This window comes from Notamacropus eugenii, chromosome 4, assembly GCF_028372415.1.
Source record: "Notamacropus eugenii isolate mMacEug1 chromosome 4, mMacEug1.pri_v2, whole genome shotgun sequence".
NCBI classification, from domain to species: Eukaryota; Metazoa; Chordata; class Mammalia; order Diprotodontia; family Macropodidae; genus Notamacropus; species Notamacropus eugenii.
Window position 1 is genome coordinate 211,900,564 of NC_092875.1, and position 576,716 is coordinate 212,477,279.

A 576,716-nucleotide genomic window follows, 5' to 3' on the forward strand; every position below is an offset into this window, starting at 1 on the left:
TTAGTGACTCATGTGCATATTATCTTGACCAATTCCCTATACTTAGAAGGCAGTACAAAAATCAGTTCTCCAGCATTGTCAGCTGTCACCTACTTGTCAGAAAATGACATCACTAAATGAAAAAAATAGATTAAGTAATTTACAGAGCATCGAATGTTGTCCATAGCCATATCTTCCTTTGGATTACTTTTCAATCTTGCAATTTTTATATGTCTTTTAAAAATTCTTATTTTTATTCTATAACCCCATTCTTTTTTTAAAAAAAAATATTAATTTATTTATTTATTTTAAGTTTTCAACATTCATTTCCACAAAATTTTAAGTTCCAAATTTTCTTCCCATCTCTCTCCTCCCCCCACCCCAAAACACCATGCATTCTGATTGAACCTTCCCCCAATCTACCCTCCCTTCTAACATTCCACTCTTCCCTTATCCCCATCTTCTCTTTTGTCCTGTAGGGTAAGATAAATTTCTATACCCCATTATCTGTATTTCTTATTCCTCAGTTGTGTGCAAGAACAACACTCAACATATGTTCCTAAAACTTTGAGTTTCAACTTTTCTTCCTTCTTCCCTCCCCACCCATCCCCATAGAGATGAAAAGCAATTCAATATAGGCTATATATGTGGGGTTTTGCAAATGACTTCCATAATAGTCATATTGTGTAAGACTAATTATATTTCCCTCCATCCTATCCTGCCCCCCCATTTCTTCTATTCTCTCTTTTGACCTTGTCCCTCCTCAAGAGTGTTTACTTCTAATTGCTCCCTCCTCCCATTTGCCAACCCTTCCATCATCACCTCACACTAGTTATCCCCTTCTCCCTTACTTTTCTGTATTGTAAGAGGTTTTCATACCACATTGAGTGTGCGTGTTATTCCTTCCTTAAGCCAAATGTAATGAAAGTAAGCTTCACTTTTTCCCTCTCACCTCCCCCCTTTCCCCTCCATTGAAAAGGCTTTTCCTTGCCTCTTTTATGAGAAATAATTTGCCCCATTCCATTTCTCTCTTTCTTCTCCCAATTTATTCCTCTCTCACCCCTTAATTTTATGTTTTAGATATGATCCTTTCCTATTCAACTCACCCTGTGATCTCTCTGTCTGTCTGTCTGTCTTTCTGTCTCTCTTGCTGTATATGTGTGTGTGTGTGTGTGTGTGTGTATAATCCCACCAACTACCAAGATGCTTAGAAAAGTTTCAAGAGTTACAAATATTATCTTTCCATGTAGGAATGTAAACAGCTCAAATTTAGTAAGTCCCCTACAATTTCTCTTTTCTTTTTATGCTTCTCTTGGTTCTTGTGTTTGAAAGTCAAATTTTCTTTTCAGCTCTGGTCTTTTCATCAAGAATGCTTGAAAGTCCTCTATTTCATTGAAAGACCATTGTTTCCCGTGAAGTATTATACTCAGTTTTGCTGGGTAGTGATTTGGTTTTAATCCTAGTTCCTTTGACTTCTGGAATATCATATTCCAAGCCCTTTGATCCCTTAATGTAGAAGCTGCTAGATCTTGTGTTATCCTGATTGTACTTCCATAATACTTGAATTGCTTCTTTCTAGCTGCTTGCAATATTTTCTCCTTGACCTGGTAACTCTGGAATTTGGCTACAATGTTCCTAGGAGTTTCTCTTTTTGGATCTCTTTCAGGAGGTGAACAGTGGATTCTTTCAATGTTTATTTTGCCCGCTGGTTCTAGAATATCAGGGCAGTTTTCCTTGATAATTACATAAAAAATGCTGTCTAGGCTCTTTTTTGGATCATGGCTTTCAGATTGTCCCATAATTTTAAAATTTTCTCTCCTGGATCTATTTTCCAGATCAATAGTTTTTCCAATGAGATATTTCACATTGTCTTCTACTTTTTTCATTCTTTTGGTTTTGCTTTGTAATTTCTCTGTTTCTCATAAAGTCATTAGCTTCCATTTGTTCCATTCTAATTTTTAAAGAACTATTTTCTTCAGTGAGCTTTTGAACCTCCTTTTCCATTTGGCTAATTCTGCTTCTTAAAGCCTTCTTCTCCTCATTGGCTTTTTGAACCTCTTTTGGCAGTTGAGTTGGCCTGTTTTTAAAGGTATTATTTTCTTCAGCATGTTTTTGGGTCTCCTTCAGCAAGCTGTTGACTTGCTTTTCATGATTTTCTTGCATCTCTCTCATTTCTCTTCCCAATTTTTCCTTCACCTCTCTTACTTGATTTTCAAAATCTTCTTTGAACTCTTTCATAGCCTGAGGCCACTGAATATTTATTTTGGATATTTTGGATACAGAAGCTTTGACTTTTATGTATTCCCCTGGTGGTAAGCATTGTTCTTCCTCATCTGAAACGATGGGAGAAGATACCTGTTTACCAAGAAACCAACCTTCTATAATCTTATTTTTTCCCTTTTTTGGGCATTTTCCCAACCAGCTACTTGACTTTTGGGTTCTTTGTGAAGAGTAGGGTATATTCTGGGGACCTATAATATTTCAGTTCCTCCAAGGTGGCACAATCAACCTGCGCACTGGTCTGGGAGAAACCAGAAACTTTTTTGCCCAGAATATGTGAGTAGTAGAATTTCCTCTACCCAACAACCTCACCTCCAGTTCCACGATGCCAGCACTCAGGGCTGAGGTTCAGATCAGCTGCTCAATTGCCCCAAGGGCTTTATGATGAGGCCTCCAACAATGAATGTCGACTGCTGCCTGCTGTGGGAGCTGCTGCCACCCGCTGAGGCCTCTGCCACCACTGCCTGGGGCCAGGGCTGTGGCGGAGACCCTGCTCCCTTCTTGGCCAGCTGAAAAAGCTCTCTCACTGTCCTTTGGTGCCTGTAGGTTGAGGGATTTAAGAATTGTCTCTGTTGTTGCTGGGGATTCCTCCCCTGAGGTCTGCTCTGGTCCTCTTCCCTGTGTCGCAGTTAAGGCTGATCTGGTCTCTGCTCTGCATCCAGTACGACAGACCTTTCCCATTGGCCTTCTAGGTCACCCTGGGCTGGAAACTCTCCTCCACTCTGTTGTTCTGTGACTTTTGCTGCTCTAGAATTTGTTTAGAGTCATTCTTTACAAGTATTTTTGGACTGTGGGGAAAGAGCTAGAGTATATGCATCTTTCTTCTCCACCATCTTGACTCTCCCCTATGACCCCATTCTTAATATTAGGAGATTCCTGTGAGTTTAACAAAATATTTTCCAAGCAAATTACAATCCATGTGGTTAATAGAGCAATCCATGAGGCAAGAACCAATAAATTACAATAGAACTAAATTGAACATGTAAAATTATGCCACAGTAAAACAATTCTCCAAGTTAGTGACATGTAATAAGTTACAGGGAAGTTATTATGCCAAATAGTAGCAATGTGACAACCATCCCACTTACACTCCAGCACTAACACTAAGTCTCACAATAGATCAATTAACATAACTGAATAACAGGATTTCATATTTAAATTCAACACAAGCATGCCAGAAACTGAATAAAAATCCAGAAAAAAACTCATGAAATACTATAAAAACAAAACACGGGAAGAAAAGCAAAAAAGAGGATATCCTATAATCATTTTAAACACATGTCCAAAACTAAGCTCATTGTCCCTCTTTCTTAATAAATTCTTTCTTTTAAATTCCTTATTACAATTGAGAGTACCTCAATCTTCCTAGACCCCCAGGCTCACCTCCTAGGTGTAATCTTGGACTACTCACCCTCACCACACATGTCCTTTTATTTGTCAAGGCGTATGTATTCTACCTTTGCAGCATCTTTCATGTACATCCTCTTCTTTCTTTTGACTCTCCTTATACCCTCATGCAGTCCCATTATCACTTCACTTCTGGACAATTACCATATGCTGCTGGTAGATTTTGTTAACTGAAATCGTTTCCCAATCCAATTCTTTATACACTCAGTTGTCATATTTATATCCCTAAAGAGTAAATCTATGTCAAACACTGCTTCAACCATTCAAGCAACTCCAGTGAATTTCTATTGACTTTAGGATCAAATATAAAATCTTCCACTTGACTTGCATAACCCTACCTAATCTGGGCCTTTACTATCTTCTTCATGCTCCTTGTACTTTATTCCCATCTATGGCATTGGCCTACTTACTCTTTCTTGATTGTAACATTCAGTCTCACTAATTCAGGCATTTTCACTGACAGGATATTCCCATATCTGGAACTCTATCCATCATCTTCATTTCCTGCCATTCTTGCCCTCCATCAAGTTCCTACAAAAGCCCTACTTTCTACAAGAAAATTCTTCCCCCCCTCTCTTTCTCTCTCTCGTTCTCTCTCTCTCTGTCTCACATTTCAGTAAAGAAATACATGATGGCTTCAATCATGATTTTAAAGAATGCATCTATTCATCTTGGAGAAACTGGTTCTAAAAGAAATGGGGGAGAAAGTCACCAAATATTTAAGAAGTAAAGAATGGGAGATAAATACATTCCTTTTCTGAGAAAGGAGAGTGGAAAAGAGAAGGGAAAATAGTGTAATCACCAACTGCCTCTCTGAATAAGCTCAAAAAAATCACATAGGTTTTAAAGTCTGATACTGTTGACTTCTTTACTGAATCATCTTTCTCACTTCAATGGTGAAGCTTCTGTCCCTAATTTCTTATGCTACCATTTTAAAATCTGATGCCTTCTGCTTTATCAGATCACTCCTGATCACCCCTCTATACTTGGCACAATGGGTTGTGACAGCAGTATTTCAACCTCTCTCCTTCTGAGACTATGCACATTTTTCTAAGTAGATGGTTAGGCCAAGTTCTTTGGAACAATTTCAGATGTCTTTAAGGAAGTTCTACTATGTCCTATGTTTTATATAAACTGACATTTTTTTCCCCCAAGTAGCAGCATCTGAATGATAGATATAATCAACTTTAGAAATTACATAACAAAGATAATTATGAAGAGGTAAATAGTGAGCATTTACAGGATCCATTAGATACCACAAATAATTCAGATGTAGTCTTACAAGGGCAAAATACAATTTGCTCTTTTATTTGGGATGCTAAAATTCTATGTATGCCTCCTGTAATTACACTAGCTTTTTAAGAATTTATTGGTTAGTATCATAGATTGTTGTCAATGAAAACTCAAATAAATGATTGTAGATTCTCATCTCCCTCAAACATTGATCATGCTACACATATTTAGTCAAATTAAAGAACTTCATAATTATTCCCATTAATTTAACCTTTTTAGATTGGAGTTATATGATTTTGTATGATTCTTATCATGCTTTATGGATATGAAATATTTTAAATACATTATTTCATTATATTATTGCAATAAGAGATGCAACATGATATAATGGAGAGAGAAACAATCTCAATAAAAGGAAAACCTAAGTTTAAGCCTTATCTCTCACACATGGTGACTTTCAGATCATGGGCAAATGATTTAATTGCTCAGTTGTCCACACCACTACTTTTAAACTTAAGTATGAATAGGGTCACTAATTGATAAATAAGAATCCCATGGGCTGCAAATGGATAGTTTTTAAGTGTAATATTCCCTATGCTTCATCATATTTTACTTTTGCTAAATATTTACCAGTTACATTTTGTCAGATTTGGACCTGCAGAGAGCCAAGTGTTTGTCAGCTCTGCTTTAGAATCTCCTGAAGACTCTAATTTGCAGAGAATTGCTACCTTGCATTGAATACAGAGTTTCTTTTACCAGGGAAATTATGAGTACAGTCCTTTTCGCTTTTTAAATAATGGGACTCCAAGTAATTAAATAAACTGGGAATTTTGGGCTAGTGGGAGTTACAAGGCAGAATTTGAACATATGACTTATTGATTCTAAGTCTAGCATTATATCAGAGCAGAAAATAGAATTCTGGGCTCAGGGTCAGGAAGCCCTGGTTTCATGTTGTGTATTGGATAATGTTTCTTGTTGATTTTGATGTTGTATGGTGCAATCCTAAACAGTGTCAGAGGACCTATGTTTAAATCCTAGTTTCTCCATATACTACCTATATGACCTTGGTCTTATTATTTATCCTCTGTTGGCCTCTATCTGTCCACCTGAAAAACGAGTGAAGGTGTAGTTGACAGAGTGCTATATTTGGAACCTATCATAGATGCTTATTAGTTGTTTGATCTTTGAAACCACTTAATCCCTCTGGTCCACAATTTTTTCATCTATAAAGCTGAATTTGCTCAGTGTATTGCCTGGTTCAAACTAATCTCTTAATAAATGTTTATTCAATTGATTTAATGGCTTCTAAAGATTCTTTCCATATCTAAATTTATGATTATGTTTATATGACCTCAAACGTCCCTTCCCTTGTAACTTTGCACCCCTATGATCTTTTTTGGGAACAATTCTTCCATACAGCATATTTGCTTTACCTTTTAACTTTATGTGAGATGCTATTTCTAAAAAAAGAAGCCAATAGTTTTAATAATTGACTCTATTTTGACCATTACCTAACATTACTTGGCTTCATGCCAGTAATTTGAATGATGAGAAAGCAAGCAAGCCATATTCAATATACTCTTCCCACTGAACAACAATCTCCTTATTTCTGTCATGCTTAACCAGAACTAATGTGTGCTACAATTGTCTAGCAGTTTTTGGACATTTCTACTCAATTTCAATACATTACTTTTTAATCTATGCAGAAATGTACAAATAGTAAATGTACTTGTCTCTTTGCTTTGTATTAAAGATGCTTAAACACAATTTCTGAGATAGGAAAGAAAAATAATCTCTTTCTCTATATATACATATATGCATATATGTATATATATACATACATATGTCCATACACATACACACACACACACACACACACACACACACACACACATATATATATATAAAATTCATTTCCTTTTATAAGCCAGGTTGGTGGAAAGTACAATGGTAGAGTGCTGTGACTGGAGTTAGGAAGACCTAAATTTAAATTGAGCCTCAGACGTATACTAGCTGTGTGACCCTGGGCAAATCATTTAATCTCTGTGTGTCTCAGTTTCCTCAAACTGTAAGATGAAGATCATTATAGTATCTACCTTCCATGGTTGTTATGAGATAAATGAATTAATATTTGCAAAGTATTTAGGACAGTGTCTGGCATAGAACCGGTGCTAAACAAATGGTTATTTCTAACCCTCCAAAAATGCTTATCCAAAACAAACAAACAAACAAAATATCATTTCTGAGGGGAATTTCCTTATTTTCCATTGCTCTGCTCATGATAACCATAAGAAAAATAGCAGCATGCAAGTAATATATAATGTAGGCAATATGCATAAAATGTATATGTGCACATATGAACATAAATATATGTGTATCAAAAATATGGCTCAAAAGCAAAATACAAATGTTGTTAGATGTTGTAGATTACACAAAGGAAGAGAAAGGGAAGGGAGTAATCATTTACATAAAGCCTACTATGTGCCAGACACTGAGCGCAATTTTATCTCATGTTAGTTGGATGCTGTCTTTCATGCTTGAAGAGGACCAAAATGTCATCACTATGTCACGGTCAAGGTACAGTGTGTCTGACTATGGCTGATCAGATCAGTATGAGTTTGGAAAGGTCTACCACAGGTTGGGAACTATTTGTCCATACTAATAGTTGGAGTGGAGATCTCTCCAAATTTGCACATCTCATGTTTCTTTTGAGCTACCCCAATTCTGCTTTGCTCATAGCACACAGCGCCTTCTTTGAAGCAGGCAAGCCATGTTGGACAGTTTTGTATCAGTCTCCCCTGTCTCACAATTAATTCCAAAGTACTTTATAGAGAACTTGTATTGCTTCTTCTGAACTCTACATGAGCACTTGCTTTGGCAAGTTCTCTGAAAAATAGTCTTTCAGGAAAATATTCTTTGGAGTTGTTCTTTCTGAAGTCAAGTTTGAATGCTTGGCAATTTGGTTTGAGAAAGGACCTCAGTGTCTGCTCTTATTTTGTCAAGTTATTTTCAGAATCTTCCTAAGACAATTCAAAATGATGTGCTTCAGTTTCTTGGCATGGCATTGATAAATTGACCAGGTTTCTCAGGCATACAACAGTGAAGTCAGCACTACAACTTTATAGAACTTCAGTTTGGTGGAGAACATAATATCCTTTCTCTCCCACATTTTCCTTTGGAGCCTCTCAAACGTTGAGCTAGTTCTGGAAATGTGTGTCAACCTCGTAACTTATGTGGGCATCCCTGGAAAGTATACTGCCAAGGTAAATAAGTTTATCTGTATCATTCAATATTTCTCCACTTGTTGTAGCCAATGGTTTCACATATGGATGGAACCCTAACTCTACTGCTGTCTAGTGAAGAACCTCTGTTTTCTTCATGTTGATTGTTAGGATAACATAGTACAAATGGTAGAGAACTAATACATACTTTGTTGTATCTTAGCCTCAGAGGCTGCACTGAAGACACAATCATCTGTAAACAAAAAGTTGCACACTAACTCTCCTTCCACTTTAGTCTTCTCTTATAGCCTTTTCAAGTTAAATAATTTACCATCAGTGTGATAGCTGACCTTGATGCCATGTTCATCCTAATTGGAGGCATTTGATAACATGGGTAGAATCATCATGCTAAAAGGTATGGGAGAAAGCAGGCAGGCTTGTTTCACTACATTGGTTACTCAGAAAACAGGAACACAACACAATGTCCCTTATTGGGAATCAATGTAAGCATGCTCTTGTGGAATTACTGTCCAATGCTGATGAATTTCTCTGAACAACCACATTTTACCATGATTTTCCACATCCTCGCAAATTACAATAAAAAGACCTTGATCAGGTCAACGGATGTGTACAGATCTCTGTTCTGCTCCTGGTGTTTCTTTTGAAACTATCAGGCAACAAATGCCATATTGATAATTCCTTGGCTCTTTCTGAAGCTGCACTGATTCTTGGATAAATGACCATATTTTAGATGAAGGAGTAGCTTACTAGGGTGGACTGTGGCAAGAACCTTGCCATCAGTGATTAAGAAAGATAGCATCCTATGACAAGACACAAGACAACGGATTCTCTTTTCCTTTATAGAGCTGGACAATGGAAACATCCTTGAAAATAACAGAAAGAATTAAAAATCAGAATGCAACAGTATGCTATTGATAAGAAACACATTTTAAAATGAGAGGTAAACAGTTAAAATGAAGAGTTAGAGTAGAAACTATTATGCCTCAATTGAGGCATAAATGCAGGGGTAGCAATTATGATCTCAGACAAAGCTACAGCCACAATAGATATATAATTAGAAGAGATAAACAGAGTAACTACATTTTGATAAAAGGTACCATAGACAATGAAGTGTGTGTGTGTGTGTGTGTGTTATTCAAGTATACAAAGATATGTCATTCCCCAATTGATAAATGGTCAAAGGATATGAACAGGTAATTTTCCAATGAAGAATTCAAAACAATTCATCATCATACAAAAATGTCCTCAAATATTATTTTTAATTTTTTTAAGAATTTATTTTAGTTTTGACCATTAATTTCCGTAAGATTTTGAATTCAAAATTTTCCCCCATTCCTCCATTCCTTCCACCCCAAGAGGGCATTGCAAACTGATATGTGCTATATATAAGAGTGTCTGTGTGTATACGTATAGATATGTGTATTTGTATAAATGTGTGTATATGACATATTTTTAAATTAGTCATGTTGTAAAGAAGAATTAGAACCAATGGAAGAAATCACATGAAAGAAGAAACAAAAAGAAAAGAGAGAGAGAACAAATGCATGCTTCAACCTGCATTAGACTCCATAGTTCTTTTTCTGGATATCAATAGCATTTTCCATCATGAGTCATTTGGAGTTTTCTTAGATCCTTGCATTGCTAAGCGGAGATAAGTCTATCAAAGTTAGTCATTGTACAATAAGTTTGTCATTGTACAATGTTGCTATTATTGTATAAAATGTTCTTCTGGTTCTGATCACTTCACTCAGCATTAGTTTATGTAAATCTTTCCATGTATAAATCATTTTTGATTAGAGAAATGAATGTTAAAACCACCTTGAGATTTATACACCTACAAGATTGGCTAAAATGATAGAAGGGGAAAGTTACAAATGTTGGAGATTGGAAAAAATGGGATACTAATTCATTGTTGGCTCAGTTGTGAAAGGATTCCATCATTTTGGAGAAAAAAGTGGAATTATTCCCAAAGACTTGTTAAACTACCTATACCCTTTGATCTAGCAATACCACCACTGCGTCTATTTCCAAAGATGATTAATGAAAAAAAAATCTGTATGTTCTAGAATGCTTATAACAGCTCTCTTTGTAGTGGCAAAGAACTGGAAATTGCAGAAATGTAATTTCCATCAATTGTGAATGGCAAAACAAGTTGTGGTGATGAAATACTACTGTGTCACGAGAAATGATGAGCTCTCTAATTTTAGGGAAAAAAATATGGAAAGACTTACATGAAATAATGAAGAATGAAATGAACAGAACCAAGAGAACTTTGTATAAAGTAATAGCAATATTGCATTAATTTGTCTATTAACTATAAAGGACATATGAACAAAGATGCTATCTGCATCCAGAGAAAGAAATGATAAACAGATGTATGTATAGAATATTTACACACACAAACATATGTACATACTCATACATACATACATGCAACCCTTCTTGACTCTATTGGTGACTGGAAAAACATGAGAACATTGTCTATTATCCAGTTTTAATGCAAGCATGCCATTATGGAATTAACATTCAATACTAATGAAATTATCTGGGTAACCAAATTTTATCATGTTCTTCCACAACCCATGGCCTTGTCCGCCAGCTCACGTGATTGTGACTACAATTCCCAATGTAGTCAAACCTATCACTTCATCACTTGCTTGTCATCGCAGGTCTTTGAAGTAGATAAAATTGATAAAATGGTACCAGTGATGTCTTTTGATTCATCCATAAATTAGATTAAAATGAGACAGAATTGTGCAAAGTCATACCCTCATTGATTCTTCCAGAGTCAATGAAGTCCAGTGGCAAGACCAAAGTCAAGAAGACTGGCAATGACTCAGGATGTAATGGATGACCTTGACGTCTTCTATGTCTAACCAAACTCTAAGTGCTCCACTATGCTTGTTTCAGCAGCCTTCACAGATGCTGGAACACATTGTTGTCATTCATGTATTCCACCACAGGAAGTCTTCACGTGCTTGTGTTGGACAATCACCAACTCCTCAAAGGGTTTAAGACCCCTTATTTCCCCTCAACCTTCTCTAGGCCATCTGCCTAAATGGTTGATTGGGGTGTGACTACTGCCCTGCTGTGGTTTATTGGATTAATAGGTGAGAGCTGGGTGAATAAGGTGGATACTGAAAATGAAAAGCAGCCCTGAAAAGGGCTTGGAAGCCCTCACACTAAAGGCATTAGCCTTCTCTGAGTACCCATACACACTGTACAGATACATTGAATGTGTATATACATATACATACACATGTATATGTATGCATTTGCTATCATATCATATGTAATATGTTATATATTACTCATATTATGTGTTATAATATACATATTGTATATAATACAATGTTATATGTTATGTATATTTGTGTGTGTATAATATATGCATATACAAACATGTATAGTTACACATACCTACATAAAAATACACATACGCACAAATACACACACTTCCAGAAGATGTTTAAAGAGAAGCATTGGACATCATGAAAACAGAATTATATTGCAAAATTTGAAATGATTACATCTCACTATTTAGGAAATGACTGATTCCCCGTGCAACTCATTTCTGAATTATTTTCCTAAATACAATTAGATAATTTGTTTTTTGAAGTAAAAAACAATTCAAAGAAAGAATAGAAATGATAAGATACCATATGTAATTGAGGTGGCAAAAATGTAGTCTATTTAAATAATTTGTTGATAGAACTAGAAAACAGAACTAGAAAAAAGAACAGATCAACAGAGACCGACAATACATTTTGAGAAGTTTAACTTACGTTAGAATATGTCATAACGAGAACAAAAAACAGTTCTGTTAACCATTATAAATGTGTTCTCTTTATCACAATGATATGGTGGCCAAGGGTAATATCAGCCTAATATATAAACTGTAAAAAAATAACAAAATATTATAAACAATATTATCTCAGAAAAACTCAAGGGGGTTTGCAGAAGGGTATGAACCTTTCTTTTGCCTTTATATCCTCATATCCTTTATATTTGCCTTTATATCCATATATTGCCTTTGTATCCTTATATCCTCAGTGTTTAAAACAGTTCCTGTCATGGAGTAGGCACTTAATAAATGCTTATTGACTGACTGGTGAGTTTTCAAAAAACAGAATCAGTTAAGCAACACCGTCTTGGGAGTATTTGTTGATAAAATGAGAATGTATGAAATGGATAAATAAAATAAAGATATCAGTTTTAAAAACTCATTATCAATTACAATGGTCACCATATTTAAAGCCCAACATCACAGGCCTTATGTTGCATGAGAAAATCCAAATATCACTAAAGTAATCAAAGACAGGAAGAGTCATTGAACCAAACAGGAGTCCAAAATGCAGGGGATGTGTTTATGGTGTCTTTGAGGAATCATTTTTTCCAATATATCTGCAAGAAAATGGCCTATTTAATATATAGAAAAATCACAGCTGGTAATACTATGGAAAAATGATTAAATATGATTATCAATGCATTTTTCTAGTTTCTCATCTCTCTGGTGCATTTGTGAGAATAATTTACATAGCCATCTTTAATAAACACATAAGGTAAATCTCATTTTGCAGTCATGAATTTGGATGAAAAATAAAGAAAATATAAAATTCCACTATACTTTTTTTGTTTTTTTAAAAGAAATATTCCATTATGGAAATAATAAAATTTGAATAATTATAAAAATAGAGTCACTCATAGTTGGGTCATATCAGCACAATAAACTTATACTATTATTTAAATGAAATTGCAGATAATGTTGTAGCAATCACATCATCATATCTATATTTCATAGAACTAGATGAACCAATAACAAAGTTCACTTGGAGAAAACGTTTAAACCAAAATTTGGGGAACGTGAAAGCAAACAAAGTAGTATTGTGGCTCTTTGATGAATAAAGATTTATAAAAGACCTATAAAATTTTAAAGGAGTAATACTTTATTAACTATAAATATCAAAGAATAAGCATAAATCTTGAAGTGTCAGAAAGATTATATCACAGGATACAATGAGGAATAGTAAGCACAGCAAAATGGAATTTATTTTTATTATATTCAAAGGAAGATCAATAAGAAAAACCATCAGTACAGTGAATTTGGAGCTAGAATTCTTAGATTCAAATTCTGTCTGTCTTTATTAACTGTATGACCTCAAGTAAGTTAACCCTCCAGTCAAGTCTTCACTTAATTCCTCTGAAAAGTGAGGAAGTTGAAGGAGATGCACCCTAAGGTCTATTACAGCTCAAAATCTATTGTCCTATGATCCATTGCTTAGGGTCATATGTCATGTATGTGATGAAATGCTAGCTAGTTACAAAAAGAAGTGAAAACTAGTTTCTCTTTTGTTTTCATCTTTGCTAAAGTGTGTGTGTGGTGGGGGGGAAGTTCACATTAGAAAACATAAAACAGATTTCATTAAGGGGAAAGTGAAGCCTAAAATGGTACATAAGAAAATATTTAATTCCTTTACATAACCCCACCTTTCCAGTAGTAGATGAATTACATAGAAAAAAAAGCAGTTAGGCCATGCTATGGATAACTCAATGGGCCTGAAATGAAGAAGGACTGGGTTCAAATTCAGCCTCAGAAACTTACTAGCTATATAACCCAGGGTGAATAATTTTAATCTCTGTCTCATTTTCCTCAGTTGTAAAATGGGATAATAGCAATTACATTGTTGTGAGAATCAAATGAGATATTTGTAAAGCATTTAGCACAGTGCCCAGCACACTTAACAAATGCATATTCCATCTTTTATTACTTTATTAAGTAATAAAAGTAATAAAAACTGAAATACCTTAAGCTTGAACCTATTCTCTTTAAAATTTGAGAAACATATAAATTGAAGAGGTTCCAAAAGAGTAGATATGGAAAGTTGTCACAATTTTAATTTGGTGGGGCAGAGGGAGAAGGTGCATTTTAATAGCTATATTCTGAAAAGCACACTGCAACCCTTTGCAAAACTTTGCAAAAAATTCTGAGAAAAGTGTGGAGCTTCCAGGCTCTACAGAGCAGCATGACAAATATCTAGGCATGCACCAGGTCTCTGTGAGGTTACTTTTCTAGATATGCTTTGTTCTTGAATGAAGCAGTGAGACCTCTAGGCTAAAGTTTCCTGGGGTCTAAGAAGGGATTGACAAAGATCTATCGATCCTGAAGCTAGAAGGTTTCTTCTCTTGTGTGCTTCGCTTTCTGAATGATAAATTAATAAAATTTCTGCATTTATATTAAAACATAATTTCACAATATTGGTTTAAGGGAAGTTGAATTGATATTAGTTCATATTTAGAAAAGGAAAACTGGGAATTTTAGTGACCATCCATTCTACATGATATTATGGTTGTCAAAAATTTTGTATACGAATTCTTATTCAGGCACGGGTTGGACTAGATGGCTTTCAAGGCCTTCATACTCTGAGTTTGATCATTTTATCCTTCAAAATGATTGACGTGATAAAATTAATGCATTTACAACCTATATTACTGAAAGTATAGAATCTATTTTAAGAGAAAATAGACTCACCGTACTCCACAATTAGATAATGGAATTTATCCATAATCAAAATTGCAGGTCACACAAGGGTCAATGGAGGGATACACAGAAGACACAAACTGCCCATAGCCCATTACCAACAGAGTAATTTGTGCATGATGTAGCATGAAAGTTATCATTTAAGAGATAGATGACTGGAAAAGTAGGTTTTCTGCTTATGTAGGAAAACCAAGGTTAAGGAAATGAATAAACCAAATGTTGCATCGATCTGGGCAATGACCTGGGTTTGACATCTTACCTTGGTAGTTATTTGGTGTGGACATTTGAAAAAATCTACTCAGTTTCTTCATCTGTAACAAAAAAAGTTGGACTGCATAATCTCCAAATACCTCACACTTCTATCTACTATGATTTTATGATTCTACAGGAATGTGAGTGAATAAGCATTTCTTACAGGTCTTTTATGAACCAGTCAGTTTGCTAAGAGTTTAATAAATGTTATCTCATTTGAATTATGTAGGTGCTATTCTTGTTTTCATTTTGAAGTTTAAAAAAATATGAGGCAATCAGAGGTTTTGACTTGCCTAACATCAAAGATAGGAGTATCTGAGGCAGGATATGAACTCTGATCTTCTTGATTTCAAACCAAGTACTCTGTCCAATACGATAGCTAGTTGCCTATTATGCCAGATTTGAGGGGAAATACCCCCAGCTCACGGCATAGACATCCTCTATAAGTTTTAAAGGAGGATATGTAAAGAAGTTATACTGAATAAAAAGGAAGTGAAGAATAGGTGAACTGTACAATTGAAAATGTTATCTATATTGTTTGGGCCATGGCTCTAAGTATTGAACTATGTAGAGTACTGGCTCCATTTCTCAACACCAGACATGAAGAAGGATATTGAAAAATCGTAGAATATTCAGAAAAAGCAAATAGAATTTCAGTGGTTTCTGAAAATGTTATCATCTAATCAATAGTTAAGGAAATTAAGGATATTTGAGAGACAGAGACACAGAGACTCAGACAGACAGATGAACAGAGACAGAGAAACAGAGAGACAGAGAGATTTAAGAGGATAATGATTGTTGTCTTAAAATGTTTGAATGTTGTCATGTGGTAGAATGGGCAGCTCAATGGCAAAGTGGATAATGTTGGCCTGGAGGAAGAACTGACTTTAAATCTGGCTGCAAACAGTTACTAGCTGTGTGACCAGGGACAAGTCACTTAACCCTCTTTGGCTCAGTTTTCTCATCCGTAAAATGAGCTAAAGAAGGAAATGGCAAACCATTCCTGTATCTTTGCCAAGAAAAGGAGGTCACAAAGAATTGTGCACAACTGAAAGGTGACTGAAGAGCAATGTGGTACAATGTGTAGACTTACATGCTCTCTGAATCTGAGATGCCAGAATTATGACCAGTGACTCAAAGCTTTAGGAAGGATTCATCTTAATAAAAGGCAGCCTTTGAAGAAAATCAACTGTCTAAAAGTGTAATGAACTATGTGCAAAAAGTGATAAACTCTCCATCAGTGGAAGTATTAGAGCAAGAAACATGGTCACCTTTCAGGAACATTTAGAAGGAAGGGATCTTTGCATTAAGAAGGACATAGAAGTGAATTTATTTCACAGTCTCTCTCAATTCTAAGATTCTATGACCCCATGCTCAATGTATTATTACTAATCAATTTTAATTACTAATATTAATATTAAGTTTATTTAAATAGTCCCTGTGATGATCAATTGTTAGAATGGAAATCTACATGGCTGAATAAAATCACAATGGTGTGTCTTAGAGTACTAGGCTTAGATTAAGGAAAGGCAGAGTTCACATCTCACCTTTGCCATGTACTAGTTAAATGGCCCTTAGATTTTTGTGAGTTTCTGCATCTGTTGTTGTACAATGTCCTAGCACGTACCTGCAAAAGTCAATTGTCCTGACAGGGAATTTAAAAATCAGAAATTTGTCACACTAATAAAATGTGGTCCTTTACATTTCTGTGTATGTTGCAGATGTCTAGAATTGCTAGCTTCTAAAGTGATTCCCATATGAAAAATAATGAGTTCTTATATCATAACTGAAACTATTCTAACCCTCAAAATAACTGCCTCAATCCAATGTCCCTCAGTTTCTACATTTGTTTCTGCTCTTCTGCCAGAATCACCATTAAATATGTAATCATCATGACCAATAATACTATTTTCATTTTCAGAACTCTTTGTAAATAGTAGAGAACACACATAACAATTCTAAATAGAGAGCCAGAAAAAAATGTCCTTATTGTTCAGCATTTCATTATATTTGTTTAAAATGTTCCACAGTTGCCATCATTATGAGAACAAAATGAACGTAGTCTTCCATATGACCTGGGCAAAACAAAATAATCAGAATTTTTGCCCAAGGTAGAAATTCTCATATTTTGAAACCCCAAACCAGAGCAGGAATTTAGGAGAAATGGACAAGGGAAAACCTTCAGATGTGTAGCCATCATACAATGAGTTAATTATAATTAATATCCTCCTTATTTTGAAGAATTCACATTAAGGTCTTTCAAAGTATAACCTAAATTAGACAATACTTGTCTAGTCATTAATAACAGCCCTTGAAAGTATCAAAAAAAAAAAAAAAGGAAAAAGAGAAGGTATGAAGAAGTTAAGCAAAAGTAGTCTGATTTGTTCTCGCTCCATGATTCTCTAGGTCACATCATTAGTTATGATGAAATTTAAGCACCAAAAGAGTTATGTCCTGTTGATTAAGAAATTAAGAAATTTTACACATTCCTTTAAAATTGGAATGTCTCTGCATTCTGACTCATGCTCAGAGTGTAAGGGCATGTGACATTTAACAAGGAAAATAACTGCCCAGTGTATGATTATAACTTCCTGTTGCCCAAAGTAGGCCTTTCCTTCTGCCTCCCCCATTTTAGAGCAGTAGCTGTGGACAAATTAGTTCTACTGACATTTACATCTCATTATCCTGAAGTCAGGTGAATCGCAGCAGTTCATCTCAGTTTTCTTTATTGGCTTGAAGTTTGAAATGATGTGTGTAAGAAAGATGTGTGATCACACAGAAGGGGAAGTTGCATGTGACCTTGACTCTGCACCCAGGTAAAATATTAAAATTTGTTGGTTTTTTTTTTTAAGAAAATGGGAACACACAGATGTGTGTCTTAATATTTATTATTACTGATATAAGCAATTTCTGTATACAATGATGGTGTTTATACAGAAAGACAAGCTGTAGCCTACTAATAGACAGTTGAGGGGAAGGAGGATGTATTTTGTTATCTCCACCATCCGTGAAGAGGATATAGAAAGTCTCCTGATTCTTTGCAGAGAAGAGTTTTAAATGAAAAGTGAATTTAGGTAAGATTTCACTCAAATGAATGCTCATTTCAAGTATCAATTTAAAGGAATCTGGTGAAGGGAGACTATTCTGATATATAGCAATATTTTCTAGGGACTGGAGAACAGGTACTAATTGGAACCTAAGGTACTTTGAAGGAATAGCTGCAACATATTAGGAAAGGGCAATTCTGCACAATGTTAAATATTTTGATATGTACATAGTAAATAAACTACTTCAAATGCGTATTGAGGAATCATCTATTATTCTTAGGTGCTTTTGTTACAATTATACAAATTTCAGCAGTACTAAAGTCTCAGAGTTGGAGGTCAATATATGTATAGTATTTTAAGAATTTAGTGTTTCCTTGGCTTTCAGATTTTGCCCTATTCAGCTCCAGCTATAGAATCTAGTTCTGTTTACTTGTTTTGCTACAAAAAAGTGTTTATTTCCTTGATCAGTATTTGAATCTGATATATTTTATTCAAGTGGTTATATGGTAAAATTTACATAGTAGTGTAGGGTGATAAACCCATCCTTTCACAGCCTAAAGACATATGTGATTTTTGCTTAATTTAAATTGAACTGTAAAAAAACCAAATTTATTTTCTCTTCTTGTATGAAATTGGATTGTCTTTTGTTTCCATGAGCACAAAATTCCAAAAAAAACAAAAAAAGGTAATTTTTCTTTTTGCACTATCTCTCCTTGTAAAAATAGCATGAATAAAGGTGGATTTGGATAAGGTGTTTACTTTATTTGAATACTATTGCCATGAATATTAGCATAGAGTCAAAGGCAAATACACACAATAAAGTCTACATTTTAAATAAGAAAAAATCAATTTGCTTTGCTCTTTCTTTGTACCTTTAGGTGCAAATTGAGTGAGACAACTACATTGCCCCTCTAGATTTCTACAGATTTATTCCTTTAAAAGTATCATTTATTTTACTTTTAACAACAAAGAATTTTGCAGAGAAATGTCACATAAAACAAGGACAGTGATAAGAAAAAGTAGGATCCTGTTCTGGAGACAATATACCAACATATATTTTGACATTTCACAAGCAGTATTTCTGTTTTTATTTAGAAACTACAAAAGTGTCTCTGGGGATTTTTGTTGTTGTTCATTCTGTACTTATTGATAGTATTTTTTGGAGTTTATTTTCTTAAACATACACAAATTAAATGTCCTTAATAGATTGTATTTAATCGAGCAAAAATCAAAATAACTACACACTTCCTTATCTTTATTAAGACAATATTTACACTTGATGCTCTCTGTGTAGTTGCATGCAGGCTTTATAATTTTTCAAGGAATAGATGTTTCTCATATCCATGCTGATTTGGGAGTATTTCCCTACGTAAAATTGGTATTGAATGAAAATTCCATTTTTCTACCTACATTGTGTGTTCCTGAACATGAAATGTTCTGTGATTTGTTGAGTTAGATTTATTTAGCATCTTGGGTAACTATTTTCACAATTTCCTTTCTTCAAAGTTCTCCCTGCAGTGAAGTCCAGAATAACATGGCTGTTTATTTTAGATCCATCAAAATAGTGATCAAAAGTTAATCCTTGGTCATTCTGTATCCCTTACTTATACTATCAGTATCATATTGATAAAAAAGTTAAAGACTGCTAAAGGGGAATTGAATTCATGTTTTGAATCTTATCATGCAGATAGATTATGAATACTAGGATTTAAAACTAATTTGTTGAAGATATCTACCTAAAATAGACAACCCGTGACAGACGTAGTACACTGATCATAGTCAACCCACTCAGTTTTCTCCTTTTCTAGACTAGTATAATGAATTTGCCAGAAAGTAAAGTTTATTGAACTGTGGTGCCTATCTGTGAACTGAACTGATTTGTTTGGTTGGTTGTGTTTTGATAAAGTAGAGGTTTTGTGAATTCAGTGAATTTGCCAATCAAAATCCAGAGGACCAAACTTTATCTTATCTAAGTTGATCAATTTAGCAAGACATTCAGCAAGTATTTGATCAGTCCTTAATGAGTACAAGGCACTTTGCTAGGCACTGGATATGCAGAGATGAAATAAGAAAATTTCTACCATCAAAGAGCTTATGTTAGAAAATAGCAGACTAGGGCATAAATAGCTATAAGGCAAATTGAAACAACAATTCATAAAAGAGTTATTGAGAAGCTACTCTCTTCTGCCTGAGGTCAATGAAAAAAAGATGGATTTACAACAACTTTCTAAGACAAGAACCTGTTTTGTCCAATATGGATCAAGTTCTCACTGAGAGCATTCTTCTCAGAGCATCTGAGCAAGTCTGTTTAGTGCCCTGGTTACTTCACAGTAAAACCAGTTTTTCTTGTAATTACTGAGATAAAATATTACCCTTGTCAATACTCAGTGATCTGATCTAGAAGCTACAGATAATGATACAACAGATCAGTTGTGAGGGTGATATCAGATATAAAAGAAAAAGAAATCCTTGATTCATAGTTCTTTCTCATGAGCATCCCAATGAAATGGTGGCATCCATGCCCTTTAATAACTCTTTTCAGAAGAGGTTATCACTAATACCAAGGGAGTTCCAGAGCCTGCTCCTTTGAGGTTCAAGTTAACTGCCTCCAACATTGGTGGCAGCCAATGAGGTTCCATTCTAGTAACAATGTCTGCAAGTTGGTTTTTTTTCCTATAAATCTGTTTGTTTTTATTTCGTAGACTTTCTGTAGTGACAGTGAACACCATTCCCCTTGATTTTATGTTTGGTTGTTTCCGTTGAGTATGTGTGAGTTTATCTATTCTCCCCTAAGCATTTGTATCCTGGAGCCCTAGGCCTTTTTTTGTTGTTGTTAGTTTCAAAGAGTCTATGCTACTGACATATATAAGAGGTATCAAAAAGGTAGAGGTCATTTCCATTAAAGGAGTAGGGGGTAAGGATGAGATAGTATCTCATAGTATATGGCTTTAAAAGAAGGTAATGATTTTGAAATGGAAAGCTTAGGAGGTAACTGGGGGTAAGGAGGGTCATTGGGAGCCTATTGTAGGAGCAGGAGATAGTAAGGATAAAGATGAGGGAAACTGTGAGGTCAAATCTAAGCAAACAGTGTGTACACTAGTTAATTTGGGCCATGGAGAGAAGGTGAACAGTATAAGATAAAGTTGAAGAAATAAGGTATAGTCAAAGGTTTTTGATGGCAGATTAAGGAGTTTATGTTTTGTTTTATGAGTAGTGAAGGTGCCATACCATATTTCTAGCAAGTGGCTTTCTCTGAACTATATATTAGAAAGAAAATTCTGCAATGCAATGGTTAGAAAGATGTGATAGATACTACTTTAGTATCTTCATGCCTTATTTTTTCAGCCTACCGTCACTCTTGGTCCATCATTACTCACTGTTTTTTCCAACTGGTGATATTTGCTGCATTTCTACTGTAGGTATCCACAGGTTGAAAGTATGGATGGAGTCAATGAGGTTCAGAGGAGGAAAAAAAACAATAGATCAAACATTAGAGGATCTAAGTTTGAATCTTGGCTCTGCCACTTACTAGTTGTATTACTATGGAGAAGTCATTACACCCTAAGGTATTTGATAATTTATGTGTAAAATGACGAAGTTGGATTACACAGCCTCTAAGGTCCCTTTTAACTCTCAATCTAGCATCTTATGATCCAATGGCTCTATGTCGTGTTTCTAGCCTAGCCTGTTCTGTTGCAGGCAAAATCTTTATAATAGGAACTTTTGGATGAGATCAAGAGGTCTCTTCACTGAAGCTTCTTTACAAGACACTTCCTGAAGAGCTCTAGATTCCTCAGAATTCTTCTAAAGTTCCATAATATACTTCCTATCCTTTTAACTTCCTAGCAGGTCTTTGTCACAAACATCAAGTTGGGATAGGAGGGAACTGTGTTTCCTATCTGCAGCAATACCTCTCAGAATGCTCACAAGTTTAACAAAGTACCTGTTTTCATACAAATGGTCCCTATGAGGCCAATTGGTTGGGGAAATTCAGACTTTGGAACCTTTTTGTTACAATAGCTAGGGTAGGTGGAGAGACAAACATTGCCTAGGGAGAAGGGAAGAAAAAGAATACCAGAGAGTTTTTGAGAAAGATTAATGTAAATTGTACCAGTTAATACAAATTTGACAAAGCAAGCAAATTATTAATAGCCATTCCACATAAAACAACTCCCCTAATTTCTCTTCTTCCTGCTCCTCCTCTTCCTACACACTCCTCTCACCTTTGCCTTTTGTGTCTAAATGGGAACTTGAAATTTTTTAAATGAATACAATATTGAACTTTTAGTCAAGTTTTCAGTCTGGAAAATGAGGATAAAGATCTGATTGCAGAAAAAGATCTAGAGGACTGATCTCTTGTCAGCTTGCAAAAATGTACCTTACGGTCTTTTTGAAAGTAAACATTTAATTGCAAATATTAATGATAACTCCATGGTATAATTGACTCTGTTTGCAAGAAATTATGTTGGGTTCTTTTTCACCTTTATTTTTCATACATGGTTTATAATTCTCCACTGACTTTAATAAAATTTCCTCTAGGTATGCAAATACAGTGAGCTTAGCAGATTTGTGCTTTAAAACAAAATACCAAAAACAAAAGAAGTTAATTCCAGAGACACTATCTGGCCTCTGGACACTTTACAGCCAGCCCAAAAACCCAGAGTACTAATCCATTAGTATTTCAAGTTGACTTAATTGAAATGGCAGTTTATGCTCAGCCTCAGAATTAATTATTTCTTGAACTGTTTCTCTGTTTTATTAACACAACGTTTGACAGTTTTGAAAACTGAATAGATATACTGAAGGCTATTCACTTCAGAAAGCTAGTGCAGAAGACGGAGAGTCAGTAGAGCTATAATTTAAATAGTTGTCATGTGCAAGTCATACTACTCATTTAAGCTCCAAAGACCTATCTAAGAAAACGTGTATATGTGAGCTTTGAGTGAAAGGTTGTAGAGAAGACAGAAAATCAAAGGCTATTTTAACACTGTCATCCAAATGATGGTAAACTTCACTCCAACCAGGATTCAAAACATATTTGATTCCTCCTTTTTAATGTGACTTCTTATCCTTAATTTGGAATTGAGCAGTTCTCACTTTAAGAAACTATGGCTTGTGCTACCTTATTTTAAATGAAATGCGCAATACTAATAAGCCAGATTAAAGCTATTATATATCAGAATTAGCTTTTCTATTAACTTTAGAAAGATACTCACTTCTTTTTTTTCTTCAGAATGCTATTTTTAAGTGAAACATGTACATAGAGAAAACAGACAGAATGACCAAACATCAGAAAATTATTACATTTGATAAAAAGATAAAAAGCTTCTGATAATTGGCCATATTCAAGGTACATTATTTGATATTCTGCTTTTTCTAAAAACAAAATTCATTCAGGCAAGAATTCCATTTAATCAGACATTTACTTTCTAGATCAGAACTTAAATTTCCTGCCATCCAATAACAGTGTAAAGCCAAAACTATTTTTGATGGAGATAACTATCTACAAGTTGTACTTCAGGAAGTCCTGGTATTCTTTAAACTTGCATGTCTATATTTTTTAACTTGTATGTCTATAAATATTTCCATCTTTTGGTTTTTGCCTCAAGTTATTCTTTTTTTTTTTTTTTTAAGAATAAGGCTAAGCATGAATTTCTTTTGCTTGTTCTTTTGGTATAATGCAATGTATCAAATATTTAATTTGTTGAAACATCACTAATATCTTCCAAATAAGGATGTATTTAATGTTATATGTCCTCAATTGATGATGCATATTTGTTTTCAAACCTTTGTAATACATTCAAATCAACAGTAGGAATCATACAATCAATAGTAGGATGACCATCGGCCAATTATTTTTCTTCTCTGAGCACCAGTTTTCTCATCTACAAAAGGACAATAACCATATGCACATTACTTTGCTCACAGGGCACTCATGGGAAAAGTATTTTCTGAACTTTAAAGTGCCATAGAAATATGAGTTATTGGAGTTATGATGTTTATTATTCCTATTGTTACAAAGCAAAAAACGTCAATGCATTATTTACAAAGCTTTTAGTAAATGTCTTGCTGTGTAAATTCATTTTTAATTTCACTGCCAGATGACTTCTTAGAAAAAATAAACATATTTGACAACTTTGGTTCATTTGAAATGTAAACTTTTATGATTTTAAGATGCTTAGTAAAGTCTGACTAAAGGAACAAAAAATAAACTAAGAAGCAAATTAAATTCTGTATTAAATGAGATGCAACCTATATTTCATTCCTGTTTTTATAATGTACAACTGATACATGGATTAAAGGACAAAATTTCAAGTAAAAAAATCCTGAATTCACATCCTTTCTCATATATACTAACTTTTTGATGAGGGGCTTGCTCTAAGTCACTCCCTCAAATTATAAATTACAGACAAATTGCTGATCTACACCTATGAGAGAAATTTCAATAAGAGGTGCCCTATACTGATGAAATAACAGGGCTGGGGGCTGAGCCAAGATGGCAGAGTAGAAAGACACACATACACTAGCTCCAAACCCACAGCCCATAAAATATCTGTAAAAAAGAACTCCCAACAAATTCTGGAGCAGCAGAAGCCACAGAACAATAGAGTGGAGGAGATTTCTGTTCCAGAGAGGCCAGAAAACCTCTCACAAAACGTCCTTCACACTGCAGACCCCAAGCCAAGCCCAGCCCTGCCTTGGCTGCAAGGCATCGAGAGGAGCAGATCTGAGCAGGCTTCAGGGACAGAATCTCGAGCAGTCACTCAGGTCCCTCCACCCACAGGTGACAAGGGTCAGTGAGAGGGTCTCTTTGGTGGGTTGAGAGGGGAGAGGGGTGCCTCCATAACTCAGGCCCCCTCGGGAGGCAGCAGCTGAGGTGGGAGCAGACCAGGGCTCCCCAAGCAGGCAGGAGCTTGGATCCATTGTTGAAGGTCTCTGCATAAACCCCCTGAGGGAACTGAGCCCACGAGGCGGCCCTGCCCTCACCTGAGCAGCTGAACTTAATCTCACACTAAATAGCAGCTCCACCCCCGCCCAAAGCCCTGCGGCTGGAAAGCAGCATTTGAATCTCAGACACCAAGTGCAGGCTGGGCAGATCTGGAGGCAAAGTGGGTGTAAAGAGAATATTCAGAAGTCAAGTCACTGGCTGGGGAAATGCCCAAAAAACGGGAAAAAAAATAAGACTATAGAAGGTTACTTTCTTGGTGAACAGGTATTTCCTCCCTTCCTTTCTGATGAGGAAGAACAATGCTTACCATCAGGGAAAGACACGGAAGTCAAGGCTTCTGTATCCCAGCCCACTCAATGGGCTTGGGCCATGGAAGATCTCAAAAAGGATTTTGAAAATCAAGTTAGAGAGGTGGAGGAAAAACTGGGAAGAGAAATGAGAGACATGCAAGCAAAGCATGAAAAATAAGTAAACACGCTGCTAAAGGAGACCCAAAAAAAAATGCTGAAGAAAATAACACCTTGAAAAATAGGGTAACTCAAATGGCAAAAGAGGTCCAAAAAGCCAGTGAGGAGATGAATGCTTTAAGAAGCAGAATTAGCCAAATGGAAAAGTAAGTTCAAAAGTTCACTGAAGAAAACAGTTCTTTAAAACTTAGAATGGAGAAGATGGAAGCTAATGACTTTATGAGAAACAAATAAATTACCAAAGAAAATCAAAAAAGTGAAAAAAAGTAAAGACAATATGAAATATCTCATTGGAGAAACAACTGACCTGGAAAATAGATGCAGGAGAGACAATATAAAAATTATGAGACTACCTGAAAACAATAATCAAAAAAGAGCATAGACATCATCTTTTGTGAAAGTATCAAGGAAAACTGCCCTGATATTCTGCAGCCAGAGGGTAAAATAAATATTGAAAAAATTCACTGATCACCTCCTGAAAGATATCCAAAATGGAAAACTCCTTGGAATATTGTAGTCAAATTCCAGAGTTCCCAAGTCAAGGAGAAAATATTGCAAGCAGCCAGAAAGAAACAATTCAAGTATTATGGAAATACAATCACGTTAACACAGGATCTGGAGGCTTCTACATTAAGGGATTGAAGGGCTTGGAATAACATTCCAGAAATCAAAGAACTAGAATTAAAATCAAGAATCACCTATGCAGCAAAACTGAGTATAATACTTCAAGGGAAAAAATGGTTATTCAATGAAATAGAGGACTTTCAAGTGTTCTTGATGAAAAGACCAGAGCTGAATAGAAAATTGATGTTCAAACACAAGAATCAAGAGAAGCATGAAAAGGTAAACAGGAAAGAGATAACATAAGGGACTTACTAAAGTTGAACTATTTACATTCCTAAATGGAAAGATAATATTTGTAACTCTTGAAATTTTTCTCAGTATTTAGGTAGGTGGAGGGATTGTACACATATACACACAAATATATACACACACACACATACATACATACATACATACATACATACATACATACATATATATATACATATATATATATATATATATATATATATATATATATATATAGTCAGAGGGCACAGGGTGAGTTGAATAGGAAGGGATGATATCTAAAAACATAAAATTAAGGGGTGAGAGAGGAATATATTGGGAGGAGAAAGGGAGAAATGGAATAGGGGAAAATATCTCTCATAAAAAAGGCAAGAAAAAGCTTTTTCAATGGAGGAGAAAAGGGAGGAGGTGAGAGGGAAAAAGTGAAGCTTACTCCTATCACATTTAACTTAAGAAGGAAATAACATGCACACTCAATTTCATATGAAAATCTGTCTTACACTACTGGAAAGTAGGGAAGAAGAGGAGAAGTGGGATTGGGGGGACAATAGAAGGGAGGGCAAATGAGAGGAGGGGAGCAATTAGAAGTAATCACTTTTGGGGAGGGATAAGGTCAAAAGAGAGAATAGAATAAATAGAATAAAAGAGAGAATAGTATAAATAAGATAGGATGGAGAGAAATATAGTTATTCTTTCACAACATGACTGTTATGAAAGTCTTTACCAAAACTGCACATATATTGCCTATATTGAATTGCTTGCCTTCTCAGCTGGGATGTGTGGGGAGGGAAGAAGGAAGAGAAGTTGGAACTCAAAGTTCTAGGAACAAATGTTGAGAATTGTTTTTGCATGCAACTGGGAAATAAGAAATACAGGTAAAGGGCATAGAAATCTATCTTGCCGTACAAGAAAAGAAAGAATATGGGGATAAGGGAAGGGTGGGATATGATAGAAGGGAGGGTAGATTGGGGGAGGTGCTAATAAGAACACATGTTGTTTTGGGGTGGGGGAGGGGAAAGGTAGGGAGAAAATCTGAAACTCAAAATCTTGTGAAAATGAATATTGAAAACTAAAAATAATTAAATTAACTAAAAAGAGTGAGGATTCATTTTGCAGCATGTGGAGTAATTTGAAGTAAACATTTCTTACACACCTCTGTCTGGTATTTGGCTCTTCTATGAGTAACTAGTTCTATTATCTTAAATAAGTCACTTGGAGTTTTGGTTCTTCAAATGTATGTTGGGAAAATCGGGATGATTAAACAGCAAAATAACAACCACAGGACTCCCTTCCTCTTCATCTGTAAGAGAGATATGAAAATAAATTAAATGTTATGAGAAAAAATGAAACAATACTTACAAAATCTTTTAAGATTTTCAAAAGAAAGATGTGTATACACTTTAAAAGTTTATCCTCTAATGTGTCTTCTAGTCTCTTCTCTCATTCAGAAAGTTAAGCATATTTATTAACACAAACATTCAAATTATCTCTATGTACTCCATTTAGCCTACTGTAGAAATAGCAATTTAGTTAGATAATTTCACCTGGAATATTTTGTGTTCCAATTCCCATCTGGATTGTTAGAGTAAGATGAATATTTCCTTCAGTTTTGGAAGTTTGGTTATATTTCAGAAAAAGTCACATATTAGTATATCACCTATTACTGTCTTACTGTGGCTTTCTTACTTTTCTGGAAGATAATATTTAGGCAGAATAAGCTGTTTATCTGCAAAACCCTAAGATTCTAAAGAAAGAGTGGAGTTTTTCTTTCATTTTTTTGATGAAGATAGGTCTATACATACTGTTTTCATTCTCTTGAGACAATCAAAGCTCATTCTAAATTTTATATGAAATTATATTATGAATATCCCTTGAAAATTCAACTTAATTAAAATATTCCCATGAGAAAACCCACCAAGCAAAACAAATAGCAAAGTTTTTCAATTAATAGCATTTAATTAGAATTGTACAACAGAGAGTAGATTGTGTGTGAGTTGTCCTAATCCAGGTGGCTATGGTTCTGCTTGAAATGAAGAGGGCATTTGAAAAACTATAATTGGTACAAATGAAATAAAAATACTGATTCTTCTAAATGCAATCCAACTCATATCTAGGAGTGAAGTACAAATCCCTCAATAAACTCATTATCTGCTTTTCTATCACTTCTATTGCTGCTTTTAAATTTACTTACCAAGATTAAATGTCTTTGCCCCAATTCTTTGTAAGAGAATGGTATTTGCCAAGACAAAGGAATGATTTTCTACTTTGTTCTGCTTAAATGGTGCTTAAAGCATTCAGTGCTTTAACTGACTGCTTAAACCTCTCAGTGTATCAGATTTTGCACATCTTCCTCCATGAAGGGTATTTTCACACTTAGAGGTTTTGACACAGAAGAAAGAAAGGGTCTGGACCAAAAGAAAAAAATGTAAGTCATTGTGCTGGGGCCCTGGTGACACAAAATCAACTAGAAAATGAAAAGAGTCCAACATCAAGTAAGTTGCAATCTACTGGGAGAATAATACAAAGAGAAGTAAGTAACTGCAAAGTACTTAAAGTGCTGGGCCTGGATTAAGGAAGACTCATCTTCCTTAGTTCAAATCTGGCCTCTGACTCTAACTAGCTGTGTGACCTTGGGCAAGTCATTAAACCCTATTTGCCTCAGTTACCTCATCTGCTAAAATGAACTGGAAAAGGAAATGGCAAGCCACTTCCGTATGTTTGCTAAGAAAACTGCAAATGGGATCAAAAAGAGTTAAACATGATTGAATGTGACTGAACTGCAACAGCAATAGGAACTAAGGATATGTCAACATTTCTAGTCTGCTAGGCTACTACAATAGCCTGCTATATGGAGGATTGTTTTAATGAGCTAAAGATCTTTAATCAGAAGACTTGATAGGGAAGAGTTAGATTCTTTAAAAGTCAAGACTATATTTCTTATGTGATTCTGGGTCTTTATTGAAACAATATTTTTTTTTGCTTTTCTCTGTGATGATTGATCCTGATCCCCACTGATTATCCTATAAATGCTTGTAATGTGACAAAGGGAAGCAAGATGCAGAGAAAGATTAGATTTGTGGATATCCCTGATCTTGGTGATTTAATGACAGTAACCTGATGTTGAGCTAACAATATATTTTATGTAAAGAACCCAGAAGCAGCATATTTCTTCTACTATTGAGATATATAAAGATACTCTATAGAGCTGAGAAGTACAATACTAACTTAAAATGGAAAGATCTTTCTCATTAATTAATAGACCTGTATCATCTGGAAGCCTGGGTTATATGTGGTGAAAGGATCTTGCTGAAAAGGTGGAACAGGAATGGTGAAGTGGAACCGGGAGGAAGTGAGTGAGTGGGGTCACATCAGAGGGGAAAGAACACAGGCCAGCGGACACAGGGCCAACTGACACATTGTGACAGCTGATTTTGTTACAAGACCAAAACCACCTGATCTATGATTAGAATGGTTCATTATATTCCAGGATACATGAGAAGTGGAAAACCCCTCTAGGACTACCAAGAAAATCTCCAGATAACAGCGATGCTTTAAATTTCCCATAGGTTAAAAAAAAGAAAAGGTTTTACCCATGCTCTTGAATACCAGTCAGAAAATGCAGAGAGGTGAAAGTGAGCCATGAGACAAAGAGAAAGGAGAGAGAGAGGAAGGGAGGGAGAAAGAGGTAGAGACAGACAGCAACAGACAGAGAGAAAACACAGCACTGGAAACATTTCCTCCCACTAATATAAATCTCAGTCTTTATCTACCTATGCAGATCTAAGTGTATAGTAAAGGAAAATGAGGAGACTGGCTGTGAGATCCCTAACAGACACAAACAAAAACCTTGTTTGAGTATTTATCTGGGGTTTTGTTGTTATTATAGTTACTTGATATTACTAAAAAATTACATAGTCATTAATAGTCATTTCCCTTAAATCTATATATCTATGGTTAAAATTTGAGAGAGGGAAAACTATTCCATAGGAAAGGAGGTACACCAAGTTCAATCTCAGGGTAGAGGACACACCTATTAGAGAAAAAGTTTCTGTAAATTTGGTAATTTACTGAAATGGTACAGAAAATATCCACTAGATGGCCTTTGAAATTGGAGAGAAATAATAATAAGAAGATGAATAAGTAGCAGTGAAGAGGTTGATGAAGCAGTTTGGGGGAGATACATCGGGATCACCTTAAAGGCACTACTTCAAGCTCATACCCCACAAGAATTACATAAACATATATGTCATTTTTACATACTTACACCTGCCTACGTAGAGCAGAGCTTGATTCAAAATATAAAAATAATTGGGGTTGCAAGTCTTAAAAAGAGACAGATAAATCAGTTCGGAGTCAATCCATACTTGTACTGAATAAACAAAATGAATTGAAAAGGTAGTATAGTATAACAGAAATATTGCAACCTTTGGCATATGGTAGAAGTACAAATTCTTGTTGATCAATTGATTGGTCTTTCTATCAGAAGATCTCAATTCATATCATAGACATAACTGTGCAATCTTGGGACAAAACTCAACCTCTGTACCTCAGTTCTATGATCCATAAAATGGGAATAATACCTTGCCAACCTCACATATTTGTTATGAAGAAAGCCCTTTGTATATTTTAAAGAAATAGGTAAATGTGTCGAATATTTAAAACATAAAGAACATTTCATATAAATCATAAGAATAGAAGGGAACACAACCTCTAATGTGATCACTTTGCCTTCCATACTTTGCAAATAAATCAAGTAAATCTCAGGATGGTATACACAAGCATACTAAGAGAGTCAGAACATCTAGCTTCTAGTGTTATGCTGAACTCTATTTTCAAATTTAATAATTTTAATTAATATTACTGTTTTACAATTTTGATCTCCGCTTCATTTTTAAAAGAAAACTCTCTTCACTTCTTTTTAATCTTTCTATCAAGGGGCACCATGATAGTAGCACCACTGTATTACAGAAAAAGTATTGATTCTGAATGAAGGGATCCAGGTTTGAATATTACTTCTGCTACTTACTCCCTGGGTGACCATATGCAAGTTACTTAACTTGTCTGATCTCAGTTTTCTCATGAATAAAATGTGTTGGGTTGAATGACCTCTGATCTAGGAGGCACAGTGGATAGGGTATTGGGCCTGGAGTCAGGAAAAATTGTCTTCCTAAGTTAAGATCTAGCTTCACACTTATTAGCTTTGTGACTCTGGCCAAATCACTTAGCCCTATTTGCCTCAGTTTCACCATTTATAAAATGACCTTTAGAAGTAAATGTCAAACCACTCCAATGATATTGCCAAGGGAACCTCAAAGAGGTTCATGAAGTGTCAGACATGACTGAAACTACTGAACAACAATACTAACTTTGGTTTTTAGTCTTATAATAGTGTAAGAGGGCTCTCCTCAACACATAGCAATGTAATGTAGTTGTGTGACTTGAGGGGAAGCAGAATAGTTATCAACTCTAGCCTCTTCTCTTTCCACCTTTCTCCAAGAAGACTTTAATTCCTTCTAGAAGTGGAAGCAGTAGGTTGTGTCCAGAATCATGGACACTCCACTTTCTTAGAGAAAAAGGGTATAAGATAGAATCATATTTATTGGCTTCCTTAAGTATTGTTAGTCTCAGAATTGTAACTTTCAATTTCAAACTAAACTTCTGACCTCTGTTTCTCAATGAGGTTATGAGGCCCTCAAGTTTTATATTCCAGGCTTGACACCCTTCCCACCAAGTACTAGGTCCCCAGTGAATACAGTAAGAGAGAAATCCATTGATTCAAGATGATAGCAAAACAGAAATCAGAGAACATTTACATAAGGAAATATATACCAGATAATAAAGAGTGAAGGTGTTTTTTCAATGGGGGCTATGTGAGAGAGAGACAGAGAGACAGACAGAGACAGTGACAGAGAGAGAGAGAGAGAGAGAGAGAGAGAGAGAGAGAGAGAGAGAGAGAGAGAGAGAGAGGAGTGAGTGAGTAGGAATCCAAAGTCTAACCCAAAAGGAAGCTCCTTGGTTCTTGGGTAGCAAATTGGGGATAAGGATACAGTAAAGACTCTTCTTATGCCACCTTCTTCCCAGAATATCGTTTTTTTTTCAGCAACCCATTATTTTTTATGGTGGAATCACATCGCTTCTGGCTCTCATGGGTGAAGCAAAAAAGCTTAAGAACTTTTTTTTTTTATTACTTTTTGAATGAATTCTGGGTAGGAAAAGAAAAACAGGACAAAGAAGAGGGATGGGACTATTTTTTTTTTTTTTACACATGATTCAAAGCTATTGAGGGTATTCTTGTATGAATGTACTGTGCTTCAATTTCTGAAACCCTAAGTGAAAGGACTCCTGTTCGTGTTTCAAAGAGAGAGAACTTTGCTTGTGTCCATCATATATAAGAACAATATCTTAGATCCAGGATAATCTCATTGTAATATTTGTATATGTAGTCAGTTTTGATCAGAACCTGTGTACAGTATACTAATTGAGTCAGAGCAGTGAATTCATTTGTCATATATTTATTAAAATTACGGATTACCCTCTCCTTCCATGGAGACTATGCCAGACTTATGCTGCCTAAGATCATATTAAATTTTTTTTTATTTGTTTGACTCTTTTAGTGGCTGATAAACACCAACAATGCATGATGGGACTCAGTAACTTTTGCTTGTTTTTTATTTGCTCGTTTTTTTAAACTCAACCTACAATTTTTTATGAATGTGAGGGAGGTTCCTCATGAGTAATGTCTTCTTCTAGAAAGATCAACATACACTCTGTTCTGCAGCTTTTGATCTTAGACAGTTGTCTGAATACTGAGAGGATTAAGTGATTGGTCCTGGGTTAGTCACTCAACCAGCATGTGTCAGAAACCTAACTCTAGTCCTGGTTATTCTGACTCTAAGGCCCATCCACTATATCTTGCTGCCTATAAAACTTATAGTTTCATGAATAACATCCCCTAGATAATTTTTATACACACTGTTGCTTAGCTTAAAAATGCTGCCCTGTTTTGAAGTTGGAAGTAGATTTTTCAGAGTTAAAAAAATATAAATTTATATTTGCTTCTGTTAAATTTAACCTTATTGCTACAATATATAGTGTAGCACAGAAAAAGTTGGAGACACTGAAAGATATAGCCCAAGCTCTCAAGGAGCATCTTGTCTAGATGACGAAATAAAACATAACCAAATAACTATTATACAGATAAAATTTTAAAAGCACATAAGAAAAACACAAAAAAATGTCAGCATTTCAATGATAAAGGGATGACTTCTTGCTAGAGAGCCTGACAAAGGGGGTGGTCTTGGATCATGTCCAGTAAAGAAAAATAGTTTTGTGTAAAGGGATTCTACTTGAATTATAATAATTTATTGACTGTACTGCCTCTATAAGGGGAAGAACTAATGTTGGGAACTGCATTTTTGACTTCATTCTTACAAGCCAAAAGGAGTTGGCTAGTGAAACAAATGATGGCTCCATAGAGATGGTGGAAAGATAACTTTCAAATTTTGGAATTGAGAAGGAAAGGAAAGCTGGCCATTATTTGATTTGTGTCCTAAATTTTCAAAGAGCAGATTGCAAAATCTTTATGGAAGGACAGGTAAGATTCCTGGGACTAAAATTTTGGAGAGGAAACTTATGGGATGTTTTAAAAAATCAGATTCTAGAAAGCAAGAAGAAACAATTTACCCTCCCCACCACATTCATGATTTACAGGGCAGGTGTCTCAGAACAGTTGTCCAACATTTAAATTACTTTATGTGTCTACATCATTTAAAACCATACATAGCTCCTTATACGAGCCCCTACCAATGTGATCACCTTTATCACTCATTTAAGAGCTCATAAGAAGTTAAACAGAAATACATTTAAACAGATGGCACAATATAAATAGTAAATTACACATTTCCTTTATAAACTTAAAGTGCATACCCACAGAAGTGCACTGGGAAATGGGATAAGAATGCCTCCTGCCCAATGTGAGGAGAATGAACACATCTTTACAATGTTATTTCTATAGTATTAATTGTTCCCTGGGATCTTATCATTTCATTTTCATCAGTTTAAAAAAATCTTTAATGCTTTCTTTTATAAAATTAATGTTATATTATAAACTGTTCTTCTGGTTCTGCTGACTGCGTTTTGTAATGGTTTATATAATGTTTTCGTGTCTTTTTTGAAATCATCTATTCACTGAAGATTAAGAGGTACCCTGCTTCCCAGAGCTAAGAACCAGCAAGCATGCTGCGCCCTGAGCTTGGCATAACAACAATCCTTTGCACTCACCTTCTGGATAGTCTCCGCCATAGTAAAATCCCAGAAATGTTTCATACCAACATTAGGTGGTCTCTGAGCTTGGATGAGCACCTGAAGTTACCATGTTCTGGTCATAAAGCCCTACTATGAACCAAACTTGTCACCTTATGGCTGTTACCCATCATTTTCAGAGCAACAGCTCACCAAGTAGTGATTGGTATAAGTACTGAGATCTCCTCACACTGACTTGCCCTCCCCCTCAACTAGCAACAGGGCTCTTGCACAAATGTCTTTGCTTGCAAGCTATTTACATCACTTTGAAATTAAACTTTTGTTTGATTCCTGACTTGTCTCTAGTCTGAGAGACAGAGGTTCCAGTCTGATTGGCATTTAAATTGGTGCCAGATGTGGGTTTGGACATGTAACTGGGTCACTGTACTATCCTCTGTGAGTGGGAATTGAGGAGGCACCATTGGAAATCTATTTCTCCAGAGTTCAAACTACCCTCCCCTCCCCAATCTGGTGAATCCACTGCCCTTGTTCCTAGTTCCAATTCTAGGGTCATGTTTTGGTTGAGCTCACCTATCTTTGTGAGCAATACTCCAGGGCCCCTCCTTTGATACTGTTCATCCCAGGTTACTCTAGTAATGATATCCTTTCTTTATTGCATAGTTTTTGTTATTTGGCTTCTGTCTGTCTCTGGTTGTTACCACATGCCCCTCTTAAATTTGCAAATTGTGTATGCTTTTGACCTGATTACCTTATCACTAATTAAAATCAGAATTACAGTCCTACACTTTAATTCTTTCTGTTTCTATCTGTCTTGTTGTTTTGTCAGTGTTTGTGTCTTTGTAAAATAAAAACTATCTGTATTGTATTGTGAACTAGATTCAGTTACCTTGAAAGATTTAAAATGCAGATCTGCAGTCAAAGAGTTTAGAATGCTGGGAAAGATTAATGAACTTTCACAGTTGGAGCAATTGTCCCCAGAAGCAGGACTAAGCCATGCTTTAGATGTGCAGAGGAGATCACTTATTAGAAAAGAGGGGGAAAGAATGTGTATGACACTTTTTCCCTGTCATTTCAGTTTTGGCTATGTTGAAATTACAGAAGTAAAGTCATATACTCAAAGCTGTAGAACTGCCTGATAGACTGAGGTATTGGACATAAATCATTTTAAAATTAAAGAGAGAACTCCTGAGACTTTGGGAATAGTTACAGGATTCACTCTCTTCTGAAATATCTTAATAAGATTTGGAGTGCCACTCCATAGAATTTGTTTTAAGAAAAAAATAAGGATTAAATTTTATAAAAATTTAAAAGTAAATGACAAGATTAATGGTTTCATTGTTTTAGGACAATGGAGGAAAGCAGCTACTTTGGAAGTAATCTGAGAGTGAAGAAAGAAAAAAAGAATAAATAAACTGTTTGCACCTTATAGAAACTTTTTGTTAAACTTTCCTTGACATTTCAGTTTTTTATCTTACTTTCTTAATAATCTTTACCCCACCCATCTCTAAACAAATTAAACTGACTCTGACAACATTCTGACATTATGTTCCTCCTCAGTACTGAAGCATTACTGGCAGTCACTCTAACAGAGGAGAATTAGTAACAGTCATGCTAACAGAGGAGAATTAGTAAGAAAGAACTTCGAGATACTAATTTTTTTTTCCTTGCAACAACTTATCTCTCCCTATATTTCCTCTGTACCATTAGGAAAGGAAAGGATCAAAATCAGATGCAAATCAAAAACAGATGCAAACTAGGAGTTTGTTCTTGTAATGGTAAGAGAATTTGATGCTCTCCCCTGCCCCTTAATGGGCCTATGTGACCTGCTTTGAGCTCTGGCCCAGCCCACAGCCTGAGTCACATGGTGGGAGAAACTTGCTAAATGGGTGGAGCAGGAAAGGTGGAGTTCAGAGATAATGAAGTTAATCTTCAAGAGAGAGCAGGCAGAGCAGAGCAGAGCAGCTAGCATGAGTGAGAGAGGGAGTGATTTTTCCTAAGGGAACTTGTTTATGGAGAGGTCTGACAGAGGGAAGGCTTGAGGGTGGCAGTCTCTGCATTGATAATATGTGTAGAGTTCTTTGTTACCATGATGGATTTGACTTTCTAGTATCTGAGTAAATATTTTGGTTCTGTCTTTGAGAAAGAGAGCTTATATTTTACAAATTTACCCTGGAAATAATCATGTATATCCATAATGGTTGCTATGGGTATTGCATTGGCATTACAGTTACTACTGTTAAAAAAAACAAAAACAAAAACAAAAAACTGGCTGCTGGAAGACAAAGCTCAGAGTAAACCCTGGAGTGGATCATCACTCAAGGAAGCATTAAAGGACCCTCCCACCACCCTAATCACTACATAGGTCTTGGGATGGTGAACAGGAGGGGTGACCCCAGTTTTAACCCTCTCTGCCTTCCCTATTCTTCCCCCTTGGAGTCATGAGTGAATCTCAGTTGTAGGTATTACCAACAATGCCATTACAATCTGTCTCCCAATACCCTGCACTTCTGCAAACATCCCCCATTCTTTTAGGTCTCTTACTCTCTTTGCTAACCCTTCTTGTGTCAGATAAGATTCCCAAATAAAGGCATTTTTTTAAATGCTGGAAAATATAAGGAACCTTGAATTACATTCTGCGCCATCTGGTGGAGGGGGTGCAGCATCTGTAATGCACTTCCCAGTGGCAGTGGTCCTAATGATCCTTTCCCCTGTACATTCTGCACCCAAGTATAGTACATCTTGCCCACCCTGTCCCAGCAACTACAAGTGGCCCCAGGCCTAGTAGTGCCTAGATCCAAAGCTGCTGCTGTCAGTAGAAAATGGGGGAGGGGGTCTAGGCCAACATTTACTTTGCTCTGCCCCCAGGAACTATCACTAATGGAAAGTCCTGGCACCAGCCACTCTAAACCCTGGGAGTCTAATTCTGCAGCCAGTGCCTTCTGTTGCGTCCTCCCCACTCCTCAAAGTCTAGTTAGTATCTCCACCTTAAGCCCAGTCCTTGGCAAGCCCTGCCTAGGGGCTGCCTAGGAAGGCCCTGATGCTCCTGGCGGTGCCTAGCACAGAAATATGAGTTTATGAGGGACAGCAGCTTTTGCCTTTGCTGAGCCCACTGCTCTCAATTCTGGTTGCAGGAACTTATCAGCTGTGTAAGCTTGGGTAAGTTGTTTTATCACTGTTTACCCTAGTTTTCTGATCTTTAAGGAGAAAAATAATAATGTACCCACCTCCCAGGGTTGTTGTGAGGATCAAAGTAATATAATGATTGTAAAGTGCTTAAGATAGTCACTGGCATATGAAGCACTACATTATTTCTTTAATTGAATGTAATTGTTCCATGCTTAATAACTCTCAAGTGGCTTTTAAATGTTAAAGGTGATAAGATCAATGATTTCTCTATTGGATAATTTGGAACTGCAATTGATGTCATCTGAAGTTTTGTTTCATGTTTTAAATGTATGATGTTGTTTGTATAAATTGAGAGTTTATTGTAACAGAAACGTGTTGGACAAAACATATTTTTTAATCTGCATGCTGTTGTTACACATGAATTGGGCTTTTTAAAGTATGTGATTAAAAAAATAATTAAAAACTTATGAGTTATATTTTGTTATAAAATAGATAATAATAATAATAATAATTAGGTTTTCTATTATACTGTTATAAGTTTATTATGACAGAGAATTTTCACTTGAAATTCTAGGCTATTAGGAAAGTGGATACTATGTTTTAAAGATTGAAGCCCCAGGATATGGGTACTTTTAATGTTTAAGTAAAGGGTAAATGAAATGTTAACTGTTAGGGAAACATCAAAAAATACATTCAAGTCTTAAGTTGTGACTAGTGAAATTTTGCTATTTAAGATAAAAACTCCTGGATTGTAACTAACTGTTGTTTCAAGTGTTTATTACAGAAGTAATTGTCTGAATTGTCATGAAGCCTATACTAAAAAATAGCATTGATGTAGTCTGGAAATTGCTAAATGTGAATTTCTGTGCCTTCAAAAAGTTTTGGAGATAACCTCAGACAAAGCCTAGGTAGGATCCTCTGGATTATTTCCCCATTATACTATTTCATTTCTAAAAAAGAAAAATTTCTATCTACTTTATCCTGAACCTTGATTTTGGTACATTGTGAGTACATACATAATTGGCTGTCAGATATGACTCATACATGGAATCAAACAGAGATAAGGGAGATTTTCCCAATTGTGATATGGGAAATTGTTATAACTATGTCCTTCTTTTTTCTTGTAGAACAGATTTCTGAAATCAACAAGTTTTGTAAGAAGAGGACTAAATTTATTAAACAACACATTGATACTGGAACATCTCTAAGCTAATATAATTGGGTGCAAGTATGAACATCTTACAGTTTTTAACTTATATAAGTGATCAAATTATAATATAGAAATGATGTACTTTAAAGAAAGAAATGATTAAACAAATCAATAAGACAAAAATTCAATGTAAAAGTTTTCCAGTTAAATGGAATAGTAAATTTAGAGAAAAATAACAGGATTAGACTCTTTTCTATGAAGAATGTCTGTGTGTGTGTGTTTGTACATATATTTATGTATGCATATGACTGACTTCCAAATTTATCTATCATGAGTTATCTATCATAAGTTCTGAAAATTGCTATAGTCTGACTACTTACTGAATCTATTCCATTGATCCACCACTCTATTTCTGGCCTAGTACCAAATAGTTTTGATGCTGCCACTTTATAATACAGTAATAGATCTGGTATGACTAGGCCACCATTCTTTGCATTTTTATTTATTTTTATTTTTCATTCTAATTATATGCTCTAAAACTTTAATTCTAATTCTGCATTCTATTTTTTTAATTCTGTCTTCTAAAACTATTTCGAATAATGTGTTCCAAGAAATTTTTTCAATTTTTGTATTCTAACAATTTAATTCTAAATATGTGTTCTAAGACTCATTCTAATTCTGTTACAAGACTTTAACTCTAATTCTGTGTTCTAACCTTTAATTCCAATTCTATGTTCTGAGATTTTTAACTCTAATCATGGGTTTTAAGACTTTAATTCCAATTATGGGTCCAAAGACTAATACAAATTTCGTGTTGGAAGACTTTAATTCTAATTCTGTGTTCAAAGACTTTAATTCTCATTCTGGGTTCTAAGATTAATTCTGTTTTTGAAGACTAAGTCTAATTCTGTGTTTGAAGATCAGTTCTAAGTCTGTTCTAATCCTTTAATTCTAACTCTGTGTTCTAAGACTAATTCTCATTCTGTGTTCTAAGATATTTATTCTAATTCTGTGTTCAAAGATTTAATTCTAAGTCAACTAATTCTAATTCTGTTTTCCAACTCTTTAATTCTACTTCTGTGTTCTAACTCTTTAATTCTATTTCTTTGTTCAAAGATTTTAATTCTAATTGTGTGTTCAATGAGTTTAATTCTAATTCGGTGTTCTGAGATTTTACTTCTAATTCTGTTCTAAGATTTTAAATCAAATTCTGTTTCCTAAGACGAATTCTAATTCTAATTGTATGTTCTAAGACATTAATTATAATTCTGTGTTCCAAGGTACTTATTCTAAATCTGTCTTCTAAGACTAATTCTAATTCTGTGTTCCAAGACTTTAAGCCTAAATCTGTGCCTTAATATTTATTTATTTATTTACTTTTAGTTTCCATAATATTTTGAGTTCTAAAATTTTTCCTCATCTCTCTCCCCCCACCCTAAGGTATTGTGCATTCTGATTACCCCTTCCCCCAATCTACCCTCCCTTCTATTACACTCCTTCCCTTCTCTTATCCCCACATCCTCTATTTTTCTTGTAGGGTAAGATAGATTTCCATACCCCATTATCTGTATTTCTTATTTCCCAGTTGCATGTAAAAACAATTGTTTTAACATTCTTTTTTAAAATTTTGAGGTCCAAATTCTCTCCCTTCTTCCCTCTCCAACAATCCCCACTGAGAAGACAAGCAATTCAATACAGGTTATACATGTGTATTATGCAAAAGACTTCTATAAAAGTCATGTTGTGAAAGACTATCTATATTATCCTACATCCTATCCTGCCCCCCATTTATTCTCTTCTCTCTTTTGACCTTGTTCCTCCCCAAAAGTTTTTACTTCTAATTACCCCCTTCTCCCATTTGCCCTCCTTTCTGTCATCCCCACACACAACCCACTTCTCCCCTTCTCCCCTACTTTCCTGTAGTGTAAGTTATATTTTTCCATACAAAATTGAGTGTGCATGTTATTTCTTCCTGAAACCAAATATGATGAGAGTAAGCTTTACTTTTACCATGTCACCTCCCCCTTTTCCCCTCCACTGGAAAAGCTTTTCCTTGCCTCTTTTGTGAGAGATAATTTGCCCCATTCCATTTCTCCCTTTCTCCTCCCAATATATTCCTCTATTAGCTCTTAATTTCATTTTTTTTAGACATCATCCCTTCCTATTCAACTCACCCTGTGCCCTCTGTCTATATGGATATAATCCCTCCAACTACCCAAATACTTAGAAAAGTCTCGAGAGTTACAAATATTATCTTTTCATGTAGGAATGTAAACAGTTCAACTTTAGTAAGTCCCTTATTCTTTCTCTTTCCTGATTACCTTTTCATACATCTTTTGATTCTTATATTTGAAAGTCAAATTTTCAATTCAACTCTGGTCTTTTCATCAGGAATGATTGAAAGTTCTCTATTTCATTAAATGACTATTTTTCCCCTGAAGTATTATATTCATTTTTGCTGGATAGATGATACTTGATTTTAATCCTAATTCCTTTGACTTCTGGAGTGTCATAATCCAAGCTCTTTGATTCCTTAATGTAGAAGCTGCTAGATCTTTTGTTATCTTAATTATATTTCCATAATACTTGAATGTTTCTTTCTAGCTGCTTGCAATAGTTTCTCTTTGACTTGGGAACTTTGAAATTTGGCTACTATATTCCTAGAAGTTTTTCTTTTGGGATCTCTTTCAGGAGATGATCAGTGGATTCTTTCATGTTCTAATATTGCATTAACAAAATTTCAATGCAGAAAAAAACAGAAATTTGCAATTAATTATTAAACTTAAGATTAGTTATTTAAAATATTTTAAATTTGGTGGGGTGAGTAATTTTTTTTTGAGGGGAGTGGTAGGCCAAATAAGTTTGGCAACCTCTGTTCAGAGAGTAGAAAATATCTGGAAGGATGTCTGCCAAAACAAACACAGGAACTATAGAAGACTTAAGTAACTGGAAAAATATAAATTGCTCATGGGTAGGCAGGACTAATGTAACAGAAAATGAAGAACAAAAAGTTAAGAGTATCAAAGGAACTAATAAAAAAAGTAAAGGCAGGAGGTTTAGCAGTATCAGATCTTATACTAGATTACAAATATCAGAACTATCTGGTTCTGACTAAGAAATAGAAAAGTAGCTCATTTTTTAAATATTCTTATCTCAGATACAAGATTTAGGTAAGGATAGAAATAGTAAACTGAAAACAGTAAACTGAAATCTCTAGTTTAATATTCAGAGAACAAATTTAAATGATATCACTAGCAGAATTATGTAGGAACCTCTAGATTTAGAACTAGAGAAGCAGAGTCTCATTTAGAGCTGTCCTGAGAACAAGCATATTGTCCAAAAAATACATAGGAACCAGATAACTACATGAGACATCTGCACCTCCAAAGGTGCTGGTTAAATGGAAATTGAGAATGTATTACCAGGATACAAAGAAACTTGATGTTAATTAATATTGGTAAAAGTATTGTATTCCTTTTGTCCTTTAAGATGTTTATGTTTAAGTTTTCTTGGTTACATTATTGACATGTAAATCTCCCTTCTCAAAACTAGAACACTGTGAGACGTCTAAGTAGTTTGATCTGTATCTGACAATGTAATTATGCAATGATAGTGGATTTAAGAAAAAATGTTATTGCATTATTTGTACTTAGCCATGTGTGGTTGGAAAACTGGATCATCTCTATGTGTTGTTTAGATACTCTTAAGTAAGGACCTAGGTTATGTTATGTTATGTTATGTTATGTTATGTTATGTTATGTTATGTTATGTTATGTTATGTTATGTTTGTTATGTTATGTTACATTATGTTACACTACACTACGTTACGATACAATACGATATGATACGACATGACACGACACAATATGATACGATAGATATGATATGATACGATATGATATGATATGATATGAAATGATATGATATGTTAACCAGAAACTCATATCTAAAGATTGACACAAGGAGTTTTCTTATCTGAAAACTGGCCCTGTACCGATAAATCATTGTGTCTGAGGGCCTCTAACAGGTCCTTCTGAGTACTCCTATAGCTGCCAAACTTGTGGACATGAATTCTTAGGTGATTTGAAGAAAAACTTCATTCTTGAGTAGATGGCAGGACCCTTCAGGGACTCCAGGTTCATTAAGTGTAGACCCAGAAGCAGCTTACACCCCATTGAGACAGCTGTTCCAAGATTCCAGGTGAAGGCTGAGGATACTGTCCTGTTCCTTTCTGTTATATGCACAAATACTAAAGCCTTGATTCAAGTGTGTGTGTTGGCATTTTCTCCTCTTACATTTTTAAAGCATCCCTTTCATCTCTTTTCTTGTTGCAAACAAAGGATGGCAATTATACCTGGGACATAATACATCAATAGGTCCCTTCAAAGAACTAACTCCCCCAGGCAACATCTCATCTTGGCCCAACTGGACCCTCATGGTATCTTGAATTATACCTTCTCCTCCTTTATTGGCCATAAGAGTATGGGTTCTTCCTTAAGTCCTCCCTTTGGCCAAAAGGGGGAAATGTAAAAATATTAGGAGATACCTTGTTTTCCAAAACTAAGCCCCAGAAAGAAGGCTATGACCTGAGCTTGGCATAACAGCAGTGCTTTGCATTCTGGATTATCTCACTCTCTTGAAGATCTCAGTCACAGCAAAATCCCAGAGTTGTTTCACATCAGCATCAGGTGGTCTCTGAACTTGGACAAGCATCTGTAGTATCCATGTTCTGGCCATGAAGCCAACTTGTTACTTTGTGACTGTTATCCATCACTGTCAGGACTACAGCTCACTATGTAGCAATTGGTGTAAGTATTGAGATTTGACCACCCTATCTCCACCACCCACCCAGGGGTGGGGCTCCAGTCCATGTATCTTTGCTTGCAAGCTCTTTCCCTCACTTTGACAAACTTCTATTTGATTCCTGACTCTACTGTCTCTCACCTACTTAGTTCAACTCTGGCCACCCATAGGTGAGAGAGTAGTGCAGTTCTAGTTGATAGTAGCTAGGTGGTGCAATAGATATAGTATTTGGTCTGAAGTCAGAAGGAACCTCAGTTCAAATCTGGTCTCAGACACTTGTTAGCTGTGTGACCATGTGCAAATCACTTAACCTTGTTTGCCTCAGTTTCCTCATTTATAAAATCAGCTGAAGAAAGAAATGGCAAAATATTCCAGTATCTTTTTTCTATAAAATTTCAAATGGAGTGGTGAAGAGGCAGAAACAGCTACATCAACAAAATAACAACAGCAATTTACTGAAAGGACAGTATGATTTTAAAAAAAAAGTTTGGAGAACACGGTTGTAAGGAATGCAACCAATGGTTTTCAGCAGGATATAGGTGATAAGATGCAACTCTGAGCCCAAAGAGTATTTTCAAACAGTTTCAATCAAAAGGAAATATTTGAAACCAAATACCAGGAGGTGATATACTATGAGCAAACTATTGAAATGCAGTGAATGGATTCTATTACTTTTATGATATGATAATTTCCATTTTTTAGTACTTAATCTATTTTTTTCCAATGGATTCATTATTTCTTCTGTGTGACTTTCCTCTCGATCAATGCTGATCACCACCCACACATGTCTTCTCATCCTTTATAATGATTGGCCATAGTAATGAGGAAAAATATATTAATATTGTATTCTTTATTTCAGGTATGTCTGCCAGAGATATTTTTGTTAATTTGACAATAATGTAAATTAAGGCATTTGAGAGAGACAGAGAAAGATAAACAAAGACAAACAGAGAGAGATCCAAATAAAGTCTCTTTATGCTCTCATCTTTGTATCTACCCGAGAAAGTTGAAATTCAAGTAATATCTATAGGAATCTTGAATAAGGAAAAGGTTAAAATGTATTATAATACAGTTTGATGTCAGCATTCTACAACAATGGCCTTTTAATCTTCAAATACAACTATGTGATTCCTTAATCACATACTTAAAGGAACTTCCTTTTCTTGATCAATACATTAATTCTTGCTGAGTGAGAGATGGCACTGGTATTAAGGGGTTCACAGCATCAGTCATTTCAGAGAATGGGAGACCCATGATTGTAAACCAATTGGGGGTGCTAAGTTTGGTTATCAACTTTAAAACATTTTCCTTAGTTTTTGTTCTTGACCTGCTACACACTTTCCCAAAGAGAGAAGTCTGAAGTGGGTTTTAGGTTAGTGAAATATTTCTTAATATTTCAATGGAATTAAAAATGTGATTTTTAATATACTTGAAAATTTCTCTTCCATATTTCCTTCACAAAAAATCTGCCCAATAAGTTACAATTCTTTTGTGCAGTTTCTTAACATTCCATAAGTGCAAGTCTAGTGCTTGGTCTGTATATCTTATGTTTCTCACTTACTATGGGAGAAATCCATTCCCACTATATTTTCTAACAATATACTTCCTGACTTTCCTTTATGACCATGTACTAGGCCTGAATTATATCCATCTGCCTCCCTTAAATATTATCATTCTGGAGAAAATATTTTTAAGTTCAAGTCATTGTCCTAGAAAGAGTGTCCCAAGTTATGTAATATCTTCTCAACAAATGCCAGTTCCACAAAGACACACTGTGAAAACCAAATAAACCTATTTATCCAAACTTAGACATTAGAAAACTTACACACATTAGAATATATCAAAGTTAGAGTAAATTGAAGAGAAAGAGGAAGAGAGAGAGAAAGAGAGAGAGAGAGAGAGAGAGAGAGACAGAGACAGAGACAGAGACAGAGACAGAGACAGAGAAACAGAGACAGACTGAGATCCTAGATCTCATTCAAGGGAAAATTCTCCATAAGTCTCTAGCATAGTTAGCTGGGAATATGGAGAGGAAAAAGCCATTTACTCTGCTACATGTTAGCATCCACTGAGTATCTTTCTCTTTTCCCATAGCTCTCTCCCTGAAAAAATATATTTATTGCATCATAATCTGAAAAGGATTCATTTAATATTTCTGCCTTTCTGCACTGTATTATGAGGCTTTTATGCCCTAGTGCATGGTTGACTTTTGTTTAGGTGCCTTGTACCACTGAGAAGAAAAGGATATATTCCTTTCTATCTCCATTCAAATTTCTCCAGATGTCTACTATATGTAACTTTTCTAAATTTCTACTCACCTCTTTAAGTTCTTTCTTGTTTATTTTGTGGTTAGATTTGTCTAATTCTGAGATGAGGAGTTTGTTGTCCCTCCACTAGTATAGCTTTGTGATCTTCTGTCCATTTCTTCCTTTAGCTTCTTTAGCTTCTCCTCTAAGAATTTGGATGCTATGCCACTTGGTGCAGGTATCTTTAGTAATAATATTACTTCATTGTCTATGGTAACTTTTAGTAGGAGACAATTTCCTTCCTTGACTCTTTTGATTAGATCAGTTTTTGCTTTTGCTTTTTCTGAGATCACAATTGCTACCCTTGCTTTTTTGTTTGTTTTACTTCAGCTGAAGCATAATATATTCTACTCCAGTCTTTCACCTTTACCCTGTGTGCATCTCCCTATTTCAAACGCTTTTCTTGTAAACAACATATTGTAGTATTAATGTTTTTAATCCATCCTGCTATCTGCTTCTGTTTTTTTGGAGAGTTCATATCATTCACATTCACAGTTACGATTACTATCTGTGTCTTTCTCTCCATCCTATCCCCACATTTGGGCAGGGAGTGGATAGAGTACCAGTGCAGGAGTCAAGAGGATCTAAATTCAAATCTCACCTCAGACACTTGACCCTCCCTAGCTATGTGACCTTGGACAAGTCACTTAACCCCAATTGCCTCATCCTGGTTCATCTCCAGTCATCCTGATGAATAATCACTGGATTCAGATGGCTCTGGAGGAGAAGTGAGGCTGGTGACCTGCACAGCCCTCCCTCACTCAAAAAACATAGTCAGGTGCAAGTCATGTCATTTCTCTGATGGCATGATCTTCTTCTGCAATGAAGGATGAACACACACAACCCTTCATTTATGCTTTATTTCTCCCTTCTCTCTTTCCCTCCTCAAAAGAGTTTTGCTTTTGACCACTACTGCCCTCAATCTTCCCTCCCTTCTATTATCCACTCCATTTTCTTTCCCTTTTCCCTTACTACTTCTTCCCTCCCTTCTTACCATCCTCTCCCTTTTCTTTCCCCTTTCCCCTCCTATTGCCTATATGGAAAATTAGATTTCTATTTCTGGGTGAGTATGTTATTAACTCTTTGAACCAAATCCGATGAGAGTAAACTTCAAACAGTGCTCATCTCCCTCCCTTCTTTCACTCTACCATAATATGTTTCATGCCTCTTAATGTGATGTAATTTACCCTTTTCAGCGTTATCCAGTCCTTGTTTCCCATTGCATCCCTGTTTTAACACTTAATTGAGTATTTTTTATCATCATGTCAGTTAATTTATACCCATATTCTCTGTCTATGTATATTCTTTTAAAATGTCATAATAAAGATAGAGTCCTCAAGATTTACAAGTGTCATCTTCCCATGTAGGGATGTAAAGAGTTGGCCATTATTGAATAACGTGGATTGTTGTTTTTTTTTTTTCATTCTTTTTTTCCTATTTACCTTTTTATGCCTCTCTTGGATTTGAAGATCAAATTTTTCATTGAGCTCTGGTCTTTTCATCAGGAAGGTCTGCAAGTCCCTTATTTCATAGAATTGCCTGAAAGATTATACTCAATTTTTCTGGGTAGTTGAACCTTGGTTGTAATGAAAGCTCCTTTGCCTTACAGAATATCATATCCTTAGCACTGTAATCTTTTGATGTAGAAGTTGTGTGATTCTGACTATAGTTCCAGGATATTTGAACTGTTCTTTCTGGGTGTTTGCAGTGTTTTCTCCTTGCCCTGATAATTCTGAAATATGGCTACAATATTTGGGGTCTCTTTTCAAGAGGTGATTGGTTGATTCTTTTGATGACTATTTTACCTTTTGAGTCTAGGACCCCGGGGTAGTTTTCCTTGATGATTTCTTGGAAGATACTGTCCAGGTTCTTTTTTCATCATGACTTTCTGGTAGACCAATAATTCTTAAATTACCTCTCCTGGATCTATTTCCAGATATTTTACGTTTTCTACTATTTTTTTCATTCTTTTTATCATTTGACTGATTCTTGATGCCTCATAGAGTCATCAGCTTCTATTTTCCCAATTCCAATTTTTAACAAATTGTTTTCTTCAGTTGGCTTTTTTACCTCCATTTCCACTTGACCAATTTTACTTCTTAAGGATTTTTCTTCCATTTCATCCATTGTATTTTTTAAAGGAATTGATAATTTTTTCTTCTATCTCTCTGATCTCTTTTTTAAAATCCTTCTTGAGCTCATCCAAGAATGATTTTGGGGCTTGAGACCAGTTCATATTCCTTTTAGAAGCTTTGGATGTGGGTATAGTGTCAACACTGTCCTTTCCTGAATTCATGTTTTGATTTTCCCTGGCCCCATATGAAGAATATATTGTGTTTGGTTTTCTAAGTTGCTTTTTTGCTCATTGTGATTGTCTTTTTCCTGGCTTTTGAAGTAGATTTCTGTTTCTGGGGCATGGGGGCTCTGTCTCACACTTCTTGTGCTGGGGTATAGGGGAATGATTACTGTGTTTGTGTGCTGTGGCCTCTGATTCTGGGAGCTGTTGCAGGTGCTGAGGTGCTGAGGTGGAACTTACTGAAGCATATGGAGGCCAGGTGAAGTCCTTTTGTTTTTCCCTGTACTTACACTGAAATTCACTGCATGAGGTGTATGTAGAGGAGGGGTGGTTTGATCACTGGAGCTCTCCTCCTTCATTAGAGCTGTACTAGAACCTAGGTTGGCTCAGCCACTGTTGAATGCTAGTCCATGCTCGTGTTTGTCAATTCCCCTGGCTGTGCAAAGGCACACAGAGATCCTACTGTTGCTACATGCTGGCAATATCACCCTGGGACTCAGGATCTCTCATGAGTCTGTTGATATGGGACCTGCTGCTGGATTGCTGGGAAGCTTTTCATCCTGCACTGGTTCCCCTCAGCCACAGCAAGAGGGACCTTTCCTGTTAATCCTCCCCAGCCTTTTGAGCTAAAAAAATGTTCCATAAACTTTCTTTCTGTAGGCTCCACTATTCCAGGATTTTTCCTGGGGCAATATCCCCTGAAATTTTTCAAGGTCAACAAGGGAAGGTGAGAATACCTTACTGTTTAATATGCCATCTTGGTCCCTGGAACTTTTCCTGTGTACAGTTATTTTAACCTAAAAGAATATCAATCCCTTGAGTTTATAGATTTAAATTTTTATATATATTTTGCCTTTGAATCTTCATTGCCTAGCACAGTGATGGTCATATGGAAGTCTAACAATTATCATAAACCATTGTTATAATATTTAGATTGTAAAATGTTGTCACATGCTATCATAATATGCAGATTGTGGGTTGACCCTTTCAATTAAATAAAGCAGTTATTATGATAAAACTTGAAACATAATTCAATTTATATTCACAGTCAAGATTAGTACAGAGCTCAACAGAAATCAGTGAAGTCTTTTGCTTCCTGTAAATTGAAATTGATGTTTCCTTTTTGGATTTTTCACATGAAAATAAACAATGAACATATAAAATATTGCATGTCCTCTAGAGAACAGTATGGATTCTTCTTTGTTTTCTAAAATTCTTCACTCATTCTCAATCACTATTTGTTTGAAAACTGAGCATTCTTAGAGGAAACTATGAAACTAAATTATGTACAACTAGTCTCTCTTTGCAGATCACACCTCTGTGTCTTCATCCTGTCTTTGTTTATACTACAAAAACAGTCTATTGTTCTGTAAGATTTGAGTGAACTTATGAAGCAATTATTTATCTACATTTCTGACTGAATAAGTATTAGCATGATCCAAAGAAAAAGAAGATGAAAAAATTCTTGAGCTATTAAAGTTTTACACACACACACACACACACACACACACACACACACACACACACATACACACACATACACACACGAAGGTGACCACCAATTGAAGAATGACTAAATAAATTATGGTATATGAATGAAAATGAATTCAGAGAAACTTGAGATATGTTACAGAGTGAATAAAACCATAAGAAAACATTATTACAGCCTTGTAAAAAAGTATTTATATGGGTGTATGTGTATGTATGTTTACATATATATACATACATATATCTACACATATATACACACATATGTTTACATATATATACACACACACACATATACTCACATACACATATGTGTTTGTACACACACAGTTGGAATACTTAAGAACTAATCAATACTATGACCAAACAATTCCAGAAGACTGAATGTGAAGCAACCTTCCCACTTGGTGAAAGAAAGTGATAGACTAGAAATTCAAAATGAGACATATCTTTCAATGTGTACAAGTTATAAGCTGGTTTTATTTGACTATGATGCATTTGCTATGATTTTTATTTTTACTAGGAAGGCTTATTTTGCTACCCTTTGAGTTTAGGAATACATTTGGGAGGGAAAAGAGAGGTAATGATAGTGATGCCAAAACGAAAGGGAGTCATTTAGGTACATTTTAAAAATTCATAACAGTAGAAAATTCAGAGAGAAACACAAGCAATACATCTTTGAAACTAATATGTTGAATATATACTTTTAAAAAAGCTACATCAAATAGATGTGCAGTGTCTTATGGAGCCATTTTCATGACCCTGTCTGTATACAGAAATATTTGCTTGTAGTCAGAATACCAAAAAAAAGTGAAAACAGTTTAAAAATTTTAAGGCAAGTTATATACAGGCCAACTGTGTGAGGAATCTTCCTAATTATGAGGCTTAGGATCTGTGTTTGTTTTTAATCACTTAAGCAAATATATGTATACTGTTTTAAGCAATTCATTTAAGAAATAAATGAATATAAGCTAGTCAATACTTTGGCAAGAGATGCGTATCTCAGATTTTGACAAGCACATTCATTTACTTCTGTTTCATTCTACAATTTTCTTGTAGTAGAGTCAGTTATGAAACTCATTCAAGTAATACAAAATTTAACATACTCATAGACTCTACTAATTAATAATCAAAATGTTATTTTTTTTCAGTTCAAAAGAAAGAAAATTAAAAAAAACCATAAAGGTAATTTACTTTAAGCATTACAATGATCATGATAGAAATCATCTTTAGTTTAAAAAAATCATTAGATGTATCCAGTAATGGTTAGCACACTTTTCCTATGCTCTATGCATGTCTATGCCCAAAAAGGAAGGTTCTTTTCAAACCTGACAGTTTTCTTTGCATTAAAACGAATACAAGAATGGAAAATACTGACACTAATGTAGTTTTTCTGGGAACAAAACCCATGGAAAGCTTGATTTACATACACATAGCTGGGCTACAGTATGGCTCAATGGATAGACCACTGGACCTGGAGTCACAGCAACCTGAGCTCAAATCCAGACTCAGATACTCACTAGCTGTGTGACCCTGGGAAAGTCTTTTAACTTCTGATTTCCTTAATCCACTGGAGAAGTAAATGGCAAATCATTCCAATAACTTTGCCAAGAAAGCCCCATAGGGGGTCATTAAGAGTTAAAATGACAGAAGGATCGAACAGCAACAGTAGAAAGATTTATTGGACAAAATTTAAAAAATGCAACATTCTCCCTCCCTGGGTCAGGAAAGGAAGCCAGTAAAAGGATGCTCCAAATATCCTTGCAAGTCATTCTGCAGAGAGGGAAGGAGCAATATTTTTAAAAAAAAAAGGTTTTCATGACTTATTTTTTATAATTCTTCTTTACTTGTTTTAACCCTCACTACCAAACAAAAACAAACAAACAACACCAACAACAAAAATGAAGCTCCACAAATCACAAATTAATTTTCTCTTTGTAAGAGTAACATATTTCTCATAGAGCATGAAGCTGTGATAGTGAGCCAAAAATTGGAACAGTTGTCATGTTTTAACAACTAAGCAAAGGCTGAGGCCTAGTCACAGGACAGCATAAAATCCTTTAGTGTAATCTGCTTTTTCTTAACTCTAAAAGTGGAATAACTTCTTGCTTTTGCCACAGCCCTTATCTGTGCATTTTTAGATAGATTTAAGCTCTTCCTCTTTAGTGTTTTGCTCTGAGACAGTCAAAATGCATCAAAAAACACATTTACCTTCAGTATAAATACACTATTTGTATTTACTATATGTACTATTGTTACTGTTGTACCTTATTCCTCATGAAAGAGATGGGTGCTGGGCATGGTGCAAAGCTAAACTATGGAATATGAGTAAATATTATGTAGAAACTATGTGAGGCTATAAAACTCAGTCACCAAAGCAAAAGTAAGAGAATTCAGATGTTCCTTTGAGACTGGTAGGAGGCATAACTTCTCATCTCTTATAAATGAGGAAAATGGAACAGGAAAAATGATTTTCCATGGCTAAAATAGCTACTAGAAGATCATGAGCCATCATGTGCCTCCCAGGTTATTTTCCCTATTTGAAATAAAGGTTTGTTTTATATATATATTTAATCATGTAACATTTGTATCATAGCAATCACAGGATTTTAAAGTTATAAAGAACCTCAGAGACCACTTAATGTAACTAATGTAACAAGAAGGAGATAGATTCAATATACAGCAAAGACATCAATTTTGTATTTGGTCAATGTAAAAATTTGTTTTACTTGACTATACATATTTGTAACAAGAGCTTATTTTCTTTCTCCTCAAAAGGGTAGGAGAAGAGATGAGGAAAGAAAATAAACGTTTGATCATTTTCCCCATTCCTCTTCTGTAACTGCCAAGGCTTTTTCTTTGAATTTATCTTCCATTTATACTTCATAGTTATTATACTACAATATTTTTTTTCCTTTTGCGCATTGCCTCCTCCATGCAGAATGTGACAATTTTTGGAGGACAGAGAAACTATTTTTGACTTCTAAAATGGTAGACACAAGTTCATTTTGTCATCCTTTGCTTAGTATCTCAGTCCAATATTTGATGGGCATAGTTCTAAACTGCTCTCCAGAATGGTTGGATGAGCTCACAGCTCCACCAACAATGAATTAGTGTTCCAACTCTCCCATATCCTCTCCAACATTCATCATTTTCCTGTTCTTTCATGTTTGCCAATGTAATTCCCTTATCCCCATCTTTGCCATTTTCTTGGTGTAATGTGGTACCTCAGAGTTGTTTTGATTTTTATCTCTCTAATCAAAAGTGATTTAGAGCATTTTTTTCATATGATTATAGATACCTTTAATTTATTCCTCTGAAAATTGCCTGTTCATATCCTTTGACCATTTATCAATTGGGGAATGACTTGTATGGTTATACATTTGAGTCAGTTCTCTATATATTCTAGAAATGCGACCTTTATCCCAGAGATTAGCTGTAAAAATTCTTTCCCAATTTACTACATCCCTCCGAATTTTGGTTGCATTGGGTTTGGTTGTGCACAAAGTTTTCAGTTTAATGTAATCAAAATTATCCATCTTGCATTTCATAATGCTTTCTATCTCTTCTTTAGTCAAAAATTCTTCCCTTCTCCATAAATCTGATAAATACACTACTCCTTGCTCCTCCAGTTTGTCCATGGTATCAATCTTTATACCTAGATCGTGTACCCATTTGGACTTTATTCTCATGTACAGTATCAGGCATGGGTCTATGCCTAGTTTCCACCACACTGTTATCCAGTTTTCCCAACAATTTTTGTCTAACAGTGAGTTCTTATCCCAGAAGCTGGGATCCTTGGATTTATCAAACAGGAGGTTGCTGTATTCCTTGCCTACTGTGTCTTGAGTGCCAAGTCTATTCCTCTTGTTTACCCTTCTGTTTCTTAGCCAATACCAAGTGGTTTTGAAAATTTCTGCTTTATAGTACAATTTGAGATCTGGTAGCACTAGGCCACCTTCCCTAGCATTTCTTTTCATTAGTCCCGTTGATATTCTGGACCTTTTGTTCTTCCAGATGAATTTTGATGTTATTTTATTCATCTCTAGAAAATAATTATCTGATAGTTTAATTGGTATGGCACTAAATAAGTAAATTAATTTAGGTAGAATTGTCATTTTTATTACATTAGCTCAGCCTACCCAGACTTTATTTATGCAAAACGTGTCTTGTAACTGTGTTCATATAGGTTAACTCCCAAGTATTTTATAGTGTCTACCCTATCTTTAAATGGGATTTCTCTTCCTATCTTTTGCTGTTGGACTTTGTTGCTAATGTATAGGAATGCAGAAGATTTGTGTGGGTTTACTTTGTAACATGCAACTTCTCCAAAGTTGTTTATTATTTCAAGTAGTTTTTTACTTGAACCTCTGGGATTCTCTAAGTATATCATCATATCATCTGCAAAGAGTAATAACTTAGTTTCTTCTTTGCCTATTCTTATTCCTTCAATTTCTTTTTCTTCTCTTATTTTGTCAGCTAACATTTCTAGTACCGTATTGAATAATAGTGGTGATAATGGACATCCTTGTTTCACCCCTGATCTTATTGGAAATGCATCTAGCTTGTCCCCATTGCATATAATGCTTCCTGAAGGTTTTAGGTAGATACTGTTTATTATTTTATGGAAAGCTCTCTTTATTCCTATGTTCTCCAGCATTTTTAATAGGAATGGGTGTTGTATTTTGTCCAAAGCTTTTTCTGCATCTATTGAGATAATCATGTAGTTTCTGTTAGTTTTGTTGTTGATATGATCTATAATGCTAATAGTTTTCCTAATATTGAACCAGCCCTGCATTTCTGGTATGAATCCTCCTTGATCATAATGTATTATTCTCATAATAAGATGCTGTATTCGTTTTACTAAAATCTTATTTAAAATTTTTGCATTTATATTCATTAGAGAAATTGGTCTATAATTTTCTTTTTCTGTTTTGTCTATTCCTGGTTTAGGTATCAAAACTATATTTGTATCATAGAAAGAATTTGGGAGGACTTCTCCAATTTTCTTTCTTTTTTTTATATTCTTTTTTTTCTTTTTTTATTTAACTTTTAACATTTATTTTCACACAATTTTGGGTTACAAATTTTCTCCCCTTTTATCCCCTCCCCCCCCCCCAATCCGAGCTTTCTGATTGCCCCTGTGACCTATCTGCTCTCTCCTCTATCCTCCCTCCCTGCCCTTGTCTCTGTCTTCTCTTTTGTCCTGTAGGGCCAGATAGCTTTCTTGACCCCTTAACCTCTATTTCTTGTTACCCAGTGGTAAGAACATTACATTTGGTCCTAACACTTTGAGTTCTAACCTCCTTAGCTCCCTCTCTCTCCACCCCTTCCCCTTGAAAGACAGGCAATTCAATATAGGCCATATCTGTTTAGTTTTGCAAATGATTTCCATACTAGTTGAGTTGTATAGGACTAACTATATTTCCCTCCATCCTATTCTGTCCCCCTTTACTTCTATTTTCTTATGGTCCTTTCCCTCCCCATGAGTGTTGACCTCGTATTGCATTTTCCTCCCCATTCCATCCCCTCCATCCTCCCCCCCACCCTGCTTGTGCCCCTGTCCCCCACTCTCCTGTATTATGAGATAGGTTTTCCTATCAAAATGAGTGTGCATTATATTCTTTCCTTTAGTGGAATGTGATGAGAGTAGACCTCATGTTTTTCTCTTTCCTCCCCTCTTTATCTCACCACTAATAGGTCTTTTGCTTGCCTCTTTTATGAGAGATAATTTGCCCCATATAACTTCTCCCTTTCTCCTCCCAATATTTCTCTCTCACTGCTAGATTTCATTTTTTTTTAAAGATATGATCCCATCCTCTTCAATTCACTCTGTACACTCTGTCTCTATGCATGTGTGCGTGTGTGCATGTGTGTGTGTGTGTACTCCCACCCAGTACCCAGATACTGAAATGTTTCAAGAGTTACAAATATTGTCTTTCCATGTAGGAATGTAAACAGTTAAACTTTAGTGAGTCCCTTATGACTTCTCTTTGCTGTTCACCTTTTCATGGTTCTTCTTCATTCTTGTGTTAGAAAGTCAAATTTTCTTTCCAGCTCTGGTCTTTTCATCAGGAAAATTTGAAAGTCCTCTATTTCATTGAAAGACCATTTTTTCTCCTGAAGTATTATACTCAGTTTTTCTGGGTAGGTGATTCTTGGCTTCAGTCCTAGTTCCTTTGACTTCTGGAATATCCTATTCCATTCCCTTCTATCCCTCAATGTAGAGGATGCCAGATCTTGTGCTATCCTGATTGTATTTCCACAATACTTGAATTGTTTCTTTCTAGCTGCTTGCAATATTTTCTCTTTCACCTGGGAATTCTGGATTTTGGCCACAATGCTCCTAGGAGTTTCTCTTTTTGGATCTCTTTCGTGTGGTGTTCTGCGGATTCCTTGAATATTTATTTTGCCTCCTGGTTCTAGAATCTCAGGGCAGTTTTCCTTGATAATTTGATGGAAGATGATGTCTAGGCTCTTCTTTTGATCATGGTTTTCAGGTAGTCCCAGAATTTTTACATTGTCTCTCCTGATTCTATTTTCCAGGTCAGTTGTTTTTCCAATAAGATATTTCACATTATCTTCCATTTTTCGAATCTGGCGGTATGTTCTGAGATATCTGTCTTTCTCGAAAAGTCCTTAGCGTCCATCTGTACCATTCCAGATTTGAAAGATCTATTTTCTTCTGTGAGCTATTGAATCTCCTTTTCCATTTGGTTAATTCTGCTTTTGAAAGCATTCTTCTCCTCATTGGCCACTTGCACCTCCCTTGCCAGCTGAGTTAGGCTAGTTCTCAAGGTGCCAATTTCTTCAAGATTTTTTTGATTCTCCTTTAGCAGGGAGCTGATCTGCTTTTCATGCTTCTCCCTCATCCCTCTCATTTCCCTTCCCAGTCTTTCCTCCGCCTCTCTAACTTGATTTTCAAAATTCCTCTTGAGCTCTTCCATGGCCCGAGCCCATTGGGTGGGCTGGGACACAGAATTCTCGATTTCTGTGTCTTTGCCTGATGGCAAGCATTGTTCCTCCCCATCAGAAAGGAAGGGAGGAAGTGTCTTTTCTCCACTAAAATACCCTTCAATAGTTTTATTTCTTTTCCCTTTTCTTGGCATTTTTTCCAACCAGTGGCCTGACCTCTGAATGTTCTCCTCACACCCACCTCGCCTCCTGGTCCTCCCAGCCAGCATTTGGGGACTGAGATTCAAATGCTGCTTCCTGCCTTAGAGTTTTTGGCGGGGGCAGGGCTGCTATTCAGTGTTAAATTTAGTTCAGGTGCTGAGGTCATGGGCAGGGCCGCCTCTCTGGCTCAGTTCCCTCAGCTGGTTTATGCATAGACCTTCCACAATGGATCCAGGCTCCCACCCGCTTGGGGAGCCCCTGTCTGCAGCCGCCTCTCAGCTTCCATCTCCTGGGGGGGCCCGAGCCATGGGAGCACCCCACTCCCCTCTCAACCCGCCAAAGAGACTCTCTCACCTACCCCCGTCAGTCACCTGTTGGTGGGGGGGCTTGTGCTGCCACTGAAGATCCCGTCTCTGGAGCCCTCCCAGATCCGTGTCTCTCAGAGCCGCGGCCGCCGCCACCGCCGCAGGTCCGGGCTGGGCACCGTGTCTGCAGCGCAACCGACCTTTTGTGAGAGGTTTGCAGGTCCCTCTATGGATGGGGGGACCCGCGTGGCCGCTGGAGATCCCTTCCCCGTAGCCCTCTTGGATCTCTTCCCCTCGGTGTCGTGGCCCCAGCGGGACTGCACTCTGCTCCCCCTCTCGGCGCCCAGTCCGCAGCGCAAAGGACCCCCCTGCGAGAGGTTTGCAGGTCTCTCCGGAGCAGAAATCTCCCTTGCTCCAATACTCCGTGGTCTCTGGGTGCAGAATTCGCCCTGGCTTGGTCCCCTCTAGCCGCTCTGTGGTTTGTGGGCTCGGAGCTGTGTGTATGTGCATCTTTCTACTTCATCATCTTGGCTCCGCCTTCTTCCCCAATTTTCAAAAAATAGTCTATATAGCATTGGAATTAACTGTTCTTTAAATGTTTGATAGAATTCACTTGTGAATCCATCTGGCCCTGGAGATTTTTTCCTAGGGAGTTAATTGATGGCTTGTTCAATTTCTTTTTCTGAGATGGGGTTGTTTAAGTATTCAACTTCCTCTTCTGTTAATCTGGGCAATTTGTATTTTTTTAAAATACTCATCCATCTCTTTTAGACTATTGAATTTGTGGGCATAAAGTTGGGTAAAGTGATTTCTAATTATTTTTTTAATTTCCTCCTCGTTGGAGGTGAGTTCACCCCTTTCATTTTTAATATTAGTAATTTGATTTTCTTCTTTCTTTTTTTTAAATCAAATTGACCAAAGGTTTATCAATATTATGAGTTTTTTTGTAAAACCAACTATTGCTTTTATTTATTAATTCAATAGTTTTCTTAATTTCAGTTTTATTTATCTTTTCTTTGGTTTTCAGTATTTCTAATTTGGTATTTACTTGGGGATTTTCAATTTGTTCTTTTTCTAGCTTTTGCAACTGCATGCTCAAGTCATGATCTCCTCTTTCTTTATTTTACTTATGTAGGCATTCAAAGATATAAAACTTCCCCTAAGAACTGTTTTGGCAGTACCCATAAGATTTCTTAGCTTGTCTCATTATTGTCATTTTCTTGAATGAAGTTGTTGATTGTTTCTATGATTTCTTCTTTAACTCACTCCTTCTTTAAGATTAGATTATTTAGTTTCGAATTGATTTTTGGTTTATCTTTCCATGATCTTTTAATACATATAATTTTTATTGCGTTATGATATGAGAAGGATGCATTGGTTATCTCTGCCTTTCTGCACTGTATTGTGAGGTTTTTATGTCCTAACACATGGCCAGTTTTTGTTAATGTGCCATGGACCACCTAGAAAAAGGTATATTCCTTTCTAATCCCATTCAATTTTCTCCAGAGATGTATCATATCTACCTTATCCAGAGTTTTATTTACCTCCTTACCATCTTTCTTGTTTATTTTGAGGTTAGATTTGTGAAGTTCAGAGGGGGAGGTTGAGGTCCTCCACTAGTATAGTTTTGCTGTCAATTTCTTCCTTCAACTCCCCCAACCTCTCCTTTAAGAATCTGGATGCTATACCACTTGGAGTATACATGTTTAGTAATGATATTGACTCATTGTCCATGGTGCCTTTCAGCAGGATATAGTTTCCATCCTTATCTATTTTGATTAGATCTATTTCTGTTTTTGCTTTGTCTGAGACTAGGATTGCTACACCTGCTTTTTTTACATCAGCTGAAGCACAATATATTCTGCCCCAACCTTTGACCTTTATCCTGTGTGTATCCTCCCATTCCAAATGTGTTTCTTGTAAACATCATATTGTTTGATTATGACTTTTAATCCATTCTGCTATCCATCTCTGTTTTATGGGAGAGTTCATTCCATTCACATTCACAGTTATGAATACAGTCTTTGTATTTCCCTCCATCCTCTTTCGTACCATTTGTTCTTTTAACTCTCCCATCCCCCTTCCCCACTTCAGTAGTATTCACTTTTCACCACCTCCTCCTGCAGCCTTCCCTTCCTTCTTTTAGCCCCACTACCTTTTACTCCCCTTTACCCTTATTGCGTCTTCCCTCCTTTTTAGCTTCCCTCCCCTTTCTTCCACCTTCCCCTCCTACTGCCTATAGAGCTAGCTAGGATTATCTACTTAAATTTATTGTTCCCTCCTTGAACCAAATCAGATGAGAGTACCTCTCAAACAATGCTCATCTCCTTCTCCTCTTTCCCTCTACTGTAATTTTGTACTTCTTCCTGTGATGTAATTTACCATTTTCTGTTTCCTCCTTTTCATACCTCCTGTTACAATCCCTTTGCATACTTAAATCATATTGTTAACATGACATCATTTACTTTATACCCGTTCCCTCAATGTATATCCCTTTTATATTTCATAATAGATGGAGAATTCTCAAGATGAACAGGTATCATCTTCCCTTATAGGGAGGTAAGCAGTTTGCCCAAATTGAGTAACAGGGTTTTTTTCCTTCCTGTTTACCTTTTTATGCTTCTCTTGAAACCTGCATTTAAAGATTGAATTGTCTATTAAGTTCTGGCGTTTTGTCAGGAAGGTCTGGAAATCCCTTACCTCACTGAATGACTGTCTCCTTGCTAGAAATATTATGCTGAACTTTGCTGGGTAGTTGATCCTTGGTTGTAGTCCCAACTCCTTTGCCTTATGGAATATTGGATTCCAATTCCTTCAGTCTTTTAATGTAGTAGCTGCAAGGTCCTGTGTGACCCTTTCTGTAGCTCCCCAATATTTGAATTGTTTCTTTCTGGCTGCCTGTAGTATTTTCTTCTTCACTTGATAGTTCTGGAATTTGGCAATGTTGTTTCTTGGGGTTTTGAGTTTGGGATCCCTTTCAGGAGGTAAATGGTGGATTCTTTCGATGATTATTTTGCTCTCTGGGTCTAGCACTTCTGGGCAGTTTTCCTTGATGATTTACTGGAAGATATTGTCCAGACTCTTTTTTTTCATCATGGCTTTCTGGCAGGCCAATAATTCTTAAATTTTCTCTCCCGGATCTATTTTCCAGGTCAGTTGTTTTTCCAGTTAAATATTTTGCATTTTCTTCTATCTTTTCATTCTTTAGATTTTGTTCGACTGATTCTTGCTGTCTCACTGAGTCGCTAGTTTCTACTTGCCCATTTCTAATCTTTATGAAATTGCTTTCTTTAGTTAACTTTTGGATCTCCTCATTTTTCCTTTTAATTAGTTATTTTCTCTAGTTAATTTTTGTACTTCCTTTTCCATTTGTCCAATTTTCCCAGTTAGGTTTTGTGTTTTCTTTTCCATTTGACCAACTGTTCCTTTTTAGGGAATTATTTTCTCCAGTTAATTTTTGTACTTCCTTTTCCATTTGTTCAATTTTCCTTTTCAAAGAGATGTTCTCATCAGTGAATTCTTTTTTCATAATTTTAAAATCGTTGGCCAGTTTTTCTTGTATTTCCTTCTTCAACTTTTTCAGGAGAGCTATTTGTGCATGTGAGCAGTTCATAATCCCTTCTGAAGTTTCAGATGGAAGTACAGTCTCAGTACTGACCTCATTGGTATTTGTGTTTTGGTCCTTATCCCCATAGAAAGATTCTATGGTTTTTTTAGTGTTTATTTTGCTTTTTTTTTATTCATGATGGTGATTGTGTGTTTTGGCTTCTGGTTCTTTCAGTTAGAAGCTGCAGAACTTGGTGTTGAGCTGATTTGTGTGAAAAAGCAAAGAGCAGGTTTTTGTTTTGGGTTTCCCTGATCAGCCCTGGGGTTAGCTTGTTAAGTGTGGGGGAGGGGTGATCTGGTCAGGGGAGATCTCCTCAGCTGAACTGAGGCAAAGGCAAGCTCAGGGGATGGTGATCCCAGCCTCCCTATTGTCTTCCCATTTCCCCTGGAATGCTGAAGCACGCCTAGATGCTAGTGTGAGTTCCCACACCTCCTGGGGCTCCTCTCCTGGTGCTGAGGCTTGCCTGGGTCCTAGTGCAAGTTTCCTCCAGCCTGGGTCCTCTGTCCTTCTGGTTTGCCTCCACCACAGTAGGCGGAACCCCCCTTAATCATTTTCCTAGCCTCAGGTGTTATGAGATTATTTGCCCCCTCTGCTGTTCCTGCTGATTCAGGAATTTTCTGGGGAAATATTTAGAGAGCATTTACTGATCACTCCCCCATCCTCGCTCCCAGAAGTTCAAGTAGGTGACTTAACGATTTTTAATCTGTGGGCTGAAAGTCTCAGAAGCTGCTGTTCTGATATCTGGCCACTCCTTCAGCTCTGCTGGTCTCCCACCCTTGGCTTCTGTTCTACTGGTTCTGCCTGCTGCTCTCAGGTTTCCCTGGGCCCTTTTGCTCCGCTGCACTGGATGTGCTGCACTGTGTGTTGTGGGCTCACCCCCATGGAACAGATCCTTCCCTTGGACCTTCCAATCTGTCCTGAGCTCCAAATCTGCCACAGTCTGTCTCCCACTGGATTCTGCACCTCCAAAATTTGGTCAGATTCTCCTTTCAGAGGTATCGGAAGGAGTTTGTCCAAGAGCTTAGGTGAGTCTTTACTCTCACTCCACCATCTTGGCTCTGCCCCCTTGAATCTGAATTTGAAGAAAACTTAGATATCACCTAGTCCAAACTTTATCTGAGGGGAGGTTGGGTAGGGGAGAAAAAAACTTATGATTTCATTGGTTTTAGAAACTCAGAAGGTGAAGCTCTCCTTTAGTCCATAGCAGTAAATTCTATCACTTACAGTGTTTGAAAGTAGCCTATGGCATTGAAATGTTATGTGACTTAACTCTAGCCATTTGTGTTAGAAATAAGACTTGAACCTGGCTCTTCCTCACTCCTGAGCCATTTCCTCTATATATGATTAAATCATGCTTCTCAATCAGAAAAAGAAACACTAAGATTTCTCAAACAAGGAATCATAACTTCCACTTCTTTAACACCTCCAGTTTTGAGGCATCAATCACTCACTAAGAGAAACAAATCCATTTTAGATCATTTTTAATACGTAGATGTTTTTCCCCTTTATAGCAGAACAGAATCTGCTTCTTTCCCATTTCCATCTATTATTCCTAATAAATTCCTCTAGATTTCCTCTAGAATTCCTCTAGAACTATGTGAAACAAGCATGTAACTTCTTTTCCATACTTTAAATCAATTCACCAGCCTCTGGATATATTTTTTAATTTGGTGATGTCCCTTTTAAAAGGTAGTTCCCATAACTTAATAAATTAGCACAGTTATGATCTGACAAGTTTTGGGGAGAATGAAGTCATGGCAACAATTTCTCTGTATATTACACTACAATTGATATTATCTACATCTCAATGAGCTTTTTCTGGCATCTGTCACACTTAAATATATTTAATTTGCAGTCAACTAAAGAATTTAACTTTTTATATCAACTACTCTGAAATGAGTCTTTCTCATGTTGTATTATTCATGTTTAAAGCACAACTAAATACAAAGAAGGAATTTTATTAATTTTTAAGGCATAATCCACATTTGGGAAAAGTTGTTTATTTCCCAAGGGTAATAAAGCAATGGAAAATATCTGAGCCTTAGTTGAACAAAAAATAGAAGAGAAATAATGACTGAAAATAAGTGGACCCTGATAATTTGAGAGAGACATCCTCCACCTCTTCAAGAAACTAAAGAAGTAGTACAACCAATACAAAAATGACTCCAATTATTCAGAAGTTAGAATAACAGGTTTGTTTTTATTTTTAACGTTTTTTTCTTTTTAAAAATTTTCCATGGAAGTGAATGTTGAAAACTAAAAATAAATATTTCTAAAGTTTTTTTTTGTATTCTAAGAGCAGTTTGGTAAGGAAGCTAATTTGATGCTTATTTTTATCATTAGGGCTGCCCTGCAGTAAATTATTTCTTTTCATCATTTTCTATCTTTCTAAAGTATTTGTCAGTTAGAGAAAAGGACTCAAACAGTAAACTTAACTGAGGTGTTCTGGTCTTGAAGAATTGACAGAAATATATTTAGGGTCCACATGGTGGCTATTAATACTATTATCATAAAAATTGCACTCCACTTTTAATATCACGTGAACTATGACTTTAAGGTAACTTAATATTTTCCTTATAAATTTCATCTGTTCAATTTTGTTTATAATTCCAGTTTAAAATCTACTTGAATCCCAATTATTTCATTCCATATATTTACTCCTTCACTCCTCTGCAGGATGTACTTGTGCTTGGTATTCTAGTAAAACGTCTTGTTTAACAGGAAATTCTTTTCTCCAAGAAGCAGTCAATTCCATTTCTAACCTGTTATACATACATCCAGAAGTTTTACCATCTTCAGTCTGAAAACTATTTTCCTTGATGTATGCAAAAGAGATATTAGAAAAAAGAGGAACTAGACAGTTCTGATGGGAGGAAATGTGGTATAATGGAATGAAATCTGCAACGGTAGTTATGAAAGTGCTATGTTCAAATGCTGCCTCTTACATTTATTTATTGTGTAAATCGCACAAACTCTAAACATCAGGTTTTTAATTCTTAATAGGAAGACAAGAATAACTGCTGTACTACTTTACTGAATTGTTGAAAGGATAAAATGGGATGAATATGGATAAAACAAGATGAGTATGTTAAGTGCTTTTCTTGGCTTAAGTAATTTTTCCTGCTTCTGAATAGTGTCAGTACATTCCACATTATCGAGTTAATTTGCATTTATTTATTTTCTAAAATATTGCATCCCTGTCTCCAACCCAGTAGAAAGTAATCTTGATGGTTGAAACCATTTTTCTTTGTCTTTGTATCTATGATGCTTTAGTACAATGCCTTTACTATGGCAGATGCTTATAAATGTTAGTGAATTGAATTCAATTGACTAATATTAAAGCAAAGCCCTTCATTTTTCTTCTCCTTTAAATATAGGTAGAAAAAGTCCATTTTTATTATCAATGGCTGTACAAAAAATTCAAGAACATATTGATTTTATTTAAATTTTCTTTCTACACAACAGAACCTACTCGGTATACCAGAAGTAGTTTAAGTTTTGCACTCTTTTACCTCTGTATTCTTGCACATATATCCACTGCTATGGAGCTCTGATATAAAAAGTCAAACATTTTTGCATTCACATACACACACACACACACACACACACACACACACATATATATATGTATATATATATATATATATATATATATATATATATATATATATATATGCTGAGAAGATAATACAAAAGTATTCATTACTTCAGATAATTTTTATAGTAATTACATATGTTTCCTACAGAAAGTAATTCTTTTTCTTTTTTTTCAGTTTTTTTAAATGTTTATTTACTTATTTTTAGTTTTTGACATTCATTTCCACATAATTTGGAGTTCTACACTTTTTCCCCATCTTTTCCTACCCCGAACCCAATATACCATGCATTCTAATTATGGCTTCCTCTGATCTGCCCTCCCTTCTATCACACCATTCCCTTCCCTTATCCCCATCTTTGCCATTTTCTTGTAGGGCAAGATTGATTTCTATATGTCATTACCTGTATTTCTTATTTCCCAGTTGTAGGCAAAATCAATACTCAACATTCGTTTCTGAAACCTTGGGTTCCAACTTCTCTCCCTCCCTCTCTTCCAACCCATCTCCATTGTGAAGGCAAGCAATTCAATATAGACTACATATATGTAGTTTTGCAAAAGCCTTCCATTATAGTCCTGTTGTGTAAGACTAACTATATTTCCCTCCATCATAGCCTGCCTCCCATTTCTTCTATTCTTTCTTTTGACCTTGTCTCTCCCCAAAAGTGCTTACTTCTAATTACTATCTCCTCCCATTTGCTTCCCTTCTATCATCCTCCCCCCACCCTGGCCCCACTTGTCCCCTTACACTACTTTCCTGTAGTGTAAGATAGATTTTCATATCAAATTGAGTTAGCATGTTATTCCCTCCTTAAGCCAAATGTGAAGAGAATAAGCTTCACCTTTTTCCTCTCACCTCCTCCCTTTTCTCCTCCATTGAAAAAGCTTTTTTTTTCTCTTTTATGAGAGAGAATTTGCCCCACTAGATTTCTCCCTTTCTCCTCCCAATATATTCCTCTCTCATTCCTTAATTTTATTTTTAAAGTATCATCCCTTCTTATTCAACTCAGCCTGCACTATCTGTCTATGTGTGTGTGTGTGTGTGTGTGTGCATGTGTGTGTGTGTGTGTGTATAATTCCTCTAAATACCCAAATATTGAGAAAAAGTCTCAAGAGTTGCAAATATTATCTTTCCATATAGGAATATAAACAGTGAAACTTTAGAAAGTCTCTTATGATTTCTCTTTCCTGTTCATCTTTTCATGCTTCTCTTAATTCTTGTGTTTGAAAGTCAAGTTTTCTATTCAGTTCTGATCTTTCATTAAGAATGCTTGAAAATTCTCTGTTTCATTGAACAACCATTTTCCTCCCTGAAGTATTATACTCAGTTTTACTGGGTAGGTGATTCTTGTTTTTAATCCTAGTTTCTTTGACTTCTGGAACATGATATTCCAAGCCCTTCAGTTCCTTTGTGTAGAAGCTGTTAGATGTTGTGTTATCTTGATTGTATTTCCACAATACTTGAATTGTTTCTTTCTAGCTGCTTACAATATTTTCTCCTTGTCCTGGGAACTCTGGAATTTGGCCACAATATTACTAGGAGTTTTTCTTTTTGGATCTCTTTCAGGAAGTGATCAGTGGATTCTTTCATAATTTATTTTGCCCTCTGATTCCACAATATCAGGTGAGTTTTCCTTGATAATTTAATGAAAGATGATTTCTAGGCTCTTTTTTTGATCATGGCTTTCAAGTAGTCCCTTAATTTTTAAATTGTCTCTCCTGGATCTATTCTCCAGGTCAGTTGTTTTTCCAATGAGATATTTCACATTATCTTCAATTTTTTTTTCATTCTTTTGGCTTTGTTTTTTAATTTCTTGGTTTCTCATAAAGCCATTAGCTTCCATCTGCTCCATTCTAATTTTTAAAGAACTATTTTCTTCAGTGAGCTTTTGAACCTCCTTTTCCATTTGGTTAATTCTGTTTTTTAAAAGATTCTTCTCCTCAATGGCTTTTTGGTCCACTTTTGCCAGTTGAGTTAGTCTATTTTTAGAGCTGTTATTTTCTTTAGCATTCATGTGGGTCTCCTTTAGCAAGCTGTTGGCTCACATTTCATGAGTTCTTGCATCACTGTCATTTGTCTTCCCAGTTTTTTCTCCACCTCTCTTACTTGATCTTCAAAATCCTTTTCGAGCTCTTCCATGGCCTGAGACCATTGAATATTTATTTTGGTGGTATTGGATGATGAAGCCTTGACTTCCCCTGACAGTATGCATTGTTCTTCCTCACCTGAAAGGATGGAAGAAAATACCTATTCACCAAGAAAGTAACTTTCTATAGATTTTTTTCCCTTGAGCATTTTCTCAGCCAATTACTTGACTTTTGAGTCTTTTGTGAAGAGGAGAATATACTCTGGGAACCTGTAGGTTCTCAGTTGCTCCAAGGTGGAAGAATCAAGTCAGAGGAGTTTACTCCTGTACTATCCTGCACACTGGCCTGGGAGCAACCAAAAACTTTTCTGCCCAGAATCTGTGAGTAGTAGAATTCCCTCTCCACGGGGGCCTGGAGCTCTGCCAGTACTCCCCCTCCTCACCCCAGGGCCTGATTCAAAGGTGAGTTTCAGATCAGCTGTTCAGTTTTCCCAGGAACCTTAGGAGGAGGGCAGGTCCACCACTCAGGGCTGAGATTCTGATCAACTGCTCAATTCCTCCAGGAGATTTAGGTGGAGGACTCCAAAACTGGATGCTGCTGCTGCAGTGGCTGCTGGCGGTGGGGCCAGACCATGTTCCATTTCCAGAGGAAAAAAGCTTTTTCACTGACATTTGAAGATTTCTTTGGCGTTTGTGGGTTGAGGGATCTGAGACTCATGCTGCTGCTGAGGATTCTGCCCCTGAGGCCTGTTCTGGTCCTGTTCCTGCCTGTGCAGCCCAGCCAAGGCTGGGCTGCGCTCTGCTCCATGCCTGGTGTGATAGAACTTTCCTGTTAGCTTTGTAGGCTACCTTAGGCTGAAAAACTCTTTCACTCTGTGGTTCTGTGACTTCTGCTGCTTTAGTATTTGTTGTCATTTTTCGCAGTTATTTTATGGGCTGTGGGGGAAGAGCTAGAGTATGTGCATCTTTCTACTCTACCCAGCAATTCTTTTTCATAGAAAATTTGAATGAGACTATATTTTAATATGTCTCTATGTGGTCATTTGTAGGATGCTAAAAATATATGGGAATACTTCAGGGGCTTAGAGAATTTTTAATAGTATTTTGAAGTAAATTTCTTCATTTCCTTTAAGACCACCCTCTCTTGCGTTACATTTTGTGTGGTTAAATTATATGCATATCAAATGGCTTAATTTTGCTGTTTTCCTTTTAAGGTGTATCTATATTGATTTTTTTTCTAACATGTGATACTTTTCTTGCTAAAAAATTTTCAGTAGGTGTACATGAAATGTTGTTTCCTGCTTTGTTTTAGGTTCTACATGAATCAGTCTAATCTTTTCTCTTATCTTGACATCTTTCTGCTTACCTTTCTTGTAAGTAATAATCTGGTTGAAAGTAATTTTATTTTAAACAAAGGGAAACTTTGATGGAGAGGACTGCTTCTTCCTTTTTTGGACTTCATGATCACTGAAGAGGAAAACTTCTAAAAAAAATGAAGTTTCAGTTCATAAGTTGACTATTTGAGTTGCAGCTCAACAAATATTACTTTCTTTGGCTTCACTTTTGACACTCATGCCCCTAACTGTTGAACACACTTAATTCCACCATAACTCTGAAGGCATGCTCATTTGGTTTATTCCTTTCAGGATAAAGCACCTTTGACAGGAAGATTGTGGTTTGCAAAGGAAAACCACTATCCTGTCAGACAGAGAGTATAAAGAATGGCTTATTTTTTAAGGTAACAGAAAGGATCAATTTTCTGAGAGAGGTGGCATTGACCTATCCTATAAGGTCCAAAAGCAGTCCTGACCCTAGTTAAAATAATGTCACTTAGCCTTGCTTACATTTTCACCATTCATTGTATGCTTCTGGGCCAGTTCCAAAAGCTTGATGAATGTGCAGTGACTGTAGTGGCTGCTAATGCTACAATTTTGCAAGGAGAATATCATCCTTGGCTTTGTTTCTGATATTATTTTCCCTCCATGGGCTATATATAAAGTCCCTCACTGATTCACAGTGTGAACTTGAGGCTGGACTCAGGCAGCAGCCCTTTAGACTATCTCCTGTATCATCATCTCCCTTCCCTTATTCTGTATTGCATTACACTGTTGCTCCTGCTATCTACCTGCTCCCTAAACTAATATTTCTGCCTAAATCTCTTACTAATACAACTCCTAATTATTATTTTTTTATTAATACCAATTATTAACTAATTTTTATTGTTGTTTACATTTACACAGTGTCTTCACATCAATTACTTATTCTCCCAATCCTCTGAGATGTACCACAGAGGTGTCAAATATGCATACAGCAAGACACGTATGGCCAACAATACTCCACAGTACTTATTTTTCCATGACTGGAACCAGATTGAGGTGTAACTGAGAAATGTTTAACAAAATAAATAAAAATTCAGCAAAACAGACAATATTACTAAGTAATTTCTTAACTCAATATGCTCCCAAGGATACTTATGCACAGTTTCTATTTTCATTTAACACCAATAATGTAGACAAGTTCATTGATAACCTTGTTCACTGGGAAATAGTGTTTATATCACCATTCCTGATATATACTTGCCTGTGGGTGGGGAACCTGTGCCCTTGAGGCCTCATGTGGCCTTCTAGATCCTTAAGTGTGGCATGCTTATTGAATCCAAATTTTATGGAACTTTTTTTGTATTCTGTTACACTTAAGGATCTAGAAGACCATATGTAACCTCAAGGCCACAGGTTCCCTGTCCTTGTACTAGGCCATTTTTATAATTATAATCTCCACCCCTGTACTAGACTCTAGACAAATTTTATAATCATCAACAACAGCATCATTACATCCTTCGAAGCCCAGGTAGGGGGGTCTGCAACATATTAATGTTATCAGGTGCTTGGTGACAGGAGGTTTCCAGAGTAGAAAGTTTAAGATAGCGTTGGAACATGGAGATCTTTCATGCGAGCATGTATGCTGTCAAAGATAGAAGGAAAGAAGCAAAGTAACTAAATATGGTAAATTAGCTGTGAGAGGTAGTACCAGGATCTCAGGCATAGGGAGACAGGTACAAGAAGCATCTTTCTAGAGGTAAACATCTAATTCTATAATTATTTCCACTACTTTCAGCAAAGTCTCTTAGTTGCTGTCACTACTAAGTGATCAGACATAGTTCCCTTAGCTCTTTTGAGGAAATCAAGTGGTTAATCAGGAGTCAGATTAGTGTTACAAAGAAGTTCCTTTTGATAGAATGAGTGGCAGTCTTTACAAAATGGAAGCCAGAATCATTCATACGTAATTTAATTTCACGTTATTTTTTGCTATTGTATTTCAAAAACTGTCTTTCCATTTAATGTGGAGTCACCCTGTTTGACTTAGTGAAAGAAACCTCAGTGAAGGTTTCTGAACAGTGAGATCAAAATATGGCAACACTAATGAAATTAATAACTGAAACTGAAATAGTCAATACACCTTTATTAAACATCTACTATGTGCCATGCACTAAGTATGTGATAAGTTTTGTAGATACAAAGAAAAACAAGACTCCCTTAGAGCTGACACTCTAATGGTGGAGACAACATGAAAACAATGTACTTGCTTGTATATATCCACAAGCAAGCCATACACGGAGTGAATTGGAAATAATCAACAAGGGAAGGCACTAGAATTAAGGAGGCTTGAGAAAGGCTGCCTTTAGAAGGTAGGAATTTAGTTGCAACTTAAAGTAAGCCAGGGGACCCAGGAGGCACAGATGAAGAGAGCATACATTCTGGGTGGAGGGAGAAGAGGAGATAGTCAGTAAAAAACACTCAGAAATGAAAGACAGTGATAATTCACTCTAAAAATTGCAAAACACTTCATATATATTATCTCATTTGAACCTCACAACAAGGCAATAAATAAATATTACCTACAATGTGAGAAGTGCTATGCCGATACTGGGAATAAAAAAAAATAGCCAAACAATCCATTCCTTTAAGAAGCTTTCATTCTCTTCTGTAAAATAACAAGCACAGATTTTTTTTTTAGAAATGCAAATTTAATATAAAATAAGACAGGGATGTGTGGTGACATTAATGTCTGGGACATCAGGAAAGGCTTCATATAGAAGATGGCACTTGATCTGAGCTTTGATGGGACCTAGGGATTCTATGAAGTGTAATTAAGAAAGTATAAGTGGTATCCTTATAAAAATGTAGAGGAAGGATGATAGAATGTCATGTGCAAAGAACAGTAAGTAGATCAATGTGACGGGAAAACAATGTGGATAGCATTATCCACATTTTATAGATGATCAAACTAAGGCTCATGAAGTTTCAATTATTCAATGAAAAATCTTACAACAGATCTTAAATAAGATCTGAGTCAATGGTTATTTTGTTGTTATTGTTTGCTTGTTTGCTTGCTTTTTCTGAATAAGACCAGTATTCTATCTATTATACAATGTTATAGTACTATGACTTTGGGGTTAACCGAGAAGGAACTGTATGGAAAGAAGACTGGGTTCTACATTTTGGGGGAGACATGGTGAATGGATTGTCTTGCCATATAACAGTGTGTATTAGCAAGAATTCAATTTGTAAGGATACCTTGAAGAATTTTCTTTTCACATATTTTCCCCCAATGGCTGTGATTGGGCAAAAAAAAGGTTCACAAGGCAACTTTTCTAGACTAGACCAAGTAATTTTAAAAATTACTATTACACATTAAAATATCACTAAAGATGATATCATTATTATTTCCTGGAGTGATAATGATGACTTTTTATTATGATGCATATATGAGCATTGGACCAATTAGCCATCACAGAGATTGAGTTATTAGAAAATGAATGCAATAATAAGATTTGATCTTTATCAACCCTTGGCTTTAGGGATATCTACTGACTATGATGGTAATGATATGCATTGGACTTCATAATAAATTATGGATAGTTTTGGAGAATGTCACTCTCTACTATTTACAGGAGTGACAAAGTGGTAACTGCAGTATGCAAACTGCCTAAAACAGTGGCACGTTCTGCCATCCCCAAGGAGATAAGGGCTAATAGAACTAATTGGAAGTCATTTATTAAATCCCTTACTGCTGACCAGGAGCTAATGAGAAAGATTGAAGTTTTCCTGGTGAGACAAAAAACAAATGTGGAGATTGAGAGAAAGCTATTGGTGGAATACAGTTCTCTGCAGGATCTAGAAAGAACACCACCCTCAGGAGCTGATGATTCTAGAGCAATCAATTCCTTCTCTACCCATATAATCAGTGATCTGGTGCTAAAAATCTTCTCAATCAAATGATTCTATAGTTATGTGTAATTAGGAAGGGCAGATTGCTTAATGCCACTATCATAGATAACATTTGTATACTACCTTCTATATTTCAGGCACTATGCTAAGCACATTACAAATAAAGTCACATCTGATCCTTGCAATAACGTTGGGAAGTATATAGTGTTATTATCCCCATTTTATAAGTGAAGAAACTGAGGCAAACAGAGTTTGAGTGATTTCCCCAAGTCCACAAAGTTATAAATGTTGAAGCCTGCACTTGAATTCAGGTCTTTCTGACTCCAGGCCCAGCATTCTGTCCTTTGTGCCACCAAGTAGTACCACAGGGAACTTAATTCTTGAAACAGTGGTCATTTCAGTGGGGAATCTCCTGTCTATCAAAGGAACAAGACTTTGATATAAAATTTGTATCAAATTACATATAGATATAGATACAGATTGAAAGAATCACACAGACAGACAGATTAGATAGATAGATATTCATGTATATACACATATAATTTTTTAAGAGAGACAGACAGACAGACAGACATAGACTGTGACATGTTAGAGATTTTTGGATCTTCTCTTGGTAATTGGTTCACATGAAAGATGCAATACCCCAATGTCTCAGTTTTCTAATATGTTAAAGAACTGAGGACACCTTTATCAAGGATACCCATATACTTGGAAACAGGAGGTAGAGAAAACTTCTGACTTTATGCTAATATTTGAGAAGTTGCTTCAAGGGAATCATGGGATCATGGGTGCAGCATCTATGGAGTACATGGACCACATTAGTTTGACTCAAGTGTTCTAGAGAATTGCACATAATAGTATACTATTAATGTGGCTATGGCTATGGCTTTGTGAATGGAATAACTAATTCAGCAGCTTCTAAGAAGTGATAGAATTAATTTAACAATTACAAGAAAACTTGTGTGTGAACAGTTTGCTGAGACAAAAAAAGTGATTCCTTCAGAGCTCAAGGCAATTCCCTCAACTGTGGGCAACAAAGAACCAAGGAGGAGTTTACCTTTTAAATGCAGCATGAAGGAAGTCTAACGTTTACTACGTCATCATCAAGAATTGTTTCTATGAGGTTCAGGTAGCTCATCTCAGGAACAATGACAACCGAAGGTAATAAAAGAAACTGGTTGTATTTGGCCAGAACTGTGGATAGGGTGAGGTAATGCACACTGAGTATACTCAAGCAAAGAATTAAGCAGGAGTTTGCCATAATCTGAAGTCAAAGGGACCCACATAAGGAAACAGAAATTGAGTTCAATGTGGGGATGTCTAAAGACTGAAAGAACTTAATCCTAGTCTTCCCAAAACTGAGTCTTTTCTACGGAGGATGAATTTTTTGCAGCATTTACAGTAAAAATTGAAGAGGTAGAATGCCCTGGTGAAGTGGATTGTCAATGCCAAAAACAATTGTATTCCAGTAATTTTGTTAAGTACGCTTGCAACACACAACTGCAATCTATTCAGGGTGTAGATCTCTGCAGACAGTGTGAAATGGAAGAGCCATACTTGGACTATTATCAGAATGAGCTTGGAAGTTGTGGGTGTCAGCAAGAGGCTGGTTTTGGTGCATTCAGACCTGGAAACATCTCTGCCTGGTCAGCATTGTCTGGGACCAAATCCAATCATTTCCATGTACAAGGTCAGAAGCCTAGAATTTTTTGTAAGCAGCTAAAAGGAGAAATGTGAAAAATCCTTAAGAATTTTGATCAATTGACCTCACATATGAACCGCTGATGACTTTTGTAGATAATAAGCAAATCACTAATGCCACCTTAGAATGTCTGAAGGAGAAGCATGGTCACTGGAAACCTATTTCATTTGTTATGAAAAGATTCTGAGAGCATGGACTTTGTTATGCAATTATGCAATCAGCATAATAAACTTCATGACTTTTCAGCAAGCTGTCAATAACATTATGTGTATAGGAATCAATTTTAAGTTCAATTAAGCAAGAATCCAGTAATTTATCTCTTAATCAGTTCTCTAAGTTGTATGCTATTTCCCTGAGATCATTGATTGACATACACGATAGCTATGAATTTGATTTCGTTGCTAGTCAGAAAAATAAATGAATGAAAGAATGAATAAATGATGAAAATGTAGGTGCCCTACCCTATCAGAGTTGTGTGATAAAGTCATGATTCTACTTATAAAATGTGTAAAGGAAATTTGAGATTAAAGAAAGTGCATTGTAGAGTGAGTTTCGTGGCATTTAAAAAGGTTGGAGAGAAATGATTTCTGGGTAATTTGATAACTTTTATAATAATACCAGCATCTTATTGAATGGATGGTCATTTGTTCATCTCTCTCCTAGACCAAAGACAATTATGCAGCAAGCTCATGGCTTGCATGTCTTTTTGGAAGAGGAATGTTCCTGAAGGTAACAATCAACTCTGGTTGTCTAACAATTAATGAGAGGTGGATTTTACAAAGAGAAGTGAACTCGCTCCATGAGGGACTGAGAGTGACATCATGTCACTCACTCTTGGACGGAGACTATCCTTATGCTCTTACCATCCCCAGTCTTGGACAATGCTCACCCAACCCCATGCTAGTTGGGTGGAGTAGCAATACCCAGAATGAGGAGAATTTTAATCCTATCTTCCATCAGTCCTGTCCTTGAGAGACTGGACAAGGAAATAGGACAAGGACAAAAGTTTGGATCTCCCCAGTTTTAATAATTGATTATTAATACAAGAGATAAATGATCCTTTCTCTCAGTATTCCACCCGAAGCTATGACTTCAGTGTATGTAGATTTGGTAGCTTTAAATCATTCATCTCTTCATGTATTAACCCTGCATTACTTACTGGTAGCAGGAGAAAATGAGTGATGAAAGTTTATGAGAAGTGACATAGGGGAAAAACCTTTGGGGCTCATACATAACTACCTAGAGGATGTCCTTGTGGGTTCAGTGACAGAATTTGGAGCTTTGTGACAGTATATTCTACCAAACCTAAAGTGACCCAAAATGAAGTATGTACATGATAATTTGGGGTACAGCTCACTGGAAAACTCTGGAATTGTTGTGAAACAAACAGATTCTCCTGAACCAAGATGATAGCAAATTTTTGTGAGGAAAAAAAATGAGATCTATATTCAATTTATTTGGAGGAAAGTGCTCCTGACCCATACTACTTGAAATTAGAGTGTAAAAGAGTTGCAAACCTTTGGATCCTTGATAAGTAGATTTCACCTCTGGATGGAAATAAAATGGAATGAAAATAATGAATGTCTTGGTAGCAACATACTATTTCACAGGATATATGCAGGCATACTTGAACAGGAAGTAGAAAATGTCTATAGTTACTATGGTGATATGAGAGAAGTTATTTGAAACATTTCATATATTGTTAATGTTTTATAATTTTTCTTTTGAGAAAAGTTTGTTCATTTTCTTTGAGGATTTATGTTTTAAGTATTGGATTTTAGTTTTCTATATATGTGTGTGCATACACACACTCACATATGCATACTATATATATTATATTTGCATATATACACAGGTGTGTATAGATAATATAGGGGATTATGTATGTGTATATATATATATACACATATACATATACTCATACACACATATACATAATCAAACTGTTATCAGATATTTGTTACAAGATATCGTTATTTTTCAGCCATTTCCCTTATGCTTGTTGCATTGATTTTGATCATGCAATAGCTTCTCGATTTCATATAACCAAAATGATCTATTTTATGTTTTAATTGCTTCTATTGCTGCTTTGGTTAGGAATTCATATACTAGCTTTAAATATGAAAATTCCCTAATGTAGTTCTTTTCTATTTTTTCAAATGACATGACCTTTATTATTTGACTTTATCAAATATGGAATATAGTACAAGGTATTGATATGAACTTAATATTTGGCAGACTGACATCCAGCTTCCCAGAAATTCTCATAAAATAAGAGCTTCTTCACTAGGTAATTTATCTTTTTGATGTTTATTTTATTGTTCAGTATTTGTAATTATTCATTCTCGAATCTATTTCAAACAACTATTTTTCTGGTTTTTTAATCAATTCCAATTTCCTTTAATAATTATTGCTTCTATATGTAGTTTTAGGTAGTTTTTAATTGCTTCCCTAGCTATTCTAGAATTTTGAGCCTCCAGATATTTTGTATAGCTCTGCAAATAATCCCCTTGGAAGTGTGATTGGTATAATACCAAATATGTTAATTAATGTAGGCAGTTTAGTCATTTTTATTACATTAATATATGCTCAAGCTGTGATCACTAATTTTTTCCTTGTTATTCAATTTTTTAATTTAATATTTTTAAAACTACTTATGTAAAATTTTATAGTTGTACCTGTACAGTTATTGAGAATGTTTTGATAGAAATACTCAGATAATTCATACATTTTATAATTTGTTTGAATGAGATATCATTTTCTATTATTCCTTTTTTATGTTATTGTTACATAAAAATGTTGCAAAGTGGTGACACATGCATGGAAGCACTCAGCTCCTAAAGTTAGAATTCTGAGCTCCATTTTATTATTTGGGTTAGGTATCCATATTAAGTTGTACATCAAAATGGTGAACCCTAGGGACAGGAGAAACACTGTTTCCTAAGAAGCGACAAAAACCAGTCCAGGTTAGAAATGGATCAGGTCATATCATATGTTGTGAATAATACTGTGATCAAATGCAGCCTCAGAAAGATGAGCATTTTCCATTTTTAAAGTTGTTAATTTCTGAGGTGTTATTTGTGTCTTGATCATTTACTGAAGACATTAAATGTTTTAATTAATTGATTTGCTGATTGCCTAGGGTTTTCTAAGGAAGCTATATCACTGACATGAGGAAAGTTTTTTTCTTCTCCCTGCTCTTTGAATATATGTGAACCTTTAATTTGTTCTTATTATCATCAAGAAGTATGTAAAATAATATCAGGAAAAGGAGATATTCCTTATTTTAGTGATTCTTCACTGTATATAATGTCAGCTTTTCATGTATCATGTTAATATACATGTGTATATATCATGTATCATGCTAATATATGTGTATATATGTGTATTTATAGTAAGCATTAAAAAATACCAATTGAATTAAATCTATAAACCATGTTTTTAGTACTTGTAATTTGTTTTCACTTGTCATATTTTACATATTGTTATGCTAGTACATGGTCTATCATTGTAAAAGTGTTGTATGATGCTGAGACATATATTTTAATATTCCCACTTAAAAGACGGAATTAGTTTTACAGTTCAGAATTCTCCTAGCTTGTTCAGTCTGTATTTTCCAATTTATTCATTACTCTGTTAGATTTGTCCATCTATTAGAGAATGCTAAAATTACCTAACATCATTGTGTTATAACCTATATCTATTTTTTTTAATTCAGCTAACTTTTTCCCTATTAATTTAAAGGATCACGTATATTATATACATATGGGTGCATATATATGTGTGTGTATGTATGTATATATGTGTGTATGTATGTGTGTATATGTATTCTTACAGCATGATTTCAATACCTACTTTTTTATTTTTGTTTCATCTAGGCATAGTAAATTTTATTCTGACTTTTCATTTTGATTACATGAATTTCTTTGTTACTTTTTTCTTATTAAATCTGAAATTAACTTTTGTTTTGCTGGATTATTCAATCCATTTACATTTAATGTTAATGAAGTAAACTTGTGTTTTCCTCAATTTTAACTTTAGCGTTCATTTGCTTGTGTGTTTTCAGAATTCTTTTATCTCCTCCTTCTTTTAAGTCACCCCCTGTTCTATTGACCTACTCTTCCTGTAGGTTGTTTTGTTTCTTAAATTATTGAGTTATTTTTATTTCTTTTATTTATTCAATTATTCTTTCTTTTTCCTCTTTTGATCTGTCTCTTCTTTCAGTCAAGCAGAAGGATCACAGCCACCATTATTGTCTTCTCCTCCAAATTATTCTGCATATTATTGTATTCTTACTGTCATTTTTTCCAGGAAAATTTTGTTTACATCTATTAATTAGTTCCCTACCATTCCAACCTGTTCTGAAATTTTAACCTCTGATTTGCAAGCTATATTTTCATTAAATGTGTCTTTAATCTATCTGTATTCCTCATGCATCTAAAGCTTCTAAAGTAATGTGTTTGAGCTAACTATTCTAACCAATTTCTAATTTATTTCCTTCATATACCTTATCTCAGTTTTTTCATGCCTCCTTTCCTCTTCTGTTTTTCCTCTCTTGCTCTCTGTTTCAATATCTGCCTCTGTCTCTATTTTCTTGTATTATTAACTAGATTATGCTACTCAGATTTTTTTAAAAAATTATTTTTATTTGTCATGCTATTTTGGCAGCCCTGTGATTTTAAGGTTATATTTGTGAATTCTACATCCAATGCCAATCATTTGGATTTTATTGTTGTTTTAATGTTACTGTGTTTCCTTCTCTTCTGCAAGATTTACATCAATGAAATTATTTCTGTAACAGGTATATTATTCTGTCTCTCACATTTTCAGAAAGACTCTCTGCAACAGATTTCATTTATTAATTCTAATTTAGTGTTTCTTTTAATTCTTCATTAGAAGTGTTTAATTTTAATTTATATTCATTCTTAGCATCTTATTTTACAAGTTTCATTTCTCTTTTAAACCTTTCTAGAGTTTCTTGTTGATTCATGCCCTCTTGGGAGTCCACAGGATTCTGTATTTATAACTGCAAACTTTGGTTCACTTTCCTTTGTATTGCAATGTTTGTTAAAAGAGTTTTGAATTTCCCTTGAATGATTTAGTATTCATTGCACCTTCTGGATTTAAAATCCTTCCTATTGATTTATCTTCTTGTTCTGTTGGATTTAACCAGTTTTTTTTTTTAAATCTTTACTTCTTCATTTTTATTTTTATTTTCCTCATCATTGTCCTTCTGGCTCTTTCCCATTTGGAGGGGGGTATACCCCTCAGTCTGTGTTGAAAACCTGTCTCACATTCCTTAGAGCATAAACAGTGCCCATGGCACAAGTACTCTGGGGATGGAGGATTAGGGTAGGAGTAGGTTCAGTACTCTTTCTTTTAATACTACAATCTTTCATTATAACCCCTTACTCTTCTTTCTTGTAATTTGTATGAATAAGCATGTTCTTCTTTATTATAGGGTGAGAGCAGAAATGGGAGAATATTTCACACAGAGTATTAGATGCTTATAAATTAGGACTAGACCCTTACTAGAAGGAAGCATATATTCATCATCACCCCTAAATAGCTAAGCAGTCAGTATCTGTCACTTATTGTGGTAATAAGATGAAAGTGGATGCCATCAGTTTCTGCAGGAGGAATTCCCTTAATGGACCACAGATCACAACAGTTTTATTTTAAAACTTTATTCTAAAGTCTGACTTTAGAGGTTTTTGGGGAAGGACTGCTTAGTGACCACTTAAAGGACTATGACACTCAAGTGTTAATTCACAAGGATTTTTTTTCTTTTGGAATTCTCTTTTCTTTGTCCTATGGATTCAGTTATAATTACTCTAAATTTGTCACATAATTTCCTTCCCATTCTTTTGAATGGTTAAAGAATGAAATCAGTCTTTAAAAAGTGAGTGATTCACTATTTTTTCTGACAAATAATCCAGTCATTTTCTACGCTTTTTAATGAATGCTTATTGCCATAACATATTGTGTATTTTCAAATACTTCACTTATGTTGAACTTAGGAGAGAGTGTAGAGGACACGAATAAAGTTTATTCACTGTGGAAGGCTCCAAACTACATTTTCCAGAAGGTTACATAGAAGTTGGTCAATGTGAATATGTCACCTTGGCATTGATTAAAAAGGGCTCTGTAGCAAATGCAGTTTAAAAAAAAAGAAAATTACAAAAGCAAATTCTTCTGGAAAAGCAAAAGCAACAGCAATGAAGATGTGAGTAACCAATAGCTGAGAGTAAAAGCAGAAGCAAAGAGACACAAAGAAAACAAACACTAAAACAGGTCATCAGAGCTAACTTTAGTAAGTACCTTTGTGGAGGTGATCATGAGGAGTAAACCTTCACATTCTAGATATGACCACAAAAAGCCATTGACAGATTTCAGTAGTCTTCAGGGACATTCTTAATGTCTTCTGTGAGTCACTTTTGCATTCTTCTACTGTTGTGTTGGGGAGAGCAAGGGGGGTGGATATATGGTGAAGCAATTGCTTTCTGGAAGACACAAGTAAGATGGCTGCCATTTTGGAGTTAGTACAAGAAGTTCAGATAATTGATTTAGTTGAAGTTGTTGTCTATTATTCTGCTTAATTAAATGTCATCTGGTTTGGCTTACTAAGAAAAGTAACAGCAGATGCAAGACTGCAATGGATTCAAATAAAGGACTACACCAATGGTAGTTAATTAAGTAACATAGAGGATAGAATGTTGAACCTGGAATCAGGAAGACTCATCTTCATGAGTTTGAGTCTGAATTCAGACACTTGCTAGCTGTGTGACTCTGGTAAATTCTTAACCCTGTTTGCCTCAGTTTCCTCCACTGAAAAAGGAAATGTCAAAACACTTTTCTATATCAGAAAACCTAGATGGAATAACAAAGAGTAATACATGACTGTATCAACTAAATGAAAACAATAAATCCCAATAGTTCCAGTATCTGAACATGGTTGAGAAGAGGTAACATCAATGAAATACTTAGAAGGTATAGGGATTTGTCTGAATGGGTGATTTCATTTTTACAAAGAACCCTAGATGAATGAACTACCATCTATGGCTTTGAAGCAGCAACTATGTTTTTTCTTAGGCTGAAATTGATATCTGAAGCAGAAAGAGATTAAGTCATTTGTGCAAAGCCACTTAGCCAATATTTGTCAGAGGAAAGATTTAATCCAGTCCTTTCTGTCTCTGAAGTAAGTTCTCTTTCTATTATTTCGTGGTATCTCTATATAACACCAGTTTTATAGATGAGGAAATTCGGACAATAAGCAATCTGTCCAAGTTTACATCACTAATGGGTTTCAGATGATGACTATGTAGGTCTTATATTCAAGTTCAGTATTACCTTCACCATACAATAGAACCTTCACTGACAACCATTTTTACATAAATAGTAGTGAAAAAAAATAAGGAAGAAGCGTAGATATGTAAAAGAGGTATTGTGGCATCAATGGAACAGGTAATACTTAATGTTACTTATTTACGGTCATCAGGATTTGTCTTGATATACTAATGCAAGGGAAAGGGCAGCAAAAAGTCCAGTCTTAGAAGAGCACTGACACAGGAATAAAGAGATTAGGATTTTAATCTTGGTCTTGTTTTGCAAATACAACAAAGTTATATGTGATTGCATTTGTTTTGCCCATGTAGGTTATGTATGCCCATGAGTTTGCTTAAATGTGGATCCCAGGAAGTCAAGAATATATATTTTTAGCATTACTTCTCCTCATCCTCCCCCATGAAAGATTATGATTTTTTCCAGGAAGGAAAGAAAGAAGTTGGAGTCAGAAGTTGTCCACTTTGCCCTTCTTATAAAGAAGATGTGCCAGGTTAGAATTTTATCTAGCTTCTCCCTTAAATTTTTTCCTATTATTCTTTTTTATACATGTTTATTGATATCTTCTCTTTCTTACAATGCCATACTATCCCATATGTCTTGTCTCCTATCCCTCTCAAAGATTCATCCTAAATAATGAATATTATTTTTAGAGGGGGATGAATATATTGAATTTTTTTTTAAAGTGTAATGTGTAACACCTGTGAACCTGCCATCTCTAGAAAGGGGTAGGTTGAAGGTATTTTCTTATTGCCATTTGAGTCCAACTTGATTGTAATAACTTTGTTACACTTACTTTTTTATTTTTTGGTATGCTGTTATTCTTTCCATTTACATTTTTATAGTTAGTTAATGTATATTATTCTCTTAACTTTGATTAATTCACTCTATATCAGTTTATATATAGATCTTTCTCATCCCACTAATATTCCATTACGTTCATGTATCACAATTTGTTCAGCCATTCCCTAATCAATGGACTTTGTTTTTAATTTTTAAGTATCACAAAAAAAGTGCTTTTATAAATATTTTGCATTGTATGAAGACTACATATTTATTTAATCAATGGCTTCTTTAGAGTATGAGTTTGGTAATTGAGGCTCCTTTCAAAGGACGTTTACATTTTAGCATCTTATCTGCAAAATTCTAAATTGCTTTCCAAAATAGTTGTACAGTTATGTAGTTCCAATAAAAATATATTGGTATGTCTATTATTCCACAGCTCCTCCAACTCTGAGTATTACAATGTTGGCCATCCTTGTCAATTTTCAGGGTGTGAGATGAAAGCTTAGAGTTGTTTTGATTTTCATTTTTTCTATTAATATAAAGCATTCTCTTATGTGATTATGAACACTTTCTGCCTTGCAGTTTTCCCAGCAGTTTTTATCAAATGGAGAGTTTTTTACTTAATATGTATCCATATTATCAACATTGAGTTATTGTTTCTGCATTTCCACCATTTAGTCTTTTCCACTGATCTATCTCTCTGTTCTTTAGCCAATGCCAGATGATTTTGATGGCTGCTGATTTACAGCACAATTTGAGGTCTGGAAGTGCTATTCTATCCTTGGTACTTAATTTTTACATAGATTTCCTTAATATTGTATATCTTTAGTTTTTCCAAATGAATTTTGTTATTAATTCATCAAGATCTTTCACGTATCCCTTTAACAATTTGATTGGCATGGCATTAAAAGTGTAAACAAATTTTAGAATTATTTTAATTTTTATTATGTTGACACAGTCTAGACATGAGCACTGCATATTTATCCAGCCATTTCACTTACTTTTATTTCTTTGAGAAACATTTTGTAATTGAATCTATGTAAGTTTTTTTGTGCTTTGGGAAACTGATAACCAGAGATTTTATGCATTTTTGTTACTCTCAAAGGAATTTTCCTTTCTATTATTGTATTTTGTCTTTGGCAATTGTTTAATGTTATTTTTTGGGGGAAGATTTATTTTGTAGCCTGAAACTTTGTTGAAGCTATTAATTGCCTAATTATCTTTGCTGATTTCCTGTTATCTTTCCAAGTGAAGCAATATGTCATTAGGAAGCAATGATAACTTTATCTCCTTTTTACCTATCTTTACTCATTTAAATCTTTCTTTTTAATCCTATTGCCATTGCTAACATTTTAAGCACTATATCAAATAGTAATGGAAAATAATAATGGAGAGAGTGGACTCCCTTACTTCTTTCTTACATTCATTGAAAAAGGTTCTAAGGCATTGCCAATGCATAGAATTTGTTTTTAGATAAAGGCTTTTAATGATTTAAAGATATGATTTTCTAAGCATATACTTTGGAGATTTTAGTATAAAAGACTTTTATTTTTGTCAAAAAAATTTTGTCTACAATGATTGAGATGATCTGATTGTTTTTGAAGCTTTGATTTTTAATATGATTAATAATGTTGATTTTTTTCCCCAAATGTTGAACCACCCATACTTGCTTGGTATAAATCCTACTTGATAATAATGAATATTTTATTGGATACATTGATGTAGTCTGATAGAATTTGGTTGAAGATAGAATTTTGAGTCAATGTTCACTAATGATATTGCCCTGTATCTTTCTTTCTACAGTTTTTCTTTCCATGGTTTAGAAAATGGAATTTTATATGTCATAAAAATATTCTGGTAGGGTTTTTTCCTTAATTTTTGAGAATAATTTGTGGAATATGGGTACTAACTGTCAGATAAAGCTTTAATAGAATTCTGTGAATTCATCAGGACTATGGATTTGTTTGTTTTTTAGTCTTTTATAAGTAGATTGATTTCCTATTTTTGAACTACATTTTGTGATAGTTGGAGTATTTTATATTTTTGAAGGTATTCCTCTATTTCTTTAATAGTTGCAGTTTCATTAACATATAATTAGACATAATATGCTTTGATTATTTGATTCTTTTTTCTATTTCTTCATGTTTTGCTGTGGCTTTACCTTGTTCTTTTGCTATTTTATTTGGTTTCCTGCTTTTTAATCAAACTAATTAAGGATTTTTTATTTTATTAGTCTTTTCAAAGAACTGGTATTTTATTTAAATTTTTTTTTGGATATTTTCTTTTCAATTCATCTATTTCCCCTCTAATTCTTATTTTGCTTATCTTTTTTGCTTGTCCTAGGATTGTTGTTTTATTAATTTTCTAATTTCAAACGCATATTAAGTTCATTAATCTTCTCTTTTTCTACCTTGTTAATGTGTTATCGTAAGGATATCAATTCCCCCCAATTACTCTTTAGCTCCATCTTACAACTTGCTATGTTGCTTCTTCATTATCATTTTCTTTTACACAGTGCTTCCTTTACAAATGCTTTTGCTAAGTCATTTGGAGCACATAAGTTTATTGTTATGTTGATTAGTTGTGTGTGGTTCCTTTCAACAACATGTAGTCTCCTTATTTGAGCCTTTAATTTTTTTTTTATTGTCTATTTTTGCTTGTCTGATAACATAATGACAGGTCTTTCTTATGAATAGGTATTTATAAAGTGGAGTGAGCTGAACCAGGAGAACATTATAACATTGTTACAGCAACTTCTTACATAAGGCCTCAATTAAACTCAGCATTGCAATGATTCTAGAAAATTAGGAAAGGCTTTTTTTGAAAAATGCTATCCACCTCCAGAGAATGAACTGATGGTGTCTGGATGTAGACTGAAATATACTTCTTTTTAAACTCTCTGTGTCTTTCTTTGCTTTTGCCATGTTTTATTTTGATCTATATTTTCTTTTGCAACATGATTAATATGGAAATATGTTTTGCATGAAGTTACTTGTAAGATCTGTATCAAACGACTTGACTTCTCAAGGATGGTAGTGAAGAAGAAGGGATAGAGCACTTGGAATTCTAAATTAAAATTGAATTGCAGAGGATTCTGGGAAGATGGTAGAATAGGTCAGAAAATTCCAAACTCTCAAATTTTTTCCCCCAAGAAAGTTAAAATAGTATAGTAAGGTGAGCAAAGTATGGGTGGAGATAAATAAGAATAGGGACACAACAGGGTTGAAACAATTTAAGAAGACAGGGAGATAAATCCCAGAAAGAGGTTTGGTCCCAGCGAAGAGGAAACACCTCCAGGCTTGGTTCTGTTTTAACAACAAGAAACCAGTCACTTACACAACAAGCTTCAAGCTCTGGGGTTATTTGGTTTGAAAGGCTGCATGCATCTGCCCCAGCAACAGGAATTTTTACCCCTGGATAGTGGAGGGAGTTGGACTTTTGAGTCCAGGAAGATTGAGGGAACCTATACTGATAAAGAATGGCAGACCAAGATGTACAGAAGCAATGGGTCAGAAAGTATCTGATTGTGGGCACTTACAGGGAGTTGGAAGTTTGGCTTTGTTTCCAAGATAGAGGCAAGAACTGAAGATCTGGGGCAAGAGGAACCATTTCCCGTACTCCAAGGCTAGAGGTGATTAAAAAAATTAAGTTATGACCACAAAATTTACAAAGGCAAAGGAGAAAGAATCGAGCCATAGAAAGCTATTATGGGAATAGAGATGACCAAGGATCATCTTCAGAGGAAGATATAGAAGCAAAGAAACCTCCAAAGAGTAATATCAACAGATCCCCTGCCCCCCAAAAATTTATAGAACATCTTAAAAATATTTTAAAATTCAAATGACAGAGACAGAGGAAAAACTAAAAAGAATAAGAATAATTCAAGAAAAACAAGGTTATGAAAGGAAAATCAACCAATTAGAAGAGAAAATCCAGAATCTTAAGGAAGAAAAAGACATTTTAAAATTAAAACTGGACAAAGTGAATCCAGTGAAATTATAAGAGATCAAGAAATAATTAAATAATAATAATGAAAAATAGAAGACAAAGTGAAACATCTTATGAGAAAAAGATTTGAAGAATAGATCAAGAAGAGAAAATGTATTAATAATCAGACTAACTGAAAGTTATGATAAATAAAAAGAATCTTGATTCAAAAATACTTTAAGAAATAATCAAAGAAAATTTTCCTGAAGCATTGGAACAAGGGGGGCAGGGGAGTATATATACAAAAAATTGATCTTGGAGCACTGTATCAAAGAGCAAAAGAACAGGGGGGTCTAACCAAAAATATCATACCCTGCAAAGTTAAGTACTATCCTAAATTTTAAAAAAAGGATACTTGATAAATTCTCAGACTTTCAAGACATTATTTTAAAAATCCTGAACTTAATAGAAGATTTGACATACAAGAACCAAGAGAAATATAAGGTATATAACAATGACTGATTATAAGAGATTCATAAGGACAGTGCCTTTTATTTATGCAAAATGTAAAATGTATGTCTAAGATTCTTATTAATAATTGAGTAGTTCATAGCAAAGATTGGGGTAAGCCAGAACTTGATATTAATTTTAAAAGTAAAACCATTTAGAAATAACTAAAAAAATAATTATTTTACAAAAATAAGGTGCAAGAGGAAGAGTTGATAAAGTAGAATTAGAGGAGGTCTGGTAGTTCTAAATATCTACTTTCATTGGGAATGGGTTTAAGAGGGAATCATACCTATATATTCAGAATAATATAAAAATCTTCTAAATTCAGAGGAAATAAAACAGTAGGAGCATAGGGTAAGGGGAGAAAATGAGGAAGGGATCTTTAGAGGGGAGTGTGATAGAATAGGTAAAAGGGGGTATAGAATGGTATTTAGATTTATGGAAATGGGAGGATAAGGGAGGGATCCTTGGGAGGGGGTAGGCAAGTAATAGGGGGCAAGGTAGTGGGTAGAAGTAAAGTACAGGAGTTGGGAGAATTAGAAAACAAGAGGTATGCACAAACATAAAAATAAAGGTCAGGAGTAGAATATTTTGGGGAAAGTATATGTCTATATACGTATGTTTATATGTATATGTATATATACATGTGTATATATATATATATATATATATATATATATATATATATATATATATACATATATATACCTATAGATAAAAATATCTAAACTTTATTGTAGACTTCTGAGGTGATGAAACAGAGTGGAAAAAAGTGTGCAGCAGAGAACAAAAGAAAAATCACAAGGAAGCAAAAAAATAGATGGACAGTTCTCAACACAATATTTATTATTCATCATACAAGACTTCTGGAAATGAAAATTTATTGTTGCATATTTTGAATCCTCTCTTATGTTCTGCTATCCACATGACATGTTTTTATTTCTTTCTTTCCTTGTATTTAAGTTCCAATATTTAAGTTTATAATATGTTTTGTTTGTTTGTTTGTTTCTTCTTTATTTATTTATTTAACTTATAACACTCATTTTCACAAAATTTTGGGTTCCAAATGTTCTCCCCTTATGTCCCCTCCCCCCACCCCAAAACACTGAGCATTCTTATTGCCCCTGTCTGCCAATTTGCCCTCTCTTCTATCATCCCTCTCTGCCCTTGTCTCCATCCTGTACCCATTTACCTGTATTTCTTATTTCCTAGTGGCAAGAACAGTACTCAACAGTTGTTCCTAAAACTTTGAGTTCCAACTTCTCTTCCTCCCTCCCTCCCCACACCCTCCCTTTGGAAGGTAAGCAATTCAATATAGGCCAAATCTGTGTAGTTTTGCAAATGACTTCCATAATAGTAGTGTTGTGTAAGAACTAACTATATTTCCCTCCATCCTATCCTGTCCCCCATTACTTCTGTTCTCTCTTTTGATCCTGTCCCTCCCCATGAGTGTTGACCTCAAATTGCTCCCTCCTCCTCATGCCCTCCCTTCCACCATCCCCCCCACCCTGCTTATCCCCTTATCCCCCACTTTCCTGTATTGTAAGATAGGTTTTCATACCAAAATGAGTGTGCATTTTATTCCTTCCTTTAGTGGAATGTGATGAGAGTAAACTTCATGTTTTTCTCTCACCTCCCTTCTTTATCCCTCCACTAATAAGTCTTTTGCTTGCCTCCTTTATGAGAGTTAATTTGCCCCATTCAATTTCTCCCTTTCTCCTCCCAATATGTTTCTCTCTCACTGCTTGATTTCATTTTTTTAGGATATGATCCCATCCTCTTCAATTCACTCTGTGCACTCTGTCTCTATGTGTGTGTGCGTGTGTGCATGTGTGTGTGTGTAATCCCACCCAGTACCCAGATACTGAATAGTTTCAAGAGTTACAAATATTGTCTTTCCATGTAGGAATGTAAACAGTTCAACTTTCGTAAAGTCCCTTATGACTTCTCTTTGCTATGTACTTTTTCATGCTTCTCTTCATTCTTGTGTTTGAAAGTCAAATTTTCTTTTCAGCTCTGGCCTTTTCATCAAGAATGCTTGAAAGTCCTCTATTTCATTGAAAGACCAATTTTTCCCCTGAAGTATTATACTTAGTTTTGCTGGGTAGGTGATTCTTGGTTTTAGTCCTAGTTCCTTTGACTTCTGGAATATTCTATTCCATGCCCTTCTATCCCTTATGTAGAAGCTGCTAGATCTTGTGTTATCCTGATTGTATTTCCATAATACTTGAATAGTTTCTTTCTAGCTGCTTGCAATATTTTCTCCTTGACCTGGGAATTCTGGAATTTGGCCACAATGTTCCTAGGAGTTTCTCTTTTTGGATCTCTTTCAGGCTGTGATCTGTGGATTCCTTGAATACTTATTTTGCCCTCTGGTTCTAGAATCTCAAGGCAGTTTTCCTTGATAATTTTGTGAAAGATGATGTCTAGGCTCTTTTTCTGATCATGGCTTTCAGGTAGGCCCATAATTTTTAAATTGTCTCTCCTGGATCTGTTTTCCAGGTCAGTTGTTTTTCCAATGAGATATTTCACATTATCTTGTATTTTTTCATTCTTTTGGTTTTGTTTTGTGATTTCTTGGTTTCTCATAAAGTCATTAGCCTCCATCTGTTCCATTCTAATTTTGAAAGAAATGTTTTCTTCAGTGAGTTTTTGAATCTCCTTTTCCATTTGGCTAATTCTGCTTTTGAAAACATCCTTCTCCTCATTGGCTTTTTGAACCTCTTTTGCCAATTGAGTTAGCCTATCTTTCAAGGTGTTATTTTCTTCAGCATTTTTTTGGGTCTCCTTCAGCAGGGTGTTTACTTGTTTTTCATGCTTTGCTTACATGTCACTCATTTCTCTTCCCAGTTTTTCCTTCACCTCTCCAACTTGATTTTCAAAATCCTTTTTGAGCTCTTCCATGGCCTGAGCCCATTGAGTGAACTGGGATACAGAAGCCTTGACTTCTGTGTCTTTCCCTGATGGTAAGCATTGTTCTTCCTCATCAGAAAGGAAGGGAGGAAATGCCTGTTCACCAAGAAAGTAACCTTCTATAGTCTTATTTTTTTTCCCTTTTCTAGGCATTTTCCCAGCCAGTGACTTGACTTCTGAGTGTCCTCTCCACCCCCACCTCACCTCCAGATCCGCCCAGCCAGCACTTGGGGTCTGAGATTCAAATGCTGCTTCCCTGCCTCAGGGCTTTGGGTGGGGGCAGGGCTGCTATTCAGTGTGAGATTAAGTTCAGGTGCTCAGGTGGGGGCAGGGCGGCCTCAAGGGCTCAGTTCCCTCAGGGGGTTAATGCAGAGACCTTCAACAATGGATCCAGGCTCCTGCCTGCTTGGGGAGCCCAGGTCTGCTCCTGCCTCCGCTGATGCCTCCCGAGAGGGCCTGAGTTATGGGGGCACCCCACATCCGTCTTGACCCGCCGAAGAGACCCTCTCACCGACCCTTGTCACCTATGGGTGGGGGACCTGAGCGGCCGCTGGAGATTCCGTCCCTGAAGCCTTCTCGGATCCGTTCCTTTCCATGCCGTGCCGCTGAGGCAGGGTTGGGCTCTGCTCTGGGTCCACTGCGTGAGGGACCTTTTGTGAGAGGTTTTCAGGCTCTCTGGAGCAGAAATCTCATCTGCTCCATTGTTCTGTGGCTTCTGCTGCTCCAGAATTCGCTGGTGGTTCTTTTTTTACAGATATTTTATGGGCAGTGGGTTCAGAGGTAGCATATGTGCATCTTCCCACTCCTCCATCTCAGCTCTGCCTATAATATGTTTTTGTTTCTTTTCTCTCTTCTGTTTTGTGTTTTGGTCCTTGACTTCAAAATAAAAAGTTTTAGAAAATGATTGTGAAAAATTATTTTTATGTGTAATTGGATGTATTGAGAGATAGAGAGATATAGATATATTCACAATTGACCATCGTAAAATGTTGCTGTTACAATGTTCTCCTGGTTCAGCTCACTTCACTTTACATCAGTTCATGCAAGTTTTTCCAGGTTTTTCTGAAATCGTGTTCATCATTTCTTATAACACAATAGTATGCCATCATATATACCACAACATGTTCAGCCATTCCCTAATTGATGGACATATCTTCAATTCCCAGTTCTTTGCAACCACAAAAACAGCTATTATAAGTATTTTTGTACAAATAGGCCCTTTCCCTTTAGGAGAACAATGGAGCAAAAAGTATGCACGGTTTTATAGTCTTCTGTACATAGTTCCAAATTGCTCTCAAGAATGGTCAGATTAATTCACAACTACGTCGAGTCCATTAGTGTCCCATTTTTCCCACATCCCCTCCATTTGTCATTTTTCTTTTCCATCAAAGTCGTCAAATTGATAGGTATAAGATGGTACCAGCGAGTTATATTAATTTTATTTCTCTGATCATTAGTGATTTAGAGAATTTTTATAAGTACAGATAACTTTGATTTCGTCTTCTAAAAACTTCCTGTTTGTATCCTTTGACCATTTGTCAACAAGAAAAACTCAAATTCTTAAAGATTTGACTCACTTCTCTATATGTTTGAGAAATGAGACCTTTATCAACGAAATCTGCTTCAATTTTTCCCAGTTTTCTGATGTCCTTCTAATCTTGACTGCATCAGATTTCTGTTGCAAAACCATTGTAATTTAATGTAATCAAAATTATCCATTTTGCATCTCATAATGCTCTCTATATCCTGATTTGACATAGATTCTTTATTCATAGATTTGAGGGGTAAGGTAGCTCATGGTTCCCAAATTTGCTTGTAACATGACAATTTGTATCTAAATCATGTATCGATTTTGACCTTATCTTGGTATACATCATGAGATTTTGGGCTATGTGTTTATCAAATTCTAGATTATTATGGTCATTACATACATACATACATACATATATAATGGTCGTGTATTACTACTAGTACTACTACAACTACACACACAAACATATGTGTGTATATACATATATATATACATACACATCTGTATATATAAATATGTATACAATACTTAACTATCATAGTAATCCAGAATTTGATTAGCACAGAAACCAGAATCTCATACTGTATCCAAGATAAGGTTACATACACACACACACACACACATATATGTATATATATAAATATATACATCTGTGTATGTGTGCATAATGTCACATGTTTAATGTTTCCACTTATCCACTACCTATTTCTTAGCCAGTACCATGTTGTTTTGATGGTTACCACTTTGTAATAAAGTTTGAGATCTGGTAGAGCTAGGTCACTTGCCTTAACTTTTTTTCACTGATTTCTTTGATAATCTTGAATTTATATCTTTCCATAGTCTGTTGGTGTGACACTAAATAAAAAAAAATAATTTAGGCAGAACTCTAATTTTTATTACATGAATTCAAGCTACCCATGAACAATTTTTATTTCTTGATTTGTTTAGATATGTTTCTGTGAAAAGTGTTTTGTAATTGTGCTCATATGGTTCCTGGGTTTGTCTGGACAGGTAATTTCTCAAGTATTTTATGTTGTCTAAAGTAATTTTAAATAAACTTTTGTTTCATCTCTTCCTGTTAGGCTTTTTTGCTAATATGTAGAAATACTGCTAATTTATAGTTAATTTTATATCTTGTAACTTTGCTAAAGTTCTTAATTATTTAAACTAATATTTTAGTTGATACTCTAGGATTCTCTAAGTATATCATTATATTATCTGCAAGAGAGATAGTTTTGTTTCTTTATTGCCTATTCTAATTAATTTAATTTCTTTTTCTTCCCTTATTGCAATAGCTAGCATTTCTAGTACAATAGTGAATAATTGCAGTAATGATGAACACCCTTGTTTTACTTCTGATGTTATTGGAAAGGATTTGTCCCCCTCGCAGATATAATTTGCTGATGGTTTTAGACAGATATTTACTTCCCATTTTATGTAAATCTCCATATATTCTTGTGCTTTCCAGTGCTTTTAATAAAAATGAATGTTGAATATATCCAAAAAAAATTCAGCATCTCAAAAGACACCTCAATAGATATTCAATATCTCAAAAGACAACTGTAGGATTTTTTTTTCTTGTTGGTGTATTACCAATTATGTAAAGAGTTTTCTTAATATAGATTCATCCCTGCATTCCTTACTTAAATTCCACCTGATCATAGTGTATAATCTTTGGGACATATTGCTGTAAGATCCTTGTTAATATTTTATTTGCAATTTTTGCATTGATATTCATTAGGAAAATTGGTCTATGGTTTTTCTATTTTGTACTTTCTGATTTAGATATCAGCACCATATTTATTTTAAAAAATAATTTGGTAGGACTCCTTTACCTATATTTCCAAATAGTTTATATGGCATTAGAATTAATAATTCATTAAAGGTTTGGTAAAATTCAATTGTGAATCTATTTGATTAGGAGAATTTTATCTTACGGAACTCATTCATGATTTGTTCAATTTCTTTTTCTAAGATAGGGCTATCCAAGCATTCTATTTCCTCTTCTGTTTATCTGGGAAATTTATATTTTTGTGAATAATCATCCATTTCACTTAGATTTTCAACTGTATTGGCATATTATTGGGCAAAAAAGCTCCTAAGAAGTGCTTTTATGTCATTTTCATTGGTGGTGAATTCACCATTTTCATTTTTTGTGCTGGCAATTTGATTTTCTTCTTTCTTTTTTAAACAGAATTAATGAATGGTTCCTTTATTTTATTTTTTGTTCAATATCAAATTTTAGTTGTATTTATTAGTTAGTTCAATGATTTTCTCACTTTCAGTTTCACTAATTTTCTCTTTGTTTTTTAGGATTACCAATTTGGTGTTTAATGGGGGACTTGTAAATTGTTGTTTTTTTTCTAGCTTTTCTTTTTTAATTGCATGCACAATTCATCTGCTCTTACTTTTTTACTGTAAGCATTTAGTGATGCAGATTTCCCTTCAGTGCTGATTTAACTGTATCCCCAAAATTTTGATGTGTTATCTTACTGTTGTCATTCTTTTTAATAAAATTATAGTTTCTATGATTTGTTATTCTATGCTTTCACCTATAGGATTAGATTATATAGTTTCCAACTAATTTTGAATGTATTTTTCCAAAATTTTTATGAAATATAATTTTATTGTATTATTATTTGAAAATCATGCATTTTATATTTGTGCTTTTTGGCATTTTGGTTTTGAGATTTTTAGGCCCTGAAACACAGTCAGTTTTTGTATAGGTGTCCTGTACCACCATGGGGGAAAGGCACATTTCTTTCTATTTCTTTTCAGAGTTCTAAAACTCTACTCATTTATAATTTTTCTAAAATTGCATTCATCTCCTTAACTTATCTTTTGTTTAGTTTTTGTTTCGATGTGTCTGCTTCTCAGAAGGGAAATTTGGGGTCCCCTAAAAATATAGTTTTATTTTCAATTTCTTCCTGAAATTCAGGTAAGTTTTCCTTCAATAATTTGGATGTTATACCTTTTGGTACATATATGTTTAGTACTGATGTACTTTGTCTATGATAAATTTTAGCAAAATGTAGTTTCCCTGCCTCTCTCCTTTAAATTGATCTATTTTTGCTTTGATTGATATCGTGATTGTTACCTCTACTTTTTTTAAATTTAATTAATTTCTTTCTTTTCAGTTTTCAACAATCCCTTCGGTAAGTCTTAAATTTTCTCCCCCTCCCTTCCCAAGATGGCTTGCAATCTTATATGGGCTCTACACACATATTCTTATTAAAAGCATTTTCACATTAGTCATGTGGCATAGAAGAATTAAAATGAATGGGAGAAACAATGAAAAAAAACATAATAAAACAAAACATAAGAGAAAATAATCTGCTTCATTCTGTGTTCTGATTCTATCATTCTTTCTCTGGATGTAGATGGCATTTCCCTCAAGCATCCTTTGGGAATGTTTTAGGTCTTTGCATTGCTGTGAAGGGCTAAGTCTATGGACAACAGTCCTCATACACTATGGCTATTACTGTGTATAATGTTCTCTTTGTTCTGCTCATTTCACTCAACATCAGTTCATACAAGTCTTTCCAGGCTTTTCTGAAGTATCCCTTCTCATCATTTCTTACAGCACAATAGCGTTCCATTATTCATATACCACAACTTGTTAACCATTCCCAGTTGATGAGCATCTTCTCAATTTCCAGTTCTTGGCCATTATAAAAAGAGCTACTATAAATATTTTTGTACATGTGGGACCTTTTGCCATGTTTATGATCTCTTTGGGATACAATCCTAGAAGTGATATTGCTTCATCAAAGAGTATGCACATTTTTATAACCCTTTGGGCATAATTTCAAATTGCTCTCCAGAATGGTTGGATCAGCTCACAGCTCCACCAACAAAGAATTAGTGTTCCAACTTCCCCACATGTTTTCCAACATGTATCATTCTCTTGTTTTGTCACATTAGCCAGTATTAGGTGTGATGTGGTACCTCAGTGTTGTTTTGATTTGCATCTATCTAATCAACAGTGATTTAGAGCATTTTTTCATATGACTATAAGCTTTATTTTCTTCCTTTGAAGACTGCCTGTTCATATCCTTTGATCATTTATCAATTGGGGAATGACTTATATTCTTGTAAATTTGACTCTGTTCTCCACATAATTTAGAAATGAATCCTTTATCACAGACACTAGTTATAAAAATCCTTTCCCTGTTTCTGCTTCCCTCCTAATCTTGGTTGAATTGACTTTGTGCAAAAACTTATCAGTTTGATGTACACAAAATTATCCCTTTTGTACTTTATAATGCTTTCTATTTCCTGTTTGGTCATAAATTTCTCCATTTCCCATGAATCTGACAAATACCCTATCCTTTGCTCCCCTAATTTTTTATATATAGTATTAGCCTTCATACCTACATCATGTACCCATTTTGACTTTATTTTTGTGTATAGTGTAAGGCATTTTCTACCACAGTGTCCGCCACAGTGTTATCCAGTTTCCCCAGCAGTTTTTGTCAAACAATGAGCTCTTATTCCAGAAGCTGTGGTCCTTTGGATTATCAAACAGTAGACTGCTATATTAATTGAATACTGTGTCTTGAGTACCTAAACTGTTCCATCATTCTACCCCCACTACTTCTCAGCCAGTATCAAGTTGTTTTGATAATTGCTGCTTTATAATACAATTTGAGATCTGGTAAGGCTAGGCCATCTTCCCTAGCATTTCTTTTCATTGTTTCTCTTGATATTCTGACCCTTTTGCTTTTCCAGATGAACTATGATATTATTTTTTCTAACTCTAGCAAATAATTTTCTGGTAGTTTGATTGGTGTGGCACTGAATAAGTAAATTAATTTAGGTAGAATTGTCATTTTTATTGTATTAGCTGTGCCTATCCCCAAGCAACTGATGTTTTTCCAGTTACTTAGATCTGCTTTATTTGTATGAAAAATGCTTTGTAATTGTCCCTGGGTTTGTTTTGGTACATAGATTTTCAAATATTTTATCGTGTCTACTGTATCTTTAAATGGAATTTATTTTTCTATCATTTAGTATTGGACTTGTTAGTAAAATATGGAAATTCAGATGATTTATGTGGGCTTATTTTGTAGCCTGCAAATTTGCCAAAGTTGTTTATTATTTCAAGTAGTTTTTTTATTTGATTCTCTAGGATTCTCTATCATCCTGTCTTCTGCAAAGAGTGATAACTTAGTTTCTCCTTTGTCTATTCTAATTCTTTAATTTCTTTTTCTTCTCTTATTACTAATGCTAACTTTTCTAATAACATATTCAATAACTGTGGTGATAATGGACATTCTTGTTTTACCCCTGATCTTATTGGAAATGTATCTAACTTGTTCCCATTGCATATAATGCTTACTGATGGTTTTAGGTATATACTGCTTATTATTTTGAGAAACGTTCCATTTATTCCTATGCTCTCCAGTATTTTCAATAGGAATGGGTATTGTATTTTGTCAAATGCTTTTTCTGCATCTTTTGAGATAATTATATGGTTTCTGTTAGTTTTATTGATGATATGATCAATGATGCTGATAGCTTTCCTGATATTTAAACAGCCCTGCTTTCCTGGTATAAATCCTGCCTGATCATAATGTATTATTCTCATGATAAGTTGCTGTAATATTTTTGCTGATACTTCATTTAAAATTTTTACATTTATATTCATTAGGCAAATTTTTCTACAATTTTCTTTCTCTGTTTTAGATCTTCCTGATTTAGGTATCAGAATCATATTTATATTATAAAAAGAATTTGGTAGGACTCTTTCTTCCCCAATTTCCCAAATAACCTGTATAGTATTTGAATTTACTGTTCTTTAAATTAACTGTTCCAAAATTCTTTGATCAAATTCACTTATAAATACATCTGGAGATTTTTCCTAGGGAGTTTATTGATGGCATATTCAATTTCTTTTTCTGACACTGGGTTACTTAAATATTTAACTTCCTTTTCTGTTAATCTGGACCATTTATATTTTTGTAAATATTTATCAATTTCACTAAGATTGTCAAATTTATGGACATATGGTTGGGCCAAGTAATTTCTGATTATTGCTTTAATTCCCTTCTCATTGGAGGTGAGTTCACCCTTTTCATTTTTGATATTAGTAATTTGATTTTCTTCTTACTTTTTAAAAATCAAATTGACCAAAGCTTTATGAATTTTGTTGATTTTTCTTAAAACAAACTTAGTTTTATTTATTACACCATTAATATTTATTTATTTATCATTATTATTTATTTATTATGTCAACTGAAGCATAATAGATTCCTCTCCATCTCTTTATTTTTACCGTCTCTTTGTTTGAAGTGTGTTACTTGCGAACAACATATTGTCAGATTCTCTTTTCAATCCATTTTGCCATTTGCTTACATTTTACGGGTTATTTCATCCCATTCACATTCGCAGTTTTGATTATTAACTGTGTATTTCTTTCCATTCAGTTTTTCTTCATGTCTGTCCTTCTCTCTCTCCTTTCACCCTGTTCATCTCAACAGTGTTTTGCTTCTGCCCACCACTTACCCCAGTCCATGCTCCCTTCTCTAAGTTTCTCCCTTCTCTTTTTCACTTACCCTCCCACTTCCTTATTGGATAAGATAAATTCTTATATGTAGAGGAATGTGTGTGGTATTCCTTCTCTGGCCAATTCAGATAAGAGTAACATTCAAGCATTGCCCACCCACCTTGATCTTCACCTCCCTTGTAAAAGCTCTGCCATTTGTGCCTCTTTCCTATGTATTCCTGTGGACTTAAGTACTGGTGAGCTAGTGTTCCTTTTAGCTTTGGGGCTTCAGCCCTGACCTGCATATGGGCAATGCAATAGAGTCTTGCACCCAGTGCCACCAAAGGGTTCTCCATCATCTCTTTCTGAGTAGTTTTCCTGCCCCCCCTACCATCTATGGGCTGAGAACTCAGGAAGCTGTTGTTGACATTGATAAACCACCTCAAAGGACTGCTTCTGATGCCCCAGTTGAGTCTCTATTGCAAAGACTATGAGGAGATTTAGGTCCAACCACCATTTTCCTGCCAACTTCCTAAGTTATTCTGGGCTGGAAAATTTTTTCACCCTGACTTTTTGTTGGATCTGCCACTCCAGAATTTTATTGGAGGTTCAACTTTAAAGTTGTTTTAGGGGAATTTGGGAGAGGTCAGGTGAGTCCTTACCTTTGCTCTGCCCCAAACTCTTCCTTTTCTGATCCATTGAATACATGGTAATGTTTTTATCCACCTCAGTTTGTGTGTTGTGTGTGTGTGTGTGTGTGTGTGTGTGTGTGTTTGTGTTTCTCAAAAGCAAATTCAAGTGTAAGTCATGTCATCGTTTCTCTAATGACATGGTCTTCTTCAGCAACGAAGGACAAACACATACATGTGTGTGTTTATGTCTTTGCTTTAAAAATGCATTTCCTGTAAATGTCAGATTTCAGGGATTTTTTTCCTCTTATTCAGTCCAACACTTTTCCATTGGATTTTCAATCCATTCACAATTAAATTTTAAGAGTTACATTTATACTTTCCTCCTTGTCTCCATTTTTTAAGTTATGATTTTTCCATCTTTTGCTATAAACATACCTTTAGTTACTTTAATATCTTTTAAGTAGTCTTTTTTGTACTGGTTCTCTTCCTCATTTTTGATCACCTTCTTTCCTTTGATACTGTTATGTTTAGTGTTCTGTTTATTAGTTCATCTCATCTGCTTTTATCCATATATAGTGCAATTCATCAGTGCAATACTCCACATCTCTAAAGTAAAACTTTCTTCTTTCCCCACCACTTTCAATCTTTGCCTCCTCCTCCTCACCCATTTTCCTGTAGATTCTTCACTTTCTGGGACAAGATCACGTTTCTCTAATTTTTAGCTGGTGATTTAACCCCAGTGCACCATTTCACTCCAATTGATCCCCTTGCTCATCTCCATCATTTCATATATTTTCCTATGTTGGAATCTCATAAAAATAGCATTCATTTATAGACAGAGTGTCACCAAGTTCTGTTTATAACAAAGCTTCTTCAGTGTTACCTCTATCAGATTTCCACCTTTATTGCCAATTGTGTACATTTAGAAAGACATTTCTTACTGGTCTTTCTTTTTTTTTCTCTGTTGCTATTACTATTGCTCTCCATGCCTGCTGATTTATTCATTTCTTCTAGATTTCTGTTCTTTTTGGCATTTGAGGAGAAATCATCTCAGTTCTGGTTTTCTTACTAAAATGTTTCAATATTTTTGTTATTGAATTTCTGCACTTTTCCCTTTTTACTTAAGCTCAGACTTGCAGGACAAGTCACACTGGCTATATTCTGAACACCAGTGCTCTTCAAAAGACCTTATTCCATTTTTTTTTATTCTACAGTGGAAGTGGCAGAGTCTTTTATTATTCTAATGTCCCCTGATGGTTCACAGAACTTATTGTTTCTGAATTGAATTGTTAAATTTAACTACTAGGTGTTTTGGGTTTTGCAACATTGCCAGCCCTGCCCTCCCCAAGGTGATATGTGAATTCTTTCCATTGGGATTTCATTTTCTATATTCAAAAAATCTAGCCAGTACCTGTCTATTCTTTCCTTATTTATTTTGTTAATTGTTTTTTGTTTTTGTTTTTGTCCTGCTATGCTTTCTTAGGAAGCCTCTGACATATTTTGCTCACATATTGAGCATATTTTCTTTTAATATTTAATGGTTTTTATCTTTCTCCTTCTAGATTTTCCTTAACTTCTGTGCATTTGCATTCCCAATCTATTTTTCCCTCTTTCTTTTCTTTTAGTGAGTTTTGCTTTTGCAGATTCATGAGTTTTTTTCCCTCTTCTGTTCATTATTTTGCTGTGCAGAATATCAATTTTGCTCTCACAATTTCATTTCTCTTTTAAATCATTCAGGAAGAGTGTGTTGTTTTCCTTGTCTTCATCAAATTCCACAGATTCCTCATGCGTCAGATCATTTTCTTTTATTTTGCAGCATTTATTCATAGATGTGCCAATTCATTTACTAGATCAGGAGGACATTTCTTTCTGTTGTCATTGTTTTCCCTATTAATTTATCTGTTTAAGTTCAAGATCTTTGAGATTTCATCTGTTTGAAATCTTTGGTGCTTTTAGTTTCTCTCCGCCCCCCCCCCCCCTCCTTTATTTTTCTTATCACTTACTTCCTTGCTCCCTGCCTCCGAATTATGGTTTCCTTGGGGGCTGGATCTCAAAATATCTCAACTTTCTCCCATATTGGACAATTAATGATTCTTCAGCCTAGGTCTTTTCCACTACTGACATTTGAATGATCTGAACTGGTCGCAGCTAGGTGTTGTTCTCTTTCAGCTTAATAGAATACTGTAAAATGCTTCATGTGCCTGGGTCCCTGGGGCAAAGCTGGCTCTTGAGGCCTGAGAAAACTTCCACAGTTTAAAGTTCAGGTCTCCATGGCAATGTAAAGAGCAAGGGGGCACCAAGATATAGGAGTGGGTTTGGATGTAAGCCTATGTCATGACCTTAGATGTTAGTGAATTCTTCTTGCTGGTTATATGGGAAGTAGGGGAGGGGTGTTCAGTGAACTCAATGATAGTGAGTTTCATTTCTGAGTCTTTTTTGCCACCTTTTGGATTTTATGTGTCCCAAATCACAGAAGGGCAGCCAGGTGGCACAATGGATAGAATGCCAGTCAAGAAGACTCATTTTTCAGACTTCACATGTGACCTGACACTTGCTAGCTGTGTGATCCCAGACAAATCACTTGTCTCTTGACTCATTTTCCTCATCTATAAAACACACTGAAGAAGTAAATGGCAAACCACTCCAATATCTTTGCCAAGGAAACCTTAAATGGGGTCTAGAAGAGTTGGTCACAATTGAATAGCAATAAGACTGTGGAAACAAATCATTTTATCTTTGGAACATAATTTCTATTTTGGAGAGGTGTAAAGATGTAGAGATTGGAGAAAATGTCTAGCCTGTCATATCAGCCTGTCATATCATCCCACACATGACCCAGAAGTCTTTCTCCTGTAATACCATAATAGCAATTTGTGGGGTTCAAACTGCACTTCAGATCCCTAATCCTCAATGGGGAAGGAAGGTCCCAAGATAGATATCTAAAACTTGACTTCCTTCCCATCAAATACCAATTCCACAATGAATACATGTAACAAATAGAAAATATATCCATTCGTTCATTTTGATAGCAAATAGAAATCAGAGAAAGTATGTGGAAAAATATATACCAAACAATACTGCAAACAAATTAACTTTCTTTTTTGAAATGAAATAATTCATCTCAACTAAATGAGAAATCATCTCAGATCTCACCTATGGGGAAATTTTCCAAAGTCTCTAGGATAACAAGTTGGGGATATAGTGACATAATAGAAATTGCTAGCTCCTCTACATCTTGACTTCTCTCAGTCTTTTTCTACCTTCAAGGACTTGAAGAGAGTTTGGATTGTTATTTCTTCTTTCTTGAAGTTGAGAGATAGAAATGTTCAGACCTCTCTTCTCTTTAGTTTTCACCAACTCCTCTATGTCGTTCATGCAGATAGAGAACGCTGAGTAATCAATGCCCAGCAAAGAAAAAAGAGCCCTATATGATTGACCCTTTGAGCTAAGGAAATAATAACTAACTGTGACTTTAAGCAAATCCTTTAACTACTCAGGACCACAATTTCATTATTTATGATACTAAAGGTTTTTCCAACTAATCTCTAAAGTATTTTCCAAATATAAAATTATATGGATTAATTTCGTTGTTATGTCCTAATAACAGACATTCATTATGGCTTGTCTCTTTGACTTATTTACATACCTTCCCACCCCTACTTTCATGAATATTCTCAAAGTGAGGAATAAATTATTTTAAAATTTTAATTTACATACGCTGAAAGTAAACTTTAGCTTGTAACCTATTTGAAAACAGGGTGTGTCTTTTGCCTGTTTTTCTATTCCCAGCTCTTAGCACAGTGCCTGGCATCTAGTAAGCACTTAATAAATGTTTATTGATGGATAAAACATACTTCTATATTATACATTTATGTGTATGTGTATGTATGTGTGTATATGTACATATATAATTGCTTTATAGTTACTTTAGTGACAAATTGACCACAGCATGGTCCACATACAGAATTGAAAATAAAATGATTGCATTACTTTTCTCCAAATGTTATTATTTTTTCTTTATTCCCAACTTCTTCCCTCTCCCCTTGATTCCTATTAGGAAGCATCACTTTATAGGTAATGTTATGTAGGCATGCTATGTTACAGTTAGCAGAGTAAAAACTATAACAAAGACTTTTACTTCTCAGACAGAAAAAAATACACTATTTATTGAGGAAACTAATTGCTTAATGAACAGCTTCACTTCTGCCTAATTCTTTAGACTTAGCATACTTCCTAAAAGTACAACTTCCTTTATCCTTGTTTTTGGAAAATAGTGTTATCTTCCAAACTTAGTCAAAATTCCATTGCTGCACTAATTCATACTGCTGCATTTTGGAATCAAACACACAAAGTCTTTCCTGTCTGTTGTGAAAGTGGAAGAAAGAGCTTTTCTATGTATGTTTATTTAATTTTCCTTTCTTGTCTGGGAAAGAAAATAATATATGTTGTGTTTTTTGGCATTCTATTACATCCTTTTATCAGACTGGATGCAAAAGCAGTGGGCAAGTTAAAGAGAAAGTGGGACAAAGACAATGTAAATACATTTTTAATTGAACGAAAGGTGCAATTTATTTGCATGAAACCAATATCTTCATGCTTTAAAACTTGTTTCTTTTTCCAAGTTTCATCATACCTCAGATTTAATTTTTTTATCTAACTCTTAGGTTCATTCTCAATAGCCATATCTTACTTTCTATGTAAACTGTATCCCTGATTATGATTCCATATCTATATGTGTCCAACAAAATTCCATACCAACGCTTCATTAGGCTTGGAAACGACTCTGGATTTTTGAAGGCTAAAATAGCAGAGACCTAACAGGTGCTTCATAGCTCAAAAGACTTTGGATATAGACATACTCTGTATGCATCTTTTGAGAACCAGAGTAATGATGATTGATGAGTTTCAGCACTAGAAATCTGACTGTGAATGATGAAGCCATCTGTCATTCTAGCAATTTATTTATGTATTTATTCATTTATTCATTCACTTATTTCTCTAATTGCACATGAAACTACCTATGAAGGTAAGGACATAGGCAGTTCAGTGTATAATGTGCTAGGGCTAGATTCAGGAAAACCTGAATTCAAATTCTATCTCAGGCACTTAATAGTTAGTGAAACATGGGTACATCACTTAACCTCTGTTTACCACAGTTTCCTTAATCTTAAAATGGAGATAATAATAACACCTACTTTCCAGGATTGTTGCTAATATCAAATGACATAATGTGTGATTTCCTTCTTATAAAACAAAGGATGGTGTTGAAACAATGTGATCTCCTAGTTGAATGAATACCCATCAATATAAAATCATGGCTATTAAAAAAATTTTGGAGTAAGCATTTGTTTTGCATAAGATCCTAAATATTACCTGTCATGTATTCACATCTAAAACTATTTAACAAAGGTAAAGAAGATGGCCAGGCTATGAAGCCCTTACTCAAATTAAAGAATTGACTTCAAAGTAAACAAGAATCACACAGCTGATTTTCTAATTGGATGAATGTTTGCTTTATTAGAGTTTAAAATTGGTCCCTATATTGATTTGAACTATCTAGATTAATCACATGCTTTATTTATACTATGCAATATTTATTGTAATATTTTGCCTTGAAGATCAAAGTCAATGGAAATTATAGGAATCTGACAATTATCAATAGAAAAATATGAGCTTACATAGAAAAAATTAGGAAGTAATTATTTTATTTTTAAACATCTCTCCATTTATGCAATAATTCACTTTTAAGTGTTGAGTTCTTTTATATGGGAATTCTATAATCTCTGTTACTAATGTTAAAATGTTTGCTCCTAGATCATTAAATATTAGAAAGACTAAGGAGTAGAACAATTTAAAGCTAAAATGTCACTGTCAACTGAAGATCAATTATACATGAAGATATAGCACTTATGAAATTCCATCACATTGAAAAAAGTAATAGAGTTCACTTAGTATGGCTATTTACTTGTATATAATATATGTATATGAACACATATAATATATGATACATGCTATAATATATGTTTATGTGCACATATATGAATATACATACATATGTCTATATACATACATATATGTGTATATGCATGTATGCATGTGTGTATCTATCTATCTATCTATATAAAACATTTGGGGAATTATTTTTAAGTAGGATGCACATGACATGTACATTAACAACGTATTTAAAAATATTTATAGAACTCTAAATATGTATATATGTGTGCATACATGAATGTATGAATCTCTTTAACTTTTGTAGGAACTGCTCTATTTGGGGTAATTCAGAAAGAGTTTCTATTCCACTGATATTTAACATTAAAAATGAATACCTACTTGAAGTTTTCTGTCTTCTAAAAAAATGGAAAATCTAATGGGGATTTTGAGATATGTTCCTTGTTAAAAAGTCAGATGGAAAAGAATGAGGATTCTCAATATGTGGGGAAATGTCCTCACAGATGGAGCCTTTCCTGTCTGAACTTTTCTTGTTTAAAACTATATTTTAAGTCATTGTATGCGATTTTAGACATATTTTTTCCTGTCAAAGGCATTTGTGAATAGCTTAGTTATTGGTTATAATAAATGTAAAAAATGTTGATAAGCCTTATATTTTTGAGAATAGAAAAAGATGAGTTATGCATGCACGGCCTTCATTAAAAAAAAAAAGCTGTGAACTGGGGAAATAGAAATACTGGTTTTTAAAAATAATAGCAGCATCGTAATTAAGAGACAATTTTATAATCAAGAAGAGTTGATTTTCAGTTCAGACTATGATTGTTGTGTTCGTCCTTTGTTGCCAAAGAAGACCATGCCATCAGAGAAATGATGACATGACTTGCACTTGACTTTGTTTTGAGTGAGGGAGGGCTAAGCAAGTCACCAGCCTCACTTCTCCTCCAGAACCATGTGAATCCAGTGACCTGACACTCCTCAGGATGACTGGAGATGACCCAGAATGAGGCAATTGGGGTTAAGTGACTTGCCCAAGGTCACACAGCTAGTGAGTGTCAAATGTCTGAGGTGAGATTTGAACTCAGATCCTCCTGACTCCTGCACTGGTGCTTTATCCACTGTACTACCTAGGTGCCCCTCCAGACTGTGATACATACTAACAGTAAGACTATGATAATCACTTAACATTTCAACCATACAATAAATTCTCTGCACACTTGATAAAAGCAGTTATCAATCTATATGAGTAAAAGAAATTTAGTCTGCACAAAGAAATTTCTCCACATCAGTGAAATCACAGACCTTGACCACACACACACACACACACACACACACACACACACACACACAATACCATACACTTTGCAGTTGACTATTTTTTTGTAATATCATCTAGATATAATAGATAAAGTCAGAGAAATCTTGTTTTCAATCACATCTCTGTAATAGCTATTTGATTTAACCCAACATATTTACAAAGAAGTTACAAAGGAAAGACCACATCATGAATATTTTACCTGGGCAAGATTGCAGGTCTTTTACATATTTGTAAATGATAGATTCTAGATCACAGAGGGACCATAGAGAATATCTAGCTCAATCTTTCCCATTACAGGAGGAATTAAATTCTGATAAGTAATATTTTTGTTAGCACATTAAGTTTTGCAAAGCACTTTCCTTACAACAACCTTATGAAGGAGGTAGTACACTTCTCATTTGACAGATGAAGACAGGGTGAGAAAGGTCAAGTGTCTTATCCATGGTCACAGTTACAGCCAGTAAGTGTTAGAGATAGGATTCAAATGAAGATCTCCTGATTTCCTGTTCCATTTCCAGTGGTAATAATTACATGTCATCATGAAAGTTCACATTGACAAACCTGCCAATATTACATTAAAATAGAAACAAATTTTCAAGGCTGCAACCATTATGTAAATAACGATAGCAATAAAGATAAATGCTACTGCCTATTGGAGAAAAACTGCAAAAGCTATTCACCCAAAACCTTTTGTGGGATTTATTCTTGTGGACTATTATGGTTGCTTTTTAATTTGATGACAGAGTTAATTGAAAAGACGGTGTTTGCTCTTTGAAGAATTAAAAGAACACAAAAGCAAAGAGGACTGGCTTCTATTTGGACGCTTGGTGAATGGTGACATAGCACTTTCTTCCAGAACAGCAAAATCAGCTGTTTATCTATCCACGTGTGAGATAGCTTTTGTAAATGGTCACCTCTTGAAATCTGGTCCTTTTTGGTCAGTCCCTAAAGGAGATATTTTCAATCATTTTAATAATTAGAGTACTAACACAAGTACTCTGGGACTGCTTTTTCTACATGTTGCTTGTTTTCTCAGGAAGGAAAAACGAAGGTTCAGATACCAAGGGGAAGTTACCACTAAGAAACTGAAATGATTCTATGGAAGCCAGGAAATGATAAAAGGACATCCTAAGTAAGGAAGGAGTAAATGGATGGCAGTTTAGTATGTGGAAGAACACTGATGACTTTTCTACCTTTCTGAAGAAATACAACAACATGTCCTGTCTAGAGTATTAAGCAACTGAGAACAGTGTCATAATCACAATAGCTTCATGATATTAGCCTTTACCAGATTCCTTTAAGAAATAGGAAGTACTCATTGTATGTTCAATTTAGTATTGCAAATTGGTTATAGAAAGTATATGAGCTTCAGAAATTGAAAGATGAAGAGAAGATGGACAAAAAAAAGGATGAAAGAAACTTTTCTTCTAAAGTCTTCTTTTCTGAGTTTCCCTGTCTCACTCTCCCTTCACACACAAAAAGCTATAACACCCAGAACTCTAGCCCAGTTTCAGAATGAGGTAAAAAGAAGGATGCTAAAGGTTAAGCATTAATACTTGTAGGAAACTCAAGCAGATTTTAGCTCAAGATCCTGCACTTTTCTATCCTTTGGATATACTATGAAAATCTATAATTGTCCCAAACTTAATATGTATCCTTGATGTTTTAAACTTATTTTGTCTTTTAAATAATTAATATAGCATTCCTAAAATTGGCATTTTCTTTTGACCTTTGATTACAAACTGAACTAGCATCTTCCATGGTCCCAGTAAGCGTAGAGTTCACCCCTTGGTTCAGGAAATACTATATTTATTGGGGTGTTGCACCCATATCTGCCCACAAGGTCACCACTCTATGCCTTAGAACTTCTCCCCAACTCCAATTCCCTGTTCAATCTCGTCTTATTCTGCACTCTCATTTACTTTATATATTCAAACGTATTATGTAGATCAGTCAGCCCTTTAGAATCCTTTCACATACAAGATACCAGTGTACAATACAGCTTTCTCACCTAATTCCCTTTCACTCACCTCGCTCATTTTTCCTTACTCGGAGATCCTCACAGAGTTTCCCTTCCTGGTGGAGGTGCTCAATAGGCCATATGCTAGCTCTCTCTCTCTCTCTCTCTCTCTCTCTCTCTCTCTCTCTCTCTCTCTCTCTCTCTCTCTCTCTCTCTCACACACACACACACACACACACACACACACACACACACACACCTCTTTGCTTACATTCATTAGCCTCTCTCTGCAATAGGCTCAGGAACATAGCTAGATGACTAAGTTGCGCCGGGGGTGGAGTGGGGGTGGGTATGGATGTAAGCTTCAGACCCAGTAACCACAGGCTGAGAAAGCATGATCCTGCTTTTGCTTCTCCTTTTCCTCCTCCTCCCCCTTGTACTCCTCTTCCTCCTTCCCCTTCTCCCCCTCCTCCTCCTCTCCTTTATCCCTTCCCCCCTCCTTCCCTTTCTCTCTTTTTCCTCCTCTTGGGACGGAATCTGTCCTGTTTCACATAGTTTCCTCTCTAAAATGGTCCTGCAGAGGCCACTTAATGCACACATACATGCACACACGTGTTTCTTTGACCGGCTACCGGGTCTGCAGCCATAGCAGCAGCCGCAGCGGCAGCAGCAGCAGGTGCGGAGCAAAGGAGATCTGTAGAGGCACGGCAGGAGCTCCTTTCAGAACATTTCCAATCCTTCTTTCAGCATTCCTTACCCATCCCTTTCTCTCCTCCCTGTTTCCCCCTTCTGTTTTCTACCTCTCTTCTCCTTCAGTCCATGCTCCCCTCCCAGCAGATGTGCTTCCTGGTTTGTGAAGGGAGGCTGCCGCGGACCGGGCTTAAACGTGAGCAGCAGGGAAAGAGCCCCGGGGATCAGAAAGATTGGAGGGATGGGGCTACAAGGGGTGGGGGTCAGGGTTCAGCCTCCTTAGCCATTTCTTTTGGGCTCCGGAGAACAGAATTGTGGGGCTTTTACTATACCCCGAAGAACCGGTAGCAGCAGCTGCAACGAGTGTAGAAGTTGGGCGGGGGGTGGGGGGTGTCGCTGCAGTTTCCTTTGAGAGACTCCCTTTCCCTCACGCCCCCACATACTCTTTTCCTGTCTTTTCTTCTCTATCTTTCTGAATTATTCTCCTTTCTTTGTTTCATTTCTTTCTTTTTAAAGCTGACTGTCCCTTTCTAGCTCCTCACAGTGCAGGGTTCCTAACTCTGTTTCCCTGGAATAGAGCAGGGTTGATGGAGGTCGACGATGAGGGGATGTGGGTAAGTAATAGCAGATGTACCTGAGGGGAAAAGTGGTATTTTTTCCATTTTTAATGGGAGATTCTAGCTTTCAGAAAGAGAATAGGCAGGTAGAGATGTCATCGTTTGTGTGGGAGCTGATTGGAAGATGAGACCTCCACAACTGGCCCTAAGATTAACTGTCCTAAACTTTTATTGCTGCCTTTTCGTGTAGGCGCGTTTTTCCTCCCTCCGGGTTGCCAACCCGGGGCTAAATAGAGAAACCTCGACTTCAGAAGAGTTCCCAATTCCTCTTGATAAATAGGATTTAAAAGAGAGATACAACGATTCCGGTTTTCACCTAGAGAGACAGAGAGAGAGAGAGAGAGAGAGAGAGAGAGAGAGAGAGAGAGAGAGAGAGAGAGAGAGAGAGAGAGAGAGAGAGAGAGAGACAGAGACAGAGACAGAGAGACAGAGACAGAGACACAGAGAGAGACAGAGAGACAGAGACAGACAGGGATAGAGACAGACAGAGAGACAGAGGGACAGAGACAGACAGACAGACAGAGATACAGAGAGATAGATTTAAAGAGAGAGACAGAGTCAGTCTAGTTGTTCATCGTTCTCCCCACACATCTTACTTCAGTTTGTGGGCACGCAGAAAGAATCTCTGTTTTCTCCTCTTTCACTGCTCTCTCCTTGTTCCACCCCGCCCCGGGGCGAGTTGCGGGGGGAGATGATGGCGAAGTGAGGGCTCCCTAAACAGCTTCAGCTTTTCGTCTCCTCCCACCGTCCCTTCCCCTCCACCCCCCCTCACCAAGATCAGAAGGAGTGTAATGTCCTTGCTACCACCGTTACTCTGTTCTACTGCCACAGCAGAGCGGACAAGAATTTGATCCATTTCAAAGGCATAATGCTTTCCTGAGGATCTCATTCCTTAAAGATATCACTAAAGCTCCCACTTGGTAACTCTTCCCGTCCTCTCCACTCTTCTCTCTCCCTCCCTCATTCCCTCCCCTCCCCGTTTCTCCCACTCCTGTGCCCTTCCACCACCCTACAAATTCTCCTCCCGCCCCCACTCACCCACCCACCCATTCCTCTTTCTGAAGATAGCAAAGGTGGCGGGGAGTTTGATGAGCAGATGAAGGACCCCTTCATCCCATCTTCAATGCCTCTACCGAAGATCCCAAAGGTCTGGAGCGAAACGGGCTGCTGCTGGGCGTCCTCTTTGAAAAGCTGCTGTCTGCTGTTGGTTTTGTATGAAACTGGGGACTGAAGGAGTTACCACCGCTGCTGAGTCGTGGGTGAGAGCGACAAAGCGTCCGCTCCGTCGCTGCCCGCCTGTCTGGATCAGCTCTCCACCCTACACTCCCTTCCCGTCTCCTTCGCGCTTCTTTGCACGCCCCCCCCCCCCCTCCCCTTTCCTTCAGTCCGCCAGCCGGGCTCTGATCTTAAGCCGACAGCAAACCCGCTAGAAAGCCCCTCGGTGTCATCCTGAGAGCTGCAGCCGCTATGATGCAAAAGAAGACTGTGATGGTGGTGGTGGTGGTGATGATGGTGGTGATGATTGCCCGGGTGTGAAGTGATTGTCATGGTGAGGATGGTGATTTCGAGGCGGTGAGACCTAGAGTGAACGAGCGGGAGCAGAAGGAAGGATTGATTCGCTTGTAGCTGCTGTGTGGGTTCGGATTCTACCCCAACCCCCACCCCGCCCCCCTCCTGACTCCATCCTCTCCCCCACCACTGGAAGTCCTCCCGAATCTAAATGGAATTAGTGGAGAACGGAGTCCCTGGCGTAAGGAACAGACATGATCCATGGACGCAGTTTGTTTCACAGTGAGTACCTTTCTCCCGTCGCCTGGTTAGCCCCCTCCAGTTTTTCTTCCGTCCCTTTTCTCCTCCCTCCTTTTGGAAAGCGCAGGTGGATGCAGCGCAACCTCTCTTCAACCGGACCCCGCAGTAGCGCGGGAGTCTCTGGGGCAGATGTAAACTTTCTGTATTGCAGTATAATTGAAGAGGGGCTAGTGGGGAAAGTGGAGGCGAACAGTGATTAAGTTAGTATTTTCGCCTAGTACTGAAATGAAAAAAAAAAGTAAAAGTATAGTCTTTTTGTGGGGAGATTAAGATTAGGGCAGGAAAAAGGGTTACAGAAACCTTTGAGTTCACGAGTAGTCGGTAGTTTAAGGATTGTGTGTGGGATAGAAAAAGCTTTTGGGGAAGTGGGGGTGAATGGGAAATGAGGGTTCTGTTGTGAGAGGTTAGCACGAGAAGAAATCTCCCCTTTTCTATTATGTCAGTATTTTTCTCCACCACTGATATTCTTCCATGATATCTACTTTAATGTACACCAAAAACATCGTGTTGGGTTCAGGATAGAGCACTAAACTCAACTACTCTGAATTCGCTTGCCTTTTGGTCAGAAAACATCTAATGATGTTCTTAAATGTGATTGTATGAACTGTATTTTCCTGGGGGGGGGGTGCGGGGGAGGATCTATCTAAGCAAAAACAGTGTCCTAAAGCAAGACTAAAAAGATAGTGTCTGTGGCACATCCTCATTCCCTGTCAACCTGTATATAGAGAGGATCACTGTCAAAATAAAGGAAGGTTTCTTATACTCTTTCTGAGTAGTGCAGTTGAAAGTCTGCTAGTACATTAACGATAGCATATTCTGTAATGTACAAATGGGAAGCATAGTAAAGAATCTTTGGCAAAGGAAGCACTCAACTTGAAGAGGTGGCTGCATATATGTGTGTGTGTGTATGTGTGTGTTTATATACATTTATGTATGCACAGACATGCATTCAGGTTTACCTCAGGATGTGCTCAAAGTACTGATTTTTCTCATTTAGAAAATACCGAAAGGGCCTAATCCATTCTAAGAACAGATGGCCTGACCACAACCTTTTTTTTTTTTTTTGAGGAAATCTGTGCTCAGATTAAAGCTATGCAAAACAACTGTTTACAACATAGTTTATATCAGCTCTAGTATTGAAAACAAAGCCCACATTTCTTGACCTTTTCTTTAAGAAGCTGTTTCCAAAGTAAAACCCCATGTGACAAGCTTCATGGAAAGGTTTTCATGGTAGACTATTCCTCTTTCCCAAAACTGCTTTTACATACATGCATACCCATATATGTAAAGTTGACCCTCAGAATAATTAATTTATAATAGCAAATTTCTTAAAAAATGACTATATATTCATAAATGGTTGCAATAGAGATGAGAATCTGAAAATTTTTCTTTAAAGTCTTAAGGGATTAATTTTTATAGCTTTTTAAATTGTGGAGATCTCTGTGGTTTTGTGTGTCGATATATTTTTATAATGCTGGCTTAAATGCTTCACAACCAAATTAATCTCTTTCCTCTCCCTTGTCTCTCTTCTCCCTCTTTCCATCTCTTTTCCCTTAAGAATTTGATCCTAGGGATTCCTCTTCTGAATTATGAGTTGTCACTGTTATTGTTATTTTGGTCACTGAATTAGGACCAAGAATATATACTTCTGTTTTTTCTTTTCCATTTTCCCCCTTTTTAGGTACCGGTATAGTTATGATAGTTTAGAAATTCAGAATGTTCTATTGTAATACTTGAATTGAAATAGTTAGGGAAACATGTTTCCTGTAACTATTCAATTTCTTTACAATGTTGCATGCTAGCCACAGTCATCCTTATTAACTTCAAAAATAGGGAGTCCAAACTTTTCTTAGTTTTCTAAATCAGTTTTTTTCTGACTCGCATGTAGATATTTTTTTAAGTAGCAAAAAAGATTGGTTATGATATTTTATCTTGTTATTTCATTATATGGAGGTAGGTCATAATGCTTTAGTTACTATAAACACTAATTTTATCTGTCCTTGATTATTTCTTATTATTTGTTTCAGTTGTAGCAAGTCTAATCATCCTACATTCATCTGGGGCTACCAAAAAGGGAATAGGTAAGTTTATTAAAGGGATGAAAAGTACTACAAATTCCTGATAACTTCCCAATTCTATCCATATCCTAAATGCTTTATTATGATAAGAATCTGACATAGTACACAACTGCTTGCCTTTCTTGAAGAAAAGCTCACAACTTAATCACAAAATATAGAACAGAAACAAAAGTGGTCATTTCTATTTTTAGTCCCCCAAACATTGAATGGTGGCTCTATTTTTCAGAAAAGCAAACCACTTCAGAAGCACAGAAATCAGTGCAGTGTGGAAATTGGACAAAGCATGCCAATGGAGGTATCTTCACTTCTCCCAATTACCCAAGCAAGTACCCTCCAGACAGAGAGTGCATCTACATCATAGAAGGTAAAAAAAGGAGGAAAATGTGAGAAAATAACTCTAAACCAGAATTTCTTATTTAATAACACTTTGTGTACAATTTTTATAGCTCTTAAAAAGCATCAGATTGTGTTTACACTCACTTGAGTGTAATTAGATTGAATGCATCAGACTGAGTTTACACTAGGTTTCTTAATAAACGAAGAGAAGGTACCTAAAATTTGACAATCAAAGATTTAGAGCTGGAATGGAATCTAATATAACCAAGTCAAATCTCTCATTAGTCTAGCACATAGTAGGTGCTTAATACGTACTGACTGAGTAATTGAAACCCTTGAGAAGTGAAATGATTTACCCAGAGTAACCCAGGTAGCAAATATTTGTGGTGTGATTTGAATCCAAGGCTTCCTGATTAAAGTTCAGTAGTATATTCCCTATATGCCTCTAAATAAATTAGAATGAGTAATGAATGCCAGCTGAAAATAAGCAACTCTAATTTGTTTACATTGATTTCATTGATTGAATTAGTAGGTGATATATACTTGGCAGATATTACCATGTTAAATGACAATCATCTTATGTATTTTATAAACTGATAATATTGAATTCATTTTATAAGCAATGGAAAATAGAATGATGTAAATATCAAAAAAATTATATATATCATCAAAGAACACTTTGTAGCAACATTGTATAGTAGAGAGGACACTAGACTGAAAATCAAAAGTCCATGCATGCTAGTCCTGAATATCATTAATTAGCTGTATGATTTTTTGGATCAGGCTCAGTTTCCTCTTATACAAAAAAAAAAAAAAAGAGAACTCTATTGGAGAATCTGAAGGACTCTCCTAAATTTCTATGATACCATTCCAAACATTGGTTTGAAGCTTCATTTTTACTGCTTCGTACTAGTACTCCCGGTACTATGCTTTAATTTACAGCTAAGATTTCCAGGATTTGACTGACAGCTAAATTTGTCCAACCCAAGTCTCATAAATGCTTCTAAGGATTTTCAAAGAGAGGTCAAAAACCTTCTACCTTTCTTGAATTTTCCCTATTTCCTATCTGAAGGTTGTGCTTAGATGTCTCTGAAATGCAACATCTTAATTGAGAGACCTAGATTTAACATTTCTTACCTTACCTTATAAAGACATACAATCCTTATATATGCAATACTGAAAACATCACTAAAATTATTTTTCAGCACACTGGAGAATATTTTCTGTAAAAAGTTATGTGATCAGTTGCATTGGCCTCTAAGTCTTAGACATACGCATTGTGAAGATCTTTGGGAAAAGCAATGAACCTTCTGGAAGAAAAAAATTCTGTCATAAATGGGAAGTGCTTTGAAAATCTTAAGGTGCTATTATTTAGCCATACTTCATTTGGAATTTTTTCTTTCCATATTTTCAAAGATGGGTTTAATCAAAGACCTGTATGGTATGATCATCATTAAATCACGGGAAAAAATGTTCTGAATCTGAACCTGATCATTCAGTTCAATTCAATTCACTAAGTGCTTCATTATCTAGCAGACAACAAAAAAAACAAAAACAAAGCATTCCCTTTCATTGTGCTTATATTCTACAATTGGAGAGCAATAGGTACAAATACAAATAAATTTAAGGCTACTTCAGAGGAAAAGAACATTAGCAGCTCAGGGAAGCTTCAGTGAAGGCTTCACAGAGAAAAAGCCATGTTTGATTTGAGTCTTGAACAATCAACTGTCTAGGTCAGAGAAGAGTTCAATTTGTGTTAAATGTATCATACACAAAGGGAAGGAAGCACTACTTTATTAAGTGCTTGTTATGTGCCAGATACTGTGCTAAGCATTTTGTAAATATTACATTTGAGCCTCACAAATGCTGGGAGGCATGTGTTATTATGCCCCTTTCATAGATGAAAAAACTAAGGCTGTTGGAAATTAAGCGACTTGCCCAAAGTCATAAGTGTCTGTGGCTGGATTTACACTCAGTCAACAGAGCTCAAAGGCCTTCCTTTCTCCAAGTCCAGAACTTGATTCATTGTACCACTTAGATAGATGCTTTCTGAAGACAAGTGTTGTGAAAGAAGGGTAAATGTGAGGGACTCAAATACTAGGCTAACAGCAATTTATCCAAAAGACAACAGGGAACCACTGAGGATTAGGGAGAAGGGAGTTGACAATACTCAGATTTATTTCATGACAAGTGTCTTTTTTGGCCATTGTGTACAGGATGGAGGAAAGAGACTAGAAACTCAGTGAATAGGAAAGGGTGATCAAGACCTGAAATAGGAGGGTAGCTGAGTAGGTGGAGAGGAAAGCAAGAATATATGGAAAGCATGTTATTGCAGAATAGAAGTGACAATACTTTACAAGTAATTGAATATTTGAGAAATGGTAGGAAAGATTAAAGGATGACTCTTGAGATTATGAAACTGTATGAGTAGGAGGATGGTAGTTCCCTTTATAGAAGTAAGAAAGTTTGGAGAAACTTCATTAATGAGAAAAATAAAATGATGTTCCTTTTTGGACATGTTAAGTTTGATATACTGGTGAGTAGACATTTAGAAATGTGGCATTGGCTTTCAGAAGAGACTAGGAAAATAGATAGGGAGATGGATTATTTTGGAAGTCATCTGCTTAGAGCTGATCATTAAACTAGTGGAAGTTTTTATATCAACAAGGGAGAGAGCGCAGAATGAATAGAAGAGGGTCCATGAAGGAACCTTGAAAGACACAAATGTTTAGGTCAGTGAAGATGAATGAAGTACCATGAAGGATTGGCAAAATTACTCCATAGGAGTAACAAGATAATGCTAGATATATCTAGTTGGAGAATCAGAATGAAGTCTTTATGGAAAACAGACAATATCCAAGAGGAAGGGCGTAGCCAACAGCAACAAAAGCTTTAGAGAGGTAAAAGGGCATCTATACTAAGAAAAAACTGTTAGCCTTAGTTGAGACTATTGGTTAATTTGGAGAGAGAACAATTCAGATTTTATCTAATATTCATAAAATGGTTCATTTCAACACTGTCTTTACCAAATTTGGTATTTATGGACTTCTTACTCAAACTTAAAGCGTACTGTTCAATCAGGTAAAAAGCATTTATTGTTTACTATATCAAAAGTAATAGAATCTTCTTTTTTAATAATCAAATATTGATGTTGATAAAAGATTAAGAGAGAGCACACAAAATTTTGTAATGAAAATTAAAAATTCATAGAAGATAAGACGTGATGTCTTCTACAATGTAAGAGGGCCTCTAATTTTTTATTCATATCCATATAGTAAATTGGAACTTAGTATATGTTGGAAAGTATAATGATAATTTTTCCAGTTAAACTAAAAGTCAAACTATACATTTCAAATCAACAAATATTAACCATCTACTGAATTCTAAGTTCTGTTCTAGATATTGAATACATGAGATATTGAATACATGAAGTTTAAAAAAATATTAAAACTCTGTGTTCAAAGAGTTACATTTGCTTAAAGTAATTATGTATATAGATAAATATAGGTAGATATAGATATATGTATGTACACATATATACAGATATGTGTGTATGTGTGCATATATATGTATATATATGCATATACACACACACACACAACTAAACTTAGTGCAAGGTAGAGAATGTTGGGAACAAAAAGGAATAATTGAAACAAAGTGGTGTAAGAAAGTATGAAGAAGGAAGGGAAATTTTTCAATTGGAAAGAATCAAAAAAATTTTTTATGAAGTTGGTGGAAGCAAACATGAACCTTGAAGTAAGAAAATGATTCTAAAAGAGAGAGATAAAAGAAAATGGATTCCAGACATACAGAATTCACCTAGTCAAATTCACATAACTTAAGAATTAAGTCAAATTCACATAACATAATAGAGTAAGAATGTATTGTTAGTTGTATGTCATAATGGTACATGTCTGCATTGCAAAGCGTATTCTGTCAAATTTCCATTCTATTTCTATCCCAGATCAGCCATAGCAAATCACAGGGGCATCTGATCGTATATGTGTTTGTGGGTTATGGGTGATATTTTTTTATTTCCTTATGTGTGTTGATTGAGGAGGGTAGAAAGGTACTTAAGTTCACTTTTTGAAAGGGTCCACTTTTCACTATTTGAAATCCATATAATTGTTACCTTCCTGTCATCTTCCCTACTTGCCTTAAATTTGAGGTTTCTATACAAAGTAGAAGCAGAGTTCACATACAAATTTATTGTGACATCATATTCAGTAAATAATGGGAATGACAAGCTGCAGAGGACTGTCTGCAGAGTGAAAATACATAATTTCTGCATTTTTCCCAAAAATTTGTTCTGCAAGATGTATGATGTCATGAATTCAACATAAATAAATAGCATTTTGTGCCATTGATAATGCAATTTTTAAAAAAGTAATTAGCATGGCATTGTATATAAGCAAGCATTTTTAAAATATTTTCTCAGAGAAAGTCAGCGTGCTAAATTTTTTAAGATGCTATATTTTATTGAAACAAAATTATCTTATCATAGACAGGTTTTGAGATTCAAACCTGAAAACTTAGGTTTTTCCAGCCTACATATACTCATTGGGTAATTTTTGGATTACCTATTATACTTCACTTAGCTGACAACCATGAATTTAAGGTGTTGATTTACTATCACAATCTGTTTCAAAGCACTTTTTGCTTTTTAAAATAACAATATTTCTTTTAACTTTTTTCTTATAATTTTAAGTTTGTTATTAACATTACATAAAGTTCCAGGGGCAGAATGAATTATCAATGTAACATGACAGGATAAAACCAGATTTTACAAAGTAGTTTAGCCAATAATGTAAAGTTTTTGCCCTAAGTGACACATTGAATAGAACTCTGTGCCCAGAATCAGAAAAGCCTGAGTTTAAATCCAGTCTCAGACACTTGCTAGTTATATAAACCTGAGCAAGTCACTGACCTCTGTCTACCTCAGTTTCCTTAACTGTAAAATGGGGATAATAATAGCACCTCCTTCCCAGGGCTGTTATGAGGATCAAATGAGATAACATTTATAAAGCACTTAGGGTAGTGCCCGGCATATAATAGACAATAAATGCTTATTCTCTTCTCTTTCCCTTTCTGTGCTCCTTCAGCATTATACAAATATATAGGTATATATATATATATATATATATATATATATATGTATATTTCAATAATCCTTGTCCTCTGAAGCCCCACTTCACTTCCACAGTTGCAGTGGTAAACTGGGTTTTAAGAAAGGAGCAGAGAATGTTAAATGAACCCTAGAAAATTAACCCACATAATCAGCTAATAATAATAACTTATTATTCCTATAGCAAAACACTTTATAAATATTTTCTCATTTCATCTTCACAAAAATACTAGGGGTCAGGTTTTTAAAAATGAGGAAAATCAGATAGACAGAAGTTGTGACTTAGTCATATAACTAAACAGTGTCTGGGGAAGAATTTCAGCTGATGTCTTTCAGACTCCAGGTCCAATTGTCTGCATTGAACCACTTATTTTTCACATGGGCCACAAATCAATTGAAATTCCAAAATATTATTATTTGATACTACTGTGAAAGAATTCTATTTTCATTCATTTGAATATTCCCTATGCCAATATAAATCACAAACCTTTACATTTCTTTTCTTCAAAACTTCTTACTTTCTGATAAATCTATCACAGGATATTGCTGTTCTCCTGAAGGTTCTGGAGATTTTCCCTTGTTCTTTTAGCACATTGAGGGTAATCAAGTACACATAAATTATAGTATTCATTTCTTCTAGTAGTTTGTCCATTCATTCATCCTTAATGGAAATTATATGTTAAAGGGTAATATCAGATATTTTTTTAACTATGGGTTATAGCAATTTCTTTTTCCCACTTTAAGCCATGGAGTTATTGAAGAATATTTTTGTGGAAAGACAAAGAGGATCACATAACCAGAAGATGTACTGCCAATATTTACACATATACACATTCACACAATGATTATACATAGTGGCCAATTTTGCCATTAGTTAAACTAGTCTTCTTTTAAAGAGATGCTCAGTTCATCTTTGAGCCAATATTTGAAGTTATTCTAGCTCAACTGGACCTGTCAGAGCTTGTACTCTGCTAAAATAGTTTAAAAATTAATGGTCATTTCCATGCCACAATAGGGCATCGAATTAGGAGGACTTCAGTGAAAATTGATCAGATGGAGAATGAGAGATGCAAAGGAGAGATGAAGACAAAATAATCTAGGGAAATTTGTAATGAAACTTTTATTTGGGGAAAATCAAGAAAGACTTCATGGAGAAGGTGACTTGGAAATCAAATCTTAAAATAAGATCAAGATTCTGAAAGACAGAAACAAGGAAGAGAGTTTTACCAGGCATGGAAATTCAAGAAGGTTCGATATGATCATTTAAAATACTCTAAGTGAATATTATTGATAATTTTCATGAAATTCACCTTGAATTTTCCTAAAATAAGTACCATCGTATGGTTCCATTAGGTCAAGAGAAAATTCTAAAATTTTATGGTTTCGTAACTAAATCTAGTTAGGAATTTATCGTAGTGTGTGTGTGTGTGTGTGTGTGTGTGTGTGTGTGTGTGTGTGTGTGTGTGTATAGACTGATCAAGAACAGTTGCTTTCTGCATATACAAACAGCTGAGTAATCTTAAAGTTTCCTCAGAACCTTTAAAAAATCCAGCAAAATAGAATGACAATTGACTGATGTGTCCTTTTTTTAATATGTATGGTCTAGGGCTTTTTCTCTCAAATACATGTCCAAAGTAAATAAACCATACAGTGTCTATTTTATTTTGTAACCCAAGCGTATAGTATGTCATCTGGCCTTGAGTATAGGTAGGTGCTTCAGAATGTTGAATGAATGAAGGTCTTTTAGCCTAATTGGGGGGTGTGTATTAGGGGATGAGACTGAAAAAAATGAAGAACAGACAATGACATAATAAAATTGTTGAAGATATAGTAGAGTTCTGAATCACAGTAGAATGGTTAAATACGGAACTATCTGGTAGGCAATTCTTATCTGACTTTGCAAAATTAAAAAAAGTTAAGAAAATGCCTAGTTGAAATGATAAATATAACTAAAGGAATCACAGTCCATTTCACCGGTGTCTTTATCCAACCAAATTTAGGGATGGAAAATAGGGTACAAGATATTGCCTATATACATGATGACAAAACAAGTCAATTTTGTTGGCTTCATGCCAGGGACCCAAATATTTGCAGGCATATGAATAATGGATTAGCTTTTTCACTTTCTTTCAGTGATTTACACATTGTCTAGACAAGTGGAGAGTTAACTTTCAAGGAGTCCACACAGATGTAAGGGCCTTATGTTTACTAAGTGTGAGACAGCAATATAAAGCTATCCTTAGCTGCATTTTACGTCCTGACATTGCCATGGTTCTGCTCGTGCCACTAACTCTGTAAATTCACTTATTGAATATAAGGTAACTAGTTCCCTAAGCATAACAAGATTTTCAGCACAGATGTCATTAAAAAAATCCATAGAGTTATAGAATCATAGATTTCAATCACGATTACAGTATCATAGATTTAGAACTAGAAGGAATCTTAGAAAGTACCTAGCTGAACCACTCCATCTTGCAGCTAAAGAACTGAGATACAGAAGAATTAAGTGGCTTGCTCAAAGTAACATGACAGAACGTAGGAAAGCCAGAATTTCAATCAGGGTGCTCTGACTACAAAATAACTATTCTTTCCACTATATCATTTTCTCTTTTTTCTCATTTTCATACTGTTCATAATATTCAATAGCTAGCAAGTTTATAAAACACCTACCATTCCATTCAGGCATGGTGCTAAACATTAAAAAAAAAAAAAGAAATAACAACAACAAAAAACCTCTCATTTGATCTTTACAATAACTCTGAGAGTTAGGCGCCATTATTACCCCTATTTTTACAGAGGAAGAAAACAAAACAGATAGAGGTTAAACAACTTGCCCAAGAACACTTAACTAGGAAGGGTCAAATTTAAATTCGGGTCTTCCTGACTCTAGACCTAGTTCTCTAACCTGTACCACTTAGGTGACTGTTCAAGGAGATTGGTAATTCATTAAGTTGTTCAACAGTGTCTACTGAGTACCTACTATGTATAAGTTGCTATGCTAAAGACCAGAGGATTCAAAGACAATATTAAAAATAATCCTTGTCCTCATGAATGGCAAATAATTCAATCAATATTTCCTGAGCATATACTATAGGCCCACTATACTATAGTGGTAAATAGTGATGTTTGGCTCAGAAATGTGGGTTACTAATCATTGCATGAGAATCCCCATGGATACATATTGACTTCCTTTTAATTTCATCTACGCTTTATTGTATTTTTATTTATTTTGCTAAATATTTCCCAATTACATTTTAACTGGCAGTGACTTGCCTTCAGGGCTACTATTGATAGCATATTTAACACCTGTGTGCTAGAAGATACAAGATTCACATGGGCAAGTATGTGGAAGCCCATTTGAGCAGGGATAAAGCACTAACAGAGCTCTTGAAACAGGCATGAGGAAACACTTTGCAAAGTGACAGCTGAGTTGAGATTTGAAGGAAAATAAGGATTCTTAAGAGATGCAGGTGAGGAAGGAGTTTCTTAAATGAATCAGCAGTTTCATCTTTGGGAGGTGAGAATGATGGAGAAGAGGACAGGGGAAGAGGTAGTAGGCGTAGTTCTTGGAAATAATATTGGGACATGATTTCTAGTGCTGTCATTCACAAATATTTATTATTTTGGAGGTACATTGAAATTGTACCTGAGTTTTGTAGTCTACATGTAGCTGTGAATTCTAAAAATGCTTGAAATATTTAAAGGCTTTTGTTTTTATTTTTATTTTCTTGGTTTTTTATTTTAATTTAATTATGAAATAAAGAAAAATTGACTTACTTTTAACCTTTGCTCTCAAGAATTCTATACAACTGAAAGGATTTCAATTTCTATTTCCTTTAGCTTTTACTGTCAATCATTTCAGCTTATGTCACAGGGATTGCTGCACCTACTTACTTTTAACAGATGTTAAACCAGTGTTTTCTAGCAACTATGAAATTCTCAAACTCGTACTTTTGTGAAAGATTATTAGATTTACAAGATAGAAACACTGAGTCTTAGAAGTCTTCAGAAAAAGAAGTATCTAAATATTATTGATGAGTGGACTGTTTATTGGAGGCACATTCAGGGGTATGCTGGCAAGTGTTTAACTGACTTCATATAAAAATGCACGCACAATTCATTTTCAAGTTTGATTTGAATTATTATTATTTCCTCTGTCACTTTCTTAAGTCCAGACAATAACCAAACAATACATAATGCCCTGATTTGTAGCATTGCTGCTTTCTGAATTGTAAATCTTCCTAGTGGAAATTTAACAATCTGCTTTCCAGGACCAAAAGAGCTGTTTCCAGCACACCTTTTGCAGATATCTCAGAATGTTCTGAAGTTCTGATTTCAGAATTCCTAATCAAACATGAAATCGTTGATTTCTGAAGAGATTTCATATGTATTGAATGCTCAAGAATTAACCTTCACAAAAAATTTCTTTGTACTTTTGAGAAGGGATTATGCTGATTAGAATAGCTCATACGTGAATGTAACAGAAATATAAACTAATTTCATATTATGACAATTTTGTCACCATTCAAATAAAAGATTAGAATCATTCCTGGGTTCTTAAAACATTTTATATTATTATGAAGAGAAAATGATAAATACTTAATTAGAAAATAACCATTTTATTCCACTGCTTTCATATACTTTTCTATATTTGAATAACAGTAAAAGGTTAGCTATCACTTCACATGTGGATCCTCTGGAGTGGTAATGTCAAGGAAAAAACTTAGAGGGAGGAAATAAGGGTTCTGATATAAATTCCCTCATTTTCTTTCCCTTATTCTGACCAAGCTCTTTAACAGTAATACTCCTGTTAGCCATCAATTATTTTGGAAAATAGAGTGAAAAAATGAGGAGAAGGTGGAAGATAAAGGAAGAATGTGAATGTTTTCAAAAGTGAGGGAAGTGCAGGGAAGGACTCTTATTCTGTTTTCTTGAAGCATTGCTTTACAAGAAAAATTAAAATATATATTCTTATTTGTTTTCTTTGTATACTATTCCATGAGAACACAGATTGAAGTCATGAAATAGAAACCAGAATTCTAGATTTTGTTCTATTAAAGAGAACATGTTTGGAAAGAAGCACAACAAATTAAACCCTAATTGAAGGATTTTCTTGAGATAATTATCCATAAATTTCAAATAATGAAATATGAATTCAGTGATTCTCATATGATTATCAACCATTCTTTCTGGATACTTAGTTCTCACCTTATTTTCACTGTCAAACTTCTAGAATGACAAGTGTATGCCTATGATCTCCATTTCTTAAATTTTTTTCCTCTGTTCAATGATTTGCTAGTATCTTCAATCAATTATTTCTTTCTTTAGTTCCAAAGACACTGAACAATGTCCATACTCTTTCTACCTGTCCAAATATATTTTATTTCTTTCATTTGTTGACGTTTTCTTTCTGCCAACTACAGCTTTGAGCATTTATCAGTTCAGTTTTTGATCCTTTGCTTTTTTTTCTTTCCAAACAATGTCTGTTACAGAGTTCATCTCCTCTGTGCTAAAACATTACATCATGTCATAGGACACACATACAGTGTGAAATAGTGAATATATTTTTTGAAGTAAAACCAAGGCTAAAGAGTTTAACTAATTATATTTTTCCAAACTTGTTTAAAATATATTTTCTTTTCTAAAACCTTGGCTTTCTCAGAAATCCAGAAAGCATGACTACTATAGATGTAGAAAATAGAATCTTAGAGCTAAACGGAGCCTTAGAAATCAAGTCTGCCACCATCTTTCTAAGGATAATGCAGTGAAACTCACAGGTATTAAGTTCCTTGTTAAAAGTCACCTCAATTCAATAAATATTTACTTGATTACTATGTGTCAGGCACTGTGCCAGGTGTCAGTGTTACAAAGACAATTATGAAACAGTCCCTATCCTCACAGCACTGAATCTGATAAGTTAACAAGTACTGAGACTCTTTCTAGCAGTGTGATCCTCAGCAAGTAATTTAATCTTGTTTCCTCCACTGTAAAATGTGGGAAATAAGAGTCCCTACTGCCCAGGGTTGCTGTGAGGCTCAAATGAGATAATATTTGTAAAGTGCTTAGCACAGTGCCTGACACAGAGTAGGTACTTAATAAATGTTTACTTCTTTTCTTTCAATTTGTTCATCTTATTCTCAGCTTAAACACACTTATTTTAGACAATAGAACTTATTTTAAATACATATAACCTTAAAGGTAGAAGGAATCTTGAAAATCATTTAGTGTAACACCCATGTTTTACAGGGGAGGAAGATGAGAGGTACAAATACTTTAAGTGATTTTCCTACAGTCATATTCTATTTATTCGCTAGTCAATTTTCCTTCCTAGCAATATATTCTTTCTAATTGGTACCATATTTCTTACAGAGACCATGACTGAAAACCTTGGTGTCACCTTCATTCATTCCTCTACATGTTCTATATCCAGACAGTTACAAAGTGTTATTTGAAAGTTTCATTGTGGCTGTTGCTTTCTCTCTATTTCTACTGCCACCAGCTTGATTCTTTCCTGTATTAATATGTGACTGTGTTAACTACTTATTCTCCCTGTTTTTTAGTACTTTTCCCTTCAACTTATTCCATATACTGTATATTGATAAATTTTCCATCAATACTATTTTCATGGTGTTGCCCTCCTGTTCAACATCTTTCTGTGCTTTACTATTTTCAGCCAACTCAAGTTGAAAATCCTCTTCTAGGTCTGACAGTTTTGTATAATTGGTTCTACCCTGCCTATAAAACCCTATGCCAGTGCAGATAACTTTCACTAGAGTGAAATGCTCATTGTCCTTCATGTTCACTCTTGATTGTTTTGCCCTCAGATTCAAATTTTTCCCCTCACCTTGAATAATTTCTGTTTATTTAAATCCGATTCAGACTTCAGTGTCCAGCCTTCCCCATGAAACTTGAACCAAATTATCTGGTCCCCATTTCCATCTTTCCTCCTCAAACTACAATCATCACAAGTTATAATGGTCATTTTACTATTTTATAGGTTTATACCACACTTAAATATGTTATCACCTTTTATGTATTCTAAAACTTGTTTTTACCGTGTTTTCTTAATTAGATTTTCAGCTCCTTAAGGGCAAGAACAATGGTTTACATATTGCTTGTAGTCCTGAGCACATGCTATGTAGAATATCTACTAACAAAGTATTTACTTTTATCATAATCTATAACACTAAAGGTAATTTATAATTTTGGAAAGGACCAATGATTATTTTTCATGTTTTGCACTATTGATCCCATTAGTTTTTCATCCTTTGCAACTTTGGACACAACAACAACAATAACAACCTATGTAAAATCTTTCCCTGTACTAAAGTGCTTATTCTGATGCATCGTCATTGTGTGAAACTGGCCTCATTCTCAAAGGCTAGGTCAGCAAAGAACAGTCCCTAATAGGTTCTAACAACCTATAAAGCTGCTGAGGGAGGGAGGGAAAGCATGCTATCTATTGGTTATCTGAGGATTGACCAGCCCACTTGAGCTGGAGAGACTTACCATCTCAATTGTGGTCAGAGGTGATAGATTAAACACACAGCGTGTGTGGGTGTATGTGTACTATATCATGTGTGTGAAATATATTGAGAATTTGAGAAAATTTCACTAAGACATAAAAATGAGAGATTTGAATTGTTAGAATGAAGCCCTATGCTAATGAAATCAGGAAACTTTCGAAGACTTGAAGATGAATTATCTATAAACACCTAGAGAAAAAAGGTTTTAGACACATAGCAAGGGAATAAAACAGATAAAAGTATTAATGTTTAGAAAAAACATTAAGATGTTATCTCAAGGTAGGAAGCCATAGGGTTATAATTTTAAAGATCAAAAGCACTTTGAAGACCATCTAGTCAAACCCTTCTGTTATATTTCATTTTTATTTTTGTTGTACTTTTCATTTTTATACATAGGGAAATGTAAGGCCAGAGGATAAATAATTTGATCAAGGTCACATTGATAAGTGGCAGTGATGGGATTTGAACTCCAGTCCAAAATCAGTTAATGTTCTCTTGCACCATGATTACATAATGAAAAAAGAAGAAATAAATATTAAGAATTTATCGATCTCATGCTTCCAAATTATATCTTATTACAATCTATGTGAACTAATCAGTAAAAACCACCAAAGTTTTAAGTCATAAAAATAGAGGAAGATGGAATTTTAATAAAATGGAATTCAATTTGATTCAGTCATTATTTCCTAATCATGTGCATATACCTTAATCTGTGCTAGTTGTGGTAGATTATGAAAAATACTTCTAAAACATGGTGTCCCAGTATCATTGAAAAGACATGACATAGGCAAGTGAAACTATCAGTGTAAGATCAGTGTAAGATATGACATGATTAATTGAGAAAGGGAAATTTGTCTATGGAAAATATGTATTTGATTAGAAAAATCAACAATTCATCGATGCAGTGACAATTTAAACCAATTTTTTTGGATGGGTGGATGCTTCCTTCTACTTATCCTTATCATTTTAGCCAAGATTTTATAGATAAACTATGTTGGACTTATACCTTAAAGATATGATATACTTTAATAATGACATGTGAATCTAAAATGAAGAAATGAATAATCAGTGTGCTAAAGGACAATTATTGAAATAATCAACAACTAATAAAGGAATGACAACTTTTGATATTTTGGTTTATACCATAAACTTTATACCTATATTGCAGCTAATAATAATCACATCTAGCAGTTTGTCTCCAAAAGTGGACTGATAAAGGGATTTTTGAGATTTTTGTTATGTAAGAAATTGAGAAAATTGACAATAATTGCTATAATATCTCCCAGGATAGAATCATAATAAAAGACTAACAGTTCCTGTCCAGAAATTAGAGAGTGGTTAGTTGATGAAACTAGTAAAGCAGTAAAAATATGTTAACATGACAGAGCTATACCATTTAATAGAAATATTGCAAAAAAAAAACCTGTATAGAAATCTAGAAATTCATATAGATAAATTAAAATAGACATAAAAACATAAAGTGATATGACATGCTTTTATAAGAATTGAGATCTTACTGAACTGGGAAACAAACATGGATTGTTGAAAATTAAGAAGCAGTATTTCCAAATATTCCCTACTCACTGGAAAAATTTCTTGTTGGAATGCCATTGACCTACACAATCCATACTTTACATAAATTCAGATGAGATTTATCTGTTGTGAAATAAAATAATTAACATATCATTTTACATTTTTCTACCCATCTTTTCAAAACATTTCAGTGTATTCTAGTAGTACTGTTTTTATGAGTTTGAAGAATTTTCAATGAGAAACTTTCTTTACCAGTGCAGATTGATACCTTTTCCGCAACTTAGAATTTGAGAGAGTTGCTTGAAGAGGCTGAGAAATGAATTGATTTTGTCAGGGTTGAACAGATGGAGTGTATCCGACTCAAGATTGGAACCTAGGTTGATGTAACTCTGAACACAGTTATCTATTCATTATGTCATGTGCATTGCATATAGCTAGACATCACTGTGACCTTTGTTTCATATGTTACAGGTAAAATTGTACTTGCACATGTACTGCAGGCATATGATTTTGGAATTAACATGAAAGAAAAAATTCAGTTGTGAACTCTGTATTTCTTTTTAGGTTGGAACCAATTAGCATATTTTCATAATTATCTTCAAATAATGCAAATATGAATACTTTCGAACACTTGTAAAATATCTGTTTTCACTAATTGAAACCTAGGCATAGCATATACAAGTAATTGAGATAAATACAATTGGAGTGGCACAAGTAAAAACTGTAGGGATTCAGAATAAGGAGAGAACACAAGTAGCTAGGGTGATGAGAGAACACATCAACCATCAGGTAGTATTAAAGCCAAGCTCTGAAGGATTTAGTAGACTGAGGAATGGGGGGATAGCATTTTAGTGACAGAAAATGGCATGAATAAGACCATGAAAGAAAAAAGATTTGAGAGGGGATAAGTCAGTAACCATATGTGATCATTGCAAGATGTGTACTAATGAGTAGAGGGAGAAAAGAATTAAATAATTGTGAACATCAAATGTGAAAAATGTTGAATGTTTGGTAATGGGTATGTTCTCCTGTCTCTAAGCAATTAGGAAACATTGGTTACTTCTGAGTTTCTGGATCATCATCTCACTTGTATTGCTATTCAGTAGTTCAGTTTTGTCCAATTCTTCATGACTCCATGAACCAGAGCACACCAGGCCCTTCTATCCTCCATTATCTGTCAAGGTTTGTCCAAGTTCATGTTCATAATTTCCAAAAGACTATCTTAACATCTCATCCTCTACTGTCTCTTTTCCTTTTTATTTTCAATTTCTTCCAATATCAGGGTCTTTTCCAATGGGTCCCATCTTCTTATTATGTGGCCTGAATATTTAAGCTTCAGTTTAAGTATTTGACCTTCCAATGAATAGTACGAATTAATTTCTTTAAGTGTTGACTAATTTGATCTCCTTGTTTTCCAAGGGATTCTCAGACCGCTTCTTCAGCACAACAATTTTGGCAGCATCGATTCTGTGGTGCTCAGCTTTCTTTATAGTCTCACAGCCATGCATTACTACTGGGGAAAAAACACACAGTTTTAACCACATAGATATTTGTTGGCAAGGTGATGTCTCTGCTGTTTAGTACACTGTCCAAATTTGTGAAAGCTATTTCATTTCTGCTAAGGAATTCTTGCCTATAGTCGTATACATAATGATTACCTGAATTAAATCCACTCGTTCCCATCCATTAAAGTTCAATGACTCCCAAGATGCCAATGTTTTATCTTTCCATCTCCTGTTTGATCATATCCAGTTTACCTTGCCTCATAGATATTATATTCCAGATTGTCATACAATATTGAGGTTTATAGCATCAGTCTTTGTTTTCATCACCAGATGCACCCGCAGCTTCCTTTTGGCTTTGGCCCAGCAGTTTCATTAGTGCTGGAGAGACTTGTAGTTACCCTTTCCTCTTCCCCAGTAACATTTTGGACACCTTCCAACCTGAGGAGCTCATCTTCCAATGTCATCTCTTTTATCACTTTAGTACTATCCATAGGGATTTCCTGGCAAAGATCCTGGAATAGTTTGCCATTCTTTTCTCCAGTGAATCACCTTTTGTTAGAACTCTCCACTATGACCTGTCCATCTTGGGTAACCCTTCATGGTATAACTTATAGGTTCATTGACCTATGCAAGCCTCTGTGCCATGAAGGACAAGGCAGCAATCCAGGAGGGGATTCATCTAATACCAATGAGTAAAATGGATTAGAGTCAAGAGAGCTTGAAAACAAGGGTGATAAGTTGCTAACACACTGCCTGATACCATTTTTCATTTCTTATATTTATCCTCAGTGCTTAGCACGGTGTCTGGCAGATAACAAGTACTTAATTTATGCGTTTATCATATTGAATTGAATTTTGACAAAAGGCAAAAGACCATGTATGCGATATTAAGGGCTGGAAGTAAGGTGGTGGCAATGAAATAGGAAGGAATACAAACTTCTTCAGAAGAGGTACTGTTCTGTTTTTGTCTTATACCCAGTTGTTAACATGATGTTTTTCACATAGTATATCTATTTTATTTTAATTTGGAATTTAAGGGACATATAGAATGATATTGTAAAATAATTTTACATGACATCTGTTGAACATGGAATGAAATAATGGAGAGAAGTCACAAAAGAAACTTCTCCTGGTCCCCTAATACATATTTTTAATATTTAGGTGTTGTATTTTCCATGTAAAATGTAAATTCTTTGTGGGTTAGTAATTTTTAAAAATTTGACATTTTACTTCAAAAACTGTCATGTTACATTGCATGTAATAGGGATATAATAAATACTTGTTAGATAAAACCAGATTATTTATAGAAAAAGGAAAGTTAAGTGGAGAAGGTGATTGGAGGAGAGGGAACAGATATTGAGAGTAAATGAACAGTTTGTTTTTTGATGTTGAATTTGAAGTGTTAGTGGGATGTTAAAATAAAAAGATTCAATAGGCATTTAGAAATCCAAGACTGAAACTCAAGGGGAAAATAGTGCCTCAACATAAAAAGAAAATGAATCATTTTCATAGAGTTGATCATTGAACCCTTAAGAAAAGAACAAAAAAATCACGAAGTGAGGTAACTAAAAATGTTAAAATTCTAGCTTTGAGGACTGCCCACAGTCAGGTGCTGAATTAGAATGGAACAAATCAAGAAGCTATTAAAACAGAGGTCGTCAGAGAGGTAAAAGAAGAAACCCAAAATTGCAGAGTCAGGACAAGCCAGGGATGAGACAATTTCAAAAAGCAGAATAGATGGCTGACAATATTACATGTTAATGGAAGGTTAAAGATAATTTCTTGAAAAAAAAAAACAAAGAATTTTGCAATGCTTAATAGAGAAATTTTAGCAAGTAGTAGATAGCACAAAGGATACAAAATGTATTTAGTGGTAAGAAAGTAAAAGCAGTCAGTATAAGATTTTTGAATGAATTCTTATAGTAAAGAACAAAAGGTTGAAGCATTGCAAGGTTTTGTGTTGTGTTTGCTTGTGTGTGTGTGTGCGTTGGTTTATTGTTATATTTTTGATAAGGAGTCTTAAGCATGATTATAGGTAGAGGGCAAGGGACCAGAGGAGAGGAAGATTTTGAAGATGAAAAAGACAATAAATAATTGATGGAGCCAGGACATTTATTCCAAAGAAGATTGGTGGAAAGTTAGCTCGGGAAGCGGAGGAAAAGGACTTTGGAAAATGGAAACAAATATGACTAAATGGATAAAGATTCAGACCAAAAAGAGCATATGGAAGAGAAGTTGAAGTATTTTCAAATGCTACCAGAGCATTCCTAAAAATCTGTAACGTGGTTAATTTTCTTTTTCAGCTATTTAATGGAAATAAATAATTTCAGAAAAAATTATCTAGTTTGACTATGTCTTTAAAAATCAACTAATGGGAATGTCATAAGTACAAGAACTAGTATTTTTTTTTTTTTAACTAGCATGTGAAAAAAAAGTCTGTAGCTTTTGTCTAATGGGCAGCTAGGTGGTGCAGTGTATAGAGTATTGTGCCTAGAGTCAGAAGACCTGAGTTCAAATTTGTCCTCAGGCAATTACTAGTTGTCTGACCCTGGGAAAGTCACTTAATATTATTTGACTCGGTTTCCTTACCTATAAAATGAACTTGAGAAGGAAATAGCAAATCATTTTATCATCTCTGACAAGAAAACCCAAATGGGGTCGTGAAGAGCCGCACATGACTGAACAATAACTAGTTCTTGTCTAAAATTGTTTTTATTAACATTTGCACTATACAGAAATTCATACAATTGCCTGATGAATACTTATTGAAATCTTGAATGAAGTACTAACATCTGTTAAAAGGGGGTAAAATTATAGAGATTTAAAAAAATTCCTTTGGGCAAGCTCTTTCTTTCTTAGTCACAAAAAGTTTGAAAATACTTCATTTCAGAAGTATTTCTACTACGCAAATGTGGTTTTAATTTCTATATGTTAAAACATAGTTCAACACCTGGCATTCAGTTGATCATTACTACATTTATGTGTTGTGAGGAAAACAGGGTAAATAAACTCACCTTTTAAGAATCATACATCAGAATTGTAAAGAACTTCACATGCTATTTTGTTTAACCTTTTCCCAAACCTAGCCAAACATTCAGACTGAACAAAGATCCTCTCTATAACAAACCCAATGACCAATGGTCATCCAATAGTGGTTTGAAAAACTTCCATGAAGGGTGGAGCCTATTACAATTTAAAGTAGGTTACATTTTGTAATGTCCCTAATCAATTAATACATTTTTTCTTTAAAATCCTCACCATTGCATTTCTAACTCTTTTTCTTTTTTTTTTTTTTTTTACCAGTTGTGCCCTCAGGGGCCAAGCAGAATAAATTTCAAATCTCCTTCTCATGACAACCCTTCAAATTATTGAAGACAGTTTTCATAATCCCACTGTCTTCTTGAGACTAAACATTCCTTATTCCTTCAAGTCACCTTTATATATTGTGATCTGAGGCCCTTTTCTTCCTTCACCATTCTGATTGCCCTACTCTGAATGCCCTCCAGACCTAAGGACTCTTGCTAAAATGTGATGCACAGAACTGAACATCATATTATAGATGTGAGTTGATCACGAAAGGTTTCAAACCCATTAGCCTCTAGCTTCTCCAATATCTACTTTTTGAAGTTACTCCTAAATTGTTTTCTCCTACACTACTGGGCTTATCATTTACAATATAGATAGGTACTTATAATGCCTGTAAATTCTTTGAACCTTCTCTTTTTGTCATATTTCTCTTTTTGATAATGGCTGTGATCAGCAGGCAGATGGCAGAGGATGTATTCTCTGGTTCACACAAGGGAGTACAGATTTTTAAATGAATTGCCCAGTGAATCAGCAGAATACCTAAGATGCATATATGTCATGGACAGTACTGAAACCTCCTCACTTAGTCACTCTGAGTTTCAATTCATAAGGTATTTGCAACATTTTAATCTATGTAATCTCCAGATCAGTGTGGATTTCAGAAAAAAAATAATTAGAAAATCAATATTCATCCCAATATCATTACTCTGATTTCTGTTACTCCTACCATATAGACATGACAGAGTTGTATATAACAAACAATCTGACTGGACAAAAGAAAGCATCAGGGTAAAGTGTAAACATATATTCTTATTAATGGGTTTCTCTAAGAATGTTCTTTTTGTCTCTGTAGAGGCCAGCTATGAAATAAGACCAAACAGTTCTCTGAGACATCCAAGAGAAAGACCATTTCAAGAAATGTAGGAAAGTGGCAGAGGGAAGCTTTTTTTACTTCTAAACCCAAGATGATGCTTAACTTGTCCTTTTTCATAAGCAAAAGAGAAAATAACCCATTAGATTTGTTTACTGTTATCAATTCTTCCCCCCAAGGAGCACTTAGAATTTCCTTGTGGAAATTTGGAATCCTCCTGAGAAAACCACTCCTCCTTAGAATGTTATCTACCAGAATACATCTGCTTGCTTTTCCTTTTGAGTGTGTTGAGCACAGTCATGATCTGAATATCAGATCTGCAGGGCAAATCAGAGGTGCATCAAAAAATTAAAATTAAACAAGATTAGTAAATAATGCTTTCTCACCTCATCTTTTTCAGCTGCCCCCAGACAATGCATTGAACTTTACTTTGATGAAAAGTACTCTATTGAACCTTCTTGGGAGTGTAAATTTGATCATATTGAAGTGCGAGATGGACCTTTTGGCTTTTCTCCAATCATTGGACGTTTCTGTGGACAGCAAAATCCACCTGTAATAAAATCCAGTGGAAGGTTTTTGTGGATTAAATTTTTTGCTGATGGAGAGCTGGAATCTATGGGATTTTCAGCTAGATACAATTTCACAACTGGTAAGTAGATATTTTCCTTTTTTCCCCCAATGAATACTTATTCATGGGTTTCATAATGATAACATATTCTTTTGTCAGATTGATATATTTTTTGAAAAATATTACTATTTAATTTTAAATGCACTTTTTGCTTATTTACTTCATAAAGTATGGTAAAGTAAAACAAATGACTTCCTTTTAGTATATCAGGAAAGCAATTAATTCAATTGACTTTCATTATTCCAAAACTCATATTTTGAAGAAAATTATATGCCCAAGAAAAACTAATTATGTACAGAAGCACTGAGAAGTTGAATGTTGTTTGTAGCACTGTAAAATATATCCATCAGAATGATCGGGGGGGGGGAAATACTTAGATAAAAAGTATAATTGTTCTGAAAATTATGTCAATTCAACTTTTTAATCTTGTATGAATCTAAATAAAGAAAACTAGTCTCCTTTTTGAAAAAGACAAATTTCTAAGAGTCTTGCAAAAGGCAGTTAGATTTATCAGTCAATTAAATATTTTTCTGAAAGATCTGAAAGACATTATCATTAATTATGCAATTATGTAGCCTATGTCAATGTGTTATTTAGCCTACATATTTAGTATGTTTCTAAACATATTTAAACATATTTGCAAACATTTATTTAGCCTACATATTTAGTATGTTAGTGAACATATTTAATATGTTTTGCTTACTTGAAGGATTTAATTTGAAATATATTTATAATACACACATACACACATACACATACATGTATTTGTATGTGTATTATTGCAGAAGTATTGCACTGTAGTGATTTGGGATTTGATAAAATTATATTGTATGGTTTGTTATATGAACCCATATTATAAAAAGAGATATGTTGATCATCATTGGCATAATTTTTCAGCATGTGCCTCATTATTCGTACAGGTTATATTGGGTAAAATAGTAGAATTTGAAATTGGAAAAGTTGATCAAGGGAGTATTACATGTTCCAAACAAATTAATAGAATCACTTAAAAATAATAGCACAGAGTGCACAAGGATGGTACATTAGTTGCTTCCATCAATTTAAAGTTTATGTTAGAACAAGTTAGATATGGATTTTGTGAAAGTTATTGACTTTATAACATAAGTCCTTCTTTGCCTCTGACTCCTTGAAGTTTATAGGAAATTGCTTTAATTTTAGAAGAAACATTATGATTAGTTTATCATGGCATGAAAAGTTGGTATGAAAATGAAATTTCTGATAGTAATTTTCCCCTTTGATATATTGCTTTTCTCTTTCAAAAAGTAGTTATTATTCCCACCTGTGTAAACTGGTATGAACTGATTTTAACTATGAGAAAAAGTCACAAAAAGTCTATATTGGTTTATCTGCCAGATTAGTATTTGTAGGTATATAAAACAGAATATGCCTTCCTACTACTGCAAGTAAACCTCAAAGAGTACTAAAGTGTTATCTCATCCTCTCTACTTTATTTTAAATATATATATGTATATATTTTTTCCCCCTTGTCCCAAGTTTGGTGACCAAGGCATTAGTCATTGCAATATACAGTCTTGCCTTTCAAGGTGAGAGTGGACACTGCTGAATTTTTCTGACAAATATAATCTTTCAGTGACCAGGTTATTTCTTTTTAACCATTTGTGATCCCTTTATTTAAACTATTTCATACCTCACTGTCTTTCTTCCACAAAAGGTGGCATTGTGAGGTGTAGACAAGAGGCTGCAGGAAATTGAGGTTGAGTGCATTTGTCAGTCTGAGATACATACGCGCATATATGTTTATGTATATATCAGGAAGCATATCAATCATAGTAATGGAATAGCCAATTAGTTGGCTATTAATAGTTGAATAATAATAAATAATAGGCAATATTCATATAGTGATTATTTTGTGCCATGCATTCTGCTGAGTCTTTTACAAATATTATTTCATTTGATCATCACAACAACCCTAGGAGGTAGGTGCTATTTTCATCCTCATTTTACAGATGAAGAAACTAGGACAAACAGAGATCAAATGATTTTCACAAGGTCCCACAGCTAGTTGGTGTCTGAGGCTGGAGCTGAACACAAGTTTTCCTGACTCTAGGTCCAGTGTCCCACTTTCTACAGTGTCATCTAGCTGCCTAATAAACCATAATGTGTGTATATGTACATATGCATGCATGTATGTAAACATACTCATATTCAGTAAGTAATTTGTTTATGTATGTATATATTAGATGAAGATCTTAGTGAGTATGTATATATACTACACACACCCACACATATACACACAGTCTCACCTATATGTTTTCACATTACTGATTCTATAAGCATTGTCATTCATACAACCATGTCATACAATTTTCTCCCCAAATTATTTTTTCTATAATTCTTCTGCTAATCTACTGTAGTATTTCTAGGAAGGAAGCTATGCTCTAAAAAGAAGTTGCCAACAGAGTGACTTCATGCATTAGGTTAGTAGGTAATATACACTTTTTCCACTCTCTGAAATTAGGTGTGAATTGGTATCTCCACAGCAAAAAGACTTTGATCCCTAAACCAGGTGAGTTTGAAGCTGGGAAAGTATACTGTCTTTGAGCCAAGAAAGAAGTATATAGATGCAAGGCTAGAATATACTTTGACAGATTTGTATAAAAATGGACACTATCAGCAAGTAAACATGATCAGATTTTCTTTTTTTGTTCCTTTGGTACAAGAGGATATGTTATTAAATACATACTTTATTGACTGTGTGTGTGTGTGTGTGTGTGTGTGTGTGTGTGTTTATGTATGTGTGCAAAGTGTCTGTGTTGAGGGAGTGGAATTTATAAGTTTATTTTGGGAGGTAGGTGGCACAGAAGATAGTTTACTAGACCTGGGGTCAGGAAAGTCTGAGTTCAAATCCAGCCACAGATACTGTATAATCCTGTGCAAGCCTCTTATCTTTATTCTTCCTCAGTTTCTTCTTCTGTAAAATGAAGATAGCAATCACATCTACTTCTCAGGGTTTTCATGAATATAAAATGATTTTTTTTGTAAAGGCACTCTGCAAAACTTAAAGTGGTATATAAATGTTGCTGCTCCTACTTCTGCTGCTTCTCCTGCTGCTGCTGAGAGTGGTAGAGAGATGTGAGTCTCAAAGTCAAGTCCCTGGAGAAGTTACTGGTGGTAGCTGCCTGTGTTTTTAGCATCCCAATAAATCTTTACTAATATTATCTATGAGAGAAATTTGTGATATACAGTAGGAGGTTTTTCTAGTACAGTAGTGCAGGAAAATAATTTAACTGTAAGACAATTGCATATTTTATATATATTGCTGGCATCATCCTGGTTTCATTTAACCAAAAGAAAGTTTGAATTCATGTTGAGAAATACACAATAAAACATGAACAAATGATTGAGTTCTTTCATGGAGACTTGTAGCAAGAATCAGGTTTTGGAGTGAGGCTGTACAGGTTTAAGTATCTATTTCAAACCTAAGAAAAGACTTGAATTTGGATTACTATATCTGATACAATCAAGGAGTAGGACTTAACAAACTCTAAGGTATCTGCCAGATTTACACTTAGATGACTCTCTGATTTTACAAAATATTAAATTGTATAAAGGACTAGGCTACCCAAAAGATTCATTTTGGAATAAGGTAGACTTTCTTTCTGAACCAACATTCACAACATATTTAAAATGTGTGTACATATGTGTATATATAATATGTGTATAATATGTATATATAATGTATGTATGTATATATATATATGTATACATACATATACACACATATCTAAAAATCAGATAGAATATAATGATGAGATAATAATGTGAATTCATAATGGAAGCAGAGAAGTGTATCATGAAAGAACTTTGACCTGGGCATCAGGAGAACTTCATTCTGCATCTAGCTCTGTTACAAACAAACTGGGGAAACTGGAGTTTTCTTAGTCTTGATTTCTCTATCTATAAAAGAGAGATAGAGGGAAATGAGCTCAATGTTCTTTTTCAGGTATAATTATAATAATAATAACAATTTTATATAGTGCTTATTGTATGTCAGGCGGTGTGCTATGTACTAAGCAATTTTTGTCTCATTTGATCCTCACAACAAACCGGGGAAGTAGGTGTTATTATCCCCATTTTACAGATGAGAAAACTGAGGTCAACAGAAGTTAAGTTACTTGTCCAGAGTCACACAGCTAGTAAGTGTCTAAAGTCAGATTTGAACCGAAATCTTCCTGACTCCAGGCCAAGGGTTCTATCCAATGTGCCACCTAACAATCTTATGATTCTGTGACCCTTCCTTTTCTTTGGGTCCTGTTCTGTTTGAACATGAGAAAATTCTTGCAAGGGAATTATATGCTTCCAGTGTCATCACCCTGATATCCAGCACAGATAGGAAAACGTTTTACTTTATCCATTAAAAAAAGTCACACAGGTTTGCTAAGAGGTTTCCTGGCTTAGTTTTAAGAAAGCGAGTTTTTGATGCTACAAATGAGACAGGTTTTGAAACATTTGGAGAAAATGAAGTGGTGGGGATACTTAGGGAGAGTATCTAGAAAAATTAGGATTTCATTACTAAATACTAAATCCCAGATAAGGAAACTCTTTTTGCCAAGGCAGGATGAGACCTTCTCTGCAACTGATAATCTTAGAAAAATCCTTGGAGCACTGAGAGACTAAATGATTTGCCCAGGGTCCCACAATAGCAAATGTTAAAGGGTAAACATTAATCCAGGCCTTCTTGGCTTTGAGATTAGCTCTTTATGTACTCCACCATGTAGGAACTCAGTAAGTGCTTATTTACTGATTGACAGAAAATTTTCTTGGCTCCTAATTCAGTGCTATCCATTCTAAAATTCTGCCTTTGTGGATAATTATTCATAAGAAAATACACATAGATTTCATGAAAGCTGAAAGAATGCTAAAATTCCAAAGGAAAATAGAAACATATTATGATTATTTGTATAATAAGAAATTAAGTTATTTTTCACAAGAAAGAGAAAATTAGATTAAAAACACATATAGAAACTTTGTAATTGTTAAGTGTTCCAATCTGTTGGTAATATAAGTTATTCAATTTCAATCTAATTCTATAAATGGGGCAGCTAGGTAGTGCAGTGGATAGAACACCAGTGCAGGAGTCAGGAAGACCTGAGTTCAAATCTCACCTCAGACACTTGACACTCAGTAGCTGTGTGACCTTGGGCAAGTCACTTAACCCCAACTGCCTCATCCTGGGTCATCTCCAGTCATCCTGATGAATATCTGGTCACTGGATTCAGAGGCCTCTGGAGGAGAAGTGATGCTGGTGACCTGCACATCCCTCCCTCTCTCAAAACAAAAGTCAAGTGCAAATCATATCACTATTTCTCTGATGGCATGGTCTTCTTCAGCAACTAAGGATAAACACACAATTCTATAAACATTTATTAAGTGCCTACTATGTATAAAGCACCCAACTGGGTACTGGGGATATAAAAAAATAAAAAATAGGATAAAATAAAATTCTTTGCCCTTGAGGAGCTTACATTTTACAGAAAGTGGGGGGAGGACACAGGAGAGGTGGTACACAATGAAAATATGCAAAACAGATAAGATCACTTGAAAAGGGAGAGATATGGACCATTTGATATGGTTTTATGATGGTTTTATGAAGGAGATGAAACTTAAGATTAGGATTGCAAGTAGCAGAGATGAGAAGAAAGTAAATTCCCTGGATATGGAGTCAGTGGCTGGAGAATCTAATTCAGGAAGGAGCTAGTAGTCCAGTTTGCGATGGATATAGAATACCCAATGATATGAAATAAAACTTGGATAGGAGATTGCAGAGAGACTGTGAAGTGTTTTAAATGTCAAGCTAGTCTATATTTTATCCTAAAAATGTTAGGGAGTCACCAAAAGTTCTCTGAATAGATGAGTGGGATTGTAAACCCAATATATTTGGAATGTTGTATTGGAAGCAATGTGAAGGATAAATTGAAGGAGTGTGGGGTTGAGAGAGATGGAAAGCAAGAAGACCAGTCAGGAGGCTATTAAAGTAATCAAGACAAAAGGAAATGAAGGTATGAACTAGAGAGATGGCTGAAGAAAAGGAAATAATATCAGTGATATTATGAAGGTCATGAAACTCAGAAATTAGGATACCTTAAAGAAAAATAAGTTTGGAGGAAGATTAGATTTAAGAGTGTAGATAATCAAATTGTTTTTGACGTTCAATTTGAAAAAGCCTATTGGACATAGAGCAAAACATACAGAGAAGGCAGGTAGCAAAGTAGGACTGAAGTTCAAGAGGGAGGTTACGCTATGTTTGCAAATTAATCTGCTTAAATGAAACAGTTGGGTCCATGATATAAGACAAAATCACAAAGAGAGAAAGAGAGTACATAGAAGAGGGCCAAGTACAGAAACTATGGGATAACTATGCTAACAGGATTGGAAATGGATAATGATTCAGCTAAAGAGATTAGGCCAAAAAAGTAACAGGAGGAAAGAGAGAGAGTAGGGTCTGAAGAGTCAAAGGAGAAGAGGGTATTGAGAAGTACAGGATATTCAGCAGTGTTACAAGCTATAGATTAGTGAAAGAAAATTAGTACTAAAAGTCATTTCATTTATCAGTCTCACTGAGTAGCTAGGTGGCACAGTGAATAGAGTGCCAGGCATGGTGTCAGGAAGACTCATCTTGCTAAATTCAAACCTGACTTCAGACACTTACTAGCTATGTGACCCTAGGCAAGTCACTTAATTCTTTGCCTCAGTAAAATGAGCTAGAGAAGGAAATGGAAAACATGTATCTCTGCCATGAAAACCCTAAATGGGGTCACACAGAGTAGGACATTGATTGAAATGACTCAACAAACAACAATAGTCTCACTGAGTACAATAGGGAATACAGTCGGCAGATTACAGTCAGAAGGAAATCTAAGATTGGACTCAAAGAATATTGAAAGAAGCAATAGTTGGAATGAATATATATGCCTCTTTGTGTGTATATGTGTGTGTATGTGTGTGTGTGGGGGAGACAGAAATTCTATACATGCTTTATGTATAATTATATGCAATCATATATAGAATTTATACACTCATATTTATACACACATGCATATACAGTTATATGTATATGTGCTAGAGATACAAATTGTTTGAGAGCGTTTTATGTACTGTGATCTCATCAATGTGAGTATGCCCTTTTCATACATTTTCAGATTTTTACCCATCCCTACCTTCTCATGCTTTATGATTTTTACCCATATTCTTCTATTGACCTTCTATGGAAGATGGAACAAAGAAATGGAAGAAACAGCTAGGACTTTATATTCTATGTGTACCAGTGCAGTACTCAGTCTGGCTAGGGTTTATCCCTCACTCTCATGTCATGAATGGGAATACATCCTATTCAAATGATACATTGCCTTAACGATATCACTTTTATATCTCTAGATACACCAAAAAATACTGAATTTGAATATTGCATAGAAAGCAGTAGGGAGATAAATACATAGCAATTAAGAAGAATTGGGTTCTGGTTTCCCTTTCATTACTTAATAGTGATATGACCTTGAACATGTCTCATGGAGGATGTTTATAAACTGGTGAAGGTTCAGAGAATGATAATCAGAATGGTAAAGGGTCTTGAGTTGATGCTATATAAGAACCAGTTGAAGTCAAAGGGAATATTTTAATTTGGACAAAAAAAAAGCTTAGGAGAGAGTAGAGTACATCATCACTCTCTTCAAATACTTGAAAGCCTTTCTTGGAGGAGGAATTGGGCTTTTGTCACAGGGGGAAAAATTAAAAGCAATAGCTGGAAGTTTTAAAGAGGCAATGTTGGCTTAAGGTAGGAAAATTTCCCCACTAATTAGAGTTGTTTTAAAAAAAAAACAAAATAAAAATGATTCCCTTCAAGAGAAAATGGGTTTCCTACTCTCTGGAAATCAAAGCAAAAAATGGATAGTCATTTTTAAATGTGTCAAAGTATTCTTTTGGGGGTTAAATTTTGGACTAGTTGATCACTTGTAACAGACATGATATGATTTCAGCTGGGCACTTGCTCCATAAATTCACCAATGAATTTGACCTATATCATGCTTTATTTGCCTAAAGTTAAGACACTGAAAAAATTTTCATCTGAAGTTATTTGGCTCAGTCTTCTATGAACCTGTGACATAATGAACAAAATAAGTATCACCTTTTGAAAGGCAGCATGGCATAGTGGCTAGAGAGTTGAAGTCAGCAGGACCTATGTTCAAAAAGGTTTAGCAGAGATTTTACAACTGATATATTGGCTGTATGATGCTGGACAGGTTAATTCATATTTCAATATTCCATACAATTTTTAAAGATTGTGAGATGCCGAATAATTGCTGATTGGCAATTAAAAATGAATCCTTCTTGGGAATTCCCTTAACCAACAAAGTCACAGATATAGAATAAATACATGAATGAATGAATAAATAAAAATAGAAAGATTTCTTTTCAAAATATTTATCATAACTTCAGTACCCCAGAAGATATTATTCAACATGGGTACCACTTCTATCTTTGCAGTATGCAGTGGCTCCATGCTCTAATTTACTAAAATAACTTCATGAATTACTATGTGAAAAATTTTCACAACAGAGGCATCCTTACATTTCTGAACACACCTGTACTATTTATGGGATGAAACAGAGGCCATTCTTGGGTCCATACCCAAAGCCTTTGCACTATGTAAAAATTTGAGAATTTATACTCTGTTGTCATTTTTTCCCAAGGATCCAAGGTCACCTCTACTCCGTAGTGAGAAATAGGAGCAGGAATGAAATAATACTGCTTGTACTAAAATACATTAACTTTTAAATATCACTGTGAATAATAATGAATTATCTTGATGTTCTATTTTTGGTTTTGAAGTGTTAATATGATAACTAAAAAGGAGTTTTAGAAAAGACCCTCTCTTCCTACCCTTTCCAAATTCTTAATTCAAATTGTACTTGTTATACTTATGCCTAGTTAGAGCAGAGAATCATGATAGAAAACAAAAAAATTCTGAAGAAAGTTATAAAGTAAATGCTTCCAGAATCCCAAGAAAACCAAGTAATATTATGGTAGTTCTTGCTGTGCCCAGGTACAATTGCCATATATATGAGCAAAATAAAGATACTCTACTGATTCTTTCATATAGAGATGAGGAAGAGGGGGCAGACCATTCAAAAAATATAACAACATACCTTTAGTAAGTGTTAATCTTTCCTTTTAATGTCTTGTACACAGATTCTCTCTCCCAGTACAGAATTATATTCTAGATTTAACTATTTATGAAGTTCTCCATATATCTCCTTGTGAATGGAGATTATTTTTTCTTTGCATTTCTTTTCTTTTTTTGAAGAGGGGACAAGAAAAGTAAAAGTGAACCAGTCTCCAAATTCTTATTTTAGATGATCCAGATAGGAATTGACAATGAAGTGAGTGGTGTCATTAAATATGTTGAAATGATTATGATAACTTTGTACTTAAATAGCTCCTGTCATCTGAAGAGTTCAGGATGTTTTAAAGAACTGACTAGATTCTCAACCCCCCTCTACACACCTCCACACTGACTTCAAGTGAGATTTGTGCACAGAAAAGATACAGTGCAAGAGGATGTAAATTAAGCTGAGTCTCTTTAAAGCCTTCGGCTTATCAGGTGAAACATGTTTATTAAGTAAAGCATGTTGTTATTAGTGCATAATTAGTTCAATTCCCCAAGCCAATCTTTGTACTTCCTCCTATCAAAGACATATTTTATTTTTTCCTGTTAATGAGCCAGTGTAAGCATGTCTAGCTAGACATCAAGACTCTGTTGTTTATATAAAGCAGGACAATTGTTTTATCAATATCTAAATTTCATCTTGACAGAGTACATACTGTTCAAATGATTAGAATGAATTAAAAAGGTTGCTTTGTTTTCTGTGTAAAATAAAGGTGTTAATAGGTTGTTTTCAGAATGTAGTTCCCTGCAAATAATAGTTTAAGGTGTATCAATGTATTAAGAATGCTTTAATCATTTTAAATGATATTTGTAGACCTTTTAGCTGACAAAATTTCTCAGAAGCTTCTGAATCGATTTTGACATGAGCATTTACAGTACAACTTAAGGAAAAGACCTCAAGAAATTATCCTGTTCAAGAAATAATCATCTATTTTGTAAAGCTCTTCACTGAGCCAGAAGGAGAGCGAGAAGTAAATCTGTGGGCTTGTTCATTCAGCAAGCATTTTTAATAAATGTATTAATAGATTTCAATCAATTAAATTTAAATAATAAATAAAATATAATGATATAATAATTATAATAAATATAATGAATAAAATATTATGAATAATAAATAAAATTTAATAAATGGATTTAATAAATGAACTTAATGTTCCATCTCTGAGCAAGGTACTTAATTCAGCACTAGAGATATATGAACAAAACCAAAACTAGCTCCTGATCTCAAGGAGCTTACATTCTAATCAGGTTAATGCAATATTTATACAAATACATAGAAGACAAGGTTAGTGTTTAGGAGGGAGTTTTCAGGGACAAGCTTCTTTGTTCCTTATGTCATAGAATTCTAGGATTTAGTGAAGGAGGAAAACTTTATGGTATGTTAAGCTTTTAAATTAAAATAAAATTTATCAATTCATTTCAATTAGAATTTGTACATTCATTTCTCACAAACATGTGTATGTGTATGTATATATCATATATATGGCTGTGTATGTATATATGCATGCATATAGACATATGTATATGGGAAAAGTTTTTAAAGTGGATAGGTATATATTTGTGTTTGTGTATATGTGTATATGTGTCTATGCACACCCACATTCATACAAACATATAGGTATGTATACATATATATGGGAAACATGAACATTTTTAAAGGTGAGGAACCATATATGTTTGTATGCATATGTATGTGTAAATGCATGTATAGGAATACATACACAGGAAGTATATTTGTATGCATGTGTATGTGTGTACATATGCATATTCATGTCTATCCATAAACACATATATATATTGGTTTCCTACCTTTAAAAACCTTTCCTGTGAGTAATCACATTGCAGATTAGTTGGTATTATGCATGCATAGAGGCATTGTTAATGTAGGAAAGACAACTGAATGAACAATGAGTTTTCCAAAGCATGTGACTGTAATGAGAGTACTTTTCCCACTGGCTGTAAGTGTTGGAGACCATCACTGCTCCTCACTCTGCCTCTTCACCTCCTGATATGCCTGATGAATTTGCTTTAAAAGGCGCTTTGTGTCTGTGTCTGATTACTCCATGCCAAGTTGGCTTGTTTCATACTTTTATTTTCCATCATTCTGCAGCTCAACCTTGTTTTATAACATTTCTCCTCTCTGACTCCTTTCAGGCACCTCACTTTAGCAACTCTCCTATAAGAATTACAATAATCAGAACAGATCTCCACCAACTATACCTGAGCTGATTCAAAAGGGCCATATTTAGCTTTTTAAAAGCATAATCACTTATTAGTCATAATTATATTATGGTCCTCCTTTCATGGTTGATCAAAACCAAGAACAGAAGTGTGTTCTATTTCCTAGGAACTTTTTTCCTCTGAAATTTTCACTTTAAGGAGTTAATATAAGGAATCTAGAAGCAAAATAAAATATGTGTTTAAAGAAGAGTGATAGATACAGAAATAAGTAAGATCTTTAAAACTTCCCCAAGCTTTCATTTCTTTCATGGGATCATAGAATTGATTGCTGAAAATCGCCTTAGATGCCCTAACGTTTACTTTTTAATATCTATCCAAACTTTTGGATGCCATTTATAGCTACAATCAAATACTGACACACTCTCCAACAGAATTTTCCAAGACCATGTCTATATGTTGTGTGGCTTACAAATAATGCTGTTACAATAATACTAACTCATATTTATGTGGCACTTTATAGACATTATCTCATTTGATCCAGCCAAATTGTTTTGCTTTCTCCATGTAAAGATTCCTACTCCTGTCTCTGTGACTTTGCACTGGTTGTCCTACAGTGTCCTCATCTTTGGAATTAGTTTATGTGTATATGTGCACATATGTGCATATGTATATATATATGCAAATGTTTTTTAAAATATTTAGACACATATATATGTTAATTTATGTGCATACATACATATATATGTACACACACATGCTTATCATATGCACATACACACTCATCATTGAACATAAGCTTCTTGTGGTACTATTGAACTTTTGTCTATTTCTCTAGTACCTAGTGTAGTGCCAATGTGACACTCATAGCAGCCACTTTGGATATGCAGGTGTATTTCCAGAGTAAATTCACAAAATATAAACTCTCTCAAAGATGAAATGAAAATATTTATTCAGATACCAGAAAGGCAATTCCTCCATGGGAACAAGGAAGTTTATGCACATTACCAATAAAGGGAGGATATCCATCCCCAAGTCTTACCTCCATCAGGCCTCCCCCACAAACTCCCTCAGATAAAATCATTCCCTTTCTCATTCATACTAGGCATTCTGCTCTGCTCTGCCTGCTCTCTGTCAGCTCTGCCTCATTTTCTCTTCCTGCTACACCCTTCCTATTCAACCTGTTCATCAAGCTCCTCCGATCATGGGCTTTATGGTCTGTGGTCTGGGTCAAAGCTCAAAGGAAGTCACATGGGCCCATTAAGGGGCAAGGAAGACCTTCAAATTTCCTTAATATTACACCTAGTCACAAGCCTGGCACAGTGGGTATTGATAAATCCTAAGTAAATCAGCAAATCTTTTCAACAGTTCTGTGAGTTAGGTTCAATAAGTATTATTGGTCGCATTTTTCAGATGAGAAAACTGAGGCTGGGAGATATGTCATGCTATTGTTTATATAGGTAGTTAACAAAACTAGTACTTAACTTTCTGATTCTAAGTTCAGTGCTCTTTTTACTACACTATCCTATACTCTTTCCATATTAACAAAGTTTGTAATGTACAGCCTGTTGTAGATAATCCAAAGAGAATTTCTTTATGTTCTTGTTTCCTTCCTTCTCAGACAATGGCAAAGGTGAGGTTTATTCTCCCCTTTTGTTCATATGATAGAACCATAGATTTAGGTTTGGAAGGGACCCAGGAGATCATCTTATCCAATCCCTCATTATACAGATTATACCTAAGTATTTTCAATGTGAAAGGTTAGATATGTTTACCGTGAACATACAATTGGAAAAATCTTAGAGTTGTACTCAGATAATTAGATTCACATCCAAAATTCTTTCCACCATACCATGGAGCATCCACAGTGTCTAGCAAAGTATTTTATTGCCTTTAGTGAAAAGAAAAAAGAACTTCTACATTTTCCCTTTGAACTGAAATTTCTGCTAAAATGAGGAAAGAATAATTTCCTTGAAATTTGTTCTCTGTGAGATCATAAGCAAAGTAATTTCGTTATTCATTTTCAGAACTGGCCCTAGGAAAGGACCAACGATAGCTTTAGAACTGGAAGATACCTTAGATGCCTTTGAGTCCAATTTCACCTGTTTTGTAAATAAATAAACTGAGACTCAGAGATGTTAATGATTTGCCACGTGTGACACAATCAGCAAGTGAAAAACGATGACATTTGAACCCAGGTTCTCTTGATTCCAAGTCAATGCCCTCCGCTCCATGCTGTACTTCCTCTATTGTACGAACATTCCAGGGGTATTATATTATCTGGTCAAAAACTAACCAGTGAAATTGATCATCTTTTGTGGCCACTGGTCCTTTTTCTGTATGCTTTTGTTATCTCTTCAACATTTCATTTTAACAAGCGTTTGTTAGAAAGAGCCTGTATTACACACTAGAGAATACATAAACCAGCAGTAATACATGGTCTCTGCCCAGAGTTTAGTTGGGGAGATAAGCCAGAGGTACAGATAAATATAATACAAATTGTGATATGAGTTGTCAAACGTTGTGAAAGTTCTGAAAATGAAGTGCCTGTTTTCACCTAAACTACTGATTTTTAACCTAAGGGCCATAAATAGATTTCAGTGGGGTCTATAATCTTGGATTGTTGAATATATTTGGTAACTGTATTCCAATAAAACTATTTCCTTTGTAATCCCCTCTATTTATCTTTGTGCATTAAAAACAAAAACAAAACCGTTTTTCCTAAGAAAGGGTTCATAGGCATTTACAGAGAGCCAAAGGGGTCCAGGACACACTCACAAAAGGTAAATATTTCTGATGAAAGAGAATCAGAAAAGACTTCAAGCTGGATGGAACATGAGATATCCTTGAAAGATAATAAAGGTTTCTACCCAGCAAAATGAAATATAATCCCGGATTTTTTTTTAAAAATGGACATTTAATGAATTATCAAATTTACAGCATTTTGTTAAAAATTACTGAAGTTAATAGAATATTTGACATACAAGATCTAAGAGAAATATAAGGTACATATTACAAGGGACTCAATAAGAGCAGACTATTTACTTTTTATGTACATAAAATATAAAACATATGTCAAAAATTGTTATTTGTAATTAGGTAGCTTATAAGAAAGATTAGGGTAGACCAGAGTGTAACACTGATCACAGCAGCACACCTAAGGACTGCTACTGTGAATGATTTTAAAGGTCTAATCACATAGCATAATGAACTCTCTATTCAGCAATAAACTAAACATTGTTCAATAAAGTAAAAAGTATGCCATTCATAGTAACATCCTGAAGCAAAACATATCATCTAATACGTATATGTAACTCATAACACTCAGTATGTCATATGGCACTTAGAACATATTATTGCACCCCATAGTCGGGGGATTCTAGCCTAGGGTCTTCCCTGGCATTATGGATCCTTAAGGGGTAGCAGAAAAAACCACATCATCCACCCCTTGGTCACTGTAAGAACAATTTCTTTAATAAATACATGATGTCTGAGTAAAGTCCTCTGTCATTTTGTCTTGAGGTTGACTTCCAAACCCCATAGCATCTCCTCCATAGGCTGATGTCTCCCAGATTTTGTCTGGGTTTGTATATAAGTGGCTCTCTGCACCTACTCCTTGTCTCAACTGCCAGACACTGTTCCACTCCAAACTCTTTCTGTTTCTGTTTGATAGCAGGCTACAGGGGATCCTTCTTGCAGCTTCTGTTTCTAGGAAAACAAAGCACAACAGGGTTATAACAATATTTACACACATTACCAGCGCCATCATCTCAATTCACTTGTAAAGACCAACAGACAGGGCTTCTGTCTAAGGAATTAATATAGATCAACAGACAGGGCTCCTGACATCCCAAACTTTTTTTTCTGTTAGGCCTCCTCACAAGCAAGTTCCCCTAACCTACTCATGCTTGCTGCTGTTTCTCAGCTCAGGTTCTGACTGCTCTTGTCTTTCAACTCTGCTTCTCTCTCTATGACATACACACACACACACACACACACACACACACATGCACACACACGTATACATACACATACGTACTGTTTCCAGTCAAAGATTCTTGACTGTTTCAAAGTCGACTCAGTCAAAGGCACTTGATTGGCTAAAACTCAATTCAAAACAGCAGCAAAAAATCCTACTTTCCTTGCTGTTATACTAGGTAACATATGACTTTAAAAAGTAAAATCATTCAAAATATCCATGCTCAATTGTAGCTTCTGGGCTTGGTGGGGGGGAGGGGAAGGAAGAGAGGGGGAAGAACAAAATAAAAAGTGTACAGTAGAGAACAAAAAAAACTACAAATAAACCAGGAAAAGATGGACAGCTGTCAGCACAACCTGTAGTATTTATTATATAGACTTTCTTGAAATAGAAATTAATTGCCATACATCTGAATCCTCTCCTATGTTCTGCTGTGCACATGATATCCTTTTTTATTGCATATTTAAGTTTTGGTAACAAAAAAGATAAAGATTTTCTGCTGTAAATAATTGAAAAAAAGTGCATTTTAGTTCAAAAAGAGGATCTGAGCAGACATGGTAGAGTGAAAAGACAGGATAAATTGCAAAAGCTTTGAAAAGTACACTTTGACTGAAATGTAGCATTCCCATAGAGAGCAGTATGAGATAAGGCCTGCAGTGTTGATTTTAGCCAGATTGTAGTGGAGCTGGAATGCTAGGTTGCTAAGACTGGACTTTATTCAATAGATGATGACCATTTTCAAGTTGAAAGGAGGGGGAGAGAAAATATCATAGCTGGGAGTTAGAAAGGTTTCTCTGGTAACTGCATGAAGGATTGATTGGCGCAAGGATGTCATTAAGCAGGAGGTTATAACAATAGTCTATAGTCCAGGTCAGCTGGATGGCACAATGGATACAGTGCCAGACTTGGAGTTCAGGAAGTTTCATCCTCTGGAATGCAAATCTGCTCAGTCACTTGCTAGCTGTGTGACCCTGGGCAAATCACTTAACTCTTTTTGTTTTAGTTTCCTCTTCTGTAAAATGAGCTGCAGAAGGAAATGTAAAACACTCCAATATCTTTGCCAAGAAAACCTTAAATGGGTCAGATAGAACTGAAATGACTGAACGAAAACTACATAGCAATAGTCAAGGTGAGAGGCAGGAAAAGCTAGATTTGAGATACTGTCTGTGGGATTGAAAATTAGGATGTATACATAGGTGATATTTTAGGAGTAAAATTGAAAGAACTTGGTGTGTGGATATGCTGAGTAAGAGAAAGTAAGAACTTTGTGGTGACTAAGGAGGCAAGCCAGAGAACTGGGAGAATTGTGAAGTCTCTTAAATGAAATAAATGAGTTAGGATGAGGATCAAGTTTCTTGAACCCCTCTCCCTTTGTAATTTGTCTTTTGTTCTTTTCTGTTATGTTGATAACCACTTTAATTTCTGGTCTTTTACAAATGACAACTAGGAGGTGTCCCTGAACGCCTCTTGTAACTGTCTCAAAGGTAAAATAAGGAGCAGAAAGTAAATGTACAATTTAATTGGCAGGAAAGGTCAATTTTACCTAAATCATTTTTGCTGCTTGCTGAATTACTTTTTTAAAATCTTTATGAATGATTTCCTTCCTTCCCTCCTTCCTCTTCTGTCTTCCTCACTCCCTTTCTCTTTTCCCCTCCATTTCTTTCTTCCTTGAAATGCTTCTATATTACCTCCTTCAAACAAATTGCGAACGTGAACAGTGGGTTTGAATCTCTCTGGTAGTGATTTCACGGTTTCAGAAACGTATATGGCGATGTTGAAGGATTATGCTACAAACAACCTATTTATTCACAGGAATAAAATAGTATTTTTCTATAAGTATGATGAAAATTTGATAATTAGCCAGAGAAGTATTTTAGGAAATTGTTTTAGTTGACTGTGCAAACTCAGCGTGAGTCAGCTGTGTTATACGGTTGCCAATAAAGCTAATGTGATGCAAGACTACAATAATAGAAACATAGTGTTCAAGAAAATGATAGCCCTCCTGTACTTTGCCCTAGTCAGGCCACATATGGAATATGATGTTCAGTCCTGCACATCACATTTTTGGAAGGACAATGAAAACTGGGCCACATATACAACAAGATAAGCAGCACAGTTTGGCTGTCAATGAAATGTAGCACCGATTTTAATGTTTTTGTCCCTTAAACTCATTCACATTGGCAAGTTTTGGCCCCGGAGTGGCTAGCCATTATTCTTTCCACCCATCCCCCAGGATCCTAGGGGCTAGAAGTGGATTTCTAATGATATAGCTCATGAGCCCCCATTAATGCGCTCCTTTATTTATTATTAGTTGATATGTGAGCAACACAGACAACTTCTAGAAATGGGAATTTATTAAGATAATCTAGTCAAAATACTTGACATAAGATATTTCCAAAGATGTTTGATTACTCACTCTAAAGAAAGGAAGATGTGACTAATGAAAGGAAACCAATTTAAGGAATAACTTCCTAATAATTTAAAATGTTCAAAATTGGGAAGGACTAACTCCTAATATAATAACTTATCCCTGGAGGGAGGTATTCAAGTGGAAACAGAATAAACCTCTCTTTGGGGCTCTATAAACAGGATTCATTCCTTATTTCTGGAATAATTTATTAACTACCTCTTGGGTGCTGTGCTAGGAAATATACATATAAAAGTAAAAACAAAACAGTTTCACCCATCAAGGAATGTACATTGTATTATCAGGAAAACAGCATGAATATAGATAGGTAAGTGAAGAATCATGTAGTAAGGTAAGTCAAAATAAGGTTTTGGTTATTTTTCGTTGGGGAAATGCTAGTAGCTAAATACGTAAGTAAATATCTTCTATTGCAGTTTAGCTTAGCCTTGAACAGATTCTGAGGCAGAAGGAAGAGGAAATGCACTCCAGTTATGAGAGGCAACCTCAGCAAAGGTACAGAGACAGAAGCTGGAATGATGTATATGGAAAATAGCAAGCAAGCCGTTTTGTCTGGAGTATAATATATGTGTGAAGAAATTTAATGAAAATAAGCCTGGACAAAGTAAGCTGATCCAAGGTCATAAATGACTTTAAGTGCCAGATAGAAGTTATTTTTTAATTCTAAAGGCAATTAATAACCATAGAGTTTCTTGAGCTATGTAGCAAAATAACCATATCTGTGGTGTAGGATTATTAATATGGCAACCACATGTTGGATGGATTTTGTAAGGGAAAGATAGAGTCTAGGAGACCAGTTAGAAAGCTTTTGAAATAGGCTAGGAGAGAGATAATAAAGGCCTGGATTAGGATTTTGGCCACTGGAGTAGAGGGAAACATATGACTATAATGTAGCTGAAAGTAGAAGTGACAATAGTTGGCCATTTGTTGCTATGAAGAACAGATGGTGAACAATTGTGATAAAGGAGAGGGAAGAACAGAAAATGACTCCAATGTTGTGAACATGGGAAGCTACTAGTTCCAGAGGTGCAGTGAAGCGAGTTTGGACTAGCTCACCAGAGTTAGCTTTTTTACTTGAAGCACAAATATTTGTATTTTTGAAATTAGCAAATGCTGAAAATCCGAGATTGATATCATTTTATTGATTCTCCAGAGGTTCTCAAAGTGGGCAATACCACCCCCTGAGGATGCTGGAATGATGGGGGGCGGTAGTAGCCTCTGGTACAACTGGGGGGCATTGGATAAAAATAGGGAGGCCAGTGGTGGAAACATAAGGAAAGAAAAGAATTTAAAAAAAAAAAAACATTTGTACACATTTCATCTATTGTGTAACAGAGTTAAAGTCACAGTGATTACATTATTTTCCATTTATTAATATAAAATATAAATATATTTATATAAATAACATAAAATATTATTTAGACCTGGTCAGTGGCTCAGTCCAACTACAGGTCTTATCAATCAAATGTTGTCAGGCAAGCATGTCATGCATTAGGAAGTCCAGTATGCACAGACAAGAATATGTGTATGTAACAACTTGTTTATAACACAATACTGTGTGGATACATGACAAAATATTCTGTCATCAAAATTTCAATGCAGGAAAAAAATTTAAATTACAATAAGTTATTTAATATGTATCATTCAAAATATATATATATTATATTTTTTGAAGTGATGCAAATTTCAAAAAAACATTGAAGGGATAAAGAAAGTAGAATTCTGGGTGGGGGAGATACTGAGTACTTCTTTTAAAAGGGGTGGTGGACCAAATGAGTTTGGGAACCTGTGTTCTAGACTTAAGATATTGATGAAAAAGTTAGTGTGTGTGTGTGTGTGTGTGTGTGCGTGTGTGTGTGTACACACACGCACACACACACACACACAAAGCTTATATATATACATATATGTGCATATATATGTATATGTAATATATATTTACTAGCCTACGAGGTTAGTGGATAACTCACCAAAAGGATATGGGAGAAAGATAATGAATTGCATTCTGACTTTGTTGATATCATAACACCTTTTGGAAATCCACTGGAATTGGCTTCATATTAAGGCAAGAGATTAAACTAGATAACCTCTAAAATCACTTTCAAAACTCAGCTTCTTAAAAAAATATGGTATAATAGAAAGTGCTTTGAACCAGAAGTTGAGAAATGAATTTGAACTCATAAAAATTTTGATTTTTCATCCCTGTGTACCTTTCTCATGTACTTTTCTAGGTACATTTTTTAGGGGAGGATTTCTTGTAAACTTGGATTAGTAATACCTACATTTTTTTTATTTCTCAGAATTGTTATAAAGAAAATGCTGTGACAACTTTTAGTCATTATATCAGCATTAGTTGTTGACCCAAGAACTTGACTACATACAGAAATATTTAACCTAAGCCAATGACAAATAGGAAATCAATTTATTTTACATCCTATCTTAAAATGCACCCAGAGACATGCAGTGTAATATGCAGTGCATGCCCATGTAACATATGTTTATACATATACACCAGTACATATGTGTGTATTATATACATATTTAAATGATTATATAACAAAACAGAAAAATGTCATTATTCCCTCACCTCTAGATACGTTATTTTGAGGATGTTGCTTCTGTCTTCCACTACAAGCAACTTCCATTGCCAATTTATGCTTACGGTGTCTAAGGAGGCATACATCCCTGGCACTTTGTTCTTTCTAATGACTATACTTATTTCATGATTCCATCTCATGATTATATTAATATTTCAGATATTATTTGCTTACATTGTTCTCCACTGACCCTGGAATTTTTTTCTTTATACTCTATTGTCTTTTCTCAAATAAAAAAAGATAGCACTCATTATATCATGCTAGTGCAAACTGAATCTCAGATTTGTTGCATTATTGTTGTTAAAGATTTCATTTTGTACCTTGAATCTACATCATTTCAGTCCCATTTTAAAATTTCTCTGGCATATATAAAATGCCAATATTGTAGCTTCAGTATTAACTCGAATAATACAGACTGTTCATACTTCTTTCAGCTTCTCTAACAGAACTATTTATTTGATTTTTCTCCATAATTTTGAATGGGAGATACTTCTATTAACTTTCTCAAAGTTCTGTTCGCAAGTTTAATCTTGATATGGGATTGATCCTGAAAGCTATGCTAGGAAAGAAGAATCTTTTCTCAGTTCCAATATGCTGTAAAGTCTCTGAGTATGATTTGCATAGCACTATGTCTGCTCTCGGAGGACCAGCCTGGCTAAGTCCAGGCTTATCAATAGTACTTTGGCTATTAGGTGATGAATACTTTGGCCATGGTAACCTATCAAACAAATCAACAAGTGTAAAATAGCCCTTGGTCCTTGATGGTATGCTTATTTAGGGACTGTGGTGAAATGGTGAAATAAAAAAGAAGTGAAAGTGGGCTAAAAAAACAAATCATACCTTTTTACCCTATTTAGAACTTGGCGCTGTGCTTAGTTTTTGTTGACTGCAGAAACAAAACAAAACAACAAAACATTTAAACAAGTGAAATAAAGTCCAATTTTAGTATCTTTCCTCTAACAAGGTATCTCAGATGAAATGTTAAGATCTTAAAATCTTTCTTAATACTCATAGCTTCAGAGATATCTTTATTCAATGATCCCAGTTATCAGCATCAAGGGAAACATGCTATTCAGATTTTTTCACCATCATCAAACCAACAAGAATTTATTAAGCATTTACTATATACCAGACACTATATAAGAGATAGATGGATACATAGACAGACAGACAGGTGGATGGATAGACAGACAGACAGATAGATAGATAGATAGATAGATAGATAGATAGATAGATAGATAGATAGATAGATGGATAGACAGATCCACATGCATATGTACAAATACACACATATATACATACATGATAAATTGAATAAATCCTATTCAACTCTTTACCCAAACCAGGTAGACCCTTGGAAGGCAGACCAGGGACCTAAACTTCCAGCTCCTCAATTCTCATTTATTCTGTATGTGGAAAGAGAACAAGTTGCTGCCAGCGTCATCTTCCCTTCACCAACTCTATTTCTAAATCATAGGGAACCAAAGAGCATGTGAAAAGAAAAAATTTGAGGCTATTTTTCAAGTTCTATTGTTCTATCATCTCCTCTATTAATTAAAAAACACCTTCTGTGCATTTTTTATTTATCTTCATTTCCACTTTTTCACTCTCTTAGTAACAGGTAACCTTCATCCTTACTAAGGCTAAAACTTCTGGTTATGCCCTAGACTTCATGTCCTCCTCTCTTCTTTGGGAACTTCATTTCTTCTTAGGTTTAGTGTCTCCTCATTTCCTAACTCCTTGACTGATAACAAACATACTCAGGTTAGTTTCCTCCCACCCTTGTCCAATAAAAAATAACTAAATGCCTTCATATGACCCTGAAATTCCTTCAAAGTATTGTTCTGTAGCTCCCCACTGTTTCATGGAAATAGAGTTGCCATCTATTTTGTGATATGATGGAAAGAGCACTGGTTTTAGAGTCAGAAAACTTAGGTTCAAATACCACCTGTAATGCTTACTACCTATGTGATTTTACAGAAGTCACATAACAGCTCTGAGCTTTAGATTTCTTACATAAAAAATTAGGGGGTTGGAACAGGAGATCTTCCAGGACCCTTCCAGTTCTACCACTATGATTTTATGATTTTTATCATTTGCATCTTAATCTCTGAGTCTGTCTTCTAATGACTACTTGACACTTGACTACAAATGATCTTTTAAAAGGTTATCAATAATTACTTAACTGCTTTTCCTGAAATGCAGATTCCATCTCATCTCCTCTTTCAATCATCTTTAGTGACTCCTATTTGTGTTCTTCCTCCAAAGATATATCCAGTGTTCTGGAAGAAGGTTAAAAAACCTTCCTCAAGGTTTTTATTATTGCAAGGATAGTAGTACAGCATTTAATCTGTCCATATGAGATGGTCCCACATGATCTGTTTTAGCTTCACTTTGTTGGTCCCTGTAACCCATGCACTTTTTATTGATCAAACATTGTCTTAATGATATTCCTTATGCAACATGGAAGAATGATAAAATATCTGACCTTGATGTCAGGAAGATCTGTGTTCTGTTCTCATCTCTGATGCAACATACTGCTTGGGGACCCTGGACCTGTTTCTTCATATCTCATTGACCTGGCAGAGTATGTGCAAATCCTCATTGGTAGAGCGAGTTACTTTACTAGTAGTTTCCTAAAACAATGAAATCCCAGGTTCAGTCCCAAAACAATAGTAAGAGCTAGTACTTATCACTTTTTTAGCTTATTTGATTCTTAATAATATTTAATGAATGAAAGTCTCTTGTGTTACTTCTTGAGCTTAACATTACTGAAAATATGCTAAGTGTATTTATATTCATTGCAAATTTTGATAGGTATTTTGGTCACTTGCCCTTTGAGTTCCTAAGAAAACATGATTTTCTAAGATTTTCAATCATAAACCACTGCAGGGATAACACTTCTCTTAAAATGATGAGTTTTTTTCCACTGAGAGTCTGTGTTTATGGATGCTAAAAACATTGGATGAATCAAAACGTTTCAGGTCCCAACCCATGGTCCATCTCTTTCTTTTGACTCAATTATAAAAAATTGATGAACTCTCTTATCCACCTGAATATCATAAATTAGAAAATAGACATTTGTTATTTACTTGTTTGCTTATTTGTTTCTTCCTATGTAGAAAGGCCAAATGATTATTCTCAACTTAATTCTCCTTGGTCATATTTTTTATGGCACTTTGTTCTTGCAGTTCATTGTAATGTACCACCTCCTACTTACAGGTACCATGTATATTTCCACTGTCATTGAATTACTCATAATTGACTCCTTGGAGATTTTGACACATATTGACATTCATAAACCATTACCAGAGAATATATAGATATGTTTAAATGTTTATATTGATATCTATATCTTATATTTATATTTTAAGTTTCATTTCAAAGAGAAAGTTCAAAGAACTCCACAACTCCCCAAATGCTTTTAAACCATCTAGTCTTCCTCTTATCAGTTCTGGGTCCAGCTTATTGTTCATCTACAGAGTCTGTCTAAGACAAATGTAGTGATGGGCCATTTCTGTGGGCTGTCCATCCAACTGCATGACATAGTATGAGAAAAATAGGCATTCTTCATCTTAACTTTTTCTGAATAGATTAAGTCAAATGATTTAAATGGTTATGAACCTCATTTATGAGCCTCTGTAGCATTACTTGGGCTTGGTATCATATGCAGAAATGAGCACGTAGAACATCTTATGGCATATACCAATCAATCAATTAATCAATATTTATTAAGTGTCCACTAAATGCCATACACTCTGCTAAGGATAGAATCCCTCTTCCATTTGGAGTTTTAGCAGATATTTTCAATAACAATGTGGAGTACCATTAGTTAATGTACATTTCTGTGCTTTATGTCTCACTTGATTCTAATATTTAAAGCCATTGAAGTATTATCTCTGTAGTTGTGTTTGCCAAAGAATCATAATATATTAACATATTCATGAGCATCACCTTGTTAGAAGAAAGCCTTTAAGATTGCATTTAATGATTTTCTTTTTCTTTGTGATGAGCAAACTGTAAATAATCTTAGTTAATTGTGTGACTGCTTCAAAGTTGTGGCTTGTAATAGGTAATTGCGAAAATCTGCCTGTTAGTATCATTGAAGATACCCTTCACAACTTTGTAAAAAGACTTTATAGAGACAAGAAATAATAACACATATATATTAGTTGTAATTGGTGTTCTTATAATTAATTTATTGCAAGGCACTAAAATTCTCTTTCTCTCCCTCCCATTTCTTCCCTAAGTAATCTTGAAAAGCAATTTTTTAATGCTTTCAAGAATGCATCCTCTTTAGCACAGATTTTCTTACCATATGCTTGGGGTAGTCCAGTCTCTCTTCTCATCTTGGTCTTAAGTGTTATTTGTAGTGCTTCATATAGCACTTTGGGTACTGAGGTGTTAGAGTGAGTTCACATATAGTGCTTCCTCTCAATTGTGATGAAAATAAGTGGTTATAGGAAAACTGACACATCTACTCCATTTCACATATATTTGTTGTCCTCTTGCTAGTTTTAGCTATGAATGTTGTTTGGATTATGGAGCTCCTTTGGGTCTCATGTCAATCCTTCTTAAGTTTTGTTTTTGCTTCCACTCATTATTATTACATATCTAAATTAAATTATGTAGACTAAGATTTGAAATTACTTCCTCTATTTTGATCCCTAAATATTTACTGTCAATTTTTATTTAGTTTCAATCATGTCATTAGTGCCATCATATACTTCAATCATGATATGACATTATGGATTTATCATCTTGCATTTTAATTTTTAATGCATAATTTCTTCTCTGTATACCAAAATTCCTTGAGGGTAGGCACTGTGGTTATTTAATTTTTATATTTCGCCTAGAACCTAGAATTATCTTTCACATAGCAAATACTTAATGAATATTGCTGTTCTTGTTGAATCACATGTATTGGGATTTACAGAAATAGAATGGGTTAAGATTCCTCTTTCAGTGAACAACCAGAAACCTTTAGATTTAAATGAAAAGGACTTGCCTTGTCACTCAAGCAGAAGGTTAATAGGTCAGGCTTTTGGATTTGTTATGGATTTCATTTAAGAGACTCTACAGTATACTGAAGCTTGATGCACTCAACACAATGCATAATTTCATCTGTTAAAAGCAGGTTCTTGAGAGACTGAACTCCTTATAATGGAATCCCTTGATTTGGATCTTGAGTGGAACTGAGAGCAGGGAAAAAAAAAAAACTTTGATTAACATATATTTCTCTGTTTTATATCTTGCTTCAAATTGATAGTGAGAGAGGTCTCTATTAGGAGGCCTCTGTATAAAGAGGACTAAGATTCAGGTAGAGATATTACTATTTTAATATGGTTGAAAAACATATTATCCCATTTTTCAAAAGATAATCTCTAATGCCATGGCAGCCAGTCCCCAAAAGAATAGCTGTGATGAATTTTCAAAAAGCTCTACCTGACTGCAGACGGTTGTGAAACAAAGGTTTCCTTTCCAGTTGAATCCTACCTTCCAGCTCCTCACAGAGCCTTTAAACTTGTCTTAGTTGGGGTTTCTGAGATGTTGATTGGTGACTGAGTGAAAACCAAAACAAACCACTGTATCTAGCTGGTCCTAGATTCCAGGGTATAGTTATAATTGCTCTAGGACAAGAGGAAGATCCAAGATAGTGGAGTAAATGTAGGGACTCAGTTGAGCTCTTCCCCAAATCCCATCCAAAACCTTTAAAAATTATGCTAAGCAAATTCTAGAGAAGCAGAAGTCCCCTTCCCATAAAAAGATGGAATGAAACAAATTTTCAGCCCAAGACAACTTGGAAGGTGAACAGCAAAGGTCTGTTATACCAAGATGAGAAATGAACACAGTCCAGCACATGCCACACCATCATAGAGTGGGCCTCAGCAAAACCTGAGCAGGTCCAAGGGTGAATGAATCACTGATAGCAGTGGAAGTTTCCAGACCTCTCAACTCACAGATGCCAAAGAAAACACAGAAGGTCAGAAAGAAAGCCCTGTCCTACCTGGGTGAGACAGGAGCACAGTCCAGAGCAGGCCATACCAGTATATACATGGTCACAGCAAACCAGAAGCAGACCTTGGGGTTGACTGAATCAGTAGTTGCAGAGGCAACAGCTGCTTCTGGAGCATTCAGTCCACAGGTGGTAAGGGGGTAATACAACTGGGCAGTAGGAGATTGCAGAGGTCTTTTTGCTGGCACTAAGGCAAGACTCTGTTGTTTTGCTCATATTTGGACTTGAGTCCCAATTCCAGGGCAAGGAGGAACATAGCACATCAGAGTTTGTGGCCAGAGTGGAAAGGGACCCTTCACACAATTCCAGTGCTGAAAAGAGTACTTGTTGTCACTCCCAGACCAGAGCATACGATAGGAGAGTAGTAAACACCACTCCTTGGTTCATACCACCCTGGAAAAACTGAAAATATATAGGTCCCTAGAAGTATCTCTGAAAATCCTTGCACAAAATCCTGAATCTTGGGACAGTGTACACTCCACCGTGGAAGCAGAGGCCTCTGTTAACAAAGAATTATAAAATAGGTAATAGGCTGGGAATATGAGCAAACAACAGAAAAAGGAAAAAAAAAGAATTCTGAGCATAGAAAGTTACTATGGTAACAAAGAAGATCAAAAGATCAGAAGACAACAAAGTCAAGGTTCTTGCATCCAAAGCCTCCAAGATAAATATGAATTGGTTACAGATCATGGAAGAACTCATAAAGGATTTTGAAAATCAAGTAAGAGAAAGCAGGGGAAAAATTGGGAAGAGAAATGACAGTGATGTAAAAAAAATCATGAAAAATGAGTCAACAGCTTAGTAAAGGACACATTCACACAAATACTGAAAAAATAACACTTTAGAAAACAGACTAGAACAAATTGTAAAGAGGTCCAAAAAGCCTGTGAGGAGAAGAATACCTTAAAAGAAGAATTGGCCAAGTGGAAAAGGAGGTCCAAAAGCTCACTGAAGAAAATAATTACTTAAAAAAGAGAATGGAGCAAATGGAAGCTAACAACTTCGTGTGAAATCAAGAAACAATAAAATAAAACTAAAAGCATGAAAAAAAATAGACTACAATGTCAAATATCTCATTGGAAAAAACAACTGATCTGGAAAGTAGATCCAGGAAAGATAATTTAAAAATTATTGTTCTACTTGAAAGCCATGATCACAGAAAGAGCCTAGACAGCCACCATCTTTCAAGAAATTATTAAGCATGACTGCCCCAATATTCTAGAACCAGAGGGTAAAATATAAATTGAAATAATCTACTAATAATCTCTTGAAAGATATCCCAAAATGAAAATTGCCAGAAGTATTATAATCAAATTTCAGAGCTTCCTGGTCAAGGATAATGTATTTCAAGCAACCAGAAAGAAACAATTTAAGTATCATGGAGCCACAGTCAGGATAACCCAAGATTTCGCAATTTCTACAATAAAGTCCCTGAGAGCTTGGAATATGATACTCCAGAGCACAAAGGAGCTAGAATTACAGTAAAGAATCACCTACCCACAAAAACTGAGTATAATCCTTCAGAGGAAAAAAATATACATTCAACGAGATAGAGGACTTTGAAGCATTCTTCCTGAAAAGAGCATAGCTGAATGAAAATTTGTCTTTCAAATGCAAGATTCAAGAGAAGCATAAAAAGGTAAACAGAAAAGGAAAGTCATAAGGTACTTAATAAGATTAAACTGTTTACATTTCTACATGAGGAGATTATATTTTAATTCATAAGACCTTTCTCATTATTAGAGTAGTTAGGAGTATATATAGACAGATGGTAGAGGTATGAGTTGAATATATATATATACCTATATATATATAAAAGATAAAATTAAGGGGTGAGAGACAAATGTACAGGGAGAAAAGATAGGGACAGATGGAATGGGGTAAATTATCTCACATAAAAAAGGCAAATAAAAGCTTTTACAATGGAGGGAAAGAGGGGTAAAGTGAGGGGGAGTGAGTGAACTTTATTCTTGTCAGAATTGGCTTAAAGAGGGAATAACATACACACTCCATTGAGTACAACAATCTCTCTTACCCTACAGGAAAGTAGGAGGGAAAGGGAATAAGAAAAGTATGTGGGGGGGATGCTAAAAGGAAGGGCCGATCGAGGGAGGAGGTTGTCAGAAGCAAAACACTTTTGAAGATGGACAGGGTGAAAGGGGAGAATAAATATAATAAATGGGAGGAATAGGATGGGAGGAAATGTAGTTAGCAATAGTAAATGTGAATAAAAATTTTGAAATGTTTCTCTGATAAAAGTCTCATTTCTCAAAAAAAAAAAAGAGGAAGAACGAATGAATGAAGGATGAATAACAATAGCAATCTCTCAATAAGAGAGTATTGTAAGCAGTTAGGAAATAAATCAGGTAAGGTGAATGAATGAATGAAAAAATCCCATCTTCCTAAGGTTTGACTGTGAGGTTCACACAGCTCTGTGCAGCCCCCTCTGCCTGGCCTCCTTATTCTACAAGCATACTCAGTGTAAATCTTCCCTGGGTTTCCAAAGCCCTTCAATGGAACCCCCTGCCCTACATCTACATATTCTAGAAAAAGAAGGACTGTGCAGAGTTATGAACTAGTTTTTGCAAATGTTCTTCCCAAGGGAGTTTGAAAGGGAACCCTGCATGTTGTTTTCTATGTTTTCACCAAGACTTTTCACTTTCCTCTTTTTATACATTTTGTTCTTTCTCACAATAACACTTGGACAGGCAGCTCACTCAGTGAATTACTCTACGCCTCTGTCACCCACAATTGTTCATCTTGTCAGATCTTATGGCTTATTGGGGAATAGAAGGAGTGGATATGTCAAAGACATGTCTAATTGGGACTTTGGTTATGTAAAGCCTTTCAGAGCTTTCTCTGGCAATGCAAAATATAGTAGAAGGAAGACTGAATTTGGGGTCATGGGATATGGGTTCAGATTCTAGCTTTGTCCAGTGTGCATATGTGACCTCTTACAGCCTGTGTAACCTCTCTGGCCCTCTACTTCTTCATCTGCAAAATTTTCAGGTATATTAATGACCTTTAAGTTCCTCTTTTGCTCACCATTCCCCATTCTCCCATGACCCTTTGCTGAACTACTGTAATTCATCACAAGGCACCTGTGTTGAAAGGCTACAGTGGATGATAGATTTAGAACTAGAAGAGACCTTTAAGGTCATCTAGTCCAGCTGCTCCATTTTGCATATGAAGAGGTGAGGTCCAGAGAGATTGCGTGACTTGCCCTGAAATCACACATGTTCTTAGAGCTTGGATTTGAGCTCTGCTCCCATGACACCAAGTCCAGAACTCTTTCTTTCTATGTTAGCATGCTACTTCTACCAACTTTTTGGTCATATTTTCATTCTTAGAAAATCAAATGGCATCTAAAATTCATGTTCCTGCTTGTCACAATACCACCATCCTTGGACCTCCTTTCTCTCCTCTTCATCATTCACCTTCTTAGCCAGCATAGTATTTAGCTAAGGAGTCCAGGGTTAGGTAGGTAAAATAGAATCTGAAATGTCAATTGGAGGGAAAGAGGACAACCACAAGAAAGTGTTCTGATTTCTGTCCTACTCAGTTAGAAAAGGGGAAAAAAGACGCAACCACCAATAGTGGCACTAGGCCTGATCTTTGACTTCTCTCCATTTTATGAGCCTTATGGGAGAACCACACTATCCTAGAACAATGGATAAGAATGATGTGGAGGGTTTTGTTGTTGTTTTATTTTGCTTTGTTTTTTTGTTTTCGTTTTTACACTACACACACACACACACACACACACACACACACACACACACTATCATCCTTGTCATCTGCATTATATACCAGATAGCATGGAGTAATAGTGTACTTAAATCCAATTGAGGAAGACCTGGGTTTGAATCCTGCCTTAGACATTTACTAGCAATCCATCAGCAACAGGTCACTGAATCCCTCAGAGTCTCAAGGTTCTCATCTTAAACAGGGATAATAATACTAACAATCTTACATAGTTATCATGAGTATCAAATGAGATGACATGTATAACATGCTAAATAAATGTCAGTTATTGTTGCAAGGTTTGCTCAATAAAATGAAAATGAATTCATACTTCAAGTTTAATCAATGTGGACATCTGCTCTGACAGTGTGGATCACAGTCCCCATCGTAATTTGGAACATCATCTTCATGAGTTACTCTGAATGAAAAGTTCATAAATTCAGCTTCCATAGTAATTGGCCTCTCTGAACTTTTAAGCTGTCCTATTCATCCCTGGGCTGACATTCAAATATTTCTGAGTTGAAGAGACATACACAGCCTGTACTCCCTGGGCATGCTACTAGGGTCACTTCTATGCTATAAAGAGGAATCTCAGCAGGGCTTGGGTAGAGCAAAAATGGGATGGAAAATAGAAAATTTAAAGTCAAAGATTATATTAAGTGGCACAATGAATACAGCATTGGTCCTGAAGTCAGGGAGACTCAACTTACTGAGTTCAAATCTGGCCTCACACATTTAGTAGCTATGTGACCCCGAGTAAGTCACTCAACCCTGTTTACCTTGGCTTCCCTCATCTGTGAAATGAAATGGGCTGGAGATGGAAATGGCAAACTACAAAAAATTGGACACAACTGAAACAACTGAACAATAACGACCCATTCCATACAGCCAAGTTCAAGTCCCATTTTGTCCATGCTCCCCCACATACACAGTCAACCCTTTCTCTTCCAAATACCTAAGCCATTCAATATCTGTCTCCACCACTCATAGAGCACTTAGCTTATATTGCTGTGTGTTTTCAGTTATCTATTTTACACGTATGTTTTGTCTCCCCAGATAAAATTCTAAGTTGCTTGAAGATAGATTCTTTCTAATAACTCTATCTCTCATAGCTATTACACAAAACTTTATATGTCAAATGTACTAAATCAGTGTGGATTGATTAATGATTTTTCTCCTATTTTATCAGTATCAAAAATAAATAAAAGTAAAAAAGACCTCCCAAAATTCCTCCAGAACTTCCACCAAATTCATGTTATCATCTTCTTGCCTCTACTATTCCAGTTCTCCTTAGTTCTCTCTACTCTCTATTCTTGAAGCTTGTACGAGACTTAAAGAATATATATCCCCACTCACTAGAGAAGTTAATGTCCTCATCTTTGGAATTCATACCTTAAGCTTCTAGCTGTCTTAATTGGATATTTACCTAACCCGCTAACATTTAGGTGACTCTAGATTCCAGATCATGTGAAGATAAAATTCATGCACCATCCAATTGAACATCTAGACCATCATGCCATCTGCCTGGCTCTGTGTCCACCCCATTACCTACCTCTCTCAATTTTTTGCACTGAGAAAAGCAATCAAATCAATTTAACCATTGCTTCTGGAAAATGTTTTATCAAGTAATTGTCTTGAGGATTAACACACTATTCTTATACACCAGACCAAGCCTCTTTTCCTTGGGCAGTATATTCTTACATCTTTTATCTTCCTCTAAAAGAATATAAGCTCTTTGAGAGCAGGGACAGATCCTTTTTATTATCATCATTTGTATTTCCCAGTGCATTTTAAACCCCGTCCCCTGCACCTTCATTTAACTTTTCCAAATGTAAAAATCTGTTATTCCTGGCAGTAATTTCTGTTACATATTTCAGGACAAGTCTGAATTTCTATGTACTAGAAAGCCAAAGGATGGGTTTTAGTACAAATCTTTATTAATTTATGGTTACATACAAAGCAAGTAATTTCACATCACTATGCCTCAGTTTCTTTAAATTAGAGAACTAGATTAGATAATTATAGGTGTAATTTTTATATTGCTTTAAGGTTTGTAAAATGTTTTATGTGTTATCTCATTTGATATTCACAACAACTCTGGGAGGTAGGTTCTATTACTATCCTCGTTTTGCAGTTGAAGCATAGGCTCAGAAAGGCAGTCTGTTGTTCAGGTTCAAACTGCTAGCTTGTTACTTACAGAGTAAGGATTTGAACTCAAGTCTTCCTGAGTTTCTGGGGAGCTACGTAATACAGAAGTTAGAGTGTCAGGCCTAGAATTAGGAAGACTCATCTTCCTGAGTTCACATCTGACTTCAAACACTTATTACTTATGTGACTCTGTCCAAAGTTACTTATCCCTCTTTGCCTCAGCTCCCTCATCTTTAAATGAGCTGGAGAAGAAGATGGCAAACTGTCCCAGTGTCTTTATCAACAAAACCCTAAATAGAGTCATCAAGATTCAGACATAACTGAAAATTACTGAACAATAAGAAACTTCCTAACTCAAAATCCAAAACTATCCACTCTGCCACCAGGTTGCCTAGATAATCTATCTAATTCCTTCTAACCTTGTACTGTGTTCCGTACTGATGACTTCCAGGAGAAATTTCAGACCTACCTGCAAAACAAAAAACCAAAACCAAAACAAACATCTGAATCCAACTTTTAACCTACTGACTCATTCTCTCATCTCTCAGGTACCTTTTGCCTTTCTACTGGCTCAAGGATTCTGTGCACAACTTTAACTGCTTCATTTTGAACCTACGAGCAGGCCTGATTGATGGCCAGGATACAAAGTTTTGTCATTTTTCAAAAGGAATTTATAATAGGAAAAGAAACCTTATACACAAGAGTGCCAGGTGCTACTTTAGAAAATAAAGAACTGACAAAAATGGTGCTTTAGAGTAGATAACCTTGAAGATAACTTTTTTTTGAAGGGGCAAGGCAAGGCAATTGGGGTTAAGTGACTTCCCCAAGGTCACACAGTTAATAAGTGTCGAGTCTCTGCGGCCAGATTGAAGATAACTTTTAACTCTGAAAATCTGTGATTATATCAGAAAGAAGAGGAGGAAGGTGATGGACTTTGTGAAAATAGTAGTAGTTCTGGATGAATATGAAATAGAAGACTGCAATGGAGATATGATAGAGTAGGTAGGTAGGGCAATGGATATTGCACAGTGCCTACAGTAAAGAAGACCTAAGTTCTAAACCCAGTGTTGGTCATTTACTAGCTATGTGACACTGGGCAAGTCACTTAACCTGTTTGCCTCAGTTTCCTCATTTGTAAATGGGAATAATAATAGCATCTGCCTCAGGGTTTTTGTGAACATCAAATAAGATAATAATTATAAAACACTTAGTACAGTATCTGGCACATGGTAAATACTATAAAAATGTTAGTTATTGTTATGTATTTATCAAAGGAGGAAGAGGAGGAGGGAAAGAAGAGGAAGAGATTACCCTGTGTTCAATCTTCTAGTGATAAGCTTTTTTCTGAACTTGACTTGACTTGTGGAAAACATACTGTCCTTCAGTCTGTACTCAAAGTTTTGTCAGACCAATTATAGGTTCAATTTTTGTGGTGTAATCTTTGAGTAACTAATGTTACCTCCACATCAAGATGAGAATCAGAGCAAGTCTTAGGAAGAACATTTAGTTCTTTTGATAAAATGAAATTAAATTTGTTTAATTAGACACACCTAATTAGCATAATTTCCTCTTCACAAAGTACAAAAAATTACCATATGGAATGATCTTTTAAAAGCTCGAACAATTCTAAGAATAAGAGGTATACTTTTTTAGTGACTTTAATTTTTATCAGCCCCTCTTGAATATTGGTTTTTCTTTCCTCCCAGGTTATTTTCAAATGAAGTAATTATGAAGCACAGTGCCTGGCACATATTAAGTGCTATATAAATGTTGTAGTTTTCATTATTATTTATTATTGTCATTATCATTATAGTGAACCTTTCAGTTTGTGTAACAGATTTTTTTTTTTTAGCTCATACATAGCTTCTAGTCAGAACTGCAGGTGCTAAGTATCTCATAAACATTTTTTCCTGCTACTTGGTCTGAGCACTAATTGCCCTTAAGCAGCTTTTGAATTCTCCTGCAATAATCTATCTCTCTGACCATCTGGATTCAAGCATCAGGCATGAAGCAATGTGTTTCTTCCAGATGTTTTCAATTTCTTCACTCAGAACTTTTTACTTCACACAGAAGACTTTTTGAAGGAGCCATAATTTTTTTTCTCTCCACATAGACAAAACAAAACATGTGTTTAAGCATGTTTCTTCACAAAGACCAAAATGTATGGCAATATAATTTAAAAATATACGTCACTAACATAACACAATCCCAATCTCTCTCCCTCTCTCTCTCTCTCTCTCCCTCTCTCTCTCTCTCTCTCTCTCTCTCTCTCTCTCTCTCTCTCTCTCTCTTTCTCTCTCTCTCTCTCCATCTCTCTTTCGCTCTCTCTGTCTGTCTCTGTATATATATGTATTTATATATACATATATATGTATATATATACACACACACATATGTGTATATGTGTGCATATACCTACACACATACATAGATAGGTAGTTTTCTTAGTCTTTCATTTAATTAAACTCAGCAAATATTTACTGAATGCATCCAAAGTTTCTGAATTCAGAAAAAAATTTTTAAAGATTCAGAGGAAGGATAAGTAAGATTCCATGGCTACAACTTCTCCAGGGAAGATCAACTCAAGAGGCATGGGATATGCTCAAAAATTAAATTGAAGATACAAAGGAAAATGGTTCTAATGATGAAAAAGTTTGGAAGAAACTGATGTGCATATGGATGTGGATATACAGGGAACTGTCCAATCAGCTTAGGTGTGTTGTGTTTTCTGGTTGGTTAGTTGGTTTAAGAAATGTACAAAACATCAAGGAAAAGGCAGGAAATAGAAGATAAGTATGACAATGTGAAAATTAACCCAGTGAAAACAAAAGCAGTATCAATAATCTCAGAACTGAGGTTATTGAGAAAAGTTAACGCTCAATCACAAAACATAAACGTTTTCATTGTTTCAAAGGTCATATCTCATTGTTGTTGTTCAGTTGTTTGAGTTATTTTTGAGTCTTTTTGATCCTATTTGGGGTTTTCTTGGCAAAGATACTAGACTGGTTTGCCATTTCCTTGTCTAGCTCACTTTACAGTGATTTGCCCAGGGTCACACAACTACTAACTGTCTAAGGCTAGATTTGAACTCGCATTTTCCTGACTTCAGGTCTGGCACTCTATTGTATCTTTTGGTAGCTTCCCTTAATGCACTTAGAGACACTGGCTGACTACTATTGCCGTTAGGGGTCTATGGCTAATTGGGGAGAGGGAGAGATGGTAGAAAGGGAAAGAATACAAACTTATTAAATGCCAGGCACTGTGATAAACACTTTACGAACATTATCTTATTTGATCCCTACAACTATGCTATTAGGGGGTCATTATTGTTATTTTTATTTTGCCATTGATAAACCTGAGGCAGACAGAGACTGAGTGACATGCCACAGACCAAAGAGCTACTAAGTGTCTGACACTAAATTTGAACTTAGTTCTTCTTGACTCCAGAACCAGAGTCCCCAAATCTTGCCACCCAGCTGCCTAAAAATGAAATTGGTTTCTAGTTTTCTTGCTCACCAGATCCCATTCAGTGTGCTCCTATTATGAACCAATAAAATTCTATTAGCTTTTGGAAAAGAATTTTATTGTTATTATGAAGATATAACAAGAATAGTCATTACAAAACAATATCCCTCCACCTCCCATAGGGTACGTTGTCCCTTTGCAACACAAACTCCATGTATAGTCTGGGGTTAAACTATTTGGGAGATACTATTTTAGAGAATGCATGTTGACTTATGGGCATCTCAACTTCTTTTCTTCCTTCATGAGGTGCCTCTTAGGTGTAGTTCTTTTCTGGGCATCAAGGAATAGCACTTTCCTAGAGTGCATTATGAGCCTTATTCCTGAAGCTGCTGCCATCTCCAAGAGATTGTCTTTCCCCATCTCTTGGGAAGCAATTCATCCCTATTTGGCTGCTATTACTCTGGTGGATTCTGCTACTGTCTCTGTTGCCAGTAAGACCCTCTGCTAGATCTCCTAGTTGTCTAAAAACTAACAGAATCAGAGTCATCATCTACTAACAGAAATATGGTAGCTCATGGAAGATAGAGCAACTACCCTTTCTCTACCAGCAGCTGACAACAGTTTTGCCTCTTTCACTATCAGGAAGAGAAAAAAAAAATGAAGCAAATAAGAGTAATGGAGGAGGATATCTTCTTTCATGTACACAATGAGTTTCAGCATAGTAACTTGAGTCATTAGTCCTTCTAACTCTTCTAGCAGTCAGAAAAAGTTGTTAGCATACTTAGTCACTAAGCAGTGGAAGTAGTCTCTTATTAAGTATCTTTATGTGATTGGATTGGAAACAGGCAAAGAATATCTGTGTATGTTCTAAGAACTATATATGTGTGTGTGTAGATATGACGCATATATACATGTAGATATGTATGTATGTATACACATCTATATCTATATCTATAAAAATCCATCTCTCTATATAAATATACATATAGATATATAGATATACATATGTATATCTATATATCAGCTTTGAAGGTATCCTATTCATCCCCCTCCATTAACCACTCCTTCATTAAACAATTTGGGGGCAGGAGAGGGAAGAAGGAAGAACAATAGGACCTATGCTTTGGATGAAAAGAATAATAGTACCTGATATCAAAGAGAAAGAAGAGCTACTTGTTGCTTATTTTGCTTCCATTTTCTATGCCAAGGAGAATGACCTTTGCACTGAAATAGAACAAACAAAAATGAAAAACATAAATTTGATATATAGTATAAGTAAAAACTAATAATATAGTTCCTAGTTGCCTTTGATGAATTCAAGTTACCTGGGACAGATGAAAAGAATCCTCAGATCCTGAAAGAATTTATATACGTGATTACTAAGTCACACAGTAATTTTTGAAGGGTCACAGAAAATGAAACATGCTATAATATTGGAGAAGGGAAAATATTTATTTATTTTTAAAAAGGAAATGGAGGAGATCAGAGTCTTCATACCATATGGACAAGTGAATATGATATCGATGACTTGGAAAATTATAGAATGAATAAATAGAGTGAACAATTAGAAAGGGAAGCAGTATTTACAAGAGACCAACTTTATCCATAATACTTCATGCTGGATTAAACTCATTCACTTTTTTAAAAGGGTTACTAAATTAGTAGTTCGGTAATTTATACAGAGACTTTAGTGTACCATTTGATAAAGTACTTCACACTATTCCAATTTCACCCACCCTTCCAAAACTTTTACCTCTCATGACATTCCTAAATCAGCCATCATAGTGTGAAGATCATTGATTTCAGATCATATGATTAACAAGTGAATTAACTGAAGATGTTTAACCCTGACAATAGAAGGTTTGGTAGGACTTAATAGTTATTCTCAAGTGTATGCACATTTATGCAGAAGAGTAATTAGGTTTGTTCTGTGTAACCTCAAAAGAAAGATCTAGAAATAATGAATGAAAGAGCCTAAAGGGCAAACCGAAATTCAATATAAAGGGAAGGTAAAATGAACAAAATTTGGTAATAATAAGAGCTGTCCAAAAGTGGAATGAGCTATTTCAAGAAGTTGTGTATTCCCCTTTATTAGATTTCTTAAAGAAAAATAAATGAACATTTATTAGGTATGGCTAATGGCTCAATAGGAATTTCTTTTGGGAATGAGGAAATGAAGCTAATTGCAACTGTCAGATTCTGTGATAAGGAAGATCAGAGGAAACAGGCAGGAAGTAGTTACAGTAATGCAAATTCTGGGCCAGAATGCTCTATAATAGAGTGTTAGCAACATGAATAGAAAGTAAAGAATTCATATTAGGGAATTTGAAAAAAATAAATTTTGGAGGATTTTCTTTTTTTATGTTTATTTATTTATTTTTAGTTTTCAACATTCATTTCCACAAAATTTTGAGTTCCAGATTTTCTCCCCCATGTCTTCCCTCTCCCCAACCCAAAACAACGTGCATTCTGATAACCCCTTCCCCCAATCTGCCCTCCCTTCTATCACACCCCACCCTTCCCTTATCCTTATCTCCTCTCTTTTCTTGTAGGGCAAGATAGATTTCTACACCCCATTACCTGTGTTACTTATTTCCCAGTTGTATGCAAAATCAATTATCAACACTCATTCCTAAAACTTTGAGTTCCAACTTCTCTCCCTTCCTCTCTCCCCACCCACCCCCACTGAGAAGGCAAGCAATGCAATACAGGCTATATATGTATAGTTTTGCAAAAGACTTCCATAATATTCATGTTGTGTTAGACTACTAATATTTCCCTCCATCCTATCCTGCCCCCTATTTATTCTATTCTGTTTTTTGACCTGGTCCCTCCCCAAAAATGTTTACTTATAATTACCCCCTCCTCCCATTTGCCCTCCCTTCTATCATCCCTACACACACTGTACTTATCCCCTTATGATTTCTCTTTCCTGTTTACCTTTTCATGCTTCTCTTGATTCTTTTGATTCTTGTCTTTAAAAGTCACATTTTCTATTCAGCTCTGGTCTTCTCATTAAGAATGCTTGAAAGTCCTCTATTTCACTGAATAATCATTTTTCTCCTGAAGTATTATACTCATTTTTGCTGGGTAGGTGATTCTTGATTTTCATCTTAGTTCCTTTGACTTCTGGAACATCATATCCCAAACCCTTCTATTCCTTAACATAGAAGCTGCTAGATCTTGTGTTATCCTGATTGTACTTCAACAATACTCAAATTATTTCTTTCTAGCTTCTTGAAATATTTTCTTCTTGACCTGAGAACTTTGAAATTTGGCTACGATATTCCTAGGAGTTTTTCTTTTCAGATCTCTTTCAGAGGTGATCTGTGCATTCTTTCACTATTTACTTTGTCCTCTGGTTCTAAAATATAAGGGTGGTTTTCCTTGATAATTTCATAAAAGATGATGCCTAGGCTCTTTTTTGATCATGGCTTTCAGGTAGTCCCATAATTTTAAAATTGTCTCTCCTGGATCTATTTTGCTGGTCAGTTGTTTTTGTCCAATGAGATATTTCACATTATCTTGTATTTTTTCATTCTTTTGGTTTTGTTTTGTGATTTCTTGGTTTCTCATAAAGTCATTAGCCTCCAAATGTTCCATTCTAATTTTTAAAGAACTATTTTCTCCAGTGAGCTTTTGAACTTTCATTTTCATTTGGCTGATTCTGCTTTTTAAAATATTCTTCTCCCAATTGACTTTTTGGACCTTTTTTACCAATGGAGTTAGCCTATTTTTACAGGTATTATTTTCTTCAGAATTTTTTGGGTCTCCTTTAGCATTCTGTTGACTCGTTTTCCATGATTTTCTAGCATCACTCTCATTTCTCTTCCCAATTTTTCTTCCACCTCTCTTACTTGATTTTCCAAATCCTTTTTGAGCACTTCAATGACCTGAGACCATTGCATATTTATTTTGGAGGTTTTGGAAGCAAAAGCCTCGACTTTTATGTCTTAATCTGATGGCATGCATTGTTCTTCCTCATCTGAAAGGATAGAAGAAAATACCTGTTCATTAAGAAAGTAGCTTTCTATAGTCTTATTGTTTTCCCTTTTTGGGGGCATTTTCTCAGCCTGTTACTTGACTTTTGAGTCCTTTGTCAAAAGGATGGTTCTAGGGACATGTAAGTTCTTAGTTCCTCCAAGGTGGCACCATCAAGGGAGGGGAATTTACTCCTCTCCTGGCCTGTGCTCTAGTCTGGAAGCAACCACAAGCAACCTTCTGCCCAGGATCTGTGAATAAGATTCCCTGTCCAGAGTCTTCACCAGCTCCAACAGCCAGTGTTCCTCCTTGCCCCAGGACTTCCACTCAGGGCTGAGACACATATAAGCTGCTCAAATCCCCCAGGGCCTTTAAGCTGAGGGTTCCAAAAGTGGATCCTGCTGCTGCAGTGGCTGCATGTTCCCTTCTCACCCAGATGAAAGAGCTTTTTTACTGACCTTTGAAGCTGTCTTTGATGTTTGTGGGTTGAGCAATCTGGGAACTGCTGCTGCAGGTGGCACCCTGAAGCCTGCCCTGGTCCTATCCCTGCTACACCAAGTGGCCCCTGCTGTGCTTGGAGCCCTGCTCCAAGCCTGATGCAATAAGACCTTTCCTGTCGGCCTTCCCTTACACTCTGTTATGGGGCTTCTGCTGCTCTAGAATTTCTTTAGAGTCATTTTTACAGGTATTTTATGGGTTACAGGGAGGGGAGAGCTTTTACAGGTCTGTCTTTCTGCTCTGACATCTTGGCTGTACCCCATGGAGAATTTTCAAAAAGTGATTGTTCAGTACAATGAAATGGAAATGTCAACAAATTGCATCAAAGTTTTTCACCAGGATGACTTAGGAAATGATGGTTGATTTAGTAATGCCATGAGAGGGAAATGATTTGGAAGAATAGGGGAAGTTAATTTATTTAACAGTTTTTTAAAAATTCCTATTTTGTGTAGAGCACTCTTCTAGGTGAAGTGAGAAATAAAAATATTTGAAAAGACACATCCCTCCCCTCATGGAATTAATAGTTTAGCAGGGAAATAACACAGAAACATAGCTGACTATAATATAGGCTATTTCATACAGGGTATGTGACCAATACGTGTACATCTTACATATGGGATAACTGATTTGCCTCAGTGATTTAGGGGAATGTTTATGCTAAGAAGAATTCACTGACAGAAGAGATGGATTTGAATATTTTGTTTCAAGGGGCCATGAAGGCAATAGAGTCAGGCACTGAGGAAAACTTAAAACTTGGTCTTAGAGCTTTGTTGTCTACCAAAGGAACTGAGATTATCATTTTGTTAATTGTCATTTTGTTTATCAACTACTTTAATAATTTAATAATTATTATTTTGCTGTGTTACTAGTCTACTCTCTCACTATTTTTACCTATCTTGAAGTCCTGTGGCAAGGGCTTAGTGCTGAAGCAGCAGGTACACATTAACTGGAAGCTATAATCATAGCTCTGCACACAAGTGGCCAAGGTAGAGGTTTGTCTTCTCACTGAATTGAAGCAGCAGTGGGATTTGATAACCCCCTGGGAGTCTGAGAAGTCTTCTTAAGAATCGACCATACTCCTTACTGCCTGATGTGCCTTAAAATTTTTCTACATCATTTAACCTTGGCCTATAGGTAGAGATCTCACCCTGTGACCAAAACACAAAAATATGTGCATATTACTTTTCAAAGATGATTCCACTCACTGTTGGTACAAGGAATGTGTTCAAGTTTATAGATAACAAGAAATTTAGTAGGCTTGAAGGACAAATAGCTGTTTATGCCAGAGAACTCAGCAGATATCATGACTAAATTGCAACTATAAGTGAAATAAGGCTGGCAAATGAAGGCCAGTTTCCTGAAGTTGGAGCTGGATTACACATTTTTACGTAGTGATGGGGAGCACTATTAAGCTGGCATAGTTTTGCAGTCAAATCCAATCTAGTCAACAAACTTGTATGCTTCACAAAAGGAATAAATGACAGGCACACAATGCAATTGATACTTGCAAAAAAGCAACATTCTGTCATCATTAGTGCTATGCTCCCACCATGATGAATCCTAATGAGGTCCAAGAAAATTTTTATGAAGATATGAAGACAGACTTTCATCATCAATGTGATGAAAGAAGACAAGCTTCTTATTCTGGATGACTTTAAATCCAGAGTAGACACAGACTGTCACACATAGCAGGAAGTCCTTGGAAGGAATGGAGTTGGAAAGAGCAATAGCAATAGACAATATTGCAGACTTATGTGTCTCATGACCTCATCACAAATACTGTTTTCCATTTACCCAAGTATAACAAAACTTCATGAAAACACCCTAACAATATTGGCATTTAATAGATTATTTTCTTGAAAGGAGAAGAGACAGACAGCATGTGGGAGTGATGAAGGCAACGCATGACAGAGTGATGGACCAATAATAGACGTGTCTTCTTTAAACTAAACTATACATTCACAAAAATAGTGGTCCCAAGGCATGATGACTACCAGAAGACACAGGGTTAATAAATTAGAGCACTTCTTCACGTTTGAGCAGTTTATTACCAATTTGGAGGGAAAGCTGAGCCAACACACTATTGTGTATTCAGCCTAACCACTATGACCAAGAAAACAAAGATTTTCCACCTGTCAGAATCACAACGTCCATATGTGGAACCACTGGTTACAGCAAATGGAAAAATCTTTAATGCTCTGGATAAGTTAATTTTCCTTGGCAGCATACTTTCCAGTAGTATAACATAAATGATGTGGGTGATGTATGCATTGTTAATGCTAGCTCAGAAATTGGGAAGCTCTGAAAGAATGTGAGAAGAGGCATTAGGCTGCCTACCAAACTTCAGGCTACAGAGTTATTGTGCTGACCTCATTGTTGCATTCTTGTGAAACCTGGACAGTCTGCTGGTGCCATGCCAGAAAATTGAACACTTCTATTTGAACTGTCTGAGGAGATTTCTGAATATTACCGAGCAAGATAAGGTACTGGACCCTGAGGTCCTTTCTTGAGCTGAAGTGACAAGGATTCAAATTCTACTGCAGATAGCACAAGATGGGCACATCACGTTGTTTGAATGCCAAATATATGTCAGCCTGAAAAGACTATTTTATGGAGAACTTACACAAGCAAGAGCATACAGGGTGGTCAGAAGAACTGATATAAGGATAACTGACACTCTCAATCTATCTCTAAAGAACTGTGGTATTGGTTATCAAACCTGGGGGACATTGTCATGATGCAAACATCTAGCATGGCATGCCTGTATCAAAGAAGGTGGCTATACTCTATGACCAGTATGCAATTATGGTAGCTCCAGAGAAGCCTGATATGTGTAAATTTAGAAATACCTTTCTCCAAAGTACTCATACAGGTTTTTTTTTTTAATTTTATTAATTTTATCTATTTTTGGTGTTCTACAATCACTACCATATAACTTAGATTTTTTTTCTCCCCTCCCTCCCCAAGACAGCATACAGTTTTATGTAGGTTCTACACATGCATTCCTATTAAACACATTTTCACTATGTTCATGCTGTGTAGAAGAATTAAAATGAATGGGAGAAATCATATAACAAACCAAAATGTAATACAAAAGAAAATCATTTGCTACATTCTGTGATTGAAATCCATAGTTCTTTCCCTGAATGTGGAAGGCATTTTGCCTTAAAAGATCATTGGGAATTTTTTAAAGTCCTTGCATGGCAATGAAGTTCCAAGTCTACCAGAAAAATACTCTCACACACTGTGGTCATTGCTGTGCACAAAGGTCTCCTGGTTCTGCTCCTTTTGTTCAGCATCAGATTATATAAGTCTTTCCAAGACTCTCTGAAGTCTTCCAGTTCATCATTTCTTATATCACAATAGTATTCCTTTACATTCATATACCATGAATTATTCAGTCATTCCCCAATTGATGGGCATCCTCTTGATTTCCAGTTTTTAGCCATCACAAAGAGTGCTGTTTTAAATATTTTTGTATATGTGGGGCCCTTTCCCATTTTTATGATTTCTTGGTGATACAGTCCTAGAAGTTATATTGCTGGGTCAAAGGGTATGCATATTTTTGTAGCCATTTGGGCATAGTTCCAAATTGCTCTTCAGAATGGTTGGATGAGCTCACAGCTCCACCAGCTGTAAATTAGTGTTCTAACTCTCCTATATCCTCACCAACATTTATCTTCTTCCTGTTCTGTTACGCTAGCCAATCTGATAGGTGTGATGTGGTACCTCAGAGCTGTTTTGATTTGCATCTCTCTAATCAATAGTGATTTAGAGCATTTTTTCATATGACTATAGATATCTTTAATTTCTTCCTCTGAAAAATACCTGTTCATATCCTTTGACCATTTATCAGTTGGGGAATGACTTGTATTCTTGCACATTTGACTCAGTTCTCTGTATATTTTAGAAATGAGTCCTTTATTACAGACACTAGTTGAAAAATTCTTGCCCAGTTTTCTTCATCCCTCTGAATCTTGGATGCATTGGATTTGGTTGTGCAAAAACTTTTTAGTTTAATGTAATCAAAATTATCCATCTTGCACTTTATAATGCTTTCTATGTCTTCTTTAGTCAGAAATTCTTCCCTTCTCCATAAATCTGATAAGTACACTATTCCTTGCTCTACCAATTTGTCTATAGTATCAATCCTTATACCTAGATCATGTACCCATTTGGATTTTATTCTTGTGTAGAGTGTCAGGCATTGGTCTATGCCTAGATTCCACCACGCTTTTATCCAGTTTTCCCAGCAATTTTTGTCAAACATTGAGTTCTTATCCCAGATTTATCAAACAGGAGGTTGCTATATTCCTTGCCTACTGTCTCTTGAGTGCCAAGTATATTCCACTTGTCTACCCTTCTGTTTCTTAGCTAATACCAAGTGGTTTTAAAAATTGCTGATTTATAGCACAATTTGAGATCTGGTAGAGGTAGGCCACCTTCCCTATCATTTCTTTTCATTAATTCTCTTGATATTCTGGAACTTCTGTTTTCCAGATGAATTTTGATATTACTTTTTCCATGTCAAGAAAATAATTATCAGATAGTTTGATTGGTATGGCACTAAACAAATAAATTAATTTAGGTAGAATTGTCATTTTTATTATATTGGCTCAGCCTACCCAGGAGTAATTAATGTTTTTCCACTTACTTCAATCTGGCTTTATTTGTGTGAAAAGTGTTTTGTAATTGTGTTCATATAGTCCCTGGATTTGTTTTGGCAGGTAAACTCTCAAATATTTTATAGGGTCTACCATAGCTTTAAATGGGATTTCTCTTTCTAGCTCATGCTGTTGGGCTTTGTTAGTAGTATGTAGACATGCAGAAGATTTGTTTGGGTTTATTTTGTAACCTGCAACTTTGCCAAAGTTGTTTATTATTTCAAGTAGTTTTTTTGCTTGAATCTTTGGGATTCTCTAAGTATATCATCGTATCATCTTCAAAGAGTGATAACTTAGTTTCTTCTTTGCCTGTTCTAATTCTTAAATTTCTTTATCTTGCCTAATTGCTACAGCTAATATTTCTAGTACCATATTGAATAATAGTGGTGATAATGGACATAGTTGTTTCATCACTGATCTTATTGGAAATACATCTAGCTTATCTCCATTGCATATAATGCTTGCTGAAGGTTTTAGGTAGATACTGCTTAGTTTTTATGGAAAACTCCCTTTATTCTTATGCTCTCCAGTGTTTTTAATTGGAATGGGTGTTGTATTTTGTCTTTCTGCATCTATTGAGATAGTCATGTGGTTTCTGTAAGGTTTGTTGTTGATATGACCAATAATGCTAATAGTTTTCCTGCTATTGAACCAGCCCTGCATTCCTGGTATGAATCCTACCTGATCACAATGTATTATTTTCATGATTTACCATTTTTTGCTTCCTTATTTTCACATCCCCTGTTACAATCCCTTCACATGCTTAAATCACATTTTTTCATCACATATTTACTTCATAACTGCTCCCTCTATCTCTATATGTCCCTTTTATATTTCATAATAGATATCCAGTTCCGAAGATTAATGATTATCATCTTCCCTTATAGGGAGGTAAACAGTTTTCCCAAATTGAGTAACAAGTTTGCTTTTCCCCTGTTTACCTTTTTATGCCTCTCTCAAGACCTGAGTTTGAAGATCAAATTTTCTATTGAGTTCTGACCTTTTTATCAGAAAGGTCTGGAAATCCCTTATTTCATTGAATCTCCATCTCCTTGCCTGAAACATTATGCTGAACTTTGTTGAGTAATTGATGCTTGGTTCTAGTCCCAGATCCTTTGCCTTGCAAAATATCATATTCCACTTCCTTCTATCTTTTAATGTAGAAACTGCAAGGTCCTGTGTGATCCTGACTGTAGCTCCTCAATATTTTAATGGTTTCTTTCTAGCTGCCTGTAGTATTTTCTCCTTCACTTGATAGTTGTGCAGTTTGGCAACAATATTGGTGTTTTTAGTTTGGGATCCCTTATGAGAGGTGAAAGGTGGACTCTATTGATGACTATTTTACCTTCTGGATCTAGCACTTTTGGGCAGTTTTTCTTGATGATTTCTTGAAGATATTGTGCAGCCTCTTTTTTTCATCCTATCTTTCTGGTAGGCCAATAATTCTTAAATTTTCTCTCCTGAACCTATTTTCCAGGTCAGTTGTTTTTCCAATTAGATATTTTACATTTTATTCTATCTTTTCATTCTTTAGATTTTGTTTGATTCTTGATGTCTCATAGAGCCATTAGCTTCTACTTGTCCAATTCTAATTTTCGTCAAATTGTTTTCTTCAGTTAACTTTTGCATTTCTTTTTCCATCTGTTCAATTATTATTTTTAAGGAATTATTTTCTCCAGTTAGTTTTTGTACTTGCTTTTCCATTTTTCCAATTTTCCCAGTTAGGTCTTTTGCTTCCTTTTCCATTTGTTCAATTTTCCTTTTTAAAGAGCTGTTCTCTTCAGTGAATTCTTTTTTTCAAACTTTTAAAGTCATTGGCCATTTTTTCTTCTATTTTCTTCTTCAGCTGTTCTAGGAGTGCTCTTTGTGTATGGCAGCAGTTCATAATCCCTTCTGAAGGTTCATATGGGAGTGCAGTCTCAATACTGACCTCTTTGGTATTTTTGTTTTGGTCCTTGTCCCCATAGAAAGATTCTATAGACTTTTCCTTCCTGCATCGCTTCTTGGTCATGATGGTGAGGCTTAGTGTGTTGTGGCCTCTGATTCTTTCAGCTAAATGCTGAAGAACCTGGTGCTGAGCTGGCTGGTGTTTGAAAGTAAAGGTAAATTCTGTTTTTGTTTCCCAGGATTAGCTTTGGAGGTAGCTTTTTATGTGTGGGGAAGGGGTCATCTGGTCCCAGGAGATCTCCTCAGCTGAGCTAGAGGAAAGGCAAGCTCAGCACTTGGTGATCCTGACTGCCTTATTGTCTTCCTGTTTCCTCTTGAGCACTGAGGCATGCCTGAGTCTTTGTGCGAGGTTCTACCCCACCCCCCAAGCTCTGGCTGTCTGGAACAGCTCTGTTTCTCTGCCACAGTACAAGGAATCACCCTTAGCTATTTTCCTAGCCTTAGGTGCTACAAGACTGTTTGCCCCTTCTGCTGATCCCACTGATTCAGGATTTTTCTGGGGAAATATTTTATGATTCTTTCAAGGTCAATAAGTGGAAGGGGAGAGAGCATTTACTGATCACTCTGCCATTTTGGCTCCCAGAAGTTTGAGTAGGTGACTTACAGATAGTTAATCTGAGGGCTGAAAGTCTCAGACACAGCTATTGCAGACACCTGAGCCTCTTTTGCAGATACCAGCTCTCCCTTGTTCAGCTCTGCTGAACTCTTGCCCTGAGCTACTATCCCACCATACTGCCACTTCCTCAGACCACCCTGGGGCTTTCCTGCTCGACATTGCTGTGGCCAGGTGGGACAATCTGTGCTGTGTGTTGTATGCTCCTCCACCCTCATGGAAAAGATTCTTCCCATTGATTTTCCAGTCTGTCCTGGGCTGTGAAACTGCCACAGTCTGTCTCCTCTTGGATTCTGCACTTCCAAAATTTGGTCAGATTCTCGTTTTAGAGGTAGCTGAGGAAGTTTGTCTAAGAGCGTAGAGGAGTAGTTGCTCTCACTCTGCCATCTTCCATACAGGTTTTTTTGTACTTGCCCTTCTGAACTCATACTGGTATTAATGGCGAGAAGGGGATACACTGACAATTGACCCTGACATTGCAATGTCATTTTGGTCCTCTAAACATAAAGGACAAACAACAGCAGTGACTAGAGAGGTGTAAAAGGAAGTGCTATGTGAGTAAGTTTGAGATGACTATTTTAAACTAAAAAAAAAAAAAAAAAAAAAGGAAGATTTCATGGAGGAAGCAGCACTGGATTGGGGATTTAAAGGATAGGTGAGAATTCAGCATATGAAGAAGAGAAGGAGATGTATTCCATGCTGAGGGAACACTGAGAAAAGGTATAAAATAGGGGGTAAATACAAAATTTGTGGAATAAGTAGGCCAGAGACCTTATGTGAAAAAAAATGAGATAAAGCTAGAAACAGAGTGACACAATGTTGTAGAGAGACTTCTGTCCATAGTGAAATAATTTCAGAGAGATTTTTTTTTTATTAGAGTGGCATAACAAGATTAAGGATAAACAAGATTAATTTTGCAATTATATGGATTATTACTGTGGTGTTATAGGTTGTCAATATATATATGAGAGGTTAGAGAGTGGAGGAGTTGATTTAGAAAGTTGATTAGAAAATTATTACAATAATCCAGGCAGGTTGAAATGAAGACATAAAATAGAGTGATGTTTATGAGAATATTGAGGAAGGGGAGGAGATGAGATATGTCTCAGGGATTGAAGTAGCAGAAATTTCTAAATGAATGGCTGTTTAAGTGAATGGCATTACCACAGTCAGAAATAATGCGGTGAAAAGAGTAAAACTTGCTTTTGAACATATTGAGGCTTAAGATTCTGGTAGAGCATTGAGGTGGAGATATACATCTGTAGAAATGGTCTTCCAAATCATCTGAGTAAATGATATCGTCCATAAAAGGAGATAAGTATCAAAAGACATATAGAACAAGGAAATGCTGTTGGAGAATAGCTTTATTATAGTATAGATAGAACAGGGTGTAGATTCAATAAAGAACATGATAAGTAGAATTTGGAGTGATAGATGGATAAAAAGAAGTAATCTATGAAGCCAGAGAAGGAGCTAACATGTAGTACTGTTACTCCAAAGAAGTAGGACAAGTTCTGATAAACATTTCACTTTTAAGTGATAACAAGGCATTCATTTGTTGCAGAAATATTTTACTAACCACTTGAAGTAATTATTAAGCATTGATATAGATACGTCAATAGTTAGATAGTAAGCAGATGGACCTTACATATGTACTGGGAAATCAGTTGCACAGATATCAGAACTGACGATTTTTGTATTTATTTTCCTAAGGGGTACAAGATAATGAGATAATATCTGAGTTCCAAGATGAACTTTAGGCAATATACAATGTTAAACAAGAAGAGAAGAAAGAATAAAAGAAATGTGAGTAGATAAGATGTAGAAGCAATAGTAGAATAGTATATTATCAGGAAAAACCAAACCTGGGAAATGTTTGAAGAATGAGGGCATAATGCATTTGTGTAAAATGCCATAGACAGTATGTAAAGAAATGGTCCCACCCTTCAAGGTAAATGGAGCTGTATGTGGATATGACCTTATATTGCTTAGTGCATATGATGTTTTAAACCTGTAAAAATTTCTCTAGGGAAGGAATCTTAACCCAGAGCTAACATTAGAAATTCCAGCACCTTGAGCAAATTCTCTTTTTCTTTCTTTCTTCCCTTCTTCCCTTCTTCCTTCCTTCCTTCCTTTTTCTTTCTTTCTTTCTTTCTTTCTTTCTTTCTTTCTTTCTTTCTTTCTTTCTTTCTTTCTTTCTTTCTTTCTTTCTTTCTTTCTTTCTTTCTTCCTTCCTTCCTTCCTTCCTTTTTTTCTTTCTTTCTTTCTTTCTTTCTTTCTTTCTTTCTTTCTCATTCTTTCTTCCTTCCTTCCTTCCTTCCTTCCTTCCTTCCTTCCTTCCTTCCTTCCTTCCTTCCTTCCTTCCTTCCTTTCTTTCCTTCTTTCTTTCTCTTTCTTTCTTTCTTTCTTTCTCTTTCTTCTTTCTTTCTTTCTTTCTTTCTTTCTTTCTTTCTTTCTTTCTTTCTTTCTTTCTTTCTTTCTTTCTTTCTTTTTCTCTTTTTATGGGGGAGGAATATCTAGGTCAGGCCTGCACAGCTTGGATGTACAACATGTAAAGGATATTTTACTTTACATTTTTCATTGGCTACCCAAAATCCTTTGACATTCCACAATCAGTCCATGGACTGTGGGTTGTGCAGACTTAGTCTAGATTATGATTACTCTTGTGCGTTGTTGAGGTAACATAATGAACAGTAGACATGGTAATTGAAGGAGTTGAGGAATAGGGTAGGGAATAATGTAATGCAGTGACCAAGGAACAGAAAATACATTTAGGAGGAAGGAAACTGCTGTGGGATAATAGCAACAAGAATCTATTCAAGACAGAAAAGTTTAAATGAGAAGGAGTGGTTTCTCAGTGAAGATGGAAAAGGAATGATATGATATTAGCAATGAGGGGTAAAAGGATGTATAAATTCTTTTCCTTGGTCCTGTGTTTTAGATGGTATGAGGGAAAGAAAGTGTAACCAGAGAAGCTAAGAGATAAGGTATCTTCAGGAGATATATGAATTCTGAAAGATGGATGAAATGAGAAGATCTCTAGGGTTATAGAATGATTGGTTTAGATTTCAGATGAACAATATGGAAGATTGTAATGGTAATTTAAGCTTAATTGTGGTGGGGGTAGGGATGAGCTAAAGATCTTCCCTGTCCATTAATAAGCCTTTTGTTAATTTCTATTGATGCACTGGGTCAGAGGATCCTACCCTCCTACTCTGAAAAGTGTATAAATACTCTGAGATTAGATTTTACTTTGAGGCTTAGTCATTGAAAGTGTTTGTTTAGCCAGATGAGACTCTTGGAAGCTACTAAGGAGCCCCCTGACTTTGAAAACCCAGATGTTGGTGCTTCTCTCTTCAGTAACTATGTATGTATTGTTTATGGTTAGACAGTTGGAAGCCCTGTCTGTTGGTCTTTATTTCTCTGTTTGTATTTCTCTGAAGTTCAAGGTGCTTTTTCCCCTAAACTAAGTGAATGATATATGTGCTTGACTAAAGTGATTGTTGATTGCTCAAAAATTGCTTTACTTTTAGAAATGTAGATCTAAGAACCTGTACAGCAAACACTCTTGTATATGCTAGAGTCCTTGCTGTTACAACGATCTATTCAAATTATCTTATTGTACAGACAAGAAACTGAGGCCCAGAGTTAAAGTAACTTGCATGACTTATATAGTTACATATAACAAGTTGCCTAAAACCAGGTCTTTTAACCCTAAATCTGTTGCTTTTTCTTCTCCATCTCAAAAGGTGTGGTAGAAGAGAAAGGTACAAGAAAAGTAGGACAGAATAGGGTTGAATTTACTATCCCTGTCATCAGAAGGGTAGCTGCATCTAAAAAATAGAGCTAGGAAGAAAGCAATTCAATCTTACAGACTCAAGGAATCATTATTGATTGATTGATTTTATTGAAAAACAAATCATAGTAGACACTAAAATAATTAAACTAATGATCATTATCATTATACATATAAATCTTTATCAGTTCATCCTTATGTATTTAAACTTCTCAGTGCATCAAAGTATTATTTTGACCACTGTGATTCAAAAGGCACTGTAGATGAGAAGATATGTTTATCAAAATAATTTGCTTGGAAAATAAATGGAGGAGTTGCAAAAACTTTACACTAACATTTAGATTCAATGGAAAATACATATATATTTTGTATGTATTATGTATATACGTAATGTATATACATGAGAAACTGATTGTATTCCTCCTCTTAGAAAACAGATAAAGAACTACTGGTGTGAAAAACTGCATGTACTGTCAGATGTAGTCAAAATATGGATTGGGTTTCCCCTAATTATTTTTCTTTTTTTTATGAGAGAAGATCCCATGGAGAGGAGAGAATTTATTGAGAATTGTGATATAAGTAACAAAAGGGCTCAATGAAATTTAAAACAAAAGACATTAATGTATTGTATCCACCCATAAAACTCAGGCACAACTGAAGCTGGCAAAATAATGTATTTCATTAGTCTATCACACACTATTTTCCTAAAAAAAAAAAAAAAAAAAAACACACACACACAGAAACAAGAGGATGTTGTGTAACAGGACTCATGAGCAGCAATTGCCAGATGTTATCTAGAAACTCAAGAGACAGTGTTAGAAGATCTGCTTATTGAAGCATGTGGTCTAATGAAAGACTAAAGCTTACTACTTCTTATTTACCCTTTTATTTTTTTCTGATTTCATTTAAAATAGTCTCTAAAATAAATTAAAGAAACTGAGGCCTGGAGAAGTAAAATAATAGCTAAAAATTCAAAATTATAGCTGAAGAATGCCCATTTATCTAGAATTATTTCATTTCTTGAGAAAGTAATACATGATGGTTTTTAAAGTGATTGTTAATTTAAGGCTTATTGTTAGATTATATAAAGTTATTCTTAAAGAAGTTCTAAACAGCACACAATGATTCTAATATATGTAAACTTTTATTTTGATAACATTTGTTCAGAAATCTGGGGAATAAAATTTTTGTTTTGTGCCTTACTTAAGTTGTGATACATTTAATCATTCAAGTATTAAAATAATCAATAATAAATTTATACAGATTGGACAAGTACATGCATTCTCTACTAATAATTATTTTTGATGTTAATAAGAAATGCCAACATTAAATTTCTCTCTGAGACTTGTGATGTTTCTCAAATATAGCATGGCTATATTTACTCATCAAAACATTTTTATATCAACCTACTATTTAGCACATTTTTTTTAATCTTAAGAGTTTGATTCTTACATGTAATCTTGGTGCTACTATTGGATTTTGAAGTACATGTAAAGTCAGCACAGTGGCATGGAGGGAAGGATATGAGAGTAGATGGAAAGAGGCAGTTTATTCTGAATTCACTGTTAAGCAATGCTGGTTTCAGTTTATAAATGGAGTTCAGTTAGAAGTTTAAGTTTGGAGCAATCTTTTACTCCTTCAGTCTCTTAGGGGATGTAAAAGAAATGGCAAAAAAAGCAAAAATACTCTTAAAGAAAGTGAAAAAAATGTTAGTAATTAGAGCCATTTACAAATAGAATAGACTTTCTCAGGAGGTAGCTGCCTCATGTTCGCTAAAGGTTTTCAATGAAAGGCTGAGTAAAGGCTTTGTAGAGATTTTTTATGTTTAGTTATTGGTTGGTCTATATAACTGCTAAGGTTCCTTCCATCTTTGAAATTTTGTTATTATCTGCATAAAAGTTCAAAAAGAGAAAATTGCAGAGTTGGAAGGAAATCTAAAAACCTAACTAATTCCCCCAGGTCCAATAAAACATACTTAAAGTCATAGAAGCATCAATTTTTTGGAACTAGAAGGGACCTTAGAAATCATTTAGTACCAAAGGGGTTAAAAGATCACAGAGTTAGTTAATACTAGAGCCAGAAAAAGGATCTTAATTTTTGATATCATTGTCACATATATTATCTCATTTGACCTTCCCTATGTCCAACAAGGTTAGTATGGCAAGCATTGTTATCCCCATTACATAGTTGGAAAAACTATAATACATATATGCTAAATAACTTTCTCAAGGTCATACAGCAAGTTAATTTGTAGACCTAATTCTAGAACCAAATACTGTCTTCTTTCTAAGAATATTTACAAATCTGACTTTCCAGTTGTTTTGGCTTAGAAAATAGAAATGGTTAGCATTTAGGGAAGTATATGTCAGCTGCAATATTCAAAGTACCTATGGCAGCCATGAAGATCTGACACAATTCTGAATCATGAAATACCAAAGACTATCCACATGGAAGACAGAATCAAAATATTTATATAGAAGCAGAAAGGCAAATCAATCATGATCTATACACCATAACAATGGTGACAACACCGTGCCCAAGCCTTCCCCCTGCTAGGCTTCCCACAAACCAGCTCCATTAAAGAAATCACAAGCAGGTTCCCTTAAACAAAATCACAAACAAGCTCTTTCACACATGCTAGTTAGCCACCTGCTTGCCTGCATCCTTGCTATCTCTGATTGACCTCATGACCAAATTTCCTATCAGTTCTGACTACTCTCTGACAAATTTCCTCCCAACTCTGCTTTAGCTCTACCTTCTCCTATTTCATCCTTCCTGTTCCACCCATTCACCAAACTCTTCCCACCACAGACTCCATGTAACTCAGACTTCCATATGACCCAGGGAAGACATATAGGCCAATTACTAACTGGGAAAGATCTTCCCATTTAAATTACCATTACAGGAGTAACTGTAGAATGAGGATTAAGTTTCTAGGGATGTTGTAAATTCCTCTTTCAATCTAGATAGAGGAATTCTGAGGACCCTTCCATCTTTGAGGTTTTTTATTCTTATTTTTTCATATTTTGCTTTGTTTCCACTTATTTGATTAATTCTTAACTAGGATCACTATGTATTATGTACAGACACTTGTCTAAGTTTTTGGATGTCTTTTTAAATTACATTAAACACAAATGATGGGAAGACAATTCATACTCATAATTTCAAAAGGAAGATTTCATAACTTGATTTGCTAATTCAGTCTAATAATAGGTTTCACATAATGAATAAGATTCACTTTGTCTGCTCAATGACTTTTGAATGCATCCCAACTCCTGCTCCATAAGCTATCAGAATGTCTACACATGCTCAAAAGTAGATAACAACATAGATATGCCCTCTAGCCCTCATTATATACATAGGAGAAAACAGGTAGATAAAGGTTGTATCAGTAAGCACCATAAATTACATGGGGGGGGGGGGGTGTGCTTCTACCACAGGTTCTTAGATCTGCATTCATAAAGGAAACCAACTTTTAAAGGGTTAACACTCACTTTAATCAAGCACATGTATCATTCCTTTAACCAAGTACATATATCATTCAGTTAGTTCAGGGAGTGAGCACCCTGAATTTCAAAGAAAATACAGAGAAATCAAAAGATCAAGAGACATGGCTTCTTCTGCCTTACCATAATTCAACATACAGGTATAGTTGTCTGATCAAAATTACTAGAGAGGAAAGCACAACATCTGGGTTCTCAAAGGCTTCTTAGCAGCTTCCCAGAGTCCTTATCTGGCCAAATGAACACTCTTACCAAAAACTATGCCCCAAAGTAAAACCTCAACTCAGATTATTTATACATTTTTTTTTTTTTTAGAGTCCAAGGGCATCACAACCCTTGAGAACCAGTGGCACATTAACAAAAGACTGGATCCTTCCCCCAAATCTTCCCTAAACAAACTTCCCTTAATGGTCAAGCCCTGCTAATGGGTGGGGAATATCTTTAATCATATTAAAATAATTAACAATAAAAATACATACACTGCTTCTAGTTAAAGAAACTCTTGTTTCTGTACTTTACTCCTTGTAAAAACTCTTGATTGATAAAGGCAAGATTCAATCAGAGGGGCGGAGCCAAGATGGTGGAGTAGAAAGACGCACATACACATAGCTCCAAACCCACAACCCACAGAACATCTGTAAAAAGGAACTTATGGTGAATTCTGGAGCAGTAGAGGCCACACAACAGTGGAGCAAAGGAGATTTCTGTTCCAGAGGGACCCGCAAACCTCTCGCAAAAGGTCCTTTGCTCAGTGGACTGGGCGCCGGGACTGGGAGCCCAGTAAAGCCCTGCCGCGCCCGTGGCACCGAGAGAAGCAGATCCGAGCGGGCTTCAGGGATGTGCGGGTCCCTCCACCCACAGGTGACGGGGGTCGGTGAGAGGGTCTCTTTGGCGGGTCAAGAGGGGAGTGGGGTGCCCCCGTAACTCAGGCCCCCTCGGGAGGCAGCAGCTGAGGCAGCAGCAGATCAGGGCTCGTCAGGCAGGCAGGAGCCTGGATCCATTGTTGAAGGTCTCTACATAAACCCCCTGAGGGAACTGAGCCTGAGAGGCGGCCCTGCCCCAACCTGAGCACCTGAACTTAATCTCACACTGAATAGCAGCCCTGCCCCCGCCCAAAGCCCTGAGGCTGGGAAGCAGCATTTGAATCTCAGACCCCAAGCACTGGCTGGGAGGATGAGGAGGCGAGGTGAGTGTGAGGAGAATATTCAGAGATCAAGTCATTGGCTGGGAAAATGCCCAGAAAAGGGAAAAGAAATAAGACTATAGAAGGTTACTTTCTTGATGAACAGGCATTTCCTCCCTTCCTTTCTGATGAGGAAGAACAATGCTTACCATCAGGCAAAGACACAGAAATCAAGGCTTCTGTATCCCAGCCCACTCAATGGGCTTAGGCCATGGAAGAGCTCAAAAAGAATTTTGAAAATCAAGTTAGAGAGGTAGAAGAAAAGCTGGGAAGAGAAATGACAGACATGCAGTCAAAGCAAGAACAGCAGGTCAGCACCCTGCTAAAGGAGACCCAAAAAAATGCTGAAGAAAATACACCTTGAAAAATAGGCTGACTCAATTGGCAAAAGAGGTTCAAAAAGCCAATGAGGAGAAGAATGCTTTCAAAAGCAGAATTAGCCAAATGGAAAAGGAGATTCAAAAGCTCACTAAAGAAAATAGTTCTTTAAAAATCAGAATGGAACAGATGGAGGCTGATGACTTTATGAGAAACCAAGAAATCACAAAACAAAACCAAAAGAATGAAAAAAATGGAAGATCATGTGAAATATCTCATTGGAAAAACAACTGACCTGGAAAATAGATCCAGGAGAGACAATTTAAAAATTATGGGACTACCTGAAAGCCATGATCAGAAAAAGAGCCTAGACATCATCTTTCATGAAATTATCAAGGAAAACTGCCCTGATATTCTAGAACCAGAGGGCAAAATAAGTATTCAAGGAATCCACAGATCACCGCCTGAAAGAGATCCAAAAAGAGAAACTCCTAGGAACATTGTGGCCAAATTCCAGAGTTCCCAGGTCAAGGAGAAAACATTGCAAGCAGCTAGAAAGAAACAATTCAAGTATTGTGGAAATACAATTAGGATAACACAAGATCTAGCAGCTTCTACATTAAGGGATCGAAGGGTATGGAATAGGATATTACAGAAGTCAAAGGAACTAGGACTAAAACCAAGAATCACCTACCCAGCAAAACTGAGTATAATACTTCAGGGGAAAAATTGGTCTTTCAAGGGATTAGAGGACTTTCAAGCATTCTTGATGAAAAGACCAGAGCTGAAAAGAAAATTTGACTTCCAAACACAAGAATGAAGAGAACCATGAAAAGGTGAACAGCAAAGAGAAGTCATAAGGGACTTACTAAAGTTGAACTGTTTACATTCCTACATGGAAGGACAATATTTGTAACTCTTGAAACTTTACAGTATCTGGGTACTGGGTGGGATTACACACACACACACACATGCACACACACATGCACACACACATAGAGACAGAGTGCACAGAGTGAATTGAAGAGGATGGGATCATATCTTAAAAAAATGAAATCAAGCAGTGAGAGAGAAATATATTGGGAGGAGAAAGGGAGAAATGGAATGGGGCAAATTATCTCTCATAAAAGAGGCAATCAAAAGATTTATTAGTGGAGGGATAAAGAAGGGAGGTGAGAGAAAAACATGAAGTTTACTCTCATCACATTCCACTAAAGGAAGGAATAAAATGCACACTCATTTTGGTATGAAAACCTATCTTACAATACAGGAAAGTGGGGGATAAGGGGATAAGCAGGGTGGGGGGGATGATGGAAGAGAGGGCATGGGGAGCAGGGAGCAATTTGAGGTCGACACTCATGGGGAGGGTCAGGATCAAAAGAGAATAGAAGTAATGGGGGACAGGATAGGATGGAGGGAAATATAGTTAGTCTTATACAACACAACTATTATGGAAGTCATTTGCAAAACTACACAGATTTGGCCTATATTGAATTGCTTGCCTTTCAAAGGGAAGGGGTGGGGAGGGAAGGAGGTAAAGAAGTTGGAACTCAAAGTGTTAGGAACAACTGTCGAGTAATGTTCTTGCCACTAGGAAATAAGAAATACAGGTAAAGGGGTATAGAAAGTTATCTGGCCCTACAGGACAAAAGAGAAGATGGAGACAAGGGCAGAGAGGGATGATAGAAGAGAGAGCAGATTGGTCATAGGGGCAATTAGAATGCTTGGTGTTTCGGGGGGGAGAGGATAAAAGAGGAAAAAATTTGGAACCCAAAATTTTGTTAAAATGAATGTCAAATAAATAAATAAATTAAAAAAAAAAAAGATTCAATCAGAGGCATTTGATTATACTAAAACAAAAACAGCAAAATATCCTGTTTTTATTGCCATTATAAAGGTTAGGCTACATGTTCCAAGCTACATAACTCATAAATTGTAAAGCCAAGATTTGAGCCTAATCTTTTCATTCCCAAACTCAATCTTCTTTCTGCTGAAGTCTCATTGCGAGGATATTATACACACTTTGTTTTCATTTTATATATGGGATTCCCATGAAGGAATCCCTCTGGACACAGGATGATTGTGAGAGGACAGAGTTTGTAAGTTGGAGAAAAAAAATGGCAAACCACTCCAGTGCCTTTGCCAAGAAAAGCCCATGGATTCATGAAGAGTTGGACACTACTGAATGACAGAACAACAAAACAGAATTTTTAAAATCAAAAGTTCTTCTTTTTTAACATTTCCATAAGTGTTATACTTATGGAACTATACCATATGACCATTAATCAATTACCATCTTAGGGTATTTAAATTCTATTAGCTCTAATGAAATGTGTTTGTATCTAATGCAATTACTAATATATGTGTGTGCAAATATATCTACATCTACACAAGCATACTACACACATACAGATGTATGTGTGAGTGTATTGCAAATACTTTCAGATTCTTCACATTTAGAAAATTTTTTAAAATAAATTTTTTCCCTGGTGTTTTAGTAGCACACTAATGCCATTTCTCATTAAGTTTGCATCATTCTTTCATCTCAGTAATTTTAATGGATATTTGAAATCATTAAAAACTAAGATAATTTTTGCATAAATGTAAGGCCTCTTGTATAAATCTTTAGTTTAAGATTGTGACACAAAAACTTAGAGTTTTTGATGAAAAAGAAGGAAATAAAAATGAATTCTTAGCCATTGAAAAGCAAGTTTGAACATATTTCTCCTTAAAGTATAGTCTAGCTTCTGTAGTGTTCACGTAGAAATATGTATTAGCACATATGTACATCTACACATATATATACATAAATATAAGTAATCATATATATGCAAGTGAGTTTTTGACTAATTAAAGCTTGATGTGTTGCAAATTTTTAGATACAAATGAAAATTACCAGTATATTCTTCTATGGGAATGTCCAACAAATTAATTATATATCATTTACTACTTGTATATAATCCAGAAACAAAGAAATTTCAACCTCAAGTGTCATGTGGCATAATAATTGAAAATACATTACAGACATATGTGACTTCAATCAAATTATGAACTTTTGCTGTTTTTTGTTTTACTAAAAGTGCCTCTGATTGAATAACGTGATTAAATAAGATCTTTCCCACCCATTGATGGGCCTGCCCACTGTGGGAAGCTTGATTAGGAGAGTTTTTTTGTAGGAGGGTCCCAGGTACCTTTTGTTTTTTTCTTTTGAGCTACTGGGTCAGAGGGTTATGCCCTCTGGTTTTAAAAGGGTATAAATACTCTGAGTTGAGGTTTTACTTTGGAGCTGTTTTTTGTAAGAAAGTTTGAGTGCCAGATGAGGTTTCTGGGAAGTCACTTGAAGGAGCCCCTCACCTTTAAAAACCCAACCCAGATGTCAGTGCTTCCCTCTCTAATAACTCTGGTCAGACAGCTGTACCTGTCTATTAAATTATGGTCAGTCAAAGGAAGATATGTCTGTTAATTACTTTGGGGCTTAATGACTGAAAGTTTTTGTTTGACCAGATGAGGACTCTGGGAAGCTGCTTTAAGGAGCCCCCTGGCTTTGAAAGCCCAGATGTCTTTGCTTCCCTCTATGATAACTATGGTCAGACAGTTGGAGTCCAACTGTGTGTTGAATTCAGTCAGAGGAAGCCATATCTGTTGATCTTTAATTTTGCTGTATTTTCTTTGAAGTTCAGAGAGCTGACTCCCCTGAATTAGGTGAATGATATATGTACTTGGTTAAAGAAATGATACATGTGCTTGATTGAAGTGGCTGTTAACCCCTCAAAAGTTGCCTTTCCTTTTTTTAATGCAGATATCAGAACTTGTGATAGCAGACCCCCTGTGTATCTGGGGTGCTTATTGATACAATTTGCAAAAGGATAAGGTAACAAATATTCATTGAGTTACAACTGTTCAAGATATTCTGCAAAAAGAGATATGCAAAGAAGTAAAAGTTAGAGTTCCTGACCTCATGAAACTTAAATGCTAAGCAGGGGAGATGAGGCATAAAAAAGAAAACAAAACTATGGCACAAGGTATAATGTGACATTGTGAAAAGTAGAAAACTGTGTGTCCATTAAGAGAAATGAGAAATAATTCCTATTTGTAAGAACCAGAAATGTTTTCATCAAGGATAGAATTTCAGCTCGAATTTGAAAGATGAGGAGGAATTAGACAGGCAGAGCAAGAAAGAACACGTGAGGCAGAGAAAAGAGGTAGAACACCAGCAAGTGTTCAGATTGACAAGTTGCCTGCAACATAGGATGATAAGATATTAGATGGGAAATATATACTCAGGTCAAATTTTGAAGGACTTACAAAGGAGTTTGAATTTTATTTAGGAGATTATGGAGAGCCAACAAAACATTTAAATAAAAAATTCTGGCAACATGAACAGAACAATGCTTTTAGGAGATTTTAAGAAGCAGTACAAAGGCTGAATTGGAGGAGAAAAAAATATGAAAAATAGGCATTTAAGGAAACAGGAAGATAAAATTCAATTTACAAACCCAGTAAGGTACACTATTCCATATAAGCTAATTCACTATGGAAAAAGTAATACTGAAATTTATATGAACGGGATAAATTTCATTATATATTACTTAAGACATAACATATTTTAAAGATCTCTTCCTCATATCATGTTTCCCCTGCCGTGCCAGCACCTCAAAGAAATATATCAATCAGAGCTCTAGTTAGAAATTATCTTTTAGTGTGTGTGTATGTGCGAGAGAGAGAGAGAGAGAGGGAGAGAGAGAGAGGGAGAGAGAGAGAGGGAGAGAGAGAAAGAGAGAGGGAGAGAGAGGGAGAGAGAGAGAGAGAGAGAAAGAGAGAGAGAGAAAGAGAGAGACAGACAGACAGGCAGGCAGGCAGGCAGGCAGACAGACAGACAGACAGAGACAGACAGACAGACAGACAGACAGAGACAGAGAGATGGAGAGGGACAGAGAGACAGAAATGAAGGTATAGGGAGACAGAGGTGATTAATTCATTTTCATTGCACCCCCTCCAAGTAAATTGCTGATGAACTAAAACATCAAAGAGGCAGCATGATGGCGAAGAAAGAGTGTTGCATCTGGAACCAGAGGATATGGGTTTTAATTCTGACTTTACTACTTTTTATCAACTCTGTTTTATCTTGATCAAGTCATTCACTTTCTCTGGACTTCAGTGTTCTTATTGCAAAATGAGGGGTGAGATGTTGGATTAAATGCTCTCTAATCTCCCTTCCAGCTCTATTTTTTCTCCGTGAAACATACATTTAATCCTACCATACATTTCAGTGAGTAAGAAAATGATTTAATATATAACTTTGTCATATATTTTCACAAGGCATGATTATTTCAGAAATCAACAGCTGTCTGTACTCATGGATAAAGAAACCTTCATGTTTCAAAGGAAATTAATTTTTTGTGCCAACAACAGAATAGTTCATAAAAAAAAACTTTAAAATAAATGAATTAGGACTTACTGAAAATAGCTTTCTAAAAATTTTGGAGGGGGAAGAAAAGGTTCAGAACTGTGTTTAAATCAGTGTCAGGATTTAGTTATTCCATTTATGCAAATCTTTAACTTCTCTGTAACTTAAATTTTTAGAATGTCTGCTCATTAGATAATACTCATGGTCAGATAGCCAGAATGTGTCAGAAACAATAATAATAATAATTTATGTGACATTTAAATGTTTGCTTTTTTGCACGTATCATTTAATCCTCACAATGATCCTATGTGGTAGATGTTGTTCTTCCACCTTTGTAGATGACGTAACCAAAGTCCATAGATATTAAGTGACTTGCCCAGTGTCAAGAGTGTGGATCACATTTGAGGCAAAATTCAAATCAGATCCTTCTTACTCTAAGTCCTAAATTTTATCCACTACAACACCTAGTTGCCTTTAAACCCACATCTTAACCACAAATCTTCCTGAGCTTGAGGCTTACCCTTTTTACATCGTGCATATGCTCAAATAGTGTGTGTGTGTTTGTGTGTGTGTGTGTGTTTGTTGACTTGTACAATTGTCTTTGGCTTCCAGTGGATTAATGATAAGGAAAGATATTTCCAAATTTTTCTCAAAAACAAAAAAAATCTCAAGAAATTATAACCAATAACTCAGAACCGTCGATGCTAAGTCATTTTTGAAAATTCAAAGCATAAGACAATGTTCATTATTATTAGATAAAGGATGGTTTAAAATAGGAATAAAAAATGGTGGGGTAAATAAGGTTGACTTGAATATATTAAAAATATTTTGTTATGAAGATCAGATATGGGGAGAAGTATTATTATCAAAGCAGCTAGAATGGCTTCTTAGCAAAATAGATTTTGTTAGTTTTGGAAAGTAAGCAGAAATCCTTAAAGACTGCTGAGCCTGTATGAGATTTTAGAGGTCATCTGTAGTATTTCAATTACTGCTCACTTTTTCCATGAAGAAGTTAAGATCTAAGAGGCTAAGTGACTTTCTCAAGATCACACAAACTTGGCATTAGAAACAGATTTCTAATCTTAGCCTAGTGCATTTTTTCACTGTGCCACACATTTTTCTTTCTCAAATTTCACTTTAAAAATGCCTTTGAAAAATAACTTACCTCTTGAAAGTGGGTATAACATTACTATTATGTGTTTTTTTTTATTTTTAAAGATAATTATTTATTTTAAAGAAATGCTTAAGTGCATATGTCTTTCTCTAAAACTTTAATACTTTTTTTCAAGAAAACACCTTCATTTTCACTACAAAAATAACATAAGTAAATACTCTAAGTAATCACTTTGAGGGAAAAATGTTTGCCAATGCAGTTACACATTTTAGAGTTTTAACTCTACTGGTGTTTTGTTTTGTTTTTTTTTTTAAGTACTGCTAATGTTTGTAATTAAACCTTCCCTTATACAATTTGTATAAGTACATATATTTCTTCCAAGATTTATCTATTATTGTATTGAAAGAAGTTGAATTCTGTCAATCAGCTATTTTTTTCTGAGATTTTAAATGCTTTTGTAAAAACCACTCAATTTACTTCCTTAAAGCGTTGCACATTTACTAAGATAGGAACTGAGTATTTAAAAAAAAGTCCCTGTCTTTAAATAGCTTATATTCTGCTGGGAGAATACACTATCTCACAAATAAAGAAATATACAGTGACTAGAAAACCAATATCAAGTGTGAGAGAACAATATAACTACAATAAAGAATCCGGAACTTTTTTTGTAAGAAATCATTCTTAACCTGTGTTTTAAAGAAAACTGAGTGTTCTAAGAGGTGAAAGTAAGTTTGTTTCAGTTGTAGAAGACCAACTGTTCAATTACATATAGATGAAACATGCAGAATACTATATTAGGAAGATCAAGCAGGATGACTTGGTTATAATTGAGAGTATATGAGAAGGAACATTCTTACTATAAATAGAATGAGAAATATTGCTCATTAATTCAAAGTGAAGAACGTGACATATCCCCTGAGGAAAACATAGAAGGTTTCTCACATGAACAAAAAAAAATAATTACAATTGTATGAGACTGATAACTGTGAAATTTATTTTTCCTCTTTTATACTTATTCTAAAACTGACCCATCTGAATACTACTCATTCTGAAGGTGGGGAAAAAAGCTTTTTATTTTGACACTTTTTATTATTGCTTGTGGTACTTTAACCACATTTCTTAAACTTGATGAATAAAATGTCAGTAGAAAAGTCTATCATTTCTGGGACTGTCAATACTTTCTTGTATAGACTGAAATTGGAAGAGACAAGCAAAATACCATTTGGTAATCCTTTCATGAAACTGTTTGTTTTTGATTTATTTTTTGTTTTTGATAACCTTTACAGAAGAATGTAGTGATCTCTGCAAAAGCAAGGAGAAAATAATTTAATGGGATTCACTTTGCTGTTGTTGTTGAGTTGTTTCAGTCATGTCCAACTCTTCATGACCCCATTTGAGGTTTTCTTGGCAAAGATACTGGAATGAATGGTTTGCCATTTCCTTCTTCAGCTCATTTTGCAAATGAGAATACTGAACAGGGTTAAGTGCCTTGCCAGGGTGACTTCGAAAGGGACTATAGCCAGATTTGAATTTAGGAATATGAGTCATCCTGACACTCTGTCCACTGTGTCAAATAGGTACCCCTTTAGTCACTTTTTAAAGAGTTCTCTTATTTATCCATCTGAAAAAATGACCACCCAATAATTTTGAGTTCCTTTTTTGTTCTTTTGGGAGGCCTTGAGAATTTTTGCTAAACTATAATTCAGATAAGAGAAGGGAATGATCAGGGTTCAATTTAGCTCTTGGATGCCAAACACAGATTACATGAAAGTGAGTTGTTTCTTTTATATTACCTGAAATAGCATGACATACTATTTTGTTGCAGTCATGTTTTATTACTATTTGAAAGTAGAGAGTGCCATTAGTAATGTGATTAGTTATTGTTACTATTTATTTTGAAATTAATTCAATTACTAATGGATAAATTTATTAATTAAAACATTAATCAACTTTATTTTATTAAGCATTGACAATGTTCAAGGGTACTGGGCTAGTTGCTAGAATTACAAAGATCAAAATTAACAGTCCCTGCTCTCAAGAAATATGTCTATTAGTGAGGATATGGGGGGTAGGGCATGCTAATGAATTTGTAAATAACACTAGAATGGGAAAGGTGAAAAAGTAGAGAGACATTGTGCTCTACTATTTACAAGATGATTTCATATGTGGAATCTGATTTTTCCATGAAAACAAGCTAATGAAGAATGCATAATTATTTCCCCTTTTACTGATGAAAAATGGAGCCTCAGAATGTTTGTGATTTGCTCAAGGTCAAGCAGCTAGTAATTGTTAGAGTCAGTAGTCAAAACGAGGTCTCTTTATATATATACACATATATATGTATATACACATATACATACATATATATGTACACATATACATACATATATATGTACATATATACATACATATATGTATATATGTGTGTGTGTGTGTGTGTGTGTATATATATATATATATATATATATATATATATATATATATATATACATAATAGGAATTTTCTCTGTATTGGTTGAGCTAATTATAGTATATTCCTGAAGATTTTGTCTTAAAGTAACTTGACTTGCCAGGACAAGTAGTCTGCATTTTTACTGAGTGGTTGCCTTAATGTGTTCCATCACAGAAAGCAGCTAGAAATGAATAAAAGTCCTAAAAAGTGAAAGATGGATCTTGACCTCTAAGCAGAACAGGAAAATGTGAAAGAACAAAGAATGGAAAGTGAATATGTTACCATCAGCCCCCAGGCCCTTCTCTATCATGGACTCAGGACCAACAGGAAAAAGACCTTGCACCTTCCTTCTATCTTCCTGCAGCTCCTATTGCCCTGGGGCAAGATTCTACTCTTTGCCCTCATAGTTGCTGACCAAATTCTTTCAGCTCCCAGATTCCTCATCAGAATAACAACGTAGCATGGCCTTCTCTTGTTTACTGACTATGCTCCTGGACCCCCTGAGGTATAGTGCTGCCTGTTCCATCCTGATATGAAGCAAATTTCCTTAGGCCTCATAGAACATAAGATCACCACCTGCCACATAGTTAGACTGCAGTGAAAACCCTTGCACAGTAATTATCTGCTTCCCTTAATGAATCTCTTCCAACCACTGATATCAGTTTGTACTTATTGCTTTATAGTTAGCATACTTGCATCCCTTAGACTCTCCCAGTCTGAACACCAGCTATTGATGCACAAATTCTGTTTCCCCTCCCCAGTGGCTTATTCTCTTTTGTCCATCTCCCTTAACCTTATCCAACAAATGGTCACTCCAGATGTGTCCAACCCTTCCAGTGTACTCTCTGGAAAGCCTACTCCAAAATTAACATACTTCCTTTCATCTTGATCCTTTATCCTTTTGTATCTCCTCCATCTTTTAGCTGTCAATGAAAGATATATCTTTCCTAATGACGTAGCTTCTCTGAATACCTTTTCTAGTACTGGTTTTATTTTCTTTTATGACCCTGACCCAAGGGTTGTATTGAGAAAGTCAGAATTTTCTTTGCATCTCAACGAAACTTCCAGACACTGCCATCACTCACCTCTACTGGGAGCATCTCCTCCTTTTAGACTCATGATATCCACATTTTTTTAATCCAATACATATCCTCATGACTTATTAATTGAACTTCCAATTTATTTTCCTTTTTTCCTCTATTAAGTCAGTTCTTTTTTCACAATCTCCCAGCCTCAACTTTTTTGTCATCCCCAAAAGGACATATGTGTGTGTGTGTATGTATAATACACACACACACACACACACATATGTCCTTCTGGGGAGATATATACATATATATATATATATATATATATATATATATATATATATATATATATATATATATATATATATATATATCTTAAATAAAGTAAGCACAGAATTTACATCAGCAAATAAACATGATAACCTCATATTTGGCAAGTGTAAAGATAGGATTTGGGGATAAGAATTAATTATTTGATAAAAATTGTTGGGAAAACTGGAAGGCAATATGACAGAAACTGGGCAAGGACAAGTATTTCAAACCATTTCCCAAGATAAGGTCAAAATTCATACACGGCCTAGATATAAAGAGAGATCTTGCAAGACATTTAGAAGAGCATGGATGATATTATTTATCAAACTTTTCAATAGGTGAACAATTTATTAATAAACAAGAAATCAAGAGAAAAATTAGGTATAAAATGGATAATTTTGATTACATTAAATTAAAATGGGGTTGTACAAACAAAATCAATGCAGCCAACATTAGAAGGAAAGCAAAAAATTGTGCAGAAATTTATAGACAGTTTATCAGATAAAGGTCTCATATCTAAAATTTATAAAGAACTTTATTAAATTTATCAGAATATGTCATTCCCCATTGACAAATGGTCAAAGGATATGAACAGGCAGTTTTCCAATGATAAAATCAAAACAATTTATAGTCGTATAAAAATGTTCTAAATCATATTGATTAGAGAAATCTAGATTAAAACAACCTTGAGATATTATTTTTCATTTACCAGATTGGCTAAAATGATAGAAGGGGAAAGTGACAAATGTTGAAGAGGATGTGGAAAAATTGGGACACTAATTCATTGTTGGTGGAATTGTAAAATGATTGAATCATTTTGAACAGCAACCTGAAATTAAGCCCAAAGAATTATGAAACTACCACTATTTTATCTGTTTCCAAAAATGATTAGAGAAAAGGGGAAAGAAACAAACGTTTCTTAATTTCTTGAGTTTCCATAAACCTACTTCTACATTCCACCTCACCTATATACATTGTCATAATCTTATTCTTTCTGTAGCTCACATCTTCTATTTCATGTTCATGAAAGGAACTCTTCATGACATTATGAAATTATCTCATTATAATCTTATAATTTCATCTTTCCCTATAACTTATGACACCCGACTCTGTGATTCATCCTCATCATGACTTTCATTTCCTATACCACTTCCCCCATAGTTCTTTCCTGGGTCTTCACTTCTTTACTGGGTACAATCTCCTCCTTTGCCTACCTCAAATTCTTGATAAATCAGTTCAAATCTATGCTATCCTCCACTCAAATCTCCTCCTTTCTGTCCCTTTTATTCTATTATTCTTATCTAACAGCACATGTAAACAAAACAAAACCTCTCACTTGATCTGCCAATCTTTGCTCTGTCTCACTGGATCTTCATAAATGTCATGGCCACTATCAAAGGATATGAACAATGAGTTAGTCCTGGTCCTTTATTTCACCTCTATTCTATCTCATTTAACAATCCCATCAACTTTCATGAATTTGGTTATCATCTTTATCTCTGTGCAGCTTTCATCTCCATACCGATTCTCAGATCTATTTATCTAATCATAATCTCTCTTGAAGTAAAATTACACATCACCAACTGCCTTTGGGACACGGCTAACTGAATGTCCCATAGACATTAGACATTCAATTTGTCTAAAACAGAGTCCATTACACTTTCAAAAAACAAAACAAAACAAAACAAAACCTTTTCTTCTTTCCAACCTCATTATTACATTCAAGAATACCATCATTCTCAAAATCACACAGGCTCCCAATGTCAGTATTGTGTTTAACTTCTCAATTACACTCATCCTACATATCCTAACAACTGCCAAATTCTGATTTTTTTTCGACTTTATCATATACATCCTAAAAGTCTCATTCTCTCTACTTATACAAAAATCACGCTTCTTCAGATACTCATCATCAACCCTCTCTTAGACCACTGCAACGTCCTTCTAATCAATGTCCTTTCCTCATCTCTGTTGCATCATCTATTTACTTGCCAGAACAATTTTTCTGAGGCACAAATCTGACCACATCTCCCTTGAAAACCATAAAATCTAGTGACTCCTTATTCCTTCCAGTATCAAATATAAATTCACATTTTAGTATTTAAATCACTTAACAGCCTGTCTTCTTCCTGCTTTCCAAGCTTTGTCCCACTTCACTCCCCCTACATGCACTCTATATCCTCAATACACTGCCCTACTTCACAGTTCTTTGAACACAACATTGTCTCTGTGGTTCTTTATGGTGATGTCCTTTTATTCCTCTGTGAATCTTGCTAACTCCAACCATATTTCACTTTAGCTTTCACTGTATGGGAGTTATTTATGAAAGAAACATAGATTTTTATAGCCAGCCTAATTTTTTTCTTCTCCTGGTCACCAGTACTATATAACCATCTGCTTCTTGGACAACTTTAAGCAAATCTAATCTCAAACTCAATATATCTAAAAACAATCCATAAACTCTCTGCTCCCTAACTTCCTTATTTCTGTTAAGTATGTAGATATCACTTTAATAATTCACTTTTGCAACCCTACATCATCCTGGACTTTTCCTTCTCCCTCATTCTCATTTGTAGTGAAGTTTAGAGACTAGTTTATTCTACCCCCCACAAAGTTTTTCCCATTTGTTCCATTTTCTCCACTCAAATGCTTGTCACACTAGTTCAGGCCTTCATCAACTCTCTCTTCAATTATTGCAATAACATTCTTATTGTTATCCCCACCATCTCTCTTAGAGTTTCTACTTCTCCAATACATTCTATAGACATCTTGTTAAGTGATATTTCTAAGGCGCAAATCTCATCATGTTACACTCATTTAATATGAAATATAACCTTCACACTGCACATTACTGTATTTCTTGTTCTTTCTATACCAGCCAAACTTGACTTCTTATGTCTTAAACATAAACCATTCCATTTCCCTTTTTCTATGAATATGAGCTATCTCCTATCCCTGGAATGTGTTCCTTCATCACTTTTGCTTCTTGGAATTCCTAGCTTCTTTTAAAATTCAACTCATACTGATCCTGTAAGAAGGGCTTATCTTAATCACCTCCTCAATTTCCAGGACCCTACCAAGGTTACTTTGCATATATACTCTCTTCCCTCTTTCCCTCTCCCTCCCCTCCCTCTTTCTTTCTTTTGTACACATTCTTTTCCCCAAATAGAATTTAAATTTCTTACGGATGGAGATTATTTCATTTTTCTATTTTCATCCCTAGCACCTAATGTAATGACTGAAAAAAGATAGGATTGAATAAACATCTCTTAAATTAATAAATGCAGCCTAAAGAAAACCATACTTCTTACTTACCAATAGAGGCATGTTTGCACATCATGGTACATAGCAGAAATTTCTTGGATTGTTCAGATATTTTACTATCTACTAGATATGAAAAATCTCAAAACATTATTCTGATTAATTTTAAGGCCACAAATGTTATAGTGATGGATTATGCCATTCTTTATGATGTTACTCTTTAATTTTAAATTGTTAATATCCCATTTATTTATGAAACTTTTTTTTTCTTAAGTCACGATCTATGATTTCACTGGAATAGGATCCCCCTCCATGTAAAAACTCATTCTGCTGAAATTTATGATCTTAGAGAGTTGGTTGTGGTATTAGGAGATTAAATGACTCAGATGTATGAGAGATAAGATTTGAATCCATATCTTCCTGATTCTAAGTTTAACCACTACTGTGTCAAATAACCTCTCATTTACATTTTAATGTGATAATCAATATGTTATAAAAAGTGATTCAGTTAGGTTTATTTCAGAAAACTGCAAATAAGATGTGACATCAAATGCATTTGAGAAGTATTTAAATTGGAGCATGGAATGAAATTTATCTGCACCAGTCTGCAATATTACAGTATTTGCAAATACAGTACAAAACTGTTGATAGTACACATACTGAACTGCAGCAAGCAGCCAGTATTTCAATACAACAGATCAGGGAAGGTTAGGCAGAGGAAAAACAATAATGTTAATTTAAGTTCTGATGTGGAGAAACTATTATTTAAATGCTCATGCTTAAAATGCCCTTGAATGTATAAAATATATTTCAAATGTCTTTAAATAGATTAAATTGTGTCATGTCATGTCATGGTCTTTTATATTTCATCATATATCATATCACATCACATATTATGCTATGTTATATTATGTTATGTTACATTACATTGTAATGTCTTTGTTGTGAGTTTTGATCCCTATAAAGCAGCCTGAGCAGGGACTACTATAATCAAGAGAAAAGTCATCAGTTTTTTTTCTGACTGAAAAGCACTATATGTGTATATATATATATATATATATATATATATATATATATATATATATATATATATATATATATATATATGTGTGTGTGTGTGTGTGTGTGTGTGTGTGTGTGTGTGTATATACACATATATATACATATATATGTATACATATACATATATATGTATATATATGTATACATATATATACATACACATATACATATATATACATATATATGTGTATATATATATATACATATATATATATATACATATATATATAAACTAGGATTTGAACTTCCACTCTAACACCAAGAAAGCCTTTCTCCCCTAATCTGTGCTACCTCACTTTAGGTTCTTCTCTGTCTCTGTAAGATTATGAGAGAACAAGTTTGGAAAAGCTTTTTAATAATCTATCCTCTTCCAATTTTGAATAATTTTTTTTTACATTTGCTTTAAAAATAGTTGTTCTGTTTTCTGTAATTTCTTTAGTTAATAAATAGGTTTTATTGTAAATTATGTTATGGTAGTAAAGAATTCATTTTCTTAGAAAATTTGATTGTATTCTCAATACTGGAGAGTTTCAGAAGAGAAAAATAAGACTTCAGTGTGATCTAGTAGAAAATGTTCTTTATCTTGAGTCCAAGAAAGATTAATTTAGAACTGGAAGGTATTTTTGAGGTTATCAAATTCAACTACTGCATTTTACTGAGAAGGAGGTACACTCAAAGAAATTAAATTATTTGTCCAAAGTCATACATTATAAAACACCTGAGTGAGGATTTGAATTCAGGTCCTGTGAATTCTTCTCATTAACCCACTGCCTGCTTTAACTGATTGAATCCCACCTCTGCCACTAATCACCCATGACAATTTATGCAAGTGAATTCACATCTTTGAACCTCAGTTTTCTAATTTGTAAAAGAAACACATTGGATCAAATTATTTTTAATTGCATTTCAGTCAGGGTGAGCCAATGAGCACTTACACCTCTGAATGTAGCAGTCTGTTACAAATAAGCCCATGATTTACTGTTTTCTTGACTATTTAGACTTAATTAAGAATTGATAACATATTAAACTTACAAGTGTGTCCATATATTTTCCACTGGATTATCTGGTTGTTCAATATTTACCAGCACAACCTTTTACTGTTCTATAAATATTACTGGAACTCAGTAAAGGGGCAGTAGAATGTGCAGGGAATGAAGTCATCAGCAGATAGCAGTCATACTGACAGCTTGATAACAACAAAGTCATTACAATAATAATAGCAACAACACACTTATTTAGCACTTTAAGGTTGGCAGAGTGTTTTATACTCACTATCTTATTTGAGCCTCACAAGAAATACAAAAGTTATGTTTGTTGACAAATCATGCATACTTTAGACACATAATCCCAAAAAGAATAGGCAGCAACATAGGAATGGATTTCCCTGATTCTACTTATTAACCATGGCAGATACTTAGTTGGTATAGTCAATGAAATACTTCTCTTAATACTCATTTAATTTTATTTATAGGATGAATTTGTGTATGAACTATTTGTGCCTAAGGCAACATCTGTATAAGAGTAAAACAGAAACTCAAGTCAATGAAATAAATTAAACAAGTTGTTTTACATTATGTGTATATAAGAAACTGGTTAGTGAACTGGATGTTAAGAAATCTCAAATGGTTATTTTGACATTGTCTACGTACAGATTGAGAATCAAATAAAGTTTATTTAATTATCTTTTACAAAAAGGACTGTGAGTCATTGTAAATCAGTGTCTGATCATGAGTCACACTATCTTAGAAGAATAATATTGCTTGGAAGGCATAAGTACGTCATCTAGAATCTTTTATAATTTTACCATCCCACTGATCAAATATTTGTTGACTGTGCTACATAATTTAAAGTGGAGAAATTGATAGAAAAAAGCCATAGAAATTATTTTTAAAAATATTAGAAAGTAAGTGAGATAAAGGTTAATGTTTATGCAACCTGTGATCCTCAGAGAAAGATACTCCCTCTACCAAGGCAGAGCAACAGCCTCTTGGCAATATATAGTCTTAGAGTTGCAGAGAATTCTAACAGATAAGGTTGATCCCTCTACCAATGAAAATATATGTTTCAGAAATCAAAGAAACAAAGAAAAATAATTAATTGAGATTATTGAATGAGTAGATTATTCAAGTCACTTCAACAACTAGTTATTTAGACCTGCTGAATGGTAGATATCTAGAGCCCTGAAAGCGTTTTATTTATTCAGATGTAATAGTCTGATCAGTTATTTTCCATCTTCCTCAGAACTGAATATGGGTAAATTGGTTAGAGGGATAAGACATTTAGGTTAAATTAGAACTTTCTGGGAATAACATTAGTCATGCTGAGATGTCTTCTGTACTTTGCTCTAACTGCCTTAATTATTCTTTTTGAAAATATAACCTCTGTATGTCCATTTCTTTGGGGAATCAGTCTATTAAACAAGTTCTGTTAGTAAAAAGTAATGAAAAAAAAAAAAGAGACCGGATGGACACTGATACAGAACCCAGAGAGCTTTCCATCTTGGGTTACAATTAGAAATGTCTCATCAAACACTCAGAGGAAAGCTCCACAATGCCCTTCACTCATGAAAAGAACTCTCATTAATCTCAATAATTGACTTTGTTGTGTCAGTTTAGAGCAATGAAAAGCCTTAAGACAAATACAATCAGAAATAATACCTGGTTCAGTTTTTCAAATTTAGAAAAAGAATCAAAGATAAATTGTGATTTAATAGAAAAACGAAAGACAAATATATCTTCCCTGCTGAAGTTCAAAGTTTCAGCCCTAACATTATATTGACACAAGATGCTCTCAAACATATCAGAACTTGGGCATTGAGATTTTTGTTTGTTTGATATAATTTTAAAGATGTAGGTACATGTTTTATTCTGTCCAGAGACTGCAACAAAAAAACATTGTGTGATTCCCAAAAAGGTTTTAGAGTTTTTCATAACTGCTAAAGGAACAACTTAAAAATTGCTGTGTTCATTAAAGGAAGTAAATATTATCATAATGACTACAGACAGACTTGAGTGTGTTCAAAATTCTGTAGGAAACTCTGAATGCTAATTTTACTAAAATTTAAGTGTAATTTAACTTCAATATAACAAAAATAAATAAATTTTTGTACTTACCACATTACTCAATTGCCAAGTATAAATTTTATAAATGTAACAGATATAATAAAAATGTAAGAAAGCTTGAAATGAATTTATTCTTCAAAAGATATAACAATTCAATAGTGGCACTCCCTTCCCTGCCTTGATTACATCTTCTCTCCTTAGTCAATAGTCTTCAGCAATGGCAGTGAGTAATGGGGAAGGGAGGAATCACCTACACTCCTAGTCCTCAGACAACAAAATTTCTTGTCACCAAGCCAGTACTTGGAAGGGCTTGCTAACCTGTCAACTTAAACTTTGAGAACCAAACATCACTTTCATAACTTGTAGCAATATAGATGGTGTGCTTTTGAGGAGGCTGAAATAAAATGTAAATACCACTGCCACATTTTCATGGATAATTTAATTCCCATATCCTCTGTTGATACTGTATTATGGATCCAGCAAATCATCCCATATTCCTCATCCTCAGAATCTATCTCAACACTTAATTCTTTCAGGGAAATATTTTTCCTCATATTTCCTCCTTTTGCTAGCTTACTTAGTACTTCTCTATTCACATTTTATTGTGGTGAGGTGATAAATGTTAAAAGATGTTTTACAAATGAAATTTGGGTCTCTGTTTTTTCTATGTGCTTTGTTTACCTTATATAAGACATAATAAAGAATTGATAATGACAAAATATCTGATATTTATATACAATACTTTAAGATTCATAAATTTCAAATATTTATTAAATAAAATTTAAATGGTGTGACATAGTAGATAGAGCACTGGGCCTGGAGTCAGTAAGATCTGAGTTCAAATCCAGCCTTACATACTTAACCAACTGTGTGACTTTGGACAAATCATTTAGCCTCTTTTTGCCTCAGTCTCCACTGTAAAATGGGGATGATATTAGTACCATCATCCCAGGATTATTGTGAAGATCAAATGAGTTAATGTTAGTGTAGGTGCCTAATAAATGCCCACCCCTTCCTTCCTTCCTTCCTTCCTTCCTTCCTTCCTTCCTTCCTTCCTTCCTTCCTTCCTTCCTTCCTGCACAGCTATTAGCAGGATTTTCAATTTGGAGCATGTGTTTTAACACATATTTTGCAAAATATATTCCAAAATTGTTAGCCACGTAGTGTGTGTGTGTGCGGGGAGGGGGGGGGAGATAACTTAATGTATGTATGCATGCACTTAGCCCCTGTGCAAACTTAATTTTGGATCTGTTCTCAAATGTGGCTAAGCATTTCTTCTCTCAGTATTATGGTATTTATATAAGGCATTGTAAGTGTAAGCAAGGTGTGATTTTTGTTGTTCATTTTGTTGTTCAGTTTCCCAGGCTCAGGCAAAATTGTTAACATCTGAAAGATTTATCTCCTTCCAACCCCAATAATTCACAGCCATGCTGAGTCATGTAGGTTCCCTGCCTTCTAGCTCTCAGCCAATCAGGGACCATGTCTTTGTTACATATTCTGGGAGGTTGGCATTTTGCTTTGGGGGCACACTCATGAGAAGGACCTTTTGATTTCCTGGACCAGACTGAGTAGCTGTTTGTTAAAAGCCCCCCAAATACGTAGATATTGCGCTCTCCCAATCTGGTGATATACAAAGGTGGCTGTATTATTCTGTTTAGACATTTAGAGACTTGTCTATTGGATTCTTTCTTGGACTACTTATCTGTACTTATCTGTCTGTTAAATAAAGTAAGATTGTTAACCCCTTTAAAGCTGTCTTTCTTTTAGAAAAGCAGATTCTTTTGGAACAGGTTCTTTGGAACCTGTGCTAGCAGCCCACCCTGTGTGCTAGTGTGATTGCTAATACAGGCATCCATCAGCACTGGAATCAGTCACATTAACTGTTGATTGGATGATGTAGTAAAGCTATTCCTGTTTGTAGGAGTGTTGTTTGTTCCTCCTTGAATACAGAAGTATTTATTGGGGCAGCCAGGTGGTGCAGTGGACAGAGCAGGAGTCAGGAGGACCTGAGTTCAAATCTCACCTCAGACACTTGACACTCACTAACTGTGTGACCTTGGGCAAGTCACTTAATCCCAATTGCCTCATCCTGGGTCATGTCCAGTCTTCCTGATAAATATTTGGTCATTGGATTCAGATGGCTCTGGAGGAGAAGTGAGGCTGATGACCTGCGCAGCCCTTTCCCACTCAAAAACAAAGTCAAGCAAAAGTCATGTCATTATTTCTCTGATGTCATGGTCTTCTTCAGCAATGAAGGATGAACATACATAGAAGTATTTATTTCATGGTTCTGGATTGAAAATTTTTAGACTATTTTCATGCAGAGGATAATTTTGGTCATCAATTATACAATTAACAATACTGGTAGTTCACATTTTTACCCTTGTTGCAAATTTTTCCGATATGCTTCATTATTTCAAGAAGGGACTATTCTTACTTAATTTTTTAGATAATGAGAAAAATATGTAAAGTACTTAAGCTTTTAATAAATACTCTAAGTTGGCATGATAAACTATATTACTAGAAATATAGAGATAAATATTATGGCCATTTGGGACAGTATCAGTAGAGCAAGGAACTAGACCTATGATTGTGGTAAAGGAAGTCCTAGGTGAGGAAACACCCCTGTACTACTGAAGGTTGGCACCTTTTTTTTACAATTGCTAGGTTTTTTTTTTAATAAGTTAATTTATTTCCTTTTAGTTTTCAACATTGACTTACATATGTTTTATATTTTCTCTCCCTCCCTTCCACTGTCTCCCAAAGACAGCATGCCGATATAGAAATGTTGATGACTTATATGGGTTTATTTTATGTCCTGCAACTTTGCTAAAGTCATTTATTATTTCAAGTAGTTTTCTGCTTGATTCTCTAGGGGTCTCTATATCATCATATCATTTGCAAAGAGTGATAACTTGGTTTCTTCTTTGCCTGTTCTAATTTCTTCATTTTATTTTTCTTCTCATTGCTAATGTTAACATTTCTAGTACCATATTGAACAACAGTGGTGATAATGAACATCCTTGTTTCAACTGAAATTTTTTGGAAATGCATATAACTTATCCCCTTTACATATAATGTTACTGATATTTTTAGGCAGACACTACTTATCATTTTAAGAAATACTTCATTTATCCCTATGCTCTCTAGTGTTTTCAATAGGAATGGGTATTGTATTTTGTCAAAAGCTTTTTCTGCATCTACTGAGATAATCATATGGTTTCTATTAGTTTTGTTATTGATATGATCAATAATGCTGATAGTTTCTTAATATGGAGCCAGCCATATATTTCTGGTATAAATCCTACCTGATCAAAGTGTATTATTTTCATGATAAATTGCTGTAATCTTTTTACTAATATTTTATTTAATCTTTTTTTTTTTTGCATCTTTATTCATTAGGAAAATTGGTCTGGAATTTTCTTTCTCTGTTTTGACACTTCCCAGTTTTGGTATCACTACCATATTTGTAAAATAAAAAGAATTTAGTAGGACTCCATTTTGCCAATTTTCCAAAATAGTCTATATAGTATTGGAATTAATTGTTATTTAAAGATTTGATACAATTTGTTTGTAAATCCATCTGGCCCTGGAGATTTTTCCTAGGGAGTTCATTTACAGCTTGTTCAATTTCATTTTCTGGAATGGGGATATGTATGTATTTTACTTCTTCTTCTGTTAATTTGGGCAATTTATATTTTTGTAAATATTAATCCATATCACTAGGATTGTCAGATTTATAAGCATGCAATTGAGGAAAATAATTTCTAATTATTTATATATATTTGTTTTAATTTTCTCTTCATTGGTGGTGAATTGACCCTTTTCATTTTTGATACTGGTAGTTTGACTTTCTTCTTTCTTTTTTTAAATCAGATTAACCAAAGGTTTATTAATTTTGTAGTGTTTTTTTTTTTCATAAAACCAGCTCATAGTTTTATTAGTCCCGTAGTTTCTTAATTTCAGTTTCACTGATATCTCCTTTGTTTTTCAGTATTTCTAATTTGGTATTTACTTGAGAATTTTTAACTTGTTCTTTTTTTAACTTTTTCAGTTGCATGCCCAATTCATTGATCTCCTCTTTCTCAATTTTAGTCATGTAAGCCTTCTGAGATATAAAACTTCTCTTAAGAACCACTTTCACTGCACCTCATAAGTTTTCGTATGTTGTGTCATTGTTTGTCATTCTCTTGAATGAAGTAATTATTTCTATGATTTTTTTGTTTGACCCTCTCATTCTTGAGGATTAAATTATTTCATTTCCAAATCAATTTTAGTCTATCTTTCCATAGCCCCTTATTACATAAAACTTTTATTGCACCATGATCGGCAAAGGATACGTTTAATATTTCTACCTTTCTGCACTCGATTGTGAGATTTTTATGCCCTAGTACATGGTTAATTTTTTGTGGATGTGCCATGCACCACTGAGAAAAAGGTATATTCCTTTCTATCTCCATTCAGTTTTCTCTAGAAGTATACCATATCTAACGTTTCTAAAATTCTATTCACCTCCTTAACTTCTTTCTTGCTTAATTTGAGGTTAGATTTATCAAGTTCAAAGAGAGGGGGGATTGAGGTCCCCAACTAGTACAGTTTGCTGTCTATTTTGCCCTGTAACTCCCTTAACTTGTCCCCTAAGAATCTGGATTCTATACCACGTGGAGCATATATGTTTAGTAATAATATTACTTCATTGCTTATGATGCCTTTTACCAGGTTATGGTTTCCTTCCTTATCTCTTTTAATTAGATGTATTTTTGCATTTGCTTTGCCTGAGATTAGGATTGACACTTCTGGTTGTTTTTTGTTTTTTTGTTTTTTTCTTCAGCTAAAGCATAATACACTTCACTCCAGCCTTTTGCCTTTACCTGTGTGTATCCCCCTGTTTCAAATGTGTTTTTTGTAAACAACATATTGTAAGGTTATGGTTTTTAATCCATTCTGCTATCCACCTCCATTTTAGGGGAGAATTCATCTCATTCATATTCACAGTTATGATAACTATCTGTCTTTCTCTCCATCCTATCTTTCCTACCCCCATTTATGCTTTTATTTCTCTTTTCTCCCTTTCCCTCCTCAAAAGTTTTGCTTTTGATCATCTCCACTACCAACCCTACTCCCCTTTCTTTACCTTTTCTTTTACTACTTCATCCTCCCTTCTAACCATCCCTCCCTTTTCTTTCCCCTTTCTCCTCCTACTGCCTATAAGATAAGTTAGATTTTTATTGCTAAGTAAGCATGTTGTTCCCTCCTTGTACCAAGTCAGATGAGTAAAGTTCAAACAATATCCATTTCCCTCCCTTCAGTCCCTCTCACATAATTGGTTTTTATGCGTCTTCATATGATGTAATTTACCCTTTTCTGCCTCCTCCCTCTTCTCCCTTTACAATCCTTTTCACTCCTTAATTAGGATTTTTATCATCACATCAGTTAATTTGTTACCACACCATATGTCTACGTATATCCCTTTAAGTAGCATAATAAAGATGTAATTTTTAAGATTTACAAGTATCATCTTCCCATGTAGAAATGGAAGTAGTTTGCCTGTATTGAATAAGATGGGTTTTTTTTCTTTCCTGTTTACCTTTTTTATGCCTCTCGAGTTTTGTGTTTGAAGATGAAATTTTCCATTGAGCTCTGTTCTTTTCATCAGGAAGTTCTGGAAGTCCCCTATTTCATTGAATGTCCATATAATTGTCTTTATGATTATGCTCAATTTTGAGGAGAAGTTCATGCTTAGTTGCAGTCCAAGCTCCTTTGCTATACAAAATATCATATTCCAATCCCTCTGATCTTTTAATGTAGAAGCTTCAAGGTCCTGCATAATTCTGACTATAGTTCCCCAATATTTGAATTTTTTTTTGGCTGTTTGCAGTATTTTCTCCTTGACTTGATAATTCTGGAATTTGGCTACAACATTCCTTGGCATTTTCAATTTGAGATCTCCTTCAGGTGGTGATCAGTTGATTCTTTCAATGATGATTTTGCCCTCTGGTTCTAGGATCTTAGGGCACTTTACTTTGATGATTTCTGATAAGGTACTGTCCAGGCTGTTTTTTTCATCATGAATTTCCAGTAGAGCAATAATTCTTAAATTATCTCTTCTGGATCTGTTTTCCAGGTCAGTTGTTTTTCCAATGAGATATTTTATATTTTCTTTTATTTTTTTTGTTTGACTTATTCTTGATGCCTCACAGGGTCATTTGCTTCTACTTGCTCAATTCTAATTTTTAATGAGTTGTCTTCTTCAGTTAGCTTTTATGCCTCATTTTCCATTTGACCAATTTTACTTTTAAAGGAGTTGTTTTCTTCAGTGAATTTTTTCCATTATGTCAATTGCATTTTCAAAGTAATTGTGCCTTTTTTCTTCTACCTCTCTAATTTGATTTTGAAATCTTTCTTGAGCTCTTCCAAGAATGCTTTTTGGGCTTGAGACAAGTTCGTATTCCCTTTCGAGGTTTCAGATGTGTGCATAGACAATGCTATCCTCTTCTGTATTTGTATTTGTTCTTCCCTGTTTCCATAGTAAGAATCTATGGTGTTTGATTTTGTAAGTTGCTTTTTGTTTATTGTGTTTGCCTTTTCCCTGCCTTATAAAGTGGATCTCTTTTTCTATGTCACATTGGGGCTCTTTTCCATCCTTCTTTTGCTGGGAGCTAGGGTCCTGGTTATTGACCTTGTGTGCTAGGGTCTCCACTTCTTGCAGAATGAAGCTGGATAATGTACAACAGCTTACATGGTGCTGAGTTGGAGCTAGCTGGTGTGTGCTGAGGCCAGATGAGGTCTTTCTGCATTTCCCTGGTTTTACACTGAAGCTTTCATGGTGAGGTAAGGGGGAGGGGTGGTTTGGCAGCTGGAGGTCTCCTCCTCCCTAAGAGCTGTGCTAGAACACAAGGTAAGCTCAGCCACTGTCAGATACCTGTCTGGGGTGCAACTGTGGTTCTCTTTGCTGGCCTCTGCTGAATCCCCTGGTAGTGTAAAAGCATATGGGGTGGTGGAGGTCCCAGGGGTGGGGGGGGGGGTGTTGGCACTTACCAGTTGTATTACCCTGGGGCTCAGGATCTCCTACTGGTTAGGTGATGTGGAACTCACTGCTGACTTGCCTAGCTATCTCCCATACTGTACTGATTCCCTTCAGCCACTGCAAGAGGGACTTTTCATGTTAATCCCTCTAGCCTCTCTCTAGCTAAAATTCCTCTAGTTAAAAAACAAACAAACAAATAAAAATCTGCTGCAACCTTTCTTTCTGCTGGCTCCACTGTTCCAGGACTTTTCCTGGAGTGATATTTTCTGGGTTTTTCAAGGTCAATAAAGGAGAGTGAGATCCATTTACTGCTTACTCCACCATCTTGGCTCCCAGAAATCAAAAGATCTGTGATTTCTATTGTTAATGAGTTGCCTAGAACATAGGTTTATTTACTTGCACTGCCAGTAGATATGAGAGACAGGGTTTGAATCCAGGTCTTTGAGGTCTGCTCTATTACACCCTACTGTCTCTGGCTATATTTAGGAGTCATAGTGTGCTTCTAGCAACACCTTGACTTTCACTGTGATAGTCTGAGAGTGATTGTGTTGTTCTTTGGATAGTTCCTTGGAAGTTGAGTCAGAGGAGCTTCAGGGATACACTCTAAGCCAAAAAAATAACTAATCTAATTGTTTCATCCTTCCTTTGTTAGTCTAATTAATGATCACAGTATCAAAATCCTCTTCTGGAGTGACTTAATTAAACATGACCCTAATTTATAATACTGGAAATTATTACATGTACTGGACCTCAAAGGGTAGATTTCATCTCAGACAAAATTTTGTTTCATTGTTCATTTTGCAAATTCAGAAATTGTTTTCCCTTCCTTAATACTTGCAAGCTCTCTTCTCATCCTGTCACCTTGATAAGCCTTCCTTCTTCATACTTGTATTAACATGGAGACTTCACTCTCCTGACCACTACATTTTTTTTCTCAGTTGCTACCTACATAAAGAAGAAATTTATTTTGACAACTCTTGCCTCCCCTCACCCCACCAACTTTACTCCCTCTCCCCAATACACACTCAAGTTATAAATGCAAGTATACACCAGGTAAAAATGAATAAGATTCTCAGACCACTACGTACAGAAATTTCCCTGGACATTTTAGCCTATAAGAACTTTAGTTCACAAACTTGCTTAGGACCTTGTAATAAGTACTTAAAGAAAGATACTAAGGAATAAAAAGAAAGTTCTAGATCTAAAGAAAGTCACCAACAGCATTATATCCCTCCCATTTTCTTTATTATAATGTTATACTTACTGATCTCAACAGAGAGCAGAAAGGGTGACTGTATTCCATCTGCATTGTCACAGCTGATTCTCTTCCTCTGATATGTGCTTAAAGTTTATGATTTCTCTATTATGGTATCCAGAACAACTTCTCTCTATTTGTTCTTTTAGATTGTTTTAGATGAAGTATGGTTACAATGAGCTGCCTCTAAAGGTCCATGTAACGGGAGTTAAAAATCTTCCCTGTCCATTGATAGACCTCAGGTGGGACTATTGAGGGAGGCTTGATTCTTATGAAGGCCCACACCTTTAGCTGATTGCTAATGAGGCACTGGGTCATGAGGGTTTGTGCCCTCTGGCTCTGAAAAGAGTACATATAGTCTGAGGAGAGGTTTTACTTTGGGGTTTAGTTTTGGAAGAAAGTTTGTGTGCCAGATGAGACTATTGGAAGTTGCTAAGCAGCCCTCCAGCTTTAAAAACCCAGATGTTGGTGCTTGTCTTTCTAGTTGCTATGTATGTATGTAAGTATGCCTATATATATGTAATAGACCATTGGAAGTCTGTGTGTTGGTCCCTGAATGTTGAATGTAACTAAAGTGATTGTTGACCCCTCAAAAGTTGCCTTTCGTTTTATAAATACAGATCTAAGAACCTGTGATAGCAGCCACCTACTTCGCCCTGGGTCTCCCTCCCCCTTCCTGTCCTTGTGTATGTTGGGTGCTTACTGATACAGTCCATCATATTTTGTTTTGTTTTGTTTTTCCTGTCTTGGCAACCTATTGTGCTTTTCTTGCTTCTGGGGGTACACATGTGATTCACAATTTGCTAAGTATCTTTGCAATTCTCTGTTATATGACTATATGTCTGTGGAGGGTGGCTTTACCTTCTTTATCAAGAAATGATGACAGTAGCCTTGGGGAACAAATTCTGACATGTGGGTACACTTCAGGAGCTTTTCAAGGTCCAAAATTTCTCTGCAGTTTTTTTTTAAGTAATACCTGGTAAATTCAATTTGTTTCTAGAGAGATTTAAATGTCCTCAGTTCTTCCCAAGAGGAACCTAGCACTTCTAGGTAACTCTGCAGTTACTCTACCTGCCTCTGAGTAGTTCATGGATTTGAATTTGTCCAGGAATTCTTTCCCCCTGGTAAATGGTGGTTTTCTTATGTTCTGTTTCTCATCCTTGGTGCTATCTCAGGCAACATGGAGTAGAAAATATGAGCTTGTATTCCTAGAGTTAGTCCAAAGGACTGGAGCCCACTGAAGCCAGCTATATTTGAGCCAAGTTCTGCAGTGTGCCTAATATCACTTTGGAGCCTATAGCACTATGAAAATTGGCAAGAGGTCTCATGTAAGAAGCTAAAATGTCAACACTATAGAAAATTTTTACTCAACCCCTGAAGCAAATTACCCATAGGCTGAATAAAATCTCTAAGTACTTTTGTTCTTACGTAACTATAAATGTTAGTCATGGAAATTATCATTTCTTTAATGATTTCATTAGGTATATACAGCACAGCATCACAACATTCAGCTTCATAACATCAAAGTAGGATATTCCATAGTATGTTAACCATAACTATTCTCTATGCATATTTTTTTAATTTCCCCCAAATCGAATTTTAATAATGTGATACTTGTTGTTTGTTTTTGTTTTTTGTTTGTTTGGTTTTTTGCTATGTGATTCATTATATAGCAAGACTAAAAAAATTTCAGGCAAACATTAACTATTTGGTTGTCATATAAACTGTCCAATGTGTCACATGGGAATTGGATTTGGAGTTAACGCAATATCAAATAGGACCACATTCTATTTAGAGTATTTCTAAACTGACACTAGGTTTTTAAAAATTTCTCCATGCCACCACAGAGGAGGTGCAATTGAATTGATAAAATATTGATATTAGAATTAAGAATCAGAGTTCAGAATCTATTTCTAATATTTATACAGCTATCTTTGATTATCAAAATGTCCATGAAAACTGGTCAGTTATACCATTGCCAGACACTGGAGAAGCTACAATCTCTCTAAGTCTCCATTTCATTATCTATAAAATAGTAGTATTGATATTATCTCCCTCACAGGTTTGTTTTGATAATCAAATAAAAACAGTATAAACACTTCATAAAATTTTAGAGCATGATATGGACATTATTAAAATTATTATTTTGTCACTAAGTGATAATTAATGGGAGGATATGATTTGTTGAGTTCTTTATATCACTTCAAAATCCTTAACTTTTTATAGTATCTACTACTATATTTGAGTCCAATTTTAGAATATTTTAATTTGAACATAGAAGAAAGCATCAGAAACTGGAATTTTATTTTAGGTTCTTGATGTTTACTGTTGGCTAAGTTTATTTATTTATTTATTTTTGTAATTCATTCCTTAGATTCTTGTCAATATTTTCAGAGTTAACAAGATACTATTTGTATTTAATATCTTGACTTCCAAAGAAGTATGAGGATTCTTGAAATAATGCTTGTAAATTTCTTACAATATGCAGAATAATGGGTGTTGTTTTAGAGGAACAAACACTTAGTCAAAACTACTTCTTGGAAGTAAAGTGCTAAGGAGAGTGAGAGCAATTAATTCTTTGAAGATATCAGAATACATTGTAGCCTTTTTCTTTTCATCTTCTTCCCCCATTTATAGAATTTCATCATTAAATTATACACAATTAAAGTGAGAACCGTAGAATTTGAGAGTAGGAAGGGACCATAGCAGTCATCCAAATGTCAATCCATGAAGGAAATCGCCACTGTACCATAATCAATGAATGTTCATCCAAGTTCTACTTGAAGACCTCCAAGGATAGAACATGTGGTTGCAATTTCCTGAGTTCTCATTCAACTTTTTGATCCTGGAATTGTTAAGAAAAAGTTTCTTTCCCCTCCCCCCCACCAATGTTAAGACTAAATTTTTCTCTTTACTATTTCTACCTTTTCTTTCTGGTTATTTCTACTGAGGTCAAACATAACAATAACTATCCCTCTTCCACAAGACAGCCTTTGACATACTTAAGAAAAGATACCTTGTCCCCCATGAGTCTTCTTTTCTCTAGTCTACACATGTTCAGTTCCTTCAAATGATACTCACATGTCATGGAGTGAAGACCCTTTTCCATCTTAGTTACCCAAGATGTCAAGCAAATATTACATCATTCCTATTGCTTCACGCCAAGGCTGGAGGACTCTAAACCATCAGTTTTAGATATATCTATTTTCTTATTCTAAAACCTATAGTGATGGTAAATTTTACCCCTTCCTTAAATTATCATTTCTTGTGTCCCCCACTTTTCTTTCAATTTAATGAATAATATGAGCACTTTTAACAACTAATACTTTTTATAAGCTAAGTACTTAGCATGTAAAGGAGAATGGTGTGCTAAGAATTGCTGAGATAAGTGCTATTGGAAGATACAATGTTTCAATAATACACTGATCCTTGCCCTTAAGGAGATTATACTCTAGTAATGGGATTGGAAATACAAAGAAAAATATAATGCATCAATGCCTGGGAGGGTACAAAGTGCTTAGTAAAATTGAAAATGTCATTATCAAGTATGGGGCCAGGGAAAGTTGTTTTTTTTTTTTAATGGTATATGTAGCAGTTGAATTAATCTTCAAAAGACATGTAGCAGCTCAAAAGACAAAGATAATGAGTACAATTTATTAAATGAGGTTACATATACATATATAAAAATTCTATATATAATCACATGCATAAATATATATTGAAAATTCTAAATTACTACATGAAAGTTATTATTTAATAAAAAAGATAATTTGGGGAATGAGCATGATATTTACTTTAGAAATATACCTCCCAGAAGACTGTGTATGAATTCACAAGGAAGCAGTCACTGAGACATGTGGTTTTAAAAAGGAAGTAAAGAACGTCTCACAAAGGACATCTGAATATGAACACATGGGTAGCTGAAACAGATGAAAGAGGCCTGAGACAAGACAAGATGCCAGACTTCCCAGGATGCTAGTTTGGAGTCTATAGCAGATTAAAGTGGCAGATGTTTCATCAGCTAAGGAGAGATATGATAGAAAGACTATGGAAACTGAATTTTATAAGGCACAAATAATAGAAATTCAGTAGGTTATAAAGCCATTTTCTACAGGTTCACTCATACCCTCTTTAGGACAGTTCTAGTCACAATTCAGATGGTGAGGATAAGTACCTTATGGTTCCACAATTTTTTTTTTATTTTGTTGGCTCACTTTTTTTTTTTTTAATTGGGAGTATCCTATAGAAATTTGGAATGGGGAAATACAAAAGAATACTTAATAGAATGCAATTCTTTCCCCTCTTCACTTTTTTGTGAAGCTTCGGGGATCTATGAATGTGAAACTTCTGACATGATATTAAATGTTTCAATATATTAATTGATATTAATGACTTTTCCTCTTTATCTTTATCTAGTAATTCCTGTCCTATTGAGAAGACTTTATGTGCTTATGGATTTTATCTGGGTTTGCCACTTTCCAGTTTTCAGAGAAGCTAGATTTTTAGTCCACTCCCTAAATAACATGAGATCTGTCATTGATTACATTAATAATGTGTAATTAGCAATTTTTCTCTTCTGTAGTTTTGTTATTTTGAAATTCTTGTGACTCTATGGATCAACAGAAATTTCTTTACATTTTCCTACTTTAGGGAATTTTTCTCACCTCTGATTTTCTTAATTCTTAATACAGTGTGTGTTTCTGTATATATACAGATGTATATACATACACACATGTATGTATATACATACATACATACACATATACATATTCCATTTAATCTTCACAGCAATGATGTGTGGTATGTGCACAGAGGTTAACTGCTTTACACATTCAGCTTTGACTTTAGGATGGAAGTAAATCTCTTAACACATTCAGGCATGACTGTGACTAGAAATTATAACATCCCCTTCTTTGGCGGTTCTCTTTTGCTTGATTTATTGACTTCTCATACTAGTGTGATAAAATGTTACATTTTTATTTATTTATTTTGTTCTTCACATTGCCTTCACTCTTTATATTGATTTAACTTTCTGATGTTAATTTTCAGTTAAAGACTAAGCATATCTAGAATTTATGAAATAATTTTATTTTCCAGATTATCTTCCAAATTTTTCTTTTTTGTTGTCTCCAGTTGAAGAATATTGTGTTCAAACATTTTTATGGTACATTCTTGATTTGTATTACTGTATTCTTCCATTATTTTTCCACATATTTTCAAGGTCTGTCAAGCAATTTCTGCCATGGTGATGTTTGTTGTCTACCTTGAGGTATTCCTTAATTATCTCTACCATTCTTTATCTTATCTTATAGTAAACGCTTACATGGATGCTGATGTGTACAGTCTGTGAAATAATTTTCCAATTTTTGTGAAATACGGTGGCAGAACATGTTTACTCATTTCATTGCAGTGTCTAGAGTGCTAGGCCTATTAAGTACATGCTTAATAATTGTACAAACCTACCCTTAATCTCTGTTTACCTCAGTTTTCTCATGTGTGAAATAGAGATAATACCAGTGTCAATATTTGGAAGATAATTTCAGATATTATTTTAAAGCAAATTGAAAATTTTATTAGTGCTATATATATACTCTTATTATTATAATAGATAAGAGTTTTATTTAAAAATTGCTGTTTTTGGCAAAACTACTAGTTAGATTTATGCATACAAACTCAAAAAATGGAATCCTAAATATATCCTTCTCTTCAAATGCTGGTACTATTTTTGTCATCAGTCTTATTATTAGGTGAAATGTATGGAATTTCAATGACTTCAGGTTCTTAAATTTATCCTCTTAAAATTTTAATAGCTCCCTAATTTCATCTTTTATTTAATCTAAATTTAGAAATTATTTTTAAAAATGCCCTGCACTGGCTGGCCATAAAATTGTTTTGTGACAGTGCTTAAGGCAATGTTAACAAAAAAGCAATAAGAATTATTCCCCCAATATTGGTAAGATTTGCTTCCAATTTTATTATGACAAAATACTGGCACATAAGTCTGAGGCCAGACTTGAACTCTTGGAGAAGAGTCTTCCTAAATTTTATTCACTGTACCACCTACCTGCCCCCACAGTATTGATAATGGAAATGTAAGTAAACTAAGTATCTGAGGAAGGGTTTAATCACAGTGCTTCCTGACTCAAAGTCCAACACTCTCTCCATTATCCCTTGCTACCTCTCATCATAGGGATAGATGATTGGAGAGAAGGTAATTTGGCATGTAAATCTCTAGTTTAATGAAAATTGTAACTCTTTGCAAAAGTTTGGTAATAAAGAAATAGACTGAGTAGCAGTTGGATGGGATAAAAGGATTAATTAGAAGATTTTTTTTTATGATGAGTGGAATTTGAAGCATATTTATAGTTGGGATGAATGATAAAACCTTGGAGAATCAAAGAATTAAATTAAAACAGAAGATACTTGCTTATAGCACAGTATCTGGCACATACCAAACATTTAATAAATACTTATTCCCATGACTTAGAGCAAGGCTTTGAAATAGGTTTGAATGAATAAGATCAAGGACAGACGTAAAGGGATTATCTTTCATAAGGAATAGGGATATTTCTTTTACTCTGAATTGAAGGAAGAAAAAGTTCATGGTATCACTTACACATTTTAATAAGTGGAAGAGAATTGATGAGCTCCTTTCATATTAATTCATCCTCACTGAATTAAGAAGCTGAGTCATACTTATTAGTTGTAAATGTGGAGGATATAGATGTTGTGATTTGAAGAAAGATGAAAAAGTTTGCAAAATTTACTGTGAAAAATTGTATAAAGAATTAATAAGGGTAAGTGTAAAGATTATTAAGTAACAGTGAGGACCCTGATAAAGTAAGTTCTTTTTCAAACTATTTATAAATATGTGGTTGATATCAACCCTCAGCTTTGAGACTTTTTCTAGTGATACTCTACAATGTAGAAATATAAGAGAATGAAAAAAAAAATATTGTAGATCACCCAGGCTTTGGAATTAGCATACGAAAACTAGTAGAAGTCAATGGAAGATATTCTAAAGTGATAGTTTTTGAATCTTTAAAGTGATATGCTCTGGGTTCTAACAGTATTATGGGTTTCAGTGAAGTCAGAGTACAACAGATGGGCTGTGATAAGAGGATGGGACCAAAGGGACCAGAGGTCATGAGGAGCATGAAGAGTGACTTTAGTGATCCTGACAGAGTGACATGTAGAGAGGTGGAAGGTTATCATCAAAGAGCAGCATCTATGCCTTATCAAAGCCTTGGCTTCTTTCAAAGCTCAGCTCTAGTGCCAATTCTTCCACCAGACTATGCTGAGTTCTACACTGTGTGGTGACATTCCCCACCTACCAGATATTATTTGTATTTTTTCTGTGTTTTTTTCTTACTTATCTCTGTATATGTTGTTGTTTTCCAGTGAATGTAAATTCATTATAGGCATGGATTGTTTTGATTTTGTCTTTGTATCTTTAAGGCCCTGAAAATGCCTGGCATTTCATGTGTTGAATGAATTTTTTTGAATGGATGCTTTAAATTTAGATACTGAAGTTCTTCATGCAAATTTTACTAGGGGGGGTATGACTTGAAACTAATAAATCATTAGCATTCTTACATAAATTATAATTTTATCAAAATAGCTAATAGAAAAGTAAAGCTGAAGTTTGGTTGGATGGTTTGGAAAAGTCTAATATATCTGGTATTATTATGATTGGGCACCATAGTGATCAAGGAGCAGATAATCCAAGAAAATACTACAAATACATTTAAAGTAGTTGATATTCTGATAGATTAGGGGAAATTTATACATATCATATATATTCTTTTCTCAAAGTATTTGATAAAGTCAAAATGTGCTTTAAGTACTTGTCCATTTCATCTCCCCAGCTTATGGACATCAAATAGAAATCCAAGGTTTTCTTGAAATTCAGTTCCTTCATTCCAATCTATTTAGTTGAGGATGGAGACTTAGCAGCCTACTCTGTAAAGTAACCTTCACTTGAGAGTACAACCACACACCTCCTACGACAGCTTGGTTCCCTTGTCTGTTCTTTTTGCCATTCAATTTCTTGTTATCCTTGGATTTCTCCCCAATTTCTTTAACCACATGATATATGAGGAAATTTTGCTTACTCATATCCTCTTTACTATGTACATGTTCTCTTTCAAGAACGTATAGTAGCTCCCCATCCCCTAATTGGGATATAAAAAGGAGACCATTTATCTTCCTTATGGGATTCCATATTGGGAATTTTGCAAACCAGTGCCCATTTCCTAAGATTTGCCCTCCAAGATTTCATATGAAGGCATTTCTACCTTAGCTCACCTTTTGTTAAGTTCAAGTTTATTAGTCTTTCCAGTACACCAGACATGATGATAGACAGCATTCCATTTTTTTCATTAATCTTTTAATTTACGTTACCATAGTCATTTGTTCCCAGTCCTTGGCCCTGATGCTGTCATTACATGGAGAAATGCCTCATCCCCTGATACCTGGACTATTTGAAATAGCGTGCTGGTTATTCTACCTGCAAAAAGTCTCTTATTTTAATAGATCCTCCATTCATCTGTCAAAGTGATCTATATAAAATAAAGATGTGACCATGGCACTTCCAAGATCAAATAGAAAAATCTTCTGATTAGTATTCAAAGCCCCTTATAATCTGATTACTTTCCTCCTTTTCAATATTCTTACAAATTATATATATATATATACACACATATGTAGGTATGTATATATAGAACAAATTCAAAATCATAAAAAGAAGGAAAATATTTCACTTGAGAGGTTCAAAAAAAGCTTCCTGCAGAAGGGAGTATTTTAGCTGGAATTCAAAGAAAGCCAAGGAAGGAGGTAGAAATTAGGAAGATTATTCCATGCATGAAGGACAGATAGTGGAAAATGTCTGGAATTGGGAGATGAAGAGTCTTGTTCAAGGATCAACAAGGAGGCTACTCACTCTGGACCTCAGAATAAGTGACAAGATGTAAGAATATTGAAAAGAGGAAAAGAAACCAATATACCTTGAGAATACCTTTATGGAATATGTGTTTTGTGTGTTAGTAACAATCTATCATGAACTTCAAAACTTGAAAGGACTCTAGAGATAATCTAATCCAATTTTTTTTCATGCCACAGTGATTTCCCAGCATCATACCTACTTGTTTACTAGATCAGGCCTAGAAATTATATCTTCTAATTTGAGGTATTTTTGTTTGTTTTTTGCTTTTTTAAAGAGATATTCAATGAGAATCATAAAATAGTTGGAATGTTAGGGAAATTTCTAGAGCAATAATAAACATAAAAATAAAATAAGTTCCACAAATTGAGATTGCACTTGTTAAAACAACAATAAAACAAACAAACAAACAAACAAAACTCTAAATATATGAGAAATACATAGGACCCTGGAAGGAGGATGGAATTAGATTGCTAATTGACAGATTCCTTGTCCTTTTGTGACCTCTTCCATAGCCATTAAAAAAGAATTGAAAAGCCAAGGAGGATTTCTTTGGTCACTGGAAGGAAGTGAATTAACCAATTAATAAACCAATAATAAATCAATAAATAATAAAATCAACCAATCAATAAACATTTATCAGGTGCCTACGTGCCACCCATGATACTGGGAAGCAAAGAGAGAGAACGTATAGATGACCTCCCATAAGTCTGATATCTTCAAGTCCTGTCAAACGTTTCCCTTCTTATCAGGAAGGTGTATTAATCATTGCTTCTTCTCTATTCTTGAGAAAAAGCTGTCAAGTTGTATATTCTGCATACCAAGATTTATGGAACAGATCTGAAGAGCAAAGGCACTGTTTTTCAAGGGATAAATTAGTTCTGAAATTAAGGAAGTTTTGTCCTATTAACAAGTCATCCCTTCAACAATGTCATCATTATTGATTGGGAGCCATTATTGTTTAAATTAGAGGCAAGGCAAGGATTATTACATTTTTTTTTTTTTTGGACAGCGAGAAACAGGGAGTGGAATAATATAATAATGATTACCTATGGGTACATATGTTTGATAAATGTCAATTCACCTTATTTATTGACTCTAGTAAATTCCTTTGATATATGAAAAAGCATTTAAGTGCTTATTATATGGCCGGCAATTTATATGCACAAACATTTTAAACTCCAATGAATCTGTCATTTGATTTAGGTGGGTAGCTACCACAATCCACCTAGGACTGCTCTTACTATGCATTTTTCGATCAATGACTTCTCAGAGTTGATCACAAGGGTCCACCCAATGTATTTGGTGTTTCTCCTAAATACTTTTGAAATTGAAGCACCTGAACTATCAGTATTTCCTTTACTATTTCTCTAAGACCAGCCATCTTTTTTTTAATCATGCATTATTTTTGTTACAGCTTTATCCTTTGTAAACCCACCCCCCTCTTTTCCCCCAATACACGAAAGCTTGTTTACAGACACCATTTACCTCTTCAGGCCTTTTGGGTGATCTTCAACTTTTTTTTTCTTTTTTTATATACTATAGGGTTCCAGGACTTTGGGCCATACAATTACTCTGAGCTCCATGGGAAATATCCAAGTGTGGCTTTACCAGGGAACAGAACATTTCATTATAACTCTGATGAAGTTCCACCCAAGTTTAAATTAGAACCTGATGTTGGGGAGCTAGAAAGTCTTAGTAATGAAGCAGAGGTCCTCTCAAAGGTATATGAAGTATGTTTTCAGCCTGGGCTTGACTCTATTTGTCTTTAATTTATTGTTGTTTTACTATGCAAGTGAGCCATCCCACATTTTTTAATTTTTTTTGGTTTTTTTTGATAGGGTTCCTGAGAGATATTTTGAGCTAGCATATGATCTGTGGTCATTGTGATCTTTTCTCAGACATTTAGTGTCCTGTATTTGAGGAGTGGACTGATTAAGCCACATGGTCATAATTGTGGTTGAAATAGTTCAATGCACAAAGTCTACTTTGACTCTTTGACATCTGACACTTTGATATCAAATACTTTGATATTTGTAACAAAAACATACACATGATGTCTACGTAGCACATAATAGCAATTATTTCCAAACTTCACCATTGCCTGGTTACGTAATATAGTTCACTTTATTATTCTTCCCCCTAAAAAACCCAACAATACTACAATAATAATTGTTGAGGTGGATTGACCAATAGTAATTGTCACGTTTCAAAACATTTAGCATTTCACTCACTTGACAAATTGAAATATTCTAATTGTATTCATTACAGATGAGATTATGGCTTAAGCCTTGATTTTTCCATCTCTGTTAGACCTGCTGGAAAAAAAATTTGGATAGATAGAAATAAATTCTATTATGTATGAACCTACTGGCATTCATGTCTTACCAAAAGTTATTCTGTGCTTTGACTTATGGAGTTAGACAAAGGAGGATTTCTGCTACCATATTTGAAGCGTTAAATGTAATATGAGGTCCAGAGTACAGATGGGATGGTTGAGCAACACTTAATTGATCAATTACAAAAAAAAATAAAAGGTAACTTGGTAGCAGCAGACTCATTAGAAATATCCCCTTTAAAACTCTCTCACACTGGTCATTTAGGTATGCCTCTTGAAGACTCATTGTAGCCACAAAGTAGAGGCAATAGGATTCAGATTTATAACTGGAAGGTTCAGTAACTTCTGAACTGGGAGTCAACTGGAATTTCTATATCCATTTTGACTTTTTCAGTTCTAAAAGATTTATGTGACATCGATACTGAATTTTGTCTCTGCAGCAATAAAATGCAGACAAATTGATGGCTTGCTTATTCTCTGCCTCTGTAGTGATGCCAGACATAGATGATTCTAGGATTCTAAGCCTGGGACTCTGTGAAAATGGAGGTGCTTTTACCAAGAATAGAGAAAACAGAGGGATGAGATAATTTGCTGAAGTCACAATAAAGTTTAATTTCCAATAAGTTGAGTTTAGAAGTGTCATCAGGTTGTGCAGATAGAGAGTGCTAGAAAGTCTCTGGAAATGCAGGATGAGAGCTAGGGAGAGAGGTTGGGACTAGAGAAAATAGGACATAATTTCATAAAATTAAGAGCTATAGACATGGGAATGAAGGCTATAATAAAGGCATCTGAACAGAGAATGAATAAATTGAATGAAAACTTACTTACGTACTTAACTATGTGCAAAGCTCTGGGGACACTAGTGTTAAATCAAGATTGTCACTAACAGGGCTGGAGAATGAAACAACAGGGCAAACCACAGAGGCAAAGATAGTGTTGTTTTGATTATAATTCTTAGAGCGTGAAGTAAAAAGTACTGGGGGACTGGCATGGGAGTGTGGCGTTAAACAATGACATTCATCATACTAGTGAGATATAGCTGAGTGACTTAGTTCTTTCTAGCCCAATGAAAGATCTAAGAGTAGTTCTTTCTACCCCATTGAAGGATTGAATGGTGTTTCAGCTCATTTCAGACATGGTCTCTAGAAGGAAAGTTTGGAGAGTATAATAGCAGCAGCTGTAAGAGAAATGGCTTGGGGAATATTTGTATTTAGGATGAAGGGAGAAGCAACAGAAGAGAAGATAAGACTGAAATGGAACTCACAGAAATAAAAGGAGAACCAGTATAGTGTTAAAAACAGCCAGGTGGCACAGTAGATAGAGTGTCAGGCCTTGAGTTAGGAAAAGTCATTTTCATAAGTTCTGGCCTCAGATGCTTACTCATGGTGTGAGAGCCTGGGTAAGTCACTTAACCTTACTTGCCTCAGTTTCTTCTCTAAAATGAGCTGGAGAAAGAAACGGCAAACCACTCTAGGATCTTTGCCAACAAAACGCACCTCACAAAGAGGTGGACAAAACTGAAAAATGACTCAACAGTTTATTGTTAAAGCACAGAAAACAATAGAGGAGATTTAAGGAGAAGAATGATCAGTAGCTTGAAGTAATTAATAAAAAGATTTCTAAAATGTGTATATTTTTATGGTACTTATTTATGTATATATTTCCTTCCCCTAAGGGAATATAAATTCTTTAAAGACAGGCACATTTTTATATCTAAGATTGTTCCCAGTTCTTTAAACAATACTTGGCACATGGTTGCTATTGTTTTATCATTTTCAGTAATTAAATGGCTGAGATCGTATTTGAACACAGGAAGATGAATGTTCCAGACTCCAGGTTCAACCCTATATCCACTGTGCTACCTAACATGGCACATGGTAGGTGCTTAGCACATATTTATTGATTGACTGAGATGCTATAGAAAGATGATGGAGGAAAAAAACGATTAATACTATTGTTCAAAAAGAGGTCACTGGTAGCATTTGAGAAAAGATTTTGAGTTGAATGATATCATAGGAACTCATGAGAAGGGTATAAGGACAGAAGGTTGGTTAAGTAAGTTTCTCAGAGTGTAGACATAGCTTCTAAGACATTCATTGTAAAACAAAACAAAAAAAAAATAAAGAAAAACTCAATAGGATATTGTGTGGGGTACAGTGACCCTTACTCAAATTAAACTCAGAGACTTCTTAATGTAGAAGACAACAAGGAATTTATTACAATCTCATGAGAAAGGACACTTCCCATGAGACCATGGGTGGTGTCAGCAAGGGAATGAACCTGAGCATAGCAGAGCACAACGTCATATATGTTCATCCTTCATTGTCGAAGAAGACCATGCCATCAGAGAAATGATGACATGACTTGCACTTGACTTTGTTTTTGAGTGAGGGAGGGTTGACGTCATTATATAGTCCCTAATGTGGAAGCCCACTAGCCTCTCTTCCTGTTGGCTAGGAATCCAGACAATACAGTCTAAGCACAGGAATCTACCCCAGAGGCAAAGAACATGGAAAAGATCATTGCTCACCAATGAGAGATTTTGTTACCAAATATGGAACTTAAGGGAAAGGTGATGATATGGCATAAGGGGGTGGTGAAGGGGGTTAGGGTAAACCAGGTCATATGACCAGAACTTTGGTGGTTCTCCTCCATGTCCCAGAGCACTTTATTTACATAAGGTGGATACTTAGTAATTTTAGCTTTAGCAAGAAGGGTGGGGGTTTTGGAAAATTCATGACTGAGGAGTCTTCACTTAACCTGATTTCACTCAGATATCAAGAGTGATAATGATACAAAGAGAGGTTTGTAAGTGGTCCTAGAGAGACAGGATAATATGGAGGAGAGACCACTAGATTTGGATCCAGAGAACCTATGTTGAGATCACTGCTCTGACACAGGCAAACTTTGTAATCTTGGACAAAGTAATAGATTCTTCCTAGTTTCAGTTTCCTGCTTTATAAGATGAAGAGGTTGTATTAAATAATCTCTTAAGTTATATTAATCTTTAAATATATATTACTAAATTGAGCAAAGAGTACAGTAACACCATATCTTTGCCTTGTGACTTAGAGCAATGGGACAAAGACTGCTTTTCCCTGGGAAGAATTATAAAGGTTATAAAGATTATTATAAAGATTATAAAGAATTACAAAGGTTTTGATTATGACATTAAAGAAAAGATAAGATGGAGTGAAAATTGTATTTATTTATTTTTTTGTTAGCATTGAATGACTCCTTAACCTACATCTTTAGCCTGTTTTCTCCATTCCACTTTTCCAACTGCCTGATGCATTTCCCCAACTGTCCTAGACGACACTATAACCATAACAAACTTATTTTTACACTTTTCAGTTATAATTAAAGGTTTTTGTTTACATACATTCAACATCTTACACTGGGTGTTAGTTGTCTGCAGATTCAGTTATTTTGACAAATATACCTAAGTTTTAAATTTACTGTCTTTTCAATTCCAAGCACTTTCATGCTTTGATCTCTCTGCAAATATATGTTCTTAAAATCACAGATAATAAAATTTGAGAACTGGAAGGAAATTTAAAGATAATTTCACAGACGGAAAAATATGAGTTCCAGGGAGGTAAAGCAATTTCTTCACTGCCCCACATCTAGTGAGTGGATTACTAAGAATTAGAGTTCTGGTTGTCAAGTGTACAGTCCAGTATTCTCCCATTGTATTAGTGCTCTCCTATATTATGAAAAAAATATATTCCTATCTTTGGAAATCTCTTCCCAAACCAGAAGGAAATGAGAACTCACTCCATTATCTTTGCCATGAAAACCCCAAATAGGGTCACAGAGAATAAGACATGACTAAAATTACTCAGTAATAAAACTTGTCAAGTTTATACATATATATATGCATACATATATTTATACATATATGTATATATGTATATTGCATTATATTTAAACATAATTAAAATGCAATAAATATTAGAATATGCTTTGTGAAGAATGACTCAATATAGTCAATGAGTAGGCACCTGCACCATAGCATTTTTCTTTGGTTAAATAAGATCAGCCAAGCACTGTTGCTTGTAGGCTATACTAACAAATCAATTAGTCAACAGCTTTTATTAAACACATCCTATGTGCTAGGTATTGTGCTAGGAACTAGAGACACATGTTAAGCCATGAAAAGATGTTTATTACATAGAATTGAGTTTTATAGCATTTAATTGGAAAAAAATGGAGCCTATCTTTTATTATATAAATCAACATTTGAAACAAAGGTTTCTCTTCTTGCCTTGTCCATTTTCCTCTAAGATTAAGACTATGAAGCAGGAAAGAAAAAATTAAGGAATAATTCTGATGATGAACCTTAGTGTGGTACTTTCAGCAGCCAAAAGACATTTGACTTAAGAAAGCATAGTGAATGCTGTTGATGACAAAAAAAAAAAAAAAAAAGATGATGGCAAACAATTTTAGGGCAATCAATTTATGTCAATCAAACAGTTTGTCTTTGTAACTCATGTGTTTTTCTCAAATCTAGATTGTAAATAAAATTTTCTATGTATATTTAATATTCAAGGTAATTCTGAAGTGGCAAAGATTTTGATTAATTTAAAGTTACGTTCTAGTAATTTGTCCAAAACGTGTATGTGAAGATAGAGGTGTTGAGAAGAATACAAAATCATAACTGGGCCAAAGCTATCTATCCATTTTCCCCAGGGTATTGACATCCAGGCAGATTCCACTGCCCTCACCTTCCTACAGGGGACGTATTTTCCCTAGCAATGTATAGAATGCATCCTTTATTCTACTTCACAGATTGCCATCCTGTGGTCTACTTCCCTCTTGACCTGTTTTATATGGTAGGCTTCCACTCCATTGTCAGAGACTCAGGCATGCAATATAGCCAGCTCATATTTATTCTCCTGTTTGCTCCATACTGAGCCCTCTCACCTTAACACCTCCTTTTTGGTTATTGTCAATGAACATCCAAGGATATGCATATAAATGTCTTCCAAGGATAGGCTTCCTGAATTCATGGTCAGATCAGTCCTCTTCTCTCTCCTGTCATGCTTTCCCTTCTTTCCCCTCCACTCTCCCATCTTCTTTGGACTTTTCTGTATATCCTCAAACCTATTGCCGATCATACCCCTGATCCTAGATTTCCAACAATACAGCTTACATGGATAAAATTGAAAGAATTGGTGTATTCAGCTTTAATCCAAAGCATTTATAATGAGTAGGTTAGAAGACTTAGAAATCAAAGTATTTTAATATTTGTCCATATGAATACTAATATTACTGAGAAAAATGGTAGGGTATAGATGATAAATGATAAGCCAGAACTGGGGTAATTGAGTAAGGTGAGAGAATGTGTTGGAGATCAGTAGACAGAGGTAGCAACAATGGGAAAAGGCTAGTCTTGATGGTTAGTGGGAGTTCCTGAAAAAGAGAGGTAATTGATTAAAACATAATTAAGGAAGAATTGATAATACTTTGTGACTTGATGTTGGAAAGGAAGGAAAGGGGAGAATCAAATATATTTCTAACATTTTTCCCTATGTACTTGATAAATGTTAGTGCCATTAATATAAGTGGACAGATCTGAAGGGAGAAATTGATTTTGCTCTTCTCTATCCCACCCAATAGATAGAGCTCTTTTCATTCCTAATTAATTAATTCTCTAAATTATACTATTACTAAAATAATGTTAGCTTTGGAGTATCATTCATTTGAAGGACATGAATTATTTTTTTGCACATTTTAATAAAATCACCTTAAATGATTTTATCCAAGAATAATAAAAAAAATGAGCAGGACTAAACATTCTATAGAGTCTGCACAAATAAACAGGAATTAAACTGTAATCCAAGGACAAATGAGTCTATTTGAATGTTGCATAGAATTCATTACCATGTTCATCATGGAATATCATCGTGAAATCTACGGATATTATGAATCTAGTTGACTGGAAATTGTGATAAATCACTACACCTCTTTAAATACCTAATTCTGTTTCTTTTAAAGTGTATTTTTAAAAGATTTGTCTACTTTTAGCTTAAGTCTAATTCCCTGTAATAAGGGCTTTGAAAAAATAAGTTATTTTCTTTGGGTTTTATTTTGTTTTATTTTACAAAACAGAGGCTATGAAAAATGCAAAAAGAGTGACTTGAAAACATTTGTACAGTATTAAATTAATAATAAAATTTAACACCAGTCAGAAGATCAGAAGAAACATGGTTAAATAGAAAAAAAAATCTGATTGAAAAATGGTCATCATGGAGAAATCATGGTGGGAAAGAGTACATTTATAGTTATCTCTCTCTTTCTTCTTTATGCCTCTGATAACAAAAATAAAATTATGGTCATTCTACATCTCTAGAGATAAGAAGCACTGGAACTACTGACTATGTTGTATGCTCCATGAAGTCAAGAGACCAAGAATTCTCTAAACTTTGTGTCTTCTCCAATAGATTTCTGTATACAGTAGGTGCTTACTAAATGTTTGAATTTCTATTGCTTAATTGAGGACAAAAAGAGAACTGGGTATATACTGAAGAGTGCCTATTTCTCAGTTTCCCCAACAACTGGCTCTGACAGGCCATTCCTTATTTTTCCCTTTGCTTACTTGGATAATAAAGCCTTTTTGATAAGGGATAACTATGAGAAACAAGATATAGGCCTGAGTGAATGAATCAGTCTGCAAGAATGATTCAAAAATGGATTGCTAGAGTGTTAGATATTTAGGATATCTTAGTAAAACAACAAATACAATTTTCCTGCCTTTTCTGAGTTACTTTAAAAAGAAAATATAGGATTGTAGACATCAAAGGATCAAAGATTTACTACCCAAAATTTGATGTACAGCTACAAAAAAATAAATGAAATTCACTTCTTCCCCTCAATATTTTCTCTTCTGTTCTCCTTTTCCTTTCACTTCTATTATTTGCGCACACACGCACACACGCGCACACGCACATACATCTTCAGAAAATTCTAAGAATTGAAGAATATATATGCATATATAAGTAAAATATATGTAGGCATATATATTACCCTACTTTACAAATTGGAGAGAAGGGGAAAAAAAGAGTCTTTATACTATTGTTGTCTTTGCCTCTGGGATCTAAATAGATTTCAGAAGCTTTAAGTGTCTGGTCCATTTGAGATTTAAGTATTAAGGGTAGGAGGAAAGGCTTGGAAAATTATGATTGTAAAGAAAAAGAGATGGGATGATTAAGGAACATAAATTGATCCTGAAGTCTTCATTCCCTTTTGTTATGGAAACACTAATTGCTGCCACAATAGCCATTCTTTCTTCTTCAATCAAGTGAGAGCTATTTTGTTGTGCGATATTGGTCTTAGATTATTTCATTTAATTGTTGACATTTTCTGAACATCAAAACAGCCACATGGCCATTTAGTTCATTTGGTTTATCTGCATTTTACTTGTGATTTATTTTGTATAACAAGAAGACAATTGAGAAGGAAAAAATTTGTCCAGATACTGAAAGTAAAATGAAATCCTGATTAGCTATACTTGGGTAATCCAGACAAATATCAAGATTTTGCTTCAATTCTTTAAATACTTGCCTATTTTTAAAAATTTTGCTTGTATTTCATGGATAGGAATATAGTAGTAATCTCTTAGCCAATAGTTCTACTTGTACTCTAGCTCTTCAGTTCATCTTTCAAATTGTTAGCAGCTTAACCTTTCTTATTCATAAATCTTATTACATTTGTCTAATCTTGCAAACCAGTTGATGGTTCCCCATTACATTCTGAATAAAATTCCAACTCCTTAGCTTAATAGTTGAAGCCCTCAATCAAAACATGCCACCCTACTTTCTTCATCCTTCACTACTCCATGGGCTATGACTAGGTAATAGCACTTTCAGGTGGGATGTGGACAGGGCTGGGAGGTTAGATGAGCAGCCTGGACTTCCACAATGATGAAAAAGTTGTTGTTCAGAGGAAGAAGCACAATGATGATTATATCTTCTGCAAAATATGAATATGGCAGGGGAGAAGGGAAAGGACCACATAGGATGCTCCTGTTTTCATCCTCTAACAACCATGAAGCAAAGCCTCAGTTTTTCTACCCTAGTTATGGCCTTCCGTATAGTCAAGCTACAAACTCTACAATTCACTCACCTCCACACTGGCTCCTACTCACTGTTCTTCCATGCCTCTGCTAAAGCTGCTCCTGATGTCTGTAATGTCATTCCCACCTCCTCTTCTGTCTCTGCTTAATAAAATCCTGCCCATCTTAAAGGACAAATTTCATCTCTCTCAAGAATCCTGAGATGATTCCTTCCACTCAGTTATGATTCTCTTTTACTCTAAGGATTCTCTTGGTTTAAACTACTAACTGTTTTTCATTTTTTACTTCCATTATTAGTGTATGAATTTCACACTGTTTCTAGACTGTAAGGTCCATGAAGGCAGTGGCAACTTCTTGTTTCACCTTGTCATCTCCCCCAGTCCCTGGAATAGTGCCATGTATTTATTTGGTGCTTTGTAAATATTTGTCTAAACCCTATGGGTTGATATAGTAAGCTATTTCATGGTATCCTCTTAGGATTATAGAGCTAGGAAGGACATTAAAGCATATTTCATCCAATGCACTAACTTCTTGTGAGCCGTATGTATGAGAGATTATGAATTTGTGCTGAATAGACTATTTTAGAAAGTACTAGAAATATTTGGCCTTATCCTCTTGGTGGTGAAGCTAGATGGGTATGCCTTTTGTTTGGTATTTTTAACAAAGAAATCCAGTTGTTCTGTTGACTTTCGCAGATAAATTATAAAATCCTCTCGAGACGTTGACCACTTCAGTTCAATTCAACAGACATTTGTTAAGTGGCTATTATGCTTAATGTTCTGCGCCATGACACATAATATAACTTATCAGATATATACCCCAGACAAGACACACGAACTTACACATGGCAAAATGAAGGATAGGGCTCTGAGAGCCCAAAAGGAAGAAATCATCTTGGCTGTCAGAGAAATCTTACAGAAAAGTCACACATTCTCAAGAAAGTCTATATTGCTGCTCTCAAAACAATTGAGTGAACCGGGGAGTTGGATATCATGTTAAAAATAACTAGCAATAAGGGAATATTCTTTATAGTTCTTTGAGTATTTCTACGTGTAGAGAAAGGCAGCTGCTACTCTTGCCCCATGCAGCTGCATCCACAACCGCTGGAATAAGCACACAAGATAAATTTCTTTTCCTACAATGTCACTTTTGTAGCATCAGAATTTTAAACAATTGATCAAATAAGTAAAGAGTAAGTATTGATTAATTCTTACTATGTGCCAGGCCCAGTGCTAGATTCTGGGAGGTAATGATGAAATTAGAACAGTCCCTGTCTTCAAAGAGCTTATAATCAGGAGAGGCAACATGTATATATAAATGTATATAAAATTTTCATAAAAATAAATACAATGCTGTTTTTGTGAAGATGTGAGAAACTGGGAGATTAGAAAAGTTTCTGTAAGAAGGTATATAATACACACACATACCTATGCACACATATATGTATGCATATATGTGATATATACACACATATATGTATATATATGTATACTCATATGCATGCATGCACACACGTATCCTAACAACTTAGTAGCTACTTGAAAAAGTAATCCATATTCATTGAAAGGAAAAAGATGTTTATTTCACTCTTAGGTGACCATAATTATTTACTAATATGAAGAGAGTGCCTACTGTGCACAGCATAACTTCTCAAACCTTGGGATCATATTGAATACCACTACTCTTATTTCACATTTCAAACTAATTTTCTTAAAGTTATGTGATTTTTTATTACAACTGCCAAAACTTAGCTTTGAATAGATATGATGTTGCAAAAGACAAAGAGCAAGAAGTTACTGGCCTATTTGAAAGTGTGATAGTAGTCAGTTTCCTCTTTATGACCTCATTTGGGATTTTCTTGGCAAAGATATTGGAATGGTTTTCCATTTTCTTCTCCAGCTCATTTTATAGATGGAGAAACTGAGGCAAACAGGGTTAAGTGACTTGCCCAGAGTTGCAAAGCTAGTAAATGTCTGAGGTCAGTTGAATTCAGGTCTTCTAAACTCCAGGCCCACAACTGTATTCACTGTGCCACATATTTAAATTCTAGCGAACAAAAACCTACCTGAAATATTAGAGCAAAATCATAATGAAAACTAGTGTTGAAACTGAATTACCTTAAACTAGTACTTCATGTAGTGTTCAATAGATTAAATATTGCTTTGTTTCTTTCAAAGCTGTAAAATATCCCAAAGAGCCCTAGAAATTCTTTTAGGCACTCTGGGGGGGGCGGGGGGGGACAGAGAGGGAGCTTTTTGCAAGGTGTATTATTTTTGAACTCTGTAAATGTATGCCATTTTTAACCCATCACTAAGTTAATAATATTTATTTATAGTACATGTATGCAGAATATTCTAGTGAACGAAATTTAACCAAAGTATTATTCAGTTCATTCAAAAGATTTCCTGGAATATAGTAGGTAATTGATACAAGTCAGATAAATTGAATTAAATTGCCTTGAATAACATTGAATTGGGTTGTAGAAGAAGAGGGGTATTTAGAAGTTATTTAATTTAACCTTCTTATTTAACAAATGAGCTTCGGAAAGGTTTAGTCAATGGTGTAAAGTCAAGCAGCTTTATAAACAGTAGAACCTGAAGGAGAAAATATACCACTTATTCTTGGCCTAGTCATTTTACCAGTTTACCACATTGCCTCCTGTATTTGTTAGTTATAGTTCAAATGCTTGCTAAGTGCCTACTAAGTGTCTAGCCTTGTGTTAGCCTTAGTAGAGGTAAAAGAACTACTCAGTATCAAATGTAGCAAGTTCAAAAAGAAAAGAGACAGACAGACAGAGAGACAGAGACAAGACAGAGCAAGAGACAGTCAAAGCATGCCATTTCATCTGGAGTCCAATGTGTAGCTGAGAGAGCTCCTTTTCTTTCTTTTCTGTTCTTTCTTCTGATATTCTTGCAAATTCTCTGGTTCCCAAACATAATCTTTATTTATAATTGATTCTGATTGTACATTCTACTTATGTCCTTTATATCAAGGCATATTTCAAATGGAATTATGGAAATTTTGTCTATTTCCTATCTTTTTCAAATTTTCTTTACATTTGATTTTTATTTCTATCAGTCTTATTTTTTCACTTTTCCCCAAATTTATTAATTTGTTTGTTTTTAATATTTTAGAGACATAGTATAAGTACTCTGTACATCAATATAATCATACATATACATACATATTTTATGCATATTTACATACATACAGACATATTACAAATGTATATATCTTAATACCATTACTACTATCAAGGAATTATATTTTACTGGGGAATAAGACACACACACAAAGTAAAACACTATAATACCATATATAATGTTGTCTTAAAGATAGAAAACTTAGGCAGGAACTTTTGAATAAGAAAAGATCTCTTTTAGATGGGGAGATAAGATTTTGTAGAAGTAGCAATACCTGAGAGCTGATTCATGAGGGAATAAAAACACCCTTAAAGAAGGTAAATGAGGCAATGTAATAAAATTTCCCATCATGCTAGGACCTCTTCCACTCATGCTTCATTCATCTTCTTGTACTCAGACTTCGTTTCTCTCATAACACAGTATATCCCCGGCCTCCCTCTCTAGCAATGGCTCCATTTTCTAACATAGTCTTCTCTGTGCCCCTCTCCCAATAATCTTCTCCTGGAGTGGGAGACAGAATACTCCTTGCTTCCCATGGCTACTTATAGACTCTCTCATTGCCAGAATGACTCAGCTCTCCTCTTTCACAGCTGATGCTATCCAAATTTAGCATATCATCCAGATCCTTGTAGCTTTTATCTGTCAGCCCCCAGGTCATTATCCGTCCACTCTTGATGCCTAACTGCTGCCCTTTAACTAGAAGATATCAACAATCTCCTTGACACTTGTGGACATTCGACATGAGCCAAACATAGGGATTAACAACATCTTGATCTCTGTCATTCACAAGTGATCCAGTTTTATGCTCAAAGACTCTGAAATTATTTCATGTAATTGATACCTTATGTTTCCCTATCTCTCCATGCCTACTCATACTAAACTTATTCTTTGTTCTTCTCTTAAATTTAGTATTTTATTTTCCCCCAGTTACATGCCAGAAAAATTTTATCATTCATTCTTAAAACTTTGACTTCCAGATAATCTCCCATTCTCCCTTCCCATTCCCTCATTGAGAAGGCAAGTAATTTAATATAGGTTATACATGTGAAGTCATGCAAAACATGTCCATAAGTCATTTTGTGAAAGAAAACATAGACAAAAAACTCAAGAAAAATAAAGTTTAAAAATGTATGCTTCAATCCGTATTTAGATACCATCAGTTCTCTCTCTGGGGATGGATAGCATTTTTCATCATAAATCCTTTGGGGTTGTCTTGGATCATTGTATTGCTGAGAATAGCTGTCATTCACAGCTGATCATTGCACAATATTGTTATTACTCTGTACAAATTGCATTTCACTTTGCTTCAACTCATGTAAGCATTTGGAGATTTTTCTGAGAGCATCCTATTCATCATTTCTTATGACACAACAGCATTCCATCACAATCACATGCCAAAAAATGTTCAGTCACTCCTCAGTTGCTGTTCATGCCTTCAATTTCCAAATATTTGCTGCCAGAAAATAACTGCTATAAATATTTTGTGCATATAGGTCTTTCCCCTTTTAAAAAAATGTCTTTTGGGATATCGACCTAGAAGTAGTATTGCTAGGTGAAAGTGTTAGAATGATTTTATAGCTCTTTCAAAGTTCCAAATTGCTCTACAGAATGGTTGAATCAGTTGACAACTCCACCAACAATGCATTAATGTCTCATTTTTCCCATATCCCCTCCATTTTTCATTTTCCTTTGCTATTATATTAGCCAGCCTGAGTTAGTACCCCACAATTGTTTTAATTTACATTTCTCCAACTACTTATGAGTTACAGCATTTTTTTATGTGGCTATAGATAGCTTTGATTACTTCATCTGAAAATTATCCGTATCTTTTTATAATTAATCAATTGAGTAATGGCTCTTATTTTTTATAAATTTGATTCAGTTCTACATATGTTTGAGAAATGAGACCTATAGCAGAGAAACTTGCATCATGTTTTTTCCACAGTTTCTATTGCTAGCTATTTTTCCATCCATCCCATCTCCCCCATTTTTCTATTGTCTCTCTCCTTTCACCTCCTCAAAAATGTTTTGCTTCTGACTACCTCATTTCCAATCTGCCCTCCCTTCTAATCAATCCAACTCCCTTCTCTTATGCTATTCCATTCCTTTCCTGTAGGATGATAGATTTCTATGCCCAATTAAGTGTGTATATTATTCCCTCTTTGGGCTAATTGTGATGAGAGTAAGGTTCATTCACTGTGCTCACCTCCTCCCTTCATTGTAAAAAGTTTTTATATCTAATAATTTGCCCAATTCTACCTTTCCCTTTCTCTTTCTCCCAGTACATTCCTCTCCCATATTCCTTAATTTTATTTTTTTAGATATGATTCCTTCATTTTCAAGTCACATTTCTGCTCTCTATATTTTCAAGTGTCATCTTTCTGTGCAGGAATATAAACAGTTTAACATTATTAGATATATTATAATATCCCTTTCCTGTTTACCTTTTTATGCTTCTCTTAAGCCTTGTGTTTGCAGTCAAACTTTCTATTTAGCTCTGGTCTTTTCATTAAGAATGCTTGAAAGTCTTCTATTTCATTGAATTTCCAGTTTTTTTCTCCTGAAAGGCTATACTCAGTTTTGCTGGGTAGGTGATTCTTGGTTGTAATACTCACTCCTTTGTGTACTGGAACAGGGCTTCTTAAACTTTTCCCACTCACAAACAAAAAATTTTTATCTGACCCTGGGTCTATAGGTAAGTAAAATAGGAGTACAAATCAAACATTTACTGATAATAAATTATAAAGAAATTTATTTTACAATAATTATTTGATATACATATAATTTTACCACTTATTAAAGATAAAATCAAACTTACATACTAATAAGATGAATGTGTTTTTTTATTTTTAAATTGAATTATTTTATTTGTTTTCAGTGTTCGATAATCACTTCCATATATATTAAAATTTTTCCCATTCCCTCCCCCTTATGCCTCCCTCCTTCCCAACTCCCTCTCTGAAATGATGTACAATCTTATATAGGCTCAACACGTACATTCCTATTAAATGCATGTGGCATAGAAGAATTAAAATGAATGGTGGAAACCATAAAACAAAAGAAAACATAACATAATACGAAAGAAAATGGTCTATTTCTATCTGCTATCCAATTCCATAGTTCTGTCTCTGGGTATTGAAGGCGTTTTGCCTCAAGAGTCTATTTTCATACAGAGAAGTAAATCTTAGTGGAATATTTGATATTGTAGGACATAGAACATCATCAGTATTTTTCAGAGTTGATCAGTTTTTTTCATTTTATAATCAGCAGTGCTGAGAATGCAACTTCACATAAATATGTAGTACAAAGTGGTACAAATATCTTAAGGGCCACTTCAGAAATTGTTGGAAATTCTGTCCCAATCCCAAGCCAAAACTCATTTAATGATTTTGTATGTTCAGTAAAAAAACAAAAAATTAAAAACTATAATTCATAACATATAATAGTCTCTAATCTGAGCCAAGGTGTTTTTGGCTGTGTTTGCTGGCATTGCATGGTGTGAAAACAATCACAGAGCAAAGTGTGCATATTGTGCATTCAGAACCAAGGCTACAGTAAAGTTTCATGGGAATGCATTGCCAGAAACACCTCATATTCATCATGTGTTCGATTTTTAATTACTTTTTTGGTCATTGCATGTTACCAAATTTTTCATGATCCCCCACATTCAGCTATATGACACCATATAGGGTCATGACCCACAATTTAAGAAGTACTACTCTAGAATATCATACTCCAAGCCCAGGTCCTTTCATGTAGAAGTTACTAAATCTGTGTTTTCCTAACTGTGTGGCTCCTTAATATGTGAATTTTTACTTTCTGGTTGTCTGTAATATTTTCTCCTTGATGTGTGAGTTCTGGAATTTGTCTATAATGTTCCTGGGAGTTTTCCTTTTGAGATCTCTTTCAAAAGGCAATCAATGGATTGTTTCAATTTCTATTTTATCCTCTGGTTCCAGAATATCAAGACAATATTCCTTGGTAATTTCTTGAAAGATGATGCCTATACTCTTTTTCTTTAATCACAAATTTCAGGGAGTCCAATCATTTTTAAATTATCTCTTCTGTATTAATTTTCCAGGTCAGTTGGTTTTCCATTGAGATATTTGACTTTGTCCTCTATTTTTTTTCATTCTTTTAGTTTTATTTTATTTCTTTATTTCTCATAAAATCATTAGCTTCTATTTCCTTCATTCTAAATTTTAAGGAATTATTTTCTTCACTGAACCTTGCTACCTCCTTTTCCATTTAGTCAATTCTGCTTTTTAAGGGAGGTTTTTATTTTTCTCTTCACTAAATTTTTGTGCCTCTTTTACCATTTGACCTTGTCTGTTTTTTAAAGTGTTAATTTCTTGAGTACTTTTTGGTGTCTTCTCTACCAAGTTGTTGACTTTTTTTCACAATTTTCTTGCATCACTCTCATTTCTCTGCCACATTTTTCCTCTACTTATCTTACTTGATTTTCAGTATCTTTTTTGAGCTCTTCTATGGCCTAAAATCAGTTCATATTATGTTCCTTTGGAGGCTTTAGATGTAGGAGCTTTGACCTTGTCTTCTTTTGAGTGTGCATTTTGATCTTCCTTGTTACTATAGTAACTTTCCATGATCAGAAAATTTTCTTGTGTTTCTCATTTCCCCAACCTATTACTTGATTTTTAACTCTTGGCTAAAGCAGTGCTCTGCTTCCAGGGTGGGAAGTTGGTGCTTCCACCTGTCCCAAAATTTAGGAATTTTATGTAGCTATTTTTAGAGATGCCTCTAGGGACCTCTTAGTTTTCAGTTTTTTATAAGTTGGTAAGATCTAATGAGATCTCCTGCTTTGTGCTCTGATCTATGAGTGATTAGTCATTCTTTTCTGGAACTTTGAGGAGGGTCCCTGAACCACTGTGTCTACAAGCTTTGGTGTCCTAGTATTCCTCCTTGCCCTGTGACTGCCACACAGGATAGTGACCCAATCCAAGTACTGGCAGAGCAACAGAGTCCTGCCCATAGTTCCATCAAAGAGATCATTATGATCTTCTGACTAGTTATTCAACCCCCTTACTGAATGTGGGCTGAGATATCTGATGATATCAGATGATGATATCTGATGATAACAGCTGATGCTGTTGCTGATTCAGTGGTTCCCATGTTCTTCTCCTGGTTTGGTGAGACCAGGGCTGTGCTAGCATAGCCTGCTTTGGACTGTGCTCCATTCTAACCCAGGTGTGGCAGAACTTTCCTGCTAAATTTCTAAGTTATCTTTGGTATCTGTGGGCTGAGTGATCTGAAAACTGTCACTGCTGCCACTGATTCAGTTACCCCTAGGATTATCCATGGTTTGCTGGGTCTAGGTCTGTGCTGGTGTGGCCTGTGCTGGACTGCACTTTTCTCTCATCCTGGTGCAACAGAACTTTCCTGCCAAAGTTCTAAGTTGTTTTGAGCTGGAAAAAATAGTTTTGTTCCATCTTTTTGTAGATTCTGCTACTCTAGAAGTTGTTTAGAGTCATTATTTAAAAGTATGTGCTGGAGTTTGGGGAGAGCTTGGCAGAGTCTGTACTCTGCCCATTTGGCTCCACTTCTGTATTCTTTGCTCTTAAAAAGCCTTCCAATCCCTCAGTGTCTCAGCACTTTATCAAGTCATGACTCATGCTTTTTTTAAAAATGTAGTATTCTCTTTTTCCAGTTACATGTCAACATTTTTTTAGCATTCATCTATACAAGATTTTGAGCTCCAAATTTTTCTCCCTCCTCATTGCTTCCCTCCCCTTCCCTCTTCTGAAAATGGTAGGCATGTTTATATAGTTTATACATGTGCTGACATGTAAAAATAATTCCATATTAGTCACAATTGTGAAAGAAGAAACAAACCAAAAAGAAAAAAAACCAAGAAATAATAAAGTAAGTGAAGGAAGCATGCTTTGATCTTCATTCAGAATCCATCACTTCTTTATGTGAATATGGATAGCATTTTCCTTCGTCAGTCTTTTGTACTTATCTTGGATAATTTTGTTGCTGAGAAAAGCTGAGTCATTCATAGCTGATCATCATACAATATTGCTGATACTCTGTACAATGCCTTCCTACTTCTGTTCATTTCATTTTGTATCAGCTCATACAAGTCTTTCCAAGCTTTTCTATAATCTACCTTTTCATTATTTCTCATTGTCCAATAGTAATCATATACAACTACTTGTTCAGCCATTTCTCGACTGATGAGCATCCTCTCAGTTTCCAATATTTTGCCATCATGAAAAGCGTTGCTATAAATATTTTTGCATATGCATTCCTTTTCCCTTTTTTATGATCTCTAAATCCTGATCCAGCCCCTTACCTTTTCTCTGTGTGTTTCTCTGCTTTAAGTGTGCTTATTGTAAACAAGATATTATAGGATTCTCTTTTTTTTGATTCACCCTGCTATCTGTTTCTTTATTATGAAAGAGTTCATCCCATTCATATTCCTAGTCATGTTCACTCCCTGTGTATTTCCCCCTATGCTACTCTTCCTCCTATTTGTCTTCTCTCTCCTTTCACACTTTCTTTTCTTACCAGTGATTTGCTTCTGTCTTCCACTTCTGCTTATTTTCCCTTTCTTCTGTCAGTCCTCATCCCCCACTGCCTTTACATGATCTCCTCTATGTCCCTGTCAGGTAAGATACATTTCTATATTCAACTGATTGTGTATCTGATTCCCTCTTTGAATTAATACTGATGAAAGTAAGCATCAAACAATGCTCTTTGCCCACTCTCCCGTCTTTCCCTCCACTGCAATAGGTCTTTCATGCCTTTTCATGTGAAAGGTATTTTCATGTAGCCCATTCTACCTTTTCCTTCCTTCTGCACCCATTGTACTCTTCTTTCTCATTCCTCAATATTTTTATGTCATTTTCTTAAATTCACCTAATACCTGTAGTGTGTGTGTGTGTATGTGTGTATGTGTATGTGTGTATCTTCCTTCTACATGTACTATTTCTTATTTTGCTGGCTACATGATTTTTGGTTGTAGTCCTAGCTCCTTTGCCTTCTGGAGTATTATGTTCCATTACCTCCAGTCCTTTAATGTTACAGCTACCAAATCCTGTGAAATCCTGATTGTGATTCCCCTATATTCAAATTGTTTCTTTCTGGCTACTTGTAGTATTATTTTCTTTGATTTTGTAGTTCTGAAATTTGGATATAAAGTTTCTTCATATTTCACTTTGCAGATTTCTTTGCTGAAGTCGTTGTAGATTCATACCATGCTTTTTTTTACCCTCTGATTCCAGCATATCAGGACAATTTCCCTTGGTAATTTCTTGAAACATGCTGTCAAGGTCTTTTGATTATGACTTTCAGATAGTTCAATGATTCTGATATTGTTTCTTCTGGATCTGTTTTCCACATCAGCTTTCTTTTTTCTTTATGAGGCATTTTGCATTTTCTTCCATTTTTTTCATTCTTCCAAAATTATTGGATTGATTCTTGATGTCTCATAGATTCCACTGTTAACTTCCACTTGCCCAATTCTAAATGTAATGAGTTATTTTTTTCTCAATAATTTTCTTTTCATTTTACCAATTGTAATTTTTTAGAAATTGTTTTCTTCAGTGGATTTTTGTTTTTCATCTTCCATTTGTCCAATTCTACTTTTAAGCAAGCTATTGACTTCCAAACAATTGACTCTTTTTTCATAATTCTCTTATATCACTCATTTCTTTTCTTGTTTTTTTCTTCTACCTCTCTTATATGATTTTTAAGCTCCTTTCTAAGTTCTTTCTGAACTTGAGAACATTTTCTATTTTCTTTGGGGTTTTGCCTACAGGTGTTTTGACATTGTCTTCTTCTGAGTTTCTGTCTTGGTCTTCTCTGTTGCCATAATAACTTCCTGTGGTCAGATTCCCTTTTCATTGTACTTTGCTAATATATTTTTTTTTTTTTTGGCCTTTTTACTTTCTTTTAAATTTGAGCTCTGTACCTGGGGTGGAAAGGGCATTGTCTCAGGTTTCTTATGCCAGTAGCGGTAAGCCCTAGCTCTCTATCTCGTGTTGCAATGATGTTGTGCTGAGGCCCTGGGGGACCTTGCATCTGGTGCTGTGATGAAGGGATAGGGTGGGGGTGAGTGGTACTTCTGAAGGTTATACGGGTCTGGCAGCTTACCTGGGGCTGAGCTTGGGTCCTACTGGTGGTGCCTGGCATATGCTTAAGCCCTATGGGGTGTTTCTGAATTTCTCCAGGGCTAAGGGCATGGATGACTGGATACCATAGGATGCCTATTTGCCTTGGGCTGTCTTGAATCACATGGAGGTCTAGCCATCCTGAGGATGCCTGTTTGTCTAGGACTACAGTGAAGTATATGGTAGTTTTCAGAGTTTGCCTCTGCTAATTCCCCTGGTTATGCTAAGGCATATGGGGGAGCTCTAGTGCTGATGTTTGCTTGCTCCAGCTCAGTGGGGTTCAGGATCTCATACTAATTTTCTAAAGTGGGGCTTGCTGCAATGCTTCCTATTCTGGAAAGTTCTTATCTAAATGAAAGGGACTCTTCTTGTCAATCTTCCAAGTTTCTTGGGTAAAATATTATTTCAGCCCATTTTTGCTGGTTCTGCTATTCCAGGATTTGTTGGGGGTGCTTTTATGGTTTACGTTTGTTTGGAGGTGAATTTGAAATGGTTACAGTGATTTACTGTTTACTCCACCATCTTGGCTCCAAGAAGTAATTTCTCATGACCCTTGCTTTTTTCCTATCAATATCTAAGCATTGTCAAACCCCTACTCTGTATCCTTTGCACCCTCTTAGTTAATGTTGAAATAGAACTGGATAACGTCATGCTACCAGGCTGACTGGATTTACTACGTATCTATGTTATGTAATTTGAAACTGGCTTCATTTCAGCAAAGGTGATCCTAGTAAAAGGAAGGACTGTGAAATAAAACTTAGAAAGGTAGATAGAACACAAAATATGTGAAGATTTTAAATGCAGACTATGGAGGTTGCATTGTATTTTATAAGACAAAGTAGAACAAACCACTAAATATTTTTCTGTAGGGACATTTGACATGAAAGTAGAATAATGTGGGGGAAATAGTGTTAGATTTGGAATAAGGAGAGCTTAATCTGAATCTTGCCTCTTCCTGAGATGTGTTGGGCAACGCACTTAAAATTTCTGAATTTTTGTTTTCTTGTCAGTAAAATATATGAGTTGTCTAGATGACCACTAAGGGGCCTCCTATGTAAATATATATGTATACATATATATATTAAAATATATGGTCATATGATCAAATGATTAGGAACATTATTGTGACTTCTATATAAAGGATAAATTAGGAAAGGAGAAACTGGAGACAGGAAAATCAGGTGATTGTCTATTATATTAGCTCAGGAGAGAAGTGTTGAAGGCTAATATAATGAACTGAGCTGTAGAAATGGAGTTAAAGTACTTGACATGTACAGCATTTTTATGCTTAGTCTACATAAGTGAAATAACTACTCTGTGGTATTCTAAATCAATCATTTCACCTATTGTCATGTCTTCTACAGCTAAGCAGCCTGTTGATTTGACCACAGACATCAATAGTAAAGGTCACTGAATTAATCCCATCTGTAATTCAATTATTGGCTATAGATAGATAGATAGATAGATAGATAGATAGATAGATAGATAGATAGATAGATAGAGATAGATAGATATACATCTATCTATCTCTATCTATCTATATATGCATATCTATCTATCTATCTGTCTATCTATCTATCTATCTATCTATCTATCTATCTATCTATATAAAATCTCCTGACATCTGGGGCCATCTCCAGTCATCTTGATCTATATCTTGTCTCTGGACCCAGATGACTCAAGAAAAAAAAATGAGGCTGGTGACTTTGAACAGCCCTCCCTCACTTAAATCCAATTCATGTGCAAGTCATGGCATCACCTTCCTGAGAATGAAGGACAATTAACAACATCATCCATAACAGCAGCAACAACAACACACACACACACCCTTAATATCTAGAAATAACTTTTATTAAGCTATTCTAATTTGTTTTTAAGTCCGACAAGTCAGATTTGAATAGCATATATCAAAGTATTCACATTTGTGAGTTATATATTTTGTAGAAATCTTGTATTAAGTATTTTAAATGATACCTACAATGTATATAATGAGAATGGCACTGGAAGAGAAATCTGGAATTTCTACATGTTGGCTACAAATGCCTCATAGGTTGGATATTAAGTCCTGAGACAAGAGAACTGATCCCTCAGATTATGAACGCCAAACTCGAGATTTCATTAGCACAATTATAAACTGGAACAGGGCACAACTATTTATACTGTCCTTAACCTGCAAAATCAAACAAAATAAACGTCATGCATGAAATATCAGAACATAGTCTATGTAAATAACTATCCGAATAAGGCTGACACAGTGACTCTGCAAGGTAAATATGTGTAGAATATTCACTGCTCTTACTACCTTTGACTACTTTTGGTAGATTTCATAAGAAGACAGCAAAGTGTCACAAATATTTCACACAACATTATATTTAGATGATGAAGTCAAGAAGCAAAAAAGTCTTAAAGAAGAAAATTTCTCTGAAGTTGAGAAAGACTTAATTTTTACATAAATCAGGTGCAAATCAAATTTTAAAATTTTCCTTTGCAATGGCTATTTGATGTACCAAGATATACTGATTCTTTCAGATAGTTTCCTGAATTTTTAAATGGAATATTTCTATATAGTACTTTTTGGTAAAAATATACAGAATAGGACTAATTGTTTTTTCTCAATTTTTAAGATCCTGACTTTAAGGACCTTGGAGTTTTGAAACCATTACCAGGTTGGTATACTAGATATTTCATGATATCCCAAGGTCTTGATTTTTGTTTTAGAAAATGTTTCTTGGTTGTTATTGAAGTTCCCTTTGTTTTGTTTCTTTGGTGTTTTATTTAGTGTGTGAGTTTGAAATGGGCGGACCTGAAGGAATTGTGGAATCTGTACAAATTATGAAGGAAGGAAAAGCTTCTGCCACTGAGGCAGTTGACTGTAAATGGTACATTCGAGCCCCACCACGATCCAAGGTCAGTCTTCCATCCCACTGAAGATTGGGCAGGCAATTTATAAAGTGACTTTACTATCCATCAACTCCATGTCATACATTTCTTTAAAAAATGAAGGGAGAGGGGTTAGTGCTTTTAAAATCCCACTTCTAGTTTGAACTTGTAAAGTATTTTATTTCTACTTTGGAAAGAGATCTGTCATCTCTCAATTGCCAAAGTTACAACCTCTTTACAGGCTGATACCGTGCCAAAGTAATAATTTTGTAATATAGGTAATAGCCTATAAAAAGCTTTACTTATTCTGCTAATAATAAGTAAAAAGTTCAAAAATCCATTATGGTCCTAATTATTTTTGCTCTTTATTGTTGAGTTTTTTCAGAGTAAAGTACATTGCATTTCAATATAATTTGACCTAAAGTTATTTATTGAATTGAAATGTTAATGTAACCATGCTTATTTATTTATGACACTGCCATAATTTCAGGGGGAGTTTATAGGATACATAATTTTAAGTCACTGTTGATAAAACAGCTTTCATTTTTTTTCTTCTCCATTCTTTTTGATTTTTCTCATTTAAAAATGGAGTAAAATGATAGCTAGATGTCCATAATTATTTAGATTTTTGATTTGTTCTAGTCTTTGATTATGTTGTACCTCTTAATACTTTTTAATAATAATTCTTAGTACTGATATAGTAGTTATTTTTTCAAAGACCAATTCATAACTACACATGTCTAATACTTACCTATGTATCATCTATCTACCTATCTATCTATCTATCTATCTATCTATCTATCTATCTATCTATCTATCTATCTATCTACCTATCTATCTACCTATCTATCTATCTATCTATCTATCTATCTATCTATCTGTCTGTCTGTCTGTCTGTCTGTCTGTCTGTCTGTCTATCTATCTATCTATCTATCTACTGAGGTTTTTGTTTATATGTATAGAGTGAGATGCAGATATTATTTGCTTCATTATATGTGACCAATTGACCCAATAAACATTTATTTAATGTCTTCTATATGCAAGTCATTACAACCAATGTTAGGGAAATAAACATTTTTTAAAGTATCTAATAGGCAGCAGTCTCTGGGACAGATGGGATGTATCCAAGAGTTTAAAGTTAAGGGAGAAAATTAAACAAATATCAAATAATTCTGATGCACACAAGAGTAAGATAAATACAACAGATAAATTCAAGTATGTTATTGCTACAAATCCAATATATGAAAGTTAGAGACAGTATCCTGGAGGAAGTTATATCTTTGCCGAGTCTTTACTTGTATCTTGAAGCAACAAAGATATTTCAAAACAAAGAGTTGGGGTTTGGAGGAAGATAAAATCTAGTTCAGGAAGCCTATGAAAAGTCAAAGAAATGAGGGCAAATGGGGCAAGAATATAGGACAAAAATGTAGCCCAGTTTGACTAAGAAAATAGACCACATGAAGTGAAACAGTATGAAGTAAATATGGAGCTTCAGAGGTCTTTGAATGTCAGTCTGAAGGTACATAAGGTTACACTGAATGTTTTGAAATAGAAGAGTATCATGCACCTATAAATATCTTAGGAATATTAATCAGATAACTGTCTGACTTATGGATTGAGGAAAGGATAGCCTAAAGATAGGAAGATAAATTAAGCATCTGTTCCAATAGTGTATTCAGGAAGAACTGAGTGAGTGCCAGAACTACAGATTGTAGTGAAAACAAAGAAAAAGTAGTTACAAGCCAAAATAGAAATGAAAAAGACTTGGTATCTCTTTGAATTTGTAGCGTAAGTTACAGAAAATTGCTGAAGTAGACTCCAAAGTCAAGCCTGGTTTACTGCAGTGTTGGTAGTATTGCCACTAAGTATACCATTTAGGGAAAGGGGAAGGTTGTGCAGAGGAAGGGTTTAGAAAATGATGTTTAGTTAGTATATATCTATTGGCCAATTAGAGATAGGTAACAGATAACAAGGTTATCTGTTAAGAACAAAGTGGGAAGGGAAAAACTAGAGAATGGGGACTAAAGAAAGGTGTGGTGGGGTGGGAGGGATGTTTCAATGAGCTATGGAGAGTATGAACCAGTAAGGATTGTGAAAAAGTATCATTTGGTAGCACTGAGGATACAGGTGAAGTTAGAAAGTGTGCAGTTAGAATGGAAGTATCAGTTCAATTGAAAAAGGACCCCCAAGGCTCTCTCCTGGACCCTTTTCCCCTTCCATACCATCTCACTTGATTATCTCTTCACCTCCCAAGAGCTCAGTTGTTGTCTCTATACAAATAATTCCCAATTTTATACATCAAGCTCTAGTGACTACCTTTGGGGCATCTCAAATTGATTATCCTTTAGGCATTTTAACCTAAATCTGTCAAAAATAGAACATTTTCTTTCCTCCAAAATTCTCCTCTCTTTTCAACTTCTCTTTTATGATTAAGGAAATATCCACACTCCCAGTCACCAAGGTCCACAATCTTGATGTCATACTTGACTTTACCTCTCTACATTAGCATACTCTACTGTAAAATAGGGATAATAACAGCACCTTCCTACTAGAGTTGTAGTGGGCATCAAATGTGATAATATTCATAAAGTGCTCACTATAGTGCCTGGAACATAAGAGGTACTACATAAATACGTATTCCCTTTCTCTCCCTCTGACCTTATTCTCACTGATTCCACATATCTAATCCATTTCAAATCTCATCACTCTTATCTTCACAATATTTCTCATATACATTTCTTTCCCCTCTTACAAATTCACCCTATTCCTGGTTCTACTGTTTAGACTAACGAAATATATCCCCCACTATAGTCTATTCTCCACTCTGCCATCAAGGTGATTATTCTAAAACATAAATCTGATCATGTTACATACCCCTCAATTTCCTAACCTCACTCAGTAAGCTCCAATGGCTCCCTATTATCTCCAGGTTCATAATGTAACCCGCCCCCCCCCAAAAAAACAATTAAAGTTCTTCATAGCCTGTTGCCTTCCAACCTTTTCAGTTTTCTTACATTTTATTTCCATGCACTACATTCCAGGAGCACTAGTCTACTTGGAACTCATCAAAAATAACATTTAATCTTCTGTCACCTTATTTTTGTGTTAGCTATCCCCCAAATAGGAATTCTCTGACTCCAGAACTTAAGGTCTTAGTTTATTTGACTTCCTCTAAAACTTGGATCAAATTCTGCCTACTTCAGGATACCATCCTTATTCCTTATAGCTGTGAATGCCTTCCCCTCTCTTAGTGTCTTGCAGCTATTCAGTGTATGTATGTATGTATGCACATGTGTATATGTATTTACATATGTATATACCCACATATATAAAAGGACGACAAAAAAGAGGCATGCCAACTTCTGTCTACAGCCAGCCTGGAAAGCATTCCTACCTCACATCCACCCTTAAGTATCTATAGTTTCATTTTGATATTTGCTACTCTGTATACATACACAGACACAGATACACACACACACAGAGTAGATGTAAGGCATTAAAAGAGAAGGCATTTGTAGTTACATATATACATATTATATAGATAGATAGATAGAGAGAGAGAGAGAGAGAGAGAGAGATACACACACACACAAATGTATATTTACACATATATACGCCCAAAATGTAAACAACTTGATACAATAGAAATGTATGGACTATCTATCTAATCTTCTACTTTGTATCTGCCTAATTATTTACATGTTGTCTCCCCATTAGAAGGTATACTTTTTGAGGACAGGAACTATCTTTTTAACGTTTGTACCTCCAGTGATTAGTAGAATGCCTATCACATAGTAAGTAAATAATTAATAAATAATTGTTGACTTGATTTTACTATATGTGAATATATAAGGTTGTAATAAATGATTATTGACTTGATTGTATTATATATTAATATATTTATCATATTTAGAAAGTAAATAGATAGAATTAGCTGACTACCCAAATTTATACAATTAGAGTTAATACAAGAAGGGTTAATTTATCCAATAATCTAGCAAACATTTGTTAAACATCTACAATGTACTGGGGACTGTGCTAAGCAAGGGGGATACAATTAATAAAAAGAAAGACAGTTCTTGACTTCAAGAAGCTTATAATCTAATGGGGGAATGGAGACAGTACACAACAGGAGGATAAAAAGGAGGGTGTTGGCTAGGAGGGCGCTATGAGCATCTTGTTATGTGGAGCTGAAACAAGAGAGAGCTTAAGATGTAAAGTGGAATGACCTGAGAGTCCACCTTCTGCCCTCTATAAAGGAAAATATTGGGAGAAGTTTGCTACTTCATCCTCCTGTCCTTCAATCAGAGGGGAGAGAAGACTGACACAAGTGATATTTATCAAGGATTGAGTTAGCAATTGATGAGCTTAACCTGAGAGGGGTATCTTGTTCCCAGAAGTTGAAACCAGGAAGAGCAATAGATGCAAAGTGGATTAGAATTCTTTAAAAATTGTATTTAACTATTCATTAAGAAGTATTGGAGCTATGCTAGAGTTGAAAGGTAACCTCCAGTTGTACATGAAAATTCAATACAGATATTTTTTCACTTGCTTTTTCCTATTGAAGCCATGTCTCTGAGATGCATGCAAAATAGGAAAGTGAACACAGGTTTGCCAGTCTCTGACTGCAGGTAACTTTGCCAGCATGTGGACAAAACTGCCAATGATCACTTACTGTGCTGTACTGGGAGAACTCACTTTGATAGACAACCTAAATTCTTTATATGACATTGAGTCTAACATCAATGAGCAAAAGCATCAATAAAATCCGTGAAGTATCTATTATGTGTCTACTTTCATTAAATACTATAGATACATATAAAAAAAATAGATATTCCCTGCCCTCAAGATGCTGATATTGCATCAGAATACCCAGGTAAAATCTTTAAAATTCTCTCGTATACCCCAAAGGGCAGAGGAAATGCTTTTTCTTAAACCTTGGAGAATTGGAGAATTCCAGGATATGCAAAAAGAGTTTCCCTAGGAGACCTTTTAGCTCAAAATTATATGAGACTTGAGGTTGATCATGCCTTGAATTATAACGATTGTAAAATAACCATGTGCAAGGAAGATGTATGTAGAAGCAATTTCATTCTAAATCCCTGTCAATGGAGGATATTTTAAAAGGACTTTTTCCTAGAGAACAGCAGGAGCCCTCCTCCCTGCTTCATGATAACTAGCTTTTGCTGTCAGTTTTCAAGACAGTGTAAACCAACACCCCCTTCCCTCAAGCTAGTAAATAGACTGGTTTTTTTGTATAATCCCAGGGCAGTAAAATGGAATGTACCTGTCTGTTATACTACTTGGCATTCCATGACCCAAAGTGAAAGCTACCTGCAGAGCTAGACAAAGATGACTATATTGTGACAGACTTTTTCTGTGAAATTAAAAGTTAGACGATACAAAGTGGCACTGAATAAGTATGGAGCAAGCCAGGAGCTAGAATTCACCAGGAAGGGATTTCTATATTTATAAGATTGCTTTTAAGAGTAGAATATTTCAAGGTACAGAGCTGGAAAAACTTTGGTTTTACTTTCCTTTTGGTTATAGAGTAGGTCACAATTAATATGAGAAAACTAAGTGGGCAGTAAACTATGCTACTTAATAAGTAGGGTAGTTCTTTTTCAATATTACTACCCATGAGGACATAAGGACTAATTAAATATGTATTATCTGTGATAAGTCATTTACATTTATATATACACATGTGTTTATATATACATTTATATGTACATATTGCACACATAATGCACATGTGTGTATCCACATGCACATACACATAGGGACATAATGTCTATTGAGGATATTAAGATTGTACATGGTAAGTTGGGGATATCTAGGGAAGATTCAATTCCTTAAAAAGAAAATATAAAAATTCAAATGATTTCTAAGAATATGAAAATGAGATAATTACTTTCATATAACAGATTTTGACCAAATCAAACTTCAAACCTGGGATTATTTCTCAAATGATATTTATCAGTATTTAGTATTCTATGTACAAATTCTGCTACAAAATTTGAATGAAAATTATCAAATTAACTCAAAAAACTAATTTGTCCAATGCTTTAATGTTTGAATGGCTTCTCATTTCTTTGGTCTATGTTCTGACTTTACCAATGCCAGTTGCAATCGCTTAACCTTAGTAAATGATCTTCATAGGTTAACTTGGTCCTAGAATTTTCATCACCTTCTGGTAGTCCTTATTGTCGTGTCTGAAAAGAGAGGTCTGAACTTGATACTAAGGAGTCTTTATAGGTCTAAAATTCTAGGAGAATTTGTAGCAGAAAATACGTATATACTTTGTGGTTCTTGGCTGGTAGACAGAATTTATCACCAACATTTCTCATGGTCTTCCATCTTGGTAGAGTCTGCCAGAGTTTGTGCTCTGGTGGTATGATTTTAATGGAGGTAAATCAGGATTTTTTTTTTCTCTGTTTCACTTCTACTTCACCCGGAGTGGAATTTTTCCCTACTATAATTCTGCAGTCCTAAGATTCTACTATATCTTTTATGAGTTCCTTAGAATAAATTTGAATTCCTATATATATCAAAATTTTGTTATAAAGCTCTGTGTCATGATGAGAACCTTGACATACAAGTCCTTATTGCTTCCTAAATTTCTATGCCTTTTCAACATTGATATGATCATTCTGAATTCTACTAAAGTGACAGAAGTTTTAATATTTTCTAAAAATATTAAAATGTCCCTGCTACTGATCTCTAATGTGGAAAAATTCTAATAAATGGAAATGGGATCTTTTCCATCAAGTCTTTAAAAATAGTGTTTTACTTCTGACAGAGTTTATAGATACAGACTCAAAGACAGTAACACAAATGATTCCATAAATATTAGATAGGTTCTAGTATATTCAATTTTTGTTGTTGAGTTGTTTCAGTCATGCCTGATTCTTCATAACCCCATTTGGGGTTTTCTTGGCAAAGACACTGAAGTGGTTTGATGTTTACTTCTCTAGCTTATTTTACAGATGAGGGAACTGAGGCAAATGGGGTTAAGTAACTTGCCCATGGCCAAACAGCTAGTAAGTATTTGAGGCTGGATCTGAACTGAGGAAGATGAGTTTACCAGATTCCAAGTCTAGTACTCTATCCACTGTGCCACAAAGCTGTTCCCATATTTAATTTTAATTTACGTTAAATTGGTTGGGACAATTATCAGCTAACAATCTTAAACAATCACTGCTATTTATATATCATCCTGCAGGGAAGGAAAAAAGAACAATAAGAGAAGCTGAAAATATGCTCCTATTTGGAATGTACTACTTGGTAAATGAATGTCTAGTTTTATTTGCTTTGTACATTTTTTAAAAAATGATTCTGTGCTCTCCCCACTATAGTTTGATTATTAAGTCAGATATTGCTGGATATCATTTAAATGTTCTGAAGCTGTTCATGTTCTGCTTAATCAATCATGTTGTCAGTTCAAACCTATGGTGATTGATTAAAAAGAAGAACTCATCAAAAGTGATTCACTGTGCAGAGATTATAATCTGACTGTTTTACTGAAGTTAAATATTATTCACAGTTTATCATCATTCCTTTTCTTCAATATGGATGCAGGAAAGCTTTCTGGTATTCTCAAATTTAAGTCGTTTTTTGTAAGTACCGTGTAGCAGGTATTTCCTCCTTTATTGCAATGCTCCATCTTTTAAGGTGACAAGACAGTCATTAAAATCATAATGGATATAAATTATATATAACACAGCTGTGTAGAAGCTTTATCATTTCTATTGCTAATGACACTGTGCATCTGCAGAAATATAGCAGATTTCAGTAAAAACTAATACTCTCCTACTGTGTTGCATGATTTTTTTTCAAATGATTAGAGATTAGTGTTTAAAATTATTTCATTTAGCCCAACAGGAAGAAAATACAGAAAAAAAGACAGAAACCGGTTTTTCATTGGCCGTATGAAATCAAAGTCCTTTAAATAAGAATGACCTTTAAATAAAAAACGCATGTAAACATCAGTAATTAAATTTAAAAGAATATAAATAAATCAGCTAAGATAGAAAATACAGAAATTTCTATAGTTAAACTAAATGAATACAAAGATTATGTTCCACATGTTCTCATTCCATCTATTTTAGAACTACCTGGGTAAAGAATGATCTTAGGATTATAGAATTTCAGGGAATTCATTTACGTTGGGGAATAGTTTTTCCTGAAATTTTTATAAATCCCTCTTACATTGTAATATTTATTGTGCTTGAGCTCTTCTGAGGTAATGGAAGCCATATGTCATTTTTTTTTAAGTTTGCAACATTTCTTGACATACACACCGTAGAACGTGTTAATTGAACACTTAATTTCAATAAAAATGTACAGAAAATATCCTATTAATGACAATTTTGGGAAATATAGTAATACCTGGCTAGAGGGATTATGAAGTAGTGGAGAGACAGCCAGTTTAGCATCAGAAAGTCCAGGTTCAAGTCTTTTCTCTGACATATACTGACTGTTTTACCCTGATCACATCACTTAAGCCTTCAGTGTCCTAAGCGACTCTGTAGAACTCTAAATTACAATGCAAAATCAGAGATCAGCAGATTAAAGGGATATTGAAGGACATCTAGTCCAAATCCCTCATTTTAAATATGAGGAAATGGAAGCCCAGAGAAGTAAAGTCACTTGTCCAAGGTTATTGTCTCAGTTCCTCACTTAATCTTCTACTTGTGAATCTTACTTTTGAACTGTAAAACCTTTGAAAATACTTAGGGGAAAAGTAGTACATATTTTATATTAGTTTCATATTTCATTCGTTTCTTTTGCACAACACTGCAAAAATATAACTGATTGGTTGTTTTGTAACATTCTGTGCAAGAATGCATTCTTAGCATACATGGTAATATCATTAAGAGTTCATAAATCAAGCCCAATGCATCTTCTTGTAGTGTTTTAACTTTGACCTGCCTTATATGTTGTTCAGTAATTTTTCAGTTTTGTCTGTGACCCCATTTGAGCTTTTCTTGGCTTGCCATTTGTTTTACCAGCTCATTTTGCAGATTAGGAAACTGAGGCAAAAGATGTATCACTAAGGCAATATTCACAGCACCTATGGCACATATGAATATACCAGCATAGTTCTGAATTGCTAAGTATAACAGGCTCTCCATGTAGAAGGAAGAAGAAGAAAGCATTTATTCAAGTACCATAAAGCCAAATCTCAAAACCAGAAAGCCAAATCCATCACAGTAACAAAGAAGACAATACACATTAGTAATGCAGGGACCAAAAGCATTCCTAAGTCTCCCCCCAACCCCTTGCAGGGGCCTTCCCACAAATAAACACAAGACCATCTGTGCCTGCCTGAGTTCTCTCTCCTCTGCCCCAACTCCTCTCACCAACTTCCTCCCAGTTCTGCTCTACGTTTCCTGTTCCGCCTATTCAGCAAGTTCATCTTACCATATGTGACTTAGGCTTCCATGTGATTAAGTAGGTCAATTAATGAATGTAAAAGATCTTCCCACTTAAATTGCCATCACAACAGGTTTAAGTAACTTGCTTAGTCACACACTAGTAAGTGTCTGAGGATAGATTCTCAGAAAGATGAGTATTCCTGACTCCAGGCCTGGCACTCTATCCACTGTGCCATCTATCTGCTTTTACTTAATGCAGAGAAGGTTGAATAGTGCTATATCCAAAATTCATAGATTTTAGATGTGGATAAAGGAATGGAAGGTTGTTTTGTTGTCGTTTTTTAACAATGTATTTAAACTTATTTTCTTTGTAGATAGCAGGATATGTAGGAAATAATAGCAATAAAATTTGTATTGGGTTTAACATTTCAGGAGATCATAATATCTTGAAGCCAATTAGACTGGATTTTAAGTTGTATAGATAAGAAATAAGAACTGGACATCTTATCAGCTATATAGATGTTTTGATGAATGCTGACAGGAAACTATTTAGCCCAAGTGAATCACTAGCAGATTGTGCATAAAAAATAAGCCATTTGATAAAATAAAGCAACTGAAATTAAAATTTGTCTGGAAATTATTAAGTATCAACTTTGAGGGCAAATTTCAGAATGCTGAATTTATGAAAATTAATTTATAGTCCACTTCCAGGAATTTGGAAATTGTATATTAACTTCAACTTGGATGGTTTCTCATTTTTTAAAGAATTGTGACAATGTATGCTATAATAAAACGAAATTCAATCTTAACTTATCCTTCTATGTGACACTTTTAATTACCTAAGAAAGAAAGATGTATATTTGACTAAAATGACTTTCACTTATACATCTTCATCCCTTAACAAGACATGAAGTTGTTTACTGGCCATATAATCATAGTTTGCTATAAGAAACAGACACCTCTGAATTTTGTTGCATGTCCCATAATTTTTTTCTCAAATATGTAGAAGTATTAGGTTTATTCATGGTACATTTTTATTCCTAGAATTTACTTTTAAGAATTGTTACACATAATCTCTTATAAAGTTTAATGAAAACCTATTACCATTTATATTATTGCATTAAAGACTTCAGAGAATGATTCACCTTTGGGGACAGGATTTACAACAAATACTTGACCTTTTCTTTGTATATTGAGAAAATGTAACATGCTATAACATTGATAAGAATGGGTCCTGAGGCAAAGTAATCAATTGTGTCCTATTCACATCTTGTGAAACTCCATGAGAAATTTGTGTAATAAGATAGATTCTTATAGAATTATGTCACAGATAAGAATTCAATATGCATTTGGCATTTTAATATATAATCCATATTAGATGAAAATATCAGTCAGTATTAGACTAAGGGAAGATGTTGCCTTATATGTGGTAGACTGATTTCTTCAAGTAAAAAAAAAGAGATGGGGAAGGATGGGTGAAGATAGTTAGGCAATGCCCATATGCCTCATGGCAGAATTGTTCCAGACCTATTCCAACCTTTACTTTTATTGAAACGGATTGGTGGTGGTTCTTACACAGTGCTTCTAGCAGAATGGCAATGTTTTCAAGTCTCTTAATTGTAACACCAAGTTAGTAAACTTTGACTGATGGGATTAATCAGAAGTTACAAGCTGAATGTCCCTTTACTTGGTCTGGTCTTGCTTATGTGTGCATACCATTTTTTTAAAAAACTCTTTGTTTAATTATTTAAAATCACAGGATTTCAGAGTTAGAATGAATCTTAAAAATCATCTAATAAAATTTAAGGATTATTTAGTGGAACTCCTCCCCTTTTACAGTAAATAAGATTTTTTAAAAATTCCTCTCCTCATTTGTTGTTTGACTCCTTAGTATATCAGTAACTTCCATGGACCCCTTTTTCCTCTCCCTTTGGTGTTAAATGAGGGTAATGGAAATTTAACAAAAGTGATAGAGCAAATAAGTAGACATATTCACTGTAAAGTTTGCTTTAAATATCAAGTGGCTCATACACTTATAACATTAATAACACTAACTGGGAAATAGCTTTAGAATAAGTAAGTGACAAGCCTTAGAATGTATCTGGAATTAAGGATTCTACTAGGAGAATAAAAGGTCAGGAGGCTGCTTTGGAACAAATTATGGACCTTTTGAATTGTTTCTCACACCATTACAAAACCTGATTAAAATCAACAGACTGTGTCTTAAAAATAAATGGAGAGAAGATTCTATTTATTGAAACTATATTTTGATTTATGGGAAATATTTGGCTTTTTTTCAGATTTATTTAAGATTCTTGGACTATGAGATGCAAAATTCAAATGAATGCAAAAGGAATTTTGTGGCCGTCTATGATGGGAGCAGCTCCGTCGAGGATTTGAAAGCGAAGTTTTGTAGTACTGTGGCTAATGATGTGATGCTGCGCACAGGTCTTGGGGTAATCCGCATGTGGGCAGATGAGGGCAGTCGAAACAGCCGATTCCAGATGCTCTTCACGTCTTTCCAAGAACGTAAGACTTTCTGAACTTGATTGTCTGTCCTTCAAGTATGTCGTATAACGCAACTCTCATATGCTGTTAATGGTGTTTTCTTCATGCAGTTTGAGCACGGCAGGGTATTTTCTGTAATAAGCTGCTAAAATCACTGAGTTCCTTTACTCTCTCCATTTGTGCTATTTGGCAGATGACAATCAAATATTATATTTCAGTTGTGCATATCAGATAGGGTGTCATGTTCTTGCCTAAAATAGTTCATATCTTTCACTGGGAAAATGATGACTTGTTTGGCTTTTGAATTAGGTCTTTTGCATAAGCAATGCAGTGGTCTCTGATGAAGTTTAAGTTAGTCTCTTTTTTTTTAACATGGATAAAAATGTAATTTGTACAATTGTCTTTAGTAAGTTTCCATTTAATCATGTTCACTTAGGACTTTCATTATCATTCATTAACTGGAACAAAGAGAGATTCATTAGAAAGAGAGCAAATGAACAAAATATCAAACCACATATTAAATTGCAAAGCCAATGGGAAACATTTGTGCAAGGAGAGTAAATAGGAAGGGATTATTTTTGGCAAATTTTTCTCAAAATAAATGAGAACTTATGTTAGTAGATTTCTTTGGAACATTCTTTAGAACAACTCTCTGTTAGGTCATAGTATTCTAGCCAGTGATCAGCAAAAGAGAGAAGCTTGGCAAATACACAATAATCACAAGGTCAGACCTTGGATTAATGAAATAGATAGTCTTGAATTAAAAAAAAAAAGATTAAAGACTAAAATGCAATAAAACAAAATAGTGATGTCTTGGCTTATTTTTAATAGGGTATATCATGTTTGTTTATTAATTTGTTTTTAGAAATAATATTAAAGACTAAAATCTATTATTGTTCATCTATGTATAAATATTTTATCAAACATTTTAAATATACTCATACTACCCAGATTGTTAACATCAACGTTGTAGTCGTTGTCATCATCATCATCATATCCACCATTTATACAGTGTTTAGGGACTGCAAAACATCTACAAATATCATCTCTTTTTCATTCTCACACCAATCTTGGGAGGTAGATGCCATTACTATCTCCATTTTAAAATGAAGAAACTGAGGCAGGTAGAGATTAAGTGACTTGCCCATGGTCACACAGCTAGTATGTTTCTGAAGCCATATTTGAACCTGAATCTTCTTAACTCTAGGACCAATGCTATATCCATTAGATATACAGTAGTTTCCAACTTTGCAGTATCTGAAGATCTGATGTGTGCCTCTTATAGTTCTATCTAAATCACTGACAAAAATTGTTAAATATAGTATATCTTCATTTCTATAGATCATTTGACTAAAGGCCTCATTATTTTTCTTGATACTTCACAAGTTTTAGGATTTCATAGGTGTATTCCAACAATGAACACTGCATCATTTCTAAGACTTGGTCATTTGTCTTCATGGATATCTATGGCCAAAATAATAAATCTCATGTATTATCATGATGTTGAGCCTTTCCATACTTAGCTAGACTATTTCTTCTTTAAAAAAAATCATACAATCTGTCATTGGAAACATTTCTTAAAACTTTTCCAACTTGGCAGTATCTTCTACAGCTTATGTTCCACTGATACAACTTTCCAAAACTCAAGGTCATTACACATAACAGTAGGACTTCAGTTAAGTATTTCCAATGGAAGATCATTGTAAATATGATTAAGAAATGTATGTAACACTATACGTATGTTTTTAGCTGGTTTAGTATCAGGAAGGAAGGAAGGGAGGTAGGAAGGAAGGGAGGGAGGGAGGGAGGGAATAAAACATTTATTAAACATTTACTTCCAGCCAAGCACTTTGCAAACTGTTAGGGACAGAAGTACAAAAAGAAGGACATCTGTCCTCAAGCAGCTTCCTTTGTAAAAGGTGAAGACAAAATATATAAGGAAATGGAGTCTAGGACATGAGATTTTGGAAGTTAAAGTTACAGGAATGGTGAATGGAATCATAAGGAAGTAGATTAAAACAACCATTTGCATAAGAATGGTGAAATTGATTTGATTATAGTTCAGGAACAAGCATGAGAGGGGAGAGTGGAGGGATCAGAAAGTATGTACCTGTAGCAAGGTGGTAGAGCAGAGAACAAAATAAAATATAGCTGGAGCCTGTTTAAATATAGTGAAATGTGGGATAGTCATCAGCAAGAATAGTAGGCTTTAGGGCAAAGTTTCCCAACCCAAAAGGGTTAAAACCTCCAGGGCATGATCTCTGGTCCTACTACATAGCACTCTTAGGTGTCATGAACCTCTTTAGCAGTCAAGTGAAGTTTATGGAATTTTTCTTGGATTAATGTTTTAAAATGCATAAGGTAATATACATAGGGTTAATGGACCCCCAGTAAAGAACACTTAGTCTACAGGTCAGGGAATATGATGGTTAAGGGTCTCAGGATTACACTTCTTGAAGATCAACTGAAGAAGCAAAAAGTTTTACCTAGAAAAGATATGATACCCGTCTTCAAGTATTTAAAGTATCGTCTTGTAGAAGAAAGCATAACTCTCTTCTGTTTGTCCCCAGAGAATGTCATGATGAATAAAAGGCAGAAGTTTTAGAGAGGCATATTACAACTCAATTTAATTCTACTTATAAAATGAAATTAATGGCATTAGAAGGCAGTGAATTGTTGTTCCTGGAAATGTATAAGTAGCATCTGAATTTTTCAGAGATGTGAAAGATCTTATCCATGACTTGATCCACATGATCTTTAATGTCCTTTCTACCACTGATCCCATAATTTTATGATTCATGAATCTTGTTAATACAAATAAAATGGAGATTACATCAGATTATATTACATTAGATATTTCTATTAATGGGGGCTTCAAAAGATTAAAAAAGGTCAATGCATTGGGTTAAAAACGTTCTGAACCCTAACCAGATCAGAGTATTCATTTTTGAAAGATTGTCAGGATAAAATATTTTTATTTTACCATACAACAGGTCAATGATTTCTTCTTGAAAAAAATAGCACGAAAGGCAACCAACTCTCTACATTCATGAATGGCTGATGAACTGTCACTCTCTTCTGAGTGATGAGTATGTATCTCAACCCATAAATTCACTTATCAACTGTAAGCTAAAAGCCTAAACACATATTTTGTTGTTTCTGTCAAAAATCCCCTCTGTGTCATGTTATCTATACATTTTTACAGAGATGAATTTTCTACAGTCAGAAGAAATGTGCTGACTACTGCTACTATATACCTAAGATCAAAGTCACTCTAAGATGAAACACTTTGGCTGCAGAGTGTTAAAAGTCTTTAATCAAAACTTGGAAATAATCAGATCATCCAGACAGGGGATTGAATTTGCAAATCTTTCAGATATGCATCATTCTGGACCCCAGAAAAGAGAAGGAAAAATAAACGGGACCATTCTGAAATGGTCAGCATGAATTCTTTATCAGGAACCTCAGATATAAAAACCAGGCACTTCTCCTCATCAGTTGGCACAGGGAGCATTTCAGTTTTCTGAATAGTGCCATCTTTCTGAACATTAGCAGCTTAGTAAGTATTGCACTTTACTGAACATCCTTGCAGACAGACAATGATAGTCAAGTATGCCCTTGAACAGCAAGGCAGATTACAATATTAGAAATGAGTGATCAGCTCCTGTCCAACACAGATATTAGAAAAGAATCCTTGTCATTTTAGCAACTCCTATATATTCAGCAAATACTCTCTCCAGCTGAATGTCAAAAAAGGCTGGGAGGGAGTTATGTAGTGGTGGTAGTAGTAGTAGTGGTGGTGGTAGTAGTAGTGGTGGTGGTAGTAGCAGTAGTAGCAGCAGTAGTAGTAGCAGCAGTAGTACTAGCAGTAGCAGCAGTAGTACAATGTATTATGACAACTACTACTAATAATAATATTTCAACATGTTTTAAAGTTGCCCTGGGTTTCAGACTTGGAATCTTATTGTTAGAATGAGCCCTAGAGATAGTTTGGTCCAATCTTTTTATTATTAAAAAAAAAAAAATAAAGTCAGAAAGGCAAAAGTTCATAGCCAGTATTAGAGCGCAGGTCTTTGAAAGCCTTATCTACTATTTCGCCTCTCATATAATAATACCTCTTTTATAAGACCCTTCTTCCACCTTAAAAATAGAACTCTCAAATGTTCCTCCTTTCTATGACAACCAATATTTTAACTCGTCTCTCCCCAGCTGCATTATAGTCTAGGAATTGTCACTGTCTTTAGCAAACACTATGATGTAGTCAGCTACTGATCCTATTGGAACTAATCCCTCATTATTTGTTTCCATTTCTATGAAGATTATTCCAGTAAATAGAGCTTTAATCATTTCATTTCGTATTCAAAGAACCTAGGACTATGGGAAAGAGAACATGAATATTGAACTTAATTTTTAAATATTACAAAATCATATATAAATGGCATGTTAGCTAGATGGAAAAGTAGATAAGAGTATTGGACTTCTCAGTCAAGAAAAGTCAAGTTCAAATTTTGCCTCAGACATTTAACTGGCTTTGTGACTCTGAGCAAGTCATTTTATGTCTGTCTACTTTAATTTCCTCATCAACAAAAAAGGAATAATACTGAACTCCCAGGAGTGTTGATAGGATCAAATAATCAAAAATGACTTGTAAGGAAAGCACTTTTCAAACCTTATGATGCTAAATGAATACTAATTAACAATAATAATTAGTATAATAAAATGTGGATATCTAAATTTATAAGAATTCAAAGGAGAAGCTGGAAGTTTGGGGCAGAGGGAAAATGCTAAAGCTTACTATAAAGGCAATCAATTAGAAGTTCCTCATTTTCACTAGAATCATTTTTTACATTTTTCTATGGAATGTCTGCATGTCCCATTTAAAAATAGTTTACCAATTTGAAAAGATGCTTAAACTCAGTAATGAAAGAATGTTAAGGACACATAAAAAAGGATCTCTGTCACTGTTTTCTGTGTAGCCTTGGGTAAATAAGCCATCCCCACTATGCCTCAGTTTCCTTATATTCAAATAAGGGTAGTAGATGGCCTTGAAGGCACTTCCCACTCTCAGTCCATGAGGTTGTGATCATTCTAAGTTGTTTACTCATTCAACTGAAACTTGAAAAATTTCTCCACTGAACTGTTCCTATGAATATTATAGGTGCCATCTCCCCAATATACTAACTTTTAAATTTTCCTTTGTTTAATTCTGACAGTGGTCATTATCTTGATTTACAACAGATACACACCACCTACAACTACTGCTAAGAAATTTGTTTCAGAGTTATCATATCTATTTATGCTATACTTATAAAGTGGGAATTTTAGAGTTAGGAAGACATCTCACATTTATATGGCAGTTATTTTTTTTTTCAGAAATTGCATGTGGAACAAGTTTGGTTTTCACTATCTTGTAGATGATAAAACAGAGACTTGGATAATTTAATTGAATTCAATAATAACCAAATATTTACATGACTCTATAAATGACATATTACTGAACAATGAGGTTACAAAGAAAGTTTTAAAATATCAGACCATTTATAGAGGATTGTTTTGGGGTCTGGGAATTACATTTTAGCAAAGGAACTCTAATGATGCAGAGCACTGATTCTGTGTTACCTGAAGATTAATCTTGGATGTTTAGTGTAGAGAAGAGAAGGCTGTAAGGGACATGATAGCTATCTTCAAGTACTTAAAAATCTCTCATTTGAAAGAGAGGTTGTATTTTTTCCTTTGGTCCCAGAGGACAGAATCAGGATCAGAGAGTAGAAGTTGAAAAGAGGATAATGTAGGCTGGATACAATTGAAACCAACAACAAAATCCAACTAGAGCAGCACAAAAGGGAAACAAGCAGTGTATAGAGACAGTGGTTTATTCTCCTCTGGAGATCTTCCACCGTGGGTAGAATGTGACTGACTACCTGTTCCATGCATTAAAGAAGGAAGTTTATTTTTGGTTATGATTTAGATTAAGTGGCCACTGAATTTCTGTCATATTCTGCAATTCTGTGATCTTGTGATTTAGACCCTGTTTTTGAAGAAAACTTATATTCTACTGACACTTCCAAATTACTCCAACCAGTAACTGACATCTGGTGACTGAACCCATAAATTCCTGATTTGGGGTCAATAACTCAATAACTCCAAACTGTCTCCAATATTTTCTGCATATTTTAAAATAATTAACAAACTCCAAAATGTATATCATAGTTAGAAATATAAATAAGGCCAAAGGAAAAGGCAAATAGTTATCTGATCGATCGAGTTTTAAAAAATTAATTTCCTTGATCCATTCCTATAAATATCACAGCTGCTACCTATCTTACATTGCTAAATTTCTAACACAAATACTCCCTTCTGGTCCCTGAGTCCTTCTAACAATAAACACTATTAAAATATCTCGACTGGCTTTTGACATAGTTTTGCTCTATTAATGCTTAATCAATTAACTCTTAGTTATTTGGTTCAGTCCAAACTATCATGATCATAGATGATATTTAAAAGAAGAAACTGTATCTCTAATTTTTATTTACATTAAGTAGTACATTTTGAATAGAAAATGCTTCTGTAATACTTATTATTTTATATAGATCCATAGATCATTCTTTTCAACTATTATGATTCACTTACATTCTCTGAGCACACAAAAACCAATGACAGGGAGATAGCATGTTCCGACAACTGAGAAATATCATAACTATATGAGGAAAGCAAATTTGTGATGGATATTACATGACATGGATAATCCACTGAGCTATAACTAGCATGAGGCAAATGGTGCTTTGCACCCAAGGGGCTTCTATGTTGGAGGGAAAGTTCCGCTTCCTCCCTTAAGACTGATTACACACTTTCCTTCTGTCAATACCACTGTCCTAGCCCCTAGCCTCCTGGTCCCCTGGTAATTCTCTTTAAGGGATAAGCTTCTTGCTACTAATGCGTATTACCACAATGGTGTGAGTCTCCTATATTCCAGCTTGCCTACTCATGTGTATGCTAAAGCTGCTTTTTTCTGGAACTCCGTTAATTAGGAATCAATGAACTTTCACTTTTGCATATCTGATTATATAAAGAAAAGTTATTCTTAAAGATGGCCAGAAGGTTACATAAGAAGCTCCAATGGCTCAGAAAAATCAAATGCCTGCAAGAAAAGTTAAATTGTGCTTGATGCAGGTTATGTTGAATGTATTTTATTTTGTTAAACTTTGGAAATCAAGAATTCACACTTAGAATATACAGATGTTGCTCTCTATTATGTGAAGACAGCTAAATGATGCAGTGGATAAAACACTGGACCTGGATCATCTGAGTTCTAATTCAGCCTCAGATATCCACTGTGTAACTCTGGGCAAGCACATAAACTTTGTTTGCCTCACTTTTCTCGACTATAAAACTGGTGTGATAATAATAGCACCTACCTCCTAAGGCTGCTGTAAGGATCAAAAGAAATACTATGTGTAAGCATTTAGTATAATGCCTACTATAGAGTAGAGAATTACTTAATAAATGTTGGCTTCCTTCCTTCCTCTTAATAAGAATAAAACATCTTTTCTACTTAAAAGAGATGAAAGAGTATTTTCTGTAGCACATAGAGCAAACTAAGTCATCTGTTCATACCCTCCTCTGATCTTCTAAAGAGAATCTCTAATTCAGGATGATGAATATTAAAAATAATTTACCTTGACCTTTGTATCTATCTGTTTCTCCTTTTCATTCATTCCTTATTCCTAGTGTGAACTCATGAATAAAAATTATCCCATATACAATATATAAAGTAATGCCTTAATTATTTGAAGACGGATTGTTGCCAAATTTGTGGTTATCTTGGAAATCTACCTTCCCCAGTTAAATCAGTTTTATATATTTCACCTTTATCTCAGCTTAGAAATCTAGGGAGGCAAACATAATGCCTTCCAGACCCCAGCACAGTTGAGAAAACCGTTTAAAACAGTCGTCTCAAACTCAAATAGAAATGGATTCTTGTGTTCCAAATATTGACTTAGAAAGACATATATTAGCATTATGACTTTATTCTTTTTATTTTGTTAAACATTTTCCACTTACCTTTTAATCTTGTTCTGGCTCACTCAGGAATTCTCTTCTAGAGTTCAAAACCACCGTATAAAGATTGGCTTATATAGTTTATTTTTATAAGAATCTAGTATCTTACACTCGTATTACCTTCTCCAACTGAAAAAAATTGGTAAAAATTTTTAAAAATTGAACTCTCATTATGTGTGTGTATATATATGTATGCATATATGTATGTATACACATTATATATCTCATACATACATAGATGAGTACACACACATATACATCCCAACAAAATCAATCCTCCCACTGAACATGTCCAAAAATATGTTTCATTATGCATTTGAAGTATATCACCTGTCTGACTAAAGGCTGGTAGTATTACACTAATGATTAAATTGAAAGTTTGGGATAATAAGTGAATTTCAGTTTTCATTTTTTCTTTGTTGTTACAGTTCAGTCATATCTGATTCTTCATGAACCCACGGGGTTTTCTTAGCAAAGATAATGAAGTAATTTTATATTTCCTTCTTCAGTGTTTTAAGACAAACAGAGGCTAAATGACTTGCCCAGGATCACAGCTTGTAAGTGTCTGAGGCAAGATACGTACTCAGGTCTTCCTAACTCCAGGCCCAGCTCTCTATCCCCTGGGTCACCTAGATGCCTCTTGTTTTTTTCTGTGTGACTCCAAACAACAATAATTGATTATGTAGATGATTGGTGGGTTGTTGTCCTTCATCTTCGAAGAGGACCAAAATGACATCACCATTGTTAAGTAAAATTTCAGTGTATCCAACTGTGGCTGATTAGACCAATACGAGCTTGGATGCTCTACTGCAGATTGAGCACAGATAGTCCATGTGAATATTTGAGTTGGATATCCCAAATCTGAGCATCATGCATTTACTTTGTCCTGTCTCAATTCTGCTTTGCTCAAAGAGTACAGCACCCTTTCCAATGTGGGTATGCCATGCTTGAGCGGTCCTGTGCCAGTGTCTCCCGTGTTGCACAGTCAAATCGAAAGTATAGACAGATAGATTATATGCATATATAGTGACAATAGAGAAAACACATATGTACAATATCAGTATAAAAGGCAACCTATGGCTAGGTTGCAGCTAAAGATATTATGAAAGCTTTAGAGCAACTAGGGAGCCGGTTGTTGTCCCGGTAACTTTGTAATACAACATCTTCAGTAATACAGTGCTCCAACACCATTCTGAACCAAAATAACTCTCACCCAGAGTAATTCATTTGGTATAGAATTTTCTCTTAGTATACAAACTATCAAATCAAGGATTCTAAATTGGGCTTGACATATTAAATAGTACATTTGTCTTCAACTTTTGCTTATGTAAATTTATTTTTATTATTATTTTTATTCTTTGAAAATGACATAAAATGACTACATTTGCTAGAAATTATTCAGGTTCATATACCCATAATTCAAAGGTCAGGAAGGTTTTGTTGTAGTTTTCATGAAGGGCAGCTAGGTTGTACAAGATCTGAGTTCAAATTCAGCCTCAGTCACTCACTAGCTGATTGATCCCAGGCAAGTCATATAACATCTGTTTACCTCAATTATAAAATAAGGATAATTATAACGCCTACGATCAAATGGGTTAATATTTGTAAAGCTCTTAGCACAGGGCCTGGTACATAGTAGATATTTAATAAATGGTTAATCCCTTCTCTAATGTCATGATCCAAAGTTTAGTTCATCCTTGTTGCCTCAGCCTGAAATAGGATTTTCTCAGATTTTCTGATACTTCTCTCTGTTAATTTTAAGTAGTCATTAATGGATTTTGATAAACATCACACATTTAGAGTTAGAAGGGATAATAAATGTCAATTCATTCAACAGCTCATTTTTCAGATGAGGAACTGAGGCTCAGATGGCTGTGATTCGTCAAGATCATAAAGGCAGGCTGACTGTAGTATTCAACCTGGAATCCTGGCTCCAAATTTACAGTGACTTAATGCATATTTCTAGTGGTAGTTCAGTGCACTACCTACACCTAAAGCCAAGGACAAGTGAATCAAAGCAAAATATACCCACTAATCTGATTCTCATATCCAAAGGGAAAAAAGGAAGTAGAAAAGTCAGAAAGGAAGTCTTTTTCTCCACCCAGTCAATTGACTCCCTGACTGTGGATGAACTGTGACATTTACTCTCTCTGGCAACCATAAGAAGAGAAGGAATGACTCATTCAGTTGATAAAAACACAAACTTTTTTCTATTATGCTTTCAATGGAAAGAACCTAGTTCCATTCATATGGTAGAGAAATATAGAATGTCTTCTCTCAAAAGCAGGGTGACCCCTTGTTAGATAATCTTGGCATGCTCCAAAATTCCATTAAACTCAATGATCAATGAACTTTTATTCATAGCATTGCTTCTTTTTTCGCAATGTGTTCTTCCTCAGTGTCTAGTGACTTTTCAGATAAACTTAGTTCCTCTGCTAGAGTTACTGATGTTTCTTTTCCTCTTTCATTTGATCAGTCATTGCTGGTTTTTTTTAAACAAAATTAAGTCTGTCACCTGTCTCTGAAAACCCCTTTCCATGATCTTTCCAGAGTGAGTTGCATTCCAAGCTGGCAATAACAATGATGGTTTCATCCTCCCACAGAGCTGGAGGAGTTGTCAGCCTTTCTAGTTGAACATGAAATTTATTTTACAAAATTAAATCCAGCATTATCCAAATAGCAGATATGTTCTATATGTAAATAGGAAATATTCACGTTACTTCCAAAAATGATATCCATTTGATCCTAATAAGAAAGGGATTTTACGTTGTTTTTCAATAATGACAATAAAAATGATGACTAACTTCACATTCATTATTAATTTAAAATGCTATCAGTAATATCATCAAAAGGTGGAAACAATGAGGATGATTAAAATAAGAGATTTTTAAACAGTAGACAATTCCGATTACTTCTGCTTCCTTTGTAGCTTATAAAACAAAAACCTATTACCAAAGAAAAATAACAGTTTACATAGTAGCTTCATACAGTGCCATATTTATATAGAATGTTAAGACTGGCAAAGCATTTTGCATACACTATCTCATTTGATCCTCATGACAGACTTGTATGATATGTGCAATTACTGTTTTCATTTTATGGATAAGGAAGATTCATCTCAGAAAGGACAGGTGACTTGTCTTAGATCACAGAACCAGTGAGGAGAGAGTTCAACTCAAGAATGACTGACTCCAGTTCTAATACTTTAGCCACTAGTGACATACTTCCTATCATACAATGCAAAGGAAGTTTTAATATCATTTTTGGCATAAAGTAGTTGCTTTTATTAGCAGTCAAGGGAATTTTCCCAAACAGAAAGTCTTTATTATATATTTCTTAGGACCAAGATGGATTGTGATCATCTAGAAAAACATAATACTATTACTAAGAGTAGCACAGATTGATTAAGAACAAGTAATATCAGACTAGCCTCATTTCCTTTTATGACATGGTTAATCAAGACATTTGACAAAGTATTTCCTGACATTCATTTGCACAAAACTGACTGGCTATAGTTGTCATAAACTATGGTGGGGACCAAAATACCTCAGATTTGGACTCTGTTGTCTTCAGCATCTTTATTAGTAACTTCAGTAAAAGTATAAATGTAATGTTTATTACATAGATCTGAATCATGAAAAAGACAGTCAATGCATTAGTTGATAAAACAGAGTCCAAAAAAAGTTTCAGTCAGTGAATAATGAGGTGAAGCTAGAAAGATGATAACATTTTGCTCCTTCCTAGTCAAATTCTTACCTGGAATTTTCTGCCTAGTTAATTTAGAAAGGACATTAGTGATCTTAAGAACATGAAGAGAAAATCCCAAATGATAAGGAGACTGAAAAAGATGTATACATGATTAACGAAGATTAATTAGGAGAAAAAAAGTTTTAGTCTTGAGAGAAGCTTCATGAGAAAGCATAACTCTCTCTCTCTCTCTCTCTCTCTCTCTCTCTCTCTCTCTCTCTCTCTCTAATATATGTATATATGTGTGATATGCATATGTGCTTATGTGTGTATATATATGTGTGTGTGTGTGTGCACGACTGTGTGTATTTGAAATAGCAAATGGAGAAGGAATCAGAATTGTTCTGTTTTGTCTCAGAAAGGCAGAACTAGAAAAAATAGTTGAAAGTCAAAAGGAGACAAATTTCAACTGAAAATAGGAGGAACATTTATGTATTGTTACCTACTACCACATTGTTTTCCTGAGGCTCCCCGCCAGAAACTGATAATGCTCTCTTCTTCTTGGAATTACTTTGTAAATATTCTTATTTACAGAGATGTAGCATATGTGTTTCTGTAGAACTCCCCTCAGAACTTCCCCATGGTGGGGCAAGATCATGAGAGAGTGGCCAACTTCTACTTTCCTCAGGGTTCTCTTGAGAATGAATTTCTGTTACTTTTACTTATGCCTCTTCCAGCTGTGACTTTCCAATCAATTATCAGCCTGTAGCCTCAATTAGCTTTTAGCAATAAGATGGCGCAGTAGGAATAAACTATTCCTCCAAACTAGGGGCACATTCCCTCCTTACATACACAAGTTCCCTGGGGATAGTGGATTCAAATTTAGAGTACAATGTAAGTGAGGTATTCCTCTAAAGAACAGATGAGGCCACAGGTTATACTCCTAACTCTTCATTACTGAGAGACTTGAGTCTTTAGCCAGCAGTCTTCTCTAGTACAAGGAGCTATACTCTTTGAACTTGCTTCCTTTCTCAGGTATGTTTATGTTTATCTTCTGAATGCATTTGTCATATTGGGCCCTCCTATCTATTAACATAGTCATAGGAAGGAGTGTAGAAAGAAAAGAAGTATGATTTCCACTGGCTTATCCCCACCTCTACCCCTTTTTACTAATCTCTTGTGTAAGCAAAAGTGCCAGCTTAATACCCTCCTGGCCCACTGCTGAAATCAGCTCCCCACTGAACTGTCTTTTTATATATTATTATATACCATTATATTACATACTATATTATTATATACTGTATTAGATGCATTGGGCCTGGAGTCAAGACAGACCTGATTTCAAATCCAGCATCAGACACTTACTAGCTGTGTGACCCTGGGCAAGTCATTTAACCTCTGTTTACCTCAGTTTCTTCATCTGTATAATGGAGGTAATAATAGCGTCTAGCTCCCAGGGGTGTGAGGATTAAATGAAGTAACAATTGTAAAGTGCATAGGTACAATGTTGGCCAACACTATATAAATGTTAGTTATTGTTGTTATTATTACGTTATATATTAGATATTTAGCTAGCCCATGAGGTGTGACTTGATCCTGTCAACCAGTCACAAGATGAAACCTTTTTGGTGCTATTTACCTTTCAACCAAAAATCAAAATTCTATAGTTCTTTCAAATACATTAAGGACTTAAACAAATGTTGAGATGAAGTAATGGGAGAATTCCTTAAACAGTTTGCTCAGGTGATTAAGGTGAGGGAAAAACTCAATTAAGAGTATGCTGGTAAACGTTTAATTATAGGCCATCTAAAAAATGTAGACACCACATACTTTTAAGTTTCATCTGCTTTATTAATATTTTCCCATCACTTTCTTAAATTTAAGCAATGAACAGAGCAATAAACCAAGCCAAAATTTGTAGCAATTGTTAATTTCCAAAGTGTAAATGCTTACGCTAAAAATACAGCCTGATTCCAGCCTCAGCACTCTGTTCACTTTATTATCATGGGCCCTCATTATAAATGTTTGTTTGTTTTCAATTGAATTGAAATGAACTGTTTGTCCAAAAGTAGGGTAATCTTTCTTTGGAGTTTTCCACCAGTAGAATTCCTTAAGCCAAGCTAAAAATTACCTACACTACCATGGATGGTTTCATTATCCAAATGACTTCATATAAGCCGTAGTAACTCCCCTTTAAGATGAATTTATCTGAAGCCCTTCATAATCTTATACATTACTTCCCATTTTTTTCAGTGTATAGTCTAGCTCAAGGGTGAAGATACTGTGGCCCTCTAGGTCCTCAAGTGTGGCCCTTGGACTGAATCCAAACTTCACAGAATAAATCCCCTTAATAAAAGGATTTGTTCTATGAAATGGACTCCATCAAAAATCCACATCCGAGGACTCAGAAGGCCAGATGTGGCCTTAAGGCCCCAGGTTCCCCACCTCTGGTGTGGCCAAAGTGGTCTTCTGTGCTGCTCTTTCATAAACAAAATTCCATCTCCCAATGTTGTGTCTTTTGCACAAACTATCTCTGGCCCAGTGTACTTCTTTCCAATCTCTGCCTCTTAGAAATAGTACATTTTTCCAAAGCTAATGTCAAGTGTCATCTCTATCAGATCTATCTAGATCCTCCAATACTGGTGCCTCCCAGAGATTTATTTGTGCATATGTTGTATTTTTTTAAATCTGACTAAATGGTGTACCCACCCTCCTCAAGTAAAAGGTATAGCTTCTTGAGTACAAGGATTTAGGGTTGGTTTTTGCTTGTTTTTATTTTGTTTCATTTTTTCCTTTAAGGCATCTGGGTGGCACTGGACCTAAAGGCAGAAAGACCTAAATTCAAACTCTACTTTAGACACATCTTAACTGTGTAATCCTGGACTGTGTCAACTGTCAACTGCCTCATTTCCTCATATGTAAAATAAGAACAATGATATGCCTACCCATCATTGTTTTTCTAAGAATAAAATATGAAACAATATTTATAGATTATCTTATAAACTCAAAAATATTATGTATATGCACCTACTATTATTATTTTTGGTCTTTATATCCCTTTATCATGGTCCATTTTTCAGTCTTTAAAAAAAGAAGAGGTAAATTGAATCATCACAAGTAAAAGGCTATTTAAAAAGTGGTTTAGCTTTTAAGGATACAGTTGTCCAATGCACAGCAAAGCACTGTATGGATGATGTTGCTTCTGATTCTGGGCCTGTTCATTAGAATACCAAAACCTTCTTTTGTCTTCCTTTTATTCACTGAAACCAAGTTTGAGTGTTCCCTTCTGTGGACCAAAATGTAGAGATAAGCCACTCTCTTTGGGAAGGACTGCCTGAGGGGAAATGGTTATATACTAAAAGTAGTGTCAAGTACCACATCATGAGGGCAAAGTCTTCAGTTATCCATGAAACATAAAACAAACAAAAAAATGAAACACACTTATCTACATGATAGGGGCTACTGCCAAGCAGATTTCTCCTCATTCTTATGTAATTTATAATCCTATGTGTTCAGTAGCCTAGAGACTTCCCAAACAATGTACCTTACCATTGCCTAATTTACCCCCAGAATCTGCCACAGCATCTGGCTCATTGTAGGTATCTAATAAATGCTTCTTGGTTGACTGATGTAATGTATATTCTTACTGATATTGTAGAGCAGATTCATGCTTTTGAATATGTGCTGATCTAGGTAAATTCTGAGGTCTTTTTCTAACTCTGCAAGTCTTGAATATAAAGATATATTTCAGGTGCTATGCAGATGTTATTTCTCAAAAAAAAAAAAAAACAAATTTGATTTTTTTCCCTCACCATGAAATTCATTAAAGAGAGACAAAGAGATAGACAGAAACAAAGCAACAGAGACAGAGAAAGATTAAGGTGCAGAAGGAAATAATCTCTGACAACTATAAATATAGAAAGGAATAAAAATAGCATCTCCCTGATATTTGTATGCATGGAAGCAGTGTCATTATTTACTGGTTTGTGTGTCTGGAGAAATTTTATGATAACTTTCTTAGAAGGTTTTATGGAGTTTTGGAAGACAACAGATTTCTAAAAGAAGGATTTCCATTTTTTATAGAGTACATTGGCAGTGCTTTGAAAACTGAAGAAAGTCATCATGGTTTACTTCTTCCAATTTGTCATTTTTGAACAGAAAATGTAATTGATGATACCATCATGCTGCCCAAGCTTGAATTTTTGGTAGTTTAGATGATCCTTATCCAATGTAACATGGAGTGTATTATGTAATGACACTTCTTCATTGTTTGTCGCCTGCTTCTGTATGTTTTTTAAGAAGGAAGTTACCTTTGTACAGGAAATGACAGAATAAAAATGACTAATTGGAAGTAGATATATAAGTAGAGATGCAGTGAGAGAGCTCCTAATTGTGCTTGATGAATTCAAATCATATAACCCAGATAAATTATATTTTCCAGTACTGAAATAACCATCTTCAGTTTGTCTGTGATATTTGAAAGACTGTAAAAATAAGAAAGATATTATAGCCCAGAGAAGAGCAAATATCCTCCTCAATTAAAAAAAAAGGTGGAGAGAAAACAGATAAGCCAATGAACTTGAATCTCTTTCCATGGAAAATTCTAGAAAGAACTATTAAGGAGATGATTAGTGAACAAGTAAAAAAGGAAATTGACTACAAAAAGCCAGTATAGTAGGACACACTAGATCACTTTTATTTTCTCTTTTTCATAGAGTTTCTATACTTTTGATAGGCTAGATCTGGGAAATGATACATATGTATTTTAGCTCCATTTTAAGCAAAGAATTTGATTAAGTATGTCATATTGTTAATTTGGAGAAGACAGAGAGATGTGGAATAGAGAATAATAAGGTGAGATGGATTTGGAAATAGATCACTTGTTATAAGTAATAGTTTTTAATAATTACATGAGAGCTTAGGAAAAGGTCTCTAGTGAAATGCTATAGGAATCTGCATTTTATCTGATAATATTTAACATATCCAATGATTTAGATAAAGTCTTGAATGACAAACTTTTTAAAATGATTTCTACTTCCATTCAAACTGCATAATGAATCCCCACAAAAATGTGTACTAATTATTTTGCATAATGAGAACAATGAAAAGAAATTATAAGTTCAGAATCTATTCGTTATCCCTCATTTGTTTTTTACTTAGGCATAGTACAGATATCACCAATAGACACAACTAACTCTATTTCCACTAGGGTTATTTTCTTGATTACAGGTGGTCAAATAAAAAGTCAAAAAGCTTTTCAGGGAGGGCTCTTTATTTTGGATTGTTTTTCCTTAGCTTTTCTTTTTAATTAGGAGAAGGGGATTATGATTTGACCTGACCCATGAGGTTGATGAAAATATTTTATTATGGTTGCAGATGCAGTCTATATAATCAGAGGCTGATGTCAGACTCTCAAGGACATAGTAGAGGGGATCCTTACACTGAATAACAGGTTGGAGAAGTAGATTTCCGAGTTCCATCATCCATCTTTAAAGGTCTTTGTAACTCATATGACTATCTTTCTGCAAAACGTCACAGAATGTCACTAAACCAAATTCTCCTTTCTATTTTCTAACTAAAAAAAATTTTTAATTGGGGTAGATACTGTTTCTAATACTTGTGCAAAGAAGATCCTAGAAGCAATTACTCATTGCACAGTTTTATTTTTTAATATTTTTATGGAATCTAGAGGGGCACATGTATGCGTGTTTATGTGTGTGTACATATGCATACACCCATATGTGCAAGACAATGTATGTATGTATGCACATACTAATCTATATGCTTATGGCTTCACAGATGTTATACTTTAGTGCTGTCAACTACAAAAGACAGAACACTTTGATACTGTGAAGGAAGGAAATGATTATCCTGAAATTTTAGCCTTTGTACTAGAAAGAAAAAAACAGACAATACGTTGGGTTTCTTTGTTCATTTATGTTGAACTCTATTTTGAATTAATTTCAGATTAGTCTCCTGAGAGATAATGTATTTTTGCAAAGCAGTAGAAAAGCAGATATTACTCTTACAGCAGCTCAAGATTGAAACCAAGTCCTTTAAAAAGGGTTTGTCTATACTAACAAAGAGGTTCAGAGATGGATAAATCAGCAATGAAAATATGCACTGGGCCATTTGCCCAGGGTTTAATGGTAATCAAGCAAAAGACCCAAAGGAAATTTAATATCTTCCATATTCCAGTTTGGAACTTGTCTCAATGAACAAAATGAATAGACCGTAACACAGCTGACTCAATGCAGCCAAATGGATAGTATAGCATAACTTACATACATCATTAAGAGGCCTGAGTAAAGGGAACAACCATGCTGCAGTTCATTTACTTAATGAAGATAGAGATAGCCTCTATCTGAGGAATATAACTGTGATATTCTGGTGTTTATGCTCTTTCCATCTAATGGTTTATAAAATAGTATTACATGGTAGCAATATTGATAAATCTGAGAGAGATCAGGCAGGTTTCTTGTGCCTTGAATTACTTTTAAGAGCATTTAATAAAATTAAAACAAATATTATGCCCCAAATTATAAACTAGTAGTCATATATTGGTTGATGATGAACTTTACCAAGAAAATATTGATCTTTAATGAGCAAATGAAGAAGATATAGTACAGATGAATAAGTAACAATAATAGAAACTATCCTCAGTGGCATCAAGACAAGCAGGAATTTTATATGTAAAATGTATATGTCTTTACTCCCTTAATGTCACTTATGTCCAAATGGTAAATGTTGGGGTGAATAATTTTAGCTGTGGCAGAGAAATTAATATTTGGGGGAGGGTGGTAGTTCTGGTAGCTAAATGATTTCTCTGAAAGTTCCTTAAGCTGAAAGCTGCTTATCTCCATCCAATAATCCCTCCTTCCCTATTAGAAAGATGCTCTTAAAGGGGACTTTGTTAGCTGTCCTGTGAAAATGTGTAGCATACTGACTACTTCTTTCTACAAAAGTTAATGAACTCTACATTTTATAATATTTAATCAACTCCTCTCTGACACTTGTCCAAGCATTGTGTTATTGCATGCTTCTAAGAAAATATTTGTTATTCCTTGACAATTCAAATATGCCTATTTTCAAACACTTAAAAGGGAAAATGTTGATTTAAAAATTGTTGCATTTCAGCGTTTAACCTGTGCATTCATATCCTGTCTACAGAAATTTTGTATTTTCAAGTGCTGGAGCCATCTGTCCATGCAGTGAAGAAATTCTGATTAACTTATTGTTGCTTTGCAGTGACTTTCAGCACTCAACAGAGAGAAAGTGTCAATTACCAATAATAGCCAATAAAATGTAAGCTCCTTTAGGGCAGGTGGTATTTCAGTTTTGTCTTTGGATCACTAGAACTTGGCACCTAGAACTTAAAAATCCTCTCCACATATGATCCAAGTCTAAGTCTGGATCATCTGAACCAGTGAAAAAGCAATACCTTTGAGGAGCCCCACCCACCCAACCTGAACCTTTTTTCCTTTTTCTGTCTTTCTACATTATTGTGTATGTTTTTTTAAAGTAAATATTGGCAATATTTTCCTTCCACCAACATTATCTCAAACCCAGAGTGAAGGAATGGATTGTGGGGGAGCCAATAAAATAATATATGACAAAGAAAAGTGAAATGAATACATGATAGAAAGACAAGAATCAAGAAAAACATTTTATGTGAAAATAGGAAAAATAAGAAGAATGAATGGCAAAATTTGAGCATGATGAAATGGAAAGAATGAGAGGAAAGAAAAGACATTAAATGTTTGGGGAAATATTTGCTATGGCCACAATCTAGTAAATCTTACTTTCTGAAAAAAATGATCTTCTTTTGTAACAGAAAATTAGACAATATTACCAACTTTAATTCAATTAGACTAAACAAATATTTGTAAAACATCTGCCATTAGGAAGGAAGTATGCTGCTCACTAAGGACACAAAGTTGAAAATGAAACAGCCCTGCTCTCAAATAATTGACAATTCATTACGGATATAATAAATGTACATTTAAGTAAACACAAACTTTCAGATAGATGGATGAATGACAAAAGGTTATAATATAGAAGTATGTGTATATATACATATATGTGTATATATGTGTGGGTATATATCTATATGTATATATTTTTCAAAAAAGAGAAAATGTCAATAATTCGGAACAGTTAAGATCTCATGAAGGAGGTGATGCTTGCACTGTAATCTAAAGGACAATAAAAATATTGTGAGGCAGGGATGAGGAAAATGCATTCCAGATATGAGAACCACCCATGTGGAAGACATGAAATACTGTGTACACCTAACAGGAATGTAATGTTGAATTTCTTTTGCTCTTGCACTGAAAGATAACTGCTGAATAGAGTTGCAAGGTATTAAGAGGATGAAGCTTTATATTTAACTATACCACATACTGTAGAATCTAAATTCTAAGATTGAACAAGTCATTTGTCCTAACCCTCCTTATTCATAAACAAGTACAACTCTATTAAATAAAAGAGGAAGTAAGTATTTTTTTCTAGCAGATATTAAATGAAATTCTAGAAGAATTTCTCCATTTGTTATTTAGGTAGCATATATAAATGTTTTGTTTTGTGAAATGCTGTCAAGCAGTGTTGATTCTCAGAAAATATCAAGTGATTTATCAATTAATTTGATATTCTTTTTATGTAAAAAATGTCTGTAGTTCATAAAATTAAATATTTTCATTAATTAATTCATTAGAGTTGTTAAATCCATGTCTATTCATCTTTAGATAATAAACACAAGTTGTCAGAATAAATATTAACAACATATGTAGAACAAAGTGTACCTTGATGAAGATTTGTCCCATAAGACTGAATATTTTAAGTCAGTTTTTGCATTCTTCCATAGAACTCTTAATTTGAGTGTCAGTGTTGGAGAATGATCATATTAAATACCACCAGGTGCAGTTAGTGTATAATGGAGAAAGCCATGGAGTTGGAGAAAGGAAGGCCTGAATTCAAACACTGTCATAGACATGTCTTGGCTGTGTGATCCTAGCTAAAGAATTAAACCTCTCTCAATCTCAGTTTCCTCACCTATAAAATGCAAATAAAAAATAACATAATTACATGATGACTATTTCATAATAATCATAATCATATTTCCCTTCCTTCTTGTCGTTCACATACAATTTCCTGCTCTCACTGTATTCCTAACCCATACTTTTCCACTCATAATAAAAACCTTTCATATCATTTCTTCCATGCAAGTCATTATTGACCAATATGAGGCCGTATCTTTATACCCACAATGCATCTTCTCATTATTTATTGAGTCTGCCATTTTGATGCACTATAGCTTCATCAAACACCTCTTATCTCTTTTGAAATGCTTATGAAACTTCAGGAGCATACAGTAGTTTATCTAATTTCTAATAATGGCTTTAAAAAAACCCTCTATCCTATCCTTGTGGACAAAATGGAAAAATGTGAGTACAATATTAATATAGTTAGGTAGATTTGGGATTAGTTGGTGGATTAATATGAAAGAATAATCATTAATAGGTCAATGTCAAATAGAGAAAAGTCTTTTTGGGAGTAAACAAAGATCTGTTCTTGTCTATATGCTAGCAATTTTACCAATGACTTTGATTAGGGCAAAGATGGGTATATCAATATGAGAAGTAAATAAAACAAAATTGTGATGGTGGAATAATCTATTAGATGATAGATTATTGGTCTAGAAAACCTTGAAAGGTTAGGAAAATTGGATAAACTAAAATAAGATTGGATTTAATAGGGATAAATTTGATTTTAAAGAATCAACTTCACAGGTTTAAGATGCAGAAATAATGGGTAGATAATGTTTTGTCTAAAAAAGAGATGTAGGAATTATAATGGAATACGAGCTCCATTTTAGGCAACAGTGTGTTTAAACATCCAAGAAAGCTAACAACATTTGAGGAATAAGAGCAGTATAATGCCTATAATGTAAGGGAGATACTTGTCCCACTGTACCCTAATCTGGTAACATAAGACTTGAAAAACTATATTGTTTTCAATACCTAATTTTAAAAGAATCTTGATAAGCTGGAAATTATCCAGAAAAAGATAACCAAGATAGTGAAAAACCTTGAGATCATTCCAAGCAAAGATTAACTGAAGAGAATAGAGATGACTAGCATACATAGGAGAAGAAATAAGTGACATTATAACTTTCTTCACGAACATTTATCTCCCTCCTAATCCCTACCAACACTGAATAACAATGATGAAAAAGAAAATCCCCCTATGGTACATGTAACATCAAGCCAAAAAAAAAAAAAGTCCCGACATTGGCCATACTCAAAAATGGATGTGTTCTCCAGTTAACTCAATTATCTCTTCTGAAGATGAAAGGCGTGTTCCTTCTTCAATCTTCTGGATTTATAGTTTATCATTGAACTGATCAAAGGTTTAAAATCTTTCAAACTTGTCTTTTCCTTGTAATGGTATCACTGTATAACCTTTATTCATATCTTAGTGTCATGGTTTAAAAGAGCAAATGAAAGTTAGAATATCTCTAGAAAATGGCTTTCAAGATGAGAGGACTAATGACCATACTGTATGACACAGTGAAGGAATTAGTTATCTTTCTCTTAGAAAAATGGTGTAATTAGGAAAGTCTATCTAGCTGTCTTCAATTAGAGGGCGGGCTTTTAGAGTGGAGTTAGATTCATTCTTTTTGTCCCCTAGTGGCATAAAAAGGCAGAAATTTCAGAATAATAGATTTAGTATATTAGTAAAACCATCCCAAACTTAGAGATATTCAAAAGTGGACCGGATTACTTCAAAGTGAAGTAAGCTCCTATTCAATGGAGATTTTCAAGTGGATACTAAATGACCATTTGTCTAGAATGTTATAGAGAGTATTCTTATAAGTTCGGATTTTCTGTCTGATTTTGAGAATATCTCCTCCTGTGATTCCTCATTCAGGTGTGTGTGTGTGTGTGTGTGTGTGTGTGTGTGTGTGTGTGTGTGTGTGTGTGTATGTATGGAACTGAATGAAATAAAAATGAGAGACAGAGAGATGGAGGAAATCTCAGGGTCTCTAAGACCATGAAGAAAAATTGCAAAAAATTTCATGTCTTATCTGTGCTTTCCTAGTTATGTATTCTATATCATATAATCCAGTCATACTCTGAAAGAGTGAAAGTGACACCTAGGCTGCCTTCTCCTCCTTTATTTGTTGCTACTGCAATACTACTGCTGGACCTCATCTCTTCTGATTAATTTTGTTTGTTTGTTTTAATCCTGAATAGAATTGTGTCCCAGGATTTCAGAGTCATATAGGATATCTGCATGATATGAGGCTTAATATCTTAGATTCTGTCATCTTACTGCTGAGGAACTTAAAGTCAGGTCCGTGTTCAAGCAGCTAGGGACTACTGCTATCAAGCATGGAAAACAGAGGAGTCTTCTGACAAGTCCCGCCATCATTTTCTCCAGGACACATCTTCAGTCATTCTCACTTCTCCTAGATATCTCCTTGATAACCCCCAACGACCAAGTTAATACTCATGAGTCCCTTAGGTCATTACTAGGGATGAACCCATTCTTCATTCCTTTTAGGAAGAATTCTTTACTTTTATTTCCTTATATGGCAAGAATTTAATATTACTAAAGGTGTTGAAATTTTTTTAGCTCTTTTTTCAATGAAGTTTGTTTTTCCATTCTGTTCAAAGTACATAATAATTTCTAAAAGGAAATGACATTTGAGATTTCTACAGCAGAATTATTGCCTATGAATATCATAGTAAGGATCCTGACAATACCTATCCTTCACATGCTTAAAGAATCAAAGGAAAAGGTAAAAATAACTTCAACCTCACTTGCTTCTTTGTTGCTTACTAAAATAATACTCTATTATTTTTTTAAAGAATAGTGATTCATAGGCAAGAATGCTATTCATCATCCAACCTACAGCTGAGTAAGAATTTGGTCCACAACAAAGAGGACTAAGACATTATTTCTCTTCAATTGATATTAGTCTGATTCCTGTGATAAAGATTTTGACTAGATGAGGCTTTAATATCAAAAGAAGACTTAGGAGGAGAGTTGGTTCCCCACCCCCAATTATTTTAAAGGTCATCTTTTAGAAGGCATATGAGAGCAGCAGGGATTAGCGGATAAGGAGCTTGCTTCAGAACCTCTGACACAACCTGGTAAGTTATTTAAACTCTCAATGCTTTAAAGAGTTCTTTAAAAATATATATTTCAAAGAAGAAGCTAACCCTATATATGTAGTGGCAATTTCCTCAACCATTCCTGGGTGCTTCTCTGAATCAATGAAATTACACGTCCAGACCCAATGCTTAATATTTGGAAGATACTAAATCTGTTCTCCTTTCCATCAGAAGGCAAAATTAGGACGAATTGAAAAGTGTTGCAAAAAAATTAGGGTCAATAGGGTAGGAGTAAGGGGAAGAGAGAAACTCCCCAGTGATTAAAGCTATTCAAATATGGAATAAGAGGTCATCATAGATATAGAATTCAAAGAGACCACATAGACCACTTAGTCCAGACCCTTCATTTTACAAATAAGGAAACTGAGACTCAGAGAGGGGAAGTAATTAGATTAAGTTTATACAGGTATTTATGTCTTTCTCAACCACTAAAGTCTTAAAGAAGAGACTGGAAACGTGGGATGTTATCTATCATGTGGTTAATAAGTAGAATTGAACTCATTCCTTTGTTTAAATCCAATATTGATTCCACTGCATCATGAGGTATATATAGTACTTAAAGCTAGCTAAGTGTTATGGTAAATAGAGTTCTGGGCCTGGAATCAGGAAGACGAGTTCAGTTTTTTTATTTGTAAGGTGGGAATAATAATAGTACATACTTCCCAGGGTTGTTTTCAGGATATAGTTTAAAAAAATTGTGAAGTGTTTTATAAACCTTTAAAGCGTTATAAATGTTCACTATTATTATTATTATCATTCTATTATATTATTATATTATATTACCTCTATCTGTTTGGAAAGATACAACTGGAAATTATACAGACTATTTTATTCATTATTCTTCTTCTTGTGGCATTGAAAAGAAACTTTGTCATCAGAAGCTGTAGAGATATGAAGGAACTTCTAATCTAGAATTCTAATATGAGAATGATTTGTGATGGAATTTATTGTAAGCTGTTTGCAGATAACATGTGCCTCTGAAATTACCTTCTATTATATGGGATCGCTGGACGGTATAGCATAAGTTATTGGAAAGTATTCTGGAGTAAGGAGTCCCAGGCCTCATTCTCTTTTGTTTCATAGATTTTATCTTTTCTTCTATGGAAGTTATTACTGAGCTTTCTCACTGCCATTTCTGATGGCATTTTGAATTACCTGATGTCTCAATATTTTCCTTATCCTTATTTAGATCCTTGATTGAATAAATAAAATTTTCATATATTCAGCCTCTTTTGCAGCACAAGTAGTTGAATGCTTGATTTTGCTATTATGTTTAATATTTGTCAATAAGGTATTCTTCACTTCTGGATTAGGACAGATTTACATCTTTGTGCCAGCAAATGATTATAACTTAAGCCTCCGCCTAGGAGAAAGAAATAGCTTAATCAGGAAAGACAGCAAGAAGTGCACTTTTCTCTGAGAAACAGAGACTAACTATATCCTCCCTCTGTTCTTTCCCTTCAAGAAGAACTGAGTCATGACAAAATCAAAGAGTTTCATGCTGAGGGTCCTGAGTAGAGTATTGACTCATTCTCTGCCCAGGCTTGTTACCATGCTTACAAGTGAATTATGATGATAATTTAGCATTTAAAGCGAAAACTCAAATTCTTTGAACTGTCAAGTAGATCAGTTTTTATTATCACAAACTGACTTTTTCATAGGGCATGATCTGCCATCGTATTGCTTATGATGATGGCATTAATTTAAAGTCATTTTGTGACCCACACATGCAAATTTCGTTTTTGGGGATTGGTTTTATGAAACTGAATTAATAGTAATTCTGGAAGTAATACTGTGGGAAGGAGAATGAACTCAAACAATTATGATTACTATCACAACAAAGACTTTCAAGCAGCTATATCATTCCTTTATGGAGGGGTCTAATTTTCATGCCTCTTTATTCCAAATTAGGTGATGCTAGCATTATTTTCAGTTTATATATTTTAATGTATTAATTAGCATTATCCCTGTGCCTATTAATTTGTCCAAACTTTTCCTTCTCATGAAAAAAATCACTAGAAATGTTCCTAAGAAAGGGGGAATAATTATTTTTACCCTCCTTAAATATAGCACCATAGAGGACATTTTCTCTGCTAATTTGTATTAGTTAAATCATCAGATCCTCCAGTGGATGGTTATCCTAGGTTCAAAATATTTTGTGAATCTGCCCTCTTAAAACCATAGTTCATAGGCTTACCTTTCCATAGTGAGACAAAAGACAGTTATTTAGACTCAAAAACATTTAGTGACTTGTCACGGTAAAACGTCACCACAAACTTAGGGAACATTCTTCCATAAACATATGCAACATCAATGGGGAGAATGACTAGGTACAGAGGTTACATGTGATGAGACCCACATATTGAAAAATACAAGGGAAGGGACAAAATATACCTTCAACACTACTGGGCCTCTTGTGTCCTTTTGTGGTATCCTTCTTGGGCTGATCTTCTCTTGCCAGAAAACATGGATGAATGTGCTACTCTAGTGGACTCACAGGACCTTTACTCTGTAGCAAACATTGTCCTGTGGGTTGGTTATCATCTCTACAGGCTCCAACTTCTAGTTAAACTGAAATCTTTGGTTAGGAGATCCCTTGAGAAAATCAAAATCCTTACCCCATGACCAGCTGGAAGCCTCCTCCATTCAGATCCCTCAGAGTCTTGCCAATAAGGCCTGTTATCTTCTAAAGAGTAGAAGAAAGGCTTCAGGTACCATTCTTTCTAAGTCTGTAAATCAAAGTTTGGGCTTTAGGAAACAATTTCCTTTCATTCCTTGTCACTCAGGTTGTATATAGGCATATGTTTCCATGTATTTCTGTTATAGAACACCACAGTCAATGATGAAATACCTGACAAATCCCTTGCTTGCTTCAATTCACTGTTTTAAAATTATTAGTCTGACAGGTTCTCCCTCAGCTATGAATAGGTGGAGAAAAGACCCTAAGGCAATCCATACCTAGGATCAAGTTCATTGACCCAGCTAACTTGATCCAAAACTAGCAAAAAAAACCAAAAACCCTGCTATACATAACTTCTTAAGTGACAACTTAAATCAAGAGAGAACTAGGTGGTACAGTGGATAGAGTGCTGGACCTGGAATCAATAAGACTCATTTCCCTGAGTTCAAACCTCTCTTCAGATACTTACTAGCTCTATGACCTTGGTAAGTCCATTAACCATTTGCCTTAATTTCATAATCTGTAAAATGAGCTGGAGAAGGAAATGGCAAACCACTCCAGTGTCTTTGTTAAGAAAACCCCTAAAGGGGTCACGGTTAGACACAACTGAACAATAACAAACCTCTCTCAGCCACATTTTCCTCATCTGTAAAATGGGAATAAAAATATGTCCTTCCCAGGAACAAATGACGTGTCAAACGTGCTAAAAATGTAAGAGTGCAATTAAGTGTTAGCTAATTTTATCATCATTATTAATTCTTAAGGAATCATATATTCAAAGTCTGATATCCTGAGTAGAGTGGGGCACTAAATAAGTCAAGGTTTCCCCTGATCAACCCCCTCTCTCTTCATCAGAATCCTTACCTCAAACTTCTATCTTCTTTTGTGGCTCATGCCAGCCATCAGTCTTTAGCCATGGAGGGCTGGAGGTAGAGCTAGTAATCAAGAGGCATGTATTAAGAACGTACTATGTAAAGATTCATATATACTGCCATACTCTCATTATCTGTTCCTAGATTCCTCACCCTGCCCCTGCTTCCCAATAAATGAATTTTCATTCAGGCCCTAAGAGGGGAAAGACATTCTCTTTCTTCCATTATAGTATAGCACATAATAGCCATGCATCTAGATATGTCCTTGAGGAAGGGGAAAAGGAAGTTACTAGACTATCCATGCCCATATAAAATAGTAAAGAATTATTTTGAACTCTTTCTCAAGTTTACAAATGGTTGTTTCTCCACACAGGGGAAAAGTTAAGTTGATTATATTGTTTTTTTTTTTTCCAAAATGGAGAGTAATGCTAAGTAATTCCTTTAAACTTTTCCAGTTTGATTTGAATAGGCAGTACAGTTTTGTATCCTTTTGTTCATTCTTTGTCAATTTTGATTTGGGCATTAAGATTTCCTTCTGGTATGCTCTATATTCTAGGGTTTCAATAAAATATGAGAGAACCAAGAAAAGAGAAAGGTGAATTTATCAGAAATATTTTTGAGTAAATTCAGATGTAAATATGATACAGGACATGATATGTTAATGGGATTCTTTTAAAAAAAGGAAGGAAAAAGATTTCCCCCCACATTTCAGCCTAGTCTTTGAGACTTAGGTGTATATATAATTGCATTTATTATTCGAAAAGTCAGAGGAGTTCAGAGTAAATATGAACATAGTTTCACAAGAGAAGAATTCTGCCTGTGAGTTTGTCTTTGAAATACACACACACACACACACACACACACACACACACACACACACACACACACACACACACACACACACACACACACACACACACACACCCCCCCTTCCCTTGCCAGGTCTCTGTTCAGTGGGGATTTTATGTTTTAATCTGCTTCAAGGGTTGACATAGATACCCAATGAGGCTAGAAATGCTGACCCTCTATCATGTACCCAAATTGTTAGAAGTGAAAAGCTTTTAATAGGTCTTGAACTCTCCAAACGTTATTTCAAAACAACATATTTGTTTAAAAGTGAAAGAAAAAGAAATCACACACCACTGGTTTCTCAGCAACACTGGCAGTCATCAGAAATTCTGTGAAATTATGGCTATTGGACTAGCTGCCTACAAAACACCAAATTCTGTGAGAAAGCCAACCATCGTGGCAGCATCTGTACCACTGAAAACACTTGCCATTCAAAGGACCCCCAATTTCTTCTCCAGCAAAGCAGTCAGACAGTGATCTAAGAATTGGTCTGGAAAAAGGTTTTAGGATGGACTCTGTAGTGCTGTAGCACCCCCCTGTGTTCACTTGGCTGCTAGCATAAAATATGCCTGGATAGGAGAGAAAACAATAAGAGTTTTTCTAAAAGACATGGCAATATTCAGTTCACCTTCATCAAGATGATAGTACAATTCAATTTGTAACCTCTTGACATATTTAGGAAGTATAGTAACATTTTCTAGCTATGCCACTTCTTTCTCACAATTTTATCTATTTGTCTGAACATTGCACACACACATACATACATTCACATATATATGTATATACACATATATACATATATGTACACATACATGTGTGTGCATATATTACATTTTAAAAATGTTTCATGGGGGAAAATAAAACATTGTTTTAAATTTGATAAATAACTTTATTGTACTTGCAGCCAAGATAATATGCTAGCAGTAATTATTTCACCTATTGCATCCTAATATAACAGAGATAAATTTGTTGCTTACCTAAATGATGGATTTTCACTGGTTAATTTTTTTAGAACGTGCCATAATAAATAGGACTATGGGGGGGTCTTGTGTAGTTTTAGTTAGAAGAAATTTAAACTGTATCTCATATAACTTAAGTAAAATCAAATTGTTCTTTGAGATATTAAAACATAATCCTAGTCTAGGATGCAGAGTCTTTACAATAAACAGGAAATTATTCTGATGAGGAAAAAAAGTGAACTCAGTGTGAATGGTTGGGGCACACAGGAAAATCATAGACCAACACTGATTTTTTAAACAGGTATGCAGGAGGTGGATGCAAGGTCAGGTGAGTTAGGCTGAATTTAAAAGATTGGTTTAATCCATAGGAATAGTGCTATAAGTGCCAATTTTAAGAATGAGCCAGGGTTGGTGATGAATGTTAAGGATAATAGGAGCTGACATCTAGCTAATGTTTTAAGGTTCACAATGCCCTTGGAATATGATTTTATAACAACCCAATAAAGAACTTAAGGGTATTATTATTGCCATTTTATAGATGATGAAATGCAAGCCCAGGGAAGATGACTTCCTCATGGTCACCAAGATGTGCCATATTCACTATACTATGTTGCTTCTCAAAGATAGCACAGAAAAACTTTTTCATGATATTAAAGACAAGAGGAAGATCAGTTAAGGAGCAGGATTACCACCTCTAGTAGACATAGTGTTAATAGACCAAATACCAGAAACAGATTTATTTAATTATTGTTGTGCTTTTGTTTTCTCTATCAAGAAAATTACATTTAAACTAGGACAGATAGGAGGAAAAAGGTTAGTGAACAACGTGCCAAATATAAGTAAGAGAACCCTAAGAAAGTTTCTAGTGGTACTCAATGAGTTTTAGTCACCAGGAGCGTATTGTCAAGGAAACATTCACAGCACAGAACATGACTATGAATATGCTGGCATAATTCAGAATCACAAACTATAACAGACTGTCCATATAGAAGGACGAAGAAAAACATTTATTCAGACACCAGAAAGCCAAATCCTGACACCAGAAAACCAAATCTGTCATAGTAACCAAGAAGTCAATACATATTATCACTGCGAGGGACAAAATTAATTCCCAAGCCTTCCCCCGCCCCTGCTAGCGCCTTCCCACAAACACTCACAAGATTAGCTGCGTCTGCCTGTGTCCTCTCTCCTCCATCACTAATTGCTCTCACCAACTTCCTCCCACTTCAACTAATCCCTTCTTGTTTCACTTGTTCATCAAGCTCCTCCCATCACATGTAACTTAGATTTCCATGTGATTAAAGCAGATCACATGGGTCTATTAATGAATGGGAAAGATCACCCCATTTAAATTACCATTACATTCAGCCCCAAGATCTTTCACATTCATTTCATGGGTCAGTGGAGCAACTGGTATCAACAGAACTGTAACAGGGATAACAAAAATAAACATATTAAACAATATCTTAGGCAACTGACATCAACAGAACTTTACAACAATATAACAGGGATCACACAAAATAAGCACATGAAACCATATCTTAGGGTGGGGCTTGAGCACAAGCACCCCATGAACCCCCCTTCAAACTAATGGAGCCTAAAATCTTGGGGTAAGGGGGAAATCTACTTCCTGCTGAAATTTGACGTAGAGCTGTCTCTTCCCCAAGAGGTCCCATTCAAGAGGTCAGTTCTTTAACTGGCATCCAGAGTTTGGTCAACACCAGGTCCAGGAGTGATACATCACAGTTGTGGACAGGGAGTGATATCTGGCTTAAGTGATCAGGCATCTACAGGTGGAGGGTATTGAACCTGCAGGAAACAAATCTAGTAAGCAAGTTTAACAGACAAAAAGCCAAAAAGAAACAAGGAGACAATAACTAGAAGCAGGGTAGATATAGGGTCAGCCATGTTTCTGGAGTGCATGAACCCACGATCATGGTAGAATATATGAGTTAAGTATACAATGTGGTAAGCATCTTCTCCTGAATAAAGAACAATTACACTATTATCTTTCTACGTGGTATAGTTTATGCAACCTTTGGAACATCGTCTGGCTTCTTTTATTACTCATATTTTACCTCTCAATTTTATTCTATCAGTAGAACCCAATCCTTCACTTCCTTTGTTAGGTATTTTGGAAGGAGGGTCAGTTTTCAACAAGGAATATTGTTTCACAAGGAATAATATTCACTTGAATTATTTTATCATTATCACAAAACTTTGGAATGTCACAATAAGGTCTTCTTGATAATTAGAATCTATCACTCCAGGCAATACATGTATTCCTTGAGCTGCTAATCTTGTTTTAGGTAATATCAGTCCAAAATGACTTTTAGGGCTTCTCATATATATTCCAGAAGGGATTTTTCTTATTTTTTTTTATCCAACCAAAAGTCCTCTAAGCAATGTAAATCATATCCTGGTCAACCAGGAGTCCCTGGATACTCTGCTGAAACATCTGGCCTCACAGTCCAATACTCAATGTTTGGAATCTTATGTGCTTGTTGTCTTCTAATTCACAGATGTGGGGTCACCACAATGACTAGAGGTGTACTTCCTTCCAATAGTCTACTATTCAAATTATGTATATCAGTGAACAAATTATCTTTCCAATGTTGATAAGATTACAACATAACTTCATTTTCTTTCGATAATCCATTCATTCTCTCAATTAATTTAGATGCTTGTGGATAATATGGAATATGATATATCCATTCTATGTTGTTTAGTGTACAACATTTCTTCATTTTATTATGTTTGAAATGTAACCCATTGTCACTTTGAATCTGCACTGGGGTTTCATAATATAGACATAATATTTATATTTTTCCATGTGTTTTTTAGGTCACATTCTTAAAGGAAAAAGCCACTAGTGCAATTGAATAGGGGTCAACACAACTACATATAGATTTGCATCCTTTATCTTGGGGTTAAGGGTCCAACATATTGTACTTGCCAAATTTGGGCTGGCACTTTTCCCCTTGCTATCTCTAGTTACTACTCAAAGAATAGCTCATTCCTTTTCCAATGGACATATGTAACATTTCTCTGCTACTTGTTTAAACAATGAATGAGAGATACTAACACCTCAAACTTGTGCCCACTGGTGTGTGGCCTGGATCTGTTTTGCTAGTACCTTAGCATCATTTAGTGTCAGAGTGGGGACAATACGTTGAGTAGCAATCTTTGCTAGCTGATCAGCATGTGCATTGTATTCATGTTCTGGTATGGTGAGGGGCACATGAGCATCTACCTAAAAAATAGATGAATTAGTAAACACAGACATGTCCCATATATCTTCCCATAATTCTTTGCCTGAGACTTGCTTGCCATGAATTTTGCAATTTTGACTTTTTCCACATGGGCATGCATGTAGCTAACTATTATCTACCACCCATGAATCAATGAATACTATCCTCCTTGTGCAGTTTTGGTGGTTTGATGTACTACCATAATTTCAGCATATTGACTACTTCCACCTATTCCAGTACTTTCCAAAGTCTGTCTAATACATGAGTAATAGACTCCTGCTTTCCAGTGTCTTTTGTGGCCCAAATATTTTACTGTCCCATCAGTAAACCATGCATGACTCTTTTGTTCTTCAGTTAATCCATCATATCCTTCATTCCATTTTACCAAGGACTGTATCAACTGTTGCTTTGGTTCAAGGTGTATATCATTCCCCTCAGCATCTATGTTTCCTAAATATTCATGAAAGCAGAAACTCCACTTTTGCCTGTTTTAGATCTATTTTGAATATAACATTTCCATTTAATCATGCTAGCCTTTTGCACATGTCCAATTCTGTGCAAAGTTGGGGTATTCATTACCCAGGTCATAATCAGGATTCCAGGCCTTAATATTACCTCATGGCTGAAAGTTAGTTGTTCAGTGTCTACCAAAGTCCAATATGCAGCTAACAACTCTTTTTAAAAAGGTGTATATTGAATTCTAAATGAAGGGAGTTTCCTAGACCAAAATCCTAAGGCTACATTTTGGCTTTGTTTTTTTTTTTTATTTGTTTTATTTTTGTCATAAACCCCAGTTTGAATATTCATCCTGTAGAGTCACTTGTAATTCCACCAGGTCACTTTGCATACAACATAAATATAGAATCAGTTGCATAGAGACTTTTGCTTCTTAAAAGGCTTTACTCTTTTCATGTCCCCAATCAAATTCACATTTTTTTCTGAGTAATTTTATATTAAAATTTCAAAATTTGTCCTAGATACAGTATGTGATGTTGCCAATATCCAAATAATCCTATAAACTTTTGGTCCTCTTCCTTTTGGGGGGTAATAGGAAAATCCTGATCCTTTTGTTGGGCTTACAGAACATCTCTCACAGTCCCTTCTTTAATTGTATACCCCAAAATTTTACAGTTTGAGTTAGCTCTTGCACCTCTGCAGGGTTAATTTAAAACTCTTTACTTTTCATATGTTCAATTAAAAGCATCAAACTCTTCTCCACTTCTTTTACCTTTTTTCCCTGTATCATAACATCTTCTATGTACATTGTAAGCTTTACATCAGGTAGCTCTAATTCATCCAAATGTTCAGCCACAAAACTGACAAATAGTGGGGCTATGTAGATATCCTTGCAGCACACATGTGAAAGTATACGGTTGGCCCTGCCAGGTGAAAGCAAATTGGTCCCATTGTTTAGAATCTATTGGGATAGTAAAAAACGCATTGGCTAAATTGTTTTTCTGAATCCTTTCTATTAGGTAGCGGTATCTGAAATAGCAGCACACAAGGGAGGAGTCACATTATTCAACTGTCTATAATCCACTGTCATTCTTCATGTCCCATCTGACTTTTGTACTGGCTAGACAAGATTGTTTCATCAAGTGGTTGTAAGGACCAACACTCTTGCCTCAACACCTTTGTGCTACTGGTAATTTCATCTTGCCTACCTGGCACATGATACTGATTTAAAGTAATTACTCTGGAAGGTTCTGGTAAGGTGATTGAGTCCATTTTTATTTTACTCACTAAAACTGTATTAATTGCTATCTTCCTTACTGCAAATTGGTATGTCCCCTCAGGTAAATTTAAAGTCATACCTCTCAATATATCTATTTAACTTAAAGTCATACCTCTCAATATGTCTATTCCAATGATGTTTTCAGGAATTACCATGGTATATTCTTTCTTAGGTAATTGTCCAATTTTCATCATTAATTTGACTTGTCTGGATGATATTTCAGCCCCTCCTAATCATGTGAGGGTGATAAGAGTTCCATGCTTAAACATATCAGGGTTTCCATGTATAAGAGAGACCTCTGTCCCAGTATCTATTAATACAATGACAGTATCTGATCCATTTTTCCAATATGTAGTCAAATTAGTATTGGGATTGTAATCCCATCTGTGTATTTCTTTCATCTGAGCTGGAGCTCAGCAAATTTCCTATACTCCCTGAAGGTGTGACAAATTTGGATATAAGGTTTCAGGAAGATCTGTTGGGGTAGTTCTTATTTCTCTCCATCTAGTATCAAGCCCCTCTTCTCAGTACATTTTGTATAGTTCAGTAGGTGGAATACCATCTATGCTTCCAAAATATATCTCTGTGCTCAATAAAGCAGTAAACAATTCTTTTCTTCTCAATCTATTCTAACTTTGAATCCACTGGCCATTTACTCTTCTATCTAGAGGAAATTTATCTTTCATCCAGTCCCCTAAGTCACTTAACTGTGAAATATTGTCCAGCACTTTTGAATGAGGGTTCCCTGTTTCCCCAATTATTAGAGTCAAAACTAGGTGATCATAAGTAGGAGGAGCCAATTCCACTAGTATGTTCCTATGGGAAACTTCTAAGGGGGTATCATAGTACACATCTGTGTTTCCAATCATTATAGCAGTATTCATCACCTTCTTCTTTAACTTTCTCAGACAGTCTCTAAGTGAACACCTGGGTGTATCTCCACTAGGCCACAATAGTATCAGTAGGATACTGATTACTGCATCCTTCTACAGCCAAACCTAACAGATTAGTCACATTGTTACCTCCTTGCATATTGGAATGACTAAAGGCTTGCTGTTCAAAAGGATTCTGACTAATGTCTATAAATTTCGAGCAATCCATGCCATCAATTGATGATCCTCTCGCCCTTTCATCACTGATTCTCATCATTCAAGTTGTTAATGATTTCCCCATCTTGTGGATGAACTGACTCAAAATATTTGTGACCTCCTGCTGAGAAAAATCCTTAATTATCTCCTTAAATATTGTGTTGCCCCCCAGGTTTTCCAGTTTCCACTTTAGTATTGTGTATGCTTCCACCTGAGAAGCTTCTATCTATAACATTGTTTCATTTTTCTACTCTGACTTTGTTGCATTTTCCTTCCACCCACTCTCCTGGCAGTCATTGCCATGGAAACTAGGTGTGCCGAGGTTGTATGCACATTTCTGTTGTCAGCTGTTCTCTTTTTCTGAGCTAAATGAATTGCTTTTTCTTGTACCATATGAGACTCTCCAGCTTGCTCTTTTAATGGAGTGCCTGAATACTGAGAATTTCCATGCAAATTAGCTAACTCTTTCCATCTGAATTTTTACCTTCCGTAGCTTGTCTCTGCTTTTACACATAATGTAGTAACCTGTTAATAAAATTCAGCCTCTCCTACACACCCCTGGCATTTCTGTCTGTGGTTGTATTGGTATTTCTTGCAAACACCTTTCTAAATCTCTAGGTTCTCCCTCCAGTAACCTTGGTTCCCAGTATTCACTGGTTCCAGTGCTTTTAACCCATTCCCTTGCTAGGGAAGAATAAGGTACATTCTCTCATCCTGGGGTATCAGTTTGTTCCTCTAAAGCCTTTCTGCCTTCAAATAGAGATTTTATACCCTGCAATTCTATTTGTGATACCAAATGTATCAACAAGGCAATGTTAACACTGATGGCAAGTATGAATATGCCAGCATAGTTCTGAATAACAAAGTATAATAGATTCTCCATATCAAAGGCAGCAGAGAAACACTTATTCAGACACCAAAAAGCCAAATCCCTCCGCCAGGAAGCCAAATCTGTCATAGTAACCAAGAAGTCAATACACATTATCACTGCAGGGGACAAAACTATTCCCAGGCCTTCCCCTGCCCCTGCTAGGACCTTCCCACAAACAAACAAAAGATTAGCTGTGCCTGCCTGTGTCCTCTCTCCTCTTCCCCTAACCACTCTCACAAATTTCCTCCCCATTCTGCTCCACCCTTCCTGTTCCACTCATTCATGAAGTTCTTCCCAAACCATGTGACTTAGGCTTCCAAGTGATTTAAGTGCATCACATGGGCCCATTAATAAATGGGAAAGATATTCCCATTTAAATTGCCATTACAAGGATGCCCAGAAAAAGTACAGAGAGAAAAATAAAGGAAATGATGTTTGTCATTCCTGAGTTGCTAATATTGCCCTATGAAAAACACACTTGGAGAATAGGCAATGAGTTGTTACTGGATAGGGAATGAACAAATAACCCAATTTTGAAAGAAAGGAAAGATAAATAAATATGCAAACCATGGGCCAGTGGCTTGATTTCACTTGCTGGAAACAATCTGACACTTATTTCAAACAGCTAAATTATGAGTACTCAAAGAAGGAAGCAGTGATCACTAAAAGTCAACTTACATCCAACAAAGGCATGTTATTGCTGGCTAACCTAATTTCTTTTTTTAACAGAATTAATAGATTGGTACATCAGAAAAAATATCATAGACATAGTATATTTGGATTTCAGCAAAGCGTTTTGACAAAACATCTCCTATTTTATATGTGAATTAGATGGCAAGAAATATTTTAGATGAAAAAAGTAAGATAGGTTCAGAAACAGATAACTACTAAACCCTATAAGATGGAGATGGACTTGGACAGAGGTTTCTAATTGTGCACCTATGGGGCTTTTTGCTTGGTTGTGTCCTACTCAACATTTTAATTAGTAACCTGTATGAAGATATTGATAGCATGCTTCCCAAATCTTCAAAAAGCACATACTGGGAGAGATAGTTCATATCTTGCATGCTAGAGTCAGAATCCAACTAATAATCTTAATAGAATAAGAGGGGTATGAACATTTATTTAGATTAAACATATACTTCAGTAGTTTGTGATCTTATCAGTGCAGATTGTCTCTATTAATGCTGATCCAAAGCCATCAATACTGTCACATTCTGCTTAATTCTTTTACATATTTTCCTATAAATCCTCCACAGAAGTTCCATCCAAAATGAGACATCTTTTTTTTTGGTCTCAAAATATTTCATGAGTAGGATTGGAGTCCTCAAGTTATTCATTTGCCAACCTTGTTCTTCCTACAATAGCTCACCACCTTTGTAATAATATATTTCTGCAATCATATCAATTATGATACTTCCTTATCATTAGAAATATGCTACACTCTACTTGTGCTCATAGAGACCAGTCATTTCTGAACTAAGATATAGTCAATTTCATTTTTCAAAGTATTGTTTGAAGCATGTGATATTCTCTACCTTCCAACCCATTTCTGAAATAATATATTCTTTATACAGAGGGAGGGGCAACTTGAGTAATTTACATAGCTTTGGCTTGAAACTTGAGCAAAATTTTCCAACCTACTTTTGAAGCTCTTTTCCTCTTGTGCCCAAATTTAAATTGAGGTCATGTTGAAATAAATGTGGACTGACTTTGGAGGATCACTTTGAATTATTCATAGAATTACTCTACAACATTATCCTTTGCAAACATGTGGGTAAATGATGTCTAGTTATCAATACATCTGGGGAGACATATTCAGTCCTCAGTATTTCAACTAAGGAATAATATTGATAATTTGGAACATATGTAAAAAAAAGGTAAAAAATAAGGAGAGGTCACTGGAGACCATGTGCTAAGTCCCTCAAATTCAATTCAATAAACACATATTAAATGCCTACTAAGTTCAAGGCATTAGACTGGTACTGAAAATACCAAAAATTAAAATAAAATTGCCCTTACTCTCAAGGAGTTTATATTCTATCAATGGGATGTAACATAGACACCAGAAAAGTACATACAAAGTGATTTGAAATAGAAAAGAACACTAATTTGTAAGGGATAGGACAGGATTCATCTAAGAAGTAAACTCTGAGGTAAGCCTCAAAAGAAGCTAAAGATTCTAAGAGGCAGAGGTGAAGAGGGAGGGGGATAGAATATAAAATTCTGAGAGTACCAAGTAGGTCAGTTTGGCTGCAATGAAAATTGAATGACTAGGCAGAAACTTGAATTGAGACCATACAGATGTGTAGAATTTAAAATGAAAGTAAGGTTTTAAATGCTAACCTAAGAAATTATTGTTTTATCCAAAAGAACCACTGAAGTTTTTTGGCTTTTTTTTTCAGATGAGGAGGGTCATTGTCAAACCTCTTTCATAAGCATATTAATTAGGCAACTGTGTAGAGGGAAGAGATGGAAAACAGGAAGAGCAACTGGGAAGGTGAAGCTCTTGAAACAGTTCAGTTGACCAGTGATAAATGTATGAACAAAGATGCATGCTATAAATGTAGAATTGGAGTTGGCAACACACGATAAAATATATATTGAAGGAACTGGGAATGTGCATCATAGAGGACAAAAAGTAATTTCATGGTTGAGTGAAAATAGCCCACAAGTGCTCTGGAGTCAAAGAAACTAGGTTCCAACTCATCCCCTAATGCCTTTACTACTTGTGTAACTAGGCAAATTGCTTGGCCTCCCTGAGCTTCAGTTTTGTCCTCTATGAAATGAAAGGATTGGACTTTAGCCTGAAAGGTTTCCAACATTTCTTCCAGTTTTAAATCTATGACTACAATAAACTTAGGGAAGAAATGACTATGGTCTTCTTCAAGTAATTGAATTCCTATCTTATGGGAAAGGGATAAGATTTTTTTTTTTTTGCTTGTTGCCAGTAGATAAAACTTTTTTTAAAAAATTGGGTGGAAATTGCACAAAAACATATGTAGATTCCAAATAAGCAGAATGCTTCCCTAGAATTAGAGCTATCTAAAAAGTGGAATGGTTGCTGTGAGAGAAATAGGACATCTTTCAGGAGGGACTGGATAAACATTTGTCATGAATGTTGCAGAAAGGATTCATTTTCACATACAGCTTGACCTAAATTACTTTTGAGGAATTTCTGAGTTTCGAGATGCTACAGGATTCTTTTAGCATTTAAGTTTATTTTAAGATATGTCTGCCAGTCCTAGTCTGATTTTAGATTTCCAGGACTGTCTCAGATTCCTTAATTTATCCCCAAACCTTTAACACAATTGGAGAAAATTCTGGAATGCAGATAACTTGAGGTTTGGCTCACTGTCTTGAATTATGCTAGTCTCAAGAGTTGGGAGGGTGAGGTGACAGATACCCTCATGATATTTCATTTTTCCTTTGATATTGAAGTGGTAGAAGTATACAAGATGATAAGAAAACCACTCTATTCAGAACAGAGGTTCAATGCATTTAAAGACATACCACTCTTTAACACTAAGGAAGGCAGTGAAGTTATCAGAGCTGAGATGAGAAAGTATGGCACACAAATACACAAACCCTCCCTTTTACTCTCCTGTGCCTTTCTCCACTTTCTCCATAGGTCTCTGACCATTCTCCTACCACAACAAACCAATTCCCAAGTAATAAATAAAAACTGGATGTAGAACCATATAGTTGCTGATGACATGGATTCTGTTCTACTCCTTATGACACCTGTCATTGTCTACTTTGCAGTAAATGCACTTTGCATAAGAAAAAACATTATTTTTGTTCAGAAACTAGAACTCAATGAAATCTCCTTGTTCCATAGTTTTGCAGCATTCTGCACTGCTTTTCTATCTATGTGAGTCTTTGTGTATTCTTACTATCTTGGCCACTTATACTAATCCCAATGCAATCTACATAGTCTCTATATTTTCATGTGATACTTTTCCTTGAGAGATTAATACCTCAGCCAAGGAGTATCCATTGGTATATGTGTGTTGGAAAAGAATCTAGGACAGGCAAGAAGTCACACAAAATCCTGGTTGAGAAAAAAATATAAAGATATCTTGGCTGTAAGGCCTTACCTAGTGAGTGTGTGCATCTTCCATCTGGCTGTCCTGAGGCTCCCTCATCAATGCTATGCAGAAATCAAACTGGGAAAGTAAATATCCTCTTACAGTTAAAAAGGACTGGCAACACAAACTGTTAAGTCATTCTTGGCTTCAAGAAATCCATCTTCACTTGTGTTTGCACTATATACATGGAATATATGATTTTATTAATGGAACTGTGACCTGTGATTTCATTAATATAAGGAATTTCTGGATGAGGAAACTTCCCCTATAAATTCAGGTCAGTACATTCTTAGCAATTTATAGTCTTAGAGAATTGCCTGGAGTAGCAATTTTCAAACATTTTGGTCTTAGGTTATCCCTTTTACTTTCTTCCAAATTATTAAGGAACTCAAAAGACCATTTACTCACATGAATTATATCTAGTGATATAATTATCAACTATTATATCTACATTTTAGAAGTTAAAACAAACAAAATTTTAAAACATTTAATTTTAAAATAACATTAATAAACCCATTATATGTTAGCATAATCTTTTTAAATATATACATATATGTATATATATGTGTGTGTGTGTATATATATATATTTCCAAAGCAGAACAAATGTCAATTGACATTGATTCATGTATTTTTGCAATGTTTTTTTTTTCTTTTCTGCTTTAACAGAAAACAGTTAGGTTTTCATATTTGTTTCTGCAGTTAATCTGTTGCAATACTTCTACAATTATTTTGAAGTGTATGAAGAAAATTTGATTTCATAAAAATATGCAACTAGAAAAGGAAAGAATATTTTAATATGCAAAACTGTCATTACTATTAGTTGATTATAAATAAATATTTCAGTTAATCCAGACAATTATACATATTCTTCAGTAAGCAGAAAATTCCTTAAGTATTACAATTATTTTGTTCATAAGCCAAATACTAAAATTTAGCCAGCTCAACAAGGAAAAGGATTAAGAGGACAGGGGATTGGTTATGGAATAACCTGAAACAACTGGACAAGAGTGATTTACATTTTTTTTACATTTTTGCTACAATTATTAACCATAGATGAATGTATTAAGGGTATGGAATATAACTGAATTTTAAAGTATCTTGCCTATATTACCAGTCAATGCTCTAATATTTTATGATAAATTTTGTAATATTTAATAAGCTAATATGATAAATTTTGAAATAACACAATGGACTTTCATTTACTTTAAAAAATAAACAGCATTTGTGCTTTAAAAGTTGTCATAATAATATAACATTCATTTTGAACATATTCATATTTATGAATATTTGTTTATAAGTCTTTTCATGAGCCAAGAATAAAGAATGACCAGAAGCTAATCAGAGTTTTCCAAGAGAAATTGAGATTCTTTTAACAATGTCAGGAAAAAGTGAGGAACATTTACAACATGTTGAATAGATTTCATCTGGTGAACTTATGAGAGTGCATGGACAAAAGTCATACAGGATGGACTGTGACCTGCATTCCTGGAGGAAATGCTGAAAATGATATCACAGTTATTTTATTTAGTTTTATTAATATGGCTGCCACATTTAACAAATGAATAACTGTTATTTCAGAGTCATTAAAATTTATTGGATAACTAAATATTTTTGCACATGTCCCAAAGTTATGCATTATACTCATTCCAACGTGCTAGGTAAAAACTGTTCTTGGTATACAAATTGTGACAACATTCATTATTTGCTTAATAGACCATAACAGTTCTGAAAAAAACATTATGGCAGATTACAGAAATACTGATTTAGTCTCTTACTAAAATGTTGATCTTTGTAATGATATATGGAGTTATTAAGTTCTTCATTATAAATCTTTTACGCTGTTCTTGGTGAGCAAATTACTGACTCAATTGAGTGTTGCAACTTGACTTTTTTTTTTTTCAACACAGTTTCATTCTTGAGCTGTATAACCTACATAGAGTTGAGGGAATGGAAAGACCGTTTGGATAATTCAGGGAGGAAAACATTCACTTGCTTGAATATGTAATTAATTACCTGAAGTGATTTTTTTTAAAACTGAGGATTTTCCCTTAATAATTCTGCTAATGGATTTTATGAGGTAGATTAGTTTGCTCATAAAATAGAAATGGAAAGAATCCACCAATCACCTCCAGAAAGATACCCTAAAAGGAAAATTCCAAGGAATATTGAATCCAAATTTCAGAGTTCCCAGGTCAAGGAGAAAATATTAAAAGAAGCCAGAAATAAATAATTCAAGTATTTTGGAAGCACAATCAGGATGACATAAGATTTAGCAGCTTTGATACTAAGGAATTGGAGGACTTAGAATATGATATTCCAGAGGTCAAAGGAGATAGGATTAAAAACAAGAATCACCTACACAGAAAAAAACAGAGTATATTAGTTCAGTGGGGGAAAGGAAATTTCAATGAAATAGAGGACTTCCAAGTATTCTTGTTGAAAAATCCAGAGCTGAATGGAAAAATCTAACTTTTCAATACAAGAATGAAGAGAAGCATGAAAAGGTGAACAGGAAAGAGAAACCATAAAGAACTTATTAAGGTTTAACCTTTTATATTCCTACATCGAGAGATGATATTTGTAACTCATGCGACCTGTCTCAGTATTAAGATAGTTGGAGGAAAGTGTGTGTATATACATATATACACATATGTGTATATATGTTTGCATGTATATGTATGTGTATGGGTGTGTGTATATATATATATACATATATATGTATATATATATACATATATATGTATATATATATATATATATATATATATATATATATATAGAGAGAGAGAGAGAGAGAGAGAGAGAGAGAGAGAGAGAGAGAGAGAGAGAGAGGCAGAGAGACAGAGAGACAGAGGGGACAGGGTAAGGTGAATATGCAGGGATGCTATCTTAAAAAGAAAATTGTGTTGAGAGGAATGTACTAGGAGAAAGAAAAAGTTAGAGGTAAAGTGGACTAAATGAACTCACATAAAAGAGGCAAGAAAGAGCTTTTACAATGGAAGGGAAGAAGTGGAAGGTTAGAAGGAATAAGTGAACCTTCCTTTCATTGGATTTGGCTTCAGACAGGAATAACATTCACATTCAATTAGGTATGGAAATTTGTCTTACCCTACAGGAAAGCAAGGAGGAAGGGAATAAGAGAGGGAGGATAATAGAAGGGATGTCAGAATGGGGGAAAAGGTAATTGGTAGCAAACACTTTGGTAGAAGGATAGCTTAAAGAAGAGAATAGAATAAATAGAGAATGGGACAAGATAGAAGGAAATATAGTCTTTCACAACATGACTGTTACGGAAATGTTTTGCATGACCACACAGGTATAACCTATATTGAATTGCTTGCCTTCTCAATGAGGGTGGGTGGGAAGGGGGGAAGGGAGAGAATGTGGAACTCAAAGCTTTAAAAAATGAAAGTTAAAATTGTTTTTACATGCAACTAGGAAATAAGATATATAGGCAATGGGGGTAAAGAAATCTGTCTTACCCTACAGGAAAATAGAAAGAAAGGTGATAAGGGGGGGTGTGTGATAGAAAGGAGGGCAGATTTGAGTAAATCAAAATACATGTTGTTCTGGGGTGAGGAGAAGGGAGAAATGGGGAGAAAATTTGAAATTCAAAATTTTGTTGAAGTGAATGTGCAAAACTCAAAGTAAATATTGAAAAATTCAAAAAAAGAGATTTATTTTCTAAAAAATGAGTATCAGAATCATTTTAGGCAATTATATTTGGAATAGTCAAGTGGAGGTTACTATGTAAAGAATGCTTGCTATATAAACCAAAAGATAGTTAATAACGTGAACACAGTACTAAGTATTGTTCTGGGAATATATACCATTCTTGGTGAGAATTTAGGATAAAGAGAAAGAACTAATAACAAGGGTATCAAGAAAAGCCTCATGGACTGTTGACAGGTATAAGATTTGTTTAATCAGTCAATGAACCAATAAAACGATTAAGCCCACACTCTGCGATAGACACTATGCAAAGCACTAGGAATAGAAAACGAGGTAAAAGTCCCTGTTCTGAAGAAACTAACAGTCTGAAGGGGGAGATGATATGCTAATAAATACATAAAATATGCTATAGATGGGAGGAACCAAGATGGCAGAGTAAAAGCAAGGAATCATCTGAGCTCTCCCACAAACTCCTTCAAATACCTTTAAAAAGTGAATCTGAAAAAATTTCTAGAATGGCAGAATTCACAAAGAGATAAAGTTTGGCAGATTTCCATCCCAAGACAACCTGTGAAGTCTACATGAAGGATCCGTTGCACAAGGCTGGGAGAGGAGCACTGTATAGTCCACAGGATACACCAGTGCAGATTTGACCATAGCAAAGGTGGAGTAGACCCTAATGGACTGAGTCACTGGCAGCAGTGGCAATTGTCAGACCTCTCAGCAGAGGATGGGAGTCTGTCAGAACTAGGTTACAAAGAAGAACAGTCCTGTGCAAGGCCTAGGGAAGCAGCAACAGCTATGCCAGAGCTATCAATTCATACACTGAATGTTTGAAAGTCACCTATTTAAACTTCTGGGAGCCAAGATGGCAGAGTAAACAGTAAGTCACTCTCACCTTCCTTGCTGACCTTGAAAAATGAGTATTGCCCCAGAAAACATCCTGCAATAGTGGAAGACAGAGTAGCACATTTGGCTTAGGAGGCTAGGGTTATTAACAGGAAAGGTTCCTCTTGCTGTGGCTGAAGGTGACCAGTGCAGAACAGGAGGTGCCCAAGTGAGGCAGCAACAAGCCCCAACTCAGCAGAGAAGGGGGAGCCCCAGAGTGGAGGAGCAATCAAGAACCAAGCCAAAGACCCTCCATATGCCTTTGCACAGCCAGGGGAATCAGCAGACATCCATATGAATGGGCACCCACAAGCAATTGAGCCTACCAATTCTCTAGTGCAGCCCTAGAGGAAGAAGACATCTCCTGTGACCAGACCACACCTCACAGAACAAGTTTCAGTGTAACTCCAGGGAAATGCAGAAAGACTTCACCTGACCCCAGTACACACCAGTGGCTCCAGTTCAGGACCAGTTAAGCTACATCATTATATAGCTTTCAGCTGCTAGAACAAGAGGCCCCAGCAAACAAAGGCAGTAACAGGACACTAGCCCCCAACACAAGAAGCATTGACAGAGCCCCCTGAAACCCAGAAGTAGATTTTCACTTTAAAAACCAGGAAAAAGGCAATCACAATGAGCAAAAAGTAATTTAGAAAAGCAAAGACCACAGATTCTTACTATGGTGAAAGGGAAGATCAAAATATGAATTCAGAAGATGCTATACTCACACCTGAAACCTCAAAAGGTAATATGAACTGATCTCAAGCCCCAAAAGTCATGTTGGAAGAGTTCAATAAGGATTTTAAAAGTCAAATAAGAGAGGTAAAAGAAAAAAAAATGATCAATTCTTTTAAAACTACAACTGACAAAAAGGAAAAAAAAATTCACTGAATGAAAACAACTTAAAAATTAAAGTTGGTTAAATGGATAAAGAGTTACAAAACCTAACTGAAGAAAACAACTCCTTGATAAGTAAACTTGGCCAAATGGAAAAGGAGGTACAAAAGCTAACTGAAGAAAACAACTGTTTAAAAATTAGAATTGGGCAAATAGAAGCTAATGACTCTATGAAGCATCAAAAATAAGTGAAACAAAATCAAAACAATTAAAAAATTAGAAGAAAAGGTAAATGATCTCATTGGAACAAAAAAACAACTGACTTGGAAAAAAAATCCAGGAAAGATAATTTAAGAATTATTGGTCTGCTGGAAAGTCATCATGAGAAAAAGATCCTGGAAAGTATCTTCCAAGAAATCACTAAGGAAAATTGTACTGAGGTCCTAGAACCAGAGGGCAAAACAGTCATCAAAAGAATCCACTGGTCACCTCCTGAGAGATACCAAATTGAAAATGTAAAAGAATATTGTAGCATAATTCCAGAATTACCATGCCAAGGAGAAAATGCTGCAAGAAGCCAGAAAGAAACAATTGAAATATTGTGGAACTACAGTCAAGATCACATAGGATTTTGAAGATTCTACATAAAAAGACTGGAGGGCTTGAAATACAATATTCTGTAAGGAAAAGGAGCTAGGATTACAACCAATGATCAGTGACCCAGCAAAAGTGAGCATAATCTTTCAGGCAAGTAGATGGATATTCAATGAAATAAAGCATTTCCACATCTTCCTACTGTAAAGGATAGAGCTCAATGAAATATTTGATCTTCAAAAGAAGACCAAAGGAGGCATAAAAAAGGTAAACAGGAGGGAAAAAAGAAAAATATTACTATTCAATAAGGGCAAATGGATTAAATCCCTACATGGCAAGACTATACTTGTAAAACTTGCAAATTATATCTTTATTGTAGCATTTAAAAGGGATACACATAGACAAAGGGAGTAGGTATAAATTAACATGTGAGGATAAAATAGCTGATTAAGGGGTGAAAAGGGAGAAGAGTAAAGGATAAGGCATAAAAGGGTAAATTGCTTCCCATGAAGAGGAACAAAATGTTATACCAGAAATAAAGAACGGAGGGAGATGAGAATTGTTTGAACTTTCATCAGATTTGGTTCAAAGAGGGAATAGCATACTCAGTTAAGTATAGAAATCTAACTTAGTCTGCTGGCAGTAAGAGGAGAAAGAAGGAAGAAAAGGGAGTGGGGTTGAGAGAAGATTGAGGGAGGTAGGGGTCAAAAGAAAAACCCTTTTTTAAAATTAATTTGTTTTCAGTTTTCAACAATCACTTCCATAAGTTTGAATTTTCTCTCCCTCCCTCTTCAAGATGGCGTGCAATCTTATATGGGTTCTACATATACATTCTTATTAAACACATTTTCAGGGCAGAGCCAAGATGGTGGAGTGAGAGCAACTACTCACTTAAGGTATTAGACAAATTCCATCAGATACTTCTAAAAAGAGAATCTGAACAAATTTTGGAGGTGCAGAATCCAATAGGAGACATACTGTGGCAGTTTCACAGTCCAGGACAGGCTGGAAGATCAATGGGAAGCATCTGGACCACTAGGGTAGAGGAGCATACAGGGCACAACACAGTGTCCCTGCCATGGCACAACTAAACAGGAAAACCCAGGGTCAGTCTGAGGAAGCAGCAGCACAGTGGGACAGCAGTTCAGGTGAGAGTCAAATGAAGCTGAGCAAGGGAGAGCCACAGGAGAAGGCCCATGTATCCGCAACATCTGTGCTGAGATTTTCAACCCGCAGATTAAATGTCTGTAAGTCACCTACTTGAACTTCCGGGAGCCAAAGTGGAGGAGTGATCTCTCTCCTCCTCCCCTATTTGACCTTGAAAGAACCATAAAATATTTCCCCAGAAAAATGCTGAATTAGTGGGATCAGCAGAAGGGGCAAATAGCAAAGGGGCAAATCTCATAGCACATGAGGCTAGGAAAATATCAAAGGAATATTCCCCTTACTGTGGCTGAGGAACAAAGCTGTCCCAGACAGTCAGAGCTCCAGGGGTGTGGAGCCTCACACTAGGACCCAGGTGTGCCTAAGTAATCAAGGGGAAATGGGAAGATAGCCGGGATCACCAAGCACTGAGCTTGCCTTTGCTCTAGCCTTAACTGAGGAGTTCTCCTTTGGAGTTCTCCACCACACTTAACATGCTAGTTCCACAGCTAGTCCAGGGAAACACAAAAAGATTTCACCTGCCTTTGCTTTTTGACACCAGCCAGTTCAGCACCAAATTCTTTAGAGTCTAGCTGATAGAACCAGAGGCCACAATACACAAAGTTGTTAGGTTTTGAGCAAGAAGGAAAGAAGGAAGGAAAAGACTATAGAATCTTTCTATTGGGACAAGGACTAAAACACAAATACTAAAGAGGTCAATATTGAGACTGTGCTCCCATATGAAACTTCAGAAGGGACTATGAACTGCTCACATATACAGAGAGCACTCCTGGAACAGCTGAAGAAAGAAATAGAGGAAAAAATAACCAATGATTTTAAAAGTATGAAAAAAGAATTCACTAAAGAGAACAGCTCTTTAAAAAGGAAAAGTGAACAAATGGAAAAGGAAGCACAAAAACTAACTGGAGAAAATAACTCTTTAAAAAGAATAATTGGACAGATGGAAAAAGAAATGCAAAAGTTAACTGAAGAAAACAATTTGATGAAAATTAGAATTGAACAAGTAGCAGCTAATGACTCTATGAGACGCCAAGAATCAGTCAAACAAAATGTAAAGAGTGAAAAGATAGAAGAAAATGTAAAATATCTAATTGGAAAAGCAACTGATCTGAAAAATAGATTCAGGAGAGAAAATTTAAGAATTATTGGCCTTCCAGAAAGCCATGATGAAAAAAAAGTCTGGACAATATCTTCCAAGAAATAATCAAGGAAAACTGCCCAGAAGATGCAGAGGGCAAAATAGTCATCAAAAGAATCCACTGTTCATCTCCCAAAAGGGACCCCAAACTAAAAACACCAAGAAATAGTTTTGCCAAATTCCAGAACTACCAAGTGAAAGAGAAAATACTACAGGCAGCTAGAAAGAAACCATTCAAATATTGAGGAGCTACAGTCAGGATCACACAGGACTTTGCAGCTTCTACATTAAACGATCAAGGGGAATGTGACATTTTGCAAGGCAAAGGAGCTGGGACTACAACTAAGGATCAATTACCCAGCAAAGTTCAGCATAATATTTCAGGCAAGGAGATGGACACTCAATGAAATAAGGGATTTCCAGACCTTCTTGATAAAAAGGCCAGAACTCAATAGAAAATTTGATGTTCAAACTCAGGTCTCAAGAGAAGCATAAAAAGGTAAACAGGGGAAAAGAAAACTTGCTACACAATTAGGGCAAACTGTTTACCTCCCTATAAGGGAAGATGATAGTCGTTAATCTAGAGAATTGTATATCTAATAAGAAATATAAAAGGGCTATTCAGAGATAGAGGCAATGGGTATAAAGTAAATTATGATGATAAAAATTTGATTTAAGCATGTGAAGGGATTGTAACAGGAGATGTGAAAAGGAGGAAGCAGAAAATATAAATTACATCACAGGAAGAAGTACAAAATTATATTACAGTAGAGGGAAAGAAGGGAAGGAAATAAGCATTGTTTGAGAGGTATTCTCATCTGATTGGGTTCAAGGAGGGAATAACAAACTTAATTAAGTGTATAAATCTAACTAGTTCTATAGGCAGTGAGGGGAAGGGGGAAAAGGGGAAGAGGAAGCTAAAAGGGAGGGAAGAAGTAGTAAAGAAAAAAGAACAATAAAAGGGGGGACTGAAAGAAGGAAGGGAAGACTGAAGGAAGTGGTGGTAAAAAAAATGAAACTCTATTGTGGAGGGGAAGGGAGAAGGGAGAACTGAAAGCACAAATGGAGGGAAAGACACAGATAGTAATCATAACTGTGAATGTGAATGGGATGAGTTCTCATGTAAAATGGAGATTGATAGCAGAATGGATTAAAAGACATAATCCAACAATATGGTGTTTATAAGAAATACATTGAAATGAGGGGTTACACACAGGGTAAAGATAAAAGGTTGTAGCACAATATATTGTGCTTCAGCTGATGTAAGAAAAGGAAGGGTAGCAATCCTAATCTCAGATAAAGCAAAACCAGAAGTAAATCTAATCAAAAGAAATAAGGAAGGAAACTATCCTGCTAAAAGGCACCATAGAAAATGAAGCAATAATATTACTAAACATATATTCTCCAAGTGGTATAGAATCCAAATTCTTAGAGAAGCTAAAGGAGTTACAAGAAGAAAGAGAGAGTAAAACTATACTAATGGGGGACCTCAACTTCTCCCTCTCTGAACTGGATAAATCTAACCTTAAAATAAACAGGAAAGAAGTTAAGGAGGTGAATAAAACTCTGGATAAGGTAGATATGATAAATCTCTGAAGAAAAGTGAGTGGGGTTAGAAAGGAATATACCATTTTCTCAGTGGTACATGGCACATATACAAGAATTGATTATGTACTAGGGTATGAAAACCTCACAATCTAGTGCAGAAAGACAGAAACACATCCCTCTCAGATCTTAATGCAGTAAAAACCATATGTAATAAAAGGTCATGGAAAGATAGACCAAAAATTAATTGGAAACTAAATTATCTAATCCTAAAGAAGGAGTGGGTTAAACAACAAATCATAGAAACAATCAACAACTTCATTCAAGAGAATGCCAATAATGAGACAACCTACCAAATCTTATAGGATACTGCAAAAGCAGTTCTTAGGGGAAGCTTTTTATCTTTAAATGCCTACATGGATAAAATATAGAAAGAGGAGATCAATAAATTAGGCATGCAGTTGAAAAAACTTGAGAAAGAACAAATTGAAAATTGTCAAATAAGTACCAAATTAGAAATACTGAAAACCAAAGGAGAGATTAATAAAATTGAAATTAAGAAAACTATTGAACTAATAGATAAAAGTAAGAGTTGCTTTTATGAAAAAACCAATAAAATTGATAAACCTTTGGTCAATTTGATTAAAACAAGGAAGAAGAAAACCAAATTACCAATATCAAAAATGAAAGAGGTGAACTCACCTCCAATGACCAGAAAATTAAAACAATAATTAGAAATTACTTTGCCAAACCTTATGCCCATAAATTTAACAATTTAAATAGGATGGATGAATATTTTAAAAAATACAAATTTCCCAGATTAACAGAAGAGGAAGTTGAATACTTAAACATCCCCATCTCAGAAAAAGAAATTGAACAAGCCATCAATGAACTCCCTAGGAAATCATCTACAGGGTTAGATGAATTTACAAGTGAATTGGTATCAAGTATTAAAAGAACAGTTAATTCTAATACTTATATACACTATATGGGAAAATTGGGGAAGAAGGAGTCCTTCCAAATTGTTTTTATGATACAAATATGGTTTTGAGACCTAAACCAGGGAGAGACAAAACAGAGAAAGAAAACTCTAGACAAATTTCTCTAATGAATATAGATGCTAAAATTTTAAATAAGATTTTAGCAAAAAGAATACAGCAAATATTTAGCAAAAAGAATATAGCAAATTATCATGAGAATAATATATTATGTTCAGGTAGGATTCACACCAGGAATGCAGGGCTGGTTCAATATTAGGAAAACTATTAGCATTATTGATCATATCAACAACAAACCTAAGAGAAACCACATGATTATATCAATAGATGCAGAAAAAGCTTTTGACAAAATACAACACCCATTCCTATTAAAAACACTCCAAACATAGGAATAAAGAAAACTTTCCATAAAATAATAAGCAGGATCTACCTAAAACCCTCAGCAAGTATTATATGCAATGAAGATAAGCTAGATGCATTTCCAATAAGATCAGGGGTGAAACAAGGATGTCCATTATCACCACTATTATTCAATATGGTGCTAGAAACATTAGCTGTAGCAATTAGAGAAGATTAAGAAATTGAAAGAATTGGAATAGGTAAAGAAGAAACTAAGTTATCATTCTTTGCAAAGGATATGATGATATACTTAGAGAATCCCAGAGATTCAAGCAAAACACTTTTGAGGAGGGAAAAGGAGAAAGGAGAAATAAAAGCTTAAATGGCGCAATAGGGGGAATATGATGGAGAGAAAGACATAGATAATCATCCTAACAGTGAATGTGAATGGGATGAAGTATCCCATAAAACAGAAGCTTATAGCAGAATTAATTTAAAAAAAACATAATTCTAAAATATATTGTTTACAAGAAACACATTTGAAAAAGGGGGATACACACAGGGTAAAGATAAAAGCCTGGAAGAGAATACATTAGGCTTCAGCTGAAGTTAAAAAAAACAGCAGGGGTAGCAAATCTAATCTCAGACAAAACAAAAGCAAAAATAGATCAAATCAAAAGAGATAAAGAAGGAAACTGTACCCTGCTAAAAGCTACCATAGGCAATGATGTAACATGATTACTAAACATATATTCACCAAGTGGTTTAGCATCCAAATCCTTAGAAAAGGTGTTAAGGGAGCTGTAGGAAGAAATAGACAGCAAAACTATACTGGCAGGGGAACTCAACCTCCCCCTCTCTAAGCTCTATAAATTGAACCTCAAAATAAACAAGAAAGTAGTTAAGCAGCTGGATTGAATTTTAGAAAAGGTACGTATGGTAGACCTCTGGAGAAAATTGAATGGGAATAGAAAGAAATACACCTTTTTCTCAGTGGTACATGGCACATACACAAAAATGGACCATATACTAGGGCATAAAAGTCTCACAATCCAGTACAGAAAGGAAGGAATATTAAACTCATCCTTTTCAGATCATGATGTAATAAAATTAATAAATGGCCATGAAAAGACAGACTAAAAATTAATTGGAAAACTGAATAATCTAATCCTAAATAATGAATGGATAGACCAGCAAATCTTAGAAACAATCAATAACTTCATCCAAAAGAATGGCAATAATGAGACAACAAAACAAAATTTATGAGATATGGTGAAAGCAGTTTGTAGGAGAAATTTTATATCTCTGAATGTTTACATGAATAATAGAGAAAGAGGAGATCAGTGAAATGGGCATGCAAGTAAAAAAACTAGAAAAAGAACAAATTAAAAATCTTCAATTGAATAGCAAATTAAAAATACTGAAAACTAAAGGAGAGATTAATAAAATTGAAATTAATAAAATTATTGAACTGATAAATAAAATTAAGAACTGATTTCATGAAAGAAAGCAATAAAACATAAACTTTGCTTAATTTGATTTTTAAAAAAGAGATAAGCAAGCAAAATTACCAGTATCCAGAATGAAAAAGGTGAGTCCACCCACAATGAAGAGGAAATTGAAACAATAATCAGGAATTATTTGACAACAATATGCGCATAAATTTGACGATCTTAGTGAAATGGGTTAATATGTACAAAAGTATAAATTGTCCAGATTAACAGAAGAGGAAGTAAAATATTTAAAATAACCCCATCTGGGAAAAAGAAATTGCACAAGCCATCAATTAACTCCCTAGGAATAAAATCTAGGGCCAGATGGATTTACAAGCAAATTATATATATATATACATATATATATATACATGTATATATAAAATTTATATTTAAAGAACAATTAATTCCAATACTATATAGACTATTTGGGAAAATTGGTGAAGAACTCCTGTGAAATTCTTTTTATATTACAAATATGATACTGATACCTAAACCAGGAAGAGTCAAAACAAAGAAAGAAAACTATAGACCAATTTCCCTAACGAATATAGATGCAAAGATTTTAAATAAAATATTAGCAAAAAGATTACTGCAACTTACCGTGGGAATAATACAGTTTGATCAAGTAGGATTTATACCAGGAATGCAGGACTGGTTCAATATTAGGAAAACTATCAGCATAATTGACCATATCAACAACAAAACTGACAAAAACCATATGATTACCTAGAGAGATGCAGAAAAATGCTTTGACAAAATAAAACACCCATTCCTATTAAAAATACTAGAGAGCATAGAAATAAATGGAGCTTCCCTTAAAATGATAAGTAACATCTACCTAAAACCATCATCAATCATTATATGTAATGGGGATAAGCTAGATGCATTTCCAATAAGATCAGGGGTGAAACAAGGATGTCCATTATCACCACTTATTTAATATGGTACTAGACACCTTAGCCAGGTAGCTAGATGGTGCAGTGGGTAGAGCACCGGTGCAGCAGTCAGGAGGACCTGAGTTCAAATCTCACCTCAGACATTTGACACTCACTAGCTGTGTGACCTTGGGCAAGTCATTTAGCTCCAACTGCCTCATCCTGGGTCATCTCCAGCCATCCTGATGAATATCTGGTCACTGGATTCAAATGGCTCTGGAGGAGAAGTGAGGCTGGTGACCTGCACAGCCCTCCCTCACTAAAAACAAAGTCAAGTGCAAGTCATGTCATTATTTCTCTGATGGCGTGGTCTTCTTCAGCAATGAAGGATGAACACACACAGACACATTAGCTTTAGCAATAATAGAAAAATAAAGAAATTGAAGGAATTAGAATAGATAAAAAACTAAACAATCACTTTTTGCAGATGATATGATGATATACTTAGAGAATCCTAGAGAATCATATAAAAAACTACTTGGAATAATAAACAAGTTTAGCAAAGTTGCAGGATCTATGTGAACCTACATAAATCCTTGGCATTCTTTTGGGAGTCTACCTATCAAAACAAACTCATGGACTATGTGAACAAAATTACAAAACATTTTTCTCACAGATAAAGTCAGATCTAAATAATTAGAAAAACATTAGTTGTTTGTGGGTAGGCCAGGGTAACATAATAAAAATGACAATTCTACCTAAATTAATTAACTTATACAGGACATACCAATCAAATCACCAATAATTATTTTATAAAGCTAGAAAAAATTATACCAAAATTCATCTGAAAGAACAAAAGATTCAGAATATCAAAGGAATTAATGAAAAGAAATATTTGGGAGAGTGGGGCCTAGTCAAATCAGATCTTTAGTTATATTATAAAGCAGCAATCATCAAAACAACTTTGTACTAGTGAAGAAATATAGGGGTACATCAGTGGAATAAGGTAGATAAACAAGACACAGTAGTCAATGATTATAGCAATTTACTGTTTGATAAAGCCAAAGACCCCAGCTTCTGGGATAAGAATTTTGACAAAAACTGCTGGAAAAACTGGAAAGTAGTATGGCGGAAACTGGGCATGGACCATTGTCTGACACTGCATACAAAAATAAGGTCCAAATGGGTACATGATTTAGAAATATAAAGCCTGATAAAGCAAGTTAGGGAGCAAGGGATAGTTTATCTGTCAGATAAGAATGGAGGAACATATATGACCAAGCAAGAGATAGAGGACATTATGAAATGCAAAACTGATAGTTTTGATTACATTAAATTGAAAAGTTTTTGCACAAACAAAGCCAATGCAACCAAGATTAGTAAGGAAGCAGAAAATGGGGAAAATTTTTTACAACTAGTGTCTCTGATAAAGCCCTCATTTCTAAAATATATAGAGAACTGAGTCAAATTTACAAGAATACAAGTCATTCTGCAATTGATAAATGGTCAAAGGATAGGACCAGTGATTTTCAGAGGAAAAAAATTAAAGCTATCTATACTTATATGAAAAAAATGTTCTGAATCACTATTGACTAGAGAGATGCAAATCAAAAGAACTCTGAGGTACCACATTACATCTATCAGATTGACTAACATGACAAAATAGGAAAATCATAAGTGTTGGAGAAGATGTGGAAAACTGGCATATTAATTCATTGTTGTGGTGTTGTGAGTTGACCAGCCATTCTCGGGAACAATTTTGAACTATGCCCAAAGGGCTATAAAAATGTGTGTAGTGTTGACCCAGCAATACCACTTCTAGGTCTGTATCCCAAAGAGATCACAAAAATAGGAAAAGGTCCAACATGGATAAAAATATTTATAGCAGCTATTTTTGTGGTGACCAAGAACTGGAAATTAAGGGGGTGCCCATCAACTGGCAAATGGTTAAGCAAGCTGTGGTATATAAACGTAATGGAATACTACTGTACTAAAAGAAATGATGAAGAGTCAGACTTCAAAAAACCTAGAAGCACTTTTATGAACTGATTCTGAGTGAAATGAGCAGACCCAAGAGAATAATATACATAGTAACAGCCACAGTGTGCAATGACTGACTTTGATAGACTTAGCCCTTCTCAGCAACACAAGGAAATAAAACAATTCTGAAGGACTCATGATGCAAAATGCCATCCATATCCAGAGAAAGAACTATGGAGTTTGAATGGCAAGTGAAGCAGACTATTTTCTTTAGTTTTTTTTTTTTCTTTATCAAGGTTACTCCCATTTGTTTTAAGTCATCTATACCACTTGAAAAATGTGAAAATATGAAAAATAAGAGTGCATATGTAGAGCCTATATCAGATTGCATGCCGTCTTTAAGAGGGAGGAGAGGAAGGAGAGGGAGAAAATTTAAAACTTATGGCAGTGAATGTTGAAAACTAAAAATAAATTAGCTTTAAGAAAAATAAGCAATTGACCAGATAATTAGGTAATAACTAAAAGAGGAAAGGCATTGGAATTAAGAGGGGTTGAAGAAATTTTTTTGTAGAAGGTGGAATTTTAATTGGGACTTAATAGATGCAAAGAGATCATTAGTCAGAGAGGAGTTTAGAGTGTTCTAGGCATGAAGATATATCACCAAGGCAAAATTCACAGCACTGGTGGTGACTTGAATATGCCAGTGTAGTTCTTAATCTCAAAGTATAAAAAACTCTCTTTATAGAAAGCAGAAGAAAAACATTTATTTAGATGCCAGCAATCCAAATTCCAAAACCAAAAAGCTAAATCTGTCACAGTGACCAAAAAGTTAATAAACGTGATTACCACAGCAGGCAAAGCCATTCTCTAGCCTCCCCCACCTCTGCCGGGGCCTTCTCACAAGCAAACACCCATGAGCTTGAGCCTTGCCATACCTGCCTGCCTGGTTGCTTGAGTCTTATTTCTTTTGCCCCGACCATGCTAACTCACTTCCTCCCGGTTCTGCTCCACCCTTCCTATTCTGTCTGTTCAGCAAGCTCCTCCCATCACACTTGTCTGAGACTTCCAGGTAATTTAAGCAGGTCACGTGGGTCTATTAATGAATGAGAAAGATCTTTCCATTTAAATTGCTATTACAAAAGGTCAGCCAGAGGAAATGTCTGGAGCAAAGAGATGGCTTGTCTTGTTCATGTTATAGCCAGGAGGTCAATGTCACTGGATCAAAGAGAACAAATTGGGGTGTAAGGTGTAAGAATACTGGAAAGGTAGGAGGGGATCTAGGTTATAGTCTGTAAATGCTAAACAGAGTATTTGTATTTGCTTCTAGAGACAAAAGGGACCCAGTGAAATATATTAGGCCCACGGTGACATGATACGATTGGTCCTGCCCTTAGGAAAGTGACTTTAATGGTTCAATAGAGAACGTACTAGAGTGGAGAGAGACTTGAGTCAAGCACTCGCTATTGCAGCAATTAAGGCATGAGGTGATGAGGGCCTACACTCCAGCAGTGGCAGCTGGCAGAGGAGGCATATTCAGGAGATTTTGCAAATTTGAAATCAGCTGGCCTTGATAACGATTTTGCTATAGGGCATGAGAGAAAGTGATGAATGCAGGATAACTCTTAGTTTGTGAACCTGAGGGACTGAGATGATGGTGTTGCCCTCTATAATATTAGGAAAGAGAGATGCAAAGGGGCAAGGTTTAGCGGACCACAGAGAGATAACTAAAAGTATTTGCATCTGAGCCAAGTATCACCAAATCTATCCAAGACAAATGTTGAAGAAGATACTCTCAGTTAGGAGTTACAGACAAGACCCCAGGACACTGTGAAGCTACTGTTGATAAAACTACTGATCCCTTAATCCCTAGTAAAAGAGAAATATTTGGTAACTTGCTTTGCACCTAGCTTTGTTTTGTCTTTTTTTTTTCATCTGGACCTATGATTACATTAGTGTGGTAAATGTAGCATTGCTGGTACATATCAGAATTAGGATTGTAGTTTGGGTCCTCCTGACCCCAATGTCATCCCTCTATCCATCATACCACACTCTCTCTCTAGTACCCAGTATATGATTCATTTGTTTGTTTCCCCCCACATTTTACATCAAAGAAGCCTGACTATGAATAAATAGGGGAATGGCATGGCAATCTTTACAGCAAATAGATAGTTTTAGGATTTTTTTTGATGGGGGAGGCTGAAAAATTGCTTGAAGGCAAGGCCAAAAAAACTTCCAGGTGTCATGTTACAGCTGAAAAGATATTGCTATATTGGGAAGAAGGAAAATGGGTTACACTAGGTAACAGGGTAGCAGGTAACATTCAAATATTATTAAAATTGAGGCAGAGAGCAGATAGAGTCAAATGACGTCCAAATCCACAGATTCGCAGATTGTCTAAGTTGAAAGCAACCTTGGAAACCACCTTGTCCTACACCTCATTTCACAAGGGATGAAATAGAACCCCATATTTTCTATCAGACCTTGTTCCCCCAGCTGGAGCCTACTCCTACTTTCACCCTCATTAACCTGTCCTCAGCCTTGGGTATCCATAGATCTCTTTGTCTCTGTCTCTCTGTCTCTCTCTCTCTCTCTATCACTCTGTCTCTCTATTTCTGTCAAACACACACACACACACACACACACACACACACACACACACACACACACACACATGCACACCATCACCACCACATCTTGCCACTACATTTCTCTCTAGAGGACTCCAATCTTTTGTTAGCCATCCTTTAAATTTCCTACCCTAGAACAAAGTTCCAATTTCATTAATATAATCACTCTGTTAGAATTCTGACTCTCAAAAAATTCTAGAGAGACAGAAGCCACAAAAAAAGATGGAGTGAAACAATTTTCAAGCCCAAGACAGCTTAGAAAGTCATCAGGAAACATTTGTTGCATCAGGGTGAGAGAGGAGGGCAGTCAAGCACAGATCACATCAGAGCAGAGCTGGCGCCAGCAAACCAGGAGCAGGCCTCCAGGTGTCTGAATCTGTGGCAGCAGTATAGTTTTCCAGAGCTCTCAACCCACAGACTCTAAAGACAACTTAAACTGTCAACAGGAAAGGTCTCTTGCACCTGCCTAAAAGTAGAACACAGTCCAATACAGACTGTACCCCAGCAAACCAGGAGTAGGTGTTGGAAGCCTCTGAACCAGCAGCAGTAGCAGTTGCTTCTGGAACTGTCAGTCTACAGAGAGTAAGGGAGTCAAACAATTAGAAAGATGAAGATTACAGCCATCTTTTTGCTGGATCTAGAGACAGGACTCTGTTGCTTTGCCTATACTTGGATCAGGGTCACAGTTCTAGGTGGCAGTCTCAGTTGAGGAGGGACACTAGCACATCAGAGCTTGAAGTCACCATCAAGCAGGGACCCTCCTCATAGTTCCATATCAGAAAAGAGTGCTTGTGGTCACTCACAGACCAGAGCAAATGCCAAGAGAGAAGTAAATACCTCACCTTAGACCATACCACTTTGGAAGTAGTGAAAACTTACAAGTCCCTAGAAGTACCTGAGAAAATAGCTACACAAAAAATCCTGAATCTTGGGTCAGTGCATCCTCCACCCTGGAACCAGAGCCCTATGTAAACAAAGAGTTAAATATCAATAAATAGGCTGGGAAAATGAGCAAACAGCAGAAAAAATCTGACTATAGAAAGTTTCATTGGTAATAAGGGGGATCAAAACACTTAGAAGAAAAAAATGTCAAAGTTCCTACATCCAAAGCCTCCAAAAAATAATATAAATTGTTCTCAGCTCATGAAAAAGATCAAAAAGGATTTTGAAAATCAAGTAATATAAGTAGAGGAAAAATTGGGAAGAGAAATGAGAGCAATGCAAGAAAATCATGAAAAATGAACAACAGCTTACTGAAGAGACTGAAAAAAATGCTGAAGAAAATAACACCTTTTAAAATATACTAGCCCAAATAGCAAATGAGGTCCAAAAAGCCAATGAGGAGAAGAATGCCTTGAAAAGCAGAATTGGCCAAATGGAAAAGGAGGTCCAAAAGCTCACTAAAGAAAATAATCACTTAAAAATAAAATGGAGCAAATGGAAGTTAATGTCTTCATGAGAAATCAAGAAATCATGAAACAAAACCAAAAGAATAAAAATAAGAAGACTGTGAAGTATCTCATTGGAAATATAACTGACCTGGAAAATGGATGCAGAACAGGTAATTTAAAAATTTTTGGACTACCTAAAAACCATGAACAATAAAATGAGCCTAGACATTATCTTTCAAGAAATAATCAAGGAAAACTGCCCTGATATTCTAGAACCAGAGGGTAAAATAGAAATTGAAAGAATCTACCCATCACCTCCTGAAAGAAATTCCCAAAAGAAAACTTTCAGGAGTACTATAGTCAAATTCCAGAGCTCTCAGGTCAGGCAGAAAATACTGCAAGCAACCAGAAAGAAATAATGCAAGTATTGTGGAGCCATAATCAGGATAACATAAGAATTAACAGCTTCTACATAAAGGATCAGGGAGCTTGGAATATGATATTCCAGAGGGCAAAAGAGTTAGGATTACACCCAAGAATCACCTACTTAGCAAAACTGAGTATAGTCAATGAGGGGAAAAAAATGGACATTCAGTGACAGAGATGACTTTCAAGCACTCTTGATGAAAAGACTAGAGTTGAATAGGAAATCTGACTTTTAAAATACAAATTTCAAAAGAAATATAAAAAGGTAACAAGGAAATGGAAATCATAAGGAACTTAATATGGTTAAACTATTTCCATTACTACATGGGAAGATGATACTTGTAGCTTATAAGAATTTTCTTATTATTAGGGCAGTTGTAAAGAATATCTATTTATCTATATGTATGTATGTGAATATGTATATGTATATGTAGATAGAGGACGCAGATGTGAGTTGAATATGGAGGGATGATACCTAAAAAATAAAATTAAAGGGTGAAAGAAGAATGTACAGGGAGAAAGGGAAAGGAAGAGGTAGAAGTGGGTAAATTACTTGACTTAAAGGTGATAAGAAAATGTTTTTACAAAGGAGGAAAAGAAGGTGAGAGATGAGGGGGAACAAATGAAGCTTTCTCATCAGAATTGGCTCAAAGAGGGAATAACATACACACTCAACTGGGTATAGAATTTTACTTTTCCCTACAAGAAAATAGTAGGGGAAGGAGAAAAATGAAAGGGTGAAAATATTTTTTTGGATTTCTTTTTGTTGTTACTGTTTTTTATTTCTGAATGGGAGAGATGGCCATGATTTTAGACAGTAGGAAATGAGCCAATAGACAAGGAGAAACTGAAAATATATGAAAGTGTGGGAATGACAGAGGGGGGAATCTGTTGGAGGGGATGAAATGGAATGGGACAACTTAAACTAGCAAAAGAGTTTATCCCTGATAACGAGTAAACCCATTTCATCATTTGAGATAGGAGAGAAGGAGGAGATTGTGGCAGAAGGTACCTGGTTATAGAAGATGAAGAAGAAATGAAGAGAGGAAAGTCACTGCAAAAGGCCCCATTTTTTTCTGTTATATATGAGGCAATGACTTCAACTGAGAGAATAGGGGTAGAGGTACATGGAGGAAATTTGAAAAGGTCTGGAATTGATAGGTAGTGGTACTGGCCAGCAGCCCAGCTGAGGCTCTGTAAGATAAAATTGTAGTGAAACCAGTCAGAATGGTTGCATGGTTTTCTCTGTCTTCATTCAGCAGTATATGTGCAGGAACTAAGGTAGAGAATAATGAGAGTGATCCAAGTTTAAGGTTCACCTGGGCATTATTGTCATTATGATTAGGAGGTCTAGGAATTCAAGAGAAGAGGAAAATGTTGAATTGAATTGGTGCACTGAGGGGTCAAGATGTGGAGAAAAGGAGAGAGTGACTAGTGGAGGAGAGAAGACCTAGGAAAGAACTGAGACATCAAGAGACTGATGATCTGAGAACAAATGAAGGGCAGAGTATGTAAGGGAAGGCAGAGGGAGAGGAGAAAAGTTAATGGATTATAAGCAGATAAGGATATTTCAGAATTATTGCACATAGAGATGGTACATTTGTGAGTGATGACAAAATCAAGTGTATTATCATTTTAGAGTTTAGTTCAGGTTGGGTGGGGGCAAGAAATAGGTAATGTTCTTGTTGAAGAAACTTATATTTCCATATCCTTGTGTGTCCCATCCCATGAAATTACAATAACTGTGAAGTCATATATGCCTCCCTATGGAATTGTTGTTGTAGATGATGGTGATGTTGATGATGATGATGATGATGATGATGATGATGATGATGATGATGATGATGATGGCATCATGAAATGATGTTAATGATTGTCAGAAATATGTTAAAGTCTGCTCCAAATAGCTTCGGAGAGAGAATTGTTAAATTCAGCGTAGGCATTTTGCTTCCAAAATAAGCAATCCCTGGAAACCAGAGCTTGATTTATTGTGGGATTCATTGTCCAGACTCAATGAAGTATTATTAACCCAAATTAAATTTAAAAGTATGTACATTTTTTTCAGAGAGCTCCATTCTTAAACAGTCATGAGCTCACCTTGACATTACCCTATAGATATTTCTTGAGTTCAACAAGAATGCAGTAGAAGACTTAGGAAATGAAATCATCACCAAATTGATGATGATGATAATACAGGCATTTATATAGCACTTTAAGGTTTGCAAATTGCTCATTTAAGCCTCATGAAACCCCTAATCCTAGTGTTCTTTTCTCATCACAGCTTTAAGTACACAATTATCAACCTATTTTACAGATTAGCAAACAATAGCTCTAAAAGCATGTGATTTATCTGTAATTAGATACTAAATAGTGGAACAGGAACTTGAATCAAGGGAATTATCTCAACACTGCTTCAATAACTACACTGATATTATAATTGCTATAGCTAAAACAAACATAAAAAGTTCCTTCAAATAAAATGAAACCATTAAAATATGTGGATTGATATTTAATCTTCATTTAATTTTAATCAACACATATTGTGTAAAAGCATTAAACAATTATGGATTTTTAAATTGTCTAGATCTATGATTTCATCAATATTTCATTATTCGTGGATTCCCATGAAGAAATTCATTTTAATTAAACAAGCAGTTATTAAGTACCTCCTATATATTAAGCAATGGGCTAGGCCACAAGTCTAAAAAAGCAAATGCAAAAGTCTACCTTCAGTGGAGTTTATGTTCTACTGGGAAAAGGAAGGGTAGACATGCACTAAGAAAACAAATACAAAGCAATTTTTGGTGGGAGAGGACATACCTCAGCGAGGAATCAGAAAAGCTTCCTTAGAGGAGTTGGCAATTGAGATTACCCAAGTAGAGCCAAGAAAGAAAAGCATTGTGGACATGGATCTACAATTACAGGCATTACAGATTTTGTCTGTGCCAAGTTACAAAAAGTGGAGCTAGATTGTTGAGAATACCAACAATGATAATTAGCATTCATACAGTTCTTTATGCCTTGTAAAATTCTTTATATTTATTTCATTAGATCCTTACAACAACCCTGTGAGGGTTTACTTTACTAACGAAGGAACTGAATTTGAGAGAGGATATATGACGTTCAAACTTCTAAGAGTCCAAAGCAGGGTTTGAAATCAATTCTCCCTAACTCCTTTTACATTCTACTGTGGATTAGGAATAATCCCAGCATTCCAACAGAGGTCATCTAGTTCAAAATTTGTCTCTTCCCTGGGCCTTCAGGGATAGAAAAGAAGTGCCATTTGATTACATACCTCCCCCAGTTGCATGCCTTGTCCTGCCCCCTCTGTGGGTGTCTCTCCTCCCTTTTCTAATTTTCTAGCTACATATATGTTGATGTTTACTCCACTGAGGGGTCTCTATCCTAAGGCAAAACCCCTAGGAATGTTGATAATCTAAATGAATTTATTTTCAATAACTAATGAATGTCCGCTATATCATACCCTCGTGATGGCAGCGTATCCCAGATATCTGGGCTATCATTTTTATGATCAGTTCTTGGTCCTCTACTCCCTACTCTACTCTATTCTCTTATTCTGGTACCCTGCTCCACCTCCATCCCACTTCAAAACTATCCATCCCTTTCTTTGATCTTTTTGGAATGCTTCCATAGGTAGCAAATTTTCATTCATCTTAAATCCTTTCATTTCCCGCTTTTAAATATTATGGCACTCACTGAAACCTATCTTTCTCAGAAGACATAGCTCCCCTGCTTATCCTTCTGATTTTACATACACTCATACTCCCCAACTGACTGGCTTAGAAGGTGATAGTTGGAATACTCATTGCTTCTCATTACCACCTCCAAGCTCTCCCTTTGCCTCCATATTTACCATATTTCTTGAACAACACTATATCTCCTACCTCTGCTCATATTCACTGACTTTCCCCATACCTGAAATTTTCCCCCTCCTCATCTCTCTTTCCTGGTTACTCTGGCTTCCCTCAGGTTCCAACTAAAATCTCACTTTTTACAAGAATCTTTTTCAGATTCCTTTAAGTACTAGTACTTTCTCTTTGTGATTATTTACAATTTAGCCTAGCTATATCTTGTTTATATATAGTTGTTTGCATATTTTTTCCTCCATTAGACACTGAGCTTCTTTGTTTTTGTTTGTTTGTTTTGCCTTTCTACGTATCTTTATTGACTAGGTTGGTGCCTGATTCATTATTGGCATTTGATAAATGCTTCTCAAATTAACTTGTTTGACTTCTCATATCAGTCCTGGAGAAGAGTTGACTAATATCTTCCTATATGATCATGACCTCTGATGAAAGGTGAAAAAATATCCGAGTGACTCTTCATCATCATTCATCCATAGGTTGTAATTTTAGATAGTTATCTAGGGTAGTACAAAGTTATGATGACTTGCCCATGACCATACAACTAGAATTTGTCAGAGGCAAGATCTGTACTCCGATCATACTAATTCCAAGGCTAACTCACTGGACCACTAGCTGCTATAGTACTCTTTCTCTCTACTGTCTAACTCACTGGACCACTAGCTGCTATAGTACTCTTTCTCTCTACTGTCTACTACACTATGCATCAAATGGAGAAGTTTCAAATGCTATGGATAAGTTCACTTACCTTGGTAGTATACTTTCTAGGAATGTACACATTGATAATGAGGTTGACACTCACATTGCCAGAACTAGCTCAGTGTTTGGGAGGCTCTGAAGGAAAGTGTGGGAGAGAAGAGATATTAGATTTACTACCAAACTGAAGGTCTACAGAGCTGTTGTGCTGACCTCATTGTTGTATGGCTATGAAACCTGGATAGTTTACCAGTGCCATAACAGGAAATTGAATTACTTCCATTTGAACTGTCTTAGTAAGATTCTGAAGATCATCTGGCAGAATAAGGTACCAGAAAATACTGACATCTTTACATGAACTAAAATGCAAAGCATTCACACTCTGCTTCAAAGAGTGCAACTCTGATGGGCTGGTCATGTTGTTTGAATGCAAAATGTACACTTGCCAAAAAGATTGTTTTATCGAGAACTCACACAGGGCAAATGTTCACATGATGGTCAGAAGAAGTGATACAAGGACACTCTCAAGGTCTCATTTAAGAACTTTGGAATTGATTGTGTGATATGGGAGACACTGGCACAGGACCGCTTAGCATGGTGTGCCCACATCAGAGAAGGTGCTGTGCTCTATGGGCAAAGAAGAATTGATACAGATCAAAGGAAAAACACAGGATGAGCAAATTTATAGTATCTACCCAAATGTTCACAGAGACTATTTGTGCCAGATCTGTGGTAAAGCATTCTGAGCTTGTATTGGTCTGATTAGTCACAGTCTTACAGATTGAAATTTAACTCTAGTACAGTGATGTCATTTTGTGTTCGGCCTAGAGGCCGATGAGCTACCTGAGCCTTCTTACCTTTTGCAGATCTTCGGTGATCAGCTGGATAAACGTATTGAGAGAAGAGACTTTGCAGAGTCAAACAAGGGTTAGGCTTTATTCAGGGTCTTAGTTACGTATCCATATGCAGGGTGAATTCTTCCTCAGGAGAGAGGAATCCTCCTTCTCCAAAGGGGCAAGGATCATACAGCAAGAGGATGGGAGCAGAAGAGGGGAGGGACCCTCTTCCCTCCAAGGGCTGCTCAGCACGAAGAGCGCCTTCAGGCTTTCCTGTCCCTACTTAAGCTCTCCCGCCACATAGTTTGCACGTGAATACCGTGCGTGCTCTCAGCCCCTAGCTAATCAATAACAGGTGTGCTCAGACCACAAGCCAATCTCAAGGGTGGGATGCTCTCCCCAGCAAGTTTCCCACTGAGAAGAGGTGGAAATGCACGAGATAGCCCGTATTTCACACCTCAATCCCCAGCTGTTTCCTGGGGGGCCTTGTGAGAACTCTGAGGTTTAGAAGTCCTCACTTTTACCTGCCCGAGACTGTCCATGTGAAAACTGAGCTTACACCCCCAACAATTTTGTATCTCTTCAAGAACGGAACAACGACCAAGTCTACTACTCAGAGGTTTAAAAAAATATATCTCAAAGACTTTGTAATCTAATAGGAGCTGGGAAAAATAATATGCACAAATACCTATAATACAAGTTATAGTATAATAAAGTAAATAAAAGAGTTAACAGTGACCTGAGAGATGAAATGAAGGATCACCTAGTTAGACCATATCAGACGTACAGTATTCAGTTTGGAACACCACATTTTAGGCAGAATATTGACAAACTGGAGACTGTGGCAGTAGAAGACAAAGGGATAAAGGGTCATGAATCCATGCCATATGAGGTTTGGTTTAATGATGTGGGAACTACATTTTCCTTTTCTATGTTGTCAACTGGACCAGAACTGGCCTCAGACCTGTGGGTGCCTGGAACCCAACAAAGCAGGCTAAACTCAACAGAATCAGGAATCAAACAGAAGTTCAATTTCAAAGTGAGGTAAACAGCTTGCAAACAAGAACACACGTGTCAGAGCCCTGCCCCTAGATGGAGGGACCTACCTTAGTATGCAGAAATCTCTGTAATTATACCTATGTCTGTGCAGTGAACTGTAGCCCTGACTTTGAGGGGTAAAAGCAACAATGTGACAAGTTTGTTTCATAGCAGGGCTTCATGACCAGAAAAAATTCTGAGATTTTGCTGTGGCTGAGATCATAAGGACTGTTGTTATGCCAAACTCAGGGCACAGCCTGCTTTCTGGGTCTTAGCTCTGGGAAACAAGGTACCTCCTAATGTCTTGACAATGGCTGTCTTCCACGTTTAAAGTGCAATTGCTCCTTACCTCCCTCTTGAGGAATATTTCAGTAATTTCAGGACTCAGCTCAAGGGACTCTTCTATAAAATCTTTCCTAATCTCTCTTTCACAGCCCATCTCTCCTCTTCCAGTGTGCTCCCTCCCCACAAATACCTTGTATTATCCTTGTACATATTTTGTATGTATTTAGTTATAATCATGCTGTCTCGTCTATTAGAATTTGAGTTCATCTATGGCAGAAACTGCTCCTTTGTCTTGTCTCTGTATCCTCAGAGCTTAGCGTAGTATCTGGCATAGAGGAAGGAGTTAATAAATACATTATCAGTTGAATAATTTTTATCCGGGAAAAGAGAAAATTTAGCTGGGGCATAATAGCTGTCTTTAAATATCTGAAAAGTTGTCACATGGAAGAAGAGAGATTAGACATGTTTTCTTTGGCTTCCCAGAATAAAAAAAAAAAAATGAATCAATGAGTTAGAAATTGCAGAGACCTAGATTTAGACTAATGCAAGGAAACATTAGCTAATAATTAACTTTTTCCTAATGTGGAATTATTTGCCTCAGGAGATAATGTGTTTCCCATCACTAATTGTATTCAAGTGAAAGCCATGGGGATATCGCAGACAAATATCCTATACTAGGCTCAGGTGAATTACCTGATTTCTTAATATCTCTTCTAATTCTCCAATTCCACTATCCTAATGGGTGGGAACACAGAAGATTTTATGAAATACATGTGCTGGGTTTTCAAGGAAATAAAGCATTTCATCAAGCGGACAAGGCAAAAACTCATTTGAAGCCTAGGAACAAAATGTGTCAATGCATGATGACAAGAGAATGGAGTATCAGGTTAGGTAATATTGAATAGTCCAGTATAGAAGAGAGAAAAAAGAGAAGTGGTTTGACAAAAGGTGGGCAAGTTGGTTGAAATCAAATTGTGTAGGACTTTAAATACTGATAAAAGGAGTTTTTGTTTTATTTTTGTGGGCAATCCTATATTTTGTTTTCCTGTGTAGCAGTGTGACTTGGTCAGCTCTATGTAATAAAAAGCTTACTTCGTTATGTGAAGATGGAGTTGTATTTAAAAGGTAATTAAAGAAAAGAAAGCAGTTATATATTTTCACACTATACCCAGATAAAATGTAAATGAGGATCTAAACTCGGAAAATGGTGATGTAAAGGAAGGTGCAGATATTTTGGAGTGATATTTTGGAGAAATAGCAAGCTGAATGACAGGTTGGAATTAACTGATTATTTAACATTTATGTGCCAACTGACTGCATATGGCATTAAGGGAGAAGAAAGATAACAATAATAGCTAAGAGCTAACATTTATATAATTCTTAACTGGGCTAAGCATTTAATAATTATTATCTCATTTCATTCTCACAATAACTCCGGGAGATAGGAGCTATTATTATCCCCACTTGATAGTTGAGGAAACTGAGGTGGACAGAGGTTAAATGCCCTGTTCAGGGTTACAGAGAGTAACCCTGAACCCAGTCTATGGCTGGATTTGAAATCAGGTCTTCCTCATTCCCAGCTCAGTAATCTTTCTACTGCACCAACCTACCTACTGATAATGTACAAAGTAATGCACCAAAATGTTTTTTTAAATATAGAGGCTATTTGAGAAAATTATTAACCACACTGTCGTAGGCACGTCTCTGAACACATATGTGCTGCATTCTCCCTCCCCTTTATTTTCCTTCCCCATCCCTTCACCAGCTTCTAGATCTTATAAACAGTGGCCAAAATGGCAGTGGGATAATCTGAAAATCATTTAATAGTTATACAATTTTATTTAATAGGTAAAAGAGGAATGCAATAAGGACTCTGCCCAACAAAAAAAGAAATTAAAACTTCTTCGTCTCACATGGTCCCTGAGATGAAAAAAAAAAAGGGTGCTCAACAGGACATGAAAAGAGGGCTCTTTCTACTCTTCTGCCCACCATAAGGGAAGAACCCAAGTCCTATGTATCATAGCATTCTTCCTATTACTTCCAGTCTAGTCCCCTTTAAGAAAACTTCTAGAATCTACTGTTCAGCTTCCTCTGATAGTTGTAAACAAAGTCATATTTTCTACATTTTAAGTAATATGCCATTTCTGACAGGCATGGAGGCAGGGCAGATAAACTTTCTATTTTTTAATTAATTAATTTTTAGTTTACAGCATTCACTTCCACAAGATTTTCAGTTACAAATTTTCTCCCTATCTCTTCCCTCCCCCACCCCCCAAAACTGAGCAATGTGATTATCCCTTCCCCTCAATCAGCCCTCCCTTCTATCATACCCCTCCTTTCCCTTATCCCTATCTTTTCTCTTTTCTTATAGGGCAAGATTGATTTCTGTACACCATTACCTATATTTCTTATTTCCCAATTGCACGCAAAAGCAATTTTCAACATTTGTTCCTAAAACTTTGAGTTTCAACTTCCCTCCCATCCTTCTTTCCCACCCATCCCCACTGAGAAGGCAAGCAATTCAAAATAGGCTATATATGTGTAGTTTTGCAAAAGACTTATGTTCATGATGTGAAAGAGTAACTCTGTTCCCCTCCATCCTATCTTGTCTCCCATTTATTCTATTCTTTCTTTTGACTTTGTCCCTTCCCTAAAGTGTTTACTTCTAATTACTCCCTCCTCTCATTTGCCCTCCCTTCTATCATCCTCCCCATCCCACTTATCCCCTTCTCCCCCACCTTCCTGTAGTGTAAGATAGATTTTCATACCAAACTGAGTGTGTATGTGTGATGAGAGTAAGCTTCACTTTTTCCCCTCTCACCTCCCTGCTTTTCCCCTCCATTGAAAAGTTTTTCTTGCCTCTTTTGTGAGAGATAATTCCCCTTATTCCATTTCTGCCTTTTTCCTCCTAATATATTCCTCTCTCACCCCTTATTTTTTTTTGATATCATCCCTTCCTATTCAACTCACCCTGTGCCCTTTGTGTATATGTGTGTGTGTGTATGTGTACATATATATGGGTGCATACACCCTCTAACTACCTAAACATTGAGAATAGTTTCAAGAATTACAAATATTGCCTTTCCATGTAGGAATGTAAACAGTTCAACTTTCTTAAGTCCCTTATGATTTCTCTTACCTGTTTACCTTTTCATGCTTCTCTTGATTCTTGTGTTTGAAAGTCAAATTTTTTATTCAGCTCTGGTCTTTTCATCAAGAATGCTTGAAAGTCCCCAATTTCATTGAATGACCATTTTTTCCCCTGAAGAATTATACTCAATTTTGCTGGGTAGGTGATTCTTGGTTTTAATCCTAGTACCTTTGACTTCTGGAATATCATATTCCAAGCCCTTTGATCATTTAATTCAGAAGCTGCTAGATCTGTGTTATACTGATTGTATTTCCACAATACTCAAATTGTTTCTTTCTGGCTGCTTGCAATATTTTCTCCTTGACCTGTGAACTCTGGAATTTGACTACAATATTCCTAGGAGTTTTTCTTTTCAGATCTCTTTATGGATGTGATCAGTAAATTCTTTCAAAATTTATGTTACCTTCTGGTTCTAGAATATCAGGGCAGTTTTCCTTGATAATTTCATGAAAGATGATGTCTAGGCTCTTTGTTGATCATGGCTTTCAGGTGGTCCCATAATTTCTAAATTGTCTCTTCTGGATCTATTTTCCAGGTCAGTTGTTTTACCAATGAGATATTTCACCACTGTCAACTATTTTTTTCATTCTTTGGATTTTTTTTTTTGTAATTTTTCGGTTTCTTATAAAGTCATTAGCTTCCATCTGCTTCATTCTAATTTTTAAAGAACTTTTCTCTTCAGTGAGCTTTTGAACCTCCTTTTCCATTGGACTAATTCTGTTTTTTAAAGCATTCTTCTCTTTATTGGCCTTTTGCACCTCATTTTTTCTTCAGCATTTTTGGGAGTCTCCATTTAGCAAACTGTTGACTCACTTTCATGATTTTCTTGCAACACTCTCATTTCTCTTCCCAATTTTTTCTCCACCTCGCTTCCTTGATTTTCAAAATCCTTTTTGAGATCTTCCATGGCCTGAAATCATTGTATATTTATTTTGGAGGTTTTGGATGCAGAAGCCTTAACTTTTATGTCTTCCTCTCATGGTATTCATTGTTTTCCCTCATCTGAAAAGATGGAAGAAAATACCTGTTCACCGAGAAAGTAACCTTATGTAGTCTTATTTATTTTCTCTTTTTTGGGCATTTTCCCAGCCAGTTACTTGACTTTTGAGTCATTTGTCAAGAGGAGGGTATACTCTAGGGACCTGTAAGTTCTCAGTTCCTCCAAAGTGGCACAATCATAGGAAAGCAGTTACTACTCTCTTGGTCTATGCTCTGGCCTGGGAGCAACCATAAGCTTTTCTGTCCAGGATCTGTGAGTAGAATTCCCTCTCCAGAACCTCCACCAGCTGAACCATACCAGTGCTCCTCTTCACCCCAGAACTACCTCTCAGGGCTGAGACCCAGGTCAACTGCTCAATTCAACCAGGGTCTTTAGCACAGGGGTTCCAAAAAATGGACACTTCTGCGGCTGGTGCCTGGGGCTGGGTTTAGGTGAGGACCATGCTCCCTTTTCACCCAAGTGAAAGAGCTTTCTCACTGACCTTTGAAGCTGTCTTTGGCATTTGTGGTTTGAGAAATCTGGGAATTGTAACTGCTGCCCAGGATTCTGCACCCTGAATCCTGCTCTGATCCTGTCCATGAAGTGCTGTGTGGCCAGCGCTGGGCTGTGCTCTACTCTTCTCCGAAACTGGTGTGATAGACCTTTCCTATTGGGCTACCAGATTGCATTGGGCTGGCAATCTCTTTTACTCTGTCATTTTGTAGCTTCTGCTTCTCTAGAATTTGTTTAGAGTCATTTTTTACAGGTATTTTATGGGCTGAGGTGGTGAACTTTTACAGGTCCATCCTTCCACTCTGCCATCTTGGCTCTGCCCCCATAAACTTTCAAACAAGAAAGTATTTGTTAACAACAGAAATTCACTTCCATATTCCAGTCACATGACCTCCTGCAGTCTCATTTTATGAGACAGATTGTTGTGGTAGGAGGAAAGTTGAGGAGGAACCAGTTACTTATAGACTCCAATTCAAATAACTAAAAAGCAATGAGCCTTAAGCCAATATTTATGGCATTGCCAGTTATACCTAAGCAGGCAGGTTCCTAAGAGAGTGATGCTATTGTCAACAGATTAAGAGAAGTTAGAAAGGGGGTAAGATTTAAGTGCAAAATTCAAAACATGTTTTTTTTGATATGGAAGACACTTTACTGGGCACTAAGCAGCAATGAACATAGGTGTTTTGTTTAGCTATGCACATCTTCAATTTAAGGTGATAGTGAGACATCTACGTAGAGATGGCCAGCACATAGTTGCAAGTAAAGGACTGGAGATGCCAATGCAATAGATGTGGATTTGGGAATTAGCTTAATATCAGTTAATGTTAATGTAAGCTTAACAGAGTGAGATTACAAATGGAGAGAGGAGAGGGGAGAAAAGAGGGCAGTGAGAGGGAAAGGAAAGGGCCAGGAGGAAGAGTCACTGAAAAAGAATTTGTTAAATGCTAACTGTGTATGTATGTATGTATGTGCTAAAATCTGCACATACAAAGAAAGATAAATACACAGTACCTGCCTTTAAGAGTTCACATTTTAATGAAGCAGAAGATAGATGAAGAGGGGAGGAGAGATAAGGGGAGAAGAGAGTAAGGTAATAGAAAAGAGAGGAAAGGACTAAGTTTGGGGTTGTTTTCCCTACTTTATGGGTTGTGATAAGGAAGAGAAGCTAATGAAACAAAGAAAGAATTGTACAAGAGTTAGAAAGAATTCAAGATGGGGTGCTATCAAAAAACCAAAGTACCTAAAAATACCAAGTAAGGATAATGGTTGATAATTACTACAGAAATTTCAAGCAAAGTGAAGACCAAAATAAGAGTATTGAATTGATCTCATAAGATGTCATTAGGAGAAAAATATGCTGAGATAAGACCTGAGCATGTTCGTAGGTCAAAGGGAATGAGTAATTTAAATGGGAAACAACAAAAATGGCAAGAGGAGATTGATAGAGAAAATTAATAGTTAAAAAGCACTAGTCAATGCTAACCAGTAAACTTTTCCTAATCTAGATAATAGCTAGTACATTTTAAATATTGTATAGTACTTTACATAAACAAACTGATTTCCAACCTGTTCAAAAGTTAATACTTATAGCTTAATGAGTTAAGCAGTCTGAAGCATCAGAAAGCCCAACTACTTCTCAGAGATATTCAATATTTATTGTTCATGCACAAGGTCCAATGAAATAAAGCTGAAATTAATGATAGATGGTTCTTAAACTTTTTTCATTCCTGATCCCATCAGCACTTCTTACACTGTGGGTCAGTATAACTGACCCACAGTGTAAGTAGTGCTGACTTAGAAAAATGCTAGCTGCTCAGACTACTTAAGCTTCTTACCTATTGTTACAAGTAGTTACAAGTAGAAGTAGGAATTAAATCCAAGTCTACCTGACTCCAAGTCCAGCGCACTGTCTGTACTCTCTGCTATATAATGCTGTCTGTCACAACTTTAACGATGGGAAAAGAAAAATTGAATTCTGATAACATAACATTTGTCTTAAGGAAATGTTAACATTTGAGAACTTTGACTTTCATATGTATTTGTACTACTAAGTCCCGAGTTTCTCTTTATGCTTACAGTAAATTTCTGACAGAGCTAGTTTATTATTTTTGAGTTATAGCAAAGTGTATATGAGAATAACATATGCATGAGATATATGAAATAGGTTAATTTCTTAAACATAGAGATCCCATTGACAGAACTTATGTAATAGAGGAATATTACATTTTCTTTTTGTAATCCATGCTTGCTGATGTTTTCAGTTTTCTACATTTCCAAAATAGAATTAATTTATTCTCTAATTTAAATATTTAACCAAATTTAAATTTAAAGAAACAAAGCAAATAAAGTGTGCAATAGAAATTCTCTTGTACAGGCAATAATCATCTTTTTATAGTTGAAAATTTTCTGCAGCCCTCTCTGGAGGTATTTCAGTTCTTCCTCTAATACGAGAAATAATTACCACATCTGAACACTGATGAAAAAACTCATGTCAGATCATTTATCTCAATTTAACAACAAATTATCATTCATATCTTTTTCCCCCCTTAGGCCTAGGATGTGAGTGGCATATCAATGAACATCACTGATTACTTTTTTTCTCTTTTCTTTATAATTTTAGCTCCATGTGAAGGCAATACATTTTTCTGCCATAGTAATATGTGTATTAATAACACATTGGTCTGCAATGGACTCCAGAACTGTGTGTATCCTTGGGATGAAAATCACTGTAAAGGTAATACTTAGACTTGAGACTCTGGAATTCTTCACCTTTTTCTTAGTCATAAAGAAAAGATTATCCCAAGTTTCTGAATAGCTTAAGAAAATTTTTCTGAATAGATAATACAGGAAATCTTCTTGTCAACTATATATGTTATTGTTAGATATATGTGTGTGTGTGTATGTGCTTAGTGAAAATGTTATGTTGGCTTTGTTCCATTTTTGCAGTTCTTTATTTTCACTAATGTCCATAGGAGTATATATATATATTCTTTAAGCACTTTCGCTTTAACAGAACCCTTATGGCCATGAAGACACAAAATGAACTCTTTAAATGTAGCCCATTCCTCTTCAGTCTCTTTAATCCATGGCTGCATCTCTCATTAACTTCAGTTTCATTTCATTGGACCTTGTACATGAACACTAAAGATTGAATATCTCTCAGGAACAGTTGGGTTTTCTGATGCTTCAGACTGCTTAACTCATTGAGCAAGCTATTTATCTCCCCTTCTAAAGGAACTGGCTGCCTGATTACCCCCTATTTTGTGTGTGGGCACAGGTTTGCCCTTGGAGCCAGGGAGCTTTGGTTAGGTCCTGAAAGTAGCATGTTTAAGCTTACTCAGAAATGATAGATGAACTGTTTTATCAGGCTCCAACATTAAACAGTTTGCTGAGAAGCACAGGCAAGCAAAGGGAAGGAAGTTAAAACCTTTACATACTTAAAATCCAGTACTATATATTAAAGTGCTTACTTCCTGTCAATGGAAACAGAAATCCTCAGCCAAAGAAGAGCCATAAAGGCTGCAAGCAGTCAATGAGACCCATATCTGACATGGATTCTTCTGAATAAATGTGTTCTTGAGATAAAAATACCTGTTAATGCAATTTGCAGTGTGGGTTGCATATATGAAGAAAAGGCTTTTTGATGTATGCCTTCAGTTTTAGCATCATCTGTATGAGTTTTTGTTCCATTCACAAACTACATGAAGGTTTTTCTGAGTACTTTCCCTATATCAGCCCTATGGGATGGGTAGCATAAATAAGATTATCAGAAGGTTGCAGGTGAGGGCATTGAAATTCCAACAGATTAAGTGACTTGTCTCATCAACATTCAGATAGTAAAGGTTCAAGCCAAGATTTGAACCCAGTACTTTTACCTTTATACTGTGTTGCCCAATAGTACTTCTCATGGGAAACTGAATCAGTCCACCACTTTTTGTTTGTTTATTTATTTTAAGCTACTGTGGATATGTTCCTGTAAAGACTGAATAGACGATTTAGGTAGTAATCAAGAAATTTGCAAACCAGATGGATTATGAAACATCATGTAATTCTACTGAATCCCTCAAAATCCTCTGAAAAGCTAAGGCAGAATGGTGAAAAAAAACAGAAATTTAAGTAACTCAGAAAGCAGCCATATACTGAAAATAATATGACATTCTATTCCCAAGTAGCTGAAGCAGATGCAGCAGAAGTATTTTTTTTAAAACATGTTCATTCTTTAAAGAAAGGAAGCTGTAATCAAGTAGAAATATGGCTTTTCCATTACCAGAAAGACCAATTTCCCCCATTTTTTCAGTCATACAATAGTGAGAGTATATTATAGGGTTCAGAGGTCTGAGAAGAGGAAGCAAGAGGGTTGTAGCTTTGAGATGTCAGGAACCTAATGATAATCACTTTAATCTTGGGAAACTGACTCAGTGCCCAATTGCTAACTTAATAGCATCTTTGGAAGATTATTCTCTGCTCTCTAGGAGAGAAACAAAAATGAAAAATCTAGTGTGCGTTGTGATTTCCAAAGATATCAAAGAATCTGAGGGCTCCCAGGTATCAGACATATAGATATGTAGAAGTGTCTTCCCCAACTGCAAACATACTGGACAGAATTGCATAACTGCAAAGTTACTTAAGAACAGAATGCACTTGTCCTAGTGCAGAGTTTCCTCCAGTGAGCCAATGAATAATAAAACAATTACTAAACTTATTAGTGAATCGTTAGATGAACTCATTCCTTTTCTCTCCATTTCTCTCTCCCTCTCCTTCCTTGAATTCTTCAATTTCTCCTCTTTTCTCTCTTCTTTTTTCCTCTCCATTGTATTCCTTTCCTCAGAAAATTCATACTTTTGAATTACATACATTTGAATACAACACAACACAACGTAGCAAGTGTAATATATGATACAATAAAAAGCAATGAAGATTGTACCTACAATTGTTGTACAGTGTAATGTGTACTAGGGATACAAAGACAAAATGAAGGGGAAAAAAGCAGTCTTGCTCACAAGGTGCTTACATGCTACTGATAAGACAGAAAGAAATAAGTATACATGTAATTCAAAGAGGTAGGAGAGAGTATTAATAACTAAAGAGATGAAGAGAGTCTTGCTATAGGAGGTGACTCAGAAACTGAAACTTAAGGGAAGCTTGAGTTTCTGAGAGATGGAAGTAAACAGATAGAAAATAAAGCAACCTCCTTATCAAGTATCTCATCCAAACCCTCTCTTGGATAATAATTGAAAGTTAAATGAAAATGGAAAACTTAGAAAATATTTTATAATCTGTATGAAATTTTTCCACCTGTAAACCACTTTTTATAATTTTTAGATTTGTCTTAGTTTCAGAATATCACTAATAATTCTGAACAGGTTATTATTATTAGTTCAACTATTTAAAAAAATTCATTCTTAAATAGCTCCAAACTTCTTGATATTCCATACTTCTTAGTTACCAATAATAGGAGTAAAGGAAGGAAAAAATGAGATATTTGGAAGTATGTAGTTTCATCAGTACCCAGACTTCTTGGAAGTATTTAGGATGGGAGAGAATTTTTAAAAAATTATGAATTAAAATAATGTTCCAATTCTTGAATTTAAAGTCAAAGAGCTGCTCCCTGATCTTTTTGAAGGAAGTAAAGGAAAGGGAAGAAGGAGGAGATAATAACTGGGAGAGGAACCTTTGTGCTGATCAAGTTTGAATCAATATGTGCCATGTCAAAATTCTGAAGTTTTTGGGTTGTTTTTTTGTTTTTTGGGGTTTTTTTTGTTTTGGTTTGTTTTGGTTTGGTTTAGTTTGGTTTGTTTGTTTTTTACCTCCTGAAAGTATGGGTCATACTAAATTAAGCCTTTGAAAATAATAATAAAAATGCTTAATTATTATAAATGTATATCTAATTTTGTTTTTTTAAACTTCTCTCTAACATGCAGAAAAAAGAAAGACTAACCTACTAGACCAGCTTACCAATACCAGTGGGACTGTCATTGGGGTGACTTCCTGTATTGTGATCATCCTCATTATTATTTCTGTCATCGTACAAATCAAACAGCCTCGTAAAAAATTTGTCCAAAGGAAAGCAGAATTTGACCAGACAGTATTCCAGGAGGTATTTGAGCCTCCTCATTATGAGTTATGCACTCTTAGAGGGACAGGGGCTACAGCTGACTTTGCAGATGTGGCTGATGACTTTGAAAATTACCATAAACTGAGGAGGTCATCTTCTAAATGCATTCATGACCATCACTGTGGATCACAACTGTCTAGCACTAAAGGCAGCCGTAGTAACCTCAGCACACGAGATGCTCCTCTCTTGGCAGAAATGCCACCCCAACCTGTCAAGCCCCTCATCCCACCCATGAACAGAAGAAATATTCTTGTCATGAAGCATAACTACTCACAAGATGCTGCAGAGGCGTGTGACATAGATGAAATTGAAGAGGTGCCCACTACGAGTCACAGGCTGTCCAGACATGATAAATCTGTCCAGCGGTCAGTATCAATAGATTTTTTTGATGAAGACTATTCCATGAAGACTTAATTGCTCACAAAATAGTTTGTGTTCTTTTCTTTCATTTCTTTTTCTATTAATAGTTCAGATTGTAGTGTCTTAGTTTTCTTTCCTTTACCCTTCTCTTTTCTGTCTTATTCATAATTCCCCTAACATTCATATATGGAATAGCACAGAACAGGTAATATGAAGTGCATATGTGTGTATACATATGCATGCATACATATTGTACATATAATATCCTGCAGATCCATATATTTTTAATAAACCAAAGACCATTTTTAAAGATGAGAGATGTAAACATATGCCTTTATACTTACCTATACAATGTAAATTTTTATATTCTTATACAGCATTCTCATATTTAAGGGGAGTTTCTATAGATTGCTTACTACACTAATCAGAAGCAGTGTATTTTTACATATTTTAATAAATATAATAACTGAACATGTTAAATTTATTGATGAAATACCCATATTTCTGACATTTTTAAATGGAAAGTTATTTATAACTATATTTTTCCAAAACACTGCATCACTATGTTTTGCATTGAAAAGAAACTGTTTTCCTCAGTGCTTGTCCAAAGAAAACATAGAGATAAAAATTCAGAGTATAAACCGAATTGCAATGTTGATAGAATGCCAAATACCTTTGAAAAATGTAGCAAGAAGAAGCAATAAAACTTGGTGGGTTTTTTAAACGTATAAGCTATTTTTTCTTGTGTTATTACCTTCTAAAATATTTGGAAATGAGAACAAATAAAAGTTTATGAGGGAAAAAAGACATTAATAGCTAGGAAGACATTTTCAAATTCCAGGCACTCTGAATCTTTTGTACATATTTGTGTTTTGTCTTGCATGAGTTATGTAGGTTTATGTTTCTTTATATAATATTCCTATTTCCTCTATGAATTTATACTTTTTTAGTGTCTAAGATATCTTTAGTAATTTTGAAGGATTTTTGCATGCCAACAAAAATCGACTTGTTTAGTTTGATATACTTTGCAGGGATGTTTTAATTAAGTATATGAATATATGCATATATTTTGTGTGTATGCAAATATTATTTTGTTGAATGAAATAGCCATAACATTCCAGGTTCTGCCTCATTGGGTCTCTAAGCAAACATGAATCTGAATACAACACAACTAGGGTCTAAAAAGAGAACTCAAGGTAAGCAAATATACTCAATAACAAAAAAAAATACATTTGTTGTATTTTGTTTCTGTTGTGTTTTGTTTAAGCTGTCTGCTGGTTTAGGGAAATGTATTAGCTATTTATTACTCCTTGTGATATGTCTGTATTAATGCAACCACGTGGCTATCTGTGATAAAAGAAGACAGCCTTTCTGAAATTGATGTGTAACACCAAAACATCAAATTTACAAATAATTTAATCTTGCCACTCTCTTTTTTGAGTGGAGGAGCTAAAATAATTTCTGATTGATAGACTAGATTTTGATTCTTTGTTTTACTGGAAGACATTATCAGCATGCAATGCTCCAAATTATATCCCTCAAATGAAGAGAAAGACAGGGGCCTGGAAAATCCCAAAGTGGCAGAGTATATATTAAATTGTTAACTTGTGCTGCATCATCTTGACAAATAGCCCACTTAGCTTCCATACCCATCATCAGATCAGATCGACAAAATCTGTACAGCCTGGTCAATTAAGAGATAATGAATGCTTTGCATGAATATGTTGTTTGTTTTTATCAAAATAAAATTCAGCATGCAATGCCAAAAATATGATATGGGTATATGAAATCAGGATAATATGGCATTTTTTAAATAAAGTACCAATTATCCACTTACACCTTCATTTTGTCATGTAGGACCATGATGGCCGTGATTTTTGGATTTCAGTGGTCTAATTTTGATTTGTCTACATATGCCATTTAATTTGCTCAGCAGATCATTTCATCAAAATCTTTCAACAACCTCTGCCTGAGATAGCTGAATACATGCCAATGCCTGATTAATGTCTTGATTGATGTATATGCTTGTGTTTCTTTATAGGGAGAAAATGTTTTAACTCTGTTTTATTTTCAGAGAAGAACTATTTATACAAACATGAGGACTGTGAAAAGAAAATTCTGTAGTGAATTGTGAAAAGTGGACATGTTTCTAAATTCATTCCACTGCCTTTATCCAAACCTAAGAATTACAGACATTTGTTATTCCTTCGGCAAGACATCCCGCCTGCACAATGATATGTTTATTTTGTAATTTGGTTGCTGGCCACCAAGTGCTCCTTAGTTTTTAAATACACATTTTGAGATTTACTGGAAACTTGAAGAAGAAATTAGTTCCTGATTAAGACTTTCCCTGCTTTGTTTTTCTTGTCAGTTTTATTTCTATGTTGTTTTCTGTCTTTGTTAAATACTTGTATATGATGTGATATGTGGAAAACAAAATGATTTAAATGAATCTTGTGTTGTATGTACATTGTTTTCATTATATAGACTGCTTGAAAATAGTGCGTCCCTGGGTGATTTTGAACATGCTACAATGAAATGTGAAAATATCGACCATGGAAACACCAGCTAGAGGTTTTATGGACTTTAACCAGCTATTCTTATATCATGATCAAATGCAGCAAAAAAGTATTGAGTAAAATAATTAGATTGCAATAAGAAAAACAACAACTGTGGTTTGTTTTGTCATTCCCTACCTCGACTTCCCAGTCCTTTAATTTCTTTTTTTTTTTTAATACAAAAGTAGATTCTAATTTTCAGGAACAGTTTGTTGAAATCAGGTATTTAGCCATTTGTACACAAGTTAATTAAAAAAAAAAAGTTCGTTAGATTAGCACCTAGCAAAATGGCTGAATTGACAGTTTGAAAAAAAAAATACTTTGCATGTCTATATTGGATATTTGATTTGGTAAATAATCCCTTTTAACGGATACATTGTAAAAAGCATGCATTCACAATTACTGCTCTTACTGCTCCATTTCCTTGTGTTATATGCTTGCTACTTGTAATTTTTTATATAAAGATACATAAAAATGTATAATAATTTCCTACCTTGAGTTTAAAAAAAAGTTTTCTTTTACTGAAGTAATGCACTCTTACACATATTAATACACAATTTTCAAGAAATCTTTCTACTTTTCTAATCTATGAAGCTTCCTTATTTGAGGCTTAATAAATGCCCCCAAACATTTTTATTTCTTAGGTTTTAATGGATATGAATGTGCTTTGATGGCCCATCTTACTTCTAAAGCTTCATTTTAAATCGGAACAATCTTTTTTAAAATGTCTTTCTGATAATAAAATCATTCATGATCCTAGATACATAAACCCATATACACAGCTTTATAGGTATTCATTCCAACCCTCACTGAAGCATAAATCATGTCTAGAATGTTCTGGAAAACTGGTCATTGGCTCTCTACTCAAAAATCTCCAAGCTATTCATTCTTTTATTCACCACAGTAAAAAAAATTTAAAGAAATAATTCCTTCTCATTTATTACTATGGAATTCCTCCCCCCACACATACTTTCTATCCCTTACTCACTTTCCTCCACAAAAAAAATTTAAAAAAAACAGAAACAAAAACAAAAAACCCAAAACAACAACTTTAATAGTGGATACTTATATGCTTCAGGTCAATAAATAAATGTTTAATTACAAACAAAGAGTATTAAAATATCTAATTTGTGTGATGGACATCGGGGGAAATATCATAGACAACTTTTTTTCTTGGGAATGAGAGGAAAAAATAAAGTAACAAACTATTTTCACCAAAATGCACCCTGCATGCTAAGGTAGTCTTTTCCTTTTTATTCAAACCATACAAATTGAAGAAAGACACTACAAAGGAAACAGATGCATTATGGGTATTTTTCTAGCTTTTTGCTTTAATTTCATGCATGTTATCCAAACAACTAATTAAAATTTTCAGGAGAGTAAAATAAGTTATTGAAATAGCTGGAATATATTAATTCTGATTAAGACTTTTTGGGAAAAGAGGTCATTGATTAAAAATTTAAAAAATACAATTTGTTGAAAAATGATATAGTAGAAGACAGACTGTTACTGCATTTGTCCTTCAAGAATGACGAAAAAAATCATATATAATGCCACATGTTTTGTAAATGGTACTTGTGGTAAAAATTTATTTTTCTTATTTGACTTGACTGGCTTCTTTGTTACTGGCCTTCCCTTGATGCCCTTGTTTTTAAATGAACATAGCTTGAAGCTACTTTCCAGGATTGTTAAGATTCTTTTTATTTTCACTTTCTTCACTTAAAAGTTTATAGTGTATCTGTCCTTAAATTTTTAATTTGTTATTATAAAGTGAAGTGAACACTGGCTCATATGTGGGAAATTTTAGGAAGACTATAAAACCCAAATTGATACATGTGATATTGAAGAGGAAAAGAGAGAGTTCTCAGTTTGATTTGATTACATTTTTAAGTTAATTTTAGCAAATTAATTTTTGAGTTGAAAAACAGTGAATTTTCATACCTAATGAACTGAGTAAAACTTTTTAGTTTCACTCAATGAAAAGTTTTAAAAATTAATTTCACTGTTTTTTTACCTCACTACATGTTAAAGTTTTTTTTTTCTTTTTTTCTCAATAAACTATCTTTGGACTCATTTGTTGACTGAGTGGTGCTTTTTTTTTTTTTTTTTTTTAGTTTCTATGCTTCATATATTTAGACCTGACTGAATATTCAGTGCCATTTGGAAGATGGCCAAATTAATAATCCAAACTTCCTGTTCCAAATGGGTAGGCCCATTTAGAAATCTCTTTACTTCTGCAAATGACACCAAAAACACACACACACACGTGCACACACACACGCACATACACACACACATACATGAATAATGTTTCCCAAAGCTAAAAATAAATTATTTCTGCTTAACCAATATTTTATACTATTAATTATATGAATAATTAGCATGTGACTACATACATATATATGTATATATCTATATAGATACACATATATACACAGACATTTGAGCATGTGTACAATATACATATTGTATATGTGTATATATATGTGTATACATATATATATATACATATGTGTGTATACACACAGATACATACATATACACATATATATATATCCAAGATTATCTTTGTAACTCAAGAAATAGCCACAATGTGAAAACATGTTTTTTACTTAATGTCATTATTTAACTTGTCTTTTAAGTCATTGAAAGAAAATCTTACTCTGAAATACTTAGTGAGCTTAAAGACTCCAAGCTTTTTATGATAGTATTATAGTAAGTTGGTAACTATAAAAGGAAAATTAGTAGTGAATCTCACAGAGTTTACTTTGTAATGAGGTCCCTCTAGTGAAATTTAAAAAAAAAAAAAACCTTGCTAAAATAAACTAGGCTTACATCCTGTCTCACTTGGGCCTATTATACAAGACAGGGGGGAAAATTATTAATGTTCCAGCATATTTTACAGAAAATAATTATTATTAGTTGCTTTTCTAGTTATGGATGAGTTAAAACGTTGGCACAGAATGGTTTTGAAGATCTTTTTGGTAACAAACTTGTGTTTACTATGACTTTTTTGTGAGGCTCTCTCTCTGTCTCTCTCTGTCTCTCTGTCTCTGTCTCTCTGTCTCTCTCTCTCTCTCCCTTTCTCTCCCACCCTCATTGGTTATTTTGACACAGTGAAGTGGAGAATTCAACAATTCTTACAATCACTTTAGACTAACCAGTTTATTGTGGATTTCATTAGTGGCACTGTTTTTTTCTTCTGTTCACTTTGTTGCTTTTAGAAGAAAAGCATTTCCACTCTAGTCATTTTATTTCAGTCAAAACTGCCCAAGTAATTTACTTAGATTTTTATTTAGTCTATGTAGATGTAGATAAATATCAATCCTACTAGGTCTGGGATGAAATTGGTGAGAGTACTCCTTCCACCAGTGATTTACATTGCATCTCATCCTGTGGCATTCTAAGCTCTCAATCCATAAATTCTTTGGTTCATTTGTTTTGTCCTCCTCTTTTCCCCAACAAAACCTCTGACAATAGGGGATTTGGATTATGCACTGGACCCCTTTTTCTGTTTTTCCGTAAAAGTTTAACTTTAATGATTCATCATGGTTGTAGTAATGACAGTTCTGAAAGACTGCACCAGCAAAGCTTCTCTCTAGGAAGGGGACTAGATTATGTTTTGTTTTTGTTTTTTACCATGGTGACCAATTAAATTATACACCACTTCCTATACCTCACCCATAAATTCCTTTTAAAAATCTTAATTGTGTATGCTTATGTACTTCAGGTCAAAATGAAACTCAACTAGGCTCTTAAATAGTTCATTGACTTAAGAAATTCCTACCAGAACTAAATCTATGATCCTGCCCTTAGTTCTTTTGAAAACTTATTGCCTCATCTGCCCTAGGGGTGGGTGAGTGGAGCAAGCTGTACAAGGTTTTATATGTATTTCCTTTATAAAAATTATTGGAAAGTCTATATATGAGTTTTATACATAAAGAAACTGAGACCTAGAAGTAGAATAATGTGACAAAGTCATTCAGGCAGTAAAACAAAGTAGGTACTCTTAGTTTAAATCCAGTGTACTTTCCACTGTATCCCATTGCTCTTACACAAGTGAATGGAGTGTTCTTGGAAGTTAAACTTACTTGCAAATTTATCATTGATGAAATGTTTTGTCCTACAAAATCAGCCTTATGAATTGCTTTCATTTCGAAACGTAGGAAGATTATAAACATTGGGTACTTGTATTACTACTTGTGGGAAATGATTGTACAATTCAGATGGAAGGGAGACATGCAAGAGAAAGAAAAATTTATGCAAACTAAATTTCATAGCAGAACATTAGTCCATGGTATTATGCAAGATTTCAAAAGACATATTTCCGGTTGTTCCTTCTGGGAATGGTGGTATTTAATTGTGGTATTTAGGGAAAATAAACTGTAATGATTATAAGATCTTTTAGGAATTGGATCATGTCTCTTTAAATAGCTGTGTAGTATCTTACTATCAATAGTTTAGATTCAAATAAGTAAGATATAATAACATAGGAGTGATATAGTAAAACAAGAACTGTGGAACAGGTGGCCTAGGTTTGAGTCTCATATGTATTGCAGTCTAACTATGGACTAGTCCCTTTTCTCCAGTTTCCTCATCTGTAAAGTGAATGAGTTAGATTAGGTGATACTTTGCAACTTTATTTGTCTGAAACTTAATTTATTCTCCTGATATCAATCATTATAATGGAATAGACATTTTTTATTTGCTTCTGGAAGCTCTTTGAAACTACCACTCAGAATTCACCTGCCTTGAGATACCTGTATGATATAGCTGGTACAGTTATAAAAACCAAAATGGGGAAAATATTAACAGGGAAAGTGCTATGGCAAGAAAAATAAAGAGAACACCTGAAAGTCATCTTAAAAATAATTATTCTGAATAGATGTTATTTTCAGTAACATTTAAGCCTGTTGTATGTTCTGAAAGGTGAATATGAATATATGAAGAAACAAAAATAAGTAAGCAGCTTTATCTACCTTTTAAGAGAAGACAATTGTGTAGGGGAGATGAGATATTTACTGATAAAATATAGAACAAAACTAAAACCTTTATGATGGCAGGGACCATAGAATGAGAAAATTTTAAGTTTACAGAATTTAAAAATAAAAGCATACAATGAATTTTTCTTACCTATTTAAATTTCTTTAATTGGTAGCAAATGCCTCTCCAAACAAATGATTATGGAGAAACCATGAATGTACTGTAGGGAGGAGAAAAGGAATATTCCTTATAGTTCACTGAAATTAGATTAGGAATACTGTGTTCAGATTGGTGGAATGATGAGTAAGATCCCCCAATCATGATGGAATGGCATTTCCAAAGATGGCTTCCCAGCTATCTTGAGAGACAATAAAGCCCCATCTCTAAAGTGTTTCACAGAAGCTTCTTCATTTTCAGAAAGTCCAGAATGGTGACTGGCATAAAAAGTGATCAGCTGCTACCCACGCTTCTATATTTTTGCTCTCGGATTTTTGAGCATAGGGATAGGTTTAGGAGGAGGAAGACAATATGGGAACAGAGTGTTCCTTAACTTACCTAAGATTAGCTAACAATGTGAATGTGAGGGTCATCACCAGATGCTAAGCAGTTTGGTCCCAGATGGACACTATCTATAAAACTTGGAGGAGGGGGGAGACCTTGTATAATTTTAAGAATGAAAGAAAGAAACAAAGGATGGTTACCACTTGCAGGATACATGAAAAATTGTCTTACAAGTATCTAGAGAATGACTTTGGGTTATTTCCTGAAGACACAAATCAAAGGCCTCTGGAAGTTATTTTTTTTACTTGAAGTTTTTTGTCTTTTTTTGGACAGATTGTTAATTATACATGTAACTACATTGGGGGAGGTTTGTAATCTTTTGAATGCACAAAAATTCTATAATAGTTTATTTGTTGATATAGCTTTACATGATTGTATGCATATTTGACATATGCAGTGTGTCCCAAAACTCTTAGTTTTTTCTGCTTTAATAACTTAAAATTAACTAAGACTTGTGGAACATTGTGTGGGTATATATATATGTATATATATATGTATATATATATATATATAGAGAGAGAGAGAGAGAGAGAAAGAGAGAGAGAGAGAACAGCAAGCAATATTAACTTGCATTTCTCATATTAAAGGGTAGCACTTAATGTTACAAAATTCTAAACTAGGAACATTATAACCTTGGATAAACAATAAGAAGGGATCAGCAGACTAGAGGCCAGACATGGAAATCTTTAGAGCAGTTAGAAGACTTGTTGGCTCAGCCATACTTCGTCATCTGTAATAATACTCTACACATAGAGTATTGTTACATATACACAGCAGATGTTTAATAAATATTTATTAAATTCAGTAAGATTAAATAATGAATTATCACTCAATTCTTCCAATGATAACATAGCTTTTGCTTATGAGTTAGCTTTTAATGAAATAGAAAATAAAGAGTAAAGAGATGAAAAATAATCAATACCCTTTCTCTTGCTTTCATTCTTGTGGTAGTTTGCATTTTCCTCATGCCAGACCACAGTAAAACTAACCCTAGGCTTCTGAACCTGGAATCTATGAACTTAAAAAAAGTTTGGATGACTATTTCAATGTAATTGATTTCCTTTGTAATCTTGTTTGTGATGTTTTGTGCATTTGAAAACATCATTCTGAGAATTGGTAGATATCTAGGCTTTCCAAGACTCCCAAAGAGGTCTCTATTACACACACACACACACAAAATTAAGAACCCCTCATTTAGACCATGAACTTTATGGTATATATTGCAAAACAAAAACATATATTGCTAATATATTTCTGAACAAATTATCACTATAGGTTCATCGCTATCCATAAACTGATTTCATAACCTACATAGTCACAATACTCTATGTAATGGTCAATGGAAAATACAAGACTCATGTCATGTTTTCTCAAGTGCAGTGAAATATATTCTTTCTCTCACACTACATGTAGTGATTTTCTTTTCAAAATTTTCTTTTGTTTTTGTTGTTTTGCTCTGCATTGCTAGAAATCATTCATAGTGCCATACATAATTCTTGCAGAATTGTTGAAAACCTTTATTGATCAATCAATTGACAAATATCTATTAAGTGTATACTACCGGGCATAAAGTATGCTGGATGTCAGTAAACAATACCCTTTAAAATCAAAGACTATTTTTAGGATCCAGCCAGAGATCTTGAGATGGACACTAAATAGAAGATCATACACCAGTTAAATAGATACTTAGGTATATAATCATAGATGGTAAACTGGTTTTGTCACCAAGGACCAATAGAATGATTCTGTCTGTGCCCCTAGAATCTCTCTGGATATAGGTATCACAGGTTTTGTTTTTCTGTGTCAGCTCTGAAAATCACAAAATCCTATTAAGATACTATAAAAATATCATTCATTGTTTATATGGCTATTATTGTAGTTATCATCAATATGATGCCACCAAGACTAAAATGATAACAGGAAATAAAATTTGAGGTGTCATAATATTTAGCTGCATGAAGCTAGAAGAGGACATGGTGATAAGCTAGCTAAATGTTGCCTATTTCTTCTTATAAGGATCAGAGAGATTAAATAACATGCCCAAGGTCACACAGCTAGTTAATCGCAGAACTCGAACTCCTAATCTGGTGATTTTATTCCTATTGTGGGGTGGGGGGAAAGTTGTCCTTGTCACTTTATGATCAGAGGACTTAGGTTACTCAGGAAAGATTCTGGTTTCTTCTTACAGACACCATAAACAACTGCTGTCAGTTTAGATGTACCTGGATGTGCTGGAGTAGTCTGTAAGGGACAAGTAGAAGGGATTTGAGAAATACCATCAACTTAAATTCATTTATTGCAAAGACCTTGCTTTTACAGAGAACACCATTCATAAGTGAGATATCCACAATATTAAAAGAAAATGAAATATCCACAGTAACCTGTTCTGTCCTTATTGTGAAGAATTCCCTTCACTGATTCAGATCACTGGGTAATGATGGCTTTGAATCCAAGTCTTCCTGACTCCAACCCAAAAACTTGATCCATTGCAACTTATTGACGATATATATGTAATTTTAACAGTTGTTAGGAAAAGTCAGATGAATCCAGGTAGAAAACTCAGTTTGTTTAGACTGACAGATACCATCTGAAGTACTGTATAAAATCTACTAGTAAGTATGATTTAATTATTAAGCACCCCCACTTTTTTCTTTTTTGTTTTATTTTTTTTTTTTTTGGCTAACTGAATTGACATCACTACTATGCATATCATGGCGTGGGGAGAGCAACATTGGTTGTATATAAGAGAATAAATTTTAGGGAAATGGCTTTGTGTATGCAAGTGAATTCTACTCAATTGCATTTGCAGTGTGGTATTATTGAAGTGACAGCAAAATGACAGAAAGATAGCTATTTAAGTACTCCACTTTCTACTACATGCATTGAAAATGAATACAGTAGTATCTGCTGACAGATATTTTAAACACAAATTTGACAAAGGATACAAAAAAAACTATCTCTGGATAGCACGTGGGTTATACCTAGTGTTTATTTTTTGAGCTGACATACTCTTTGTAGTTTACATTTCAACACGAATGATCAAATGTAAGTGCATCCAATTGATTTTTCTGTTATTTGTCCAAAATTTGGTTTTTAAACTGCACTCAGAACTTTAAAAACCCTATAATAACTTCCATCATATAGTGATTTATTTTCATATGCCTTTATAGCTACCTCAATTTAACTTAATGGATCTAATTTATAATATATTGCCCACCAATCCTTTATTGTTAAGGAAATAAAACACATTCCTTTTTAAAGTGTGTTCTTTTTCTCCCCAGTCATCCAGGAGAAACATTTTTGACCCACTGCATGATGTGAGGTTTTGTTTTTGTTTTGTCTTGAATTTTGTATTTCTTGAAATATGGCCACCTAAAATAATATTTCTTTTCTGCTTAAATACAATATTTTTTCTTCTAAATTCCAGCTTTAAGCCTTAAAATTCTTTCAAACCTTCATGAAACTAGAAGAGGGTCATATATTATAAGAAAACATCATTAATCTCTGTTCATTTGGAAAGTAAAACTTTTTGAACAGTTAAACTAAAGTTTAACTTCATGAAAATAATATTTCAAGAGAAATATTTAACTTAATAAGACTGAAGAACACCTAATAATTTTGAGAATAACCTCAAAACTCCTTTATAATCTCATATGCATACTAAAAATTAATTTCCTAAATGTTATTTATTCCCATTAAAGCAGCAAGACTGTCTAGTACATAGAGTTAGGCTCCCATCTTACTTGTGAAAAGAATTCCTGTAACTTCTTGTAAAAAATTGAATTTCAGTTTTAAAATGCAATTTCAATTTTTCACTAATTCAGATAGCATTTTATTCCATTATTCCAAATCAAGGAGATTATAACCCGTCTATTGAAAAATGCTGGATCTAGATATTTCTTAATCTGATACAATCCAAACAATAATACTGAGGAGGAAAAGCTTTTTCAAGAGCACAGATATCAATAACCACTATTTCAAGGTTAATGAATCTAAAGCTGAAAAATGTTCCTCAAGACATAAGTAGTACACCTGGATCCAAGTAATTTTGTTATCGTCTGGAAATAAAGGGAAATGAAAGAAAGAATCTTAAATCTCATCTTTAAATGTAAATGTTTAGACATCTTTTATTTTTTAGCTCAAAATAAATGGTAATTTATTTGTATGTATTTGATCTCTTCTAAACCTTTTATCTGATATCTAACATTAAAATTTAAAACTTCCTCAGAAAAAAATTGATATTTTAGGAACCTATTCCAGACAATAATTAAGATTTATTTGACTCATTGTTCAGTTTCCCTCTCTCCTATTCCTCAAAATTCTGTGCTTAGCTTTGATAGCTCAGGGGAAAAAAATGAAGAGATTCTCCACCCCAACTCCTCCAAAAAAGGAAAGAATAAGAAGGAATTTTCTCTGTTCTTGATACATAAGCAAATAAAAATATATTCTATGTCATAAAATCCTTGTTATTCATTCAAGCAAGATTATGAAAAGAAGCTACAAATCACATTTTTGTTAACCATAAAAACAAAGGAAATAAAACTGTATGCTAAAAATTGCCCATATTCATGTTAGATTCTAGAGAAGAAAGAGATTACTAACTCCTAAAGACAGAATACATTTTATATTAGCAGTAACAATAGAAGTTGGAGGAATGTTTATATAAGTTGTCAGAAGACCATACTAGTTTACCTACATTAATTGTGCCTTGTATATAATTGTATATATTTGTTGATGTTTGTACCAATATTAATATATGGTATCTATGTATTGCTTTAAAATTTGTAAAGCGCTTTACATATGTTTTCTCATTTGGTCCTCACACTACCCCTTTAAGGTATTTGCTATTATCACCCCCATTTTACAGATGAACAAAATGATACAGAAAGGGACAAAGTGACTTATCCCAGATCAAACATCTAAAAAGTGTCTAAGGCAAAATTTGAATTTAAGTCTTCATTACTCCTAATCCAATATTCTCTCCAGTATGCCATATAACTTTTTCTTGTAATTACCACATACCAAAGATGCCATGAGAAATGGATAGAGAACCGATCTCTGAGCCAGGAAGACTTGAGTTCAAATTTCATTTCTAACATTAGTTGGTTAAGTCAATTGACTTCTTAATGTTGTAGTGCAAAGGTGACAAATTTAGGCTTCTGGACTGGGGGTGTGGCTCAAACCAGATTAAAATGCAATTGGGAAATATTTAACAAAATAAATAAAAATATGATAGGACATGGATAATTTTAATAAGGGGTTTCCTAAATCAATATGAAATCTATAGGGATCCTTAGAGTTTAGTAACTCATTTCTATTTGAATTTGACATCACTGCTCTAAGAAATTATCTAAAACAATAAACTACAAAGAAGGTGTTTGCTTGCAATGGCAGGATGGGCGTTTCCTCATTTAGAAGTTTCTTATGCCAATGTAAGTACAGGTCTAGTCTCTACCTTTTGTACCATATATGCACATATTTGTTAGCTATGCATAAAATTTGTTGTTTGTATACATAAACATTGCTGTTTATACTTTTTCAATTATCATATAGATCTGTTGATAGTGTGATTGTACTTTTCATTTATATTTACTATTATACAAATGTGTATATAACTATGACATGCATGTGCAATATTCTTTACATGTAATTTCAAGCTATCATCACTTAAAAAATATCTAGAATTTGGGACTGTGGTCAATAGTCCCAAATACATGTCAGTTGATTTGTTTGGGATAGCAAATACTTTTTCTGAGGAGATAATGCATCCAAATAGTCATTGAAAACCCATGACCTAATCACAGAAAACAAGCTGACTGCAAGGTATCAAAATAACTGTAAAAGATATGGTCTTCTCAGATAATATCTTCATGAAGTGAAGGTGAGTCCCTTGAATGAATCATAATGGAAACAACATGATAGGATAAAAAATAAAAATCATTGCCTCAAAATTACCTTTAAAAATGACTTCAAGAAATTCAAGAGATATAGTCAAAGAGGAACCCAGTTCTAATGGGACCAAAAGAAGTATGGTGCTGGATAAAAGGAATTCGTTGGAAGCCTCACAGACTGAAAGAAAAAGTAACTCTAAACATCAACTTGGAGCAGAAAAAGTAGGAGTGTAGACAGAGGCATCTGTCATAAACAATGGATCTAGGACTTCACTTGGCTCATTGGCTGATTGGCCTCAAGATGTATCTGGATAGAAGATATGTTGCTGAAACCATCTCCTCGTGTCTCCCAGCTACACTATCAGGGAAGAATTCCTGTATCTTCTTTCTAGTAACTGCATGGGAACCTAAAGTCTTTTGCTCTGGAAATGTGGTCAAAGTAGGTTTATATTTACTTATTTCAGACTTTTACATTATACTCATAATGGTGGTAAACACTGGAAAATGTTAGTCAGGCTATACCTATGTAGCATTGAGAAGCAACTAAGGGAGGAAAAGCCAAAGGAAGAAAAACAAAACTGATACTGAAATATTTTTCCAGGAGTATTGTCCTGTGAAGCTGAGGAATTGGAGTTAATGAGAAAGATAAAAGGAATTACAGATTCTTCAATACTACTTTTCAGAGTGGAGGAACATTTATTCCAAGAAAGTCATCTGACTTTGTCCCTCATTCTAGTCAAATGAGGAGCAAAATAGTAGTGGCTACATAACCCTGATTATAGTGCCATTCCTTTAACATTGGTATGTGTTGTCCTGATTAGTAACTGCCTCAGCCATATTTCATTTCATTCTCTACTCTGTAGCCTTTTTTTTCCATCAATTTATCTCCACAGGTATACCCATTTCACACCTCTGGAAGGGAGGTGTCAAGCTACTTATCTATGGATGCACTCACTATCCCTGTAGCTTTCCAGACCAAAGTGACCCTCCTTATGTATTGTCTCCCTGCATATGAGAGTAAGTTCCTTGAGGGTAAGGACTTTACTTTTCCGTTTGAGTCCTCATCCCTTGGAACAAGGAGAACTCTTGCTGGTGTTTTCCTTTCATTCACTAAGAACAACATAAAGAATGACAACTGCAAAAATGAATAAATAAGTTGTCAGTGTTCTGACATTGGATTTCTTTCATTAGAAAGTACAATTGATAATAAACCTTTTTTTAAAAAATGTAATAGTATTGTGAGAACAGGAAAGTGTTTATAAAAAGCCTTTGTAATTTTGAAGTGAAAGTAACAATATTTAATATTGAAATAAGTAGAACTATTTTGGATTTGTTTCAGATGTTTCGTGGGTCTTTCCAAAAAAAAGCTATTTATATATTTACTAAATTCTGGCACAACTTCAGCTTTTCTTACATGTCATGAAATTTATAGAAACATTAGTGAGCCTGTATCCCTCCAAAAAGCTTAAGAGATAGAAAAAGGAAAAAAAAGTTGGAAATGACTATAGTAAGGTTTAAACTTATTCATTGAAGTTATGTATATCATAACATAATTTCTTAGTTACTGTCACAGAAAAATGAGATGGAGTCATAATCCATTTCTCAAAATCAGACAATACTGCTTCAAACATTTAAGTTTCTACTATATGAAGAGCACCATGCTAAGCATGGTAGGAAGCACAGCATTCACATGAAAAAATGTTGCCCTCCAGAAGCTTCCTGTCAAGTAGAAAGATAAGGCACGTGGGTTGTTCACGACAATCCAACCTATTACCTAGATAATTGCACTGAAGAATTGTAAACCAAAATGCTCTGTGAGTTCCGGGAGGAAAGGTCACTGCCAATTTGCATAAGAAAGGGAAATCACAGAAAACCTTCTTAAAGAAACAGTATTTGAGTTGTACTTTAACAGAAGGGTAGAAATTCAACAAGAAGAGAGTGAGAGGAAGGACATCTCTGGCACATAGAACAGCATGGACAAAGACATGATAGAGAAGGTGTGCAATGCGTGTGGGGTTAGGGGGAGCAGAAAGAAATCTGTTATATCATGTGCCTTTAAATGTGCAGTATTTGAGTATAAACACCTACAAAGTTATGCTATTTATGTCAGCACATATAATACTAATAGTCTATATAGTACATATAAAATTGAAATCCAAAACCTGAAAATTAGACAATAGCATATTTTTCTTCATTTTCAAATCATGTAGATAATATTCTCTAAATCAGTAATTCCAGGCATACATAAATCCCCAAATATAAGCACCTAAGAAGGGGGAAATAAGAAGTATGTTCTCTTATTTCTTCATAAGCTGAGGATAAAATTATATTTCGAATAACAAGATTTTTTTTTCCACAGGAGGAAGATTGGAAAATACGTGTGTGTGTATGTGTGTGTGTGTGTGTGTGTGTGTGTGTGTGTATCTGGGTGCATTTGTGAAGAATAGTATCTCCAGATCCCTCAGTGAGAACTTGAAATGAAGTTTCTAAAGCATAATTAGATGGATTCTGATAACTGATCATCTTGTTCAAAGAAATCTGAATTTCTCAGTATATTTCTTAGGCACTGGAGTTGAACTTCAATTAGCTAATTCCAATTTAGTTGCAAAATATTCAAGAGGAAAGAAGAGAGTTATTTCTTTGGGCAAATTTCTAAATAATTTTAGAGAAGATACTTTCAAGCATGACAACTTTGTTTACTTAGCAAATTCAAGTTATCCTGAACTAGTCCCTTTGGAATAGAAGAAAGTAAAATTGCTTTCTCCTTTTCTATTTTTAGATAATAGGGAGGAAAGATGTCTCTTTTTATTAGTTAAAAAACTTTTTTTGAAAATTAAACACTTTTAAAAAGTTCAAAAGATAATTTTCAAGTATTTGAATTGGTCCAGAAAACATTGTGAAAGTAACAACAGACAACACTTCAAGACACAACAAAAAGAAAACTTTCTTTGACCCTGATGTTTCTACCATCTATTTTTCTTTATCATAATCCACATTAAGTCTACCAACCAATCTGATAATTCTGGAGGAGTATAGTATATATACATCTGTACACATATACATTATGTATATAATAAACATAACATATCATTAACATATTAGTCACTTAATTGAACTAATAATTTAATATGTTAATGAGTATTATGTTAATTGATATAAATAAATATACTATGTTATTTGTAAATATGATACTTGAGAAATATGTATACCTTTTGCAAATTATATTTCCTTCACTTTATCTACAAACTATAAATCAAGATGTCAGGGCACAATAAATTTAGACTTGAAAAACAGTTGACAGAGGTTAGAGACAGAGAAGTTGAAATGTAAATGAAAGTCTGTCCAGAAGCAAAGGGATCACTTAAAGTCTTTTATGGGGGCTAAGATTTAATACCTCAAATGCATATGAAAAAGTCAGCAAGGACAATAATCTTGTCCTATGGAATAGACTACCTCTGTTCCCAGCTATTCATTTGCATAAAATATCAGTAGCAGTCTGGAAAATTAACTTGAATTGTCAACGTAAGTAAGTGTGAAGTTACTCACTAAAGGAACCAATTCTGAACAAGAAACAATTTTCAAATAAGCAAGGCTAGACCTCTGCTACTCCCTGCCTAAAAGTGAGCAACCTTAATGACAAGTCACTGAGAGATCAAAGAGGAGTGGCTTCTGCCAATCCTAGGCTAAGTTTGATTATCCTTTTTGAAGGTGCACAATAGAACTCCAGTTGAAAAGTACAATAAAACTCTTGCTCTAAAGAGTGCAGTAACACAACTGATCCAGAGACTGGAGGTAGTAAGATAGCTGCCAATAAAAAAGTCCAAAGGGATTTTCCAATAGTTTGACTATACCAATAGATATAACATGTCCTGTAAAAGACCATGTGGCTAAGAGTTCTGCCTGGCCTAGTATTGTAACAGCCATGCCCAATGTCCAAACAACTTAACAAATCTAGCTCAGAAGTAAATCAACCTGTGCAATGGAGAAACTATATAATTTAGAGAAGAAACTCAGCTTAGCCAAATATAAACTGGAAATGCTATGCTGTGAGGAGGCAGCCTGAAGACTCTAGTGAAATTCAGGAAGACTCCAGAGAAAAAGAGGTCATTGAGTTCTGATGCTTCAGAGCTGTTGTTTTCATTGGTCATGTGCATTTCCTAACTTATTACCTCACTATCATTGTACTTTAAGTTCATGCTCACTCTCCCGGACTGCCTGAAACTCTATGTGTATTTGTGACAGTGTGCCACAGATATTTGGGGGGAGAGGGGTGGATGATGCTCTGTAACTACAATTTTTGCCATATCTTTGTAATAAATATATATTTTTAAAGACACTTGAGTCTACTTGCTGATTTTTATGCGGAACCACCATGGTGATGGTGTATAAGCAAGGACCCCAACATATGTAGGAGGGCGTGTGGTTCAGGTTCTTAGATCAACTTTTCTAAAAGGAAAGCAACTTTTGAGGAATCAACAATCACTTTAATCAAGCACATGTATATCATCTGAGTTTTCATGGCTGGGGAAAGGGGGAGAGGAAGTGGGGAAATAGGAAAAGGGGAGAAATGGAGAAAGAGGAGAAATGGGGAAAGGAAGAAAAACTTAGAGGCTTCCCAGTCTCATTTGGTATATAAACCTTCTTCTAAAAACTAAGCCACAAAGTAAAACTTCCTCTCAGAATATTTATACACTTTTCAGAGCCAGAGGGCATCACAACTCTTGAGAACTAGTGCTTCATTGTTGTTGTTGTTGTGTTTGTCCTTCCTTCTCAAAGAGGACCATGACATCAAGATAATTATATGACATGCAGTTGATTTTGATTTGAATGAGAGAGGGCTGTGCAAGGTCACCAATCTCACTTTCTTCTCCTGAGCCATATGGATCCAGTGGCCTGATACTCATCAGGATGGCTAGAGATGGCCCATAATGCAATGTGAGACCCTGGTCCTTTCTGGTCTGTAGCATTCTCACTTTGAGTGAGGTACACCCATTCAATGAATAGGCTTCTTTAAGTGTGTATGTTTTGGGGAGTGTGTTCATCCTTCATTGCCGAAGAAGACCATGCAATCAGAGAAATGATGACATGACTTGCACTTGACTTTGTTTTGAGTGAGGGAGGGCTCTCTAGAGTCATCTGAATCCAATCCAGTGACCAGATATTCATCAGGATGACTGGAAATGACCCAGGATGAGGCACAGTTGGGCTTTAAGTGACTTGTCCAAGGTCACACAGCTAGTGAGTGTAAAGTGTCTGAGGTGAGATTTGAACTCAGGTCCTCCTGAATCCTGCACTGGTTATCTATCCACTGCACCACCTAGCTGCTCAGGCTTCTTTAAGTAGTTGCTCAAGGGATGCATCCTTTAATAAAAAAATAAAAAATAAAACTGGGAGGAGAAGACCCTCAGGGTTCCTGGGTAAAGAGAAACAAGTCATTAGAAAATTAACAAAAGGTACTTGAGGCCTATTAATGGGCAGGGAAGAGCTAATTAATATTACAGATGGCTTCTGAGATTTAGTTTACTAGAAGTTATCCAAGGGGTGATATCTAGTGGTTAAGGTAGCAGCCACCTCTCTCTCTGAGGACTCAGCTTCCAAGTGCCAATGAATGAGGAAGTGCTACAGATATATTCATGAATTAACAAAGGAATGGATGAAAGTTATTTAAATATTTTCTAAGCACTCTGCTAAACACTAAGGATGGTGCAAACATAAAATCCAGTTACTCCCTACCCTCAAGGACCTCCAATCCTTACTGGGGAGACATCACAAACGGAGAAAAGTTGCCAGGAGTTCTGTGCTACATAGAATTCATTAGGAAAGTGAGTAGAACAATAGAGGTGTCCATTAGAATAAAACCTTTTCTAGAGGCAATGACTTGATAACAGTTCTTATAAGAAAAGGGAAAAAGCTAAGGTGGGAAGAGGAGGACACTCTTGAGAGTGAAGATGAAAATACATGGTACAAGGGAGTGCAGGGCCCAGTGACTTCTCCAATGTATGACTTTGTTGGTTAGAGGGAAGGAATCAAAGAATTTAAATTACAAGGCATTTCAGAGGTCATCTAGTCCAACTTATACATGAAAGTCACCTCAGCTCTAAAATAGTCAACAAGGGGTCACCAGCCTCTACTTAAAGATCTCAAAGAAGGAGGAAACTACCACTTCTCAAGTTGGTCCATTTCATTCACTATTAGGAAAAGATTGTGCTTTTTTGTTGGTTTTTCCGACATCAGTCCCAAATTTATCTCTGCAACTTTTACTTGTGGTTCTACCCTTTGGGGCTAAGCAGAAGGCTCATACCTGTCTCACTCAACATTTCTTCAACTGTTTGAATACAGCCATCATACCAATCAGTTAATAATAATTTATTAAGTGTCAACTATGTGCCAGGAACTGGAAAAAACACTGAAGACACAAAGAAAGGCAAAAGATAGTGCTTGTTTCCAAAGAGCTCAGCGTCTAATGGGGGAGACAACATGGAAACAACTAAAGTTATCCTTTCCACATTATGGGGATTAGGGATGCAGAACTCCTAAAATCTGGAAAATCCATGTAAAATATTTTGGTTCTCCCTTTATACCAGAGAAGTCTGAATTTTTTTTTTCTTTTTCTTTTTGTGAGGTATTTACAGTACATATTTGAAGCTATAGTAGGGATAAGAAAGTAGAAAGAGAAAGATTGAAAATAATCCCTTTCTAAAACCATAGTGCCCAGAACTGAAGACAATATCCCAGCTGAACTCTGAGAAAGATGTCTTCAGTGTTTTGTCCAGTTCCTGGCACATAGTTGGCATTTAATAAATTATTATTGACTGATTGGTATGATGGCTGTATTCAAACATTTGAAGAAATGTTGAGTGAGACAGGTGTGAGAATTCTGCTTAACCCCAAGGGTCCAGAACCACAAGTAGAAGTTGCAAGGAGGCAAATTTGGGACTGATGTCGGAAAAACAAACAAAAAAGCACAATCCTTTCTTAATGATGAGTGGAATGGACCAAATTGAGAAGTGGTAGGTTCCTCCTTCTTTGAGATCTTTAAGAAGAGGTTGGTCACCCCTTGTTGAGTATGTCAGAGTTGAGATGGTTTTCATGTATAAATTGAACTAGATGACCTCTGAAGTGCCTTGTAACTCTTAATGTAGCCCAAGATCTCATTATTTTTTTAATCTGCCACATTATACTATAATTCACATTGAACTTAGAGTTCAGTAAAAACCCAAATTATTTTTTCAGGCCTATTGTTAGTTATTCATGCCTTTTCCATTTTATACTTATTAAGTTGTTATTGTTGTCATTGCAGCTAATGCAAGACTTTACATTTATCCCTATAGATTTACATCTTTTTAGATTCAGCCCCAAATCATAACCTATCAAAATTCTTCTGAATCATGCATCAGTCACTCACTATGTTAACTATCTCTCCAGGTTTGTGTCATTTGCAAATCTGAAGAACTTACTGTCTATGCTTTTATTCAGTTATTGATTAAAAAAAATAAAGAAAAGAGACTAATGAATTCCTAGGGTACTCAAATGTGTAATATCTGCTCTATGATATTAAACAAGTAAATCTTTGAGTCCATCCTTCCAATCAGTTTTGAATCTAACTGATTTAATCCCCATCCTCTTCATAAGAATAATATAAGAAACTTCATTAAAAGTTTTTCTAAAATCTCAAAACCTTAAGTTCCTAGTTATGATCTAGAGTCAGCTAGGTGACATGATGTATAAAGGACTGTTATACACTGAGTCAGGAGGAAAGTCTTGAGTCCAAATCTGACCTGAGAGGTTTTTTATTATTGAGTTATTTCAATTGTGTCCAACTTTTCATGATCCCATTTTGGGTTTTCTTAGCAAAGATACTGGAATGGTTTACCATTTCCTTTCTTCAGCTCATTTTATGGATGAGGAAATTGAGGCATGTGAGGTTAAATGTCTAGTAAGTATCTGAAGCTAAATTTGAATTCAGGAAGATTAGTCTACCTATCTCCAGGTCCAGTATCTTATCCACTGTACCACCCAGCTGCCCAATGACTTAAACTCTGGGCAAGTCACTTTAACTCTGTTTGTTTCAGTTTTCTCAACTCTAAAATTGGGATGATAATAGTAACTGCCTCCCAGGATTATTTTGAGATCTTTCTAAAATGCTCTCTGAACTTTAAGTCACTATACAACTGCTAGCTATTGCTAGTAGCTTAGTTATCCTGTCCCCCTCCCTCACAAAAAAGGAAATATTAGTTTGCCAAGCCAAATTCTTAATGAAGCTGTCTCTTTGTCATCATCACTTCCTTTTCTGGATTTTTGCCAAGCATTTTTTTAGTGACATAACTCTCAGGATAATATTTATCCTTCTCCAAGTTTGCATAAGTTTTTTTTTTTCTCCTAGGATCATGCCAATATCATTGACATTAAAATAAATGAACAAGTGCATTTGACAATTCCTTTTTGTGGGGGGAAGGACAGAGCCAAGATGGTGGAGGGAAGCCAGGAAGTTGCCTAATCTCTCCCCATTTTCCCTCAGAAATAACATTACATCAAACTTCTAAATAGATTTTGCAGGGATAGAATGCAGAAAAAGATGCAGTGAAACAGTTTTCCAGCGTAAGGTAAATTAAAAGGATCTCAAAAGGGTGTCCGGAAAATCCAGCAAGATTCTCTTAGTCACAGCACAGATAAGCAACTGAGGCTCCTCAGCCCTGGCTCAGCAGGCTAATGGCACAACAAGCCATCTGTAAGACCTGCAGTCCCCATGGATACTTGATTTATACATAAACAGTGATACCATAAGCAAATTAGCAAAGAAAGGAATAATTTACCTGTCAGATATATGGAGAAGAGAAGAATTTGTGATTGAGACAAGACAGAGAACATAATGGAATGCAAAATAATAATTTTAATTGCATTGCATTAATTACATTAAATTCAAAAGGTTTTACACAAACAAAACCAATGAAACCAATATTAGAAAGAAGGCAGAAAGAAGGGAAACATTTTTTTTCAGCCAGTGTTTCTGATAAAGTCCTCATTTCTCAATTATATAGATAATGGAGTCAAATTTGTAAGAATACAAGGAAGGTAGAGCCAAGATAGCAAAAAAAAAAAAAAAAAAAAAAAGGCAAGGACATACCAGAGCATTACCCAGCCACCCCTCCCAATACCTTTATAAAATGACTCTAAACAAATTGTAGAGCAGCAGAACACATTTGAAAAGAAAACAGAGTGAAACAAAATTCTAGCCCAAGGCAACTTGGAAGGTTGGCAAGAAAGGCACCAGAGTGAGACAGGAGCATAGCCCTGCACAGGCTGTGCTAGTAAATCCAGAGTAGTTCTTAAGGTTACTGAATTACTTGTAGCAGCGGTAATTTCCAGATCTCTAGATCCACAGATAACAAAGACAACTTAGAATATCAACAGGAAAGGTCTACTGTACTTGGGTGAGAGTGGAGCAGAGTTCAGCAGCAGTGGCAGCAACAGCACCTACTACCAGGGCTCTCAGATCATATATATGGTAAGGGGTCAAAAAACCGGTCATAAGTAGATAAGAGTGGTCTTTTTTGCTAGCTCTGGTGTAGGACTCTGTTGCTTTGCCTATACCCAGATCCAGGTCACAGTCCTAGATGGCAGTCCCAAGGCAAAAAGGAACACTAGCACAGCACAGCTTACAGCCACAGTGGAGTGGGTCCCCTCCTTACATTTCCAGGGCAGAAAAGGGTGGTTGTGACCACAGCACAAGCCAGAAGAGTAGTGAACACCTTTCCTTAGATCAAACCACCTTGGAATAACTGAAAACTTACAGATCCCTAGCAGTATCTCTAAAAACAGCTGCACAAAATTCCTGAAGCTTGGGACAGTGTGCACTCCACCTTGAAGCAGAGCCCTAATTTAACAAAGAATTAAAAGTTAAATAATAGACTGGAGAAATGAGCAAACAATGGGAAAAACTCTAACTATAGAAAGTTATAGTGACAAAGAAGATCAAAACATACACTTAGAAAATGAAAACAAAGTCAAAACCCCTTGCTATTACTGGATCATCAGTTGGTGTCAGAGTAGGGACAATATGCTGAGTAGCAATCTTTTTGTAGTTGATCGGCATGTGTGTTGTATTCATGTTCTGCTGTGGTGAGGGCCATGTGAGCATCTACATGAAAAGCTGACAAATTAGTAACGAAAGACATATCCCATATATCTTCCCATAATTATTTCCCCAGACTTGTTTGCTATTAATTTCCTAATTTTCCCAATTTTTATTTTTCCACATGAGCATCCATGTAGCTAACCCATTAGCTACCACCCATGAACCAGTGAATATATGATATTGTCCTCCTTGCTCTGTTTTGATAGCTTGATGCACTGCCATAAGTTCAGCATATTGACTGTTTCTGCCTATCACAGTATGCCTAACACATGGGTTATAGGTTACTGCTTTCCAATGCCTTTTGTGGGCCATATATTTTGCTGTCCCATCAGTAAACCATGCATGTCTCCTTTGTTCTTCAGTTAATCCATCATAGGCCTCATTCATTTTACTAAGGACAGTACCAACTATAGATTCATGTAAAGCAGAAACTCTTCTTTTGCCTCTTTTAGATTTATTCTGAATATACCATTTCCATTTAATTATGTTAGGTTCCTGGACATGTCCAATTCCTATGAGAAGCTGGGGTACTCATTACTGCAATAGCAATTTAAATGGAAAGATCTTTCTCATTCATTAATAGGTCCATGTGTTAAATCATCTAGAAGCCTAAGTCATATGTGGTGGGAGGAGCTTGCTGAACAGGTAGAACAAGAAGGGTGGAGCAGAACAAGGAGGAAGTGGGCAAGCGTGGTCAGGGCAGAGGAGAGAGGACACAGACAGGCAGGCATGGCAAGGCTCAGGCTCATGAGTGTTTGCTTGTGAGAAGGCCCTAGCAAAGATGGGGAGGCTTGGGAATGACTTTTCCCCCTGTGGTGATCATGTTTATTGACTTCTTGGCTGCCATGAGAGGTTTAATTTTCTTGTTCTGGGATTTGGCTTTCTGGTGTCTAAATAAATGTCATTCCTCTGCCTTCTATATGGAGATTCTTTTCTATTTTGTGATTGAGAACTATGCCAGCATATCCATAGTCACTACCAGCGCTATGAATATTGCCTTGGCAATACAATTACCCAGGACATAATTGAAATTCCAGACCTTAATACTACCTCATGGCCTAAAGTCAGCTGTTCAGTCTCTACCAGAGCCCATATGCAGCTAACAACTGCTTTTCAAAGGGGTATTATAAGCTCCAGATGAAGGGAGTTCCCTAGACCAAAATCCTAAGGGTACATTTTGGCTTTGTTGTTTTTGCCCTAAATTCCAGTTTGCATATTCAACCTATACAGTCACTTGTAATTCCATGAGGCCACTTCACATAGGCCATGAATCTATGGCCAATTGTATAGCTTCCTTTGCTTCTTCAAAAGCTTTACTCCGTTCAAGTCCCCAATCAAATTCATATTTTTTCTTAGTAATTTTATATGAGGGATTCAAAATTTGTCCTAGTTGTGATATGTGATGTCACCAATATCCAAATAATCCTATAAAATTTGGGGCCTTTTTCTTATTGATAGGGATAGGAAAATCCTGAATTTTTTTGTCGGGCTTGAGGAAGAACCTCTCACAGCCCCTGATGGTGTTGTATACTTCAAAATTTTACAGTTTGAGCTGGCCCTTGAATCTTTGCAGATTTAATCTCCCACGCTTTGCTTATCATATGCTCAATTAAAAGTGTCAAACTCTTCTCCACTTCTTATACAGTTTTTCTTTGTATCATAATATCATTTATGTAGTGGGCAATCTGTAGCACTAATTCATCCAAATGTTAAGCGGCAATCTTATGACAAATAGTGGGGCTATGTAGATATCCTTGTGGCAAGCATGTAAAAGTATATTGTTGCCCCTGTCAAGTGAAAGCAAATTGGTCCCATTGTTTCAAATCTATTGGGATAGTAAAGAAAGCTAAGTCAATAGCTGCATACCAAGTCCCATCTTATTTCTGCATCTTTTCTATTAAGGTAATGGTATCTGGAACAGCAGTATACAAGGGAAGAGTGATCTTATTTAATTGTCTAATAATCCACTGTCATCCTCCATATCCCATCTGACTTTTGTACTGACCAGACAGAATTACCCCATCAAGTGGTTGTAGGGACTAACACTACTCACTCAACATATTCCTTTATAGTATTGGTAATTTCATCTTGCCCACCTGGCACATGATACTGGTTTAAAGTAATTACTTTAGAAGGTTCAGGTAAAGTGATTGGGTCCATTTTTATTTTATCCACTAAAGCTGTATTAATTCCTATCTTCCTTCTTGCAAATTGATATCTCCTCTCAGGTAATTTAAAGTCATACCTCTCAATATATCTATTCCAATGATGTATTCAGGAATGGATCCAATCACCTCAGTATATCTCTGATTTTTATCATTAGTTTGACTTGTCTGGCTGATATTTCAGCACCTCCTAGTCTTATGTTGGTGATAGGAGTTCCATCTTTAAACTTATCAGGGTTTCCATGTATAAGTGAGGCCTCCTCCCCAACATCTATTAATGCCCTAGTTACATTATTTGATCCATTTTTCCAATATATGATCAAATTGATACGGGGTCTGTAATCCTGTCTACGTATTTCTTTAATTTGAGATGAGGCTTGGTCAACTTCCTATTTTCCCTGAAAGTGCAACAAATTTTGATACAAGAATTCAACAGGATCTGTAGGGGCAGTTCTTACTTCCCTATTTTGTCTAGTATCAAGTTCCTTTTCTCAGTATATTCTGTATAGTTCATTAGTTTGAATATCATCCATACTTCCAAAATCTACCACTGCTCTCAAGATAGCAGTAAACAATTCTTTCCTTGTCAATTTATTCTGATTTCGAATCCTCTGATTATTTACTCTTCTCTCTCTAGGAAATCTGTCTTTTCCCCAGTTCCCTAAGTCACTTAACTGTGAAATCTTGCCCAGCACCTCTAAAATAGGGTACCCTATTTCTGAATCATTAAATTCAATTTAAGTGCTTATAAGCAGGAGGAGCTGTCTTCACTAATATATTCCTATGGAAAACAACAAAGGGGGTATCATAGCACATATCTGCACTTCAGATCATTATGGCAGTCTTCATTACCTCCTCCTTTAACTCTCTTATACAATTCCTAAGTTAATACCAGGGTCTCTCTCCCCTAGGCCACAGAGTCAGTAGGACACTTCCTACTGCAGCCTTCTACAGCCAAAGCTAACAGATCAATTGTATTGTTACATTCTTACATATCGTAATCTCTAAAGTCTTGCTGTACAATAGAATTCTGACTAATACCTATAAATTTTAGGCAATACACACTTTCTATAGATACTCCTCAGGCCCCTTCATCACTGATTTTCACCATCCAAGATATTAACAATTCTTCCCTCCTTTTGGCAAACCAGCTCAAAATTTCTGTTACCTCTTGCTGAATAAAATCCTTAATTTAGCAATTTAAATTGCTATTACAGTGATATAAACGTGCTCTAAATCACTATTGATTAGAGAAATGAAAATTAAAACAACTCTGAGGTACCACCTCATGTTAACTAATATGACAAAAAAGGAAAATGATAAATGTTGGAGATGTGGAAAAACTGAAACACTACTAATGCATTGTTGGTGGAGTTGTGAACTGATCCAGTGACTCTGGAGAGCAGTTTGGAACTATGCCCAAAGGACTACAAAACTATACATGTCTTTTAATCCAGCAATACTAGTACTAGGTCTGTATTCCAAGAAGAAGAAAAAGACCCACATACACAAAAATATTTATAGCAGCTCCTTTAGTAATGGTAAAGAACTGGAAAATGCAGGGATGCCCATCAGTTGGGGAATGACTAAATAAACTGTGATATATGAATATGATGGAATACTATTGTGCTCTAAGAAATGATAAACAGACATATTTCAAAAAACCTGGACTTACTTGAACTGATGATGCTGGGTGAAGTGAGTAGGACTAGGAGAACTTTATTCACAGTGACAGCAATGTTATACGATGATCAATTACGATAAACTTAGGTCTTCTCAGCAGTACAATGATCCAAGACAAGTTCAATGGCCTGGTGAAGGAAAATGCTGTCACTATCCAGAGAAAAACATATGGAGTCTGAATGCAGATTGAAGCTTTTTCACTTGATTTTTTTGTTTGTTTTTTCTTTCTCTTAGTTTCCCCCTCTTGTTCTGATTCTTCTTTCACAGCATGATTAACATGGAAATAAGCTTAAGATGAATGTATAAACTGCATCAGATTGCTTCCTGTCTTGGGAACAAAGGAAGAAAGAAAGGAAGGGAGAAAATTTCGAACTCAAAATATTACAAAAATGAATGTTGAAAAGTATTTTTTGTATGTAATTGGAAAAAATGCTAAGTGGGAAAAAGAAAAAAAATATTTCAGAATCAAGGAATATGGTTTTTCTGGTCCAGATGACTAGAATTCCTTATAGACTGTCTGGGATTCTCTTCTTATCTGTCTTGGCCTGATTGAAGGTGTCATGCGCTGGCTACTTCTTAAACAGGCCTATTCAAAGAATGGGTGTTACCTTACACTAAAGGACCCAAGGTCTCCCGGGGTATCCTGGGTCATCTCGAGTCATCCTGATGAATATCTGGTCACTGGATTCAGATGGCTCTGGAGGAAAAGTGAGGCTGGTGACCTGCACAGTCCTCCCTTGCTCAAAACAAAGTCAAGTGCAAGTCATGTCATTATTTCTCTGATGGCATGTCTTCTTCAGCAATGAAGGATGAGCACAATCTTGGATTTTGACTCCCTGCTGGAAATTTTTTGTCATTTCTTTTTCATTCTCCTTTATGGAAGGAAAAACAAGCAAAATAAGTTAAGAAGCTCTGCTTTCTCTCTGTTGTAAGTTATCATTATCCCATCCACTGGAAACAAGTCTCTCATTCCCTCTTTGACCCTCCTTTTTCTTCAGTACAAAAACAACAACAACAACAACAACAACAACAACAACGAAATACCTGGAATAATTCTTAGGACTGGCACTGTAGAAAATAAGCAAAATGAAAGAATTACCTGTTTTTCTTCCTTGGATTACAAATTGGTGAATTAGTAGATTGTAAGAGTTGGAAACTGTTGACATTGAGGTCAAATGTACACATCAATTATGGGATTATTCTATCTTTGATTTATTTAAGGGGTGATTTGTAAAAATGATCATTCATAATGTTAGAAATTCTGTGATCTATAATTAGTAGCAATCATTATAAATGAATAACTGTACTATTTGATGCATACCTTATATTTTCACAAGTGTTCCACATAATGTCTGAGTGATACTTCAGTGTTACAAAGGGGTCATAATTTCATCCATGTAGTTATTCTTTCCAGCATGGATGACTGCAAACTATTCACACCTTTTCTACCACTATGACTCTTGTCCATATACTTTGATTAAGTCCTCTGAAGAATATCCTCCGATAAAAGGAAGGCATTCCTCCAAGTATTTGAATATTATTTGTATACCAAGGCAGCAATCAGACTTTCCATTTCTTTTTCTCCTCACTTTCATTTTAAAAAAATATGTATCATCTTCCCTAATCATATAACTTTTATGTCATAAGATAAGATCGTAGCCTTGGAAGAAATCTTTGAAGCCCCCCTAGTTCAATACTCTCATTTTACAGATTGAGAAACTGAAAACAGAGATCAGATATGAGTAACAAGGAGTATCAGATATGAGATTTGAACTCATGTCCTTTGATTCCAGATAATTTTCAAATCTTTGTTGCTAACATGACAGAACCATAAGAATTATGATTTATCTTTATGGAATTTACAATTCTGATTCTTTGTAGATTGACTATGAATTGAAATCATATAGCATCAGGGAAAGAATGCTGGTATTAAGATGTGCATTTGGAGGACAACTTGGGGTAATCCAAAGCACATCATAATTTCTCAAATGTAGTAAAAAGTATTCTAGTCTTCATATTCAGTGAAGCTGATTAATTATCTGCAGAATTTGTCCAAGATAGATGTTCTGAAGGACCAGTTCATTGTTCTATACATCAAACTACGTAGCATGAAATGGACAGTAGGTATTTTCCTTACACTTGTTTTTATTTTTGTCTACAATTTTTCCTATTCCCTATGAATATTGTTAGTTCAGACTCTGAGAAGTTATTTTAGAGGCCTTTCAGAATTATCAGACTTGATAAAAAGCAACGTAATATCATTAACAAATAGAAATGAAAGATGTCCCCAAAATTTAAATGTGTATTAAAACTTTGTATATTGAAAACCTCAATATCTGTAAGTAATCCTTCTTCCATTTGGATTCTATGACTGATATGTTTAACAATACCATTGACAAAAATATGTCTCCCTATTTTGTGCATCACTTGATAGTAAAGCCTCATCAAAGTTGTCTCTCTTTTACATCTATCTAGGAATCTAGTTTAATCACAGCACACATGACATGCAACTCACTAGGTAGAGTGCTTAACTCTGCATTTTCTATATGATCTTGTTTGTTGTTGTTGTTGCTTAAATTATAGCTAACAAATAAGTGCATTATGGAATCCTTGAACTTTTCAATATATGACTGAAAAAATAACTTTGTTTTCCCTAATTATTTTCTAATCCTTCAGGGAGATCTTGAGAAGAATTTCTACAATGCTTATAAAGTTATATCATCTATAACATCATCTTCTTATTGTTATCCTTTGTATTTATTTCCATTTCTATTTTTTCACAGAGCATTCAAAAAAAACTGAGGTGATAGAATATAAATTGAAAAGTTTCATTTTCATTTATAGAGAAAAGATTTTGTTAAAGAAATTCTCAGAAGTCTATTTCAACATTTCTTTTTATTTCTCCCCATTCTTTCCCTTCTTCTCTAAATATTTTACAGAGGAGTGGTCTTAAAAGGGTCTCATATTCTTCTTTATATGAACTTTTTTTTCTCTACTGATTCTCCCTGTTTTAGGAATTAATACTATTCAAAATAATCCACTATTCTCCTTCATAATTTTGATATTATTTTTATTATTTTGCAAATGAGTTTATAGTTTATATTACCATTGTATTTGACTGTCATACCTTTTGGTTTGGAAAAGAAATTGACTGCTGACTGAAATTATTCTAGGCTCTTTTAATTTATTCATTGTGACATAAACATATTCATTTTTGTGTATATATTAATATAAGCATATTTTTATACATACAAGTACGTATATATACATATATATACACATATGTTAAATTTCTTTAGTAAATGCTGGTAGCTCATGTTGATGTATTTTATTTCTTTTTCCCTATCTGATTTTTACTTTTTTGACTTAATAAGATTAGATGTTTTATAATTATTAGCCATATCTTTTTCCCAATCTTCACTCATTTTTCTCATTTGATATTATTTTTGTATTTGTCCTAATAATTAGATGATCTGATTATTGTAGCTAAGAAATAATGAAGAAATTCTGTGTAACTCATTCCCACCTATAGAACTAGTTGATCAAAGATTTCCAATTAGAAACTTCTTGGTAATATAACAGTCTTATCTTCAAAGTAGAAATTTATATTCAATAAACCTGCCTCAGCATGTTTCTGACCTCTGGGCATCATTAAATATGGAAGAAAAGAGAATATAAATTGAGACAGCTTTCTGTTGAGAAACAAATACATTTTTAGTTTCATCTAAATTCACAGGCAGGCAGATAATGTCTGGATTAAATTATTACCTTTATTCCTAACTATAGATTATGAATTGTGTTCAAATCTAAACCATAGAAATATTATTTAACAGCAACCTCATTCATTTTAATAAGAAAGTCAAATACATGATGATAGAAATTTGTATGACTAACCAAACTAAGATATTGTTAATCATAGACACTATTGAAAGGTAATGTGATTTAGTGGTATGTTTGAACTTGTAAGACTGGGGTTCTGTCATTTACCAACTACTTAAGAGTCAAGTTACTTAGCCTAACACCTGAGATGGTAAGTGATTTGTGAAATATAATAACATTATCGACACTGTTCCCCTCCTAGAATTGTTTTTAGGAAAGTGTTCTGTAAGTAACCATAGATTAAACCAAGGTGAGCTGTAGGACGTACCAGAAAGACTTATGTGTAGATGAATGAAGAAAACCATCAATCAAGTTAATTTAAATATTATTTCAATGACCATGATCTCATTTGAAAGATCTCTTTGTTACTTGGTTTGCCATGTCTTTGTAAAAGGCTATTCTCCTGCCTTCCCACTCTTATATCATTTTTTTTCTTTTCTCCTAATTGTCTGTGTTTTTGTAAATTAAAATTTCAAAATTAGCAGATTGATGATCAATTTCATTACAAAAAGTGCCAGTAACATTTTAGAAATTCAGTCAGATATTATGTTTAACTTAATAGGAAGGATTCTTAAATATAATTTGTTTATTTTTCAGTTATCAGAATTCACTTGCAGAAGAGTTTGAATTGAAAATTTTTTCAACATCTCTCCCCACCCTCCTACCCCACAACAGCACATACCCTATCCATCTCTTCCTCCAGTCTGTCTTCCCTTCTATTACCCCCTTTCTTTCATCCTTCTTTCATCCCCCTCCCCTCTATTTTCCTGTAGGGCAAATAGATTTCTATACCCCATTGCCTGTACATCTTAAGTCCCAGTTGCATGCAAAAGCAATATTTAACATTCATTATTAAAACTCTGAGTTCCATATTCTCTCCCTTCTTACATCCTCACCCATCCTTATTGAGAAAGCAAGAATTATAGGTCAATACATGTTTAGCCATGCAAAACACTCCCATAATAGTTATGTTGTGAAAGATTAATCACATTTCCCTCTGTTTTGCTCTGTCCTCTATTTATTCCATTCTATCCCTTGACCTGTTCTCCCACAATAGTGTTTGCTTCTGATTATCCCTTTCCCCAATTTGTGGTCCCTTCTATTACTTTCCCTCTCCTATCCCCTTCTGCCTTCCCAAAGGGTAAAATAGGTTTCCATATCCAATTGAGTGTGTGTTATTCCCTCCTTAAGCCAAATCCCATGAGAGTAAGACTCACTTATTCCCTTTCATCTCCCCCTCTTCCCTTCCATTGTAAAAGTTCTTCCTTACCTCTTTTATGTGAGGTGATTTGCTACATTCTACCTCTCTCTTTCTGTTACTCCTTGTACATTCCACTCAACAGTAAATTTTGTTTTTAGGTATTCTTCCTTCATGTTCAGCTCACCCTGTGCCCTCTGTCTATGTGTGTATGTGTGTGTGTGTGTATATATATATATATATGTGTGTGTGTGTGTGTGTGTGTATAGAGACATGTATATATATATATATACATACATGCACCCATGTACATATACATACCTACAATATACAATATAAGCATATATACATATTCATACATACCTCCATTTATATAATATATGTGTGTGCATATATAATATTCCTTCTAACTACCCTAATACTGAAAAAGGTCTCATGAGTTAAAAATATCATCTTTCTATGTAGGAATGTAAACTGTTCAACTCTAATAAGTCTCTTATGACTTCTCTTTCCTGTTTACCTTTTCATGTTTCTCTTGATTCTTGTATTTGAAAGACAAATTTTCTATTCAGCTCTGGTCTTTTCAACAAGAATGCTTAAAAGTCCTCTATTTCATGGAAATTCCATTTTTCCCCCTGAAGTATTATACTTAGTTTTTCTGGGTAGGTGATTCTTGGTTTTAATCCTGTCTCCTTTGATGTCTAGAATATCATATTCCAAACCCTTCGATCCCTTAGTGTAGAAGTTGTTAAATCCTGTGTTATCCTGAATGTATCTCCACAATACTTGGGTTGTTTCTTTCTGGCTGCTTGCAATATTTTCTCCTTGACCTGGGAACTCTGGAATTTGGCTACAATATTCCTAGGAGTTTTCCTTTTGGTGTGTATCTTTCAGGAGATGATCAGTGAATTCTTTCCATTTCAATTTTACTCTTTGATCCTAGAATATTGGGGCAGTTTTCAATGATCATTTCTTGGAAGATGATGTCAAGATTTTTTTTTTTGATCATGACTTTCAGGTAGACCAATAATTTTTAAGTTATTTCTCCTGGATCTATGTTCCAGATCAACTGTTTTTCTAATAACATATTTCACGTTGTCTTCTATTTTCTCATTCTTTTGGTTTTGTTTCATAGTTTCTTGATTTTTCATAAAGTCATTAGTTTCCATCTACTCCATTCTAATTTTTAAAGAACTATTTTCTTCAGTGAGCTTTTAGACTTCCTTTTCCATTTGGCCAATTCTGCTTCTTAAGGCATTCTTTTCCTCATTGAGTTTTTGGACCTCTTTTACCCTTTGGGTTAATCTATTTTTAAAAGTGTTATTTTCTTTAGAATTTTTTGGGTCTCCTTTAGCAAACTGTTGACCTGTTTTTCATGATATTTTTGCATCACTCTCATTTCTCTTCCCATTTTTTCCTCCACCTCTGGTTACTTGATTTTCAAAATCCTTTTTGAGCTCTTCTATGGCCTGAGACCATTTCATATATTTCTTGGAGGCTTTGGATGTAGGAGCCTTGACCTTGCTATATTCCTCCAATTGTATGTTTTGCTCTTCCTCATCTGAAAGGATGGAAGAAAATACCTTTTCCAAGAAAACAACTTTCTATAGTCTATATTTTTCCCCTTTGGGGGAATGTTCTCAGCAAATTACTTGATTTTTGAGTCCTTTGTCAAGTGGTGGCTATATTGCCCTAGGCTTCAAAGCTTTTGTGCAGCTGCTCTCTGAGATATCTCTAGAGACCTGTAATTTCTCACTTACTCCAAAGTGGCATAGTCAAGAGAGAGGTATATACTCCTCTCTTGGCTGCACTCTGGTCTGTGAGCAGCCATGTACTCTTTTCTGGCCTGGCATTGTGAGTAACATTCCCTCTCCACAGCCACTATTAGCTCTGCCATGCCAGGACTCCTCCTCATCCCAGGACCACCACTTAGAACTGAGACCCAGATCAGCCACTGCAGCTCAATTCTCTCAGGGTCTGTAGATAAAGGTCTCCAGAAGTGGCCCCTGTTGTAGCAGTGGCTGCTGCTGTCTTGCAACTGGGGTTTGGCAGACCATGCTCCCCTCTCACCCATGTGAAAGAGCTTTCTTACTGACCTTTGAAACTGCTTTAACATTTGTGGGTCGAGAAATCAGGAGCTGGCAGTAATTCAGTGCCCTGAAGCCAGCTCCAGTCCTGTCTCTACTGGTCTGGCCCATGTTGGGCTGAGCTTCACTCTGAGCCTGGTGTGATAGACCTTTCCTATTGGCCTTTCAGGCTGTCTTAGGCTGTAAACCTGTTTCACTCTGTCATTTTGTAGCTTCTGCTGCTCTAGAATTTGTCAGTTTTCAGTGAGTTTTAAAAAGATATTTCTTCAGTATTTCTATCCAGAGTCTCAGAATTATAGAACTCCATCATAAATTGTAGTATCCATAATGAACTATTTGGTGACAGAATAACAAACCCAGGTCAAGATTAAGAACAAACAAAAGTAGATTCCATAATCTCTAGAGAATAGAGACAATAGGCCTAGTAAAGTCATGGGTAATCCTTGTGTCTTAATGTGATTTTTCTTACTGAAAGAAATACATACATTTCTGCCAATGTTTGTCTTTATTTTAATATCCTTATCCTTACCCTACATTCATTTTTAACAAATTACATCACTCACCAGATTCTCACATGCATATTACATTGATTACTTAAAGCATCTCTGAGTCACTAAGTGTGAATATTCCCTTTATTCACTAATATTTCATTCCCTTTAAAACTACTCATTCTTGTCCAGATTATCCCATAAATTTTCCATGACATTTTTAAGTTCTATATCAGAGATCTTCCTCTGGTTTCTCTGATATGACAAGATAACAAAACCTTGGTATTCAGATTTTTCTTCTAACATGTTTGATTTTCACTATATAATTGGCTCCTCTGGTTTTTTTTTTTTATCTTATATGTCTTTGTTAATATCTCTTAACTTTCATCTTTCAACAAGTAATATTGCATCATGGTGTCATCTATTTATAACCCCCATATTTTTTTCTCTTTTGTTTACATTTTCTTTTAGTTAACTGGCATAAATGCAAGCTAGTTGAAAAAGACCAATCTAAAATAGACCAATTGCTGCAAAAAGAATCCTTTTTAAAAGAATATGATTCTTCTCTAGACTTCAAAGGGAGAATAAAAACAGATGAAAGTCATTTGAACTGTACAGAAAGGAGAAGAAAATTCTAATGTTGACTGGAAGGAATTTGATCTTCTAAAGAAGCACAAGTATTGACTTTGAATGGGAGAAATTTAGGAGAACTTGAGGAAAAGGTGAAGAACAACTGAAGGAAAAAGGTTCAATATAAAGGACTAATTCTAAAGGAAGTATGGAAAGATTCCTTGACAAATGGCCAAAAAGAAAGTAATTGATAAGAGAAGATAAATAACAGAAGGCAAATAAAGCAAAAACAATTAAAACAGATTGGAAGAAGTAAAAATTAGCAAAAGAGGCTATAAAATTTTTCTTCCAAGAAAAGAAAAAGAAGTTGAGTGTGATAGAGAAGTGTTTAAAGAGGACAAAAGGTAAATGTCTAAAAGAGATGAGTAGGTGACTTGCAGAAATCCACAAGCACTTTGGAAAAACAACAAGAAAAAAACAATCAATAAGGAAACACCAGTACACATGAGGAAAATTTAGGTTTTGCATTAAAAAAAACCTATCTATCATTTCAAATAATATTCCAAAGTGTAATAGTTACCTCCAGAAATTGTGGTCCCTGTTCTTAAATAAAGACCTTCAAGCAGTATTGGGATGACTCATTAGGGAATTTTTCCTCCTTTTGTTATGAACTAGATGACTGCTGAATTCCAAGAGTGGAATTCTAAGATTCTATAAATCTATTTGATTACCAAATAGGAGGTACAGGTCTGGTTGGTCTTTATGGAATATCAGATATTTGAATTAATGTTGGAATTGCTTTTCATCCCCTGCCCTATGTTTTAAATGTGTTTTATACAGTGTATTCAAAAATTTTTTGTGTAGTTTTAAGCTTCACAGCTTTACATTTAATAGACCCACTTATATTCAAAAATATTGTCCCTCCTCTACATATATTTTACAGCATATATTTTAATGGTAAAGATGTATTTGGAAATCCGAATATTTTCTGTTTTTGCTGAGATGTAACAAGTACAGCAGGGTTCAATAAACTGAACAATTCCCTCCCCACATATTCTAGTCTATGTTCTGATGTCATGGTCTGTGATCAGTTTTATTATCATTAATAATACCTTCACACTTTAGGGTCACAAAGTCCTTTTCGTAATTATCTCATTTGATCATCAGAAACAACTCTATGAGACAGGACACTAAAAAACAAAACAAAACAAAACAAAACAAAAAACTAACAGGGTAAGTGATGGTAAATGACTTGTCCAAGGTGATTTAATAAAGGTTGAAAATGGTAATTTAAGTCATGTTTTCTGTCTTTTAAAGTCCAATGTTCTTTCCCTTAATTACTTATGCCTTAGTTTCCTTTTTATTTGGAACTATTTTTCCCAATTCCTGAATAAATTCTAAGCCCCCGAAAATAACAGTAATAACAATATTTCATTTCTATTGTTTACTTTACATAACATTTCTGCCTCTTTGTTTCTTTGAAGTCTCACCTAGAATAATGTTAAGTCTGTATTTACTATAATGAAATCTCTTCCAAGGCATCTGGTAATCTGCTACTACACTTACATTTACAATTTATAAAAATTAATGCATTGTTTGCAGTTGTAATATCCAGGAAAGGTGGACAAATTGATTTCTGAGTAGCATTCATCTACTTTCAGGAAAGACATGCAAGAGTTTAAGAAGAATATCTTACACACAATGCTAAAGGATATAACTTCAAATGATTTTCTTTTTGGTTAATAATATTAATTTTATTTTTTCCAAGGGAAAATATGGAAGTTACTGTATCAAGTATTTAAGAAAGCATCCTCTATAGAAAACCAAGATTAACTGTAATTACTATTGGATTTCCTCCTTTAAGCAATTTCAACCAATTATAAAATGTCTGTCAAACAAGGACAAGGTATTAACTGTGTAACACTTCAGGAAGCAAGGTAATGCTTCCACTTATAAATTCCATTCTTTGCAGATTTTTGCAAATAACTGCATTTGTTCAGTTGGACAATAACCCTTGTTCATCTCATATTGCTCTCCAAGAAAATACATCAGGAATGAATCATTTCAAAGCAACCTTGGACTTTGCGAGGGAGGAGGGGAAATGTTTTAAATAGAACCTACATTGTAATGTATTGAATCAATGACTGTATTTTTGAGTGGCACACAAGGTGCCATACAGATGCCTGAATATAGGAAATTAAAGATAAGACTGATACTTTACACTGTCTTTTATCTTGATTTGGATACCCCCTCAACATTGCACTGTGGCTTAAGGGTGCTATATGACCTTCCATCCTTAATTCAAAATCTAGATTTGGAAATGAAAATGTCAAGGAAAGAATAAAAGCACCAAGGGTCAGGCAAGAATCTATAATTTTGAAGTACTTAAAATCTGAGGGATGTGTGTGTGTGTGTGTGTGTATGTGTGTGTGTGTTTGTGTAGCACTTGAATAAATGTTCAATATTATTTTTGAATTTAATGTAATTATTTTAGTGAGGTATTGATTTAAATCATATCATTTAATTAATATATCAAAGAATTACGCACATCAACAACATTGAAGCATCCACCCTCTCAGAAGAACACTGAGGATACAAAGGTGAAAACAAAATATCCTTTGTCCTCAGGGAGATTATACTTTATTTTTGTGAAGAAGAAAGTGCTCTATATAGCACTATATAAATTTGTGATGATGATGATAATGACGGTTGGCATTATGATTAATAATGATTTTGATAATTTGGGGTATTCACAGAAACATCATTAACATAAAATATAACTGGAATGTCTAAAGGTTTTTTTTTTTAATTAGATTAAGCACTTCTGCAAATGATATGGGAGCATTTTAATTTTAAATAATAATAAGATGAACACAAGAGAAACATGCAAGTATTATGCTAGATAAAAATTAGCTTCATTTTATTTTATTTTTTAAAGATTTGCTATTATTGTACTCTAACTTGGTTACACTGGGAAATTGTCCTGCAAGAAGCAAAACTAAATGTAGAGGTCATGAAACTAAAACCTTGAAAAGTCTTATTTCCCTCCACCAAAGTATTGAATAAAGCATAGAACATGCTTCTTTATATGTAGTATTAAAATTATGTATCATACTGAACATGCTGATTAACTTATTCAGATGATGATGAGTCATGAGATAATTTACATGGAAGTATTGTTTTTGTCACAATGGAAATGAATTGACTAGTGCTCAGATACATGGGTCAATGCTTTCCAGAGGTGACAATCTAAAACCATCTTATGTACACTGCTAGGGTAGAAATTAATTCTATGAATAGTGTTAACATTTATAATTTATAGAATTCATTAGAACTATAGAAATCCACCTAGAGACAGCATTTCCCTTATTCCTCGTCTCATCTTCCATTGCCATTTCCAGAGAGAGACTTTTGACATTTCTCATTATTAGTAAGTTATAAATTACTTGAACGAGACACCCTAAGTATATGTACAAAGGATGCTCAAAGTCTTTTAGCAGGTGTAGCAGTGAGCACCCCAGCATACACAGAAAGGTCTGCTGCACAGCTTCTTAGATCTGCTTTTCTAAAAGAAAAGCAACTTTTGAGGGGTCAACAATCTTCTTTAGTCACATATATCAACAGAGAAAATACAAGCAGAGAAATAAAGACCAACAGACAGGACTTCTATCTGGCTAACTATCAACTATCTAACAGACTAACTATCTGACCATAAGCATTACGTACATTACATATCAACAGACAGCTCCAACTGTCTGACTATTACATACATACGTAGCTATCAGAGAAAGAAGCACCAACATCTAGGTTTTCAAAGTAGGAGGTGTGCACTTTAACTGCTACCCAGAGTCTCATCTGGCACCTGAACTTTCTTGCAAGCTTCCCAAAGCAAAACTTCACCTCAGAACATATATACACTTTTCAGAGCAGCGGCACAAACTTTGTGACCCAGTGCCTCATTAGCAATTAACTAAAGAGTGGGCCTTCCTACAAAACAAGCTTCCCCTAATCAAGTTTCCCTTAATTGCCTCACCTGAGGCCTATTAATGGGTGGGGAAGACCTAACTCTCTTTAACATTACAGCAGGGGAAAAAAAGTCTACCCAGTGATTTAAGTAAGACATTTACAACATTTTAATTAAAAAGAAATGTCATTATGACATAAAACTAAGCAAACACATTTAACCAGTATCCCCTTACCACTTCTTTTCTGGGCTTCATAATTCATAGCTTAATTGGATAATGACTTGCCTTGATAGATAAATATGAGAAATTCTACCAGGGAAGCTCTTTGAACAGGTAAAAGAAAATGATAGGTTAAAAAAAAATACTGTGACAAGACTTGGGCTTACAGTCAAATAGTCTTGACTAGTGAATGAATGAGTACAAACTCATCTAACCCACTATATCACCTGAGCCCTAGGTCCTATCATATATGCTTCCCTTCGATGCATCCTGCTCATTTTGTTACATGACCTGTCACCAGAAGCCTATAGTATTCTCTATCATCTGCCCTGCTCTGCCTGTGCTCTAGGAAATATAATTGAATCAATACCAGGGTAAGGTGTTGGGGGAGGGGAGGAAGAGTAGCTATTCCACATCCCTATCTCAATTAATGTAATATGTCAGTGAAAAGGTATGGTGATAGTGAAATTCTAAATGTGTAAACACCATGGATTACACTCTGTGATTTCTTTAGGATAGTGTACTATTGTTTCTGGAAAGGCATTCTCCCCTGCCCTTTGTTCCTTTGACTCCACAGGCCAAAACTTTTTGTGGTCACCCAGACCCTGATATGATGATCCTCTTCTTATTAGAATCTAAGCTCCTTAAGGGCATGGATTATCTTACATTTCATTTCTGTCCATAATGTCTAACAGTGCCCTACACTTAATAAGTTCTTTATAAACTTACTCATTCATTTATTTATTCAGCAAAAAAAAATTATCTCTTTCTTCTACAATCTTCCCAGAGACTATCTACAACACTACAGTGAATGATTAGCACCCACCACTATGTGCTTGAAAATGTTTAATTTTCTCTCAAATAGATGTATGGAGCTAGGGTTGTTTAAAACAAACTACCAAACCTATGAGATTGGATTCATGTGAACATTCAAACATTCCTGTGATTACTCTCAGGTATTCCTGTGAAAATGGCATCACATTGGCACAACAGATGAGGAGATATATCAATATGAATCCTCAAGTTTGATTTTGATAGTTACAGATTCTGAATTTATTTTAACTTCTGGATACATGAATCATTCCCGTAACTGCTATAGAAGATGTACCAAATTTCTTAGTGCAGATTATGGTACTACTTTTTATGGTGCTAACATATATGGAATGTCTATCTGGAATTCATTATTTTTATCAATAAGACATTTCATTTTATTTCTTGGGTTTTTATGTATTATAATGATGTTTGTAAGAGGAATCTAAGTATTACAAAAACTGTGCACTAAAATCATCATGTTTTCAAGCCAAGAAAAATGACAAGATGATTCTTACATAAAGTGTTATAATATGAGTGTTAGAATTTAAGAGGACTTTGGAGATGATCATCTTGTCCAATCAGGTTTTTTTTTTTTTAATAAGGAAACTGCTTTGGCAAGTGAGTGATGCATCTAAATTAGAGCTGTTTTTGAAAACCTAGTCTAGAGGTCTTTTCTATTATCAGAAGTTGTCTATTATATATTTTTTTTCACTAAAATTATTCAAAACAACAAGAATTATATGCAATACACGCTTTAAACTCATTTTTCTTGTAGTCAGAATATTTCTATTAAAACAATCATTCCACTTGAATGAGTCAGTCAAAAATAAATTAATGCATGTCAGGTACTGTGCTAAGCACTAGGGATATAAAGAATTAAAAGAAAATAAAAGCAGTCTCTGCTCTCAAGGAGCTTACATTCTAACTGCTGGGACAATACGTGGATAACTAGGTGATATATGTAAATATATACATATATACACATACACACACATATATATATGTTTATGATATAATATAGAGTAAATAGATAATAACCTGAGAGGAGAAGGCATTAATAACAGGAGTATTTGGGAAAGATCTCCTGTGGAAGTTAAGACTTGAGTTGAATCTTAAAGAAACCCAGTCTTAAAGGGGAAGAAGTATCTTACGGTATTCCACAAAGGTTTGACTTTCTTCACACCAAATGCCACTTATACAAAGACAACACATAGTGAATCATTGATCTTAGCCTATAGCCAACAGTATTCAGAGAATTTATACAGATGAGAATACACCAGATAATGCAGAGAACAAATACCCTCTCTCACCAGAAGGGAGATTTTTCAGCTGAATCAAGAGTGAGTCTACTCATCCACAGCCTCCTAGCTTTATGAGTATGGAGTCCTGACCCAGATCCTTTTCCAAAATAAACTACATGGAGAGAGCATAAATCCGAATTGATTTCCCTCTAAGGCAACCTACTTCTTCTTTACCCATCTCTTCACTGGCAATTTTTCTACTCACACTACAATGATTTCAATAATAACAAAAACAACTAGGCATCTAAAGTCTGCAAAAATTTTACAAATATCTCATTTTATCCTAACAACAACTCTGGGAGGTGGGTGCTATTGTTATCACCATTTCAGAGATGAGGAAACTGAAACAGACCTATTTAAATGACTTACTCTGGGTCAAACATCTAGATAGTGTCTGAGGCTGAACTGGAATTCGCATCTTTCTGATTCCAGCACTAGTGTTCTATTCTCTGTGCCACCTTGCTGATAGATACTGAGTCTGCCTTTCCTTTGGTCATGTTTTGGCAGAAGCAATATCTGTCACAATTCCCTTTGTGGGAATAGGAAGTTCAAGCTTAATGACTGCTTGTGTGCATGCAGGGTGATTAGGAAGGGTTAGGAGAACCAAGCAGAGAGGCCCATACCTGAATATTGAAATACGAGCCTCCTTGTTTGCTTTTACTGCCTATATCTTGTATACAGGTATGAATTCATGGCAAGTACACAGAGTGGTGACTTCAAGTATTACAATTATGTGGTGTTATTTCATGAGGTTTTTCAACGGTACAGTATTTCTATTTTCACTTATAAATTTGCCTTTATTGCTATAGTTACTGCATATTTGGTTTAAAATTCCCTTTTCTAAAGCGTTTAAGCTGGGTACCATCTTGCCTATGAAATGATCTCTAAGGTTATTTTAAAACCTCCTTTTCCAGTTTCATATTATTTTTGTCTTGAATACAGTTCCTCAAAAGGTGCAATTGAGAAAAATGTAGATGTGGACACCCTCTGCTCTAGAACTTTCTTACTGAGTAAATGCATTTATAATTGTGTTTATTCTCAGCTCACCCTATAATTTATTCTCTATTTAATTATTGATAAGCTGTTGTTTTGTTCTGATGTGAGTTACTTAAAACAAAATTAGAGTTAAGGAGATTCCTGTGGAAATTACTCAGGTCCTTGTGACTTTTGTATTTATTTATAATTTTATTCACAGCAGTAATCATTAAGATCACTGTTAAGCAGTGCATTGTACAACAAAAGTGATTTCATTTCCCAAGTAGTCTGGGGAATTGCCACTATCAGGATCTTTCTGGCCCTTCATTCCAGTTAGGTAGCCCCTTCCCTTCATGGAACTAAGTAATAATTATTTGTGCTCACTTAAATGACTTGTTAAAAGCTTTTAATTAGTTTGTAGAATAGTACTAGGAAGTGATTATAATGTAACCATAATTTCTATTATTTTGGTTTGTGGCCAATTGGGTCATGAGACCAAGAATCAGATTTTTAAAGACCCCTGCTAAGTGGCAACTGAACTATTATGTACCTAATCAATTAAATACCAATTGAATTCTAAGTCACCAGAGGAGCTTAAGTACACAGTTTACAGATGATGATTAAGGATAGGCATAATAAGGGAGAGAAAGATATGGCATTCTTTTCATCAAAAGACTTAGAGGAGATAAAGGAGACTAACAAAGGGTAAAACCAGTATTTTATTTTCCCCTAATGTATAAAATTTTAGATCCTTATAACAGGATTGGAGGAAATTAATTATGCAAAATATTTCAAAGGAAAAAAAGTTGATGTACAGGCAGAAGGGGCCTCTTTATACAGATTTTAAGAATTGTTTGGCAGCAAAGCTGATAAGCTTTTTAAGTTCCTTATTGGTCTCTGAAAAATAAATTCATATATTTCTCTATAAATTTTGTAGTATTTCCTTGTTGACCTAAGCATACTTTGCTTAAAATGAAAGTACCTGGTCATAATACCTTTGCCAGTAATGTAATCTTGACTCTGTGTGAGGGGTAGAGGGATTGAGGGAGGTGAGAAAGCAGCATATATGTGGTAGTAAGGCTGGGGTTGGAGAGAGGAGTGGCCTTGTGATTCTATTGATATTTATTCCAATGAGGAAACTCACTTCTTTGCAACTTCTAGAAACTTGTCTGGAGCACTTAGAGAACGTGACTCACCCAGGGTTACCCAACAGTATTTGTCAGAGTTAGAACTTGAAGTTAAGTCTCCTTGACAAATGATAAGTTCTCTATACAGAGTGCCAAAGTTGCCTCTAAATCTTTATATTTGGGGTTTAAATTAGATTTAAGAACTTTAAGGAAGCCAACAGGGAACATTGAGTTTACATCTCCCTAAGCCCCCTTTAAATTAATTAGCTTAAAAGAAAATGAGCGTGTCATTGCATAGCTTCTAGGGGTGAATCACACTCTATTAATCAAATAATCAACAAACATTTGTTAAGCATCAACTATATACCAATGTAGCAAGACATCTGCTCTGCAACTTATCTTCTTGGAGAATTGTCTCTTCACTGAGTGGTTAAGTGGCTTTTCCGGAGCCACTCAGCCAATATGTGTCAGAACTTAGGTCTCCCTGTCTAAGGCCAGCTCTCTTCTCATTATATCACATTGCCTCTCAGCACATCTTCCAAGGAAAAAAAAAAGACACACCTATTTAAACATTTAAGTTCTCCAGTTATGAGAATCAGTTCCTAATTCCATAAGAAATCCCCTTACAGGTCATTTGATCCAAGATGCTTTATAAATTACTTTCCTCCTCAAAAGACCTATTTTTCAGTGTAAACACTACCACTTCTATCGTTGCTTGCAATTCCTTTCTACCTTAGTAGACCTTATATTTAGAATTGGAAGGAAAGTCATCCAGGGGTGAGAAACCTGCAAGACCAAGGTCACCTATGGCCCTCTAGGTCCTCAAGTGTGGCCGTTTGACTGCATCTAAACTTCATAGAACAAATCTCCTTAATAAAAGTATTTGTTCTAAAAACAGACTCAGTCAAAAGGCCACACAGAAGGACCTAGAAGGTCACATGTGGCTTTGAGGTGGCAGGTTCCCCACCTATATACGCACACATATAAGTACACACATAGGTACACATGTGCACATGTATACACATGATACACATATATACACACATCAATACACACACAAATATATACATGTATATGTGTGCATATGCACATGTATGTGTTTGTATGTGTGCATATATACATGCATATGTGTAGATAAATATAAACACATTGTGTTCATCCTTTGTTTTTGAAGAGGACCATGACGTCAGAGAAATGATGACATGACTTGCACTTACATATACATATACCATGTATATATGCATATACATGTGTACATATATGCACACACATATACATATGCATACACAAAGACTGTACATGGGCATATACATACATATGCATACATACATATAGATACATTTATACACAGGTAGATAGCTAGATATACATATAGTTTTCTCCTTGATCCATACCATATACACAGCATTAGTTGTTCTAATGTTTGGGGCCTTACTTAGAGAAAAATGAATAGTATAATTCAATTCTCTGAAAGATACTATCAAAACCAAATTCCTTAAATTTTCTTAATCTTCCATTCTGAATGATGTTTAATTTGATGGCAGTTATTCTGAAACCAGTAACACATAAGAGATGTTTCATCACTTTCCCACAGAAATAGTCATTTACATTACCAGTTAAATATTGCTTCTTACATCTAGGCAGAAATAGCTCCATCATTTCCTCTCAATACTTTCTCTTTCAACAAGCTACTTGTTAAATCTGATTTACCCTATTATCCCAGAACTACTGATTTCCACTGAATGATTATTTTAATATATTATTCCACCATTTGAATTCAACTTGACTTTCCAAAAGATGTCCAAATTTGGGTTATCCAAATTAGAAACTTCCTGTTCCTATGAATATGACGGCTTCTGTTTTTGAAAGATCTACTAGTTTGTGAATCAAACTAAATTATCTTTATATAACTCATGAACATTGCTTTCAAAATCCTCAGGCCAAGGAAAATTCCATTGAGTGCACAAAATGATATTGATTCCACCTCTATTTATCAGTCTCATTCATTCTCTTTGACTCTGGCTCATTCCTTGCTTAACCTAAATCACTAAAATTTGGAAAGGTAAACCTATGCCTGTGGCAGGTAGACTTAAATTGATTCAATAAATATAGATTCTAGAACAAGTGATCCAAAACATAAAAGTAACAATAAAAATTTGTATAGCATTTTAATTACCTTTATAGAACCTTTTCATTTCATTTTCATTCTCACAATAATCCTTAGAGATTACTAATCTTGTTCTGATATTATGCATGAAGAAACTGAGTCTCAAAAATGTTAAGTGATTAGATCAGAAGAGAAGAGCAGAGAGGACAAAGAGCATCTGCTTCAGTTCCAGTACCCTGAATTATCGAATTTTTTGGATCAAATACTGTAAGTAGGGCATTAATAGATACTGGAGTAGAGGCCTCCCTTATATATGGAAACCCTGATAAGTTTAAGCATAAAATTCCTATCACCATCATGGGACTGGGAGTGACTGAAGTATCAGCCAGACAAGTTCAACTAATGATGAAAATTATACGGTTATCTAAGAAAGAGTATACCATGGTAATTGCACTCATTCCTGAATACATTACTGGAATAAATATATTGAGGTATATGACTTTAAATTTACCTGAGGAGAGATACCAATTTGCAATACCGAAGACAGGAATTCATACAGTTTTAGTGGGTAAAATAAAAATGAACCCAATCACTTTACCTTAGCCTTTGGAAATAATTACTTTAATGCAGTATCATGTGTCAGGTGGGCAAGATGAAATAAACAATACTCTAAAGGAACATGATGAGGTAGGAAGTGTCAGTCTCTACAACCACTTGATGGAATAATCCTTTATGGCCAGTATGAAAGTAAGATGGGACACATCTTTGCTTACTAATTTGTGAGTTTTTCATGTGGAAGTTCACATGGCCCTCATCACACCAGGACTTCAGTACATTTTGATTGCACCTCCACATATTATCCCTATTCTGACACCAAATGATGTTCTGGTACTAGGAAAATGGGTCCATCAAATTGCCAGGCCATTTAGGGGTCCAGATCACACACCAGGGGGCACAAGACTGAGGTATCATTATTTCTCATTCATTGTTAAAACAAGTAGCAGAGGAATGTTATATATGTCAATTGGAAAAGGAATACATAGTTCCTCAGGCAGTAAATAGAGAGATAGCAAGGAGAAAACTACCAGGCCAGATTTGGGAAATAGATTTATATTGGGCCCCTACTCCAAGATAAATGATCCAAATCTATATGTACTTGTGTTGACACCTATTCAGTTGTACTAGTGACTTGTAACTATAAGAATGTGACCCAGAAAAATACCTGTATAACTTTAGATATGGTATCATAAGTCTATGTTATGCAACCCCAATGCAAATTCAGAGACAGTGGGTCACATTCCAAAGGTAATGAAATGAAGAGATATTGTGCATTAAACAACATAGAATGGATATAGCATATTCCATATTATCTACAAGCATCTGGGTTAATTAAAAGAATGAATGAATTATCGAAAGAACAGTTAAGGAAGTTAAATTCTAATAATTCTTACCAACACTGGAAAGATAATTTTTCCACTGCTTTATGTAATGTGAATGATAGACCAGTGGGAGGAATTACACACCTAACCAGAATGATGACCTCAAATCTGCAAATTAGAAAACAAGAAACACATAAGAACCCAAATATTGAGTACTAGACTGTGACACCAGATGTTCCAACACCATATCCAGGGACACCTGTTTCAACAGGATATGATTTACATTGTTTAGAGGACTTTTGGATAGAAAAGAAATAAAAATTCCTACCAGAATATGTGTGAGAGTCCCTAAAAATCATTTTGGGTGGACATTACCAAAATCAGGCTTAGCAGCTCAAGGAATACATGCATTGGCTAGAGTGATAGATTCAATTATCAAGGAGAAATTATTGTGGCATTCCAAAATTTAGATAAAGAACCCATACAGTTTTGTAAGATATAGAATAGTTCAAGTGATTACTATTTCTTGTGAAACAATACTCCTTATGAAAATTGACCAACCTTCTGAAATAACTAATAGAGGAACTGAAGGGTTGGGTTCTACTGTTAGAATTGAGAGCTAAACTACAGGCTAAAATGGAAGCCAGGCAAAGTTCCAAAGTCTGTAGAAATTGTAGCACATGGGAAAGATGTGTTGTAGCTGTTATTTATAAGGAGAAGATGATTACCAAATTGTACTCTTAACTCAAATATTGTACCGTGAATGAGGCTAGTGGGTACATGGACCCCAGAAGCATGGTTGACCTTATATCTATCCTGGCTCTGGTTATGCTCCTTGGTTTTGGGGGTTTTTTTTTTGACTTTTTGTCTGTTAAATTTCTTTGCTAGATTGGTTTCCTACAGGCCCACTACCCTCCACTTGCAGATGTCAACCCCTGTCCATGACTGATGTGTTACTCTTGAACCTGGCATTGACCAAGCTCCAGACGCCAACTAAAGAACTAATTTCTTGAATTGGACCTATTGGGGAAGGGACAGCTCTAAGTCCTATTTCAGCAGAAATTAGCTGTTTAAGTGGAGACCTTTACCCCTTACCCCAAGATTTAGGTCCCATTCATTCAAGGGGGAAATGATGGGATGCTTCTACTTAAGTCACATCCTAAAATGCTCTCAGTCCTTTCAAACTGATTAAGGACTTATCACACTGAGTTGATTGTCCCAGACTTCTGAAATTAATTGGGGTGTGAATGGATGCACTGAGAAAGTATTATTACTATTATTTTAGAGGGAGAAATTGAGGTTCAAAGAAGTCAAGTGACTTGCCCAAGGTCAAATAGCTAATATCTGATAGAGAAAGAGACCGATTTCAAATCTTCTTCCCCATGTCAGTGTTCTTTCCATTAACTACTTAGTGATCAATCAAGATTTTGAGAGACTATGTCACAGAATACATGAATTTTTAATGGGGATGAGGTAGAAAGGCTCATTGAAGAGTCTTAATTTCTATGAACAATATGAGTAGACAATATCCAAGTAAAAAGAAAGAGAAGTACTAAAGACACAACAGAAAACTTCAAGAATATATTTCATACTCTTGCCCAGGGCTAGCTTTGGCCATGACACAAATGAAAATGAGTGTCTCTAGTTTCTTTTTGCTTCCTCTTGGCTCTCAATATTTTGCTCATCTAACATAGATAAACTTGTCAAGTGCTCAATAAAGTTTCTTAACAAAATTATTGCTCATCCCACTTAATTCATCTAGTGTTGTAGAAATCACCTCAGAAATAGTGCCCTTTTGGATTTCAAAGTAGAAAGGAAAAAATCAACCGTGATGATTCTACTTTTTCAACAATATGATGGCATATACCATCATGTGACTATACAGGCCAGAGAAATATGTTCCTGGGGGATAAGACTAAGCATTTATTACAGGAGCAAAAGCAGTCATATCTCACCCTTACACCATAGGAGAAAGTATGTGCAGAGCAGATAGATTGATGAGCCTGAAATTAGTAGACCTGGTTTTAAACCTAACTCTAATCCTTTTTACCTAATTTGATATAACATCAAATAATTTAATACCTCTAGGGCTCAGGCAGCTTCCTAATCTGTAAAATGAGAATAATAAATCTGTATCATAGATCTATTGTGAAACTTAAATGAAAAAAATTTTACAAGGCATTTTGCAGACTATAAGAAGAAATATAAAATTATCAGACAGAAGGCTTAAAATAATTCTATTTTCTTTACCATTATCAATACAATTTGCATGTAAAATCTTACCCCAGTTTTGAGAACATATTACTAAAATATTTTCAAAGCCTGAATTCCCATGATAGATAAATTTGGGAAGCCAATCATATACATCTACAGACAGTTGTTAGAGAAAACAGCCTAATCCTGTTGCTTTCTCAAAATTTACCATTTTATTTAATCAGAAAACCTTTTTATATTTTTGTCTTTTTATCTCGTCTTATCATTTTCCCCTGGTATCATTAATGATGCTAGCAGCTACTGTGGAGAGGTAAGACCAATGACACCAGCACACAAGAGGGCAGCTAACACAGGTTCTTGATATGCTTTTCTAAAGGAAAGTCATATTCAAAGGGGTTAATAAACTTAATTTAATTTAAAAATGTAGAAAGATAAAGATATATAAGCAGAGAGAAGTGAGTATCCAGGAAAGAATCCAATAGACAGGGCTCCAATTGTCTAAACAAAGTAAAGGTACATATATCACCAGGTCAGGAAGAACCAACACCTAGATCTATATTTACATTTATAGCCAGGGGGGGTCATTAACAACAGCTACCTAGAGTCTGGTCTGAAAATCACAAAGACCATTCTTCCTATGAGTGAGCCCCAAAGCAAAATGCCAACCTCCCAATATATATGTATACATAGCTACACACACACATATATATATATATATATATATATATATATGTGTGTGTGTGTGTATGTATTTGTGCATATATATGTGTGTGTATATTTGTGTGTATGTGTACATATGTGTATGTATGTGAATGTATGTATGTATGTGTGTGTGTGTGTGTATAGCAACACTCAGTCCCTGATTAGCTAAGAGGCAGAAGGCATGAAACTTCTATGACTCAACACAGCTGTGAATTATCAGGGTTCAAAGTAGATTAATCCTTCAGATGTTTACAATTTAGCCTGTACTTGGGAGACTGAACTCCAAAAAGCAAAAATCCCACCTTGCTTGCACTTAGGAAGATATCATACCTATATTATAATTTGACTAAAACTGCAGGTGAAAATTGGAAAATATTCATAATTTCATTTAATTATGTTCTAATATCAATTTGTTATTTACTAGATTTAGTATTATACTTACAATACTTCTTTATTATAGAAATTTCTTATAAAGGGAAAAAGAGGAATATCATTATAATAGTCTCATGTATCATAACAGAGGGAAAATTCCCTTAACTCTGTTTCCAAGCATGAATCAAGTCTGACAGCCAATCATGTAGTCACATGGTGTTAAAAGCAAGACTCAGGATGGACTAGATGGGAATTGTCTTTTTCAGCAAGAAAACTGCACAATGGGAAAACAGAATCAGGAGGATACTACTTAGGCCATACTACAGTCATCCCCAAAAGTTCTCCTGGGCACAGATATCCACCCTTATCAGTTTCCAGACAACATCACATACCATTTTCTACTATTGGCTTCATGAAAATTCAGGCAAATATCCCTGTAATCAAAGCTCAAAACAAAAGTAAATTAAAACTCCAGGTATTTTTACCTTAAAGTTCAAAATCTTACCAACCACAACTTAGAGCTTGAATGCTTTCCTAATGTTTCCCTTAACAGTTAACGTTTCATTAATCCCTCACTCATAAATTAAAACTACCCTTATTCTGGGGCTTCAGACACACACCAAATTCTTTAAAATTGTGTCCCTAATAGTAAACTAGAATGAATATACATAGACAGAGGGTATAGGCATAAGGTGAATTTTAGGAAATGACACTCAAAAAATTAAAGGATGAGAAAGAGGAGCACATTAGATGTAGAAGGAAGGGACAGGTAGAAAGGGGTAAATTATTTCAAATGAAGAGGAATGAAAGACATGTTAGAATGTAGGTGAAGATGGGAGTATGACCGATGGAAATCACTCTAACTTTACTCTCATTAATATTGGCTCAAAGAGGGAATGATATACACAAATATAGAATATAGAAATCTATCATGCCCAACAGGGAAGTAGTGAGGGAGAAGGTGAAGCAAATGTGTGAGGGAGTGACAGAAGGAAGGGTAAATTAGGGAACCAACATCTCATACCATATACAAAAATAAGGCCTAAATGAGTACATGATAGAGACATTCACAGTGACACCACAAGCAAATCAGAAGAGTAAGAAATAGTTTACCTGTCAGATTTATTGATAAGGAGGAATTCATCACTCAAGAAGAGAGAACATAATGAAATGCAAAATAGGTAATTCTGATTACATTAAATTAAAAGGCTTTTGTAGAAAAAGAAACCAAATACCACCAAAATTATAAGGAAAGTAGAAAGATGGGAAATAATATTTATAACAAGTGTCTCTAATAAAGGCCTCATTTTTCAAATATGTAGAGAATTGAGTGAAATTTACAAGAATACAAAGTCATTCCCCAATTGATACATGGCCAAAGGATATGAACAGGCAATTTTCATAAGAAGAAATCAAAACTATCTATAGGCATATGAAGAAGTGCTGTAAATCACGTTTTTATTAGAGAAATGTGCTCATTGCTGATGTTATCAATTCTTACCAAATAACCTTCTTTCTGTCCTCAACCTTGGGGTTTTTTGGTGGTCCTGTATAGTGATTTGGTAGGGAAAACAATATCACCACCTACTCTGTCTCCTCAGATTCACAAACTGTGACATCACTTAGCTGATATATCTGGTCAATTGTCATTTTTTTTGTTTCTGTCTTCACAACAACCCTTGGATATGTCTTTTCCTTTCCATTTATATACTTGCCACTCTAGTTCAAGCCCTTTCTTCCATACTGTTATAGATAGTTTCTAATTGACCTCTGATTCTCAGCTTTCTCCCTGTTCTAATCCATCTTCTATACTGTTCCCATAGTAATTTTATTAATGTGCAAATCTGAACATGCTATCCTTCTAACTCAGTAAATTCCAGTGGTTCCTTCTTACCTCCAGGACCAATTTAAACTCTTCTTTTTGGCATTTAAATTAAGCAACTAAAATTTAAACCAATTTGGTCCATGCCTACTTTTATAGCCTTATACATTTTTTCCCCTTCATATGCTCTGTGATCTAACTCCCCATGAAAACTCAGAGAATTACACACACCCTATGGGCCATCTCCTGTATCCCTTTTCTTGTGCATTTTGTCACTTATCAGCACTCCTTCCTCACCTCCATCTCTTGTAATCTCTGCTTCCTTTCAAGACTCAGACCAAGTGTTACCATCTTTATGAAACCTGATTGCATCAGTTGAAGTCCATTACCTCTCAAAACTACTTTTTTATTAATGCTGTATATATTATACATGTATAAAAGTATTGCACAGAGAATGTACAGAACTTCCCTCCTTCCTGCCAGCTGGTTATGGTGATTCAGCACTTGAGCATTTCAGAGATGACTAAGTTCCTGGCTGTTTCCAGCCATATGGTGGTTCATTGATGAAAACTCTTGGAACTTTTCTGTGATGCAGGAAACTCTGAGTGAACTTTTATTTAGACTTCTCTCTCAGTGAAAAGGGCTGGAAGGTGGGGTTTCAGCTCAATAAAAAAGGAAGGAGAGTTTCTAGCAATATGCTTAGAGTGGATTAAATCAGGTTGATTATCACCATTCTTTATCGCTGCTGAAATTGACTTATGACCCTGAACTCAAGAACTTCAAGAAAAGCAGTGTCTTACATACTATAGAGGAGGGTAGTTAGGTGGTTTAATAGATAGAGCTCCTGCACTGGAGTCAAGAAGACCTGAATTCACATTGGTCTCAGAAACTTGCTAACTAGATGACAATGGGCAAGTCACTTATACCAGCTTACCTCAGTGTCCTTATCTGTAAAATGAGTTGGAGAAAGAAATGAAAAACACTCTAGTATCTTTGCCAAGAAAACCCCAAATGAGGTCACAAAGAGTTAAACATGACTGAAACAATGGAAAAACAATAGCCATACTACCAGCACTACTTTTAGCTAGCCATTCTACACTTAACTTTAAGGAGCAATCCTCATGAGAAAGGTGTCCACCATTGTAGTAAATAGTGACACTAATCACGGACCAACTGCCATGATTAAGTAAATAAGTTTAAGAGCCCTAGGCCCAGGAAATTCCCTCTCATAATTGGAGCTGCTTCTTAGTCACCCCTACAATCATCATCAAGGGAAATAACTCTTGTTGGAAATTATCTGCAATCACCATGATTGATCACCAATTAACTGCCACTATTAGGTAGGTAAGCCCAAGAGCCCTAGAAATAGTAATATCACTCAAGCCAAATCCTGGATAGGATTACCAAAAAAATGTCTGAAATCTTGTAGATTATAGAAAATCAAGGTAAAACATGCAATACTTTTACAAGATTCCCACAAGGTGCTTTATGATCTAATGAAGTTTTAGTGTTAACCTCTCAAGAAAGCAAAATTACCAAACACTCTTACAAGTTGCTTTTGTTTTTGTCTACTCATTCTTGTGTCTTGTATTGGCATGTATTTCACATGTAGGGAATAAATTCCTGCCCTCTATCTGATTTATAATGCACACTGAGTAACTTGTTACTCATCCACTTTGGGGAGTCTCTAGATATGAACAAACACCTAAGCCTCAAGTGTTTTTTGTAGTGATAGGGTGGGGGTTATAATAAACTAATGATTATAAAAACAATAAAAAAGGAAAAAAGAAAAGAACCTATCCTCATTACAGACCAGGTTTCTCCAGAACTGAATATGGTCCAGAAAATTTCACAGCAGAGTGGCCCTTTAATAGAGAAGAGAGAAAGATTAGAGTCAACCCAGATGGTGGAGTGAGTGAAAAAGGAACTCCCTGGAGTGTCCCAAAAACCTCGAAAACATCCTCAGAACCAGTTTAGGAGCTATGATGTAACTTGCTAGCACAACAGGAAAGGCCTGTCTCATTGGGGTAGGAGGGTTGGTGGATAAAGAAGCAGCAGTGGTAGGTGTCATAGCAGAGGACTTACAATCCACCAGCAAGGCCCTACCCCTGTGCCAGCCAGCTTCACTTTGGCAAGCCAGCAGTCCCAGACCAGTGGCCCAGTGAGGCCTCAAATCTGGGGCAGGCAACCAGTGTGGAACCTCTCCCTTTGCTAACCAGTAGCAAGGCACTGCCTCCAGGCATGGCCAGTAGCTAGACACAGGTCCTGGCACTGGTGCACAGAGATTCTCAGCCTCCACAGCATACCAGATGCCACATACTACACCTGGGGCAGGCCAGCAACAAAACCCCATGCACAAGGCAGGCCAACAGGTAGGCCCTGCTACCAGTTGTTGCCAGCAGGGAGTTTCCCTCTAAAGTTTAAACCAGCAGTTATGCCCTCAGTGAAAGCCAGCAGCAAGGCTCTGAACATCAGCAAAAGAAGTTTGAGATAGTATAGGAGCAGAGTCCAACTCTTACATAAAAGTAAAAAGTCACAAAATAGACAGAAAAAAAGAGCAAAAAACAAAAAACTTGATTATAAAAAGTCACTATGTTGACAACGAAGATCAAGGCATGAACTTAGAGAGGACAACAGTGACAAAATGACTACATGTAATGCCTCAATAAAAAATGTAAATTGATACCATGCCAAAAAGGAACTCCTGGAACACCTTAAAAAGGATCTACAAAGGCAAATTATAGAAATAGAGATAAAATTAGGAAAAGATATGTGAGTAATGAGAGTCATGAAAAAATTCAGTGGTTTTGTAAAAGAAACACACAAAAAATGGAAATACAAAAAGTCCAAAAATTCACTAAAGAAAATAATTATTTAAAAAGTAGAAATGGACCAACTGGAAAAGAAGGTAAAAAGCACACCTTAAAATTAGAATTGGGCAAGTGGATGCTAATGACTCCATGTGACATTAAAATACAATAAAACAAAATCCAAAAAAAAAGACGAAAATGTGAAATTTTTCATTGGAAAAAAACTGACCTGGAAAATACATACAGGAGAGATAATTTAAGAATTTTTGGACTACTTGAGAGCCATGATAAAAAAAAAACAAAACAAAACAAAAAACATCCTGAACATCAGACTTAAAGAAATTAATGAAAAAAACTAACCTAATATCCTAGAATAAGAGGGCAAAATAGAAAATGAAAGACTCTACTGATCACCTTCAGAAAGAAATCCCAAAATGAAAACTCCCAGAAATGTTATACCCAAATTCCCGAACTCCCAGGTTAAGGAGAAAGTACTGTAAGCAGTCAAAAATAAACAATTCAAATACCATGGAGACACAGTCAAGGTAACACAATGTTTTGCAGCTTCTACTTCAAAGAACTTGAGGGATTGAAGTATGATATTCTGGAAAGCAAAGGGGTTAGGATTACAACCAAAAAATCACCTACCTAGCAAAATTGAGTATAATCCTTCAGGGAAATTTTATATATACATATATATATATACATATATATATGTACATATATATATGTCTGTGTGTGTGCATGTGTTTATTGTATGTGTGTATATGTATGCACATATGTATACATATACATATGTAATATGTTATATAATATATTTATATAATGAAATAGAAAACTTTCAAATACTCCTAATTAAAAAAGCAGAACTTAATTATAATAATTTAAAAATCTTTGAATCCAAAATTCAAAAGAAGCATAAGAAGGTAAAAAAGAAGTAAGGAAGAGAAAACATAAAAGAGTCAATAAGTTTAAACTGTTTATATTCCTATTTGGCAAGATATTTGTAACTCTTAAAAATGTTATTACTATAAAGGCAGTTAGAAGGAGTATACATAGAAAGAGGGAGAAGGTGTGAAATGACTATAATGGGATGATACCCAAAAAAGCAAAAATTAAGGGATGAGAAAGAAGATTAAACTGGGAAAAGGAGTGGGGAGTTATAATGAGGTAACTTATCTCACATAAAAGAGGCATGGAGGAGCTATTACAGTGTACAGGGTGATGGGAGGGTGGGTGATGGGCATCCCTTGAATGTTACACTTATCTGAATTGTCTTAAAGAAGGAATAGCACAACTGCTCAATTGGATATAGAACTCTGTCTTACTTTTCAGAGAAATATAAAGGGATGGACACAAAAGGAGGGGGCTGGGCACAGATAAAAGTGAGGACATATTGGAGGAAGCATTAATAAGAAGTAAAATATTTGTGAAGAGAAAGAGGGTAAAAGGAGAGAAAGAGAGACAGAGACAGAGAGACAGAAAGAGACACAGAGACAAGGACAGAGACAGAGAGACAAACAGAGAGAAGGGAAAAAACAGAATGTTGAGAAACACAAAGTTAATTGGTTATCATAACTATAAATGTGACTAGGATGAAATCACCCATAAAATGGAAGCAGATAGCAGAATGGGTTAAGAAATAGAATTTTAAATATATTTTTACAAGAAATGCATTTGAAGCAGAGAGACACATGCAGAGTAAAGGTAAGGGGCTATAGCAGAAGCTATTATTTTTCACCTGAAGCAAAAAAAAAAAAAAAGCATTAAGCAGGGATGGCAATCATAATCACCAACAACAAAAAAAAATCAGATCTAATTTATAAAAGAAAGGAAGGAAACCATATCCCCCCAAAAGATACCATAGATAATCAATTATTATCAATTCTAAACATATATGCACTAAATGATATTGCATTTAAATTTTTGAAGAGGTTGAGTTACAGGAGGAAACAGACAAGATAACAATACTAGTGATGGACCTCAAATTTAACCTTCAGACCTATATAAATATAACTAAAATTTAACAAGAAAGAAGTTAAGGAAGTGAATAGGATTATGGAAAAGTTAGATAGGATAAATCTCTGGAGAAAAATGAATGGGAATAGAAAGGAATATATCTTTTTTTCTCAATAGTACATGGCACCTAAACACAATTTGATCATGTATTAGGACTTTAAAAACCTCACAACAAAATTTAGAAAAGCAGAAATATTAAGTGCATTGCTTTTAGATTATAATGCAATAAAAATTGCATTCAATAAAGACAGTAGAAAAATACATTGAATTTAATTGTAAACTAAATAATCTAATTCTAAAGAATGAAAGAGCAAATCATAGGGAAAAAAATGGTAATATCATTAAAGAGAATGACAACAATGAGACAACATATCAAAATTTATAGGATGCAGCCAAAGCAGTACGTAGGCAGAAATGTATATCTCTAAATGCTTGCACCAATAAAATAGAGAAAGAGGAGATAAGCAAATTGGGCATGCAACTCAAAAAGTTAGAAAAAGAACAAATTGAAAATTCCCAGTTGAGCACTAAATTGAAAATCCTGAAAATCAAAGATTTACTAAAAATGAAAGTAACAAAACCATTGAAATAATAAATAAATAATAAATAAAATAAGTAATAAAAACAATAAATAAAACCATTGAAATAACAAATTATGACCAAAACGTAGATAAGCCTTTGATTAATTTTATTTTAAAGAAAGAAAGAAAAGAACCAAATTACTTGTACCAAAATGAAAAGGGTGAATTCACTACAAATGAAGAAGCAAAAAAAGTAAGCAGGAGCTATGTGGCCCAATTGCATGGCAATAATTCTGACAATCTAAGTAAAGTGAATGAATACTTACAAAACAATATAAATTGCTCTGATTAACAGAAGAGGAAGTAGAATACTTAATCTAATCTTAGAAAAATAAATTAGCCATCAATGAACTTCCTAAAAAAATTTCCCAGGGACAAATGCAAACACAAGTGAATACTACCAAACATTTCAAGAAGAATTAATTTAATACTTTATATGCTATTTGGAAAAATAGGTAAAGAAACAGTCCCTCCAAATTGCTTTTATGATACAAACATGGTGCTGGTACTTAAACTGGGAAGAGTGAAAGCAAAAACAGCAAACTGTAGACCAAAAATATTTATCAAAAATCATCAGGAATTATTATCTATAATGGGGATAAGCTAGAAGCCTTTCCAATAAAAATTAATGGTAAAGCAAGGATGCCCATTATCACTATTATTCCACATTGTACTGGAAATGCTAGGTTAGCAATAAGAGAAGAAATAAAAAATTGAAGGAATTAGAATAGGCATTGAGGAACCAAAGCTATTACTCTTTGCAGATGTTATGATTATATACTTAGAGAGTCCTAGAGATTCAAGTAAAAAAAAAAAAAACTAGTGGAAATTATTGACAACCTTAGCAAAGTTGCAGGATACAAAATAAATCCATATAAATCACCAATATTTCTATATATTACCAACAAAGTCCAGTAGCAAGAAATAGAAAGAAAAAAATCAATTTAAAATAACCACAGACAATTTCAAATACTTGGGAGTCTTCCTGCCAAGACAAACTAGGAACTATATGAACAAAATTACAAAACACTTTTCACACAAATAAAGCCAGATCTAAACAACTGGAAAAAAAAAATTAATTGTTCATGGATAGGCTGAGCAAATGTAATAAATTGACAGTTCTCCCAAGATTAATCTACTTATTCATACTACCAAAATGTTATTTGCAAAGCTAGAAAAAATAATATCAAAATTCATATGGAAGAACTAAAGGTCAAAAATATCAAAGGAATCATTTTTTTAATGTAAAGGAAAGTGGTCTAGTCACACTAGACTTCAAACTGTCTTATGAAGCAGCAATTTTTGAAACAATCTGTGACTGTCCAAGAAATAGAGTGGTTGATCAGTGGAATAGATTTTGTACACAATATATAGTAGTAAGTGATCATAGTATTTAACATATGATAAACCCAAAGATTCAAGTCTGGGAGACAAAAAACTTATTATTTAACAAAAACTCCTAGGAAAACTGGAAAACAGTGTGGCAGAAACCAGGTATAGAGGAATGCTGGGGATGGAAGCTCAATTCCATGTGGACAGTCTCGGGCGGGTAAAGGTGGGAACTTCTAAATCTTAGAGTTCTCATGAGGCCCCCCAGGAAACGACTGGGAATCGAGGTGAACCGAGCTATCTCGTGTATTTCCGCCTCTTCCTGTGAGAAACGTGATGGGAGAGAGCTCTCCCCACCCTCGAGATTGTCCCTGATCTGGGCACACTATTGTTATCTAACAGCATGGTATTCAGATGCAAACTATGCGGCTGGAGAGCTTAAGTAGGATCAGGAAAGCCTGAAAGCTCTCTTGGGCGGAGGGGCCACGTGTGTGGACAGAAGGCTCCGCATTTCCTCTTTCTTCTCTCCCCTCCCCCTCTCTCCCCATTTATACTTCTACTTCCAATCTCTTATTGTAAGATCTTTGCCTCCTTGGGAGTTCTTCCTCTCTCCCTCCTAAGGAAGAATTTCCCTGCACTTGTAACTAGACCCTGAAATAAATCTCAACCCTTGTTCGACTCTGGAACGTCTTTTCTCTCATACGAGCATCCGGTTTGGCCAGCCGAAGACCTCCGATAGAGGTAAGGTAAGACTCGGGTAGCCCTCAGGCCTCTAGGCCTGGCAGAAGAACATCTCACACTGTTTACCAAGATAGGATCTAAATAGGTACATGATTTGCATATAAAGGATGATATCATTATCAAATTAGGAGAGCATGGAGTAGTTTACTTGTCAAAACTATAGATAAGGTAAGAATTCATGATGAAATAAGAGATAGCATTACAAAATGTAAAATAGATATTTTTGATTACATGCAATTAAATGTTTTTGCTCAAAATGTATCCAATATTAGAAAGAAAGCTGAAAAGTGAGGGAAAATTGTAGCAAGTATCTTGGATAAAGGCCTCATTTCTTAAATATTTAGATCACCGAGTCAAATTAATAAGAATACAAGTCATTTCACAATTGATAAATAGTCAAAAAATATCAAAAGGCTTGGTTGATTGTTTGTTGTCCTATGTTTTTCAAGGGGACAAAGAGGACATCACTATGTTAGTGTCAAGTCACAGTGTGTCCAACTGCAACTGATCAAACCAATATAAGCTTGGAATGCTGTACTGCAGGTTGGGCATGAATTGGCTGTGTGAACATTTGAGGTAGATTCTTTAAATCTGTATATCTTGCATTTCTTTTGAACTATTCAATTCTGCTTTGCTGATAGAGCAGTGTATCTTCTCCGATGAAGGCCTACCATACTGGCAGTCTTATGCCAGTGTTGCCTATGTTAAGCAATCAGTTCCGTTGTTCTTCAGAGACCTTGAGAGTGTCCTTGTATCACTTTTTCTGACTGCCATGCGAGTGCTTGCCTTGTGTGAGTTCTCCATAAAATAGTCTTTTAAGCAACCATATGTTCAGCATTTGAACAATACGGCCAGCCAATCAGAGTTCTGCTCTCTGCAGTAGAGTTTGAATGATTGAGAGTTTAGTTTGAGAAATTAACTCAGTGTCTGGTATCTTATCCAGCCAGGTGATCTTCAGAATCTTCCTAAGACAATTAAGATGGAAGTGATTCAATTTCCTGGCATGACGCTGGTTTACGATCCATTTCACAGGCATACAGCAATGAGATTCAGCACAACAGCTCTGTAGATTTTTGAGTTGGTAGTCCAGCTATCTTTCTATAACACTTTCCTTCAGATGCTCCCAAAAACTGAGCTAGCTTTGGCAATGAATGCTTTGACCTAATCATCACAGTGTACATCCCAGGAAAGTATACTGCCAAGGTAAGCAAACCAATACACAGTATTCAAAACATCTCTGTTTGCTGTAATTGATGGTTCCATGTATGTATGGTATGATGCTAGCTGACTGAGCACCTGTATTTTCTTTCTGTTGTTAGGTCAAACTTAGTGCAAGCAGTAGAGAACTGATCCACACTTTGTTGAATCTAAGCTTCAGAGGCTGTATTGACTGCACATTCATCTGTGAACAAAAAATCACATACCAACTCTCCTTCCATTTTAGTTGTGCCTTGTAGCCTTTTCAAGTCAAATAATTGGCCATCTATGTTGTAGCTGACCTTGATGATATAGGACCAATGCAATATTCACGGTGCCTATGGTGGCCATAAATATCCTGGAGCAATTCTGAATTGTAAAAAGCAACAGACTCTCCACATGGAAGATAGAACCAAAATATTTATTCAGACACCAAAAAGCCAAATCCATTGTAGTACAAAAATCTATACCCAATAACAATGCAGAAAACAACACCATTCCCAAGCCTTCCCACTGCTAGGCTTCCCACAAACCAGCTCCCTTAAACAAATCACAAGGAGGTTCCCTTAACAATATCACAAGTTCTTTCACTCATGCCAGCCAGCTCCCTTCTTCCTTCCTAGTTCTGAACACTCTCATGACTAATTTCTTCTTAGCTCTGCTCTAGTTCTACCTCTTCCTGTTCCACCCTTCCTATTCTACCCATTCAGTAAACTCCTCCCTCCACAGGTTCCATGTGACTCAGACTTTCATGTGACCCAGGCAGGTCACATGGGTCTATTAATGAATGGGAAAGATCTTCTCATTTGAATTACCATTACAGATGTCATGTTTGTGTTCATTAAAGCCATCTGATAACATATCTGAAGACATCATGTTAAAAAACATGGAAACAAACACATAGCCTTAGTTTACTCCACTGTTGATGGGGAAGGCACAAGAGCCTCATCCATTATTCAGAACCTGGGCAGGCATGCCCTCAACAAACTGACGTACAATAATGATGAATTTTTCCAGGCAACCAAATTTTGACATAATTTTCCATAAGTCCTCATGACTGAAGGTATCAAAGACCTTGACAAGATTGATGAATATTGCATACAGACAGTTCTCCTGGAGTTGTTGGTCAGCAAACACCATACTGACCGTTCCTTGGCCCTTTCAGAATCCACACTGTCTCTCACATAGATGACCACCTTCCAGGTGGCCCAATCTGCCTATTAAGTAAAACTTTACCAAGAAACCTGCCAGCAGTTACTAAGAGAGAGACAACACTGTGATTGTTACAGGACAATCTACTTCATTTACCTTTATAAGTATGGATAATGTAGGTGACCTTGAACTCTTAGGGATAAACTCCTCTTGTCTCATAACCCAGATAATTTCATTCAGCTTTTGAATAAGCAATGACACCCCCAACAAAGACATCCCCTGTTTTGTAAATATTATCTAGAATCGGAACCAGGTGCTTTACCACACAAAATGAACCTAAGGATATTCAAAACCTCTTCTTCAGTTGAAACTTCAGCTAGGGAGGGATTGACTTCTACCCGTAGTAAACAGTCAATAGCTTAAACATTATTAATGACAGTCTGTTGAGAACACTATGGGAGTGTTCAACCCATCTCTCTAGGATCATGTCCTTATTACTAATCAATATGGCTCCATCACCACTGAATAACTGAGATACACCATAGGTCTCTGGCCCATAAATAGCCTTCTGGGCATCTTAAAAGTGCTTTAGTTTGTTACTATCAGTATAAAACTGAATTTCATCTACCTTAATGAGCAAGGAATTCTGCATCTCTCTAAGTTTCTCTTGTACTTTACTTTTAATGGAGTTATATGCTATCTTCTTGGTATGGGTGATGTTTTTATTTTATTTTATTTTTTTATTTCTGGGTAAAATGGATTAAGTGAGGCAGAGTTGCATGAAGTCATCAGCCTCTCTCTCTCCTCCAGAGTCATCACAGTCCAGTGGCAGGACAGAGTCAAGAGGACTGGTGATGGCTCAGGACATAGTGAAAGACCTTGGCATCTTCGATGTCTAACCAAGCTCTAAATGTTCCACATAGTTTGCTTCATCTTCCTTTATGGCCATTGGAATAAATTGTTCTCATGGGCCCATTCCACCAGAGGAAGTCTTCACATATTTGGGGTAGACACCCCCCTAACTCACCAATGAGTTTGAGACCCCTTGGTTACCCTCAGCCTGGTTTGGCTAGTCTATCAAAACAGTTTATTGGGGTGTGACCACTGCATGTGCTGCAGCTTCTTGGAGTCATAGGTGAGAGCTGGGTGGAACAGGTGGACATGAAGGGTGGAAACAGTTTCAAAAAGGGCTCGGCAGCCATCACACCAAAAGTGCTGGTCCTCCCTGAATACACCCTACACTCCATGCTATCTTTTTAGAGACAGATGAACTATCCTGCTGATAAACCCTCTGGAGTTCTGCTTTCATTTAGTAGTTTTTGAATTTCTCTATCATTTTTGTAAAACCATTCTTAATGTTTACCAGAGCTCTGACCTAGATGAGTAAATGCAACGCTGTACACCAAATCTCTAGAAGCTGCCCACTCCTTTATTGCTCCACTGTGGCCAAACATCTATTTGCTCAACTATCCCTCCAAGCTAGCTATGAACCATTCCCACTCAGAGGAGTACTCTAATCTGTTAACATTATTCCTTCTAGTAGTCATCTTGCCTTGGGGCCACTGATTTTGTTGAATACCAATAGACATTGCATTCCTGCCTTTCTCTTCTCCTTACAACGACATGGTCTACTAAACGCAATGTTCGCTTAGAGGGTATGTCTATGAAGTCTTCTTGTGTTTAGGCAAATAGGAGAGAGTGTTGATGGTGAGAAAGTCATGAGTTACACAAGTCTTCAGCAATAAGTGGCCATTACTGTTTCTGTTTCCAATTCCTTCCCTCCCGACTACTGCCTGACATGTCTAATAGTCTGAGCCTACGCTAGCATTATTCACCCAGAATCATAAGCTTGTCCTCTTTTGGGATATTGATGATGAGGGTCCCCATAGCATTCTTCTTTGACCTGTCATTTGCTCCTTTTGGTAGTCATGTAAACTTGTTGAACAGGTTAATTTTGATTGCAAAACCTATGCCCTCTTCACTGTGGTACTCCCCTTCACTGTGGCTACCCCATATAAATGTATCTCCAGCTCTAAAATTGGTAAGCTGTCCTTTATTTGCCAACCTTATTTCACTCAGGGTTGGTATTTGGATCACATACCTGTTGAGTTTTCTCACAAGAGTTATTCTTCTCTCAGGTCTAATGGATTTTATATTTATAAGCAAGCACATATTTTATGTGCTGATGATGATTGTAATCATCTTTGCAGAGGTTTTTTTTTGTGTGTGAATATGCATGTATGTGTGTGTACTGACAACAGGGTAGGAATTCCCCCTGCCATGGTAAACAGGCCAGAATTAGGTAAGCAGAAAAAATTTAGGGCAACTTTTCTAGACCTTTCCTCATACCAGGTGCTTAGCACTGTTGTCCTTAAAAGACTGTTCAGACACACAGGGGCTACCAAGTCTCATTGCTGCTTCCAGTGAGAAAATCACCCTATTCCCTGGCTACCTATATAGGTTGTCACTACATCTCCCAGTAAATTTGAACCTGCTGCTTCCTTACTTGTCTGTCACCACAGGACTTTGAGATAGGTAAAAATGGTAAAATAGTATGGGTGATGTTTTTTGATTTGTGCATATATTGAATTTGTGAAGCAGAGTTGCACAAAGTAGTCAGGCTCACTGTCTTTCCAGTCATCACAGTCCAGTAGCAAGACAGAATCAAAAATGATGCGTGATGGCTCAAGATGCAGTGGATGGCCTCAGTGTCTTTGATATTTAACCAAGCTCTAAGTGCTCCATAGTACCTGCTTCAGCTGCCTTTATGGCTGTTGGAACAAATTCTTCTCATTTATCCATTCCACCACTGGAAGTCTTCAGATGTTTGAGGTAGACAGCCCCCCAATTCACCAAAGGGTTTGAAACCCCCTCAGTTACCTTTAAACTAGTTCAGCCTGTCTGCCAAAATGGTTCTCCAGGGTGTGGCCACTGTACATGCTAAAGCTTTTTGGCAGCACAAAATCTAGATGGATCAAGTAGACACCAAAGGTGGAAAGTAGCTCTGACAAGCACTCAAAAGTAGAAGTACTAGTCTTCCCTGAACACACTCTGTATGCTGGACAATTTTCAGAAAAATAAATCAAATCTATCTACAGTCATATGAAAAAAAATGCTCCAAATCACTATTGATTAGAGAAGTGCAAATTAAAACAACTCTGAGATATCCCCTCACATCTATCAGATTGGTTAGAATGACAAAAAAAAAAAAAAAAAAGGAAAATGACAAATGCTGGAGAGGATATGGAAAAACTGGGACACTAAAGCACTATTGGTAGAGTTGTGAACTGAACTGATCCAACCATTTTGTGGAACAATTTGGAACTGTGACCAAAAGATTATAAAACTGTGCATATTCTTTGATTCAGCAATATAATTACTAGGTCTATATCCTAAAGAGATGAAAAAAGAGAGAAAAAAGAGCTACTTGTACAAAATATGTAGATCAGCTCTTTTTGTAGTGGCTAAGAAATGGAAATTAAAAGGGTGCTAATCAATTGGGGAAAAGCTGAAGAAGTTGTGGAATATGATTGCATCAGAATACTATTGTGCTGTAAGAAATAATGAACATGACACTGTCAGAAAAAATATCAACTAGATTTACATGAAATGATATAAAGTTAAATGAGTTGAACCAAGAGAATCTGCTACACAGTAACAACATTGTATGATGAATTGTGAATGACTTAGCTATTCTCAGAAATACAATCGTCCAAGACATTCCCAAAGGACTTATCAAGAAAAAATTCTAGCTACTTTCAGAGAAAGAATTCATTTGTCTGAATATAGATTGAAACACATAATTTTTCATTTTCTTTTTTTGGTTTGAATTTTACTTTACAAAATGACTAATATGGAAATGCTTTACATGATCACACATGTATAACCTATATAAGATTGTTTACTGTCTTAGGGAGAATGGAGGGACAGAATTTGGAACTCAAAACTAAAAAATACCACACATACTAAAATTTATTTTTACATGTAATTGGGGGAAAATAAAATATTGATAAAATGAAATAAATATATACTTTATTTTCCAGAAAAAGGAAGGAAAGAAGAAAGGGGAGGAAGGGAGGAAAGAAGGAAGGAAGGAAGAAAGGAAGAAAGGAAGAAAGGAAGAAAGGAAGGAAAAGAAAAAAATGAGAGCCTTAGACCCTTGGGCCCAACAATGATGGTTAATATTAGTTCTATGTTCTTGTAGAGTTATATTTTGTTTCTCCCACTATAATGTAGGCTACTTGAAAGCTAGAAGTGTTTCACTTTTTCACTTTAAATATCCACTACTTGGCACAGTTCCTGGATTATAGTAGGGGTATAAAAAATGCATACCAATTAACTGATTGCCTCCTTGACCACAGCTAAAATTTAAATCATTCTAATAAATTATGATATATAACATCACTACATATTCCACAATTTGAGTCAGGCAAACTGCAAATGGAAATATAGAATTTTTAGGTGATATAGACAGTTGCAGTAGGGGAATAGAAAAATATTTGACTATTTGACCTCACTCACTTCATTGAACCATAGCATTTTGGTACTAGGAATGGGACCTCAAATGTTATGTAGTACAATCAATACCTGACCAGTGTTCTCCTCTATAACTTCCAAACAAGTGGCTATCCAGCCTTTACGTTAAAGAGTTCAAGAGAAAGGTCACCTTCTCCACTGATTCCCTTCCACTTTTGGATAGCTTTTTTTTTTTTATAATTTTATATTAAGCTTAAAGCTATGTTTTCATAACTCAGGATAATTTAATTATATCTGAGGAACTGAGAAGGATCTTAGAGGATATTTAAATCTACTCCTCTAATTTTGTAAAAGAGGTCATGGAGAATAAATATTTTGTTTGTCCAAGGTCATAAAGGTAGTTAATGACAGATCTGAATCTAGGGCCTAGAACTTTGGAACCAGTGATGTTTTTTGCTGTATCATGATACTTTTTAATGAAGGAAACTGAAGATGAAAGAGCTTAAGTGACTTACCCAAGAAAAGATAATAAAAAGCCCGGCAAGAGGGTCAAAATTAAAACCCTTGGACTCCACCTCCATTTATTTTCCCATTCTCCCATACATACATCTTCATCCCACTCAGTTCTAACAGTTGTCCTATTCTTTCTTTGGTATTCACATTTTTTCCAAGGTAACCAAACAAAATAGCCAACTATGTTTATGTTGTCCTTACTTTTTCTCATTTCCTTGTCAGCTGCAGTTTATTCTGTGTTCATTAATGCTGTTATTATTCTTATAGGAGTAGGCCATATTTTTCTACTCCTTCCCTAACATTCTTGATAAGGGGTCATCTACCTAGCTTCTTCTGAAACATTTCCAGTTATATGAAAGTCATAATTAATTTATTTCCAAGTGTTCTAAAATGCCTTCTAAACTTGCAAAGATCATATCTTAATAATTAATGATGTAAATGCATTGGAGCTTCTTAAAAATGTAGTTCTTGGAATCCATACTAGTTATAGAATTTCCTTATAGACAAGGTCAACTGAAAACCACTAACTTATGTATTCAATAATGCCTATTTTTGAGCATTAATTAGTCTGTTTGTAGCAATAATTGGTTAATTCTTGGCATTATTTGTTTTTTTATTTTTTTATTTTTAATAAGACTTGTCGGGGACTGAGGCCCCCCACCTGTACCTCCTCTAACCTGCTTGCTTTCGTCCGCCTGAGAAGAAAAACCGCGCCCCACGATCCCGTGGAGAGATAAGAGAAGGGACTGCCTGAGGCTATGCAAACATACCAATGCGGGACCTGGTGAAGCAATAGATGTTATGTAAACACAGATGGCCAAAGTACGATGTCCTAAGATAGAACTGGCCCACCACGGAATTTGCTTGGAATCTCTTTGTCTTTTCTCTATATAAGTTTGCAGCCCTGATAATAAAATCAGACCTTGCTGACCACCTTTTTGGTCTCACTCCTCTTTTCACCCATCCCCTTCAGGTAGGCGTTCTCCTCTACCCACTCATACTGGCCCTGCAGGTCAGGGCAAAGACTTTCCTTTGAACTTTGGTCCAACTATTCATTTCATTTTGACTTGAATTATCCTTGAAATGCTTGTTTTCCCATACCAATAACTGCTACAACAGTTCTATGCTCTTTTACGAACTATATTTTTTGCATGTTTCTTTGAAGGAATATCCATTCTTAAAAATCACAGAATTAAAACATAGCAAAAGAGAGCAATGAAACTCTTCTGCATGCATGACATGAAAATCAGTAGTCAGCTGATAAACAACTAACTAAAGTTGCTGTTCTGGCTGTTCAGTAACATCTGACTCTTTGTGAACATACTATCCCTAAGGTTTCCCTGGCAAAGATACTGAAATTTCCTTCTCCAATGGATTAAGGCAAACAGAGGTTAAATGAGTTACCCAGGACCATACAACAAGTATATGTCTGGAGCCGTATTTAGACTCAAGTCTTCCTGACTCCAGGTCCAGAGCTGTATCGATTGAGCCACCTGGCTATCTCCAACTAAAGGTGCTAGAACTAACTAAATTTAGCTTAATCCAGTAGCTTAACCTAGTGTCAGCAGAAGCACAGACACCAAACCAATCCTGTCACAAGATGAAACCATATCAAAATTATTGGTTGTCACAAATAATTCATGCATTAATGTAAGAGACTATTTAAATGATCCAAGAGAGAAGTGGTGAAGGAATTCAATTAAGGAGTTCTGAACATTTTGCCTTTTTAGTGAAGGCTAAGATTAGAATTAGATTTGTTAGTTGCTATATCATATTTTTTGACTCATATTGTGCTATCAGTGCATGAAAACATTCAGATCATTTTTAGATACATTGCTATCTTTTCATACTTCTCCTTCTTTGTTCTTATGAATTTAACTGTGCAACTTTATTGTCATTTCAATTACATTTCTTCTAATTAGATTCTGTTAGTCAAGATCATTTTGAGTACCAACTGTCATTCCTCATATTACCCATCTTTCCCTGCTTTGGTCAACTGCAAAATTATTAGCACTCTATATATGCCTTCACCCAAAATACCAATAACAATATTAAACACCAAAAGAGAAATAGCAGATCTCTATGGCCCCACATAGAAAATCTCTTCTAAATTGACCTCTTCAAATTATTAAATGTTAAGAGAATTATGACTTTTCAGCAAATAGTCTCATTTATCATGTTTTGCCTCCTACTTCCTCTGATTAGGCATAAAAATCTATTTTCTCCTTTTTTACAAAGTCTTCAGACAAGTTTCTACTTCCATGGAAGTAGTATATTGATTTAATAACAGTAATAAATAGACTAGAAGCTCACTATTTGTCTTATTTTTTGTTTGTTTATTTTTGACCTATGATATTATTGATATAGAGAACTCCTCATAAGAATATTTCCACTACCAAGGCATTTCAGTACCTACTTTGCAAACAAAGTATTAAGAGAGATGCTCAAGGCACTGAGATTTTAAGTGATTTTCCCAGGCATGCATACTGGCATATATCAGAGATGAGACATCCCCTCCCCGTCTTCCTGATACCCAGGTCAGCTCTCTGACCACTATGCCTTACTAAATTGGCTTACCAGACGTAAAAAAAATGCTTATAATATTCCGACTTGTGGACTTTGGTGAGTAAGCAACTTACATGCACTTTGTCGACCTTCCCCACTATGGTTATTTTTTTAAGTTGATATGTTGCTTTAGTTATAGGGTCTTGAATGCAAGAATAGGCTATTTGACAAAACGAATGCAACCCTGGATATTTTTGCTGCTTCTCTCAAAATAAATAAATATGTATATATTCTTAATTACAAACATAATTTTCAATACAGCTAAAAATGGACACTAACATTAAGCATTATATCCAAATATGACCTCATTATTGAACAGGCTTAAAAAAATAAGGACCATTCCTCCCTAAAATCTAACCTTTACTACCTGTAGCTATTTTCTCCCTCAGCCCCAAACTGTCTATTCACTCATTTGAGGATGTTAGAACTAATTACATGAGAAGGCTCAATTTGCTTTTCCAAAGTTTTGGATCAGCAAAAAGGTCCCTATCATTCCCCCCAACTCTCCAGTCACATAGCCAATGAAGGGAAACAGAAACAAGCACGCAGCTTAGCTGTTACTAAGTTTACTAAATAAAGGTTACGCATTAATCAGTGTCCTAACAGACTTTACTAATTTCATCTCCTACTGTTTGCCCTAGTTCAGCATGCATTCAGTATCAAAGGTATCCAAAAGAAGGAATTGCTTGAGGTGGAGTGAAATATAAGTGAAGGAAAAGAAAAGTGATGAGAGGCTGTTTAATAAGGGAATTTTGAAGCTGACACTGCTACTTGCATTTCCTTAGAAGTCTTAATTATCTCATTTTTTTTCCTCGTTCCTCATTCCATAAACTTCTTGATCTTACTATCTTTTCTTTCTGGAAATACACCTGTCTACTTCTTTCCTTTTCTGGATGCTTTTCAGATTTACTTATTCATTTATTGCTTAATTTTCTCATCTCTCAGCCAGTTCATCCTATAGTAGGATCTCTCCTTTCCAAAATAACTTCTGATCTATCCTTAAAGGCATCTGTCACTGTCCTTTTCTCAAATTGTGTTCTCAAACCCCAATCACCATCCGGCTACATCCCCTGAGGATATCACACAACTTTATTGTTTGACTCTGAGGTCACTTTCGCTGTAAATATCATCATTTGGGAAGGTCTATTGATTTATTAGAGATCATGCTATCTCATACTAGAAAGATTTTTTTTGTTTAATAGTTGCTGAAATAATCATTGTAATAGCTAACATTTATGCAAGACTTTAAGGTTTGCAAAGCATTTAACAAATATCATTTAATTTTGTCCTTACCATAATCATGGTAAGTGCTAGTATTATCCTCATTTTACAGATGAAGAAATTAAGGCAAACAAAGGTTAAATCACTTGTCCATAGCTGTCAGTCCCTAAGGTCACATTTTGAACTCTAGGCTTCCTGATTTGCAAGTTCTACATTACCTAACTGACTGTTGCATGAGACTAACGCTATCAGTGTTGTTATCATTCTTATTTCATATATATGGAAACTAAGATTAAGAGAGCTTCAATGATTTAGAAAATTAGAAATTATGGCAGGGACTTGAGAGGACGTTTAGACCAATATCTTCCTAATAAGATGAAGAACTGAAATATAGGAAAGTGAAAGGAACTGTCCAAGCTTAAACAGATAGTAAGATATCAGTAGAAAACTTAGGATTTGAATTACATTACACAGAATAATTGTAGGGTTCTTTCTACTCTGTCAGCTGTCTAATCACACTATAGCGTCACACAGGAAATCTATACCTAACTCTCACTCCATATCCTTTGAAACATACCATTTTTGATCTATATATGACTAAAAGAGGATGTGATTTTTTTTTTTTTTAGTGGGAGGCAAGAGGAAGAAGATTATTTTTAGCTCATTGTCTCATCTCAGGGACCTGTCATTTTATGAATGTGGAGATCCCACATTTTACCTACCTCCCCAAAGTAGATAGCAACAATCATTTAAAAAGATAGTGTTTTTAATTTTCAAAAAATGTTATTTTTAATTTATGGAATAAAACAAGCATTTTTATAACATAGTACATTAAAAAGACAATTGCACATGAAACAGCTAATATGTTATGCACAACTTGCTACTCCTTTCAAACATGCAAAAAAAATTATTACCTTTTTTTTTTCTTCCCTCCCCACCCCACCATAGAGATGGCTACCATTAGACACAAATAGCAAGCGAGGGAGAAGGAGAAAGGGGGGGGGGGAGGGAGAAAGCTATTTCTTTTATAGTTAATTTCTGTATTTATAATGGACAAAATAACTTATTTGCTCCAAGTCATTCTTAAAACAATATGAGCATTACTGTTTACAATGTCCTCTAGTTCTGTTCATTTTGTTCTTTCATATTTCATGCAAATCCTTCCATGTATTTCTAAAAGCATTGAGCTCATCACCTCTTATAGCACAGTAGTATTCCATTACAAAAATATAGTCTTAAAGAGACACCTAAAGTATGCCAAACCATTTTGAATTTTCCAAATTTTATAATATTGTCCTTCCTTTGTTTCTCAATAAGTTCTCATTAGAGTAGAATAACTAATAAGAACCCTTTGTGAAACAACCCTCATATACATCTATCTAGTCTGGAAATCATCAGGATTATCACATAGTAAGGAGGGGTTGGGCCTTGTTACTGTGATCATTTGTGTGCTTAAGGATGTTAAAGAGTTTAAAAATTTTAAGACCATTGGACAGTCATTTAACACCTCATAGTACCAGTTCCCAAGTAAAATAAAAGTAAATTTTCTCGGGAAAAATGATATAAACTACCTGCCAAATTATATATTGCTCTTCAATACTTTATGTGGAGATTCAATCTTGGTGATATTTACAAAGGCCAATTTTAGAAAAGTAAGACCTTTGAGATCATCATCTTATATATGAAGAAATTGAGACACCTGGAAAGTAAAGTTCACAGGGCCTGACATATAGTAGATTCTTAATAAATATTTATTGAGTCAAATTAAATTAAGATGATTTCTGCATAGCCAAGTCTATTAGTTTCTAGACTCAAATTCTTCCTACAACTCTCTGCAAAGATCATAGTAGTTATCATTTATCATTTATGTAGCACTTCACAAAGATTTACAAAGCACTTAATTTATCTCATTATGTCCTCACAATAGGTCTGGGAGGTAGATGCTAATATTATCCATACTTTACAGTAGAAGAAACTAACGCAGTCAGAGGTTAAGTGACTTTCTCAGGGTCACACAGATAAGTTAGCATCTGAGGTCATATTTAAATTCAGGTCTTTGTGACTCCACATTCAGAGTTCTCTCTGTTGCTCTTCCTAATTGCTTGATTATCAGGATTCCATTAGCAGTCATGATATAAGGAAAGGATTTGAAGGCAGGAGATCTGGGATTGAATCTGAGCTCTTTTGCTTACTAGCTATATGAAAAATTTTATGTCTCTATTTCCTTATCTATAAAATAAGGTGGAAGTGGTGGTTTAGAGATCAATAGAGTATTTTCCACCTCTAAATTCTATTAACCTGTTGAGAAAGGGAAAATGAGAGGCAAGATAGAAGGTTTCATTTTAAAATTATCATTTCTAACTCTTGTCAATATTTTATGCAGTTCAATGAGTTACTTAATGTGGCTCAGTTCTAGATAGGTAAGGATAAAGCCAGAGCAGCAAGTCTTAAGTTTTTTTGTTTTTCCCTTGAGAAAGCAAATGGCACTTCACTATATTTTATTTAAGTATATAGCACATATATATTTTAATTTCTTCTTCACAGTCTACTCCCACCCTTGTTACCATAAAACTCAGTTTATTTAATTAATCTTCCTATGATAACATTACTTACATTCCTTACTACACACATTATAAAGCTTTATTTACCACTCAAAATTTATACATTTTAAAATAATGAAGTTATGTAATTTCTTAAACATGAAATGATAACTCACAGTCTCTGTCGTAGACACTATTCTGGTAATATTTTATTTATGGGAAAATTGGCATTATTAAGTAATATATTAAATCAATTATATAACTGTATTTAGAACTAAAAGAATCAGAAAATCTCAGAATAGGAAGAAGTATCAGAGGTCAAGTCTTTATCTATTCATAAATAGGAATTCCCCTTCAAAACAGTTGACAGGAGTTTCTTCCTTTGGAAGAATTCCAATTAGACAGAACAAATAAATTGTTTGACTCAATTATAGGCCTACAAAACTCATATAATGTAAATGATTACCAAAAAAAAAAATAAAATCAGAATAAGAAATAAAGAATTTACACAACCCACTCTCATATACATAGTGAGCTTTCCTGGAAGCCATGAAGAACTAGGTTTAAATCCTCCCTTGAACAAATTATCATTAGCTAAGTTGACCTTCTTGCGGTTCCCACCATAAGAAATTCTGCCTGCCACCTATGTACCTTTGTACTGACTATTACCATCCTCTGGAATGTTCTCACTTCTCACCTCCACATTTCAAAATTCCTATTTGCTTTAAGACTTAGCTCAAGTGCTACTTTCTACAAGAGACCATTTTTGATGCCCTCAGAACTACTACCTCCTAACCCCAAGATTGCTTTATGTTTTTTGTATGTGTCATGTATAGCTCTCCATATAATCATATTGTTCCACATTATAAAATAAGTTCCTTGAAAGAAGGAAATGTTTTGCTTTTGCCTTTGGGTCTCTTGCCCAGCACAGTTCGTGGCAAGTGGAGTGTGCTTAATAAGTTATTGTCAATTAATTACCATAAGTAGAGATGGAATCCAACAACTACCTAGATAGTTAAAATTCAAGATCAAGGTTTTATCAATTGTTTTGGTTTTGAGCATTCATTTTCCCCCAAAACTAGCTTTTGTTCCAAACTTCCCTTTTTCATCTGGAGGCACCACTTTCCAAATTCACAATTTTGATGTCATCCTTGAATCTGGATTCTCACTCACACCACATAGCCAATCAGTTGACAAATCTTGTCATTTTAACCTCCACAATATCTCATAACCATCCTTTTTTCCCTGCTCAGTAAGGCACCATTCAAAGTCAGGCCCTCATGGCCTATAACAATTCAATAGACTTATAATTCCAATCTTTGACTCAATTTCTCTCCATTCCAATCAAACTTATGCAGACTTTTCAAAGTGATTTTCCTAAAGTACAAATTTCTAGTAATGTGTGGCCAGGGTAAAATGCCCAGCTTAATGGAAAATGTTCCAGTCCAAACCCTGCTCAAAATGTGAAGAGGAAAGTAAGACAGAAAATATTTTGATGAGAATTAAGGAAAGGAGAAATAGAAGTGATATTATGATTGGAGATTACTATTGACTACCTAGAATGAAGACAGAAATTGATGAGGCAGTTGAGAAACTGATCATAATTTTGGCATAAATATATGATGTAATAGAGTTGAGCAATTTTAACTATCTAGGTAGTTGTTGGATTCCATCTCTACTTATGGTAATTAATTGACAATAACTTATTAAGCACACACCACATGCCAGGAACTGTGTTGGGCGATAGAGACCCAAGGGCAAAATCAAAACATTTCCTTCTCTCAAGGAACTTACTTTATAATGTGGAACAATATGGTTATATGGAGAGCTATACATGACACATACAAAAAACATAAAGCAATCTTGGGGTTAGGAGGTAGTAGTTCTGAGGGCATCAGAAATGGTCTCTTGTAGAAAGTAGCACTTGAGCTAAGTCTTAAAGCAAATAGGAATTTTGAAATGTGGAGGTGAGAAGTGAGAACATCCCAGGGGATGGTAATAGTCAGTACAAAGGTACATAGGTGGCAGGTAGAATTTCTTATGGTGGGAACCGCAAGAAGGCCAACTTGGATAAATTGTAGAGTATGAAGAGATTAATTCATAATACAATTGGAAAGGTAGGTTAGGGACAAATGCCTCAAGTCTCTGATGACCTCTTGTGCTTTTTATTTTGTATTTCTTTCTCTGAATATAGGTTAATAAAGTCATACTGAGAAATGAATGTCTTTAGCTGAAATATGAAGTCACGTTTCATATTTTAAGTATGTGTTAATGCTTATGAGTTTTCAGTTTTAAGCATTTCTTTCATGATGCAGTACATAAGTACTTGTTCTATACCTGATATCTACTTTGAACACCAAGTATTTTTTCGAAAAGAGATATAGTTAATCCCTTGTAGGAGGGATCCTAGACATGAAAAGCTTTATCTAAGTGATTTTTCTGGAGGTTGAAAATAGGGAAAATGATCCAAAGAACATGAAAAATGTCTGACTTTCCTCTTTTAGCTAACAAGCTATCTAAGAACTGAACAGAGACTATATATGCTCTTCAACTAGAGATCCCATTCTAGAAGGGAATCCTTCCTGGAAATAAGTATCACATATATGGACATATTTTTAATATGCACTAAAACTACTATTCTACTCCTTTTGAAGGAGTTCTCCCTTTCTATAGTTACATTTCACCTATCAATCTTGTCCTACAAAGAATCAGTAATAACTAAGATACAGAATTTGCCTCCTTGAATTAAGATTTTTTTCATCTTCTATTTATTATCTATACTTTGAATATTTGTGCACTGACATCTAAGACCATGGGTTTTATTGCTTGTTTAGTTTTCTTCCTGAATATCATCTTCTGCGAATCATTGGTCATTCATGTTGGCATCATTCCTGTTATTCCTGTTTGTGTAATACCTGAATAGACAAATGGGGCAATTTTTTCCCATCACCTCAGTTTTCAATGTGAAGTATTTTTGATCATCTTCATCAATCAATAAGCATTTATTAAGTATCTACTACATGGCAGGCACTGTGCTAAACTCTTGGCATACAAAAAGAAACAAAAGACAGATCTTGTGCTCAAGGAGCTTACATTCTAGTGTGGGGACAACAGGCAAACCAAGATATGCAAATCAAGCTACAAAGAAAATAAATAGGGATAATTAATAGACGGGTTGTTAGGTGGTGCAGTGGATAACATGCTGGGCCTGAATTCAGGAAAATTCACATTCCTGAGTTCAAATCTGGCCTCAGAAGCTTACTAGCTATGTGACCTTGGGCATGACACTTAACTCTGCTTCAGTTTCCTCATCTGTAAGAACTGGAGAAGAAAATGACAAACCCCTGAAGTATCTTTGCCATGAAAATCCCAAATAAGGACACAAAGAGTCAGACATGTCTGAAATGATTGGCAACAACAAATTAACAGAGGGAAGACACTATTATCAGTCTTTGTTAACTACATTCCCATATAAGAACTGCTATCTCCTATAACTTTGCAATGATGCAGTATTTTAAATCCCACCTTCAGGTACTAACTTTTTAATCTGTTGTTTCTTTCCATCATGGACTCTTCTTTTCCATGAGCAGAAGTGACTAAGACACAAAAACCTATGCTCCTAATTTCTCTAGCTTTTTATTTTTTGTGTTATCTCGGTATAATTAGGTTCATTCTGAAATGATTATTTGTCCAAAGTAAGCATCAACTTCGTGTAATGATTGTCAGATGTGTTTGACAAGTAATGGCCACATTTCAATCAAATTCTAGAAATAAGCCCTGAGACAAAAATATACCCTACATCCTATTTTTCCTGAAAAGTGAAGATATGTCAGACACAGTGCCTCTCAATAAGGATTCTCCAGTCACCACTTCTCATTTGTTCTTCCTTTGCCCACTCTCCTGGTGACATCAGTAGATCCACATTATCATTCTGTGGTTCATAAGAAATTGCTTCTTCCTTAAATGATCTAGTTGAACATTCATAGAAAGGTGAACAGGATATAGAAAGACCTTAAGTCAAGTCACCTGGGGATTGGATAAAGAAACTGAGGATGTTTAGGCCAGAGAAGAGAAGTCTTAGAAGGCTGACGATAGCTTTTTTCAAGTCCTCACTGCATTGTTCAATAGAAGAGAGATGGAATTGTTGAGTTTTATTCTAGAAGACAGAATAATAAACAATAAGTAGAAATTTCAAAGTAAATGCTAGGCTTTATTTTAGGAAAAAAAAAACAACTTCCCAATAATCATGTTTATTCAAAGATGGAAAGATTGTCTTGAGTGATAGTGAAGACCTCATTGGAGTTCTTCAAGCACTTCCTAGAAGACAAAACCTCTATTCCTTATTCTCTATTATTCTTGTGGCCAGCTCTCATAATGAACTGTTTATATTTCATATCTCTTTACACAGACACAATGGTCTAGAGCCTTATCTAGGCTCTATTTAAAGTAGCTTTACCCTTTCCCTCAAAATAGGCACTATTTTACTTACCTGCCTTTAAGTCAATAAGTGGTAGATTTCAGGATTATCTCTAATATAAAGAAAAACCACTATCCAACATTATTTGTAAGTGTTAAGTTGAACTTACATTCCTTACCTTGCTTGATGTCTCTACCACCCTTAATCTCCTAAATGAGGTCAGTAAGAGTCTAGACTTCTTTCTACTATTATGCAGTCAATGTCTTCCTCAAAATGCAAAAGACTGAGACAAATATAATGGAAGAACAGATTTAAGATTCAGGTATGTATTTTGTTCTCTATCAAAAAACAAGTTAAGCAGGAGAGAACCTTGGGAAGCACAGAGGAAATATCACATTTTACAACCACTTTAGCATACTAATGATCAAATATAGTAATATAGGGCCCTGGGTGTTGTTATTGTTACAGGAACTTCAATGTTGCTTTTTGGCTTGCAGATTTCTTGTATTTCTTTCATGAAACCAGATAGATTCCAATCAGTGAAGCAGAAGGAGACAAACCAACTTCTTCTGCATTCCGAACAGACATATGTGTGTGTCTATATACATATACATGTATATGTGAATATAGGTATATATATATATATATATATATATATGTGTGTGTATTATATATATATATATGCACATATATACATAATATACATATATACATATACACACATATATACACATATACACACAAACATATATGTGTACATATATGTACATGTATATTGAAATTTACTTGAATCCAGCAACTCAATATTTACCTTAATTGTACTTAATAATAGGGGGGAATAAGTAGGAGAGTCATTAGCCACTTATAAGTGGTTGATTTACAGTCAATTCTTTAATCTAATCTTAATTATTTAATCTAATTAATTCTCTTCAAAAGAGTGGCTTTTATTATTGTGGTGGTTGTCTTTGTTTTTAGGATCTTGTATATATTCTCCAGGGAGCACTACTTCAGTGCCTCATTGATTCATAATAGTGATCCTGTGTTTTCCAGAGCTGTTACTAGAGTATATGTTACCAGGTCCTTAAAAGTGAAGAGGTTCTCAATAGTGGGCTGATGACAAAACCGTACATCTGTCCTCAGAGACCTAGATGAGGTGATTTTAGAGAGGTTCCTCACCAGGAGGTTGAAGTCTAGATGATGAGCTTTGTTTTGTTTTGCTTTGTTTTGTTTTGTGAGCCTCAAAGATTTGTGAAGATTATCTTGTAACTAAGAGAGGGTTTCAACCTATATGCCACATTGATATTGATAATATCATAGATCTATTTAAGTATTCAAATAATGTTTAGCCATTGTTGGCAAATATATCCCAGCGTTATAGTTTAGTATATACCCATAAATTGTTTTTTCTTTCTTCTTTTTCCCTTTAAAGGCTTTCTGGCTTGGTACTCTGTTTCAATCTTCCTCTCAACCCCACTATTTATTCTGGGCTAGAGTCTTGGGGCCTTGTGTGATAGGTCACCATTTTTTTACACCCCAACTGACCCACCTCACCAACTGCAAACTGTGGTCTTGAGATTCTGTCATGCATGCCCCATTCTTTGCTACTCTTTCTGCCTCTTGTTTTGAAAACAGTAATCGTATTAACACTACCATTCCTGTAAAGACGTTATTTAATTGCTCAAGACTTCATTTATTCCAATTTGCCCAAGATGTCCCAGACCTAAACAACCCCTCCTTGGTTACCAAGTCCTTTAAGAATTTTTAAATTTTCCTGTGTTTTCTAGATGTAGCTTAAAGGCATAAAGAAATATTTCTGGAATCTTGTTCATTTTTTTTCCAAAGGAGACTTTTATTCCTGTTTGGAGAGGAGCAAAAGACAGGTACCATGAGTTTGTCTACTTTGTTGTCCCCAGAAAGAAAGGACACTAGATTAGAATTATGTTCATTTAACCTCATCAATATTGCTATTTTAGGGGAAATGACTTTGTTCTTAGATTCAAGCTGTTTCCTTGCTAACCCTCTATAAAAAGGAAAGGGGTTGGGGACAGAGTTTGGGGGGTAGCTTATATCCAAAAGTTTGGTTCCTTTCCCCAAAATGCTAAGTTATATAACAGACCATCATAAATAATGAATAAAAAGTAAAGAATATTATCTAAGAAAATAGAAAACAAGTCATGGAAGTCATACAGATTAGAATATAAGAGACAATACAGAGAGTGAATGAGGTCTTCTACTGGGGATGAGACGATTCAGCTTAACTGAGAGAGAAGCTATGATATCACTCACGGGGAAGTTCCCCAAAGTCTCTGCAGAGACACAGTAAAAATCAGGAACATACTTTTCTTTTCTTTTCTCTCCATATTTTCTCCCTCAAGAAAGCCTAGAAACATATGGCTTCTGTCTTGAAAAAGGAAGTAAAAGCACTTGTCTTCTATCAAGCTTTCGATCAATCATGCCCCTCAATTATGCACAGGCAAGCAGTTTCATCTAATCATTCTTTCCACCAATGAGGATACTGTTACATGAATGTAGAGTCTTTCATTACACTGGCAAGTAAAATGTCCTTTATAAACATCATGTCTTAAGGGATGATAAAATAAGTTATGGGTCCTCAGTTACCAAATATGCATTAAAATATCCCTCAAATGACTATCCAGGCTCTGCTAAATGAAATTAATCTATTCCATATGCATAGGAAAAAAATGAAGAACTTTGAAAGTGTTGGGAGTTTCGGGCAACATATTAAGTATGAGGAGTTACTAGGAGTTTGTCTGAAAACATGTAGCTTAAGGGAGACAACGTAAATCAAATTTCCACAGATACAGCAACCCCACAGAACCTCCCTAAAAGCCAACTCCCTTAACACGAGCAACACTGCCCCTTTTAGACATGGATTGCTGTGGTATTTGGCAGAGGGGGGATTCAGATGCTATGTGTTACACTAACAAAGTAGTATAAGTATGGAGTATTAAGGAATTAAATTAAATGACAGAATGCAACTCTTGAAACCTTAGTCAATTAAAGGCTCACTCAAATGAACAGATAAAGGAAAGTTTTAAATCCCAATTATTTCTCTTCATTTCTTTCAAACCTAAAATCACTAGAGAAATTAGCTACTTGAGTATAACTGATCTTAAAGGTTGGTATTTCTTTTGTTTCTGAAGGATGTAAGATTTATAGTTCTCACTTCTGCATTGGTACTTTTCCCATCAGCATTTTAATACATCATGGATTGGCATAAGAAATTAAATGGGAGTTTGAGGGGACTTTTGTGGAAGCCACAGATGACATGTGAAGACCACCAGATGAAAAAGAAAAAGAGAAGAAAAACTATGAAGATAGGAGACTTCTTTTCTGGTACCCAGGGAGGGCCAGAATTTTAGTCAGATTTTCCAGACTGCAAAGTGCCACAGCCATAATTCCAGTGATGTAGAAGGGATAACTGTTAATTCTACAGCAAAATACAAATTTTTTGTTTGATTAGATTATTGCCATGGTTGTAATGTAGGAATGTAAGGACCTTATTCTTAGAAGTATAAAACATTAATATTAAAGGACAAATTCAAGAACTTGTTACCTTGATGACACTGGTACAATATACTTAACAATAGGCCTTAAAGCAATAAATACCTCTGAAAAAAAGTGAAATTTCATTTTGATAAGTGTCCTACTTATATGCATCCAACCAGAAGGCTTCTCTTTTTTGCCCTTATGTATGCAAAACTCCCCTTGATTTCAATAGCAGCTTTAAAATTAATGGACATTTTCATTATACAAAGAATGTGGGATTAAATCTCTGGGTTCTGGTCATCAGTCTTCATTTTTGCTCCTTTCCCTTTACAAAAATTGTTCAAAACTTTTTATTTTGAGTCTGTTACTCCCCACTCCACCCTTACCACAGGAGTACACACACACACACACACACACACACACACACACACACACACACACACACATTCACTCACACATAAACATAGTCACAATATTCAAAGATGACATTGAAATAATATGTACACAATGTGACTCATTGCTTTTTTACTCTATAGATAGCTGATCTTGGGAGTGTCCTTGTTTCTGAATCTAGCTGTCTTAACTAATGGACCTGGAATATGCTTTGCCTGATAATCATCCATACTATCTTTGGAAGCATATTCATGATCAAATAATGATTTTAATTCTTATATCTAATCATAGGTTCAGAAGTTAGTAGGCCTGAGGCTATATCAGGATACTGACATTGACTTCCCTAGGATTCCCAAGCTTCATTTCTGACTCAGTTTCTCTATCTGGACGTAGAGATTATAACACTAACATACCTCACAGTGGGATGTGGTAAAGGATTAATTACAGGAATTTGGGCTGTTAACAAGTAAGATAATTACCAAGTAGTTTCACAGCTTCTCTCCTGCTCTGCCGGAGGGAGAGAGTCAATGATCTAATAGGTCTTTTCCATTTTAACTACAGTGATCTTTAAAGTGGCTGAACATCTGCCCTGCTCTTTTTCTTGATGATAAAGAATACAGCAGTTACCAGGATAAAAATAGCTGCCTGGTTTAAAGAGGGTAATTCAATGCCAAATAATTTTTGTTTATATTGACTATTACTGTGTTAATTTTCCTATGTCTTTTTTTTCTTTTCTTTGTTAAGATTGAGGTTTCTTTTTACTGATGTGATTTCCCAACTGAAATCACTATAATCTTTTTTTCTTTTTTTACATAGTTTTGTAAAATTTAATATTCCTTGAAATCTTTTCATTCATAAAGTATAGGAGTACAGTCCTTATCAAGAAAATTATTGCTATCTTGGGGATTAGAAAAAAGCATTATCATGCAAAGGAGACGCAAAAAGATAGCTCAGTAGGTAGAATCCTTGGCCCAGCATGAAGAAGACCTGGGTTGAGATCTGGCCTCAAGTACTCACTAGCCGTGTGACCCTGGATAAATCACTTAACACCCATTTGTCTCAATTGCAAAATGCAAGTAACATTTCTACTTAACGCTCAAGGTTACTATAAGAATCAAATGAAATAAGAATTATAAAGTGCTTTGAATAATGTCTAGCACATTGAAGTCATTACATAAATGTTTATTATTCTTAAGCTTTCTGATTTTTATTTTTAAATGACTGGCAATATTCCTGGACAGATACGACTTGTCACTCTAGACCTACTCTGAATATCTTTGGGGACATGAAATGAATGAAAGTGTATAATCCCTCACAAATCAGGACAATACCTTTTTCTCCTTGGGGAAGTTTCCAGAGACTGTTGGCCATTGTTGTTTTCTTTTTTAACCATACAAAGCTCCAATGAAGCACAGAGTACACAGACCACCAGACAAAATGTCCCAGTATTAGAAGAGAAATGTCATCTATTTGAAATGGGATTTGGGATATTATACTTGAGCTTCTTTCCAGATCTGTAGAGTAGAAGCTTGAAAAAGAATTTTACCAAACATGAAATTGATTCCCATATAGATTTTCTAATTATTTTTCCCCTTAACACTATAATTACTGTCATGGCTGAGAAATACTCTACTATAGACCAATAAATCACTGAATTTTGGGTTCAAGTGCTTTAATACAAAACAAATGGAGACCACTTTTAAAAGATACAGAAATAGAAATTCTCTCCATTAGAATTATGAGGGACTATGGGTATGAAATAATTAATATTCTATTAAATGTAGATTGTGGAAATAGGCAGAGATATGACTGGAAGTGATTATAAAATAAAAATTAAAGGCATCCACAAAACTTTTGCTTAGAGAAAGACAAGAAAGATGCAAGTTCTCAATAGAGAAAAAACTGATGACTTTAAGAATTCATCTTCAATACCATTCCAGCAAATGGTATGGATGGTATAGATGGTAAGTTTCCAAGAAAATTACTATGGATCTTCTTCACATTTGTTGAACAAAATTAATCATTTCAAAGTAGAAAAATGGTTAAGGAGAAAAAATATTTGACTGAGAATGATGAAACATAGGCCCTAAAATCTTATGTACTAGCTGTTTCACTTGGCACAAAATAACTACATATAAGAACAACCTCTCTGTACCAGTTTCCTCCTCTATTAAAAAAAAAAAAAGAGGATTGGTTGAGGTGATTTCTTGCCAGTCTGAATGGTTATCTGACTAATACTCAGAAAAGTAAGGAAAATAGCAGTACATTCCCTTATCTATGTTTATTTTTTGCATTTTTAATTTTATTTTAAAAAATGCATTACGTATTTTATTTTTTTCCAGTTGCATGTTAAAACTTTGAGTTTCAAATTCTCTCTCTTCCTTCCTCTCCACTCTTCCTCATTGAGAAGGCAAACAATTCAATGCAGATTATACATAAGTAGTCATACAAAACATGTCCATATTAGTCAAGTTGTAAAAGAAAGTATACAAAAAAATACCTCAAGAAGAATAAAGTAGAACAAAAATATCCAGTTCAATCTATATTCAGACATCATCAGTTGTTTCTCTGTTGAGGTAGCCCTTTTCATCATAAGTCTTTCAAAATTGTCTTGCATCACTGTGTTACTGAGAATAGCTGTCATTCACAGCTGAGTATCTCATAATACTGTTCCTTTGTATATAGTGCATTTCATTTTGCATCAGCTCATATAAATCTTTTCAGGGTTTGCTTCCTTTTTGAGCGCATCCTGTGACTTCTAATAGCATAATAGTATCCCATCACAATCACAGAGCACAATTTGTTCATCCATTTCCCAACTGATGGACCTCTCTTCAATTTCCAAATCTTTCCCCTGAGAAAAGAGCTGCTATAAATATTTTTGTACATAGAAGTTCTTGTTCTTTTTTTTAAAAAAATCGCTTCTGAGATACAGACCTAGTAGTGGTATTTATAGTTTAAAGTATTTGCATGATTTTTTACTCCTTTGAGCACTGTTCCACATTCTACAGAATGGTTGAATCAGTTCACAATTCCACCAACAGTGCATTAATGACTCATTTTTCCCATGTCCACTCGAACATTTAATAGGTATGAGGTAGTACTTTAGAATTATTTTAATTTGCATTTCTCCAGTCAATAGTGTGTTAGTGCATTGTTTTTCATGTGGCTAGAGATAGCATTGATATATGATCTGAAAACTGTTCATATTTTTAGATTATTTATCAGTTGGAGAATGGCCCTTATTTTTATAAATTTGACTCAGTTCTCTACACATTTGAGAAGTGAGGCCTTTATCTGATGAACTTTCTTCAACTTTTTTTTGTCCACTATTACTATTGCTAACTATTTCCCTCCATCCCATCCCCCTGTTTATTCTATTCTCTCTCTCCTTTCATTCTCTTCCTCTGGAAAAGTATTTGCTTTGGACAATACCCCCAATCTGTCCCCTTTTCTATCAACTCCCCACCTCTTTTCTTATTCTATTTTCCTGCTTTTTTTCCTATAGGCCAAGGTAGATCTCCATACAAAATTGACTGTGTAAGTTATTCTCTCTTTGAGCCAATTTTCATGAGAGTAAGGTTCACTTATTGCGCTTCACCTCCCCCATCTTCCCCTCCACTGTGAAAGTTTTTTTCCTTGCCTCTTTTATGTCTGGTAATTTACATCATTCTATGTCTCCATTTCATTTTCTCCCAGTAATTTTATTTTTTAAAATATCATGCCTTCATATTCAACTTTCACCTGTGCCTTCTGTCTGTATATACTTCTTATAACTACTCTACTAATAGGAGAATTCTTAGGAAAGTATCATCTTCCCATGTAGAAATATAAATAGTTTAACCTTATTAAATGTCTTATGATTTTTCCTTTCCTGTTTGCATTTTTATGCTTCTCTTCAGTTTTGTATTTGAAAGTCAAATTTTCTATTCATCTCTGGTCTTTTCACCAAGAATGTTTGAAAGTCCACTATTTCATGTAATAGCCACTTTTTTTTTTCCTGAAGGAAAAAATACTCAGTTTTGCTGAGTATTTATACTCAGTTTATACTCAGTTTTGCTGGCTAGGTGACGCTTCATTGTAATCCTAGCTCCTTTGCTCTCTGAGATATCATATTCCAAGCCCTCCAATTCTTTAATATAGAAGGTACTAAATATTTTGTTATCCTAACTGTGGCTCCATAATACTAGTATTGTATCTTTCTGACTGCTTGAAAGATTTTCTCCTTGACCTGGAAGTTCTGGAATTTGACTGTACTATTCTTGGGAGTTTAAATTTTCACCTCCTCTTTCAGGAGATAATAAGTGGATTTTTTTAATTTATATTTTATGCTCTAGTTCTAGAATATCAAAGCAGTTTTCCTTGATAATTTCTTGAAAGATCATGTGTAGGCTCTTTTTTTTTTTTTTTTTTTGGATCACAGCTGTCAGGTAGTCCAATAATTTTTAAGTGATTTCTTCTGGATCTATTTTTCTAATTAGATATTTCACATTGTCTTCCTTTTTCTTTTTCATTCTTTTATTTTTTTTAATTGTTTCTTGATTTTTCACTAAGTCTTTAGGTTCAATTTGCTCCATTCTCATTTTTATGGAATTATTTTCTTCACTGAGCCTTTGTATTTCACTTTCCATTTGATAAATTCTGCTTTTTAAGGCATTTTTCTCCTCATTGGCTTTTTTTTTTTTTAATTTAACTTTTGACATTCATTTTCACAAAATTTTGTGTTCCAAATTTTCTCCCCTTTTGTCCCCTCCCCCCAAAAACACCGAGCATTCTAATTGCCCCTATCACCAATCTGCCCTCTCTTCTATCATCCCTCTCTGCCCTTGTCTCCATCTTCTCTTTTGTCCTGTAGGGCCAAATAACTTTCTATACCCCTTTACCTGTATTTCTTATTTCCTAGTGGCAAGAACAGTACTCGACAGTTGTTCCTAAAACTTTGAGTTCCAACTTCTCTTCATCCCTCCCTCCCCACCCCTTCCCTTTGGAAGGCAAGCAATTCAATATAGGCCAAATCTGTGTAGTTTTACAAATGACTTCCATAATAGTTGTGTTGTATAAGACTAACTATATTTCCCTCCATCCTATCCTGTCCCCCATTACTTCTATTCTCTCTTTTGATCCTGTCCCTCCCCATGAGTGTTGACCTCAAATTGCTCCCTCCTCCTCATGCCCTCCCTTCCACCAACCCCCTCACCCTGCTTATCCCCTTATCCCCCACTTTCCTGTATTGTAAGATAGGTTTTCATACCAAAATGAGTGTGCATTTTATTCCTTCCTTTAGTGGAATGTAATGAGAGTAAACTTCATGTTTTTCTCTCACCTCCCCTCTTTATCCCTCTTCTAATAAGTCTTTTGCTTGCCTCTTTTATGAGAGATAATTTGCCCCATCCAATTTCTCCCTTTCTCCTCCCAATATATTTCTCTCTTACTGCTTGATTTCATTTTTTTAAGATATGATCCCATCCTCTTCAATTCATTCTGTGTACTCTGTCTCTGTGTGTGGGTGCGTGTGCGTGTGCATGTGTGTGTGTGTAATCCCACCCAGTACCCAGATACTGAATAGTTTCAAGAGTTACAAATATTGTCTTTCCATGTAGGAATGTAAACAGTTCAACTTTAATAAGTCCCTTATGACTTCTCTCTGCTGTTTACCTTTTCATACTTCTCTTCATTCTTGTGTTTGAAAGTCAAATTTTCTTTTCAGCTCTGGTCTTTTCATCAACAATGCTTGAAAGTCCTCTATTTCATTGAAAGACCAGTTTTTCCCCTGAAGTATTATACTCAGTTTTGCTGGGTAGGTGATTCTTGGTTTTAGTCCTAGTTCCTTTGACCTCTGGAATATCCTTTTCCACGCTCTTCAATCACTTAATGTAGAAGCTGCTAGATCTTGTGTTATCCTGACTGTATTTCCACAATATTTGAATTGTTTCTTTCTAGCTACTTGAAATATTTTCTCCTTGACCCGGGAACTCTGGAATTTGGCCACAATGTTCCTAGGAGTTTCTCTTTTTGGATCTCTTTCAGGTGGTGATCTGTGGATTCCTTGAATACTTATTTTGCCCTCTGGTTCTAAAATCTCAGGACAGTTTCCCTTGATAATTTCATGAAAGATGATGTCTAGGCTCTTTTTTGGATCATAGCTTTCAGGTAGTCCCATAAGTTTTAAATTGTCTCTCCTGGATCTATTTTCCAGGTCAGTTGTTTTTCCAATGAGATATTTCGCATTATCTTCCATTTTTTCATTCTTTTGGTTTTGTCTTGTGATTTCTTGGTTTCTCATAAAGTCATTAGCCTCCATCTTTTCCATTCTAATTTTGAAAGAACTCTTTTTTTCAGTGAGCTTTTGAACCTCCTTTTCCACTTGGCTAATTCTGCTTTTGAAAGCATTCTTCTCCTCATTGGGTTTTTGATCTTCTTTTCCCAATTGAGTTAGCCTATTTTTCAAGGTGTTATTTTCTTCAGCATTTTTTTGGGTCTCCTTTAGCAGGGTGCTGACCTGCTATTCATGCTTTGATTGCATGTCTCTCATTTCTCTTCCCAGTTTTTCCTCCACCTCTCTTACCTGATTTTCAAAATCCTTTTTGAGCTCTTCCATGGCCTGAGCCCATTGAGTGGGCTGGGATACAGAAGCCTTGACTTCTGTGTCTTTCCCTGATGATAAGCATTGTTCTTCCTCATCAGAAAGGAAGGGAGGAAATACCTGTTCACCAAGAAAGTAGCCTTCTATAGTCTTATTTTTTTTTCCCTTTTCTGGGCATTTTCCCAGCCAGTGACTTGACTTCTGAATATTCTCTTCACACCCACTTGGCCTCCAGATCCGCCCAGCCAGCTCTTGGGGTCTGAGATTCAAATGCTGCTTCCCAGCCTCAGGGCTTTGGTGGGGGCAGGGCTGCTATTCAGTGTGAGATTAAGTTCAGGTGCTCAGGTGGGGGCAGGGCCGCCTCATGGGCTCAGTTCCCTCAGGGGGTTTATGTGGAGACCTTCAACAATGGATCCAGGCTCCTGCCTGCTTGGGGAGCCCTGGTCTGCTCCCACCTTCGTTGCTGCCTCCCAAGGGGGCCTGAGTTATGGGGCACTCCACACCCTTCTCGGCAAGCCGAGACCACCCTGTCACCAACCTTTGGGGCCAGTGGGTGGAGGGACCCCCGTGGCCACTGGAGATTCCGTCCCTGACGCCTGCTCAGATTTGCTCCTCTCAGTGCCACACAGCCAAGTCAGGGCTGGGCTGGGCTCCAGGTCCGCAACACAATGGACCTTTGGAGTCTGCTATCTGGACAGAAATCTCATCAGCTCTGTTGTTCTGTGGCTTCTGCTGCTCCAGAATTTGTTGGGAGTTCTTCTTTACACATATTTTATGGGCTGTGGGTTCAGAGCTAGCATATATGTGTCCTTCTACTCCGCCATCTTGGTTCCGCCCTCCTCATTGGCTTTTTGTACCTCTTTTACCATTTGGTCCAGTCTGTTTATTAAGGTGTTACTTTCTTTATTATTTTTTGTGTCTCCTTTATCAAGTTGTTTACTTGTTTCTCATGAATTTCTTGCATCAATCTCATTTCTCTTCTTAATTTTTTCCTCTATTTTTCTTACTTGATTTTCAACATCCTTTTTAAGCTATTCCATGGCCTAAGAACTAATTCATACTTTTCTTGAAATCTTTGGATGTAGGAATTTTGACTTTATTATCTTCTTTTGAGTGTGTTCTTTGATCAAACCTTGTTAACACAGCAACTTCTCATAGTTACATTGTTTTTTCTGTTGTTTACTCATTTTCCCAGCTTATTGCTTTACTTTAACTGTTAAAGTAGGGTTCTTCTTTTGTGTAGAGGATACACTTTCCCAAGCTTCAAGGGTTTTGTGTGGCTGTTTTCAGAAATACTGCTAGGAACTTCTTCCAAGGTGGTATGATCTAAAGAGAGATGGACTTGCTACCATCCAGGCCTGTGCTCTTGTCTGTGTGCAACCACATTTCTGCCTTGGGACTCTGAAGATGGTTCCCACTCCATTGTGGCCATAAGCTCTTGTGTACTAGTGCTCCTTCTCTCCCTGGGATTACCACCTAGGACTGCGTTTCAGATCTGGTTATGGGCAAAGCAGCAGAATCCTACCTCAGTGCTAGCAAAAAGACCACTGAAATCTCCTTCTGAGCAATTATTTGACCCCCCTTAACTATTTGTGGACCAGGAGCTCTGGAAGCAGCTGTTGCCACTGCTGATTCAGGGGCTCCCAAGAACACATTCTGGTTTATCTGGACTGGATTTGTGCTGGATGGCCTTCTCTGGACTGTGCTCCGTGCTCACCCACATGTGACAGATATTTCCTATTGAACTTTTAAGTTGTCTTTGGATGGAAAATTATTTCACCCCATCCTTTTGTGAGTTCTTTTGCTCCAGGAACTGTTTTATGGTTTTTCTTAAAGGTATTCTGAGGGACTTCGGGAAGAGCTCAGGTGAGTGGCTGCCTTTTCTCCTCCACTTTGGCTTTACTTCTAGGACTTCTTAATGAAAACTCTTCTAGAACATAAACACAAAACTTTGACATTGAAAGGTAACTTCCTTAGAGGTTAGTTAGTTCAACACACTCATTTTACAAGGAGAAAAAGATGAGACTCCAAGAAGAAAGTAACTTGCTTCTGTTCACATGGTTGGTGACAATGAGAACTGTTAGTTTTAAGGCCTACCAGTCCATTCTCAATAACAATGTCATTTTTTTTAATAGCCAGAGCACTGGTGTTGCTTTTAAGTACAGCTATGACTAGTGTTCCACTAGAGTCTTTTTTTTTTTTAGTCACTAAGTTCCATTCTAAGCCAATGAACCCTTTATTCATTTATCTTGGTAGAATCATGAAATCTTATGGAATTATTTAATGTACATCTAAACTAAAAAGAATTAAACGTGGCATTGAATAATGTAGAGGTTTAAATAGCTTATATGTGATCTGAGTACTCACTTAGGGTGAAGTAACACCTATTCGTTGAATAAGCCTGGGGGTAGTTGCCAGGGAATGTCCCTTTTAATGAGGCAAAGAACAAAGAAGACACCAGGCTGGGAAGGAAACAGCAACACTTACTATTGAAAATCACTCTTAAGCCAAAAGGGTACAGAAGAGAGCCCTTAGGCAGGAGCCTAGTGTCCTCCAATGTATGAGCTTCAGAGTGTAGTAGGTTTAAGGTTTGGGGAAGTGAGGGGAGGGGAGGGGAAGAGAGGGGAGGAGAAGGAATCTAGCCAGTAGGTCTCCCAGTACACCTTGGATCATCTCTAGTCATCCTGATAAAAATCTGATCACTGAATTCAGATTGCTCAGGAACAAAGTCAAGGGCAAGTCATGTCATCATTTCTCTGATGGCATGGTCTTCTTTGGCAATGAAGGATGAACACAATAATCTGTGAGTAGACACAGTTGCCTGAATGGGGACCTAGTTAGCTATGTTATCCAGCTCCTCCTCTCCTGTCTGTCTTCCCCTCCCCTTCCTTCTCCTCTCCAAAGGAAGGTAAATTTGGATGGCCAGAAGATGTCCAGTTAACTTAGGTTTTACTGACTAGATTCCTTTCCTTTCCTTTCCTTTCCTTTCCTTTCCTTTCCTTTCCTTTCCTTTCCTTTCCTTTCCTTTCCTTTCCTTTCCTTTCCTTTCCTTTCCTTTCCTTTCCTTTCCTTTCCTTTCCTTTCCTTTCCTTTCCTCTCCTCTTCTTTCTTTTCCTTTACCTTTCCTTCCCAAAACCTTAAATCTACTACTCTCTGAAGTTCATACATTGGAGGACACTAGGCTCCCGCCTAAGGGCTCTCTTCTGGACCCTCCTGGCTTAAGAGAGATTATCAACAGTAACTGTCACTGTTTCCCTCCCAGCCTGATGTCTTTCTTGTTCTTTGCCTCATCAAAGGGGCCATCCCCTGGTTACTTCTTAAATAGATCTATTCAACAAATGGGTGTCATCTCACCCTAAGTGACCTAAATAGACCTTGGCCTTAAGGAACCAAGATCTCCCAGTGCACTCTGTGTCATCTCCAGTCATCCTGAACAATATCAGGTCACTGAATTCAGATGGTTCTGGAGGAGAAGTGTGACTGGTGACCTGCAGAGTCCTCCCTCACTCAAAACAAAGTCAAGTGCAAGTCATGTCATCATTTCTCTGATGGCATGGTCTTCTTCAGCAATGAAGGATGAACACAGCAATGTGATTTGAAGTGAAAGAATGTTGCTTTTTACCCTTTTCATTGCTGCAAATATTTTGTATAGTGCCTTGCAAATAGGAGGTTTTAAAATATCTGTGTGAAGTAGAAGAACTCCTTCATCTAAAAGTAAATGTTTCAATAATACCAGAATCTTCTTTCATCAAATCATATCAAGAGACCTCCTTTACTTATGGAAATCACATTTTTGGGAAGATATTAATAATCTGAAAAACATACAGAAGAGAGGAACCAGGAGGATGAAGGGCCTCGATTCATTCCATATTAAGAGCAATTGAAAAAACAGAGCATATTTGTGTTTGAACAGAGAAGATTTCAGGGTGGAGCTTAATAATGCTGATGCCGATGGTGATTGGAAGGACTATTCTGTTGAAAAAGCATTGATATTGTCTTGCTTGGCCCCATAGGGCAGAATTAGGAGCAATGAGTGAATGTTAAATTGTTAATTGAATGTTAATGTTAATTTTTTTTTAACTTTAAAAACCTCTTAATAGTTGTGTTGTTCAGTTGTTTCTCAGTCATGTCTGACTCTTCTTGACCCTATTCACGTATTCTTAACAGAGATACTGTAGTCATACTCTAGATCATTTTACAGATGAGGAAACTGAGGCAAACTTGGTTAAGTGACTTTCATAGGGGCACACAGCTAGTAAGTATCTGAAGTCAAATTTGAACTCAGGAAGATGAGTCTGTCTGACTCCAGGTCCAGTATTCTATCTATTATTCCACCTAGTTGCCCCCTGCTAAGAATTTGATCTCTAAAAAAGTAGAGTAAGCTGCTTAAGGAAGTATTGAAATGTCTCTCATTTGTTTCATTCATTGCTTGTCCTTTGTTCTCTAGGAGGGCCATGATATCAGAAAGGTGATGTCGTGACTTGCAAGTGAATAGGATTTAAATGAAGGAGGGCTGTGTAAAGTCACCAGACTTATTCTCTCCTCTGAAGCCATCTGGTTCCAGTGACCAGATAAAGATCAGAATAACTGGATATGGTCCTCAATACAGTGTGAGACTTTGGCCTTAGGTAGATGAATATTTCTTGGCTATGTTAAAAAGCAAATTCTTCTTTGTTTATGAGTTGAACTGGGTAAAGTGTGCCAGATGGAGAATTTCAGGCGTATAACAACCTTGTCAAATAGTTGTGCTAAATATTTGTTAAATATAATAATTATATAATGTTATAATAATATGTTGACTACATTATCCTATTAAATTTTATCCATTTTATTTTTATGTCTGTATTTGATACGAATCTTTATTGAATATGGAGGGGAGTATGTGAGTAGATTTACTGAAGGTCAATAGGTACAGCAATGGAAAAAAATTGGAAAAACTTTATGATTGCTGATATTCCTTGCAACTAAAATTCTATGTGACAAAGTCATGATATTTTACTCTGTATTTTTTTCAGCATTCACTTATACTTTATGGCTTACTTATGATTGATACTGTTTCTTTAAAAATTATAGATAGTTTACAAATTGGCTAATGAAAGTGACCTATAAATTCAAAGAGTGATGGAAAATAAATAATATTTTTCTTTTGAAGGAAAAAGGACCTCTGTGTTGAGGAATCATCTCTGTTTCTCTGGGTCAGACCCTCAATATCTCATTTGATTTTGTATACTTCCCTTCTATTGCAAATACTCTATAAAAAATATCTACAACTTTTGTTTCATTATTAATACTAGTTGGGTTGCTATAGTCCATTTTTCTGATATGTAGTTGGCAGTAGTATCTGTGATTGAAAGCAGCAGGGAAGTAACAAGACAGAATTAGTCTCTTAGGGAAGGAAATAATTGTTGTCCATATCAGAACGTTTGCGCTTATTTTTTTGCTTGTGATAGGCTACATCAGGAAATCAATTTTTACCACCTTTTCTATCAGTAGACTATGTTCTCTGCCTCATTCTTCTTAGTCATTTCTGTACAATTTCTAATGTATCCTATGTGCCTACAGCAGGTCTCAGAAGCATGAGTGAGTGAAAAGCATTCCTGGATATTTCACAGCCAAAACAAGGAACAAAACGGTCAGCACTGCCTCAGCATTGAATACGACTGGATTTACTGACTTTTATATAGCCACAATGGAGGATGCAAAAAGTGGAATGGAAAATGACTGAAGGAGAAAAGAAGACAGAGGAATATCATGGGATTTGAGATTTATAGTGGAAAGGAATATTTTAAGTCAGCTAATCCACCTTCTACATTTTATCAAAGAGGAAACTGAAGTTCATAGGTAGTAAATATCAGAGGTAGGATTTGAACCCATATCTTCTGACTCCAAATCTGTAAGTCTTTTTGATGAAGGCAAGGGGATACTTTTAGAGAGGTGTTCACCACGCACCCAAATTTGGCTAAACACGGAATTAATCAATTTCAGTAGCTGTCCAGTATAGACAAGATTGTTTGTATCCATACCTGGGCAAAGACTTAATACAGATGAGTGCTCTGTCTCTGGAACAGTTGCTAACTGATTTTCTGAGTTCTATGAAAGAAGTAACAGCAGCAGCCTTAGTTCTTGATATCCATAATTTGATCACATCAAATGTGAATTCATATGTTATTTGTCACATCAGTGACCCAGCTTTGAGATAATTCACCAGTATCCATTCTCTGTGACATTTTAATCGTTGTCCTTTACTGGCAAATCATTGCACTAAAGTAACCCTAAGAAGGGTTGAGGGATGACAATAGGGAATATTATTATTGTGGGAGCAGTTTTGTTTTGTTCTTTTATTTTCTCCTAGGAAATTGAAGCTTGTGATTAATGGTTAGAAAATTACTGTCAATTTCCAATGTTGCTTTTTGATATTACTCCATATGTTTTCTAATCCAATTAAATTATTTGTTCAATTGTGAGGTCATGGTCTAAGTAATAGGAATGGTTTGTTGGTTGGCTATTATTGAATTCTCGAAGAGGATCAAAATAGCATTACCATGATAAAGTTATATAGATTTCAGCGTGTCCAACTATAGCTGATCGGGCCAATACAGGCTCAGAATGTTCTACCACAGGTTGGTCACAGATAGTCCCTGTAAGTATTTAGGGTGGATACCCTGCCAGGCCTAGAGGCCTGTATTGGGCTACCCGAGTCTTTCTTACCTCACCTCCGAGGTCTTCGGTTGGCCAAAACCGGATGCACATATGAGAGAAAGGACGTTCCAGAGTCGAACAAGGGTTGAGCTTTATTTCAGGGTCTAGGTTACAAGTGCAGGGGGGTCTTCCTTAGGAGGAAGAGGGGGAGATTTCCTAAGGAGGCTAGGATCTTAAGGGATTGGAAGTAGAAGTACAAGCGGGGAGAGAGGGGGAGGGGAGAGAGGAGAGGAGAGAAGCGGAGCCTACTGTCCTCTTGGCTCCACACGTGCTAAGAGAGAGCTTTCAGGCTTCCTCAATCCTACTTAACCTTCAGCCGCACAGTTTACATCTCAATATCGTGCTGTTAGGTAACTAGGTGTGCTCCAATCCGGGACCATCTCGAGGGCAGGGAGACTCCACCCATCATGTATCTCCCGGGGAGAGGCGGAAATACCCGAGCTAGCCGAGCTAGCTCAGTCTGACCTTCTCGAACCCCGCTGTTCATGGAGGGCCTCGTAAGACTCTAAGATTTAGAAGTCCCACTTTTACCCGCCCGAGACCGTCCACACGGAATTGAGCTTCCAATCCCAACATACCCAAATCTGCATATCCTACCTTTACTTTGTGCTGTATCAACTCTGCTTTGCTCATAGAGCACAGCACCCTTTCTGATGTAGACATGCCATACTGAGCAGTCCTGTTCCAGAGTCTCCCATGTCGCACAGTCAAATCCAAATTTCTTGAGAGAGACCTTGAGAGTGTACTTGTATTGCTTCTTCTGACCACCATGTGATCTCCTGCCCCATGTGAGTTCTCCATAAAATAGTCTTTTTGGCAAGCATATATTTTGCATTCAAACAACGTGGCCAGTCCGTCAGAGTTGTGTTCTCTGAAGCACAGTTTGAATGGTTGGCAGTTCAGTTCCAGCAAGGACTTCAGTGGCTGATACCTTATCCTGCCAGGTGATCCCCAGAATTTTCCTAAGACAGTTCAAATGAAAGCTATTCAGTTTCCTGCATGGCACTGGAAGACTGTCCATACAACAATGAGGTCAGCACAACAGCTCTGTAGACCTTCAGTTTAGTAGTCAGTCTAACACCTCTTCTCTCCCATACTTTTCTTCAGAGCCTCCCAATCATTAACAGGTCTGGCAATGCATGCATCAACCTCATTATCAGGGTGTACATCCCTGGAAAGTACCAAGGTAAGTGGACTTATCCACAGAATTCAAAACTTCTCCATTTGTTGTAACTGATGGTTCCACATATGGATGGTGTGGCAGTGGCTGATGGAGCACCTGGGTTCTCTTGGTGTTAATTATTAGGCCAAAATTAGCACAGGCTGCAGAGGATTTATCCATACTTTGTTGCATCTCAGCTTCAGAGGCTGTATTGAGTGCACAATCATCTACAAACAGAAAATCATGCACCAGCACTCCCTCCACTTTGGTCTTAGCTTGCAGCCTTTTCAGATTGAACAACTTACCATCAGTATGGTAGTTGGCCTTGATGCTGTGTTCATCCTCACTGAATGTATTTGATAATATGGCTGAAAACACCATGCTAAAAAGCATGGGAGCAAGCACACAGCCTTGTTTTACACCATTGGTGACTAGGAAGGCATGAGAGGACTATCCGCTATCCAGATCCAGGGCAAGCATGCCATCATGAAATTGACATATAATACTGATGAACTTCATGGGGCAACCAAATTTTGACCTAATTTTGCATAAGCCCTCATGACTAACAGTGTCAAAGGCCTTGGTCAGATCTACAAATGTTGTGTACAGACCTCTGTTCTGCTCCTGGCATTTCTCCTGGAGTTGTTGGACAGCAAGCACCATATTGACTGTTCCTAGGCCTTTTCTGAAACCACACTGGCTCTCAGGTATATGCCCATCTTCCAGGTGAAGGATCAGCCCGTTAAGGAGGACTCTAGTAAGAATCTTGCCAACAATGACTATGAGAGAGATTACCCTGTGATTGTAGTGAAACAATCTATTCCCTTTATCTTTATAGAGATAGACAATGATAATGTCTAAGTGATAGGAACAGTGAAGATACAGCTAATGCTTGACAAGTTACTCTAGGCAGAGCTAAGGAGTAATAGGAAAAATCTAGTATGCTGGTGATTGATAGTGCAACTGTATAGCTTTCCTTTTTTACATATCCTATTGTATTTAGGACCCCTGTCACATGTAGGAATGCCTATTCCATAATTTGCATAAGAGGTTATTGGATTTTTCATTCTTCAAAGACAAATTGATCAAGGTTTGTCAGAAATATCCTTAGAGCACTCACATGTCTACAAAGACTAAGACCAATCTCCACAGAGAAATATTCATTATTTAGATACATTTTTTTCTTTGAAGTCTATGCCTTCAAGTAGATTTCATCACTGTACAGATTTGAAAGACTATATGTAATGCACTTTCAATGCATAAAACCTATAATTATAAATGTGATGAAGGACGCATTTTATAAATGTACATATTTTTGAAGACCCAGTATTTGTTCTTTGAAATATGTTGATATTTGGTTTGTCCAAAATCAAATTGAATAAGTTAGCACAAAGAATAAAATCCTCCAGGAGACAATAATTCAATGGGAGTGTAATTTCTAAACACTATTTACATCCCACATTTTTTTGTCAGTTATTATCAGTACAACTAGTAATTGAGTAGCAACAAAAATAATCCGATAGTCATCAATATCCATTAATGTTTTTCCACCTCAAATTGGTAGTTTTATTATTTTTCTTCAACTCAGGAAGTATAAGTACTGAAAATAATAGCAAAAATAAATAAATATGATACCATTTACTTAGCTTCAGAAGTCAATTTCACCTACAAATGATTATAATGAAACAGTAATTCATTTGAAACACATATGTGGTATAGTAGAAAGACTTTGAGGTTTGGAATCAGAGGATCTAGGTTTGACTTATGGCTCTGTCTCATTACTTACTACCTGAGTGAAATGAAGACATTGTGAAGACATTTAATAATTAAAAAAATGGGGAATATTGTATTTTCTGAATAAAATTTCTTTTCCATAAGGCCTGTCTTTCAGGATACTTGATTTCCAGGAATCCAGCCTTGTGGGCAGTTGTGCCCCTCTGTTCTGTCTGTGAAAGTGCTGTGGATTGTAGCTGACACTTGGAAGTTACTCAGATCTCCCCTTTGTTTGTTATATTATTGCCACATCAGCAGCACAAGCTCCCCTGTTCTCCCTCCCCTCCTTTTTTACTTCAGTTAAGTTTAGTTTAGTTTTTACTGCAGTTAGTTAGGTATTAGATAAGAAAGTGTGTTGGGATAGGTGAATATTTCCCGGCTCTTGTCTAGTTTTTCCACACTTAGAATGTAAGCCTGCCTCCCAGTCAATGGGGAGGTGGGATTCTCTGCGTTAGGGTATATAATAATGGTGCTTTGATCTCTCTAAGTTGAATCCTTCCATTAGCCCCGTCCTGGTGGAGGTACCCCCCTTTCTCGCAAGAATTGAATAAATTTCTTTCTGTTCTTACCTGCAGAAGCCTCTGAATTTATTTAAAATTTTGAGTAAGGGTCTTTTACCCAAACAATTTTGGTGCATTGTCTGGGAACGCCCCCTAATGGCAACTCCTTCCCGTTTGGATCAGGGGGCAGGCGCTTTGTCAGGGAATTTTCTCTGATAGTCCCTGAGCTTAAAGTGGAGGATTCCTGCCCTGAGGGGGCAAAAATCCCAGAAAGAAAAAAAAAAAGAGGAACTTGGAAGAACAGAAATTGAATATAAAAACTCCGATTAAATGAAACCAAATCCTGGCCAGCCAGTGGATGAGACCATCATGAAAGTTGTACAAGTACAGCCCCGGAGGTAAGCACTCAAGAGTCTAGAGGTTTAATCTGGCTGAGTCTCTGACTGGGGGGCGACAACGTCAGTAAATTTGCAGGACTTTGAACCTCAGTGAAAGGATGCTGCTGAGAAAAGCTTCACGGGAACTGTAAGGAGTAAGGGCAACCTGTCCTGGACAAATTCGGCTAGGTCCTTTTTGGACCTGAAAGCTCATGTGAGGGACTTCGTAAATTCGTAATGGGAAAAGAGCAGTATAAACCTATTACTTCGGAGCAAAATTTGAATGATATTGATATGTTGGTAAATACCCCTTGGGAAATAGACTTCAAAATTGGGATGAATTACCAAAATATAAAGGAAAAGATAAAAGAAAAATGATAAGATATTGTTTTATCTGGGATGGAGCAGATTTAGGAGGAGTATTATGGCGCAAATATGAGTCTTTAGAAGAGTGGGTATGCCAAAAATTGAATCTGTATGTAAATGCTAAAAACCCCTTTAATTCAGAGGAAGACACTTATGCCTCCTGTTGGATGCCAGAAGCCTAGCAGATGGTATTAAAAGTGAAAAGGGGAGAGGAAGAGGAGAAAGAATGTAAGTCACACCCTTGGGACCCGCTCCTCTCACTCCCTCCTCCCTATGTACCTCAGCTTGCATTGGGCTTGGTGGTTCCACTTTCCCCCTCTCTGAACCGAAAGAAAAAGTGGAGGAGAAGCTCCGTAGTTCTAGTGAGCTGCATGGTCCTCTGTTTAGAGAAATGAGACAACTTTGAAAAGATCAGGAAAATTTACCCCTGAAAATGAAACCAAAAACATCTACTGAGTTGTTTCCTTTAGGAGAGGTCCCCTGAGCTCAAGGAGGTTTTTGTTAATGCACTTCTCAGTGCAGCTGAGGTGAGAAACTTTAAGAAAGAAATGAAAGCCCTAATGGCAGATCCACAGGGCTTATCAGAGCAATTAACTCAGCTTTTAGGACCCAATGTATATACTTCAAGTGGAAAATAAAAAGGGGGGCATGATAAGAAGGTCGGCTATGGTAGAATGGGAATGCCAGCTCCCACTCATGGCTGGGGTGGTGCCAGCTGACCAAAAATACCCTACTCAGGACCCCCGGTGGGATGTTAATAACGAACCCCACAGAATCCATATACAGGACTTGAGGGAGTTAATTTTAACTGGCATTAGGAATGCTGTCCCTAAATCCCAGAACATTAAAAAGGCTTTTAAGATAGTGCAGAAGAAGGATGAAACTCCATCTGAGTTTTTGGAAAAATTAAAAGAAAACATGAGTAAATATTCAGGGTTAGATATGAATGACCCAGATACAGAATCCATGCTTAAACTACATTTTGTTACCAATGCTTGGCCAGTTTTTGAATGTTAAAAGGAAGATGTATGGTACTTTGCAGAGAATTTGCAGAGTGGCTCTATTAGTTAAATTGTGAAGTTAAATTGAACAGTTAGGTTTTTAACCTCTAAATTTCTTTTTAAGAAAGAGATAGTGAGTATTTGGCTCCTTTAAAATACAAAAGGAAGGGAGGAATATGGGTGGGATGTGTTTGGATTTTGTGCTTCCTCCTTCCCCATCCCACTTAAGAAAATGCTTAGCTTGATTAGAAAACCAGTAGACAAAGTTATGGAAGATTACTGGATTTAAAAATTGCTTGCTGTGATTTGTAATTATTACTATTAGTTATTAAGCTCCCAAGTCTCACGCTTGGAAGTTACTCTTTGTCAGTATTAGATTATTTAGGCCGTTTTACCTGGGCAAGGAGGCTCTTTAATTTTTTTTAATCTGGGAAAGTCTTTCCTCCTTAGATATGGGAGTGGCAGGCAATTCTCTACTTTACCAGAAGGAGGATCAGTAATGGAAATTAGCAGAGTAAAAGACAGGCAGTGTAGAGTGAAAAGTTGAGTTTTGAATTAAGATCTAAAAGCTAAAATTTGTATTTTATATTTAAATTTAAATATAATATATATATATATATCTGGTACCAAAAGATTATGTGTGTAAAAATTGCAAATACACTCTAGAATTTCAATGAGACTTTTTTTAGAAGCATTAACTCTTTCCATGTGCTTAGACTACGTGGACAAAGGGAAAATTACCACCCTTCCCTCCCCCAAAATATGATTTAAAGGTTGGAGTGAGACTAGGAGAGATGGTCTACTGGGTTTGGGAGGGAGAGGGGAGATGGAAGAGGGCTATTCAGCTCTTTAAGAGAAGATGAGGGTTAAAATGTTTTTATAAATCCAGGTTTGACATGATTTCAAGTTAAAATCTGTCCTGAAGGAATAATAAAGAGCATCTGAGAATACTCTTCCTATTAGGATCAAGCAGAAAGATATTTGAAGTGGACGTTATTCCCCCCCACCCCCATCCCGGAGCCCCTGGGTTTAGAAATGTCTGTTGAGTCTCTAGGCAGGGTTGGGCCCCCCTTGCCTAGCAGCCACTTTCTGTTGTGCCCCCTTGGCTAGCAGCAACTTGGGCCCCTGTCAAAACTGCTCTGTGAGATATGTTTGCTGTTAAAACCTCAAGGCTGTACCAGGAAGTGCCGAAATGCTTAAAAGGCACACACACCTTAGTTCGGGGCTGCCTCCTCTGGGTTTTTCCATGAGACAGCCACTAGCCCGGCTAATAAAGACGCTCTCAAAATTCCCAATTGACTCTTGCCTGTGCTTTTTCTCGGTCCATCCATTTCATATTGTTATTTGGCATTTATGACTGTGATATTAGAAATTGCATTATTAAATTAATGATGAATTGGTCTGTGATTTTCAAGCCTGTTCCATCTACAGATATATTAAATAGATTAAAAAGTTCATTTCTGCATGTTAACAAGGAAGTTTTCATTAAAATTGTTTTTTCTATCAATAAAGCATTTATAAAACTATGTAAAAAGACGCTTATGGCCAAACGTGAAAAGACCTTGGGTCTTAGGTCTTCTAATTTTTGCCAATTACATTCATGAGGGTTTTGTGATACGTTGTAAACTGTTCTTAAAAAGAGGAAGATATTTGTTGAATTAAGAAATGCTTTATAAAATCTTTTGTATGAATTTTGAAAGGCTTACCTATCAGCCATTATATTTGTAAGCTAATTTGTTATAAGATAAGGGAGACCAGGAAGTTTATGGCTCCAGGTAGCTCTGTGGCAAATTTTAAGAAAGTCTCCTGGTCTCATCTCCCTTTCTTTTGGAAGTTCAGTCATTATAAAAGGACTTCTTAAGATCTGATCTGAATTGGAGATGCTGAGATAAGAGATGTTAACTAAATATAAATTGTTTGTATGTGGAGTTGCTAAACAAGGAATTTGTTTTGGTGATAAATAATCTCTAGTGATTGACTTTTAGGACAAATTTAAAATTTAAGATGTGAGTCCTGGTAAAATTTTTGATTACTAAAATCTATTATCTAATGTACAAGCCGCGGGGGACAATTGTGTCCCCAGTCTGGAATGGGATCCTTCTGGCTCAGTTTCCCCACTATGTTACTTTGATCTACAGAGGGACTGAGGAAGGAGCCCAGGGTGGCCCCAGGCAGTCTAAGGGTTCCCACCATGGTTTGGATGAGAGTGGCCAGTAACCTAGAGAATTGGATTAATAGGGCATAGTGATATGCCTCTATGGGTCTCTAAAGAGTTAGTACATGTGACACAAGGTGAGGATTTCCAGGGCCCTTTTAGATAAATGGGATTAAAACTCTTTGAGGTAATGGACAAAGGTCTCAACTTGGAATAAAGTCTTTACCTGTTACAAAGTGATGTAAAAGCAATTAGTACTAAAACAATTGACTGAATTAATTGCTGAGAGTAAATCAGAGAAATCTTTAGTTTAAGGGAAAAAAATTAGTCTAAGTTTCTTAGAGACAGGTAACCTCTGGTAAAATTTGACATTGATGGAAAAGTTAAGGTTTTAATGGTAAATTTGATTTTATGATTGTTATTTAATAGGGAACTAGAACATGTAGATAGAAAGATATGCAAGCCTTATGGCTTGCTTCAAAAGATGTTCTTTAGCCAACGTGAAAGTATAGTCATATCTGAAACCTGATTATTGGATCTTGCTATTTTAAGATTTTATGAAACTATTAACTGGCTGTTCTTCTAAGTCTAACTCCAGGTATGGGTAGCAAGAAAGGCAGTCTGAGACTCCTATCCATGATGCCAGTAAGCCTGTGAGATGCTGTTATGAACTGCAAAAGGTGATCTCATGGTAAGGTTGGGAGAGTGGCTGTTCAGCCTGGGCTGAGGTAGGATTCTCCTGGCTCATTTTCCCCACTGAGACCTGGCAGACTTTAAGCCTGGCTGGATGTTAGTTGACAATCTACTCCTGCATGAAACTGACATGAAGTTAGGGAGATATTGTTTCCCTTCTATGTCCCTACTCTTAGCAGCAATCTCCTGTAATCAAAAGTTTTGTAAGCTTAATACCAGATCTATTATAGATTGTTGCTAGGGGATCATCTGAGGTTAAGTCTAAAATTCAGGTATCAGGCTTAGGACTTTAGACCAACAACAAAAAGTTAGGGTCCTTTAATTCTTAGTAAGAGTGTGGAGACAATTAGGTTAAGGGCTTTTGAGCCTATTATTGACTCCTTAGTGAAATCTCATCCTCCTGATGGGGGAAATGAATAGTGAATTAATGTAAGATGTAAATACTGGGTTTTAATGTGGATTTCTTAAACATGGGAATTAGCTGAAGTTCCAATTTTGATTTTCTATGAGTGACAAATGTATAAAGCTTAAAAATGGTCATCTAAAATAGTATTAAGGTCAGTTTTGTAGGAGAAGGGACATCTAGATTTCTACAGAAGAAAAAGAGAAGAAGATGCAGAGATGATGTGCTGAAGACAGCCTGAAGGAGCACCTAAATCAGAAAACTGCATCAGATGATGTCCCTCCCCAGACGAGATGGAACCTCTGAATGGATAATTCATTGATCTACCTTTGTATTTTAAATCTCTGTATCTGTACTTATAACAAGGGGACAGTTCCCTTGTAATTTGTCAATATGTTGGTCAACTTTGCTCCCTTCCGATATTCATATAAAGGGGGATAGATGATGGGAATTCATAGGGGAAAGAATGTGAGGATTGGATTTAAGTGTGGAAACAGAAATTTTAAAGATTGCCCAGGTTCTCATCCAAACTTGGTCTTCTCCTTTCAATACAGACAAAAACATGAGAAAGAAGAAGGAGTGGTATGAGAGTATAACAAGTGAAGGAGATCAATTAACTGATAATTTATGTCAGCAATGGTGTGAAAAGTCTTCAGATGATAGAGGAGAGGAGGGATTGAGTGAAATGAGGACATTGTGAAGACTTTTCATAATAAAAAAACATAGGGAATATTGTATTTTCTAAATAAAATTTCTTTTCCATAAGGCCTGTCTTTCTGGATACCTGATTTCCAGGAATCCAGCCTTGTGGGCAGTTGTACCCCTCTGTTCTGTCTGTGAAAGTGCTGTGGATTGTAGCTGAAACTTGGAAGTTAGTCAAATCCCCCCTTTGTTTGTTATATTGTTGCCACATCAACAGTACAAGCTCCCCTGTTCTCCCTCCCCTTCATTTTACTTTAGTTATAGAACTGCCACATCAGCAGTTAGTTAGGTATTAGATAAGGAAGTGTGTTGGGATAAGTGGATATTTCCTGGGACTTGTCTAGTTTCTCACACTTAGACTGGAAGCTTGCCTCCCAGCCAATGGAGAGATGGGATAGTGGGGAGGTAGGATTCTCTGCGTCAGGGTATATAATGGTGCTTTGATCTCTGTAAGTTGCCTCCTTCCATCAGCCCCCGTTCTGGTGGAGGGAATGCCTCTTTCTCACAAGAATTGAATAAATCGCTTTCTCTTCTTACCTGGAGAAGCCTCTGAATTTATTTAAAATTTTGGGTAAGGGTCTTTTAACCCATAAACTATCTATGGGACTTTGGACAAGTCACTTTCTCTCCCTCAGTCTGTTTTTTTCTTGTGAAATGAAGTGATGAGAAGATGGCCTCTTTGGTCTATTCTAGGTCTTAATCTGTGACTTTATGACATAGGGATTTTAGTGGACTTCACACTCAATATAAATCAACTATATCAGAAGGAAACCAAAAAAAGTTAATACATTATTATGTAGCTGTGATAAGATTAATATTTACCAGCATTTCCCTGACTCAGTTTCCTTCCCCCCAACCCCAAAAAGGTAAAACCCAAACCCTTTCTCCTTCCATTATCCTTTGAGTCAATTATCCTTTGAATGAAATAAAACTGTGTGCAGCATACAAAGTCTCGGTCACATGCACTATGTGCCACTTAAATTTAGTGAATTTCTGAAGATAATGAGAGTTCTTTACCATATCCTGACCTGATGATTAGCTGTATTTCCATATGGGATGAGAGAGACCTTGTCCAGATAAGCTAATTGCCAGTATCCTTGTTGCATATTCTCATTGTGTTAGGGAAAAAGTAAACCTCCTTTTGTTAATTGTTCCATACTTTCAAGTGCCTCATTTCATCCCAACATCCACTGAATGTGAATGGAGTGCTTGGAATAGAGTCCCTTCTGATAGTGGTACAAAATGTTAATAACTTATTAAGTTCTATTTATATCCATGGCAGTGGGAATACAAAGAGAAAATATTTTTTTAAAGTCACTCTCTTAAAGAAAATTTATCTTCTGTTTAGAAGAATTGGGAACTGAGTAGGTGATAATTTCATGTTCACTATCTTTATAAGACACCATTTGGAGTATTATGTTTGACTTTGTAAAACATGTTAAGAAAGCTGGAAGAGATGCAGATGAAGATCATCAAAATGTTGAATGGTTTGAAGAGCATGAGGTATGAAAGAAATGCTCATGCTTAGCCTAGAGAAAAGAAGAGGAGACATGATTAGGTGTCTTCAAGTATTTGAAGGAATAACACATGGAAACAGGACTATACTTGAGACATCTGGGTGGTGCAGCGCATAGAGAGTTGGATTTGGAGTCAGTGAGACCCAAGTTCAAATTTTGCCTTAGATGCTTGTCAGCTTTGTGACTTTGGACAATACACTGAACTATTTTTCAAATTTATTTAATTATTTTTAGTTTTCAACATTCATTTCCACAAGATTTTGAGTCCAAAATTTTCTCCCCCTCTCTCTCCTTCCCCAGCCCCAAGACACTGTGCATCCTGATTACCCCTTCTCCCAATCTGCCCTCCTTTCCATCACACCCCTCCCTTCCCTTATCCCCATCTTCTCTCTTTTCTTGTAGGGCAAGATAGATTTCTATACCCCATTACCTGTATTTCTTACTTTCCAATTGCATGCAAAAACAATTCTCAATATTCATTCCTAATAATAATCCATTTTCACAGGAACAAAATTCATCATTACTTTTTTATCCTATGTCAAGTATGAATAGTATGTAAATAAAGAAAGGGGAGAGCCATAGGCTAACTCATTTAGCCATTTCTTTACTATTTACTTCGTTTGCTTTATATGCAAAAAGAGTTACTACTGATCTACATAGTTAAGACAGTACTGCTAGGTTGCTAACTGAATTGAAAACTATTTTCAAAATAAAAACAAGATGCTTCTTACTTTAACAAACATTGTGTCCAAACCAATTAGTATGAGGAAAAGGGATTTTTTTGTTAGCAAAGTTTTGGTTATTGGGAAAGCATTTTAGTCCCTAGACATCTGCAATAGAGAGCATACTCTTTTTGTATATATGTGTGTGTGGGGGGGGGTGTATGTGGGGAGGGTGTATATACACATGTATATATACATATATGTGTGTGTGTGCATGTATATAGTTGTATGTATATATGAATGTGTGTGTAAATATACACATATATGCATACAGGTATGTGTGTATTCACATGTATATATGTATACACACATGCAGACATACATATAGGTGAATATTCCTTGAGCATTTGACAGGTTTTTAAAACATTAAATACAATTAAATGATATTTTGAAAACATAATACCCCAGATATGCATGGCAACAATGAGAAAAGTGAATATACTCACAGAACTTCCACAAGGGGCTCATACATGGGGAATATCTGCCATTCTAATTACTTCTAATGTCTTCTACTGATATCAGCACTCTGCTCCTCAATGGCTATGACATCTCTACCTTTTATGTACTGTGTTCACTGAGTCTTCTTTTCACCGGACATGGCATCTCTGTTGAATGCCTTAATCCACTGAAATCATTAGATTCAGCATTTATGGCCCTTGACTATACTTGCCGCGTACAGAATCTTGACTGCTGAGTTGTTCCTGGTCTTAGAATCCTGAATGGACTTTCTTCCTGTTACTTTAACCTGAGAGTACAATCACTAGACCAGGAGTGGGGAAATGTTCTGTGAATTTGGATTCAACCAAGGGGCTGCGCTTGAGGACCTAGAGGGCTATCTGAAGAATTGAAGCCCAAGTTCCTCACCCCTGGCTAGATTCCCCTGACAAGAGCAGAGTGACAGTTCTTTAGTCAGAGCCATTACATTCAACTAACAAAAGTCAGGCAGATTGTCTTAGTTTAAGACTATGCTTTTCTTTTTCAATCTCTTTGTCTTTTGGGGGAACAAAACTGTTATAGACAATTATCTAATTTGCATTTACCCACACTCACCAATTTCAAGATCCTCTCTGGTTTAGGCACAAATGAATTAGAGCCAGAAAACCTAAGGAGGCAAGGTCAGTGTTCCCACAATCATGTCTCTATCATACTTTTCCTTTAGCTTGATTTCTTTGGCTTCATATTTGGTCACAAAAATAAAACCCTCATATTCCCTATATTTATGTCTCTAGATTTTCATATTGGTTTTTCTCAAAGTGTATTATGGTTTTAGTCTGTAATTTTTCTAATATATTTTTTATGTTCCTCTGTAATAAGGAGTTGTCTTGGATATCATCTTAGCCTTTACGTGAAATACTTTCCTGCTTCACAGGAAATCCCAGTACTGGTACTTGTCTGGCCTAAGCCAGGATCTTATATATATCTCAAAGTAAGACTTCAGTTTACATATGTGTACATATTTTCATCTATGCATCTATCTATCTATCTATCTATCTATCTATCTATCTATCTATCTACCTACCTAGACATACAGACACCCATGCATACATACATACATCAACATACACAAATATATGTATACAAATATATACACACACAAAAATATACAAACACTCCAAATTATCTTTGATCTCCTTGATTTGTGTATTCCTACAGTGATGGAGAGCACAATCCATTCCTGTGTGATGAGACTTTATGACTGTTGTTCATTTGTTTCCATGAGTTAAATAACCATAGGAGAGACACCTAAGGTACTAAAAGGCAGAGAGGAAAGGGGGAGAGGAAGGGAAGATGGAAAGAAGGAGAAAGGAGGAAAGGAAAAAAGAAAGAAAAAATTGAATAGAAAACAAAAAAAAAATCATACCTTTTAATTCCAGCCCACCAGTTATCCTGATGACATTTGCTGTCACAAAAAGTTAGTCAGGAGGGACTTCTATGACACATAAGCAACAAACTGGCAGATTAGATATTTGCTGGATTCCCATGATCTCTCAAACTTCTCCAAAGCAGAAATTATGCACCACAGATAACATAACTTAACCTGTTTTCATAGTCTATGATATTCAGAGTATTAAAAATGTTTTAAAAAGAACAACACAAGAATTGATGTTTATTGACTGAGCTTTCTCAGCACCACTCCCTCACTACTGTCTGTAAGATCACTTAACAAGCCTATAGACCCAACACGGGTTTATATTAAAAAATACTCATGCACCTCATTCACTCCCTCCATTTTATGGTGCCAGAGACCCCCAGCTCCAGACTGTGGAAGTTTATTTGGATCTCAATAGACAGCTTAGTCACAGGAATTCAGGAGCACAAGCCTCCTGGGGGCCTTGCAGTCCAGAAGCTTTGAACTGATGCCTGCAGGCTCCTAATTATCAGCAGGTCAGAGAACTAATGAACAGAGTGGGACAGGTCACCATGACAGGATTCCCTCTGTTTGTGCAGCTAGGTAGCACTCTACCAAACCTGAAAGAAAAAGCACAGCATTCAGTTGGGGCAATTTGTGACCACTCAAAAGTCAGTTGGGACAGATACTTGGGCTACTTAGGTATGAATTGCCCTATATGGGAGGAACCTGAGATGCTTTGAGAGCCAACTTCCACAATCAGAGGGGAGTGAGTAAGGAAGTGAGTGATAAGGAAAATAAGCATGTGGTGGCAGAAGAGAAAAAGTAAAAGTACAAAAGATTTCAAGAAAAAAAATCTTGAAAAATCTTAAAACATAAACACATAAATTGACAGAAAAAGGGTAACAACAAAAAGAAATTTGCCCTCCATATTTAGTAAACAAGTTCAGACATCTAAGAATAAATACTGCAAAATGAGGGGAAATGATCCAATATTTGATGAGAACACAGAGGAGCCTGTAGAGTAACAAGAAACTACAATATGCTGCTCCTAAGTGCCTTAAAAAAGAAATGAGAATTATGAGGGCAAAATTTATGACCTTCTAAGCAAAAATAATAAGTAGAATAATACTGATAAAAATAAAAACCAACTAATCTTCAATAGTACTCTTCTCCAAAGAAACCAAAGAGAGACAAATAGATTCAGGATGTAAATATACAGAAGTGAAGGACTAGGTAGAGAAAGATAAACAAAAAAAAAAATGTTTAAGAAATGCTCACTATGCAAGCAAAACATACACATCTTAAAGACAAATTACACAGAGACAATTTAAGAATAGTATTTTCATAGAAAAACCAACAGAACAAAAAACATCTAAGAACACAATGAAAGAATTAATAGAAAAGAACTACCCAGAACTTCTGGACATAGAAAATAAAATCCTAATTGAAAGAATTCTAATTACCTCCATTATATTTTTAATGTGAATTTAATAAAATGAAAATGAGTGACAGAATGGAAAAGAAAACAAAACACTACAATCTGCTGCTTATGAAAAATATATTTTTAAAAAGCCATGAAAAATAAAACTATGAGTTGCCAGTATGAAATAAAAAAAACATACATTCAAAAACTTTAAAAAGGTCAAACAAGGAAAATATATTATACTTAAAGAAACCATATCTATAAATAGATATGATTCTATAAATCATATCTATAATTAACTTCCATGCTCCAAATATCTTAGCATCCAAATTCATGAAGGAAACATTATCTGTGCTTCAGGAAAATGGAGAGAATAATTCAACAATGACATGAGACTTCAATATCACTCTACTGATTTTGGATAAGTGGATATCATTCTTTGCATAAGAATGATAAAGCAAAAGGAAAATATGGAAGTGAAAAAATTTTAGAGAATCTAGAGTTAAAAGAACTATGGCATTTTCTGAATGAGACAGCAAAAGAATATACGTATGTCTCTGTACTACATACACAAATGACTCAAAAATGAAGCCTTAAATAATGACTTGTCCAAAGAACAAACTATAGAAATAATCAATAACTACATAAAAGAAGATGATAATGATGATACAACACAATTTCTTGGACGCAGATAAAGCAGTCCTCAGGGATGAAAAAATATTCTTATAGTCATGTATTTAAAATACCCATAAAAGGATTAAAGAACTCAATATTCATTAAAATAGAAAATCAATGAATAAACCTAAAATAAGTTTAAAAATAGGAGATATTAAAATTAGATGGGAAATAGATTATTCAGAAGCAAAAAAATAGAAAAGATAAAACAAAAGCTGTTTTTATAGAAAAAGGTAATAAAATTGATAAGCCCTTGGCTAGTCTGGTTAAAAAGAAAAGAAAAGAAAATCAACTAAATTGCATTTGATCTAGGTGTAATTGCAGGCAAATTAGAAGAAACAGTAAGTATAATCATAACATGTTATACCCAGTTATATGCTAACAAAAGAGAAAACATGAAAGACACACAGATAATGACATAAAATATAAAAATACTCAAACTATCAGAAAACTAGGTATCTTAATCCAGTTTAAAAAAAAAGAAAATAGATCTCCCTATAAAGCAATTACTGAAGGGTGGGGTGGGGGTGTGGGACTCTTGCACCTGATAGACTCACAGAACATATGTTATCTTATGTGATCCTCGTAATAACTCTGAGATAGGTGATATTGTTAACTGCTTTTTTTACAGATGAGGAAACTGAAGATGAATGAGGTAAAGTGATTTGACTAAGGTCACCCAGTTCATATGTATCTGAGACAGGATTTGAACCAAGGTCTTTTGACTCCATGTCCAAAATAAACTACTATGCTCCGAGCTTCTTCAAAAGTGTTTAAGAAGAAAATGAAATGAGGAGGCTAAGATAGAGAAAGCAACATACATACCAAAATATCCATAGCAGAACTTGTTACAGTGACAAAGAACTTTATACAAAATTGAATGCCTACTAATAAGGGAATGACTGAAAAATGTTGTCATAAAAAACAAATGTGAGAAATATGGAAAATATAGAAAAATATGTATGAGCTGACAGAAAGCAAAGAAAGCAGAACCAGGAAAACTCTGCATGTCATGGCTATAATGTCAATGATAACAATACTAAATAGCTCCTGAATTTAGATTTAATGGAGTGAATAAATTTTGGTTCCGGAGACCAGATTATGAAACATTTCATTCCTTTAGTGGAAAGGATTTACAAAGCAGAAAGGGATTATTGACCAAATGAAGACTTTCTGAAGAAATATCAGCCACATTTAAAAGAAAACTTCAGCTGCCAACTTGATGATATGGAGAAGGATGTATCTCCAAAGAGGAAATAGATAATGTGATCTGCCAGAAACTGGGAAAACACTATCAGATTAATATGATTGCATGCTCCCCTCAAAATCTAAAAAGGAGTGGTCATGGGCAAAGAAAGCTTCATGGGAACCAGGACAAGTTTTTGCAAAATCATCAAACTGCTCTGTCTCAGGAAACTTTTGATGCAGAGTTCACTAAGAAACAGACCTGGAAATCTGAAAAAGATAACTCTCAGAAAGCAACCTGCTTGGGAAGATCACTGTAAATACAAATACCTGTTTAATTTTCAGGATGTAACTGCAAGTTTTCAATTGCTAAACAGTTCTTCCTTTATTTACTATGTTAGTGAAAACTGGCTAGAATTCTTCTATGTGTAGCTGAAGTCAGGGGTTTATTGTAGCACAGGTGATAAAGACATCTCTCCTGTCAGGAATGTCAAGGAAAATAATGATGTAACCCAAGAAATTTCTGAAAGAGAAGACAATATATCATCAGTCACTTGCAGATGGACGCTATCTCTCAATGCTGTAAGATTCTGTTGACTGAATGCTTCAAGACTTTATCGTATCAGGAAAACAAAGAAAGAAAAATTTTCTCCTAACATTTGAAAACAGAACTTTAATTAAAGAACTGCATTTAGCTTTACTTTAGAGGAACCTCAACAGCATGTCTTCATGGAAAGACAAGCAAATTCATTCATTTGAATTTTGCAAAGATTATACTTGCCTGTTGTAACTTGTAATAGACTCTAATACTAGATTCCTATATTAATACCAATTACTTCTAAATTTTAGATCAATGCTAGTCAAATATCAATTTTTCCTTATCTTTTTGTACTCAAATATTCTAGAAAAATCCAGACTTTCAAAAACACACAGGGGACAAATTGTTTCTGAGTTAGATTAGCCCTGTACAGCCTATGCCTCATTATAATGATGCAGATAAAAATTACGGTAGTTATGCATATTTATCATTTTTTATAAAGAGCTAAAGGATTATGGGTATGGAATGTTGCACATGCCCTAAGTTGTACTTACCATGATTATTTGGTTTAGCTTCACTGTTTTTCTTTGTTGCAAAGCAGGGTTTGGTAGGGGGTACATATTAGAAAGGTACTGCTGTATTTAAAACAACAAAAAAGAAAATAATAAGGTTCCAGAAAGAGACTAGATGATTATTAATGATCACAATCATAAGCAATATTTATATGGTGCTTTAAAAATATAATGTCATTATGTCCTCTTAATAACCCTGACAGGGAGTGCTATTTTTACCCTCATTTTATAGATGAGGAGGCTGAGGTCGACATAGATTGAGTGACTAATCTAGAGTCACAAGACAAAATGAGGGTCTAAGACTGGATTTGAATTCAGGTCTTCCTGACTCCAGGCCCAACACTATCTAGTGGGCTATCAAGCAGACAATATCTCTCATAGACATTGTAGTTAGGATACATGCATAGGTTGGGAGGCTTGGATTAGATGACAATAAAGATCATTCCCAACTATCAGGTTCTTTCAAATTAATTCTGTATAACACCCATCTGAGAAAACTGTATTATGTATGTATGTAGAAGTCAAGCTTGGTCAGTGTGACAAAAGCAATTTTGGTAAGTTAAAACAGAGCAATAGAGAGACACAAACCAAATGCTGCCCCAAATGAACACAATTCCAAAAGAATGCCTAAGGCATCCAAAAATATTGGTTTCTGTTTCTCAAACAAACAAAAGCTATTTTTTTTCTCACGAGAACATATGAATAGTGTTTTATGGTTGTTACTGTTGTTCAATTGCTTGTTTATATAAAGATCCTGGTAACACTTTGCTACATGTTGAGATGGTGTGAGCGGTCATATAATTAGTAGTTATTGCTACTAATCTGAATAAATTTGAGTGTTTTTGCTTGGATTCTATTAGCTTAGGAAGTAGGAGTTTCTCTCATCCTGGGTCATTCTGGAAATGGTGCATTTTATTGGCATATCTCATGTTAAAATTCTGCAGTAGTCTTATCTTCATGGAACAGCTGGCTGGTGAAGTTGCATATTGTGTTGATTGATCTCGCATATATTTTGAAGTGTGTTTATGTCTGTCAGGGAGCAGTTTTATAACATCCCCTCACATTTCACATCAACAGTATTAACTAAAATTCCTGGTGTTCATTTGCTATTAAAGTCACAGGCCTCATTCTAAGCCTGACATTGTATTTTTTTTTTCATTTCTACAATAATTGTGAATGATGTTTTTTAAAGGGACACTCCTTCTAACATCTTGTATATATATAAAAGGCATGATTGTTGCCATAACATGGAATTAATGCAAGAAAATTGATGCCATTTGATGTCAAATGGGGTCCAGGAGAATAATTCCTTATGAAATGATAATTATGAAGGAGGACAGCCTCCTGAAAGTTTTCCCAGGATGAGACGCAGCATAAATATCATAAAGCCCAATACAAGATAACAACTTGTATTGTCTTCTTGTTGAATAATAGCGTGGATTATTTAAGCTTTGTGACCTCAGCAAAGTGTTTTGTATACTGTAGGAGATTAATAAATGTGTGTTAGATTATTTTCCGAAGACATCATCGTCACATTCATACCAGGACAAGTTGGGCCTGCTATTTTCCATTATTTGGAAATAAAGGAGGACCATTTCTTTAGAAAACAAAGACTTTCATAAAAGGGGATAATTTTCTTAGGAGAGGACAAGTTGATATGTTGGAGCCAAATTTTGGCTGTTTTAGTTAGTAGCGTTGTAGCATTTTCTAACATAGTTTATCAATAGCTTTATTAAATAGTAATTCTTCATATGGTTGTTCCTCTTTCTCACAACAAAATAAAACTGCTTTATTAGTCATTCAATCAGTCACTAAGAAAAAAAAAAAAAACATTAATCAAGTGTTTGCCGTGTTCCAAGAATCAGTCTAAGATTGTAAATTGCTTTAAAACTGGGAAGACCTAGACATGGGTCCTAACTCTGACATATATTGGGCTTGGACCCTGGGAAAATAATACATCATCTCCAATATTCTAGGCAACCATCTAAGATTACACATTACAGTACCATCCTTCATTGGTGGGAGGGAGCTTTGGAGGGAGATTTGTTACCTGGGAATCCACATTGCCATGGAAATCACAGACCCAGTTCATACGTTTTATCTAATAGACACTGTATGAAGTGCTGGATCATTTTTTTGCCTCACAAAGAAACAGAACAAAGAAAGAAAAACAATCCCTGTCGCCACAGAACTTGTATCCTATTTGGGGAGACATCTCAATATTATTTACCTATAAGATAAACACTGAAGAAGTTGAAGATAATTTCAGAAGGATTGAAACTAGTAGCAAAGGGACCAGGAAGGTGAAATTTGAGCTGTGTCTTGAAGGAATACAGAAAAACTACAAAGTAAAAATGAAAATGGAAAGCATTTATAGGGAGTAGTCTGAACTAAGACACAGAGACAATAGAAGGGAAGTGGTATGCTAAGGAGGCTATGTTGGTAAATGTTTAAAAGCAGGCTCTCTGAAAACAAAAATTACATATGATTCATTTTCAAGTTTTTTCTACACTCTTAATATTTCTTCTATCATGAGATCATCAACTACATAGAAGGTATGAATTCTCACACTGCAAATTTAACAATCACTTCTTGAGTAGGCCAGTGTAGCTGGATGATAGATTCTGTGGAGACAAGTGAAGTGTAACAAAATTGGAAAGCTAAGAAAGAACCAGTCCGTTAAGATGTTTAAGTGCCAAGCAGGGGGCTTTATGCTTAATTGTGAAGGTAATAGGGACTCAGTGGGGACTCACTGAGGCGGAGAGTGACACATGGAAAAAAAAAAAAAAACTTGCTTTAGCAAAATCACTTTGACAGTTGGACTGGAAGATTGACTGGAGTGAAGGGATACTTGAGGCAGGGTGAACAATGAAAAAGTTATGGTAATAGCATAGATGAAAGGTGATGAAAGTCTGAACTAGGGTAATGGCTAAGAGAGTAGAGAGAAGAGGATAGATTCTAAGAAGATAGAAATTACAAGATTTGGCAACTAATTGAATTGTGGTATAAGCGAAAGTGAGAAACAGTGTATGACACTGGAATCCTAGGTCTAAGTGACTGAGAGCTAGGTACTAATGGGAATGAATAGTAATTAGTAAATTGGAAAGAGGAGTGGGTTTGTTGAATAGGTAATGAGTTTTGTTTTGGACATTTTGAGCTTCAGATGCCAACAGGACATTCAGTATCACTAAATAGGAGTGTATGGGGAGAGAGCCCAGGTCAGGTCTTTGGGGATAACCCCACTTAGTTTGTATGACATGGATAAAGATTCAACCAAAGAGACTGAGAAACATCAAATAAATAGGAAAAAGAGAAAAAAAAGAACAATGTTATGAAAATCTATGGGGAAGAGAATATTTAGGAGATGGTAATCAATAATATCAAATGATTCAAAGAAGTCAAATAGAATGCGGATTGAGAAAAAAGCCATTAGATACGACCATTAAGAGATTATTGGTAACTTTGGAGAGGGTACATTCAGTTGATTAATGAGATTAGAACTAGATTGCAAGGGGTATAGAAAAGAAAGAAGAAAAATTAACGACATTGAATTTATAACTTCCTTAAGGAATTTAGCAGGAATGAAGGAGGAAGCAGAGAGATACAGGATAATAGAGAAAATGGCCTGATCAAGTAGAAGATTTTTCTGTTTGTTTCTGTTTGGTTTTTAGGAATGGGGGACACATAGGAATGTTTTTAGGCTACAGTGAAAGACCCAATAGATAGGGAGAGATTGAAGATTATTAGAGAGGGAATGAGAAAGACAAAGGGTCTAATTTGCTGGAAATGAGAGGAGATGAAATCAAGGGTATATATAAAGAAACTGGTTTTTGCAAGGAAGGCCACTTTTTCATTTGAGAGTAGACTAAACAGAGAGTGGGGAGAAAAGAATTTTGGGTGTTGTGAGGTAAAAAGGAAAGTAGAATTGAAAGCTCTATTGAAAAGCCTCAGTTTTTCAGTAAGTTTGAAACAAGATACTCAGTTTGGGGGCAGGAAGGGATGTGGTGCCATGGTAGAAATAAGAAGGGTTTTAATAATTTTTATGTAGAACTGAATAGAAAGTAGAACACAGGAAAAAATCAAGGACTGCTTTGCAGCACTGAAGACTCATTTGAGATTAAATAGCATAAAGTTGTAGCAGACTCAATCAACATAGTTTCATGATTTCTCTCCAGCTTTATTAAGCAGCATGTACATTGGAATGAAAGAGGCAAATGATGGATGTTATCCAGAGAAGAGGTCTGGCAGGGTATAACAACGATCTGACAAAGGTGCTAGATATTCAAGAGGAGAGGATAATGTAGAGTTGAACTGGTTCACCAAGGCATTGGGATGTGGTAGAGAGGAGAGTGTACACTTGCCGGTGTAGGAGTGCTGACCTGGGAAAGAAGTGAGGCCTGGAAAGAATTGAGATTATAATGGAGAAGAGGGGGTGTAAAGTTTAGGGAAAATTGCATGATAATGATCAGATAAAACAATTTTAAAATTCATGAACAAGGAAGTAAAACACCTGTGGTGAGGATAAGACCAAGATTATAAACATTTCTTTGTATAATCAAGGTAATGTGGAATAGGTCATGTGAATTGAGTAGACTGAGTAACTGGAAAGTTAGAGTTCTAGGAGGAAATATCAATATATATGTTGATGTTCCCTAGTGTGAGGGTAGGAACTGGGGAGGAATGACTGAGCAAGGCACTGAATTCATTAAGAAAGGAGAATGTCTTGAGTGGAGAACAGAAGTGAGTGGGTAGAAACAGCGGCCAGCAGGATTTAGATTTGGTAATAGTTTGGATTGCATGAACCTCAGCAGAGGAATAATTGTTGGATATAATAGTGGAAGAAGGGTAGACTCTGGAAATGGAATTTGGGAGCAAGAAGTATTCTGACTCCCTCATCATGACTAGTGAGTGAATAGTATAGGAGAAAGTATAGCCTGTACTAGAAAGGGGGGCCATAGAAGTTGTGGTATTATTGAGGTATTGAGGGAGATGGTGGGGGACCTGCTCTAATGAAATCAAATCTTCTTAAAGCCAAAGAAAAACAAAGTTTACTGAAGATTCCCCATACTGCGTTGATTCTTAAGGAGCCTAAGGATTGTAACCCTTGTATTCACAAACGGGCCAGACAGAATCTCAGCTACACAGAGTCTGAACTGGATTGAAACTGAGTGCCTTCATGGAGGCGAGATGAAACTTAAATACAGAAAAAGACTGAGGGAAGAATCCACTTGTCACCAAGTAGTCTGGGATCTCAGGGATGGTCTTGATAGATCAAACCCAGGCAGGAGCCACAATCCAGGCTGGGCAACTTGGACTTCAAGAGAATGCTAAGTAGTGGGGAATATCAAAAGGATGCTAGGATCAAAGGAAGAGAATGCTAAATTGTGATAAGATAGGGAGTATCCGGGCTAGGAGAAATAAAAGGGGAATCCAAGGAACCCCCACTAAGGCCAGACTTTCCAGGGCCCTTCAGACAAATGTGACAAAAGTTCTCCCAATCCAAGCAGAAAAGGTCTTGGCTTGGGCTTGGTATCAAGAAGGAGTCAGATCTTAATGAATGTCAGAAGACAGAAAAAGTGAACAAGGAAAAGATTTAAGATGAAAAGGAGCTTTTTGATTGTGGAATTTTTTCCAGAGGGCATAGAGGAAGGGGTGGACAGAACTGGAACAGTATACTGAAGCCTTAGATTAAGGTGGATGAAAGAAAGGGAGTGGACAATGAGGAATTTAAAATGCGGTTTAAATACAGTTGGGGGAAAGTTCAAAATCACTGGGACATGGGATATCTGTAGGGAAGAGATATGAGCTACTTGTTAAGGAATATAGTCAGGCAGAGTATCAGTGGTTAAACAGAGGTCTATTGAAAAAACAAAACAGAACATACACAAAGCCACAGACACCCACCCCACTCGCACAGACACACACACACACACACACACACACACAGACACACAGACACACAGACACACACACACACACACACACACACACACACACACACACACACACACACACACACACACACACACCCCACCCTGCAAAACTACTGCTCCATAGCAAGAATAAGTTACTTTTATAGCAATGCTTACACTAAATCTAAATTTCCTAAAAATGATACTCTGGTAGAAATGCTGATACAGCCTTAGCAATAAACATTTCTCCTTTCAGAAACTACTCATGTTGTTAGATTTGTGTTCTTTTTTTTTTTTTATTGTATACCACAGAATCTTTTTCAATTGGATGGAAACTAATGGCACCAGATTGCTTCACCATTTATCAGTTCCTTCTGCCCTTTGAGAATATCATCCTAGGCTGTGAATAGTTATGGTTAACAAGACTTTTATATTCAATGTATAGTGTTGTTAATGGTGCTGCATCTTTTAGAAAGGTATTAGATTAACATGAGTCAGTTATTGGTAAATGATAATGCTAATGTTTCTGTGAACTTTCTGAGGTTGCTCTGATAGTACTTTTATCTTTCTTTGTAGAGAAAAAAAAATCAGAGATCATGTATTGAAAGCAGGAAGGAACTGGAAAATGAGTCCAAATCCCTTGCTTTTTAAGTAAGGAAACTGAGACTCAGAGAGGTTAGGTGATTTTCTCACAGTTACACAGGTAGTCTGACAGAGAGGATTCAAACTCAGATCCTCTTACCTCAAATCCACCATTCTCCCTTCTATCTCTTGTTGTATAGTCTGTAATCTGCTATTACAGAAAGATCTTGATCACCTAGAAAATCCCAAAGCTTTCAGTGGTTTAGCCATATGAAATTACTAACAGACTTGGCAATAGGAAGTTTAAAGCAATGCTGATGTGTGTGACTTGAAATTTTATCTGACTTCCATCATGTCCTCTTTCCCATCCGTAAGTACCCAACTATCCCCACAGATTTGGAGAGAGTTGCTTGGACAATTCACATTCCTATTGCCACTGTTGCCAATTGATTTCCCCCAGGGACTTCTGATGTAATGCTACCTTTGAAGATCAGAGTAAGGGGAAGAGAAATAATAGAAAAGAATATTTAATATTGTTTCATGGTCCAACTATTTTTCATAAACATTCTGGGTCTCACACTTGCTAAGATATCACAAACTTAACAAGGTACTTATTAGTCTCAAGCAGAACTGCATTATCTTTCTGTGAGAAATGTTTAATTTATTTTCTTTGCCAAATAAAGTGACTTTATCAGTCACCCTCAACACTAAGATGTGCCCACATACATGATTGGGAAAATTATTTTTAAATGGCCTTGACTGATTAAATTTAAAATCAAGTAAGCTTCTTAATAGGCGGGTGAATATTTGGCTTTTAATAGTATGAGCTCTCTAGCCATATGCTAAGCATATTAGATTCACCACCATTTTATATATGTGGTTACTTTTACTAGCCCTGGAGGGATATATTTGGTGATAGTCAACTGAACAGTTGAAAAGTTGCTGCTCATATATGGCTTGAAAGACAAATGTGTTGAGCAACAAAGAGAGGACAGCAGAAATCACAGAATGTCAGGTCTGTAAGAGATCTAATATTGTTCTACTTTTTTAGGAACTTTTTCCTTGCATTGACCCAAAATTTGCCTCTCTATGTCCACATGAACCATCCATTGCTCTTAATTCTGTCCTCTGCAGTCAACTGGTACAAATTTGATTTGTCCTTTAAGTTACCACCCTTTAGATATTTGAAGACATATTAGATTCCCATGAATTTTCTCTTCTTTAGGATAAATATCAAACTGGTAAAGACATACAGATTTAAAAAAAAACAACACAGTACTTTTCTTCCTGGAATTTAGAGAAGTTCTACATAGAGACAACTAGGTGGTACAGTGGATAGAATCCTGGACTTGGAATGAATGACATCTGAGTTTAAATATAGTTTCAGAGGGAGGCTGACTGGGAAAAGGGTAATCAGAATATGCACCATCTTGGGGTGGGGAGAGGGGAGAGGTGGGGAGAAACTTGGAACTCAAAGTCTTGTGGAAGTGAATGTTGAAACCTAAAAATAAATTAATAAATATGGTTTCAGACACCTACTAGCAAGGTGATACTATCTCATCCTTCACTCCTGTCAAAAATGATGAGTTGATTTTACTTGCCAAGAGCAATTCTTCTACATGCACAATGTATCTCATTTTATCCTCTTTCCTCCTGCAGAGAGATAGATAAATCTATAGATAGCATCCTCTATCATTCCCACTTTCTCACATATGTTCAATCTCTCTCTGTCTACTGTCAGCTTCCTTATTGCCTACAAACACACCCATGTCTCCTTGATTCCTCCAAAACCCTCATTTGATCCATCCATCCCTGATAATTACCATTCCATATTTATATTCACTTTTATAGCTAAATTTCTAGAGAAAGTCATTTACAATAGATGTCCCCACTTCCTCTCCCATTCTTCTCTTTTAAAATCTCTATGGTCTGGCTTGCAGCTTCAACATTCAATCAAAATTGCTCTCTCCAAGGTTTCTAATGATCTCTTAATAGCCATACAGTGCTCTTTTCTCTGTCATCTACCCTTTTCACCTCTCTGTACCTATTGACATTGTTTATAATTCTTCTCCTTGATACTCTCTTTATTCATGATGTTACTCAATCCTGGTTCTCCAATCTATTTGACTGTCTCTTCTTGGTGTCCTTTGCTCTGTGTTCGTCCAGATCATGCCTAATAACTGTGGGTATCTCACAGAGTTCTGATCTGGTCTGTCTTCTCTTCTTCTACACTATTTCATTCGAGCATTTCATCAGCTGCAATGGATTTAATTGTCATCACTATTCTAATGATTCTCAAATATACTTATCTAGCCTGAACTTCTCTATTAACTTTGGATTTCATGTCTCTAACTCCCTATTAGTCATCTTGAACTCAATGAATGTACTATAGACATTTTAAACTCAATGTGTCCAAAACTGATCTCATTATCTTCCTCTCCCACTTCCTAACCAAACCCTTTCTGATCACAAACTACTTTAGTACTATCAAGGGTACCACAATCCTCTGAGACCATCAGTCTTGAAATTCAGGTGTCATCCTTGACTCTTGCTCTCACTAATCCTCCACGCACCATAATTCAATTCAACTAACATTTATTAAACACCTACTATGTGTCAGGTGTGATGGTAAGCACTGAAGATACAAATAAGAAAAAATGAAAGATAGCTCCTGCCCTCAAAGAATTTATAATCTAATGGAGGGAGATAACATAAAAAACGAAGCTGCAAAGTGGAATAGAGAGGGACACAAGTGAATAATCAAGTTGGGGCATGTTGTTCTATGGAGTCTAAATAAAGCAGAGCTACTGATGGGAAATGGAGAGTTATTGGCAATATTCTGAAAGTTCAGAACTTTATGCAATCTGTCACCAAGGCATAAAGATTTGAGTTTTGCTATATCTCTCAAGTATGCCCCTTCCTTTCCTCTGATACTGCCACCACTTCAGTACAGATCCTCATTTCCTCTCTCCTGACCTACCGATTTCAATTGCCAGTTGGTTCTTCTTGCCTGCCACAAGTCTCTCTCTACTCTAGTTCGTCCTCCTTTCATCCATCAAAGTGATTTTACTAAAGTGTGGGTCTATGTTACCTCCCTACTGAATGAGCTTCATTGGCTCTCTATGACCTCTAAGATCAAATTAAAGTTCCCTGGCATTCAAAGCCCTTCATATTACACACACCCTTGCATGGCTCCCTTTACCTTCTTCAAATTCCAGCTAAAATCACATCTTCCACAGCAAGCCTTTTCCAATACCTCATAATTGTAGTACTTTCTCTCTGTTGATTTTTTATCTATTCGATATATCATTTGCTTGTACATAGTTTTTTCATGTTATCTCCACCATTAATTGTAAGCTCGGGAACTGTATTTTATGGTTCTTTGTATCCCTCATCCCTTAGCATAGAGCCTACATCATATTAGATGCTTCATAAATGTTTACTGACTGACTTTCGGACCTTGTTCAAGTCACCTAACCTCAGTTGAGAAAAATATTTACAAAGTACTTTCCAAAACAAAGCAGCAGATAAATGTTAGCTATTAACATACATAAATAATTATTTCAGGGCTGACACACCCAGACCCCAGTCACAATGTTAGATTGGCTTCTCAGAGTGGTGACTGCTACTACTTTCAAGGTTCTATGGAATAACCATTTGGGTGGCTACCTTCTTTGTTGGCATATTTCCTCTTAGCAAATAAGCTAATAAATTCAATTAATTATTAAACAAAGGTATTTCTTCAAAGGACAAAGCAATAGCAGTAATTCTAAAATCTTTTCTAAATCACTAGGGTTACGTTCTCTTAAAATTACACATAGAGTCATTGAAGGAAGGGAGTAAGAATGAACTTAAAACATAATGGGATTGATTAGAGAAAGGCAAATTAAAGCACCATTGAGATATCACCTCACATCTATCAGAAATGAAAAATACTGGAGGACATCAGAAAAAAAATTAGGCACAATTATAAACATTGATTCAGTTGTAAACTGGTCAAACCATTCTGGAGAACAATCTGAATCTATGCCTAAAGGGCTATAAAACAGTGCATACCCTTTGATCCAGCAATACTACTACTAAGTTTCTACCCCACAGAGAAAAAGGAAAATGGATCTATATGTAAATATAAACATAGATATATGTGCATTTATACATATACACACATATGTGTATATACACACAGCTCTTTTTATGGTGGCAAAGAATTGGAATATGAGTGAATGCTCATCAATTGGAGGATAGGTGAGCAAGTTCAGTATACTATTGTGATGGAGTTTTATTGCCCTATAAGAAATGAAGAGGGGTGTGATTTTAGAAAAAAAAATATGGCAAGATGCATATGAACTGATACAAAGTAAAGTGAAGAAAAGAAACAAGAAATCATTATGCACAGTAAAAGCCGTGTTATAATTATGATCAACTGTGAAAAATTTGACTGCTATCTATGATCAGTACAACTATCCAGAACATTTCCAAAGTTCTCATGATGAAAAAATGTTACCTACCTCCAGAGAAAGAACTGATAAACTCTGAATGAAAAACCAAGTACAATTTTCTAGGGGTTTTTTGGCCATATGGCTAATAGTGAATTTTGTTTTGCATGATTTCATATGCATAATTGATATCATATTTTTTGCCTTCTCAACAGGTGAAGGAGGGGTAGGAAGGAGAGAATCTGGAATTCAAAATCTAAAAAGAAAATATTGTTAACAAATAATGCTTTAAAAAAAAAAATTAAAGTGACTCAAATGTGCAGGGCAGAGACATGCCACTCTGGAGATTCCTTTCTTTCTCTAGCACTGATGACAGAATACAGCAGCCCTACAAAACTCCAGGGTGTGGCCTAAATCAGATTAAACTGTAGCTGGGAGGCAGGTGGGAAATTTGGATTGGAAACAGGGCATATAAGCCTTGCATTTGTCTGAAGCAAGTGTATTCCATTAAGGAAGCTACCCACTCATTTGCAATGAATGTAAAATGAATAAAACCTTTCCTGGCTTTACAACTAGTGTTGTCCTTTTAAGAGTGAGCAAGTTTCTCACAGGACCTAGGTGTCAAACACACAATGGACATCAATACTCCCAACGATGAATCAGATTAAAATGTTATTGAGAAATATTTAACAAAATAAATTTTGAAAAACACAATGAAACATCAATAATATTCATTTATGCTTTTCTAAGTTAATGTGTTGAAGAAAGGGTCCTTATTCAAAATTAGAAATTCAATCTGTACCCTGGAGGCAAATTCAGTTTCCCATGGTCCTTTCTCATATCTCTAAACTATTTAATTATATCTCTGATTCTTTCTAGGTAGGGTTTGTCTATTTTGCATCTAGCAACCTTTCTCTTTATATTCCAATGTCTTTTTTAGCCCAGACAGACCTTCAGCTTATATAGAAATCTCACCATATGTTAACTGAGAAAGACCTTTTGGTTTGATCATTGAGATGTCAGTGATGATCTTTGAAAGAGACAATGAAGAGGTTGGTGAGAAAGTGGAGCCACAGAAAATGGAAAATGTTTTCAAGATCATGGTTTGGATCTGGAAAGAACCTCAGAGGTCAGATAGTTCAATCCTTTCCTTTTATTATAGATGAAGAAATGAAAGAACAAAGAAAATAATCAACTTGCCTAAAATTAAAGAGGGAATAAATATCAGAGAAACTATTTGAACTCCAGTTCTCTGACTTCAGTGTTTGGACTCTTTCCATTATGTCACATTTTGTGGTAAACGAGGTGGACTGGGGAGTAGCTGATATGTTAGAAGGGTTTAGACCTGAGGCGGCCTCATGGTGTGTGTAGGTATCATCACAGGGGGAGATGTTGAAGATGCATGAAAGAGAATAATTTCTGAGGCAGACTCCTAGTGAAGACTGATGGTTTTGAAATTAAGATTGAAGGGATCCTTTCATCAACATGGAGTAGGAATATCTTTTCTCCATCTACAAAAAGAAGCATCAGGGAGAACGACTGACAATGCAACACCCCTGGACCAAATCAGATTAAAATAATTGGGTGACAATGTAGAAAAGTTGAGGGTTAGACTTAGGAATAGAAGGGGGTCTCGTCATATGCCCTCCATGTTCTTAGTGAAGTCGGAAGGCAAGTCATCTGCTGCTAAGTGGGTGATGGAGAGAAACTGGAGGGGCTATTCTGAAACTGCCACCATATCTCCTTTGTCAAAAGATGCAGCACGTAAGATCCAAAGTCACAGAAAACACCTGGTCTTGCCTTCATTCGCAGGGCTAGCAGGGAACTGCTGAACCCCAAGAACATTTCTGGAATGTGAAGAGGTCTGTATTCATGCAAGCAATGGGGAGGGGATACAGATTGGGAACAGCTGGCCAGGCATGCTGTCTCCTTTCTATCACTTTTCACCACCAGTAAAAACTTAAAACTCTGCTTTTTATTGTTAGAATCTTTGACTTCTATTTTTTTGCTGAAAATAAATGGCAAACAGATGGATACTATTTTCCCAATAAGGGATTTTCTTGAAATTACTATTTACCAAAAACATATATTTAGCAGAATTGTGGCTATTATCACTGAATGATTATCTAAAACTTAAAAGAAAAAAATGCTTAGTGTGTTCGATAACGTTTAGAAAGTATAATGGCTCCATCTTGTGGTCAAAAACAGGGAGTGTCCTTAGTTACTCTACCACATTCTGGCTTTAGGGTAATTGAGAAACTTAGTTTCTCTCAGATTCAGAATCTGATCTTATTATTTCCAAAATTGGAAATTTAGTGCCAGGCAGGAAGATGAATTTGTGAAAAGAATTGGAGAATCACACGTGAAGGCCCGTTACACCCAGATACACGTGCTGGTATAAGGCTATATTGTTCTGTATGTTAAATAGAGAAACATACCAATGAAAACTGATGATTTAATATATTTTGCTCTAGTAAATATCCAAGAAACCTAAAGAGAAGCAGTAATGCTACAAGTTTATACCTTGTTTTTACTAAAGCCCCTCTTTGTGTCTGAATGAGAGGAGAAAGAAGAGAAAGGCAGAAAGACACGGAAACAGAGACAGTAACAGAGAAATATAGAGACATCTAGAATACAGTCTCAATAGTTATAAGGCTACTATCATCCAGAGGTTCCCTTTTTCTTTTCCCCATTGATTCCTTATTGCAAACACTAGCTCAGAATGCAGTTTTAAAAATAGATAGATAAGTGACTGCTTGTCTTTATATGAGGGAAACTAACTATAAAAGTTCATAGTCAAGTCAATAAGTATTTATCAAGCATGTGCTATATGCCAAGAGCCATGATGAATGCTAGAGAGAAAAAGAACTACAAACCAAAGCCAAAGTAATAAATAAACATCAATCCTTACTCTCAAAGAGGTTTGAGGAAGACAACACACAAATAACTATGTAAAAGCAAGATATGTACCAGATAAACAGGAAATAACCACAGAGGGAGGGAGCTAGCATTACTGGAGATAAGGAAAAGCACATAGCAAATCAACAGAGAGCAAGAAATTCTGAATAGGTTATGAGGGCAGGTTTCTAGGCAATAATGAAGCTGATGTGCTTGAGGGGGGTGAAAGTCCAGAGTAGATACATTATCCAGGTTCAATACTAGTCATAGTCATTGAAACTTCACAATTCTATAGAAACAAATCACTCCTTTGGTGAGTCAGTATGCCAGACAAGACTCCAGCTGCCCGTGACTATATGCAGTTATATAATGTTGTAGCACCAGTCATAAACTTCTGACACTCATACATACACCTATATCTGTGTATATGTGTGTATGTATGTCTGACACTCACATATACACATATATATATCTATATATATTATATGTGTGTACACATACACACACAGCCTGGGCTCCTTTCCTTCCATTATTTCTACCTACCATAATCCTTGAGTCCATCCTTCCATCATGGAAAAAATATAATTCCCTAAGTGGCTCAGTGGATAAAGTGGAACTCGGTGGAAGACCTCAGTACAAATCCAGTGTCAGGCATTTAAGAGCTGTATGAGCTTAATCAAGTCACTTAACCTCTGCCTCTCTTAGTTTCCTTGACTATAAAATGGGTTCATCATAGCAACTAATTCCTAGGGATTGTTGTGATGGTAAAATGAGATTATATTTGTAAAGCACTTAACAGTAGATGACACATGGTGGGTGCTTAATAAATGATTATTTCCTCTCCTTAGCCTCTTTGTCAATAAGGAGCTACACTATTCTTGGTGTTTATAGAAGATGAGCTCTGTCTCTTTCCCCCAGAGCCAGGAAACACACATCTTTTTTCAGTATAAGGTTATTTTAAGGGGTGTTTTTGGAGGGGCTGTCTTCCTTAGTGCTACCATCTGCTTGAGTCTCCACAGGTTATATCTCTTCATTGTTATGAATCTATGACATATAGCCAGTTCCATTTAAACACTTAACAGTAATTAGCTTTTACAAAGGAATATTTACTTCAAAGAACCACCAACATAGAATTCTTCCAACACTTGGAAGAACGTAATCTCCCCTGGTTGGTTGGTTATTGACCTTCTTCTTGGAAGAGGACCAAAATGACATCAGCATGATAAAGAGAAGTTTCAGTGTGTCCAATTGTGGCTGATCAGACCAATATGAGCTCGGAATGCTGTACCACAGATTGGGCACAGATAGTCCGAGTGGATATTTGGGTGGTCACTCCAAATTTGCACATCCTATGATTCCTTTGTACTGTCTCAATTCTGCATTCCTCATACTTTTTCTGATGTGTGCATACCATGCTGAGTGGTCCTGCAGCAGTGTCTCCCATGTTGCACAGTCAAATCCAAAGTTTTTGAGAGATACCTTGAGAGTATCCCTGTATTGAGTCTTCTGACATCCATGTGATTGCCTGCCTCAAGTGAGTTCTCCATAAAAGTCTTTTTGGCAAGCGTGCATTTTACATTCAAACAACGTGGCTAGCCCATCAGTTGTGCTCTCTGAAGCATGGTTTAAATGTTTCACAGTTCAGCTCCAGCAAGGATTTCAGTGTCTGGTACCTTATCCTGCCAGGTGATCCTTAGAATCTTCCTAAGACAGTTCAAATGAAAGCTATTCAGTTTCTGACATGGTGCTGGATGATTGTCCATGTTTCACAGGCATACAACAATGAGGTCAGCACAACCACTCTGTACATCTTCAGTTTGGTAGTCAGTCTATTCAATTTGATAGTTTAAGAGTTTAATACCTCTTTTCTCCCAAACTTTCTTTGGAACCTCCCAAAAACTGAGCTAGCTCTGGCAATGCATGCATCAATCTCATTGTCAATGTGTACATCCCTGGAAAATACACTACCAAGATAAATGAATTTATCCACAGAATTCAAAACTTCTTTATTTGTTGTAACCAATGGTTCCACATAAGGATGGTGTGGTGGTGGCTGATGGAGCACCTGTGTTTTCTTGGTGTTAATTATTAGGTCAAAATTATCACAGGCAGCAGAGAATTGATCCATACTTTGTTCCATTTCAGCTTCAGAGGCTACATTGAGTGCACAATCATCTACAAACAGAAAATCACGCACCAACACTCCCTGCACTTTGGTCTTGGCTTGTAGCCTTTTCAAATTGAAGAACTTACCATCAGTATGGTAGTTGGCCTTGATGCTGTGTTCATCCTCATTGAATGTATTGGACAACATGGCTGAAAACATCATGCTAAAAAACATGGGAGCAAGCACACAGCCTTGTTTCACTCCATTGGTGACTCGGAAGGCATGAAAGCATTGTCCACTATCCAGATCCCGGGCAAGCATGCCATCATGAAATTGACATACAATACTGATGAACTTCATGGGGCAACCAAATTTTGACCTAATTTTCCATAAACCTTCACAACTAAGTGTCAAAGGCGTTGGTCATCTCTACAAACATTTTGTACAGGCCTCTGTTATCATCCTGGCATTTCTCCTGGAGTTGTTGGGCAGCAAACACCATATTGATTGGAACTTGGCCCTTTCTGAAGCTACACTGCCTCTCAGGTAATATGACCATCTTCCAGGTGAAGGATCTGCCTATTAAGGAGAACTCTAGCAAGAATTTTACCAGCAATGACTAAGAGAAAGACCCCACCCCCACCTCCTGTGATTGTAGCAGGACAATCTATTTCCTCTACCTTTATAGAGATGGACAATGGAGGCATCCTTGAACTCCTGGCAGTTAACCTCCTCTTGTCATACAACCTGGAAAATTTCAGTCAGTTTTTATACGAGCAATGGTCCCCCTACCTTGTAAATCGCAGCTGGAATAGAATCAGCACCAGGTACTTTGCCACATGAAAGGAGACTAAAGACCCTCCAAACCTCTTCTTCAGTTGGAAGTTCAGCTGAGGAGGGATTGACTTCAACCTGAAGTGAACGGTCAGTGGTCTCAGCATTGGTTGATGATAGTATGTTGAGAACATTATGGAAGTGTTCAGCCCATCTCTCTAGGATCATGTCCTTATCACTAATCAATGTGGGTCCATTAGCACTGAGCAGTTGTGATGCATCATAGGATTTGGATCCATAGGTAGCTTTCAGGGAATCATAAAAGTGCTTTGGATGATTACTAACAGCATAAAACTGAATTTCTTCTACCTTCTTACTGAGTCAGGAATCCTTCATCTCTCTAAGCTTTGCTTGTACTTTGCTTTTGATGGAATTAAATGCTGCCTTCTAAGAGGTAGATGAACTATACTGTTGGCTAATCCTGTGGAGTTCTCGTGTTTTGTTTAGCAGCTTCTGAATTTCCCCATCATTTTCATCAAACCAGTCTTGGTGTTTGCGAGTTTTCTGGCCCAGATGAGCAAATGCAATGCTGTACTCCAAATCTCTGAAGGCAGTCCATTCCTTTTCTGCTCCACTGTTGCCAAATGTGTGTTGGATCAACTTTCTCTCCAAGTTAGCAACAATGTTCATGCTCAGAGAAGAGCTTTAATTTGTTGGGAAAGGAGAAGTTTATGATCAGTCCAGCACTCTGCACCACATGTTGCCTTTGTCCCTCACACATCATGTCTGTCTCTTCTACTTACAATCACATAGTCTATTAGATGCCACTGTTTGCTGCGAGGGTGCATGAAGTTTTATCGTGTTTAGGTAAATGGAAGACAAGAGTTAGTAATGAGAAGGTCATGTGATGCACAAGTCTTCAGCAGTACTCAATAGATTATATAATGAGTATATGAAAGAGAGTCATGGATAGATATGTGGGAGGCTTATAACATGTATCATTTTTCATTGCAGAATCAAATTCCCATACTGCTAGCATTATATGTTACCCACTAATATAATTTCCAATTACTTATTTGTGCATACATTGCACTTGAATTGTTCTCATCTGTCCATTCCACCAGGGGAAGTCTTCACATACTTGGTGTAGACACCCCTTTAACTCACCAATGGGTTTGAGACCCCTTTGTTACCCTCAAACTGGTTTGGCCTATCTGCTGAAACAGTTTAGTGGGGTGTGGGTGCTGCCCATGCTGCAACTTCTTGGAGCCACAGGTGAGAGTTGGTTGGAACAGGTGGACACCAAAGGTGGAAAGAGCCCCAAAAAGGGCTTGGCAGCCCTCACACCAAAGGTACTGGTTCTCCTTGAACAAATGCTACATACTACCACCTTGGGGGATAGGGAGAATTAGGCTCATAACATTTTTTTTTTTTTACCTAATATTGTTCCCACCGAGTTCACATCTAGAAGTGGCATGATTGTTGAATGCTTCTAGAATGGTAGTAAAAATCCCACCATCCTCCCCCAACACTCTATCTCCCACAAAAGATGCCTTCTTGCTTCTTGGGCCATTTATTCTACATTGACTATAAAACCTGGCCTAGATTTCAATTCCCATATCCCTGTGGTTTGTTCTCTCAGCCTTTGAACCTTCTATTGTTGGAGACTTCCCTCATTCACTCAGAATTGAAAAGAATAAATAAAAAGTCTATAATGGAGGCCTATTTTGGGGGGCCAAATAACCTCAGAATTGAAAAGAAAGACCTTTACCTTTATAGGGAAAGAGGAAAGGAATAATCATTTATTAAGACCTTACTATATTTCAGGCACTGTTTTAAGTGCATTGCAAATATTATCTCATTTAAAGGAAATAAATCATTTATTAAGTACTTAATATGTGCTGGGCACTGTGCTAAGTGTATTACAAATATTAACATATTTGATCCTGGCAACAAGGTAGGTGCTATAATGTTCCCTATTTTGAAATTGAGGAAATAAACAGAGGTTAAGTGATGATGAGCAGGGTCACACACAGCAAATAGTGTCTAAGACTTGATACTCAAGAATTCCTGACTATAGGCCCTGTTGTTCTCTATTTGGAAGGGTGGCATAACTCAAACCACCCATCCCAAAGAATGGGATCTATAAATTACATGTATAACTTTTTCATTTACCTAATAAACTCTATATGGGCCATGATACTACCTGAGGGCAGAAACTGCAGTTCATTTAATTTTCATACCTACGCCAGAACAAATCACAGGGCTCCAGATATAGCAGATGCATGATAAAGTTTTGGTTTTTTTATGGGTTTTGTTTTGTTTAATTGAAAATGACCTTAGTGAAATACTGGATTTATAACCCAAAGAGTCTTCCCAAGTTTGAATTTTGTCTCATTCTTTTACTCCTGTGATTTGGAGAAAGTAATTTCTCCTTAGGCCTCACTTTCTAAATCTGCAAAATAAAGGGGCAGATGCAATTCATGTTTTAAAATTTGATCTTTACCTCTGACCATAAGTAAAGTCTTAGCTTTGGGACCAAGTAATTAATGATAGAGAACTTGAGTACTTCTTGGATGACACATAAGTTTTTCTCATTTCCATTCTTAGGAAGTAAAACAATAGAAATTATTCATTGGTGTAGATCACTGACATGAGATCTTAAATTTAAAAAAATGACTGTAGGGTATTGTTTTGCTAGATTATAAATTTTTTAAGGACAGGACTTAATGTTGATGTTATAACCAAGTTACCCAGCATAGTGACCAGCACATAATAGTTAATACATATATGTATATATATATATATATAAAATTTGTTTTCTTAGCCCTAACATTCATATTATTGATAACATAACTTCAGGGTATCAAGGTAGTATTAAGAGACATCCTGTTTTCCAGAGCTATGGCCCAGCACGCAAGCTGTTCCCTGAGCTTGGCATAACAACAATCTTTTGTGCTCACCCTCTGGATTATCTTACCCTCTGGCAAAATTACATAATCATTGTATAGGTTTGAGCTTCACCAAGTGTCCTCTGAGCTTGGACAAGAATTGGAAAAATTCAGACAAGTTCTGGTCATGAAGCTCTACTATGAATCAAAGGTGTCACATTGTTCCTCTTATCCCTCATTGTTAGGGTTACAGTTCATTGCATAGCCCCAGTACGTGTCTAATTTGCCTCCTTTCTTGCAAGCCATTTCCCTCACTTTGAAATTAAACATCTGTTTGATTCCTGACTATACTGTCTCTAGTGTGTGCAGCTCTGACTATCCATAGTTTGAAGGCCAATTCAGTCCAGTTGACATTAATTATTACTCATCAAGAAAAAGCACATAAAAACTAGATTTTTTTAATTTCCTATAGTTTCATTCATATAGGGAGTTCCCAGTGAGGAAATTCCTATACTAGTACAGATAGGAACCTGCTCTCCACTAGCATTTAAGACATTAAGTGACACAGTGTTTGTCAGAGTTGGGACTTGAATTCTGTCTCTGAGATTTTATATCTCTTATACCATATCACCTCTTGCCTTGCTTCCTCTCTCAAATTGGATTAGCCTACCATGAATTAGTATTCTCTTTTTAAATGATTTTCTCCATCCCTCTGAGCCATTAAACATTTCATGTATCAGTTAATTATGTAAATCAATTAGTCAAAACTGCTGCTGATGGGAAGCAATTTGCCCCTGGGCAAGTCTGTGGGGGAGAATTGGGTAGTTCTTTAGCTCATATTAAAGAAGATTCCTCTCTACTGCATGCAACGTAAGTATCTAAACCCACATATTTATATTTTTAAGACAAAGTGGCTGGAACATTTTATAATTTTCCCAACACTGACATACATGTCCATCTATCTGTCTGTCTGTCTATCTATCTATCTATCTATCTATCATCTATTTTTCTTTCTTTTTCTTTCTGTCTCAAAAAGGACACATGCAATTTTTTTACTGGACTGCCTCTCTTGCTCTTTGTGTGTGTGTGTGTGTGTGTATGTATATATATATATGTATATATATATATATATATATATATATACATATATACACATACACACACATATACACACATAGACATACATGCATACATATAGACATACATACATATACAAACATATATGTGTTATAGTCTACATATATAGATGCATAAATATAAACTGGTGTGTGTATGTATATGTGTATAGAGATTGATAAATGCTCTATTGATGCTCTTTTCCATACCCTTTCCCTTCCCTATAGCTGTCCAAATATTCTCCTTTGATAATAGTAGCTAGCATTTGTATACCTCTTTAAGGTTTACAATTCAAGTGTTTTGGATTCCAGGTCCAGAGACTTACTCATTCTGCTCCCATTTTATTGCCTCTTCAAATTTCTATTCTTTGCCATCTCAGAAAGAGCTATAAATATTCTTGCACATCTTTAGAGTTTGTTTTGCTTAAGATGAATTCCTCCTTTAATGTATCCATCTTCTAATTCCCCTCCTCCCTTTCTCCTTCTATTTCCTTTTTGAGTAAATTATATTTCTGTACATAATGTGTGTGTGTGTGTGTGTGTGTGTGTGTGAATATTCTTCTCTCTGTTGACCAGTTCAGATAAGAGTAAGGTCCAGGTGTTAGTGGTTACCCTATTTCCTCATCCTTCATCATATAGATGTATACTTGGATACCCTGATTATTTCGCATAATTTTCCCTAATCTTTCTCTTCTCTATTCTACCGATGTCCTTATTTCATTTCCCCTCTCAGGTATTCTCTTAAAATCATCAAGATATACCAGAATACTCCCAGGTCTTGTCTAATTAGATTATCTATATGACCTCTGGTGAAGATAGAATTCAGAGGGGATACATTTACCACCTCTTCCATTTCAATATGAGCTAATTATGTCATTGTTTAGTCCCTTATGATTCTTCATTTGTGTTTACCTGTTAATGTTTCCCTTATCTCTTATGCTTTAGCTCAAAATTTCTATGCAGCTCTACTCTTTTCATCAGGAATACTTCAAAGTTCTATCTCATTAAAGACATTTTATCCCCTACAGGATTACACTCAATCTTTCTGGTTGTTACTCTTGACTTGTAAACTTATGTTTTTTGGTTACTAGAATATTGTATTCCAAGATCTCTGATATTTTACAGTAGTGGCTGCTAAACCATGTGTGATCCTGACTATCACTCTATAGCATTTGAATTCTTTCTTTCTGCTTGCTTGTAGCATTTTTCCTGTGAGTTTGATTCGGCTATGATTTTCCTGGTGTATTTCATTTTGGAGTTTCTTTCAGGAGATAACTGGTGATTTTAATTTTATTTTTACCATCTGGTTCTAACAAACCTAGAGAGGTTTCTTTCTTTTTTAAATATCGCACCTCTCTGCTTCCTTTTGTTGTGTTTTTTGTTGTTGTTTGGCAGAATTTTGTTTTGTTTTATTTTGGTTTTTGATAATGGCAGTGAGATAGTCCTATGATTTTTTTCCTCCATCTATTTTTTCAGGTCACTTGTTTTTGCCATTTTATATCATAAACTTTCTTCTATTTTTCAATCTTTTAACTTTGATTTAATATTTTTTTCTCTTGAGAATTCATTGGCTTCTTTAATAGAAGTCAAGAAGCCTATTAATTGGACAAATACGTTTTTGCCTTTTGTTCCAAGCTGTTAATTTCTTTTCTAATTCTCCCTTCAAGAGCTCTTTTCCATTCTATATTTTGCTTTTCTCATTTTCATTTCATTGATATATGTGTATATGATATACATATATACATTCATACATATATGTATATGTGATATGTATGTATATGTATACACACATACACATATACTATTAATAAAAAATTTGTTTTATGATTTTTCTAGAAATTTACGTATATGTTCAAGTTGTGTTTTTCTTCAAAGTTTCTCTTGCAGATGTTTGCAAATCATTCTTCAGGGTTTGAGTCTTGAGTGTCCTTACCACTATACTAATTTTTTTTATGATTGAATTCTTTTCTTTGCTCATTCCTAGAGTTTACTTCCAGACTTCAGACTTGATGTTAGGGTGAGGCTCACTGCTTTTTTGCAATATCGAGTTCTGTGTAAGTCTGCTCTAGGGAAAAGTCTTTGTTTCTGTCCCTGGGTCTGTACTGGTCAAGTTTCTTACCTGGATTTGGGTCTGAACAATGATAGACATCTGTTGGACTCAGCCATTTTTGCCAGCCGGGAAGCTCTGCTGGTTAAGAGTGACAGAACTTCAGACTCTTCTTTGGTCTGGGATTCCTGTCCTGTTTATTTCTTTTCATTAAGAGACGAAGTTCAAAACAGGAAATGAGGCTGTTCAAAAACAGCCCATAGGAGCTGAATCACACTGCTGCTGCTTACTTCTGAATTTCCACATGGTAGTGTATAGATCCTGTGGATCGAGGAACTTTTTTTCTCCTCAGTCCATTCTCAATCTGGGACCCAGAACTAGGTAGTGGGCAAAAAAGGGTACATTTGGAACCTTTTTCTACACTCTGCAAAAGGTCATAGTGCCCTTGTGTGAGCCTGGGTACACCCAGATATGCTTCTGACAGCTTCTCTTGTGCTGGAGTACAGCTTTTAATCAGTTGTTAGAGTATTCTCTCTGGCTACTCTTGACCAGATTCCATCACCAGAGCATACATGCCTTTTTGTCTTTCTCCACAGGTTGATTTCATTTTTTAAATTGTTATTTATATATTTCAAACATTATATTCTTTCTAGATTTTGAGTTCCAAATTTGCTTCTTCCTTCCCACAAGAAAGCAAACAAAATTATATCAGTTACATACATGAAATTATGCAAAACATATTTCCAAATTAGCTATAGTACACAAAAAGTGAGTGCATATACACACATGCACACGTGCAAAGAATGAAATAATTATACTTCAGTTTGTAGTCAGAGTTCATCAGCTTTCTCTCTGGAAATAAATAGCAATTTTTTCTTCATAGATGCTTTGGAATTATCTTGCATCATTGTATTGATCAGAGTAGCCAGATCTTTAACAGTTTGACATCATTACAATATTGCTGTTACTGGGCATAATGATCTCCCCTGTTCCTCTCACTTCACTTTGCATCAGTTCATAGAAGTCTTCCTAAGTTTGCTATTTTGTTTTCTGAAACCAGTCCCTCATCATTTCTTGTACCAAAATAGTATTCCACCACAATTATATGTCACAACTTTTTCAGTAATTCCCTAATTAACAAGTATCCCTACAATATCAAATTCTTTGCTACCACAAAAGAGTGGTTAGCCTCAGATTCAATCTGGCCCACTTGTCAATAAAATCATCACCAAAGTTCAGATTCCTTAATAGTCTACCCAATATCATGGATCTTTAATAAACTTTTTCTTTGGCTGAAAAAAAACCATATATATTCCTTTTACCTTTCTTTGATCTCAATGGGATATAGAAATATCAGTATTGCTGAGTCAAAGGGAATGCATAGTTGCATAGCCTTTTGGGCATTGTTCCAGATGGTTCTCTAGAATGGATGGACCAGTTCACTACTATACCAAAATTTTATTATTGTACTTATCTCCATTACACTCTCCAGTATTTGTCATTTCTGGTAGGTGTGAGGTCATACTCAAACTTGTTTTAATTTGTACTTTTTGAATCTACATTAATTTAGAACATTTTTTATATGACTAGAGAAAGCTTTGATTTCTTTGTCTAAAAACTCTCTTTTCATATCTTTTGATCATAAATCAATCCAAGAACAACTGTTATTTTTATAAATTTATTTAATTTTCCTATATTTGAGAAATAAGACCTGTATCAGAAAAATCTGCGTATTTTTATATTGTTTCATTGTGTATGATAGCTTTTAGCAAAATGTAATTTTCCTCAGCATCTCTTTTAATTAGGACTTCTTTGCTTTTACTTTCTCTGAGACAGGGATTGTTTTTTAATGTTTCGTCATGTGTGACTCTTTGTGACTGAATTGGGGCTTTCTTAGCAGAGATACTGGAGTAGTTTGCCATTTTGTTCTACAATCATGATTGCTACCCTTGCCTTTTTTTTTTAACTTCAGCTGAATGAAGCATAATAGATTCTGTTCCAGCCTTTATTTGAACTCTTTGTGTGTCTTTCTGTCTCAAGTATATTTCTTGTATACAACATATTGTTGGATTCTGGTTTCTAAATCAGCCTGCTATTCATTTCTATTTTGTAGGTGAGCTCATCCTATTCCCATTCACAATTAAAATTAACAATTTAGCATTTCCTTCCATCTTTTTTTTCCCTTCTTTTGAGCCGTCCCCCATCTTGTCCCTCCTCAAAAGTGTGTTTTGCTTCTGATGACTAATTCTTAATCTCACCTCTTCATTTTTTAGATCACCCCAGTATAACTGATTCATACCCTCTACATCCCTAGGGCTGTGGCAGGACCGCTCTACTCTCTCACACAGGTCTGAAAAGGTTTTCCACTGACCTTCCAATTTTTCCTCAGTGTTTTAGGGTTGTAAAGTCTGGAAATCACCACAGGTGCCTTTAATTCAGTCCCCCATGGCCTGCTCAGGTCCTGCCTGTGTTGGCACAGCACATGCTGGACTGTGCTCTACTCCCAGTGCAGTGCAATACCATGCTTCTGGTCAACCTTTCACGTTGTCTTGGGATGGAGATTTGCTTCACTCCATCATTTTGTGGGTTCTGTAGCTCCAGAATTTGTTTAGAGTCATTTTGTGCAGGTATTCAGCTGGGCCTGGGGGGAGAGCTCTAGAATTCCCTGCTTCTATTCTGTCATCTTGGCTCTTCCCCTATAGTAACTTTTAATGGTCATTTTGTTGTTGTTTGATCATTTTCCCAGACCTTCTGGTCTGTACTCTGGCCTTTATCCAGGAAGGATCTCTGTTGCCTGTATCTCTGTTTTCCCACAGCTACAAACATTAGTGCTCCTTTCTACCTTTGAACTGTGACAAAAGCTTCTGCTTCTCTTGTAACCTATTTTAAGTGCTCCTCTTTACCTTGGACTTGTGATCCACTACTGTTCATGCATCATAGAGTTGCCAACTAGTGCCAGTTACATGGAGCAGCAGCAAAGAATCCCCTGTAATCTCTTTCAGAACAACTTGAAAATTCATATATCATTTTAGATAACTGATAATTTACCTTAGAAAACCATAGGTCTCTTCATGCTGAGGGCAATATTGACAAAAACATGACAAAAGTGTCAACAGTTTTTTGTAGAGAATATTTTACAAAAAATATAGTCACACAATTAACTGAAATTTTTAATGACTATAAGATCCCACTGTTGTCTATTAATTAAAACAACATCATTTGAACCAGCTTTTAAAATGCACTTGACTTAATACAAATCAATGTCATCTAAAAAGCTTTACTGAAATAAGTCATCTCCCAAGTATGTATTAAAAATTTATAAGAATCTATGATAAATGGAGCTATGCAGATGATTTAATTTCCTGATCTGCTGAATATTTTTATGAACTTATGTATGAAACACACTTCCTAAAAGGTTCATCAGTCTCTTTGAAGATGGCACAGGCAGAATCCAAACAAAAGAATGATTTCCAACTGATGCCAAAGTTTTCTGAACTCTATTTCCCAGAAGGCATGCTAATTTTATTGAACCTGAAAATATTATAAAGATATTTCAGTAAAATCCACCAGAGTGTGGGAAAAAAAATTTTCATAAATATCCATAGCAGAAAAATAAAGGGGATATAAATTTCATATTGCCCAAACTTTGACCTGCAACCAAATGGCCAACTTGTTCTTTTAGTCCATCACTGTATGGCAGTTCAGATAGATAATGATCTTTGCATTGATTTTAGTAGAAAAAAGAGAGGGATATGCATCTCAGTGGAACTCATTTGGGAAATTTTATGGTGCCTTCAGTGACTTGAAATTGCTCACTCCTATCAAAAGCTTGATCATTAAAACCAACTTTTTTTTATTCTAATGTTGTACAGTGTGTGTGTGTGTGGGGGGGGGGGGGAGGAAGTCCAACATCTTTGGATGAGGAGGCAGAGGATCTTTATTCAAATACTACCACTCATACTTACTATATATGTGAGAATGGAAATGTCACTTTAATGCTTTAGGACTGTGTTTACTCTTCAGTAAAATGATGGGCTTGGATCAACTGAGTTCCCCAAAGACAAAAAAAATAATTGCTTTAATCTATACAAAGATTATTAGATTTTTAAAAGAATGTTGTTGGGGGTGGAGCCAAGATGACAAAGTAAAAGCAAGGATTTGTTTGAGCTCTCATCCAAACCCCTCAAAATACCTATACAAATTACTCTAAACAAATTCTGGAGCTGCAGAACTTACAGAATGAAAGCATAAAGCAAATCTCTATCCCAAGACAGCTTGAAAGGTCAACAGGAAGCATCTATAGTAGCAGGCTGGGAGCAGAACGCAGTCTAGTGTGGGTGGTCACAGCACAGACAGAACCTGAGACGGCCTCAGGGGACTGGCAAGTGTGGCAATTTCCAAATTTCTTGAACGTCAAATGCCAAGGGCAACTTGGAAGATCGGTGGAAAAAGCCTATTGGGCCTGTGTGAGAGAGTAGCATAGTCTGGCCCCAGCTGTGGGGTAGCAGAGTGGGTGGCAGAGTTCACAAGGGTCACAGTGGCTACTGTGATGGCTCTTTCTGGAGCTTTAGGACCATAGACTGCGTGTGAGGGGGTCAAGAGGTTGATCAGAGGGGCATAGCAGGAATCTCTTTGCTGATGTGGAGGTAAGATTCTCTTCCTTTGCACTGCTTCAGTCTGGGTCATAGTCCTGAGTGGTGGTCCTAGGGCGAGGAGAATGAATGGTATGGCAGAACTTGGGGCAGTGTTGGAGAGGGAGTTCTCCTTGCAGTTCTAGGATAGAGAAGAGTGCTTGAGATCACTCACAGACCAGACCATAGGCTGGGAAAGGAGTGGACAAATCTCCTTTAATCATACAGCCTTGGAAGTACTGAAAATTTGCAGGTTCCTAGAAGTATTTCCATAAAAGTTGCATAAAACCCCTAAAGCTTGGGACAATGCACCCCCCTCCCCTCTCTGGAAGCAGAGAATTCCCTTGGCAAAGGGCTCAAAACTCAAATCATTGGCTGGAGAAATAAGCAAACAGTGGGAAAAATTCAGACCATAGTATCTTACTTTGGTGGTAAGGAAGACCAAAATATACAAACAGAAGAAGAAAAGAAAGTGAAAATGCCTTCATCCAAAGCTTCCAAAATAATATGAATTGGTCTCAGGCCATGGAAGAGCTCAAAAAGAATTTTGAAAATCAAGTAAGAGAAGTAGAACAAAAATTGGGAGACGAAATGAGAACAATGCAAGAAAATCATGAAAAATTAGTCAACAACTTCCTAAAGGAGACTCCCTCCCCAAATGCTGAAGAAAATAACACCTTAAAAATAGAATAATCTAAATGACAAAATGGTCAAAAAAGGCAATCAATAAAAGATTGTCTTAAAAAGCAGAATCAGCCAAGTGGAAAAGGAGGTCCAAAAGCTCTCTGAAGAAAATAATTCCTTAAAAATTAAAATGGGGCAGATGGAAGCTAACTACTCTTTGAAAAATCAAGAAATCATAAAATGAAGGCAAAAAAATGAAAAAAATAGAAGAAAATGTGAAATATATCATTGGAAAAACAACTGACCTGGAAAACAGATCCAGGCAAGATGCTTTAAAAATTATTGGACTACCTGAAAGCCATGGTAAAAAATAAGATCCAAAATAGTGTCTTTCAGGAAATTATCAAAGAAAACTGCCCTGATATTCTAGAACCAGAGGGTAAAATGGATATTGAAAGAATCCACCAATTACCTCAAAAAAGAGATCCCAAAAGGAAAACACTTAGGAATATTGTAGCAGAATTCCATAGTTCCCAGGTCAAGGAGAAAGCATTGCAAGTGGTCAGAAAGAAACAATTAAAATATTGTGGAAACACAATCAGGATAAGGAATCAAAGGGCCTAGAAAATTATATGCAAGAACTCAAACGAGCTACGATTAAATCTAAGAATCACCCACCCAACAAAACTGGATATAATACTTGAGGGATAAAATGGACATTAAATGAAATATAGACCTTTTAAGCATTCTTGATGAAAAGACCAGAGCTGAATAGATAATTTCACTCTCAAATACAAGAATCAAGAGAAGCATGAAAAGATAAACAGGAGAAAGAAATCATAAGGGGTTTACTAAAGTTGAACTGTTTACATTCCTACATGGAAAGATATTTGCAACCCTTGAGACTTTTTCGCAGTATTAGGATAGTTGGAGGGAATATATATATATATATATATATATATATATATATATATATATATATATATACATATATATACATATATATGTATATATATGTACATATACATATGTATATATTCACACATACATAATACATATATGCACACACACATATACATATACACATATATGTATATTTGTATATGTATGTGTGTATATATGTGTATATGTATGTGTATGTGCAGGTATATATGTATGTGAATTGAATGTATGCATACATGTATTGAATATATATACACATACACATATATACATGTGCATACATATATACATGCGTAGGGCACAGGGTGAGTTGAATATGAAGGGATGCTATCTAAAATATAAAACTAAGGGAAGAAAGAGGAATATATTGGGAGAAGGAAGGGAGAAAAAGAATAGGGTAAATTATGTGACATAAAAGAGGCAAGAAACAGATTTTACAATGGAGGGGAAGAGGGGGGAGATAAGAGGGAATAAGTGAACCTTATTCTCATCGAATTTAGCTTAAGGATAGAACAACATGTACACTTAATTAAGTACAAAAATCTTTCTTACCCTACAGGAAATTAGAGGGGAAGGGGCTAAGAAAAGGGATGACAGAAGGGAGGGCAAATGGGAGGAGGGGTAATCAGAAGAAAACACTTTTAAGGAGGGACAGTGTCAACAAATTAAATAGAATAAATGAATATTTAATAATAGGATGGAGGGAAATATAATTAGTGTTTTAAAACATGACTATTATGGAAGTGTTTTGCATGACTACACATGGATAACCTATATTGAATTACTTACCTTATCAATGAGGGTGGGTGGGGAGGGAGGAAGGGAGAGAATTTGGAACTCAATGTTTTAGAAACAAATGTTAAAAATTGTTTTTACATGCTACTGAGAAATACAACATATAGGCAATAGGGTATAGAAATCTATCTTGCCCTACAAGAACATAGAAAGGAAGGAGATAAGAGAAGGGGGGATTATGCAATAGAAGGGAAGGCACATTGGGGGAAGGGGTAATCAGAATGCATGTTGTCTTGGGTTGGGGTTAGGGGAGAAATGGGGAGAGAATTTGCAACCCAAAATATTGTGGAAGTGAAGGTTGAAAACTAAAAGCAAAGTAATTAAAAAAGAAAACTGTTTATGAAATTTGAGTTGGGTTATTTATCCATCAAAAAGGACTAACAATATCACAGGGTGATGTCTTGACTTGCGTGTGTGTGAATTGAATTTAAGTGAGGCAGAGTGGCACAAAGTTGTCAACCTCACTCTATCTTCCAGAATCATCTAAGTCCAGGAGCAAGAGAAAACTCAGAATGACTGGAGGTAGGGTGGGATGCAGTGGATGGTGTTGGCATCGCCAATGTCTTACCAAGCTCTAAATACTTCACAGAGTTGATACTTCAGCTGCCTTAATAGATGTTGGAACAAATTGTTCTCATCTGCCCATTCTATTAGGGGAAGTCTTAACAAGTTTAAGATAGACATTCTCCAAATACACTAGTTGGTTTGAGGCTTATCAGTTACCCTCAACTTCATTTATCTTGTCTGCTAAAATGGTTTTACTAAGAAGTGTCTGCTGCTTATGCTACAGCTTCTTGGACCCACAAGTGTGACTTGGGTGATAGGTAGGCACCTAAGGTGGATAAACAGCCCAGAAAAGGTCTCAGCAAGCCTTCATATCTAAGTAAATCACAAAACCAATTAAGAAAATAAAGGAGAGCAACTGATTCATGGAATGTCATTGTATTGGAGAAATCATTTTGTTAAGGCAATGGAAAGATACAAACAGGATGAAGCAAACAAAAAATGATTTTAATGTGACAAGTGGTAAAAAAAAGTCAATAATAGCTAAGGTATCTAGATTCAATTCTAGAGTGGTGAATCAGTGGAATAGAATAGGTGCACAAGACACAGTAGACAATGACCATACTAACCTAGTGTTTGATAAACCCAAAGAGACAAGCTTTGGGGATAAGAAGTCAGTATTTGACAAAAACTGCTGGGAAAGGTGGAAAACAATATGACTCAAATTAGGTATATTAAACCAACATCTCACACCAAATACCAAGAGAAATTCAAAATGGATGCATCATTTAAACAGAAAAGGTGACATCATAAGCAAATTAGTGGAATTTTTAGCATTCAGTTTTTAGCATTAATTTTTACAAGATTTTGAGTTATAAATTTTGCTTTCTCTCTCCCTCCTCTCTTCTCTTTCAAAAATGGAAGGTACTTTGATATGTTATACATGTGCTACCATGTACAGTTCTAGTTGTGAAAGAACATTAGTCATAGTTGTGAAAGAAGAAACATCAAAAGGAAAACAAACACACACACACATGAATAAAGTAAGTGTGAAAAGTATGCTTTGATTTCCATTTAGAGTGCATCAGTTCTTTATCTGGAGGAGGATAGCATTTTCCTTCATAAGACCATTGTACTTGTCTTGGATCATCATGTTTATAAGAAAAACAGAATCATTCACAGTTGATCATCACACAATTTTGCAGATACTGTGTACAATGTTTTCCTGGTTCTGCTCATGATACCTTGGATTATTTTGTACAACTCTCCAGGTTTTTCTGAAATCTGTCTATTCATCATATCTTATTGCATGGTAGTATGCTATTACATTTGTATACCACAGCTTGTTCAGCCATTTCCTGATTGATGGACATCATTTCAATTTCCATATAGAGCTGCTATAAATATTTTTGCATGTATAGATCTTTTTCCCTTTTTTATCATCTCCTTGGGATACAGACCTACTAGTGGTATTACTGGACCAAAGAGTAGGCATAGTTTGGTTATCCTTTGGTCACAGTTTCAAATTGCTCTGCAGAATTGTTGGATCAGTTCACTACTTCACCAACAGTGCATTAGTGTACCAAATTTCCCACATCATCTCCCACATTTATCATTTTCCTTTTTTGTCACATTAGCCAATCTGATAGAACCTCAGAGATCTTTTAATTTGTATTTTTCTAATTGAAAGGGATTTAAAGAGCTTCTTCGTATGCCTATAGAAAACTATCTGCTCATTGCCTTTGATCATTTATCAATAGGGAAATTACTTGTATTCTTATAAAGTTGACTGAGTCCTCTATATATTTGAGAAATGAGGCCTTTATCAGAGACACTTGCTATAAGGATTGTTTTCCAGTTTTCTGCTTTCCTTCTAAACTTGACTGAGTTAGTTTTGCTTGTGTAACAGCATTTAAATTTAATATAATAAAAATTATCTCTTTCATAATGCTGTCTCTTACATGGTCGTGGATTCTTGCCTTCTCCATATATGTGAAGGTTAGGCAATTACTTCTTCCACTAATTTGCTTATGATGTCACCTTTTCTGTTTAAATGATGCATCCATTTTGAGTTTCTCTTGGTATTTGGTGTGAGATGTTGGTTTAATATACCTAATTTGAGTCATATTGTTTTCCACCTTTCCCAGCAGTTTTTGTCAAATACTGACTTCTTATCCCCAAAGCTTGTCTCTTTGGGTTTATCAAACATTAGGTTAGTATGGTCATTGTCTACTGTGTCTTGTGCACCTATTCTATTCCACTGATTCACCACTCTATTTTCTTAGCCACTTCCAGATAGTTTTGATGATTACTGCTTTATAAATTTGAGATCTGCTCTTTATAGGACACAATTTTTTTTAGAATTTTCTACCAATTCCCTTGATATTCTTGACCTTTATTTCTTCCAGGTGAATTTGCTGTTGTTTTCTCTTATTGAATTATTTTCATAAAACCAGATCTTATATTTATTTATTAGCTCAATAGTGTTTGTTTGTTTTGTTTTCAATTTTATTATTTATCTCCTCCATTCCTATTTTCCTGTGAGGTAGACAGACTTCTATGTTCAAATGATTGTCTATATTATTCCCTCTTTGAGCCAATAGCAATGAGAGTAAGCTTTTGGCAATGGCCATGATCCAAATCTCCTATCTTTCTCTCTAATGTAATAAGTCTCTTTGTGCCCTTCCATGTGAAATATACCCCATTCTACCTCTCTTTTCCTCCAGTACCTAGTGTACTCCACTTTCATATCCCTTAATTATTTTTATATCATCTCAAATTCACCTTATGCCCATGCCCTCTGTTTACGTATATTATTTCTAGCTGTACTATTAGTGGTGGTGATGGTGACCTTTGTTCTGGAAAAAAAGCATGACATCTGGAGGGTGATGCCATGACTTGCAAGTGAAGTGGAGTTAAGTGAGGGAGAATAATGCAAAGTCACCAGCCTCCCTTTTCCTCCAGAGTCATCTGTGTCCAGTGGCAAGATATACATCAGGATGACTGGAGATGAACAAATAAGAATTACAAGTGTCCTCTTGTCCTGTATGTACGTAAACAATTCAGCCACATTGAATACCTTATGTTTTCATTTTCTTTTTTACCTTTTTAGGCTTCTCTTGGGTCTGCATGTTGGAAATATTTTTTTTTTGTTCAATTCTGGTATTCTCTTTATGAAAGCTTAAAATCATTCTCTTTCATTGAACAACCATTTTCCCCTCTTGAAGAATTATGCTTAGTTTCACCTAGTAGGTGATTCTTGGTTGTACTCCAATATCTTTTGCCATCTGGAATATTATCTTCTATGACCTCAGATCATTTAGTGTTACAGCTGCCAAGTCCTGTGTAATATAGATTGTGGCTTCCCAGTTTTTGAGCTGTTCCTTTCTGATCATTTATGTTATTTTTCCTTGATCTGCTAGTTCTGAAATTTGGTTATAATGTTCCTTAGTTTTTATTTGGGGATCTCTTTTTTGAGGTGATTGCTGGATTCTTTTAATGCCTATTTTGCCAGTACATCAGGACAGTTTTCCCCGATAATTTCTTAAAAGATGCTGTCCAGGTCCTCCATTAGATTATGCTTTTCAGGTAGTCTAATGATTCTGAAATTATCTCTCCTGGATCTATTTTCCAGGTCCATTGTTTTTCCAATGAGGTATTTTACATTTTCTTCTATTTTTTTCTGTCTTTTGAATTTGTTTGATTGATTCTTGATGTCTTCCATTTGCCAAATTCTAACTCTTAAGGAGTTGTTTTCTTTAATTAGCTTGTTTTTTTAACTTTCTATTCTATTTGGTAAATTTTATGTTTTAAGGAGTTGTTTTCTTTAATGGATTTTTTCATCTCCTTTCCCATTTGGCCAATTTTACTTATTAAGCTGTTTTTTTTTTTTCCTGAGCTGTTGACTTTTTATCATAACTGCATCACTCTCATTTCTTTTCCCAATTTTTTCTTTTACCTCTGTTATATTATTTTTAACCTTCATTTCAAACTCTTCCATGAGTTCTTTCTGGACTTGAGACTACCCCCATTTTGGTTTGGGGCTTTGCCCATAGGTGTTTTGACAATGTTGCCTTCTGAATTTCTGTCTCGATCTCCTTTGTCACCATAATAGCTTTCTATGGCCAGATTCCTTTTTAGTTGTTTTTTTGTTCATTTTTTTTTTTTTTTTTACCTTTTTCTCCCTTTCTTTTAGATTTGAGCTATGTTTCCAGTATGGAAAGGTATTGCCTCAGGCTTTTTGTGCCAGGGGCAGCAGGTGCTGGCTGTATACCTGTTATTGCACTGATGTTGCCCCAAGGCCCCAGGGGACCCAGCTTCCAGGTACTATGCTGAGGGGCTGGGTTGAGGGTGACTAGTTCTATTGGGAGCTGGAGGGGGTCTGGTAGCTTACCTGATGTTGATCCAGGGCATTAGATCTAGTGTCAAACATGTACTGAGGCCAGTAAGGTGTTTCTGAGTTTCTCTAGGGATACACTGAAGCAAGTTTTGGTGTTTTGGCCACTGGAGGCTGGCTGTTTGCCTAGGACTGTGCTGAAGCATGTGGCAGTTCTTGGGCCTGGATAGTGCAGGTTCTGCTGTATATTCTGAAACATGTGGGTGGTTCTGGTGTTGGTGTTTACCTGTTCCACCACACTGGGGCTCAGGTTTGCTGAGGTGGGGCTTGGTGCTGGTTTTCTGGAATACTTCCTTTCCTGGACTGTGTTCCCCTTTTACCCAAGTGAGACAGACCTTTTCTCCCAATCTTCCAAGTTTCTTGAGCTAAAAGACTATTTCATTGCCTCTTTGATGGATCTGCTATTACAGGGTTTCTTATAGAGTGCTGTTTTATTGTTCATGGAGGTGACCATGGTAGAGTTACAGTAATTTACTGTTCACTCTGCCATCTTGGCTCCCAAAAGTCTATCCTGATATGTTCTAATATGCAAAATTTCCCTAATCTGTTCTTGATATTCATTATTTGTGATAATCTTTTGTGTAACTAGCATTTGATGGAAAGGAGTCAGCATTGTGGATATAACCTCAAGACAGCCATTACTTTTTAAGAGATATTTAAGAGGAAATCAGATTGAACCTTAAAAACATCATTATCATCATAATCCCCTCAATCAGAAATATACAGGGAGCAGATAAATTTAATTCTAGTTCAGTAAACCCCCTTCTATGAGGAAATTAGAGAAGGTAAACAGACTCATGATCTTGTCTCCTGTTCTCCATCATGCAGCAATTAAATTATACGCTGAAAGAGATGGTCAAGATCCTCAAAATATATTTTTATCTCTCCTTGTGAGCCATTTTTTAAACAACTCACATGGATATACATATACTCCAACAATCAGAACTCACCAACCTTAAAACATACACATATTTTTACCATTTTATTCTTGTTTCTTTTTAAGCATAAAATTCACCTTAATTTATTTCTGTCAACTTTAGATTGTATAATACACAATGTTTTCACTTTAGCTAAGTCATACATTAATTTTTAATTCAGTTACAGTCTTGTTCAGTTCTCCACAACTATTTACAATGATATTTCAATAGGGCATACTATCAATTTTTGGAATCACTGGCATTAAGACCTTTTCCTGCAGATATCTAATGCCAGTTACCTGAGGTGACACTGCTTTGGAGAAACAGAAAAGTTCTTTTAAGATTTGCTTTCATTCTCAGTTATGGCTGTGTGCTGGTTGAACAATAGAATGACAGTACTTTGCTAACATCTCCCTAGTCATCTTGTCCTAACCTTTGCCTTAATTTTAGAGCCTAGAAATTAATGTAGACTGACATTAAACCCTGAAGAAATTTTTCTATCCCAGAAATACAAATAATTGGTTCAGAGGTCATGACTCTTAAAGGATAGTGATGAGTCTTTTTGGCCTCCTAAGGAAGTTCTTGGCAGAAACCAGAACATATCTAGAGGAGGTCAGAGAAGTATGCATGGCATTTTCTTGTATGATTGCAGGAAGCAGGGCCAGAGGATCACTCCCTGTCCCTTGCAGCTCTCAGAGAGAGAAGAGGCTAGATAATCAGAGAAGAAATTATCTCTTTTGCAAATGGTCTTAGAAGCTCCTTAGAAATGGAACATATAACATTTCTGAGATGATTTTGTTGCTATTTTTGTTGTTGAGTTTGTGTGCAATACTTTCTGAACTCATTTGGGGTTTTCTTGGTAAAAATACTGGAGTGATTTGCCATTTCTTTCTCCAGCTCATTTTATAGATGACAAAACTGAGGAAAACAGGATTAAGAGACTTGCTCAAAGTTACATATCAGTGTCCAAGGCCAGATTTGAATTCAGGTCTTTCTCACTCCATGACCAGCACTCCATATTCTGCGTCAACTAGCTACCCCTAAATGTTGAGATTTAGTCCAGAAACAAATGATGTATGGGTCAAATGCCACTAATTATTACCTGTAAGTAACTAGAGTATGTTGACTCATTTCACTTTTGGAGCTACTTGCTTTGTAGATGGCAAGAACCTTTTCTGCATACATTTGAGAAATGAAAATAATGGGGGAAAAGGTAAATAAAGACACAAAAGGAAGACAAAGGAGAACTATGCAGAGAGGTGGATGCTGGTTTCTCTGCCTATTATCCTATCTCATTTCTTTGTTGTTTTTTTTTCATTTTGTCACACACGTGTAATAGTTACAGATTTAAGGAAGAATCCAATTGTTATAGGAGCCCAATGAGAACCACACAACTTCAAAAAGATAGATGTAGAAAGACAAACCAAATGGAGGTACCATCCAGAATGGAATGCTCTTTTATTCCAAAACTTCATTGCTAAGTAAAACTTTAACAAGACTTAAGGAAACTTATGACAGAAAACTACATAGAATCATATTTTTAGTGCACACTGGGATTTTTCAGTCCTCAGAAGACATTCTTATTTGCAATTCTATTAATGGTATTCACTCTGAGGTTCCGATGTATTACCTAGCCTTGGAAATAGGTTAAAATAAGTTACTAACCCTGAGCCAAACTAGTTTGCTTTTCTTCAATTTACGTTCTTTTCAGAAGAAACATGTTACATGTTAAGTTTTTAAATACAAATCAGCAAATAGTACAGAATAAAATTCAAGTGTTTCTTAACAGAAATGCATGCTAGAAACAGGGAAAAGGGCATGATGTCAAGCTCTGGCCAGAAACTATTCATTTACCTAGAAAAGCAAGTGCAAAGAAACTATATTTTAAAGAAAAATAGGTGGAAAAAAGTTAACAAACTATTTAACTTCTTTCGCTTTTTTCCTCCCTTTTTTCAAGTTTCTAAGTGGTCCTTATGATCCTTCCATCCCTTAACAACTATGATGCTATCATTTTTCATGTCTTATTCGTTTATAGAAACTTTAACTGTTTAGTTACTCAGTTATAATAACTGAATGAATAGATCAAGAAATATACACAAAATAGCACACTTATTTGCCCACTATTTAAACTATATAACCATGGAAATTTCCTTCTCCCCACTTATTGTGTTTTGGACTAAACCTGTGATTTGAATGGTATAGAGGATGCCTATCAATATAGATATTTATCTGCTCTGCAAATTATAATCTTACAGAATGGTATAGAGAATAGCTTTCTTAGACTAACGCAGCCAGCATGTCAGAAACTTTTAGTGTTTGGCTACCTTGGTCTGCCTCTGCAGATACTTTTCCTTTCATGCATTCATTTGTGTTTAGCTAAAACACTTTTGTCTGGAAAGATAACTAGGAAATCACAGGATCAAGAAGTAATATGAGCTGGGAGTACAGAGGTCATCTAGTCCAATTAGAATTACAGAATAACAGAGTTAAAAGGGATTTTGGCACCATCTAGTTCAAACTATACCCCACCCCACACTCTAGCCTCCAAAATGCCTTCTCTCCTGTGGCAACCCACCACGCTTTTGGTCATTCCTAATTAGCAGAGATTTTGCTCACACATCATGTATAAATAAACATCTCTGTAATTTCTACCATTTCTATGAAACTAAACTGAACAAATAAAATCCCTCTTCCACATGAAAGCCTTTCATATACTTGAAGTCAGCATTCATGCAACTCTCCTCCCACCCTCTTTCTCCCTCAGTATCCTGGTTAACTTTCTCTGGATTTTTTGAAGTCATTCAATACCCTTCCTAAAATTAGTTCTATTTTATCAGAGGGTAGTTGTTGGAGAAGTGTTTTCTAAATGCTAAAGCCCTTTCTAAAAGTGAGATAGTAAGATTATTCTTGCCTTACATGATTTTTAAAATTTATTTTATTTTTAATTTATAGAATAAAACAAAAATTCCATAACATAGTATATTAAAAAAAAAAGATGATTGGACATGAAACTGCAAATTTACTATGAATGGAATGATCTTGAATTGGGGAAGTGTAAAGACTTAAACTTTGGGGATAATAATTCATTATTTGGTAAAAATTGTTGGGAAAATTGGGAAGCAATATAGCAGAAATGGAGTATAGAATTACCAAGATAAGCTCGACATGAATACATGACTTAAATATAAAGAAAGATATTATTGAGACAACTAGAACAAGGAACATATTACTTATCAGACTTAAGGATAGGTGAATAATTTATGACTAACAGATAAGAAGCAAAGTTAGGTGAAAATAAAAAATTTCAATTGCATTAAATTAAAAAGGTTTTGTACAAATAAAATAAATGTAACCAAGATCAGAATGAAAGCAGGAGTCTGGGAGGAATTTTATAGACAGAGTTTTCATATCTAAAATATATTTTGCTTATTCATTATTTATTTATTTATTTTAAGCTTCATTTCCATGAAATGTTGAGTTCCAAATTTTCTCCCCATCTTTTCCCTCTTCCCTAAAATGCAGATCATTCTGATTACCCCTTCCACCAATTTTCCCTCCCTTCTAACACTCCTTCTTTCCTTTATCCCCATATTCTCTCTTGTCCTGTAAGGCAAGATAAATTTCTATACCCCATTGCCTGTACTTCTTATTTTTCAGTTGTTTGCAAAAACAATTCTCAACATTTGTTCCTGAAACTTTGAGTTTCAACGTCTCTTCCTTCCTCCCTCCCCAACCATCCCCACTGAGAAGGCAAACAATTCAACATAGGCTACACAAGTGTAATTTTGCAAATGACTTAGGAAAGAGTCATGTTGTGTAAGATTAACTATATTTCCCTCCATCCTATCCTGCCCCCCCATTTATTCTATTCTCTTTTTTGACCTTGTCCATCCCCAAGAGTGTTTACTTCTAATTGCTCCCTCCTCCCATTTGTCCATCACCCTCCCCCCACCTTCCTTATCCCTTTCTCCCTTACTTTTCTGTAATGTAAGATAGATTTTCATACTAAAATGAGTGTGCATATTATTCCGTCCTTGCACCAAAAGTGATGAGAGTAAGCTTCACTTTTTCCCTCTCACCTCCCCACTTTTCCCCTCCATTGGAAAAGCTTTTTCTTGCCTCTTCTATGAGAGATAATTTGCCTCATTCCAATTCTCCCTTTCACCTCCCAATATATTTTATTTTGTTAGATATGATTGCTTCCTATTCAACTCACCCTATGCTCTCTGTCTCTCTCTGTCTCTATCTCTGTCTGTCTATCTGTCTCCATCTCTGTCTCTCTCTTTCTTTCTTTCTTTCTTTCTTTCTTTCTTTCTTTCTTTCTTTCTCTCTCTTTTTTCTCTCTCAGTGTGTTTGTGTGTGTGTGTGTGTGTGTGTGTGTGTGTGTGTGTGTGTATAACCTCTCCAGCTACCCAGATACTGAGAAAAGTTTCAAGAGTTACAAATAGTATCTTTCCATGTAGGAATGTAAACAATTCAATTTTAGTAAGTCCCTTGTGATTTCTCTTTCCTGTTTACTTTTTCATACTTCTCTTGATTCTTGTGTTTGAAAGTCAAATTTTCTTTTCAGCTCTGGTCTTTTCATCAAGAATGTTTGAAGTCCTCTATTTCATTGAATTACCATTTTTTTCCCTGAAGTATCATACTCAGTTTTGCTGGGTAGGTGATTCTGGGTTTTAATCCTAGTTCCTTTGACTTCTAGAATATCATATTCTAAGCCCTTTGTTCCCTTAATGTAGAAGCTGCTAGATCTTGTGTTATCCTGATTGTATGTCCACAGTACTCATTCTTTTAGTTTTGTTTTGTAATTTCTTGGTTTCTCATAAAGTCATTAGCTTCCATCTCTTCCACTCTAATTTTTAAAGAACTATTTTCTTCAGTGAGCTTTTGAACCTCCTTTTCCATTTGGCTAATTCTGCTTTTTAAAGCATTCCTCTCCTCACTGACTTTTTAGACCTCTGTTTCCAATTCAGTCAGCCTATTTTTAAAGGTGTTATTTTAGTCAGAAAATTTTGGGTCTCTTTTAGTAAGCTGGTGACTTGCTCTTCATGATTTTCTTGCATCTCTCTCATTTCTCTTCCCAATTTTTCCTCCACCTCTCTTACTTGATTTTCAAAGTCCTTTTTGAGTTCTTCCATGGTCTGGGACCATTGCATATTGATTTGGGGGGTTTTGGATACAGAAGTTTTGACTTTTGCATCTTTGCCTGATGGTAAACATTGTTCTTCCAAACCTGAAAGGATGGGAGAGAATACCTGTTCACCAAGAAAGTGACCTTCTATAGTCTTACTTTTTTTCCCCTTTTTAGGGCATTTTTCCAGCTAGTTCTTTGATTTTTGAGTCCTTTGTCAGGAGGAGGGTACACTCTGGGGACCTGTAAGGTCTCAGTTTCTCTAAGGTGGCACGATCAAGGCAGGGGAGTTTACTCCCTGGCCAAGCTTACAGCTGTGAGATCAGTTGTTCAGTTCCCTCAGGCACTTTAAACTGAGCATTCCAACAAGGGAACAATGGACGCTGGCTGGCCACTGCAACTGCCTGCTGCTACTGCTGCCGCTGCTGCTGCCACCTGGTTCCAGAACTAGGAACTTCCTCCCTTGTCACCGAGCTAAAAGCCCTCTCACTGACCTTTAAAATGTCTTTGGTGCCTGTGGTTTGAGGAATCTGTGAATCCGCCCCCAAGGACTGCTCCTCCTGGCACTGCAGCCAAGACTGGGCTGTGCTCTGCTCCATGTGTGGTGTGACAGACCTTTCCCATCAGCCTTCCAGGTCACCCTGGGTTGGAAATCTCCTCCCCTCTGTCTGTCTGTGGCTTCTGCTGCTCTAGAACTTGTTGAGAGTCTTTCTTTGTTGGTATTTTATGGACTGTGGATAAAGAGCTAGAATATGTACATCTTTCTACTCTGCCATCTTGTCTTTGCCCCCTGTAAAATATATTTTTAAAAAATTTGATCAAATCTAGGAATATGAGTCATTACCCAGTTGATAAAAACATATATACAGGTAGTTTTCAATGAAGAAATTGAAATAATTTGTAGTCACATGAAAAAATGCTTTAAATCATTATTGATTAGAGAAATCCAGATTAAAACAACTTTGTGATATCATTTACACCTACCAGATTGGCTGAAATTATTAAAGGGCAAAATGACAAATGTTGAAGGGGATGTGGAAAAACTGTAACATTAATTCATTGTTGGTGGAACTATTAAATGATCCAACCATTTTGGTGTACAATATGGCATTATGTCCAAAGAGTTATTAAACTACCTGGACCCTCTGACCTAGCAATACCATCACCAGGTCTCAATACCATGACCAGATCTATTTCCAAAGATGATGAGAGGAAAAAGAAAAGAACTTATATGCACTAAAATGTTCGTAGCAGTTCTCTATGTGACAGCAAAGAACTGCAAATTACAGGGATGTCAATCAACTGGGGAATGGAAGAAAAACTTACCTATATGGTTTTGCTCATATTTCTCCACATCTCATTTTTCTAAATCTCATCTCCCTCTCTTGTCCTGACTTAAACTCCATCCCTTATATAAACTTCCCTGACTCCTTCAGGAAATCATAATCTCTCCTTCTGAGCTCAGAACAATCATCTGTACTGCTCATTGGCACTTCATCATAGCTACTATATGAAATTACATATATTGGCATTTAACTCTGTATGTGTGTATATGTCCTTTCTCCCCAATCTAAAACATAACCTCTTTTAAGGCAGAAATGAGGTATTATATTTCATTCATCCTTAATGTTATACTTTATGCTTCATTATTCTTAAAATCTTCCAGGTACATAGCCTACACTCAAGAAATATTTTTGTAGGAATAATGAAATAAATGAAATTTGATGTGAATTATTCATGAACAATCATAATTACATTTAATAATAATGCTACTAATAAAATGTTAGAAGTTCATAAACTACTTTTCCCTTCTTTCCCATCTCTTATTTACTAAATCACTAAGAATTATTCTCCCTAAGGGATAAGGCTCACACTGACCCTCAGCTGAAGTCTTGTTCTATCCAGTAGTCTTAACGATTTCTTCTTTTCCTTTAGAAAAGTCAATTGTAAACTTCCTCAAGGCTCTTGCATGTTCTCAGTCTGACAGCCGCTCAGCCTCAAAGGGAGATGAAGTTGAAAATTCAGCTCAAAGGACAGCTTTTGCAGCAAACGAACAGAAACAAGAAAGCATGCACCCAAACCCTGGCCAACCTTTGATGAGATCTTATAGCTTCTTTCAGAGAAGATATATTTGATCATAATCCATTTTAAATGACCCTGCTACTCACCAGAACTAGCATGATATGCCTTAAATCACTTTGCAAAGTAAAGATAGCTCTAGGTAGAAATTACTAAATCTAGTTGCCTTCACCTAGAATTGCTTCTGATTTTTTTTTTAAACTCTTAGGTGTCATTTAACTCCCAATGATCAGGTGGTTAAAATAAAGGTATGGGAGGATTCTAATAAAATATGCCATACATTAACTATTAATGACCATAGTAACAGGAAATTTACATAGTGTTTTAAGGTTTGCACAGCACTTTATATATGATACAATATTTAACCTTGACAAGAAGGCTTGAGGCAAGGACACCAATAGAGAGCTATTGAAATAGCCCAAGAGGTGAGGATTGTCTGAACTAAAGTTGTGGCTTCATGAATGAAGAAAAGGAACCGTATGTGAGAGGTGTTGTTGAGATATAAGTCACATTTGACAACTGATTAGACGTGTGGAGTAAATGAGAATGAAGAGTTGAGGGATACACTGAGGTTGTGAACCTGAGTAAATGAAATGATGGTTGTATCCTCAAGAGAAATAGTGAAGTGACAAAAAAGGTAATGAGTTCAGTTTAACAGATTCAAAGTTGGAGATGCTAGCAAGTCAGTTTGCATTTATTAAACTTCAACTATGTGCCAGATCCTGCTGGGTTAAGTCCTAAAAATAGAAAAGTAAGCAAAATACTCTCTGTTGTCAGGGAGCTCATAGTCTAATGGGGAGTCAATGTGCAAACAATTATGTACAAACAAGCTATATATGGGGAAAATTGAAAATAATCAACAAAGAAGGAATTTAGGTTTAGTAAGTCTGGGAAAGTCTTCATGAAGAAGATGGAACCCTAACTGAGACTTTAATGGAAGCCAAAATGAGGAGATGAGGAGGGAGAGAGTTGTTTGTATAAAATATGGCAAGTAAAACCCTCTCAAAGTTGGGAGATAGAGCATTTTATTTAGGGAACATATAGGCCAATGTCACTGTATTGTAGAGGATATGAAGGGAGCAAAAGTGTAAGAAGGCTGGAATGTTAGGAAGAGGTCAGGTTATGAAGGGCTCTGAAAGTTAAAGGCAAGATTTTATATTAGATTATGAAGGTAATAGGGAGTCACTGGAGTTTATTGCAAATGGGAGAAATATGGTCCCATTTGTTCTGCAGGAAGATAATTTTGATAGCTGAGTGTAGGATAACTGCTCAGTAATATGAGGCAGGGAAATTAATTAAAAAAAAAAAAAACTGTTGCAATAAAGGTGTGAGGTGTGAAATGATGAGCACCAGGACCAGAATGGTGATAGTCTTGGAAGAGAGAATTGAGTGTATATGAGAGATGTTTCAGAGGTAGAAACAACAAGATTTGGCTACTGATTGAATGACAATGGTTAGCAAGAGTGAAGAGACCTTAGGACAGAAGAACTTAGGACACTTAAGTTTTAAGCCTGGGTTACTGGGAGCAGAATGTAACCATCAACATTAATAGGGAAGTAAGGAAATTGTGAGACTTTTGGGGGAAAGAAAATTCAATTTTGGACATGTTGAGTTCAACATCCAATTCCAATGTCTGATAGACAAGTGGAGATGCTAAATAGATATTGAGAAAGAGGCTAGGGCTAGACAAATAGATATAGATCATAATAATCTGCATAATGATGATAAATTAAGCTATATGAATTGATAAGATCAGTAAGATAAATAATATAGAATGAGAATAGGGCTCATGACAGAACTGAGGGGAAAACTATTGTTAGCTTGCATGATGTAGATGAGGATTTGGTAAAGGAGACTGAAAGGAGTCAGATATGTAGGAGAAGAACCAGGAAAGATTACCATTATAAAAACTAGTATAAAGGAGCGTCAAGGAGAAGAGAGTGATTGACAGCATCAAAAGCTGCAGGAGAGGTCAAGAAACACGAGGATTAATATGAGACTATTAACTTTGGCAATTTGGAGATCACGAGTAAATCTAGAGAGCAGAGTTTCATTTGAATAATGGAACTGGAAGCCAAATTACAGAATTAAGGAGAGAGTGAGAAGATAGTAAGTGGAAGTGACTAATGTAGATGGCCTTTTTAGAAGGTCAGCTATAAAAGGATGGGGGTTTGGGGGATAATAGGAGGGAAAGATGGACCACGGAGGGGAGAGACTGTGTCATGTTGTAGGCAGAGGAAAATTAGCCAGTAGTCAGGGAGCAATGAGAAATTAGTAAGAGTAGAGCTGATACAGTGGAAATCTGGTGGAGAAAGTAGCATAAAATTGGATAACATTAATTTAGAGGAGTTTGCCTTGGCAAGGAGAAAGACCACTTTTTCATGTAAAACTGGAGTAAAGGAAGAGATTGTGGCAGAACACATCTGAGTGATGCAAAATAAGGAAGGGAGGAGAAGAGAGAACTCTCAGGTAATTGTCTTAATTTTTTCAGTGAAATATGAGGCAATGGGAAGGTGGCATAAGGAAAGCTGTAGGACATTTGAAGAGAGATAAAAAGACAATGCAATGGTCTACCTTCCATTTCCCAGTTTGTTTGTTTAAACATACAGAAAGGGTATGTGCTTTAATATAAAGAGGCAATGTTGTTGTAATGGTAATTTAAATGCGGAGCTCTTTCATATTCATTAATAGGCCCACGTGGCCTTGCTGGGTCACCTGGAAGCCTGAGTCACATTAGTCTGAGTCACATGGAGCCTGTGGTTGGAGGAGGAAGGATGGAACAGGAAGAGGCAGAGCTAGAGCAGAGCTGAGAGGAAATTCATGAGAGAGCAGTCAGCACTGAAGGATACAGGCAAGCCCACAGCTGGCTGTGTGTGTGAGAAGGGCACTTTGTTTAAAGGAAACCTGCTTATAATTTATTTAATGGAAGCCTGCTTGTGATTTGTTGAAGAAAGCTGGTTTGTGGGAAGCCTAGCAGGGGGAAGGATTGGGGATGGTTTTGTTCTCTGCATTATCATTTTGTATAGATTTTTTTCTACAACGGATTTGGTTTTCTGGTGTCTGAATACATGTTTTGGCTCCACTTTCCATGTGGAAAGTCTATGGTATTTTGAGATTCAGAATAGTACCGGGATATTCATGGCCACAGTAGGCACTGTGAATATTGCATTGGCACTACAGCTGTCTATTGTATTTGACTGAAATTCTATTGCAGATAAGTTATTGGAATTTGTTACTTTACTATTTACCAGGCAGTGTTCTTAGTGCTGGCAATACAAATGGAAGCAAAAAGAAAGTTCCAGTCCTTAAGGAGCTCACTTACATTCTACTGGGGGAAGATGAAGAATAAAAAAGGGAAGAGGAAAAGGTGCCCCCTCCTGAGCATATTGACCAAGTCAGAGAGCATCAGTAGCATAGCAGGGATAGTAATAAGAGATGGCCATACTGAATCTCTTTCTCAAAGTAGAGGCCCTGGAAGGAAATCATCCGTGGAAGAGAAGGGGAAAGGGAGTGAGGGGGGTTTATTTCATTTTAGTTCTCATTTATGTTGCTCTCATATAAATTATTCTTTTACTTCCACTTTATATCAATTAATAGAAGTGTTTATCAAAATCTTTTATGTATATGTTATACCTTATATTATTGATATTTTATTACATCAATATACTACAATTTAGAGTCTTTCTCCAAAATGTTTCTAACATTTTTTCTACCACAATTATTACTATAAATATTTTGGTATAAATAAACACTTTCCTTCTGACACTGGTCCTGAGAAAATAAATCTTATAACGGGATCACTGGACACTACTGTATATAGTAACTTTTCTTGCACAGTTGTGAACCATTTTTTTAGAAGAGCTAAACCAATTCGCAGCTCTTTTAACAATGAATTAGCATATTTGCTTTCCCCAAATCCCTGGAGCATCCTTTAAAATTTTAGTGATGTGTTTTATTTTTAAATTACAGTCATTTCTAGATGGATCCTTTTTCTTAACTTCCATCCATATATGTAATAAAGAAAAAATAGTTAAATTAAATCATCTGACAGAGTGATTGTATCCACCAATATATGCAAAACCATGATAAATCACTGGAGGATTATTTTATTCTAGACCAAAATTGGTCTTCATAATTGAACTGAATTTGGCTTCATTTTATCATTATTTTTGAATGATTTCAGTTACAATGCATATTGATTACCTTCTTAGTCCTCCTTATTTCACTATATCTCATTTCATACAAGCATTCCCATTTTTCCCCTAAATTTTTCATATTCATCTTTTGTTACATTATACTAGTGTTCCCTTGCTTTCTCATGGAAGATTTTATCAGCCAACCCGCAGAGCAACACTGACTTTGTCTTCAGTTCTTTGCTACAACATAAAGTTTCTATGAACTTTACACATATATGCATACATACATATATATACACATGCAAACACATATACACACAAAGACACACATATACACACTAACACACATACACACATATATATGTTTGTATATATATATGTATATACATATATATATATATATATATATATATGAGGAGGGGCACACTTTCCTTTTGTGTTTAATTTCCTTGGATATATGTTCAGAAGTAAAATTTCACAACATTTACTTTTCCCATCTTTTTCTTGTTAGAGATGGTATAATGCACCAAATTTGCAGTTCAGAAGACCTGGGTTCAAATTCTGCTTCAAATACTTGATAAGTGTGACATTGGGCAAGACACTTAAACTCTCTAGACCTCACTGTCTTCATCAGTAAATTAAGTGGGGTGTAGTAGATAATCTGTAAAGTCCCTTGCAGATCTAAATCCATCATACTATGACTACAATCTTTGAAACTTTATATTTATGATGTGATAGTTAAGGGTTGTTTTCATGTATATTTCTTTACTAGAAATTTTATACTTTTTTAAAAGGATAGTGGGTGTTTGCCTTTCTTTTTTGAATATTTTTGAATATTGTTTCATTCACACTGAAAAATTTTATTTTGGCAAATGACTCAGTGAAGGGTCAATCTTTTCACTCTTTTAAATAATAATAATAACTCTTATTATTATTATTATTTTCCAAAGGAAGTCAGTTATCTTAGGAAGTATTAAGTTGAAAATCATTGGAAATATTCAAGTAGAGTCCACTACATGTAAGACTTGGCTAAAGAAACTGAAAAACTAGTGGTGTTTAGTTAGGAGAGAAGAAAATTTCAAAGGTCAGAATAATGGCTATCCTTACATATAAGGATGAGATTTAATTATTTTAGCATTGGCAGAAGATCTGGGAACAGAGGATTGAAATGACAAGGATGCAAATTTGTGATTGAGAAACTAACTGACCAAGAGTGGAATAAGCAGCTTTGGGATATGGTGAGGTATCACAGATTAGAGATCTTGGAGCAAGAACTGGATAAATAATTATTGGATATGTTTGTAGGCAGTATGTATTCTTATGTATGAGGAAAGGGATGTACTATGTAATAAGTACAATCTGGGATCACTCTCCCTGAGACAGGTCTTCTACATTTGGATCTAGAGTACCCAGAAAAGTTTAGAGCTCTCTTTTGTTTCTAATGCCATCAGCCAAAGCCCCCACTGGCTATCTTCTCTCTATTGGTAGGTGCCCATGACTAGAACTCCAGGTGTATTTAACATCAATTGGTTTTTTAAATAGGATATTTACTTTGAAGACACTGCAAGAACAAAATACAATTATGTTCTCCCCAATACCTTCCATGTCTATTTTCTCCAATACCACCTCAGTGACAGGGTGTGATAGGCTAAAACTTAGGGCTATTTCTAAGTCATATTATTCCCACAAAATATATATCTAAAGGCATCATGACAATGGGATGACTCCTTGCCTCAGCTGGGTCCCAGAATTCACTCCCTCTTCCCCAAGTCATCAATACTGCCTGGTTACATATGCAAACTGCAATGCACGGATGGCAGGTTCCATCCTGACCTTTCAAAACACTAGATCAGAGGTTCTACTTTTTTCACTTAGAGAGGAAAACAATGAATACACAGGTCAGAGCACCAAGAGCAATTTCTCCAGGAACCACAAACAATTACAAACAAAACAATTGAAAGGACAGAGGCAAGAAACCAGGCCAAAACTCAATCAGGTCTTTTGAATACTTTCATAAGCATTCAAAGAGCCTCACATTCACTGCTGTGAATTGAAGTGAGATGCAGTCTCTCCATTTTGTCTTCTAAATTCAGAACCCTTATCGTTGAACTTACAGCATGATTAATGTATAAAGAATATTCAAAGCTGTGAAACACATTCACCTTTATTTCTGTGCATTGAACTTTATTGGACCATGTAATTCAACAAGTTAAATTATCTCCCAGTTTTTCCCTCTCTTTCTCTGTATTTGTATGCGGGTCCTGTAAAGGTATCTGTCATGACATGCTCAATATTGTCAAACATCATGCTCCATTGACAAGCAGAAGAGAATGAGGCCACATGTTGCCCCAGGTCTGACAAAATTTACTCTCTTACCCTTCATAATGTAGCACACAAAGTAGACTTTTTACATGCCCTTTCCTCAAGTAAATGCTTAGAGGGAATTCGCATGATCTTCTGCATGAATGACTAGAGACCAGTAAGGCAGACTTCCTTGTCTCTCTGTGTCAATCTCTCCAGTTCATAAATTCATAACAGTCTTTGGTTTTATTTTATTTTTTTGGTCTCTGTTTTAAGACTTGTCTAAATTGAAATATATTTGGATAGTTCTCTTCCTACATACACAAAGCATTTTCTTTGTAAACAGGAACAACATTTCTCATATTTGGAGTGGAAATCATGTGTTGTGTGTATAAATGTATACCTATATTATTCAGACTTTACTCCATTGAAGTGTATATATATACATATATATACTCAAGGATATAGGGAAAGCCCTGTTATTTCAATAGAATATGATGGTACTTTTGGTACTAATGAAGGTCATCTTTTTCTCTGCAATTTATAGTCCTAGAAAATTCATGTCACATGTCACACAGTCAGTATGTGTCAGAGATGAGACTTGAAAACAAGTCCTGTTTTCAGGACCACAGTTATCAATCTAAAACATCACATGACCTTGGAATTATCATTATTTTAAAAATTAAGACAAATTTGAATGGCCTTGAGTTTTGTGGGGAGGGAAAGTTCAAAGTTTTAAGCTTAAAGGTTTTTCTGAGTTAAACTTTATTCAGTAAACCTTGTTTAGTGTTTGGTTTTCTCTATCAATGTAATAGAAAAATCCAGTAAGTAAATTTGGATTAGGAAGGATGCTTAGTATGAGAAAAACAGGAGCCCACCAGAGGGTGCTAAGAATTCATAGAATATTTAGAATGTATCTTCTAGATGAATGTTTTCAGAAAGAAAATTTTTACACAAGAAATTTCTGAGTTAACCACAAAAGATCTCTACTCATTGTCTTCTTCTTCTTCTTCTTCGTCTTCTTCTTCTTCTTCTTGCTATTATTATTATCAACATTATTATTACTTGCAGATATGCTTCTATTCAATGAAACAGTGAGGAGTAAAATGTAAGAATGTGTGTCCATATACACATATGTATACATGTGTGCACACATGCACATATGTATATACATGTATATATTTGTCTACATATACATATGCATATTACACATACATATATAGATGTATATACATGCATACACATATACACGAACACATGTGTATACATATATATGTATACATATACATACATATAGTAAAAATGTTGTTTTATGTACACAGGAGGGGAAAAATAGAGGGACCAGATACTTATTCATAGGCAGTGTCTGCAAAGCAAAGTTCAGTTTCAGTTTTAGTTGCCCCGCTGTCTTGTTATGAGCAACTGCACGTATTACTGAATTACTTTTTATCATAGCATCATACATTTAGACCTGGAAAGGACCTTAGAGGTCATTTACTCCAACCCATTCATTTTAAAGATAAGGAAACTAAGACACAGAAAGGCTACATGGTTAGGCCACAGATTTAGTAATTGTCTAGTAACTAAGACAAAAGTTTTTTGACTCTGACTATAATACACTTTTCACTGAACTGAACTCTTGAATGCTTAGGTCAGTCACAATTCTCCAGTAATATAGCACTTAATGTCATAACAACTAGGTGGCACAATGGATAGAGCATTGGACCTGGAGTCAGAAATTTCTAAATTCAAATCCAGCCTCAAATGCTTCTAAGCTGTGTGACCTGGAGTAAGTGATTTAACTTTTTTTTTGCCTCATTTTCCTCATCTGAAAAATGGAGATGGCAAATACCTCCAAGGGTTATTGTGAGAATCAAATGAGTAAACCATTTAAAAGTACTTATCCCAGTGCTTGTCACACAGTAAGCACTATATAAATTATGTGTTTGTCTCAGTTTTCAATTGTGAAATGAGGATAATAATAGTAGCAATCTATGAGGTTTGTTGTGGAGATAATAGCCATTGCTTTCAAATAAATTACATTCCACATACTAGTTAAGAATAAATATTACTATAGAAAACATTTTTGTCCTTTTCTTATTCTCCTATTCTAGGAATCAATGAAAATAATGGAAATAAAATGAAAAGAGGAAATATGAGTAGAAGTAATATTGGTAATCAATTTGCAAACTTTGTTTATAAACTAAGGGCAGTCATTCAAATAACTGAAATGAGGTCTCCTTGAGTTCAGGGAATTTGAGAAATGATGAGGAAATTTGACTAGATGCTCTTAATCGTTTTAACTTTTCATTTAGTGGCAAATGTTTCTTCAAATGAGTCATTCTGTGATTACTAGGGAGGCAGAAAGAAAACCTGAGCATAAGACTTAAAAATCTCCAAGGAGATTCATTAAAAAGCATGCTTACAAACTGGATAAGGAAATGGAATACTGTGAAACCTATAAATCTGGATTTAGTTTGGGGGGGTGATATAGCAGCTCCCCAAATTAATCTTATGAAACAGCTCCAAAGATGTCTTTCCAGCTTTCTCTTTTTGCATATTAAGAGTAAGGAAAGTGATTTATGGGGAACAAGATGTTTCCTCCTATCTCAACTTCCAAATCTGTCTTCTGAGAACTTGGAACTCAACAAGTAGTTGGGGGTTCATAAGAGTGAAGGAACAGAATGAATAAGAAGGAATTTTGGGTTTTCCTGATTTTTACTCAATGTTAGATACCAGGAAAGTCATAGGTGGTCTGATCTCTTATGGGGGCATCTGAGAGGAGGTCTATACTTTATTACTAATTAAGGAAATGAGATAATATTTGTCAAGTTCTTAGCACAGTGCCTTGTACATAATAGATGCAATATAAATGCTTATTCCCTTTCCCTTCCTTTTTCCCTTCTGGACCTACTTTAGAGGGAAAATAAAAGGAATAAATAAAATGTAAAGATTATGACTTAGGAAATTCATTTTGGTAGCTGAGTGCAGAGGGTAGACTGACATGGGGAAAGACTTGAGGAAGAGAGAGAAAAGTTAGAAGATTATTCAAATCCTCCAGTTAAGAGATAATGAGAAACTGAACTAAGAAGGTGACTGTGTAAAGTTGGTTGGTTGGTTGGTTGTTGTCCTTAATTTTTGAAGAGGACCAAAATGACATCACCATGATTAAGTGAAGTTTCAGTGTGTCTGATTGTGGCTGATCAGACCAATATGAGCTAAGAATGCTCAACCACAGGTTGGGCACAGAGAGTGCGTATGAATATTTGGAGTAGATGCTCCAAATTTGTGCATCCTGTTTACTTTGTGCTGTCTCAATCCTTCTTTGCTCATAGAGCACAACCCATTTCTCATATGGGAACACCATGCAGGAGTGAAGAATGATGTCAAGGTAGTGTATACGGGTTACTAAAAAGATGGTGACGATCTTGACATCAATAGGGAAGACTGGAAGTTGAAGTCAAGAAAATCAGATTTCCAGGAGTCAAGATGGCAGAGTAAACAGTAAATTGCTGTCACTCTCCCTTATTGATATCTGGAAGAAAACAATTAGAGGCCTAGAAAAAATCCTGGAACAGTAGAGCCAGTAGAAAGCCTGGGTAGAGCATATCTTAGCACAAGAAACTTAGAGGATCAGGAAGAAAGGTCTGTCTCACTTAGGTAAAAGATAAGGAGATCCCCAGACAGGAAACATCCCAGCAAGCCAGCAACAAACCTCACTTAAGCAAACTACTAAGAGATTCTGAGCTCTAGTGTGGTAAAGCAGGCAAAGGCCAACATTGGTAGGCCTCATGTGCCTTAGCATAGGCAAGGGAATCAACATGCTCCAGCTCAGAGAACCACCACATGCAGCCAGACTTCCCTGTGTTCTGATACAGCCCTAACCAGGTAAACATCATCCATGGGCCAGACTTCTATGTGCTTCACTGTAGCCCTGGGAAAATGCAGAAATACTTTGCCACCTGGCCTCAGCACACAGTAGACACCATTTAGACCCCAGTTAAGCACCAGGTAAGCTGCCAAACTGCTGCAGCATCCTGCTACTATCACCTGAGGCCCCAGTACACAAAGCTGCTACCTGGCCCCCAACACAAGAAACTTGGGACTTTGGCCCCTTTACCCCAGAAGTACAGCTAAACTTTAAAAGGCAGGAAATTGGTAAATATCATGAGCAAAAAGCAAAAATGATCACTGATCACAGAGAATTTTTATGGTGAGAGGGAAGATCAAAACAAACTCAGACAAAGACAACATTGTCAATAAACCTACATCAAAAACCTCAGAGGGGAATATGAATTGGTTTCAAGCCCAAATAGTCACTCTGAAAGTGCTCAAAAAAGATTTGAGAAGTCAAATAAGAGAGGTAGAGGATAAGATGGGAAAAAAATGAGAGGTATGCAAGACAGAGACATAAGCTTAGAAAAAGGACAAAATTTGACTGAAAATAAAAACAATTACTTAAAAAATACAATTGCCAGATGGAGAAAAAAAATCCCTTCTAGAGAAGAACTTCCTAAGAAGTAGAATAGGCCAAATAGAAAAGGAGGTACAAAAGCTAACTAAATAAAATATTTGTTTAAAAATTACAGTTGGGAAATGGAAGCTAATGACTCTGTGAGACATTAAGAATAGTCAAACAAAATCAAAAGATGTAAAGCCCCTCACTGGAAAAAATAAGTGATCTGAAAAATAGATCCAGGCAAGAAAATTTGAGAATTATTGTTCTACCTGAAAGCCATGATCAAAAAAAAGAGCCTAGACAGCATCTTTCAATAAATTATTGAGGAAAACTACCCTGACATTCTAGGGTAAAATAGTCACTGCAAACCAAAAGTATAGACTATAAGGAATATTGTAGTCAAATTCCAGAATTATCAAATCAAGGAGAAAATATTGCAAGTAGCCAGAAAGAAATAATTTAATATCATGGAACCACAATCAGGAGTACACAGCACCTAGCAGCTTCTATGTTAAAGAACTAGAGGGCTTGGAATATGATATTCAGAAAGGTAAAGAAGCTTGAATTACAACCAAGAATAAACTACCCAGAAAAACTAAGTATAATCAGTTGAGTGGACATTCAGTGAAATAGGGGACTACCAAACTTTTCTGATTAAAAAAGCCAGAGCTAAAGTGAAAATTCATTCTTCAAATACAGTACTCCAAAAAAGAATAAAAAAGTAAACATAAAAGAAAAAAAGCCAAGTTATTCAATAAGGTTAAACTGTTTACATCCCAATATGGAAAGATGATACATAGAACTCTCGAGAACTGCATTTTATTATGATATTTAGAAGGGGTATATATAGAAAGAGGGTGTGAGTATTAGTTGACTTTGAAGTGATAATAAAAAATAATTAATTAGGGAGCAAAAAAAAAAAAAAGAATTATACTGGAAGGAGAGGAAAGAGGCAGAAAAGGGGGTGAATTACATCACATGAAGAGGTACAAAGACCTATTACAGTAGAATGGGAAAAAGGAGGAAGGCAAAACTTATTTGAACCATACTGTCATCTGATCTGGGTCAAAGAGGGAATATCATACACATTCAATTGGGTATAGGAATCTATCTTACCCTATAGGAATTAAGTAGGGAAAGTGGAAAGATAAGGGAGGGCAAGTAGATTCAGGGGAACCAAGAAGTAGTATGGAAAAGAGAAAAGAAAACGGAAGGAGGCTCAGAGAAGGGCAGATTGAGAGAGGCAGTGGTTAGAAACAAACACTAGTGAGGAGAGAAAGGGAGAAAAGAGAGAAACACACTCATGGAGGGGGTGGACAGAAATAGGATGGAAAGAAAGACATAGTAATCATAGTTGTGAATATGAATGGGATGAACTCTCCTATAAAAGGAAGTGGATAGAAAAGTGGATTAAAAGCCATAATTCTCCAATATGGTGTTTACAAGAAACACATTTGAAGCAGAGAGATGTACACGCAGTATAGATTAAAGACTGGAGCAGAATATATGATGCTTCACTTGAATTAAAAAGAAAGAAAAAAGCAGGCATAGAAAGACTGATCTCACACAAAGCAAAAGTAAAAATAGATCTAAATAAAAGAGATAAGGAAGGAAACTACATCCTGCTAAACAGTACCATAAACAATGAAATAATATCCATACTAAACATACATGCACCAAGTGGTATAGCATCCACATTCTTGGAGCACAAGTTCAGTTAATTATGGGAAGAAGTAGTCAAACTGTACTAGTGGGGGACCTCAACCTCCCTCTTTCTGAATTAGATTAATCTAACCACAAATTAAAAAAGAAAGATGTTAAAGAGGTGAATAGAAATTTGGAAAATTTTGATATGATAGACCTCTGGAGAAAACTGAATGGAAATAGAAAGGACTATACCTTTTTCTCAGTGATAAACAGCACCTATAAAAACAAACTGATCATGTACTAGGGCATATGAACCTCACAATCCAATTGAGAAAGACGGAAAAAGTAAAGGCATCCATCTCAGATCATGATGTAGTAAAAATTGTATGTCATAAGGGACCATGGAAAGATAGACTAAAAATTAATTGGTAACTAAATAATCTAATCCTAAAGAATGAGCAATTCAAACAATAAATCATAGAAACAATCAATAATTTCATCCAAGAGAATGACAATAATGAGATAACGTACCAAAACTTAGGAGGCATGCAGCCAAAAGAGTTCTTCAGAGAAATTTTATTTCTCTCAATACTTACATGAATAAAATAGAGAAAGATGAGATCAATGAATTGGGCATGCAACTCAAAAGCTAGCAGTAGAACAAATTAAAAATCCCCAATTAAATACCAAATTAGAAATTCTGAAAATCAAAATAGAGATTAATAAAAATTAAAAGTAAGAAAACTATTAAATGAATAAATAACTCTAAGACCTGGTTTTATGAAAAAAAAAACCCAATAAGATAGATAAACCTTTGGTTAATTTAATTAATAAAAGAGAAAACCAGATTACCTTTATCAAAAAATGAAAAGGGTGAATTCATCCCCAATGAAGAGACAATTAAAACAATTATTAGGAGCTATTTTGCCAATCATATGCCGATAAATTTTTTGATCTTCAAGAAATGTATGAATATATACAAAAATATAAATTTTCCAGATTAATAGAAAAGGAAATAAAATACTCAAATAACCCCATTTTGGAAAAAGAAATCGAACAAGCCATCAATGAGCTTTCTAAGAAAAAAATCTCCAGGTCCAAAACAGAGAAAGAAAATTATAGAAAAATTTCCCTAATGAATGTAGATGTAAGCATTTTAAATTAAATATTAGCAGAGAGATTGCAGCAAGTTATCATGAGGATAATATGGTATGACCAGCTAGAATTTATACCAGGAATGCAGGGCTGGTTTAATATTAGGAAAACTATCAGCATAATTGACCATATCAACTATAAAACATACAGAAATCATATGATTACCTCAATAGATACAGAAAAGGCTTTTGACAAGACACAGTTCCCAATCCTATTAAAAACAAGAGAGAACATAGAAATCAATGGTGTTTTCCTTAAAATGATAAGTAGCATTAATCTGAAACAATCAGAAACCATTATATATAATGGGGATAAGCTAGAAGCAATTCTAATAAGATCAGTGTGAAACAAAGATGTCCATTATCACCAGTCTTATTTAAAATTTTAATAGAAATTTAATAGAAACATTAGCAGTATTTAAAATAGAAGAAAGGTAAATGAAAGGAATTAGAATACTCAAAGAAGAAATGAAATTATCACTCATTGCAGATGATATGATGGTCTACTTAGTGAATCCTAGAGAATCAGCTAAAAAACTACTTGAAATACTAAACAACTTTAGGAAAGTTGGAAGATACAAAATAAAAGTATATGTTATTGGCTTTTCTATACATTACCAATTAAACCCAACAGCAAGAGATAGAAAGAGAAATCTCATTTAATATTACTGCAGTTAATATAAAATATTTGGGAGTCTACATGCCAAGAGAAGCCCAGGAACTATATGAACACAATTACTAGACACTTTTCACACAAATAAAATCAGCTCTAAATGACTGGGGAAAAATATCAGCTGCTCATGGGTAGACCAAACTACAATACAATAAAAATGGCAATTCTACCTAAACTAATTTACTTATTCAGTGCCATAGCAATCAAACTACCCAAAAATTATTTTATAAAGCTTGAAAAATATTATAATAAAATTCATGTGGAAGAACAAATTGTCCAGAATACTAAGGAGATTAATATAAAGAAATTCTAAGGAAGGCAACATAGTCATACCACATCTAAAATTATATTACATAGCAGCAATTATCAAAATTACTTGATACTGGCTGAGAAATAGGGTGGTGCATCAGTGGAATAGGCTCGGTTCACAAGACACAGTGGTCACTGACTACAGTAATCTATTGTTTGATAAAGCCACAGACCTCATCTTCTGGAATAGGAAATCACTGTTTGATAAAAATTACTGGGAAAACTGAAAATCAGCGTGGCAGAAACTAGGCATAGACCAAAATCTTACACCATATACCAAGATAAAGTCAAAATGGGTACATGATTTAGACATAAAGGATGAGACTATAAGTAAATTAGGAGAGCAAGGAATAGTTTACCCATCAGATATATGGAGAGGAAATAATGTATAATGAAAAAAAGAGATAGTCTTGGGGAGGGGGAGAGGCAGAAGGAAAGGAGGGGAGAAAATTTGGAACCCAAAATGTGGAAACTGAATGTTGTAAACTAAAAATAAATAAATAAATACTTTAAAAAAGAAACAAGAGATCGAGAACATTATGAAAAGCAAAATGGATATTTTTATTACAATGAATTGAAAAGTTTTTGCACAATCAAAACCAGTGCAACCAAGATTAAAAAGAGAGCAAGAAGGTGAGAAAGAATTTTAGTCAGTTCCTCTGACAAAGGCCTCATTTCTAAAATATATAGAGAACTGAGTTAAATATATAAGAATATGTCATTCCCCAAGTGATAAATGGTTAAAGGATATGAACAGACAGTTTTGAGATGAAAAAGTTAAAGCTATTTATAATCATATAAAAAATGCTCTAAATCACAATTGATTAGACAAATGCAAATTTTTAAAAACTGAGATACCACATTGTTGGGGGTGTAAGCTCAGTTCCATGTGGACAGTCTCGGGCGGGTAAAGGTGAGAGCTTCTAAATCTTAGAGTTCTCATGAGGCCCCCCAGGAAACATCAGGGAATTGAGGAGTGAGATCTCGTGCATTTCCGCCTCTTCCCGTGAGAAACATGATGGGAGAGAGCATCTCCGCCCTCGAGACTGGCTCGGATCTGGGCACACCTATTGTTATCTAACAGGCACGGTATTCAGGTGCAAACTATGAGGCAGGAGAGCTTAAGTAGGGTCAGGAAAGCCCGAAGGCGCTCTTAGCGCTGAGGGCCCCTTACAGGACAGAAGGCCTCTTCTTTCTCTCTTCGCTCTTCCCTCTCCCCTCTCTCCCCACTTCCACTTCTGCTTTCATTCTCTCACTGTAAGATCTTTGCCTCCTTGGGAGATTTCTCTCTCCCTCCTAAGGAAGAGTTCTCCCTGCACATGTAACGGAGACCCTGAATAAAGCCTAACCCTTGTTCGACTCCGGAAAGTCTCTTCTCTCATACGTTTATCTGGTTTGGCCAGCCAAAGACCTAAGATAGGTAAGGTAAGACTCGGGTAGCCCTCAGGCCTCTAGGCCTGGCACCACATCACATCCATCAGATTGGCTAACATGAAAAAATGGGAAAATGATAAATGTTAGAGAAGATGTGGGAACATTGGGACACTAATGCATTGTTGGTGGAGTTGTGGACTGTTCCAACCATTCTGGAGAGCAAGTTGGAACTATGCCCAAAAACACTATAAAATTGTGCATATTCCTTGACATAGCAATTGCATAATGCAGTCTGTATCCCAAAGAGATCGTAAAAAAGCAAAAAGGACCTACATGTATAAAAATATTTATAGTAGATCTTTCTATGATTGCAAAGAACTGGAATTTGAGGGGATGTCCATCAATTGGGAAATGGCTGAACAAATTGTGGTATATATGTTTTTATTCCATAAGATATGAAGAACAGGTAGATTTCAGAAAAACCTGGCAAGACTTACATGCACTGATTCTGAGTGGTGAGCAGAATCAGGAGAACATTGTACATAGTAACAACAACATTGTGCAATGACCTACTTTGTTAAACTTAGCTCTTCCCAGCAATGTAATGATCTAAGACAAATCCAAAAGACTCATGATGAAAAATGCTATCTATATCCAGAGAATAAATTATGGAGTCTGAATTCAGATTGAAGCACACTATTTTCTTTATTGTTTGTTTGCTTTGTTTTGTTTTGTTTCTTGTTTTTCTCTTTTGTTCTTGTTCTTCTTTTACAACATGACTAATGTGGAAATATGTTTAATATGACTTTACATGTATAGCCTATATCAGATTTCCCACCATCTTAGGGAGTGGAGAGGGCAGGAATGGAGGAAATTTAGAACTCAAAATCTTATAAAAGTAAATGCTGAAAACTAAAAATTAATTAATTAATTATTTTAAAACAAAAAAAGTCAAGGGAATGACAGAATAATTGTTGAATACAAATTCCAGTAATCCTACTTATTATTATTGGCAAAATTGTCCCATGTTTTGTCAAATGTCCCACCAGTTATGCCTTCTTGGAAGTGATGTACTGCCTAGCCATAGTATGAATTTGGAGGTGATATAATTCCTATTCACACTGGGAGCCCTTTCAATGGGAATATAGGAATTTGGAAGCTGGTCATTTTGTTTCTTATCAAGGGAAAGGGTGTATTCTATTGAAAGCAGTGTGCTCTGCAATATGTTCATGATGGGAAGCTGATATTAAAATTTATGACCCATTAGGGAATATTCCATAGATGACAAGAGCTAATTGGAGAAGGGGCAGAACCTTCTGCTACCCTCCTATTTATCCAACCTGCCAGAAGGTGTAAGCTGTTAATTAGGGCATTTTAAATGAAATTAGAGCTTACACCAAATTATAATATTACCAAGGAGTATGGGGAGGTGAAGGCACTTTATAATGCTAACCACCATTGGTTGGTTGATGTTGCCCATTGTAAGGACACAAGATTTACAGAGGAGCACTCTCTCCTGCCAACTACACCAACTGTAAGACTAAATATAAGAGGACTGGTCTGTTATGCCCCTTTATGTCAACTGTAGGAATGCAGACTCTGAGAGAATGGTGATAGTCCTTCCTCCTGGAAAAGAACCAAAATGACATCACTATGTTAGAGTCAAGCTACAGTGTGTCCTGGAGGCAGAGGTAAGATGGCAGAGTAAAGACAGGGACTCACCTGAGATTTCACCCAAACCCCTCTGAGTACTTTTAAATAATGACTCAAAACAAATTCTAGAGTGGCAGAATCCATAAAAAGATGGAATGAAACAATTTTCCAGCCCAAGATAACTTAGAGTTTCACCAGTAAAGGTCTAATGCATCAGGGTGACAGAGAAGTTAAGTCCAGTGAAGGCTGCACCAGCATAGACCAGGCCCCAGAAAACCAGGAGCAAGCTTGGGAGTGCAACAATCAACAATCAGCAGCAATAACTCTTAGTCTATAGGCAGCAAGGGGGTCAAACAGTTGATCAAAAATAGACCATAGCTATCTCTTTGAAAGCACTGGTTCCAGAAATCTGTTGCTTTGCCCATGCATGGATCTGGATTACAGTTATAAGTCATAGTCCCAGGACAAGGAGGTGTATTAGCACACCAAAGCTAGTGGCTGCAGTTGAGCAGAGAGCCTCCTCACAGGTCCAGGGTAGAAAAACAGGGCTTGGGGTAACCCATAAACCAGAGCACATACAGGAGAGTAGTAATTACACCTCTACTTAGATCATACCACCTTGGAAGAACAGAAAACTTATACTAGAAGTATCTCTGAAAACAACTGCACAAACTCCCAGAAGCTTGGGACAGGGTACCCTAGACCATGGGAGTAGAGCCCTATTTTAACAAACAGTTGAAAGTCAAGTAATAGCCTGGGAAAATGAACAAAGAGAAAAAAATTATAACCATAGACAGTTACTATATTGTCAAGGAAGTTCAAAATGAATACTCAGTAAAAGATAATAGTCAAACCTCCCACACCCAAAGACTCCAAGAAAAATATGGATTGGTCTAGGGCATTGAAGAGCTAAAAAAGGAATTGGAAGAATAAGCAACAGAGGTTGAGGAAAAATTGAGAAGAGAAATGAGAGTGATGCAAGAAAATCATGAAAAAAGAATCAATAGTTTGGTAAAGGAGACACAAAAAAAATACTGAAGAAAATAACACTGCAAAAAACAGAGTAGGCTTAATGATAAAAGAGGTCCAAAAAGCCAATAAGGAGAAGAATGCCTTAAAAAGCAGACTTGGCCAAATGGAAAAGGAGGTCCAAAACCTTAGTGAAGAAAATAATTCTTCAAAAATTAAACTTCAGCAAGGGAAAGCTAATGACTTTATGAGAAATTAAGAAACAATAAAATAAAATCAAAAGAATGAAAAATACATAAGGCAATATGAAATATCCCACAGGAAAAACAAATAACTTGGAAAATAGATCCAGAAGACATTAATTAAAATTATTGGACTACCTTCAAGTCAGGACAGAAAAAAGAGCCTAAATATCATCTTTCTAGAAATTATGAAGGAAAACTGCCCTGATATTCTAGAAACAAAAGGTAAAATAGAAATTGAAAGAATCTACCTATCATCTCCTGAAAGAGATCCAAAAATAAAATCTCTCAGGAATATTATAGCCAAATTCCAGAGCCCACAGGTCAAGGAGGAAATATTGCAAGCAGTCAGAAAGAACCAATTCAAGTATTGTGGAATGTGGAACCACAGTTAGGATAATACGAACTTAGTAGCTTCTACATTAAATTATCTGAGGGCTTGGAATATGATATTCTGGAAGAAAAAGGAGCAAGAATTACAACCAAAAATCAACTACCCAGCAAAACCGAGTATAATTCTTCAGAGGAAAAAGATGGACATTCGATGAAATACAGGACTTCTAAGCATTCTTATTGAAAAGACCAGAGCTGAATAAAAAATTTGACTCTTAAATATAAGACTCAAGGGAAGCACAAAACAGAAAAAAGGAGAGGGAAACTGTAAGGACTTAATAACGGTAAACTTTTTTACATTCTTATATAGGAAGATGATACTTTTAACTCATAATAACTTTCTCATTACTAGGGAAGATAGAAGTATATATAGAAAGAAGGCACAGGTATGAGTTGAATATGAAAGGATGATATCTAAAAAATAAAATTAAGGTGAGAGGAATATGCTGGGAGAACGAGAAAGGGAGAAGTAGAATGGGGTAAATTATTTGATATAAAAGAGGCAAGAAAAAATTTTTCAGTGGAGGGAAAGAGGGGGAAAGTGAACGGGAGTGAATGAATCTTATTGTCCTCAGAATTGTCTGAACTGGATTTATAAATCTGTCTTACCCGACAGGAAAGAAGGAGAGGAAGGGGATAAGACAAAGTGGGGGAGGGATGTTAGAAAGGAGGGAAGATAGGAGGAGCAAAAGTAGTCAGAAGCAAAATACTTTTGAGAAATGACAGAGAAAAAGGAGAGAGAATATAATAAATGTGCAGTAAAAGGATGGAAGGAAATACAGTTAGCAATTGTAGCTGAAAAATATCGAATCAAATTTCTCTGAGAAAGGCCTCATTTCTCAAATATATAGAGAACTGAGTCTGATTTAGGAAAAATAAGAGCTATTCCCCAAATGATAAATGATCAAAAGATATGAACAGTTTTGAGATGAAGTAATCAAAGCTATACATAGCCAAATTTTAAATATTGCTCTAATTCAGTACTGATTGGAGAAATACAGATAAAACAATTCTAAGGTACTACTACATATCTATTGGATTGACTAAAAGGATAGAAAAGGGTAATGACAAATGTTGGAGGTGATGTGGGAAAAATGAGACATTAGTGCATAAACACTCTATGTGAAAACCTGGGGTGGATTTTCTAAATTTGGACATCTCATGCTTCTTTTCAGCTACTTCAATCCTACTTTGTTCATAGAGCACAGCATCTTTTCTGATGAAGATACAGCATCTTGGTGCTCCTCTGCCTGTGTCTCATATGTTACACAATCAAAATCCTTAAGAGACACTTCAGAGAGTCCTTGTATCAATTTTTCTGACCACTATGTGAGTGCTTGTTCTGTGAGTTCTCCTTAACATAGTCTTTTTGGCAAGCATACGTTTGACATTCAAACAAAGTGGCCAGCCCATCAGAGTTGCAATCTCTGCACTAGAATTCGAATGCTTGGCAATTTAGTTTGAGAAACAGCCTCAGTTTCTGGTATCTTCTCCTGCCAGGTGGCCTTCAGAATCTTCCTAGAACAATTCAAATGGAAGCAATTCAGTTTCTTGGCATGGTGCTGATACACTGTCCACGTTTCACAGCATATAACAACGAGGCAAGCACAGCAACTCTGTAGAACTTCAGGTTGGTAGTCAGTCAAATACCTCTTCTGTCCCACACTTTCCTTTGGAGCCTCCCAAACACTGAGCTAGCTATGGCAATATATGCATCAATCTCATTGTCAACATGTACATCCCTGGAAAGTATACTGCCAAGGTAAGTGAGTTTATCCTCAGCATTCAAAACTGCCTTTGCTGTAACCAGTGGATCCACATATGGAAGGTATGGTGCTGGCTAACAGAGCACTTATGTTTTCTTGGTGTTAATTACTAGGACAAAATTAGTACAAGCAGTTGAGTATCAAGCCATACTTTGTTGCATCTCAGCTTCAGAGGTTGTTGAATGCACAATCATCGGCAAATAGAAAATGCACCAACACTCTCTAGTCTTTGTCCTGGCTTGTTGCCATTTCAAGTTGAAGATTTTGCCATCAGTGCAGAAGTTGACCATTGAAGATGGTCATGGCTGAAAACATCATGCCAACAAGTATGGTAGCAAACACACAGTCTTTTTTAATTCCTTTGGTGACTGGGAAAGCTCAAGAGCATTATCCATTATGCAGAACACAGGCAAGGATGCTATTGTGAAATTGTTATACAATGCTAATGAACTTCTCCAGGCAACCACATTTTGACACATTTTTCCATAAGCCCTCACAATTGAGAGTATCTAAGGCCTTGTTCAAATCTACAACCATTCTGAATAGGCTTCTGTTCTGCTCCTGGCATTTCTCCTGGGGTTGTTGGGTAGAAAACACCATGTTGACCATTACTCAGCCCTTTCTGAAACCACACTGGTTCTCGGGTACGTGACTATCTTCCAGGTGAAGGATTAGCCTATTAAGGAGGAGTCTAGTATATTGTAGCTCAAAAGAATCTTGTCAGTAGTGACTAGGAGAGGGACTATGATTTCAGAGGACAATCTATTTCTTTCCCTTTACAGAGATGAAAAATGGAGGCATCCTTGAATTCCTGGGGATAACCTCTTCTTGCCATAAAACCTGGACAATTTCAGTCAGCTTTTGTATAAGCAATCGAAGCCTCCCCTACCCATAGTATCATTGTGAAACCCACAGCAGACATTATGCATATGGCAGTGTATTTCCAGGATAAATTCACAAAACATAAACTCTCTTCCTCAAAGACAGAACCAAGATATTTATTCAGGTACCAGAAAGCCAATTCCACCATAGTAACAACAAAGTTTATACACATTACCAATTGAGGGAGGACCACCAAACCCAAGCCTTCCCTCCATTGGGCCTCCCCACAAACAAACTCCCAAAGACAAAATTCCCCTCTCTCACCCAGGCTAGTTGCTCTGCTCTGCTCTGCCTACTGCCTCTCTCTCTCAGCTCCACTTCACTCTCTCTTCTTGCAGAACTCTTCCTGCTCCACCTGTTGGGCAGACCTCTCCTACCATGGGCTTCATATACTCAGGATTTGGGCTGGGCCAAAGCTCAAAGCAGGTCACAATGGGACTATTAAGGGGCAAGGAAGATCTTCAAATTCCCTTACCATTGCACACCCAATCCCCCACCTTGTAAATGTCAGCTGAAATAGAATCAGTACCACACACCTTTTGTCACAGGAGAAGAGCTTAATGGCATTCAAAATTTCTTTAGTTGGAAATTTGATTAGAGAAGGACTGACTTATGCATAAATGGTCAATGGCTTCAACACTGATTGATGATGGGTTGTTGACCACCAACACTGTAAGTGTTCAGCCCATGTATTTAGGATCATTTCTTTTTCACTAATCAATATGGCTCCAACAGCACTGATAGATACTGTGAGATACACCATAGGTCTCCGTCTTCATAAAAGTGCTTTGGACTTTTAGTATTCACATAAAACTGAATTTTTTCTGCCTTCTTCCTGAGCTAAGAATCTTTCATCTCTCTAAGCTTCTGTTGTATTTTAATTTAGATGAAATTAAATGCTGTCTTAGAAATGTATGATCTATCCTGCTGGTAAACCTTGTAGAGTTCTTGTTTTTCATTTAACAACTTCTGAATTTCCCCATCATTTTGTCAAACAAGTTTTGATGTTTGCAAGTGTTCTAACCCAGATGTACAAATGTAGTGCTGTGCACCTAATCTCTGAAAGCTGCTCACTCTTTTTCTGCTCCACTGTTGCCAACTGTGATTCACTCAACCAAGTTAACAACAAACTGTTTCTGCTTAGAGAAGTGATCTAATCTGTTGATTTTATTTCTTCTGGTAGTCATTTTGCCTTGGGGCCACTACTCTTTTTGAATGTGAATAAAATATTTAACTTGGAGAATAGAATATTTAATTTGGAGAGGATAAATCTATGATCAGTCTGCCACTCTACACTACATATTGCCTCATCACTCTCACATCTTGTTTACATCTCCTTACAAGCACATAGTTATTAAATGCCCATATTTACTGTGAGGGTGCATCCATGAAGTTTTATTGTGTTTAAGTAAATGGAAGATAGTATTAGTGATGAGAAGATCATGAGATGCACAAGTCTTTAGTAGTAAGTGACTATTATTTTTGTTGTTTCCAACTCCATTACTCCCAAGGACTCCCTGCCAAGTCTGCTAGTCTGAGCCTACTCAAACATTAAAATCACCCAGAATCATAAGCTCATCCTCTTTTCACATATTGATGATGAAGGTCTTCAGGTCTTCAGAAAATTTTTATTTGACCTCATCAGGGTTCATCAAAGTGGGAGCATAGGCACTGATGATGGTAGCATGACACTTTCCTACATGTGGCAATCACATTGACATGAACATATTGTTCACTCTTTCTCATAAGCATGCAAGCTTGTTGAACAGATCCGTTTTGATTGCAAAATCTACACCAGATTCGCGGTGCTCCCCTTCACTGCAGCCACTTTAGACAAACATGTATCCAGTTCCAACTTCAGTAACCTGGCCTTCACTTGAAAGCCTTGTTTCATTAGGGCTACTATTTGGATGTGATATGTGCTAAGTTCTCTCACACAAGAGCTGTTCATCTTTCAGGTCTACTGGATTTTGTGTTATCTATAAATGTACACACTTTCCATATACCATTGGTGAGTGGACTCATCTTTGTAGAAATTTTTGTACATTTTGGGTGTTTTGACCACTAAGTGGGACCCCTACTGCCATGGTAATCAGGCCAGGGTTGAATAAGCAGACAACTTTTAGGGCACCTTTTCTAGCCCCTTCCTTGCACCAGGAGGTAAGCAGTGTAACCCTTAAAAGGCTGTTCAGACACTCATGTGGCTGCTGAATCCCAATGCTGCTTCCAGTGAGAAGATGACCCTATGTCCTCTGCTACCTGTAGGCAGGGTCATGACTACAGCTCCCAGTGAATCTACACCTGCTGCTTCCTTACTTTCTTGTCACCACAGAACTTTTATATAGATAAATATGGTAATATGGAATGGATGATATCTTTTGATTCATGTGTAACTGCGATTTAAGTAAAGCAGAGTTGCATGAAGTCATCAACCTTACACTTTGTCCATCACAATCCAGTGGCAGTACAGAGTCAAAGCAACTGATGATTCACTGGATCAACTTGGCTTCTTTGATGTCTAATTCTGCTCTAAGTTCTCCATAGTACCTCAGTTATCACTCCCTGGTTTAGCCCATCTGCTGAGATGGTTTATTGGGGTATGGCCACTGACCATGCTGCAGCTTTCTGAAAGCCATGTGAGAGCCCAATAATTCTTAAATTATTTCTTCTGGATCTTTTTTTCCAGTTCATTTGTTTTTCCAAAGAGGTATTTTAAATTTTCTTCTTCTTTTTTCATTTCTTAAAATATTATTCGACTGGTTCTTGATGTCTCATTGAATCATTTTCCAATTCTCATTTTTAAAGAATTGCTTTCTTCAGTTATCTTTTGTACCTGCTTTTCCATTTGACCAATTCTACTTCTTTTAGGAATTGTTTTCTTCTGTCAATTTTTGTCCTTTTCCCAAGCTGTTGACTCTCTCTTGCATACCTCTTATTTCTTTTCGCAATTTTTCTTCCACCTCTCTTATTTGACTTCTATTGTCCTTCTTGAGCTCTTCCAAAAAGGTTTTTTGGGCTTGAGACCAATTCATATTTCCCTTTCAGGTTTTTCATGTAGGTGTATTGACATTGTTGTCCTCTTCTGAGTTTGCGTCTTGATCTTCCCTGTCACCATAATAATTCTATATGGTCAGTATTCATTTTTGCTTCGTGTTCATCTTATTTTCCAATATCCTGCCTTTTTATGTTCCTTACACTGGGGACCAGGTGCCTGTTCACTGGCTTTGTGTGCTGTGACCTTAGGAGCTGGTATCTGGAAGCTGTAGGGGTCTGCTATGTTAGGTAGTGTTAAGATGGATTCCCAGTAGTATTTGGTGAGTACTGAGGTCAAGTTTGTTTTTTACATTTTCCCTGAGCTACACTGAAGTACATGGGGTTCTGGCAGCTGGAGGATACCTACTCATTCAGGAATGCAATGAAGCACTTGGAGGTCTGCTGCTTGAGTATTCCACCTGCTGAGGGGCTGCACTAATATGCATGGAGTTCTGACTGTTGGAAGATTCCAGTCTGCTTGGGGTTGGGCTGAACAATGGAGAAGTCCTCTTCTGGAGCACACCTTCTTGGCAAGGACTGCTCCAATGCATGTGGGCTCTGGTCTGGAATCTGCCAGTTCCCCTGGCTATACTATATAGCACTTATAGGGTCCTGGTGTTGGTATTTGCCTGCTTCTCTACCCTGGCGTTCAGGATCTCCTGCTGATTTGATGAGGTGAGACTTGTTTCTAGGATGCTTCCTAGCCTCAAATGCGCTCCCCTATTACCATAGTGTGACAGATTTTTCTTGCTGACCCTCCAAGTTTCTTGATCTAAAAGACTGCTCCACACCTCCTTCTGCTGGCTCTGATGTTCTCCACCATCTTCACTCCAGGAAGTGTAACTAGGGACCACTTTTTATCTTTGCTTTTCTGTCCCCTGCATCTATACTGAGCCCTGAATAGTCAGTAAGAATTTAAACTTTCATCATGAAGTAACAGGACTTCACATTTATGTGGGAAAATGGTTGAAATTTCCAGGTGGTGAGGTAGTTAGGAAACCTTTAAGTTAGAAGTGCTCACTTGCCTGTTTAATTTCTATTATGAGAAAGAAAATTATCCTTATCAAATCTTGTCCAAAATACTTTTCTTTAGATCTTACCTTCCTAATCTGTTTATTCAAAGACACACCTATGTGCATGGATTTGAAGCAAATTGCTGAGTTATAGCAATTTTTTATCTACCATCTAATTCAGCTTAATAGTGACTGCTTAGGAGGAAATTCAGTGTTGTTACTTTTCATTTTTTTTTGTTTGTTTTTAATGGTAGATGCCTCACCAGGGCCTGGGGAGTGACATGCTATGCTCATTTTTCAAGGATCACCTATTACTCAACATCTGAATTACTAATGATGAAGTATGATATAGTCAGAAGGATGGTGATCTTGTTGCCTTTTAATAAATATTAACTTCTGTCTCCTTAATTCCCCCTAAGTTCTTCTCCAAGGCTGCTGGCTATTCACTATTATTTTAGTTTGCTTGGATGTCACATGATCCTTCTAATATGTCCAAAGACCTATGCAAAGTTGTCATCACCATATTACTAGGTCCCTCTAATTCATTTTAATTAATAACATACCTATTAAGCTTCTTCTGTATATTCAGACAAAAGAGTTAGGTGACCCAGTGGATAGAGTATTGGGTCTGGATTCAGGAAGACCTAAGTTCAAATCTAGCTACAGATACTTAATGGGCAAGTGCTTCAACTTCTGTCTGACTCAGTTTCCTTAACTATAAAAGTTATGGGGTTTTGTTTCCTGGGGTAATTTTTCAAGGGTGGTGCTACCAATCCCTAGCACCTTGAGCTTACCTAAACAATTTTACCAATAGATTAGAATATGGTATTGTTGGTGAAGAGGAATGTGCATCTTTTTCTTCCTTAGTGATTTCTCCCCTCAATGATAGCTCTATTTTAATAAGGCCTGAGCTGGAAGAAAGATCATTAGACTGGATGTCACAGGTGCTCTTAAAGCTCTGTGGTTCAGTATCCTGGACTATCTTTACTAGGGTCTAAGGGCAGGTGTTGGATATGGTTGTGGTTTGACTTGCCTGACAATGCTATCTCTCCTATCTCTTCTTCAAGGTGCTTTTCTGTTTCATCTAGGCTGGTTTACCTGTCCAGAAAATCAAAAAGCCCCAAAGTAAAGACTCTGAAAAACCTTTCAAATAAAAAATAGCTCAAGACCATCTATTGTCAAAGTTACTGATTTCCTGTGAATATGTAGTCAGGGAATAAATACAACCCTGAGTTTTTCTGGCTATGATGACAACTTTAGCAATTCAAGTTGTAGGAAGGAAGCCAAATTTGGCACTATGATTTACATTGATTTCCTCTAACAGTAACCTAAGAAGTGACATGGTTTAGCACATAGACAGCTGACCTTAGAGTCAGGAAGACTGAATTCCAGTCTTCTTTCTGATACACACTGGTTACATGACCCTGGACAAGTCACTAAACCTCTCATCTTCTCACTCAATTCTCTAAGACTAAAAATTTCTGCACTAGTAGAAGATATTCCTCATTGGGAGCTCTGTACACTGATCATATGACAGACTATGTGTATGGCTACCAATATTTATGAGACTGATAATAAGAATAATAAATATTTATAAAGTGCTTAAAGGTTTCTAGGACATTTTATCTACAACAATATAGTGAAGCAGGTAATCGTAAACATTTTGCTACTTAATTGATGTTGTTATTTTCATAATAGCAGATGTTTACATTTTAAAAGTCTTATTTGAAAAAAAAAATATTTGTAAGATGACCTAGAATGACGAGATTTGGAGTTTGGGTCTTTGCTACTTTAAACTGCAGACATATCTGCTAATGGGTGACAAATAGTCATCATGGACCCCAAATTGATACTTCATATCCTCCAAGACAGATGTTTAATATATTCTGCTCTCCATACAGTGAATGAAATATCATAGCTCCTTTTAATATCAACATGATTGATGGGCCTAAAGGACCACTTGTCCCTTGACAGCAGCCTCAGGGTTAAGATCTTCTCCCCTAGACTTGCCTTTCTAAACCCCCATAAAAGCTTCCAGCTCTCAGGTATAAGAAGTTCAAAATTATTGGCATTTGAAAAATATCCTGTGGCCAGACACATCCAAAGTGGAAAGGCAATAGGGCTAACATTCATTAATGTCTATTACCTGCTGACTCCTGTGCTCAACAGTATTCATGTCAGGCTGTTGATTTTGCCATTTACAAAATGGGAAATCAGTCCCCCATGACTCTCACTTGCCTCCAGCATGATGTGAGTAGCTAGAGGTTTGCAGAAATCAAACTTAGGCTGCCTTAAGAAATATGTTTCTTAAGTACATAAAATGCTTAAAAGGTATATGAAATTTTACAGAGCTATCAAAGCTGGGAGGACTTTGACAAGCACATAAAATTTTTGCCTTCACAGTCCCTTGTAGAAACACTGGAGAGATAACGGGAGAAAATATTTGTAGCATGAGGAAATTCCTAATATGTCCATTGTAACCTCTTTTCTTAAGGTATATCCAGAAGAATTTAATACTCATATGCTGAACCCCATAAGTGAAAAACGAATGGTGCTTCTAACTTGGTATTCCTCTTGAAGGATGGCATAAAATAAAATTTAAAAAATCACTTCCCCAGGATATCTACTTACAAGTCCATCTAATGTTAATTAACAAAAAAAAGTTCAATACAATGTATTTCTGCGGAGTACTGCACAACGGAAGACCACATATCCAAAAATTGCTGTCCTGTGGGACTGCAGGTGATCTCTCTGCACAGTTTGAGCTGTAACTAAATAAAATATTAAAATCAACTTTTTTAAATAGTTAGTTTTAATATGGGGAGTAGTTTTGTAATGCACCATGCTACTTTGAGAGGAAGGAAAATGGGGTCTATGATTGCTCTGCTTGTGTTAACTCAGTACTAGGCATTTACATTTCCTTAATATTGAGTAATTATAGGATCAAAGGATTTGGATGGTATTTTAGAGATCATCTAATCCAAATTTCACATATTAAAGATAAAGAAACTAAATAACAGAGCCAGGAATTAAACACAAGTCCTCTAACTTTGAATCCATCATTTTTGCCAATATGCTATGAACTTAGTGAATAAGTGAGCTGCCTGGGAGTTCTTAAAGGCTAAATGATCTGTCTGTAATCACATAATAAGTATAAAGGGCAGAATAGTCACCAATATCATCCCCTCATGTGAAACATCTACTAGTATCTTCTCTTTCCCATTTACCTAATAAATATTTTGCAAGGAATTATTTATATTTTATTGTGTCACCCAATAGAATATAGGCTCCTTGAGCTCAGGGACTGCTGCATTTTTGTATTATTATTGCAAGCTTTTAGCACAGTGCCTAGAATTGTGGGCACTTAATAATTACTTGCTGATTGATTCCTAACTCCAAGACTATAGGCCAGCTCTTTATACACTCAACTAGACAGGCATTTTAGATACCTATAGATAGATACATGTGTTACCAGATATTTACATTTCCCCTCTGGACCAGGGGTAAAGTTTAAGATCTGACTGAATCTGGGAACTATATTCACAGGCAGACAGTGTTTTCTTCACACTCTGTACTATAGACCCTCATCATCTCATTCATACCTGGACTATTGTGATAACTTGTGGATGGGTCTGCCTGCACCTAAACTATCCTCACTTCAGTCCCTTCTCCATTCATTCATTAAAGTGATCTTCCTAAAATAAAGATCTGACCATATCAGACTCCTACTTAATAAACTCGAATGGTTCCCTATTGCCTCAGAGAACAGATAAAAAATTATCTGTTTGCCATTTAAAACCCTTGATCACCTATCTTCTTTCTACCTTTCCAGTCTTCTTACACCTTACTCCCCTAAATGACTTTTCTATTCAGTGACACTGACTTTCTATCAGTTCCGTGAACAAGACAATTCATCTCTCTGCTCTGGGCATTTTTTTCTGGCTGTTTCCTATGTCTGCAAACCTATCCCTCCTCCACTCCTTCCATTAATGTCCCTGGTTTTCTTTAAGTCTCAACTAAAATCCCAGCTTCAAGGAGAAGCCTTCCCTAACCCTTCTTAATTCTAGTGCCTTCCCTCTATTAATTATCTTTTTAATTCTGTTATAGTTTTTTTTGTATATATTTGATTGTAGTTTGTCTCCCCATTAGATTGTAAGATCCTTGAGGGAGGGAATTTTCTTTTGCCTCTTTTTGTATCCCCAATACTTAGGACAGTGCCTAGCACATAGTAGGTGCTTATCAATGTTGATGGATTGGGTACAGATATCTGTCACATTGGGGTTTGATCTAGAGTTCATAAGACAAGGAGGGAGTTAACCTTATGCAATGGTTACCACTTTGAAGGTAGAGATTCAGCAAAGACCTCGAGTCAAAAATGGATTTCCTATGGATGGTGAGATCCTCCAAATCTTGATTACAGATGACACTTAGTTAACAGCATAAAGCTCCAAAATATTGCACAACTTCCCAGAAGAGATCAGCAAGTTCTCATTGACATTTGGCCTAGCATCTACAAAGGAATTACCAAGGAAGGGAAGTATGTCTATTGCCCAGATTTTAGCATGTATTGACATAAACAACCTATAGAGCTTATCCAGCACTATGTATATCTGGGACAGAGGAGGAAAATGGATTGAAATGGGTTTGAAACTTACAAAATTTTTACCGAGTCCATGCTACCTATGAAAACAAAGGCCCATCTTTTTAATATTAACATGTTACCAATGTTACCATGCTATATGACAAAAAGACATGATGTAAAGACACAAGATTTGTGGAGGGAAGATTAGACTGCCAACTACATCAGTTGTAAAGACACAAGATTTGTTCTGCCATGATTATACCAGTTATGGTAGGATGACAGACTCTCCTAGAAAATATTGAGATACCAAAGGAAGAAGGGTTCATCCCAGGTTGCTTATTAATGGATTTTATTAGGGCTAATTGCAAAAGGAAATGAAGAGAAGAATGAAGAGAAGCTATCAATAAAGAATGTTAAAGATTTCAGCAAAAATTGATAAGACTATGGATAGGAATCTGTATACCAATGAATACAATAGAAGAAGATGGACTACACATGTGTCAAGAGCAATGTATAACAGGTGAATAACTAGAATAGTCTATGGGTACTGTGATGGCATGAGAAAGTGAGAAATGTCTCCTGCAAACTGAGCAAACCCTTCAGTGATAAACTTTTCAGAGAAGTTTTAAAATGGTCACATGGAATGAGCATGCACGTGTTATTAGAAGAAACCCTGAGATTGATGAGATCACAGATTCATATGAATATCTGAGTCAGTTTCTACTAGATTTGGCCTATTTTTCAGAGTCTCAAGAATAAAGATACTATTATAATGTTAGCCTATGACATTTATTATTATGTATAATCCTATTTCTATAGGAATGATTTTCAAGTTCAAAATATCTTACTTATAAAAAAATATTTCAGAGGGGGCAGAGTCAAGATGGCAGAATAGAAAGATGCACATACGCTAGCTCCAAACCCACAGGCCATAAAATATCTGTAAAAAAGATTCTGGAGCAACAAATTCTGGAGCAGCAGAAGCCACAGAACAACAGAGTGGAAGAGATTTCTGTTCCAGAGAGACCTGACGCGAAAGGTCCGTCGTGCCCCAGGCTGGGAACAGAGCCCAACCCTGCCGTGGCTGTGGGTCACCAAGAGGAGCAGATCTGAGCAGGCTTCATGGATGGAATCTCCAGTGCCCATGCGGGTCCCTCCACCCACAGGTGACAAGGGTTGGTGAGAGAGTCTTTTGGGGTGGCCGACAGGGGAGTGGGGTGTCCCCGTGGCTCAGGCCCCCTCGGGAGGTAGCAGCGGAGGCGGGAGCAGACCAGAGATTCCCAAGCATGCAGCAGCTTGGATCCATTGTTGAAGGTATCTGCATAAACCCCCTGAGGGAACCGAGCCTGTGAGGTGGCCCTGCCCCAATCTGAGCACCTGAACTTAATCTCACACTGAATAGCAGCCTTGCCCCCGCCCAAAGTCCTGAGGCTGGGAAGCAGCATTTGAATCTCAGACCCCAAGCTCTGGCTGGGAGGATCCTGAGGTGAAGTGGGTGTGAAGAGATTATTCAGAAGTCAAGTCACTGGCTGGGAAAATGCCCAGAAAAGGGAAAAAAAAAATAAGACTATAGAAGGTTACTTTCTTGGTGAACAAGTATTTCCTCTTCCTTTCTGATGAGGAAGAACAATGCTTACCATCAGGGAAAGACACAGAAATCAAGGCTTCTGTATCCCAGCCCACTCAATGGGCTCAGGCCATGGTAGAGCTCAAAAAGGATTTTGAAAATCAAGTTAGAGAGGTGGAGGAAAAACTGGGAAGAGAAATGAGAGACATGCAAGGAAAGCATGAAAAACAAGTAAACATCCTGCTAAAGGAGACCCAAAAAATGCTGTAGAAAATAAAACCTTGAAAAATAGGCCAACTCAATTGGCAAAAGAGGTTCAAAAAGCCAATGAGGAGAAGAATGCCTTCCAAAACAGAATTAGCCAAATGGAAAAGGAGGTTCAAAAGCTCACTGAAGAAAATAGTTCTTTCAAAATTAGAATGGAACAGATGGAGACTAATGACTTTATGAGAAACCAAGAAATCACAAAACAAAACCAAAAGAATGGAAAAATGGAAGATAATGTGAAATATCTCATTGGAAAAAACAACTGACCTGGAAAATAGATCCAGGAGAGACAATTTGAAAATTATGGGACTACCTGAAAGCCATGATCAAAAAAAGAGCCTAGACATCATCTTTCATGAAATTATCAAGGAAAACTGCCCTGAGATTCTAGAACTAGAGGGCAAAATAAATATTCAAGAAATCCACAGATCACCTCCTGAAAGAGATCCAAGAAGAGAGACTCCTAGGAACATTGTGGCCAAATTCCAGAGTTCCCAGGTCAAGGAGAAAATATTGCAAGCAGCTAGAAAGAAACAATTCAAGCATTGTGGAAATACAATCAGGATAACACAAGATCTAGCAGCTTCTACATTAAGGGATCAAAGGGCGTGGAATAGGGTATTTCAGAAGTCAAAGGAACTAGGACTAAAACCAAGAATCACCTACCCAGCAAAACTGAGTATAATACTTCAGGGGAAAAATTGGTCTTTCATTGAAATAGAGGACTTTCAAGCATTCTTGATGAAAAGACCAGAGCTGAGAAGAAAATTTGACTTTCAAACACAGGAATGAAGAGAAGCATGAAAAGGTAAAGAGCAAAGAGAAGTCTTAAGGGACTTGCTGAAGTTGAACTGTTTACATTCCTACATGGAAAGACAATATTTGTAACTCTTGAAACTATTCAGTATCTGGGTATTAGGTGGGATTACACACACACACACTCACACACATGCACACACTCATAGAGAAAGAGTGCACAGAGTGAATTGAAGAGGATGGGATCATATCTTAAAAAAATGAAATCAAGCAGTGAGAGAGAAATATATTGGGAGGAGAAAGGGAGAAATGGAATGGGGCAAATTATCTCTCATAAAAGAGGCAAGCAAAAGACTTTTTAGTTGAGGGAAAAAGAGGGGAGGTGAGAGAAAAACATGAAGTTTACTCTCATCACATTCCACTAAAGGAAGGAATAAAATGCACACTCATTTTGGTATGAAAACCTATCTTACAATACAGGAAAGTGGGGTACAGGGGATAAGCAGGGTGGAGGGGATGATGGAAGGGAGGGCATGGGGAAGAGGGAGCAATTTGAGGTCAACACTCATGGGGAGGAACAGGATCAAAAGAGAGAACAGAAGTAATGGGGGACAGGATAGGATGGAGGGAAATATAGTTAGTCTTATACAACACGACTATTATGGAAGTCATTTGCAAAACTACACAGATATGGCCTATATTGAATTGCTTGCCTTCCAAAGGTAAAGGGTGGGGAGGAAGGGAGGAAGAGAAGTTGCAACTCAAAGTTTTAGGAACAACTGTTGAGTACTGCTCTTGCCACTAGGAAATAAGAAATACAGGTAAAGGGGTATAGAAAGTTATTTGGCCTTATAGGACAAAAGAGAAGATGGAGAGAAGGGCAGAGAGGGATGATAGAAGAGAGAGCAGATTGGTGATAAGGGTAATTAGAATGCTCGGTGTTTTGGGGTGGCAGGAGGGGAGAAAAGGGGAGAAAATTTGGAACCCAAAATTTTGTGAAAATGAATGTTAAAAGTTAAATAAATAAATTTAAAAAATAAATAAATAAATAAATGAAAACATGAAAAAAAAAATTTCTTCCTATCCAGGGACCCATTATTCCTGTATTTACACAACATCTCTGAGGAGAGTTAATTCAAATATGCAGCACAATGGTAATGAGGAATACATATGAGGTAGGGAACATGGATGTCAAAAAATTACTTCTTTTGGGGAATTCTTGTGAAATTCCTTCTCTACCTCACCACCCTCTACATCCACCAAGGTATAACCTTCTACTGGGCTTTTTATTTTAAAAATATTTGATATTTTATTTTTCCCCAATGATATGCAATAGCAATTTTGACCTTATTTTCAATTTTGAGTTTATTTTTTCCCTCTCTCCTTATGGAGAAGGCAAGCTATTTGGTATAGGTGATACATGTGCAGTCATGTAAAAAGTATTTCCATATTCATGTTGTGAAATAAAAAGAAAAAAAAGAAACATAAAGTTAAAAAAGGTAGGGTTTGATCTGCATTCAGACATCATCAGTTCTTTCTCTGAAGATGGATAGATAGTATTTTTCATTCCAAGTCCTTCAAAATTGTCTTCAACCATTTTATTGCTGAAAACAGCTAAGTCATTTATAGCTGAGTATTATACAATATTGTTATGACTGCGTAAAATGTTATCGTAGTTCTGTTAATTTCACTTTGTATTAGTTCATGTAAGTCTTTTCAGGTTTTTCTGAAAGCATCTTGCTTATCATTTATTATAGTACAATAACATCCCATTACAATCATATACCACAAACTGTTTAGCCATTTGCCAATTGATGAGCATTCTCTTAATTTCAACTTCTTTGTCACAACTAGAATAATTATTATAAATCTCTCTGTGTGTAAGTTCTTTTCCTTTTTTAATTTTATTTATTTTTTATTTTTTTGAGCTACAGACCTAGTGGCAAAATTGTTGGGTCAAAGAATATACCCAGGAATAGTTTCAAATTACACTCCACAATGGCTGAATCAGTTCACAACTCCATCAACAATGCATTAGTGTCTCAATTTTTTCACATCCCCTCCAACAAATGTAGTTTTCCTTTTCTCTCATATTAGCCAATCTGATAAGTGTGGGGTGGTACAGCAGTGCTGTTTTAATTTGCATTTCTCTAATCAATAGTGATTTAGAGAGTTATTTTTTTTTTAATTTTCACGATAGATAGCTTTCACTACTTTGTCTAAAAACTGCCAGTCCATATCCTTTGGCCATTTATCAATTGGGAAATGGCTCCTATTTTTTATACTTTTGAATCAATACTCTGTATATTTGTGAAATGAAGCCTTTACCAAAGAAATATGCTGTAATTTTTTTCTCACCCTTTTTTATCCTACACTCTCTCTCCTTTCACTCTGCTCATCCTCAGTTTTTCTTCTGATTACCACCTCCTGTAATTTGCCCTTCCCTCCATAAACCTCACCCTTCTCTTGCCCTTTTCCCCTCCTACTTTCCTGGAGCTGATATAGATTTCTATGCCCAAGTGTATATGTTATTCCTGTTTCAGCCTATTCTGATGAGACCAAGATTCAAGTCCCCCACCCCCTTCAACCACCCATCTTCCACTCCACTGTAAAAACTCTTTTGTACATCTTTTATGTTAGATAATTAACCCCATTTGGCCTCCTTTTCCTCTTTTCTCAATACATTCCTTTTTCTCACCTCCTAATTTTATTTTTTTAGATATCATTACAACATATTCAACTCACACTCATGTCTGCTTTCTAAGTATACTCCTTCTACATGCACAAATATTCAACTCTTAGAGGTTGTAAGTTTTATCTTCCCCTGTAGAAATGTAACCATTTCAAACTTATTGAATCCCTTATGATTTATCTTTGCTGTATACCTTTTAATGCTTCATTTGATTCTTGTATTTGAAAGTCAAATTTTCTATTCAATTCTGGTCTTTTCATTTAGAATGCTTACAAGTCTTCTATTTTATTAAATATCTATTTTTACCCTGAAAGATTATACTCAGTTTTGCTGGGCAGAAGATTCTTGATTGTAATCCTAGCTTCTTTGCCCTTCAGAGGATCATGCCCTACACCCTCTGATCCTTTAATATAGAACCTGCTAAATATTGTTATCCTAACTGTGGCTTCATGATATTTTAATTGTTTCTTATTGCTGCTAATATTTTCTCCATGACATGGCAGCTCTGGATTTTGGGTACATTATTCCTCAGAATTTTTATTTTGGGATTTCTTTTGGGAAGTAATTGGTAGCTTCTTTCAATTACTATTTTACCCTCTACGTATAAGATAATGGGGCAATTTTCCTTCACAATTTCTTAAAAGATGATGTCCAGGCTTTTTTTTGTGATAATGGTTTTCAGATAATCCAATAATTATTAAATGATCTCTCCTTGATCTATTTTATAGAAGTTATTTTTTTCCAATGAGATATTTCATATTTTCTTTCATTTTTTCATTCTTTTGAATTTGTTTTCTTGTTTCTTGATGTCTCATGGAGTCATTAGCTTCTGCTTAACCAATTCTAATTTTTAAGGAATTGTTTTCTTCCATTAGCTTTTGTGGAACCTTTTCCTTTGGATAATTCTATTTTCTAAGGAGTTGTTTACTTCAGTGAATTTTTATACCTCTTTTTGCATGTGGCCAATTCTGGTTTTCAAGGATTTCTTCTCTTCATTGGATTTTGGAACCTCTTTTATCATTTAGCTTATTGTGGATTTTTAATGTATTATTTTCTTAAGTATTTTTGCACCTATTTCCTCAATATGTTGACTATTTTTTTAATAATTTTCTTGCATCACTCTCATGCTTTTCCCAATTTTTTCTCTACTTCTGTTTTTTTACTTAAAAAATGTTTAAACTCTTTCAGGAATTCATTTAAAGTCTAAAATCAATTCACATTTTTCTTTGAAGCTTTGGACATAGGAGATTTTACTTTGTTGTCTTCTCCTGTGTTTGTGTTTTGTTCTTTCCTGTCACAACAGTAGCTTTCTATAGTCAGAATATTTTGTTGTTGTTGTTTGTTCATTTTTCCAGCCTATTTCTTGAGTTTTAACTCTATGTTAAAGTGAGGCCATCTTTCCTGGGTGGAGAGGTTAGTGTCCCAAGTTTGAGGTCTTGCTCCTACTCTCAGAGGTAGCTCTGGGGTCTGTATATTTTCAATTCTTCTAAGGTGATATACTAAGTAAAGATGTGGTCACTGTGCTCCAATGTGTGTGCTACCATAAGTGCTCTTTTCCATCTTGGAACTGTAGCTATAGTCCCTGCTTCCCTGAACCACAACTTCTGTTGTGCCAGTGCTCCTGTTTACCCTAGTACTCAGGACTACAACTTGGATCTGCCTATAAATAATGTAATAGAGTTCTAGATCTAGGGACAGAAAATGGACTGCTACAGTCTCTTTCTGACCAGCTTTCCATTTCCCTTACTGTCTATGTGCTAAGAGCTACAGAGATTGCTGCTGCTATCACTGATTCGTTCAGCCATAAAGTCTTCTGCTGGTTTGCTGTGGCATGCCCTGTGTTGACAATCACCTACATTGTGTTCTACTTTCAACAAGTCAGTGTTTCCAAGTTGTCCTGGGTTGGAAAATTGTTTCACTCCAACCTTTTGTGGATTTAGTCACTCCAGAATTCATTTTGAGGTGTTACTTAAGGTTGTTTGGAGGAGAATTTGGGAGAGCTCAGGAAGGTCTCTGTCTTTTCTCCACCATCTTGATTCTGTCTCCCTCTACTGTGCTCTTCAAATAGGCACCTTTCTAGAGTCCCTACTTGAGGAGTCATGATCCCTGAAGCTGCTGCTGTCTTTGGGTGATTTTTTTTTCAAATCTGTCCATTGGAACTTCCTCTAATCATCCATTTTGTCTCTGGTTGCCTTTGTTAGTTGCTAGGGAGACATCTAATGGAATATTTCAATACTTTCTTACCTCAGTTTCCTGTGAACTGCTTCCTTGGTATCCACGTTTATTTATCCTCTAGAGGGAGTAAACACAATAGAAAAAGAGGTTCCATATAATTACAAATAGTTGCCATTTAGGAGAATGTAGACTGTCACAGCTAGTAGTAATCCTTGTCTCACTTGCCACTAGGAAGGAAATGAGACTAAGGGATTGACTCTTGATCTCTTTGGTAAGTACACTTGGTTCTGGCTCAGTACCTGCTGAACCATGGTCTCACTCTGCCTCCACTTAGAAAATTCTTTATTATCAGGCAGTACCATACAACTGGGAAGGACAGAAACAAGCATGTTTGAGAATTCAGCCGAAATAGACAGTCTCCTTATTACATGCAAATTAATATTAATAGTAGCTACCATTTATCTAGTACCTATTTTGTACCAGGTGCTTCATAAATATTAATGCATTTGATGCTTACAACAAGCCTGCAAGGAAAGTACCATTTGACAGTTGAGGAAACCGAGGCAAGAACAGGTTACATGATTTGCCCAAGATCACCCAATTAGTAAGCATCTGAGACTGAATTTGAATTTAGGTTTTCCTGACACAAGACCCACTGCTCTGTATTCTGTACCATCTAGCTGCTTCCTTATATTTTAAATAATCTATCAGTTCCATCTTGGTCTAGTCACTAACCAAGTATGAGAACAATAAACATTTATTTTTATCTTTTTTTAAAAATTTTAGACTGAATATTAAAACAAATATATAAGAAAAGAAGAGGAAACATTATGAAACTAAACACTAAAACAAATATAAAATAATAAAAGGAAAAATATGTCATGTGCACAGCAGAACATGAGAATGGATTAAAAATATATAGCAATAAATTTCCATATCAGGAAAGCCTATATATTAAATACTGCACATTGTATTAAAAGCTATCTTTTCTTTGCTTCCTTATAGGTTTTCTTTTGTTCTCTGCTCTATAATTTCTACTTTATTTACTTTTCCCCTTTTCTCTCCCCACTCCACCCCAGGCTATAATTATATTTGTCTATATAGAGATATACACATACACATATACATATATATGTATACATACATATATTTAAAACATATAATTTCCCTAACAGATTCTAATCCTAATCTATTTTTTGTTTGTATCACATTTCCTATTTCTCTTAACTCCTCTTCTTTGCTTCTACCTGCTACTTTATCCTTCTATTACTTAACCTACCCCCCTAAAGATCTTTCACTTATCCTATCATTCCTATAAATCTAAACATCCTTTTATATGAGGTACATAACAAAGACTAATTTATATGCCCCTCTGATGTATTCTCTCACCTTCCTCTCTAAAGAATCCTCCCTTATCCTCTCACCTCTCCCTATTCCCTTAGCATTTTATTTCTTTCTATATTTAGAAGACTTTTATATTCTTTTTCATATATATGTATTGTTCCCTTTTAACCCATTTCTGGTGAAAGTAAGTTTCCAAAACTACTATCTCTGCTCCCCATTTAGTTCCTCAGTATTCGTTTTCCTCTCACACCTCCTTTGTATAAGATAATTACCCTTTTTAGCTATTCCTGAATGGTTTTACTTTTTTAAGTCATATAATGCTCAGATCTACCCAATCTTTCTTATGAACTACCCAACTCCTAATAGCAATCTTAGACGTACATTTTACATTTTACATACATAAAAAGTAAAAATTATGTCTTTGCTGAGTCCCTTGAAATTAGTCTTTGGTACATACTTCATATTTCTCTTGACCCTTGTATGTCAAAGCTTCAGAGCTTCATTACTTTTTAACAAAGTCCTGAAAGTCTGACAATTAATTAAATATCCATTTTTTTTCATTCAGGATTATGCTTAGCTTTGCTGAATATGAGATTTTCTGCCAGAAGCACCATTCCTTTACTCTTTGACATGTAGTGTTCCAAGACCTGTGGTCCTTCAATGTTACCACTGCTGAGACTTGTATGATTCTAATTGTGGCACTATCATATATAATTATTTTTTCTTGTTGCTTATAATACTTTAGCATTTATTTGGGCGTATTGAAATTTGGTGATACTATTCTTGTGGATTTTCCTCATAGAATCTCTTTCAGGAGGTGATTGGTGGATTTTTTTTCTTATTCCTATTTTCCCCTCTTCTCCTAATGCTTCAGGAAAATTTTCTGTAATTATTTCTTATATTATTGTATCAAGATTCTTTTTTTTTAATCACACCTTTCAGGTAGTTCAATTACTCTTATGTTTTCTCTGCTTGATGTGTTCTCCAGACCAATTTTTTTTAATGAGATATCTCACATTCTCTTCTATTTTTTCGTTCTTTGTATTTTATTATTACTTGGTCTCTTATGACTTCACTGGCTTCCCCTTGCCTAATTCTGATTTTCCAGGAGTAATTTTCTTCCTTAAGATTCTGGATTTAGTCTTCTGACTGACTTTCTTTTCATAATCTCCTTGTTTTTCTTGGATTTTTTTCATTCTTTTTATTTGTTTGTTTGTTTAGTTTTTCCTCAATCTCTGTCATTGACTTTTTAAAGTTCTTCTATGAATTCTTTTTGGGCAGGTGACCATTTGATATTACCCTTTGGGGTAGAAAAGGTACTCTTTGATTCATTATCCTCCTCTGAAGATGAATCCCAGTCTTCTCTATTACCATAGTAGCTCTCTATGGTTGGATTCTTTCTCCTTTGCCTGCGCTTTTTTTTTTTTTTTTTGGTAATAGCTTAACTTTTTGTAATCACATCTAGTTCAGGAGTATGGAGGAATGGAGCCTCTGGCTTCATATCTTCCTTCAGTTCTTCCTTCTGACTTGAAACTAGAACCAAGACCTCTAGCCTTCTATAAGTAACCACAGCCAATAGTGTCCTTGTCCTACTACTTCTGCATTCAATGGGTATGTGCTGGTTTCTTCTTGCCACCTCCCACCCCCTTCCCCACTCCTCCTATGCCTCAAATCCACAGCACAGCTGGGTCTAGTGTTCCTTGTCAGCAGAGATTCCCTCAGTTTCCCAGGACTCAGATGCCCAACTTCTCTCACTGTCTCAGGGGGAAAAGTTCCTCTGGCTAGGCTGAAGCAGCCTCTCAACCTGTTGACCCCAGCACTTCCAGCTTGCTGGTTAATTGTTCCCTAGCCTGGAGCTGTTTACTCAGCACTGGGACCAAACCTCTTCCAGGGATTTTTCTTCAGACTTCTCTGATTGTCCCAGAAGAATCCCTGTTCTGTCCTTTCTCTTATTTATTTCTAGCACTCTATATTTGTCCTAAGTTGTAGTTTTATCTCTTTTGTGGAGGAAAATCTTGAGAATTTGGAATTTTCTGACCTACTCTGCCATCTTCCCTGAATCCTCTCCCACAACAAACATTTATTAAGCACTTACTGTGTCAAAGGTATTGTGCTAGGTGTCAGGGATACAATTGCTGCTGTTCTTGTTGGTCATATATAGTGCCTAGTATCCTGAGAAGCGTGTGAATCACTTAGAGGAAGCATATAAAACAAGCTAGGAAATATTGGTTGGAGAAATTAATTGGAGAAAGATAATATAGAGCCATAAAACAAGCTAAGAAGTTTTGGGGATATTTTTTGTTTGTTTGTTTTCATCATTAAGGCAACTAGAAGTCACTAAGAGTTTTTAAGTTGTGGAATGAGATTGACACATCTATGTACATCTTAGGGAGGTTATTTCAGAAGCTATGTGACTGATAGGGGTGACAATAAGCAATTATATAGCATCTATTATGTGTCATGAATTGTGCTAAACATTTTACAAATATTACTTCATTTGATATGCCAAGGATCACACAGGAAGGAAGTGTCGGAGGCTAGATTGAACTCAGGTTTTCCTGACTCCAAGCACAGGGCTTTATCCATTTCAGAAGTATAGAGGCAAGAAATCCAAACAGGAAGCTATTGCAATAGTCCAGATGAGTAATGATGAGTAACTCAACTATGATGTTGGCAATGCTGCAATATTGGCAATGTTGACCATATTAATGCTTTTTTTTATTGATGATCCTAGAAATCTTCTTCCTGAGATATCTAAATGATTATCACATTAGGTAGAAAGCATTTATTTTTGAAATAGAATTAAATATTTTGTGGGAAGGTAGGGATGGGAAGTGGCTGGACCTGTGATTTGATTGTTATGGAGAATTCCCAGTGAGGAAACAACCTCTACAATACATATTGTAATTTGTTTAGCAAGTAATAGTCTTTAAAGAATTATGTGGGATCATCCCACAGCTGAAAGAGGAATGAGTGGACATTAGTCCAATATCTTCATTTCAAGATGAGGAATATGAAGCACTGATATGTTATCTGATTTGCCCAGAATCACATAGCCAGTATATGACAGGCAGGACTCAAGTCCAGATTTCCCACACACAAACTCTTTAGAGATACTTTTAGGAACATATCCACTTTTCCATCTTTAGGTGCAACCTTAGGATCTGCCAAAAGAGCAGGAAGAATGATTTCTAATTCACTACAGATGGTCTGAAATTAACTTTGAAGTGGCATATCTCGTTAATCCCCATTATGTAGAAAAAGAAAGCCAGACATGGTAAAAGTTGCCTTGTTTAACCAAATTAAGAGTGACAGAGCAGAACAGAGAACTTCAGTCCCTAGACTGTTAATCCTGTATTTTTTCTACCAAACTACATTGTGTCTTATGAAGTTTAGGTCACTTTGGAAAGTCAGCTAAAAACATATGGTATAGAGGAGTGCGAAGGAGCGATCAGAAAATTCCATTACGATGACTTGAGTGGGAACAAGGTTTTAGCCAAGCACAAGCAACAAGAAACAGAGCAGCAGCTGAAAATAGCTTTCTGTAACATGGAAATGAAGAAGCAAGTAGAAAAGAGCAACCATATTTTCTTTAATGAGGCTTCTGACAGGTGGCATTGATAATTCAACATCTGAGCTGCATTAAAATAGCAAGACTGATTTGTTGAGGGAGGCCAGAACAGAAGAGGAAACTGTTTTCAGACTGCCAATGTGGTAAAACAAAAGAGGACTTTATGAACATTTCCAAACACAGCCTCTTAAAGTATGTCTCCCTACTTCAAATGAATAGATCATTTGTCGTTACGTTATAGGAAGGAATAAATTCCCTTCTAGTTATTGTTTTTGGTGTTGTAAAACATATAAATACTGATACACTGGGTAATATTTAACCATCTAAATTTTGGACATTGTCTAGGGTTGGGGCTTTTAGGGTGACTCAGCAATTTGTCTGCCTTTTGCACAAACTATTTTTAAAAAAATATTATTAGCCATGAATTTAATAAAAGGGTCTTTTGAAGAAGCAAATCCCACCTTCAGCCTCACATAATTGTGCCAAGTGTAGTACAATTGGAAATGTGTGTGTGAAGTATGCATAAATTATTCAATGTGTAAACATGAATTTAATTTTGCATTAAATTGCATTGATATAGACAGGTGCAGAGCAGAGTGCAGCCCACCACAGGCATCGAGTGGAGTGCAGGCCAGCATGGGCTGAGCTGTGGCAATGACAGGATGAGGGTGGGCTTCAACACCCAATGCCATCTTCAGCAGCTGTAGGTCCCAGATTCCTCAACTCACAAATGCCAAAGACAGCTTCAAATGTCAGTGAGAAAACTCTTTCATTTGGGTGAGAAAGGAACCCAGTAGTCTAGCCCCAGCCCCAGGCAAGAGGAGCTTCCATTGTTGGAGCTCTGGCCTAAAACTCCAGGGGAAATTGAGCAACTGATCTGGATCTCAGCCCTGAGTGGAGACCTTGGGGTGAGGAAGAGTGCTGACTGGCGTGGTGGAGCTGGTGGAGGCTCTGGAGAGAGAACCCTGCAGGCAGATCTTGAGCAGAACAGAGTGCTTGTGGTTGCTCACAGACAAGAGTACAGGCCAGGAGAGGAATAAACTCCTCTCCCTTGATTATGCCACCTGAGGGGAACTGAAAATGTACAGGTTCCCAGAGTATACTTTTCCCTTGATGAAGAACTCAAAAGTCAAGCAACTGACTGGGAAAATGCCCCCAAAAGGCAAAAATAATAAGACAAAAGAAGGTTACTTTCTTGGTGAACAAGTATTTTCTTCCATCCTTTCAAATAAGGAGGAAAAATTTTGGGCTTCAGAGGAAGACCTAAAAGTCCAGACTTCTGATGCAAAACCTCCAAAATAAATACGCAATGGTCTTAGGTCATGGAAGAGCTCAAAAAGGATTTTGAAAATCAAGTAAGAGAGGTGGAAGAAAAATTGGGAAGAGAAATGAGAGCTCTGAAAAAAAAATCATGAAAAGTGAATCAACAACTTGCTACAGGATACCCCAAAAAATGCTGAAGAAAATGACACCTTTAAAAATAGGCTAACTCAATTGGAAAAAGAGATCCAAAAAGCCAATGAGGAGAAGAATGCTTTAAAAAGCAGAATTAGCCAAATGGAAAAAGAGGTTCAAAAGCTTAGTGAAGAAAATAGCTCTTTAAAATTAGAATGGAGCAGATAGAGGCTAATGACTTTATGAGAAACCAAGAAATTAAAAATCCAAACCAATAGAATGAAAAAATAGAAGACAATGTGAAAAATCTCATTGGAAAATCAACTGACCTGGAAAATAGATCCAGGAGAGACAATTTAAAAATTATGGGACCACATGAAAGCCATGATCAAAAAAGAGCCTAGACATCATCTTTCATGAAATTATCAAGGAAAACTGCCCTGATATTCTAGAATGAGAGGGCAAAAGAAATATTGAAAGAATCCACCAATCACCTCCTGAAAGAGACCTGAAAAAGGAAACTCCTAGGAACTCAGGAAGTATTCTTGATGAAAAGACCAAAATTGAATAGAAAATCTGACTTTCAAACACAAAAAATCAAGAGAAGCATGAAAAGGTAAACAGTAAATAGAAATCATAATGGACTTTTTTTAAAGTTGAACTGTTTACATTCATACATGGAAAGATAATATTTGTAACTCTTGAGACTTTTCCTAATATTTGGGTAGTTGGAGGGATTATACACACACACACACAAACATGCACACACACACACACACATATAGACAGAGAGCACAAGGTGAGTAGAATAAGAAGGGGTAATATCTAAAAAATTAAAATTAAGGGGTGAGAGGAAAATATTTGGAGGACAAAGGGAGAAACTGAATGAGGCAAATTAGCTCTCATAAAGAGGCAAGAAAAGTAGGAGAAAAGGGAGGAGGTGAGAGGGGAAAAAGTGAAATTTACTCTCAACATTTAGCTTAAGAAAGGAATAACATACTCACTCAATTTGGTATCAAAATCTATCTTACACTACAGGAAAATAGGGGAGAAGGGTATAAGTAGGGTGGAGGGATGATAGAAGGGATGGCAAATGGAAGGAGTGAGTAATTAGAAGTAAACACTTTTTGGGGAGGGACAAGGTAAAAAGAGAGAACAGAATAAATGGGGGGCAGGATAGGATGGAGGGAAATATAGTTAGTCTTACACAACATGACTATTATGGAAGTATTTTGCAAAACTACACTTATATAGCTTATATTGAATTACTTGCCTTCTCAGTGGGGATGGGTGGGGAGGGAGGGAGGAAGATAAGTTGGAATTCAAAGGTGTAGGAAGGAATATTGAGAATTGTTTCTGCATACAACTGGGAAATAAGAAATACAGGTAATGTGGTATAGAAGTCAATCTTGCCCTACAAGAAAAGAGAGAATATGGGGATAAAGGAAGGGATGGGTGTGATAGAAGGGAGGGCATATTGAGGGAAGGAGTAATCAGAATGCAAGGTATTATGAGGTGGGGGAGGGGAGAGATGGGGAGAAAATTTGGATCTGAAAATTTTGTGGAAATGAGTGTTGAAAAACTAAAAATAAATAAATAAACATTAAAAAATTCCTGATGGTCTTACCTTCCCTAATTGTTTTCTCTTTTTTTGACTAAAGAGACCATTTTCTGCCTAATTTCTTTCTTTGCCTTAATCACTAAATGGGTATTGCCTTAAACTGAGACCTGTTAAAGGACTTAGCTTAGAAAAACCAAGGTCTTCCACCGCATCCAGGGCCATCGCTAGTCATTTTAATCTATATCTCACCACTGAAACCAGATGGCTCCAGAGTAGAAAGTGAGGCTGGTGACTTTGCACAGCCCTTCCTCATTTAAATCCAGGATCTGGAATTATAAGGGATCTTAGCTGTCATCTGCTTCAATTCCCTTGTTTTACAAATGATGAAAGTGGAGCCCAAACAAGCTAAGTAACTCCTCAGTTTGACATCTACAAAAAATTGACTAAAGCCAAGTTGTCAATGCCTTTATAATATGGAAATATGCCCTTAGAGTAGGGGTTCATAACTTAGATTCTGTGGATTTGGATTTGATTGTGTTTTAAAATTTTGATAACTGAATTGCAAAATATTTGGTTTCCTTTGTAATTCTACGTATTTAATTTTTTTCTTTTAAAAAGATTATTCTGTTAACAAATCTGTAAGATTCATCAGACTGTCAAAGAGGTGCATAACACACACACACAGACACACGAAGGTAAAAACCACTGCTTTAGAGTATTATGGGATGGTGAAGATTTTAAAATTTTCCAGATACTCTGGAATCAGGAAGGGATGATGTGAACACATTAAAACTCTGAAATACAGTTTTGAGGTACATTTATTATAAATCTCTAAATACTATAAACATATTATTATAATTATTATTGGTAAATAAAGGCAAACATGAAGAATATGTTCCTAACAATGAAACTCTTAAATCCAACTTCTGTCTTCTAAGGAGCTTCCTTTTTAGAATGTACATCTGTACCTTGAGAATGTTCAAACTAAGGACTGAGTATAGATACAATTCATTTTATATAGAGCTTTTTTTTTTTTTTTAAGCTTTGACCATTGATATGCTTTCCTGCATGCCCAGATATCCTTAAATATAATTTTCATGTGATGATATGAGGGCCTTAGACACCTTAGGGAAAGCCAATCATAACATTTAGTTGCCTCAACTCTGATTCACACAGGAAATCAATCTATGAAATTCTGTAATGAAGTAATTTAAGAAATAGTGCTTGTTTCATTTAGTATCATACTTAGGAGACAAGAAGCCTATTTTTTATTCTTTGTATTCTCAGCACCTAGCACAGTGATTTTCTCATACTAGATGCTTAATACAGGATTGATAAATTTAGCTGGATTAGATTGCATTTAGTAGCCGCTAAATAAAATTGAATAAATGGTCAAATAATGAATGAATGAATCTGAATTAAATATATTGACATAAAAAAGCCCATGAGCCAACTACAGCTCACAGTGACCTCTTTCTCTGGATTTCTTTGAAATAACATTTAATTTAATCAAGTTTATGCTTAATTAATAGAAAACCGATTCATGCATAGAAGGAAGAACAGTGTACTTAAGTAAGAGAAAGTTGTATTATTCTAAGACCTGTGAAGATTCCACTTCAAACGTTGAGTTAAAAACAAATTTAAAATTTCCTCATAAAAGTCACAATTTATAAACTTTTATTGCAGCAACTAACATAAACATAAATCATATGAAATATATGTATTTTTATGCTACAAGTTAATCTTCTTATCCTCTCCTTTCTTCTACACTTCTATTCCCCAGAATCTGATCTCCACCCCAACTTCCCCCAGTCTAAAAAAGGGGAAAAAAGCAGCAGAGGAGTTTACAAGAAGTGAAGGACTACTGAAAGTAGATTGGACAATGCTGTGCCCAAAGTGGAAACTGTTTCAAATGATAACCACTTTAGCCAGTAACACATGGGATTTATATGCTAAGATAAACAGAATTCAAGTTTTGTACCTACAGAAATTAAATTACAAAATCTTGAAGTAGCAATGAAACCTCAGACTTTTGAAGTCCTAAGTATCATCATATAGTAGGCTTCATAAATTACAACTTAATCACTTTCTTTTACAGATGAGGAAAACAATTCCCTAAGTACTGGGAGGAAGCCAAGGTCATATAACTAATTAAGTGCTATGGATAAAATATTTATAATTAAACCTTTATTAATATTGTTCAACATATATTTATGTGACTAGAAAATTAATCTAACTTAAAAATTCAGTGTAGAGGTAAGGCCAACCTCAGAGGTGCTCCAGGAAAGTCTGATGGTTCTAAGAAATGCTTAGATCCCACTCAATGTTTGATTTGGGTCCACTCAGGTCTAGTCTGGGGTTCACCCAAAGCTTCTGTCCTGGGTTCCCCAAATTAAATTGACTTGCATGCTGATATACATCTTAAAATGCCCTTCTGGAGACTATCTAGTGGCAAAGTGAGGCCGATCAGGTAAATGTCCTTACAACCTTGTCTGAACTCTGTATGAAGTAATCTTACAAACACTCTTGGAAGGAGCCATACCTTCTTTCTGCATCTCTCCCGAACGACAGACCTAATAAATTTCTAAAATATTTCAGATTTTGGGCTTTGTTCTCATGACTAACAGTGGCAGAATCAGGATTTTCACCTAGATCTCTTCCTTCTGGAGTCAGTGATGTCTCCACAGTTATTTGTGTGTAGAAAATATACTACTCCAAAGAAATGTATCACACCCCTCCCTTGAACAACAATGGCAGAGCCCTGGTCTTAACTTAAATTTGATTTTTCTCTATATTGTAACATACTCCTATATAAACACAGCAAGTGCTTAATACGTTTGTTGAATGAATGGATGCTATCTATCACTGTGTACAGGCTTATACAAAACTTTTGAGTCATAGAAAAGCTTCAAATTATGAAAACAGATGCAGCAGTGACCAGATAAGACAGCTCCCATTACAAGGAGTGATAGATATAGAATAAAAATCTAGAAATCAGGTTTATCCTGCTCCTATCAGCAAGGAAATATAGCATGTGCCCAGTACTTTAAAGGAATTAGGGGGAGTCTAAATAAAATCTGGAAGGAATATGAAAGAAACTGAATTTCCTTAAACATACCTATTTAATTTCTTTTTGGATACAGGGATAGATCTATGCCTCTCTCTCTCTCTCTCTCTCTCTCTCTCTCTCTCTCTCTCTCTCTCTCTCTCTCTTTCTCTGTATGTATATATGTATATATATATATATGTATATATATGTGTGTATATATATGTATATATATATATATATATATATGCATATAATCCTGAGTCTTGGGGGAAGAGGAGGGAGAAGTACTTTAAAAGTAAGATGGGTAGAAGGAGATAGGTTTTGAAAATCTAAAAAAGACCTTAGTACTATGTGTGTGTATTTATACTTTTAACTTATAAGTTAGTCCTAGACTATAATGATAAAAAATGAAAGATGTGATACACATTAACATGTAATTATTATCAAAAGCATAAGTAAATATTACCTTTCCTTAAACATATATATATATATATATATATATATAAATATATATATATATATATATATATATATATATATGTATATTTTTTTTTCTCAAAAGCTTGGAGGAAGTCACAGGCAAATAGTTCAGCTGACTGTGTTGGGGTGGTGTCCCTTTTTTCCTATGAGTCTAGTAACTGTGGCAGGTAAAATTTTTAATTCAGTTACTTCACTTTTCTCTGAGAATGGAAGGTAGGGAATAACAATAGTTGTCACACTTCAACATTTATTTTGTGAGCAAGAAAATCTTCATGTCTCTGTGGCTGTTCACTTAAAATAGGACATGCTGTCACTTCTCATCCATAACAGTGTAGTTTCCCATTCCCACTGCCAGGGGGTGTGGTTGTCAGAATTTGAAAGCTGTTATTCATTCTTTACTCATAGGCAGCAAATTGACTGCTTAAATTTCTAAACAGTCATCTCCTTTACTCATCATGTTCCAAGGCTAGTTTCAGTTCAGATATAAATTTTTAACAATAAATGAAGGTTAGATTTTATTTAATGTTTTTGCAGATGTTTAGGGCAGGATCTGTTTTTGCTTTTCTTTATATCACCAGTACTTACCACATTGCCCAGAACATAGTAAGTGCTTTGAAAATGCTTGTAGACTGACCTACTAAAATATTCCATAAATGACAATTACTATTATTATTGTTATTTTTATATTATTTACATCAATTTAACCTACTTTGTCATGCCTAAAATGTTATAAAATCCTGAGCCTCTATGGTAAATAGATAATAATCAAATATGGTAGTATAGGTATTGTTTAAAAATGGACTAATGGTTATTATTAGCCAGATATATAAGATTACATTCGATATTCAATAGATATCAAAGCATTGTACTGTACTTATAGGGACTAAGAGGATAATCTCATGAAATTTTAATGATAATGCATTTATTTATATAGCGATGTATGGTTAATTTATTTATATAGTGATTTAAAGTTTGCAAAGTCCTTTAAAAGTATTATCTCAGTGTATACTCTCAACAGCCCTAGGACATTGGTGCCATTATTATTTTCATTTTATATATGAAGAAACCAAGTCAGAAAAAGGTTAATTGACTTTTCCAAGGAAATTTAGCGAATAAGTATTTAACACCACATTTGAACTCAGGTCTTCCTGAGTCCAAGTCCCACACTCAATCCCCTGTATTTCCCTTGATGTAGAGGATTTATAGAGATAATTTGTCTTAGAGCTTAGAATAGAGTTTGGTGCCTTTATGTCTTGTCAAAGGTCCTCCTCCAAGTTTATTTGGTTCTTGATTGAGGATACCATGCCTCTAAGATCTGATCTTTAGGTCACTCCCTGGACTCCAACCAGGTGAGAAAGATGCTGCTTTCTCAGTTAAGGAGCCAAAACACAAGTGAAAAAAAAAGCCTCATTGTCTAATCATGACCTCCATAACATTTTTCTCTTCTTTGTCTTTCAAGTATGTAGATTTTAAATTTATCAGAAATGATAAATTTTAATTATCACACCAGATGCATTCAGAAAAAAAAAAAGTAGAACTTTGCTCACAAGGCAGGTGAGGAGTTTGATTTACATCAAACAAGTGATTGTATATTTTTCTTGTTTAACTTATAATGGTAAGAAATTATTCTTAATTAATGATTATATACTTTTCTTTTCAAGGAAGAATTTGATAATTTTTACTGATTTCATGAATGCATATTTTGTTTTTCCTCTATGTATTAAATCTTATTACAACTTCAGAGCGATCTTGACTTATTATAATTACAATCATTTTCCAGTTTCATAATATGTTTCATTCAGATGGGCAAAATATTTATTTATACAGTCAAATACAGTGGTGTCTGAACTATTTTGTTCTATCTTTAACTGTTAACTGATCTTTGTGTAATATTTTGTGGTTTCAAAGCACCTGAATATATATCAGCTTATTGATACCTCAAAAAAAAACTATTTGGTAGGGATTGACCCCAATTTTACAGTGTTTTATAATTTTTATTACTGTTTTTATCATTTATATATATATGTTGATAATATTTAATATAAATTTTGAACTTTAATAAGAACTAGAGCTTGAATGAAGAAGATCCTGGAGCTAATAGTCTCATTGTTCTCTCTGAAATAAACTCAGAGAATGCCCTTTGCTATATCAACAAAGCAGATAGAGCTGACAGCATTTCTTATGAGACCTCTAACCCAAGACACTTTCTGAACAATGGGATGTTTTCCATATCTCAATATTTTGTGGACATACACTATGTAATGGCATGTTAATGGTAGAAAAAACACAGACATCTTGGGTCACAATTTCAACTTGTAACTGTCAAATTCTGTTATCTTATTGTATTTACAGACTATGCAACTAAGAAATTCCTTTCTAATAGTCTAGTTAATCACTCACAGAGACCATAAATATGAAGGACACAGACCACTTTGGATTGTCCTAAAACAGATGTAAGTCTGGTCGATTTTATTTGACGTAGCTGGATTTAATACCTGGAATCCACATACAGTCACTTTAAAGGGAATGAATAACTTAGAAGAAATAATAAAAATGCATGCATTTAACCTGTTGCCTCTCTTTTAACCAAACTTTCAGGTCGACAATGTATATAAAGGAGAAGGTGATTAATGTGTTAGTCAAAGCTGAATTTTAAATGCTTTACAGATGCAACTGAGACTTTAAAAAGTGAAATGTAGTCATAATCCTGAAAGGATCATAAAACAAGAGTTGGAAAGGATCTCAGAAGTCAGGTAGGCTAACCAAAACAAAAGAGCACTCAGAGCTCAACCATCACCCCACCTACTCCCTTGGCCCCCTAAATATCATCCAACCTGGCAAAGATCTTCAACATTCAGATCTTCCTACTTTCAGGGATAGTCATCTCCATTTTTTGTACATCTTTAATTATTGGAAATTTCTTTTAAAATGTGGGTATGCTAATTTCAAGAGCATTCTGAAATGATTTTTAATAATCATTATCTTCAAGATTCTTACATCCCCACAGCCTCCTTCTTTCAAAGTCCTGACTTTAAGTTCAGGTTTTCTTCAGAAAGACATTTCTGAGTAGAAAGAAGCATATACTCTAGCTCTTCCCCCAGAGACCATAAAATACCTGTAAAAATGACTGTCAACAAATTCTAGAGCAACAGAAGCCACAGAATGACAGAGTGAAAGAGATCTCTAGTCAAAGGTAACCTAGAAGGCCGAAAGGAAAAGTCTATCCCATGGGATACTGAGTGGAGGGGAGCCCAGCCCTTGCCATGCCACACTAGGAGGAACAGGACCAGAACAGGCCTCCAGGACAGAATCCCCAGCAGAGAAGGTCTCAGATATCTCAACCCACAAATGCCAAAGAAAGCTTCAAAGGTCAGTGAGAGGGCTTTCCCAACTGGGCAAGAGGGGAGCAGGGTTCCCCCAACCCCCGCACTGGCCCCTGGCTGCAGCAGTGGTAGCAAAGGAGGCAGCTGCAGCAGTGGGTCAGCTGCAGCATCTATCCATGAAGCACTCCCCGAAAAGCCCCTGGAGGAACTGAGCAGCTGATCAGAATCTCAGCCCTGAGCACTTTCCTGGGGTAAGGAGAATGATTAGGACCCTCCTCTTGACAAAGGATTCAGAGGTCAAATAACTGTCTTAGAAAATGCCCAAAAAGGGGGAAAAAATTAAGATCGTAGAAGGTTACTTTCTTGGTGAACAGGTATTTCCTTCCATCCTTTCGTATGAGGAAGAGCAATATATACTGTCAGAGGAAGTCAGAATTCTGCATCCATTGCCTTGAAAATGAATATGCAATGGGCTCAGGCCATGGAAGAGCTTGAAAAGCAAGTCAACAGCTTGCTAAAGGAGACCCAAAAAATGCTGAAGAAACTAACACCTTTAAAAATAGGCTAACTCAATTAGAAAAAAGAGGTCCAAAAAACCAATGAGGAGAAGAGGGCTCTAAAAAACAGAATTAGTCAAATGAAAAAGGAGGTTCAAAAGCTCACTGAAGAAAACAGTTCTTTGAAAATGAGAGTGGAGCTGAGGAAAGCTAATGACTTTATGAGAAACCAAGAAATTACAAAACAAAACCAAAAGAATGAAAAAATGGAAGATAATGTGAAATATCTCATTGGAAAAACAATTGACCTGGAAAATAGATCTAGTAGAGACAATTTTAAAATTATGGGACTACATAAAAGCCATGATAGAAAAATGAGCCTAGACATCATCTTTCATGAAATTATCAAAGAAAACTGCCCTGATATTCTAGAATGAGAGGGCAAAATAAATATTGAAAGAATCCACCAATCACCTCCTGAAAGAAATCAGAAAGAAAAAACTCCTAGGAACATTATGGCCAAATTCTAGAGTTCCCAGATCAAGGAGAAAATAGTGCAAACAGCTAGAAAGAAACAATTCAAGTATTGGGGAAATACAATCAGGACAACACAGGATCTGGCAGCTTCTACATTAAGGGATTAAAGGGCTTGGAACAGGATTTTGCAGATGTCATAAGAACTGGGATTAAAACCAAGAATCACCTACATTGCAAAACTGAGTATAACACTTCAGGGGAAAAAATGGTTATTCAATGATATAGAGAACTTTTAAGCATTCTTGATGAGAAGACCAGAACTGAAGAGAAAATCTAACCTTCAAACACAAGAATCAAGAGAAGCATGAAAAGGTAAACTGAAAAGAGAAATCACAAAGGACTTCCTAAATTTGAACTGTTTACATTCCTACATGGAAAGATAATATTTATAACTCTTGACACTTTTCTCAATATTTAGGTAGGTGGAGAGATTGTATACAAACACACACACATAGACAAAGAGCACAGGTAGAGTTGAATCAGAAGGCATGATATTTATAAAAAAATAAAATTAAGGGAAGAGAGAGAAATATATTGGGAGGAGAAAGGGAGAAATGGAATGGGGCAAATTATCACTTATAAAAGAAATAAGAAAAATATTTTTCAATGGAGAAGAAAAGGGAGGAGGTGAGAGGGGGGAAAGTGAAATTTATTCCCTTCACATATAGTTTAAGGAGAGAACAACATGCTCACTGAATTTGGTATGAAAATCTAGTTTATACTACAGGAAAGGAGGGGAGAAGGGAATAAATAGCGTGACAGGGATGATAGAAGGGAGGGCAAATGGAAGAAGGCAGTAACTAGAAGTAAACACTTGGGAAGGGACAAGGTCAAATGAGAGAATACAATAAAGGGGAAACAGGGTAGGATGGAGGGAAATATAGCTAGTCTTACACCACATGACTATTATGGAAGTCTTTTGCAAAGTGATACATATATAGCTTGTATTGAATTGTATTGAGCATTCTCAATGAAGATGCATGGGGACAGAGGAAGGGAGAGAAGCTGGAATTCAAAGCGTTAGAAATGAATGTTGAGAACTGTTACTGCATATAACCAGGAAATAAGAAATACAGGCAATGAGGTATAGAAATCTATCTTGCCCTACAAGAAAAGAGAGAAGATGGGATTAAGGGAAGGGTGGGGTGTGATAGAAGGGATGACACATTGAGGGAAGGGGTAATTAGAATGCAGGGCATTTTGGGGTGCGGGGAGGGGAGAGATAGGGAGAAAAGTGCAACTGAAAATTTTGTGGAAATGTACATAGTAATCTAAAAAGAAAGAAAGAAAGAAGTTGTTCCACACCTGGTAAAAGTGGTTTTAAAATGTCAAAGGTAACAAGACTAATGATTTTTATGTGGGATAATTTGGAAATGCAACTGATGTTATCTGAAGTTTTGCTTCATGTTTTAAATTCCTGATACTGTCTGTGTTAACACTGGATTTTTAAATTCTCTTGCACTGTGAAATTTGAGAAACCATTGTAACAGAAATGCTGTTAGACTAAATAGCTTTATAATCTGGTTGCTGTTACACATGAATTGGGCTTTTAAAAGAATGTAACAAAAAATTAGTTATTTGAAAACTGGCAAATATTTAATGAGGCATATTTTGTTATAAAACAGAAAATGATAATAAAATAAGTTTGATAGAGGATTTTCATTTGAAAATTCTTGGCTATTATGAATTGCATAGCATGGTTTAAAGATGTAGCTTCAACATATTAATGATGAGTCAATTGTCAGGTATTTCCTGTATATCCGAAGCTCCAGAATATTGGTAGTTTTAAATTATAAGTGAAGGATGAATAGAATGTTAACTGTTAGGGAAATATCAGGAAAGATATTCAAGCCCTAGTAGTGGTTAGTGAAATTTTACTAATTAAGTAAAACTTCCATGACTGTAATTTACTACTGTTATGAGTATTCATTACAGGGATAGTCGTTTGAATTGTCATGAAGCCAATAGTAGAAAATGGCATGTATTGCAGTCTGGGAATTGCTAAAGGTGAATGCCTGTGTGTGGGAAAAGTTTTGGGCATGACTCTGGCATGGCCCAAGGTAGGATCCTCCTGATTCTATTTCCCCATTGTGTACCCTTTATAAAAAGGAAATAGCCCCTGGTTAATCTTGAGTCTTGTTTCTGATACCCTGTGATTATGTGATTGGCTGTCATATAGGACTCATGCTTGGAATCAAATAGAGCTAAGGCAGTTTTTCTCTATGTTATGATATGTTACATTGTTGTAATTATACTCCTCTTTTTCCTTTTATAGTAAATTTCTATAATCAGAAAGTTTTGTAAGTACAATACCAAATCTATTAAATAAGAGGTTGATATTGGAACATCTCTGAGTTACTATTATAAAATGCTAGTATGTGAACATTTTGTAATTTTAACCTGTATTTGTGGTTAAATAATATAGGGATGATATTCTCCTAAGGGGGGAAATAAATAGACACAGTAAAAAGAAAAAGATGTAATATAAAAGTTTTTCAAATAAATTAGTTTCCAAATTTAAAATAAAAAGGACATTTCTGATAATGAAATTACAATGATTCTTCTTATCCTGGTGAAACTCAAACCCAAACTTGCCAATAATTTAATCTAAGGTACAGAAACTCCATTGTGCTGTAATCAGGCTTAGGTGGAGACAAATTCTTTTGTCCAGATGGGGGAGGAAATAGGGGGTGCAGGTTGTAATTATTTCCCCTGTTGGAAGGGTTTAAAAACTGTGTACCCTAACCCCAAAAGAAGCCTAGTTCCAGACTGTCTCCCTTGTGGTCTGTTGCCCACATTAAGTGAAATAAAACATGGACTCAGACAACCTAATTCTATTTGTCTTTCTCAGACCAAACACTGAGGTTAACAATACACACACACACACACACACACACACACACACACACACACACACACACTCACACTGTTGAAATCACTCTATGTCTTGTCAACCTCCACAGAAAAGACAAATGAAACCACGTTGTGTCCACATTTTTAATTTCTCTCACAAGTTGGTGATATGCATTGCATGCGAGTTACAGTTCAGAACTTGCTTGATTTGGGGGCTGAAGTATCTGGTTCATATACCTTTTCAACATGGGGCTGATCATCCCACTCTCATTTTACCATAGGAGAGAGAAACAATACCTCTTCTCAGACCACCCCCTAACAATACCAGAACACTCTCAGTTTTGGTCTATCTAGACTGAAGAATTTGTCTCCATCCAAGGGGAACAGAATACAATGGAACTTCCATACCTTTGATTACATTTAGTCTTGGGCTTGGGTTTGACCATGAAAGACTCAATACAATCTTATTATGAGTAATGTAACTGAACTTTGACAGTCTACATTTTTTTCAATACTTCTTTATCTTTTGGGCCCAAATAAGCGCAATCTCTCTTTCATGTGACATGCCTTAAAATGTATTTACAGCTATCTTGGTCTTTACTTCTCAATCAATAATTACTTATTAAGCACTTACTGTGTGCAACACACTCTGCAGTTTAAGCAATCTGGTTCTCTTTCTGTTCCTCACATATCACAGTCCTGCTTGCATGTCAGCAGTGTAGAAGTCCCACGTATCTTGAAGTCCCGCACTTCCTCCTTATTCCTGCCGTAGAGTCCCTCTCTTCCTTGAAGATCAGTTCAAGCCTTGTCTTCTGCATGAAACCTTCCTTGATCTCTCCCTCTGAAACTGCTAGTACTCTCTCTCCTGAGCAACCTTGCAATCAGCTTCTTTGTATATATTTTTATTTATTTACTTTATACATACGTTGAGGTTTGGGATGCTGGGGGACCCCAAAGTACAGACATGCTGGGTCCTGATCGAATGAATTCTACACAAGCCTTCTTAAAGCCAGAGAAAAACAAAGTTTATTAAAATTCACCAATCTGGGTTGACTTTTAAGGAGCCTAACCGTTTGTAACGCTTATATTAACAAGTGGGCCAGATAGAATCTCAGTTAGACAGGGTATAAGCTGAATTGAACCTGAGCACCTTCATGGAGGTGAGACAGAACTTAAATACAGAAAAAGACTGAGGGAAGAATGTCACCAAGGTGTCTGGGGTCCCAGGATGTTCTTGATAGAGGAGATCAGCCTGGAATGTAGATCAAACCCAGGGAGGATCCTGATGGGAGTGACCTGTAGTCCACAAAAATTCACAGTCCAGGTTTGGCAACATGGACCTCAAGATAATGCTAAGTAGCGACCCCTAGACAATAGGATTTTGATAAGATGGGATCAAGGGTGGGAAAGAGCTGGAGTCAATAACGAGATAATGGAGGGCTTGGGTGGGAAGTAGAGCTAAACAAGGTTAAATGTAACAGATTTGAGTATGAAAGGCCACATTAAGTGGGAAGATTCAAGGGGAATTCAAAGAGGTTCCCAGAGTCTTTACCCCCATCACATATGTGTACATATACATGTCACATACATTGTTATAAATATTTATATGTATTAAGCCCCCCTGGATTGTAAATTCCTTGCGCATAGGGATTATTTCATTCTTTTTACTCTTATCACTAGTGCATAGAACAGTGCCCAATATATAGTAGGTATTTAATAAATACTTGTTAATTGGTTGACAATGGACCCCATTTTAATCTTGCTACTTTAATTAGGTAAGAACAAATTTCAGTTGATTAATCACTCATAGGTCTTAGACTAAATACTAAAAGGCCTTCAAACTGGAATCATATTTTGATAGGTTGAGGAAACTTGGCTATATTCCAGAGATTGTCAGCTAATTATCAAATAGTTGAAAAGGAAATTTGAGAAATTGGAAAAAGTATGCTTTGTAACACATCTCTGAGGAGGGACTGCCTGGGATGGAAGGAAAGATATCAACTTTGGTCTTACCCAGGTCTTCTTCTCCATGTTCTAGCAAAGGAGAAAGGACCTTGTAAGCTTCAAAGATCTGAAGAGAATAGGACTTCCCATCTCCCCTTTGGTGTCCTATCAGCCTAAGGAGATAATAGTAGCATGCAGACTCCATAATCTAAGAATTCATTTGCTATTGTCAAGATACTAGGAGATACTCTGTTTTCCAGAGGTAAGGCCCAGCAAGCAAGTTGTGCCCTGAGCCTGGCATTACAACAATCCTTTGTGCTCACTCTCTGCATGACCTCAGTCACAGGAAAATCCCACAATTGTTTCTGGTCATGAAACCCTGCTAAGAATCAAACTTGTCGGGTGGCGGAGCCAAGATGGTGGAGTAGAAAGACGCACATACACATAGCTCCGAACCTACAACCCACAGAACGGCTAGAGGGGACCGACTCATGGTGAATTCTGCACCCAGAGGCCACAGAATATTGGAGCGAGGGAGATATCTGTTCTGGAGAGACCTGCAAACCTCTCGCAGGGGGTCCTTCGCGCTGCAGACGCGGAGCCCAGCCCAGACCTGCGGCGGCCGCGGCTCCGAGATGTACAGATCCGAGCAGGCTTCAGGGACAGGATCTCCAGCAGCGGCACAAGCCCCCCCACCCACAGGTGACGAGGGGCGGTGAGAGAGTCTCTTTGGTGGGTCGAGAGGGGAGTGGGGTGCCCCCATGGCTCGGGCCCAACCGGGAGATAGAAGCTGAGAGGCGGCTGCAGACAGGGGCTCCCCAAGCGGGCGGGAGCCTGGATCCATTGTGGAATGTCTGTACATAAACCCCCTGAGGGAACTGAGCCTGAGAGGTGGCCCTGCCCCGACCTGACCACCTGAACTTAATTCTCACACTGAATAGCAGCCCTGCCCCCGCCAAAAGCCCTAAGGCGGGAAGCAGCATTTGAATCTCAGTCCCCAAACGCTGGCTGGGAGGACCAGGAGGCGAGGTGGATGTGAGGAGAATATTCAGAGGTCAAGTCACTGGCTGGGGAGAATGCCCAGAAAAGGGAAAAGAAATAAAACTATTGAAGGTTACTTTCTTGGAGAACAGACATTTCCTCCCTTCCTTTCTGATGAGGAAGAACAATGCTTACCATCAGGAAAAGACACAGAAATCAAGGATTCTGTGTCCCAGCCCACCCAATGGGCTCAGGACATGGAAGAGCTCAAAAAGAATTTTGAAAATCAAGTTAGAGAGGTGGAGGAAAAACTGGGAAGAGAAATGAGAGGGATGAAAGAGAAGCATGAAAAGCAGATCAGCTCCCTGCTAAAGGAGAACCAAAAAAATGTTGAAGAAATTAACACCTTGAAAACTAGCCTAACTCAATTGGCAAAAGAGGTTCAAAAAGCCAATGAGGAGAAGAATGCTTTCAAAAGCAGAATTAGCCAAATGGAAAAGGAGATTCAAAAACTCACTGAAGAAAATAGTTCTTTCAAAACTAGAATGGCACAGATGGACGCTAAGGACTTTGTGAGAAAGACAGATATCACAGAACATAGCGAGAAGATTGGAAAAATGGAAGATAATGTGCAATATCTTATTGGAAAAACAACTGACCTGGAAAATAGATTCAGGAGAGACAATGTAAAAATTCTGGGACTACCTGAGAACCATGATCAAAAGAAGAGCCTAGACATCATCTTCCATGAAATTATCAAGGAAAACTGCCCTGAGATTCTAGAACCAGAGGGCAAAATAAATATTCATGGAATCCACAGAACACCGCATGAAAGAGATCCAAAAGAGAAACTCCTAGGAACATTGTGGCCAAATTCCAGAATTCCCAGGTGAAAGAGAAAATATTGCAAGCAGCTAGAAAGAAACAATTCAAGTATTGTGGAAATACAATCAGGATAACACAAGATCTAGCACCCTCTACATTAAGGGATCGAAGGGAATGGAATAGGATATTCCAGAAGTCAAAGGAACTAGGACTAAAACCAAGAATCACCTACCCAGCAAAACTGAGTATAGTACTTCAGGAGAAAAAATGGTCTTTCAATGAAATAGAGGATTTTCAAATTTTCTTGATGAAAAGACCAGAGCTGAAAAGAAAATTTGACTTTCAAACACAAGAATGAATAGAACCATGAAAAGGTGAACAGCAAAGAGAAGTCATAAGGGGCTTACTAAAGTTGAACTGTTTACATTCCTACATGGAAAGACAATATTTGTAACTCTTGAATCATTTCAGTATCTGGGTACTGGGTGGGAGTACACACACACACATGCACACACGCACACATACATAGAGACAGAGTGCACAGAGTGAATTGAAGAGGATGGGATCATATCTTTAAAAAAATGAAATCAAGCAGTGAGAGAGAAATATTGGGAGGAGAAAGGGAGAAATTGAATGGGGCAAATTATCTCTCATAAAAGAGACAAGCAAAAGACTTATTAGTGGAGGGATAAAGAGGAGAGGGGAGAGAAAAACATGAGGTCTACTCTCATCACATTCCACTAAAGGAAAGAATAAAATGCACACTCATTTTGATAGGAAAACCTATCTCACAATACAGGAGAGTGGGGGACAAGGGCAAAAGCAGGGTGGGGGGGAGGATAGAGGGGAGGGCATGGGGAGGAGAATGCAATCCGAGGTCGACACTCATGGGGAGGGAAAAGATCATAAGAGAACAGAAGTAATGGGGGACAGGATAGGATGGAGGGAAATATAGTTAGTCCTATACAACACAACTAGTATGGAAATCATTTGCAAAACTACACAGATTTGGCCTATATTGAATTGCTTGTCCTCCAAAGGAAAGGGGTGGAGAGGGAGGGAGCTAAAGAAGTTGGAACTCAAAGTGTTAGGATCAACTGTAATGTTCTTACCACTAGGAAATAAGAAATACAGGTTAAGGGGTAAAGAAAGCTATCTGGCCCTACAGGACAAAAGAGAAGACGGAGACAAGGGCAGAGAGGGAGGATAGAAGAGAGAGCAGATTGGTCACAGGGGCAATTAGAATGCTTGGGTTTGGGGGGAGGGGAGAAAAGGGGAGAAAATTTGTAACCCAAAATTTTGTGAAAATAAATGTTAAAAGTTAAATTAAAAAAAAAAAGAACCAAACTTGTCACATCGTTGCTGTTACCCCTCATTGTCAGGGCTATGGTTCACTATGCAGCCATTGGTATTAGTATTGAGGTCTTCCCACATTAAAGCAACAGCAGCCCCCCTTCCCCCATTCCTATTCCCATCCCCATATACACACCAGGGTGGGGCTCCAGCACATGTATTCTTGCCCACAACTGTTTCCCTCTCTTTGAATTCTGACTCCTGTTTCTAGCCAGCTTTCTTAGGTTCCAGCCACTCACAGGTTAGCCTGTTCAGGTCCAGTTGACACTACCGTTTCTCTCTCCTACATCTCTTATGAGCAAGGCTTCAGAGATTGTTATTTTCTTTTAACCACTGATCTGCCCCATGAATTCTCCTCATTAAATGATGTTTCTAGGGGTTTGCTGTAGAAGGCCCAACACAGACTTAAATTATCGGTGTGAGCAATTATACCTTGGAAATTGTGAAACATTATAAGTTAGCGCTTGATTTATCATTTCTAAACGTCTAGACCTAAGAAAATGATGGAGAAAATGTGAATAATGCAGATTAAACTTATAAGTGTATAGTACATTTTCAGAGAGCCAGCTGTTAAATACATCTCTGTACTGGTCAACATACTTTTATTAATCACTCTCATTTATCTATCATGATTGGCATTCTCAGGCAACTAAATGATTAACTTAGCTTATCTTAATCCAAATCCTTGACCTGTTGCTACCTGTGTGAACGTGAAAAAGTTACTTTGCTTCTCTGTTTCTGATTGGTCAACTGTAAAATGAGAGAGTTAAACTAGGAGAACTTGACTATTTTTTCCATATCTAATATCTATGATCCTATGATCCTATGAAGATATCTAGCCCTAATTTCTAACTAGTTTACATCTGCCTTCTTTTCCTGACTTTGTTAATGGAAACCAGGTTACATGAAATAGAAGGAAAAGTGAGGGCTAGCCGTTGTTTTGTTTGATGCTTGGAGTCTAGGTATGCCTCTTTCCAGAATTTCTGAGCCCAGAGAAGTAGGAAAGGGAAAAAAGAGTAATTTTAGAGAAAATTTACTCAAGAGAAGTTTCCCTATCATTAGAACAAACACATATTCCATGGCTATTTTCATTAATGGGCTAAATTAGTGCTAAATAATCTGCTAAAACATGCATTCCAAATGAGAGAGAATGAGGAGATGAGTAGCTAGGGCTAAATTTTCCCTTCAGAGGAATGGCTCTGTAGGCATTAGAAGAGGGGCTGGATATAAACTTTTTAAACTCTTTGCATGTGAAGCCAATTACAGGCTACAGATATACAGAAACATCTGACTACAGGAGTTCTAAGTAACAGGTTATATAGGTCCCTTTACAGGCTTGGAAATTCAGAATATTACTAGATATCATTTTGATTCTAAGAGCAACTACTTTTGTTCTGCCTTCTTCCATCAGCCCTAATAAAATTTAGTGAGTTTGGTCCAAGTGACACTATCATATTATAACCAATATAATAGCCTTGCAAAGAAATATGAAAAGAAACTCCAGCTTGTATTATATTCTTTTGAGCATATTAGGATACCAGAGAAAATCTGACCATATTCTGTCTGATGGTGCAAAATCTGTTTGTAGATATTGCCCTCTCTAGTTGAGTATTGATCTGTTGTTTTCTTCAAGCTATTTTAATAGCTTTCTGGATATTTGATGAAATATTAAAAAAAGGTATAATGTCATTAGGCTGCGTGTCAGATTGAAACACTAAACTAAAGTCGCAAATGTAATCCTCAAGTTCTGTTTCAATCTATATTACTAAGTCAGTAGAAATCATACACATTCTTACAAAAGGTATAAAAGGATGAATTTAAATTCTTTGGTTCATGATCATTTGTATAATTTCTCCTATTCCAACTCTATCAAAAAACTGAGAAAAAGACATTACTAATTCAGTATTAATCTTCAAAGTGCTTTTATTCAATAACTATGAATAAGGTATGGAAGCTAAGTGTAGTCAAAAGGTAAACTCCAGGAGAGAAGGAATAGCCTCCTAAATGAACTTTGTATCTCCCTTCCCTCTCCCCAGTTCTTGACACAGTGCTCTACACACAATAGATGCTTAATAATTGCTTTTCAAGGTACTAAATGAATGAACAAGGTTCTTGTCTTTCAGAAAATTCCTAACATTCAGATTACCATCTTTGAGGTGGTAATATAATAATGAGCTTTACTAATGCTAAAATTTTTCATTTAAATTGATTAATGTTTTAATTCAGAGTTTAGCAAAAGACAAGGACATTTTCATACTTATAAAATAAAATGAAAAGCAGTTAGTGAGATGTCTCCTAAAGCAAAAAGGCCAGGACTCAATATCTGCCTCTGTTTTATAATGATTTTGTGATGTCACTTAACCTCTTACTGCTCTGGGCTATTTCATTCTGTAAGTAACAGAAAAGCTTACCTGCACTGATAGGAGATGCTTTGGCAGCCAATTGTCACAATGGATAGAGTGAAGACCTGGAATCATAAAGTCAGGAAGACTGGAATTCAAATCTACCCTTAGACACTTACAGCTATGTGTCCTTAACTCCTGTCTCAGTTTTCTCTATTGTAAAATGGTGATGACAAAGGCTTCCATCTCACAGTGTTGTTGTAAGGATCAAATGAGTTAATATCTGTACAAGTATAGGTGTTTAATAAATGCTTTCTCCATTTTTAGTATCTCTCCAATGAAATGACAAGTCCAGTCTCTATCTGTTTAAAGTATAGCTGATTTCTAATTCAAATTTTGATAAAATGAAGAACAATCTTGAGTTAGGAGGCCAAGGTATTTAGACCACACTTAATTTCAGAAAAGATCTCTGAATCTCATTTTCAGCTTTCAGATACTCAGGAGGTGTGGGTTGATTTGGATTTCTGGTAGCATTTCTTTATTATGGATCAGGAAGAAAGTTTTTCCTGATTTTGTACCCAGGTTACTATATTTCTCAGTTTTTCTTGCTAATCATAGTCCTACCTGGATAGATCTCTTATCCAACAACATTGCCTGCCTACTAGCTACTAGCTTTGGTTTTTGATGTTAGGAGCTAGTAAGGCACATCTAATGACTGTATAATTTGGCTGGTGGTTTGAGAAGCTACGCTACACTGCTTTCCTATTGCAATCCAACAAGTATTTCTTAAGTATCTACAGTATTAACTGTAAGACATTGTGTAAGGACTCAGGAATACAAAGAAAAACAGTCCTTGTCCCCAAGTAATTTATATTCTACTAGTCAAAATGTCTTACCCTGGAGACCATGAACTTAAACAAAAGTGTGCATAATAAGTTAATTTCAGTATAGTTGGTTTATTTGTAATCCTATGTATTTTATTGTATACATTTGAATACTTTGTGCTGAGGAAAGGTCTATTGGCTTCCCCAAACTAGCAAAGGGCTCTATGACACAAACACATGTAAAAAAGTTTTAAAACTCTTGTGCTAGGAGGGGTTAAACATGCAAATAGAAAAGTACAGATGAAATCATTTGGGAAGAAAGGGAGGGATTACTAAGGACTACTTGATCAGCAAAGACTTCCTGTGTAGAAAGTTACAGATACCACAAATTACAAAGGCACTGAAGAGAGATAGAAGACTGGGTTGAGATAATCTTCAGGCAAGGAAGGCCAGTCATTTCCTGTCTTTTCTTTGTTTTGAAAAGCATTATGGTAGGAATGTCAAATATTAAAGAAAGTACTTTATCAAAATTATTTGTATTTTGGTATTTCTGTGATTTCAGTCTAAAAATGTCCTCAGCTATTTTTCTATTCATTTAGTCACTACATTTTTATTAACAACACCATAAATTTAGGTCACCTCACATCATTGATAGTTTCTAATGTAATAGTTGTATAATGTATAAGCAGAGACAACTGAGTACACAAAGTAAAAAAAAAATTATGTAGTGATGAGAGGGAAATTTGTAGCCAATAGGTAAGATAAGGAAAGGCTTCATCAAGGAGATGATAGCATTTGACTTAAGATTTAAAGGGCAGGCAGAAGAGATTTGGAAATTGAGGGGATGCCCATCAGTTGTAGAATGGCTGAACAAGTTGTAGTATATGAATTTATTAGAATAGTATTATGTTACAAGAAATGATGAGCAGTCAGACTTCAGAAAAACCTGGAAAGACTTGAATGAACTGATTCTGAGAGAAGCAAGCAGAACCACGAGATCATTATATACAGTAACACCCACAATGTATGATGATTAATTTTGATAGACTTATCTCTTCTTGGTAATGCAAGAATCCAAGACAACGCCAAAGGACTCCTGATGGAAAATGTTATCCACATCCAGTAAAAGAACTATGGAGTCTGAATACAGATTGAAGCATATTATTTGCTTTCTCTTTTCTTTTTCTTATTTTGTTTGTTTCTTCTTTCGCATGGTTTCTCCCACTGTTTCTAATTCTTTTTCACATCATGACTAATGTGAAAAGAGCTTCAATATGAATGCATATGTAGAGTCTATGTCAAATTACACACCATCTTGGGGTGGGGGAAAGATATGGAGAAAATTTGAAACTCAAAATCTTAAGGAAGTGAATATTGAAAACGAAAAATAAATAATTAAAGAAAGGACAGTCAGAGATCTAACAAAACAACAAGGAAAAAAGAGCAGGTCAGAAAGCAATCCAGTATGACTGGTATATAGAGTGTGTAGAGAGAAATAATAACTAATGGTGGAAAGATAGCCTACTGTCTGATAAGGGAGGTCCTTGAAGACCAGGCAAAAGAGACTGAATATTATTTAGCAAAAAAAATTGAAATTTTTTTATATCATGGAGTGACAGGACCAGCCCTATACATAATAAAGCTTATTCAGTTGGTAATATAAAGGATGGATTTGTGGGAGGAGAACAAAGTGCTCCAATGCACTGTTGTCATTTGCAATTCTTCTTTCTCTTCATACAGAATCATGGTAAAATAACTAACTGCTCAGTGATTTCCAGACCTCCACTTTCCCTTTTACTATCCCAGGAGCACAAATATACCCATGTGTTTTTCAATATTTCTGTGTTACCAAATTAGTTCCTTTTCCAATCATAAATGTTCTTGAAAATGTTTTTATACCACTTTGTAACCTACTTACATATAATGTGCACCTTCCCGTTCTCCTTGTTTTATTTGTAATTTTAATTCTTTCACAATCATGCGGAGTCTATGATTCATGGGCATATAACTAAAGTAAGTTTGGAAAGGTTTTTGAGATTTGTTTTTTGGTTTTGGTTTTGGGTTTTTTGGATTTTTTTGACTGAAACTCAAAGAGTTCCTCATCGGGAATGGCAGATTTCTTTGCAACTTTGCAACTTATAGTCTTGGCTAAAACACTGAGAAGTTAAATGATTTGTCCAAGGTTGCATAGCTGGATATGTGTCAGTAGAGAAACTGGAATTCTAAAGGCAACTCTCTGTCTAAAAGAAATTCTGACTTTTCACTCCAGTAATATGAGAAAGAAAAAAAATACATACATATATATATATGTATTTTTTATCTCTTCATATATATATATATATATATATATATATATATATATATATATATATATATATATATATATATATATATATATGGAGAGAGAGAGAGAGAGATACTCTTCCAGAAATTAAATTTTACTTTGAATTTTGTATGAAGATGTTTATGCAGATTTTTAAAATTAAGCATCGCAATAAAAAAGGCCATTTTACAATTATGATCATATTCAAAAAGAGATGATTTACTTTGATATATGAATTTGAGTGTCTTCATCTATGAAGTAGAGTAAGAGTGGGAACTTCATTCTTCATCCAGAAACTGACCTTTAAAAAGTGTCATATACATCAGTCAAATGTTGACATCCTTTTCAAATATATAAGCCAAGAATAATAAGTTGATGATTTAAACTCTAACATTTCTGCACTTCTTAAATTTAAATGTGTGACAGTTTGCATTTTTATTTTCCTTAGACCAAAGTCTGAATATTCTTTAGCTACAATAATGTTAAAAACTTCTTTGAGATTATCTGGTAAAAGGCAGGACGTTGGGCTATTATTTGAAAGAGGGGATTTGACAATATTGGTTTAACAAATGTCTAGAGAATCAGGTTTTGTCATATAATTCCAGCTGTGTTACTGAGTGAATATGTTTTCTATGATAGTTTTGTCCATTAGTAAAATGAAGGTTATAAATCATATATTCAAACTGCCTATCTAATGTTTTATAACTGTACAGCTTCATTAATTAATAAGCATTTTTAAGCACTTACTATGTACTAGGTACTGGAGATACAAAAAGGGACAAAATAAAAGTTCCTACTCTCAAAGACATTACAATTTGATGGAGGAGGCAAGCTAATATATATGTACGAACAAACTGTATACAAGATTCAAAAAGGAAATAATTAGCAGAGGGAAGATACTATAATTATGATGAGTTGAGAAAGGCTTCCTATAAAAGATGAAATTTTAGTTGGGTCTTAAAGGAACCCAAGGAAGCCATTAAAACAAAATGAGTAAAACTTGTCAGAGTCCTTCCAGGTATGATTCTAAGTTTTCCTAGACCTCTCAAACTATCTTGCTCTCTTTTGAGATGCTGGAAGTTGTGACAAATATTGATCATGGCTAAATTCCATTGTTCTCTTTGCCTACAATCTTGGACAACTTGGCAGCATTGCCAGGCACCAGACTTCCTGAAGAAACAACCCAATTAAAGTGAGAACTCAGGAACCAGAAATAACCAAACCTAGATCCATAACTTGAAATGACAGTATCTGGAAAAATTTGATTTGGGAGGGGCTGGGAGAAGGGACCCTGAAATAACCCAAACCTAATGTGCACCATCACATCTAGCAGTAGTGTGTATCCCATATGGTATGAGTATACAGCCCTAAGTGATGCACATAATCAGTCATGTAAAAGTTAGGTACAGCCATTCAAGCATGAGGGTGAGGAAAGTCAGGCACTCCAAAAAGAGTTTGATGGTAACAAGTTCATTACAGGTAGAGAATTTAGGACAAAGCTATTGGCATAGAATGTTTCCTCTGCCTTAGGGGTTAAGAAGAGGGATATTTCTTCTTGCCTGAGGTAGAAAGTAGTTTTGCCAGTACTCTGTACCAAATAGTGAAACAACTTAAACAGGCATAGAGTATATGTGGTTGGATGTAATACAAACATAAGAAGCTGACCAGAGAGCTGACAGACCCTGTCTCCAAGAGAGATTTAGATTTCTATGTTTTATGGGGACTAGGAGAAAAGTGGTACCATACAATTACGGAAGGTTAGGTGGAATCCAGAACCACCCTGAATGGGAAATAGCCCTATAACTCTCCTATATCCCCAAGAGGCATATTGAGCTAGAATTATTTCTATTAACCACACATCAACTATTTCTCATCTAGAGATATAAGGGATTTAGAATAAAAGGTGCATTCTCTGATCTCACTCAAAGGGAGTATAACGTTTAGTTTAATATCACCAAATTGGCTGTTTCCCACCAAATTCTGATTTACATAAAAGGTCATCTCTAATAATAAAACTGTACATGAAAGTAAATAGCAGAAAACAAGCCATTTCACTGGGAGCAAGATTCCAGTGGGTCTCAGATACAAACAAATGAGCATGATCTCACCAGAAGTAGTCTACCTTTAACAGTCCTTAGAGTTGCAAGAGATGGAAGTGAAAAGACAAATTGGAACACTGGCTTTTTCCAGCATGCCTGCAGGTCCAAGGAAAACTAAACTATTTTATTCAAAAGTCCTCACCTGCTTCATATGGCCACCTTTCCTGATCTCTTTCTCTGAAGAGTGTTTAGTTAAAACAGTTAGAGAGCATTGCCAGCTCAGAAGTCTCAGTCAATCAGAAGGTTTCTTATGTAATACAACACAGCACAGTGTGGTAGAATTGTCCTTCATGGAACTGCCTAAGCCATATGGTTAGAGGTGTTACAGTGGAATTTGGGAACAAATTCCATTGGCCCCAGACTAGTTACGGATCTGCCCAAACCCCATAGCTATATGGCTCTCTTCTGTAAGGCTAGGAGGCCTTACTTATCTCTTCTCTTCTCCCCAGTACCGTAGCAGTTCATGTTCTAACACAGTAACGAGAACTAGCCTCCTAACTCAATAATGAAAACTTAACTTCTCTGGCCACAGGCTGACCAGTCAAAAAGGCTACCCATCAAAGCTTAGTAAACTCCCCAGTCAATTGCTGAAAGTCATTGTTGGCCTGTTTCCCTCAAACTGAGATAAACTTCTTTTCTTGATGTTGTAATAAATTAATTCTTGTATTGAATACTTGAAATATAAACTCCATGGGGGGAGGGATAGTATCTTACCCAATCTCCACAGCAGCTAGAAGAGTGCTATATACACAGCAAATTCCTAATATAAATGCTGTGTTGAATTACATCTAGATTTCATTCAGTTCTGTTGAATCATCTCAGAATTTATTAGAGGATTTTTCTGAAACCCTGCCCACCCCATACACATTTTTGTTCAATGCTTCACACATAGTAGGCACTTTATAAATGTTTCTAGAATTGAATTGAATCTATCTTCTTTAAAGTTTCATTCTTGTGGGTTTCAAACTAAGTTGTGCTCACAGTTTTCAAAGGCAGACTCAGGAAGTCTGGATGTGAGCCAGCACATTTGAAATGTCAATCTGAATTGAAAACAAACAGGAGTCCCTCTGAGGCTGGCCCACTGCTTACCATTTCCCAAAGCTCTTTTGCCATAAATAGCACCTGGGCTGATCCATTCCCAGAAGATGGCAGTTATAGATTAGTGCAGAACTTCACAGTTGCTAGGTAACCAGTACATCCTTTTTAAGGGGAAATGAGCAGTCTCTCCAGCAGAGAAGTTGCAAAGAAGCCCATCTATATATAATAGTACACCTTTTTCACTGTGGTTGTATACAAGAAATAATATCCTTCCTGTCCAAATATAGAGCAGAATGAGTATTTTATCACATAAGCATTGTTTTCTCTTTTCTCTCTAACATTTTGATTTAAAGGAGAAGCAGGTAAGCTCCATCAGGTTCATTTCAGTATCCACTGACAACTGCCTTTCACTCTGCATGCATATTTGGTTTGTCTTTATTTTTACAGTAAGACTTCAATATTTTGGATTTATACAAAATTACAAAATTGAGGATAGAATCGGATTCATAAGCAAATGAGAAAAGCAGTCACTAAGAGAAAAAAGAAGAGTAGGAAGTAAGAAACAAACAAAAAATAAATAAATACTTAAATGTTATTTGAGTATTATAGGAGTAGGCATAGTGAACGAGTAGTCAGAAGACTTGGGTTCCAGTCCCACCCCTTCCACTAAGTACCTTTAACAGGTCATTTTCTTCTGCCTTCTCTGACCCTCAGAGTCTTTATTTCTAAAATAAGACACTCAGAATTTCTGGCCTTTAACATTATTAGATTTTAGCTTTAATATTCTTGAACTTCATATCTGACAGAAAACATACATTTTCTCCATTATCCCCACAGTATCCCTATCAATGTCCTTGATATTAAGAAAGGAAGCCCAAAAGAGCCAGAGGAGAATGATGGATTTTTCAGTTATCTAACACTCTTTTTGGTGCTACTAACGTTAAAGTTTCCAGTTAAGATTCTTTATGTTAAACTGATTTACTTGGAATTCTGTCAGTGTGACTTCATCTATGCATCAACCTGTGTCTCTGTGACAAATTTCAGATGCTCAGATAGTCTCAACTTTGACTCTCACAAGAAACTCCTTGGAATAACCCTTAGAGCATAGTCAGCAGACTAGCAATTATTATATACCTACTATATGTCAGACTCTGGTGATACAAAGACACAACAAAACAAAACAAAACAAAACAACATGAACAAACAAAAGAATAGTTCTTGTTCTAATGGAGCTAACAGTATAATGAAGGAGAAAACATGCAACAATAATTTACAACAAGATATATACAGGATGGGGAATAGAGCTAAGATGGTGAAGTGAGAGCAAGTACTCACCTCAATTCTAAAACAAACTCTTTCAGATACCTCTAAAAAGAGAATTTGAACAAATTTCAGACTGGCACAATGCAATAAGAGACAGAGTGTGGCAGATTTCTACCCCAGGACAACCTAGAAGTTTGACAGGAAGGATCTGTTGCACTGGGGTGGAGGAGTACAGAGTTCATGGGCTGTACTAGCTGTGTTCCCACCACAGTAAAGTTAAGCAGGAAGCTCTGGGCAGTCTGAAGCAGAGGCAGCATTGTGGATTCTCAAACATATCAGCCCAGGATGGGAGTCCAGTAGAACTGAGCAAGAGAGAAGCATAGAACCCCAGGTAACTGCAGTAGTTGCTCCTGGGACTATCAGCCTTCAGGTTAAATGTCTATAAGTCACTGACCCGAACTTCTGGGAGCCAAGATGGCAGAGTGATCTGTAAATCCCATTCCCCTCCCTTAGATGACCTTGAAAAATCCGGAGAATATTTCCCCAGGAAAAATTCAAGAACAGTGGGATCAGCTGAAGGGGTAAGCAGTCTCTTAGCCAATGAGGCTAGGAGAATCACTAAGGGGGCTCCCTCTTGCTGTGGCTGAATGGGACCAGTGTAGGACTGGAGCTGTGCCAGATAGCCCCACCTCAGTGAACTGGGAGGAGATCTTGAGCCCCAGCGGGATGGAGCCCAGAACAACCAACACCAGGACCCCAGAAGTGCGTCAGCACAGCTAGGAGAATTGGGAAGAAACTAATACAGATGGGTTTCATCAACAGCTGAGCTTACCTATGCTCTAGCCCAGCAGAGGAGACCCCCTGCAGCCAGACCACGCCTCCCCCACACTTAATTCAGCATGCTTCAGGAAAACTCTGGGGAAACTCAAAAAGACTTCACCTGGGACACCAGCCAGCTCAGCTTGAGGTAAACTGCAGCATTTTAGTTTCTAGCTGAAATAACCAGAGGCCACAATACACAAAACATCAAGTTCTAAGCACAAGAAGCATGGGACAGAACCCCCTGTGCCCCAGAAGCAGAAATCTAGTTTAAAAGCCAGGAAAAGGGTGATTATCATGAGCAAGAAGCAAACCAGAAAACAAAAGACCATAGACTCTTTCTATGGGGAAAAGGACCAAAACACAAATATCAAAGAGATAAGCACTAAGACTATAATACCCTCAGAAACTTAAGAAGGGAATATGAACTGAACTCAAGCACAAAGAGTATTTCAGAAGAGCTCAAGAAGCATTAGAGAAGTAGAAGAAAAACTGACCAATGATTTTAAAAGTGTGAAAAAAAAGAAATCATGGAAGAATTTAAAATGAAAATTGGACAAATGGGAAAGGAAGTACAAAAATTAACTGGAGAAAATAACACATTAAAAGAAACAACTAGATACACGGAAAAGGAGACACAAAAGTTAGCTAAAGAAAACAATCCATTAAAAATTAGAATTGGGCAAGTAGAAGCTAATCTATGAAATATCAAGAATCAGTCAAATATAATCTAAAGAGTAAAAAAATAGAAGAAAATGTAATATATGTCATTGGAAGAACAACTGACTTAGAAAATAGATCCAGGAGAGAAAATCTAAGAATTATTGGTCTACTGAAAAGCCATGATGAACAAAAGAGCCTGGACAATATCTTCCAAGAAATCATCAAGGAAAACTGCCCAGACATCTTAGATCCAGAGGGCAAAACAGTCTTTGAAAGAATCTACTGATCATCTCCTCAAAGGGATCTGAAACTGAAAACACCAAGGTGTTTCATTGACAAATTCCAGAACTATCAAGTGAAGGAGAAAATACTGCAGGCAGCCAGAAAGAAACAATTCAAATATCAAGGAACTACAGGCAAGATCATACAGGACTTTACAGCTTCTACATTGAAAGATCAGAGAGATTGGAATATGATATTCTGTAAGACAAAGGACTGGGACTAGAATCAAGGATCAATTGTCCAGCAAAATTTACCATAGTTATTTAAGGCAAGGATATGGATATTCAATGAAATAATGGACTTCCAGTTCTTTGTGATGACAAAGCCACAGCTCAATAGAAAATTTGATCTTCAAACACAAGTCTCAAGAGAGGCATAGAAAGGTAAATAGGGAAAAAAAAAAAAAACTTGTTATTCAGTGTGGGCAAACTGTTTACATCCCCATAAGGGAAGAGGATACTTGTTTATCTTGAGAATTATACATTTATTATGATATTTGAAAGGGATATACACAGATAGATGGAGTGGGTGTAAATTAAATAATGTGATGATAAAAAAAATTGACTTAAAGGTGCAAAGGGATTGTAAAGGGAGATGTGAAAAGCAGCAGGCAGAAAAACATAAATTACATCACAGAAAGAAGCACTAAAAACATATTACAGTAGAGGGAAAGAGGGGAAGGAGATGAGCACTGTTTGAGATTTACTGTCATCTGATTTGGTTCAACCAGGGAACAACAAACTTAGTTAAGTATAGAAAATCTAGCTCCACATGATGTAGGAGGGGAAAGGTGAAAGAAAAGGGAGGGGAAGCAAAAAAGAAGGGAAGAAGTAGTAAGGGAAAAGGGGAGTAAAAGGGAGTGGGCCTGAAAGGAGGGAAGGAAGACTGAGGGAGTTGGTGGCCAAAAATTTAGACTCTATTGTGGAGAGGAAGGGAGAAAGGAGAACTAAAAGCATAAACTGTGCAAAGAGGATGGAGGGAAAGACAAAAACAGTAATAATAACTGTGAATGTGAATGGGATGAACTCTCCCATAAAACAGAGATGGATAGCAGAATGGATTAAAAACTATAATCCAACAATTTGTTGTTTACAAGAAACACATTTGAAACAGGGGGATAAACAAAGGATAAAGATTAAAGGTTGGAACAGAATATATTATGCTTCAGCTGATGTAAAAAAATCAGGGGAGCAATCATAATGCTCGGGGTTCTTTGAGGTCAGGGCCCAAGCCCCCTGGGTCCCTAGATCAACAGGTCTCTGACCAGCAGAGGCTGTTGTCAGTGAGCATGCTGTGAGTATGAATGAGGCGGGAGGCAGGATTGATAAGCAAGCAACTCTGTTTATTCAGCTGAGATACAGGGTTTATAAAGGCTGTAACCACCAATCACATACAGGCTGAACTCATCCCCTTACTTCACCATCTCATGACCATTACTTCATCACCTCATGACTGTCCCACAGTTGTACACCCGCAGTAAGTAACGAAACTTATCTTGTTCCTGAAGCTAGTTTCTGGGTTCGCAGGTCCACTTGTAACTTTACTGTACGGAACATCAGTATCTGCAGGAACATCAGGTTCCAGGGTCACACAGAGCTTCTGCCGGGGTGTGCATCAGCACCTTTCCCATGGGAACAGGCTTTGCCTCTGACTTGCACCCCCCTGGGACCCTCTGGGCCTTTTACATCATAATCTCAGAAAAAGCATAAATAGATCTGATGGGGGGTGGGTGGAGCCAAGATGGCAAAGTAGAAAGACATATATACTCTAGCTCTTCTCCCACAGCCCATAAAATACCTGTAAAATATGATTCCAAACATATTCTAGATTAGCATAAGCCACAAAATGACAAAGTGAAAGAGATTTACAGCCCAAGGTTGCCTGGAAAGCCAAGAGGAAAGGTTTGTTGTATGGGGCACAGAATGGAGTACAGCTCATGGAATCCAACTCAGCACTGGCCACCTGGTACAGGCAGGAACAGTTCAGGAACAGACTTTGGGGGAGGAATCCCCAGCAGCAGCCATGGTTCTCACATCCCTCAATCCACAAATGCCAAAGAAAGCTTCAAAGGTCAGTGAGAAAGCTTTTTCATTTGGATGAGAAGGGAGCATGATCTAGTGCCACCAATAGCAGCCACTGCAACATTACCCTTGAATTTTGGAGCCCCCTGCCTAAAACTCCAGGGAGAATTGAGCTGATGATCTGAATCTCAGTACTGAGTGGCTGCCCTGCCCTCTACTTAAAGCTTTTGGGGGAAATGAGAAGCTGATCTGATTCTCAGCCCTAAGCAAGGCCCTGGGGTGAGGAGGAGGATCTCTGCTGGAGCTGGACATAGCTGTGGAGAGGGAATTCTACTATTTGCAGATTCTGGGCAAAAAAGTTTTTGATTGCTCCCAGACTGGTGTGCAGGTCAGGAGAGGAATAAACTCCTCTTCCTTGATTGTGCCACCTTGGAGGAACTGAGAATTTACAAGTCCCCAGAGAATGCCCTCCTCAACAAATGACTCAAAAGTCAAGTAACTGGCTGGAAAAATGCCCCCAAAAGGGTAAAGAATAAGACAATAGAAGGCTACTTTCCTGGTGAACAAGTATTTTCTTCAATCCTTTTGGATGAGGAGGAACAATGCATGACATCAGAGGATAAGGGTAAGGGCTTCTGCATCCAAAACCTTGACAGTGGATGTGCAGTGTTCTCAGGGCATGAAAGAGATCAAAAAGGATTTTGAAAATCAAGTAAGAGAGGTAAAGGAAAATTGGGAACAGAAATGAGAGCAATGCTAGAATATCATGCAAAGTGAGTGAACAGCTTGCTGAAGGAAATGCAAAAACATGCTGAAGAAAATAACACCTTTAAAAATAGGCTATCTCAATTGGACAAAGAGGTCCAAAAAGTCAATGAGGAAAAGAATGCTTTAAAAATCAGAATTAGCTAAATGAAAAAAGGAGGTTCAAAAGCTCACTGAAGAAAATAGCTCTTTCAAAATTAGAATGGAGCAGATGGAAGCTAATGACTTTATGAGAAACAGAGAAATTAAAAAATCAAATGAAAAGAATGAAAAAATAGGAGATAATGTGAAATATCTCATTGGAAAAACAATTGACCTGGAAAATAGATCTAGTAAAGACAGTTTAAAAATTATGGAACTACATGAAAGCCATGATCAAAAAAAAGAACCTAGACATCATCTTTCATGAAATTATCAAGGAAAACTGCCCTGATATTCTAGAACCAGGGGTCAAAATAAATATTGAAAGAATTCCCTGATCATCCCCTGAAAGTGATCTGAAAAGAGAAACTCCTAGGAATATTGTAGCCAAAGTCCAGAGTTCCCAGGTCAGGGAGAAAATATTTCAAGCAGTTAGAAAGAAACAATTACAGTATTGCGGAAATACATTCAGGATAACACAAGATCTGGCACCTTCTACATTAAGGGACAGAAGGGCTTGGAATATGATATTCCAGAAATCAAAGGAACTAGGATTAAAACCCAAAATCATCTACCCAGAAAAGCTGAGTATAATACTTCAAGGGGAAAAATTATCATTCAATGAAATAGAGGACTTTAAAGCATTCTTGATGAAAAGATCAGAAATGAATAGAAAATTTGACTTTCAAATATAAGAATCAAGAGAAACATGAAAAGGTAGTTAAATCCAAGACTTCCAGGGAATATCATCTTTTTGAAATGAAACCATCAAGACAACATGTTGTGGGGAAAATACTTTAGCAATTTGAACAAACAGAAGAGACTGCAAAGCTTTGCTACTAATGTACAATCACCATATCATATCAGAGGCCCAGTCAATCACATCTGTTCTGAAATTCTTCTCAGTAGGATATGTACACATGAAATGACTGTGCAGCCTTCCTTCTGGAGAAGTAACTTTGCATTGGGAGACTTCCCACTTATCTGGTCTGGAAACTGTGTCAAATGCATTACATATGTCTATGGACCTTGCATGCATGCGCATGTACACACAAAAACACACACAGAAAAAATGGACAACCTGAGGATTTATAATGTCAAAATGTGTCCCTGCACATTGTGGTCTCTATTGCAAAAGCAATTTTTTAGTTTTTTTTAAAGGAAAAAAATTACTTGAAATATAGCCAAATGCTTAAATAAGCTAAAGGCAGGGTATTAGCTTTTGTGAAAGTAAAGATAAATAATAGACTTTTAAACTATGCGAAGAGACCCTAGAGCTCTTGAGTATCATTTTATCTCACTTATAGGTACATTCATGTTGATGGGGGTGAGCGAGGAAGCAATTACATTCCACTTGCAACTCGGTTCAGTATTTGTATTCTTGGATAGAATATACAGTTGTTAGAATGATACCGGTTTTTATACAACTAATGCTTCTGAAAAGAATTTCCCTCCATTTGTATGGTTGCTTACTTTACAATTTAAGGGATGGGGAGGAGGGCAGAAAGGAGGTTTTGTAGGAGAACCAGTATAGCAGACTCCAAAAGGTCTAGATGGGAGAAATTAAAATTAAACACTTTAAAATTAACACTTCAATTGGTCCAAGTTTTCCGTATATAGTCTTTACCCCTACATTTTTAAACATATCCCCTTTCTGTCCAGTATACTGAGCTTAAATGGGATATGGATACATAATTTGATAATGGATGTGTGAAGTGAAATGGAGGAATCATTTTTGTCCACATGCATTATTAGATAACATTTGTAAAGTGCTTTGCAAACCTTAAAGAGCTATATAAATGTTAGTTATTATGTTATTTTGTGTGGTCTCATTTGGTTAAGGGAGGAAACAGCAGTACCTGTGATTTCATCTATGTGCAGAATCCTTGGTGTGGAAAATTCCTTCACTGAAGCACAGCAGTTTCTTGGGGCACTGATTTTCCCAGGGTCACGTACAAGTGTATGACAAAAGTTGGTCTGGAACCTAGTCAAAACCATGTGAAAGAGTTTCAATCTATAATCTGGTTCCTATTATCTTATGTAAATCCAATAGGATTGTGAAAAGGTTTGTTTTTCATTAACCTTAATGCATACTTTAAGTTAAAAAAAGAAATAGATCTAATCAAAAGAGATAAGGAAGGAAACTATATCCTATTAAAAGGCACCATAGACCATAAAGTAATATTATTACTAAACATATATGCTTCAAGTGGGACAATATCCAAATTCTTAGAGGAGACATTAAGGGAGTTAAGGAAGAAACAGACAACAAAACTATACTAGTGGGGGACCTTAACCTCTCCCTCTCTGAACTTCATAAATCTAATGTCAAAATAAACAAGAAAGAAGCTAAGGAGGTGAATAAAACTCTGGATAAGTAGATATGATAGATTTCTGGAGAAAACTGAATGAGGATAGAAAGGAATATACCTTTTTCTCAGCCACACATGGCACATGTACAAAAATTGACCATGTACTAGGGCATAAAAACCTCACAATTCAGTGCAGAAAAGCAGAGATAGTCAGTGAATCCTTCTCAGAACATACTGCAAAAAAAATTATATGTAATAAAAGGCCATGGAAAGATAGACAAAAAGTTAATTGGAAACTAAATAATCTAATCCTAAAGAGTGAGTGGGTTGAATAAAATATCATAGAAACAATCAACAACTGCATTCAAGAGAATGATAACTATGAGACAACCTAAATCCACCAAAATCTTATGGGATACACAAAAGCAGTCCTTAAGGGAAGTTTAATATCATTGAAAGCCTACATGAATAAGACAGAGAAAGGGGAAGTCAATGATTTGGGCATGCAGCTGAAAACGCTATAAAAAGAACAAATTGAAAAACCCCAAATACCAAATTAGAAATAATGAAAAGCAAAAAAAGAGATTAATAAAACTGAAACCAATAAAATTATTGAACTAATATATAAAACTAAGGGTTTATTTTAGGAAAAAAAAACAATAAAAATGATAAACCCTTGGTCAAATTGATTTTAAAAAAAAAGAAACAAGAAAACCAAATTACCCAATACCAAAAATGAAAAGGGTGAACTCACCTGCAAAGCAGAGGAAATTAAAACCATAATTAGAAATTATTTTGCCCAACTCTATGCCCATAAATTCGACAATCTAAATGGGATAGATGATTATTTCAAAAATCATAAATTGCCCAGATTAACAGAAGAAGAAGCTGAATACTTAAATAACTCCATCTCAGAAAAAGAAATTTAAAAAACCATCAATAACCTCCCTAGGAAAACTCTACAGGATCAGATGGATTTACAAGAGAATTCTATCAAGCATTTAAAGAATAGCTAATTCCAATACAATATAGACTATTTTGAAAAATTGATGAAGGAGTCCTACCAAATTCCTTGTATGATACAAATATGGTTCTGATACCTAAACCAGGAAAAGCCAGAGCAGAGAAAGACAATTCTAGACCTTTTTATCTAATGAATGTAGATGCAAAAATTTCAAATAAGATATTAGTAAAAAGAATACACAGAGGGCGGAGCCAAGATGGCGGAGTAGAAAGACACACATACGCTAGCTCTGAACCCACATCCCATAAAATATATGTAAAAAAGAACTCCCAACAAATTCTGGAGCAGCAGAAGCCACAGAACAATGGAGCAGATGAGATTTCTGTTCCAGAGAGCCCAGAAAACCTCTCGCAAAAGGTCCTTTGAGCTGCGGACCCTGGAGCCTAGCCTAGCCCTGCCTTGGCCGCGCGGAACCAAGAGGAGCAAATCCGAGCAGGCTTCAGGGACAGAATCTCCAGTAGCCGCAGGTCCCTCCACCCCCTCCACCCACAGGTGACAAGGGTCAGTGAGAGGATCTCTTTGGAGGGTCGAGAGGGGAGTGGGGTAGGCCAACTTAATATAATAAAAATGACAATTCTACCTAAATTAATTTACTTATTTAGTGCCACACCAACAAACTTCCAGATAAATATTTTCTAGAGCTACAAAAAATAACATCAAAATCATCTGGAAGAACAAAAAGTTCAGAATAACAAAGGAATTATTGAAAAGAAACACTAGGGAAGGTGGCCTAGCCCTATCAGATCTCAAATAGTATTATAAAGCAGCAATCATCAAAACCACTTGTTAGTGGCTAAGAAATAGAGGTGTAGATCAGTGGAATAGATTAGGTACTCAAGACACAGTAGCCAATGAATATAGCAATCTACTGTTTGATAAACCCAAGGACCACAGTTTCTGAGATAGGAACTCAGTGTTTGAGAAAAACTTCTGGGAAAATTGGATAACAGTGTGGCAGAAACTGGATGTAGACCAATGTGTGAAACTGTACACAAGAATAAATTCCAAATGGACACATGATCTAGGTATAAAAGGTGATACTATAAACAAATTAGGGGAGCAAAGAATAGTGTATTTGTTAGATTTATGGATAATGGAGAAATTTTTGATGAAACAAGAACATTATGAACTACAAAATAGGTAATTTTGATTACATTTAATTAAAAACTTCTTGCACAAACAAAGCCAATGCCACCAAGATTCGGAGGGAAGCAGAAAACTGGGAAAGAATTTTTGCAACTAGTGTCTGATAAAGGCCTCATTTCTAAAATATATAGAGAACTGAGACAAATGTTCAAGAATACAAGTCACTCCCCAACTCATAAATGCTCAAAGGATACAACCAAGCAGTTTTCTAAGGAAGAAATTAAAGTTATGTATACTCATATGAAAAAATGCTCTAAATCACCCTTGATTAGAGAGATGCGAATCAAAACAACTCTGAGGTACCACATCTATAAGATTGCGTAACCTGACAAAACAGGAAGATGAGAAATGTTGAAGAAGATGTGGGAAAGTTGGAACACTAATTCATTGCTGGTGGAGCTGTGAGTTGATCCAACCGTTCTGGAGAGCATTCTGGATCTATTCCCAAAGGGCTGCAGAAATGTCCATACCCTTTGAAGCAGCAATACTACTTCAAGGATTATATCCCAAAGTGATCATAAAAATGGGAAAGTGTGCACATGTACAAGTTATGGTATATGAATATAATGGAATACTATTGTGCTATAAGAAATAATGAACAGGAAGACTTCAGAGAGTCCGGGAAAGACTTATACGATTTGATACTGAGTGAAAGGAGCAGAACCAGGAGAACTTTGTACACAGCAACAGTCACAGTGTGTGAGGATTATTTTCTGGTAGCCTTAGAACTTCATTGCTGTTTTTTAGGAACAGGTAAGCTAAGTATGGAGAGTTTGGCTCTTTGTCATTCCTTTTTCCCCCTGAATACCCATGAAACAGAAATTTGGGAAACAAAATTGACATATGACAGGGTGAACACCTGAAACCCTCCTTCAAATTATTTCCCACCTTATACCTGGAAGTCTGTCATCATAATTTCACACCTTTGGCTACAGCTTAGATTCCTATTAAAATTCAGATGTTACTAAAATGAGTTATCATTATAAAGCTTAGGATCCAAGTAAACTCAGGATCCAAGATCAGATTTGGTAAGGAGATTGAGAGAGATAGCAACTGAGATTCTGATGAGGGAAAAGAA

The 576,716-nt window shown here is 35.6% G+C and overlaps 1 protein-coding gene and 1 long non-coding RNA gene across 6 annotated transcripts; one reads left to right on the forward strand and one right to left on the reverse strand.

Moving 5' to 3' along the window:
• The first annotated feature begins 108,856 nt into the window (after positions 1-108,856).
• Positions 108,857-341,150, forward strand: NETO1 (neuropilin and tolloid like 1). 5 transcript variants are annotated; one of them, XM_072604106.1, is made up of 11 exons: positions 108,857-109,769; positions 111,815-111,868; positions 112,092-112,229; positions 132,468-132,716; positions 248,191-248,232; positions 248,346-248,473; positions 260,127-260,355; positions 334,629-334,742; positions 337,930-338,488; positions 339,605-339,679; positions 340,558-341,150. In XM_072604106.1, exons 1-10 carry the CDS (start codon positions 109,742-109,744, stop codon positions 339,663-339,665), a joined length of 1,602 nt encoding a protein of 533 aa, XP_072460207.1. In that variant the 5' UTR covers positions 108,857-109,741; the 3' UTR covers positions 339,666-339,679; positions 340,558-341,150. The 5 variants fall into 5 exon arrangements, 4 of the variants coding, with proteins under 4 accessions (XP_072460207.1, XP_072460208.1, XP_072460209.1 ...); XM_072604107.1 differs by having other exon boundaries at positions 340,971-341,150; XM_072604108.1 differs by lacking the exon at positions 339,605-339,679 and having other exon boundaries at positions 340,558-340,935.
• Positions 341,151-451,264: 110,114 nt separating this feature from the next.
• On the reverse strand, positions 451,265-565,321 carry LOC140498334 (uncharacterized). The gene is made up of 4 exons (XR_011965072.1): positions 565,254-565,321; positions 558,988-559,043; positions 452,022-452,102; positions 451,265-451,452 (listed from the first exon to the last, which is right to left on the reverse strand). It is a non-coding gene; the product is annotated as an uncharacterized lncRNA (long non-coding RNA).
• Positions 565,322-576,716: the final 11,395 nt, after the last annotated feature.

Excerpts from the sequence above, each read along its gene's own strand:
- NETO1 (XM_072604106.1), top strand. The coding sequence starts at position 109,742 with ATGATCCATGGACGCAGTTTGTTTCACA. Across the intron at positions 109,770-111,814 it reads TGGACGCAGTTTGTTTCACA|TTGTAGCAAGTCTAATCATC; the intron begins GTGAGTACCTTT and ends TATTTGTTTCAG. Across the intron at positions 112,230-132,467 it reads GTGCATCTACATCATAGAAG|CTGCCCCCAGACAATGCATT; the intron begins GTAAAAAAAGGA and ends CATCTTTTTCAG.